This window comes from Calonectris borealis, chromosome 2, assembly GCF_964195595.1.
Source record: "Calonectris borealis chromosome 2, bCalBor7.hap1.2, whole genome shotgun sequence".
NCBI classification, from domain to species: Eukaryota; Metazoa; Chordata; class Aves; order Procellariiformes; family Procellariidae; genus Calonectris; species Calonectris borealis.
In genome coordinates, this window is record NC_134313.1 from 146,941,481 (window position 1) to 147,418,546 (window position 477,066).

General features: G+C 39.8%; 6 protein-coding genes across 9 annotated transcripts; 3 read left to right on the plus strand and 3 right to left on the minus strand.

Annotated features, from left to right (window-relative positions):
• The first annotated feature begins 157,053 nt into the window (after window positions 1-157,053).
• Window positions 157,054-177,861, plus strand: STEAP4 (STEAP4 metalloreductase). Its single transcript, XM_075143811.1, has 5 exons — window positions 157,054-157,211; window positions 172,394-172,849; window positions 174,240-174,767; window positions 175,396-175,560; window positions 176,576-177,861. The coding sequence occupies exons 2-5, from the start codon at window positions 172,394-172,396 to the stop codon at window positions 176,843-176,845; spliced, it is 1,419 nt and encodes a 472-aa protein (XP_074999912.1). The 5' UTR covers window positions 157,054-157,211; the 3' UTR covers window positions 176,846-177,861.
• Window positions 177,862-194,382: 16,521 nt separating this feature from the next.
• Window positions 194,383-205,662, plus strand: SRI (sorcin). 3 transcript variants are annotated; one of them, XM_075143812.1, is made up of 8 exons: window positions 194,383-194,753; window positions 196,027-196,110; window positions 199,521-199,590; window positions 200,321-200,364; window positions 201,390-201,537; window positions 201,698-201,811; window positions 202,280-202,338; window positions 202,997-205,662. In XM_075143812.1, the coding sequence occupies exons 1-8, from the start codon at window positions 194,703-194,705 to the stop codon at window positions 203,021-203,023; spliced, it is 597 nt and encodes a 198-aa protein (XP_074999913.1). In that variant the 5' UTR covers window positions 194,383-194,702; the 3' UTR covers window positions 203,024-205,662. The 3 variants fall into 3 exon arrangements, with proteins under 3 accessions (XP_074999913.1, XP_074999915.1, XP_074999914.1); XM_075143813.1 differs by lacking the exon at window positions 194,383-194,753 and adding an exon at window positions 194,954-195,449; XM_075143814.1 differs by lacking the exon at window positions 199,521-199,590 and having other exon boundaries at window positions 194,428-194,753.
• Window positions 205,663-213,314: 7,652 nt separating this feature from the next.
• On the minus strand, window positions 213,315-359,460 carry ADAM22 (ADAM metallopeptidase domain 22). The gene is made up of 33 exons (XM_075143828.1): window positions 359,403-359,460; window positions 359,043-359,203; window positions 341,996-342,072; window positions 292,196-292,262; window positions 271,521-271,603; window positions 266,872-266,935; window positions 266,153-266,222; window positions 260,673-260,743; window positions 259,326-259,400; window positions 256,606-256,677; window positions 255,421-255,587; window positions 253,379-253,463; window positions 252,848-252,938; window positions 251,389-251,440; window positions 249,450-249,549; window positions 245,657-245,728; window positions 245,037-245,129; window positions 242,829-242,909; window positions 242,550-242,600; window positions 242,201-242,264; window positions 241,569-241,674; window positions 239,862-239,978; window positions 238,966-239,134; window positions 237,880-237,988; window positions 236,799-236,889; window positions 234,677-234,694; window positions 231,632-231,826; window positions 228,717-228,817; window positions 228,072-228,138; window positions 224,855-224,965; window positions 222,650-222,736; window positions 214,670-214,793; window positions 213,315-213,335 (listed from the first exon to the last, which is right to left on the minus strand). The coding sequence occupies exons 1-33, from the start codon at window positions 359,458-359,460 to the stop codon at window positions 213,315-213,317; spliced, it is 2,970 nt and encodes a 989-aa protein (XP_074999929.1).
• Window positions 359,461-369,640: 10,180 nt separating this feature from the next.
• DBF4 (DBF4-CDC7 kinase regulatory subunit) lies at window positions 369,641-386,215 on the minus strand. The gene is given in 16 exon segments (XM_075143829.1): window positions 369,641-369,838; window positions 369,841-369,890; window positions 369,892-369,960; window positions 369,962-370,741; window positions 371,968-372,092; window positions 372,427-372,544; window positions 375,108-375,239; window positions 377,020-377,062; window positions 377,337-377,367; window positions 378,896-378,972; window positions 379,122-379,191; window positions 379,741-379,791; window positions 381,003-381,197; window positions 383,107-383,282; window positions 385,775-385,867; window positions 386,077-386,215. Coding segments are annotated over 15 exon segments (2,106 nt in total). The 5' UTR covers window positions 385,821-385,867; window positions 386,077-386,215; the 3' UTR covers window positions 369,641-369,695.
• Window positions 386,216-386,266: 51 nt separating this feature from the next.
• On the plus strand, window positions 386,267-409,155 carry SLC25A40 (solute carrier family 25 member 40). 2 transcript variants are annotated; one of them, XM_075143831.1, is made up of 11 exons: window positions 386,267-386,298; window positions 387,838-387,956; window positions 390,013-390,072; window positions 391,267-391,373; window positions 393,394-393,461; window positions 395,159-395,283; window positions 396,562-396,735; window positions 400,127-400,236; window positions 400,558-400,639; window positions 402,694-402,774; window positions 408,516-409,155. In XM_075143831.1, the coding sequence occupies exons 2-11, from the start codon at window positions 387,863-387,865 to the stop codon at window positions 408,629-408,631; spliced, it is 1,017 nt and encodes a 338-aa protein (XP_074999932.1). In that variant the 5' UTR covers window positions 386,267-386,298; window positions 387,838-387,862; the 3' UTR covers window positions 408,632-409,155. The 2 variants fall into 2 exon arrangements, with proteins under 2 accessions (XP_074999932.1, XP_074999933.1); XM_075143832.1 differs by lacking the exon at window positions 386,267-386,298 and adding an exon at window positions 386,338-386,388.
• A 709-nt stretch (window positions 409,156-409,864) lies between these two features.
• On the minus strand, window positions 409,865-476,674 carry RUNDC3B (RUN domain containing 3B). The gene is made up of 11 exons (XM_075143830.1): window positions 476,346-476,674; window positions 468,277-468,392; window positions 459,299-459,432; window positions 455,667-455,752; window positions 451,413-451,502; window positions 448,222-448,302; window positions 446,620-446,788; window positions 440,694-440,851; window positions 422,464-422,610; window positions 421,947-422,062; window positions 409,865-412,808 (listed from the first exon to the last, which is right to left on the minus strand). Exons 1-11 carry the CDS (start codon window positions 476,447-476,449, stop codon window positions 412,663-412,665), a joined length of 1,347 nt encoding a protein of 448 aa, XP_074999931.1. The 5' UTR covers window positions 476,450-476,674; the 3' UTR covers window positions 409,865-412,662.
• Window positions 476,675-477,066: the final 392 nt, after the last annotated feature.

A 477,066-nucleotide genomic window follows, 5' to 3' on the forward strand; every position in this document is an offset into this window, starting at 1 on the left:
TGGAAAAGAGAACCATAAAAAAAACGTGGTCCAGATGTGGCTCGGAGGCAAACCTCGACCTTATAAGGAAAAAAAGGAACAGGTTCATGAAGAGTTCACTACCCTGCCAACCACCAGAGACCACCCGAGACCCTCAAGGAGACCCTGAAAGCTTTACTGCACATGTGTCTAGGATGATGTAATATTATAATTAGTTTTCAGAAATGTAATGAATATGTAAAAGAGAAACTTAAAATATGTATGAGAAGCATGGATATAAACAGAAAGGTGATTAGACCAGGCGTGCTTGATTTGTGACAAGTCCATCGAGCACCCAGGCCTGAATAAAACAATATCTCTCCTGAGCATATGGAATTAATTACTTGCACGCCGGGCACGAATCCGCTTTTCGGACAACAGATACATTAATTTCAATAACCAACACAACCACAGCTGTCCATCCCTTTTCCTACTCATAGTCATTTATTTCAAGAAGTACTCCAAGGACAACAATAATGAAGCAGCCTAGGAACAGGAGAGGACTCCCATTGCAAAGGAATAATGAAGGCCGCTTTTGTCCCGTAAATTTTTCCACTGGCAGAGTAAGGTGCCTCCTTTCTCTTGGTATTACCTGCACTGGTAGCTTATCTTACATTGCCTCAAGGAACATACTTACATGTTTCCACTCATTGTGTGCTAACATACACAACACCTACAGTGACTTCCATAGTGTGCTGGTTTTGGCTGGGATAGAGTTCATTTTCTTCATAGTAGCTAGTATGGGGCTATGGTTTAGATTTGTGCTGGAAACAGCATTGATAATACAGGGATATTTTAGTTATTGCTAAGCAGTGCTTACACAGTCAAGGCCTTTTCTGCTTCTCACCCCACCCCACCAGCGAGTAGGCTGGGGGTGCACAAGAAGTTGGGAGGGGACACAGCTGGGACAGCTGACCCCAACTGACCAAAGGCATATTCCATACCATATGATGTCAAGCTCAGCATAAAAGCTGGGGGAAGAAGAAGGAAGGGGGGACACTGAGTAACGCTGTTTGTCTTCCCAAGTAACCGTTAGGCGTGATGGAGCCAAGCTTTCCTGGAGATGGCTGAACACCTGCCTGCCGATGGGAAGTAGTGAATGAATTCCTTGTTTTGCTTTGCTTGTGTGCACAGCTTTTGCTTTACCTATTAAACTGTCTTTATCTCAACCCATGAGTTTTCTCACTTTTATTCTTCTGATTCTCTCCCCCATCCCACCGGAGGGGAGTGAGCGAGTGGCTGTGTGGGGCTTAATTGCCAACTGGGGTTAAACCACAACACATAGGCAATTTCAGCTTGACAAGCTAGTATCACCTTTTTGTCTTGCACTAGCATTGCCATAAGGCACCCATAGAGCGTCAGCACATATATGTTGTTTTTTCTCAGGCTATGTCTTCAGCCTTTGGGGCTTATTAATTGGCATAAGATCATGTACAGTTTACAAAGGACTCTCAAGTCACATTTGTCAAAAAAGAAGTCACGTTACTTTTCTCAAAGTGAATGAGAATTCAGCTTGAGAAAAGAGAGGATTGAGGGGGAATGCTTGAGATGTCGCACAAGTTGGATAAAGATCACTGACCTGGGAACTCTATATACTCTGGTCATAAGAAAGAAATGACAAGTAACTACAGATAGTTTCTGTATGGAGAGGGCCACTTCGTATGGTCGTTCATTAAGTCCCTCTAGATAGAAAATGACAAGTTTTGTATGACTTGGGAAGAAATAAAAGAATGTAAAGTCTGTTGAAGTGCCAGCGATCAAATGCATTTTAAATACATGTACATATATTTTACATAAATATATACACATATTATATAGATATTGTTTTTCTACATGTATAAGTGTGTCTGGTGTCCGTATAATGGAATAATATAGAAATACATATTTAAATGCTTAAAATGTCAACACCTATGCCAATTTATTTCCTGTGGTGTTTGTCTCTTTTTACCCACTTCAGTGAAGTCACAATTTATTTTTTTTTTTTAGGAATCACTTCAACAAGAGGGAGGTGATTTAGCAATCTTCAGCAAAGCAGTACAGAACTTGAATCTGAGATGTTCACACCCGTTAAACCACTGTACTACCTAAGCTATCTCAGATCTGCATGTTTCCATGGAAGTATTTATTATGCATTAACACAAGATCACCCTGTTATTTTTGTATGTATCTTGTTGCCAGCATTTCATCATCTGTCTGCATTAATACTTCGGCAGACAACCTTTAAAAAGACTTTACAAAGATAGATATGAAAGGCACAGAAGAAATTTCAAACTGACAGCAGCATTTGTCAGCTGGTATCCCCGAATGCAGATGTTTAGTGAACATGGAGTCCTTCACATTATTAGGTGTTTATGAAACTATAGTTCTTTCTTTTTAAGACTGACATCTACGTACTTTCTCTAAAACAGACAAGTATACTAAGAGTTTTTGGAGTGTATTGTGGCCTAGTTTTGTTCCTTAATAGGTTAAAACATTTCAAGCATTTTGTAAATTCCATTCAAGTCACTGCAAAATTTCCTTGTACCTTGAAGAAAATTCAGAATACTGTTGTAATGACTTAAATTTCAGTTAAAATTAATAATAGAAAAAGGAAATGTGCAATAAAATCAAAAGGTGAAATTCACTTCCAAATAAAAAGCTAGCACAAGAATTGCACAGCTCCTACCCCTTCCTTAAAGGGTATCTCCTAAAATGTGCTTAAGTGGTTCATGGACTTGCTGGCGTCTGCACAGGTGTGGATTTAATCTGATTTCATCCGACGTATGGTATTGTAGCGACTTGCTTATAGCCAAAAATGTCACAATTTTCTGTGCAGAAATAAAATAGATGTTTGTTTCAAATATAAATTCAGTCTCTATTTTTGCAGTCATTTTGTGTTCTAATTATAACAATCTAATTTGTAAACAACACATGCTGAGGTTTCGACAGTGAATTTCTGATGAAACAGAGAATACAAATTTTAATACAGAGAGCACTGCAGCATTTTTGTCATCTTTGAAATGGTAACAAAATGTAAAAAAAAAAGTTTTTGAAATATGAGCATGAAGGTAATGAGATCAATAAATGTCAGCTAGAAAAAGTAATCACAACTCTAGAGACTCACTAACCTTTCTACAAATTCCAGAAATAATAGACTAGCTTGGATGAGGAATTCTTTAACAATGAGAAACAGACACAATTATAAGGGGGAAGCGAGCCAAAGACTGCTGAATAATACCAAAAGCATTGCCTTTTTAGGTAAATAAAAGAAAACAATCAATAATTTTGCTTTTCCTCCTGTGATCCTCACCAACGCACTTCCCTTTGCACCTTCTGATTTTGAAAGCAAAGTATAATAAAAACACATACGTAAACCTAGAGTTAAAATACAAAATATGACGTAAAGTGCAGTGAGAGATAACGGTTTTCCAGACTGATGGCCTGATCCTTCTCTCAGGCAGGCAGAAACGTTAGAACATTAATTGACCTCCATATAAATCCCAGATACTTAACACTCCCAAGATTTGGTGGTATATGGTTTCTATATATAATTTATGCAAACCCAGAGCTTAAGGATGAATTAATTCAAGACAAGAAACTGTGTGATACGTTTTAATGCCCCATGGTAGAATGTAACTTCTGTAAGAGAAAACGTATTTCATATGCAGAGTGTTAGATTAAGTAATATTTGAAATGGTAATGTTGGTGGTTTTTTTGGTTTTTTTGGTTTTTTTTTTTAATTAAAAGTGCAAGAGGCATTGAACCTGAGGTGAAAATGGAAGGGAATAAAATATTTTGTCAAAACTATGCAGATGGGCAATGATTTTTTTTGAATGAAGCATACAATTTTCCTGAAAACGTATTAGCATTTTATGAAGGATATGCAAAATTCACTAAGGATTTATGTATATAACAAACTGATTTTAGGGAAATTGACTTTAAAAAAGAGGAGTAGAGATAACCCCCTTATTAATTAGAGATAATTAATGGAAATTAATTCTTATTTTATCATCAAAGTTGGTTTGCGTTGTTGTTTTTTTTTTTTTTGCCTCAGCATTGACTGAACCTTTTTGGGTGTAGATAATAAAAATGGATGGGCAGAGATTGAAATCCAGTCATTAGAGTCCACTCAGTATTTACAGACAAAGGTGTGGAATTTTTAAATTATGATTTGCAAATGGTAACACACACATAAAACCAGCTAGACTTATTAGCAGTTTACATTTCATCTTTCAAGTCTAATCTAAAGTAATAAATGTGAAAGGGCTCCATATAGAACACACAAAGTATTACAGTATCACCATGAACTTTTATGATCAATACTTTCTATCATTCTGTATGTCCTTTTGAAATAAAAGGAATTGAAGAACTAAGGTGTTACCTTTGAAATTCTCCAAGTGTCTAATTCCACACACATACATTTTCCCCTTTGCTTTGCTTCAAACTACTTTTGTGAGCAGGATTGTTCACATATGTACATGCATGTATAACATTTTTTTTTACGTAATATTTTACATATATATGTATATATAACATTTTGCAGGACTGGAGTTCCTGAAGGGAACTAGCTCTGTGGCTAGTGTGCAACCCAAGATAAAGTTGCAGGTTGCTGTGATGACACCCTTTTGTTTTCAACACAGAGCTAAAGAAATGAATATTCTGAAAGCTGAGTCAATACATTCTGCAAACTTGTAAGCATTAATTCAAAAAATAAACACACTAAATTTCTCCTCAACTTACCTGCTTTTCACATGTCTCTAAGTCCTCATAGAGTATCTCTACCCCAAGGGTCCTTATGCTGCAGTCATTCTTGATTGACAGAAAGTCCTAATCCAGCTACCATATTTAACCCATTTCCTCCAGAGTCTGAGTTTTAAAATAACGCATCAAAAGCCATGGCCATGGCTGACAAAGGCAAGACACCCACTGACTGATAGAGGTACTTCAAGTCTAATATCAGTTGCCTTTGCTAATCCATGCAAATGTTTGCATCCTGTCTAGCCAGGAATTTGACTGAAACAGCTTGTGGAACATTCTTCTTTTCTGGATTTCACGTCACCTCATGATTAGCAAATATTATCAGCTTCCTTCTTGAGACATTCTGGTGGTTGTTGAGGGCCACTCCAGGAGCACAAACTGGATATCAAGTCAGTTCAGTTGACCAGGACTTAGCATAAAAGTGCTGCAGCACCAGGAATGTAGAAGAACTGCAGAAAGGGATGTGGAGAGCAGCTTCTCTGCTCCAGTCATCCATGACTGTGGGAGCAGCCATGGATATGTGGATGTACATTAAATGATTCACAAGTCTGTATAGCTTTGGAAGTTGCTGCTATGTTAAGAGAGCATGTATGTGTGTGGATGATACAGGAGCAGCCCAAAGCCAGCAGCAGTTTCTGGAACCACGCTGAATCCAGGCAAGCAAGAAGCTTTCAGCTTTCAGAAATACAGACAGAATACGTGCCAATTATAATGCTGTGTTTTGTGTTCCACCACCCCGAGACCCCAAGACTCAAAAAGGAGCTGTATAAATGGGGACCATGGTATGCAGCTATGGATAGGAAGCTACATTTAAGGATAAAAATCTTGTCAGCCTATGATTTTGAGTGAAGTGAGTTTCAGTCAAATCAATTTTTTCCTGTAAAAGCTTTGCTGTGGCACACCCTTCCTCACACAGGATTGCTCAGAGTAGTCTAGAGAAAAGTTGGCAGCAGAGAGCTGCGGAAGGATTTTGCAGGTGACAGGGCAGTAAAATGGCAGAGGAAACTCAATGTCAATAAACACAAAATAATACATATGGGAAAAATAATTCAAAATACACATCCATGATGTTGGTTAATTACCTATTGCCACTCACAGAAGAAAAGTTAAAGTTCCTGGACAAGGTTATCCAAAAATGCCAGCTCATTGCTCAGCAACAGTCAAAAATGCCAGTCAAATGTTAGAAACTGCTAGGAAAGCATTGAAGAGCAAAACAGAAAACATTTCAACATACTCTGTTCTGAAAGCACAGGTGAAATAGACTGGGACTTGAGAAGTAGGAATAGTGCACGAGCTGAGCTGCACATTACTCTTTCCAATTTCTCAGTATGCAAGAAGTAGAACAAAAGCGTTATGAGGAAGTAAGCTTAAAATAAACAAAGAGGTTTTTTGCATAATCCATCATCAGATTATGAATTAATTGCCACAGGAGGCTTGACAGCAAAAAATATAAATGGACTAGATTCCTTTCCTGCTATTGAAGAGAAAGGTCAAAATGCACATTCCAAGTTAAGAAGTTCCTAAACTACTGATTTGCTAGAATAGTAGCTCGTAGGAGAACAAGGAAAAGTTTAAATTTTCTTGGTTTATGGTACTTTTCTCTGCTGACCATTGTCAGAGAGAAGATACTGGACAGTTCAGCACAGAAGTTTTTATGTTCTTAAATTATAATTTCTGATCCAGTTGATGTGCTACTCCTTTTTTAAATCCTGGGTAGAACTGCCATTCAAAGTGGCTTTGACAGACTGGAAAATTGAATGCACAGAAACCCCATGAAGTTCAACAGTGACAAAAACAACCTCCCACAGCCAGGACACAGTAACCCCATGCAACAGCACAGGCTGGAGACCAGCAGGTTGAAAAGGAGCTTTCCAGAAAAGGACCTGAGGGTCCTAGTGAGGAAAACTGAATTGAGTCATCGGTGTGTCCTTGTGGCAATGAAGGCTAACAGCATACTTCTCTCCCAGCAAAATTGTAGGCAACAGGTCAATGGATGTGATTAATTCCTTCTGCTCTGTACTTGTGAGACCACACCTGAGTACTGTGCCCAGTTTTAAGCTCCACAGAATAAGCAAGAATTTAATATACTGGAGTAAATCCAAGACAGTTACGGGACTGGTCACAAGGAGAGGGTGAGGGAACTGGGTATGTTGACACCAATTATCTAGAGCTGTCCTGTAAAACAGAGCACTGCTGCAATGTTAGGTTACAAAGTGGAAGGAACTTCATATTTGGCATCTAGCTGACTTGCTTGCCAAATGTCTCACTTTCTGCGTTCACAGCACACAGCATCTCAGTGACAGAAAACCAGAAAGACCAATGGAAACAAAGAAGAAAAAGTAATGCATTTTGAAATTAGACTTTCATCTGATAGCCCAGTGTGGGTGTCTGAGCTGTGCTCGGTGGCTACCAAGAGTGCAGACAGGGACCAGCCATTGGCTAGGTTTTGTACAGTACTAGTCATGACGGATCTTTTCTTGGGCTTGAAAAACTTTTCTTTTTTTCAGATTAAATTTATCCAAATTATAAAATTTAATTTTTAACCCAAAATACAGACACACACACGCATATGCACTTTCATGCTCCTAGTCAACCATGGCAGTGGAAAACTGCTGCTTTGATGTTTTAGCTTCAAGAAAATACCTTTACAATTGCAATGGAATGATGATAATTGAAAGCTTCCTCCATGACAGATATTTATATATCTTATATATATGAAAATTCTTAATGCCTAAATACTGCTATTCATTGATAACATTAGCTTTCACTTCATAGAAGCACGTTACCTCCCTGACTCCTTAGGGGAAGACAAGCTCCTCCTGCTGTCAGCCTGTAAGAAACAAGGTTTCTGCATGGACAAAGAGGACTGTCCCAGCTGACAAGCGCAAAATGGAGGCAGAGAGAAATCGCACTAAAACAAACTCCCTGAAGGACCTGGAGCCAAGTTCAAATCTGGATAGATCTATATTATCGTAATTTTTTCAGAGGTACTTTTTGGCAGATAGCATTAAGGAAGACCTATTTCTCAAGTTTACCACAAGATGGAGGTGCTGTAACTCAGAATCATTCATTAAGCGATCAGGAAAATGGTGGGTGTTGTACAACGGGCACTGTAAAATTTTATGCACATATTTAAGAAAGTAATAAAAAATAATTGTATGCAACTGTGCCATATTATTTTATTAATTTGTTTTAAGCAAACTATGTAATGACATAGCCAACCATGTCTGAACTGGCATTACTTCAAAATGCAGCAGCTTCAAATTTGCATTTGAATTACTGAATGCTGCAGCTACTATTCTGAATCGCATATCCATTGCAGGTGGAGATGGCTGCTAATGTAAGTTCTCCAAAAGCATCCAAAGTGATGGTTGCCAGAGTCAGATGGGTGCCACCTTCTTGGACATATTATCCTGAAATGATCTTTCCCTAAATTAAGCCGTCTGGAGCTTGATACCAACCAAAAGAGATGATAAAGGATGTTTTTGTCTGCAACAAATATAGGTCTGATTGTTCTTGCAGGCATTCACTCTGACCTCCATCAGAAAATCCAGGATGGTTTGCCATCAAAAGGCTTTGAAATTGCTTATTAAGTCACGATTATGGTACACTTGCTTGTAATAAATGTTGCTGAAGCAGAGACAAGTAAGGGAGCCCTCATTCGGGCTTTCTGCAGAAGTCCAGCAGATCATGGAGATGAGCTGTTCCTCTCCAAAAGCTCTGCCTTATGAGTCTGCATGGATAGGTTCTTGTCCTGTGCTTTCTTCTTTTATTTATTTATTTTATTTCAAAGGGAAAAGGTTAAATGCTTTTTTCTGCTGCTCCATTTTTTCCTCATTTTCTTTTTTTCCCACATTTTCTTTGCTACCAGTTATTTTGCTGTTTTAAGGAGGTTTTGAAACATAAGTGTCATTGGTTGGTCCAGGCTACTTTACTATAACACAGAAATGGAAACAATCAAAAAGGAGAGCACTATGAAGACCTAAATTTTGATAGTTTTGTACCAGTTGGATGCTTTTGATATTCAGTGAAGCTATGTTTGCATTGAACAAGTACGACAATAAAGAGAAGTGAATCTCTTTAGGTGTGCTCCTAAGCCACGGAGAAACACGCTCTCCAGGTCCTGCTATACAAATACTGCCTTCATCTGCACATCACCCCTTTCCTGCTCAGAGCAACCACACCCTGTGATCTACTGGTTGCACAATTCATGCGACTACAGTTTACTTGGTTTTAGTCAGATTAATTTAAACAGATTAAGGTTCAAGATCTGGAAACATGTAGATATCCCCCTAATGTAAAATAAATTAGATTTCCATAGCAAGAAAAGCCAAAGGAACAATAAGAGTGTGAGGAGGAACTGTATAACCATTGTAGACAGTATCTGAAAGCAGAACAATTACTGTATGGCTTCACAAGTGAGGATGAATTAAATTTGAAGTTCTTGAAATAGTTCTCATTGTACATGAGAAACTAGAGAATGCTGAAGATCTTTAGAAAACAAGTATACATAATAGGTTGAAATCATATTTGATATATGATTATAGAGCTGCTGTAGGATCCACATTATCTTTCATTTTCAATTCATTCTTTAAAAAGTGAGGTAAATTGCCAGAGAAGTATAGCAGAAAAAACTCATATGGTTAGGGAATAAAGAAGTAAAAATGTATCAGGGATTTCAGTTGTGATACATCTACTATTCACAATGACAGATTGTTGCTGAGCAAGCCTGTGATTTACCACATACCATAAATAATTTGGTTTAATTTCTCCTAATTCAAAAAAATCCCAGAAAAGACACTAAATCAGGAAAGATTTATTTTAAATGAGTTTCTAAATAAAATTCTGTAACTTCATTGCTATCACAACAAAACATTTCACATCAAAATATGTTCTGATACATTGACTAATTTTGCAATCTACAAATATTTGTAAAATAATTCAGTGAGGCTGAATCTGCATTTATTGATTTTAAAAATGTTTCCAAAGAATAACCAGACAAACTTAGCCAGAAAAGTTTATATCCAAGTGCTTCTAGTCTCTCTTTAAAATTACAAACCATAGTTAACAGCAAGATAACATATATCAAAAATAGATGAACCTTGTAGGTCATATAATTGTCTAATTACAAAAGGCCATTCTTCATCGTAGCTAATTTTTACATGCTGCATTTTCGACATTGCTGCTTGTTTTTCAGAAGGTGGTTGGCAGAGGTCTTTTTATGTTGTTTAGAAGAAAGCACAAAACATAACACTGATTTTTGATGTGCAGATGTTTGCTATGGATCCTCATCTGAAACTAATAGCATATAAATGGATTTATAGTAGTGAAGTGGGTCATGTTTTGTACCAGAGGAAATCTGTGGCAAAGACAAGGATGCCTGTTGTTCAGGTGTTGAATACAACCACTGTGTCTGCCCACAACTCTTCTTGGTTTATACAGATGCCCCTCACCATTGAACTGTCAAACAGGCTCAAGAAGTCCACTCCTGCACAGCTGCATAGCTCAGGAGGAACGTGCTTTGTGATAAAGTAACAGCTCCTTCAACTAATATTAGGACACAGCTGATTTGGAGACAAACCTTGTTTTTTTGTGACTGTGACTCTGTCAGTATCATGACCTGAAGTAATTTACCACTTCTGCAGTTCTGCAGTTGGATGGTCTACAAAAATACATGTGGTCAGTTACAGAGATGGCAAGCAGCTTGTTAATCCACAGTCACTTAAGAATAATAAATTATATAACCACATGCATGGGGACAGGTATATAGTTGAGAAGGAGACTACTATGGGTTTGATTATTCCCACAAAATAGATACTGTGTATTTTTTATATCAAGATTTTCATGCATTCTAAACTGAGGGTTATATTACTTAAATTCTACTGATAAAGTTAAAATGTAATACAATTAGGGGAAGACAAGCCTTTCAAATTTATTTATATCCTACCTAATGCAAATGTGAATGTTCTTCTACTCCGCATAAATATGCAATCACTTCCTTGAAACTTCCTAAGCTGTCTGCATCAGCAGTTTCTCATGAGTTACACAAGTTGCTCATCTCTGAAAAAAAATATGCACAGCCTCCCCTTCGCTACCAAAAAAACCCCACACTAATGCGAATTGCAGCTCCTGGCAACCACAGGTGAGCATCAAACAACACATGTTACATAATTATGTTTTTGATGACTGAAGAAGTGAGCTAAATCCTAACATTCTTTCCCATTTTTATGCAGTTTTCAGTAGAAGTTCCAGCAAACTTCATCCTAAAAGGGCTTGAGGAAGAATGAAGCAGGAGGAATCAACATTGGTCCACTTTCAGGAAAGTGAAAAATATTTGGCGGCAATTTGGAGCAACAGCCTATCTATAAATTGATTTTTGATGTGATACTTCAACTTTAATTGTGAACCGAACAAGATGTTTCTTTTCTTTGGGGACATTATATCTTTTTAAAATGAATTTTGTCCAAAGCAAAGCAAATAATTTTGTATGGGAATGGTCAAAATTAAATAATATATATTATATTATACTTTATTTTTTTAAATATATATTCCCCTTTTTGCTGAAAACATTTGTGATGTTCAACACAAATGTCTGTATTGTGTTGGCCAACTCAAGTTATTTCACCAGTTGTAATCCAAAATGGAATTATAGATCCTGTATATTTCTTTTATTGATTCCTTTCTTATTATTGGTACACACTTGTACTAACTTGAGACACAATTTAAAATATCATGTCACTTTTTTTTCAGTTTTTAAAGGTCAAGAGATTTATGTCTTCATCTGAGGATAGTTTTAAAGTCTTTTCTTTACCACAGCTCTGAAAGGATAGGATTCAGGTATCATCCCTTTATTCTGATGCACCACTAAAAAAGATATGGCATCACTCTTACTTTTCACTTAGGTGGGTTAAGAAAGATTTGGTACTTTTGTCTAAATTCTGTTTCAGTTACAGTGGAGAAATATCACTTAGAGTTAACATGGGAATAGATTCAACATGAGACCAGCATTTGGCACAGGTTTCCAGATAATTCTGTTAATTCCTATGAAATAAATAAAAGTATTTCATTCCTATGAAATGAAAAAAGTTGATAAGTCAACCTGGGAGATAATTCAGGAAGGATTTTGATTCAGTAAACTCTTTGAAAGTTTGTTACTTAGAATTCTGGGTCTGAAATCCAAAGTCAGTTATTAAAATTTTTTATTGAATAAGCCAGAGGAGACCAAAAGACCACGAGGTTACAAAGGAAAAATGCAGAACATATTTAGAGATCTTTGTGTCCCAGAGGTACAGCTGATAACAGCTAGAAAAGCAGTGTGCAGACCTCCCAGCACTGTCCTCATGGAAACTGTGTGAATGACTGCTTTGATAAGCTGCCCATACGCTCCAAGGAAAGGTACCAAGGGCCTCCCAAGCTCACCTACTGCAAATGAACAAATCCCAAGACACTCCTTGAAGACCGATTGTTGCAAACCTTAATATAATTAGTGTTTGTGTAACTCCTTTGACAGAAATATGCTAAATACTATTCCAAGAACACAGGGCATGATTGTTTATCAGGCTTATATAATTTTAGTGTTAGTTAAAGAAATATTTTAGCAACTGTGTATTACAACAATTTTGCTTTGGCACATATGCTAAGCCTTAATGCTATTATGTTTACTACCAAGATGACCAAAGCCTTTGCCAAGAACAGGATGCCACCGTGTTAGGCAGCTCAACAACTGTTTGGTTGTGAAGATTAGACTTCTGCTTTACTCAGATTGACAGTAAAGTATCATTATGCAGTGGATATGGGTTTATTTACACTTTACAATGAGCTTTTAAAATTAAGTGGTTGTTCACAGTCTGCAGGAGTATTTTGAGAATTTAAAAGGCAGTGTACTAATAAAGATGAGAGCTGTAGAGGGTGGTGGGTTTTTTTCTGAAATGGAAGCAGTTCTGTTGCAGAAATAGTTCTGCCTTACTCAATTATGAGACACCATCCTTGTTTAAATTGGGGAACAACGTCAGGAAGCCTTCTGCCTGAAGAAGTCATGTGCAATATTAGTAGTACCACAGGAGGGTTTTTTACCCTGTAATTGTGGTAGCACTTTAGATTGCTTTTTTTTTTCCACAGTACACTATTTGAGTTTCTACACATACTCAGCCAGTCATTAGAAAGGATACATTTTTATAAACTGAAGAAGTAAAAATCTCAAAGGTAACCAAATAACTCTTTAGGCTGTTTTCTTCAATTCTGTCAGGTACAAAATATGAATATGAATATTAATGGGATTAAGGTGGCTTTTGTATGTGCTAGGCAAAACTGGAAAATCAAGGGCAGAAGCATTATGTGTGATTCCTCCTGCACACAAAAGGAATGACATTAAAGAGAGAAGCTCCAGAATGAAGACATAAATTTAACAGGGGAATAGCCTGCACTGAAAAAGGACTGAATTTCCTACTGAACACTGTGTTAGATTTAACCAAAGCCCCTGATGAATTGTCCTGAAGTGCTGTATTGGGTAATTGTTGGCACCTTTTGTTAGTAACATGCAGATTACTAGATGACGGTTTATAGTAAATACAGCCAATTATAATCTTCCATTCATAATACAGTATCACATGCAGACCCCTGTCAAGGCTCAGAGCCTGACCTTGCCATGCCACACACAAACGATGGAGGCACTCCCAAAGGGACAACTTCCAAGGCATCTCTTCCTTACACGTGGCCTATTCCAGCTCCAAGAAGAAAACATATAGCTCAATGACAAAGCAAGGAAAGGAAGTAAAGCAACAAAATGAAACAAAAAAGGGATTGAGTAAAAATAGCATATCAAAATATCAAAGCTCCAGGCTTCCTCATCTGCCTTGTACATGCAGACATTACGGACCTCCAGGGCTATTTGAGAGCTATTATCCTCTGCTAAGAGCAGTGGACACATAACGGAACCTGCACATGTATGAAGGCAGAGCCAGTAGAGTATGTACTTACTTACTCTCTATGGCACTATGAACAACAGAGCCCCTCAAATCGAGGAAGCTTCACGGCAGAGACCAAAGAGAATACCAGCTCTCAAAATCTCATGGTAAAAGCATGAGAGCTGGCAAACTGGAAAGTAAAGGGACAGAGGAGCAAACCATAGTCTTCTTTAGTTGCTTTATGTTTAAGAGGGCAATCTTGACTGAAACTGGGGAAATGCTGTTTTAATGGGAGAGCAAGTAGTGGTCTGCAGTTAAACCTGTACTGTGAAACAAGAAGAACCCTGAAAATTTGAGCTTAGTAGACTGGTCAGTTCAATCTTTTCTAACCCATGGTAAGAGACAGTATGAATTTGTACATATCTTAGAGAACCAGCTGTGCTTTGGAAATGATTTTTCTCCTTTCTCACTCCAGAATCGTCTTTATTTGCCTATTCATTTGCATAAACAGAAATAAGGTAGAGCTCGTAGACAGTAACTACTCTCTCCCCTCACATCTGGCAATTTGCAGACATGCATTAGGAGGGAATATATTTATATAATTTTTAAGGAGTTATTGGTTTTTTCTTTTTCTATTTTGAGCCTTAAAGAATGAAGATCAGGAGAAAGAATACGGTATGTAATTACATTTAATAAAACAAAGGGAACTGTTTGCTAACAGCTTGTTAACAGTTTGCTAAGTGCATTTGTTTTCTTTCTTCAGCCCAGACAGCAGCAAATCTAGGTTAGCTGTTGTCTCCAGCCAAAATGTATGGACAGATACAGATGGGCCCTATAGGACACTGATGGTATGCAGCTGTTCCAGAATGCTGTTCCAGATGCTCTTGGGCAAGTGGGATAAAATGGGAAGCCGAGCCATGCCTGCAGCAAGGACTGGGGGACACTCCTGGCGCACACTCCCAGCAGGCTGGATGTGAAATGTGACGGTCGCTCGCAGAGAGCCCGGTCCCGCCAGCTTGGAAGCAAAACAGTGCATGTCTCCAGGATAGAGTCACTCACAGGTTTCTCGGCGTATGCATAGTGGTGCATACTATTGATACCAGCCACAGGTATGTTTTAGTTAGTGAAAAATATTTCATTCCCTGTATTAACTTGTGTGGTTAGTCTTGGGGATAATGAAGAGATCTATGTGAGAAAGCAAAATCAATTGTGTAAATTGCAATTCTACCCCAAAAAATGTATCTCCACAAAAGGCTAGGACTGGAAATAGCATTTTGCTGAGACTATGGGTTCAAAAAATGTTGACTTGTGAAGAATTTGGGGCAAGATTCATTGCTAGGCATTTAACTTAGGCAAGAGATTTCTTGCTTTTACCTCAGAAGGATTTCTTCTGCATCCTAGTAAATATATATTTAGCAACGGCATCTGCCACATCAAGATACATTTTTACATGTTTACAGTGTTTTTACCATTGGAATTTGAAAGCATTGCTGTCTGATTGCATAGCACTGTACCATACTGAAAAAAAAAAACAAACAGCCTAATTTTTTCAACCTTAACCAATATCATTTATGTCAGCAAAAAAGATTACCAGCCCCTTAATGATTCATCCCATGTCCCCCTTTGTTGACTAGCAGTCTATGGGATCATTCTGTAATAAATGTCAAAAAGCATGTTTTATCTAAACAGCTCAACATACTCTAGTGACACAATTTAGTTAGGGATAATTTATACTCTTCGGTAGCCAAAGCAATCTATGGGTTCTTTTAAATTGCTTTGTCTCCAAAATAAACTCAGTTGGCTGTGCAGCATGAAGCAGAATTTAAAGCAATATTTCATAAATCTGTCACTGAAGATTAAAGTAATCTTTAATTTACAAATGCTGTTACCAGCTCTGTATGTTTACTTTGCAGAGCTTTGAAAATTCAAGCATCTCTCATGCCTCTAACCAAAGCCACTCACAACCTCACAGAAAAAGGACAACCAGGGCCAGAAACTGTCAGTGCAGCTCCTGTAAATCTCCACTCACTGGTATTTTTCTATACATCTGAACTAAGTAGCATGCAAGGGCAACCTATGAACATAGGAAAGGGAAAACAGACCCCTGCTCTTTCCCACGCATAACTGGGAGCTTGAAGCTTTCCCATGTTCCTTATACATTGACTGAAGGTAAATCTGGACCACTCCTGCTACATATAATCACTAAGCCCAGCCTTTCTGTTCACTCATTAAACTGTCATCTCACCCAGATTCTCATTACCCCAATGGCCTTTCCTCTGGCTCTCCTTTTGCCTTGCTCGTGCTCTCTGGGAACACTGGTATTAAGGCCATTTTTTCCTGCCGAGCTTTAGCTCTTGGTTTCCCTCCACTGCTCCCCCTCCATGCTCAGACATAAGTTAAATCCTCCTTTGTCATGCCCTCATGGATTATCACTACCTTGTTTATGTCTCATATGGATGAGAAACATCATACAGATGTTGACTTCTAAGAAGAGCTGGTTGTTCTGTTCAGTGAGGGAAACAAACAGAAGGCAACTAATTTCAGTTTAGGGTTGATGCAAAGCAATTTAAAGAAAACAAAACACAACCAACACATTTAAATGAAAGAAAATGATTTTGAATTGAAGAAAACATGCTCCCAACTAGACATTTTAATAAAGCAAAAGGCTGAGTTGACAAGGCGATTTAAACAGTATTTACAAACCCAGCAGTGAAAGCCGGCTCTGCAATTCAGTGGCTGTGAATCTTCTCCAGCATATAAATATCTACCATACACAGAAAATCAGTTTCACCCTTCCATATCCCATTGCTGGAACAAGCCTTAGCCATTAGTCTATGTGATAGTCTGGATGTGATGTATTTCAGTTTCTCAATTGCATTTTGATTGAAGAGTTAAATACTGTTTTAGACAAAAGGGAAAAAAAAAAAAAAAAGAGAATGACTCCTTGAGCATTTACCTACTGGGTGAATTGAGGAAAGACTTGGTCTTGTGTGTGTCGTAATTACTGGGCACAAAGACTTCTGTTTCCTGAATGTCTCTTAAATCTTCTGAATCTAACCTAAAAAGTCCAAATGAATCTTTTCAATATTTCTTTAATTTTTCTCTCTTTTTCTTCTCTTCCCACAATATCTACTGAAGTTTTGTGCTTACCTTTACAGATCAATAAACTTTGCATCCATAGAAACAACACTGTGCCCACCTCATTTCCAAAGACGACTTTTGTGGTTTTATTTATGTTACCACTCATACCACCATAGCAATTCCCTATAATTTCCAGGAAACTATCTCACTGAATACATCCCAGTCGTTTGTCTAAACTTGATCACAGTGCAGAGGAAAATAACTTTCTTTAGATTAAGTTGCTGGTATGCCAAGATCATTGCCATTCAGCATGATCTCATTGTTTCCTTGCAGTTTCTCCTGTGTGGCTGTGTTATACGGAAATGGATGGAACTTCAGAGCAAAGAGTTTTATTTATTCTGTGCTTGCACATCACCTCACATAATGTGATATACTCAGGAATAGGTAATAATGGAATAAACAACTATACTGATTTTGACAGATGATATTAAGTCATCATGCACTGCACTTAATTACTAAAAGCCACTGAACATATGCAACAGTTCTGTGGACCAGGTTATAGCTTTATTAAACGTTCAAACATAATTACTAATATTTGTTCACAAGACTAATCCAATTTTTGTAGTTTTCACCTAAGATGAGGCTGAAGCAGTTTGTGCATTTGATTCCCACAGATTTCACCATTTAGTTGGTGCATGAACAACAGATGCAGTTACTGGTGCATGCAAGCTTTGCACGCTGCTAACCATGCATTCATAGAATCATAGAATCATTTAGGTTGGAAAAGACCTTTAAGATCATCGAGTCCAACTGTTAACCGAACACTGCCAAGTCCACCACTAAACCACCACCGTCCCTAAGCGCCACATCTACACATCTTTTAAATACCTCCAGGGATGGTGACTCAACCACTTCCCTGGGCAGCCTGTTCCAATACTTGATAACCATTTTGGTGAAGAAATTTTTCCTAATATCCAATCTAAACCTCCCCTGGCACAACTGGAGGCCATTTCCTCCTGCCCTATCACTTGTTACTTGGGAGAAGAGACCAACACCCACCTTGCTACAACTTCCTTTCAGGTAGTTGTAGAGAGCAATAAGGTGTCCCCTCAACCTCCTCTTCTCCAGGCTAAACAACCCCAATTCCCACAGCGGCTCCTCATAAGACTTGTTCTCTAGACCCTTCACCAGCTTCGTTGCCCTTCTCTGGACACGCTCCAGGACCTCAATGTCTTTCTTGTAGTGAGGGGCCCAAAACTGAACACAGTATTCGAGGTGCGGCCTCACCAGTGCCGAGTACAGGGGCACAAGCATCTCCCTACTCCTGCTGGCCACACTATTTCTGATACAGGCCAGGATGCCATTGGCCTTCTTGGCCACCTGGGCACACTGTCGGCTCATGTTCAGCTGGCTATCAACCAGCACTCCCAGTCCTTTTTCTCTGGGCAGCTTTCCAGCCACTCCTCCCCAAGCCTGTAGTGTTGCCTGGGGTTGTTGTGGCCGAAGTGCAGGACCCGGCACTTGGCCGTGTTGAACCTCATACAGTTGACATCGGCCCATCGATCCAACCTGTCCAGGTCCCTCTGCAGAGCCTTCCTACCCTCCAGCAGATCAACACTCCTGCCCAACTTGGTGTCATCTGCAAACTTACTGAGGGAGCACTCAATCCCCTCATCCAGATCGTTGATAAAGACTGGCCCCAATACTGAGCCTTGGGGAACACCACTTGTGACCGGCCGCCAACTGGATTTAACTCCGTTCACCACAACTCTTTGGGCCCAGCCATCCAGCCAGTTTTTTACCCAGCGAAGAGTACACCCGTCCAAGCCATGAGCAGCCAGTTTCTCCAGAAGAATGCTGTGGGAAACGGTGTCAAAGGCTTTACTAAAGTCTAGGTAGACAACCTCCACAGCCTTTCCCTCATCCGCTAAGCAGGTCACCTTGTCATAGAAAGAGATCAGGTTAGTCAAGCAGGACCTGCCTTTCATAAAACCATGCTGACTGGGCCTGATCACTTGGTTATCCTGGATGTGCCACGTGAGGGCATTCAAGGTGATCTGCTCCATAAACTTCCCCGGCACTGAGGTCAGTCTGACACGCCTGTAGTTCCTCAGATTCTCCTTCCGGCCCTTCTTGCAGATGGGTGTCACATTTGCTAACCTCCAGTCAACTGGGACCTCCCCAGCTAGTCAGGACTGGTGATAAATGATGGAAAGTGGCTTGGTGAGCACTTCCACCAGCTCCCTCAGTACCCTTGGGTGGATCCCATCCAGCCCCATAGGCTTATGTGTGTCTAAGTGGTGTAGCAGGTCACTAATAATTTCCCCTGGGTACGGGGGTTTCATTCTGCTCCCCGTCCCTGTCTTCCAGCTCAGCAGGCTGGGTACCCAGAGAACAACTGGTCTTACTATTAAAGACTGAGGCAAAGAAGGCATTAAGTACCTCAGCCTTTTCTTCAGCCTTTGTCACTATGTTTCCCCCCACATCCAATGAAGGATGGAGATTCTCTTTAGCCCTCCTTTTGTTGCTAATATATTTATAGAAACATTTTTAATTGTCTTTTATGGCAGTAACATAACTTCACGACATCCTTGTAATCGACAACGATATCTCCCTGCATAACCTCACGACATCCTTGTAGTCCTCCTGAGTTGCCTGCCCCTTCTTCCAAAGGCCATAAACTCTCCTTTTTTTCCTGAGTTCCAGCCAAAGCTCTCTGTTCAGCCAGGCCGGTCTTCTTCCCCACCAGCTTGTCTTTTGGCACATGGGGATGGCCTGCTCCTGTGCCTTTAAGATTTACTTCTTGAAGAATGTCCAGGCTTCCTGGACTCCTTTGCCCTTCAGGACTGCCTCCAAAGGGACTCTGTCAACCAGTCTCCTAAACAGGCCAAAGTCTGCCCTCCGAAAGTCCAAGGTAACAGTGCTGTTGACCCCCCTCCTTACTTCTCCAAGAATCGAAAACTCTATCATTTTGTGATCACTATGCCCAAGACAGCCTCCGACCATCACATCACCCACAAGTCCTTCTCTGTTCACAAACAACAGGTCCAGTAGGGCACCTTCCCTAGGTCCAGCAGGGCTCCCTCACCAGCTGTGTCAGGAAGTTATATCTTCCACACACTCCAGGAACCTCCTAGATTGTTTCCTCTCCGCTGTATTGTATTTCCAGCAGACATTTGGTATGTTGAAGTCCCACACGAGAACAAGGGCTAGTGATTGTGAGACCTCTCCCAGCTGCTTATAGAATATTTTGTCTGCCTCTTCATCCTGGTTGGGTGGTCTATGCATTACTTGCATAAACACAGGTTAGTGATAATAACTGCGCAGTAGTGACTTAATGGATAGAATAGTGCAGGTGGAAGTGAAAGTGGGTTTTTAAAAATATGGCCTATCAGCAGTCCCATAAAGCTTTCTTGTTTAAGGCTTTGTGGACATTAATTTCCAATGTCCACATCTTTCAAGGTAGTCAATGAATTAATCATTGCAGATGCTAACGAGACAGTGAAATCCTCTCTACAATACCAAACTTTGATGATGTTGAAGAATTCTCATCTTCTGTCTTCAAGTCACACAAGTAGTGTCTATAACATGGGAAAACTGATTCTGTGTCGGTTATCCTACCTTCAGCTTGCAGACGTCATAATTAGACAGCAGTTAAAAAATGTAAAAATGTAGATTAGGTGGACTAAATCCCAGGTGAGCCAGACTCTCTGAAGGATAGTGCCAGTTAAAAGGCATGTGAAAGAACATGTAGATGATAGCAACTCTAACTTAGTTACAGCCTTCTATCGATCCTTGTTCAATGCAAAAGCCTCCTGCAACAAAAGAGCTCAGAGAAGGTAGTTGTAATGATCTTTGTCCAGAGGCAAAAAGAAATCAGCTCCCACCACAACAACCAATGAAGTAATGGTCTTCCAAAAAATGCTGAAAGATGATGTCACATAACAGAGTTACATGGCAAAATTCAGTCTGAAGGTAGAACCTAACAGCATCTGAAGATGATTTAAGTAATTATACCTACATAAGAAAAAAAGTACATTAATTATGAGTGTTATATTTTGCATTCTCACACTCAAAGATATAGGAAACTTAATTTACAACTTTCTGAAAATACCTTGTTATAACAGAACTGCTAGTACAACCTTCACTTTGCTAAGCGTTTATTGTAATATAAATGGATATCTTTTAAGTAGGTAGTTTTCATAATATGAAAGTTATGTAGCCAGCCTTTAAAGTGCCAAATTAAAATTTACATGACAGAAATTCAGAGGAGTGGTTTGTTTATTTTTAATTTCAATTCAGACAAAGGTCTATTGTTTAAAAAGTGATAAATTCTAGGGCCTTTTCCTTTGGTATAGGAGCTAGAAAGTGGCAAGTTAATTTTTTACATGTAAAAAAAAAACTTATTCTGCTAATTTTAGGTAGAATAATGGTCCTGCCAGAGAAAAGATATTCAAGCATGGACAATACACAGCATAGAGAAATACACCTCATCATTATTGTAAGTATCAGAAAACAGATTGTTTTAAAAATGAGCATAAGTTAAACATTTTCTACTTCATTGCATTAAGCATTTTAGTCACTACCTTCCCAGATTAAATTCTATGAGATAATTACAGGGCACAAAAAGACCTTTTCACAAATTCACTTTTTTTTTTTAAAGTAATTTATTCATGAAAACTGCTGCAGATGAAAAAATGAATGTCTCAAAGGCAATGCTGTTACAAAAGACAGCATTGTGACTCAGCACACTGTGAAGCAAGCTCTAAGTCCTGGTCACATATTCTCTTTCCCTCTCAAAGCAGGTTGCACTGTTACAAATGACAAGACCAAGCAAAGAAAACAAAAGAGGAGGTTAGAAGATTGCCTTATCACCAGTGGGAGATTTCAGTGAATCACTGATTAATTCAATTCTAACCCCTTTTCCATTATTTTTTTCTGAAACAACAGGTGTTATTTTTTTAATTCTGAAGTATTAGAAAAAAAAAGAAGTCAGTTGTATTAAAACCAGAGCTATGCCCCAAGCCAGAGTGTTCACTTTCTTCGTGGAGGTTGAATCTGAAAGAAATATCAGCTAAAAGAAAGGTGATTGCCTTATAGTTTATAACATAAGACAGTGTGAGGGCAAAATTTGGCCCACGTCTTTACAAGTATGAGTCAGTTCATATCTTATGCCTTTCTGGACTTTGATATCTCTAGAGGTCTTCATTAATCCCTTGCAAAGTTACAAGATCCTATATGCTCTGCCAACATGATGCCTAAGACTTAGTGGCTTCCAGGCACTGGATCCCAGGGGTCAGCTGTGGTCACGAGTATGTTTCTGAGGCCAAATATGTATTTAGAAATCCTGGAGTTCGCAGTTACTTCCTTGACGATGAACAAGTGCCTGTTATGTACTAAGTGAGCAGATGAATGGGTTAAAGCACAAAAACTAAATAAAATAAAAATACTCCGAATGAATAAAAATAAAATACTCTGAATTAATGGATAAATTGCAAAATGCAAAGAACATTCAAACTATTATTTCATAAATCACCCTTCAACACTGCGAAAAGTTGACTATTATTTGGTGAAATGGTTCAGGCTGAAGTAAATGGTGCAGCACAATTATTAAAAAATCTAAAATGATCATTTATGTGTCAAAAGGATGACTAGCAAAGGGAAAGGCAATTTCACAAGTAAAAGATTGTTGCATTCTGATGCTTTACAGACTTAGGCAAAGCAATCTTTTTACAAAAAAAACTGTGAGTGCATAAGTGTACACAGACTATTTTAGGAGCATTATGCAGTGTTTGTAATAAAGATGACCTTGGCACATTACAGCACGGGTTGAAAGAAAGCATGCACTAAAAATACCATTCTTACCTGAAACAGTCACAGCCTTATACAGAAGAAGAAAAAGATATACCCAGTGATATGATGAGCCTGACTACGTATTCAAGCAATGCATACAAATTGTGATAAAAGTTTAAGCTTATGACAATATAGAGAATGACAAAACAAGGTTACAAGACCAAAATCTACTCAGTTGCATCAGTGTGCACTGGTATTAGAGCAATACCCAGCATTTGCTTACACAATACAATTGAGCAAAAATGGCAATACTTCGTTAGATCAAAGGTTCATCTCATCGCATCCTGTCTCTGACAATGGCTGATAATGAATGACCAGAGAATAAAAAGAGAGGAAGGATATAACAATATTTCCCCCTGTAATCTTCCAGCCCCACATACCTCTGGTTTAGGGATTTCTTAAGGCAGTAGTAGTATCTTTGCACTTCACAGCTCCTGAGGTGTCACAGTCTCACGCTATTATTTCTTCACCCCTGTTGGCTTGCCTACACACTTGGAAAACAGAAGAGTGAATAACAACCAAATAAGGGGCTGTTTCTCCCCTGAGTTTTCTGTAGGAACATGATCTTGTAAAATGTATTACAAACTGGGATTCGCAAGCTTAGTGTTAGTGTGGATTCCCACACCGAAGGCTCCAGGTACGGCAGGTTGAGGGTCGGGGCTGGTACTCACATCTGCAGAGCTCTGATCTGCGCTGCTCTAAATGTCCCTCAGGACATTGCCACTCAAGTGGAGGGGACCCAGCCCCTTACAGCATTTATGGGGTTTCAGGTTTACTCTAGCAAGTTAATATAATGAGCTTTAAACAAAAAAAAAGAAATCATAATTAATATTGTTAGACCAAGAATGTGCAATGTTCTATTTAAATTTGAAGTGATGTGAGATCTGGGCCAAGGACAACCTATGAGAACAATACAGATAATACAATACAGGGAAAAACTACAGGACATTAATTAAAACCAGAAAAAATATTACCCAAGTGGTTTTATATTAATAAGTATTAGCTGTACATGTGAGGAGCAAGTTCTCTCCTTTTCTAATAAGCCTGAAATATTGATTTCTCATTCTTAATTTTTCTCATTTTAATGTTGTACTGAGTGTTTATTTTCATCTGAATTGCAAATAGTGTCTTGAATGTCTTAGCGTCAGATTTTAAGTTTTCCTATTTCCTCAACAGTTTAGTAAACAACAAAGTTCTTTGTGTTTTTTTGTTCAGAGTTTGAAGTTTGCAAAACAACCAGGTTTTCTGGGGCATGTCAAAAAGAAAACTGAATTAATCCTGTAATTTCTTCTATTTAGGACCAAAATAACGTTAAAGTAATAGATGATACAGTATTTATCTTCACTCAGATTCAGCAAAACACTCAAGCTAACCCTATTCACTTTACTTTAAAAAAACAAAATAAAACAAAACAAAACAAAACCACCAAAACAACACAGAAGATGCCTATCTCAGATCTGAGGTGCCCTAACACAATTAACAGTGAAATTGAATCTCAGCATAATTAAGTGATCAATTCAGCAGGAGTCCAGCCAGCCACATCCAGAAAGGTCTGTCTGATGCCTTCACCCTTAACATCCTCTGAAAGCCCTGTCAAACAGATGTCCTTTGCAGCATGCCCAGGTCACCAAATTCAGCATGCTTTGGAGCAAGCTGTGGAAGAGCTTGTTCCAGAGTCTGAAGCCATCTCAGATGGTGTCCTGCCAGTCACCTTTAAAAAAATAACTAGAGGGATCCAGCTACAGTGGCCCTGCTGACTGCAGCTGCTGCTGTCTGGCCTGGAGAAAGAGGCGATTCCTCATTCATTCCCACTGATTTCTGAAAACCATAGGGTCACGCAGTTCTAGTCAGTGAAACTCACGTTTCTAAACATAAACTAAAAGTGCTGACAAACATCAACTGAACTGCTGTATACAGTCAGTAAAATTATTTTTAACAGTTTAAAAGAGACCTCCCTTTTGATGACTGCTTTCATTAACATCATTCAATCTACCTGCATGCATTACAGCAGGCAACTTCATTCTGCTCATGCAGAAGTGTGATTATGTGACCTAAAATGTCTTTTGTCTATTTATAAACATAAAGGCTCTGATAGCTTAATTACAGGAAATGCGTGTTTTGTTATGTTTTTCTGAAGGTTTGTGTTTAAGTATCAAGGTGTTCTCCAAGCTAAAATAACAACTTGCAACTACAAATGACTTCAAATTTAATTATGAATGCAAGCCTTGGCTCAGAAAAGCACTTGAGCACTTGCCCAAGTCCCATTGACATTGAGATAAACAATCTATTAAAGAAGAACAAACTTTCACCTTTTAGTATCTAGAAGCAGCTTTCACACAGCTTGAGCAGTCCTTATCTGTTTGTTTTAAGCTTTGACCTTTGCATGTGGTGATGGAACTATAATTGTGCTGGTAGCAGAGAGATTGATATGCAGAAAGAAAGAGGCGTCTGGAGAGCTGTGGAGGGCTGAAGGGAGAATGATTGGGGGGGTTGTTGTTGGCCAGCATCTAGGCACCACCCAGCCGTGTGCTCACTTCCCCCTCCTGCAGGACAGGGAGAAAATAGAAGGAAGGTGAGAAGAGTCATGGATTGAGATAAAGAGAAGTTAATGGTGAAACAAAAGCAGCATGTGCAAGCAGTGCAAAGAAGGAATTTACTCATCAATTCCCATTGACAGGCAGATGTCCAGCCACTTCCTGAAAGCAAGAGCCTCATCTCTCCTAAGGGTTACGTGGGAAGACAAACACCAAACCACAAATGTCCCCCCCTTCCTCCTCCTTTCCTTGGCCTTTTATTGCTGAGCACAACGCCATGTCGTGAGGTCAGTTCAGGTCCCTTTGGTCAGTTGGGGTCAGCTGTCCTGGCTGTGTCCCCTCCCAGCTTCTTGTGCACCCCCAGCCTACTTGCTGGGGGGGGAAGAGTGGGAAAAAGAGAAAGCCTTGATGCTGTGCAAGCACTGGTCGCCAAAACACTGGTGTGTTATCAACAGGTTTTTAGTCACAAATCCAAAACCCAGCACCATACAGGCTGCAATGGAGAAAATCAGCTCCATCACAGCCAGACCCTGTACAGGGGCGAAAAGCCAAAGGGAAAGACCGATATGGAGAAAAAGGTGATATGATATAGAACAGAAATACAAGGCAGAAGTATGATATGCTGCCAATGTAAAATAATGAAAAATTCCCCTAAACTACTAAATAGCATGTGTAAGTAGTGGAAGCAAGATCAGTTGTGATCCACTACATCATAAATTACTACATTGCCCAAACTGAAGATAAGATTAACCATATTAGCCTTCTTCATTGCTCTGCACAATCCCCTTATCTCTTCTTGCCAGTGGAAAATAAAGGCAGCACTTACACCTTTAATTACAACATTCCTCTTGATGAGGAATAAAAACATTCATTTTCCAAAGGCAGCGTTAGAATGAAAGACCTGTACCTGTCTTTCTAACAGGAGTTCAGTAACAACCAATGTAACCGGTAACATCTTGCCACATTCTCACACAATCTTAGCCAAAAGTTCATTGCTTTCTGGGGAAAAAAGACAAGTGAAAAGAGCTGTGAAGCAGCTAGTTGTAGATGTTTCCATCACTACCTATTGGGAAAGTTGTATGTGCCTGTAGTGCCCGTGGCCATGTGAAGAATTTTCAGAGGAGCGCTGCAGTTTCCCCGTGGTAATTCTGCTAACCAAATATCAACCCAAATATGATTTTAACCATCAGCAAAGCTATCTCTACAACTGCAGGAGTCCAGGGGACAAAAAGCTGGTTATTTGTAGGAAAGTGAGACCTTTTAATCAGTTCTTCTGTCTGTATCCTCTCAGAGATTTTTTTTTAATCTAACATATTACATGTACCATTGCCTTGGGTTTATCTGGCAAGGTTTTGGTAGCAGGGAGGCTGCAGGAGTGGCTTCTGTGACAGGACACCAGGAGCTGCCCCCATGTCAGACAGAGCCTGTTCCAGCTGGCTCTAAGATGGACCTACTGCTGGCCAAAGCTGAGCCCATCAGCAATGTGGTAGTGTCTCTGTGATTACATATTTAGGAAAGGGTAAAAAATGCTGCACAACAGCAACGGGGAGAGAGGAGTGGGAATACGTGAGAAAAACAACTCTGCAGACACCAAGGCCAGTGAAGAGCGAGGAGGAGGAGGTGCTCCAGGTGCCAGAGCAGAGATTCCCCTGCAGCCCGTGGTGAAGACCACAGTGAGGCAGGCTGTCCCCCTGCAGCCCATAGAGGCCCACAGTGGAACAGATATCCACATTGCCCACCATGCTGTAGCAGGTGGATGTGCCCCAAAGGAAGCTGTGACCCCATGGAGAGCCCACGCTAAGAGCGGAATTTCTGGCAGGACTTGTGACCCTGGGGGGGACCCACACTGGAGCAATCTGTTCCTGAAGGACTGCACCCTATGGAAAGGACCCATGCTGGAGCAGTTCTTCAAGAACTGCAGCCAATGGGAAGGACCCACATTGGAGAAGTTTGTGGGGGACTGTATCCCATGAGAGGGACCTTACGCTAGAGCAGAGGAAGAGTGTGAGGAGGAAGGAGCGGCAGAGACCGCAGCTCCCATTTCCTATCCTCCTGCGCTGCTTGGGGGAGGAGGTAGAAGAGTTGGGAGTGAAACTGAGCCTGGGAAGAAGGGAGTAGCGCAGGGAAGATGTTTTTAGATTTGTTCTTATTTCTCATTATCCTACTCTGTTTAATTGGCAATAAATTAAATTAATCTTCCCCAAGTCAAGTCTGTTTTGCCCGTGACGATAATTGCTGAGTGATCTCCCTGTCCTTACATCGTGAGCTTTTTTTGTGTTTTCTCCCCCATCCTGTTGATGAAGGGGGAATGAGAGAGTGGCTTGGTGGGCACTTGGTGGCCAGCTAATGTCAACCCACAACATCCATTGTGAAAACAAGAGAAGAGAGGTGAAATTAACCTTGGTTTATTCATCGTATGAAAGTAAAAAATGTGGTTTTGTGAACGTACAATTAAATATAACCCAAAAACTTGCCTAAATCTTTTAAGGGATTCATATTTCTAGAATGTTGGCTTTAAGATCCATAGCAATCTTTTCATTATTATTATGAATTTTAATTACATATGTGAACACTCAGAGAAACACAGGCCACATGCTAATGCCACCAACCTAAAGCATTTGTTAAGCAGCACTCACTGACTAAATCAATGGGACTGGTTGTTGTCTATTAACCTAGGGCAGCATCCTACTTCTGTACTTTAGTAAGAAACAACATGAGTGATCAGATGAGCCATTTATCATATGCAGTAGAACTAATTATTAAGCTTAAGGAATATGTCATGTGCTAGACAAATGCTGGTCAACAGTGTGCTTCAGAAAGAAAATACCCAAAATGCAGACACCCCAAAACATATTCTTAATTTAAATGCATTGGTAGCATCGTTAATTGTTTCCAGTTCCTTCCTGTTTTGCTGCTTTGCCTTTTAGTTTTCCACAGTCCTTAAGACCAGACCATACATCAAAACCTTCCTTTCCTTTCTCAAACTGATGGAGAAAAAGTCAGCTGGGAAGGAAACTCATTATGCAAGCAAAAAACAGACATCAGCATACCCTGATCTCATTTGTGCCATTCCCTGTCAAGCTGTAATTTGTCTCTTCCTATCTTCATTGTCAGCAGAGACTAATTTCTATGCTGGAGGGTTTGTCTTCCTTGTGGAGCTTTCTTTTTCCAGCTTTTGGCATAATTATATTTGGAAGCTGCAAGGGGGACTTCCAAATTAGTTTTAAAATTTTGTCTCACTGGGAATCCCTGAAAATGTGCCTCCTATTCACCATATAAAAGAGTTCAGATACATCCACTACAGGGAGCACAAAGCAGTAGGGAAATATTTGGACATACTGGCTATCTAAGGTTCTAGCAGCAATCCAACAGCATCCGTAGATGTGGTCCTGCAAGCTCCCATACACTTCTCATGCTTTCCAGGTGGCTTTTATGGTCCTGTGGTAGATCAGCCTCTTGGCTGACATGATCGTCATGTTACATAAGTGAAGGTTTTAAATGGCAAGGACAGTCCTACTAAAAAGAACATTTTCTGCTTAAGTTTGTTCTTGATCCAAAATTATTTGCTATCCTCCTGATCTTTAGCATGGCAAAACATTAACAGGCACATGATTAACATCTCTTGTCTGTTATGACAAAAATCTGCACATCCTGTAAAATGCTTTTCTGCATTGGATTTGCTGTTTAACAGAACATAGTCCACAAATTACAAGGCCAACTGCAAGTAGAATATCTTGAACGATAACATGTACTTCTACTCTTTTCCCAAAAGCAGTCCCTCAAAATATGGTATTAACAATTATAATATTATTTTGTTAAAGGGTGTTGAAACAGAAAAAGACTCCTTTTCACATAGAGTACATGCAGAAATGTGATGTATTATTTGTGTGTATATACACATATATATAAATAATGACGTGCTTTGTTAGATTGTCTATTAGCGTCTCTTTTTCCCTTTTAATTTACATAAGTATTTTTCGAGACTGAGCTCTTTGCAGTAATAAAATAAAATAAAATAAAATAAAATAAAATAAAATAAAATAAACTCAGTCTGGCGTCTGAGTCAAGCAAAGTTGAATGATTAAAATTGAGACAAAGATGGTGTTAAAGTGATGTCTTCGTTGTATCTACACTTCAATCAACAATTGACATCAACATACTACCACACTGCAGTTGAACAATCATTCAATTAACAATCTAACGTGTTGTTAGAAGATAGGGGTTTTTTTCCTTTTATAAACATACGAAATATAAATTTATAACTTGGAAGTATGGTGAGAGTGTTTTGCTGACCTGGGGAATATGTGACCAATCAAAGTCAAAGAACAGAAGCCAGGGGCAAAGCTCTGAGTGGCAATGGTTTTCAATGGACCATCACTCAGCCAATTGAATACACTATCAGATAAAAGCAACCAGCAGGATTATACTTTGTCACGTCTAAGATTAAATCTACTTAATACTCTTCCTTCTGAAAGCAGGTATTACAGCTAAAACCTTTAAGAAAGTAAATGCTTAAATAATTAATCTTTCATGTGTTTTGCATATAACAATAGATGTAATTTCTTCAAGTTCCAGTGAGAAATTTGTCAGTTTAATTTAAAAAAATTTTGTACTAAGCATGTTTTCTTTAATCACACTTTCAGCTCTTTGGGAGAAGTCAGCTGAAGCATGAAAATGACATTTAATTTTTGATAGGGATCAAAGGGGATAAAATCAGTGACACAACCAGGTTATATTTTAAGGCACCATTTATTACTTATTACCTATAACAAGTTACAAACTGTTACTTTCATAATAAGTTTTTTGCAAAGAGAAATATTTATTTGACCTTTTAAAATAAAGGCAGGGAAAATTGTTTCTAATAATGTAAATGATAAAAAAGCAAACAGGAAGTTTTATATTTTATTAGAAAAATAATATGATAAAATTAATTCTGATTAACCTAAGTGTGAGAAGGTTTGACTGTACGTGTGTGTGGTTGTATATATTATATGCGTATATTTAAATACAAATATACATATATGTATATATGTAGGTAGAACTGCAGAGTTTGAAATGGAAGTTACCTGTTTACTGGCTCAGTCCAGCCCCTCCAAAAAGTAATTACACTATAGAATCTCTTTCAAATTCCTTGTAATGTTTCTGGGGTGTGGAAAAAAAATTGCAGGGGGGAGGATTAAAACCGTTCTGAGAACCTAACAACTTCTGCTTTAATAGCCCAGTTGGCAAGTTTCAGGGTACTACACAAGGGAGGGTGGGTATTCTGAAAACAGTTGATAAATGTGACCTTTGAAAGACACCCAGAACTGTTCTGTTTTAACTTGGAATCTTTCACTATTAGCAATACCTCACATCATAATGTTGAAATCTGGATCCAGAGCCAAATTCTCAGAAGTTTGGTGTATTTGTAGTTTCACAAAGAAATTAGACACTCACCAGGCACTTCAGTTCCAGCCTGTGATCCAGACACCAGGAGACATTAATGGTAGGTAGTTATGGTCCAGAATGAAATAAATTAATTCACAATAGAAAAAAAATATTTTCTTTTTACACTGAGTCCTTTTGAAACAAATCACTACTTCTTTGTCAAAGCCCTAGTATTGTATTAAAGAAGGAAAAATCCGTCAGGAACTACAGTAATCTTTCTTATAAATGACAGTAGATAAAATAAGTAATATAATTTTTGTATGTGAAAGTTTCTTTCAAAATGTCTTCAGAAGAGCTGGGACTCCATGTTTTCTTTTGGAAAAATAATAGGATTTCTGGATGTATATTGTTGATTTTTTTATATAAGACAGTAAAGACTGGAAAAAAATAAATATCCAGGGCACACCCAAGTTTCATAATCTCATAGAGAGATGTATTCAATTCTAGAAGAATAGTTCTAAGAGTACAATCAAAATGATCGATCAGCTTGGAGTTAACAATAGGGATGATTATCTGGCACTACAGATTTATAGAGATTTTGTTGCTTTCCATTATTTTAATAAGAATTTATGGGGATTTTCTGGTGATGAGTAAGGCCTCACTCCTGTAAACACACTTTAAGCAACAGTAAGCAGTTGTGAAAGCTCATGGAGCAAAGCTTTAAACCTGAATTTCACATACCTGTATGAAAGAAATATCTTGCGTGTACATGTGTTCAGAGCTCCTTTTTAATCTTCTTTATCCCTTTTTCCCCCCATACTTCTTCAAATGCCCATCTGCTCTCTTGCAGCACTTTTTAAAAATGGAGGTCATTTTTCCCCTCAAACTGAAGCTGTAACTTTTCATGAAGTTTCTCTCTAAGTCCTGCTGGGAGTCTTGATGAGTTAAATTAATATTTGAATGTAAAATTTAGCCACACTGGTTTTATTTACAATTAATTATTCATTGATAATACACAATGAACACAAGCAGATATCTTTCTTTCATCCTAGTGTTCCTGAAATGAAGGAGATTGGAAATGAACAGAAAGGTATAAATCACAAAGTTGGAGATATACATGCGTGTCAGCAAGAATCAATTAGTTAAATTTCACTTAAAAATATTTAACCATTCATTCAAACTGAGACTACAGGCTAGTGCTTAAAGCACTTAACTACATTATAGTAGGGAATAGTTTGGATCCCCTCAGGCAGAGAGAACAGAACCACTCAGGGCTCTCCCATCACCAAAAGTGCTCAGGGCTCTCCCACAGGGGAGACCATCAAGCTTGCCAGAGGAGAGTTGAATCACAACCTTTTGTTGACCAGTTTTTTACTTCCACAGCTTTGGCTTTTTAGAGGAAAATTAATTCTAAATTTAATTTGGAATTTGACTGCTTACTTCAACCCAAAACCATTCTTTCCATTTGTCTGGGACAAAGAAGTGTTAAATTTGATCTTTTCACAGGTTTTGAATACAGATCCATCCAAGCCAGTCAAAAGCGGGAGGGCAGTGTTTATGAATTTTGCTTTTAATAAATAAAAATTATGATGATGATGATGATGATGATGATGATGATAGTATTAATTATAATGATAACAAACAACCCATCATGTCTCCATATTAACTATCTATACTAAAAAGTTACCAGACTGCATTTGCAAGGACAGCTCTGCAAAGATTGTTGCAGCTTCTTGTGGCTATTGCATGCACAAGCCTGCAAACTGAACATGGCTTTAACTCCACCATGTGGCCTCACACTGACACGTACATATCATTAGCAGATTAAACTCTGAGAACCACTGCACAAAATTCCCTCATTTAAGCCAAGGGAAACATAGTAATTCATTGCAATAACTGTTTTACAGTTTGTATGTGAACCAGAACTACAGGGGAGGACGAATATTTTATTAATAGCAAGGATAGCAATTTTTTTGCTGAAGATAAGGGAATAGTAGATTAAAATTTCTGCTTCCGTTCCAGTCTCTGCAGAAATATTTGTGCTGTGATACAATTATTTTGCCATCTTTTGATCAGGTCTTCCCAATTTCTTGACCTTCTTCAGATTATATTATAGCTTTTTTTTTCCCCCTAGGTTTCAGTTCAATACTTCGAAATAATGTCCTGTTCCCCCATGTAAAACCACCTGACAGTTCAAATATGACCAAGAAGAAACCAATTGGACCAATTCTGCCCTAATCAACAGCTTCTTCTGGCTTCATTAGGAGATGGGGATTAAAGCCTACAGATAACAGAGCAAGAGGTGATGAGGTGGAGGAGCACATGGGGTGAGATAGTGGGGGGGTATAATCCCAAAGAGAAAGCAGGATGATCAGGAGCCCATTTCATATGCCTGTATACAAATGCACACAGTGCAGGAAACAAACATCTGTATGCAGATGTAAAGCAGTGACATAAATAGAAATTCAGAGGTAAGGTGTGAGACAGCACAAAACTGGAGTGCTGTGATGGATGGATAGAGGCTCTTCAGGAAGACTAGTCAGGGAAGATGAGTGGGGCAAGTATAGTCTGTGCAAAAAAGTGGCTCAAATGCTGAATTCTGCTATGGGATGGATGACATGACTGTCAAGAGTCAATGAGTAAATATCATCTGATCCAGGAGGTCAACAAACAAAACATCTTGGTGGGCATCTGCTACAGATCACCAAATCAAGAACAAACAATGGACAAGGCCAGCTTTTTTTAAAAAATAGAATTATTCCAACTGCAAAATTTAGTGCTCATGGGAGCATCTAACCACACTGATATTTTGTTAGGTACAAGCAATCCTGGATATTTCCAGTGTGCGCCAGGGACAGTTTTTCAACATAGGTGCAGAACAGGCTAATAAAAGGAGGCAGTTTGCAAATAAGGGCTGGTCAAGGATGTAACAATCAGTGGCAATGTTGTCTGCAATGACTATCCATGAGATAGCGGAGTAGTCCTGGGTGGAGCATCCTGAGGGCAGCAAGGAAGACAAGCATTAGAATAAACACCTTGGAGTTCAGGGAAACAGACTTTTGCTTGTTCAGGTGACACATAGGCAGGATCCTGTCAGTGACAATCCCAAAGTGCCAAAAGTCCCAGGGGAGCTGGCTGATGCTCAAGGACAATCGCCTCAAAGCATGAAAAAAATCCATTCCAATATGCAGGAAGTCAAGCAGACAAGGCAGGAGATGAAGTTGCCTCAGCTGGAAACTCCTGACTGAGCTCAAACACAAAAGAAGTGCATGGACTGTAGAAGCAGGGACAGGTACCCAAGATGAATATAGTGACATTGCCTCAGCATGCTGGGATGGAGTTAAAGCCAAAGCTCAGCTGGAATTGAAAATGACAAGGAATGTGAAGGGCAGCAAGGATGACTTTGATAGCTATGTCAGCAACAAAAGGAAGATAAGGAAAAATTTGACCACTGCTGAATGGGGTGGAGGGAACAGTGATGACGGGGACAGAAAAGGCTGACATATTAAAAATTTCCTCTGCTACAGTCTTTTCTGGCAAGGTCTGTTCTTCTAGGGAGGGTTATCTAACTACCAGCAGGATTTCTTCAACACCACTCCCAAGCTAAGGTACGCCCTCCTGTCCTAGCAAAGCAGATTCTTTCAGTTATGGAGAATGCCTCCTCAAAACTTTTAAGAAGTCCATGAGTGATCTGCAGACATTTCTTTCAAGTGAAATGTTAACTGTATCTGCAGTCATACAGCAAAAGGCTATGAAACTCTAAGCTGACTAGAAAAACTAAACAAGGAAGAACATCCTCAGTTTGCAATTTGCTTTGTTAATGTTCATGGAAGTTATGCAATACCATCTTGAATTATTTATGAAAGTAAAAGGCCTGGGTCCATATAAAGACTTGTATAACAAATTAAGCTTCTATAATCAGCTGCCTTTTTTTTTTGGGGGGGGGGGGGGAGGGTAGGTTAGTTTTTAAGATAGAACCCCAATCCTCACTTTAAAAGCCAGCACAGAAAGAGTTATTGCTATGGGCCCCAATAAACAGTTTTAGCAGCAGGCACGATGCTTTCTCTCCCTTTGTGTATGTGGGAAGACTTAGTCATAATGAAAACCCAACTGACTTCAGTTTAATAAAGTCAAGGGTGTTCTGCTTATTTGAGCTTTAGCATCATCAATACTACATATCCCTCTGGGAAGATTTAGCCATTTTAAAGCAAACCAATTTTGACCTTATTATGCCTCAGTAAAAGAGATATTTTTTTTCACATTTTAACAATATCAAGAATACTTTGTTTCTTAATTATGTGGGAAGATGCATTCACTGTACTCCTTTTTTTCCCCTCTGTTTGTGCCATATTTGTACTATGAACATATATCCAATCACATGGAGCACATGCTTCAAACCAGACATTTTAAATTTTTAAAAGATTACTTTTAGGAATATCCTAAACCTCTTAGAATAGCAAAAGTGAAGGTTATAACTAGCAAGTTCTTCTTTTCACTTTGCTCAAATATTTACTTTTTGAGAAAATAGTATATGCGGTTACAAATGACAGTACCAAACAGTACTGGAGTTTTTTTATTTTTCCTTTCTTGCAGCACATATTTAATTTCCTTGTTTTCACTTGTGGTTGTAATTTTAACATGGGCAGCTAGATTAACTATTAAAACCAAGTTATACCAAGACCAACTGAATACACCAATGGAAAAAAAGTGAGAGCAAATAAGTAATTTAACCATGGGCACTGACAAGGAGAGCAACATTTTGGTTCTTTATTTTAACTGTTCATAGAAAACACATCAACATTGCTTCCAGCAAAGACCACATGGTATCAGAGATCCTAAACTGTAAGAATATTGTCCCTCTGCTTTAGTTTTAATTTAGCCACTTATAATAAAATTATCTCAACATTTGGATCTTGGGATGTTTTCCAGACTGTTGCTGAGACCTCTTTTTTGCCTGGTTAATTAGAGCTTCGTCCAGAGCAGGGGGAAGGAGAGGAGGAGATCGGCATTGCCCTCCAGGACATCTAGCAGCACCAGCTGTCACACAAGCTGCTGGCTTTTGGCTCTCCAATTGCTCACACAGAAAGAGAGCACTTTGTTTTCCTCTGCCGCTCTTCTCAATAGGGCAGTGAGAACAATTAGTCTTCTTGCCTACCATGACGAACCTTCAACCTGTGCTGCCACCTGCTCCAGACCTTCAACACTTACCCTGCTCACAGCACATCAGGTCCATTTTGCTGTCAGCCCATGTTGGGCTGAGGGCCTGGATTTTGGGCAATTCTTCACAGAAAAGCAAGGTTTGCTCTGGAAACCTCAGATGAGTTGCTTCTGCATTCCTGAAGTCAAGTACCCTGAATTCAGCTTAATGCCCCATTTCAAGTCACTTCCAAACCGACACTGTTGTGTGTGTCCAGGAGCCTGAAGCCCTGTGGGTTGAGCGCCATCACCATGGCCAGTCCTGGAGTTTAAGCAGAGCTTAAGGGGGAAGCTTGCAGAGATTTTGGGCAATTTAATCATCTGAGCAACTTGGCCAATAACAGAAAACGGGATCCTATGAAGCAGCTTTTGGAAAGCAGTGCATTGGTATGTTTAAATTAAGAGCTCGGGCCAGTTCATCAGTGCATTCCCATCTGAGCCTAGCCCACTACAAATCAAATGTTTTACTTCAATGATCTCCATTAAAAATAGGAATGCTGTCTTTCAGTGTCGACATTTTCCCTAAAGATTTTGAATCTGCTTCAATCACATTTTCAATTAAAAAACTGTTGCACTACAGAATTCACTGTCTAGAAAGCCATGACAAAGGGACAAAGCCACCTACTTAGTAGTTTTGACTCTTTATGTGCTGCAGTGGTTCTTAATACTGCCTTTTCCACTTTATGCATGATGTTGCATGTTATTTTATGCAGCTGGTTTTCTTGAGGGCTTGGAGGAAACCAGTCCTGGTTCAAGTCTTGCCTGACTTAAGAGATACATGCTGGCAAAATGGCCAAACCTTGTGTATTGAGGCTGTAACATACACTTTTCAACTTTTTTATTCTTTCTTGCTCTTGCTCTTTACCCCTTCCCACTCACCCACACACACAGGCAGAGTACAATTCAAAAATATCACGCAGAGAAGTTTTAACAACTTTTTTGCTCACAGCAGTTAAAGATCTGGGCAAAGTACAACATAGAGGACTGTCCTTTACCCCCAGAGACTGAGGAACAAACAAAATTTCAAAGACTTTTCCTTAGCAAAATTTTAGAGCAGCAGTGGCCACCTTTCCTAAGACCAGGACAAGAGCACTAAAATTCTCCTGCAGCAAAGAACCTCGGGACACACACTGCATCACAGAGAGTCCACCCGGCGTGAGCTCAGGAGCACATTTCTCAGTGAGGAGGCTATAATAACAGCGACCTTGCAATTTTGTTGTGACGTGAGTCCAGGCTGGAAGTGCCACTGAATCCTAGCCCCATCCAGCAGTCCTGGCTTCTCTGGAGCCTCTTGTTACCCAAGACCTCCCAAAGCAACGTGGCTCCACAGCTGTTCCCTCAGCAGCCCCAGAACAGGGGATAGGATTGAACTTTCACAAGTGTGCTGGCAGCACAAGGGGAAGAGGTTAGCCACTTCTGTCTTAAGGGAATGGGCTAGGATGCAAAAGACAGCTTTCCAATCTCCTGTCCTTATCCTCCAGCTGGTAGGAGTATTCTTGGGGCTTCTTACAATCAGAGGGGCATGGGTTATTTCTCCTTCCTGAGGATAACAAAATTGCATTTAGATGACTACCATCTGCAAAACTATGTTCTCTAGGTATTGTAACTTGGAGTGATTAAGTGCAACGTGTAACCTGTTCAAAACAGATCAAAATATGCGAGCAGTGTTTTCCCACTCTCTGTTGGTTAGTGTTCTTCAGTGTTGGTCACTGGATACACTGAAGTTTCCGTAGAGCATTGATTATTCTTTAACACTTGTCAGTTATTAAGGTGTTTGGCACTACTGTAGGTAAATATTTCCCTTTTGCAATATCATATACAAAATACAAGTTATTGGTTTTATTTTAAAGGTCTTTATTTTTAAGCTACAGAAGAACACAGATCAATGGAGTCCATAAAACAACAACTTAGAAGCCAACATGCAGTACGTTAATACAGGGGAACACAAGAGCAGAAAACCTTTTTTGACCCCAACAAGGCATAATGCGTCCAATTCTAGTCTTCCACTGACTTATAAATAGCAGGACTAGTACCTTATATGATGACAATAATGCACTCCCTGTTTTACAGAACCCCAAAATGTCTAAACAGCATCTCAAACTGGTAATCAACTCACAGCTTTCTCCCTTCAGTGGTATTGGTAAGAACAGAGGCAGCACAACTTGGTGCAGAATCAGTATGGAAAACAGTTTACATGATGAAAGTTAATTCCTCCAATTCAGAGCTATAAATTCTTCTCTCCAATCAATTTACGGCTCCTATTCAGTGCAGGAGGAGCCCCATTGGGTTAGTCAAGGGCAGCATTTCAATCAGCAGAAGACGGTTAAAGAATTGTTTTCATTTGTTTTTCCACAGAAATGAAACTGCCATCCTCATACGGCTAACAACAGAGCCAACTGCAGCCACTGACTGATTCCTGGGGACTGGGACTGCGATCCATGATAGAATACATTGTTAAGTTCTTGATTGCTTCACCTTGAAAAAGGACTGCAGACTCCACTCCCTGATTTTTCATCTGAAGCTTGCATGCTTCTCTCAATTCTAAGGGAAAGAGACCAGCATTCAGGAATATCATGAAGAACTTTTAAAAGTTGTCTCCAAATATAAGTGACTTTTTTTTATGGGCTACAGTAAATCAAGAGAAATTTGTACAGAAAAACAGCATTTGCACTTTCTTATTGCATCAGTTGTAATTTAGCAATGATTGTTGCACATCTGACCATGAATGCTAAGGAAATATTAATGGCTTATTTGAATCAAATTCCCTATTTATGAAAAGGGGAAATTTTTCTCCCCTCCAGCTTTGCAGTGGGAAAACCATGTGGCAACAATGGTCTGGGAAAACATTATTTCACTCCTCAGTAGGAACAGAGAAGGATAAAAACCTGGTATAGAAGAGCTGGTCTAGGATTGTGGTGTTCAGCAACACATGGAGAACAAGAGAAGATCCAAGACTGATCTCCCTAAGGTAACAAAAAGAGCAGTAAGAGTGCAGCTGCTGTTGGTAAGGAGAGTTCATTACTATGATCAACACCAATTAGCTGGTTGTCTTACAGCCTGAAAAAAGACCCAACTTATCTTCGCAGATAAGTTTCCTCCAAGATTCACTAACTGACATGATTTACCGTGAAAGATTCCTGATGGTGACAAGCTTGAAACAATTGCCTCATAAGACAGCAAGGCTAAAGGGAAGGATCCTGTAGCTATAAAGACAGCTAGCACTATTGAAGAAAATGGACCTGACTTTTCAGACAATGACATTAAATTAATCAAAAAAAATGCTTGCAAGAAGGCTAGTTTTATCACTTTCCATTAGTTTCCCAAAGAAAGGCAGAGTAATACTTTAAATTTTTTTGCTAATCCTTTCATATCAGGATGGGAGGTGGGAAGAGAGCTTTTGTTTCCAGTGCTCTTACTCAAGTACTTTGCGTGAACACTTCACCTCCTCCACACTGCTTCCAGACAAGGACTGCAGGTAAGTAAATAAGTGTTCCATTTGCAAAATACCTAAACAAAATACAAGTGCTACCAACCAGGTCTAAGCAGAGAAAAATAGGTTAGAGTAGAAAAAAAGCAGAGCAACCTGGTTAATCATTTTAACCATGCTGTTAATGGAATGGTAATGCAAGCTTATGTTTGGTGTTTGTGACAAAAAAGAATTGCTCTTCCATTATAACTTTGAAAAAGCAGCTAGGTAGAAATGTATTTCCCAGCAGGGCTGTATCAAACATTTATACTTTTACAGCTTTGCTTATGTCAAACAATACAGAACAGCATTCCCAAGTTCTGCTTGATAGAGAAAACCACGCTGTACAGACTGGCCTCAACACAAAAAATTAATGATATCATTGTAATTAATAAAACATTCAATAAAAGCAAAATGGGAAATGGCTGCAATTTAATATAACCATGCTAATATCTCTGCATTTATTCAATTCCTTTGCTATGAGACTCTATGAGAATTTTAATGATGCAGACCATGCTAATCAAATAGATAAGTGCAGAAAAATGACACATCTCTATAAGCAGTCGCTTTCCCATTCTAAGAAGACTTTCTGTCTGTAGTGGAGTCAGGTCTGCAGGTTCAAAATCTATTGAAAACTCTTTTTAGAGTTTCTAATTCCTGTTTGAGTGAATGTTAGTGTTTATCACAACAGAAGAATTTTACTGATACAGTTTAACTGGGAAGATAAAATATTTCAGTGCAGTAATGCATATGTAAGAGACTTCACAAATAAAAGTACATATTTTTCTCTTTTACCCTCAGAACCATTGACAATACCACTTGGAGATTTGGGAAGTTATCTGGCTTGTGAAAAACTAAAATTTGCTTCTAGTGTGTTTGCAAAAAGAGTATTTCTTTCTAATAGGGTGATCTTCTTGAGTTTCTGCAAAAGTTACTTTTCTGTGTTCCTTTCAGGTATCAAGTCACTAATGTTATTTCAGTGCTCATCATGTTGTAGATGAGCCCAGCAATAGGTGCCTGATCGTTTCTGGTGCCTAATGCTCACCCCAGACTGTACCGTGGTATTGGGAACGATGCCAAGCAGACCCATCAGAAGGAATAAGTCAGGTCTGGCACAGGGCAAGACAGCAGCAAGCCCTGGAGCACCAGCTCAGGTACACACACAGTGAGCAGCCAAGACAAGGGAGAACCCCCGCAGCAGTCTTGCTGGCCAGTGAGTTAGGTTTATCTCACCCTTAGCTCTTCAGGAGGCAAAGTGAGTGACTGCAGCCCAGATTACTGGCTGTAAACCTTAATTGCCCCAGGCAGCTGACAAGCATTCATAGTTCAAAGGAGAAACTCCAACCTCTCTCTGCTACTGCACATATTCCTTTGGCGTGCTGAGTTCTGGCTAGAGCACTCCTTCTTTACCCTGGCCCTGCATGTGCACATACTGGAGAATGTTGTCCCTTCTGTTACATTTTTCCACAAAGAAATAAGACTTGGAAGCCTGAATGGCTCTTCTGTATGCTTGTAGCCAAGAAGAAAACCAGGAAGCTGCATATGGGAAGAACACCACTGTCATGGCCAGATAAAATGGGCAAGACTAGTTCTTGCCTGCACAGAAACAAATAAAAGTGGTCCAGAGTCTCTTCTTGGGCTTCGTCTATGTTTCTGAGATACAGCCAAGAATCTGAGCCAGAGTTTAAGGTATAATGAATTGCAATTATGTTTAGCTAATAAAGCTTTGTTCTTTTTTTGCAACTATTACACAGAAGGATGTGTCAATGATATAACTCATGAAATAGCAGTAAGAGGCACTGCCAATTCCCTAGAAGTGCTGCACACAGAAGATCACTGTTTACAAAGACCTGACTTGGCTATAATCATACTTAAAACAGGAAAGTATGCGATCAGAAGGCTTAGTCCTTAAACTCTGCTGAAGAAAATCGAGTTGTCAGTATGACCGTTAGCAATTAGATTGGCTTTAGATCATTAGATAACCTTGGTACTTATCTGATCACCAGCAATGTTTTGTCAAGCAAACCAAATTCAGGCACAAAGACCCAATATCCAGGGATTAAATCGTGTTCCCACCAGATCAGTGGAGTTTGCTACCAAATTCAGTGGAAGCAGGAAGAAATTTGCCAGGTCCCATGGTCACAATCTTTGCCTTTTGTTTCTCTGCAGCCAAAAGTGGCTTAAAAATATATTATCTTGCCTTGGATTTTATTTTTCCCCTGCAGTTTTTCAATAATTTAGTATTGGCACTACTGGTATATTTTTCCTGACAAAATCCTATTTGGTTTCCATTACAGAATAAGCTTGTGACCATTGAGAGCAGTATTTTGGCAGGTTTACCTATCATAGACACATTTAATGTGCTCTAACCTTTCTCCAACCCAACTATATATTCACCCTTTCCTGTATCATTTAGAGGCTGTGAGCTCACTGGAGCAGAGACTTTAGGAAGTGCCTTCAAACAAGACCTCCAGAGTGTGTTTCACAACAAAGATAAATCACTACCAATAAGATATTTGCTTAAATTACTCTTCAGCTTGAAGGCTAAAACCCATAAAAATATTGGAATAATACTGACAGCTTTCTAAAGAGTTCTGCATCTTATTGACTTTAAAAAAAAAAGAAAAGTCTGTAAAGCAAGGTTTTGTCAAGTAGAGAGCTAAGGATGAAAAGCTTTAAACCTCAGACTTTCTACTAAAAACCCCAAACATATGCAGGCAACATGATCTATCATGCCTGCGCAAGTGCAGGAATTACTTTAATGTGTTTAACAGAAGGGCAATTTAAGGGGAATTGGTTTTGAGTACTCCTCCTCCATTAGAGCCCAGCATGAAGTTTAACTTTTATCCAATGCCTGATTTGTTTTAATGCTGAATGATTCATGATGCAGTATAATTTCACGTCAGGAAAGCAGGATCCTTTTTTATTACTGTGACTAGATAACTTAGCTAAAAGATAATCTGAGTGGGTTTGTTGTTTGTTTTTTTCCCTGGTGTCCTAAATGAAAATCTGGTATCAGTAATTTCAATCTAGGAAGTATTTAATTTTAAATACTGAGAACTAATGCATAGTTTTTAAACTAGCTATCTTTGTGCATTACAGGGTGCCCATGCAGTGTTTTCTTTCTTTGAGATTATGGGTATTTAAAGCTGCCTTTGCAAGTTTGATCAGAAAACAGACTGTTTTCTGTATTTTTACTTATTAAAATAGATCTGTAGATTACCCCTGGTTTCACAGTTTTGCCCAGGGTCTAATAATGCAGAGCAAGAAGCATCTTTATAGGAAAACAAAGTGTTTTCTCATTTGGTCTCATTAACTCTCACATCCTAGATCCTTGGCTTTAGAGTGATGTCAACAACGTGCTGCATACTGGTTTGGAAGAAACTGTTTTCCATGGGCCTGTTTTCCTATTTAATTACAGTAGTTACTTAAATAGCAAAAGTGACTTAGCACAAAAGGCATCAGGCAATTGTTTTCCAGTTGTAGCATTCATATTCTCAGGATATATCAGCAGTAGCAATAAATTGTAGCAAGTAGTTTTAGGCTAGCTTTCATTATTTCAAGGACCTCGTCTTATTATGCATGCACAAATACCTTTTTATAACCTCTAGGTCAAGAGGTTAATTATGCAAGACAGTAATCTGTAAAAATGTTATAGTAAAATGCTACTCAATAGTTGGAAAAAACACCTAAGCTTGCCAATCTTTCCAGTCCAAGGGGCTAGATGTGACAGAGTGAGATTCGTCTTGTGTACATTAGCTGTCTAAAGGAAATCACATAGGCTTCTGAAAATGGAGAAGGATAAGTACCCTTAGAAGGTGATTCTTTCTGTTTGCATTTTTAGCGGGAACCTAGACTTCAGACAGCTAAAACTGGATTGGAGTCATCTCATTAACAACTAAATAGACACGACTGGAATTATTTAGTACAACTTCCATTTACCTAAAAATTCACTCTCTCTCTAGCTGCAAAAATACCTGTTCACATAATCGGTAATTTTGTAATAGAATATCCCTGGTAAATTGATGATATGCTTTCCTCATTAGCATGTAGAATATTACAGGAACTGCTTTTCTTCCCTAAACAGGACAAGTAAGTCTATAAACATTTTATTTTGGCTGCAGACAGGTTTGTATTCTGAAGCATGAGAAGTGTGAGGCAGAAGCATTTCTGCCTCAAGTAACTTTCGTTGTCATACAGAGGTCTTTTTTGAAAATATAGGCAAAACCTGGGGGTTGGGACAGGGGGAGGGAGGTACGGAGCACATGCTGAACCCAAGAGGAAGCACATTTACACGGAGATGAAGACGGGGCCAGGAGGCCAAATTCCTTGACTGCCTGTTGTTCAGCCAGTAGAAGCCACTGGAAGCCACCAGCTGCGAGGCAACTTTTCCCAGGGACACCAAGTGCGATCTGCTCACCAAAATGAGCCCAAAGACTTGCCCTCCCATTGCCCAAGCTACTCCTGCCCACCCACCTTCACATGCTTCATCTGCCCTTGTGGACAATTTCTGCAGATGAAGATCACCCCAGTATCTTTCCGAGCAAAACCCTACCGATGCCTGTAAACGCATTGGCATTGCCAAAGCTGAGACTCCTCAAACTGCTCCCAGGATCAGCCAACTCACTAAAAAGCTACATGAAGAGATTAATTTACAGGCAGCGTTCTTTCATTTCTCATTGCTGACTGAGGAGTAGTTAATATGTAACCATTGCTGGAAGAGACAGAGGAAAACTCTTGGGCAATATTTTCTCTCAACACCTTGAGTAAACAGGTCAATCTCCAAGACTGTTTGAATTTATTGGTAAAGCAAAGTAACATCATTACTTGCTTACTCACAACACAACTGACATTTTAATCTAGCATTCTGCAATACTTGCAGGATACACATAGTCTATATGCTGGTTCAAAGCCATCACCAGATAGTTATTTTGCATATGCACAGGGGGTTTTGCTGGAAATGGAAGCTATTTGTTCACCTGTTATGAGATGAAGAAAAGTAACAGAGGGTCATTTCCTTTTGCAAAACTGTCCTGGTTTCAGCTAGGATAGAGTTCATTTTCTCCCTAGTACCTGGTATAGTGTTGTGTTTTGGGCTTAGGATGAGAATAATGTTGATAACACACTGATGTTTTCGATGTTGCTAAGTAGTGTTTACTCGAGTCAAGGACTTTTCAGCTTCCCATGCTCTGCCAGGTGCACAAGAAGCTGGGAGGGAGCATAGCCAGGACAGCTGACCCAACTGGCCAATGGGGTATTCCATACCATATGATGTCATGCTCAGTATATAAAGCTGGGGGAAGAAGAAGGAAGGGGGGACGAGGGGATGTTCGGAGTGATGGCATTTTTCTTCCCAAGTAACCATTACGCGTGATGGAGCCAAGCTTTCCTGGAGATGGCTGAACACCTGCCTGCCGATGGGAAGTAGTGAATGAATTCCTTGTTTTGCTTTGCTTGTGTGTGCAGATTTTGCTTTACCTGTTAAACTGTCTTTATCTCAACCCACAAGTTTTCTCACTTTTACTCTTCCGATCCTCTCCTCCATCCCGCTGCGGGGAGAGTGAGTGAGAGGCTGTGTGGTGCTTAGTTGCCAGCTGGGGTTAAAGCACGACAAAAACATTGACAAACATTTTTAATCAAATTTTTTCCCAGCAAATAAAACTTCTCCAACTTCATCTAGTATAAATTCTAGTATAAAAACCACTACTGATGTTTGCTCCTTCTTCTGGTTACAGTGCTTCTGTGCCTGAAGCAGTTAACCCAAAGATGAACAAACCCCATCGAACTCCTTAAATATTGCAAGTTTATTTCTGTTCTAAACTGATTCCATTTCTGTACATTCCACAGTTTAGTGGAATTGCATAGCAAAAGCACAGAACTACATGGTCTTCACTATGGTTAGGTCAATTGTTATAGACTGAAGTTCTCTCAGGGGACATTACTGGCCACAGACGCCATTGCTTCAAGCTTGTCTTGAAGTCACCTGTTGTCTTGCTAGGACTGCTGTTGGCCAGATACAAGTTAGAATAGTTTCTGTGAACTCTGGCGGGGGGAAATTTGGGAATGGAACTAGCAGGAAAAGAGATGTGTAGGGACTATTTGTAAAGGCTATTTTAATGCTAATAAAGAAATCACACTAAGGCCTATCCATTCTTTGGCCTTCAAAATAAGACATGGGATAGCCTTTGCTGACATATTACTCTAAGCCCAATTCATTCACATTTTCCTATTGGAAATTATCCCCAGACGGTATTAATGCACTTGAACTGAGGTTCAAGGTTCAATGGCTGGGTGACTGCTGATTGGCCTAGATCAGAACTGTGGTGAAGAACGTGCCAATAATTAATTGTATAGGTGACTGCGTCACTAGTTTGTCCTTTAGCTTGCTGGTTCACCAGTATCAATGTAGCCCAAGAGAACTGGGCAGAACCATGGCCTGTTGAAACCAAAGGAATTCTGAGAAGTCTGGCAAGCTTGGTTTACTTGCTCAACACATGGGGTTTCCCATCTAGCAGGGCTTGCAAAGTAAATGAAGTCTCTTTGCTAAGAATCAAGACCATCATTTAGTTCCAGCATAGTATTTGTCATTCTCCTAGTCTGAAATGTATTTGTCTCCTTGGAAACCATGTCAGAAATATTCTACCTCATTTTTGATCTAAAGGCAACACATTTACCAGAGATGTTACTTTCTTAGAGGAGAACCAAAACACACAACATATTACCTTTTGATCAAGGCATCTCCTAAAGTGACACAATTATCATTCCATTTCCTCAGTGCCAACTCCAAAGTTGTAGTGCAGGTGCACAGAAGTGGACACAAGTCAGCCATCTACTACATAAAAACCTCATAGATTTCACACAGTCAGAACCCTGTTTGACTGGTGTCCAGTTCCTGGAGCTGGTTAACCACCACTGATGACTTCAGATGGGAGTGTGAGTTTTGTACCAGTGTGTGGTAGAAGGGAATAGGAGTGTCCGAGTTGTTCAAGGTCAGAAGTCTATAGTGCTTTATACACTTCTCAAAGACAGACCACTCTGTCCTCACAACCTATCCTGAAATACCTTCTACGCTTGCTGAGAAATTCCCTGAGCAAGAAAACTCTTAGGGCAGCTTCCCCTTTGCTCAGTGTTTCCTAACGCTCATTTGAATGCCAAGTGACTATTCAGTTCAACAATGTTTACAACTCTTATGATTTTTTATTTATGAGCATACATACAAACAGGTTTTTTGTTCACACAAATGCTTGCTGAAAGGCTATTTTTCATATGAATACCTGCACTCAGAAGGAAACAAGGGTATTCACTCAGAGTAAGAATAATTGCTACTTCTTGCTATTTGCTTATTCTTATTCTCATGTTCTAGAAGTTCCCATCATGCATTTTACAAAACAATGTGTGGAAATTAGATAGCCAGACACATGCCAAAACCAAAATGTCAGTAGATTCTGGCACTCCTGCTTAGGATGAGTAATATCTCATGAACAGCTCTACTGACCTCAGTGGGACAATTCAAAATAAATCATTACTGTACCAGTTAAAGCCACAGAATATAGCCCAAACCAGAAAAAAAACCTGTAGAACTGCATGCAAGAATCAGCCACTCAAGCTCTGTGGTAAATACCTAAGGACATCTTTTGCAGAATGTCAGTCTCATTTTGTAAGCAGTCTCTATACAGCGGCAAAGCTTTGTACATTCACAGAACATTTATCTGCCATAAACAACATCACAAGCTCTGTTATCCTTCCTTTTTTTTCCCAAGGGACAACAATCCTTAAAGCACCAATGTCACCTTCTGCCATACTTAAAGTTTATATGAAACTGAAAACATTAAACAAAGGATGCAAGTGAGGAAATGAGAGAATTTAAGATGTAACCTGTTGAAAAATCTCATTTTATGGTGAAAGAAATTCAGGGTCTGATGCTGAAAAGGAGTGGGACATCTGCAACCTCTTTCTTACTTCATTCCCTACCCAACATCCTCACTGCAAAGACTTCAGTCTCCTTCTTCTTAGGGACAAAATAGTTTGCATATAAAAAGATACTATTAAGGAAAAGTCAGTTTTGCACTTTGGGAATATTTTTTACTTTATGATTCGGAGCCAAGTAAATCCAATTTTGATTGTTTGCTGATATATCCAATCTTGTTTTCATCTTTCTGGAATTGGAGAGACAGATTATAAACCCCTTTTCTCAGTATCTGCCTCCCTGCCCCGTAGCCTTCAGGTCCTCCTCCAGCCTCACTTTCCAGTCCTCTTCACTTCCAGCTGGTCCTGCTTATCTCTCTAGCAGGCAGAGAGTGACCACACACAAAGACTATGCAATACTACAGAGAATCTGTCAAGAATCTGTTTTGTTTTCTCTCCCAGTACAGATTTCCTCTCTTTCCTCTCTAGGGACTTTTTCAACACTCAGTGGAGTCATTTCATGCTATTCCTCCCACCTGAGCATGCCTGTGCTCCCCAGCCTGCAGCTCTCCTACACCCTGCCTGTGCCTGAGGGAACCCAGGCCTGTCTGATGAGAGTACCTTACAATAGGAAATACACTGGCAAGATGTGCATAAGATTATGAGATCATTTCAACACTGTTAGTCACGAAAGTATGGAGAATTAGAAGCAGTTTGAGTTTTGCTGATTCCTCTAAAAATTGTAAAATATTATCAGTTTTATAAGCTATGCTTTACCACATTCCCCACATAACCATAATTAAATGGGTGGACATGCCTGTGTTTGATACAGAAGATTAAGTTTAAATACTGTTTTGTGCTATGAAAAATATTCTTGGGGGGGGGAGCGATATATGCAAGTATGGTACTAAAATTCAGCCTTCTGAAAGCATAACTTTAGCCCCCTGCAGTTGCCAGATAACATTTCTGAAGTTGTTGAGATATTAAAAGGGTCGCAGTTTATTATGAAGTCATTTATATTTTGTCAGACTGTTAACAAGATTTGTGTTATCTGCACCATGCAACAGGAAGACTGCTGCAGAATGCATAATGACTTCTTACTATGCATGCCAAATTGTTGGTGCAATTGGCAAAGAGAGGAAAGAAATCAGAAGATGATATTAGTAGCAGCCTACATGAGTTGAGAGCCAAGTTACCCAACCCGCTTTATACTGTTGTTTGATTAAATTCATACTACATCATCAGCCCATCAAACATCCAAATTATCACAGGCTTCAATATTATACTAAATTCTTGGAGTTGAACAGAATACAAGGCACATGCACTGTTGATTCCAAAATGTGAAATTGTATTTTTTTACGTGTTTAACACACTTTGATCTACATATATTTAACCAATGATTCCTTGCATGACAATATAAATGTATTAAAAAGTATATAACGTATGTGTGCATCTATCTGTCTATACCTACACATGCCCCGGTACATATATAGTGTTATCCCGACAATAACTGTTTCAAGTCATTCTTCTCTGGCTCCTTTCTCTCCGATATAGATCCTGAAAGATGTAATTTGTCACCAACTTCCACTGCCTTCAGTCATCATTTGAAGTGTTAAGTGCATCACAGTGAGACCCTTCATAAGGTGATAATATATCAACAGGGAGGTAATATATTGATAGACAGAGAAATTGAAACTCTTAAGGCTAAATAGAGCTGACAAGCCATTGCAAAAATTCTTTAACTCTTTTTGAAACCGGGACCTTGTGAAGTTAAAATGCTGACACTGAGCACTATCACCAGAAAAGCACTTACAGAAATGTTGTGTTTCTTATACTTCTTGTGCTTTCAAAGTACCATCATTTAGGGTTTAAAAAGCCATGCTAAATATGGCTTAGGATACTCAGCATTTTGCAAAATTTATCTCAAAGAACGGAAGTTAAAAACTTCCCATGTTAACTTTCCCAATTTAATGGCACAAAACTGACCAAGCAAGCAAGAATGGCAGGCACAGAACAGAACATAGGTATAAGGAAAATTTCCAGACTGAAACATAACAATAATCAGTCAGATTATGCATAGGGATTTCATTTACAATTCCCAAGACAAAAACCAAAGTGATTTGAGTTGTATGATGAAATTACTAATTTAGAGGTAAGACTACATTTATGAATCTGAAGGCTATACATGCCTTCTAGACATGCAGTTCTGGACAAAGGAGACAACGCTGAGCTACAGCTAGTTGTAGATATTCACCTCCGAACGACCAACTGGTGTGACATCTCCAAAAGGAGTGAAAGCAATGCTGTATACAGATCACTCCTGCCTGGGCTGACCAGATTTAATAGCTTGAAATTGGTTCCAGATAGATTATGTCATTAACATAAATATTAATTGTAGCCAAGAGAAGGAGACAAAGAGGCACTATGTCACAGCTGCATGCAGACACAGGCTAGAAGAACCTCTTAGAGAGAGACAGCAACATGGTCTTTTCAGCACCCTTTGTTGCAGGAGAGGCAATAATCAAATTATATAAACTGAAGAAGAGCATCCTGACTACACTGGGACCTTCTCCTGTGCTCTTCAGGATGTCAGTCATTGCCATCTATTGGTTTGTAAGACAATTCTTCTTGTTCCTAATTCTAAGTTTTACACATAGACTATGAGTTTAGCAAAATGAACTGCTCTAGAACCGACTACTTTATTGCCAACCTGATCACCAGTCCCTTCAGATCCTCAGTGCTCCTGAGCCTCTGATTTTTACAGCTTCAGCATGCATAGAATTGACCAAGAATCATAATTTCTCTTCCCTGTATCTGCCATGCCTGATTTCTGCTAGCTTATATTCCTCTTCTGAATTTCCACTAACCACTCCTAAGGAAACATGTTAAAATTTTGGAAGTTTGCAATGTACTCACTGGCACAAAACAATCCCTCTGGACATTTTATTATAGCTAGGCTGTTTGTTAATTCCCAATTTCATATAAAAAACTTTCAGAACAAACTTTACAATAAGTTTGTTTTAAAACATAATATTGACATTCACTGTGCTAAAGATAATGGCAATGTTAGTTTTTTTTAAAAAAAATTATTTCCTAACATTTAAAAATGTTAGGAAATGTGTGTATATATCCCAAAGTCCAGCAACCACACTCTCATATATACTTGTAGAAAGAAGGATTTGCCCACTAAAAAAACAAAATGTTGCCTCAAAATTTAACTAGAGATAGCAATTAAGTAGCTGCCTATATCACCATCTGATATGATATTGCCACAGTGATTTTTGAAGATTTGTTAGAAGCAATTGCGTTCTATAATTATTGTTGACTTTCTGAATACTCTGACTTGATCAAAACCTTGATTTGAATTATTCATTGAACATCATGAATAGCACAATGTCAAAGCTAAATGAAGATTCTGTTTTTAGACTGTGGCCAAGTCTTTTTTTTCCAACTCAGCTTAGAGCTATAAATTCCTATAGATGAACATAGTATGCTTGACCCAGAGGTTCTTGTCTCTTTTAAAGCTGTAAGTATGTCTAAGCTTTTGTCTCAGCAACTTCGATTGATGTAATTGTTTTGGAGTTTCCTAGACATTTTTACATGCTGTGAAATACCTGTGGGAGGTTCTTCTTCTTTCCCCAACAAAGGGCTAGAGAAAGTTTCAAAGAAAAACATTCTTCCAACCCATCTTTAAGCATTCACACTCAAAAATTTAGTACCCAAATCATCAATTTTTTTTTCTTGTCTTCCTTTGTATAAGAAGCTTAGACAACTTTTTTCAAACATCAGAACTGCTTGAGAAAATTGTATTTTAAATTTTAATTTAAAGCCACTAAGAATTTTTTAGTAGTTTCACTCTTCTGATACAGTTGTAGAAGTACAACCTAGTTCTTCACACCAGTTATTTATATTAGTATAAGGTATATATTAGCATATTGGTAGATCCATTTTCAGATGTGAAGGTAAAAGGTGCCTAAACCAATGAATTGTGGATGTCGCTGGTTAGCTGCATTGGTAGAAAGTCATACATAACCCCAACCTAATACTAGCGTGCTGTTAAAACTCTCAACTCTTGGTGAGGACCAACTTTTTTCAGTATTAAGAGGGAAAAAAAAATATTAAAAAAGGGACAAAAATCTCTAGAAGGATTGTGTTACTGAATAGTTTCCTGCACAGCAGCTACAGACTTTGAGTAACATTATCACATTAACTTGTAAACACTGATCACAGGCTCACCACTTTCTCTAGCATGTGCTGAACTCAGAGTATACCTTAGCCAGGGTGGAAAGTGAAAGTAGTTCCAATAATTTCTAGCTTCTCTCAATTAGTAGAACCGAGATTATTCCTTACCCAACACTATTACATAGAAATACTTCCCCCATAGAGTAGCCTGCTGATCTTTAGACACATCTGCTCAAGATATACTGATTGGCTTCATCTCAGCAATCTCCCAAAGAACTAGTTTCCATGTGTAACAGCTGTACATGGAAGTGTTGGCTTTTCTAGGTGTCATCTCCAGGCATCTGTTGCTTCAAAAATGAGGTAGAAATACAGCTGTTGAGAATATCTGAGTATTTACACACTGAAAGGTAAACTGGAAAATAATCACAGAAAAGAATCAAGAGGTGCAAAGGTGAAAAAACATAGTACTAGTGGAAGCTGTGGGAAGGTATTAAAGACTATCAACACCTGTGTTCTATTACATAGTTTATAACCAATACCTTCTGCAGAGTAGGTGTGTTGCTGCCCTGCTTAAAGCAGGAGCAAGATTATGCCTGTGATTTTATATCAGAAATCCTGGTTTCAAGTGTTTCAAAGCTGGGTCAAATGCTTTTATATGTATATCCATGAATACAAAGCTGACCAGGCTCCGAATCAGTTTTGTGTAGGTGACCTCTAAGCCCGAAACCAGGTCAATGTGTTTTCAGTGGGTTTATTAGCTCTAAGCCCAAGCAGCTAAACCGCTTTTGGAAGAGGAGCTCAGGATGCAGGTCTGTCTGCAGAAGTCATGTAGAAATACCATGAATCAGGAGGTCTTTGTGGCCTTCAGTGAAGGCTTTGGATCAAGTTCATAAGACAGCTCAGTGTGCATTTGGTGAGGTTTGGTTTTCTGTTTTTAGACTGTGTTTGTAATTTTTGTTTTGTGAAAAATGTCATTGTCTAAGAAAATCTGATATAAAACCTGGATTTCTAGCTTTTTGACTGAATATCCAGTACACCAGAATTTTTCCTCTTTAACTAAAGGAGGCTTCTCCTTGGTACTTAACTGGAAAGTAACTTTAAAAACTAATGATTTCAAAAAGAAAGGAAAGAAACTAGGCTGTACTTTAATTCTTCTCATAAAAATGTGAATGATAGTTACCAGTCTTGAATGAAGTCCCCAGAATAAATACCACCAAGTAATTATCCTATGTATTTTTCTTTAAATACTACTGGCAGCTTTCCTGTAGCTGAATGTGTACAATAACATTTAAGTTCCTCATTCCATATCCACATAGGCAGATGATGCCTTCCCACGAAGGCTAAGAAATCCTGATTTGATTAGTGAGAATCCTGCATCATCTCAACTGGCTTTTAATGGTGTGGTTTCCAAAGGCACCTTTCAGTGTCATTATTAAAATCCACAGATTCTTTAGGACTGCTGACAATGGCCTGCAAGGAAAGTATTCTTAGGGATTCAGATTATATACACTACTTATCACGAAAAGAAGTAGAGGAAAGCTATCACAAATCCCTGCAGGTCCATCTATTCACATGCCTTCAGCAGTCATTTATAACATGTTCCGTGCCTTATCAGCTGCACTTTTGTAAATGATACAGTATTTTGAACACAATACTGTGTACATCTTGTATGTGTATTTTGTTGCTCATTCATTGAAGAGTAAGATGGATGAGAGCAACTCCATAGGCTGTGCTCCTATCTACTCTTAGCATTCTCATTTTGACAGATGAATGAGGCGTAAAGGCTGTGAAGCAGAAGGGGCATTCTTTAGTAATCCATTAACAAGCAAGGATTATTATTGCCTTCCCCCAGCAAGTGAAGTGACAAGTGTGTACTTATTTTATTCACTGACAAGTGATAGGACTGACATCAGACATGTTCCCTTCTTCATGCTTTTCCTACACCAATTAAGATTGAGTGGACTTGTTATATTAACTAAAAATCAGGTTCAATTGCTTTAGGTACCAAAAGTGTATGTAATATTCATGTTTATCCTCATCAATAAGCTGACATCTGTGATCATTCTTGATCACTGGAATACCAGCTTGAATGACATTCACTGCTAAATTCACATTAACAAAATGATATTTTGTTGTCTAAAAAAAAAATCAAGTAGAAAGTGTTGAGTGTGTCAGTGCTAAGTTTCCTCTGTTGTGAAAACCTAGCAAATAGATTGACCCTGGTTTGTAACTTCTCTGTAAATGTGTCATTTAAAAACATAGGTGGGAAATCTTTGGATATGTGTTGAAATAGAAAACATTATTTTATCTCAGTTTTGGCATTATTACCCAGGTTATAGCTTGAGTATTTTCCAGTACCATTTTAACTAAGGGATCAAATAGAAATACTTACATCATAATCATGCCTGAAGTTCATGTAAACAAGAAAAGGGGCTGGTCAAGGGGCTAGGAAGGTGAAATGATGCCTTATTTCTCCTTAAGTGTAATTGAAGAGTCAAAGTCAGTTGCTCAAACCCAAAAGAACAGCCTGTGTTTGGAGGAGGAATGCAGGCTTTTGACAAATAAGTATCTCTGGCAAGAGAGATTTTGGGGGAAAATGAAGATGAAGCTGGGAGTAAACATCCTCTATTGCCCTCCCAGGTTTGATCAGGCAACTTCTACCACATGTGAAGAGACTTCACAGTTATTTGTTTCCTAATAGACATAATAAATAGCTAAGACTAATGAAGACTACTAGCTAGACATTATTAGGCTCACCACACCCAATGAGTCTTTGCTGGACAAGCAGTCGTCAGCCACATGGGAAAAGGTTGGTCTCCATTGCTTCTTGGAGAGTACTGACCCTTGATGTTGCTGAGCTGGCAGCTTCTTATTCTTTGTTTTCTCTCTTACGATTTTATACATTTTCATGTCAACACTTTTCCTCTTGAATCTTTGAACTGTTGCCTAACCCCATCTCAATGATCTTACCGCTGTCTGCAGTTTTACCTTTCTTATCTTGCATGGCTCCTGTCTACGTGCTTTCTCTCAGCTCTCTCACAACCTAGCAGTCTACTTAGGAGTATAAGCCAAGGTTATGCAGCTGTGCTGAATCAGAGTTGGCCTTGGATCATAGGCAACTCAACCCAAGAAGGAGAGTGACAAGGGCCAGAGAACTACAGGGATTTGCCCCCACTTAGTTAGGAATAGGAACTTTTCAGTTTGAGGTAAACAGTATGTTGGGAAAAATTGAGGGAAGAGGAAGAGAAATTCCCAGTGGATCTCAGCACAAGAGTTGGACTTTCAGGTGTCTTCCCCCTGCTCTCTTATGCTTGGTTTCTGTCCATTTGCTAAACCCGATGAGCAGTGAAGTGGGAATGTGAAGAAATCATAGGGAGAAGATGACCTGTCTAGCCCTGAAACTGAGCTCTGCTACATGGAGATAATATTAGTTAATGGTCCAGTAATCACACAGTTCCCACAGCATGTTTAATTAAACTAGACCAACACATTTCCCACATAGCCATATCTTGGAGTTGTGAGGCCAAAAGAAGGGTCACTTTCCAGAGTCCCTTTCTCTACCAACCCCAGAATTACCACTGACCTATCTGTAGTGTTTGCAAGAGAGATACTGATTTGGTCCTGATCCTTTGAAGAATAGTACTCGCCAGGTGCCCTCAGGTGTAAGTCTGTGATCAGCTTCTCCTTTATAGCGAGGCCATCACATCGCATGTTGTGAGTGGCATTTTTATTCTTTGGTACTGATCTAGAGACCAGGTAAGGCAAAGCAAGAATAAGATGCAATGTGCACTGTGCATCCTCCCACTGTTGAGACATGCAGTCTTGGTACTGTTGTATTGACAAAAAAGAAGGGCCAAAAGCTTATGCTAATTTATCCTCATTGCCAGGAGCCTTCAACAGGTAAATGCATACTGATATAATAACCCATCCTTATCTACGCAAAACACATACAGAACTCTGTGTGTGTAGGTGTGGTAAAGGGTCACAGCAGCAGTACTAGGTCACCCAGAAGTTCTCTGCCTTTGGGGAAATTTGAGAGTCAATGTAATTAGCTTTTGGACCATGGATTATGCTGCTGCCACACTGCCACTTTAACATGTTTGACTAGGACTTGTTGAATTATTTTATACTTTAATGCATAAGAAAATCATGTGCTTTCTCTTAAATTTCCATCTCCAGCATCACTATTTTAAAGGAGAACTTCTTGTTATTAATGTCTTCCATAGAAGAAACTTAATAATAAATAAGATCTCTTCTATTTTTTCCCTTGTACTAATCGTTTTTTAGTTTGAAAATAATCAAAATCCTCTTACTTATCCTCAGTAAGACAGATTTTTAATTATAGTTGCATTCAAATGCACACACCACATTATAAATTTGACCCCAGGAACTTAAATTCTTTCATTGTTTATGTAAGTAAGCTTTCCTTTAGGTTCTAGAAAACTAATTACATTTTTAATTATAGAATATCAATATTTTGTTTTCCATATGAATATACTGGAATTTCATCTAGTTATAAAACCTACAACCTGCAATTAACACATGTATTAATTTCCAAATCAAAAGTTGGATGGGTTTCGGATTTTACACAAGATATAAAAGCTGATGTTCTGGACTAAGAAATCAGACTGCATTGCATTAATTATTTAGTTCAATGATTTGCATTTCACTAGTAAAAACAGGATCTCTTGCTTTCTCCTCTCTTACCAGCTGTAGGTATTCTATTCAAAGCTAGTGTCTCACCTGGCTAGTAAACAAACTAAAATGAAAAACTCAATAGGTACGTTAATGAAACAGAGCTTACCTTAACTACCTCATACTTTTATGGAGCTGTAGACAACATTACTATTCTTGCTTTCCATTTTCTCAGGGTTAAAAACAGATATCAGGTTTCTTTGTTCACTCAAAAACTAGCATTACACATTAGCATCCAGATATCACCAAAAGGGCATTGGTCATGCTTCAGCTACAGAACCTGTTGATAGAAGTTTGTTTCTGTCTTTTACATTTTACTGCTTTTCTTCTATGTTTGCATTTTTGAAATAACATGCAAAAGAAATAAAACATAAATAAGACTAATAACCACTGGATCATGAGTGTGTGTATGACAATGGAGACAGTATCTTTAAGGCGTCCCAGAAAAAGAACCCCGAAGCTCTTGTGACTACTATTCACTCCCAGACAGAACCAGACACAAAAGACAGCCCTCTACCTTGGATGTTGAGGCCCAGCCAAAGACTTAGTTGTCTCACTGCCAAATAAGGTGCCTTTAGTCAAAAGGCAGATTTTTAAAATACTGACTCTGCTGATTCCTGTCCTTTTGCTTGTAACTGTGGGAAGTTAGCTATGTTTTCACTACAGTTTCCGGACCACCTGTGGTGGTGCATTCACTGCCCCCCCAACCCTCCACCCCCCGAGCCACTCATTGATCTCAGAAACTCACATTAAACCTTGGCCTTGGTGTAATGAGTCAGGCGGTTAAGCGTCCCTTGACTGTGTCAGGAACTCTGCATAGCTGAGGTTGGGAATGTACTACTGCCTGGCCCAGGTGGGAGATGAGAGCGGGGATAATTTGTCATCCCCTGATACCCTTATCTGAGTCATAGCTCAAATGGAATGATATCATTGTTACTGAAACCTTGAGAATTTTAGTAACTACCACCTTGGACTGTGGCCAGGATGGAAGTTCACGGATGACTAAAGCCAATCACCTTGTGTACCTATAAACAGCAGTCCCAAGTGAGACCCTTTGAGCTCTCCTGGACCGCAGCAAGCTGTGCCCAGCATCTCCCTCTGAGTGGGACACCTCTCAGAGCTCGCGAACTCTCGAGGACCGTTGCTGACTAAGAATGGGACCTGGGCTGAAACAATCCTCGAGGCTTAACCCTCGGCCATTGAGAAATGCCAAGAATTTTGACATGAATATTTCACTGAACTCGAGGGGAATTTTTAACAGGTATACCTTTTGTACATTTATACATATTTCTGTCTGTGTGTGTATGATTTAGGTAACCAATAGCAAGCATAATCTATAATTAAGTCACTATTGTGATGGTAATTAATTCTATTCACTCATCTTGTAAATGTTGAATTAGTTAATGATTAAGTGCTGCTAAATTCTTGTGACCTACCTTAAAACTGTGAATGAACTTTAGACTGCTGCTAAACATATATAATCCCTTAGACATAAACCGTGGACCAAGTCTGGGGCTAGGAGTGGATCCAGCCACACCTAGATTCCATCAGGAGTTTAGAAAGCAAGGGGGTCTACTCTGAATCTCATGACTCAACGAGCGGGTCTCCTTACCCTTTTTTTGTATTAGACATAAATTGTTCTCCAAGTCTGAGACTAACATTGGATCCATCCGCACCTAAGCTCCCATCAGGAGTTCAGTGAGCAAGGGGGTCTTCTCTGAACCTCATGACTCAACAGGAGGATCTCCATTACCCTTTTCATCCTCAGTCCCTGTATAAATCATTCTAGCTCAATTCTAACTCGATTTTCCTTTGTATGCTTCATCCACATAGTAAGTAATAGAGTGAACCTTGCCATCAAACTCTGTTAAGTCACGCTTTTATATATTACTATTAAAATCACTTTCTGCTAATACCTTTGATGGTGATTCTTTAAGCAGCCTCTTAATTCATGACACCACCTCAAGCTATGATCCTCATGGGACATGATGGCTTCAGATGAAACAGCAGAATTAAGGAAATAGGTATCAAATTTCTGATTCATGAACTGGGCTTTAAATGCTGTCATGATACCAAGTGTCCCCCCGTCACCTGTTCAGCCCATGGAGCCAGGCCCAGGCCTCCACTGAACACCTGAGAGAGACAGGGCTTAAGCCAACTCTGGGAACTCCTCATTCTTAGCAATTCAAGCTCCACCCTATCATAATGGCAGCTAAAATCACGTGAAACCCTAGAACTGAGCTGGAAAGGATCCTTAATGTCCTTTAGAATAAATATCTTTTGCTCTGCAAAGTTTTCACTGACAGGCAAAGACAACCAAATGGCTTTTTTGGGAGAAACATGGTATCCAAGACTGATCTCCATAGTTTTGTTTGAGTTTTGCAATAATACAAGACGCATCATTTTGTGTTGAATATGAAACACTACTACATCTGGAGTTTAGCAGATTTTAACTCAGTATGTTTTGAATTTTGCCTTCTATATGTAGATTAAATTGGATAAAAAACTTAATATAAAGACAGCTTATCAAGCCTATCTGAGATATGGTACTAGATTGTGGTTCACTCAGCCAGTGTAGAAAAGAGGTGAGGCAAGTTTAATTCACCATGTCGCTACTGAGGAAAGAGCCAGGGTCATGGGGTTTTTTGGTTTTTTGAGGTCAGGGAATGCAATAGTCATGTATGGGAAGACAGAGTCTGAGATCTAAAGATCCCCCAGTCAAATAATATTTGCATTAATCACTTTGCTGGCTTTTAATTTCTCTTACTCTGAAAATACATGCAGGTATAAAAATGTAAATGTGAATATTCCTGACAAACACAATACTACACAATGCCAATCAAAAAGGAAATTAAATTATACATGAAGCACAAGAAAATTCCTTGTGACATTATACTGGGGGGAATGATAAGAGAGTTATAATTACATTATAGAAAGAGATGTAAGTTTTCTGTTTTAAATGTGGTGAGAATAAGACATTAAAACCTCACAGATGGATGACAGATGACAGAAAATAAAATTAGGTGTACTCTAATCTAACGTAATGTTAGGTTGCTGTTATTGTACTATGACTGGAGTATTGCATACGAAAAACCTGAAGTGACCAAAATGGAAATGGCAGTAAATTATGATTTACACGATTCACTGATTCATTCTCTGTCCTTGGGCAAATTGTTTAAGGACTAGTTTTCAAAAGGTCAAACATGCAACTAGGCATGTGAACATGTACTCCCGTTTGCATGCGTAATACATGATGGAGAGGAACAATAATTGATATAGGTAAATGGCCAGTTATTCACCTGAGTTCAGTGTGTGTTCGCTTGAATCAAAACTGAGTAAAAACCGGGGATTTGGCACCCTACATATATTGCAGAATAATCCAATCACATGGACAGACTGTGATATTAAGTACCTATTGTCAACTTTCATTTGAAATGTTTCATGGAGCATCCCTGCTTAGGTACTCCGCAGTTCCTCCTTCTATTAAAAATAGCTGAATATCTGATTATTCTCTTACTAGTTTTTCATGTGATCCAATGTGATTTGTAGAGAGAAAGAAATCCCTAGATACCTGGAATAACACCTGTGTGCAGCAGAACTTGGTAACAAAATAAATGGCGTTGATGACATCATCTCTACAGAAAGAAAAAAATTTAAAAGTTTGATGATACAGGAGGGCTTTCCCTGTCTTTTAAAAGTCTAAATAGAAAGTGTTATATGCACTATATGAGTCTGCAGCTTCGGTTGTGGCAGGCTATACTCTTACAAAGGCCTTTATTTCTACTACAAGACTTGGAATCTCAGTAATAACAGAAATACCTCATTATACATGGGACAAGTGAAGCTGACTGTATGTAAACTACTGTAAAATTGCTGCAGCTAAGAACATGGAAACAATAGAAGAAAGTTTTCTTTTCATTGGTTTTACGCTAATGGTATCCACAAATCACACCAGATGAACTGAGCCATGCTGTCTTTTTAATAGTTACAAAGTTATTTCTCAAACCGTAACTGAGAATGGTTAGTGTAACCCCCATGGTGTCCAGTTACTTGAAAATTATCTTTCCCAGTAAGATTTTGGAGTTCACACTTAGAAACTCTCTACTTCTGCAGAACGTATGTGCATATTTTATTTTCCATACTGTTAATTTTATGCTTAAATGCTGTAGTCCATTTTCTTTAACAAGCTCTACCTCTGGGAGCAAGTTGTCATTAACTGTTAATTCTAAACCCATGAGCATTTTTATCTTGAGTGTTTACTGGAGATTTCAGTTTTAAATATTTTTAAAGTCATGCTATGATATAGCCCAGCAGTGCTAATTTTGGGCTAGATAGTTGGCAAGGTATATCAGCTCCTGGTTTTGATGTGCCAGAATGTGATTTTGAGCACTGGAACTGTTCTGGGCACACTGGAATTCAGTCTTAGGTACTAATTCTGATATGGGGATACATGAACCTGATTTTGGCCACATATTTAATGTGTTAATACATTCTTCTGCCCAGGCTAATTAGGTTTATTTTTTATGTGATTAAAACACTGAACTGAGAAACAGGGAATCCAGAAACAGGGAAGTCCAGACTGTGACAGATGGCTTTTGAAAAAAATGAATTGAAAAGTGATAGGCAAAACTTCTTAAAGATTAATTGTTAAACTGAACCCAGGGGTAATCATTAGGGGTTCTTCCTCTTTGCTCAACCTGCTTGAACCACTGGTTCCCAAATACAAATCAGGTATAAAGAAGGAAGTTCAGTGGCAACAGAGGTAGAAAACATGAGCAAAGTCATCACCTTAAAAGTTTACATTTGATATAAAGAGTGATAAGGCCCATTGATGGCTTACTGTTATATATGAGTATGCACAATTCCTCCCAGCCTCTTTGTTGAGGTGAGTGCAATGTTTTTGGATTGGTGAGTAGAAAATCATTTGTTGCAATCATTAATACAGTTGTGATATCTTGATGGGGCTGATGGGTAGAATTTATGTCAAGGCTGGGAACATCTCAGACTTTTTACATAGATGCATAAAAATTGATGGCATTTTATATGTGATACCATCTGCTTTTTACTGGTTTTTTTTCTTCTCTAGATGTTTTTGTTTTAATTTATTCTCCCTGGAGAATTTATTTCTTTAATGTTGAGCTTGTTAATAGGAAGAAAAAAAATATTGCTGTATATATAATACAGATAAATTATACAGTCAATTGTATAATATGGCTGTTTGAGTGGATTTTCTTTCTGTTGAGAAGGTACATAAAAAATAAGATTTTAAAAAAATAGCTGAAATGGCCTGATTTTCAGAAGCACTTAACACCCCAAATCCCACTGCCTACTGAAGAAATTTTGGGCAGCTCCAAGAATCCGTTCCCTTGTTGTTACTTTATGGGGAGATTATTGACCTTATTGACATCATTCACCTTCTCTTCCAGCTCAGAGTACACAGCCCACCTCACAATCAATTTCTCTCTCATATTTCTGCCCACAGCAGCAGGCATTATTGCCTGATGGGAACATTGTAATCAAACTACACCAATGTCCTCCAAATCTTGAACCTGTGCCCAGGCTGTGAGTCTGGTGCCTCCGCTAATTAACTATTCTAAATTTAGCTGTCAACATTAATTAGGATATCCATTGTCTCCAAATATGTGACCTGATAAAAGGAGACAGGAAAAGAATCTAGGACCAGCAAGGCGTGAAGCACAGCTTTGGGTTTTTCATGAGCTTCAGCTTCATATCTGTAGAAGTTAAGGATGCCCAGTCCCTGGCGGGATGGGGTGCAGCAGTGTCTTCCCACTTCTACAGTGCTTAAATCCTGATTTCTGCCAAGTCCCTTTCTATTGTCTCATCCTGTAAGCAAACAGGAGGGGAAATAGAGAGGAAGAATATGTACAGTCATCTCTGCATTCTTTACTAACCAACTAGAGAAGTTGGCTGCACAAAGTATCTGCTCACACTGGGATCCAAGAGAACGACTACACTCATTAAATCTAAACTAACTTGGGCACCACAGCATGGGCAGCGTACAGGCCACAGTAGGATGCAAACAATGTCTAGGATCCTAGAGTCTGCCTTGAGCTCTTTCCTGCTCCAGCTGCACCACCATCAGTTCATAAACAAAGCTGGCTCAGGCTGTGTTGTCATCAGTTTTGCTCTAGGACGATGTACCTTTACTACATTCATTCAAAAAGGATGGTAACATTATATACTAATGTTGAAAACAGAATTTTCAATAGGAAACTATTGTTCAGGATATTTAAAATATAACATAGCGAGATTTTGTATGTGGTTACTGCTGGTGAGATACACTTAAACGGTTACACTGGAACACAACACTTAAAATGAAATTTAGAAGAGGTATGAGGTAATTCTGCAGTGTCTCAAAATTAAAAAATGATTGATTGTGAAGATCTCACTCACACTGAAACATTTCTCAACTGATTAAATGGTCATTTATCTATCTAAATGTGGGCTTTCTAGATAGAATCATTAGGTGTTTTCTATATAGCAGGAAGAAAAAAAACCCTGCCAAATTCTCTTTCTCAGCTATGTAAGATAACTTTGCCATGGAGCTGTGTCATAATTAGGCTTATACTACTAGGTGACATGAAATCTTAAATAAATTATTTGCGGCAATCAAAAGAAGGGAAGACAGTGAGGAACTTAAAGAGAGTCTAAAAATTGTGAAAAGAGAATTGAAATTAAATTTAACATAAATAAGTGTAAAATAATACATACACAGACAAATGAACTGTCTTTGATATGTCAATATACACCAGGATAAAACGTGATCTCTCCCCTTCCAAGAGGAAGATCTAAGTGAAAGCTCATTGTGGATGATCTTTAACACACATATAAGACAGATACAGATGTAAAGAACTCACAGCCTAAGCAGCTATTATGCTCACAAACAAGCTTTGTCGAAGCAACCTCTCTTTGAACTCCATCCCCTCCTTATGCACTTGCTGAAGTTCCTTCCATTCATTTCTGTTGCATCCTACACACCAAGATTTTTAGCAGCAGAAGCTAGTAAAGTTTGGGCACATTTTCTCTGTCATAAGATGCTCCTCTTGTCCTGCTCTTACTACAGAGGAGCTTACAAATGTTTGAGACAAAGGAGCACAGTAGAAAGTCATTCGTGTACAATGTGTGCAAGGTCAGCTGTCTGGTACAATCTTCTTCAAATTACCTTGCATTGAGAGTTTGCTGGTAGTCAGTAGTTTTCATCAGCTACTTCATAGTAATTGCCCATATATATGTTCTTACCTGGGGTAACTGCAAGGTCATTTGAACTGACCCATATACTCATATCTACTTATGTATAAAACACAGCGGTTTTAGAACATTTTCCTAGCCACCACAACTTAGATTCAGGCTGTGTTGGAGTCCAATAAATGCTATGTATCTTTTCATGCATACACATTTGTTTTCATCGATACTTTCACAGAATGGATTCTCACAGAAACCATTCTTTCCACTGTATTTACAAAGGCCCTTCTTTATTCCTCATCTCTTTATGAAGCATGTAGCTATTATCTCTTCTTTCTTTAAAAAAAAAAAAAAAAAGAAAAAAAAAGATATAGCATAGCTTTGAATCAAATCTGTTTTTCTCATGCTTTTGCAGGGAGTTTCCTTCCTTGTTCATCACCAAAGTCCCTTCGCTCAAGTACACCAGAAGTGCAGTTGTCACTCCCTGAGTTCACAGGTGAAAAGAAGAACAATTAAACTGTAATTGTTTGCTCACCCTGTTGCTGAAAGTGATTGTCCTTATGTAGGGCAATGGCTGTTAAGACAATAGTCCCTTGTGTTCAGACAGTCTCTGGGAGTTTTGCCTGGGTGGAAATAAGAGTGAAAGGAAAAAAAAAATACAGTAATCAATGTCACACCTTAACAACTTCCCCCTCATCTAGAATTTACACAAGTGTTGCTGTAATTTATCCTCATTACTCTAACCTACTTATAACACGCTTCATATATTTTGACTTTTAGTGCAAATGATATTATTTTATGATCTGCTCATCAAGCCTGCATTGAGGTTTAACAGCTGAGCACTCAAAAAAGTCTAAAATGTATATTGTGTACAAACCACAAGGACAAGAGAAAGGAAACTGTTGAAACTACTTATGTGTGTGCCTGCACATAGGTACTACTTACAGTAGAAAGAGCTTGGAACGTAAGGGGAAAAACAACGAAGCTAATATGTATTTGTTGTGGATTTTTGGTTTCACACAAGGATAGGAACTGAATTTTATTGTTCTGTTGAAGGGCACTTTAACAGCCAAAATGGTATTTAATGTCCAGAACGAGACTTGAATGTGATACGTGTTTTATTTTTAGTCTCTGCAGACCAAACATCAATCATTCTGTTCATGTTTGAGAGGAGATGAAAGAGCAAACAATAGAGCAGAAGGATACTGAGGCTAAAACCTTTCAGATATTTGTGAATATACAAGTCTGTAAATATTGATGATTCTTGGCAATAAAAAACATTCCTATCAATTTGACTCCAGGGAGCAGGGAAATTGGTTTAATTCACAAGCCTTCCAGCGTTAATTGAATAATGAGATCAATTAGCAATTCCACTAAATTATTAAGTGAGTCTCATGCATAGAACCACACTATCTCATCCCTTCCTCCTGGTAGGCAATGAAGCTTGCCAGGATAATCAAGCCCACAGTACCAGCAGAAGTGACCATTCTTAGCATGTAAGAAACCACAGAAATTGGATTTCAAGGGTAGGAAATTCATGAAACTAAAATGAGTTTCTTCCAGTAAAAGTTCATGATTTGCCTTACAATTCCTAGAGTTACTAAAAGAATAGTGGAAGCTTTGATGTGCTATCTGCGTGACTGGCTGCATTAGTCCAAATAATAACAGCTTTACTCATCCAAAGTTCCTGTTAGCAAGACTGGAGCTTTTGCCTGGGTAGGTTTTACGGATACAGTTTTTGAATTTGGATTTATATCATCTTTGTGGTGCACCATTGCTAAGGAAAAGCATCTGCTGCATTTTGCTTTGAAAGACGTATGTCTTTCAAAGGATGTCCGTTCATCCCTCAGTTACATGAGTGCATTTTACTGAGAGATCGGTGGGAGGTGCAGGGCTGCCAGCACTGTAGGGCTCTCACTTTGGCTGGAGGTTTTTGGGTCTCTCCACAAGTAAAATGGTCCAATCTGTGTTGCCTGCCTGTCGTATTCTTCTTCCTGTGAAGGAGAATCAGGCAGATCTTTTTCATACAAAAGAACATCTTTTCTCACTGCCTGGCATGGACCAAGCTTTCCCTGCAACCTTTCCTTTTTCTCAGGTAATGAGTTCTTTGCCCTGCACTTGGAGTTGCAGCTTTTACACTTTCTTTTTGCCAGTAACGGGGAAGGGAGAAAATGAGAAGAGAACATTTTGCTTGCTTGGACTCAGGAATCCAGTTGGTAACACACAGAGGGAGGGAAAAGGAGCCGAAGTCTACGTTTAAACAGGGGAAAAAAGCTAAGGCAGATGGGATCAGCAAAATCTTTGTAATGGTTTCAGATCACAACGTCCTAATTCACGTTGAAATGTGGTGTGAGATTTTAAACGGTGAGGGAGATTTCAGGAAGCACATGGCAAAGAGCATGTTATACAGGGACAAGAGGCCTTTGAGGGAATTCGGAGTTAAATCACAAGGAAGAGTTTCTAGGCATATGAAGAAGCTTTAGCCTGGTCAGCAGATACTCTGCTAAGGTCTTGTCTAGGCTGGAGTTTGACTCCAGCTTGTAACCAATATAAATTCTCCTGTGCAAATAGTGGTCACTGCAGTTTGTGCTCTAGGTTGTTCTGGGTTACTGTGAAATCAGAACCAATTTCCAACCTAGGAAAGGATCAGCTTTGTGCAAATTAGAAAGTATATACTTTTGTCCAAAGATGTTGCTAGATGGGCAATCATAACTAAGTGCTGAGAGCAGAATTAGTCTCCAGGAACAGAATTAATCAAATGCCTCTGCAAATAAATGCGCTGGACTTCTACAATTGTAGGCAATATAGCAAGAGTTTTTTGAATTTACATTAAAACTACACTAATTCTTTAAACTAGTCAAATTTAATTGCATATTGTACTTTATCATGTAAATAACTGTGTTTTCTTAGTATGTACTGGGGGAGAGAGGGAGAAAATTACTTCAGAACTTCCAATTACGCATAACAGATGAGAATCAATGACATCTTGGAAATAATTTCAGTGCGGATAAGATGGGGATTTTAATGTGTTCAGTAACTCTTAACTTTCCAAAATAAGCCATTAGAAGTGCAAGCCACATTATGTATCCCAGGAATCTGTAAGAAATCTATTGACAGAAAAATATTCTCACTGAAGTTCTTGTCATTGATTTCCATGTTTCATTAAATGCATTAAAATTCTGCCTGCATTGAGTGCTTCACTGTTGCAGTAATGGGCATTCTACAAATGTGATAGAAAAACACAAATTTGGAGTCACCCCACATCTGCACTTGTGTAACATGATGAACCTGACCATACACCTCACCTGCACTGAGTGAAATCTGGTAGCAGTGGAATAGCTAAGAGCTGGTAATAGCAGCTCAATACATGCGTTCATTCTACCCATGTATCAGCATGCAGCTCTGCTTTTTAATTTTTATCTCTCACATGTGCTGGACAGAAAGAATTTGTTGTTGATGTGTTCATTGGAGAGGAAAAATACTGGAATTATGACCTCTTTTGATTCAATTCACTAACAGTATTGATTTTCTAATGGAATCTAAAGTGAATTTCAGTTGATTGACATCAAGGGGGAACAAAAGTTGTAACAGTACTGAAGAAGGAAACAAAGAAAATCGTAACCTTATTCTGAAAGAGGTAGTGATATATTATAGCAGAGGTGAGAGCTCTAGCGTACACATTCCAAAAGTGTTATTTATTCAGATTTCTGAAGAAATCACCATCCTTCATATTTTTTTCTAAATTTATGGAACATCCTTTCTCACTCGTTATCTTGAGGAGGGCAGCAGAGCTCCAATTATCGAGAAGGTGCTCTCCTGGCAGCAGCAGAATTAATCTCCCTCCGTTTCCTTAACTGGAAATGTATTTACCTTTTCTTCTAGCCAATACATAAATTACTTTATGTGATAATGATCATAATATGTAAGATTTACTGGTTTTTGTACATCGCTGGAAAGGACTTGTGGAAAGGGGGAATATTTTATGACATTTCAGTAGCTCTAATGTGAAAATACCATCTCACAATCAATTTTTCTATTCTTTTTATTAATCGTAGGTCTTCAAACTGGCTTAAATAGAAATCTTCCCCTATTTTTCATAGCAATTCACAAAAAAGGCAGGTTCCTTATTCTTTCTGTTTCATTTCTTGGAAATGTTTTCTGAATTCAAAAGATACTGTTTTCAAAACCATTTTCAGTAAAAAAGAATTCAAGAAAAACAAGAAGCTATAGGTATAAAATAAAAATATTCTTAAAAGTCAAAAGAAAATATTTTCACCTCCAAATTTTAAAGAATTTACTCAAAAGCAATAAATTGAAGACCACCACACAAATGTCCATCAGAAAGCAATTTTTATGAGAAATTAACTGGTCTAAAGAGGTGTTTTCAGTGAAAATGGTTTCAGTGACAATGTTGTATTAGCACTGGTCAGTGCAGCACTACTGAGGAAGCTACAGGCCTTTGACTGTGCACAGCAGAAAGAGAAGTTATATACAGTAACGACCTGCGCACTAAGCAGGCAAACACGTTAAGTGCTGGCTTTAGGTTCTGAATAACACCTTTCAGGACTTTCATTTTGGGTAACAGCAAACCATCTGAATTAAAATACATATTGCAATTGTTGACCATGGTCTGTTTCCTGAAGGTCTCTTCCCTGCTCACAAGAAGCCTCCAGAGCTAAAGGGCTCTTCCTCCTGGTTCAAATATGCACTGCATATTTTTGCAGTGCAGATATACCTGTAATTACAGGCGTCCATCATTAATGAGTTTCAGTACTTTGATTTAAAGAATTTGTGCTGAAAAGGGACAAAATGAAATTATTGTATAACAAAAAGAAGACAAAAGGAAAGTGTGAAGAGTAGGATTTATCTTTCTTAACTTCCACCATTTAAAGTTACTCTAAGCTATTTGTCCAACATTTACATCTTAGTCTAAGCTATTTGTCTAGCCTCTCTCTACAGTCAATGAAGAGATGGAGACATCTCCAGAGGATATTCACCCTATCTGTCTTCCTATCAAGTGTCTCGGGATGGGATGTCTCGTGTGCTGGATGTGTCTGTCTCTCTCTGTTACATGAAGAAGGAGTCTTGATAGAAGATAGAAGGAGTCCCCAGCTCCACCTGGGGATGTAATGCTTTACAGTTAATGTTAGGTGAAGTGAACCCTTTGTTGGGTTTATCACAATAATTGTTACTAAAATACTGTATTCTACTCTAGCTTACATCTAAATTATTGACAAAAGTAGAGCTAGATCCTTGAGGAAAACACAACAGAAGTCTCAGACTAAGCAAATCAAACTTTTTTCTAGGCTTATTGTTTACTTGTGGGTTTGTGAATCTACAGATCTATTTGTCTATTTTCTCTATTCTGTGTAACCAAAAAACCCTCCAGTAGCAGTGTCTGAGTATACTACCTTCATGTACCTCAGTGTCTTTACACCCTAAAAAAACGTGATTGGATCATCAGAATCTGTGATTCTGGCTACTCACCTACCAATTTTTTCAATGCCTTGAAAACAGCACGGCAATTTTTAAAGGGGTCTGAGACAAAGCAAGCTTGGCTGCACTTGATTGCCTCAGGGAATCATTCAAAAATATGTTTTACTTAGTGGCAAAACTAGTCTAAGACATTTTCACCCTCACCTGGCCTGGCTAACCATTCCTATTCTTGTGCAGATTTTGCTGCCTCCTTTAGATGACGATGCCGTTTTTTGTGCTGTGAGATTCTATTCTATTTTTCAGTGAGAAAATAGAGATTTTTCTATCATGGGTCATGGATCAGTGATCACAGATACAGTGCTACATTCAGGTGGTTGCACCGGCATAATTGAGGGAGCGGAGTGGCTTGAGAGCAGTGTTCAGAAATCAGGGAGCAAAAGGAGAATATGTTTCCATTGGTTTTGCTGCTGGTGGAAGATTAATGTTATCGTATATATTGAGATACGCGTATGACCCTTATGACCCATTACCCTGCGCTATAGGCCTTTCTAGGTGGGAAAGGACCTTTTATTTAAAGTGCCATCAGTCAGCTCCAGTTATACTTACCCTATAGTTCCTAGAGATAGTATGTCTAGTTTTAGGGTACCTACACACACAAGACTAAGCACAGTCACCTGAGTGAAAGTGATGAAATCACCTTCTTCCACTTAAAATGAGTTTAAAATTTTTTGAAAGATAGCTTTAACCCAGAGATTTGTGGTGGGCAAGTATCTTTTATCCAAATAGATCTCATTTCATGCCATATCAGGCATCATCCATCTTTATGCAACCAGCTGACATAAACACCATGATGTGTTATGGTTAATTTGACAGAAATACAATCAGAGACTCGCACTTGATCTGAATCCAGTCTGTCTTGCCAGGAGACCTGAGACTGTTAATAAACCAAGACCTTCAGTACTGCCATTTGACCTCAGTGCACTCTCAGAGGAATGAAGGATGAACTCCAAATTGACTCTACACAGAGCCAAATTAGCCAGCCCATCCTGACCCCCGCCACTGGGCCAGCTGCAGCCAAACTCACTTTGCTAGAAACCTCTGTTTTAGATAGAAATAGACTCATTAATTTGTCTGAATGATCAGCTGGAAAACAGCCATAGCAGAAACAAAAATGAGCCTGACTTTCATATAGTGAAAGATCTCCACAAGGTTACAAGTTGTTGTTTTTTAACAGCTATAAACCTGTGTTATTTAACCTTTGAGATTTTCGGTGATGCTCCTTCTCCTGCTGCGAACCCTTAAACTAGTTCTCCCTCGCAAGCAGCAGGGACCATTTTGGAAGCTGAGGTATTTCTTAAAGGGGAGAAATATGGAGAAGGGGAGAACTTCCATCATAACACCCGTCTGTGCTTCTTTAGTGCCTGGTATCCAAAATTCCCATTAGGCTGGCAAGGCTCTGCAGTGCACAATATATTCTGGCTGCTCTCCCCTTCGTCCTTGACATGCCTCGTATATGTTGTGAGCCAGAGGGACTGATGAAGAGATAGCAACATCAGTTTTATGCCAGCTGCAGATTTCTCCATTCTAGAGCAATCTTCTGCTGCACATTAAAGGCTGCTTCAAGGTCCCCTTGTGTTCCTCAGGTGGGTGGATCTCAGCACAGGCTTGAATCTGGCCCTGAGAGAGCTTTGCATGATTTAAGTTCTGTGATTTGTGTCGGCTTTAACGGATGTTGTTTGGCTGAAATCCTGCATGCAGTTTGAAAGTTCAGTCTGAATTTTGCCTTCATCTCCCTGTTTGGTCGTGACTGTGTCCGAAGTCTAATTTAACAAATCTTATTTTCCTCTCTTTCTCTGACACTTGTTTAACTCCAGTGGTTTAACACTGAAGCCTACACTGCAGAGATGTAACTAAGGAGGAAAAGACGACAATGTTACTGGCTGTGGTACCTTGTATATTAAGTAATTGTACAACAAACTACCTCTGAAACATTTTGGGTGTTGTTGCTGCAACTAGTAAAGATTACTAACATCATCAGGCAGTACTTAGAGGATCTGTTCTTTTAATTAGAAATAGTCTGACACTTGAATTTATTAAAAACCATTCCATAAATCTCTTTATTTGCAGTAATTGAAGATTGTCTCCTATCTCGCTCATTCAATGTGCAGTCTGCATTACACCCAAGGAAAATATAAAAGGCTTTTATCTGTCAGCAAAAGGAATGTGTATCCTTGCAGCACAGTGCAATGAAAAGAGTGAATATAATTTTTAAATGGTAGAGGAAATTCTAGTATTTTCATATATTTTCAGTTATGCTGTAATTCTTCTTTTTGGTTTTACTGACAACTGCAGTATATTGCATCAGAAATGTATTTGCTGCTTCTTAAAGCAGGTGGATACATTCCATAGATTAAGAACTTTCCAGCTGAAGGAGCTAATCCTGAAAAATCCTTTTTACACAGCACTTTTCCTAGTGTGAGACACTAAACTACTTATTAGAGTGAGGTGTTTCTGGAAGAAGTCCTAAGAGATAGACTAGACAAAATAGTGATGTAGAGATTATGAGGACCCTGAATATGCTCAAAAGAGCTAGAATGTAAGAACAGACCTTGATCGTGATCTTGACATTGAGGGCTTGGGTGTGGGAACAGCTGAAAGAAGTTATCACTAAAGTGCTTGCAGTAAAGGTAAAAGTGCCTAGAAAAACATAGAAGGGTTAAAAATATAAAAAGGGAAAAACAGATTCCCCTGAAGAGCAATATAGAATAAGCTGTGTTTTCACAGCCAAAATTTCAATATCCCTTCCTTCATTGTGCCTGCAGTCATTCTAGGTACCATTAATTGCTGAGGTCATTTTGCCCCGTAAGTATTTTGAAGTTTAGGTCATTTGGATAGTGAAGTACCTGAATGCTGACATAAATCAGGTACTTTACCATCATCACCACCTTTCGCATGGACACAAACAACTGAAGTTACACCCAGGATGATTTAGCATCTACCATTACAAAGAAAAATTCTTTTTGTGTTGTTTTTTTTTTTTAATGGAAAATAAAGCCTTATAAAATTGAGAATAAGATACAAGCTTCACCTGGAACGGGATCCTGCAAAAGTACCAGAAGACAAGAGAATTAGAGCCCATGTCTCTGGCACAACCAGGCTAGCTCACTTCATTTTCTATGCCTTCATTTCTCCATTTTTAAGTGGAGTTCTGTAACAATGGTTAAAACGGTTAAAATTGACCAAATATAGAGGCAGGATAGGGATTGTCAGACCCATCAGTTGTATTATTAGTATTTTATATGTGGTTCTTGAAGAACTAGTTGCCAACTATCAGCTGTGGTTTTGTTAAGATGTTCATATAGTGAATTCTTAAGTTGTTCACATAGTGAATTCTTCTTATGTGGCACATACCCTGTTACAACAGCTTTGAAGACACTGTCATGTTCCCCTACAGAACAACCTTGAATGCTTGAAGTACAAATAGAGATTTGTACTTCATCAATTCTACAGTCTGCCAGTAGAGGCTTCATTTACATAAAAAAAGGGCTGGAGAAAGAAATCCAACTCGAAAGAGCAAGAGAATGAATGGACTTGTAAGCTATTCTAGCCATAAGTAATAAAGAGTTGCAAGAAAACAAAACATTATCAAAAGTAAATGCTCAATGAATAAAGTAATAATGAAAAGTGAAGTTGGAAGATAAAACCAGGGATGCTTAGGAGACCCCTTTCTGAGGAGTTTTATTTTCAGAAAACTGAGGAGAAGGATAAGCCACCATGTTGCGGGGGCGGGGAGGGAATACATTGCAGTTGTCTGTTCACCAGTGCTCCAAAGCAGCTGAAGAAGAAATATAGTCTAGAACTGCTTTTGATCATTTTTGGGGGTTTGTGGGCTTTTTTCCTACTTCATTTTTGTTGGGGTTTGATTTTTTTTTTTTTTTTGGAGGGGACAGACTTCTAGGACTATACAACTAAAGCCTTAGCTTTTTGTCTTTGGTCTTACCTCCTACCCATAAGCTTTTCTGCTGTTTGTTTGAGCAAAGCTATGTAATCTCTAATGTTGGTTTTCTAAAAATGAAAGATCAAGAGACTGCAAGGTGTACAAGCCACTCTTTGTAGCACGGCCTGTTTGAGATGAAGACGACCAGTTCTACATCACATTTCAATGTAATAACAACATGGATTAATAGCATAAGAATTTTTATTCTGCTTTGTTTTCTATTTCTTTCCCAGTAATTGTTACAATATGCATTGGTTTTTTGTCTACTACTGAGAATTGTCCTGATGTTTGAAAAGGTCTATCATTATAACCAAAGGTTCTCTTTCCTGAATAGGTAGTTTAGAACCCATTGTCATGGATTGGTTTTCCCCTTGTGCATCACTTCACATTTATTACATAGAATTTCATCTGTCATCCTATTGCCTGCTTGGTACCATGGCATTTCTCCCAAGCTCTTTGCAATCAGCTTTCATTTTTATTACCTTGAATAATTTGGCATCATCATTAGTCTCCTCGTTCTCCATTCTTTTTCATTTCTGTATACTCTAACAGACACAGCAAAGATCCCTGTAATCTATGGCTTCCCTCCATTGTAAAGTCCAACCATTTATTCCTTCTTTTTGTTTCTTACCTGTTAACTTGTTGTTAATCTATAATATGACTTACCTCTTTCCCACAGGCAGCTTAATTTCTTTAAGAGCTTATGATGCCAGCTGCCCCCAGATTTATCACAGAGTAAAGGAGAATGATACTTATCTACTTTATAAATTGCTTTCACATCTACAGATGAGAAATGCTAGATATTAATATTTGCTAGAAAATCTGTATTGCTTTGCCTTAGATAAAAGACATTATGAGAGATGGAACTGAAGGAGCAGGAATTTGAGGATTGCATGGTATCATGAGAAGAAGTCTGGCTGCTATATAGAAATCAGAATCATACCCATCTGAGCCTGGGGCCTTTTGAGTTTTAGCAGAGTTATTGCTTGACTAATTTCTCTGTGTGTAAAATGGGCTTCCAACTGTGACTGCATCAGGGTTAAATAAATGTAGGTCTGGTAGCCTATCAAAAAAGGTGCCAAAGAAAGATGGATCTTTGCTAGGCTGTGAGTACAGGTCTTGACAGATTTGTGTATTAAGTTCCCAGAATCTTCAGTGGTTCAGTCATCTGACTTTTCACTGAAAGATTTGATGTCTGCTGCTTTTTTATTTTGCTAGGAAGTGACCCAATAACAGCCTGGAGATAGAACAGCCAAAAAAAAAACCACGAGTGAAACAGTACATCTGTGATGCAGGAAAAAAAAATGTTTTGGCATGAAAATTTATCTTCACTTTATTCCCAAATAATTTTGAGCATTGCCTTCTCAAAGTTTTCCCATCTTGTTCTCTTTTTAATAATGGTCACACAGCTTTTCCCAAAGTAAATTTTTTAGCTACGTAACATAACACTGTAATAAAAATGAAAAGTGGGTCAAAATGTGACTATTAGCGTTTTTGCCTAACCCCGTAATTAAAGTTTTGGCTTGACCAAAGTTAGGATCCGTACCAGCTGCTCCTGATGTCAGCTGGTATCATTCCATTGATTTTAAGAGGCATCTTTTCAGGACCTTAATGAGCAGAAACGTATTTTATAATTTACCTCTGAAATATTGTACAAATGACAGAGAGTCAGGATGGAGTGACAGAATAAACAAAAGATAATCTGACTGCAGTAGCTGGAAGGGCTGAAATCAAATGTGATAACTGAGTAGTGTATAGGAGATTTGGGAAAATCAGATTTTGCAGCTCTTTTAATTATTCTGCATTAAATTAGCTATACTCAAAGAGATTGTTTAAAATGTGAATTCTATTTGGACAACGCCCTTGTGAAGAGAAGCAAAATATTCATTATGAATGAGCAAAAGAGTTTTAATACCTTGCTATTAGAATCTAAATCATTCAAATCACTGTTGCAGCTTTTGAAGCTCCTTGGGTTTGGTTCTTTTTGGTGTTATGCACAGCTAAGGGTAGGGACACCCCATTGCTGTCACACTGGCAATCCGCAGCCCTCTCTCAAAAATTCCTGTCCTCTGTTTTTGTGCCATTGTCTCAACAAACAGGAGGTATAAAAACCACTGGCCTGGACCATGTATCAGGTTGAAAATGAAGCTCCTGAGTGCAAAGAAACCAAAAACTCCAAACAGTATTTGAAACAAAACTCACTCAAAAGACCTTCAAAAGTAAAGTAGGCGAGAACGAAATTGATGTTCAAAGCCATAAGGTAACAGGGCCAATCTGTGTGGTTCCTGGCTGCTGTAATAAATCTTCCTCTGAAGCGCATGGACATTGGAGCCAGGCACAGAGAGGCTGGTGTTAATATCCAAGTCCAGCTCTGGCTTTGTTTACATTCCTTTGCAATGTAGAAGAGATTTGTCATTAATACATAATGTCAACCTTTGTAAATGCATAGAGATACTGTCATCTTTACTGCTCCTGACTGCATGGTTGTCATTCACAGTCACCACACGGGTCTCCATAGATCATTGCTTGGTCTAAGTTGTTGAGGAATAAAGTAGTAATCATAATAGTGATTTATACCACTTTTTTTAATTCTACTTAGCAACTTGGATTATTTATAAATACAAATGTTTACAGCTGTATAAAATGTCTCTAAAAGCTGAGCATGTTTTTCTCTTCTAAACATTGCTTTAAAAATCCTGACAAACAATATCTTGAAAAAAAGATATTTTAAGGTCGTTACATTTATCTGAATACCACCCAGCTGCCCAGATTGGCTCATCTTGTCTAGAATGAGATGTAATTAAGCACTGTGAATTGAATGTTAAATTCAATAAAAAGCTCTCAGTAAGTTAATGAAAAATCATTTTTACCAAGCAGGACAGAAGTCTGTAGACTCAAAATACATACATTCCTTTCCCATAAACTTGATCTACAAAGAAAATCCTCTGTTCAATTATTGAAAAAGACTGAAAACAGATAAGCTGGTTAATAAAAATTGGGAAACCCTGTGAAATTACATTATATGTTTTCCTAATATAAATAATAGATTTGTCCACTCAAATATTTGATAATTTTTTTATGTTAGAAATGTCTTTGTAAGTAACTGGTAAGCATGGAAAGCTGTTTCTATGGATAAGCCACAGAAGAGTCCTGAGATAACAAGACCAGATCGTTCATTGGGTCTTCATATTTCTTCAATGAGAAAAAAGAAATGACGATAACAGCTTTGCAAGTGGTTACAATTCTGAGATAGAAATTTGTGCATCCAGATTATCATAAAGCATGAATCATAAAGATCTTGTTATGTGATTATGCAAATACACATTAATTACACAATTACAAGCATCTACGGTGATGAAATATGATTAATTATAGAACTTGGTTCACTTGCTGAATACAATGCCATTAGCTACTAGAGGTCCATAGATGTGTTTCTTTTTTTGATTCACTGACATTTTAATATTATGAGGGAATTATAAATTATTGTAACAACAGATGATAAAAGCAGATGGAATAAACTTAACTGAAGCCAAGATGATTTACACAGCTTTAGACTGAACAGTTTGTGTATTTATCCAGCTATAAATGTTTTGCTCCATGATCATGAGTTCTGTTTGGAAAGAAAGTTTCCAAAAAACAGTGACATATCTGGAAAAGACTCTTTAAACATGTGTCTTAAAATGGTAAGCAGTAATAAACTGAAATCAATCAGTGGAAGGTAATGTAGGGCTGCCAAAGACACACCTGTACTGGCCCACTTGAGAAGTAAGGGACAGGCATTGCTGGCTGGAGACTTTGAGAGTACGATCTAGCTTACTTGCCTTAAATGTCTAATAGGATAGTCACTACCAGAGACCCATCTATCCTATCTGCTTTAAACACCTCTCTGAGGACAGATCGAGGGCTTTCTGGGGGAGTCTATCTCTTTCTGTTGATTACAGGAAGAACCTTTGATGTTTGGCTTGAAGGTGGTGCTTAGTGTAGAGGTGATTAATATTAGGAGAGATGAATCCTACCTATGCATGTGATGCAGGACTAGAACTCATGCTTGCAGGAGCACTGGGTAGGTATAATATCTTCCAGTCAAGTTTCCAAAGGAGTAGCTCGTTCTCCACGCTATAACATCTCCCATTGTGTTTTCGGTATAGGTCGCAAGCCATGACACAGCTGCTTTGAAGTACTTTACATGGTCAGTCTGCCCTGAGCGCTGGAACTAATGTAGCATGATTGCTACTTGTGTAGGATGACTGAGGCTTTCCGCAGCCACTTCCCAACTTCTTGGGCCCACTGCATGGATGACGTGTCTTGTATGAAATCCTTCACCATCATCTTCACAGAATCACAGAATGGTTGAGCTTGGAAGGGACCTCTGGAGATCATCTAGTCCAATGCCCCTGCTCAAGCAGGACTGCCTAAAGCCAGTTGCCCAGGACCATGTCCAGATGGCTTTTGAATATGTCCAAGGATGGAGACTCCACAACCTACCTGGGCAACCTGTGCCAGTGCTCCTTCACGCTCACAGTAAAAACAGTGTTTCCTGATGTTGAGAGGGAACCTCCTGTGTTTCTGTTTGTGTCTATTGCCTCTGTGGTCCTGTCACTGGGCACCACTGAAAAAAGCCTGACTGTCATCTTTGTACCCTCCCTTAGGTGTTTGTATACACTGAAAGATCCCCCCTGAGCCTTCTTTTCTCCAGGCTAAACAGTCCCAGTTCTCTCAGGCTTTCCTCATAGAAGAGATGCTCCAGTACCTCAATCATCTTTGTGGCCCTTCGTTGGACTCTCTCCAGTATGTCTCTCTTGTACTGGGGAGCCCAGAACTGGTCACAGTACTCCAAATGTGATCTCATCAGTGCTAAGTGGAGGGGAAGAATCACCTCACTTGACCTGCTGGCAACATTTTGTCTAATGTAGCTAAGGATACCATTTAGCTTTTTTGCTGCAAGGGCACACTGCTGGCCCTTGGTGTCCACCAAGTCCTTTTCTGCAAAGCTGCTTTCCAGCTGTGTGGTCCCCAGCATACCTTGGTGCCTGGGGTTTTTCCTGTCCAGGTGCAGGACTTTGCCCGTCAAGGTCCCTATGGATGGCAGCACAACCTGCTGGCAAATCAGCCACTCTTCCCATATAGTCTCAATACTGTATTTTGCTTTTCACCAGTACGTACCTCTTCTGTCTGACACTGACATTAATTCTTCTGGCTGATAAGGAGAACAAAGTATGTTGCTATTCAAACTATGTTGTTGTCCTCAAGCTCAGTCTTGCTCCACATAGACCAGCAAAGTCTAATGAATTCTGCTAACCTACCCCTAGACTTTGCATTTGTAATGAAATGGCTGCTGCAGAGTGCAGCTTTCAATATTCAACTTCTGAGGAAACCTCCTCCTCCTCCCAACTTCAATCAATCACTTCATAAAGATAAATTATAACTCTTACTTCTAACCAGAACTGAAGGTGTCATGGCAGAAAATCTGCAGTTTTTAAGTTAGCAACTATTTTTAAAATGCAGGAAAGTTCACTAGTAGGTCTAGCAAACTTCAGATGAAAGCAGATGGAGAAAAGGTTGCCATAACCTAATCTGTCTGTTCTCTATTTTTTCACTTCAAATTGAATATCTGATTATCTTTTCATAGATATAAAACCAAGTTGCTTTCTAAGCACTAAGATGGAGCACCTCAAATAGTGATTACAGATTTGGGTATTCCAAGAAGCACTAAACTGGAGATGTGTATTTTTATACCAATAATAAGAACATCTCAGCCCTAAAAATCAATTTGTTTTGCTTGTTCATAATATAGATAATTGAAGACATTTAAGAAAATACAGGCATTAAAAAGTAAGTGGCTCCTTATGATTGAGTGGATTATTTTTAAAAAGGAAATAGCCTTCTAAAAGAATACACCGATTAGAAAATCCAGCTTGTGCAGATGTGCTTGAAGTAATCCTCATTTCTTGTTTAGAAATAATGTCTTTCAGAAAACTAGCTTATAATTGTATTCTTTTAACATTTGCTGTTGGTCCTAACCTTCTTCCACTGGAATAATTGGTAAAACTCCAATAAGTCTCATAAGAGACTACTGTTAAAGAAATACTAAATGCGTCCAAATATGTCAATTAACAGTGTTTATCTTTCTTGGTGGCAAACTTCTGGAGCTTTTCTCTGAAGTCACTACTAATTAGAGGTATCACTCTGAAAATTTGTGGAAGGTCTCCTCCACACTGCTGACAACATAAAAATCATTGTACATTACTGTACATTAAAACAATCCTTTCTCATTAACACCATCAGTAACAGAGCTTTGTGGCAATTACTCAACAAAAATATACGTCCTCTTCTTTGTGACTTTCCCCTTGTAGCAGGAGATGTGACTTTTTACTAGCTGCTTCATTGTTTTAGAGGGATTGACAAATGCAAGTTTTCCACTGAAACAGACACTGAAGGGAAGTGTTGTCCTCTTTGTGTCAAAATAATGGATGCATTTTCATAGAGAAGCAGTAGCTTATTAAATATACTTACTACAAAGATCAAAGGCTTTCACTTAATGAAAGATGTCTGTAAAACCACTTGCGGAGGCTCTGGGCTAATACTAGGGACTGCCCAACTCTATGGCTCGGCTGCTTTCCTAAATGTCGTACAGCAGATCAGCCTTGCCTCTGTGGTGTCTTAGGGACTGGGATTCAGGAAAACAACAGGGGGGATGTTTTTCACATAGCTGTAATCTGTAGTTAAATCTTTATAGCCATTGATTTGTACAGCCAGACATGAGAAGTAGGGTAACTACTACCCTACCTATTAACTAAAACCAGAGAAGTGGAGCGGTAACCTAGACATACTCATAGTCATTATTACACAATAGCCATTGCTAACAGCTTCACTGAGTAGCTTACTAATATATTTCTAGAACGCAGTGACAGGTAAGTACTTACAGAGGAATAACATCAGTGTTTGATAAACCTTAACAATGTGTTGGTGCTGTATCACACAAAATAATGGTTTCTGCCTCAAATGAATTTCAGGATAAAAGGAAGATAAGGAGCCTGGTTTTCTGCCAAAGCCAAAGCCAGCTATCAAAGACCTGCTGGATGCCAGCTAGTCTCAGACTGCAGCTGGGGCCAGCGTGCATGTTAAAGATCTGGCTATATATCTCTATCACAGCTGTGCGGATGCTTCTGGCTCACCTGCTCAAAGTCCCCATAGAGCTGTGAGACACATGAAGCCAGGGGTTTCTAGGACTCATCTGCCCAATATCAGCTGAGCACTGCAGTCCCACGGTGGGCTCCAGCAGGCGGAGGGGCTGCGTGGGGCTGAGAGGCACCGGGGAGAGCTGCCCACAGCGCTGGGTTGGACCTGCGCTTCTGAGCAAATGCATGATGCTCCTGCTGCCGCCGGCCTGGACCCTGCCTGGGGTTTGCAGCTGGGGGTGGGCAGGGATCCACCTTGCCTCAAAAGGTATTTTAAGCAATAACTCACTCGCTTCCAACTTTTTCTCAATGAGCTATAGGAGTCAAAGAAGGAATGGGGCTGCAGAAGGAGCAGCTAGAGGATCTGCCAACATTTCGGACACAATCTAGCATGCAGATTTAAGATTTCTTTCTAGAAAGCATAGAGGAGATTAGGTGCTCATATCGTAAGAAAACCTCTAGATCTGTGATGCCACTGAACTTGTAAACAGCAGATAAGAGTAGGAAAGCAGCCCAGAACAGGTTAAAACTTTCATTTTTACCTGATTTTCTCAGAGAAGGGATGAACACTGCACTTCCAGTTTTCATGCCTGCCATCCACTGACCCAGAAAAATTGGTTGGCTTCATGCAACCCAGTCATAAACCCCCAGTTTGCCAAGTGGAAGACTGAAGTGTCATGTTCTGACACATACAAATTTGAAAGCCAGATCTGCCCGTTGTTTTTATTTTCATCATAAGGTGTTTTCCCCATTAATAAAAACAGAAAAAATAAACTCTGAGGAAGAAACAAGCATTTATAACATGATCATGGAAGAGTAAACACATATATATATGTGCGTATACATAAATATATAAATAAATATATATTTATATACAAGCTAAACAGAAGTCGACATTTCTCATGAAAACTCATCTGTCAGTTCAAGAAGTAAATTAAAGTTCAGCTCTCCTCTTGATTTGAAGCAAGTGCTGTGAGCCAGGTTTGGTTCACATTTTCAAAATTTATAACATTGTGATGCTTGCCAAAAATCCTTAATTAGATCAGAGGAGCCGCAAAACTGTCAGATGCAATAGCAGAATACAACGAAGGAATAAAATATTCTGGGGTTAATTGGATAAGTTCATTCAGCCAGTTTTGCCAGGCTACTTTTCTACGATGATTTGCAGACTGATAATAAGGATAGGGTTTTTCTCAGTAATAATAAAACTGATTCCTCAAATACATTTCATTTACAAGACCCCAGAAATTGTTTAGAACCACATAAACCAACAATCAACATCCTCCTTCCCACAGCACACATAAATTGTGAACTTCTCATGAACTCAAGTGCTTAGACAGTAATTTGGGTATCTCACTTGTATGAGAATTTCATGGCATGTATTGCTGGCTGAGTGCTGCAGTGAGGCTGAGGTCCAGCGACATCTCTAGTTACAGAAACTAATTGAGCCTTCACATATTCAGAAGGCTGCAACACTTGGAAGGATAGAGTAAGAGAAGATGATGCTAAACTCAAAAACTAGGCTGTAAACCATGTTTCATCTGATTCCCCCACCTATTTAGAGAGCTCAAATAAAATATGACATTCAGGATGTTTTACCTGACACATTGTATTAACACAAGAGCATTTCTAAGAAACTAAGAAATAATATTTGTAATGAAGACTATATTTTTATGCGAGTGTTTTTTGGTAACAATCTTAGTCTTTTTCCAGTCAATTGTCCACCTTTTAATAGGTTCAGTGCTGTAGGGACATGTCTAGAGTGAGAGCAGGGCATTTGATCCCCAGGTATTTGACCACAAGGAAGAAACAAACCACACAACTTTATGATGCAGGAGGCAAAAGCCAGCCTGCGTATTATTTTAAAGAGGCCTTTCCAAACCCTGAGCTGAGTACCAAAAATGCCACACAGCCATTCTGTAAATGACTTGCCTTTTGTTAAGCTCCAGCACAGCTAGTCAGGATGAATTCTGCTAATGTGGTGCTCTACCAAATCATCTCCCAGCCACAGGAGAAGGTTATTTCTTTACAGAAGAATGAGCACTGAGATATTCCATTTTGAAATGAAAGAATAGAGAAGTCCTGCCATTTGATCTAAGTTTTATCCGCTGACACAATAGCTCGCACTCACAACCACTATCAGGAAGTTAACAAGTAATTCAAAATACACTCTATGTAGTTCACCTACTAATGTGAGTATTTTATTAAAAAATTTAGAGCCAAAAAGTGTTTTGAACACCTCAGTGTGATTTCAGCAGTTATTTGGGAGAGCAGTGATCGTCTTCTTCCAGAGATCCAAACAGCCTTTCATCATTCAAAATGCTTTCCTGACAATTAGGGAATAGCACGAATGAGATCGAAGTCACATCTAGACAGGCTAAATTCTACAAGCTGAAAAGCAAACTTGGAGAAGTTACTACTACCTACATCCCACTGTAGGGATATGAGCAGTTGCTTCGGCAGGAGCTAATGTATAGCTGGAAATGAGCAGAAGGAATCCTCCTTACTATGTTTCTGTGTTCAAAAGCAGCTTTGGACTTACCTCAACGCTGTTGACAACACTGCAGCTGCACACTGCTCCAGGGTATCCTTTTCTTTTTGTGGTGTGTCCGATGTTCCCAAGCCCTCCTCTTCTCTGGTGACACAACAAAGGACCTTGTGTAGCCAGAGTAGAAGCAACATGTGGCCTTTTCTAACTGTAGGCTCTTTCAGCAATGAGCTCCTTCTAGGAAATGTTTAGTTAAGCTAAGCACAGCACTATCAATGAAAATTGAAAGATTAAATAACAAACAAAGGCATAAAAGTAACTCTTATATTACATACCAATACTCATAAGCCTCGTGTCCTTAGGAACTGTAAAGGAGAAAAACTGCAAAGGGGTGGTCCCCCAGAGAAAATACAGAAGAACAGGGCTCTCCTTTTATGTGACAGGTTACACAAAGCACATTACACCCTTTGGCAAACCTTAATATTCTGACCTGGCAAAACAGTTCCAACCCAGGGAATTTCAGCCAATTATCATGATCTTTTTCTTACTGATTCTGGTATTGAGAAACAAAGACGACATAGACAATTAAACAAACAACAAAGGAAATCACCTTTCGTCCCCCTTCCCCAGGTTCAACTTCAGTCCAACACCCCTCCTCCCCATTCCTATTTTCCGCTGGCCTTATCTTCACCACATTTTGCTTAGTCCTTCCCAATCCCCTTGAGGAGGTGATAGGCAGTGCATAATGGTTTCTTCTGCCACTCCCTGTTGCTCACTCTTCTCTTTGCCTCCTCCTCACTTGTTACTGCTCTCAGCTCCAGTGTGGCTCACCCATGGGCCACAGTCCCTCAGAGGTGTCCCTGTTCCAGCGTGGGTCATCCACAGTTGCAGTCCCTCAGGGCTGTCCCTGTCCCTTGCATGGGTTGCCTACAGCCCCAGTCCTCCCAGAGCTGTACCTCCTCCAGGATGGAGCACATCCTTCCGTGAGTACATCTCCAGCCATGTCCCCAACAGTGTCCCCTCCCACGTCTCCATTTTGTTTCTCCAAATGTGTCTCCTCATATTTCTCCTCATGTGTCCCCTTTTTGTGTGTCCTCCTGTGCCTCCTCTCATGTCTTCTTCTTGTGTCTTCTCCCATGTGCCCTAACATGTGTCCTTTTACATTTCCTTCTATGCCTCTTCACGCATCCTCTGGTGTCTCTTGACCCAGCAACTAACATCCTTTCCTAAGCATGTCTGTGCAGAGCTGCTGCAGGCTCCCCTGCCTGGCTCCAGTTTTGGTGGACAGTGGGTTTTTGCACCATTTTGGAGCCGTCTGGAACCATCTGCAACTGGCCCAGAGCAGTTCATGGCCTCCTCCTACAAAGGGCACCCCACCAAGTATGCCCCAAACACCTGCATGCGAGATCAAAACAGAAACCAGAACAAGGGAAGGGGCACTTAGCATCCCAGCAAAGGGTGCAGGAAAGCATCTTGTGCATCAGCTGTCCCTTCTGGGAGGGTTGCAAATGTGGTATTAAAACCAGAATAATATTTTCTCCACTCGTTTGCTCACTCTCCCCAGAAGGCAATGAGGGCTACATGACATACAAGTTTTCACATCTTCATAAACCACAATCAGTGCAGAATGGCTGATTCCTCTTACAAAGATATTTGTGCTTGATTGCAATAAACTCTTAGAGCCCAGCAAGCACAACAGAGGGTGTTCAGGGTATTCAGCAGAACTGCTGTGCCCGGTATATATCAGGCTGGGACTAAGCTCGTACTGTGCAAATTGCTGAAGCCAGCGTGTACCTGAATCACAGGAATTAGAGGAGGAAAAAAGGCTGTTAGGTCAGTTTGCTTAGGGGGCCTCAAGCCAAGGCTGCAGACAGATTCACTGCAAGAGACAGGAGCATTCCCTTCTGTACTGGGTTTACATGGTGTCCTGGTTCCGGCTGGGACAGGGTTAACTTTCTTCCCAGTAGCTTGGGGGGTGTGCTGTGTTTTGGGTTTAGTGTGAAAGGAGCGTTGATGGCCCATTGATGCTTTGGCTGTTGCTGGGTGGTGCTTGCACCGGGAGGGGGACCACAGCCGGGGTGGTGGACCCAGCTGGCCAATGGGGTATTCTATACCATGTGACATCATGCTCAGTATAAAAACCAGGTGGGGGGGGGGGGGGGGGCTCGGCCCCCGTTCGTGACATGCGGTGGGCACTCGGTGAGCGGTTGCGTTGTGCATTGCCTGCTTTGTATATTCTGTTATTGTTGTTGTTCTCATTGTTATCATTACTGTTCTACTTTGTTTTATTTCAATTATTAAACTGTTTTTATCTCAACCCGGGAGCTTTCCTACTTGTGCCCTCCCGATTCTCTCCCCCATCCCACCGCGGGGGGGTGATCGAGTGGCTGCGTGGAGTTTATTTTTGCTGGCTGGAGTTAAACCACGACACATGGCTAGCTTTTGGTAGCTGGGGGTGCTGCAAGGGTGGCCTCTGTGAGAAGACACCAGAAACTGCCCCTGTATTGAACAGAGCCAGTTCCAGCCAGCTCCAAAACAGGCCCACCACTGCCCAAAGCTGAGCCCATCAGTGTTGCTGGTGGCACCTTGTTGATAACATATTTAAGAAAGGATAAAAAATGCTGCACAGCAGCTGTGAGAGAGAGAAGCGAGAAAAAAGTGAGAGAAACAACTCTGCAGACACCAAGGTCAGTGAAAAAAACGGGGAGGAGGTGCTCCAGGCACTAGAGCAGAGATTCCTCTGCAGCCTATGGTGAAGATCATGGTGACGCAGGTTGTCCTACTGAAGTCCATGGAGGACTCCACACAGCAGGTGGATGTTCCCTAAAGGAAGCTGCAGCCTATGGAGAGCCCATGCCAGAGCAGGCTCCTGACAGGAGCTGTGGCCTGTGGAGAGGTGCCCACGCAGGATCAAGATTTCTGGCAAGACATGTAGCCCATAGGGGACTCATAGAGCAGTTCTTAAAGAACTGCAGCCCATGGGAAGGACCCACATTAGAGAAGTTTGTGAAGGACTGTATACCATGGGTGGGACCTCATGTTGGAACAGGGGAAGAGCGTGAGGAGGGAGGAGCGGCAGAGATGAAGTGTTATGAACTGACCGCAATACCCATTCCCCATCTCCCTGCCCTGCTCGGTGGGGAGGAGGTAGAGGAGCTGGGATTGAAGTTGAGCCTGGGAAGAAGGGTGGGGAGAAGGTGGTTTTAATTTTGTTTATGTTTCTCACTATCTTTATTTTTAATTGGCAATAAATTAAATTAATTTTCCCCAAGCTGGGTCTGTTTTGCCTGTGATGATAATTGGTGAGTGATCTTGTTGTCCTTATCTTGACCCACAACCTTTTTCACCTTATTTTTTCCCTCTGTCTTGCTGAGGAGGGGGAGTGAAAGAGCAGCTCGGTGGGCATATGACAGCCACCCAAGGTCAACCACCATACCTACGCAGCTGTTGCTGCAGAGCACCTCCCTGCAGGAAGACAGGAGGACTGAAAATTACTAAATGGTTTTGCAAGCAGATACCAGGCTTCAGTCACCTGACATCACATACACAACCTTGTGCCTGAGACATAAAGAAACGTTCAGGACTGGAATATGTGGAGTGAGGCAGAATATGTGGAGTGAGGTAAAATTAACAGCACATAGCACAAGGTCATGCACCGAGACCTAAGAGCAAGAATTTCTGAAACAAAGGAGAAGCTTAACCGCCAGCAATAATGGAGGAAGTGAAAGACCTGCAGTAAGCAGAGCCATGGTCACAGTGAGCCCTCACTACAGAGGGACCATGAAATAAAAGCAATGATCCCAGGAAGCATTGAGTGAGGTCTTTCTACAGGGAGAGAGACTTGCTACTGCCATTGCACAAGAACGAGCACGGTCTCACCAAGAATGTGGAACACACCTCTCATTGCCTGTACTCAAGGGAAATTGAACTTGGTTGCAATACACACAAAGGAAGCTGCTAGGATGACCGGGTGAATGGGCAGACTGGCTTGCAATACAAGGCTGAAAGACCTCAGCAAAAGGGGAGTTTAAAACCAGGACATGTGGGGTTTTTTTTGTATGTACATGTGAGAGATAAAAGGAGGGGATTTGGAAGAGGTGGAGAAAGGAGGATAGAGGGAAGGAAAAAGATATTTAAAATATGGGGTAATGCTGGCAGGAGAAAAAATGCATATAAACCACCTACGAATGGAAATTTTTTAAAGTTTTCTGTTTCAGAAATGATTCAGTAGGAGTGCAAGAAACATATGTGGTTTTAAGATGGTTCTTGATAATTTTATGAATGGGATTACTCATCCCATACAAGACTACAGAATTGTCTAGTTCACTGACTCCCAGGAGTCCCTCCAGTCCTATGCTTTTATTAAATATACCATATATCCAGACTAAATGATTTGTGATGTGTTACTGAATTCCACACTATTACAGTCTCCACAGGAGTTCTTCTTCAGTCTTATTTTAGTAAACCGCCCCCTCCTCAAAAAGGGAGGGATTAAAAGGGTATACAAATGTATATGAGAAAAGATGGATAATCAGACGTGAGAAAGATTAAAAGAAATGGGTGTGCAAAACTACGAAGTAGGTTGAAGGGAGACAAAGAATGTACAAGTACTTAATGGAGCACTATAAAGAGAATAAGGATCAATTAGTCTCATTTGCCAGTGAGGTTGATCAAGAAATACTAATAACTAGATTAAAATGCAGCAGAGAAAATTTATAACTAGAGGACCAGTTACATAATGGAACAACCTACCAGTGAAGGTTACACCATTTCCATCACTGAAGATATTCAAAGCTATTTTAAGAATAATGAAATCTATCCACCAATGATTCAGGCTGATAGACTGAGATGATCCAAGAGGCATCTCTTCTACCGCAAATGATACTTTTCTTCTGCAACCACACAGATGCTTAGTAGGAGCTGCACTTCAATGAAATTTTTCAGCTCATTTCTAAGAAGAAATCATGTTATAATAAATCTTAAATGGAAAGATAGCTAACTGTTTCTCCCAATTAGTAGAAAATTAACGGTGTTTCAGTTATCTACATTCTGGAACGTTTCTATTCATTTTCAGCTAAATCTATTCATGCTGCAGTTCCTCCAAGAAACAATTCTCTTCAAAAGCAAATCCAGACTTCTCTCATGTCTAGCATTAGAACAACTTATTAAACATATCTATCTCATATACTATATATGTGTTTAAGAAACAGAAAAAAATCCCACTGGTTTCATACATTCTATTAGATGTTTGCATGTTAAGTGTGTTAAAATTGGTCTTGCACAGGTTTTCTATTTATTGGAATTGGTACAGCACACACTACTTTCGAATACATAGGCAGTATTTCATTCCTAGTGACACAAAGTCCAATTAAGACTATTCTGACTTGTGCTCTTTCTTGTTACTCTCTGTAACAGTCATGGTTCATCAATACGTCAGCAATGTGTCTATGATGTGGACAATGCATATGGAATTCCTGTAATTATTAGGGGAGGTATTAGAAAGAGAATGTATCCACTGAAAATATCAATCAAATGTCAAACTTAATGGGGAACATTTAAGAAATCACTGGAAGAATTAGGTTGGTTTTTTCCTGCCCATTTAACGAAAATTACACTAGTACTGCTAAAAAAATAAAAATAAAAATAAAAATAAAAAAAAATAAAGAAAAAGAAAAAGAAAAAGAAAAAGAAAAAGAAAAAGAGAAAAAAAAATCATGTACTTTGTTTAACTTCTATGGACAGAAAGTTTTGTAGAACTGACGTCAAAGCGGCACAGAGAAACTTTCTCAAGATGGTGCCATGGTGTCCTAAAAAGGAGATCAGATCTGATACTCCCAGCCCTGTGCTAGGAAATTTGAAGAAAGAGAATCCTCTTCTAGAGGTAAAGATGCTGGTTAAAAAGAACCTTTCTGCTGAAAGGAAAAAGTTGGGAGAAGAGTAGGATGGTAAAAGCAGGTCCAGCTGAAGTTGCACATTGTCATCTGCTGAGGTAGCTGGTGTAAAGGATCAGGGTGTTATCAGTTATTTTGTGTAATTTAAATGTGCTGCATGATATAGGTCCCTGTGTTATTCACGGGATATTTCTAGCACAGATGGAGCAACTCAGAGGGTGTGGTAAGCTTTCCTACTAAAAATGATATGATCTCTCTCCTTGCAACACAGCAAGTCCAACTCCCCTGCTCTCTGTAGGTCAGAGTAAGGGCATGAAATACAAGTCAACATTTCCTTCATTGTTCTTCTGCATGACCTTTATTTCAATCCTGCACACTAGAGCTCAACCAAGACTATCATAACCCAAAATCCAATATTAAAAAATATCGTTTGTATGTATTTTTGTCTGTAGGGTTATAGCCCTACACGGTTCACAGATGCTAGAGTTAGTTGTTGTATTTTCCCTTGCTTTTCCTATTCCCCAATCAGGAAAAAAGAAGAGGAATCTTCACACTGGCCAGAACAAGTGGAGAAGTGACTTTACATAGATCAGTGAAGATGGCAGTAAGTGCCATATGGCCATGTTACCAAACACTCTCCATGGAGGCACATATTGCTCTCACGCATGAATCCCGTATGTGGTGGCTGCTGGTGTCTGAAAAGTCGTCCACCCTCAGCTGGCTTATTGTAAAGTACCCGGGAAACTGCTTATGGTGCACTAACAGATATTATATGGCAGGTGAATGAAGCAGGTGTAGAAACAATAATAGCACAACATTTCAGTACAAAACTCTTAACCTTTTTGGTCTTTTGAAAACACAAAAATACCGAAAGTGAAAAGGTAGCTGCTAAAGTACTTGCAAAAGGATCCTTCAGAGTTATCCAGAGTATTATCTAAAAAACATCATGCCATAGCAGAATAAAAGAAAAAAGTGTTTCATACAATGCTACATGTTAGTTCTCACATATTTGATTTCACATTTTGATTTCAGCAAATAAAATGGCCTTAGCTTGATTTAGCCACTTTGCCTAGAAAAGGTCATCAGGAAACTATAAACAATATTAATGAGTTAAAGTTTAAAAAAAGATTGGATATGTTGCTTTTTAGTGAGGGATACTGTGTACTGAATAGTCAGTATCTTGTGTATTAGTGCTTTAGCAATCCCATATTAGAAAAAGAAGATGAGGATTTACTGTTCTGCTTTCAAACCCTGAATCTCTTGATTTCTTAAAACTTGCAGAATACATTATACTTATTCCTAAGCCAAATGCAGCAGCAGAAAGAATTTTTTTTCTGTGTAAACAGACTGGCTGACTGAAAAAAATTAGGGGTTTCAAAATAGTTATCTTGAATTATGCATGCAAAAATTTTTATGAATTATTTTTAAAGATGTACTGGTACTTAGCAAAGCTTCTCATAAGTACCATTTGAAATAGTGCATTTAAGCTAACAGTAATTCAATTGCATGTTGGAGGGCAGTTGCAACTCCACCTAAGGAAAAACGCATTGTGTACTTAACAAAAGGGTGTTCTCCTCTAGTACGTCTTAATATAAACTATATCTGTTATTTTTTCTGTCCCTTTTTTCCATCCAAGGAGTACTGTAACCCTACTCCAGGGGAAATTTTGAAGCGGATCTGTAATTTGTTCTTCTGTCTCCTTCTTGCCAATACACGGAGTAAGGTTTGCTGATAAACTTGTCCACTCTGAGTACCGGCATCCTAACTCTCTGCCAAATCTGCTCTGTTTTTCCAAAGCAGCAATGGGTTGGGACTGGGTAGGCCAAATGGGGGTGGAGGGAATAACACTGCGTCTGTTCCTGCTTAACCCTGCCATGCGGAGGTGCGTGTGCAGGTACATGAGTGCATACAGACGCACAGAACTCTAAAGCATGTAATGGAGAGTGGCAGAGGAAAAAGAGCCCTGTGCTTTAGGATATGGATTTTCAATTTTGGACATGTAGTTCTGTGACTGGGAGTGGAAGTTCCTTTTGCAGTGCTGGATGTCAGAGGGGACAATTTTCGACCCGAGGAGAGGGTGCAAGATGTGGAGAGGACAGATTCTCCAGCGCGGGTGTCTCAGTACTGCACAGGTTAGGCGAAGCTGCAGGATCCAGAAGTGGCCCTGAGCTGTCAACAAGATTGGTCAGGTTGTCAGTGAGGAATGAAGATGGCCACATGGGATTGTATACGTGTCCACGGACAGTTCACATAGGATGATAGTATAAGTGATCAATGAGGAATTCTAGAAAAAAGGAAGAGGTCACAAAGGTGGTGTTACTGTTGGGTAATCTGGCTCAAGGCTGAAGTGTTTTTCAGCTTGAAAAGAAGAGTGATGTCATGTTTCTTCTCATCTCTTCTAAACTTCCTTCATTACCAACCAAAAAAAGTTGGTGACATTGTTTAAATCAATGTCCTAGTTTTTCATCTCTTAAAAATTATCAACCTGGAAATGACGTGTAGGAATAAAGCAAATCAACCTGCAACCTCAGAGGTCCTTATGCTGGTACAGCCTTTTGCATATTTCAACATCACCAGTGTTGGGAAAAAATACTCGCCAGTTACAAGCCACTGAATTGATTGATGAGACCTTAAGGAATGTTTTTTACTTTTTTCCTCCTTTGCAGTCAGCATAAGGGAAGGATATAGCTAACATTAAGGTCTTCTTTGAAAAAAGTTTTTTTAAAAAGTATTTTGAGTAATTAGTTTGAGACCCACATACTTGCTCAGTTTTCAAGGAATTAAGTACGTGAAATCCACTTTTATTTCAGTCCAGGCCACGGGTGTTTTAAATCTTATCAAGTAAAGAACAACAAAAACCTCACTGAGTTATGGAGAAACAACTATAGCTGGCATTCACTCAGGTAAGACCAAAATACATTACAATGGCAGTACCCACATTAGTTACACTGGGCTGGAAGAAGTCTGAGGCAAAACTACCATGGTAACAGACATAAAACAGCCACTTCACTTTGCTTGTGAGCTCAGCTACTAACAGAGTGAGTTTTTCTTTTTTTAATCAAAGAAGACCTCTCAATGAAGAGAACTGGCAGGCTGCGGTTCCCTAGAATTAGTGTAAAAAATAATACGCTTTTTGGGGCAGAGACTTCCAATGAAGATTTTGCTCTTTATTTTCTTTCAAAAGGACAGTGATTCACCTCCCCACATATAAAAAACAGTTTAAACATCTAGAAATAATGACAATTTATCTCCAATAAGATATCTCCAGAACCCCTCAATTTGATTTTAATTTGACAGAAAAAATTATACTGAGAAAAGTTAAAATAATTAAGGCTTCAATTAAAACACTTTAACTCCAAGTTAGAAATAAGAACATTCCCAAGAGGCATTTGTCATTATTGTTTGCTTCATGACTGCAAATTTGCTTTATGCTTGGACCAGCATTATGTTGTGATCAGTAAATAATAGCATATAATGCTATGCCCCAAGAGCATATGACCTAAGAGTGTAAGAGCTCGGCACAATGCTTTCGCTAGTGGGTGTATCCAGGCTAACCCCAAGCTGGCTAACCCAAGCACTGGCCTGGCTGCATGTGCCAAGGGCACTGCCCTACCTAACAGAACCTCCTTCTCAGGGGTGTCAACTTCACAGGAGGGAAAATGAGGTGAGGAGGGCACTGCATTAGCAGCACTATCTTCTTGTATCCCAGTATCTCAGCTACGGCTTGCTTGGATATCTTTCTGCTGTGTCAGGCTGTACAGATAAACCATCAGCATAAGACCATAAACAGGAAAGGAATAAAAACTGATAGAGCAGCATCAGAAATGACGAGGCAATCAGTACTGGTCAGTATGTCAGCAAGAACCAACAGATGACTAGCTCACCTATTAACAAATTGCGGGCGGGGGAATAAAAAATTATTCTTTCAATAAAGAACAGAAGACAGCAATGAGGTAGCTTTGTAGATGTGTACAATGAATTCTTCTGCCAAAATGTGAGAGGCAGTATGGGAGAAAGCATATACCTAATGAGTGAGTTAACAGGGGCTGCTATCAAAGGTCTTGGAAAAACAACAACAAAAGAATGAGCATGTGTTTGTTGTAATAGAAAGAGAGGAGCTCGTGGAAAGATATAAATAGGAGGGACAGAGATCAAGCAAGAGGCAAAGAAAATTATATTTTCAACAGCATTTTGGATGAAGAGAGGGCAGAATCAGGAGTTTCTGGCTCCTGGTTTTTTCCTGTTTATGTGCTTTTTTTGAACAGGAGAGTCTGTTGCAAAGGGAAAACACCACAAGAGAAAGAGAATGTAAAGAGAAAATCAAAACACAAGGAAAGGAATAGGTCACTGGAGAAAGTGGAAGAGTTAGAGGCATGAATTAAAAACTGCATCTGTAAGACAGAGAGTGAGTGATAGTGGCAGTAAAGGAAGGAGGAATAGGAGGTGAGCTGATGGGAAGAACAAGGTTACATCCCACCTGTTTCATTTTTTTCTTATGCAACCTTGCATAAGAAACCTAACAAGAATTCCCAGTAATATTTTCCTGCTCATCTTCTAAGCCCTCAAATTAGTCATTTGTCCTTTAACTTTTCTAACTTCTTTTCTCTTTCAGCTTGTTAGGAAAGGAATCTAATTTTTCTTCTAGACTTTAAATGACTAAAAGAAAGATTATCCGCAGGGTAATTTTGATATATAAAGTGGTTTTACTTTGACCCTGTGCAGTCAATGCATTTACAACGCATACACTGAAGACTGGCACTACACACTGAAAGCTTTTGGGAGTAAGGATTGTTAATGGTGTCTAGTAATAGCACACAAACGATGGGGGCTCTTCACTGGCAACACTTAGTGGCACCAGTGTACATCTACTGGAATCTGTCTTATTCTGTCAAACGGCTTCATAACCCACCAGAGACAAGGATGATTGTGGGAGAGACTGAGTTGCCATTAGAGCTGTCTTCCTCTGGATGCATCAGTTCCACTTAAAGTGATTATACTAACTGTAAATAAGAACAGTTAACAGAATAATACATTCTCCTTGGGTATAGTTTCCTTTTCAACATAGAGAAAAAATGTATCTGTAAGTGCTTAAAAAGAATTATGGATTGCTTTAAATGTAAGTTCCTTTGAGTTTTTGTTAATGCCTCCTGTTCCCCCATTAAGAAATGTTCCATCTGTCAGAGACCACACAGGAAAGTCAGGAAGCGAGAACTGGGAGCTATGTTCCCAAGATAGGCTCCAGCAGCCCCCTGCCTCCCGGGGAGAGGGGGAGGATGTTCATCCCCATCCACACAGCCTCACTTGCTGCCAGCCCTGCATCCAACATTTCACTTGATTTACAGGTACTTCTGGATCCAGGTTTATAGCAGCTGTAGTTTGTTTAGCCAGTTCGTGGCTCCAAAATTGCCTAAACCACTGCCCAATTTGAAAACAGAGAAGAAACTATAAAGTCTCTATTAAGCCTAAGCTGGTTTTCAGTACGTCAGAACTGATTTACTACAAGCTTTTCTAGGGCCATTGTATCATTTATGGAAGGGTTACTGAAAGAATCGCCAAATGCTGCGCAAATGAAATGTATGACAGTGTAATTTTTCAGCGTACCTGCGTACACTGCGGATCATATTCTGATCGGTGAGGTGAATTAGGAGCTAAATTCAATTCACTGATGTCACTGGCACAACTACCTGCAGGCAACACAGATGCGGAGAAGATAAGAAATGTGACAAGTTTGTCAGCAACAGCCTCTAAAATGCTAAACACACACACAAATAAAATTGTGTTTATAATAGCCTGCTCTGCATCAGGTTAACTCCTTCAGTCTGTGGTGCCCTACTGGCTTCTTCTGGCCCGGGGAGGTCTGTGGCTACTCAGCGCTGCAGCACGGAAGCCCCAAACAGCTGACATCAAACACTCAATTTAGAGGTCACCTTGAAACTGCGATTCTTCCGATAGTTTATTTAACTTGATTTTCTTCAAAGCTTTATTCTTACTCTTCCTCTTACCCTTCTCATTCTTCAATCAAGATGTATGACTGAGGATCATCTTATGTACTTGCCAGGTAGGATCATGTACGAGCACAAGGAAAAGTCCAAGAAGCCTTTTCATGTGCTCATATGTGCTTAAATGTGCCCAGATAGACCAAGTTCAGTCAGTAAGTAGTGACTCCCAGCCAGTTAAGCTGTATTACAAATGTGGAAACAGTTTTTATCTGCTGTGTATAGTTATTATTCTTCCGTTTAAATAAACTTAAAGTGAGATCATTAATTGTTTTAATTGCTCCCTAAGAGTTGTCATCTTCTATTTTTGCCTAATAGAGAAAACATATATGCATCAAAACAGAACATTTTCAGGTACATTATTTTGTTTTAAGCAATCCAACTTCGGTTCCTATGGAAACACCAGCCTAAATATTTCAGTGGGATTGTTAAAGTCAGACTCTAGCTGAGGTTGTTGGACGAGCTTTGAAAAAGCTGTGGAGTTTGGGGTTTGGTTTGTTTCTAAATGGCACCTCCAGGCCTCCAGATTTCTTAGTTTCCTGGTCTATTTTAAACAAGTGAGCTTGCATAGCCTTACACTATCTGACAATCTGCATCTCTGATATACAGAGCCCAAAATGTGCAATAATCAACAAAAAGTTAATTTTTTACTTTAAGAAAACAAAGCAATTAAAAATAATTTAAAAGTTTATCAGAGTTCTAGACACACTTTTAGTGTAACGTTATTCAAATAAAGGCAAGACTATATTCCAAGAAGTGTAGTCATACCTTTTGGATAACAGATCACAGACACACAAAGTACTCAAGTCCCAGATAATGACAATCACTTGGCTATGAGCAATATAAATAATAAAGATAGCTTCCATCTTTGAAGTATGTTTTCAATGTCCATAGCCCACTCCATAATATATCTTTCAGGTTATTTTAAAAAATGTCACAGATTTCTTAGCCAGACCTGTGTCCAAACTTTCAAACCATGAGTTGCATGAGGAATTCTTACCTGTGTGGACTGAGCCATTGCTCACAGGACCATATGGCTGTGAAGGACCTCAGGAAGTCATCTTGTCTGTTCCCAGACCATCCAGGGGGATCTGCTACATTGAGGTTGTTCCCAACCTACATGTGTCGAGCTTGTGCTTGAAGGTTTTCCCTGAGAGAGACACCACAGTGTCCTTGGGGAGGCTATTCTGCTGGTCCACCTTTCTTACTCTTGGAAAATTTTCTAAAAATGTTTAACCTGAATATCACATGCTGCAATATAAACTTTCTCAATCATAGAGAGAACGTTTAGGCTGGTGATGATTAGAATTAGAAGAGCAAACCTGTTTATAAAATAGGCACTGCTTATTCACTGCAACCTCATTAGACCATTGTGGAATATTTCAGGCCGTGGCTTAGTGCACAATAAACAACAGGTTGCCCACAGCTAAGTATACATATGTGTATGATTGTTGAGTTTTGTTAGGTGATCTGATTATAAACTAATCAAAATAAACTCAAATGCCAATGAGAATCACAGGAACAACAATAGGTGAAGCAACCCCAGTAGCCGAATCAGTGAAAACAGAGCATCCCAAATTAGGTACTCCAAAGCCACCTGAGGAGGCTGAGAAGACCACTGTCCATGGCATGAAACCCTCTCAGATGGGTCAAGAAGAAGCTCTCTCTCCCCAGCCATGCCATGTAAGCTAAGGGGTGGTTGCCCACAGGGATGCAGAACTTATTGTGGGATGTGGGGGAAGAGAATTTGGGGATTATACAAAACATACTATGGGATCTTTTAAGGGGATAGTGGAAATGTGCAAGTCTTCCTATGGGATGTTTAGAGGAAGGACCTAAGGTGGGGAAAGGGAAGGATCCGGGTTAATAAGGGAGGAACAAAAGTGGAACGGGAAAAGAGCATAAAATCATGTAAACAGGCTGCTGGTCAATTCACTTGTTTGACTGAACCCTATGCTTGGCCACAGCAGTCTATCCTATTTTCTCATTTAATGCTATTTCTATCTTCTATGTGGGTGCACACCCTTTTCTTCATGGGCAAGTGTGTGTGAATGCCAGTGATTTTCAAGTCAGAGCAGCCAATGGGTAGGATGAGAGGTCTGAGTGCCAGCAAGTGGAGAGGGACCACAAGCCTTGGGGACTCAGGCGCTCAGGGCCAGCACCCAAGAGGGACTAGGGGATGGAGGTGCCAGCACATGCCCAAACCAAGCATCTACAAACAGCTGCCTGATGGACCCACATGATGCGTGTCTGTGTGTCTGTGTGCCTGTGCATCTGTGTGTCTGTGCGTGTGTATATGCAGTTAGCAGACTTCAGTCCTTGACTGCCGGAGAGGAGGAGCAGGATGGAGCCATCCACGCTGTGCAGGGTTCTGTGGGTACTCCTAAGGACATGTCTCCCTCTCACTAGGCAGATTTGTGTGGTGGGCCATGTACGTAGTATGTATGTGCATGTGTGCATGAGTGTGTGTGTATGTACACTCTCAGCCTTGACTGTATGACCTAACAGCTGGGACAGAAGAAAACCCTTAGGTCCCAAGGCTCATCAAATTTGGCTACCTCAAAAATGTCTGCCCATCGAGACTGGCATAGATGTGCCATACATGCTTTTCAATGCCCAGATTTACATATATCTACCAAAAATGCATGTATATTAAGCTAACTATTGGCTGGATACATAAACTAAAAACATCTTCCATTATTTTTCAGCAGTTTTAGCCTATGTGAAAATATTGAGAATCAGAAAATATATAGAATCTTTAACAACACTAAACCAAAAATTAATCTAATAGCTGTGTGTCACAATATATAAGTCCAGGAAGTGAAATCAGCCAGGGACAGATAGATATCCAAAAGCATCTGCAGTTATCCTTCAGCTGTCTGTCATCCCCTAAGTCCCAGATTTATTCTTATTAGTTATTTGCCTAAATTCATCATTGATGGATGTCATGCACTTGTCATTTGAAAAAGCTGATATCCTTGAAAATGTGTACATTGAGCATTTCCAGAGCAGAGGAATGGCTAAACTGCTCTAAAGGATAAAGGTCCTAGGAGAAAATGACATAAAGCCTCAGGAACAGATAAAAAAGTAAGAAAACCAGGTAGGGTGCAACCAGATTTAGCAGAATCCTTGTGGGTTTTCTTTTTATGATTGTATCAGAATTTGTTCCTATCTAGTGTTCACTTTAAGAGGTATACATTTATCAACAAGTTTAGAGAGAAGACTACCAAGAGGTGTGAGTGAATGTAATGTATTTGTCAAAACAAGACAATTACTTCACAAGAACTATCTAGATATCTCAGACTCAGGAGACCAGAGGCTTTAGGAAGTACAGAGGAAGCTGTTAACTGTAAAATCAACTGCTGAACTTCAGCTTTTACCTGAGAGATGTGTGTGGGTGCGCACGCGTGTGCGTGGGGGTGTCTCACAAATGCTGCTAATCCTTGGGCTTCTAAGGACTCTCAAATCAACAAAGCATGGAGAGCTACCCTTACTTTGTTTTGTGAAAATTAAAACCACACAAAGAGAAATGAATGTATGTATGAAAACAAATCCCCAGCAACTGAAGCAAAGTAATACTATTAATATGTTTCTAGCACAAAACTTTGAAATAGAAGTGCCTCTGAATCAGAATCATATTCTTAAAATACGCCTTCAATAACTACCAGCTGAGAAAGCGTAGCATGGCTCCTGTTGTCCTGGCTGAAGTGAAGAGTCCTTCCTTCAGTCCTTCTTGGTTATATTGTTGGTCTAATACACCTGGACTTCAAGAGATTCATCCTCTTGAGGAACACTTTCAGTAATATTCTGTCTGCTTTGAAGCCAATGGCAATTTTGCAATTGCCTTCAGTGGAGCTAGGAGTACACCTAAACAGGACTCAGCTAAAGCATGGGATTTGCTAATGGGTGGGATAAGCATCTGAAAACTCTTTTCTTAATATGCCTTGGAAAGGATAAAACCCAGGAAACAATATTTTGACTTTCAGACGGCCTGTGTTGTCTCCCATATGCCATTATAGAGTCTATGCTGTTTACTGAAATGCCTTTAAAGGATTTCTTGAGAAGCTGCAAGTGAAAATGTCTATACGCACAGAAATTATTAAAATTCTTCCTTTGCCTTGACCCAATATGAAAAAACAACATACAATACAATGAGATGTAACTAGTATAAAATACTGCACCTGTAGAGGTGATCTTTGTGTTGATAGTTACTGCTTCTCTGCTATTTTATATTAGTTCTGTTAGACTTTAAACTAGTCATTGCTCACCATCACACACTGCAATCTTCAAGAATTTATAGAACTTACTATTAAAGAGGAAACATTAATCCATGAATCAACTAATTTCTTCACTAGAAATAAGGCCACACAATGGTATCTGAGACTTTACTGTATAGTAACTGAGCAATGATTTTGTTGTCCTGGTGGTGATCAAAGTATATTCATAAAAAAGTGGAAAATGTGTATGATACATTGAGACAGTACAAAAATTCCCACAAGCCTGATACTGTGTGTGTAAATATGGACTAGGAGAATGCATAGCTAATGAGATAAAGCTTTGTCAGAAAGAAATCTGTGTGACTTTTCTCATATGCGTTTGTCTTCTGGCAACTGGTATTGTCTGAACATTTTTTAGCTTTGCACATTCTCCTACATAACTACACATACTTGCTACTCATCTGGCAATTTCTTCCTCTCTTAGACCTATATGGCCAGGGCCCAATGATTTATATATACTTTTAACCATTTTATTTATATAAACACATACAGACACCCAAAATGATATATTCCTAGTAAGTATGAAACTACCTTTAGTGTTATCTCTATGCTATGGTGTCCCTCAATACAGAGTGAAAAGCAATTTATGCCAAACCTCGTGTTACCTCAAAATTACCTACTGCCTACAGGGAGACCACATAAATGTAGCATTTGCCATGATGTTTAATGTAAACTGTGATTGTCAGTGTATGTGTTGTACACAACAAGTTTTCTAACATGTAGACAGGGCTGATCACATCCTGACAGAAAGGAGGTAACATTACCTCCACAATGGACAAACAACTTGTTTATAGTGGAGTTAAATACTTGGCCAGTCACCACTTCAGTTCCTCTACTATATGGCCACCACCAGATTTTTCTACTTTGCAGAGTCCAAAGGTCTAAGCAATCTAAAACCAGTCAGTAATGCTTTGGGAGTAGTATTAAAACTTGATGTATTGATTAAGTGCCAGAGTTTAAGAACTAAATACCAAGCCTATCAAATCCCAACAAGGAAGTGATCTGAATTTGAGTAGATCCCAAAGGAGAAAGTGAGCTTACATTGCTGCACTTGTCCAAAATCGCCGTTCTCCTCAATGAAAGCAATGCCAGCAATGAAGATCTGGTCTAACAGTTGGATCTCAGATTAAATATCCACTCAAGATCTTTTCAGCTCCTCACCTGGTCAAAACAGCAGGAAACCTTTTATGGCTAACCTGCAATGTAGGATTTTCTGCCAGGTATTTGTATGCAATTGTATATGCAGAAGTGAGCTATACTGTTAGTATTTGGACTGCTGTAAAAGTGTTTGGTCTTTTACCTTAGAAATTTTTGGTGTTAAGATGGCAACACACTGGCATACCATTCACTGAGGAATAGAGATCTGTAAGCAGAGATCTGGTACACTCCCACATGACCAGCAATTTAATATAAGATCAAGTATCCCTATGAATTAGTAGTCTGCACTGGCCAGCCTAGGATCTTGAAATACAAGGTGCTGATTTGAAGGTGATGTCTTTTAGTGGTAAGCATTAGCCAGAGCCCCCTGACGCAGATGTGCAGTGGGAGAAATTGAATCTTGAAGGTCTCCTATGAGTTTGTAATACTCCAGTGTGATAGAAAAGTCTGTAACTTATGTAAAAGTATGATGAGTTGTTGAAGCAAAAACCTTTCACTTACAGACAGTCTGTTAAACACCTACACTTTTCCTGTAGAGTATTAGTGGACTTCTGTAGCTGTTGATTGAAGAGAAAAATGTGGAGCATTTTTTTCTTTGACAGAAAGCTTTCAACATCAGTAATTGTGAAATGTTGCTGTCCAAATCTGTAACAACCTGGCTTTTCTGGGGCTGCCAAGTGCTGCAAATATCTACCTGCCTAAAAAGTAAAGGAGCAGAAATAAAAGAAGTACGCCTTCAAGATCTTGATCCTCCCTGTGTTGCCACTCAGCCTGCTTGATACAATATGATGGTGAGCTTTAAAGTATGCTAAAGGCAGGTCCAGATTTAATTCAGAACCTAAGATCCCTTCAGGTACCAATCTTGGATGGACAGATGTGTCTTTCTGTCATTCCTGAGATTGTTTCTAATGTAAACCTCCTGCTGCAGTCCCCCAATATAAGCGCTAACTGATTCATTTTCATGTGATTCCTCAGAAGAATGAGTAGGTCAGGCAGCGGGAAGGATGCTAGATGAGGAGATAAATATTTTCTGGATATTAAGCAAAAACATCTACATAAATGTTTGCCCTAATGCACTATTTATTATTCTCAAAATAATGGTAAGAGTCAGGGAATTTACTAATTCTTCAACAGCAATTCTGCTCTATTCCAATGTTTAGCTTTTTAATACAAAATTATATGTTCAGCTTTTTAATATAAAATTATAAATACAACTTGCATTAACCCAGCAATGTAAAGTAAATTGAATAAAAACACATTAAAATGAGAGCACCCAGTGTGTAACGGAGACTCACAACAGATTAGCAAACATGGTATTTCATACTCCTGAGAAAAGCAGATCAGAAATCAGAAGGGATCAACAATTTGTCAAAATATAGGTTGTTGTCACTGTGGACCAGGGCACTTGTGCGAGCCACAAAAGTAGGAAAATTTAGTGCTTCACCATCAAGAACACTGGGGTTCACCAAAGGTAAACTTCCTTCCGCAGGCACAGTTCAAAGAGCTTACCACTTTTGTGGTATCCAAACCTGAAAGTGCAGCCCCTGACTGAGATGGCAAGAATTTGGTTCTAAAAGATACATTCAAAAAATCTGACAGCACATTCACTGCACTCTTACTTAAAATACATACCAAATCCATGTTGACTCTTTCCTGAGGCTTTGGGATTTTTTTTACAGGTAGACCAGCCATATTCAGTTCAGGTAATAAATAAAGTTGTTTCCACAGAAGTTTAAGCTGGGGGATCCCACTGAGAAATAGCACAAACTTCTGAAACATCAGTGAATCCTAAAATTCTGTAAATGACAGGATTTGCCAGTATATTTGGGAGCTATGTTCTTCATTCTGACCATCTCCATCCAACCAAGGTCACAGCACCTTGCCATGTGAATGGACCTGCTGAACTGCACTCAGCCTTGCAAAGACACTGCAACCTTTCAAATGTGATGCTATTTATCACCAAAAAAAAGAGGCAAAGTCATAAAAATCTGGGGTTCATTTGACAGATTATTCCAGTTAAAGAAATGAGAGTTTGGCTCAAAATCTCTATGAGGTAAAATAATGATGAATACACAAATGACCTTGCACAGATATCCTACTAGTATGCACATTTAATGACAGCCAGTCCATATTTTATTTTGTTGCTGAAAAGAAACACATATCGTATTTCTCTCTCACTGAAGCAATCCACATTTCAAACAGACATTTAAGCAGCTAGATGTTTTCTTAGCAAAAATCAAATCTAGTTAACAGAACAACACAAATATTCATATGACAACCTGCCACTGTGTTACTTTTTACTAATGAACTTGCTTAGTTATCTTTTCAACAGACACAATCTAAGACCTATAATTGGTAACCAGGGTCTTGATAGTCCTTCGGCAACTTCTTATAGCAACAGTGTGCTACAGCTGACAAATTACATCTGTAATGTAACACATATACTCCTAAGTACAATAATGGACATTAAAAGCATGCTCCACAACGTATCTATTACATCTATTATATAAACTGCCATAATAAAGTACCACATAGGCTCACTTTCAGCTATTTGAAAAGCATTAAAAATTCATGTTATATGAACAGGAACATCCAATACTCGACTTCTGTAAGTGAATATTTAAGATGCACCATGAATTACAGTGCCAACTAGTAGGGCTTTAAAGCACTTTGGATGTTAGTAAAATCACTGTACTATAATGGACACGCAAAATAAGTCATACATCAGCCTACTGATGCTCACTATTATAATATATCTGTAAAACTCAGGACTTCTGGGAGGCGATGGGTTCCAGTCTCATAACAATATTATACTCTTTCATGTGGAAGGGTTAATTTATATTGTTTTCAATATCTGATGTTACAGCCATGGATGTTGTCTCTCCATAAATACACAATCTCTATCCTACAAGCTTTTACTTTAAAATATTATAATTACTCAATAAAAACAAAACCCAACCCCTCTGCAGCTATTTTTCTATCCCCAAAATCCCATTACTTTACTTGGATGAGTATCTCACAGAACCTTTTTTTTTTGTTTTCAAATCTGTGCTGACAAAACTTGCTGAACTAAATTGTTCAATAATGCATCAATACGTTATCTTGTATTTATGATGTAGCTCTTCACTATGCCCCCATAGTGCTGTGCTGAAGTTTGGAGCCAAGCATGAGTTACATGCCTGCAAAGAACCATGTGTGCTAATTGTGCTTTATATATTATTAATATGCAATGCATCCTGATACCAAGCTTCCAGGGCCCCAAGGCCTTCTGAAAGATTCAAAGAAAGAAGAGAGGAGATCCCACTTATCCTCAGCATTTTCTACCTCCTTTTGTCAACTTTCGGTTAATGCTTATTATCAGAACTGGAGGGAAACACAGCTTCGTATGGCAGTCATTCTCCATCTTGGTCACATAGCTCTGCTTGTTGAAGCAATGTGCACGTGTGCATTGCAGCATTATCTCACTTGGATATTGTCAGGCTTTTTATGCTTTGCTGTCACAGATGCTTTCTACAGTGCTTTCTCTAGGAAGACCCTTTCCAAGAAAACCTTGTTAAGCATCTGACAGAACCAATCTTTTAATTTCAAGACCCTTGGACTTTTAGATGTAATTACATGTATACATAGAATGACTCACACAATTTTGCTGCTGTTTGTAACTTACATTTCATTATTTTCATTTAGCTGACAGAGAGCTGACAATTGTAGTCTTCCCTGGAGATAGTGTAGTGAAGCTAATTTACAGACATTACTGGTAGTTGTTTGGTAACAGACTGCCTGGCCATGCGGTTGAGCACAGAGGTGAACCTACATATATTAGGATAAACCCAGATCAAAGGACCAGATCTTATTTTATTTTTCATTTAAAAAGCAGAAATTTAAGAGAGTGTGGTACACTGTATAGGCAGAGAGCCCATCTGGACATGTTCGACAGGGCTCCTGTCGTGCTGACAACTTTCTACAGCTCAGTGATGTCTGACAAATTTAAAAACCATTTTCTGGGCATATTGAAAGAAAATTGAAAGGGTCCAACCATGAAGCGGTCCCTGACTGCTGCTCAGCATAGCATCTTCTTTGCTGCTGCCCTGAACGCAAACAGTCTTGTGGGCTGCTCTGCTCCAGCTGGCACATAGGGGTTGCTCCAGAAACGAGTACACTACCTGCTCCTTGTTAAGGGAGAGAGGACAATCATAAATGCTGCTGTCTTCCTAGTAAATACACCCCTAGCATTTAACATCTCACTTTGCTTGCCTTAAATTCATTACATTCCTTACACATGTTGCTTCCTTTATATCCATTACACAAATACGAAATTGAAAGCTTTGAAAGGACTAACATATTCCTATCAAATGGAAGCTTCAGGTTTGTGCTTTTCCATGGCTTCATTGAAGTTTACCCAAGTGGATACTCTCAGCTCAGATGTACAGTCCCAAATCTCACACAGAGAGTCCTGTGCTTTTGGTACTCGGTATGGCTCAGTCAACTGCATGGCAAAGATAGTACAGAAAATATCATTAAAAACTGCAGCCTTGAAGTTCTGAAAAGGAAAAGCATAAAAGTACAAACAGCTCATCTGGTAACAGCCTCATATTATGTTCCCTCTGGAAAGTAAATACAGCCTATGGGGAATTTTCCAGTAGATCCAAATAACTGCATGGCTCAAACAAACTACAGGGAAAGAAGAGAGAGAGAAAGAGAGAGGGGGAGAAGTCATGGGGACCTAGAAAAATTACAGAAATTACAGTCTCAAAGCATCCAGTTCATTTTAAAGTCAGTCTGATCCACCTTGATTAAGATGACTGGTGAGACATTTAAGACCATTTTGTTTATTTTCTGGACCTTCTGCTTGTAAGTACTATGATCTTTTAAGAGCTGTAGAAGATATTTTCGGCAGAGGTTATAAAAGTACTGATATGCAGTTCTTGAAAGTAAAAGAAAATCTTACTGAAGATCAAGGAATTCTTACAAAACACAGGTGGATGATATTTCCCTGTTGCATTCAGTTTTATGTAATTAATCCTGTACTAGAAATGAATAGTGTTGTAAATTGATTAAAGAATAATAATATCAAAGACCTGACATAATATACAAGGAATTACTATATCGATTATGTGTTCCCTGTCCGTTCAGTCCATTTGATCCATTACTTCTTAATTAGTACTATGTGTGTCTACATTAATGTGATAGCCTGAAGCAGGAGCGCACTTCTGAATCAAATCTCCTGCCATTCCCATTTACCCCATTTTGGTTCACATCTCAGAGTGACCTGAGAGCACACAAACTCCATTTCTTTGTATAAGCCTAAATGAAAAGCTGAACTTCACAAGCTCGCCTGATGTCCTCCAATCGCTGATGGGTAATCAGTCCACAGGACCAGAAGAGTGTTAGTCCAAATGCATATGCCAGGGCTGCCGGGCCCTCGGCACCAACTGTTTCCCCCTACAGTTTGTACTGCACTGAACTGCCTGCTAGCATGGATGTAGTGTAGAAAAACAATAAATCATGTTCTCTTTCATCCTTGCTGTATTGCTATATTTGCAGCCTGACTAACAATGTAGCAAATTTGAAATGTAAAAAGCTTCTTAATCCTTGTTAAACTTCTTAATTGCTGTTAAACATCTTGTTAACAATGTAACCAAGTTCTGGGAGTTTTCCTGACACGTTAACAATGAACCCCTGGAGGAACACTTCCTGAAAAACAGCTCCGTATAATTTTTATAATGATAAAATAATCAAATAAGTTTTCAAATGTGTGACTATCAGAAACCATCAAATAGTTTACTCTATTGCTTCACTGTGAATATGTTGTAACCTCCTTTTTCCCTGATTGGGGATAGAGCTGAGGAAGACACAGATCAAAACCAGTATTTCTCAGAACACCTTCTATTAATTGAGTTGTTATGAAGCTGTTGTTAATAGCAGTAACTGTTTGGACAGTAAAGTCACTGGTTCCCTCATACAGTTCCCACAGGTGTTCACTCACAGTCATGCAGTGGGAGGAAGAGCTGGAAGGACCACGCCAGATGTTCACTCAGAAGTGGACAACCGCACTGGCATACCAGTGACTTCTAGGTAGTGTTGGGAAAGTCCACCACGGGGTTACTGGTTTCGTCTGACGCATGTATAACTCCGTAGCCTCTGTCAGCAGATAGCAGCCACTGCTCTCTCGGGCATGGCCCGAATTACTCGATGCCTGGCTGATGTTTGGCTGGCCATGGCCTTGTGTGGCATTGGCCAACTCAGGGGGTGTATCAGTTCTGGTGGATTTGATGGGACCATTTACCACTTCTTGGGAGACTTTCACAAGCTGGCTCTCAGCACATGCTTTCCTCTCTTCAGCTGCTGTTTTCTGGTAATCGTTTCTCCATCCACACAGGTAGTTACCTACATTACGTGTTCACACACACTCACAGAGAAGGGGTTTTTATGTCAAATCTTGTACCTGCTTTGTGTCCAACACTGAAATCCAGAAGGAAATAAAAATTATTTTTCCAACTATTTTCTCAACAAGGACAGACTTACATTCTTCTAATCGTCTAGAAAGATCTCCTGGTTCATTTTCATATTCCATTCCACACTCACATAGATAATATTGTCCAACTGAATAAAAAATTAAAATAGTTACAATGCATCTTTCTAATGACATTTTAAAATAAAGATAATGAACATGGTTTTTTAGCATAAATCTAAGTGTTATACTTACCTTGTTTTATTCCCAAATGACAACCTGTCTGCATACTTCTCTTGTTTTGTTCCCAAAAGACAACCTATCCGGTTTCTTCTCCCCAGTTCTAGTGATGTAACAAATCTTACCTATGAGAAACTACAGCATTCTTGTCTGGAGTGACACGAAGAGGATTTTTAGCTTTTTTTTTTTTTTGTCAAAGTCTTCAAATACCCTTCACAGGTCCTGTGTCTAAGCACCAGGAATTTAAATTAATCTGGAGAAAAAATGTTATTTTCCCCATTTTATAGACAGGAAATTCATAGTTAGATAAATGCCATCAAAGACTAGGGTGAAAGTCTACAACACAACTAGAAACAAAAGCCAGAATTCCAGGTTCACAGGCCAATATCTCAACAAAAGCTTCTTGTTCTCTTTACCATGGCTGAGAATCAGAACCACAGCTGCTAAAGTCCAAAACTGGAGGAGGCCTTCATCTTTCTCGTGGAGGAACAGTCACTTCTTCCCTGAGAGCCATTCCACCACACTGTCCTTTACAGAAATACTCAGTAGCTTCTGTCCTTCCTGCTTTGCTGTGTTAGCTCTAAACCATCATTCATATATGTCCTCATGAAACAATCTCAAATTATTTCTAAGAGTTTTGATTTTTAAAATTTATTTAGAGGTGAAAGATGCACAATTTAGACTTGCACATAAAACCAATTAATCAGATTGGGGGAGATTTGGTTAATGAGGAGAAAATTGCTCTTAACCATGCCCTCATCTCTTTTGGTTTTTATCTCTTACAGCTCTAACATGAGTCTGGCTGCACCCAGCAGCATCTGAATAGATGGGTGATTCAGCAACATTTCAACTGAGGTCTATCAATTTATTCATACAGTTTTGGAGGCCTAAGCAGAGAGGCCGTTCACCATAGTTGGAAAAAAGGCAAACATCACACATGTCTTCAGAAAGGGAAAGGAGGAAGATTGGGGAACTATGGGCCGGTCACCTGGCTCAAAACTGGAAAAATGGTTGGAAGTTTGCAGTAAAAACACTTTTTAAAATTCTGGTTTTATGGAGCTAAAATAACAATATCTAAAAAAGAAAGGGGCTAAAAACAGAATGAAGGGAAGAAATCTTGAAAAGAAATGAGATAGCAGAATGAAGCTACAGAAAAAGTAAGCTAAGGGGAACTTAATGCTAGAAAAGGAGAAAAGAGGTATGTGCGAGAGAAGAGAAAGATGCAGACGGTAACGAAAAAGAGGGAAGATGGTTGCGTAGAAAAACAGAGGACATAACATTAATTCACTTGGCTTAAATGACCTTTGGTAGAAAGGCTGCACTTGGTTTATCTTTATTCTGTAAAACATGTTTGCCAAGGTCCATAATGAAGTCTGGATACATAGAAAATCTGTTGTGAATTCTCTGGGCCTTTGCATATTTTTAAATCATTCTAAATATCACAGGAAAAAACCTGATAAAGTAACACTCTTCTGTGTCTCATTGCAATTGAGTGAGAATTTATAACATCACTTTGAAAAAAAGATAAGCTTATTTTTTCCACATTGCAATCATCATATGCAGTAGTAATTTTAAAATTGTGCATTATAATCACAAGAGATCATTACCACAACATAAGATACCTAAAGGCTAAGAAACCCAAAATAGCCTTTTACCAAAAAGGCAATAAAATAAAGCCATTTTATACAAATTTCAATCCTTTAAATTTCCAGTACCATAAAAAAAGCTGACATTTTCAGATCATGTATGAAATACAGCTTGCATCATTGCAGTTTCTTCTGCATGATTCAAGACATCAATTACTATTATTACTAAAATAACACCACTTGCTTGTTACACGGTTTACTAAAAACATACCATAATTCCTCATTAAGAGTCCTATAATCCTAACCTGAACCTGTCCATGGAACATGTTACTCAGAGATGGATGAGAGCTATTCCCACAGTCACAGGAAATTCAAGGTACCAGCTGAGAGGCTGGTAAAGCTGTATGCAATATTCTGTACTACAGTTACCTTGTGCATGGCAGACAAACCCCCAGGTGTGAAAGGCAGATATGCAATGCAATGCACTGTTCAGGAATTGATTCTGCTTTGTACAACCTATATCCATGTAAAGCTATGTAACTATCAGCAAGGGGGAAGAGAAAAAACAAAGGTCAGCTCCGTGATGGCTGTCATTCATCCTGTGTGTGAGGTACCCTTTTGGCCCCACCAGGGAACAGAGATTCAAATAAGGGATTCAAATAATCCAGAAAGTCTCCTCAAATTCTTAGTCGCCATCTTTGCCTAAAACACTAAGTATATTTATACTGCAAAAGGAGAATAAAATAAAATTAAAATATTGAATTTTAATTACTTTTTAATATTGAACAGTTATTTTTAGAAACCAGACCACAAAGATGTCCTGATGACACTGTGCTGATACCACTGTGCTGCCTTGTCTGCTGTCTTGTGTTTTTTTGTTCTCACCTGTCCTCAGTGCCTCTGTCCCTATGTTCTGAGTGTTATAAAATGCCAAAGCAGCTACTGAAGTCATGGATCTTATGGTTTTTACTTTTCTCTAGTTATTAATCGGGTCTTTCTTCTAACTGAAACCTCATTTCTTGAAACTTATTGGTACCTAATCTTGTAATCTTTCCTGTTCAGTAAAAACACACAGCAATCCTAGTTAAAGCAATAGCTATGGGAGCTATGGGAACAGAGAGGTGACAACATTATTTTTGAGGAACTGTTTTTCCAAATAGGAATGGCTGTTTAGAGACCGGAGGAGCACACCAGCCCATCAGCCCGTGAGACTCCTTTCTGCCTCCTTTCTTCTTGTTTGATAAGAGGAGAGCAAGAGATTTTACCAGGGATCAGAGGCAACTGTCTGATCCCAGTGGGCTTTGGGGACCCGAGAAGTCTTGCTGAGGGACCTACCACTAGTTAAAAGCAAACAGCACATCACAGAGCGGGAAGAGATCTGAAAAGATGGAAATGAGGCACATAAATGGGGAGGAGGGATTTGGACGAGATCAAAAGTGGTGAAGAAAGAATAAAAGACAAAAGAATGAGGAAAAAGCAATAACATACAGATGGAGGGATGAAATAACTACAACCCCAATCTGTGCAGAAAAACATCATAAACTTCCTGGGCTGCAGTCCCCTTTTAAACTTCCCTGAGGATCAGCAGGCAGTTTGAGCTGACAGTAAGATGCAGAGCACCCCCTGACATTTATAGGAAGGGTCTTCAGGTGAGAGGCAGTTTTGCCCATGGGTACGTCAAAATCATTAATTTGCTGGCCCTCGTACTTCAGCACATTGAGGCCAGATCCTCCTCTCTCCTTCTGCTGATGGGGTTGCTTTTTGCTGGATCCTGTGCTCAAGCAAGTAGTCTCCCACTGCTGACATTTAATATTGTTCAAGGCAAAGAGGCTGTGTGACCAGACCTCTTTATCAGCAAAAAAGTAAACACATTTGTAGTGTTACTAAATTTTGTTTGGCTGCCTGAAATGAAAACTAGACTGAGTGATAACAGGCTGAAATACCCAGAGACTCAAACAAATCAAAGACTACTTTAATGGGGACCATGAAAAGTCTTTTGAAAAAATTCCAAGAGCAAAATACTACAGAGTTGCAAAAAGACTGTCTTGCGGGAGTTACTTAGTGGCTTTTCCCCTCCAAAAAATGTTAATACAAAAAGATACTTGGATCTTCTGATACCAAAAGAAGTGGACAAATAAATATCTCTGCCCACAACTCTACTCAGTTCCAACAGTTCTTACAATATTTTTCTAAGTCTCATCAGCTAGTGAGAGACCATCTGGGAGAGCTCCAGTGAAGACTATATAAACTATAGCATTGCCTCTTGAATGTGGCTGTGGGAGCTCCCTACCTGCAGGCTGAATGGAAGGACATGTCCAGAAAGCAAAATTCCATCTTGGGTAATGAGATCCACATCAGACAGCTTCTGTCACTGAATTATGTACACTCCACAAGAGTTTTCAAGAGAGCTTTTAGAAAAGTTGAGTGAATAGATATTTTCTCTCTCTTAGAGAAAACACTTCAAGGTAAGAAGACTAACGGATACTAGTTGTATGCATGAAGCAATGCTGTTTGCCAGTCCCTTTCTTTTGGTGACACACCTACACCCATAAACGTCCCTCTTTGCTATGAGCTCCCTCATGAGGGCCTCTTCACTCAATACTTTTACAAAAAATAGCATCCGAGGGATGCTCCGTGCTAGGTTAAACACTACCCTTACAAAGCACTGTAGATGTGTGCATCTCTGCCTTGCATTATGCAATAGCCCCTTTCACATGAAGACCAGAAACAGATCTATCCGTCCACCCTCCACCCTCGCCACCCATCACCACCACTTTGGGAGCATCTGCTCGGTTCCCTCCCAAAGCCAGTTCTGGTTCTGCTCATGATCGTTAATGCAGCAGCTGTCTCTGGATTGCCTGCCTTCTGTTGCTTCTGTTGCTAAGGTGAATATGTGATTTCTGCTTCTGAACAGAGTCAGCTCGGATTCAGTAATGGGTACTACATCTTGTCCTCCCCCACCATCAGTATTGTCCAGTGCAGCACTGTGTTATTTGCAAGCTAGTTGGAGCAGCAGCCAAATGGCCTGGTGCTGCCCATGCATAGTCCCCACCATCAAGAGCTTTGTGCGATCCATCTGGTGTGTGGCACTGTCATTCCTTATATCTGATATGTCTGATGTGTCTGGTCACAGTGCAGGCATTAAGCAATGCAAAGGTCTGGATTTCCCAGATCAAACATACAGGACCCCCACTTGTCCACTGCCATGGTTGCAGTTGCAGGGTAGTGCCTACCATCCCCTTGCCCCAAGACTGCTGTCCCTGCAAAGGACACGTCACTGACTTCATGTGAGAAGATAGCTCCTCACCAGGTTAGGAAGACTTAACAGATCTGCATGAACCTGTGATGAATGATGGATGTTGCCCATTATTAGCAAGGAGAGGCAAGTCTGCTTGGATTGTTTTGACATATTAGAGATGAGTCTTGGGAATTCCTTATTTTGCATTATTAAGAGTCCATTCCAAATAGAAAAAATAACTAATACGAGAATAGCTATTTTCAGCTCCAAAGCTACCATCTGCTGAATTCTTGTCATCACCCAGAGAAGCTGGTAAGCATCTAACAACCTTGTGTTACAAGAAGGTAAAGCTGAAAAGCATCAATTTGCCTGAGTGTCAAAGCTGGAACTAAAACTCAGCTCCCAGCCCCCAACCGGTTGTTCGTATCACACTTCTCTCCTAAGAGAGAAAATCTTAGAGTGGTCAAATGTTAAGTTCAAGTCATTGTTCAAACAGAACCTGATCCAGTCAGCATATCAAAAGGAGTATTACTTCTGTGGACAATTCATTGTGCAGTCAATGAAGCTGCTCGCAGAAAGTGGGTGTCCACAGCTTCTCTCTGTGAATAGATGGAAGGCTGGGGCAAATTATGTTGTCTTTAAAATGGGAAAGAGAAACTGTCAGACAATTTTCCAACTTCAGTATTGTTAGCTGTTGCTAAATTAACAAAACATCCAGTACGTGACCAAATTATCAAATGGCTTAAATACAATTATAGAGCATTTTAAATATCAGTTCTAATTATATTTTCCTTTGACAAAGTAATTACACTTCAAGAAACCGCAATCAGAACAATTTTTCACTGCCAAATTTGAGAACAGAAGGTGAAAAAGGTGCATTTAGATGATTTTATAAATGACTAGCTTAACTTTTATATAATAAAAAACCATAATAGTAGAATAGCTTAAAAATAGACCAGAGAACTCACATTTTAATCTTATTTCAAGTCATTCAATGATTTGTAATTTAATGAGCCTTAATACAAAGCTTATATTTAGTTTTCTTTCCCTCCATTAACTTGATTTCCTTGATATTTAAGTTGCTGGGCTGCCATAGAAAGACTATATATTTTTAGTCCAAAATTCACACAAGAGTAAAATTAAACACAGCCATTTCCTGTCCCACCCCAGCTCCAGCAAGATCCTCTGAAAGTCGTGTTAGAGAAGACTGCAAAATACCCTTGTGAGGACTGAGAGGCTATTTGCTTTGTGAGAATATCAGGTTAAGGGCTGTTGAGCCTAAAAGACTGGGACAAGAGAGAGGAAGAGAAGCAATAAATTAAAAGCCCAGACACAGAACCCCAAAGGAGCCAGAGCAAATAAAGACTATACCAAAGACCAGAGCTCTCACATTGATTATTGATGGGACATTGCAGGAACCACTCAAAGCTTTGAGGAGCTTCAGTCAGAACTTTGTAACCGATAAGGAGAAGGAAGCAAGATTACCATGGGTCTTAAGGGCACGAGCAAACTTATTATGGGATATTTGAGGGAAATGGTGGGAATGTGATAAACTTACTATGGGATGTTTAAGGGAAGGGGAAAGACAGGCATCAGGGTGTATCAGGGAGGACCAATAACGGGAAAAAGGAGAGGAGGACAGACAAAAGTGGCCAAGTCCTGTGCCTGACCACTGCAGTCTGTTGTTGTTACACTCCATTCCTAAATATTACCCCAGTTAAAAGTGCTCTCCAGTCTGTGCAAATCTACTCTAGAGAACTTCAAGACAGAGTAGTTCATGAGTAGAAGAGGTCTGGGGGGCAGACACCAGGAGTCTGAGAGTTGGCTAATGGAGGGACCATAGGTCTGAGCCAGCTACCGGGCAATCCAGGGGCCTGAGAGGTGGGGGACACCATAGGGCTGGACCTGCTGCCAGAGAGACCCACTTGTATTTTTGTATGCGGGGGGGGGGGGGGGGGGGGGGTGTGACATCTGCTAGCAAGGTTTGATCCCAACTAAACAGCAAGTAAGGACCATTTGAATTTCTCATGTTTATGTCTGGTGGCCATTGCAGCCTGGAAAATGATGCTGAGCCCCAAAGCTTCCTAGGCTCAGTTTCCCTCCAACAACGTTCCCTCTGTGGTCCTGCTGTCTTCACATGCACACACACACCACTCCGGGTGTGCTGTGGATGATCAGAACTGCTCCATCACGGCAACGCTGAATGAGAAAACATCTGCTCCATCCCTGCCACGTGGACCTGATGTTCTTCCAACCTGAGGCAGCAAGGGATGCATGGAAAAACTCCCAAATTTCCACCAGGCTGACTTTGATGAATTGCTCCTTCTGGACTGACAACAGTGGGATATCATCAACATGACTAGAGCAAGAAATGCTGTTCTTCAACTATTTTCCTTTCATCCTCACAATGCAAAGCATGAGAGGGGTTTCTGGTAGCACACAGAAGATTACAGACTTAATGATGCCTATGGGGTCTTCTGTGAGAGAAGGTTTCCTCTGAAGGCATGGACTGCCTCTCCAGCACAGCACGGTGACCTGGATGCAGTATCTCAGTCTCAAAAAGCACCAATAAAGTCTGAAAAAGTTTCAAGTAACACTTGACATACCACCTTAGCTACTTACCTCCCCATGGTGCCTTTGAGAAAACCACGCGCCCAAGACAGCTCACAGAAAAGCTTGGTGGAGATACAGGTAAATAGTGGGTTCAGTACAAGTTTATCTGCACAGCCAGACTAGTAGCAGACTGAGAGGGGGAAGATAATTAGCAATTTTGGGATGCTGGCAATATACAATTTGAGACAAAAATATTTGCTTTGAGGCTCTGACTTACAGTTTTGGCACCATTTCTGTTTCAGCCTCCCTTTCAGATGTTAGAGACTGCCCAAGTTCTGGCTGACCGCTGTTTTACTCCTTTTTTCCCCCCCCTTAATTAAAGTATGTTACATGCTTTTGGAATCAGATCATTTTGTTCAAGGTTTTCCTTTTTTCCCCTATATTCAGCTAATGAGCATCACAGCCATTAAATTTGAAATTAGTTTGGTGGTTTTCAAATCCCACCCACCCTCGAGTGGAAGGTTCAGGGCCACTGCAAGCTCTTAGCAGCCTCTCGCATGCATCCAAGCAGCTCACACTTATTTTCTTAAGAAGGGATGTATTCCTAGAGCAATGCTGTATAGCAATTATAATTGCTACCCTGGCTTTTTTTGCCGTATTCCCCACCATTTTGTGAGGGAAATCTCTTTCTCACCCTTCTTCATTGCTACGCATCTTTTCAGTGTCCTCCCACAGTAACGCCAGAAGTTGGGTCAGTTGTTTCTGTCTATACGAAGTGTTTTGGAGGTTGGCGCTGGGACCCGAGAGGCTGTGAAAGCTGCACAGCTGAGCCACAGCAGCACCAATGGGCCCCTGACACGTAGGACCTGGGAGTGACAACCTGCCCGTTACAAAGAGGTTATCAGGAAGTAACTGCGGAAACAGTCTCCATCATCCTTGCTGTTGTATATGTCTGAATCAGAAATAAAGATCTGTCTCATAACAGCATTACAGAGAACAGTAATTACGCCTGAGACCATGCAGGCTAACTGGACTAATCAGGCCACGTTTTGACTTACTTCTCACTGGATTCAAATCCCACTTCTCGTGTGAATACTGGAATACACTGAAGTACTCCACCCATCCAGTGCCTGGTTGTAATTCACAGCCAGGTTCTGAACATTAACAATGCCCAGAAATAATTTCTTAAAGGCCTTTTTGTAGTAGCGATTGTAATTAGAATAGAGAAAAAAACAGATTCAGGCACATTGGTATTCAGATCCAAGCAAAATGCATTAGTGTAGTCCTAAAAGTCATTGGCCTGATTTATGGCGTGAATTATCATATTCCTCCAGGGTTTCAGTGATGACATACTTGCTGCATGCTGTCTGTTTCACACAGTTCTTGGTCTTTCTCAGTATTATTCTGTAAAAGTCAGCATTTATGCAAAAGAAAACTAAGGGAAGATTAGAAAGGCCAGAATGGTGCTAGGCCCAGCGTACAAATCACACAGACTAAATGCCTTATATGTTGTCGCCAGTGGCACAGCTGTCCCTTCTGCTCTCCACCCTGACTCAAAAAACAGCTTTGTTTTCCCCTTGAATATCACAATGCTTCATGAAAAAGCACATGAGCATTGGCTTGAGCCTAGGGTTCACAGCAGTGGGGCTTCAGTGTTGATTATGAGCCATTCTGATGTTTTCCACTGATTACCATTCAGGTTTCTCTCCTACACAACATCTAAAATGTTTCCTCATGTTTCTATTGTCCTCTCTCCTAATACAAGATAAAAGGGCATTCCCTAATACTGAAAGGCAGATAAGGAACACTTTCGCCGGGCAAAGCACGATTGGCCTGTGGCCAACTTCTTTCACGATATTCCGCTATGTCAACATCTTTCCTAGATCCCCCAAATGATTATGCATTCATACTGATAAGGAAAATACCCAGAGGTACCATAATGCCAAGAGCTTTGGTGGGAATGTGTCTCCTCACTCTTCCTTCAAGGTACAAAACAGCTTCTTACTCAAGGAGATAAAATAGAAACTTTCTATATACTCAAAATATTAAATAACTGTCAACTTTGTATTTCTCTAACACATCTGGTACCTCCTGTTACTGGAGGCAAAATACTGAGCTAGATAGATCAGTGTTTGAATAACAAGGTTATTGTTTATTAATATCATAAAAGATGTCCACTGGTGACTCAGATGGAGCTGTACTTGACAGCAGACCGCTCAGCCTTTTCATAAATGCATGCTAGCTCTTATGGCTGTCATAAATAAGACAGACAAGTACAATACCAGCAATTTTTATCTCATTTTTTCCATTTTTCATGTTTCCCAGTGTTTCTCTCTAAGTCCCATTAACAATCAACAATTCAACAGTCTCACAGGTTGCCTTACTCAAAGCAAGAACTTATTTTAAACTTGACTTACCTATTCCCTTACAAACCCTTACCTGAAGCAGAAATTTTAGAGCTTTAAAAATACATTAATACAAAGCTGGAGGCAAGAGTTAATGACAGTCATTTCTACCTTTCTCTAAGTACTGACTGTACATGCAGGGACTCAAAGCAATTCTTGTTTCTAACAGTATGCATCCTTCATTACAAGATGAGGAATAAGGCAAGTTTCCTTCCTTTTCCAGGAAGACAGGCTTTTAAGGACTTAACAGTCCAAAGGAATCAAAGAGTAAAATAACAGTACTACCATGCTTTCCTTTACTATTTCACCCCAGGTTGCAGGCACACCAAATATGCAGCTGTGTTGTCACAAGATCATTCAAAAAGAAATATAGAAGACATTGAGGACCTTCAGCCATTACTGTCACACAATATGTGGATCAATGCCAGACTGACTCAACATGTGTGTCCAATTTCAGCATTTCCCCTGTGAAAAGCCCCAGATGTTAACTCTTGGCTGCTTCTGAAATCTTGAGCATAAATATTCTTTTTTTTTATAAGTGAGTAAGTTTTTCATTATGTCGCTCAAAGTATTAAGGATATTTTTATTCTATTTTATTTACTTACTTATTGACAGGTTGAAGTTGCAGACATCAACAAAAGCTATTCTACTACTGATAACATATGACAAATGGAGAGACATGTACTCTGCTTACATGGCTTTTCCTCTTTAAGGCTTTGTAAAAAAATAAATGTTTGTCTTGTTTTTAAGATCTGACTGGCAGTTCCAAAGCTGCAGGTTTCCTGATGAAAGAGTGAAGTTCACAGAACTGGATAGCGACTCCCCCTACACCACACTTTTAAATAATTTAAGTATTTAAATGAGCCATCATTTAAGTCTGATGCTTTGAGTACATAGAAATTGTAATCTACCCTGCACAGTGGCCGAACTAAATGTTCGTTACTGGATGCAATTGAAGCAAGGAAGGGTGATAAATCACCACTATGGTAAGGAAAACAACCCCTTGAGCTGAAGACACCAGCTTTCCAAGCTTTCTGCATAAGAAGCGCAGTGTCTAATGTCTCCAAAGTATTTTGTCGTGCATATCCTCTAAAACTGTAACTCACTTAAGACAGGCCTTGACAAAGAACTGAAGTAGAAATCACTGTGGCAGGCAGGCACTGACACTGTTGGAAAATGCAGGGACATTTTAGACACTGTGAGAGTGTTTAATGCCTAAACCCCACCTTTCTCAACCAGCTCTGAATCCTTTGCACTGTGGAGCTCAAGGATACCCAATAAATGAGTCCTATATCATGCTGTGCCTTCCCCACAAGACTAACTCCAGGGAAGTTAACAGCAGGATTAACTCATGGTTTAATGAGAATTACATATGAATTATTTCATATCTTGCTCTACACAGTTTATACTTGCCATCACTAGAAAAGTCCCACCAAACTGGAACCTCTCTGGCTTCCTCTGCACCACTGTACAGCTGCACAGAGGGGCTCCATGTGTATGCAGGAGTCGTACGACACTTCAGAGCCCATCAGGCTTACTGTCCACCTGTGGACTGACTTCACACAATGTGGGCATGCAGTTTCAGACACATCCACCTCATCATGCAGCTGAGCTGCACTGAAGCTAGTTGCTCTTAACTGCCGTACATGAGGCAGCCCAACCAAAGCAAGCAGGCTGGCAAAAGCTGTAATTTGTATTGAGTAAGACAGAGCTACTTTTCATGTCTTCACCAGCTTTGTTCTTCTCAGCCTCACTTCCTCTCAGTTCCTCAAGCTTGTGAGCAACTGTGGACACAGCTCATGGCTACAATTTGTAGGCTGAGAGAGGAATTTCGTAATAGGTCAAATCCTGGAGCTGACAAGACTGCTCTATAAATAAGAGAAGTGGCAGTTTTTCATCCTGAGCTTAAATTAGGTTTGAACATTCTGAAAAACCTCCTGTGAACCTGCAATACTGATAGGAAGTACACACGTTTACTCCTTGTCTACCTTATCTCAAATTAATCTCCCCCTGCCCATCTAACTTCTTTCCGTTTGGAAGAAATTTTGTGACATTCTGATTCAGACCCAGAAAAAAGGTTTAGGTACTTAATCCAAAGTTTTGTCTCCAGCTCAAATGCTCAGCTAATTATGGAGGCATCTATGATCCCTTGCTAGGGCTTGAACAAGCTAGTCCCAGGGTGCTCATGTGCCTGCTGCCAGCATGTGCCCCACACCTACCATCACAGATATCTGCCTTTCCCACCCCTCCCACCTGCTGGTCCTATGGAAATGAACCCATCAGACTCTCAGAAAGCATCAGCCAATTCAGGCTTCATTAAAAAAAAAAAAAACAAATATGACGGGGTAACTTCCCCCTTGTGCCCACCAGGCAGGCTGGTGCTTACTGTCTTGTTCACCGTTGATGTAAAAGTGCCAGATCCAAATCCTTCCTCCTCCAACACCTTACAAGAAATCTCGGTATAAATGGAGACTTCCAGCAAGAATATCCTGATTGTTAGATTGCATTTTCATTTCTCCTGTTGGAATTTCTCCACTTTGTATACAATTACTCAATACCTTTTGGAGCAGAATTCTAATGTCTGCTGTCTGCACTTCCAGCATCTTCTTGTGGTACATCTGGGGTACCATACACCTACAAATCAGTGTCTGCAGAAAATGTGTCCCCCCAAACAAGTATTGACTGTGCATTAAAATATATTTGATTGCCCTAATGGAATCTGTCAGAGGCCTTCTGATTCCTCAGTGCAGGGAAAAAAAAAAAACCACCACCTTTTGACTGAGCATATGCAGCTTAATTTTTTTTTAATTTTTCTTTTTTTAGGTTGACATATACTCTCAAATGAAGGGATAGATTTTTGCTACTACAGAGACCAATGAGAACACCACCATATAAAATCATAGAATCTTAGAATATTTTGGGTTGGAAGGGACCTTTAGAGGTCATCTAGTTCAACCCCCCTGCCATGGGCAGGGACATCTTCAACTAGATCAGGTTGCTCAGAGCCCCGTCCAACCTGACCTTGAATGTTTCTAGGGATGGGGCATCTACCACCTCTCTGGGCAACCTGTTCCAGTGTTTCACCACCTTCATTGTAAAAAATTTCTTCCTTATAGCTAGTCTAAATCTACCCTCTTTTAGTTTAAAACCATTCCCCCTTGTCCTGTTGCAACAAGCTCTGCTAAAAAGTTTGTCCTCATCTTTCTTATAAGCCCCCTTTAAGTACTGAAAGGCCACAATAAGGTCTTCCTGGAGGTCTTCTCTTCTCCAGGCTGAATAACCCCAACTCTTTCAGCCTTTCTTCATAGGAAAGGCGTTCCATCCGCCTGATCATTTTTGTGGTCCTCCCCTGGACCCGCTCCAACAGGTCTATGACTTTCTTGTGCTGAGGGTTCCAGAGCTGGACGCAATACTCCAGGTGGGGTCTCACCAGAGCAGCGTAGAAGGGCAGAATCACCTCCCTCGACCTGCTGGCCATGCTTCTTTTGATGCAGCCCAGGATACGGTTGGCCTTTTGGGCTGCAAGCACACATTGTCCAGCTTTTCATCCACCAGTACCCCCAACTCCTTCTCGGCAGGGCTGCTCTCAATGCCTTCATCCCCCAGCCTGTATTGATACCGGGGGTTGCCCCTACCCAGGTGCAAGACCTTGCACTTGGCCTTGTTGAACCTCGTGATGTTCACACCAGCCCACTTCTCGAGCTTGTCCAGGTCCCTCTGGATGGCATCCCATCCCTCAGGTCCGTCAACCGCTCCACTCAGCTTGGTGTTGTCAGCAAACTTGCTGAGAGTGCACTCGATCCCACTGTCTATGTCACCAATGAAGATATTAAACCGTCCCGGTCCCAATACAGACCCCTGCGGGACATCACTCATCACTGGCCTCCATCTGGACATTGAGCCGTTGACCACTACCCTCTGGATGCAACCATCCAACCAATTCCTCATCCACTGGACAGTCCACCTATCAAATCCATACCTCAAGTTTAGAGAGAAGGATGTTGTGGGGCACCATGTCAAAGGCCTTACAGAGATCCAGATAGACGACATCTGTAGCCCTTCCCATGTCCACTGATGCAGTCACTCCATCATAGAAGGCCACTAGGTTGGTCAGGCAGGACTTGCCCTTGGTGAAGCCATGCTGGCTGTCTTGAATCACCTCCCTGTCCTCCATGTGCCTCAGCATAGCTTCCAGGAGGATCTGTTCCATGGTTTTCCCAGGCACAGAGGTGAGACTGACTGGCCTGTAGTTCCCTGGGTCTTCCTTTTTTCCCTTTTTAAAAATGGGTGTTATGTTTCCCGTTTTCCAGTCAGTGGGAACTTCACCAGACTGCCACGACTTCTCAAATACGATGGACAGTGGCTTAGCAACTTCATCCGCCAGTTCCCTCAGGACCCGCGGATGGATCTCATCAGGTCCCATGGACTTGTGCGCCTTCAAGTTCCTTAGATTGTCTCGAACCAGATCTTCTCCTACAGTGGGCGGCTCTTGATTCTCCCATCCAGACTGGATGGATCTCGAGTCCCCGCCTTTGCCTTCTGCTGCTTGGGCGGTGAGGCTCAAGCACTCGCCAGTGAAGACTGAGGCAAAAAAGTCATTGAGTACCTCTTACTTCTCCATATCCTGAGTAGCCAGGTCTCCCATTTCATTCCAGAGAGGGCCCACATTTTCTCTAGTCTCCCTTTTATCTCCAACATACTTACAGAAGCTTTTCTTGTTGCCCTTGACATCGCTGGCCAGATTTAATTCTATCAGGGTTTCAATTTCTCAGAAAATTTCTCTGTATTCCTTCCAGGCTACCTGTCCTTGCTTCCACCCTCTGTAGGCTTTCTTTTTCCTCTGGCTCTATGATTTCCAGAGAAAGCAACTTACTAAGCTCTTTCTGTCTTAACTTTAAGGTGAACTTTCTAAAAACATCAGAAAGGTATCACATTTCTTGTGTAATCTTCCATATTCTGTTGAGAGTTTTCATATTCAAGAAAGAGGTTTTAAAATTTTTCTCATCGCCTATTTAGCTCCCTTTCTAGTGAACACACCCTCAAATGAAAGCAAGGATTTCATGTTCTTAAAATAACAATGGGCATTTTATTTCCTGGTAGCATTAAAAATTGCATCTGTTCAAGCTTATTTACCAGTAAATTTCATTCATATATTCCCTTATGGAGGTTAGGTTGCCTCAGCAAACATGAATTTTACCTCTTCACCTTCTATTGTTTGTGGATTTTCTTTCAGAAGTAATATCTCAGCTGCGGGCACTGAATCCGTATCCAGCTTGAAATTAATAAATATCCCATTTCCTTTCATGCTGACAGTTCTTTAAGCTTTTGCTGCAATATTGACAATGATTCGTATGATATATTTTCTGAGGTAATATTGTTGCCGCTATCCTCTGAGCAGCCTGTGCCCAAAAACCCTAGCAAAGCAAATCAACACAATTTAGTTCTTGCATGTTTGTTACAAATACTAGTCACTGCCTGGGGTTGAGTGGTTTGGTAGATGTGCTGAGTTTTTGTGGTCTCAACCTTCGAATTGTGTTTACCTTCCTCTCCTAGATCTTTTTTATGATTTTGATGCTCTGTCATACATGTAGCAGCAAAACAGTCTTCAACCTCCATAAGGTTCAAACTGTAGTGGGTTACTCACTTTTCTGGGTAACTTGGTTTCAGTTTTTTCACATTTATATGTATTCAGACCTGGAGTTTGGATCAAAATATACTAATCTTAACATTTATTAGTTGATTTATAGGCAAATGTTTGCAGAAAAAGAACACTTCTCATCATCTGACACAAAGACATATTCTTGCAGCTCTTATTAATGGAAGTGTAGTAAATCTCCACCCTTGGAAGTATTCGAAAGTCAGTTGTATAGGTCCACCAGCAGCCTGATCTAACTTTAAGGGCAGCCCTGCATTGAGCAGGAGCTTGGATTAGATGGCCTCCAGAGATCCCTTCCAACTTAATTATTCTATTAATACATAGCATTAGCATCTTATCCTTATAATACTGATTTTATTATTGTAATTTGCTCTCTCTCAGGAAGTTTTGCTGCAGAACGACCTGTGAATCTGGTGCTTATGAAATCACCAGACAAATAGGGATTACCTAACCTTCATAGCAAAAGCAGAGATTGTGTAAGCTTCCCAGCAGTTTTTACAACTTCAGTTTGTAAATACCTTATTCTTCTTTTTTCCTGTCTAGGGAAGGCCTGCTGTATCAACTGTGTGGTAGATCAGTGCTCTGAACATACAATACCCTAAATGTTGCAATCCTTCCTCTTTAGGTGGCGAATCACTCAATAAAATCCAAGTGTGTAACGAGAGGTACACATGCTGTTGAGGAATATCTTCTCCTGAGGCCTGTGTGTGTCTCTGTAGCCATTCCTGGGTGCAGGAGTTCCCAGCCTGCACACTCCTGCTGTCCATAGAGTCCTGCTCAGCCAAGCCAGCAGGCACCTTTCCTTCAGCAGCGCTTTCCTCCCACCCCCTTCCCACCGGGGCTTTCTGACTCTGCTTGCCAGTGTTTTGGGATGTTCACGACTTTCCTAGTAGAGGACTTTTCCAAAAGGGAGGGAAGTATGAGGACTTCTCTGAGTAACACAGACCAAGGTGCAGCTGGTGACAATAGACCCACACATCGCTCACTCGTTGATGGAAAAGACTACGGCACAGTCAAATGTTATATCAGACATTACAGGACTATGCTGTAAATCTTTCTTTTGCAAAACTGGAGCACATGTTCAGTATGTTAAGCAAGATCTGAAGTTATGTTTTTTGAAACTTTTAAAATGGCACATCAGCTTCCTCCTTTTCTTTGCTATTCCCAGTGCTGCACATAAAGACAAGTTTTAACTTTGATATATTTTAGAAAGGACTGGGCAAGTCAGTATATTTGTTGAGTTGATGAGTACGTTTCTTGCATGATATACACCAGCTGACAAACTCTTTTTATGTTGCATTAACTTTTTATCTCTAATTGGTTTTTATGATCATTTTTTTTTAACATGCAACTGTATGCAATTGCCAAATTGCTTAAATGTGTGGTTATTATTTTGTGGCCAATTAAGGATAAGCCGTACTTTGGACCACAGGATAGTTGAGTTAAATTGTCTTACTCAAACCACTGTTACTGAAAATGTAACAGTTAGTTGAACCTATTGCTAAATTCTACTTTTTCTCCCTCTATTCTGGTTCCTTTGCATCCTACTTTCACTACATACTTCATGTTTGACTTTGCTTCCTAAGTATAAGGAAAACCTTCTAGTTTTAAGGGGGGAGGGAGGGAGGGAGTAGCACAAGAAAAATTGCAGAAATATATTATGTAAAATCCCAAGGGATTACTTCAATCACAAGTAATTTCTTCAATCATTTTAATCAAGCAACAAGAATTCATGTTGTGATAACTCTCCACATTTTTTAATAATTGTCCCTCCTGACTGATATTAGTCCCCAGATCAGTTCTCTTTTAGGAAAGAACCTTGTAACCTCTTACTTCTCCTTGGCAAACAGTATGAAATATGTTAATTCCTGTTGACGAGTCTTTTCAATAAACATAAAACTAATGACGTCACAGTGTGTGTGTAGTCATTGCAGGAAATTCAAGCCTCTCTGAAAACCAAAGGTCCAGATAGATCTGGCAAAATGTCCAATGTCCTAGCATGAAACTTTTTCTCCAATCCAAAATTCATGACACCCTCAAGTTTCTTTTCATCTGCGCTTGCTCTTACTAGCTTTCCATCCAAGTGGTGTTCTATATTTTGCAGCTCTCCAATCTTCAGTATATTATTTGAAGTCCTTTACTACCCTTCCATCCATGGGCTTGCTGACATACAGAATCCTGTAATTAATAGGCAAGGACGGAATTTAAAAACTATGGAAACTTTAAGGTCTACTATCCTGTGACAAAGATGCAGTTTTGTCCCAACTAATTAACACTGACACTGAGTGTGCTACACAGTAGCTAAATTGCAAGCTGTTTTGTTTGTGTTAATTGCTCTGTTGGCATTATTTATCTGTGCTGCATTCGTTTAAGGAAGAACAGTTTTTGTTCTCTGGATTTCAATGAAGACTGTATTAAATATAGCTACTTTCATTTCCTTTGCCATTTTCCTTGATGTTGCAAAAAGACCAATTTGAAAAGAAAGAAGAACACAGTAAATTTTGGCTCAGTGGGAGATGCACTCACAGTTGGATCCCTTCTTTTTATATTTCTCATAAATGCACAAGTATGTTGCCTCCTGCATTTTCCTAATGACAGAAATTTAAAGTCCTAGACAACAATCAACACTACAGGGGCAAAAGTAGTGCAGTTTTATTACCACAGAAATAAAATCAAAAGCTGGATCTGAAAATGTACATTTTTCAACTTTGTCTTAATTTCAGTTTTTACCACTTTTGCTTATCATTCATCAAAAAAACAGAGTTCTCAAGTTATTACTGAGTATATCAGATCATTTTTTAATTAAGCATGAATAATATACAGTGGGAGTGGTGCTTTTCTTAGTGAAGTGTTGGTATCCATATAAGTAGCATGTTGACAGAGGACACTGAACCCCAGGTAGGTTAAATAATTTCCTCAACCCCCCTACATGGAATAAGTGGCAAAAAAGGCCATGGGTGACATTACCAGGCTGTTCTGCAGAACAGGAGTCAATTTGGAGAAAGATTGTGAGGACTAGAGAAACCTGCACAGACAGAATGCAAACACACTTCACAACTCCCATCGGCTGCAGTAAATTTTCTGACATTTTATGAGATGACATTGTTGAGTGTCCTTGACCTCCAGTGGGGCAAAATTAAGATAAGACATAAAATCCACATCCAACTTAACATGTCCCCAGCCTGTTCAGTCATTTCTAGTTGAAGGAGTGGAAGAGACAGCACTAAGATTATGATTTTGGAGCAGGCTTGTTTGAAAGATCAGGACAGGGTGGTGTTGTCCAAATGGAATGAAGTAGCTGCCTTAGGGATTTAGTGAGGAAACTAATGAAGAAAAAGACCACGTGCCCCTTTTGTTTCTCTTTTTTAATGAAAACAAGTAATGCGAGATGAAAATTTGAAGACAAAAAGAGGTTTATGTTTGCCATATTAAAGATCTTAATAGTAAATACAGATGAGGATACAGGATTTTTTTAAGGAATTAAGATGGTGGATGCACTCAAAGCAACATTCTCCACTCAGACTGCCCTCGATTCAAACATTGCTACAAGAATCACTAACGCACTGTGAAGGTAACAGATGTCCCTCAACTAAAGAAAATTACAGGGAGATCATCACAGAAATCTCAGCACAGAGAAGTATCATTATTTTCAGACTCTAACAACCTTTGCTCAAAAGAAATATAGCCAGAATCAGATCTAATTTACACTAGTGAAAATCCATGTTGAAGCCAATAATTTATTTTAACTAATTATTCTGAATGGGGATTAGAATCCATTCCAGAGCCTATAATTTTTCCTCATGCCTGAGAAAATGTAGTATAATGTAATTAGATATCACAAGACTGGGACCTTAGAATTCTCTGAGAGACTGGATAATGAAATGTCTGTAAGAAAAGAAATTCCCGACTTCTAGTCTGGACTGTGATCAGCAGCTGGACAGCCATCACCAGCTCCACACCATCTCTGGTGCATGAAGCCTCTCCACTGGAAGGTGTGCGAAGCCATGCATTCAGAAGACAGTAGTCGTTGCAAACCCTTCTTATTAAGTATGAAAGATATCAAAACATTTGAGACTTCTTGAAAAACCAAGATTTTTTAAATATAAATCAGGGGAAAATATGTATAGCAATGCTGTTTAGGTATCAGTTTGTAGTTATTCTAGAAAGATAAACCAACACTCACATTCTCAGATATGTAAAGGGAATCCCATTATATTCCCTTATAAATGAGAGGGAAGGAAACAACAGAGTTGTTACATTCTTCCTCCACACACTTTTCTGCCCTCCCTAATATTAGTGCTGAATCTGCTCAGAGTACCGCACAGACCATATATTATTATATATTATTATTGACAACATGTTAAGGTTTGACTTCCTGAACAAGAAAATCACTATTTCAATCTACGTTATTCATAGTGAGAAACACTGTATTGTTATTGCTTTGGCTGCTTTTGTAATCTTTTACATTCCCAGCAGAAGCAGAACAGGATGTATTAGTTAGGCAGTATGAATGATTCACCATTTCTTAGGTGTTATTACAAAACCTGAATTTTGACATCTTTTACTGGCAAGTTTTGTTATTATTCTTCATGGTTTTAGAGCTTCAGAGATTTTGTTGTAATAAAAATGAAGGGAACACATTAGTATTTTTTGAAATTAACATTGCTGTATATGCAAATTTTTAAAATAACTGTTAATAATATAACAAAGACATGCAACAGATTCTGATAATGTCTTATAATCGTACCTTTTGCTCTGTCCAGGCTCGGGGACCTCAAGTGCTTTCAAATTGCAACAAACTCTTTATTCACACCCACACACCCCTTCATACAGAGCACTATAGAAATCTCTACAGACATTGCAGCTCAGCAGAGCAGCTTTTCACAACTCACAGCAGCACTACACTGTAGTTATAAGCACCAAACACTGAAGAATATATCCAGTGAAGCTGCAGGGGGATTTAGGGACAGAAAATATAAAGTAAGATATCATAAGCTAAACTGGGAGCAATGCCTGCAGTTAAGGTCTTTTATCAGGCTCTGGATTCAGTTGCTTATAATTTTAATTTAGCCACTGAGTTGGAGATTTTCTGTTCCAGATGTCTGTCTCGAGTTAAAGTTTCAGATCGTTTTTTTCCCACTGTTCCCAGAATAAGAGCATTGCTGGTGGGGTGAGTGCAATTGGCTTCAGATGGTCTGAGAAGCCACCACTCCAATAGGTTTCAGTTACCACCGCAGCAGCCAAAGATCTCTCGCACCATCAGCTACCGCTGGGAAGGCTCACACAGGCATGATAAGGCAATAAAACCTCCAGCTTCACAGATCGGACCACAAGAGCATTTCCATCAGTGCCATGAGCATAAGGAAAAAATATAATGCTTGGGCCATGCATTATTCTCAGCTGTCTTAATGCCCCTAAGCTCTGAATGAAGTCTTTGAAAATTAGCATGAGAGGGACCACTGAGGTGTTAGAAATGACAATGTTCCTGTGAGAACTCAAAGCTTAACCAAAACTACACAGCTTCAGGGTAAATCTTATTTGCCATAAAATTATGAAGGCCCTGGGTAAAGAGTGGAGACAATCTTGGGAGAGATCCTTCTGGGGAAGGAAGCACTGAGGACTCAGAGTGCTGAGTTACAGGCTGCTCTCTGTGGTCCCTGAGACACCTTCCATGCACTTCAGAGAAGAGGAAACCAAGACTGCAGGGCATGAAAAAATCTGTATGGGAATAGGGAAGAACAGGGAAAGTAGCTGAGGGGGGGGAAAGGCAACTTATCAGCAGAGTGGAAGAGATGGCTGGTTTTTGCGCTAGAGCAAACAAAATAGAGAAGGTCTGGAGCTAGAGGACTGGAGGCCAGGTGGGATGGCAGGGGACGGGTTGGAGGCAAGGTGATGATGGGGGCCAGGGCAGGAGTCTGCAGAGTGATGGGAGGAAGTGGCAGAGCAGGACCTGCAGCACAGAACGCTCCTCCAAAAGCCTGAACCAGAGACAGTTGTTCTGAATTTCTTCATTCCTCTTCTGTACTGTTTTTCCCAGCCAGGCTGGAAGAAGAGAAAGTCGGTTATACCACACCATATGGGCCTATCCTGAGGGCCAGTCATCTGAAATCTGTCACATAAGTGTGAGTTGAGCGAGTGACTGGGAGCTGCATTGCACAGTTCTGCCTTGTGAGGGTCTGCACACCAAGGCACTCAGAATATTAATGGATTTTACAATCGCTAGAGGACAAATGAAGATGCATTTACATTGGCAGGTCTTAGGAATAAGTCCATACAGTATTGTACAACTGAATTTATGTGTCTTCAGGTTGGTGGTTTTTTTGTTTTAGCTAGTTTAGTTGGTTAGGCATTAAAAACCTAACACTACTGGAAAGAAAGCAAAAAAGAAACATTCAATAGTTATCTGCGCATGGAATGAAAAAGAGCTTCTGTGGGAGAAAGTAGTTCAAGGCAGTCACATGCTGCATAAATCCAGAGCAGCTGAATTTATTTTGCAAAGAAAACCTTCAATCCAGCGTTTCCCAATTTTTCCAAGTTTGACTTGTGCTGTAGTATTTCCTTATTGGGTAATGGAATAAGGGAATTATGCAAACTGTGGTGCACAGGCCACTGGGGTCATCTCATCACCTCTCTTACCAAAGTAGCCTGGGATATTTAACCACTGCAGGGTGAAGTTATAAGCTCATTTTCAGAGTCAGTGCACCATGGTTTTAAGATTCACTTAAGAAATGCTTCCCTTCTTCATCATAGGGTGTGAGGAGCAGTTGCTCCTGAGACACAGCAACTGAGTGGTCTGCAAAACCAGGCATCTCATCTCCAGCCTGGTAGGCCTGGTTTAAAAAGTGCCAATCTAAATGCTGGAGCAGACATAGAGTGGCTGCTGCAAAACATGACAGGACCCGAAGAGGCTGTCTAGTGTCACAGGAGACCGCAGAGCAGAAAGCTATTTTTGGAACTATTCCTTCTTGTGCAGCAAATAAGTACTTTTCATTTCTTCAACTGCTTTCATAAGCAATTTCTCACCAGTACAGGGTTTGATCTGTCAAATAACATACTATGCCTACCTATCTACACATTTTTGTTTATTTTTCAGAGCAAAGAATCGCAGGGGATCTCCTGAGCTAGTGTAAATTCTTATTTAATTATGGAACTCATTTCATTGATGGTTGAAAAATGAAGACTACTTGGGATTTGGCATTTGGGGCATTCTTTGACATCTACAAACTGAAGAGCTCAGAGAAGGACCAACCAGAAAATAACTCAATACAGGGAAAAAAAACCAAAACAAACAACAAACAACAAACAAACAAACAAAAAAAAAAACACAAAAAGAAAAACAAAAAAAAACAGGGTTTGTTTTCTCTTGAAAGGTATCATTCGGACTTCTTCCATGCCCACAAGCAAAATTTAGGAATGCTGTCAAACACAGGTGCACAGGTCCCATTGAAGTTGCTAAGAGTTTCATATGTTTAGTGAAGGGTAAATAATTTTCTGTGAGCCTCTGAATGTTTTATTTACAGATGTGCTAGAATCTATATGACCAGTATATGCAGACATTATTGCATTTTATTTCCCTTCAAATGCAAGTAGATTTAGAGAATGAAAATGGTGACAAAAGTTCAGCAACAGCAGCTTTATTTTGTATTCTTGCAACCTAAACATGTCGGTACAAAAACTAGTGCTTTCATAAATTGTGAGCTATGCCCTCTTAGTAATTGAAAAATGAATGAGTAAGTTAGTAATATTTGAAAATGTGGTTCGTGCACATGTCCAGTAATTTTCTTTTGGCTTTTTAAATCCATATTCCAGTATTAGCATCATGATCACTCCAGGCATGCTAAGAATCAGTATCATCCAATATGGGTCCTGGGTGTTGGTCTTTGGAGCATGTTCTTATCATGACAATCGTTTAATGATTGCTTAATATATAAAGAATATCTTGAACATTTTATAGTATCATCATGCCATCTAGAGGTGGGATATCACTGAGGCTCCCACTTATCTTCATGCCAGAGAAAAGCAACATAGTTAGAGGTATAGTGGGATGGAGGCCTTTAAAGATAGCCTTTCACTAGGGTGGAGATAGTGCCATATGGCAAGGGCCCTGTGCTGGGGAGTGTTACTGGTGATTCAGGTCCCATATGGGGGATAGCAGTGGAAAGTAACCCTCCTAGAAGGTGGACCTTTGTGGGTTCTGCTTCTGCATAACTTCTGATCCCAACCCAATAATACTGACTTCTCTCTCACTCTTCAGATCCCATACGAAGCCACTTAGGTGATCAGAAATCAGGCTGCCCAACTGTATCTGGTTGGCAACGAGGGACACCCAGCACCTAGCCCTGAGCTGCACGTATACCCCATATAGGGTCAAGGAGAGAAAAGGGAAGTCTGTTCTGGGAGCCTCAGTGACATGACAAAACAATAGCAAATATGCTTGCAATTATGGAGAAATTCCCTAATTTCAGTAAACTAACTCACACCTCTTCAGTTACAGCTCCCATTACAGAGAGAGGTCAGGAGGGTTGGAAAGCTCAGCAACATGAAACATGCAGTTTTTCAAGGAACCATCCATCTGGGACATGGAGTGTGGACCTTTTAAATCCAAATAGTCCACCTCACCAGCTGCAGAAGTACTGCAGGCCCATTCTCTATAGTTTTGTGACTGGAACCAAGAGAGACATGAATTCTACCTGAGCTCACTTGCAGGGCTCATATCTCCCTGTACTTATCTTTGATCTCCCCTGCACAGACCTTCATCCCGGTTAGTGCCTAAGCTGATGGCAGAGACACTAACAGGGTCTTTCTCCATTACCTAGCTTCTTCCTCTCATTAAACACATGGAAACTTAATATTTGAGGTTGCTCTGTCAGTTTTGGTTGCAATTAGGCCATGGGTTCCAGCACTATTAGTGAAGGACAGGAAATGCTATTGCATGAGACTCATTAGGAAATATGTTAGGCATCAAAAAACCCATAGCTCATTCACAAAAGAAAAATAGGCACTGGACAATCTGTTGGTTTTCTACCCAGCTCCACTAGAAACTGTGCTGCATCTGGCACTCCTTATTCATCTGCCTGTGAAGTCCTACCAAAGAACAAACACTGTAAGGATCAATGCTGCTTGAAGCAGTAAGATGAGCCAGGTCCATTTCAAAAAGAAAAAATTAAAAGAAACAGCCAGCCTTGCATTCACTACATGCTCCCCATCTGCCTTGGCCCCTTGATTTTCCAATATTTTTCCTACTTCGCTGAAGTAAGACGTCCCTGAACAGGAATCAAGTATTTCTTACAGAATTAAAGGACCACAGTATAATCCAAGCTGGAAGGGGCCCCAGGAGGTCTCTGGTCCAACCTCCTGCTCAAGCAAGGATAAGGGTGAGATCAGAACAGTTTTCTCAGGACATTGTCTAGTCAAGTCTTGAAAACCTGCAAGGACAGCACAACCTCTATGGTCAAACTGTTCCACAGCTCGACTGTCCCCATGGGGAACAAGTTTCTCCTTGTATCCAGTCTGGATCACCGTTGTTCAACTTACACTCTTTGTCTCTCTCCCTCCCACCATGCACCTCAGTGACGAGGCTGGCCCTGTGTTTTTATAACCTTATTGTCGGTAGTGGGGGGTTTTGGTCCCTCCTGAAGTCATCTCGTCTCCAGGCTGAACAAGCGCTGGTCCTTCAGCCTCTCCCCACAGGACAAAAGTGCTCCAGCCTTGACTGCTCTGGGGACCTCTGCTGAACGTGTTCCTATTCATTGATATCTTTCTTCTATTGAGGCCCCAAAACTGGCTGTAGTAACCCAGATGTGATCTAATGCATTTAGCTCATTAGCAAACCTCAGCATTTGTTATAAATTTATTACATTTGTTAGCATTTTTCACAGTATTTGCTTTTATTATCTCATGATTTCTGTTTAACTGAATAACAGAAGATACATGCGTTTCATACATGTTTGCAAAATCTCTTCTCCTTAATAAGGTGTATTGGGTTTCTGTGGCAAGTTTTTGGTAGCAGGGGATGGGGGGGGCTACAAGGCTACAGGGCTTCTGTGAGAAGCTGCTAAAAGCTTCCCCTATGTCCGATAGAGCCAATGCCAATGACACTTCAGTCCTTTTTTCACCTCTGTGAATCACATATTTAAGAATTATCATTAAAATCCACATTCAACACACAATTTTCACAATCTTCACAAACTTCACTCACATCAACAAAAAAGAATACCCCACACCAAAATCAAAATAATGACATCACAACACCGAATGAAAATGGACAATTTACACACAATCCACCCCTTGTCCCTTCACCACAATTACAACAACCAAAGTTCCTCACGATCATTCCGCTCTCTAACACTGTTCAGTCCATGTTTTGCCTGTTACCTTGCCCTATTACTATCCTTATCCCAAATTCCTTGTGTCCCTGTTTGGGCACCAAAAAAGGACTGTGGTGAGTTGACCCTGGCTGGATGCCAGGTGCCCACCAAAGCCGCTTTATTACTCCTCCTCGTCAGCTGGACAGGGGAGAGAAAATATAATGAAATGTTCATGGGTCAAGATAAGGACAGGGAGAGATCATTCACTAATTCCCATCACGAGCAAAACAGACTCAACTTGGGGAAATTAGTTTAATTTATTACCAATCAAATCAGAGTAGGGTAATGAGAAATAAAACCAAATCTTAAAACGCCTTTCCCCCACCCCTTCCTTCTTCCCGGGCTCCACTTCACTCCCAATTTTCTCTACCTCCTCCCAGCGCAGGGGATGGAGAATGAGGGTTGGGGTCAGTTCATCACACATTGTCTCTGCCGCTCCTTCCTCCTCAGGGGGAGGACTCCTCACACTCTTCCCCTGCTCCAGCGTGGGGTCCCTCCCATGGGAGACAGTCCTCTATGAATTTCTCCAGCATGAGTCCTTCCCATGGGCTACAGTTCTTCACGAATTGCTCCAGCGTGGGTCCCTTCCACAGGGTGCAGTCCTTCAGGAACAGACTGCTCCAGTGTGGGTCCCCCACGGGGTCACAAGTCCTGCCAGCAAACCTGCTCCAGCATGGGCTCCTCTCTCCATGGGGCCACAGGTCCTGCCAGGAGCCTGCTCCAGCGTAGGCTTCCCATGGGGCCACAGCCTCCTTCAGGCGCATCCACCTGCTCCAGCGTGGGATCCTCCACAGGCTGCAGGTGGATATCTGCTCCACCATTAACCTCCAGGGGCTGCAGGGGGACAACCTGCCTCACCATGGTCTTCACCACGGGCTGCAGGGGAATCTCTGCTCCAGTGCCTGGAGCACCTCCTTCCCCTCCTTCTTCACTGACCTGGGTGTCTGCAGAGTTGTTTCTCTCACATATTCTCACTCCTATCTTCAGCTGCAGTTGCTCGATTTGTTTTCCCCCTTCTTAAATATGTTATCCCAGAGGTGCTACCACCATCACTGATGGGCTCGGCCTTGGCCAGCGGCAGGTCCATCTTGGAGCTGGCTGGCATTGGCTCTATTGGACATAGGGGAAGCTTCTAGCAGCTTCTCACAGAAACCATCCCTGTAGCCCCCTCCCGCTACCAAAACCTTGCCACGCAAACCCAATACATAAGGAGAGCAAAAATAAGGAAGAAAGGAAAGGACTACTGACAAGGAGGCTGCTGTTGGAAACTGTCAAGAGAGCCATGATTGTTTAGTTATGATTCTCAACTTCTTCTACCTTCAGGTGATTCTTGTCCTGTTTTTAAGGATACAAGGACAGTAAATTAAATAAGGGTATTGTATAGCAAAACTACTGATAAAACCAGAAATATCTTTTCCCCATAGCAAAAATCTATTGCTTGGTTTACTTAATGCCTCCTGTACATATAAAACCTATGGCTGAATTTGCTTTACTGTTTACTGTTATGTTCCTACATCTAAAAGTACAGAACAAGCAAACGTCAGCATTGAAAAATAATATGGAAAAGAAAGTCTCAGCTCAGCACCCTTGCAAAATAGCATCAAAGACATTCTGGAAACATCCTTCATCACTAGAAATATATGTTAAAAGTAGTAATTAGTACCGTAATTACCCTACAGGCTTGGCATCTCTCTTAGATAAGCATTTAAGCCCCAAGAAAACGGGTCAGCACGACTTCAGCTGACACTTACAAATACATGAGATTGGAAAAGCCAACCAAAACTCAGAAAAATACCATGCTAACTACATCTGCTTTCACTTGGACAGCGCTACATGGGACACTGACGTTTTCACCAAGCTCCCAATACCATCTGTGTACACTATCCAACAGTTCCCCCAATGTAAAATTCATAAGATGTTTTGGAAGCCGGAGTTACTCCATTGCCAGCCATGTCTCTTAAGAAAACCAGTCTTTTCCACTGTGCTTTGTGCCACATTTGGTGTTCTTGGAGCACTAAGCACTCATCTCCACTATGGTGGGAACTGAGGTGGTTGCACAGCCACCATGGGCCCCACCAAGGAGGCTCTCTGCCTGTGCCATGGTAGACATCACGACAGACATGCTGTGGCAGCTGAAAACTGAATTGCTGAAGCTACTATCTGCAGCTTTGGCTCAACCTCATTGAGATACATCGGTCTCTCCCAGCAGACAAGTGTGTTAATGGGAATCAATGACTGTAGCATCATAATTTGCAGCCTAGCGTAGTAGGGGTAGGTGGACTCTGATTTGGGTTTACCTAGAACATGGAAATCAGTCATTGCTGTGGTGGTGGGAGGATATCTGTCAGCAGGGCAGAGCAACCTCGGCCTCAGCTGCCCTTCCTCACACCGCGTTTGCCACAGTCTCAGGAAGTGGGGTAGACTTTGCTTTAGTATCCATATCCCATTTTGGTTTTCCTCTATGGGCACATGCGCTTGTGTCTCTGAGCCAGCATCCAGTTCATTTCAGCTAGCAAGGAGAATTTAAAAACTCCTTTTGCCTTTTTCTTTCTCTTTCAGAAAAGAATCAGATAAGAACAGCACCAGATCTAATGCCAGAACAGATCTGCCTTCTTCCAGTCTCTGAAATTTCCAGCCTCTTAAAACTGCAAAACCAAATGCTTTAGAGGAATAATAGCAATAATAATTTTATGTCTATTCATAAAACTAAATATACTATTCTTATTCGTAAATGTTTCTAAAAAACATGGAAATCTGCTATAAAATACTGTAGGTTGAGGCTTTAAGAAGAAAAGTTCAGGCTTTAATCTGCAAATCAGAATGATTAATTTACTCCCTTTCAGGATTATCAGATGCTCAGCTCCCAATATGGAGGTGAAATTTTCCAAACATAACAATGGAAGCTCATTTAATTTCAGTTTTTACAGGATAGGCAGTTACAGTGTTCGGTTTCCTATTTCATGAGCTAATGCTAAGCTTCCCAGCAAGTGCCTGCCTTGTGAGTTAATCTTGCACTCATTATCCACACCAGCAAAAATACACCCTTGTGACTGAAAGAAATGGCACCTTAACAGAAAATAGAAAAGAAAAGCAGCTGCCCACTGTGATGAGAGAAAACAATCACGATATTCCTTGAGGACTTGTTTGAATTGATACATAATGACAACCACCATCAAAACAAAGATAATGTCATAGAGCTCAATAAAACAGGAATAGTGAGCGGGTGTAGTAATATTTGCAGTAATAAAACTGTGTTTCTGACAAAAGCCTAAATAAAGAACATATTAATACAATCAAGGAAAGATTGGGGACTGGATTTCCTTCTAAGCAATCCCCTGCTTTTTTGCTATAATGATGAGCAATCTGTTGAAGGAAAAAAAACAATTACACTAGCCCTCACGTGGTACAGCAAAGGATTTATAAAGAATAATTTGCCTTCACAGAACAAGGGAGCTAGTGAGAAACCCAGAGTGTTCCACATGCACCACCAAACTCTCTTTCCAGCCAACGTGTTAATCTTTTATTCTTTGTGATTCATCTCCCCATGCATGTCATTCACATTAACCATCACTCAAAGAGACTTGTAAGCACAGAGGTCTGATGGAAACACAGCCCAAAGACTCCCAGGTCTGCGACCCCTACTCCCTGCTGCTTGTCCAGACCTGACCTGCCGTCCTGCACAGGAGGGCACTGTTGTACAGTGCTGATTAAAGGCAGGCTCTTCTATTTCTCACAAAGCCAAAAAAAAGGCAATAACACGGCCCTCGGTATCTACGTACTTTTGCTGAAGTGACTACAGTGAATCTTTACCCTGCACCACCGGCACCCCACGATACTGCTGCTGGGCGTGAAAATGTCCCCAGAAAAAGGGCAGGACAGCGGCAGCATCAAGTGGTGCTCAGTCCCCCTCCGGCCTCCCTTGCCTCACCTCAGCTTGCCACGCTCACAAAGTTCACCTGCACTTACAAAGGTGAACTGAGACCTACGTGCTCGTCAAAACATCATCTGTTGAGACGTGAGCGTTTTCTTTGACTCATTCCTGATTTTCTGCATACCGCCCTCCTCCTCCTCCTCAGCCTTTATCACGAGCTCCATCCTCCAGCTCTGGTGGCAAAGGGAGAGTCGATAGCCTGTGTAAAGTTAACCGCCGGGAGCTCTCTCACCAGCTCTCGGAAAGGAATCAATATAAATACAGTCTTTGACTTCTCCGTTTATTGCTGATATGGTAGAATATTAAAGTCCAACTATTCATTGAGAGCACTATTCTAAACTTACTTTTGTATTGTCCTGTATTGTTGCTATGCATATAAGAAATATAAATTATCAATACAAGTAGAGTAGCCCCTGAAAACGCATTGCATTTAACTGAACTATTGCATTTTTCTAGAAACACACCTTTTACTCCTTTCTCCTGTCTTATCTACATTGTAACCCTTTAATCTTTGCCAGCACAATGCTTTCTATAAGAGTTATATCCATAAAAATAACAAAACCTCTTTGCAGAGAGTGACACGAGTGAAACTAATACCAGAGAATGCAAATTAATGCAAGAGCTCAAGAAATGTTGCCATATTTTCATGCCAGTAGCACCTAAACTCATGAATTGTTACCCCTGTAATGTGTCAGGTCTATCACTTTCTGCAACCCTGACCCATGACTGAGGCCCAAAAAGAAAGAGCAGCTTTGTGTGTGATGTGTGTATAATGTGAGGCCTGAGTATTTGCATAAAGTCAAAAGACAGAACTTTCTAGAAAGATCTCCCTTATCTCTGTATTTGGCCGAGTTTTCCAAAGACCCTTTCATGTTGCCTGTCCTGCCTTGCAAACCTGCCCATACCTGTCTCCCTGGGAAGTGCAGAGTGCTGCCTTTTGTAAAACAAGCTCGTCTACGAGCAGCACACAAAGGGCACCAAGCGTCAGATATGTCCTGTATTCCTTGCAGTCACCAGCTAGCCACCTGACTATAACTGCTCTCTTCTGGCTTTCCCTTTCACACCAGTCCATGCTGGTGTGACTTCCTCCCCTTTTGGTCTTTGAGCATCAGTCTGAGCTCTGACCAACAGTACAGTAACATCTGAGGTTTTTAGTTTCTCTACAGTGGTTTATGGCCTTTCCCTTAAAAGTCCTGTGTCTATACAGTAGTGTTTTTTACCTTTTTTTCTCCTCCCCCCCCCCCCCGCATAGATAGAAGTGCAGGAAGAAGAGGAAGCCCTTCCTATCTGTGAGCTTAAGGCCAGAGTTTGAATCTTTCAAGAATTTAGCATATTTATATTACAATTTTGCACCCTGGTCTGTGCAGATGTTCCTCCCAGACTTACAGTTAAAAGCACAAGAGGGTAAGCATTTCAAAATGAATGTATCTATTTGTTTTCTCCCCAGGAACCTGGAGGACTAGAGGTGGACTACCAACATTCAGATAAAGGGACGGCCATCAGTAATGATTGTGCACTATTTCCTGCTAGAAAACCATAGCCACTTTTAAATTACCGGAGGTCCCAGAGTAATGGCTGCATTTTATACTGACAGAAATGGGTCTCAGCCACGCAGAGGTCTTTCAAGGTATATGACTCAGTGTTGTTTCTGGCGCATATGCAATTAGTGGAGAGTGAACAGGTAGCAGGGCTGGACTCTAAAGGGCCTGGCAGCTGTATCATGATGTACAGGACTCGATGAACACAGGGTCTGATACATGTGCCCTGGGCAGGCTTGGATTCACCAGTAAGTGTGGTGAGAAGAATTCCCACCTTCCATCAAACCCGTACTGCCTGCCTTGCACACACCTGTGTACACCGATGCGAGGCTCTCCGAACCCCAACCTCCCCTCCAGCCGGGGCCACACCTGCTCCTGCGGCAGCCACATCCTCAGGGTCAACTGCTCAGAGCCTGCTGTAAATAAAATCTGATCAGGACACTTCAGGGTTGTCTCCTGCCAAACCTCCTGGGGTTTGGTACTCGTTGTAGGGATGTGTCCTTGCCACCAGGACGTATCCCATCCTACGTGGTGATAATGACAGTTCTCCTCTTGAAGCTGGTCACTGTAGGAAAAAAGTAAAAAGCAGATGCTCTGTCAGTGGCTCATTGACCTGTGCGTGGGGAAGGCATGGGGATTTGTCTATAGAGGGAAGCCCAGGCAGGACTGTCATTTCACTGACCACATCCACGGTGCTGCAGCCACGCAGCTCCTGGCTGGGCTGGGCAGGCATCAGCTCAGGGCCCCACAGCACCACAGGAACCTCTCTGTCTTCAGCAGCTTCGTGCAGGTCCTCCTTGGGGCTCCTGATTTTTCAAGGGCTAATTTCCCAACATTTATCCAGTACAAACCTTATGCAAAGAACTACTGTACAGTCAGAAAAGAGGCAGTTCTTAACATGGAAGGATGAAATTACTACTTTTTTGTGTGCTAGACTGCTGAACGAGAGATATCACACGAGTAGGTGAATTGGCTGTTTTTTCCTTTGATACCACATAAATAAAATTAACAAGTAGATTCTTTGTTCATTCCAAAGACATCTTTTATTTCAGATTTACTACAGTGTCACTACAGAGACAAATTTTGTTATGATGTTCTCCAGCATGAGGTTGAATAATTGAATTGTCAGCCAAGCAACTAGTTGAGATTTTTAAAAAATATTTATAACTCTCGAGCACAGAAGCATTGTAGTGTTTTCAGTATACATTTGTTCCCTCTGTAAGGCTTTCAGATAATTCAAATGGAGTCAGTCATTATTATTTTAAAGGATGTTTCTAATATGTTATTATATTATCTCTACAGAAATTGAACATTGATCAGTCCAGGCAAGGTTGTCACGGCTAGCAACAGCTTTTGGAACCACAGATATTTATGTATTACGTATTGCTATCAATCACAGCATAGGTATCAGCGTTTTTCTTCTCAAAAGAAAACAGGTACACACATGTCCTTTATTATTCTCTTCTCTTTTGATGCTGCTTCTTACATACAAGAACTGCTACTTTTATATCTAAACAACAGATAGTATTAAGTATTGGAAACTACTCTGGCCTGTCTAGGCCAGAAATTAGAGCCAAATTTCCCAGACATCATGTAGCAGCTTCCTTAAATGGAGAATTGCAGACAGAAATCCAAAGCCAGGTGGAAATGGAGATTGAAAAGTTTACAAAGGGTATTGCTGACTGCAACAGCACACAGCAGGACACAGAGATGCAGGAGACCTCCAATTATATAATTATTATATAATTGCTAAATATCCTGTTGCAATAGCACCTCAGTGCTACCTTCACCCTCGAGATTGTGCCTCCCCTGCACAGTACTCCTCCGTGGAGAAAGGCTGATGGCGTGGACGTGCCACTCTGCATGCAGACCTCGGGTGAAATCAAACGCACCCCATGCCTCCAGAGCAGCCCCAGTGCTGCTGTGCCCATGTGCACGCCCAGCCACCACCCCACGTCCCCGTGCCCGGTCACGGCACTGGCAGAGCTGGCAGCAGCTGGCCACAAACCACTCTTTGGAGCAGCTGGGTGTTCTCTGCAAATAGCCTTAATTAGTAACATCAGCACTGATAATCAATAATGACAGCTCAAGTAATATCCAGCTATAACAGTGCCATAAATGGAAATCAAACGCTTTCATGTTAGGTCAATTAAGCTGTAGGTAATAAGTCTCTTAAGCCATTCTATTTTAAATAGAATACTGAAACTTGAAATAGTCTTTATTTGATGTGGGCTTTATCTTCCGACACTGGGCTTTTTCAAATCTTTGCTTTCCTTGCAAAAGCGCTGCCAAACCTGCTTAATATCAACACGAGCAGCGCTACCGAAGTCGGTAGTAAACAGAAGCCTTAATAGCAGCGTCAAGTACAGCAGGCTGCGGGTCTGGGCAAACAGGAGAACGAACCTGCCTTCAAGCAAAGAGTTTCAGGAGGGATAATGGAATAGAACAAGCAAATAGGAAATCATCTACATTTTAAAACTGAGTGAAAAATTGGCCAACCTCCTAAAATAAATATCTAGTCTTTTTTTCTAATGAATTAATCATGAGGTTTTCTATTGAATTTTTTCACGCCAAATCTCTGGGTTACACCTAAATGTGTTATACAATGAAATCTTTTCTATATTGATCACATTTTTTTTCTAAAAGAGCAGGTTTTATTGCTTTTGAGTAGATAAGAGATGTGGTTTCACCCCTAGACAGTGAAACTAGAATATCAGCATAATCCTTCTTAATGCTTTCTTTGCTGCTTTACCTGTGTAATCGTTTCCAAAAACATTTGTGTGACTAGGGATCCAAGTGAGCTCAACAACAGCTTCAATCAATTTCAGTCATTCACACAGCTGTATGACTTAAGAATATATCCTTTATCCTTATTTGGATTGCTAACAGAGACCCAGCAAAATCCTGTAGGATTTTATCTGTTTGTGTGAAACCGCCTCCTGAGTAATATTAACCTGCCAGTTTAAAGCTGGGATAATACAATTACCTAGATCTAGATCTTGAAGCCCTACTTACACCTGTGAACACATAAAAAACCTCAGGAAGCACTGAGTAACTCACAGGGAAAAAAAAATCCAGCTAGTGTGATGAGGGGATACATAAATTAGTGTTTCCAAATTTACACAGCTGAAGTCAAGGGGAACTTTCATGAGAGCATAACTAGGCCTCTAGGCAATTTGCATCTGTGGCCAAAATTAAAAGATGAGTACTCCATCACCACAATATTAATGTTAATATATCATATCCATGTAATTAAAATTAAAGCTAATTCTTACACAGTAATTTTTAGAATATTACAAGGCACAGATGAAGGGGAGAAGCAATTTTCACTGACAGGTTACGATTCATGTAATTTTAACTATACCAACGTATACCAAAGTTTTAAGTACTAGTGACCCTATCACTAAGTCATTAGAAATAACAGGTACAATTAAAACACTGGGAGCCAAAAAGTGTAGCTTTCTATTTGTCATGGAAAATGCAAATTATGGTTTCATTTGGAGTGTTTCTTGATCCTGAAATGTATATTGTGTTGGATTGCACATCTGACCTCTCACAAGGCCTCTTGTCTAAGAAGAAAATGAGGTCTTCCCACCTGCCGTGCTAGTGAGTACCATTAGGCTCCTAGAGCAATATAAGACCAGATAGAAAGTATTTTGCTAAGTCATACCGAAATACCACTGCTTAAACACTTTCTATAATAAATTGCATAGATGATGCAAAGAAAAGGTGGCTATTATAAACACCTCATTTCAACTATGAAAGAGATATAAAAAACACTTATTGATATCAGGTTTAACTTTTGGCTTGATTGGGGTCAAGCGTCTGTCACACTGAAAACACTGGCACAAGGCTTTAAAAGCACCATGGCTGTTAGTTTAGATAGTTCCATTGCTCTGAGGTGGTCCGTCTTGGTTCCTGGGGAAAGAATAAGCTCTTAAAACAGTGCACTACAATCCTTAGACCATAGCAGGCTTCTACATTGCTTTTCAGCTAAAGACGACTAAGATCAAGGTGATCTTTCAACTGTTTCTTCAGTTTATTCACATGATTTTCAAAGTACTTCATCCTGTTTTGCCAAGTGATCCAGCACTGATGACTCCCTTTCAAAGAGTTTTCCAGGAAGTGTTTGATAGCAGAGTTATCTACAGCATGAAATGATATATTAGCAGCACAAAACCTCTGTAAGTGAAGAAAATTCTGTTGTATGGTGCATTTTTTCTATCTTTACAGAAAATATCTCTTCTGACAGTTCTTGGTTTTCCTACTATAAATTTAACATAGTGTTACTTACACCTATACAAACCTTCTTAGGATGTATTTTATAACATGTTTTTCAGTGGGTCTGCAGGCCCACATACCAGTTTCATGGACTGTCCACATTGTCTCCTTTGTATTTATACTGCATTTATGTTCATAATGCGCTTTCTTTTGAAGACACTGTTGGTTCTACTTCAGTGGCACTGTTATCTCGCACACCTGCAGTTCCACTGCTGGCCTATATTTCTATATTTTCTTTCTGCCTGTTTACAATAGAACAATAATTCTGGAGAGAGTGAGAGACCCACTGAATCTGGCATGCTTTCTCCTGGTTAGCAATATATTTTGTATGATATAAAGTCCCACTCCAGTTAAGTATGTTTTTATGAACAGTTTGCAAGATTTTCAGGTAGATGACTGAGATTTTTATTCTGTGATGGCTGGCTATATATATCTAAATATAAATCATAAAATAGGCTTCAGATCTCACAGTTATAATAAAATTACCAACATAGCATTTATCTCCCTTTTGTGCATCCATTTGCAATTATTCACATACATACTTCTGAGTTTATAACAGATCGTTGGAAAATTAACTATTTAATAACCTATAATACAATGCTTTTTTATCTCCAATTCAATCACTGTCACTTAAAAGGTATGTCTCTTCTGTGTCCTATACCTGAGCACACTTCAAAAGAATATTTTTTTTTTGTGATGATCAACATTCACAACTTTTTGTGAAGATCACACATTCAACAACCGCCTCCCTATTGAACTCTTGCTATTGTAACTGGATAATTTCTGCTCAGATTTTTTAACTTTCCACTCTTGTTTTTCCCAATTACTGCTAAAATAGGCAGGAAAAAATCCTTTAGGGAAAAATATCTTTCAACATTATTTCCTAGTGGCATTTGTGAAACAAGTCCACATAATACAATTCTGTATCAACATGACATAAACAGGCATCAGTCACATGTACGCCTGAGTATAGAACTAAAATGTAATAATAAATCAGATTTTTCAAAAAAACTGTTACGGATTTAATTTTAAACAACCACAGATTTGTCAATACAGGATATAAATTACATTCTACAAGACCAAAACAATAATTTTTTTTGTGGCTATCAGGAAGGTACAAGATAAATGACTACAGGCATGTAAAGGATTGGAGTACCAAGCCCTTTGTCTTTTTTTTTAAAGCAGAATGTGTATTGTCCTAATCATTTAATTCCTTTTTCCCTGATAATTTTATAGCCCCAGATCTTATAAACAAAGCTCACTTTATATGAGAAACAGAACATAAAAATCTACATGGGAACTGCATATTCTTCTGTTTAGTACAAAAAAAATATTCAGTGCAGTTCTGATGACTTGAGATGTAATTTAAGAAACTGGTTAAATCCAACCTCTCTTCTTGATGTGAGAAGCTTACATTAACTATCACAGTAGAAGTAATTTAATATTTAATGGTTTTCTTTTGTTTTAGAGATGTTTTGAGAATTTCATTTTTTCTAGTGTTAGAGGAAACAGAAATAAATCCTATAAACTGGCTATAATAAACCAGCAGGAGTTTCCACTATGCCTGCAACATTTATCTAGGACAGTTACTTTCCTTACTGGCAGATGTTTTATGATTCATGTCATTTATTACATTAGAGTTTTACTGTGTAGTGCTATTGCACGCTGCAGAAAAGGCCACAATATGCATCTGGAGGGAAGAAATCCGCCTGAGGATTCCCTGACAGTGCTCTTAGCTCACAGCACAATAGCAAAGATAGGGTTTTCACTGCGATGAGGAAAGTTTGGCAGTCTGCTCCCCCACCCAGCACACATCCAGAAAACCAGGGGATGCACAAACGTATCCTGTGTCCAGGCAACACTTCTGCCCCTGCTCTCACCCCAACCCCTGAAAAGGAAGCTGCATTTAACAAACACTGGGAAGGAACATGAACTTTTGGAAACAATTAAAAACAGCGTTGTGCTTAACTTTGCTTTCTTTTGTGTTTGATTCAAACAATGCTTCTGGACAGGAGCCAGTGAAAAGTCAGTGTTGACAGAGGAGAAGTGTTTGTGGTCCACCATAGAGTGTTCCATCTTCCCCATTTGAAACTTGACCTTCTCCCTCGCAGGGCAGGCACTGAACCAGCCCGAGGCCAAACTGGGACACAAAGCTCCAGCCTGGAAGGAATGCTTTCCCATAAAGCAGGTGGTTAGAAAACCTCCTTGTGCTCTCATTTCCATGACATCTATATTCACATCAGTCAGATCAGGCTCCGTAGAAGAAATAAACCACAGATCTCAGTAGGACTTAGGCACGAAAATGAAGGTACTCTTATGCAAGTTCTTTTTAACATTTCCTTACCACCTAGGAGATTTTATATTGCCATCTCATCAGAACATGGCTTGGTTGACTGCAGCGTGCTGTACAACTGAGGAACCAGTGCTATCAGTTCTTGGACAATACAAACTAAGCCAGAACATAGGAACCCATCTCCTCGCCCGACTGGGAACATCGGGAGTCCTCTCCTTTGGGTCTCACTTCATAAGGCTGATGAGACCCTTGGCCAAGTCTTCTTTGCTGCCTAGAAGCAGTAGCTAAGGAATGAGGCTCCACAGGGCAGAGCCCTACAGCCCAGCAAGTGTGGCATTGCCATTGCTAGTGAGAGCCCACAACCTCTGTGTTAGGTCTGCAAAGCCTTGGAGCTAGGACATGTCAGGACAGCTTTGTTTGGATTGTCTTGACCTGCCTGGAGCTTTGTTTTAGCTAGCTGAGCTGTAACAACAATTATTTGCCTGCCAGGTGAATATTACCTGATTTGTTTAAGTTTTAGCTTAGCTTTGTAGGGTTGTGTATTATAATGCCTGTTGTTACAATACTTTTGAGATTTCTGTATATAATAGATAGTAGAGGAGCAGTAGTTATTTTTTGTAGAGGCAGCTATGACCTAGAATAAAACTAGTGTAGATGATTATACAAGTAACGGATTATAGTAGAGGTTTTGTAAGTGTGGAGACAGGATGAAACCAGAGGCTCCTAGGCTATAAACAAATCACTAATGATCAGTTACTGGTCATTAAGCCCTTGGGAGGCCAGTAAATCTAGCTTTAGAGATAACAAAGGGAACAAAGAACAAATATTCAAGATACGTAATTAAAACATACTATATATAGTATATTTAGATATAAAGTGGAATTGTGGACCAATGAAGAGAGAGGAACGTGCAGTACGTGCCAAGAAACATATAAAAATAGCCCCAAGCAGATCCTGGAGTAAGGTGGAAGAAATCCTCAGCAACACCATACTTCTTCCAGTGAAGAACTTGGGACACTAACAACTCACTGTAACCCTCTCCCCTGTTTCTTGAGGACTGAAAGAAGGGTGAGCATAACACCGGAGAAGGGGGTAGAGGCAAGCAAATTGGTGTGTGCAAGTTTCAATTGCTTCATGACTGGGAGTGAGCTACAATAATTGGAAAATTTGGAGTGTTGTTTTTTTCAAAATGGGACTACTAATAACTCTTTGATTAGACTGATAATACCTTAATTAATTCTTGGATTGATATGTAAGGTTTGGTTTTTTAGCCCACATAAATTGCATGGTGTGTTTGCTTGGTGTATTTTGTACCCATGAAGCTTAGTTGTAATTGTAGATGCAACACAAAAACTCATTAAGAAAGTTGTTATTCCCAGGAGCATATGGTCTACATCATGACAAAAAATACCAAGTGCATGAGACAGAAGTTGAAGTACGAGTTAGTACTAAACCAAGCGTATTATCTACAAGAGACAGTGATTTCAAGAGAGACAGTTCAGTTGTGCCTTTTGCTTGGAAGAATAAATAAAGCCTCCTTGGTTTAGAGAAGATGAACACTTTTTATTCTGACAGCTCTGTTTTCCCATTAGTAGCTTCCCATGGCATTGCCATCAGATTGTTGACAGAAACAGTTGGGTTTGTAAGTATTAATTTCTAGAGGGGGTGGCTCTGTCCCTTAGGCCATAATTTTTGTCACAATAGAAGCAGCTTTTCACATTGCTAAAATTAGTCTTTCAGTTGACTTTGCTAGCAGAAATATGACAAATGCTTCTGAAAATTCTTATTAAGCAAATTTCATGGGGATGTTTATTGTAACTTCCTGACATTCTTAAAAAAATGCAAAACAGAGTACTCCTCTGAGGTATATGCACACATTTAAATAACTTCTTACAAAAATAACAGGATGTAGATAAGAACGGTCAAGACAACGATAGCTTTACTTTAATACATGCCAGTGTTTCCAGTTCCATTACTAGCATTTCATACAGTCTACCTGAACCTTTTGCCTGTTTGCTTTTTTGATTTTTCTAAATAACAAAGTGGACTGGGGAGATGGAGGACAGAAGGCCTAGTAGAACTGGGTAGAAATTGTCCTATTTTTCAATGCAATCTCTTAGGGCTGCTGTCAGCATATTTTCAGAGCACACCTGCCTGAGAAGTACTACTTGTGAAGCCTGAAAGTCTGCATCTTTACTTTTTCTGGGAGACCTCTCATTCCCTCTTCATTGAGTCAGCTGTAAACACTACCTTCACAAAAAATAATCTTAAGGTGGCTGGGACACTGTCTGAGAAAGAAACCAGAGAAAAACTCACTGCTAGTAATAAGTGTATTTTTAAAAAATCTGAAAGAACAAATAGAGAAGCTAGAAGAAAGAGAAGAGGAGCAGAGAGAGCACGGTCAGTGCTGTGAGGTCAGTAAGATGAAAGTGTGAAGGGAAGAAACTTTGAGGATAGAACATTTGTTGTTCTGCCACGACCAAAAGCAAGAGCTTTTGGAAGAATTATGTCATTTAATAACAGCTCACAATAATTTCTGAAGAACTCAGACTCATCCTTTCCAGTGGGTTAGGTGTTATTACTCTCTCTCTACAAAAAACTGAAGACAGGTCAGAAGGCTTCATGTTCTCAATCCAGATGAAGACAGCTGAGAACCGGCCTTTCAGCCAGCCAAGGTCCTAGCTCTGGGCTTTGAGAGAGGAGATGGTGGGGTACTTACCTGGATCTGCTCACCCTTGGATCTATCGGTGCCAGGGAAGATTATGGAGCAGTTCGTTTTGAGGGCGCTCACGAGCCATGTCCGGGACAACCAGGGGATCAGGCCCAGCCAGCACGGGTTCATGGAAGGCAGGTCCTGCTTGACCAACCTGATCTCCTTCTATGACCAGGTGACCTGCCTAGTGGATGAGGGAAAGGCTGTGGATGTGGTCTACCTGGACTTCAGTAAAGCCTTTGACACTGTCTCCCACAGCATTCTAGAGCTGGTGGCTCACGGCTTAGACAGGTGTACTCTTCGCTGGGTAAAAAACTGGCTGGACGGCCGAGCCCAGAGAGTTGTGGTGAACGGAGTTAAATCCAGTTGGCGGCCGGTTACGAGCAGTGTTCCCCAGGGCTCAGTACTGGAGCCAGTCCTGTTCAATATCTTTATCAACGATCTGGATGAGGGGATTGAGTGCTCCCTCAGTAAGTCTGCGGATGACACCAAGTTGGGCAGGAGTGTTGATCTGCTCGAGGGTAGGAAGGCTCTGCAGAGGGACCTGGACAGGCTGGATCAATGGGCTGAGGCCAATTGTATGAGGTTCAATAAGGCCAAGTGCCGGGTCCTGCACTCGGGTCACAACAACCCCAGGCAACGCTACAGGCTTGGGGAAGAGTGGCTGGAAAGCTGCCCAGAGGAAAAGGACCTGGGGGTGCTGGTTGAAAGCCGGCTGAACATGAGCCAGCAGTGTGCCCAGGTGGCCAAGAAGGCCAACGGCATCCTGGCCTGTATCAGAAATAGTGTGGCCAGCAGGAGTAGGGAAGCGATCGTGCCCCTGTACTCGGCACTGGTGAGGCCGCACCTCGAATACAGTTTTGGGCCCCTCACTACAAGAAGGACATGGAGGTGCTGGAGCGTGTCCAGAGAAGGGCAACGAAGCTGGTGAAGGGCCTGGAGCACAAGTCTTATGAGGAGCGGCTGAGGGAACTGGGGTTGTTTAGTCTGGAGAAGAGGAGGCTGAGGGGAGACCTCATCACGCTCTACAACTACCTGAAAGGAGGTTGTAGTGAGGTGGGTGTTGGTCTCTTCTCCCAAGTAACCAGTGATAGGACAAGAGGAAATGGCCTCAAGTTGTACCAAGGGAGGTTTAGATTGGACATTGGGAAAAATTTCTTTACTGAAAGAGTGGTCAGGCCTTGGAACAGGCTGCCCAGGGAAGTGGTTGAGTCACCATCCCTGGAAGTATTTAAAAGACGTGTAGATGAGGCGCTTAGGGACATGGTGTAGTGGGCATGGTAGTGTTGGGTTGACGGTTGGACTCGATGATCTTAGAGGTCTTTTCCAACCTTAATGATTCAATGATTCTGTGATTCTATGATACTATCCGAGCTTTGCACTTGCTCTCCGGGTGACAGCATTAGCACTGGCTAAAGCCGCTGTGTACACAACCCATTCTCACATAGCATTGGCAAGTGCAACCTCGTTTCCTTAAAGAACTGATTTATTACCTTCCTTTTATTAATCTGAGCCACACTGCTCAAGTCCTGCTAAGTAAATGAGAGCAGTCATCAGGACAACTATCTTTCCCAGTGAAACCAGCACCTTGCATTCTTCAAATGACTTCCTTTTCTGTCTTCTGCTTGATGGCCAAGCATAGCGATGATGGCCAGTGATATCATAAGCACTCAAAAGCCCTGAATAAAACTACTGAGGAGCCTAGAGACCTGATAACACTACAGACATTCAAGTCCTCTCTGTCATTGCCAGGCTGGCAGCAGAAGTCATTTACTCACTAGTAATATACGAATAGTAATATGAATAGTTGCTTATTCATCTTCATGTCTCCTCCTTTTTGCTCTTTGTCATAACGCAGTACAAATCCTTTTTCTCTGATTAATTGTAATGTCATAAATGTATCACTGGACAAGAAGTTCTACCCTTCTTAAGGTACCATAGCTACAAAGATATCAAAATAATTTCTTATAAGCTAAATGTTAACTTTTATTTCTGTCTGTGTCTGCTGGTTATTGCTCACATGATAATGAAGTTCATGTTTTCAAAAGGAAAACAAAAAAGGAGGGAAACAAAAATGTATTGTCTATGTCTAACTAGCCTAGAAGAAAAACGATGCTTTTCAAGCTCTTCCTGTGCTGGATGATACTGAGAAATATCTATTAAGAAGTCTGTGTCTGGAAAATATATTTTATTAGCCGAGAAGGATTAAAGCAGGACACAAATACCATGCACATGCAGACAGAGCTAGCTTGGCGGGGGACTTAGGCCCTGCAGAGCTCAGACAAAGAGATTTAAACTAATGTGGTAGTATTCATGTGAATAAGTGAAGAGCATGGACATGAAGAGATAGTATGGCTCAACTCCTATGTAGTAATCCCTTCAGCTGCTGTGACTTGGTCTTATGTTTGAGTATTTTGGCAGTAGGGGTGATTTTGTCAGCAACTGAACTCAGCAAAAAGTCTGGCTATACCAGTGGTGTGATTACCTAGCTGCTGGAGTGAGGTGCTCAAAATGCATTTGGGGTTTTTGTATTCTTTCCGAGTCCAGCAAATTGACCGGTTGATCTCTCTATATTTTCTATGCTGTTATTAATAGGGTTAATATTTCTCCTTGCAGCTCATTTTTTAATAAGCTAGACAATTGCTATAAAGACTTCATAACTAGGATATAATAGTCTGGTATGGTTTCGGGCAGAAGTAGTTCAAAAGATTATTTTTTCTTTTACAAGCAATGCTAAATTTCAGAATATGGTTGCATCCCAAATGTGGGAAAAAGACAAAATGTTTTTTTCAAAAGTGAAATTTAAAAAACAGTTTCAGTTGAAAGATCTATAACATTTTGCAGGTATATAAACATCCAGAAGAGATATTCAGCCAGAATACACCAAACACCTTTTGTTAACCTCCCCTAAATATGGCAGTTTAGCTTCATGGAATGGAAGCAAGTCCAGTTAGAAGTACTAAGCAGGGGAAAAAACATCATCCCTGACTTGTGGATGTTCATAAATAAACTTTTAAGAAAAAGCACTAGATGTACTGGAATGACCTATTGGACACACATGGCTTGTAGACCATGAGGATCTATTCAAAGTAGCGTAGGCAGATTTCAGCTCAAAGGCATTACGGTCTAAGAAATAAATATTTCTTAAATTAGCCTTTCTTTTCCTTGCCCCATTTTGCAATTGTATTGGACATGAACACACAACATAAATATGGCACCCATTCCTGTGAAGTTCAAAGTATGGTGTCTCCAGTTGTTGAAGACACTCTACAGAAATAAAGCATTCCCAGTATGACACCATCACATTTGTGCAACGTTCATACCTCCCCAGATCCAATGGAAAAGTACACCCTTCCAGCTCCAGAAAGGATCAGTCAGAAGCTCAGAATCTAGGTTTTGCTGTGGGCCATGGACTGAAACACTTCAATGTGTTTTGAAGTCTCTTTTTTTTCACTGTATTGGGATGTTCTTTCCAGAATACTTCAGTTGCAAGTAGTTTGCTTTCCATCTCGCACAAAACCACAGTATAGTTTATCTGTGAAATGCTAGGAAGTGCATATTGCTCCACATCAGACAATAACCATACCTAAGATGTCAGAAGATGTTTTGGCCTCCTGGTAGGCACTGTCGTCTGCAGAATATGTTCCCAGAAATTAAGTGAGCAATAGTGTCACATGTTTGTTGCAATTTAAGGAAAGACTAATTAGAAAAGAAGCAACAAGCTTGAATGCAGCAGGAACCCAGAGTAGCCTTCACAAATGCATGCACAAGAGCTATCTCTGGTCACAGGGTAGCTTTGTCTGCTGAAATAGCAAGAAAGGCTGACACCGAATGGCAGTATCATCTCAGAAATGGAAGTGTCACTCTGTGAATAGACAACAAACACCACCTGAACAAGATCACCTATTTAGCATACAAAACATGATATTTTAGCTGCATGTGTCTTCAATGCCTTTAATCCCCACTTAAAACCCAAAATGGCAGGTAGCCGAAAAATAGAAAATAACACTAAAAATGAAACAGCTCATACAGTTGCATTTTCCCATCTCCTACTGACACTATTATAAGTAAGAGGTCCCTCTAGGATCATCTTTACTGACCTTCTCACAAGTGTTGAAGACTAACGAGACACAAGGAAAACCTGAGACATCTCACACATACGTATGTGAATGTAGTTCCTTTGCAGATATTAACTTTATAGGCAGGAATCCATGAGAGCTTTGGCCAAACTGGGAACAGCAAATGGAAAAATGCTTCAGTCATCACCAACTTCCAGCCCTCTCATGTGTCAATCTCACTTCTGACAAGAAAAATTATTCCCCTTCTTCTCACTCTCCTCAATTCTCAAACACTTTCTCAGCAGATGATCGAAAAGAAGCATGTTTTGGTTATGTGGAGAGGCTGGATGAGGTTAGTGATTTATATAGGAAGAAAGAAGCTAGAAATGGCTGTCTCCTCTAAAAACTCACCTGTTCCCCTTTGAACATCTGATTACACCACAGCTCACCTCTGTATGTATATTTTTGGCTTGTGTTTTCACTTGCTGAGCACCTTATAAAATGCTGTTTATCTTGGTCTGCAACTTCAAGCGACCTGTGCTGCTCACCTGCTCGCATGCCCAGCATTTCCCTCACAGTCTTACAGATAAATCACTGTGCAAAAAAGAAAACTAAAGCTGTCAAAAGTTCTAGAGCTTATGCTTAGCCACGGTCTAGATATTTCCACTCTGTAGAAATTGATAGCAAACATTTACAGTCAACAGCTTCAGCCTGAGCACATGAAGAAAGCGAACCATCACATGAAATAATGTCAAGCAAAGTACAAGAAATTTTGTTCACTTTATTTGAAAGGAAAATAAGATCTAATTTGCCTCCTAAACACCTGTTTTTCTTTTGGTTTTTTTTTTTTAATATCAAGTTTCATAGAATAGCTTCAGGGCAAAGGAACATGAAGTTACTCTGAATTGTTTCCAGTCAGTGATGATGCCATTGTACAGAAACCACACATTGAAGCATACAAGAATCATAAGTTTACTGGTTCTGGGAAAGCTGATGTCAAGCCAGCTACTCCTAAACAATAAGAACCCAATTCTTCACTCCCAACAAACTATGCTTTGTGCAGAAATGACAAGGGACAGAGTATACAGGACACAGCTTATTTTTAAATCATGCTACTGCGTGCCCTGTTTTCAGGTAGAAATCCATCCTACTCTGGCATCACTGAGATTTGGGTTAACTAGTGTGCTCGATGGTGTTTTGTGATCTCTAGTGTATAAATCCTGAAAGATGTGCTGACTTCCATTCTGAATACCTTTGCAATTTTGGATCTCAGAATAAGCACCTAGCATGAGATCTGGTTTATTATGTCCTCCAATCTGTGAAGACTGCATATAACAAAGGCTTTACAATGCTATAGCGAGAACATTTGTTTCCGATGCTAAAACTTTAAGGCACAATCCCAAGACTATACCTTCCCTGCCAAGGAAAACATAAAAACAAGTATACTTCCAACAGTGATATAACAGAGAGTTACAAATGTTTATCACCAGTCTTGAGATTGCATTTATCCGTAAATTTCCATCAGTCTTTGAGGTGCCCTGTGGTGTCCCTGTGGGCATGCTGACCCCCCCAGGGCACCAGGACTGCTTCTCCCAGGGACAGCAATCCTAGTTGTGTGTCCTGTCCTCAGTGTGTGTTTGCTGTCTGATGGAGATTTTGCAGCACAAAGTGACAGGCTCTGTGCCTCTTTTCTTCTCTTTCCCTTCTGGCTTCTTTTTAGAAGGTTGTCATCTCTTCTTCCACAACATCTCTGAGCCTGGGGAAACAACCTCCTACAAACAACATGCAGCTTTGCAACACCATTGCTCTTTTTTTTTTCCTAAAAAAAGGAGCACAAGCAAGTGATGATAGGAGACAACAAATGGGAAAAAAAAAAAAAAAAAAAAGGAAGTGTGAAGTGTGAGGGTTGAGAGCTGAAAAATATATCACAAGGACCCCAGAGGGGGACACAGAGCAGAGCACACCACTCCTAGAAGGCTGCTGGGGGCTGTTGGGGTTGTTGGCCATCTAGGAGTGGCGGCAAGCCCCGCAGTCACAGCACTCTTGCGCTCCACCTTTCTGGTGGCAGAGGTGGACAGAGTGGCCGGAGCCAGGAGGACGTCAGCAAGCAGGTGTCCTGTAATTTACTGGACCTTTGGATGGGCAAGGCAAAAATGGAGAGGTGGGAGGAGGAGCAGAGCCAGAAGTTGTGAGAAGTACTGGGGGAGCCAGAGGAGGGACCGCAAGGAGTTGCCACCTGCACATGGAGGTGGAGGCTGTGCAGGAGGGGTGGCAAGGAGCTCCTGCTTCTTGGTGGCTGCAGGGATCCTGGTTGCTTCCCATCCCAGGTCTGGAGGAGGTCCTGGGAGAAGACCAGCAGTCCAGAGAAGTCTCCCGAAGGCAGATTACTGCAGGGGACGGTAGAGGGTTGCAGTCGCAGGAAAGCCCTTCGTGGTGATGGAGAAAAGAGCACATCGGCACTCCCCACATCAGACTGCCTGCTCTGGGGAGAGTGCCTGCAGGTCCTGGAGGAGGAAGGTTTGGACCCAGCTGTGTGTGCAGACCGAGGGCCCTGCCCTTCCTCCTCCAGGGCCAGGAGGACCTGGACGCCAACCCTGGACCTGTGCAACCCAGCCAGAAGCAGCCCCGTGCTCCCCTCCCAAGCCTGGCCAGGGTCCCGGCAGGGTACAGGCTGCTGCAGCAGGACCACGGCAGGGACAGGACTAACAGGCCGATTAGCAGCGGCCTTGCCTGAAGGGCAAGGACAGAGCAGCCCTGCCTGCCCCTGCAACTGCCCTGACACCCTGGCCCGGGGCTCATTCCACGCTGGAGCTGGTTTTCCTGCCTCAGCATCACCCAGCCTGTGAAGCACAAGCAGCTCCCAGGGCCCCAGAGGACATCTACGTGGGTGCAATTCACCCGTCTCTCTATTTCTGCACAGTATTTTGATTCCTTTTTCCATTGCTTTATTGGACTGAGCAAGAGGGACCGGACAAAACCTCTCTGAAAGCATAATTCCCTGCTTAAGCTTGTGTTTGCTGAATGGTTGCGTATTGTCAGGCACGCTAGGTCAACAAAAATAAATTTGACACACACTATGGTCTTCTGGAGTCTTCTTGTCAGGGGCAAATAGTAATAGACAGTAAGGCTATCTCAGGAAAAGGAGAATAATGGTTTGGAACACAACCACACAGAAAGCGCAAATAAGCACATCCTCTCATGATTCAGGATTTTTCCTGTTTTTCTCTAAACTCTTTCACTAGATACAGCCTTCACCATGGCCATACTACATATGATACGCCTTATTCTCTTTCTAAACACAATTGCTTAGCTGAGACTCATGTACAAGATGTCCCTGGCCTTTTCCTTATACATTTGAATCCTGAAATTATCTGCACGTATGCTTTGGAAGATCTTTCCCAGTAGTACTGTCAAGCTCACCACTCTCATGTTTTCAGGCTAAATTTAATCTTGCATTCACAATACGAATTGTGCTCTGAAACATCTCAGCCTCAGTAACTATTGTTGCACTAAAAGTGATGTACAAATACCTCTCTGGATTTGGTTCCATTGTCAAATGCTCTGGAAATCCTGCTTGCAATTTCAAGGTTATATTGAAGCTTCAAGTCACACTCCATAACTGAAAAATAATGAAAAATAATCATTGGCTAGGCTCTGTTTGGTAATTTCTTATGATTTATAATCAGTTTCAAATAGCACTGGCCTTCAGTAAATAAAAATGTATGGTTTTGTTTATTTCCATGACTAAGATTCAATCTTCTTTTTTTTTCCTCTGAATATACCTAAGTTTTCTTAGCTCATAAACTACTGTGATCATTTTTTTTTCCCACACTATTTAAAAGGACTACATCAACATATGCCCTGAAATCCTCCATGGATGATTTACTCTCAGGTCTGAAATGTCTAATTAATTCCTTCTATTTCTCAGTTTTTTCAATAATTACATGTGAGATCATCATGACGACACTCTCAAGAAGCTACATTACGTACCTATTTCTCTTTATAATTCAGTACTCAAATATTGCTGGAGAACACAAATTGCTGAGTATTTTCTGGTGATTTATTTGGGTTTTGTGCTAACTTTTCTTCAAGTATGTTATTATTTGTGTTACATGGCATTTACAGTGTTGTTTGTCCAGCTTCAGCCCAGAAGCACAGTTTCTTGCCACGGCTGCTCCGAGCCAGTGTTTTTCATCAGATCTAAATGTCATCTGGATAAATCTCACTAACCTGAAAGGCAAGAAAAATTTATCATGTTTTTCCTCAGGTGCCAAAAGCAGCCTAAATCGACATCTAAGAAAACAGTGCAGCTCACAAAGGTTTCATGGAAGTTCAAAAAACCTCCTTTTCTTTTTCCTAATACGAACACCTGCCAGGAGCCCCATGATGTACTAGGGACAGAGACGTATTTGTCACTGACCATATCTCCCCTCAGTAGTGTAACAGACCTGTTTTGTTCCTTCAGGTCTATCTATGGACAAACAAGGGGTTTCATCCGTCTTTTCTATAACTACAAGAACTACTCTGTCAGTTCCTTCAGTCATCCCACAGCAATGAGTGTATCCAGCTCCTCCTTAAAGCATGGCCTTACAATGTGAAGGGCTCATATAGGTGTGAGAATTGTTGGACAATTCAACCCTTTCCTGCATTTTTTAATATTCATGAGGTATTGATCCACAGGAAGATGGCTTCAAATTATTTCTCAGCTTTTGTGCTCATGTTCTTATACAGGATCTAAATGCTTAGATCACCTTGATGTGCATTAGCGCTTGAGCTTTTTTCCACCTATTATGAATTTGTACATTTATTTCTCATATATCTTCTCTAGGGTTAGCCTTGTGATTTTAAGCTCAGCGAGTCAACTGTCTTCCTTTTCACTCCCTGTAGGTTTTAATTTAAGTGTAATAACACTATTTTTGGCAGCATGTTAGTTGATGGGTCAGCTGAAAGTGAATACTACACTGTTTAACCCCAGACATGTCCACTGCCTCGGTGCCCTTTGCTCCTGTAAGACATTCTGAGCCAGGTCATTTGCTTTGCCCATGCCATGTGCACCTTCCTGAACCTTCCAAGCTCTTCCAAAGTGATATCACCTTTTTCAGTTCCTGGATCTTTTCCAGTGGTTCAGGCATCACACTGGCTTGTGCTCTTTGTCACAGTGCACAAGTGACATGGGCTGTTCCTGTCCTAAATCTCAAACATGATCTGATCTCTTCTCTAGAACTTAAGCTTTCAAAAACATTTTCTTCAGCCCTAGTGCAGTCACAGATTGTTCTGAATTAAACTTCTTCTTGTCCTTTTTTTTTTTTTAAGAGATTACCTCTATGTTTTATGTTCTCTATGCCTTTTCCTTCTTAGTGTGTTTTCCCAGTTAGTTTCCAGTAAGTCTCCCAAACGCAACCTGATGTAAAAAATATTTTTCATTTACTTTCTTCCTCTTTACTGGCAGACACTGCTTGCAAATCTAGAGTGCAATATTATTTAAATCCCCTTCAATTCATTTTCCAAACTTCTTATAAAATCTCAGTGGTAGTGGGACTCTCTTAGTCCCCTTCTCCTATCCAGGCTAGATCCAGTCCAGTGATCTCTTGATGCTCAAGGCATCTGTTTTGAATTATGCCCCATTCCAAACAGATGTGTAACATCAAGAACTTTGCAACCTCCCAGAGGCTTATCCCTTTAAGACTTGTTTCTCAATACGTATCCATCGCAGGCTCTGACTCCATAGGATCACTGTAGCTGCCAAGAATATCTAGGGAATCGCAGAGATCAGGTACTTTCAACCATCCCCATGCCAAATTCCTTTCATCCCGATGTGACATTCCTACTGTCCCTACCCACAGTTGGAATGGCACAGGAGAGCCATGACACAAAAAAAGCAGCTCTCCTTCCAGGCAAATAGTTGCTGTTGTGCTTCTACAACATTCTTGGCTTCTACAATTCTCAGATTAGTCTTCCAAGAGTTGGGAGAACACAGCCAAACCTTAGCTCTGGCCGATAGCCAAGGGGCAAGTCAGTGCCAGCATGACAAAAGCAACCACAGCTTCACCTCAGCTGTAAATACAAGGGCTGGGACTTTCCCTGAGACTTTGACGGGAAGTTCTTCCACCCCGCGCAGACACACAAGGCTTGCAACATCCCCTCGTCTTGCCCTCCCCTGTGCGCTCACCCTGGCTTCCACTAGATAAATGCCAGCGAGGCTGTCGGGGTTTCTGCACTCTGCTCCAGGCAAGAGGACCTCTCTGCAGCTCCTGAGGTCTCTCTTGCTCCAGCGCAAACAGCATCTCACCGGCTGGGGAAGCACTGGCTTGCCCAGGGGGACTGCAGCGGGCTGAGCACACAGGTGAGTTTTACACAGATGAGACACAGGTTTCTCTCACTTCTGCAGGTGGGAACGGGGAACAGAATGGCTAAACTGTCAACCTGAGAAGTTTAGGTGGGCTTGAACTTAAATTTTTAAGTCTCCTGATAAAATTTTACCCCAGCCTTTCTCCCTGCTGGACAAAAAAAAATACAAAGCCAGGCCATGTCTCCGGGTTTTGTATTGACGTTATACAACCTATTAGTCACTAAGAGCTGATGTAAGGAAGCACTGAAACATAGGTAAGGATTTGTACCTGTAAAGTTAGAACAAACCAGAACTTCGGATTAGTCAGTTGGTATTCAGAGAGCTTACATAGCAGATAACAAGTTTATTTAATCTTCCAGAGTTGTTTGCTATAGTTAAAGAAGTGGAGAAAGCTTCTGCAAATAAGGATTGGTCAGTGGGTTTTAAATGATGAAGCTAGAAAGTGGATTTTCTTTCCTAAGCCAGAGCCAAAATTCTGGTTTGAATTTTAGTAGCAAGTGCAGGTACTCCAAGGGTGTTTGATTTACCCCAAATCATAAGTTATCACTAATAACAGTTGGAACTAATGATTCTTTTCACCTCTGGATTCATATGTGGATTTCATGTTTTCTCTTCCCATTCAAGCAGCATACCAATTTTAATCCTGTTTAGTATTTTATAAGCAAGGGGCTTCAATGCTGCAGAAAGAAATGGATTTTTCTTAAATATTGTCTTACACCAGCTTCACATTATTAATTCAGAGAACATTTGCAGCTGTCAGAACTGTTCTTTAGTTTTGATATAGGAAAATTTCATATCCCCTCTAAATTTGCAAGACAAACTGTCACTCAGTATACAGGCCAATTTTTTCAAGACTCGAGACTTTATAAAACTATGCAATTAGTGGATGATGTAAATTCTTTTTTAGATGTGGCCTTCCTGAATCTCCTAATAGCCATGATTTAGATTAGCATGAAGTAGTACTGTAACTACATAACAAAATATTCCAATAGTCACTGAGAAATCAAACATCCCTGTACTTTCTTCCTCCATATTGGAATTTTCTTATACAAACATATTAAGCACTTTTCATATTTGTACCATTTTAGGCAGATGGCACATTTTTAAATTACTTCTCGTAGTTACAGGCAGAAGTGATAACCAGTTAAGGGGTCTACTTCGTGTTAAGAAATTATTAACAAAGCATGTCGCCTACATTAGTGTTTTATTTCAGAGCAGGAGCTCACTTGGGAACTGACTCTGCTGCCCTCCGCCATGTACCATGCTGTGTTTCACATTGCAGAGCAGGCTGGGGACATGCAGTTTCGGCTGCTCTTGGGTGAAACACAACAATCCCACCGCTAATGGCAATTAAGCTCATAGGACCAGACCAGAGCTAGTCCAAAGTAAAAACTCCAGCAATATGCCTAGCGTGGGCGTTACATTCTCAGAACCACCTTTTCCTCCCTACAAACCCAGTCCCTCAAAAATACAGACAGCAACTGAGGCTTTCAGGGAGAGTAGTTAAAATCTGCATATTTTAAGGCCTCCCTCACTGCTTCCCAGTATATTTTTATTAAAACCTGTTTATTTGGTAACTTCAAGATTTGAGCCAACTGTTTCTCTCATTCTGTTCTTAGTTACAGTGGTAGCAGAGTGGTACTGCAACATTTTAAACATTTTATTTTCTGTAGGACATTTTATAGATGTTGGCATTTTGACTTCATTTTTATTTAGATCTTAATGTACCTTGACTTTGGTTTTTGAAAGCTGGTTTTTGGGAAGAAAAGGTAGGGACAGGTATTTGAATGTCAACTTTACAGATGCTTATTGCAGTTCAAATGCGGGGTTATTTTTTTGTCCCTGCGTGCTCTAAGACAAAAAATTGGGGTGTTTTTCCCTCTTTTGACATCACTGTTTAGACCCACATACTCTTTTCTTTTTCAAAAATTCTCCAACATATATTCCCTTTAGTGAGAGCACGGCCAATGAAATAGTCAGTAAATTCACTTACTTGATGTCGTAGACGGGGCTGTGAGGGATGGATGCATTCTCAAATGTCCTCGTGGAGCATTTTCTGGGCTGCCGATGACAGCTCTTTCCCATCTATCTGCTGCGGCGGTTTGGGCAGGGTGCTCCAGCAGGGCTGCGGTGGGCAGTGGGTGGCAGCTCGGGTAAGCGCTGGTTATATCGGTGCTCCTTGGAAATGGAGGAGGAGCGGGAATAGCTGCCAGCAAAAGCATTCGTTAGAGGACTGACAGAGCTACCTCATCGTGACTACTGAGTACAGCCCTGGAGACACAAGTGCAAAGGTGGCTTCAAGCTATTTTTTTTGCTTTACTGAACTGTTGAGGTGACCTTCTGCTGGTGGGATTACTGGAGGAATGCTCTAACTTTGGTGGTGGCGGTGTGCTGGAGGCACGGGTTCAGGCTCAGGACCGCTCTTCTCATGCTTGGCTGAGCTGCTTTGTGTGTCAGGCTGGCAAAGTGCTGCAGATCACCCTGGTTCAGTGACAAGGCTAGGTCTAAACCTCCACTGGGAGATGCAGATCCCATGACTTGCTTAGGAAAACATGAGGCTAAGATTAAATCAGGAGTGAGGACAGGTTCTCAGCTCTGGATGATTTCCCTCCATGTGCTTTCCCCAAGTGAAGCAGCCTCACCAGGACAAATCTGAATGTGCAGAAAAACCATTTCCATAAACAGCATGATATCCCATAAAAATGAGAATATTAATAAATTTCGTTTGAATTCTACAACCCGAACTGCACCAGAGCTTCATATAACTTGGCACTTCAAAGGTGCTTAATTACAATAATCTGCTACAAACTGCTTGATCAATGGTGGAAGCGGCTCAGCCATCCGCCTCAGACAAGTTACAGCACCTGAGGACTGGGATCAAAGCGTTTTACTGCTGCCTCTCGCCAATCCATCAGTGATACCAACTATGTGAGCAAGTTCTGGAGGCCTTTAGATAAACAAGCCTTAAGTGAGAGGAAATGTAGTGGAGAGGTTGATTGCCAAAGAGCAAAACACTTTCTGGCATCATTAGAGCAGAGGAATGTTTGACAAAGGATTTCTCTGGGGTGGTCCCACGCTACAAGGACTGCGAAAGCAGGAAATATGTAAAAAGACATGAGTACTCACAAGAAGTGGGTAATTATGCAATAATTGTAATAGCATAAAATGGTAATGCAATAAAGACAATGGGTTTATTCAGAAAACCCAGTTCCTCATTTTGTATTGCATTTCCTTGCTGGAGCCGCAAGAGAGGGTCACCCTGCAGGAGGGAATTATTTTGTCCAATTAGGCAATTACAAAAGCAGCATGACACTTTTTGTTTTGTATCTCCTGGCACCCTCTTCTTTCCTCTTCAGCTAAGTTTAGTAAGAACACATAAGGTTTTCATTCGTCTCTGCTCCATATCATGTCCCAAATACCCACCTTTTCCTTCACTTCAATTGCATAGATAAGGCCTGGCGTGCTCCTTTCTTGCTTATTGCACGGTCTTGTCGTGCAGAACCAAGAGCGTAACTTCTACCTTGCCCCACGTATTTCACAGGGGTAGGAACAAGAGATACCCAGTGGCCTTGACTGAGACCCAGGAGCAAGTAGAAGTCAGAAACCGGGGTGACTTCTCTCTGGAGGCGGCAATCTCTGCGTTAGAGGGCTCAGGCAGCAGAGATTTGTAAGAGATCTTGTGTAAGGTTTCCTACGCCCCTGTGCAGTGGACCGTAGCACAGGATAAGGCTGCCTGCCCTGTGCTGCACTGCGAGCAATTTGGTGGCAATGCGGTGCTCCAAGAGCAGTAGCTCACAGGCAGTACTCTGGCAGAGAGGTTTCATTTGTACCAACGCCCGGGCTAGGAGCCGAGGTAATGACCCACTGCTGCGCACACCCGTCCCCCCTTGCCAGGCTAGGGAATTACCAGCAGCAGCTCGGGCATCTGCAAAACCTGAGCTGAACTCAAAGGGAGCTTTGGTAGAAAAAGAATAAGAAACTAGATCTTTCCATTTCTCAGTATAGGATGCTGCCCTGAACAGTTCTGCAAATTTTTTACTAATCTCACCTCTGTTGGTTTTTTTAAATTTTAAAAGCATGCTTTTAAATTCAGGCTTCTCAGCAGTTAATTTTCGAAGCCTGTAGCTTAAGGTTGTTGCTTAAAGAGTCCTGAAATCATTGGCTCAGTAAGAAGGGGAATTTCTTCCATCTTGAGAAAGAACTAGTTTTTAAAATATTGCCTGATAAGAATTTTTCCTTGCTGAAAAATGCAACAGAATTGAAAACTGTCTCTTTTTTTCGTGAGGAACAAAATTTATTTATTTCTGAAAATATCAGTGTTCATTTTGTCCTGAAGGCAGGCATGTATCTGCAGATGCCACTTGACTGCAGTCAAGTAGGAGAGGAAAATGTTCAAGTCGACATAAAAGAAAGAAAGGAAACCAAAAGGAGCAAGTAAATACATTTAATGTACTTCGTATTAAGTGAATAAGGGAGCTGATAAAGTTATCCACTGTTAAATCACGTCTTTAAACACATTTTAGTGTATAGGCCTGTGTAAGCAAGAACACAGATTAATGAACTTTCTGTAAAATCTGCTTGGCCCCATTCCAGACATGTTGCAAATCCACATACATTTGTTTTGGCAAGAAAACTTCATATTCATGCTCCCTTTTCTTAAATCTTTCATCATACTCTCCCTCTCACTCCTCAGATTTCTAAGAGTGTAAGACAGCCAAGAACATCGTCACTGCGCCGCAGCAGCCACCTCGCCTTTGATTTTATCAGGTGTTATGAAGCAACTGGGCTTCATTTTCTTCCTGCTTGTGCCACCCTGGTCCAAAAGCAAGCTAACTGAAAATCAACAATTCCATTAGTGTAAATGGGAAGAGAGTCACGCTTGTCACACACTCCTAGAGCTCGTAATAAATACGTGGCTTGAACTCTTACATTTTAGCGCTCTGAAGGTCTGGTTTTGGTTGGTTGCTGGTGTAATGCCAGCTAATTCCAGTCTCGGTGTATCCTGCTGATGGGCTGTCAGTAAAAGCATCCCAAGTAACATCCCCTGCCTCATCCTCCGTGCCTTTCGACAGACCACAGTGACATAGGGTCACAACTGAAGAGCCATTTCTCACTTGTCTCCTCCTCTTTTGGTGGTACAGACATGCATGTGGGTGTGTGTACATCATGAATTTTTTAGGGTGTCCATTATTTTAGCCTGATTTCTGTAGGGAGTGAGATTTCTCTGATCATGCAGAGATATGTGAGTGTATGTATGTTTATGTGTGTTCCTCAATTTTTTTAGTGATGATTTCAAACAAATATACCAGGAGGAGAGAGGTCTCTGTTTTCCTTATGTTGCATGAAAAAAGGCAGCTGAAGACCCCACAGAAGAGTCCTGAAAAATGAAAGACTATACTGTGACTATATACATTTAAAAGACCTAAAAATCCATGAGAATAAAGGTTACAGGAGCCATCTCCTGTGACTGGAAACAGCTTCAATCAGCACTTGTAATCAGCCAAGAAACACAAGCCCCTAGGAAGCCAGGCTTCATTATTTCTAGTGTTGTTTCTCTGTGAGACAGAGCTATTTGTTAATGTCTCTAAATGGCTGATAAAGGATGCTTGGAAGAAGAGCTTCACAGGGAGGGGAGGACTCAGCAGGAATCCAGGAGGTGCTTCACCACACATGGTGGATCTGAAAACATGTCTTTCAAGGTCTCAGGACATCTCCTGGGCCAACTGGGATAAATCCAGTGCCCCTGCGCTGTAGGCAGGTTTCTCTCCTTTTCACCCTTGCTCACCTTCAGATGTTTTATGAAATATTTTCATTCTTCTTGCAGTTGACTAGGCTGGATTAAAGCTTAATACCTACACACCTCAGAACAGTACAACAGCCCTGAAAAGACTGAGGAAATTACTCACGTTATAGCTGGGTCTTACGTGTTTATGGGAGCAGCTGGAGGTGGTGAGATTTCCAGCCCTCTCAGTACTTTGCTATGATTTAGACAACACTAAGCACATCTATTTAGGCCTATACTTCATCTGTTTGAAGAGCCTCCAGGCAGCTTTAGTGTTCTCCTGATAAAAAGTGAAGATGTGGGAAACGCAATGTCCTCTGTAGGAGGATTTATTGTCTCAAACAATTATTTTTTATCAGCTTTGTCAAAACTTGGAGCCCAGGATTTTCTGCTGAGAAGAACAGCAGATATTCATTTGCTTGAAAGAAAATTCATGAATAATTTGTTGTAATACGTTTGTTAGGAGCTATTCTGCTATTTTCTTTATGTGTTTAAGAACTGGATTAATCACGGGAGAGTAGTTTAGCCACATGCCTTTCAGTTTTAGGTGTATCAAGCAACAGAAAATGCAGTTATAATTTAGGGCAGATTTGGCTCTACAACTGTCAGCTTATAAGAAAAAGTATTTATTACAGAGTATGTTCTTTCTCTCTCTGTGAAAATGGTAAAATGAAATTTTAAGTAAATGAGATTGCCTCAGAATAGTGTACATGTCTTTCTGAGGAGACTTTTTAAATCGCATTTCACCTGTTTTCCAAGCTACACCAGGATTACTGAATATTATGCATGTGTGAAATACTTCATAAAGATACTTCCAAAGCTGCAGTACTACATTTGCAAGAAATGAAGTATTAATCACACTCTTTTTCTACTATATGTAATTTTATTGTGTTAGGGCACTGTTGTCTAATAAATACCTTTTGATCATAGACGACAAGACAAAGCGGGATTCTCATTAAAAAAAAAAAACAAACAGTTGGGGATGACTTCTACTTGCCAGTACATGCAATAAACAACTAAGATAATAATGAGAATTAACTCTATTCCTGAAAGAAACTGTTTAACTTTGGAGAACTTGACAGCATGGGAAATTAAAAATTACCAATGAAAAAAGTATAATCCCAAACAGAAATATGTACTCATTTACTTATTTGGTTGAGATTCACCATGCCCATCCACAGGTATACAGGGATTTGAAGGAAACAATGAAAAAAGAGACTTGATATTAAAAAAAAAAAAACAACCCAGCCACTTCCACTGCCTTTGACACTATTGGTTGTAGGCACTGTTCTTCATTGCCACCAGCATGAGCACATGCCATTAGCACGGTGTCAAAGCACCATGGTTGCCACAAGTGCAGCCCACCCATGATTGAGAAAGATGTATGTTTATCAGGTAGGGAAGGATCAGGTGTACACAGAGGCATTGGGAAAGCAAACCTGATTGAACCTGTTTAGTCTGTTCAAAGAGGTATGAGGAAGGGACACCTCCAAAGGGTTTATTTTCACCAGTCCAGCCGTTGAATACCAATTCAAGATCAGCTCACAGCTGCCCAGCAGGATTAAGACGTGTAATCACGTCAAGTCCGACGGCATGCTGGGCTTTCTCTCCGTAGTGGTGGTAAGAATCTAGTTTCAAAGTGTTTTGGAAGAGACACGCTCTGAATCCCTGTTGGTGAAATGAGTTGCAATGTGCTCAGCCCTGCCTGTGTGGTTCAAACAATGTAAACAAGTTCTTGAATCCATGTAAGTAACTGCATGTTTTCAGGTGCTTCCTGACCAGAGAGATACAGAGCTTTGGCTGAAAAAGACCTTTAGCAGAGGCTTGAGGACTTACATATGTGAATGCTGTGTGAGAAAGGTCAGCTGATCCTTGCTGGAATGGCAATGAGAGATTTGGGAAAAAAAGAAAACAGAAACAGACAAATCCTCGTGTTAAAAGAGCAGTGGAGTTAAGGTGAGATGTAAAAAGTCATGTTAGCAGCTTAAAATGAGGTCTACAGGGGGGCACAGCCTGAACCCAAGCCGTTTATCTCAGATGTCCCCGTTTCACTACTCTACAAGCAGACTTAACCACCAAAGGTTAGTGAACCTGAGGGAAGAATTAACTTCTTCATGCACCAGGATACTATTAGAGTTCAGCTGTGCAATGGACTAAATGTAATAAGCTCCAAAGTGTCAACCCAAGTGTCTCCCCATCGATATAGAAAAATAACCCTTCTGAAATCTGGAGAAACAAGCTTTTTCTAGAAAAGTGAACCTAGAAAACAGACTGTTCATACTGATATTCTAGTACATGAATCACTGGAATATGCAGTCAATACTGTTGCCATGGCTCATGTATATCTGTATATGAATTCACATAGATGAATCTACCCCCACCATGCTATATAATTGGCCAGATGTATTCTGTCAGGACCTTTATTTGCCTCCAGAATGTTGTACTAGAACAATGGCAAGCTGCTCCACTCTCATGCCTAGCACTGTTTATTATTTGCATAGTATAACAGAGTCCCTGTGTTAGTTAAAAGGAAATACAAAAAAATATTTAGTTTACATAGACAGAGGGCCTTTGATACTTCACTTTTTAAAGTTGTTCTGCATATAAACTTTATGACCACCTTCAGGATTATGATTTTTACAATGAACTTAACAAGAAAAAAAAAAAGATGATAGATGGATCAGTGTTGTAAATCTTGAGATTAGTTCCTACAGTAGACAACACCATAACCTATGTGGATCACAGCTGTGCTGGCCATTGACTCTCTTCTTATTCCACTTATAAACCTTTCTTTTACATGCCTATGGATCAAACTCCTCCTGGCAATGCTTTGGCCATTTATCTTCTCATAGTCCTTATATCCTGCTTCATCTTCTAAACTTTTGCCCTGAATCAAAAGATAAAAGAACATAGACCCAGTAGAAGATTTTGGAAAATGATAGCGGGGAAAATACAGAGGTTCTGTAACGGCTGGGAGCCACCACAGGCCACCAGACGAGACCAAGTGCTCAAAAATGGACTTGTCCACCTAGCAGAATAATAAGCAGAATATACTAGATTCTGAAGGTGGGAAGGTGATGTTCCATGAGAAGTACAATTTGAGAGGAAAATGAGGTCAGAAGATTTGGCAGCTGCTTAAAGAAACTATGTTAACAGCAGAGACATAAAGATTGCAACGCAGAGCAAGGACTGCAGTAAGACGTGGCTGGAGCTGTGAGTTCTTCAGAAACTTCAAACTCAACCAGCATACATAAATCAAAATCTATGGACAAGCACAGAAGAACAATACTAATACGTTGATAAGATTTGAAAAGCCACAGCACAAAAAGAAAGGTAATTAGTAAGGTACATCTAGAATAACAAGAAATTTCCTGTAAAAACATAAATTGTTAAAGGAAAATCAAGGAGAGAATTGATCCACCACTCAACTGAGAGAAAGCTATTGACTAATGACTCCAAGAAAGCCAACTCCGTAATGCCTATTTTGCTCTTTCTTCACTAGAAGGGTTAACCGTGATAAAAGGGTTTACATCAATAGCAAAGAGCTGAAAATTCCGGCTAGATGACAGAAGAAAGAGATTAGGCCGTGCTCAGGTGAGTTAAATGACCTGAGATCAGCGAGGCTGATGGAATTCACCTCACATTGTTCAGGGGATAACAAGCATTTCCACAGCCATTAATACCTATCTTTAAGAACTGTGCGGAAGAGGTGAAGTTTTGAAAGACTGGAAAGGCAAGAATAATAGCTATCTTTAAAAGTAAGAAGAAAGAGGAGGTGCAGAAGTATGGCCCAATCCATTTAAGTACAATTCTCAAACAAATAGAGGAAGCAAATAGAAGATAAGAAAGAAATGGGTTATAGGCACATGGATTAATCAAGAACAAATCATTCCAAACCAACCTCCTTTCCTCTTATAAGAGGATAACAGGCCTTGTGAATCACAGAGGCTATACAACTTGACATGAGTGAAGTTTTTAGTATGGTAAATGTTAGAGAAGATTTTCAAAAGCATACTAGAAAAATGCAGCCTAAATTAAACTAATATAAGGTAAGGTTCTGCAGAACGAGCAAAAGAAACATTTTCAGTCTCTCAGTTAATCATTGTCAAAACGGAAGACTACATTTACTGCAGATATACAGGGGGTCTCTCCTGGCAAAAATCCTGTTCCAGAATTTCATTAAATGGCGTAGATGCCAGAACAGACACTATGCTTATTAAAGCTGACAATCTGACAAAGTTGAAAAGGGCTGCAAGCACGTTAGAGGACAGGCTAAGAAATCAAAATGATCTTGACAAATTGAAGTTACAGTTTGAAAAAAATACGGTGCTATTCAACAGGGACAAGTGCACGATACAGCTCTGAGTCAGAAAAAACTACAGAAATCAGGGATGGCGCAAGTGGCGTGGGAGCAGTCCAATTAAAGGATTGGGTGTAACAGGATGCATTTACATTAGTATTTCAGTTCTGATCAGATGTAGAAGCAGATCACCGCTTTTCAAGCTTTGCTTTACACCACAGAGAGCTCTTGGAGCACATGAAACTAGATTCCTTTCCACGAAAGCTGAGCCAGAAGACATGCTTTAGGTGCACCCCAATGCGCTGCAGCTGCTAATGGGCATTCAGCCTGTGGTACTAGACTAAAGCTAGTCCAAGGTGGAAATCTCTGACACAAGGATAGTGTGAACATCATGAGCTCAGCACCAGCTGTTTCACTCCACATCTTGGTTCCTGCTGCCACACACTACTTGTTAAAGTACTTCTAGTCTTAATGCATCACAAGCTGACCGTGAATCAGCTGTGTTGTGAATAAGACAAATGTGACAGCGGGATCATGTGTTGTCTATAAGGCAAGTGAAGCAATCCTTTTCTATCTAGTAAGATCTCAGCAAGGGTACTGCATTCAGTTTTAGCACCATACTTTTAATTAACAGTTGGAGCAGTTTCGCCTAGAAAGATCAGAAGAAAGCCATGAGAAAGATCACCACTCTCAAAAGCATGAGTTGCAGGGAAAGATCTGGGGTTGTTTTATCTAGAGAAGAAAAGGGTGGAATGGTAACAGCTTTCATGTCCAACAAAGGCTGCTGCAAAGAGAAGGAGGATAAATTGACACCTGTGTCTACTGTGGAGGAGGCAACATAGATTACACATAGCAAAATCTGCCTAATAGTATGGCTGAGAAAGCAGTAAGCAAGGAAGACTTCAGGATCCACAACACAGGAAGGTTTTACAAACAGGTTAGACAAGCATCTGTTAGACTTGGTTTAAACATAGTTAATCCTGCCTTAGGGAGGGAGATGGACTAGATAATCTCTTGAGATCACTACCAGAGTTATTTGTTTTGCTTCTTTTTTAAATGTAAATAGTAAAATTACTTTTTCCTGCTCCTTTCATCTTGTTTTTCTACCTTTTGAATCATTCCATTGATCTCCCATCTGCCATTTCATGTTACATCTTTCTGATCTTTCCATTATCCATCCCAGTCTATATCTCGGTCCCATCTCTGCCTTTCCGCTTTTGGCACTGTACTTCATCTGTGGCATTGCTTCTGTTAGGAAATCCCTCCTTTTCCCACGTGCAAAGCAATGTGCCTGTCTTCATTCAAATTCCTACATAACCAAAGTATTTACATATAACTGCTGAACTAAGCACTGTACCTTCATTCGGTTCCCCTAGTGTTTATGCAGTGGGTAGAAACGACAGTTTTGCAGTTAGCTTTTTTTCTTTCAGCGCCTCCTTTTATCGTTACTGACCAACTAAACTCAGAGATTACCATCATTTTCCTTAAAATAGGATAATTCCGTGTATAAGAATACAGCAACAATGCAGGAGAGAAAGGACACCATTAATCCTTATGGAAGCTTACATGGATTATCTTTCAAATAACAAAAAGCATCACTAGTGCTCTCATGTAAGGGGGATGGATATAAGCATAATTACATAATTATGTATGGACACAAATCCCTATTGCTTTTTCTCAGATAATATATGGATACATATATAAAAGAACAGATAATGATTACTACATATTTCTTTGCTGGTATTTCTGCTTTCCTCCGGCGCTTTGAGAGTGCTCAGCGTAACCCATGGGCACGGAGCAGACCCCACTGCCATCGTCTGCTTGCTGAGACCCCAGTGTCAGCCTTCAGGCTGAGCTCCCAGACACCAGACTGGCCCTGTGTCCCTTGTGATGTACTTCTGCTTCCCATCTTTCACACCAATGTATGACAATAAAACACCTTGTCCTATAGAAAATGAATATCTTCTCGCATTGCAGCTATCGCTGTCATGGACTCTGGGAGGCCATTTCCCTTGTTTTGACTTTACACCCACCCAGTTGCCATCAGAGGCTGCATTTTCTTCAAATACACACAGCAAAGCCAGAATTTATCTATGCACCGTCTATGTGCTCATAACCTACCATCTGAATTAACCTCCAGAAGTTCACTGCAAAGCCCACAACCTTCTTTTAGTTTAACAACCGCCAGCTGGCACAAAGGCGTGTTGGAAGGAAGGAAAAAAAGGATTCAATGGAGAAAATTAATTTAATGTCTGTCTTTGTTAGAAGGACACATGGTCCAGAAGGCCTGAGATTTAAAAGCAAACTTGTTTTACATGTGATTTTCAGAAGTAGCAGATGCACTATTAAATTAATATCAGTTTTACAATATACTTAATTTGTTAAAAAATTCATTGGTGACCAGTTTATTTCTAATATATAATGTGTTCCATCATAACAGCTATGGGCATCCCTATTAAGTAATTCTTAAAAAGAAAAGGTAAATTCTGTTTACTCTATTGAAGCAAATTGTTAAAAATGGTATTAGCTAAATTAGACCACCAGTATTAAAAGCAGCTTTTAACTCTCTTCAGCTTTCTACGGAATAATATTCACTGCCTTGTACAAGTCCCTTTAGATCTTAGACAGTGCTCCAAGAAACTGTATTTTGAAAAAAAGACTGTTCCTTACATTAATTTTTCTTTTCATCTCCCTCTTTTTCTCTTTTCTGGCAAGATGAGTTCAGTGTTCACTAGCAAATGAGATGTTCAGTATTACTGAATAACAGAAGCACTTTATTGACTTATTTCTTGCTGGTGGGTCCATTTCTATATTAAATATTTTTATAAGCTCAAACAAAACATAACTTTAATGGATCTACCAAATATATTACCTGATAACATCCTTTTGACTTTTGTTTTTTTCCCAGTCTTACTTTGGAGAGGAGAATGATTTGCATAGTTCACTCAGCAATAACTTAATGATTTCTTGAGGGCAAATACAGAAGTTTTCAACTGGACAATCGCATATTACAAATAAGTTTTACTTTTCATTTTAGATAGGAACTTGCTTTGTTAAAAGCAAAAATTAATAAGGGAAAGTTGAGTCTTATTAGGTACTGAGTTGGACCATTTATTAATATTACATACGTAACGATTCTGTTCTTTTTGAAATACAGACTATCCCCAAAAAGGAATTTTATAGCTTTAGTCACATTAGAGCCTCATGCGACATTAATAAAGCCCTCAGAGAATGATTTTTAAATATGTCAAAGGACTTTGCATTTATATGCATGTGTCAGAGCACACAAATATGCAAGAGACATTCAGATGGGTCCCTTTGAGGATCTATTTTCATGCTCAGTGTGTTACTTGACGAAGTACAAGGAGTCCAGCTGGGTAGCTGGGACTGCAGCTTCAGGAGAGCTGGGGTTAACACCCTGCTGCGCTGCAAAGCCTCCCGTGGGACCGGCACGAGCCACACAGGCCAGGAGCACACAGATCCTTGGGCTCTTCTCTGCCTGAATCGACGCCTTCTCCTAATCACCAGAAGCAAACTCCCGTGGCAGCTCTCTAAATCCCAGGGCTCCCACAGCTCATTGCAGGAATGATGCTGAGCTGGCACTGATGCCAGCTGAGGGCTAGCTAGCTACATACAGAGCTATTTCGAACCAAAATCTTCACACATGATTCTCAGAATAAGCATTTCTCTGCCTATCTTGCTAGTGAAGCTTACACCCTACAGCACAGGCCAAAAAGATGTGTGCATCCCTGACTCACGGCCCTTAGCTCTAGGTCACAGCAGGGTAGGGGGAAGTTCAGGCTTGATTTTTTTATTCACCAAACAAATGCAAGTTTTGGGTCAAACAATTTAAAATCATGCTAGATTTTTAAAAAGCAAAAGCTGTTCTGGCTAGAGAAAAATATAAAAGAATGGGAAGAACATCATCTCAGTATTTTTAAATGACAGAATTTCATTCTGAAGGGTGTTTCACCGAAGAACGTAAGCAAAGGGTTAATAAATAGCAGAGCAAAGCAATTGTTTTGGGTCTGGCTAGCCGTTTCATGCATTTCTTTCCTGCAAATTGGAAAATCAGTTATTCCCTCAGCTTTAATTAAGACAGTTACCTGCGATGCAGTGAAAGACTTGAATCAGGGCTCCTGCAAATTAAATGGCTGCTCTACGTACTAAATTGCTGGCCAGTCCAAGAGAGGGGTCTCTCAAGATCTCCTGTTGGAGGTCTTCCTTCGAGCCTTAGGTTTTCTGGTCTGAGTTCACCTTTCGTAAAGTGAGGACAACAGCATGTGGATCTACTGCAAGACCTTTGGAGCGGACCTTTTTGATTCTGTATTTGTATCACGGGTCTCACTCTGCAAGTACAGAGCGTACGTACTGCTGTGGCATGGATAATACATTAAAGACTTTGAAGCTTCCAGGTACAGTGATAAAGGAGGATAGATGAAAACCTCAAAGAGAATTTTATTATGAGTAATATGTAAGTATCAAAAATAAATGTTCAACATGAAATATTCCAATTCCACTGTCCAAATGCTTCTCGGGACATTCTTCAGGAAATTGAAGAACAAGAATAAAACAAACTGGCACTGACTGGTCGTATTAAGGAAATACTGAGGATACAGATAGGTTTGTAGCTACCTTTTACAATATCTCTTCTTCAAGTATTTTACAAAAGACCTTCCAAGTTCTAATCTGATTAGAAACACATTCCTCTTCAATGTTTTTCTATAGCATAAGTAAGCAGACACTACTCTGAAACGTGTGCAACCCTTGTTCTCTGTGCTCATGTATTTTTTCCTCCTGCTTTCCCTTTGAGAGAAGAAAACTGCAACAGTTCAGCTGAATGTTAAAAATCCATAAAACGGATGGAAAAGAAGGTGCTATAAGAGATGGAGAGGTGAATATCCAGAACTGTTTTTTAAAAAATGTACAGCAATCTTCTGAGAGTGTGTATTCAGAAGAGTGTGCAGGAAGCATATTGAGAGGCAAGAAAACTCTCAGATACTTGTTTTGTATAGCCAGAGTGGATGCTAACCTTTCGTTTTCAAGAGATAGATGTTTTGCTTAGTTTGTTCCTATTCCTTTTTTTTTTAACAGATGAATAAAAATTCTTCCAACATAATGGCTTTGGCTCCTAACACTCCTAACAAAAAAGAGACAGTGTGCATATTTGGAACTGGAGATTTTGGAAGAGCTCTGGGACATAAAATTATTCAGGCCGGCTATCCCGTTGTGTTTGGAAGCCGGAGCACACAGACATCCAGCCTGATTCCCAAGGATGCAGAGGTGTTGAGCCATGCAGAGGCAGCGCAAAAAGCTGCCATCATCATTATGGCAATCCAGAGGCAACATTACAACTTCCTTACACCACTAGCAGAAATTCTCCATGGAAAAGTCTTGGTGGACGTAAGCAACAACTTAAAAATAAACCAGTATCCTGAATCCAACGCAGAATACCTCGCTCAGCTGGTGCCCGGCGCTAAAGTTGTGAAAGCCTTTAACACCGTGTCAGCCTGGGCCTTGCAGTCGGGCACATTGGACGCAAGCCGGCAGGTAAGACTGAGCAACGGGGGCTTCCTAATCATAGAGTTATCTGTCGTATGGCTTCCTAACAGCTAGACGAAACACACACGGGACATACGAATCAGACAGGGTTGAGATGGTATTTTCACTATAATTGCCCATTTCAAATTAAATGTGAGCTAAAATTTACTGTTGCCTTGTAATATGGCATGACAAGGAATATCAATAGCTGGCCTCGGAACTCAGTAAGGTGTTTGGAGACACTAGAGAAGCAAGGAAAGAAAGATAGCAGAGCTACAGAGAGAGACAGCAAATCAGGAGGAAAAGAGGGTTGCATCAGTTGTTCACCGGGATTGTAAAGTTAAAGAGAAAGGAGATAGGAGGAATATATCAAAGCAAGAATAAAATGAAAAGAGCAAAAAAAGGGAGGCAAGGGATATGATGGAGCAATAGAATGAGTATGGGCAACAGAAGTGAGCTGGAAGGTGAATAAATTAATAAAGTTTTCTAAATCAGAATCCATCACCACAGAAGTTTAACACAACAACAGTGTGTGCAAACCATTTTAACCAGCTCCTTAACCACAGGCCAGCGAGCACAGAGCTGGTCATAGGAAGCAACACAGCAGCTAACTTGAAGACAAATCATTTATTATTACCCTGTTCTCTGCCACTCTAAGGGACAGTGCTCTTGTGCAACGCACAAAATCAGCCAGCTACCCAAACCATTGCTAGCTTTGCTTTCTGTTGCCAGATAAATGGTTTTGGCTAAACTAAAGACCCAAGGACTTCCAAGCCTAGGCTCTACAAGCCTTCATCATATCGATGAGAGCAGAAATTGCCCCCTTTCTCCCAGTTCCAAAAGGAATATTGTCTTGCACACTCACAGAAAAGATGGTTTCTTCACTATTTTATTAGACTTGGAAAGAAATAATATTTAATTTTGTGATAGGGCAATCATGTTTTAAAGATCTCTGTCCCCAGTTCCCTGGAGTACTTACGGGCCACTGTAGTAAGCAATTGAAAATTTTGCTCCTATTTACCCCTATTGAAAATTTTGCTCCTATTTACTCCTATAAAATCTTGTGCTTACAAACTGCTTGCAGGTCTTCAGAAGAGTATGTCAAGTCTTCTAGGGAAAGACTTGTACTAAGTGTGTTATACATTGTTCTTTTCAGATACAAAATTTTGCCACTTGAAACAATCTCCTTCCCCGAAGAAAAGATTCATATTCTTAGTTCTTGGACTTGTTGGCCAAGAAAGTACCTATAGGCTACTTTTTGCCTATATAAATTAAGGCCAGCAGGGAAGCCAACAAGTAGTCTAGGAAGCTTGTGCTCATCGTCCATATTCAGGCAGGATGGCAGTAGAGAATGTCACAAAAGTCTGTCTAAATAAAAATTGTTTGTTTTTGGCTGCAGGTATTTGTCTGTGGAGATGACATGGGAGCTAAACAAATGGTGATGGATATTGTTCGTGCACTGGGTCTCACTCCATTAGATCAGGGATCCCTCTTGGCTGCTCAGGAAATAGAAAATTACCCTCTGCAGCTCTTTCCAATGTGGAAGTTTCCCATCCTTTTGTCCCTTGGTCTAACCACATTCTTCTTCTTCTACTGTTTGACTCGTGATGTAATTTACCCTTATGTTTATGAAAACAAAGACTTTTCATTTTTTATTGTAATTTCCATTCCAAATCGGATCTGCCCTATATTGGCACTCATCCTTCTTGCCTTGGTTTATTTTCCTGGTGTACTTGCCGCAATTATTCAGTTATACAGAGGTACCAAATACCTCCGTTTCCCAGACTGGCTGGACAAGTGGATGCTGTGTAGGAAACAACTTGGGCTAGTAGCCTTGGCATTTGCTTCTCTGCACGTTTTGTACACTCTTGTTATCCCAATTCGCTCCTTCGTAAGATGGAGAATCAGCAGTCAAATAATCTCCCAGGTAAGTCTTGCTCCCTGCTCTACGTTTTCCTTTCTTCTGGCCCCGTTACAAATATTACCTTCTGTTTTGAGCTTCAGAAATACATGTGGACAGTCTAATGTTCTTTACAGTAAGGTTATTTTCCTAGTTTCTGTGTTCTTTTTAACCATTGGTATATCCAAAGTTTGTTGATATTTTGTTGAGTTGAGGGGATTTCTGGCCTCACTCTTCCTCCTATATAGTTTACATATTAATAAAATAAGCAGGGAAAATGTAAACATTAAGAGTGATTTAAAGAAACATATTTCCCTATTTCTCCATATACCTTCAAGAATGGCACATATTTTGACTTTAAAAATGGCACATATTTTGACTTTCTGACCTTATTTAACAACAAAGGATCACATACCTGTCCTCAACAGTAGATCTACAGCAGTGTAAAACACGCACCACAATTATAGGTACACAGAACCTATATCTAATATAATGCCTCTTCTGCTTTTTGAGTAGGCGTTCAAAGTAAATCTCTGATGATTTTCAGGGAGTTAATGTATAACATTTATCTCCTAGTTACCTTAAAAGATATTTTTTCTGCATGTTGTTCCTAAAACTGCTATCACTAAGATATACCTGGTCTTCTTTTCTTCAGGCACTGAACAATAAAACAGAACCACTCAACACCACTAATGCCTGGCTTAGTGACTCTTATTTGGCTTTGGGGATTTTAGGATTTTTTTTATTTGTTCTTTTGGGAATAACTTCCTTGCCTTCAGTCAGCAACAATGTCAACTGGCGAGAATTTCGATTTGTACAGGTAAGGAAAAGACTTACTCTAAAAAAACTTCTTCCCTTATAAATTATGACCACATGCAGGTTTACCAGAGACTTAGGGTTTTCCTCCATTAGTATCTCCAAATGTGAGGTGTGCACTATCCACCATCACACAGTGAAAAAAAATCTACATGGCTATACAGCTCACCTGTAAAAAAACACAACTGCTCTGATGGCTTCTTATGGTACAACTGGGATTACTGCATTAACAAGAGAAAATTGGGAAGACCTGAGCTCCTAAATGACAAACAGAAAGCTGACATTGTGGAATTATCAAATTCCACAATTATACTATGTCACAAAATATTTTAGCCATTTATTCAGCTAATTTTGTTGGTTCGCAAAATAATTCAGTTAAAATGGGTCTAAAAAATGACTTTATAACTCAGATCCTCTCAATGCCAAGCATCCAAAGAGAATCTGCAGTTTCTGCAGGCTCTATAAACTGCTGTGCCTATAAACAGGCTGCCCTTGGTAACACTATAATCTCAGCCCCCCCTTCGGAGGAAGCTTGGTGCAAGCTGCCGTGCCTCTGCAGGAGCTGGGCTGGCAGGGGAGGGGAGGCAAGGGAAGGGGAAATTACTATCAATGAATGTTTTATCAAGGCCAAAGACTTGCACAGTATGGTAGTTCTGGATGGATTAGCACTAGAGCATATAAAAGCTTGGATCTCTCCACTGAATTTCAGCATTTTCTCTGCATTTTCACAAATATGACAACCACTAGGCAGTATGTGTGAGCTAGCAAAAATTATCAGGACTGTTGATGGAGAAAAAAACCAAAGAAGTGTGTTTCACCTAGATCCATTTGAATGAATCTTCATTAAAAAACAATAAGAGCCTTTATATTATATAAAAGTTTCATTTCAGCAGTCCCCAATTAGTCCCAAAGTTGGCACATTCCACAAAGCTTACTGTGTCCTGCAAATTGCATTTGTTGTGGTTTAATTTACTGTTTTAACCTCCACTTCTTTCTTTCTTTCCTTTGTTCTCCCCTAGTCCAAACTGGGATATCTGACACTGATTTTGTGCACTGCACACACATTGGTTTACGGTGGAAAGCGGTTCCTGAGCCCGTTATCATACAGATGGTATCTTCCAAATGCTTATATGCTCTCCCTCATTGTTCCGTGCATTGTACTGGTTGTCAAATTTGTGCTTGTATTTCCTTGTCTAGACAAACCTCTCACGCGAATTCGACAGGGCTGGGAGAGAAATCCCCAATACTCAGAACAGTCAAATTACATTATCAACAAGTCTGCTGTATAATTAGACTAACCTGTATAATCAAAAAGAAGAAGAAGAAAAAAAAAGGATTATGAAGGCATATCAAAATGAAGTCCTGAGCCTCCTTTATCTGGAGAGTGAGAGAAAAAGTTAAAAACTTGGCCAGACCCTGAGTAAAATAAAGCCACCGCAATGGCAAGCTTAAAATACAACTCAAACAAAGCCATTGTGTTCCTGCACCCCAGGCATGCTTTCACACAGGCACAGGCCTCTCATTTGCTCCGTGTATCTTCCCTTGCCTATTCACCCTCCAATCCTAACGAGAGTATGAGAGAAGTAAATGGTGCTCCAGGTCCCCCCCTCATTCCAAACCTCCTCCAGATCTGGGCAGAACCAGAGTAACCTTTGGCATTAGCTGGCATCTGCCCCTCTTCCCTGTCCCGCCCATTGAGTGTCTACGTGCACCTACACACACACACACATGCACACACACGTGCGTGTGAACACACACCCTGCTTCCACCTCCAGACGCCACCAGCACCCATAGAATGATCATGGGATGGATGCTGGCTGAGGAAGAGCTCTCCTCCTCCCATTAGTTTACCCTCATTAACATCTGATCCAAAAGAAACCTATGTTCATACCTTAGAGATCGCTGAGTAAGATTTGTTTGGTTTGTGTACAGGAACTCTACTGTTCAAAGTGTATGGGCCAAGGATTACTGAATCCTTGCTTCTACTGCTCTACCAGAAACTCAGGTTGCAAGGGGATGGAGGAGAGACGAAAATGCCAGAAAGACGTGAGATGTGCTCACAAGCCTAAGCTTCTTTACAAGTACAGGCAAAAAATGGTCAGTGATTTTTTCTGTAAGCAGTGAGTTGTAAGGAAAGAAACTGAAGGAAAATCCTATTATATCAGGGTTGTATTATATATCATGGTTATATCTCATGAAGAGAATATTGTTGATTTTTCAAAAAATAAATCTTTGGATGAAATATTACAGATATTCTATGAAAATATACATATTTTAATCACAATAAAGAAATTTTTTTACAGTGTTGAGCTCTGTTATCATTTCTGGAACCTCTTTTGATACGATGCAGCTGCTGGTACGCTCAGTTGTACAAAGGTGTTGGAAGGCCTTGGAGCAAGGAATAAAATGGGATCCTGCCTTCAGCCAGCTGCCTGGGCTCACCTTCCCCCATCTTGTTTGCTCCTTGGATGCTCACATAAGCAGATCTTTGCTTAGTCATCAAAGTGAGCTGAGGATGTTTGGAAAACCAGGATCCAGCTGGGATGATGACCTCTTTTAATTTGGATCTGACAGCCTCCTTTTCATTGGAGAACACAGAAAAGGCAAAATACGTTTGTTTTCATAGGAAGAGAATTGCTTTCTCTCTTTTGTCTCTCTGTTGTTCTCCTCCCTGTCCATACAGATGATAAACACAAATATGAAAGTATGAGCATGCTAACTAGTATAGCTAACTGTACTTTCAAACAAGCACTATCAAGCAGCTTTAAAAAAAAATAACTATCTGAACGATACTTCTCAAAACATTTCTCAACAACCGAGTCTTTTTTAGTTCTGGACATACATCCCCTCTTCACATCATCATCTGGCCCAGAAAGAACCTGTTCTTAATCCCCAAAAGAATGGTAAAGAAGTCTGGTGTATGAGCAATTAGTGGAGCCAGACTTCTTGGAAATAATTCTGGCACCAAGTACTCTTACTAACCAGCACTGGTGCATATACATCATACTTGGCATGTCATAAACTGATATACGTATGTTTATATAGGTCTAAACAGAAGTTTTCCTTGACCTGTCACTCCATTTCAAGCTTCCATCAAAGATTTTCCATGTTAATTTGATGGAATCATTTACTACAAAAGGGATTGTGTATGGGCTCAAAGGGCCTAAGTGACAAGACTGTTGTGAAGATGCCTGTAACACCTCTTTACAGCTCCCTAAAGAGGAGGAGAGAGAGGCAGAAGCAGCAGCAAGAGAGAAGGAGAACAAGACAGAAAAAGAGAGACTGTCCTTGTGTGTGTGTCTAGGTAGAAGAGAAAGGGACAGAGAGAGCAGAAAATCAACAGCAGCAGCAAATCCTCTAGATTTGCCATTTGGGGGCCAAATTCTGGTCTCAGTGACAGAGTTACTCCGGATTTATGTTATTATAAATAGTACCAGTTCCAAGACACAGATGCAGATTGAGATTTTTTTATTACTTTTTAAAGGATTTATTTTCAGGGTTTCTGCCTATGCAGATACAGATCCAAAACCTGCCCTTTTCTTTCCCTCACAGCTCAACCAATGGGTTGGAGTTTAAACTGCCACAGCCATGGCAACTAACACCCATTTAACAGCATGCTTTACGAAATACAAACATTGCAAATGCTCTGCCTCCTTTCCTCTCAGCGAACAGGCTCCCGTGTGTTTCTGAGTGCTGTGTGTTAGAGAAGGACAGGCCAAACCAGGTCTTCTTTACCCTCGCTGAGAATCACTGCAAAGTAACTGCGGCCTGACTGAATGCCACCTGTGTATTCACTCACTACTAAACCATAGTCTCAAACACGCGCAGGACAGTAAGAAAGACAAAAGAATTTCTCCAGGGACTGATCTCACAGTGCTTTGTTACGCTAAAACACCGGCCGAGATTTACTGAAAATGCAAAGTGGTTAGGCGCGATTTGCAATTTGCTGTTTACTCCAAGAACAAAGTGCCAGTATCTGCTGTGCACAACCCGAGGAGACGATGCTGCTTGTTTGCACGGGGTGCATGCGGCAGCTCGCCGGAGCTGATCCAGAGCCCTCGCATCTGAGGTCAGCAGCAGGCTCTCTGTTGACTTCAGTAGATAATAGGGCAGATCTCCAGTAGCACTTGTTTTTCCAGTCTAAGTGAGGTTTTTCATATCCTGTTATTCTTGGGCAGCTGGGGAGTATTTGCATCACAAATTTACATATTTATTTCTTGAACATTGTAGAGAAAACAAGTTCCTTCACTAATCTTACATGATAGTTAAACTAAAGGCATTCAATGGCAATATTTTGAAAACAATAGCCAATGCTATGAAAACTGTTGGTAGCTTGTATACACTTCTCATAGCTGAGTTCTTCGTATTTTAATTTTTTTTTTATGTACTGACAAAGCCTGGTCAGAGAGGATCATAAAATGAATTTTGGAAAGGGTGTTTTCCATATGGTTCCCAGGAGCCAAGAAGAGCCTTTATGTGCATACATACATAATGCCATTCTAAGAATTCCTGCAGGAGTAAAGCATTGACTCTCAAACCTACTTCTAAATCAGAGTTAACACTTAGAAAATATAAATTACAGCTTTTTAAATAAATGGTCACATGGACATTGTCACGATAACAACTAAGCTTGGATTTCACTGCATAAGAAAGATTTATTCTGATGGAGAGCGCTACAGCATAGTGTGATTTTTAGACCCCTACATCCTGCACGATGTGGCTAATTTAACTTCCTTTTGCCTTTTTGTTATATCTAGGGAATATCCATTTCAACCAAAAAAATGCACTTATTAGTGAAAAGAAATTCCTTAATTAATTAGATTTACTTCAGACAGTAATGGGATGTCAGACACGCACTGGCCCCAGGGGATGCAGCTGGCACCACAGATACTGCTGGATCTTGAACCATGGAGATCTGAGCAATTCCCTTCAGTTCCACCACACCACACTGCGAGTCCTGAGATCTGCAACTTATTTTTGCTCTGCAGCATGACCTTCTGTCAGCCTTCTCTGCCTCGTCTAACAGTCACCTCTCACCCCAAGACATGACTGTTCATGACCCAGCCTAGAAAGCCCCTCTTTTCCAGCATGTCAGGTTTTTATGGCATCGGACACAAGAGTTTACAAGAGTATCTCTTGTCTCAAACACTGGTGAGCCTGTTTGATTCACTAGTCCAAATAATGAGCTGGTGAATAGTGTGAACACTCACAGGAACTATGTAACCTATGTTCAGCTGCTCTTCCACACTACGACTAACATATTTAATAAATCTTCGGTGTTCCCGTAATAGCCTAAATACGGCTTCTCTTCCACACACTATGGAAGCTTTTCTCTCCTACAGAGACACTTTTTTTTCTCTGCATTACACATGCTTCTGTTGTGGATCTCCATTTGTATCTCTAATTCCTGACATTAACAGGAATTATTTGCTCCCTGGAGGAAGTTGACATTCCTTAAGATATATTTTTTTATATATATATCACCGTGATAAGAAAAACTGCACATCTCTTATTGTTGCACATTGCCTTAATTTAATGTTCTTGAATCTGGGAATCCAGAATTGACATAAATATTAGCTTTGACAAGACTAGACCCCTGACATATTATTTTCTTATAAGGAACCTCAGTGCTACAAAAAAATACACTGCAGAACCTTGAGAGGACATACACAGACCTCAGAGAATTGCATGAAACTTAGCTAATGTCTCCAAATGCTGCAAACCAGAAGTGGTAATTTTTTGTTTATATGGCTTCACACACATCCTTTATTCCTGTCTCTCTTTTTGCTTCCACATCCAGATTTGCTTATTATTTGAGATTCATTCAAATACAGCCCCTTCACTGTGCTTGCTTCTCTTCACACTTGCTCAGATTTAATTTAGGAAAAGCTTAAGTGCAATCAGTAGACTCAAGCTATTAAACATCAGTGCAGAGGCCTTTCCTAGTTTATTACCCATTAATTTTTTTCCCCAGTTTTATGGAAGATGAGAAAGCATAGTCTCTATAAATCTCTCTTTAGAGACTTCAGAAAATCGATAAATGAAAAATGAAAAAATGTAAGTTATTGTAATATGCTTATCATTGCAGGACACAGGTGGTTGAACACTGCTAGACCAAAACAGAATGTCCCAAAACAGGCATGTTTGGGACAGATTATCTATGACTGAGTGCTGGCATAGAAGGAGGGAGGTATTTTCAAAGAATCATTCTGGAGAAAAGTATATGGAACAAAAGTAAAAAATTTATTAGAATGAGAGAAAGAGAAGGAAAGAAGGAAAAAGACAAACCTGTTTTTCTTCTTCCCTACTGGTTCCATGACAGAAAATGTCACACATTTTTGGTTGCATGGTACCAATTATTTCAGTACTTTATAAATAATTAAATGAAGAGTTTGATCTTGGCAGCCCTGGAGTCCAAGCCAGGTTTTAGGATCCCACCATAGCCTTCTTTCCGCAGTCCAAATTGCTACAAATCAGCCTATTTTCTTACCCTTTACAACAACCTTTCCAAAGGCAGCTGCCACTCCACACCACACCACTCACTGTTGAGCCGCAGCAGTAGCAAACCCAGCTGTGCATCAGGCACAGGACTTACATGGCTCAGTAGCGAATACAGCTGGAAAAACTCTTTCCCCAGGGGAAAAGAATCAGGAGAGATGCCAGTGTCCAACTGGACAGATCCGGGACAGAGACTGATTAATGGACTGCTCTGTTTCAATGCGAGACACCATCATCTTCATTTTATAGTTAAAGAACTGAAGCAAAAACAAACACAGGAGCTCACTGAAGAAAGGGTAAACCATTAACGTGGCATGAAAGTTTGAACCAAAGGAAACCCTACAATACTCAACGAAGACGACAAGTGAGAGCTGGACAGGGTGAGCAGAACCCGAGGAGGTGGCCAGAGGGGTAGTCCCTGGGAGGAAGGAGGGGATGGGGCAGCTTCCCTCTCCCCACTTGGCTAGCGATGAATCAGAGCTTCGGGAGCCCCGGGACAGGACAGACGCGGCGTCTCCATCCCTCAGAACCGGCCCAGGCAATCAGAGAGGATGGGTGCAGAAGTAATTACAGGGAATTATGTTAAATACATACAGGATTATAGTTTGTTTGTTTGCTTGTAGCTTCTGTTTTCCAGGCCTATAAGTAAAGATTGGAAACCAAATCCCATCTTTAATTGGATTGGTTTAAAGGTCAAACCTCAAGTCACCCTGCAGAAACTCCAGTCTTGTTTTACTTTAAAGCCTGCCTAGCATTGTCGAGATAAATAAATCCAACAACTTAAGTTACTCAGTCTTGCCAGGGCCCGAGGGATACCTCCTGTCCAGTTACAGAAGTCTGAGAGGGATGAAGGGGCTTGTGCAGCTACAGGCTGACTTTTGGGACAATACTGAATACCCAAGCATCACTGAATACCTTGAATCACTGAATTCCTTCTAGCACCTCTTCTTCCAACAAACAGACACACAGCCATGTTTCCTGCCAAAGCTGTCTTCCCTGTCTTTTACAAAGAAGCTGACGCTTAGATTCACACTTAACTGTCATCACAGACATATCCCAAGTTTCTTTAATGATCCCCGTGTCAGTGAGTCATACAGCATCATGTAGGAAGTCTGAGGCAAGGAGAGGAATTGGACACAGGTTTCCTGAAGCTGAGGATAGTTCTCTAATTACATGGAGCTTTACAGATTAGAGAGCCAGAAGGCAACCTTGTGATTAGCTATTCGCTCTTCCTGCGAAACACAGGCTGTAGACACTGCCTGAATTAATTCCTTTCTGAATTATCAGGACGTGTCATATTTTTCAGTTCACAGACCCCTACAAATTTTCCAACAGTAATGCAGATCGCTGTAAAGTTTAAGCTTCCTGACAACATGCAGTTTTATCCTAGTTACCATTTGTTATTGCTGGCAGGTAATCCATTAAAATGGGCTGAAAACTCCTGAATTAAAGATATTCTGAAAGAACTGCTGAACTTGATTTAAACATTAGAAAACTCACCACAACTTTTAGCAAATGATTTTGACAGCTGATTACCCTCACTTCAATATATATAATAATATATATACACAGAGCCTGAATTTTTTTTAACTGTAGTATTCAGCCAACATAATTTATGATTTCCATGACTTATCTGAAGTGTCCAGAACATGGCTATATATGGAACATATATATTACCCCAGAGAGGAAGCTCAGATGTAAGAAGAAAAAGTGTGATTTTATATATATATTTATGGAGAAATATAAATCATACTGGTCCTACTGCATATGTGGAACTACAACCACACACTAAAGTCTCTTGATAATGACAATGAAAGATTCAAGGTATTTCCAACTACAACTTTTTTTATTTTAAAATTAAAAAACCTAAATAAAGTAAAAAACTAAAAATATTAGCAGTCACTGCGGATAATCTCAAACCTGAACACAATTTCACAAAAAACAAATGCTAATAAAAATTTGTTAATAACATTGTGAAAACGGCTAGCATGTTACCTGCAGGATTACTGTTTTTGTGGCCTACTCTGGTAAATTCATATGGAGAACAACTACCACATAAGCAGGTTTCTAGGGAGTTTCTCAGGAATTAGTTGCAGGCCTACCATTACCCATAACAAACATAAAATCATTGCTGAGGAAATGTGCAAGTTATATTACCCTGGAAATCCTTATGAGCAATGAGGACAGATACACATGGAAGCGATTCGATGAATGGTGCGTTTTCAGCCCCGGCACCACTGAATCCAGCTCTGCAGAAGGTCATTGTCGAGGAACAAAGACTGCACGCCACACTTCCAGCCCAAGGAGAGGTAGCCTGGAAAGCACCGGCTGAAAACGATTCACAGAGGGTCTGCTAGAAAGGGTTATGAACCATGTTCAAATATGCTAGGGGAGTAGGAACGGGAGGACAGGAGAAAGATCTAACATGGTCTTGTGATTTTCAGATGTACAGGGAAGGGAAGTTACTCAACTGCTGCAGAGAGCAGCGGCTGCATACTGTTTCACCTTGTGAAAAGGACAATGAAGACTCTGGAGAAAAGTCCATTACACCAAAAATGGTGTAAGAATGTGGAAATATTCCTTTCATTTACAGACTACAGGAATTTAATTCATTCACCTCTGCAAAAAAAGTTAGAGGTGAATGCAATTAAACATACCCTGGTCATTATCCTAATGACGAAATTTCATAATCCAGTAACTGGAGAAGTGGGAAAAAGCAGCTCATCTCTTTTATGAAACAGCAGAAAAAAATACAAGGTATACAAACATATGCAACTCTGGGATTGTTTAACAAAGCAGCAAGTGTGAGAGAAGTATACAGGGAGTATCACATAAGCTTCAGGTAAAACCACAAGTGTACTAGACAGCTTTGACTTGGCTTAAAGCTGCAGCTCTATTTAAAGCACTCTACCCAGAGGCTGGGAGTAAAGAAACTTGTTCAATTCTTCGCAGGTTTAGGTATTTGACATTTGATGCTGTTGCACTTATTTTCAAAGAACACACATAAGGAAATATATGGCTCCATTACAACTTCTCTTTCCAAAGAAAAGAACATGAAGACTAATAAGCTGTAAATGCTTAGGTTAGGAGAAGTATTAGAACCAGTAGAGAGACAAAGCACCAGTATCAAATATCATTATCCCAGCATGAGAAAGATACAAGAAGAATGCCTGGAGTTAAAGCCTTACAAAGTTAGATTAGAAACCTTCTGGTTGTGCCTTGAAGACAAAAACAGTGAAAACAATTATCCTCATGTTATCAGGAAGTATTCTTTAGCATGGGTGGATTCACTGTCTCTTGCAAACATTAGATCAAACTTGGATGCTGGTGTGGATGCTTTAGTCAAGCCTAGGTCACTGAGTTTAGCATGTGGACACCAGCATCAGATGAAATGTTAATCGCCTGTGGAACGCAGAAGGTTACACTTCATCACAAAATGCATGTTTATTCTTTAAAATGGGGGAATGAGTGTGTGAACGCTACCACTTGCATACCTTTTGCTTATTCTTCCGCAAGTTCCTAAAAACAGACAAATGAAAAAACAATCATGCTGTTTCATCATCTGCTTCTTTCCCCACACAGTTACGAGCAAAAAAAAAAGTGAAGAGTTTCTTAAGTAGGTCACTCTAGCACAAGCACAGAGTATGTGTAATAGCGAGCCACGGATTTTTGCCTTAGCTATCTGGAGAGAAGTTTCAGTGATCAGTCCAAACACTGTTTGTGTCAGAGATGCGCCAGGAAAAAAAGTAAAAATAAATTTAGTGGAAAACACAGTAACAACAACTTCCTAAGTAGGGATGTTTAGTTTTTAGAAGATACATAATAATAAAATAAACTAATTAAATTCAATCTGTTACCTATGGCAGAAGCAGCAAGCTAAAAAGGGATCACAGTGCAGTGCTAATGCACTCTGTGAACGTGCCTTAAATCCCAATCTTGGATGTAATAAATGCTTAAATAAGATTACTTCTGCTGAATATTCATGCTGTAATTAGTTGAATTATGGAAGTTCTACCTAAAGATTTTACAAATTAAATAAGTGGAAAGACCCAGAGGGGAAAAAAAAAAAAGTCTTGTTGACAAGGAGGTAAGTGGTAAAGAGAAGTGTTCAAAGGTAGACAGAATCAGAGGCATCTGACCACTGTTGACACCCTGAGCTCTAACTCCTGCATCAGAAGAAGTCCCTCTCTTTGGGTGCAAAGTACTCATACCTAAGGTATACCTACATTGAAGACAACTTTTAAAATCAGATTTTTTTCAGCCAGGATAACGATACCCCTTAACATGCCTCCATGTTTTATTCCAGAGAGGAAGAGGGAAGTATTTGCAGAGAATTGCTTTCTGACTAATTTTATTAACAGAGTTCATGAGGGAAACAAAATAAAGCACTTAATCCATCCTTATTCTTCTCCCTCCACTCACTTCTTAAGAAAAGCAAACCTCCAGAGGAAGCAGGCTTACTTACTTCTGGCCTGGCCACTTCTACAAGCATGAAAATAGGAATCTGTGACCTCCTCTCCCAAGCAGGTTTTCAGCAGAGAGTTTCACAAGACTGTTCACGGATTCAGTCTTTGCATCATCATAAGTTCCTGTGCAAAATAGGACTATGCAGGAGTAACTCACTGTAACTTCACCACCAGTGAAGAACTGAGGCCCCTTAAATCCAAGATAATGATGGTCATGAGCTATCGTATAACCATCTTACATGTCAGAACGACTATGGAGTTGGCTCTGCCCTGAATATGTTCATGGTTTTATTAGACCATGGTTTTTAGGGTTTTTTTCCCAGTCTTTAATATTTTCATTAGCCTCTGCTTTAGAACAGGAAGAGAACAATGTTTTTGATCAATTTTGTGAAGTATGTATGTGAAATACGTGTGTGAAAGGCTGACAATGTTTTGCTGTGTTAAATTTGGAGGTACTATGCTTAAGCTAAATCCTCAGAAAACCATAGTAGATATTAGCTAATACGAAAGGTGATGAAAAACACCAGAAATGAACGAAGACACAAAACCTGTGGATGAAAGCAGAAAGGGAAGAGGATGGGAACATCCTTAGAGAGTTATACAAACTCTCTAATCCAGAAGAGTGTTGAGGTGACTGTGCTTATCCACATCTTTTTTGGCTTCACAAGGGCTTTAGCCAGCCATGGGGGCCCAGCCATGGATGGACACTGCCCAGATCGGGCTCCCACATCTGACAGCAGCTCCAAACTTCAAAGAGCCTTTTTTTTTAGTGTTTGCTGCCACCAACCAATTGCTTTAACTTTTGCTTAAATAAAATTCAAAGGGTATCAGAAAGCTTTGCTGTAAACTTGCAGAGTGCTCTTAGACAGCTCAAGGCCAATTCATTTCTGGATGTAACATGTCAAGCATGCACAACACAAATGCAAAACAGCAAGGATTATTAGCATCTGTAAAGATTCCTGGAGCAGGTAGATTATATGAAAATCTGTATTATTGTTCATGACAATATACAGTTATCAGAACAGCAAAACAATAAAGCTCTGTACCTTTTTCTAGTTAGAGCGCCCTAAACTTTTTGAAGCACAGACTACAGCAACTGACAGCCTGTCTGGTCTCTTTACCCCTTTGCTTTCTTATAAGCCCTATGCATAGTTTCAAACAACATATGTGGATGTTTTTACTAAGAGGTCACGCAGAATCTTTTTTTTATTTTCCTGAAAATGCTAATCATTTTACTGAAAGAATAAGGAAGAATCACCTATAATTAGGTGTACATATTAATGAAGTATGAAAGGATTCAGCTACAAAAGAACTGGACAAGAAAGAAGCATCAATATGACAACAAAAAAAAGTGTACAAGACATCTGACAAACCTGAAATAAGAACAATCTGTATAGCATCAGCTGTCCTGATAGCCATGGTATCATGTCTTGAAGCTCGATGCATCAAATATGAATATGTTTTGATACATTATTATACATAGCTGGCTAATGATTACTGACTTTATTTGACTAATCATGACCTCATGTGTAGGTCGTGCTTATTCTTTCTAGGTGGACAAAAAGATTCTTCCCATATCACATAATCTTACCCCCAACAGAGGGAGGAGAAATGTTCCCTGTGATCCAGTTCATATAAAACATGGCAAAATCGAATACTTTAAGTGGCAGACTTATAGCTAACTTTAGATAAATTACACTGCTTAACCAATTTAGCTATTTAGAACTATCATACCCAAACATTTAGATATTAGCCAAAAACTTCAGAGTGGATTTCAAAAAATATATGCTTGAACCCATGCTAAGGTTTTTTTTTTTCCCCAATAGAAAAATCTGTATATAAACTCCTCAACCACTGTTAGATATTTACAAAGGAAGTTTGACACAAAGAATGGCTCAGGAATATTACAGCTCCTACTAGAGATCAGCACTGAGACCCAAGGAGCTGCTCCCGCAGCAGGTACCTGACACCTGTCTAGGTGGGTTCCGTTTCTACCTTTGGCAGAGCTTATATTTGTATATGGTAAAACCGGGGTGTAGGTTAGAAAGCCATCAAGCATGGGTGATGTGCCCGTACTAGAAGTACCAGTGTGACATCTGGTGGGCGCTTTTGGGGACAGCAGTAGGCTGATTCCTTCCATCTTTAGCTCGGAAAGGTCGTAAGCAACGAACAAAAGGAGCAAAAAAGCTAATATAAGGGACAAGGAAAACAGCATGGACTATACATGTGAGAAAAAATACAAAAGCCACAGCTAGAGGAAGAAATTTTGTGTTCACTGGTATGGCTTTAAGAGTGTACTCAAGTATGATAAAGTTTCGTGACAGGAACTGCAAATACATCTCCTGTTGGCCACTTGGGGATGCATGTTGCAATATTGGAGGATTTTCTCAACACACACCCCGTGTAGTAACAAAAACAGTAACCAAAACAGGCACCAAGGGGAGACATCATGATCAGGAAAGTGATTTTTTTCCACAGGGTGTGGCACTTTCACTCCAGATGTGCTGAAACTTGTGATTTCCCCAAATGCTAGAAACTCCAATGCATCATTTGTGGTAGTGGGGTAATTAAACAAGCAAAGAAAAAATAAACTTTATTTTCCTCAAGCCATTTATTTGCATGCTGTTGGGTGAGTCATATGCAAACCAGCCCAAGTCATTTCCCCAGTAATTCTGCCAGTCTCATCGATTATGGAAATTACAGATCAGCAAACGAAGATGAATTCTGGTAGCGCTGCAGTGGTGTCAACTCAGTTCAAGCACTAGACATGGACAGAATAAATGCTATCTGCCTAGATTCTCAAGAAAGCTAGAAGGTAAGAATGAGAGCCCAAATGGACATCAGGCACCTAATGAGTGACAATCACAGAATTTAGACACTTGAAACACCATTTCTACGTTCTACATGCTGGTTTTCTGCCCAGAAGTACTGCCCCACGGCTGACTAACCAGCTATGAGCTTATTTCCCACCTACCACCATTTTGGTACTCAAGCAGAGCATAATTCCTATCTCCTCTGACAGGACCGCTTGGCAGAACTGAGCTCAGTGCAAAACGTGGGGGGGAGAATAGCACAGTGCCACTTTCTTGCATAATTAATACACATCTAACCTCTAATGCTTAGGGTTTCACCCACAAATTGGCAAAAATGAGTTTTAGGCTACCTGAGAACAAGTTAGTGCTCTAAATTCCTAGCTTAAGGGAATTTTGTAAAATACCATGCTTCAGCTCACATATTAAAACAAAGCCACTGTGCAACTGAAAATTTAATCAAGAGAACAAACAAGTGGGATCTTTGTCTTTAGCCCACAGATCATGCATTTCAAGCTTGGCCTCCTGGACTATTTGTCCATTTTTCATTAGATAGCCACAGGTTTTTAAAGAAATCATTCAGAAAATAGGGAGTGGAACCAGGAATACCCTTTTCTAGATGGATACCCGTGACATTGCTTCAGAAGAACCAGGCTTCGCAGCACTTTCTATTCATCTGCAACTGGGAGTTTACAAGCTAACGCTTATCTTCCAGCCAGTACAGCTGAGTCCTACCCTGTAAGAAGGTAAAGTAGCATTATATATATTCTGATTTATATCAGAACATATATGCTGACACATACTATTGTAAAAAGTGCTGTACAGAGGGAATCAGATGCCTTATTGCTGAATTTATTCTGTGCTGCGATCATTTATATGCAGATCATTTTCATACTTCGGCTTCTGTCTGGCAAAAACAGTGCAGATCTGGATCCTGACCCCATGTTATCCAACCAAGGATTAAAGGAGCTTGCATGACTTGCTCTAGTTCTCATCAATCTGTTTTAAATTATCCAAGTTTTCAGTACTGAAGGTTTTGAAATAAGGTATGTGGTAAAGGAATAAAGATCAGTTGTAAAGTGATATGCAAAGTAAGCAGAACTGCAAATGTCTTTTCCAAGTCATAGGCATGTATCACTGTTATCTTCAGATATCTTTATAATGTAATTACAACTTTAGTTAAAGACCATCTTGGGAACCATCTGATTGCAAGCTGCGAGATCTTAGAAATTAATGTTGTTACTGAAAAACTACATTTTACCTTTAATTCTGTAAAGATCTCGTGCCTGGGGAATATATATAGCACAAACTGCTATATATATAGCACAAACTGCTATATTTATTATGAAACAGACGTGGTAAGTTGTGTTATTGTACTGCATTGAATAAAAGCTGATTGTTAGCCTCAAAAATCTCAGTAGCAAAACCTCACTAGCTGCATCATCCACAATTAAGGTTATCTTGCCTTAGGCCTTCGGCGATACTCTTGCTGATGCCCAGTGAGTGATGAAAAATTCCCACAATGCTGAACACAGAGGAAACAAAGAAGGGAAGGGGTATGGGGTAAGGAAGTTGGTCACCACTGAACCATCTGTTAAAGAGGTTGGAGCTGGGAGGGAAAGTCTGAAAGTCATATGGGGTTGGAGAAAATTCAGGTAGCTCAAACTTGACAATCAAAATTTATAGAAACTTTTAATCTCCATACTCTTTTTACCTATAAAGTGACAGAAATGCCTTCCCCCTATACCCTACCCTTGCAAGTACATTATTTGATGATTCCAACATAAAACTTGGCTATTACAGAAAATCCCTGTACAGAATAACTGGCTGCAGAACTGAGTATAAATAATGTGCAGTAAATAGAAAAAGAAAGGGTGGTGTCAAAGAGAAGAAAAAGCAGCAGAACAGTGGAGAACCATTCATTCTGGGCACCGAGTGAGGCACTGTATTCTAGTCTGTACTAAATTTACCTTTCCACTGTTTGAATGTATGCCTCTTCTCGAGTTATGGCAATTAAAAGGGTAAGGAGATTATTTTTTATCCCTCCTTAAGTAATACACTTATTCTCAAGTTTTTATCCCCTCAGATGTGCTAAGTAAACACTTCAGGAAATTCGAACTTTAATTCCCTGTCTCCTCCCTAGCTTCTTTCATTGCAGTTCTGGAAAGGACAAATTCCACACCCGGCTTACCAGGAAAGCGTGACGCCTCACCACACCACCACCGAGCTCCCAGCCGCGACATCAGATGGGAACGTAACTGGCAGCATGGTGTGGCTCGAGGCTTTCAGCTCAGGGTGGCTGAATTCCCACATCATGTGCAAGCTCATGTCAGGGTTAAACGTATCCAGACTTAGTGGGGCAGAGGCAGGGAAGAGGGGCAAGCAGAAAGTGTGACTTGCAATGGGTTTAAGCTAGCCTTCGTCCACTGTGAGAAAGGGTGGTACGTACAATGAATGTGACCTGTGATCAGATTTTAAGGCAGTAATGCTATATTACTGTATCTTCTTAACATCATTATTATGAAGAATCTAGCAAAAGCTATGGAATGTAAACTGCATACATAATTTTCATTTTCTAAACAAAATTATTTTACTTAGGTCTTTTCTTAGGAAAATATAATGAATTATCTCAAAAAAAGACAATAGTACTAGCATTCTGTGTTGCTTGACTTCTGTCTTCCCACTAGAGGGATTACATATTCTTTGAGATCTGCAAGATCAGTAGCTATTCATTCTACACAGATTTCTTACTGATGTATTTCTTATGCAATGATCTTACTATAACTTAAACAGTTATCATAGCTCAGTAGCCCTTCAGAAGGCAGATGTGTACTTGTTAATCTCCTCGAACAGCCTTCCTTTGCAGCCTTCCTTTTCCTCAGATAAAAACTGAATAAACAAATGCACCAGCGCAAACAAAATGCCTACCCAACGAACCATATAAAATACATCACTTTGTTACATCTGTCTCCTAAGTATTTTGCTTATGCGTGGTTGAATTGAAATAATCTTGCAAATATTAACTACTGAGTGCAGTGTTCATTGCCAGTAGTCTCAGTAGAAGGACTGCAAATGAAGGATGACTAGGTATTTATGCTGCTGAGTTCAAGTACTAAAAAACCCCCCAAACTCATGAAACACATCTACCTTTTCTATACAGCTACAGTGATACAGTTGTAATATCTTTATCTACCAACTGGTCTGAATCTTATCTGTTTTTTTCTCACTAAAACAATTAAAAGTTCCTTCCTATTATCTTCAAGCTATTGGCAATACATACATACTGTTTGACACTTTGCTTATCAGTGTATAAGTCTTCAAATCTTATCACTTATATTCTTTGCCACTTATTTTCAGTCTTTCCAGCCTTCAATATTTTTATCACTGTACCTAGATCCTATTCTAATTAGGAAGGCTTCTTGCCCAGACGTTAATATATGTACTCTAACAAGGTTCAGCACAGTGTCTCCAATAACCTACACTGCACATGATTAAGTCTGGTAAACAAAACTATTTGACCACTGCACAGTTTGGTATCAACAGACGCTTATTCAAATACTCTTGTGAGACAGGTATTTCTTCAGCCGAAAAGCTAGCCAGATTCACTACTTTGTTTCTCAGCTGCCTGAAAAGATGGGCTTTCTATATGCTATCCTGTGTGATGAAGGTAGTAAATAATGATTTGCCTCCTTCATTCGGCACCTCTATTGATTATTAAATTTCACAGAACACCATAGTACTTGTTTTCATGTTACTGGCAACTATCAACTGTATCAGTGTAATTGGTGCTGAAATAATAAAAATATATGTCTGAAAGCCCTGTTTACTGGATGACTTAGAAGCTGAGAAGGGTGACTCACTGTTAATGAAAAGTTTACTATAAATTAGCGTGATTAAATTAATAAGATCCTACACAAATTTATAAAGTTCTTCAGAATTTTGCCAACAAACAGAAAATAAAATGTTATGCTTTCAGATTTCTGACAGTAGACCATTTACCCTGCAAGGTCTCCATCAGCAGATTTGTTTCAGTCATACAGACTCTAGCAAATAATTTCTCATCCTCTTGCAACTTAATTAAATACCTCTCAACATGAGGAAGTTCTAATATTTTGCAAATAAACAGTCCAGCTCAGGCCAAGCTGTGGCCATTTCAGGTGGCATTGCTTCCTGGGGTACTGAAGCAAAGGAAGAGTCAGTCGGATTAAAGCACGGGTTGTACCAGCAAGTTCCTCCAGCCTGGAGGAGAGGAGGACATCAAAGCTGAGTCCCCCAGCTAATCGCCAAAACCAGAGCGGCCTCAGACTGAGCACTGCTGGTGGGACCCAGCACGAAAGGGCTTCCTAGCTCCAGCGGGACACTGGCATTCCCCCTTCGTTCCTGCTCCAGAAGAATTTGGACCTACAGACCCAAGAGAAAATTGTACAGCTTATCTATTTTCTCTGTCTTTGGGCCCAGCGATAGGTGTTCAGACTTTGAAGAGAAAGCTACAGTACATGTTTAATGTAACGATGCATTCTGTGATACATACACACGAACTACTGAGTTTATGGGCTTTATGGCCTTTTTGTCAATCACGAATGCGTGATTTTTAAATAATTTGACATCAACAGAGGCGATTCACCGGTGAACCTTTTCAGTGCTTTCCAAACGCCTTAGTGGGTAACAGCGCGACACAGACGCCCACTCCCACAGCAGCCGCAGTCCCCGGGCTGTGCCAGGGACCCCACCTCTGCTGCCTGGCGCTGCGGGCGGGCCGGGGCAGCACCGAGCCTCTGGCCTTCCCGCCGCCGCTCCTTCCCGGCTGTCCGGTGGTTACCACGGGCGCTGCCTCCCGTTGCGTGTCTGACAACTGCTGGCAGGGACACCCCGCAGGCGAGCTGAACCCGCTCCCCTCCGCCTCCGCCGCCCCCGCGCCTGATGCCGCGGCCTCCAGCGCCCGCGGCCTGTAGCGCCCGCAGCACTCCCCGCCTGCGTCCCGCCCTGAAGGAGCCGCACCGCCCCAACAACACCGGCAGCGACGAAAAACGCAGGGGAAGGGGCCGACCCGCCGCTCCGGCACGGGCGGGCCCCGAAGCAGCGCCGCGCCGCCCAGTTGCTGTGGGGAGGAAAAGCCGCCTCCGGGCCGGCGGCCTGTACCACCCCGATGGGGGTGGGGGGGCTGGAGGGGGTGGTCCCTCAGCTCCCGCCGGCACCGTCTTGCACTGCCCGGCTGCTCCGGTGACTGGAGGCAGCCGCTTGCCCGGCACGGGTGGCAAAGCTTCCAGCCCCGGCCCTTTCCGGAGCCCGCGGCCCATCCCGGTCCCCCCTTTCTGGCCGGGTGGTTGGGGCCGGAGGAGGCCGGACTGGGCAAGGGCAGGTGCCAGCGGAAGATGGCGTTTCCCGGGCAGCCGGCTCCCGGCGGCGGTTTCTACCAGGGCGGGGTGAGCGGGGGCTGGCGGCGGGCTGAGCCCGGGCGGCGGGGGCTGGCGGGGCGCGGTTGCGCCGAGCCTGGGCTCGGGGCCGCCACGGCGGCGGGGCAGCCTGGCTGAGGCGCGGGCGATGGCGCTGGGGCGGGGCAGCCCCTTCCCTGCCTTTCCCCCCTCCCCGCGCACTGCCGGGGACCTGAGGCGCCTTCCGGGCCGTCCCGCCCGCGGTGAGGGGCGCCGGCCTCGGCTCCCCGGCGGCCCGATGTGGCCCTGCCCGGCCGCGGGGCCTCCGGCCGAGTTGGGGGGGCGCGGCTGTCGTACGCGCGGCGCAGGCAGGGGTGGCTTTGCAGGCTCTCTAGGCGGGGGGACGCTTCGCCGGGGCGGGGGCGTCGGCTTTCCGGCCCGCCCGGGGAAGCGATGGGAGCCGCCTCAGGCGTGGCAGTGCCCGGCCCTCCCGGCCGCCTGCCCGCCGCTCCTTCGCGGGCAGTGCTGCTGGAGCCGGCCCGGGGCTCCGCCCGCGGCAGAGGGGAGAAGAGAGGAGGCACGTTCCTGACAGGTGCTGCCGGTGGGCGAAAGTCACTTCTGAGGGTGTCGCTCCCCGAGTCGGCTCCCCACGCGATCCCCCCGAGCGAGGTCTTGTGTCTAATACCTTGTGTAAAGCTGTCTTCGCTTCATAGGCCGATAAATAGCTAAGCGGCTTTGGAGAATAAGGTACACCTGATGAAGCTCTGTCCGTCTCCAAAAAAGGCATATTCTTGTCCCGGCAAAAGATGGGTATCGACACTTTTACACAGATTATTGGTTCAACTCAGTCAAACAGGATTATCTTCTGTCATTCCATGATTTTCAGTTAAGAATCGATTTTATTTAAAAAAAATCCATGCTTAATGCATATTCTTCAAGTATTTTCCCTAGAGATCTGTCTTGCTCAACTTTTTTGAAGTAGAAAGAAAAATCTGCGGAGCCTTAGTAGCCTTATCTTCAGTACCCCGTTTTCTGCTAGTAGTAGACTAGAATTCAACCTTGATGAGATACACCATGCTGCATCTAGATCAGTTGATTGCTCCTTTGCAAGGTTATACACTGACCTACTTAAATTATAATAAATGAGTATCTCGATACCAAGATTGTGTCTTTTTTTTTTTTTTAAGGAATTTCTTTTTTGATTGGTCTGACTTTTTTTGCATAGTGCGTATATGAAAGTTGATTCTTAAGTACAAACACTGCAGTTTCTTAACAGTTAACTGAATCATTGATTTAAAATTAATTTTCTTCTTGATTTCTGAAGTATGGAGGAGCTCCAGGAGGACCAGCATTCCCTGGACAAGCTCAGGATCCTTTGTACGGTTATTTTGCTGCAGTAGCGGGGCAGGTAAGCTTATAAAATGTTATTTATTTCTTGGATTTTTTCTTCTGGGGAATAATTTCTGCATTAGCTTTTGGAAAGAGGAATGCCTAATATTTGCAGTGAGGAAAACTGTTTCAAGTTTTTAAAAAAAAAAACAAACCCAGAATGGTTTTACTTAGCCTATCTGCTATATATAGCATATAGCTATACCGTATAGCTATATACACACAGGAACTATACAGTTTGAGTAATGCTATTAGTTTCTATATAGTGTGTGGAAATGCATACATATATATACACGCACATGTACGCATGTATGCGCTATATTTCCTATATAAGTATATACAGGGACTATATAGTTACATGAAACATTGTAACTGAATTGTGGCTCAGCTCGGGGTTGGGGAATGCTGTCAGTTTCAGGAGAAAGAAGCCAGAAACAACGGGAAGCACAGGCTGTGGAGATGGCCTGGCTAAGAGCAGGAAATGCTAATAAGAAAGAGATCATTACATGATCGTAATAGACTTAATAGACTCACAGACGGAAAAGCAGTCTTGAGTTGTGCCAATATCTGGGTTTGCTGGTAGGATAGAGTGATTATTCTTTTAGAGGAAAAGGCATTCACAACTTTCATTTAGGCCTTTCTTTTTTCCTCCCTGTCATTCTGCACTGCATTTTTAATTTCTTTCCTGTAATTTTGTGGCAGATATTGTTTTTGTATGATTATGGATGTTACTAGAAGTAAGTAGTTCTTGAAATATATTACAAAGTTTAGGAGCAAATAAGTTAGGTTTATTGAGCTGAAGTTCTGTCTTTGTTGGCCATACGTATAGCTATTTATTGCACGCTTCTAGGGTGTGTGCAAATCTAAACCTCTGCTCCTGGATCTGTTATCCACAGGTAGACATAACCACAGCATGAAAGTTTGAATTCAGCAATATTAGCTGATGTTTAAATTCCCAGTTTAAGACTGTAATTTGGGTTATTTTTGTTCTCTATGTTACTCTTTTGAATTAATAATGCCTCTTACAGTCTATATATTACTTCTTTAACATTGCTTATGAAAATATGTAGGCCATGTATTGTAGTAAAGGAGAACACTGGAACGACCTATGTGTAGCGAGGCAGCCTCTCTGGTAAGGTGGAGCCCAAGCTAAATTCAGCTGAACGTGCTGACAGTTTGCCTGCCAGCTGAGATGCCTCTGCATCTAGGTGCCACCTGGGTGTGTGCCAGGAATCAGCTGTGGAGCCAGTAACTGACACTGGAAAAATGAGTAAGCTCCTCGTGTAAAGAGAAAGGGAGGTAAGGGCAAACAGGATGCAGCCCTGTGGAGAAGAGGTGGCAGGAGCTGGACCTCAGCAAAGCATAGACCACCCCCAGGCTTCTCAAGTGAGGCATGGTTACTGAAAGCTGGGAACCAGTGAGCTAATGGGTATGATCGAGTTAGCGCTTAAGAGTGCTTCAGTTACTATTCTTAAATACTTTTTATTTGTAGAAATTATTCCTTATTGAAATAAACTGGGTAGCTTTTAAAATGTTATCCTTAGAATTGTAAGAGTCAGTTGCAGAGACCAGTGGCTGTGCAGAAGTAAAAACTGTGTAAGGAGACAGGGAAATGGAACAGATAAATTATCAGTTGCTTTTACAGCCATCTGTGCAAGTCTGTAAAAAGCCACATCTCACAGTTTTCCATAAGTATTTACTGTAGAATTAGTAAAGTTTTTGGCTATGGTTTGCTGCTTTCTGTGTTGTTTTTATGCCTATATAATCTATAATGTTATGTCTGAGCTTTCTTTGAAGTAGTTTACAACAGAGATCTTGTCTTAGATTTGAGGAATTAGTTTTCTTTATTTAGAGAAGAAAGTCAAAAGTATTTTTTCAAATCTTTATTAAATTAATTGAGTCTGTCTTTGTAGGAAGTAATAATTTTCTTTTTTTTAGTCTGTTTGCAAAGCCCCTGTGCCTTGTCTAGTTCTACTTAAAAACAAAACAAAACAACCCAAAAAACCCTAAGCATCTTTTTGCTAATGTTAATGATGATTACAAATCATGCTCTTCTGTCTTCTTGACTATTTTAAAGTTATGCAGATCCTGCCTTTGTTTCAGAAGGCACAAGGGCTTTGAAGAGATTTGCTGCTTAATATGCATGGCTATTTCAGATCTCTTTTTTTTTTTTTTTTCTTAAATTTTCCTGTGAATGTAAAGTTTTAAATACATCTGTATAGTTAGACTGATGGAGTAGTTTGAAGCAATTTTGGGTTTAGCTGCCATTAATTTTACATAGAATCAAAACATTGTTGATCTTTTTTTCAGACCTTGTCAAATATCATTTAACATATTAACTGCTATTTGTCCTATAAATAATGATACTTCATTTCTGAAAGTTACCTGGCTCTGCCATTCCCATTTAGTTACCTGGCTCTGCCATTCCCATGCCATTTAGTAGCATATCTCTGTTCTTAAAAAAAAGAAGGAAAAAAAAAATGCTTACTGGATTTAAAAACATAAGGAAAATGCTGAGGCAAATAAATTTGTTTCAAATATAAAGCAACTCTTTTCCCTATTTAATGCTTTACAAAAGTCACGTCATTTTTTATATTTACAGATACGATGTTCCATCCCTAAATGAGGTTAAATTATACTCAAACTTTCTGTGAACCGAACTTCATGTTGGGTGTGTGAGGAATGTGACCTAGAATTCCAGCTCCACTTTTGACAGCTCATTGTTTTCCATGAATTGGCAGTTGCTTTCTCTATTTGGCCCTGAGCAGGATGCATTGGAAATGAGTCATTTTCCAAACTGTGCAGATAGGTATCTTTCCTGCGTTTGTTTTGTTTTTCTTTCAAAGTTCTTTGCTTTCTGCTTTTGTTTGTTGTGCTAACAACTTACTATTCCCAAAAAAACAGGTTTTTTTAGATTTGTAAGTTTTAAGGCTGTCTTGAGAAGAGGGTATGTATGATCTGGGTTCTAGGTTTCCTACTGTAGCAGTGAGATCATAAACGTATAATCTAAAGTGATTGCAATACCCACTAAGTTAAAATTAGTACTTTAAGGAAAGCTGTCTTTCTGTTCAAAATCTTGCACCTTGGTTTCTATGCAGCTGGCTCTCAAGTATATGCTACCAATATTTGATGTGGGTTTGGTTTTGTTTTTTTTTTTTTAAAGTTAAGTTTATAGCAAACCTGCCAATCCTGTTCATTTTTTAGTACATCACTAGATGGGAAAGCTAATGCATATTGCAAAAATATCAACTAAAGAAACATCATTACAGATATGGGTTATAAAAGGCAGTTTCTGTCATATAGCAGACAGGTAACCAGTTGTTTTTTGAAGGGGTAACGAATGCCCCTTAAAAGGGAGTGGGTACTGGGAATAACCAGCCTGGGAGAGGGAATTAAAACAATAGCTGATACATCTTCTGTTATCGAAAGGATGGACAAATAGATGCTGATGAGCTACAGAGATGTCTCACCCAGTCAGGGATTGCAGGAGCATATAAACGTAAGTTAATGATTTAAATAAGCCAAAAGCATACTAATTCTTATGCCATCTACTAGAAAACACTTGTAGTTGTGCCTTCTGCAGAGTTTTTTTTTTTTTATTTGCATGGTGGAAGGGCTTTCTTTCCATACGGATTGCTTTGAAACATAAATTCTCTGTATTCAGTTCTGTGCATATAAGACTTCCCTTCTCAGCCTCCTTAGTTCCCCACTGCTGAGCTGTGGAATTGGAGAAGTGTTTTGTTTTGTAATGGACAGCCAATTCTTAAAAAGGTGTTTTGCTTTGTTTTTAAATTAAGCTTTGATATGGACCAAAAAATTCTGTGGCAGGACTCCTGTTGGGATACCTAGTGTGTTCAATTTACAAAATTGAGCTTCTGTGAATAAAACTGGCTTCCTCAATGGTGTCTATGGTGAAATTTAAATGACCGCTTTGTCTGATACCCAAAACCTTTATGGATTGAGATAAGAGCAAATTAATTTTAAATATAACTTGAATTGCCTCCAGATTGTCTGCTGTCAGTTTTTCTAACAAGTAATGATTAAAAGCTCTTATTTGGATCGAAATATGGTATGGCTATATACAGTGGAAGCAATTATGTAGTATTTTATACATTATAATATATTGTCAGTATATAATAAAAAGCAATTTAAAATGTAACATTTAGACAAACAAAACTGAAAACCATTCTTTTAATATAACTTATTTTTCCTTTTTCTAATTTAATCAGCTTTCAACTTAGAGACTTGCAGACTCATGATCTCAATGCTGGATGTATCCTTCACTATGAAATGTAAACATTTTTGCATTACGTAAGCAAAGATGAGAGGGTGCCCAAAATTTAGGAAATGCTTTGTAATTCCCATTCAGCTCTTATTTGATAAGTAATTATGATCATTATAATTGGGGAACTACAAAATTCTGTTGTAATCATTTTACTGGATGAAATTCTAATAAATGAGGCTCTCAGTGACTGATCTTCTTACAACAAGTGGTATCCCTCTAAGCCTAGGGGACATCGAATGTATGAAGAGTCAGGTCTGGCAGCCCAGAATAGAGTTTTGTGCAAATCGCTCGTTGTGCTTTTGAAATTGGACAACATTGTAGATGTCCTTCCTAATGAATTAAGCATTTGTTCTACACAGCCTGAATACAATCTAAGTCCCCCTGAATCCTGTTCCTTGAATGAATTGGGTTTGAGTATCTGATGAGATGGTATATGGCATTGAGCAGTAGGACCTATGGGAGACTTAGGTATACTGTGCAAGGTTGGAATCTTTGGAGTTTTTTATTCAAAACTTAAATTGTCAATGTTCAAATGTTTTGCTATTTAAAAAGAAAAAAGCAGAAATGAAACTGGAAGGGCTGTTAGCTCACCTTGAACAAACCACTTAGAATGCGAGACAACTGATATTATTCTAACTTAAAGTAGTTTTTCATTTGGCATCTATTTTTATTTCAGGTATGTATTTTATTGGTAACAATTACACTGCGATAGGTAGAAGAGAAGTGTGTGAACTGAGTTAAATTCACAAAGATCAAATAGTTTTATCAGATTTCGCTGAGAAGAAGTGGGGAGAGCAAGTTCTCTGACCTTTGGTTTTGGTCAGTAGTATTATCTCTGTGCTGTGGGATGCTGTAGTTAGTTTTCTACCAGAAAAATTAATAATAGTAAAATATTGTTAATACTGATCTTCAAGAAAGAGTTTTTAACTACAGGTGATACAGATTTCCATTGATGAGAGGGCTTTTTTAAAATTTTTTAAGTTAAGAAATGTTTTTCTTAGCTTTGGACTCAGAGGGATATGTCTGGCACACTGGGATTTAATGAGTTTAAAGAACTCTGGGCTGTGGTCAATGGCTGGAAGCAACACTTCGTAAGTTTTGACAACGATAGAAGTGGTACAGTGGATCGTCAAGAACTGGAGAAAGCCTTGATGAATATGGGTAAGTTGTGAAATGTTCTTGCTTCTGACACTGATTTACGGCATTTCCCAGTACCAGTTATCATCCTGCAGTAACTGACACATGATATTTCCAATTAAAAATGTGTTGGATTCTGTTAACTTACCTGTCTTTTCAATATAGACTTTTTATTTTCAAATAGGATTTAGACTGAGCCCACAGGCAGTGACTGCAATCACAAGGCGATACAGCACTCGTGGAAAGATTACATTTGATGACTACATTGCCTGCTGTGTGAAACTCAGAGTTCTCACTGGTATGCTGGATTATGGCCTTGTTACTATCATCCCCGTAATATACTTTTATTTTACAAAATCTAGTCACTCAGTTATCTCAAGTTCAACTTTAACTTTTATGTAACACAAAATGGGTTTCTTTCAATAGAGTTTACATGCAGAACTGGAACCATTGTAGATTATGATTTTTTTAAATCCCCATTGAAAAATGGACTTAAAACTAATGCAGGATTTATTCCAGAGACTAGAAGAGTTATGTTACCAAAATTGGGAAACTATATTTATCAACAGAATGTAAAGGGTTGTATATGATAAATATGAAAATGAAGAACGGGCAATTAAGTCTTGGAATGAATTACAGTGTTCTTCATGAGTTCTCATTCATGTCACTTGGGGCATTTAATGAAAGTACAATGCATTTTAAAAAAATTAACTGTGTAATTCTTCTTACCTGGTTTTTGTTTTGATTTCTTAATGCATTTTTGCAGAATGTTTTAGAAGAAGGGATACATCTCAGCAGGGTTTTGTGAACTTCCAGTATGATGATGTAAGTGAACTTTAAGGAATAAGTTAAAGTTACAGGGTAAAACTAAAGAAAAACTTAAAACTGAAGACAAACAGTAATGATTTGAGTTTATGCCTGTCTTCCCTACGCTGATGGTGTTACCTGAGAGCACAAAGGTTCTGGGTTTTGTTGAGTATTGTCTCAAAGTTTTCACGTATTTTATAGAGTTCTGTAAAACGTTGTTGTGCATTTTTGTCTGGACTTCTTACCAGCATGATCCAAGAAGATCTAAGAGGCTACGTTGCTTGCTAATATCACTTTCTATGACTTTTTTTTTTTCTTCATTTGTTTTAAGGCTTGGTAGGCATTTTTCCCAGGAAAGGTTGGGGGAGGTGCGGTGGGGACAGACACAAATCACACTCAGTCAGGCTTGTAGGTCTTGGCTTCCTGGCTGCATCTGTGCAGGAAAAGGAGAACACCAGATTCAAGTATTCCTGTTTTTTTTTGTTCTTGTTGTTATTATTAAGGAGATGCTTTGTTTTAATTAACTATTAGCTAATTTTCATATTTCATTTCAAAGCTTTGTTGTTCGTGGTCTGAATTCGTTTACAGAAAAGGGTAGTGACAATGAGTATTTTAGGAGAAAAAGTGAAAACTTGGTCTCCACCATACATCTAATAAGTGGTTATTCTTTTTTCAGTTCATACAGTGTGTTATGAGCATCTAAATCAGGAAGGAAGCTGTGGATGATCACGATTAACATTCCAGTTTGTGTTTTGCTTTGCCAAATCTTCCAATGATTGTGTATCTCAATATTGGAAATTGCATATTCTATGAAGATACTGCTTTATACACTTGCATTTTTTTAGTTTTGACAATGACTATAAACTACTCATGTACTGTCATCTCTAACTTTCAACCTGTGACTATTAAAGATGCTTTTTATTTTCATAAACTTGCAATTCACTATATGTAACTCAAATTATGCAGATAGTTAGTTTTTCTCTGTGTGTTTACTTTTTTTCCTGTGATTCACTAAAACCTGTTCCTGGAGTGCAGCTTACCTTTTTCTGTCTTAAACAGTATCATGTGTATGACATAAGATGATACATATTCTTTTGTCTTTGACAGCGTAAGACAAACTGAAAGAGCTTTTGGAATGATCATTTTACGCTGGTCTGTTAGAACATCAGTAAGTTTAAGTTGCTTATTTTGGCAGCTAGCTATTTACAAGATGAAGTCTGTGACACCGGGCACTGAGTGTAGGACTACCTGTTAGAACTTCAGGGACGCGACAAAACATAGCAGAGAACTCTGCTAGCAGTGTGCTCTTGTATAGGGGGCTTTTGTTCCAGTAAGATTCTTGCTGTTTGTGTCACTATATAAAACATTTTTAAACATACAAAAACTACGCTGTGTCACTTTATACATTAACTTTCCCTTTAACAATGAACTTCTAAGGTGCCACACTTCAGTTACATGTAAGTTAATGTTTCTATCATCTCCTCCGCTTTAAACCCTAACAAGTCGCCTTTCCTGCCTCTGTAAGCCAACGAACATACAAGGGCCAAACCCCACTTTGAAAAATTCTTGCCAGATTACTATTTCAGATGACAGCAGTAATTACCAATGCTGTAGAATTTACATGAAAGCAGATATGGAAAGGCAAGACTTTCTTTGCCCGAGATTTTTCAGGGAAAAAAAAGGGGTTTTGTTTGGTGGGGGGTTTCGGTTGATTTTTTTTTTTTTGAGGGGGAGATTGACATTGTGTGGGAAGAGGGAGCAGCATAACAGTATGGAGGTAGTTGAAACTTTTTTCCCAATGAAAGAAGTTAATGAAACTTTTGTTAATTTTGGTCACTTCTGCCTACCACAGAGGAGTGATAGATGTTCTTTTGTTAGCCTTGTGAATGCAAAGAATGCCAGAAGAATGTTAAAAGGAGTGTATTTCTTATATTAGTGGTTTAGAGCTCTTTTGAGGAGGAGCCTTTGCACTAAGGAATGAAAGCAAAACTATACATGCGTGTGTGTCTATATAGATACATATGTGTGTATGTCACTGGACAAACAACAGAAATAATTCTCGGAGCAGAAATCCTGCTTGAAGATACTATTTTATACCCTAGCTTCCTAAGAATACTGTAAAGTCTAGGTCTCTAGTTTGTGGGCTATAAATTCAAAGCTGGCTGGTCTCACCTAAAGAAGCAACTAGTACTTACCACTTCAATTCAGAATCCTTTGGATATTGCTTCTAGTTTCATTTCAGAAGCCAGTTCTCTTTCTGCCCTCAAAAATGAATTTTAAAGGCATAGACATGATTATACTTCCACATTCTGATAATTGTACACTGTCCTGTTGCACATAAAGTTGGGAAACAGACATGGAATGCTATAGAAAGCATTTCTAACATGACCAAAGTCCATAAAAATTTGTTTGACTGAAGTAGCCAACATCAGTTCTGGTGTAGTTCAAAACTTTGACAGCTGACAAAGTTAGTAAACTGAGCAAAGGCTGTTCTTCCTGTAGGGTTTTGATTAGACCACTTCGCATAAACACAGTATTGATCCTTACACTGTTAATTTTACCCCAAAAAGGATGAGGCATCTTTACCAAAATGCTCATTTCCCACACAACATCTGTCTCATACTTCTGCTTAATCGTGTTTCTGATCTTATACTGGGTTTGGCTGGGATGGAATTAATGTTTTCTTTATAGCAGCCTGTAGGGTGCTGTGGTTTAGATTTGTGACTAAAACAGTGTTGGTAACACACCAGTGTTTTAGCTGTTGCTGAGCAGTCTTGTACAGCATCCGAGTCGTCTCTGTTTCTCACCGTGACCCCAGTGAGTAGGCTGAGGGTGGGCGAGAGGCTGGGAGGGAACGCAGGGGGGACAGCTGACCCCAATGGACCAAAGGGATATTCCATGCCACATCACATCATGCTCACAACAAACCTCGGGTAGGGGTGGGTCAGTCTCTCCGAAGTAGCTGTTGCTTGGGGACTGGCTGGGCATTGGTCTGCTGGTGGGAGGTGGTGAGTGACTGCCTTTGCATGGCTTTTTTTCCCCCCCCTTTTTTTCCTTCACTTATTAAGCTGTTTTACATTGATCTGCAATTTTTTTTTGCTTTTGCTCTTCCAATTCTCCACCCACCACAGGCCTGAAACTACTAATGAAAGAAAATATCAGGCAATAATGAATACAATGTTCTTGAAGATAAGTGTAACTTACTAAATGATCTGAGACCCCCCCAGAAGTTCCACACTCCTATACAGGTATGAAGTTATGCAATAAATCACAAGAATTATTGATGAAATAATATGTGGGAGTAAAATTGCACCTACAATTAAAAGCTTGGCTTGAAAAATGTGTTCAGCTTATTTTGCATACTTGGCTTTTTTTTGGATGGGGGGGGGTTACTTTTTTTTTTTAATGAGAGGCATAACAGGTGCCTGGAGCAATGAAAGAAGAGGACCAATAACAAACACGCTAAGTCTTTCCCAGTTTATTTCCCCAGAATGAATTACTATTTTGGCACCAACCAGCTACTGGGTAGTGAAATACTGCAAGAACAACAGCATAAAACAGTAGGGTTTTCTTCAGGGATCTTCTAGGAAACACAAAACAGAAAACTGGAAAACAAATTGCTCCAAAACCAGGAACAAATTCTACCTTACCCAAGAAATAATTGCTTTTTGTTCTCCATAAGCATTTCAAAAATCCGTGGTATTCACAGGGACTGATAGGATAAATCATCTTTCATGTTTAGACATAAACAAAGATTATAAATACGGTTGCTAAGGAGTGATTACAGAATTTGCTGTCATCTAGCTAAAAAAAAGCCACTTGAAACCTACGTGAAAATTTCTTCCCCATTAAGAGTAGATTCAGTGGGCAATTTGAATATGCAAGTTACCTGCTTTAGAGAAAGTTATCTATAATTGGGAATTCAGTGTTTCTCTTTCCCAAAAAGCATCCGGGGAAGGATGCTTATGTGCTACTAAGTGGGGTGATTGCTCTTGACCTTTATGCAAACATTTGGGCATAGTTTAGACTGTGGATTATTTTTCTAGGTTGCCCTCAGACACACAAACCTAAGGAACAGTAATTTTAGATTGCCTTGAGAACAGTAGGACCCTAAGACAAAGACTGGGATGCTCTCAGGATCATTTTCAACCCTGGAATTTGAAAAACATCATCTGTATTCTATTAAAAATAGCATTTGTATTCTATTACTAGCCATTAGCCTTTTTTTTCCCATGCACGCAGCATCTTTCCAGAGACCTATAAAACAGGAAATGCTAAATATAAGGACTTAGGAGAACAAAATACAACAGCCTTTGTCATTGAAAGTCACTTTACTGATGTTACAATATGTTAGTAACATTGAAAACCACAGGCATTTGTATTAAATACTCTCATAGAAGTGGATACTGTGATGCTGTTATTAAAAGTGAGCAGGAATTTAGAACCCCAAATTACAATTATTAGATTTTATAAAAAGCAACATTTTGTTTAGCTACATGAAACCCAGATTCATTCACTTCAACAGCCCAATGCCTGTAATGTTTATGACAAAAATATCATACTCAAAGCTGGAAGTTGTAAATTGCAATGCTTCATTTTGGTGTTTGTCAAAATCTTATGTTTCTATTACATCAGGTATGATCTTTAAAGGATTTTAACTAGCAAAGACAACAATATGGGGTAGATGATTGGTTGTTTTTGCTAATACTAGCCCAGCCCCAGTGGTGAAACTCGATTCTCCTTGCCTTTCTAAATGCTTTCTCAATAAGGGCTAGTATGAGTGAAAAAATAGATAGCTTTTTTTTACAGCAATGCCCAAGATAAACATTAGCACAAAATGAAGCTGGCAGAGCCAATTGGTATATACCACCTCAAAAGCTTTGCTGAAAGAACTGATCATACTGTAAATAGTGTTTTCTCCAGCAGATTAAAAATTATGTAATGCTTTGCTATTCTGAAAAAAATATTTTGCATTTATGCAACAATAAAAATAAGTACTGTATTCTATATAAAACATTACCTATTGTAATATATCTTTACCCTTAAGAAAAGAAAAATCAGGTTATATATTCACAGTTTGATTATGTTCTGGACTGTATTTCCAAGCATAAAATATGCAGTCTCTCTACACAGGCAGTGAGCAGGAGTCCTTGTACCAATTATCAAAATAAATCAATATTTACTGTTATACAGAGCCTTACAGTATTGCATGATTAGCTGCTAGCACCACTATACTTACAAGGTCAGTCAGGCCTATATACAGAATTTCTAACGTGGTTGTAAAAATAGACTCTCCATGCTAAAGTTAGAATATATAAGGTCTTAAGGCCCCATGTTAAGATTTTTTTTAACCAAAACTTTATTTTTTTTATTCAGAGGAATACAGAAACAAAAAAAAATTAGCTTGTTGCTTTGACATTTTATGCTGTAGTAATTAAAAATAGTGTAAGACACCTATACGTCTCCCTTAGAGAATGTGTTTCTTTTTAACTGCTCCGCGCTTACTTTCCCCAATCTTCCTCATCTCTTTCTGAGTTATATTGCAATTACGGCCTGTCTACGTAGCAGAAGTTTTTAAACAATTTAGAGCTGGCTTAGCTAAAGTGATTCTGAAACTGGTGTAGATTGGATTTTAGAGAACTAAAACCACTAGACCTGGCTAGGTGAGCCAATTTTGAAGTCAGGTACAAAGTTTCTCAAGTGTGAGCAAACAACCACATTTCTGTGTTCTGAACTTATTTTTACTGCTTGTTTTGATTACTTGGCTGAGATAACATATTAATGTTGATTGTTGGAGAGCTTCACTAAATAGTTGCAGAAAACTTGTGGAATGACAAGATACCACGTGCTGGGTGTATGAGCTACTGTTTCCAAAGCTTTAGTTTACATCAGCATCCATACTTGAGGCACCAGAAACGTTTTTCGTAAGCTGACTTGGAAAATATTCAGGTCAAAGGAGTTTCTTAGTGTAGATGATAGGAAGTATTACTTAATTTCCTGTTGAAATCACACTTAAGAGTCCTATCTGTGTTGCAACTATGTCTACACACTCAGTTTCACTGTTTCCTTCTTCTCGACTCTATTAGGATAATAGTTATGTGCACACAGGAACGTTACCCCAGCATGCAGTTATGGGATGACAAGCTGTACATATGTGTGCAGTTCACTTATATTTGTCTTCAGGAAATCTGATCAAAGCCAAATCCCGTATTGCTGATGTCTCATATGGTTTGGAAACCATGCAAATTGTGGGTCATCAGCTCAGCAGTCTGATGGATAATCCATTCTGGACAAAAAACTGGCTTCAGGAGAGACCAGAATGCTCAAGCTCTTTAAAAATGAGGTAAATAACCTCACACTGTGGTTGATAACAGTGGCCCAAACAGTCTGCTAATGATACTTAAGTAACAGATACTTAAGTAACTTAGAGAAAGACATGGATGATCTTCAGACTTAGAGCAAGAGAAATAGGACACAGCACAACTTTCAGGTTCACAAACTCCACGATTAAAGAGGCTTAGCCTTCAACAATCTAGAGGGTGAGAAAGGACGGCTGAGCCACAAAATGGTTTTACCAGTGCAAACTGCACATGAGACATGAGGCTCCATCACCTATGCTGTAGCAAGAGCAAAAGATGTATTAACAGCACTAGAAAAACCTTATCCAGGACATTGTGTGGAAAGGCGACTTTGCAGCTTTTCGACCTTAGCCAACCAACACAAGAGGCTGTTAGTGGATGTAATTATCATTCATGGAGATGCTTTTCAGCAGGAGCGGAAAGGAGACGGAAGAGAAGAGAACAGGAGCTCGCTGAGTTTTACACTGGAGTTTGGCAAGTTTGCTTACAACAGCTAGGTATGGGATTCAATGACAGAGCAAGTCTTAAGAGCTAACCTGTTATCCCATAGGATTACAGAGTCTCATCGTTTCATGTTACATCCTATCCTATTCATTACACAATGAAATAACTGCAAATTCTGTCAGAATTTGTAGTATATGCATGCCTGTAATAGTGTATGTACCTCTTCTTAGCCCTGGTTTTGAAAACAGTTATCACATTGGTGTTGACAAGACCACTCAGTTCATTTAAAACCAGCAACAGGGATTCAGGTAAGAGGACTTCAGTACACTAGCTATTGACACAATTTCAGGCTATAACCCACAGGTCCATTTGTTCATTAGCACAATCAAAATTATCTAATGAGTACATCAGCTTAGCAGGTTCAACAGCTCATAAATGAAGAACAAAACTCTTAAGTCATCTGGAAATAGCTATCTTCAAAGTCAAGTCACACTTCAAATCATGTAACTGGCAAGTAGTGACTTAGGTTCACAACTTATGCAGAGATAGGCTGTATAAAATGAACAACCTCTTTAAAAGTACTTATTTAAATATAACAAAATTATATGTAAATTATCAATCAATCACAACCATTTCTGGTAAACTGCCTGAGTATATTCACCAAAAGTCTACAGTATGGATTACTGAAGTTCTTATGTCAACAAATTCAGAATTAGCAGGTACATTTTTACTTGTTAAACTGTGGAATCAGTGTGCAGCAGTATTATGTGGATATGATCTCTATTTTCCAGTCTCCATCAGTTAGTCATATTAACTTTATTTTAAATTATACAAGATTCTTCTCCCACATGTTGAAATACATAACCCTCATCCTACGGGTCCTATGCTCATATGGACAATTACTTGTAATGTATTGAGAAGAGCTGATGACCTCCCCACTTCAACAGGCATCTACAGCATAGCTGGCAATAACTAGTTCATTTATTAAAATAAAATTGAAAACAAAATAAAAGCATGAGTCTCAATGAGTCAAAATGACTGAGCTATCCTATTGACAATACAAGTACTCTATTTTAGACTGGATGAGGTATTATGTGGCAATTTATATTGCTATTGCCAGTGTAACTAACTACAGTGGATAAAAATATTTGCAATCTTCAAGATTATTAATCTGGCAGCTTTCCAACACACTGCATTTTAGAAGTAGGAAACCACAGAATGTGAGCAAACAACTTCTCTCTCTGACCTCCACTGGCTTTGGAGGCTCACACAGCCCTACTAGTTCAGGTTTTGTGCAATGACAAGGTCTCCAAGTTATCAACCTGATGCAAAATTCTCTGCAGAAGAATTTTGCAAAAACCCAAGTCCTGTGATGTTCTCATTCTAGACCATCAAAGTGAAAGTCAATATTTATTTAACTTAAACTTAGTGCTCATAACTAGACTTCCAGTCACTACCTATCTCCAAATGTGAAAGTGACTGTTAAAGTTACACTACACATATAACTGTATCATCATATGCCACAAATGAGTTATACTAAAACAAGAGAGAAGTTAAAAGTACATACTACATTGAAAATACAGTCAGGAGAGCCATTTGTTTGCAAAACAAGAAGCTATGAGCATTACACAAAGAGCCAGTATGTTATATCCAGTTCAGTCTGCCAAATCTTGCTGCTTCTTGATAAGGCAAAATGGAAAACGAAGAGTAAACAGTGGTAAACATAAAATACACATAGAAATCTAACAGGATTATTCAAAATTACATGCCAGTTTGTATCCAAACAAAATACCATAAAAGGCACATGATGAACGGTCCAGTTACTAAAGACAAGATACTAATATGTGAGGGAAAAACAGCTTCCAGGCAACAGAGTAACACAGAGGTTATCGGGTTACCATAATGTCCTAATGTGGGTGAACTCCTTGAGGCTCCTGCTCAAAGTCCAGTGAAATCAATAAAAGACATATTGATTTCAAGTGATTATGGCTCAGGCCCTAATTTCATGAGCTATATGCTACCAACTATCTTTAATCCAGTTACCTACACTCAAAGTAAATCTTTGCAAAAAATATTCTTCAGTGCTGACAGATATTTACTCTTCACAAAAGTGCAGAATCTTTTCCTAAAGCAATTACAAGTGATTGGGTCCTTCCAGATGGTCTGTCTGCATCCACTTGTACTCACTCATATTTGTCTTTCTCCAAAATACTTACCAGAACCTGTCGACTGTGAAGAAAAATCATTTGAACTCCAACACCAATATTTTGTCATAATCCAACACAGAGCCTAATCACAAAATATAGTGTTTCTAAAAATCTTACATACTTTACAGTTGCTGACATCTTTAAACATCTCTTAATTTAATCTTACATATATTTGACTTTATCGAGAGACTTAAAAGTTAAAAAAATATATTAAAAGGCTGCAAGTGTTGGGTTCACTTATTAAAGGGAATACATGAAAGAGGTAGAAGATTCAGAAACACCATAAATGTTCCCGTCACAATAATATCTAATTGATCACACGGCTGTTGGGCAAGGTATTCAACTGCACCACACAGAATCGGGTGTTTTATTCTGCAATGGTACTACCTGAAACTAAGAATTAGTCAATTTTGGAGAGCTGGAGAATTATAAACTGATCTAATACGGCCCAGTTCCTTACTGACTGAAAATTCCCAATCAAAAGACATTTGTTTTACAACAACCTTTAGAAGTCTCGGGTGTTAGAAATCTAACTATCCACTTATACACAGGATTAACATCTCCATGGTAAAGGGTTTGTTCCCGCGTCCACCCTGTTTTTTTAGGCTAAACTCACTTGTACTCAGTTTAATGCCCCAAAAAATTGTCAAGGGGGCTTCAGGGGCAGCAAGCATAGCATTCAAGCGCATGGTAAAGGCGATTCCAGTAACAAATAAAAATTAAAAAACAGCAATGAAACTGGCCACTTGCCCAGCACTGTTATTATCTAGTGCAGTGAAATCGTTATGCTTCTCATAAGCTACGCCTTGCCATCTGAAACAGTGTCTGAAATGCTCTATCAAAAATACACAGCAACTCTCACCAGAAGGGCTTCACGTCACCACATCTTGAATTGACTACTCAGAAGTATTCCCAAATGTCCAGTAAGTTTGGACTGCACATTACTTAAAGACTCTGTCTCTGTTGACTGCCGAATCAGTTGATTACACCTGTGAGAAGATACACTAGTCATCTCACTGAACAACGGATTTTGACTGGATCCTCTTAGATGATTTAAGACAAAGTGCTGCTGTACAGATTTATGCAGTCTACCATACAGTTGAGATTGTCAAGATAGTATAAGATACTGAAAAGATAGTATAGATTTTGGTCAAACACCAGTTTCCGAGAGACACGGTTTTACAGTACTGTACTTTCTGTATTTCCAAAGTTGTCTGCTCGTAATATTAGAAAATCTGAAGTGTGATGATGTTAGTCATGACTGTTTCTTTAGGCATTTGGCAAAATACACTTATGTATAACAGCTATTTTTGACATTATCAAATGTTTACATATATACAATCTGTATACTGAGATTATAAACACGTAAAGTAAAAAAAAGATATAATCCTTGTTTGTTTGACATTTGTGTCAAATAGTTGCCTTTCAAAGCTTGAAATTTTGTCACAAAAAAATCCTATATTTCTTACTCCTGCATGCTAATTTCTACTACAGTATGTTGTTTATCCCTTACACGTGGAAAGTAAAGAACACAAGGTTCATGCATACAGCGTACAAGTTTACATCGGCTGGGCTCTCCAGGAGGCGCGTTCCCAGTTCCACTCTGGTCAGACTCAGGACTGCATTAAACCAGAGAAAAGCCTCTCTTACGCGGGACTGGCAAACAGACTGCAGTTGGGATTCTAGGTGAGTGTATCTGTCATCATGCGGAATAACCTTGTCACATCCGGGCTAAGTATCCCCTGTTAATTGCTATGATTTTGGTTGTTTATCAAATCCAGAAAATACTAGTCAACAGAAAAGAAAGAAAAAAAGGACTGCTTTTTTCCCTTCCAGATGAGAGGAGGTTCTCATTGTGATCACGGGCATCTGTTGATCTTTCGAATTGTCTGAAGAGCAGATGAATGTGCAATGACTCAGTGATGCTGAGTTTCTATAAAATTCGAAGTAAACAGTTCTGATGTCACCCAGGAAAACAGTGCAGCTAAATGGATGTCTCCCACAGCTGAAGAGGGGGAAAAGGAACACAAACACACACTGAACACCAGGATAAAACAGGCTGTTACCCAAACAGTGTGAGGAGCTTGTTTGGGGAACTGCATCTACATCACTTGGGTCACCAAGGCTACACTCTTGGTCTCCTCCCAGCCTGTGGTGGGTATCTGTTCAGACCACAAAGTCAACAGTCTCAAGCATTTCAGCATGACTTGCAGTCAGCACAGTAAATGTCCGTGGCTGGGAGTATGGAGACTTTGAAGGAAAAATGTCAGTGTAGCATCAACTTGGTATTAGACAGCTTTTACCTTATGGTTACGCTAACTAATATTAGCGTAATTTCCCATTCTTCTGCCTAACTCTGCTCAGGGCAGCATGAATTTCTGCCGGGGGTTTGAGCTGGTGCCGAAGCAGCTCCAGGGCTGAGAAACATCAGTGCAGCCCTTCCTCCAAGCTGCTCTGCTCCACATGTACCTGGGAGACCCTGTGCTGCCCCACATACAACTTTCTGCCCCGAGCAGGACGTGGGGGTAGCAGCATGCAGGTCCCCTCAGCAGCGCTCCACTCTTTTTTTTCTTGGAAAAAAAGGACAGAGAGCAGAGATGGGAATCTCATCTGCACCAGGAACACGAACTAAAGCTATCACAAGTACAACTCCTGAAGTAAATTTCAGGGGTTTTTTGCTTTTTCAATTATCTGCTATGCCTGAATTGACACAAAGGAAGCAACGGCTAGCGCTGCCTTTTGGCAGCAGCTGGAAATCTCTCCCTGCAGAGCAGCATTACCACAGCACGTTCCGGTGGTTCCTGCCCACCCTGGGGGGCCAGAGTGCGCTCAGGGCACGCAGAAGCGAAGTCCCTCCAGGTCTGCAACGGCTTGATACAAGCCCTCCACATCCTCCTTCACTGCAACGTAGTTACCTTTCCATAAAGCTGGAGAACAGCTATCCCCCAGCCCAAATGGGAGTTGCTGGCTGCATCAGCCCCCTGGAAGGGGTAAGGCAGGAGAGCCAGACACGCCGCCTGCTCCAGGGCTGCCCGTCCTCCACAGCCCGAAGGCTGTGCCAGGCATGCTCCCAGCTTGAAATAAGACAACTAGTGAAATCTGGGCTTCAGGGCAGGTTTAAGAGCAACCTGAATGGGTATCTGTAAACACAGCCACTGAGGCTGCCCTAATCGCTGCCAGAGGCTCAGCCTTCAGCAGCTTCTGGAGTTAAGGGTACGAAGGAAATGCCACTGCTGCTCTCACTGTTAGTCAAAGATGCTGATCTGCCATGCTTTCCTTTTGAAAAACTACCAGTAAACCAAGTCACTGACGAAATGCACAGAGAAGAGGGACACGTACCCTGGCACTTTGCCTGTTGGCTTTTTTCTCCTCGTCAGGAAGTGGTGGCATCGGGTAAGGGTATTTTCTGCTGGAAGCAATAGATCCAGTGGACGAAGATGGAGACTTTGCAGGAGACAGTGTCCTGAGATGTTGAAACACACAAAATAAACGTGATGTCTTCGGGTCCCAGCACTGCAACAGCAACTGCCATTACTCTGAAGCTTGGTTCAGAACCAAGTATATAGCTTATTATTAGCTCAGTATCAAGGGGATAAAGTTTTTTGCTCAGTAACCTAGTAATTTCATGATATGAATAAAGGTATTTATAGCTTTCAGGAACACTGGAAGAAAAAATAAAGTTTCCTACTTCTTATTAGAATTGTATTGCATAACAAAAATGATTTCTTAAATTGTTTTATATGGTACTGTAATTAATAATTATAAAATTAACAAACCAAATCTGCAATTGAATAAATATAGAACTAAAAGATAGACATGGCATTATGAAGCCTAAATAGAAACAGTGATTGTATAAATACAAGCTAAACAATGTCTTCTGCCAGTGACTAAATGGCAATTATCAGTGTCTTTATGTATATCTTGCACATCTCCTATATTGATACAAACATAGCAAATAAATCTATTATTTTATAACACATTAATTTACACAAATGCATGCACTTGGAGGCCAAACTGTTAGTTGTGAAGTAACAAAGGCATATACAAAGTGCTAATAACAAATTATTAGACATGCAAGCATCATACAGTGCATATTGTTCCAGCCAAAGAAAGAGTCTGATGAGAATATACAAAAATGGACTGATTAGTCAATGGCAATCAGCATTTCTGTACAAGGTGAGTAGAGTAAGCAGGAGCAAGTAAATGTTTGTATCATATGAAAGGCATTCTTTTCATGTCAATAAGGCAGCAGCACATTATTGACTGAAATTTTATACCCAAGAAAAACTCTTATGCTTCTGTTTTGAGATTCTGCACTTTTCCCACTTGAGAGGTTCCTATCAAGTGAGGCTCTAAATCTGGGCAGAATAAAAGGGAAAAAAAGCCTCAAAGTAGAAGAATTGAGCTACCCTGGCCTTCTTGTTCTGTTTTGCAGACTGAGGGCATTTTTCAAAGGAGGCCTCCCACTAGTGCAGGCACATCACCCAGACCCTCCCTGAGCACTGCTGCCTACTATCTGCTGAACTTAACGTGTCCCTGAAGATGGAAGGTTTCCCTCGGTTTCTACAGACAGGTCTTCCAAGCCCCTCAAACACAGCAGGGGGCTGCGTGTTGTGCAACTGCAGACCCCAGTGATGAGCACCATCATTGATACCGAGGAGCCACAGGAATCACCCCTGGCAGACAGCCCCACATCCCTGGCTCTGGGATTTGCAGGATCAGGTCCTTTCATCTAGAGAGGATTACAGACAAGGCAGGGACTCTGCTGTGTCTGGAATTGTTGTGTACCTCTATTATCTAAGTGAAATTCTTTTACCTTTACATAATTATTCTTTTATTTTGGACTACTGTATCATTTTATTGTGTCTGTAGCTCCCTACAACAGCACACTCTCATCTCCCATACAAACAATGATTGATGGTAGCCACAAGCAACAAGGTGTCAATGGAAATTATATGGTGACAACTCTCCAGTCTGGCTCACGATGCTCTAATGCCTCACGCTGTAGCCTCTAAGTTCAACAGCCCTTAAAAGATTTAGGTTGGTACAATTGTCCAAACACTGAAGAGTGCATCTTCAGCACATGCACTTTGATCACCCATTAAGATGAACCAGATGTACATGAACGTTTTCAGGAAGAAAATTTTAAACAGCTACTGCAGTATAAAACAAAGCTTTCATATGTCTGGCATCACAGATCTGGGCACCAAACTGCACATGCAACAAAACAGATTTTTTTTTTTTTTTAAATCTAGGGAAAAGTTCTCAACAGTGCCCTGCTGTTCACTACCCATACAAGTCCTCTCATCTGTGCCCACATTTGGACTGATAAAGGTCACTAATAAACTATTAGTGGATCTAGAATTAAAAAAATAAGGAGAGGAGGAAGGGGGAAAGATAAGGAGAGTAGATTTTACATATTATTAGTAATCCAATTATTCCTGAATTTTGCCTCACAGCTGCAGGAGGATTTTAAATCTTTAAATTTATAACGATGCACCTGGAGATTAGAAGCAAGGAACTGGGCGGTGTTAGATCTGACTTAGCAAGCCCTATCAGAAAGCTGTTTACATAGGTACCACAGTCAGGAAGTGGCACACAGAATGAAGACATCTCCCATTCCTTGCACCACATCCAGGCACAACAAAGCCTTCTGCACACCACAGGCTCTTCCCACAGGCTATTTTAGGCACCACAAGAGAAGGCCATCATGAGAGGGAAAGCCATCAGCCTGAGTAGGTGATCCTGGAAGGAGCAATAACCCCCCCCCCCAAGGATGGGGCATCTTGAACATTTTCCCTGCACAGCAGGTCCTCTGACCAGGATCCCTAGCTAAGCCTGTAGCCAGGTAGCTTTGCACCATAACTCAAACACAATGCTGCCTTTTCAAAAGACTTTGAAGCCCAGACCTCCAGTGTAGCTGCCTACATTTCTTACTTCTCAACCCCATTTCGTGTTGCCAGCTCACCTATGGTTTGCTCACCTAACTGATGTGCACATTGCAGCTCACCTGCACGTGCAAAGCTACAGCCAAATACATCGAGAATGCAGTTGCACACTTAAAAGAAATGACCTTGCCCTCCCTTCACAGGCCCTCACCCCTTATTTCTGCTACATAAGTTATGTGCTGGTTTTTGTCATCTTTAGTGCCATCCACTGAGACTGTAAAAACATATCACTACTAAGCGTATACTCACAGATCTTAGGATGTGTCTTGTGTGATAAGCATAGTTGTTTGAGGTGGTTTTGATCACTTTTCAGGTTCTGCCCTGCAATTATATATGTGCTGTGTATCCCAGATTTACATGGACTTTAAATGAGAAAAAGCCAGACATGACCTTTCTCATTTACAGGATGGAAAAAAGACAGCATTCAGGGATGCTTGTGGGTAATGCTGGGGTTAAAGGTAGGCAAAACTTTGCAGTTTGGTCAAGGGTGGGATCCATTTAGCTTTCACTGGGGTTTCAGTTCTCCTGCCATCACATCCATTAGCTTTCATGCCAAATCTTGTTTCCAGCTGAAACTTGTACAAAAAACTAGGAAAGCAGACTGTGTTGCAGACTGCATTCTGCCCTGTACATGCCATGACAGTTTCAGAGGTTTTACCACCAACCCCAAAGAAAGCCACGCACCTAAACGCACTGCAAGGATTCTCATTTCTGACCAGAAAGCAAGATGTAGTGGCCACTTCGTGTCCATCTTTCTGTCCTGGAAGCTGAAACCAAGCGTGTGGGGAGACCATGCTGCGATTCACAACAAAGCACTGTGGCAGCGGGAGGACATTTGCATGCGCTCTCCTGCAGCCAGGCATCTGCCTGTTTGTCACCTAAACGGGGTGAGTATTGGCCCACACGGGACAGTGTGAAATGTGTCACCTGGTCACACAACTAAATGTCTTGCAACTTTGAATGTCATTTTAGCTGAACTCAAGGCAGGTGGCCCTGACAGATCTGAGCTGTTCATAAGCTGTGCCTGATTTTGTTTCATAGATTGAAATAATTTAATGAAATTTACTTAACATTCAACATGGCGAAAGCATTTGAAGCCCAAATGTAGACACTATCAGCCTAATCTGACCTTTGCTGCCATAGGTTCAGTTCTTTGTAGGACATCATCAGCCTAAATTATCCTACATTAGGAAGTGGAGATCTTCTAAAAACACTGATGTGGCTAAACATTTTAAATGCAGTTCCTTTTAAAAACCACAGATATATGCAAGTTTCCTCAGAAAGTGGAGCAGCAGAGGGGAGGCTTGGCATGTGGGGGGCAGCAGAAAAGGCAAAGGCTGTGGCTTGAGCCATCCACTTTAAGCACTGCACAGCAATGCCCCAGAAGCAGGCACTCACACGCTTTAATGAACTCTTTTCCCTAACTCTTGAAATGAAATCCTGATCCTGCTGACGCCAACAGGCATCTTTTTCACTGGCTGCCAACAAGGACAATAGTTTGCTTTCGTTGTAATGGGGAAACTCAGCGAGAGCAGGGAGCTAATGTCTGGTCACGGCTCTGGCCTCAGCTGGATGCTCACAGAGGAAGGCAATGGACCTCACAGAGCAGCGGAGCCAACTCCGGCTAACGATCAGCTGAGGAGGAGCTGAGAAGAAATCTAGGAAGAAAGCAAGAACACCAAAACACAGAAAAAACAGGAGGGAAATGGATAGCCTGTTGTCTCCTGCCCTCCATGCTCCTTGCCAATGCCTTTCTGATATGGGATGGCCATTTTCTCTCTGGGTATGCATCCTGGGTCTCCATCTAAAAAACCTGTTTTCTTTGTAAACTATTTTTGTACTTAAACAACCCCCATAGAATCTAAGTTACTGTAAATATTTGCATTAAATCAAATGTAGGCAACTCAGTGCTTCAGAACATGCCTTCTAGTCTTTTTTGTCTATAATGATCTACAGAAATGCCACATTTTGGGATTCTGACAGTTCATTTCCTGATACCATCATGGTTTCTGAGTCTTTCAAGATTCAGTGAGGATTTCGAGTAATCCTTAACCGTATTTCATAAGGTCAGTCTGTGCAGTAGCCACTGTAATTGGCAGTAACAAAAATAAGTAGTAGTATCACACTGGTAAAACAGCGTGCCTTGCAACAAAGCCGAAATCAGGGAAAGGTTTCCTGCTTGGGTTTATTGCTGGGGTTACACAGCTATGGCCTGGCATGTAAAATTGAAATCTAGCCTAGACTTTGAGCAATAAAATGAGATTTTTCTTTACAGATCTTATTTTCTTATAGAAGGGAATCCCACAGCTGGGAGCTTTCTGGTGGCAGAGACACCAGCTACAATTATTATTATCATTAATAAAAAGTAATTATATAGAAATACCCATTAGACTTGTAGACTAGGAAAAAAAATTAATAACTAGGACACCAGGTGTCAGAGAGACAAATTTTGATTTATACAGGGTTTTTTTAAGCTGATGGAGAAAGTCTTTGTGATGACTAATATCTCTATTATCTGAAAATCTGCAGCGTTCCTAGGAATTGTAGGAAGTGGGGTTTTTTTCCTGATTCTACCTCAACTCTACCTGCAACAGCACCAGTCATCAACATATTATTCCTAAAACTATAGGGAGACAAGCAAAACAGCAGTGTTACTTTCAGGACATCTTTAAAAGAAAAGAGAAATCAAAGATGATTAGTAACAAAAATACTACCCAGCTAATTATCTGGTGTAAATATCTTATCCTGGGCTATGATTCCTAAAATGTAGTATCAGCTGGACAGTCTGACTTCAGCCTGACTTTCTGGTTTACCAAACAAGATTTGTTTTGTTTTGTTCATGAATCACTTCACAGGCTCAAAACCCAGCCATATGACGTTCAGACACACTGTTCTTAGGAACAATGTTTTCCAGTTTGTCACAGATTAACTAAAATTGCACCTGAGTTTTGGGGAGAAACTGTCCAGTTCAAGCTGTCCTCTGATAAGCCCGTGGCAACTCATCCCGGGAGAAGATTTGATCCTTTGCCTTCCATAATATGACTGCAGAATACTTCCCCGTGGTTACCTCAATTAATTAGGACATACAGGTTTCTAAATGTATTCTAGTTTCTCTCTCATTTCTAAAGCTACTGCTGCAGGCAGTCATTAGTATGCTTCTATGCTGTAAAATTTTTAATTTATGTTTCATCTCTGCTGATATACAGCCCTTAAAACTCACATGGGTCAGCTTAATCCTCATCTACATGCAAAAAATGCTTGGTTTATCTCAAATACAATTAGAAACGTGGCTCATTCAGTGCAATCCTCAGGGACAGGGTACATTCCCATCAATTTAATCTAGTTACTAGATAAAGATATACTGATATTAGAAGATGAAAACCCAATGAAGAGTATCCACACAGGAATTTAAACCTGTTTAAATAAACTATTTAAAGCAACATACTTTAAACTAGTGCTACCTTCATATTCCATCAATGTCTTTGTTTATTGTGACCACAAGACTTCTGATACAAACAGCCCGAAAGACAGCTATGGGGTTAGATTATGGTGAGTGACTGATGGCCTTGCCTGAACAACAAAGGTCCAGAAGGTATTTTTAGGAAAAGGTTTGCTCATAAAAACACACCTCATTTCTTGTGTGACTTTGCCTAATTTCACCTTCCAGTGACTTTTGGTCATTATCAGTCTCAGTCTGCTAGTCTAAAGGACTTCCCACACAGGTTTTGCTACATATGCAGCTATGTGGATTTTATGATCAGGTAAGTGTTTAGCTGCTCCATTAAACTGAAGAGTTTGAGGCCCTGCAGTCCCTTCTAAGGTTTCTCAGGGCTTAAATCTCCCCAGTTCTTGAACATGCTTGTTGAACTGTGGACACCAGAACTGGATCCTGTATCCCAATACTAAAACCAGCAATGGCAAAACTACTGGATTCACAATACACCCTGCCTGAATGTCCAAGCACCAACACCAAGACCTGATTGATACCGGCTGGCAAAATCACAACATCCTCCCATAAGCCTTGGATTCTTGTGTCAGGGATTTTTACTCCTTGTTCAGGACTGAGATCAGGACTGGCAGGCTTAAATTTACCTCATTTGCCCTATTTGTTCATTGCAAAGCCTTTCTGCAACTTATGCTGTGATTTAAGAGTTCTTGAAAGCAAACACAAATGGTTCTAAAAAGTGACAATTTTATGCCCTTTTAAGACTTTGGGACATTTTTAGTTCTAAAAATGACTAAATTCCCATTCTGCTATTTAATATCTGCCAGCGCTACTATTGGAATAGAAGTGTTTCATTAGCATCTTGTGATACAACTCCATCATGTTTTCTTCCCAAATACCCACTGGACATATTTAGTGAATGTTTCTGCTTTTTTGCACTATTATTAAGTCTACTAATGTAGCAAAATTGTTGTTAAGATTCTATTTACTCGTTCTTACCATCCTTCACTGTTTTGGCTAAAGATTTTGCTTTGTATTCTTTTTCTTTGTGTTTCTATAATTCTTGTTTCAGCTTCATTTTTGATATGTCAACTTACATTTTCATCAATTTCTTTCATGTTTTATATTATTTGTCATAAATTGTCTTCCATTCTCTCCTATGCTAGCTGATTTTCTCAGCTGATGCAAACTTCTGTCTCAGCTGTGGGATTGTGTCTTTTGCGAATCTATCAAAATGTTCTCAGTCTCCTGATTCTGGTACAACAGGGAGGCCAGCCTCATGCATGCTTTTTCTCTTTAACTTGGAACGTATCAAATAATACACACTTTCCCCTCTCAAAAACAAGTGACATTTTTGGTTGAACCCTACACTCACTTGTAACAGATTCATTACTGGTTTGATAAATAGAGCACAGAGTATATTCTCATACATTTAATTTTCCAATTACAATATATTAATTATTTCATTGTATGCTGAGGGTAAAATACCAATACTTTTTATTCTTTTTTCATTTAAATTTTAGTATGCACTATATAAGACAGTGGATAGAGTCAATGTGTTATGAAACCACTTGCTTCAGTAAATTACATTCTATTTAAGTTAATACTAGTTTATTAGTGATAAATATGTCTCATGCCCATAAAACACTACTTGGCATAAAATTATGAGAAAGCTACTACAAGCTATAGATGACGGTGGGAACGCATGCACTACACACACCCTTTTCAATGGCTTCATTAAAACATTCAGAAAAATAATTGTAAATTGCACATGAAGCCGAGAACAGACATCAAAATGCAGCAAAAGAAGAGGGGCCCTTTGCACCTACAGTAACTTGTATTGATTTATACAAGGTAGGAGTCCCAAGATATTTGTATATGCTGGAACAGGTCTTAAAAATGATATAGAATTAATTTACAAAATACCTAAAGTATGGTCCTTCAGTGTTTTTATTCACATCTTCTACCCACTTAGCTACATTATATTCTCTTTTGAACCATGGGTTTAAATACCTGCAGAAAGCAATGGAAGGAACAGAGAAAGCAGAAGAACAAGAATAGAAAATCTGAGAACACACAGCACAAGCTTAGCAAGGATGTCTTCATCCCCAAAATGCAAGTGAATATGGCAAATAAATCAGTAGGAATGTTGGGTGAGGACTAGGCAACGTGTACAACTGCATGAGAAAATCTGACCTACAACAAGACTTATATGTTTGATTAATCTGGAAACTCTTTGGGATACATCATTCATTTAATGTCTTAAGGGTAAAATTCACTCCTATGCCAAGGGCCAGCATTAAGCTCATGGTTTGAACTCCTCTCATGATCTCAGAATAAGGATGAAGGGGCATTTTGGCTCCAATCCTGCAGTTTGCTTGTTGAAGACACACATTTGCACCCATCTAAAATAAATTGCAAGATAATAGCTTAATGAGCCAGAAACTTGGGCTTGGCCCTTTCTACAGGAATGAATTTTGGCCTCAGGGTGTTAAAAGGCTTGAATTGTTTGCCACTACAGTGGCAATTATTACACTTATGTGCAAATAACCCTCTGATTTTTCAATGATCATTTAATTTGGTAGGATGACAAGAAGCTTTAATGGGGGTGGGCTGCAGAGTTATCTCATATTTTACAGAAGCAATCTGGATACCAAAACCACACTTCTTAAGAAAAAGTCTGAGCTGCATACTCATATTAGTTACAGGAAAACTATAAAATAAGATGGTGTTTAATTATCTGACAGTAATATTACCAGGGAAGAAGATTTTTTTTTTTTGTAACTGGTTTCTCTTAGCCCCCAATAACAAGATTAGTAAATTCCTCCCCTTCTGTCATGTTAAGAAAAAAGGGCAATGTAGAAACAGGAGTTTGTCTGGTCCAATTTAAAGTCTGTTCTTGTTGTATAAGAATAGCAACAGTTTAATGATTATTTGTGATCACTATCTTTATATAATAGAGACTAGCACACTCCAAAATAGGAAACAAATTGTAACCAAGAAAAAAGGGAAAGAAAATTCCTCTTTAAGTTATTTTCGACATTTCTGGGCCAGTTCTCGCCACCCTTGCTTATGACAGTGACTCCAATGACCTCACACATGGGAACAGGCCTCGCAAGGGATTGCTCAGATGAGTAAAGGTTGGGTCAGATCATGTCGTCCAACCCCCGCCATATTTCAAACCACATTGATGACAAAAGCAGCAGCACTTTTTCGACTTCTATTGCTCCTTTTTTGCTCTGGAACCTCTCCTTCCCACCCTGCGCAAGCACAGCCATAGCTCTCACAAAGTACTCGCCCTCAGCCATAAGTGCTTCTAAGTAGCTTCCTCAGCTCACTTATTTATCAGGAATCAGGAGTGCTTTATGCTTTCCAGCTTGGGCTCTTAGAGAAAGAAAACGTCAAAAGTGGTAGCGCAGCAACAGATGAACCCCAAGTGAAGCAACAGGCTGACACCAGCATCACCTGGAACTAATAAACTTCTGCTTTAGCTTTAATTGTAGGTGCGCCTACACATTTTCTTGTACTTGCTGCAGTACTTTTCTTGTTTTTTTTTCATTTGAAAGGGTCTTTTGGTAACCATGAAACACTCCCAATCTGGCTTCCTGTATTAGAAAACAAAGTGTAATGTGGTATCAAAGCATGCAGTTGTTGCACAACCATGTTGCAGGGTTTCCTGGGTCTGGTTGTATTACAGACCGTCGTTCACCCCCTCAATTCATCTGTTACAGAAAGGTTAAACTTGAGTTACTGCAGACCATTACGTAATACCATTAGAAAACTCTCAGGTTGATCTTCCTGGCCACACGTTCATTAGCAATGGCCAGAATCCGCATTTTCTTTGAGTGAGAAATTCCGGTTTAAAACACAGATGTCCTTACACGTAAGCCTATAGTCAGACCAACGGCTCGATTTGGCTTGTAGCGCAACATGCAACAAGGCAAAAGACCTGGGCTCAAGAGTACTCGTACTCCTCAGGCTGGCAAGGAGGAAGGTTAGCTAGCGCTGCATCAGCAGGAGCACCTCCAAGCAGTCACGGTGTTTTGCCACAGTGAAACTATTGTATACTGAGGGAAGGACTTTTCACGGGATAAAATGGCAGCCCAGAACGCAGGGGCAGGTGAGACTGACCTGTGATCCCGACTCCCTGTTTGGGGGTGGTCAGAACCCCCTGGGCTTATGCCTTGGGCCGGGATTTGGTGGGTGAGAGAAAGCCCAGGCTCAGATGCATGGGTTACCCTGCTGCAAAAAGACAATATATAATAGAAAGTCTAAGCCAAAGATGTTCTTATCAGTCATAACAACGAGGAAGACAAAGGCTTATAGGAAAAGCAGTGCAAATTAACAAAGATCAGAATCGCTATTTGGCAAAACGGATGTTCCCTGGGACCTGTTTTAACACAAGCTCCCAATTAAACTGTCACCTTATTCAGAAAACTCTCATTATCATTCCTGGATAACTCTAATTGATTTTAATAGAAAACTTGTTTTATCAGGCCATTTCATCAACCCTGTTTGTGAAAAAGCTGCAGAAACATTTGGCCTGTTGGCATTCCTTCTGTGTGAACTGAACCATCTGCCTTTAGTAAAGAAAACAAATTTTGTTTTAAAACATCTAGAAACAATTAAAAACGTCCCAAAACAGCTTTAGCAATCTCCATAGAGCTATACCCTTAGCAGAAGCCTTGTTCATGTATCTGTTAGGTACAAGGGGTCGCATAAAGGCACGAGCAGTACATTTTTCAGGAACTGCCCCATGTGCTTGCAACCCTCCTATCAGTGCTGCTCATGAGGGCTGCAGAGCTCAAATCTTGCTCAGTGCTTAAGAAATTTTGCTTAAATGATTACAGCTACCTGGTGCTTGGCTGTATACAAAAAAAAACCTTGTGCATAACGTGCAGTTACTGCAGACTCATTCAGATGTCAAATATTTTTGTAGGCAACTGTACTAGTGTGCACCTGCTTAAAAAAAAATCGAATTCTGCACAAGGTATGACACAAATAAGCCCAATTTCCTAGTGGTTAACTACACTGTCTCTACTACTAACAGGAGACCAACAGTGTTACCCCTTTTCTTCCATCTCAACAAGTATGCTTCATTGGACTCCCAGGGGCCAGACAGATGGACTTTCCAAATGCCGTCCACCGTTTCAGAGCAGATTTCAATATTCTTCTATATTTCCCAGAGAAGGTGAGAAGGTAAATTTGTCTGGAAAAGCCTCCATGTATTCTGAGGCATCCTCAAAGCAGCTGGCGTTGCTTTTTGTTTTCCTAAATGAGTACATGCTGGCCACGGTTAGATCATTCTCACAAAGGAAGATACCCCTCTAACCAGAGCCACTGTGCACTCAGCAATTCTCTCTGTTCCCCGCTGAATTAGCACAGCACATGGATCATTCGGTGGGAGCTCTCTCTCCAAGGGGTGACAGGCTTGCCAAGGAGACTTGGACATGCCATGTGGTCCTGTGCAATCCAGGATAGACCCCGTCAGGAGAAAGAGCATTTTCCTGCCCAGCAGGTCTCTCCCAGGAACACACATGCTGTGCTTCATCCCTAACACGCTGCTGCACAGCCCTTGGGAAGTACAAGCCTCCTCCCTCTAGCACCAGGGCTGCTGCTGGGTCGAGAGACCATAACAAGCAGCAAGAAGGAAAGCAGAGAATTAGGTGGAAATTCAGGGGCACCTTTAAAAGAGAAAAAAATTTACAGGGAAAAAGATTTCCAACTCACACTCTCTCTGTCTAGCCACTTATTTAGTGCTCCAAAGTTGTCAGAGCAAATGTATAATATACCAGCTAAGCAGCACAGAAGGAAAAATATGCCCATCGGGGTTTTTCGCTTTTACTGAAAACAATACTCTTCCCATGCAGTTACGTTCACTCTAGGCTAAAAAGAGCTGATCTGGTTTCATTCTTTATGGACCAATTCAGCCCCAGTGTACACCTCTGCTGAATGACAGAATAATGGTATCATTAATTTAAACTTTTTTCTTTTTTAACAAATTTTGTTTAAGAGATACAATTGGAAAATGAAGGAAAGCACGGGACAAGCTTCTAAAGATGACTGTGCAATCTCATTTGTATTCTTGGCAGCTTGGTCCAACTAATTTTGCTTTTATCAAACTGTCTCATGCAAAGAGAAAAGAAAACAAGCAAAATAACGTTCCAGTAAGAGTTTATCAGCACAAAGACCAAGAGCACAGGGACACTTGACAGATAAACTCCTACAAGAGATCTGGGGCTAAAATTTCTGGTTCCATGTTGCCATTTTGACCATGCAATGTTATAACTGCAATGGGCATGAACCTACTATTTCTTGTAACTTGTAACAAAGGGTCTTCTCTATGAACCTTTCTGAGCCTATTCACCTCAAAACAGTGCACTGCAGGTGGAAGAAAAGTTTCAGAACAAACTCAAAATCCCCAAACTGAAGAAAGCAGGGCCCAGAGAGGAGTTAGCATTATTAGTTTCCAGCAGGGTTGGTACCAAGCCCATTTGCCCATATACAGGTGCACAGTTAGTACTAATGATACAGGGAAAGGGCACTGTCATCGCCACTATGGTCAAAGAATTCCCGTGTGGCGTAAGTGCTGTTAGAGCAGGCCAGTGCTTGACAAGCCCAGAGATTATGTTTCCAGCCATTCACAATTCATTCACAAAAGGAGCCTGAACCAGCAGGCTTAAGTACATAAGAAATGCTCTTTCCCTATGGGGACCACTGCACACATGGGCTCTTCAGTAAATGTAACCAACAAATCAATATAGAAAGCAACTCTAAACCATACTGGAAAGGTCTGGGAATCAGTTGCTTGGTAAGGACTCTCATTACCCATTTATTGTAGGGCTTACTCAAGACTGGCTGTTTCAGGCTTACAATAAACTTCAGGGTACTCTCAAAGCAGACAGATACCTCTCCTAAAACCTCCAGACAGGTATGCAGAGATACAAATCTCTAACTCTGCAATGGCCCAACCCAAGGTGAAGACAAGGGTAGGAAACAGGTTATCAGAAATTCAGTATTGAACCAGGATACACTCAGCAATGGCAGTTTACTGTAGACAAAAGCCTGCAGTGATGGTGCAGGCTGCCAAAATCATTGGGAATTGCTATGGGAACGACTGTGAGGATGCCTACATAAAAAAGAAAATTGATAGTTAATTTTTACAGAATACATAAAAAGAGGTTGAAATACATTAGCCAAACCATTTACCAGATTATCAGTCAGCAATCAGAATGGGCCACAGAGCAAAAATGCAGCTGTCTACTTTTTAGTACTCTTAATCTCCATCTACAAAACACAAATATGAAAACTATACTTTTTGGCTTTGCTTTTATAAGTTCAGACTTACTCAGTTGAATTAGACCGTGGCCTAAATCTTTTGCCTCTGACTTTCTTTCTGTTTCCTCCTATATTACCTGAAAGAAATCAAAGGATAAAGACAGATGGTAAAACAACTTGAAACTCACCTGCATCCCATGTCAAACTGGATATTCTTTTTGCATCCCCAGCAAAAGAGTCGTTACCTCATTAGCTTTAACCATTTAAAAGTCACAGGTCAGTCCCTCTTGATTTACCTCAGACCAGGTAAACCTGATACTTAGGTGATCTTTCTCTACTTTTTGCTCTAACTGTGCAGAGCAAAAGACTCCTTAATTTCAGCTTTCATTTGAGAAAATCACTATACTTCAAGAAAAACACTAAACGCTGCCTGATAAAATCACAGAAGCTGGCAAGAGTGAATAGACTTCTTCTTTTTCATGTTAGCTCACACTGGAGGAATGGGAGAAATTAAATGTCATTTCTATGGGCCAAAGCATTGTGCAAAAAAGGTACTTGTGTAGAGTGTGCTTCTAAATCCCAATTCCAGGCTAATAGCAATTAGCAAAATTTTAAGGAGTCATGCTGCTGTCCTAAGATCAACCAAATTTTCAGCAGAGCAGCAATGGCTCAGAAGCTGGTTTCCATTGTGGCCAGCACAGAGGTTCACACTTACCTTGCCAAGAATTACTCCTAGGCCTCCCATTTTCACAAATGTCTGAAATGTGTTTTGTGTCTGGGATCCTTTCACTCCAGGAATGAGATAATCCATTTGACCTGGAATAGGAGGGCTCAGATGCGGTTATTGTTAAGGGTATTGTCTCACATCAATGTTTTCTCAGTGGTTCAGAAAGTCACATTCCCGAGGCCGGTGACATAACGCAGCCTAAGGTCTGTCTGCACTAGCAGAGCATCCAGGGTTTCTTGTTAAACCCTGCAGTTATACTTTGCCAGCTGTCCCTGCAGGGGTTTGGTGTGTCCACATTCAAGAGCCAGGCTTCAGCACTGCTTTCTCCCGTGTCTACTGTGGAAAGCACAAGCAGCAGCGCACACCGGATTTCCAGCTCTGCCCCAGTTCTTAGCTGGAAGACGCTCTTCCAACTGTGCTGGTCTCAAGGTGTTTTTTCCTCACATCCCGCCTGCAGGCTGCCCATTACCTCCTTGTGCTGTTGCAGGAAATCTGGGACTGCTTCCCTCCGCCCACTGCGACAAGTCTCAGGGGCCCAGGAGTCTGTGATGAACATCCTCGCTCCCACCCACACCTGGTAAGCTCCAGGGGAGGGGCAACTCTGCCTCATTTTTGCTAATTTTGAATTTTTATTATATTTTGGCAGCTAGTCACTACAGTATATAATTTTAATGCCAAACTCAAAGCCAAAACCAGTCTTTATATCTAGGTGCTTGGTGCAAACTAGAGTTTTTCTTTCTTCTTGTATTCCCTCTAAGAGCTAGAGACGTGTGTGGCAAGGTTTAACACATGGGGTTTTGCAACAGGTTCCCTCCTGCTGAATTAGAGCTGCTGCTCAGCTGTTTGCCATGAGATCTACAATTATTACCAAAAGAGAAGAAAACAAGAGGAAGTTGAAAACCGGTCAGAATAGATGGCTTATTTATTACAAAGAAGTTTTGCTTAAAGGTTCTATTTCTGTAGTTTTTAAGTCTGAATACCCTTGCATTTTTCAGTCTCTGCTTTCCTTCAGCTTCCAGAAGACCAGGCTAATCACAGCCACACTGAATTAAGTCCAGGGTTTCATTAATTCAGACTGACTTACAGCATGAAAGGTCTGAGAACCAACAGATCCATTAACAGATTTTTTAATAATTTTCTCCTCCTAATGGTCTATTTTCAGGTTCAGGAGTGTCTCGCTATAAACTGGTTTTGGTGTTTGCTGTTTCATAATAGCAAGAGTTATCATAAAGTTCTCTCTTAATCCTTGAAAATCCTAATACTAACACTTCATAGCGTTTTCCGGCATGGAGAAGCCCAGGCAACTAATGGCCCAGTCACCCTAATGTCTCTCAAGAGATGTCATCCATACCTGCACACAAAGCAAATCAAAACCAGCTTGGAAGGTAGGAAGTAGCACTCTGGGCATTGAAATGGGAGGACCATGTCAGCTCCACCACAATGTTAATGGAGTATTTGTCAGATTTACTTTTCCAGACGTTACAGTGGCACAACATACCTGAACTGGTGGTTGGGAACAACAAAACTCTCTAGTACAGACAGACCTTAGAAGCCATTAGCTTTTTGGAACAAATAATAAACAAAGACACATGAAAGAAATGAAATATGAAAAGAAACACCGATACTGAATGAAAGAAGAAACACATTAAATGATACTCATTTAGAAACAAACTTTTTTTTCTTAACTGGTATTTGAACCTGCTTACACAAAGCTATGAAAACTTGCTTCCCCAAGACTTCTTTAAAAATTTTATCCAAATGAGAAAATATTCTCCAACACAAACAGTGCATCATTTAAGATTAACGCTTGCTCCCTGAAAACAAATAATTTATCCACTCACAAATCTAAGAAGCTGAATTTAAAAATTAGAAATCATTAATTAGTTATACACTACTACAGTTTTTTAATAACATATTCATTAGAACAGACTGAATGAAGATGCATATAGGATCAAGCTGCTATACCAAATAGCAAATGTCACTGCAAATGTATCCCTTCCATACATTTCTCTCTACTTTCTTTGAAATAACAACAAAGAAAATGGCTTCATCAACTGCACAGTTATAGACTGCTCAGAGAGACAAGAATTGAGAATTGCAATTCAGGATTGTCTATCCCTCCTACAACATAGTACTTCTCATAAATTGTTTTAAAGTGCTAGCTGGAGATTTTCATAATTAAAGTTTCTCTAACTGCAGAGGGACGGTGAGCATCACGATCCAACGATCTTACCAAACACACATGACTCTCAATGCTTTTCAATGAATTTTTCATTTTAAAATGTTGTTGGGATTTTAAAGTAACTGGATCAATAGCAGAATTGGTGAAATCTGATCAAGGGCAAAATCTAATGCCCTCCTTGGTTACTCATAATAGCAAGCACAAAACTACAGAAAGTCTTTGTAATTATTTTCTAAGATAACGCTTGGTGACCATTTAGTATACTAGTCTAGTAAGTGGAATAAAATGCAAGCACCATCATCTTTAATGTGAGACAGGAAGAATATTATCCAGAACTCTAGGTCAGCTCAGTGAATTAATGATGCTGACAAATGAAGATATAAAAATAACATTTATATGGAACAGTTTATGTTTATAACTATTATCGAAGCAAGACAGCGTTCCTTTTCTTTGATTACATGACCATGATTTAAAAGATTGTGGTTCTTTTATTTAATTTTTTTTTGAGCCAGCAATAATTATGACAGTCTACTTGAAAACAATTCTCAAGCAGGGAGATGATGAAAATTTGATTAACTGAAAATTGGTTTACAATGGAAAACTTGTTTATTCTAGACTAATTGTAATAATTAGCAGCTCAGGGCATGTGAGAAAGATCAGTAATCAAAGCACAAAGGATGCTATTTCAAACATTCCACAAAGAAAGAAGAAAGAATCAAACCTGCTGCAAAACAATGAAATGTTCTGACTAATGGAATAATGGGTGATGGAACAGGTAGAAATCTGAAAATGCGACAGAAAAGCAGACCTCTTCTTAGAACTAGATGCAGAGTTTGTGCTGACTCCAGGAGGCATGTCGCTATAAAAAGAGTCGGCCTCTCCAGGCTTTTTTACATAATCTCCCTGGGGTATTTGTCTAAAGTATAATAAACATCGTAGAGTCAGAAAACATGACAGGCACCAGCATGCACACAAGCATGCACAAATATGAGTTTAAAAGAAAGAGGCAAGAATAGCGATCCTTGAGGAAACCCGTTAACCACACACAATAATCCTATTAAATAATTCAACCATCTGAGAGAAAACTCCCACATGCTTCTGATACATGGTTTCGGTAAGGGAAAACAAGGAACATTTCACTGATAAACTCTGATCACAATTTTCAAAGTGAATAGTTTGTGGTTCTTGAGACTGGATAACCAAGTTCAGACATTTCAAATGGCTCATCACACTGGTTGCGAAAAGCATCCCCAGGTGCAGTAAAAGTACTGCAGCCTGAGCTGAATGCATGCCTGCATCAAAAAGGAGTTCAGGAAAAGTGAATGCTTTTTTCCTTCTGAGGTAGATGCTTTCCATTTAATTTTTTTGATCATTATTGCATGCAAGAATAGCAACCTGTTGAGTTGTTTAAACCTCAGGAGGAGAAAACCCTCCAGTTTATTAACTGTTTTCTTGTGCAGCGGAACTAACACCAATGTCAGAGGGTCTCAGCTACTCCTGACTACCTCAGTAGACTCAATCTGCCAAGACACACAAAAATAATGCCACACATATCTGACAATAGTTTATCCTTTAACAGTACTAGAAGCTCGGTTGTGGTGCATAAAACTATCTATCCATTAGAAAGTCCTAATCAAGTCATGCAACTTTTTTGCAGATGGTGAATTCATTGCCAGCAGAAAAACTGCCGTGCAAATATTCCAGTTACAGTTCCACCAAGTTGAAAAATCCGTAGTACAAGTAGCTACTTTGAAAGTTGTCTATATTATAATACCAGCTACTTAATTACCTATTCAGCCTTTCCAAAGCACTTTCCAAGGCCTTTTTGCTTCAGTGTGCCCCTATTAAGATGCGTATTTATCAAAAGGTTGATTCATATTCAGATTGTGTCCAACTACAAACCTGAACTGGGCTCTCTTCATTACATATCTGAATTTCTAATCCTCCTAAAGTATTTAAAATATATAATTACATGGCACATAAATCATTAGTGTAACACAGTACTTCCACGCTATTTCTTCTAGCATCTCTCGAGTCTCGGTTCTTGCCCCATTCCTCGGCCGGTACATCAGTGTGTTTGGAGTTGACTCAGTGTGGGCAGCTCTGCTCCTCGGGCTTCCTCCAGCAGACTGCCCTCTCCGTACTCCGTCAGAAGTAACTTCTCCCATGTAGCTGCCCCTTAAGCCACACTATCCCACCTCACAGAATCCTTGCTTATTTGCTCTTTTTATTACTTTCAGTTTACTCATTTCAATTGCTTAGTACTACCAAATATAATTTCTTATGTAATGCTCAATAATACCTCAATGACTTGTTTTCATCTTTATTTAAGGACTAATAATAAACAATTAAAAAAAAAGGACACTCTGGACAGTCTGATGGATGTCTGTTTTTTCCATTTATGGAGCACTCCTTGTGCATATCCAAAATTATTCTATTTAGAAGTCAATTCAGTCAGAACTTAATTTTCTGCATGAAGGAGATTTAGTTGCTAAATATCTCCACCACCTTTAAAATGCCTTCAAAAGCCTCTCTGCCCATGCCCACAGACACAGCTGCAGACTGACTGCGTATTCACAGCTCTCTGTCCGTATACTAATTTCTGGAGATGAGGGAATTTGAAAAAGTTAGATTCTCTAATGTTCCGATGCGAACATGCATGGGGCGGTCTCTTTCTGTATTTCGAGGTTTTGGCTGCTTTGTCCTCAGCCAACACTCATACACCCACAGTAGACTGACTTGATGGCCATGTTAGTCTGCGCTTATAGATACATTGCATGCCACTAAGCAGCACCAAACCCTGAAATTCTGCCTGCCTTCTGTCGGGTGATGTTTCCTACCCACCAACCTCTCCATAAGGCTTGACTTCAATAGCTTTGCCTTTTTCCCGTTATTGTTCCTGCCACCTATCTGACCTTGTAGTACGCAACCAGCACTTCGCAGAGCTTTTCTGCTTTTTGCAACTACTTTGAGCCTGGCAAAGAAAGCGCTACCTAGGTAGTGGAAATGGAGAACAGGCACAACGAGTAGCAGCAACAAACAAAGCAACAGCTTGGACCAGGAGGCGGTGATACAGGCAGAAAACAGGGGAATTTGAGAAACCCTCTTATCTATGGGGACTGGGAGAGGAAGGAGCCAACTTCTTCCCAGACGACCCATCTGCCAGGCAGATGACTGATCAAAGGGAGGTGGTCTTCCAGGAGCCAAACCCCAGTCACGAGGAACTGTTTGGTTTTTGGCCACAAGCTTGAAAGGGTGTGCTGACGACAGTACCATGCTTTAGCTACAAATCAATTGAGCCAGGTGGTGGGAAAGAATGGTTTCTTTATTCACACAGCAATTTAACTGCATTGTATTTTTAACTGCAAAGAAGCTCCAAGAATAAATTTGTCTCAAAAGACTCCTGAACATCATGTTAATATTAATGATTCAATTCTCAGCCTCCCAAAAACACTTTCATCTCTAACAGCAGATTTTCAGTCTCTCTTACTGGAAATATTCTCCTGTTTTCCTAAATAAAATAGTCTATCTCTGAAGTAAACATTATTTTTGCTGCAGAGTCCAGTGAAATCACGATTTCAAGCAATGCATTTATAGAATAAATACCAATTTCAGATATATTCAAGCAAATATTCTTTAAAATATGATAATTCATCACTGTATTTTCTTTATAGAAAATATAGCGATCACTATGTAAACGAGCAAGAGAGAAGAAAAGCTATTTTCAGAGCTTTCCAAGACACATTCCATTACTTTTAGCACATACCTCTGTCTTCTGTAGTTTCTTTCCATATGAAGAGAAGAGAAAGAAAGAAGAATGAGTTATCAGTATGCAGGTATACTTGGTCAGTAAGAGGAAAAAAAATGTAAAGAGAAAAGCAATGTATGCAGAATGAAATTTTTGCTCAAAATATTTCTACAGAAAACACTTCTGAAATAAACATACTCATAGACATCCTAAATCAGAATAAACAAGGAAAATATATTCATGTTGATGGTTAAAGTCAGTGCTGAGTTGGAGGTGCAGTTCATGATGAGTTTAAGACTATTCACTGTGAAGCTGCTAGTGAAAGTGCCGGGTCCTGCACTTGGGCCACAACAACCCCAGGCAACGCTACAGGCTTGGGGAAGAGTGGCTGGAAAGCTGTCCAGAGGAAAAGGACCTGGGGGTGCTGACTGAGAGCCGGCTGAACATGAGCCGGCAGTGTGCTCAGGTGGCCAAGAAGGCCAACAGCATCCTGGCCTGTATCAGAAATAGTGTGGCCAGCAGGAGTAGGGAGGTGATCGTGCCCCTGTACTGGGCACTGGTGAGGCCGCACCTCGAATACTGTGTTCAGTTTTGGGCCCCTCACTACAAGAAGGACATGGAGGTGCTGGAGCGTGTCCAGAGGAGGGCAACGAAGCTGGTGAAGGGCCTGGAGCACAAGTCTTATGAGGAGCGCCTGAGGGAACTGGGGTTGTTTAGTCTGGAGAAGAGGAGGCTGAGGGGAGACCTCATCGCGCTCTACAACTACCTGAAAGGAGGTTGTAGCGAGGTGGGGGTTGGTCTCTTCTCCCAAGTAACTAGCGATAGGACAAGAGGAAATGGCCTCAAGTTGCACCCAAGGGAGGTTTAGATTGAACATTAGGAGAAATTTCTTTACTGAAAGAGTGGTCAGGCCTTGGAACAGGCTGCCCAGGGAAGTGGTTGAGTCACCATCCCTGGAGGTATTTAAAAGACGTGTAGATGAGGCGCTTAGGGACATGGTGTAGTGGGCATGGTGTGTTGGGTTGACGGTTGGACACGATGATCTTAGAGGTCTTTTCCAACCTGTATGATTCTATGATTCTATGATTCTATGAAAGGTGCACTCTTGCTCCCCACCTCCAAAACCTGATCCCATTGGCTAGACGTGATCTCAAAATGTGCCCTTAACTTTTGGAGTTGTACTCAAAATAGAAGTCCAGATTTTCAGATACTGCCAGAAGCTGAGGGTGATATACCAATACAGCATAACTTACTTTTTTACTATCCTAATCTTCATGCTTTTTTACAAATGCTTCTTTTGTTATGCATTTCTGAGCTGCACTCAGCCTACCTCAGCCTAACAAGCCAGCAGGGGATGTGTCAGTTCATTATGCCAAACCGCTGGGGCCGTGTCCCAGCTACAGCACTGCCTGCAGCTGAACCTGCCCTGCCCTCCAAGCACACCAAGGATCTGTGGAGGAAGGACTTCAAGAGCCAGTCTCATCCAAACACAGGTGACAAAGTAAGTACCTTGAATCTTTTTTTAAACCAAAACCCCTCTGTTTTTAGAAGAAATTCACAAAAGGAGAAAAACTGAAAAAGATCAGTCAGGCTAAAATAATCCATTTTGCCTTTCAGTGAGTGGAACACTGCCAGCTCTACACCAGGAGAGAACTTGCACCTTATTTGCAAATTACAGATCTCTCTCTCTTACCGAAAAACATGCCTGAATTAATTTCAGGTTAAGCTGACTGAATATAAACATCTGTTTAAGGAAGCCTATGGTTAAATGCTTTACTGACTGACGAAGGCTGATCTTGCTAAATTTACTTTGTCATTAGAAAAGATTTATGATTGAATCAGATTGTATTCTTATATTTCCTTTGACAGATACAGAAAAATCATAATCTGATCGTCCACAAAAAAAGAAAAGAAATAACTAAGTAAGAAATAAATTTCAAATCTGGATCAAGCTCTCCAAAACCACATACACATGTAAGAATTGCTTGAAAAATGCTAATACTATAAAAATGTCACTGTATAAATACAATCTAATTTGGATTTTTTAGATTATGTTTGAATTGTTCTTTTCATAACATAATCAGCTATCAGATGAAATAAACATATTTTTTACTGTATTAGAAGGACACAATTTACTTACTTGTAACCCCAACCAGTTATTCCTAAAACGAGAGCCAACACTAAAATGGTGCCAGCAATAGCCCCGATTATTATATTTGTGCTAACAACACCTGGAAACACAAGAAAGGGGGAAAATATACAGGGTTTTAGAAGAAAAATATACAAAAACAGCAAATGCGTTGTCTTTCAAAAACCTGCTTGGACAACTTGCACTAGGCTGATTAATTGTAACCAGAGATATAATCTTAAAGTATAGCATGAATATAAAAAGATTACTTGTAAATCAAGCTTTGACCTCTGTGTCCATTTCCCTTAATTGAACACTTGCTACATGGGAAAGGTGTGCCATGTATGCCAATATAATGTTATCAATATTAAACTACTGTAGCTTACATCCTTATAACCTGCCTGGCAAATACATGCTTACATTGGAATAAAAGTTAATTTTTTGTTTGTTTTTGCTCAAACCCCTTCCATAGCTGAATAAACTAACCAAAAGAGACATTCTGGAAGATGGTAAAACCATCACCCAACACAGACTTATAATGAAAAAAATTTACACCCTCATTTTTCCACAATGTATCTTTCTCTTGTATGCAAGCCTAAAGATGAATAAAAACTTTCACTCAAAAAATGAGTGAAAAAAAAAAAAACCTCTAAAATTTGTGTGCCAACATTCTGCACACTGGCCATGTAATAAAAAACTGACTCTACAAATAAAAACCAATCATGTAAGCAACATTACTTTTCCATCTAGATATGAAAAGTCCCAGTAACTTTTTGCTTGTCCTAATCTATCAATATACTTAATAAGGCCACTCAGATGATTGGGACAAGCAAGGTACAACTAGACACACTGGTACGAGTACCAAGAGGTGTACTGAGTGCTTGTGAGTAACACCACTCACATCCAGCCCCATTCTGAGACCTCATTCACAGACAGCGAGTGCTTCTGCTGTGGGAGGAAGGGAAGGGAATGAGGCTCCTAACAGCGCATTGTGTTGTATGCTAATTGAAAGAGTAGGAGATCTAGTTTTGCCTAATGCACCTTCCTCAAATCCAAGCTTTTCCAGTAATTAGCAAAAATTGTAACAATGTACCTTTATTGATGGCATCTTTATCAAAAAATATATCATCTTTGATGCGAGAACTGCAGTCATCTCCTCCCCAGAATCGGTCACAGACACACTTTATTTCATTGCTACAAACCTGCAGCCAAAAGTGAAGCTCAGAATAAAATCATAAAATTAATCTATTCTCATAACTAATGCCTACAGTATAGGTACAGTCATATAGCACTGATCTTGACTGCCTGCAAAATTTTACAAAACATTTTTAATATACAGCAATTTTTAATTTGTTAGATATAAATGCATTAAATTTATTATTATATTTTATATATAAATATATGTAATATGTATTAAGTACCTTAATATATTTTAATGTAATATGTATTTAATAGAGCCATTTATAATTGCTTTGGGAGACTCTGAACCTCAATGATTTTATTTTTTCAAAATATGATGAAATGGTTAATTTTAGATAAAAAAGGGAGTTTTAATGCAGTGTAAAAGACAAAAGACGTTATGAGAGAACAACTCCTTTATATCTCAGCTCAGCTGTAGGGACCTGGACACTGTTTCAAACTGCGTGAGGGACTAAAGGACTCGCCAGGGCCACACCAAAGCTATAGGCTGTGCACCGAGCGGAGAAGCTGCCACTAGCAAGAGCCAGCTCACTGCCCTCTTCTCTAGAGCAAAGTAGCTCTCAGCCAACAAAATCCAATGACTTTATGAACCTTCTTGGCTGTTGACATAATACAGAGGCAATTAAAAAGAGCATCTGGAAGAACAGAGACCCAAGTTTCTCAGTTCTTAAACCTTTATATTCTCCAGTATGTTGCCTGAGGAAATACCAAGTTAGCAGAAGCAATAGCAAAAGAATTGATTGATAAAATTTTTGCAAAACTAATACATACTTACTGTGACTCATTGTTTAAGATGCCTTGACTGGTATGCATTATGTTTATTTATGTGCCTCCTCCCCCCTCCCTTTTGAAAAGCTTCTCCAGTATAAAGACTTGTAGAGTCACACTGCTGGCTTCCTGAAAGGTCTAGCTAGTACACTACACAATGCCAGATAGTCAGCAAAAACAGAAAAAAGAATTAAAGAGTACAAGAACATACACCGTGTCCTGAACAAATTTGGCTGTCTGTGGTGCCTGGGCAGGTACTGAAGTTGAAGGCCTCGGTGGGGAGGCAGCGATGCTCAAGGCACACCATGTTTGGCCCGCACGGCGTCCCGTTCTCCACATAGCCCAGGTCCGTCTCCTCATCGAGCTTCACATGACCGCCACTGCAAGACAACCAAGAGGACCCTGGAGACTTGTGCTGTGATTAGATGGGACTGCTTGAGAAACTGGGCTCTGGGCTGCTGCCTTCATTTCTCTCTGCGTTATACGATGCCCAGGACCAGGAAAGAGTAAGTATTGGCTTATTTATCTCACTGGCCCTAATGTGAAACAAACAAAAATGCAGTATATCTACATCAAACAGACGTAATGGTGAAAACAAAGACCATTTTTCCTGTGTAAAAGCTAGTGTTGGACAAAACATTGTGTTTACTTATATAGGCCTTTGTTTCGTCTTAGTGGTGTGTTCAATCATCAGTTGTGCGAAGCTATGAGAACACACCAGGTCTCTAATAGGGATTCAGCTAACATATGGCAACGTATTAAGCTGACAGTTAGCTTTGGCAGTGCAGGCATATGTCTAAGTATTTTGAGTACATTAAGTACTTCACAGACATTAAAGAATGTAAAATCAAGAGGCCAGAGAAGAGCATTATGTCTCTACAGGCAAAATTAACCACTACACAGAGGGGACTGCAAAACAGCTGCGCTCCCCACATGCAGTCAAGTTCCTGAAGCTTAACAAAGGTTGAGCTAGAATAATAGTCCTGTGGTAACAGGAAAAAAAAATTTAATGGAAACAGTTGTTCTCCATTTAGGAATGAGAAAGCTGCTTTTCCATGCAAGATGGATATTGATTTTCTCTGTTCTGTCTTCAGGATTTCCAATTACCTGCAATTGTAGACCTTTCCAAACTGCAAGATTGATGATGTGATTTCACCATCAAGTTCTCCAAGTCTGGGCACACTGGATATATTGGAGCACAGAAGGTATCCACAAAGCACATCCCTGCATTGAAAGAATAAGCAGATACTCACTGAAAAGAAAATTCAGGGAAAATGGATGATCAAAAAAATGTGGTTTTCTTCACTTGCATTGTAACATGTTTGTTATTCCTTGCTTTTGTCCCACTAACAGTAAGTCCCATAAATAATGTCATTTCCCAATAAAATTATTCTCCTCAGAGCTTAGACTGGGAAGAGAGTCTTAAGATATATTATCAAAAATGCTCTGAGTATTAGCAAGAAGGGAGCTGTGTCCTGGTTTCAGCTGGGATAGGGTTAAATTTCTTCCTAGTGCTGTGTTTCAGATTCAGTATGAGAAGAATGTTGATAACACACCGATGTTTTCAGTTGCTGCTAAGTATCTTGTCAAGGACAACTACCCTCTGCTACCAAGCTAGACTGGGAGGAGGGAACACAGCCAGGACAGCCAGCCCAGCTGGCCAACGGGGTATTCTATACCATGTGACGGCATGCTCAGTATCTGAACGGTAGGCATGATCCAGGAAGTACCGATTGCTACTTGGTTATCGGTCAGCGCAGGTGGTGAGCAATTGCATTGTGCGTCACTCATTTTGTATATTTTATCATTATCATTATTATTTTCCCTTTTTCTGTTCTATTAAACTGTCTTTATCTCAACCCACGAGTTTTTCTCACTCTTACCCTTCCGATTCTCTCCCTGTCCCACTGGGGGGGTGGAGGGGGGGGGGGAGTGAGCGAGCAGCTGCGTGGTATTTGGCTGCCTGACAGGTTAAACCACGACAAGCTGTCAAGAAAAAAACATATCAAATTGATTTATTATCCTATTAAGATACAGTAACTGGCCTGTAGAGGAGAAGCAGTAGGTACTGGCTTTAAACAAACTCTCATATGACACATATGTAAGGGATACCAAGTTTAATTCAACTGTTGAACGGACTTTACAACTCGTGTGCAGAGATTTGTGCACTGTCTGGCCTCTCCCATATTACTGAGTATTTTTTACTCATGAATTTGTAATGGAACAAAAGTAAGGTTATCAAATCTGCACAGAAAGGTGGGAAAGGACATTAGTTCACCTGTAGGCAGGACTAGAATTCAAATGGCATTGACAGAATGGAGACTCATCTGAAAAACCAGGGTGCAGTTTGATGAGGACTGGTGAAAGGTTCAGAAATAGGCAGAAATAATCAACTGCATAAATACAGAATGTGAAACAATGGTTTAGGCAGCAATTTGCAGGAAAAGATGTGGAGGGTTACAGTACAATGAAAACTGAACACAACTTAGCAATGCAATGGCACAGCATAAAAGGTGAACACCACAGTGAGACATGAAACCACAGGCTATTCTCCTCTGCACTGCTAAGCCTCACCAAGAGTACTAGGACACTTTTGGTCCAAGTGCTCCCAAAGCTCAGATGGTGCTCTCTTGACAGAGATCATCTCCTCCCGACACTCCTTCCCCTCCAGAATTTCCCGCACAAAGGTCTGCAGAAGAAGGCCAGGAGAAGCCTGTTCTGTACAGAGGCTTTTTGAGTCTCTTCATGCCAGCTAAAGAACTGGATCAGGGATAAAAATCTCATACCAGTTGTTTTCTAAATGGATCAACTTACTGTTTATTGCACTGTATCCAAGAGTCCTTGTCTCTTCCACAGTTTCCTTTCTCAGTCCCTTCAATATTCAGCTTCTCATAGCAGTACCTGTCAGCAGCTGTCACTTCTAAAAACAGAAACAAATCTCTTCTAAGGCAATGAAGACTTCGAAAAGCCAGGTCCTGGGAAATCTCTGCACAACCAAAGCAAGCAGAGCTTCCCAATCTGGAACTGCAGTACCAATGGTCTGCAGGTGGCCTCTGAAACACCGCACAGTGTTCTCAACGAAAAGTTTTATGTTGGCACCACAGAACTGTTTTAAGATTTTGTTCAGATTGACCAGGGTTTATTGGTCCAAAATGTCCAGAAGCCACTGAAATAAATCAATAAATATGAGTATAGGCTCCCTCGGTGGTTACGAATGAGAAGTTAAACCTAAGACTTCAAAATAATCACCAGTAAGTTAATCAACACTAGAGAAAGAGCTGGAAAAGAGGATGGAAAGACAAAATGAGGAGGGGAGAGGGGAAGGGACATACAGTCCTAGCTGGTTTTAATGGTTCTGAATATGTCTTTTCCATAATTTTTCTCGTAAGATAACCTTTCAAGCCACATGAATGACAACCAACTTAGAAACAATAACATTCACTCACTTTCACCCCAGATATATTTACACTGCCTGTCCCTGGTTTTACATCTTCCTCCAAAACAAATACCCTAGAAAGAAAGAAAAGATATACAGAAAGTTTCAAATATCTTGAATTTCCAAAATATATATTTGTTTAATACACAGATTTGTCACATGCTTTCTATTGAGGCAACTAATACGTGGTTCTACTTTCTGTTCATTTAAATGCTTAGCTCCAAAATATAACTAGCACCCAAAACTCAGGAATGTCAGCAGAACTGTCCCAGGTGACTTCCAAAGATCTTAAACCAAAACCTATAAAAAGCAATCTATAAAAATAGAAAGAATGTAAAACAAATTGACGTGCTACTTACCTGCTTGTTATCACATGAATATCCATCTATTTTATGAATATTGGGAGAACACTATAGAAAGAGAAAATAACTAATAGAGCATAGATCAGACAAGCATGGAAGCAAAGCACACAACAAATGTCATATGGAAAATTATTTCAGTATCATGCTGTTTTTTTCATTATCAGCAGGTTTAATACAATTTTTATACACCTTACTATACAAAATGGTAACATTCATAGTGATTGAGAGACTACAGGTGTTTTTTTTCATCTCTTAGATAGAAGATATAAAAATCACCTGACTGGAATTTCCTGTGCAGTTCTCTGCAATATCACAATCATTCACCGCTTCTCGGCACAAAACTCCTTTAGGTTCAAACTGAAAAAAAAGGATGGAAAATTAGTGTCTTGATTTCTCCATATGTTGCCTTAAATGCAATGCTTTCTTAGAGTTTTAACTAAAATTAAAAATGGGAAATTTTCATGTGCTGACTGAAGTGGGAAGACTTGACTTTCCCTGGTGCAGACATTGCACCTGTCAAGCCACCAGCCATTTACTGGTGCAAGTGGTACCACTCCCTGAGGCACCCCCTCCTGAGTGATCGAGTGTGGGGCCGAGCAGGATAAGTGCTCTCCCGGGACACAGGACCCCTGTTGTTTATCAAATCAATACTGCAGTGGCTTGCAGCATTATCTGAACCACGTCATTGCGCCTTTGTGACTATTTTACTTCTCTTTATAAAACAGGGAGAGTGATTCTGATCTTCTTTCTATAGATGAAGAACATTGCAAAGCTCTAGGTATAAACACTATGGTTGTTACAATGTTAATTGTAATAGAAACTATTAACAAATGTACTGAATTCCATATGGTTTGCCATCATTTTCTAAGATATTTAACAATGAAAAATGCATCAGTAACCTAACAGGCATTTTGGTTAAAGACTTCGTGCTAACTCTCAAGACCTGTAAAAGCAGGAACGCATCCCATTAGTGGCAATTGTTAGTGCAGACCCCTTATTTTCCCTGAAAGGTTTCTTAAGTCTGTGATATCCAGTTCATTTTGCAGTTCTGTGACTTTTTTTCTGGATCTGCATGCACATACATTCTTTTTGGGAAACGGCTAACTCCACAGCTGGTGAGAACGGGCACACATCAGTGGAAGAGCTAGACTCTGGTACTTTCTCAGCCTTCAGCTTATCTTTTCCCTACCAGTCTCTGGAAAAACACAGCCAGACAGGAATGTTGTCAGAGACACTACAGATGCTGGGATGTACACCCACCATGTTTTGCTTGCAATTCCTCCTTCAATCCTGCTTTCATGGAGGCTATTACAGGGGAAGGTAACCCCAAGTTTGGGAACAGTTATATATGGTTTTTTGAGTTGTCCTGATTAACATCTCCTAGGGACATGTGTTTTGCAAAATTCTGCCTTTCTCTTCATTCGTTCACCCTCGCCACTCTGTATGTAGATAAACCCTTGTCTCCTTTGCAAAAATAACGTAGGTACACACAAGCCTAGTTTTTTTTCTGAGAGTCTTTAATATGGTGCCTATGTGACTTGGATACTTGAACAAAATTCACCCACAGTGGCAATCTGCTATTCTTTTATATTACATTAAAAAAAAGGAATGTGCTTAGGGAAATGTGATCTGTTCCAGCATAATCTGTGCTTTTTCTTTTTTTAACATTAAGATAAGCACAAAGTCAAGAACGTGGTCCACGGTTATTACTAATGTTCCTCCTAAGGAAATGAAACCCTCAAATGCCCACAGATGAAGATAAAAACATCACACATAGTACACCAGTTTTAATAACATTAATAATAATTATCACTATTACTAAATGAGTATAAACAACTATTTGAAGTCATATTTAGCTGGCCTCCCTTACAGCCAACATCTGGCTAAATCTCCTTTTACAATTTATTGATGTATGAGGAAGAATACCTTACAGTTTACATAGGGCTTGATTCCCTTTACTCAATTGGATTTCAGTCAGTCCAAACATAAAGAGACACAGGCAGACCTAACTAAAACTGAAGTCAGGTGTCTTTTAGATGAACACTTCTGAACAATTCTGGTAGCTGTGGGTTTGTTTGGGTTTTTTTACTGTATCATTCTGTGGTACATTCTGTGGGCCTCTGTGGTACAATTTTCCCAAGTCCCATGGGGCAAATCCAGGCGTTGGGAGCTGTACATGGGTAAGGATGCACATGTTTAAACAAGAACATCTAATGAAACTTTGTGGAACTTCAACCTGATTCAAACTTGTCTGAAACTGGAAGGCTTTAATTCACCTCTGCATTCGATCACAATCCCTGCCCCAAGAAGCCCAAACTAAAAGAAAGAGAATAGGCCCAGATGAATCAGTTTTCAGCCAATTTTAAAAGGCAAGCTTTCAGAAAAGGAAACACAAGGTCTGCAAGGAAAAAGACGTGCTGTGGTGCCTGTAGCCACCTGAATGCATTACCGTCAGGATGCTGCTGTTAAGGTCACTGCCCTTACCCGGCACTTTCGACAGCAAAGCCCGTTGCTGCACTGGGAACCTGCTGTCAGGGTGCAAGTATTGCAGCACTCTCCTCCTTCGCTGGCACACTCCTGAGAAACACACACACTTATAACAGAATACATGGGAAAAGCAGATGAGCCCCAAGCTCTTTTACTACTTCTCATCTTAGTGTGCTACCTAAACAGATTTTTAACCAGGCTTTTACACACCTGGAGGCATAAAAAAAACCCACTGTCAGGTATGAAGCTCCTGCACAGCTGTTTGCTATGCAATATAGGAAATTATTTTCCTAACTTTACAGTGTCAATCATTAAATACTGACATTTTAGCACTGACCAGAGTCATGTTCCCATCTAGGAAAATACTTTCTTTAATATCTTTTAAGGCCTGATTCTGCACACGTAGCTATTGCTATTACTCTTCAGAATTTATGTGGTGATAAAATAAAAAGCTGGCCCACATTGTGTAAACATGATGGAAAAAGGTAAGAAATGATGAATCCCTTGCCGCAGGACCTTAACGTGGCCTGTCTTCCTCCACTTAATGTCAATGGCAGTGATGGCCAGCACCGTGTCCTAGAAAATCTAGTTGCTAATTTAAAGTACATTGCACTTACCGCTATCGTCCCACAGTCACACTCTTCTCCATCTTCCACAAAGCCATTGCCACATTCTGGAGGATCCAGAAGCTGCAGAGCAAAATCAGAAATCAAAGGGCATGTCTCTCCTAAGGGAATCATGTCATATTTATTCTGTACAACATAGTTTTTTAGGTAGTACTCCAAATGCATTAACAAAAACACAGTACTCACAACTCAGGAAGAAGCAGACTAGAGACAACACAAACGAAATGTGAGAGAACAAACAATGCTGTGAATTAATTCAGCAATACTGCAGAGTCACACAGCTGCTTTTGTGTGAGACTGCCATTTTTACAGCAGATTCAGTTTGAGCAGAAGGCACAATCAAAAACAAAAGGTGTGACAATAAAAGAAAAAATTTAAAACAATATGACATTTTCATTATCATCACAGGGGTTGCAATTGCTGTTGTTCTGGAATTCAAGTGATGAGGGCTGTGTTCCTGATTGATGCCTACATAATACCTTCAAGAATAGCCATAAAAAATTGTCCTTCGGGAGCACATTGCTCAGAAATGCAGGAACTGGGGAGAGCCTGGGTTTCTTTGTCAGTTTTTGTTGCAGTTGGATGCTTTTTCCTTCCCTTTTTCTCTACCACAGTTCGGAACTTTCAGCAGTTTTCCATAAGCCTGTGTCACAGGCAGATGAGAAAGTATAGCTGATGAGGCTTCCTCCCCTTCCCTTCAGCCTCCCCACTAAACTGTAACTTAAAATGTCTGAATCTGTATATTTATACTAGTACTTTCCTTTCCCAGAGGCAAGATTCATTCATCATTTTTCACATAGGACCCATGCTATGTTATCTTTTAATGGACACCTATGCTCTGTTCTGTCCAGTTTCATTGTTTCCATTTTCCTAAAATTTCTAGAAGTAATTCTTCAAAAAGAAAATAAAATGTTTTTTTTCTCTTTGGGCATAACAAAACGTAAGAGTACTTTTATTACATAAATAAGAAGGTATATGAGTGTGTCACTAAGACTAAAATTTTGCAGATTGTCCTCCGAGTTCTCCAATTAAACTAGGATTGTTCCAGAAGCCACTCTGCTTATGAGCCATCTGCACAAGCACATCGCTCGTGGTATACAGTGCATTTTTCTCTGGCTGCTGCCTTTCTGCCAGTAGCCCACAGGATGGAGCATCATCCCGCATACTTCATTGTGCTTGTGGTACAGACTGACCAGCTATTATTAGATCCCCCTATTAATGGAAATTTGACTGCAGCGTGAAATGCATATGTAGAATGTTACATTAAATGTAAGCAAGCAATTATCTTTTAGAATTATTAAAGAGTTGTTAAAACTGCTTGTTTCCTACATATTTTTCCAGACATCTTAACTTCTTCAGTATCTCTAGCTGTGCTGCACAATACAAACAAGTAGAGGGCAGTAACAGAGGGTCCTGGCTTAAAACATTGGGCCAATTTGCTGCAGTACATAGGGAAAGCTAAATATGAAATGGAAGAAAAAACATGAAAAGCAAATTGGGTAACTCTTCTCCAAAAGTCATATAATTCATCCATTCACTTGAAAAGAGCATATGCTCAATCTTCTCCAGCAGTCATTGATGTAATTTTCAGGATCACAGCTGATCTTACAGTGGATCATTGTTAAACACTGCACCTTGTCACATCAGTTTTCCTTTATCTCATATTTCTTGAAAAGCAGAAGTTTGTGTTTCACCACCTTTGCCAGGAAACACATGTCTTTGACAGCCTTGTGAATTAGACAGACATCCACTGATGATAACTTTAAACCAACCCAAACAACAATACATAAAAGAGCCTAAATCACCCTGGCTTCCACATCTAACTTTCACACTTCCACATGCCATTAGAAAAAATTGTAAATGCTGCCAATCTAAATTGAGATGAGAGTAACTGTTTTTTTCCACGTGACAGATGTGTAAATGAACATAATCGCTAAAACAAGCCCAAATAAGACACATTACACTATGGAAACAATCCACTCAGCAAAGAAATAAAACCATCAATATTTCTCTGGACCTTTAATGAGACGGGGAAAAGCAAACTTCTAAAATGCAGGTGCGTTTTAAAGAAAGAGAAATCTTACATCTACAGAATTACAGTTTGAATAACACATTCTTCCATGAAAAAGAGACCTTTGAGAGATAAGCAGACTCAGCTTATCCAGATTTGATGCCTTCTCTTCCCCTCTCTAACATTTATTGAAATTCTGTGGTTGTCGGAACATGTACTTTTTCTCAGCCGCTCCAGGAGGAACGTGCATCACTCCAGAATTGACTTTCTCTTTTACATCTGTGACCCCCTCAGCTACCAAGTCTTTTTTCCACCTTAGACTGTCTTTCTGCCTTAGCCTCCTTCCTTTGCTTGTTGAAAGACAGCCATTAAATAGAGGTTAACATTAATTATAGATAGAAAAGAGTCAAGATCATTATCCTGATTACTTTACATTTTAACACATGCTTCAGTAAATGGAGCAGGAATCATTGAAACCCTGCTGCAAATCCTCAACTGTAGAAGTGCTTGCATCTTGGCTGGAGTTTCTTTAGCCTTGTTTTGTATTTATCTCCCTTAAACGTCTCAGTTAATCATTTCATACTCTTTGCATCCTTCACGTCTATATACCTGTTTAGCAGGCCAAAATTGAGACAAGAAAAGCAAAGCAAAGGCGAATACTATCTCAAGATATATTCCCCACTTCTCCCGATTTCCAAGATTCATGCAGCAAGACCTCTGATTTCATACTTTAGAGGCAAATTTGGAGGGGATGGTTCAGTCATTTAAGTGGGTCCTGATGCTTTTGTAGCTCTCCTACCTCCAAGCCTGTAGGGAGGTAATGCACCCTGCTAGGTACAGCGGCACTGAGGATCAGGGTCCAGCAGGGATTCGCCAGCCTTCCCCGTCTGGGGGGAATACCCAGCACAAGGCAGGGCTGTGCAGTGCCACATGCGCTGGCCTGGAAGGAGCTAACACAGAGCTAAGATGATCTTAGCACTTCTCACCAGACATGTTTCTCCCCCAGCACGTGCAGTTCAGGGGATGACAGACCCTGGTGACAGTGATGGAGACCATGTGGGCAGTGTCTGGGGAATGAGGAGCGTGACGGGCGCCCAGCAGCCACGGGCTCTTCTAGGTGTGTCCCCTACTCCTCGGGCTTTCTCTCCTGCTCTGCCTCTTCCTGCTTTAGAAAAACTAGTCTCAAAATCCGTTCTGAGAGCCACTGTAAAAACCTTCCCTTCTCCGAACAGGGAGAATATCACAACCACTTGTAACCGCTGATGCCTGCAAAGCCACTGGGCTGCACAGCAGTGCAACCCCTGCAGAAGCTCTAGGAGCTGTGTCTTCATCTTGGGACAGACATGAAATAAAAGCAATCTTACTTCAGCTTCCAGAGATTTGTATCAAACGACATCAGTTCAAGGCAAATTAGAATTCAAGCTGTGCAAAAATTTACCAAGACACTTGAAACATCAGCAAATAAATTCAGCAACATACTGTATTTACCATATTCAGAACAAATTGTGTGAGGGATGGTTCTAGATCAAAGCCTGTGGGAACTCTGTTAGACATGAAATCACTTATTAAAAATTTATTTAAATATAATTTCCAAACTACTATGAACTAACATCAGCTACTTTCACTCACATGTCACCAGAAAATTTAGAACTTAGAGAGAACCAGAAATATCAAAATCACAGGTAGTTTTTTTCCCAACATTATAATTTTCAATCTTTTTGGTTTTATCTAAATTAGAATATAAATAATACTCGGTAATAAGATAATGCTTACCTTGGTTGGTTTATTAAAAAGGCAGGCTCCACCTCCATTGTTTAAAAATTCATGATATTCTTCAATATCACATTTGGAGAACTTGCTTGGAAGATAATACCTGCACAGAAAAAAGGTATCAGGATTACTTCCTATAATGCTTTTTACACTATATTTTCTTTTTTCAAAATAGGAGGAGAAATATAATGTTATACTTTAGAAAAAATACAAAACTACACTGTTCAGAATCAGAGTGACTATCTCCTTGTAACTCTATCTAATTTGTAAATAATTTTAGTAAATGGCAAAGAACTTTCAACAATGACACAGAGCTCATGGAAGGTGAGAGGTCTAAAACATTTCACTAAATTATTTTATGCCAAATACCACAAATCTTATTACACAGTGTGTAATTCTCACAAACATGACCTGTTCCACTCACGGGCCTGATCTGAGAAATACATTTATTTCTTCCTGTACACACCGCAAGAGACAAAGATTGCTCATAGTTCATCTCCATCTTAGATGAAAGTGCTCTCCTGGCCCACAGAACTTTTATATAATAGAGTTAAGCCACTTTAAAACATGCTTCTAACAAACATCAGCTAACATTTCGGCTTCCCTCTCATGTGCCCCACTGAATAAAATTCAAGTACAGAGTGCCAACCTAAGGCACAGTGCAACAATATGATGCAGAGAATCTTTGCATGGAACCTTTCCACAGGGAAAGAGTTTTTCCCAAAGTAACTTAAGTGATCTTTATATTTAGGTCCTTAGTCATGAAAATACTTATGCTTCAAGCAGATTTTGGAGTCTCAAGGGCTTTCCTGTATCAGCTCATCACTGGATAAAAAAATATTAGCAGAAGTGCAGAAATAATCCTGCATTGCCGGGAATGATGGCTTGCAAACCATAATTGGTCTTTTCCATCTCTAGTGTTTATGATTTAGGTCTAAAGGCTACAGAGAATGTGGGATTCACCTTCATGAATAAGCTATGTAAATACAAGCTTTTTTTGTGTACCTAATTATTTGAAAAGTTTGGATTTCAGATAAAGAATTTAAAGATCATTAGAAGAATCAAGAATGTTTCTCAGATTGGCTTTTTAACATATGAAAAATCAGAAAAATCCTAGTATGTTTTTAGGTAGACAAGGTGAAGAAGGCACACATTCACACTTCCAAAGAGCTTTCAATGAAATATGCTTCTTTGTTCAAAATTTTTCTGACCACAGAGCTATTGTGAAAATTTGCAGGTCAGTTTGAAATTAATTTAAAAAGCACTGTCTACATCTAAAAATAGACTATAGTTTAATCCATATACACAACAAAACACGGGCCTGTAATATGAAGAATTAAGGTCTGAATACACACATTAGAAAGCATGAAATTTCATCTAGCAGCAAAAATTTGCTGTTTCATTAGTCCTTAGATAAAATCTCTCCAGTGACATTATATGTGGGCATAAGCAGACTCAACCTCCCATGGAGCAGTTTTTCTAACATTATCACACAAACTGGAGGATAAAAAATGGTAGATATAGATGAAAGATTCCAACAGAAACACTGAAAATTAGACATACTTAAGCAATTTGATAATAGTATTTCAAGAATTAGGATGTGTCATTGTTTGTTCCCACAATTCAACAGCAAACTTGCAGGAGAAAAGAAGCTAAGCATGCTTCTGCTTCTCTGCAATGACCCGGCTTGGCTGTTGAGCCCTGTGCTTTGTCAGTTAAACCAGCGGTCCCTAAAAATCCTCATGTATCCCCTCATTAACTCACTTATTCACACATTTCTTTGAAAGTGTCTTTTCTACATATGTTGTACAGCTAATACCTTACTTTCTGGAAAATGATTCACAGAAAATATTCTGCTCAACCACAAAAGGCAAACATTTTCACACCTTTCCTTTATGTCATTGTATGAAGGACATGACTTTCCTCTAGTGAAATGCCTTACCCTGTGTCTCCCATTATGCATCCAGACCACGTGTCCTCACACTTACACTCACCTGACAACAACAAAAAATATTTACATCTTGAGTCTTGTAAGTCCAAAATAATACATTTCTTACCACAAAAACCACACAGTAGTCAATTCCATTTCATATTTCAATACAAATCGAAAAGAATAATTTGCTGGTTTATTTGCTGGTTTATTATACTTAGTTTAAGTGTATCAATGCACGCTGACAAACCTTCTTTCAAAAACTATACATGACTCTATGCAATCTTGAGCTTTGAAAATATGTCCTGTTTTTCCTTCCTTCTTTTAAGGTGAAATTAGGGGAAACTGCAGTGTCAGCCTTCAGCACTCGCAAATCATGAGTCAGTTCTCCTGCATTCTCCCAAGTCACGATATTTGATTCCCAAATTTTCAGAGTAAAAAAAATAACCGTGTTCTGCCCCTCTGCTCAGCCATAAGAAAGAGAATCACCACTATTATCATTTTCACTTTTACCCTGCCCCTATATCAGGTTAATAATATGCAGATGGAAAATAAATACTGAACATGTCAGTAGCATAGAGCATCCGATCTACATTTCTGAATATTTTTGAAAATAAAATTATGTAAACTGCAAAAACCGTTACATGCAGATGTATCTCTGCATTACTGTACTGTCTTTACAATGCCTGGAAACAAAATTCCCCTAAGCAGAGTTCTATTACTCAATACAGCAATTTTTTTTTATATATATAAGCCACATAAGTACACATGACCCAATAACTAAGCACTCCATCATCTAAATTGTTTCAAAAGTGTATTATTGTTTTAATGATCCATTGTTCTCCATGTGCTGGGACTTCATATTAACATGGAAGCAGGGAGGGTGAGGTGCTTGTTGGGGAGGGTGGGGGGGCAGAGATCTGAATTAAGGCATTGCAGGAAAATTACTAAGAATTTGAATACCAACGTTGCAGCAGAGAAATGGTAGCAGTAGGATGGCAAATACAGGAGATTTGGGTAATCTACAAGAGGAATTCAATCAAGACAAACAGGGAAAAAGCTATGTTGTCAAAACCATCCTGCGTAACAGGATTGAGGTGGCTTCTCATCATCCCCAGGTCTAATAATATATGTTTCTACCTTTGCGCCATAATATGGCAGCCATTCAGTCTGTGGGTGTGACATCGATCTCCCTGAAATGAACAGAAGTGGCAGACACCTTTATGATTTATTTTTAATGAAATGGTGACACCAGTGCTGCCAGCAGTTATGGGCAGGGGGATATCACAGCATTTAAATAGAGGAAAATTAATGATATGTCAGTCTCTCTTCATGTTATTACAAGAAAAATAAAAATATTCCAACATTGTGAGAAACATGGGGAAAAAATATGTATCAGAGAGACACTGATAAGATCCTCCACCTTTTAAGATTTTCTCTTGAGACAGAGTGAAAAAGCAAACAAACTTACCACTTATAAGTTTTCTTCTGTCTGAGAAAATGCCAATGTTTTGGGCCAAGGTCTGTGCCAGAGTAACTGCCATTAAGTCTGGCTTTCCAAACTGAAAGAATCAAGCAAGGTAGGAAGAGTAATCAGTTACGTACAGGTATCTATCTCAGATACAAGTGAAGTTTTTCTCATTTCAAGGCAATAAAAGGCAAAATCAGATGCACAGTGTTAAGAGTTCTTACTTCAGAGCAGGTAGATAATGGACAAGTGAGGAAAACTGGCTGGCTTACGGACAAGTTAAGTAAAAGAAAGTCTGTTTCTTTCTTGCCATTCTGGCTGCAAGTATGAATGACAGGATATTGCAGAATCTGCTGAAAAGTGTATTTAAATCCATATCTGACTTCATTCACTCATCATTCTTCATTGAGACATCCCTTCTATAGAGCTGCACTAAAACTCTGCATCAGCAAAGAAGCAGCAAGATATTTTGAGAAACATGTCTGCGCTGATAAATTTCCACAACTTTTTGCTCATACAAATATCCCCACCTACCTCATTCACACCTCCGCCTTTAAGCAAGGAGCAGATTCCACCAGTGTGGGCTACACCACTCCGACTGCTCTGAAATCGACTTCCCCTTTGACAAAAAGGAAAAGAAAAGAAAGTTTACCCTGCTCAGCCCATGAGTTTTGTACCTATCCATCCATCCCAGTATTTACCCTTCTGATTTTCAAATAAGAAACTGGCATTTGCAAATGCTGACTGCCACCACTATGCTGCAAACTATGCAAAAACAAAGTGGGAAAAACAGATAACCCCTCACAACCCTCACATGACAAATTGTCTCCAGAAAAATTATACCATCCTCCCTCCTCCTTCTCAGACTACCTAATATAAGAAAGCATAAGGGGACTATTTTGCCAAACCACCTGAATCTCACCAGTCTTTTGTTCATTGACATACTACTGCAGCAAGTGACTTCCGCTGGCACATGCTACAGACAGAGCGCAGGAGAGGCCACCACGTTGCCAACGCATGGGTGACTAGTAAAAAGACAAGTCTCTAGTTGGACAATGCTGATGTAGCAAAACTCAAAGGGAGATGTGTTAGTGGCTCCCTGATGCAGAGGTAGGTGAAAACTCCCTGGAACTGCAGTTGATCTCATCCAAGGCACAGATGCACTCTGAGCCTAAATCTAATCATCTCTTTGGTGCTGACCATGTCAGCATGAATGACTGCCAGTTACTGGAGATAAAATATATTCTGCTCCACTTCAGAGTACTGATCCATGCAAGCTGCAGCAAATTGTGTTTTTCTAAGGAAAACAGAAAAACTTCAAGAAACAATACAATGGACTAACTGTGCTGAAGGCGGAAAGTTCATTCGTAACCAGTGTACCATCACACCAGCCAACCTCACCTCCCAACTTAGCCGTGTCTTGCTTACAGACACAGTTTCTGGTATTTCTAAACAGTCTATGAATGCAGTATCTCAAACATGAGTGGTGTTACGGACAGCACTGGAATTAGCACTACAGTGGTATCCAGAGTCCCAGTCACAGAGCAAATAGGGCCCTCTTTGTCCTAGCCAATCCACAAGCATTCATAAGAATAAGACTTCCCCCAAAGACCTTACAATATCACCAGAGAAGATACGCGAAGGATGTGAGAAAACCTGATTCCCGTTTTACAGATGAAGAACTGAGACACAGCGAAACCAAAATCTGCAAGCACCACTTGCAGATTTTACTAGCTCTCTTCATGGCAGAAGTCAATGATAGTAATTAAGCACATGCAAAAATTCTGAGACGGTGGATACTGGGGTTGGGTATCCTGGCATCCTACCAGAGTCATGTGAAAGTGAGGTGTTTAGGTTAAGTTTATTCATATAGGCTCCTACAACAGTCAGCAGAGAGGGATAAGGACTCCAACAGAGCAATTCAGCTGGCCTGTCTCGTGTGGATCAAAAATCTCAGCCATGAACCTCTCCTCTATTTTTGTAGATATATTTTGTTATATCAATCTTATTTCCAAAACAATTAGGAGCTTTAGAGAAAATAACATTCCTCCCCAGTTGTTCTTATAGCAAATGTCTCTCTGGAGAACAAACTGTTTCAAGGATCTGAAACACTTCAGTAATCCTGCAGCATGTAGGTCATTCAACAAAGTAAAGCAGGCCATACTGCTTTTTAAGTAGGAAACTTCATTGGTTTCAAAACGAATGTTCCGCTTTTAAATAATACAACAGGGCTGCCCGTGCTCTACCGCCGAAGAAGCCAACCTCCAAGGTGGAACCATGAATCACCTTCCAGGCAGCTGCGATTGCAGAGTAGGTAATTGCACAGAATAACCAAGGATGCATGCACATGCAGCTCGGGCTTAGTAGGTTAAAACTAAAATGAGAGTCAAACCTCTAGTTGCACTGGCAGGCAGTTTGTGCATTAACTTTTTCCCACCTCCCCATCAGAAACATTATTTTGTGAATTATTGCGGATTATACACACAATAGAAAGGAGATGCATCAGCCACTTGTGATAAGCAACCCCCAAGGAAAAAAAAAAACCCAGTAATGAAACATCACACGAGGTTACGTACGAAAAAAGGTGAACAGCGTCACTTTTCTCTCTGATAAAATCCCTCCTATATTTCATAAACTCACGTAGGGTCACCAAGGGGTTTTCAGATATGGTGAACTTGTTATCAGTAGCCCAGGTTTCCATGGCAACCAATACTATCCTGGTGTTAAGTTGTTCTTTATATATCTAGTACATTAACAGAATGAACAAATATATTATGTCAAATAGAATAAAGGTGAGGTTTACCCCTTTTTTGTAATAGTTTGCATTTTTATATAACTAAATATTTAGCTTGTTCTAGCACACTTTAGGTTCTCACAGGTGATTGTATCCCCCTTAAAATCAACAAACAAACATGAAAACAAAGTAAAATCTAAATTTTAGGCCTAATTCTTCAACCAACTCTCTCACCCTGCAAAAAGATTCCTTGCAGGTCCTACACAGGCAGAGGTGCATAGAAGGGAGATGGAATTTTTGAAAAATTACTACAGAACCATTCCAAATAGTTCAAAGATTTGGAATTAATGGGTCTCTTACAACATCCAGCTCACTCCAGTGACACATGAGGGCTCTCTTATACCAAACAGTAATCTATAAAACCACAGTTTTCACTGTTATTCGCTTCTACAGGAGTATTTAACCTCATGCTGGCTGAATCAGGAAAAAAGGGCCATCCTTTCAATGCTGGAGGTTAATACTCCATACCAAATACTTCCAAGAGTGGGAACCGTATTTTTCTTTTTCTAGTAATACTTTCCTGTGGTGAGGTGCAAAAGCCAGCAGCTCATCCAATTTAGCATCACAAATATAATCCACATAATCCACCTGTATGTCCCTGTTCTAACTCATTTACTCAAATGCACTTTTTCTGGAGAAATTTTAGTGCATTCTAATTTCAGATTGTCTTTTGGGTTTCAGGTTGTCAACATAGGGATCCTGTCATATCTAAGGTGCTCTTTAAAACTCAGACTCAAGGGATTGATCCAGCAGGATACTTAAATGTTTGAAGCCACAAAAAATGTCTAATGCTTTATGTTACACAAAGGCTTTATAGGTGGCTGACTGTGGTTCTAGATGAAAATTTGTGATCTTCACATATGTTATTATTAGGTATACCATGAACTGACAACTTCTGCATCCATCGGCAGGAGAATCATATGATTCATCTCACACGTAAAAGAACATTTAGTTGAGTGATACTTACTAAATCTGCCATGTTCACAACCGATTTAGCATAGCTGTTTGTATGGCCGACTGACAAGCGGTGCTTTTTACACTGCGAAACAAACACAGACAAGTTACATATACAGACTTCAGAAAAATAAGCTCCATTTCCAAAAAAGCACAAAGTAAAAACCAACTACATCAACAGTAAAAACCCTGTGCAAGGTTTGGTATCCCGTGCTGAATGTAATGTTAATGAGCGACAGTAGAAAATTGCTCAGAAATGCACGTTACTGATATACTTTACGATAGCTGTTGTGAGGATCTATTACTGTTTGGAAAGTACTCTAAGATCTTCACTGAAAAATGCTATAGGAACAGGAACATATTGTTACTTTCTTCATTATCTTTATCATTGGCAATTTTAAAGTCAATTCCAAATGCCAATACAGAAATTAGCAACACAACTTCCATAGTTGAGACTCTTTTAGAGGTGTTACCCCAAGAGCACCTGCATCTGTGTTTTAATCAACGAGACTTCCTATTTTTTTTCAGTTCTCTCTCTTTAGCTGTCTTCTGGATTTCTTCATGTGCAATTTCACACTCCGTAATGCCACAGTAACTGTTTCAAATCACTTTAGCAATCAGACTGCAATGCACCTTTACTGAAATCTGTAATACAGTGCTATAAAGATGACACTGAAGACAGCTGTCCAGGTACTCCTATTTGCAGAAAAAAAAAACTTATAAATGTAAACCATGGGTTTGAAAGTCACAAGTATCTTAGAAGAATTTAGGACAAAAGGCCCAAAATTTTCAGAAATGTTTAACTATCTTGTGCCCCATGACACTTGATTTTGGAGTGAAAGTTGTCCACATTTTCTTGAAGGTAGGATCTTTTAGTGGGCAAGAAGAAGTGCCCAGCAGCTAGGGGATGGGAAAGGCATGCTTTCAAGCAGGAATGGGTGAAAAACCACCAAAAATGAGGAAGTTACACTTAGTAAAAAAACAGATGGACAGGATTGTGAAGCTAAAAATGGTAGAAAGGATGAAATGAAAAAGCTACAAAATAAATTGAAAATGAAGCACAGGGACAAAGGGAAATAAGTATACTACTCAAGTCTCTATTTGCAACTAAAACCTCAAACTTTAGGCCTCCAGCTTCTCTAAGCATCCTACGGAAATGTTTTCAGTATACTAATTTAGAAGCCTATTTCAATGTTTGGGTTTTAAAAGCTTTATTCCCTGAATGGAAGCAATGGTTGGACAAGCAGCCGAGGGGGGAGACAGGAGGGCACCGCACCCCTGGCAGGGGGCCTGGCAGGACGCAACTGGCTCTGCGAACCAGAGCAAGAAGCACGAGGTTCATTGCTCCCTCTGAGGAGCAATGGGGAGGGTGAATGGTGAAAATGGCTCCAGCTCTACGGGTGTCAGCTCCATGCTGCGTGCATCTGGAGTGCTGCACCTACTGCACGCATACAGAGTAATCCAAATACACGCGCGTGCTAGCCCAGGCCGTGGGGAAGTGAGGAGCCCAGAGCATAAGACACTTCCTTCTGCCAGGAGGAGATTATTCAGCTTCTTTGACCACAGACATTCACTGGCGTTTGCTTCAGAGAATAAACTCCTAAGTGGACTAACTCTCGCAGTAGCTATAATTAACCAAAATTAGGAAACATTGTCCTTGGGGGGAATCAGCCTAGACAGATAAGGTCCCAAGGGGCAAGTTGTGGCTTCAGGTCTTCAGGATCAAACACAATGACACCAATTTAGGGAATTCTCCATCCAGTATTGTTCATTTTAATCCAAGAATTTATTGCTATGCTCACCAAACTGAGCTGAGGAGGAGTATGCTGTCCAAGGACAGTGACACATTCCGTTTAAACTCTGATGTCTATTTTTGCCAATTTGGGTAATGCTTCAGAGAAGCTGCACGTTACAGAAAGGGTAGATAAAATATATAGATACATTTTGATTTTAAAGCCATAAAGGACCACAAAATCAACTAATGTCACCAGTTGGAGGGGCACCACCAGTCTCTGAACTCTATCCAGTTACTTCAAGATCAAATCCTATTGTTTGTGTTTGACACCACCACATCTTCCAGAAATACACTGTCTGGATTTGAAGACTGCAAGCAATGGAGAATTCAGCATTTCCTTTAATATTCCTTTCATTAATTATTAATCATCTTCACTGACATAAATCTGTGCCTTTTCCCACTTGAATGAGTCTTCATTTTTCTTCAATACACTAATCTTTATTATGTCTCTACATTAAAGAGCCTATTTATGTTCTCCCAGCGAAAGTATACAAGCTTAACAAAATAATTTTCTCTATATTGATTTCAACGTATCAAAAAAATTTAGTCACTATTAATCTCCCCATTGTCAACAGCTGCTACACAATTGCAATAAGTGCGTTATTGATTGCTGAGTGGCTATAACTAAGATAAGTGCTCAAGAAAACCAGAAAGAAAATCATCAGCTTAAGTCACACTGACATTAATTACTTCATGACACAAAGCTTTAATTCATGACCCTTCTGTCTGACACTCAGGCCTGGTTGCATTCTTGGTGAAATTACCTTGCCAAAATTCAGAAGCAACTTCATCAATGGTTAATGAGACCATAACCTCTTCTCTTAAGGGCATACTGAATTTATTCTGGCCATATATTGTTCTTTATTGTTATCCTTTATCAACCAATTAAGACAATTTGATGTTAATAACTGTAAGATGTTGAAGTGTGTCAGTCTTACCATTAGATGATCATTTACAATCATTAACTCAATGTATTTTGTTTCCTCTTCAACTTTACGTGGAATCTGACGAATCTACAGAGACAGTACAACTGTAAGAGAGTCTTACAGAGAAAGTGTAACTGGTAACTAGACATTACTTCAGAAACCAAACTTCTCATGCATACATTTTTTCTATTGTCTTAATTCTGGTCTCAGATATTGATGAAACTTCTGGTGCTTAGTTGCATAATTTTAAAAAATTCTTTCACCTCCACCAGGACATTTATATGACCTTAAACGATGAAATCAAGCCTTTCAATCCATCTAATCCCAAGTTTAGTTTTTTTGAAAGAAAAAGAATCCTCAGTGGGGCCTATATCTATAAAAATGGCTTGTGTCAACGATAAACTTTTTTTTCCACAGAGAAAGGGATACCTCCTGCATTCGTTATGAAAAATCTCTGTAACAATTCTATTATTTATTTGCACACTGCTCAATTCACACAGTGAACGCAGTACTTACCTCTGTTTTACGCTTACTTTGCACTTAGAAACATTTATGATGGTGCTTCTTCATGGTGTCCTTGTTTTCCTGGGTTTTCCAGGAGAGTTATTACATCGTTATGATTTAAAAATGCAGAGTAATGGCTAGTTTATAGAAAGGGAGCAAACCACCTGATATAAAGTAAGACCCCCAAGAATGACTTCTGGAATTTCTCCAATGTCTTTCTCACTTTTCTTTTGCCTCTGAGAGGCTTGCATTAGTTAGAGATGTTAAAGTCATCTTCCCCTCCCACTGCTCTCAGTATTTCATTTTTGCCTGCACTGTTCAGCCCCCCTGACGTGGCTCTGTTTTGACCTGTACTATTATTTGAGCTCCATTCCTAAAATGCAAAGAATTGCTGCTATCTTTCCAGGGTACAGACAAACATCTGCACTTAGTGACTCCCCCACTTTAATAAACAGGGAATGAACTCTCAGTTTAGAATATTTATATTAAATCAAAGTCAAGTGAGATAAAGTAGCTACTTGTCACCATTGCAACATAAAAAATATTTGTAAATGTTTCACTAATTGGGAGTTTCTGATAAAATTCTATACTCAAAATGAGAGAAAATACTTTAGCTACTTTTTCAGCTGCAATTTAGCAGTGTTTAACAATTTTATAACTCTTCAGGTAGGTAATGTCCAAGAGAACCCAACAATGTTTTGTCAACATTAGATACCTCTTTTTGTAATAGCTCTATTGATACAGAGACCTCATGCCAAACCAGCAGCAGCAGGACTCCATCTGGACAAATTAATTCAGCAGACACAAAACAAACTTGATGGTATATTACTTATAAACAAGCATATTGACACATACCTGCCTTTTACTTCTTTTGTGTCTTGGCTTTACCACAAACTTCTGCGATGTAGTATTCATTTGCCAGAACTCTAAGCAGAAAACACAGGCAAATACATTGCATGTTTACAGAAATATAGCCCAGCAATTAGTGACCCTGATGCCGCATGACAGTAGTATGGCATTCTTCCACACATCAGATGCGGTAACAACTCCCTTTTTCAAGTTTCCAGCTAGAAAGGAGGCAACGTTACAGATGCTTCCCAGTAACAGGGTTCTTATTAAAAACTCTACTAGTGATAATCCGGGTCTGCTGAAACAGATGATCTGTGGGTGTCACGCTTCAGAAAGCACAGCAGATGTTCCACGCCAAAACTTCACCAACACTGAGCATGTAATATTATTAGCACAGTGCTTCCACGGAGTGAATCACATTTTTGGGAATTCAACAGATATTCAACAGAGCTCTCGCAATAGCTACCTAAATTAATAAGAAGAGCACGGAAGGCAGAATTAATGCTTTAAGATGATTATATTCACAAAGTAAAATGTGTTAGAGTTGGAAGAAACCTTATGAGATTTTGGCAATGCTCACTATCAATACAATATTCCTCCCTGCTAATCCCACTGTGTCTTTAATTTCTTAAACCTCTAATCATAAGCACCAAGTAGTTTATTCTTTTGCCAAATCCCTTTCACCAAATCTATTACTAGCTGCTCACAGAAAGGGACACATTATAAACTAAGCAGAAGACAATACTTGCTCTCACCCTTTTAAATGTCCAAGAAGTATTTTTCCATCTTTAATTTTAGATTCATAGTCCCTGCCTCACTTTTCTCCATACAACAGAAATCTCTTTCCTTATCTTGTATAAACATGTTTATTATTCACATAACCCCAAGAAGATCTTTTTTTGAGACACGTAAATTAAATGTTTGCAGTTGTTAATTTTGTAATATGTCTTTTTCTTTTGTCCCCTCCTTTGTACGTTCTCCAGCTTTGGACACCCTTTCAGACTCCAGGGATTGAAAACCGCTTTCAGTATTCCAGAGTGATTTTATCAATCCTGCAGAGAAGTAGACAGTACTATAGAAGCTGTGTAAATTAAGGGACTTCCAGTTCACATACCTTTGTACACAACTTTTGGTTGTGTTACAAAATCCTAAACAGTTCAGTTTTGCTGGTGAGACAGGAAAGTTTCTCACAGCTCCACCTCCCACCTGCTGTACATTAACTGTGCAATTGCTGCATGAGGTTCAAACAATAGGATTAAAAACAATGCTGATTGATAGGAATTTGACAAGGCTGCCATATCAGCAAAACTTCGAAACACGAAGCTGAATTCCTCATCTGACAAAACATTACCAGGCATAAGTGCTAATCTTAACTAGGTTTGTCTTAACAGGAAAGCAAAGCATGCCTAACTGGTATTGTCTCGGGTAAATCTTGGGGATTATACTGTCATTTTGGTATGTAAAGTTTGCAGATATCTTTTTATGGAGGGGCCTGGACAATCACAGGCCCTCTGCTTAAAAATGTTTTCATGATTACACCAGTGCACTTGAGGATTTTCTTTACAAAAGGGACCTAAAATAAATTAAATCACATCCAAGGGTCCCTATTTATTGCTTAAAGACCTGCAGTCTCTAGAGCTCCCAATGATGAGAAACTAAATCTTGAAAATTTTTTTACAGATTTGTTTTTGATTATGCTTTACACATGTTGATTAATTTAGTCTGTGTTCTAGTGCCACACAACTGGCTCTCAACCTGTTATTTTAGGCTTTATATCATGTTTAATGAAACTGGTAAAATACAACTTTTCAATCAATAAAATCATAGAATGGTTTGGCTTGGAAGGGACCTTAAAGATCATCTAGTTCCAACCCCCCCTGTCATGCGCAGGGACACCTTCCGCTAGACCAGGTTGCTCAAAGCCCCATCCAACCTGGCCTTGAACACTTCCAGGGATGGGGCATCCACAGCTTCCCTGGGCAACCTGTTCCAGTGCCTCACCACCCTCATAGTGAAGAATTTCTGGTAAAATAATAATTTACAATATGTATATAGGGTCTCAGATAACTTTACCAGCAAATGCGATCATTTTACCCACCATCGGAAGTCAGTCATCTCTAGAGCGGAATGATGCAGCCATTAACATTAACACATTAACACACATTAAGACTGCGCTATAATTCACAAGCTGGATAAATTCACGCAGGGTGCATTTCCAGCCAGGGACCCTCAGGCAAAAGAACATGACCAGCAAAATCACAGGAAATGTAGATAGCTGAGAAAGCCTAGCAGAAATCTTGATGGGAACATATTACCTTGAAAAAGTGTAATGAGGATTCATTGAATCATAGAATCATTTAGGTTGGAAAAGACCTTTAAGGTTATTGAGTCCAACTGTAAACCTAACACTGCCAAGGCCCACTAAACCATGTCCCTAAGTGCCACATCTACACATCTTTCAAGTGACCTCAAAAGAAAAGGACATCTGTTATGCATTATTTGAAAAACAACACCTTCAATTACATAGTGTTGTCTAAGACCATGCCAGGGCACTATACGTCTTAATACAGATTGTGAGAAAAAATACAGTCTACTAAATTATGAAGACAAATGCTCTAAGCATGCCAAGTCATCCATGCAAGCTTTCCTTATTTAAAGTCCTCATTACCTCCTCAGACCATTGCAAAATACAGTACAATTAATTCTTTTCTGCAATAGCTTGCTTTTTTTTTTTTTTAAATACCCAAGGAGCAAAAGAATGTAAAAAGTACATTGTTATCGAACTGTGGTATAATAGTGTGTGCTTTTACTATCACTGATATTGAGTAATCCCTATTACTTGACTTTTTTTCCTTTCTAACATCAATATTGAAGCTGATGATACATCCAGTCCATTCCTAACACAGTTCTGAGTGGAAACCTTAGCTTACACACAGACTCTTTTAAAGATAAGAAGAAAATCTGGACGTCAAGGAAGATCTCCTTAGGCTGGGCAAATTGATAAATTATGAGAGCAATAAGATATAAGAAATACTGATGACATAACCTAGCACAGTGGTTGCTACTAATAATAATGATTCTGCTGTAGTACTTAAAAAAAAAAAAAAAATCAATCAATCACAACAATACTATTAGCAATTAATTGCAAATATTGTTTAAAGAAAACAAAAAAAAAGTCAAGACAACAGTCAGCACTCTCCAGACTGGCAGGGAAGAGGCAGTGCCAAGCAGAAACACTGGTGGGGCAGCATGTGCGAGGAGGTTCTGCAAAGGAGAAGGTGGGGCAGGGTGTGCAGCAGGTTGAGGGATGAACGATAGAGCTCCTGTGGGCACAGGGAAAAGGGTGGGGAAGCAGAAGGTGGTGCAGACTGCTCTCATCCTCTGGAGCTGTGGCTATGCATGAAGGATGACTTAAAGACAGAGATAAATTGAATAATCACAAAGAAAAATGGTGGGATTCCTAATGAGGATATAATCTACTACATCTACTGAAACTTTTACTACAAACCTCAGAAACATCTTTCCAAACAGTTTTACAAAAACAAGTATGGGCATGTGGGAGAGTAGACCGAGTTAAAATTTATTTCTCCATATATGGGATCCTAAACATAAAGCGATAGAAGATTAGCACCTTATACCTCTTATCCACATTACAAATATTTGTATAATTAAGACCACCAGCACTCCACAATTAAATCTCCTTTTCAACCTTTTCTACGATCTTGTGATTCTAATTCAATATAATGGCAACATCTTCCATTATGTCACGTGCCGGGCTTTGTACAGCAAAGCCAGCAACTATTTACTTGTTATCTACAGTAAAATCAAAACGGTACAAGCATATCTGGATTTTCATGAAAAAAAAATGAAGCACTATTTTGACAGTTTTTTTGAAAATCAAGAAGCTTTGGTGGAGGTGAAACTGGTGGATCATACGTGCAATGAATTCCTTCTCATAATTTTAAAAGCAGAAAATAATTTTATTCCAAAAGCTTGAAAACATAAAATTTCACTATCAGGTAATCTTGTAAGACAGCTGATAGATACTTAAGTATCAGCTCTAGCAGTCTCTTTAACAACCTGAGACAGAAGATTTACTTTAAACTCAGCAGTGGTTGCATTATTTCCAACCTTTCAAATGACATATCCTCAAGAAAGTGTGATAAAAGATGCCCTTTATTATTTGGCCTTATGTTCAATAAATTGTTCTCATTACACTACCATCTCCACAAGTACAGGGAGTAACCATGGTACGTGTCTAAGGAGCATCTACATAGGAAGCTTCACGATACAGATGTCGACGTCTTGCACTGCATGAGCCTTTTGTGCTGTCCTTCCATCCCAATGCCTCCTCCACCTCACCTGGGCAATCATCAGCGGAGCACGTGAGGCACCAAGCTGGGATACTATTTTGTTTAGACTCAGAAAGACTCCTTCTTCAGAACTGAAAGCAAGGGGACCCAACTGTAGCAATTTCCCTTGTTTTTTCTCATTAGCTTTCTGAATGATTCTACTTTGCTTAACAACTAGCAAACCTGCACACACTGTGCTCCAGGGAAGGACCCATCTATGTGCCATACCCAGCACCGTAAGATCCCAGATCCAACTGTTACCATAGGACAATAGTTTGTAACAAGATGACTGGACATCTGTAACTCTCCTGAAGAAATTAGTCTAGAAGTGGTTTCTACCAAAATGACAGTGTCTATGAAGGATAGCTATATTCATCTAGGATATATTTTGTAGAGTAGAAAAATGCATCTGTAAAACTGGCAAATCCTTGACTGAATGGGCATATGCCATAGATCAATTAACAAGCCAACTTCTCAGATGAAAACTCATTTTTTTAAAAACCTCCTCTCCCTCCACACACAATATAAACTGTTTGTGGGGATTCATCACTACAAGCACTTGAAACCACTTCTGCCTCCAAATTCATTTGTACTGAAATGCATGATCCACACTACAGCCAGTACTGTGAAAGATGCTCAACGGACTGGAGATGAGAGAGTCACTGAACAGCAACAATATTTGGCAAGTTCTTGTCTTCCAGGCTTATGCTCACACCGTGGTACTCACCCTGTATCTCAAAACAGGAAAAATCCATGAAGAGTTATCAACCACTGGCAATGTAGGGTTTATTTTCATTATCTTTAGGTTACCTCAGTCCTTTCCTTTCTAAAACTACTAGCATATAATGCAGTCCATAGACCGCATGACTTGTTAAGAGAAACGTACATCACAACATGAAGGTTTAGGAGAGGTTTGATTCATTGGATTCAGGGTTTTTTCAGCGCTTCAAGTTCTTTTCCAGTATTTTCAGTGTTTCAGATTCTTTTTTTTTCAGTGCTTTTTTATTTAATTGGGAAAAAGAAGAGATATACAAATAAACAATATAGTATCAGAAGATTATCTATCAAATACGAGTAAAAAATTTGGCCTTAGACTAAAACAAGTCAATAGTCATGAATATTAAAAAATCATACCAGATGGCAGGTCATCCGAAGGAAACTCAAACAACTTGGATTTGTAAACAGAGTGGAAATGGAAGTCATCCTGAAATAGTAAATAATTGCATGTATTAAACCTGGATAAACTAATCCATCTCATGAGCATCAAATAGTTCAAAAGGTCCTTGTTATCAAACACCTACGCTGGTGAACATGCAAGTTGCAAGGCACCATTACTCTACACTCTTCGCCTTTTCCCAACTGTGATGTGATCGCTAACGCCACAGTTAATCATCTTTTATTTGAAATATCTGAGTACATCAAATGGAATGGCTGAGCACGCTTAGAGTTAGGCTTAAGAGAGCTGCCCAGGGAACAATGAGAGTCACAGGAGCTGCTGACCTGGAGTCAAGGCCAAACCAGGAGGAGAGGGATGTAATGAATCCAGAGCGGGAAGTGGCAGAGAAGGGGACAGGGCACTCACAGGCTTCTCCTGCAGACTCCAAGGGACCCTCATCACCCTCTGGTGCTGCACTGCTCTACATCCAAGTGTTACAGAGTACACCCATACACAATACCACTGCCTAATTTTTGGAGGTCTACTTTTGTCTGTGACGATGGGGACTCACATATGAGGTAAATGATTTGGGAATGAGGGGATGACCCTTTGGTCCCAGAGCCTTTCGCCCACCCTGTACCCATGAATGTCTGTATTCAACAAACAACACAGGAGGACTACTATAAGTTCTACTTACATCTGAAGTATAGTTTTCATCTGGCTCAATAAGGTAAGTATGGTTTCCATCATAGAACATCCCACTGTCAAGAGCAGGAAATGTAAATACTGATTTAATAAACAAATACTAGTGCAACATGGAAGTAAGTTTAAGAAGTTCATATATTTTAAGAATTTAAATACTTAGAAAAGGAAGCAGTTAAAAATGGTTTCAGGAACTGAACATAATTCTGAGTCAATCTTTTGTTTCTTCGCTTCAGAAAGAAAGATATTCTCTCCTATGGTGATATAGACTCTTTTTTCTTCCCTAAAGCTTCTCTACAACATATATATACACCATGAAAATTGGCTAATTTAGCCAACTGAAAATCCAGTGCAGAGCCCCCACTCCCATGCAAGAGAGATCTACCTGCAACAGATAAATAAGGGACCTGTCTTTAGAAACACACGTGTTTGGAACATGTGCACAGCTTTCCCCCAAATAAAAATATTATTGAATTGAATTGATCCTTAGGTTTTAATGGTTTTGATTAACTCTTTCCTGAGTAATTTCATATAATACCAAGTACAAAGGGCCTAATGGGCTCTTTTGGGCATAGAGGCCTGTTTGGGGCATTTCGGCAATAATAATTGTAACAGATGGTCTCTTCTTTTTAAATTGAGTTAGTTTAAGTTTATATTTCTAGGAAACATTAATGGCTATATGCATTATCATATGAATATGGACATTATATGATGATCATGATAAGGAGATAGGAAACCCCGTCAGACAGGCTTCCAATGGGTTGCGGTGAAAAGAGATACAGGGAACCAAGCCTTCTGCCATACCCATGGTTCTGGCAAAGTACTCATGGTCTCTTCCTTAATGGCATAAAATCTTCTAAATCACAGAAATTTGAAGGTCGTTCATGATAAGCACACTGCTATGTGTCTCAGAAAATCTGTCACTTTGCTGGCTGACACACAATCACCAATTTTCCGTATTAAATTCCAACACACAGTTCAACTCTAAATGAAGGACAAACTGAACTGTTAAGGCTCTCTAAATGCATGAAGATAGTCTGTGACAGTAACACCAGATGCTTTTGCATTACCACTCGAATGTACAGCAAAGGTGAGGTCCATTCCTGCAAGGATGTTTTCTATTAAGAGCTACCTTAAGTTTACTTAGGTAAAGAGTGTACTGAGGTTTAGTCTTTAACATAATGCAGGATGCACAAGTGTGGTTGAATTGCACCTTAAAAGAAAGTGTTGATACAGACTTTACTTTGTAAGAGCATAAAACCAAAGGGCATTTCTTATATCACTACCATTCTGATCTTCAACCAAATCAGCATTTTTTTAATAATTTTGTCTTTATTGCAGTGGTACACATGCATGGTTGGATTAGGCTATAACAGCATGTCCCTTTCAAAGTCCCTTTCAAAGGGCTTTAAGCTTGGCCATAAATAGGAGCTGTAAGTTCAAACTTGGCACATAGTACACAACAGCAGCATGAAAGCAAGAGTATTTATTTATTTAGATTACTCTTTAGCAAACTTTTAGGCATCAAAAAAACCCCACTGGAATTATAAACAACAAAACCAGATACTTTTCTTTTTTCTTACGCAGCTTTTTTTTTTTAATCAGTAAAATTGATTTTGGTTTTGCACAGGACCAGATGCAGTCAGTAAAATACCGTCATTCTTTTCCTGACTGTTAAGAAATATAAGCATATATTAAGCTTGTAAGCCATTACACCATTGATGAACATACTTCTCTTAATATCATTCACTTATGGGGTTAACCATGTAGCATTCACAGAAGTAGCTTGGGTTACTGACTGTGTAACATACATCAAGTGTGATCTCAAGTATATCTACAATTTAAAGCTGCTTCACCTTTCAAATTACCTGTGCCTATTCTTTAGAAATAAATACTGTCTACACAGCTTAAGATAAATATTCTAGCACCTGCTAAAGCTTCTTTGCCTGGGAATAAGATGAGATTTGTGAACATCCTGCAGCTCTTAATCAGGGAAATCTTCCTTCCCTGAAATTGCCATTTTACTTAAGCATAGTCTGCAAGACGAAGCGCTATCAGCAAACGGCTGCTCCTGCAACTGTTGCACCCAGCAGCACTGACCTCTGATCAAGTCACTCAACAGTGACATGAATAATAGTCATGGCTGACCTACAGATCTGACTTGCCCACTCAAAGCGTTCACGGCTCTTTTCCAACTGACTTCAATAGTCCAGTGCTCTGTGAACAAATCACACGCTCACGGATGTGTTAGAGAGAAAGCAATAGCAAAACACGGACCATTTCAAAAACCTGAATTTTGATTACGTATATTCTCCCAACAAACAAATTTGTAGTCGTGAAAGTCTGATTTGCAGTAATAACAGCAGTTTTTATATTCACCACCAGTGGGCAGCAAAATCATAGACCAACCTCACCTTGAAACACAGGACTGCAAGTCGTGCCTGACTATAGCTTATTTATATCCCAGCAACCAGTGTGTTTTGCATTCAAAGTTTTTTGTGTTAACTCATAGGAAACTGTGGTTACTGCATATCCCACAGAAAACAACCAAAAAATCCAAACAAAATGGCTCGCTCGGAGTTAAGGTTGAAGAGAGACATTTTTCATTAGCAAAGTACATAAGAAGAGAAGAAATTAATAATTCTAAGTATTCTGCCAGCCAGTCATCCGATTAATTTAACTAATAAAAGGACGACCACAACATAGACATTACCAACAGAAAACTCATAATTTATGATTAAAAAACCACAACATTTTCTCACATGTATGAAAAATTCTGCTCTTACTGGCCTAGGGGTACTAGGGGTACTAATAGTAAGAGAGGAGATTAGCATGAACTTTGGGAATATGAAGCTTGTTATTCTATTAAAGGCATCTGTTCTGTCTTATGTACTTCCTAAAATTCATGAAAGCAAAGCTCTTGCCCTGCGGACCTTATTAAAAGATAACTCTCCCCAGCTTCCCTTATTCCAGCGAGATGCTCCAAACCGTGATTGGAGCTAAGGAGCTCTGACTGCTGGTGTGAGTTTCTAGTAATTACTTAACATTTAAAATTGACTGTGGAGGAGCTAGTTGTAACGATGGAGATGCAGTGTCAGAGAATGTGAGTTTAATACAGCTCAGGAAAACATTACTTTCTCATACTGGATGCTAGAATTACCAGCCTGCTATACTAAGCTTCATATTGCATCTTGTGTGAAGGATAACTCTGCTGAAACTTTATTGTATCAGAAAAAGGAAAAAAAAGATACCTCTCAAACGAGAGCTGAATTATACAGGGAAAAAAATGCATCTTTCATCACGTAACTGTGTTAGAAGGGACCAATTTGAATATCAGGCAATTTAAGAATAGAGCAGCAGAAGGGTCAGTCTTAAGAACAAACTCACAAAAGGAGGGCAGGAAAGGACATATGCAGGCTCTCCTTCCTTCCTGCTTTTTCTCCTAGGAGTTAGCAGGGGGCAAGACCTAATGGATCACTGCTAATGGAAGCCATGCAGTGGCTCAGGATGCATTAGGATGCTACTATTTTTAGGCTCACTGTCCATACTGAAACTGGGCTCAGGTTTCTTGAGCTGCTCAACCTTGATCATAAAAGAGATAAACACAGCTGTAAATCAGACAAGTGCAAGGATGACAAGTCTTCTGCACGCATTCTCCCCCTTCCTAACAAAGAATATACAAATATAAAAGAAAGACACTACTTAAGTATGTGTACTTACATGGTTGATACCAAAACTACAGAATAGTTTGAGATAGACAATAAGCTGAAGAAGATTTCCATCAGCTAAGCCCTGCTTCCTCAGAAAAAGGCAAAGCTCAGGTAACCTCCACACAGGCTCACTTGCTGCCATGACTTTTCAAGCTGATCTCAGCATCAAAAGCACTGAGATCCCGTAATCCCCAGATTCAACAGACATTAAAGTTATTTGGTTGCTCTGAAAACCTGACTAGCATCTTTCAATAGTGCCAAAAGTAGACAGGTCCAAAAGCTGTACAATCAACACACAGCTCCATGTAACCTTCAGATGACAGCTTTAATTATATTATTAGTAAAATGATATACTTTAAAAAAAAAATCTTATTGCAATTTTATATCCTTTCTTCCAGATTTTCCAAGATTTTACTATTACAAACGTATTATCCCATGCACACAGCTTAAGGCCAGCAATTCTGTGAAGAAAACGGATAGGACAAGAGAAACTCTAAACTGACACTCTTCTCTGTAAAGAGAGTAGAAAAGAAAGATAAAATACATCATTGTAGCAACAAGAAAAGAACACAATTTCCAAATGGTTCATGTCCATACTGGCAGTGTTTTTTATTCTTGTAGAATAGGATGTTTTCAGATACTTTTCTATTTCTATAATAAATTATCTTAAAACAATACCTGGCCACTGTCATACGTCCTCAGTTTAAAAAAAAAAGAAAAGAAACTTGTGTACTTTGTCAGTGAATTCTGGAAAGAAACAAACAAGGCTTTTGCAAGGTTGAAATTAAACCCATTTTTTCTAAAGATTGTTGAGTACTTAATATTGGTGACAAACTAGTAGGAAAATAAATAGCACTTATTTTACTATAAACAGCTTTATTTTGCTTAAAAGACTAATAAGCGAAGGCCAGTAAAAACAAAACAGCAGACTTACTGTAATCCATGACATGTTGACAACGCAACAAATGACACAGGATTTCCTCGAATTTCTCCCTGATAATAGCAATGTTCTCCTCCCTGAAATTGGAAATTGAGACTGTAAATCCACAGCACGTCCCACAGTATCACACTCCATCCTGTCAAACACTGCTTTTTCATAAATACATTGCCAACCCACTGACATGGCACCAAGAATTGACTATCACTCACAAGGGTGTTCATCCCATCTCCTTTTAGCCATGGTTTGGTACCTAGACAAACATCATCATTTAGACTCCCTACACGGAATGGTGATATTTTCAGTGTGAAATCCCTGTCATCCTGAGACAGATTTCAGAGACAAATGACTCCAGAAGTGCTCATCTTTCTTCATTGACTAGGAAAAGAGTTGGAAATAGGGGACTTAGACTCAACACCTGGTCTGCACATGGCTACATTGGACAAGATGAACTCTGCTCTGAGGGTAAGGCAATTTCCTACTTCTGAGGAGAAAGGTATGCTTATCAAATAATAATAATACTTGATTAAAAAAGAGAACAAATCAGAAATGCTCACTAGTCCTCCAAAACTAATGGAAACTTTAAATATAACCAAGCAGCAAAGGAATACAATGAAAATTAATATTTTCCTCTTCTCTTCTGCAAATAAAACATACACCTTTCAAATCAAATCCAGCAGACCTTACTCAAAATTCCCCCCCTTAGTTTTACGGAAGGCACACCAATAGCAAAGTAAGCCCTACTGCACGTGCACTGAATGTATTCAGTATTGCACAATGTCAATATTTGTACGCAAAATCAGAAAAACAATCCAAACATCCCTTAAATTCTCACCGCCACACTACCCTGCAGAGGAACTTACCTATTAGTGCCTTGCCAAATTCAGCTATGTCATATTACTGCACTACTGTTGGTTAAAGGACTATGAAGAAGATTTTCAGTGCTTTATTTTTTTTTAAAAGCAACATTTTACTATTTCTATTCCCTACCAGCAAATGTATGAATAATCTACCTAGCCTAATGTACATGTGAATATTTATGTCCATTTACTGCAGGGAGGGAAAGGCATTAAACTACCGCTTTTTCAGAAGCTGGCAGTCACTTGCATGATGCATAGCACAGTCATTTTAGACATCTGACATTTTAGACATCTGCTCTTGGATTTTATTTTTCAAATATGAAAAAAAAAATTAATCAAGATCAGGCAAAAGGCAAGAAAACACACAGAATATGTTGGCAGTTTTGTGTTTTGATCAGGAAATCCTGTTCTGTTTTCTACAAGGCGTGAAAACTGCTTTTGAAAGCAACTACGAAGTATGGGTGCCTCTGTTTTGAGGTGCTCTCCTTAAGAGCGTATAGGAACCTGTTTGTCAGAGCATGGCTGCTCACAGGCAAAGAGACCTGATCTCAACCTGGTCACTGGAAATCGTTAGTTCCTCCTCAAAATCTTCCCTGGAGCATTCATGCATGCCGTGCTGCTGTTGGACCCCAAAGCACTCAGTGCAGCGCACCTGGGGGCAGCTCGCAGCTGCCATGACCAGCAACAGCAGCACTGCAGAGAAATGCCACACCTGATCTGACAAACTATGAATCTGACACTATTTGGCAGGCTTGTTGCTTCGCTCTGCGAGGAGAATCCCTGTGGTATATCTTCTGTTAAAAGTGTTACACTTTTTTTTTTCCCCAATTTCTTTCAATCTCATCATTTCCTCTCTTCTATGTACCACTTCTTCCTTCCATTTGCTGCAGTGACAGCAGCCACCTCCACTGCATCCACCGTGGCATCTTTTTCTCTGTGTATCTGGTACAGACAGAACACCTTCACCAAACTGACTTGCAGAGTGACCATCATGTAACCAGCATGGGCACCTCTCTACTAAGATGTCTGCAGGAAAACATTACTGGTGCCACGCAGGTACTGTTCAACAGGCTGTGCTGATGTTTATCTGGCTCATGTCCATGAGAAGCTCTGGGGTTGACATGCTAGGTTACAGTGTGGTGTCTGCCAGAAGACGTACAACCCACCACCCTTGGACCAGCATTTCTCAGGGCCATCAAGCGTTTGGGACTCAGATGGAGTACAAGTGAAAAGGAGATGTTTTCAGTTTCTGCTTTGCACCCACGTGCATTTTAGCCATCAACATTCTAAGTTACATGGGATTTTAGACAGACATCTTACTTTGTTTTTCCTGAAACCTTGGCTCATTTTCTCTATTCTATTCTCCTTTTTTACACCTATTTACTTCCTATATCTTAGTTACTTTCAGCTCTCTTCATTTCAGATTTTCTTTCTTTCAGTCTGTAGCATGTCTCCCACTACAGGATCACAGTACTGCTTAAGGCTTTCAGGTCTTTCCGGAATATATGAATAAAAAACAAACAAAGAGAGACTCCAGTAAGCTAATAACAAAACTAACAATCAAACTACATGGATAAGCTGAAACCTTATGAGTAATAAAATAAACTCTAAACAGAACTCTTGCAGTAGTATTCCTGTAAAAGATAAAACTAGAGTAAGTATATGAGTATGGGAATAATAGTGAAAAGACTATCAGTACGGAGTTGTACAGAGTTCTAGCTGTGGAAGGAATTTGGAGTAATTAGACAAATTTGGTTTGTTCTCAGAAAATGTAGTTAATATGTACCAGAAGTAGAATCTCAGGCTCCATCAGTTTGCAAAACCATGTCTCTGAAACCAGGAGGAACATTTTTCATACTAAGAATGCAATTTTGTGGCTCAAAATTGTGTTTTGATCTTCTTAATGAGAATCACATAAATGCCCCACAATAGGTACCTCCAAATTAATTTATTCTATAATAAATCCATGAACAAATTTTTATGCATACAGACCTACTAAAGAAAAATATTCTCATCTAAGAAAAACACAACTCAGACACACAAATTCTATTCTATTTAATCAAATCAATTCAACTCACTGATCTACTGAAGTTCACGGTAATTCTGGTGGAGACAGAAATATAACTCTGATCTTCTCAGTCTCAGGGACCGATTCTTACCACTACAAAACATTTATTTGTATATATTAACATTTGGAGGATTTTTTTTACACATAGGACTTATGCTCTTATCAACATAATGTAAGTCACCTCAAACCAGTTAATAAAATTTAAGGGGTTTAAATGAAAATAGCTTTTTTCAAGTACTTGATGCACTAGTGGTGTGCTGGCTTTTTTTTAAGAGAACTCTCCAGTGTAAGATATCCTGCTGCCAGGATACTCCTAAATGAAGTTCTGAGGATTGTTATAATCTCAGCAAGGAAACAAGAGGCGATGCAGTGAAACCAGATGGCACTAGCACTGGATGGCTCTGGTAAGAGTGGTTGTTTAGCACTTCTTACACAGTGTCTCAAGAGGATAAACATGCCAGTAACATGTGTCACATGGTGGGGAGGATGCAAATTGTATATTGTACTATTGGGAGACTCGTTTTCAACAATGCACAAAACCTGTGAAGAGAGAAGCACTTAAAGTTACAAAGTCTGGGACTGGTTCTGTACTGAGAGTCAGGACAACTGAAGGGACTCTACAGGTCAATGTTTTCTTTAGAGCGCATGTAATTTTGGACAAGAAGTTTACTGTCATTGCATCCCTGTAGTGCTGAGGCTGAAGTCCTGTTGGTTTTGACATGTACTAAAGCTCCTTTATAGCACGTGCTGTAATAAAATACACTGTACTACAGGAAGAATCGCAGTATATGGGAGATGTAAAAGCACCGAAAGACTAAACGTAACCATCACATTTATCTTCTTTTACTCTGCTCTTGGAAACACTCACTGAAGGACTGGGGTTGTCTCTCTTCTCCACTGGTATCTGTAGCAGTGAGACAGGAGCTATTTCCTAAAAATATTTTGGTCCCATCTGAAAATTAAGACTTCCCCCAAGAGCTGAAATTAGCACCATTACCAACAACAGTTCAGTCCAGAGCATCAAGAGTGTTTTGCGAAGAGTCACTGGCTTCCTGTAGCTATTACAGCCCCCCTCTGCTCTCTCAAAAGCAGGCAATAATTGCCCATCTCAGCAAATCAAACCTCCACGCTGGCCTTTGTCAGCTACTGGGGAATGGTTTAGTGTTAAGATGAAGAGGAAATAAGACTGTTATTCTAACGTATGCCAGCCATCAGCGTGAGCAGCACATTTACCCCTTTCTTCTCTAAAACTGAACCTGGCCAGTGTAGAGTCTGGGAGAAAATTAGGCTAAATATCATCTCCCATGAGACAAGGTCAGCCTGGTGACAATGCCTGCGACACAGGCCTGCAACACACACACGCACACACTCACGCCATATCCAAAGACAGTCTAATGCTACAGCAGAGAGAAGTTCAACATTTTTGCCTCCACAAAACACACAGCCACTGTTCATGCTGTGGTTAGCACAATGCAAGGCAAATTTTCTGCCAATAGCCATGCCACGCGGTTGTCTGTTTCCTCAGTTCAGTAAGTTCTCTTTCCTTCATGAAACCTCTCTGCGTTACTGGTGACTTCCAAGAGCAATACAGAATATACAGATGCTTATGATAGTGGTCAGTTTATGACTTTATCTTCAGCTTGATGCTTAAGTTGGATAATTATAGCAAAATCCTGAATTAGGGGTATCTTGTCCTGTGAACTGCTACAGCTCCTCGCCAACCAGCACGCAACCCTTTTTGCCCATGTGTCGTGGTTTAACCCCAGCCAGCAAAAATAAACGCCACGCAGCCGCTCGATCACCCCCCCCCGGTGGGATGGGGGAGAGAATCGGGAGGGCACAAGTAGGAAAGCTCCCGGGTTGAGATAAAAACAGTTTAATAATTGAAATAAAACTAAGTAGAACAGTAATAATAAAAGTGAGAACAACAACAATAACAGAATACACAAAGCAGGCAATGCACAACAGAACCGCTCACCGACCGCCGACCGCGTGTCACGAACGGGGGGCGAGCCCCCCCACACACCTGGTTTTTATACTGAGCATGATGTCACATGGTATAGAATACCCCATTGGCCAGCTGGGTCCACCACCCCGGCTGTGCTTCCCCCTCCCGGTGCAAGCATCACCCAGCAACAGCCAAAGCATCAATGGGCCATCAACGCTCCTTTCACACCGAACCCAAAACACAGCACACCCCCCAGGCTACTGGGAAGAAAGTTAACCCTGTCCCAGCTGGAACCAGGACAATATCCACCCCTTATTCTATACCATCTACATCATGCCCAGGTCTCACATTTTCCCATACATTCCAATTAGTCACCGCTCCTTTTCCCTGCCTTTTGATATATACGCACACAGAGATATCATTCCCTTAGTCCATGGGCCATCCCTCTAAAACGTCCGTTGAGTTCATTTAGTCCATGACTTTGGGTTCCACCTGTCATAACAGTCTTGCAGGGCAGGAGAGATGGTGTGTGGTGTCAGGCTCTTGCATGCGGAGGCCAGTTCTGGGCACTCGTCCGGTTCTATCATTGTTGCACCTTGCTCAGTTTCATCGGCGTTCATCCTAAATTAATCTGGGTGATTCTTACTGTAATACTGTTAATATGGCATATGGTAACCATAAAAGTGATGACATACAGTACTATGTAATAACTAACATCGTACAATTCAGTTCATTGGCTATTTTCACCCAAAATTAAATCCCCCTGAGGTACACACCGGACTTCCCCATCCTTTCTCATCACCCACCAAGTGCACCCAGGTCCCTGAGCAAAAGCAATCCCACGGATGGGTTTTCCCTTGCCAGAGGCAGGAGCAACCCAGACTGTCTTCCCCAGCATATTTCTCATATGCACGACAGGGACTTTATCCCCCTCTACAGCACGTAAGGGTTTGGATTGGGCAGGGCCAGCTCGAGTGACAGATCCCCTAGTGTTCACTAACCAGGTGGCCTTTGCTAAATGTGTGTCCCAATGCTTGAATGTCTCACCACCCATTGCCCTCAGTGTTGTCTTTAACAGCCCGTTGTATCGTTCAATTTTCCCGGAGGCTGGTGCATGGTAGGGGATGTGTTAGACCCACTCAATGCCGTGCTCTTTGGCCCAGGTGTCTATGAGGGCGTTTCGGAAGTGAGTCCCGTTGTCTGACTCAATTCTTTCTGGGGTGCCATGTCGCCACAGGACTTGCTTTTCAAGGCCCAGGATGGTGTTCCGGGCGGTGGCATGGGGCACAGGATATGTTTCCAGCCATCCTGTGGTTACTTCCACCATGGTGAGCACATAGCGCTTGCCCTGTCGGGTTTGTGGGAGCGTGATATAATCAATCTGCCAGGCCTCCCCATATTTGTACTTCAACCATCGTCCTCCATACCAAAGAGGCTTTACTCGTTTGGCTTGCTTGATTGCAGCGCATGTTTCACATTCGTGGATAACCTGTGCAATAGTGTCCATGGTTAAGTCCACCCCTCGATCACGAGCCCATCTATATGTTGCATCTCTCCCTTGGTGGCCTGAAGTGTCATGGGCCCACCGAGCTATAAATAATTCACCTTTATGTTGCCAGTCCAGATCTACCTGAGCTACTTCGATCTTGGCAGCCTGATCCACCTGCTGGTTGTTTTGGTGCTCTTCACTGGCCCTACTCTTGGGTACGTGAGCATCTACGTGACGTACTCTTACAGTCAGGTTCTCTACCTGGGCAGCAATATCTTGCCACAATGCGGCAGCCCAGATGGGTTTACCTCTGCGCTGCCAGTTGTTCTGCTTCCACTGCTGCAACCACCCCCACAGGGCATTCGCCACCATCCATGAGTCAGTATAGAGATAAAGTACTGGCCATTTTTCTCGTTCGGCAATGCCCAAGGCCAGCTGGATGGCTTTCACCTCTGCAAACTGACTCGATTCACCTTCTCCTTCAGCAGTTTCTGCAACTTGGCGTATAGGACTCCATACAGCAGCCTTCCATCTCCGATGTTTTCCCACAAGGCGACAGGACCCATCCGTGAACAGGGCATATTGCTTCTCGTTTTCTGGTAGTTTGTTATATGGTGGGGCCTCTTCAGCACGCGTCACCTCCTCCTCTGGGGATATTCCAAAATCTTTGCCTTCTGGCCAGTTCGTGATCACCTCCAAGATTCCTGGGCGACTGGGGTTTCCTATTCGGGCCCGTTGTGTGATCAGCGCGACCCACTTACTCCACGTAGCATCGGTTGCATGATGTGTAGAGGGGACGCTCCCTTTGAACATCCAGCCCAGCACCGGCAGTCGGGGTGCCAGGAGGAGCTGTGCTTCAGTGCCAACCACTTCCGAAGCAGCTTGAACCCCTTCATATGCTGCCAATATCTCCTTCTCAGTTGGAGTGTAGTGGGCCTCGGATCCTCTGTATCCCCGACTCCAGAACCCTAAGGGTCGACCTCGAGTCTCCCCTGGTGCTTTCTGCCAGAGGCTCCAGGTAGGGCCATTCTCCCCGGCTGCGGTGTAGAGCACATTCTTCACATCTTGTCCTGCCCGGACTGGCCCAAGGGCTACTGCCTGAACTATCTCCTGTTTAATTTGCTCAAATGCTTGTCGTTGCTCAGGGCCCCATCTGAAGTCGTTCTTCTTCCTGGTCACGTGATAGAGAGGGCTTACGATCTGACTGTAATTTGGAATATGCATTCTCCAAAAGCCCACAACGCCTAAGAAAGCTTGCGTTTCCTTTTTGTTAGTTGGTGGAGACATGGCTGTTATTTTATTGATCACATCTGTTGGGATCTGACGACGTCCATCTTGCCATTTTATTCCTAAAAACTGGATCTCCTGTGCAGGTCCCTTGACCTTACTTCGTTTTATTGCAAAGCCGGCCTTCAGAAGGATTTGGACTATTCTCTCCCCTTTCTTGAAAACTTCCTCTGCTGTGTTGCCCCACACAATGATGTCGTCAATGTATTGCAGGTGTTCTGGAGCCTCACCCTGTTCCAGTGCAGTGTGGATCAGTCCATGGCAAATGGTAGGGCTGTGTTTCCACCCCTGGGGCAGTCGGTTCCAGGTGTACTGGACACCCCTCCAAGTGAAAGCAAACTGTGGCCTGCACTCTGCCGCCAAAGGGATGGAGAAGAATGCATTAGCGATATCAATGGTGGCGTACCACTTGGCTGCCTTTGACTCCAGTTCGTATTGAAGTTCCAGCATGTCCGGCACGGCAGCACTCAGTGGTGGCGTCACTTCGTTCAGGCCACGGTAGTCTACTGTTAGCCTCCACTCTCCATTGGACTTTCACACTGGCCATATGGGACTGTTAAAGGGTGAGCGAGTCTTGCTGATCACTCCTTGGCTCTCCAGTCGACGAATCAGCACATGGATGGGGATCAAGGAGTCTCGGTTGGTGCGGTATTGCCGCCGGTGCACTGTTGTGGTAGCGATTGGCACCTGTTGTTCTTGGACCTTTAACAACCCCACAACAGAAGGATCCTCTGAAAGACCGGGCAAGGTGGACAACTGTTTAATTTCCTCCGTCTCCAGGGCAGCTATACCAAAAGCCCACCGGTACCCTTTTGGGTCCTTGAAATACCCTCTCCTGAGGTAGTCTATGCCAAGGATGCACGGAGCTTCTGGGCCAGTCACAATGGGGTGCTTCTGCCACTCCTTCCCGGTTAGGCTCACTTCCGCCTCCAACACAGTTAACTCTTGGGATCCCCCTGTCACTCCAGAAATACAAATGGGTTCTGCCCCTTTATAGCCTGATGGTATCAGGGTACACTGCGCACCGGTGTCTACGAGAGCCTTATATTCTTGTGGATCTGATGTGCCAGGCCATCGAATCCACACAGTCCAGTAAACCCGGTTGTCCCTTTCCTCCACCTGGCTGGAGGCAGGGCCCCTCTAGTCCTGGTCATCATATTCGCTATCTACTTCTTGTAAGTATGAGTCAGAAGTCCCTTTGTTAAGGTCGGAAGTGGAATCAGCCCTTCTACTCTGTCTGGGGAACTCACTGGAGATCGGAGCAGCGGTTTTCCTGGAAGAACCCCCTTTTGTGGTTGTTTTCCCTTGCAACTCATGTACCCGTGCCTGTAGGACTGAGGTAGGTTTTCCATCCCACTTCCTCATGTCCTCTCCGTGGTCACGCAGGTAAAACCACAGGGTGCCCCGGGGTGTGTACCCACGATGTCTCCTCTCTTGAGCAGAGGGACGTTTGCTCCTAATGGCTGAGACGCTGGCCCGTGCAGGGGGGAAGCAGGACATATCCTCTTTGATTTGCTGGACCTCCTGAGACAGTTTCTCCACAGCAGAGACACAGGCCCGTAGGGAGGAAGAGAGACTTTCTTCATATTGCCGGAGTTGGCCAGCCAGTTCATCCACTGTTTGTTCCTCTCCATCTCTCCAGGTCATTACTGCCAATGAGTTTGCATGTGACGCTGGTGCGCTCCGTACAAACTTCCGCCACATGGGTCGGGTGCATTTGACCTCATCTGGGTCTTTGGATAACTGCTCGTTGTTCAGGTCATCATAAATCACTTCCAGCACGGCTAATTCCCTCAGGTACTGGATACCTCTCTCCATGGTGGTCCACTTGCCTGGGTGGCATATAACATCTTCCTTGAAGGGATACCTTTCCTTCACACCTGACAGGAGTCGCCTCCAGAGGCTGAGGACTTGTGCCCCTTGTCCAATTGCTTTGTCAATGCCCCCTTCCCTAGAAAGGGATCCCAGCTGCTTGGCTTCCCTACCCTCTAATTCCAGGCTACTGGCCCCGTTATCCCAGCATCGGAGCAGCCAGGTGACAATGTGCTCCCCTGGACGACGGCTGAAGTCTTTTCGCATATCTCGCAGCTCACCCAGAGATAGGGATCGGGTGGTCACCATCTCATTTACGGGTTCTGCCTCCTCCTCCTCCTGTTCTCGTGATGGCCCTGGTTCATCTTCATCCCTTACTAGACGAGCTGATTTTCTTGTGCATTTTCTCTTTTGTATAGGGGCGACTGATACCGGCAGGGGTTGGTTCTCTGTCGCAGGGGGCGGAGTAGCTGCCGTGCCTGCCCTGGGGGGTGAGGGAGCCGCTGTGCTTGCCGTGGGGGGTGGGGTAGCCGCAGGGCCTGTTGCTTTGTCATCAGCTGCAGAGACGTTTCCTTCCCCTTGGGGGTTCTGAGTGGTGTTAAACAGGGCTCGGTAGGCGTGGGCCAGGCCCCAGCACATTGTAGTGATTTGTGTCTCCCTGGAATGGCCAGGGTGACAGCATACTTCTTCCAAATATTCTACTAATTTTTCAGGGTTCTTCACTTGTTCAGGGGTAAAGTTCCAGAACACTGGGGGTGCCCATCGCCCTAGGCATTTGCCCATGCTATCCCACTCGCCCTGCCACTCATAACTATCCAACCTTGGGGCAGATCTCTGGATGACATTCTTAAATTGCTTACTAACCTTGGAGAAAACCGCAACAATATTCCCAAGGAGTACCAAGAGATATATCTTAACTACCCAGGGATGTTCAAGGTACTGGCAAGTTATTTTAACAAAGGAGATGAAGGTAGTGAGGGTGCCATTCTCTATTTCCTCCATAAAAAATCTCTCGGAGGAAAAGGTATAATTGCTAATGGTCTCCATGAGGTGGTACCCGAAATGCAGAAACGGCTTCATTACGAATCCCAAATACCAAATAACCCCCAATGCCAGCGTTTTAGTAACAAATCTCCCAGGCAAAACATCATTAATCACGGCAGAGCACAACAGACTACAAAACCCAACTCCAATTTTTAACAGGTACAGTAAAAACAAGAGCATGGTGCAGAACAAACGAATATGTTACCAGATATAAATTCCTTAATATGTTCTAAATAATCTGTCGTTATCTCAACCCTTCGTGCCCCACGTTGGGCGCCAAAAAGGACTGTCGTGGTTTAACCCCAGCCAGCAAAAATAAACGCCACGCAGCCGCTCGATCACCCCCCCCCGGTGGGATGGGGGAGAGAATCGGGAGGGCACAAGTAGGAAAGCTCCCGGGTTGAGATAAAAACAGTTTAATAATTGAAATAAAACTAAGTAGAACAGTAATAATAAAAGTGAGAACAACAACAATAACAGAATACACAAAGCAGGCAATGCACAACAGAACCGCTCACCGACCGCCGACCGCGTGTCACGAACGGGGGGCGAGCCCCCCCACACACCTGGTTTTTATACTGAGCATGATGTCACATGGTATAGAATACCCCATTGGCCAGCTGGGTCCACCACCCCGGCTGTGCTTCCCCCTCCCGGTGCAAGCATCACCCAGCAACAGCCAAAGCATCAATGGGCCATCAACGCTCCTTTCACACCGAACCCAAAACACAGCACACCCCCCAGGCTACTGGGAAGAAAGTTAACCCTGTCCCAGCTGGAACCAGGACACCATGTCAGTCCGAGTTTCTCTGCAGCCTGTCTGGGTAGGTAGTGTGGCAAAGATACTAAAAAATGAGAAGGCAGAGACGTTAGCAATGCAAGTAAAATCTATTCCCATTTCTATCCTTCAAAACAGTTTGTCCCTGCCCAGAGAGGCACCAGCTGCTGAGTAAACACAAAAGAGACAAAAAACACATTAACCGATACTCACAATGAAGGGGGGAAATAAGTAAAGCAAAAAAACAGCCACGACAGTCAGTGATGGCGGTGGTTCACTCTTCTCTGCAGTTTCAGTGAAGAAAGCATCTGCTGACCATACACTGACAGTGTTTGTTATTCACCTCAGAGACACTATGACCTTCCCAAGGCAGGAAAATTAAGGATGCACATTCATCTGCTTTCAAATAATCCGATATCAGATCTTCAAGTAAGCAGTTTTCTGCAATTAGGAGAGGTGCTGGCCATTAAAACTCATGCTACACTCGGGCACTGACCCTAAAATTAATAACTTCCTTCTTGCAGCAGCTACATATTCCTATTTTAACACTCATTAATCTAAAGGAAAGGAGATTGCTGGTCTAGTTCAGATCCTAGTAACACAGCTCCCTCTTTCTTGCAGCAGAAAGCTCCCAAAAGGCCAGCTAACAACCACGCCACCATTCCGTGAAGTGCCAGATAACGATTAGCTTTTTAAAGAGCTACCCATTGTGGGGTCACTAGTTTTAAAACTCTTTCCTTAGTAAGCACTTAGATCTATTTACAAATTATTGATGCTTGCACAAGTTTTGACCCAGTGATAACTAAGACTGCATGAGAAAGAGCAACAGGAGAAGAATATGCACACCTTCTTGCTGACTCCTATGGCAGAAAATGACTTGTTGCGGATGGGTTTCTATTTGTAAATAGAAAAGTCAAAATGGCACTTTGACCTGTGTAACTGCATCAAGAGAAAATCTCTTTTAATTGACATGTGCTTCATCAAAAGTGGGAGCCCAGCTGGCGGGGCTGTGCTGTCTTGCAGCAGAGCCCTGGGCTCAGCCCTTACACAGCACCAGGGACCCTGGCAACACCTCTTCACAGAATAGGTCTCTGGACTTAGCTACGGTGTACTGTAGACTCCTGAAAGCCAACTGTTTTGAAAATGTGAACGGTGCCCTCCCTTTGTAGGAGAACAGCTGTCACATGTACTCATACAGCTCAGAGCTGCCATGCTGTAGTGACATCAGATTATAACGCTATTTCAGATTCTGAAATCAGAAATATCGATTCAAAAATTAGGATAAAGCATCACTGCTTCTAAGGCTTCTCCACGAAATGCCCATGTTTAAAGACTGTTGACAGCACTTTCAAAAAACATAGACACACGTGCACGTGACAGGATCCTGCACACAGGTGACTCGCTCCAACCGCCATTGGTGACTCATGGTAGGTGCTTTCAGCAGATGGCGTGTGCTATCAGCCCAGCTTCCCGGTTCGGAGGCCAAATGAGGCTTGTGTTTACTGCCCAGTAGCTATGAGAAAAGATGCTCCACAAACGTAGCTGCAGGGTGTGGACAGAGAGCTCATGCCAGCACAACGCCATCTGGTCTGGGAGCTGCCTTGGCATCTGCTTGGGAAACAGCCTCTTGACTTGCCTTGCCTTACCTTGGTGTTAGAGAAAACTATTTTAATTATCAGCTGCCGGATAAAGATGAGGCAGAGGAGAACAGGGTTGGTTACCTCTTCCAGCCTACTCTGTTGTCTTTAAGTCGGCTCTTGTAGCAGTGCCTAGTGTCTCTGAATCATGGCATACAAGTCATTTTAATGACAGTCATTCTTCCCTGTTCCTGCATGCTTGTATGTAGGAAAAAGGGAGCAAACCTTTTAAGGGACTATCTGAGAATTCTTTATAATCTACCCATACTAATCTGTCACATCAGTTTATCAGCCTACCCTGAGTCTGAAGCCAAGTTATAAGTACGTGATGTACAAGATTACTATAAACACAGCACAGAAGATGAGATGTTGGCACGCACTTACATGGATACCAATCAGTTAGAAGAAGATAACGTTCCGAGTAAAATGGAGAAAAATACTGATCAGATTTCCTTATTCACTCATTATTTCTGAATGACAGAAACTTCGCTTTAAGTGAGAATTCACAGAGCTTGAGATTGTGTCTAGAAAGATTAACCTACTGTATATAATACAGTGCCAGTTTGGTATCCGTTGGGAACAACAGATGTGTCTAGGCAAAGCTATTTACAAAAGTCAAGATCAAGTAAGTAAAGTGTCAAGCTAAAGCACACTGAAGTCTTGCATGGAAGCGCTCTTGCAGAAGTACAGCAGCTTCAGTTTGCTTAGCTTAATTCCCCCTCAAAGGGATTGAGTTAAACCCAAAAAGATACTTTTATTTTTTAATAAGAGCATCTAAAAAGGGATTTAATGTTCTTTAATGTTATAGCAGTAGTTAATTTCTCTTAGCTATACTCAGTCCTTGCATGGTCTGAGTTTACAGAATGCTTGGTTGATGCCACTCTCTGCCTATGTAAGCTGTATGTTTTAGCCCATGGAAAATAACTCATAAGGTGCACAAAGTCTGGCAGGACTTTTCTGCAAATTCAAACACTGGACTGCTGCCTTCCCTCTGTGAAAAACTGTGAATGTGAAAATTGCAGCAGAGAGTACTGAAGAGGTGACTCCTGATGGTCACAAAGTCATCCAACTTCTCACTTCAGCAGAACCAGGACTTCATCACCAGGGCCCACATCCGCAATGGGATGTACGTTTTAAGGTTTTGATGGCTTCCACTTTCTGACAATTTTTTTCCCCTCCAGGACTAGCTAAAAACACTGGATTTATTTTTTTCTGTCATAAAGAAAAGGAAGACGAGATAATTAAACCTGCAAGATCCTACATGAGTCATGATCTGAGATTCATTCTAGTGTAGTATATTCAAAAACATGGCCTAGGAAGGACTCCTAATACTGAAAGCTGCCACTTTAATTTCCTCCTTCTCAGTAGTAGGATGTATGTAGAAAGGAAGCTAGTAATAGCAGGGAGATAAACAGATATAAAAAAATGCTAATGCAAATGTACATTAAAAGTGCCAGCCTGCAGGACCATTAAGTCAGGCAAACGCATTATATACAATGGCTGACTATCTTGCCCTGGTACCCCACAGAGGATACTACATTTTACTAAACCCCAAAGGGATTGCCTTCACAATTCAAACAATGCTAAAGCAGGAAAGTGAGATATTTGTCAATGCCTATCAACTCAGTGCGGTAGCATGACACTGCTGAAAAAAAGGATGTCCAGAGTAACTGAAAACACACAGAAATTTAAAAATTTTGTCAACTCTTCGTCAGGGCACATACAGTAACATTAATTCTAGCCAAAATCTACAGGAAGTAATTTGACCAGTATACTCTGGCACCACAGTTCCCTTTGCCATGGCAGCATCCTGTAAGGTATGAGCCATACAGTCATTCCCTGCTCTACTACTACACTCTGATCCTCTCCTTCTTGTGGAACTTTCAATTTATGAAATCCCATCATACAGCAAAAACACCTATAATTAGTCTTTAAGTGAAAAAAGTTGCCATTTGTTCTATCCAATTTCACCCCATTTTTATTTACTCCATTGGTCAAAGATAGCCAGTTCTCCACCTGATCCTTCTGTGCACTGTAATGCTTCCCAGTTTTGTACTACTAGCAAATTTCATTAATATACACATACCTTTTTTTTACCTAAGTGATTAATGAAAATATTTGATGAGAGCAGTCTGAAAATCAACCTTGCAGGAATCCCCCGCTAAACTGTGTCAGACTCACAGACTCCCTGTCAGCTCTTCTTCGGCTAGTTTATTGCTATCACTAAAAAGTAGATTATGGCCTACATTTATTAATAATTTTCCATGAGTCCAGCAGAGCTCTGGGAGTAGGGGAGAGGAGCTCTGATGACATTACGGGAACCCTTATTCAAAATCTTCTCTCAAACAAGCAAGAGCGTGATTTTTCTGGTACTAAGAGCTTCTCTAGTCTCCAGACACAGCCGAAAAAGCCCTGGCAGAAATAGACATATATAATTCCTGCATTATTTATGATTTGTTCCTTTTCAGTTTCTTTTCTCCCCCAGGGGCTCATCACCAGGTTGTGCAAGCTCCGGGTACATGCACACACAGCTCCCCACCAGCCCCAGGCTCCAGTCTCCCAGGGCAGAGCCTCCCTGCGCTCCCCTCCATGCCCTCCCACCAGCCAAACTGGCGCTCAGGTTTTCAGGACGAAAATGTAATCCCTTACAGGAAAGCCCGTTTAGCGTATGGGCTTTTCAACTTCTGGCAAGTTGAAACATCTTCCTCTTTGGTTACAAAAGGGTAAATTATCAAAAGCTGAAATAAATTTAAGAGATTCTTTTACGGAGCTCAGACAGTGGATGCCCTTAAAACTGGAAGATGCTGACGGAAGCACCTTGTTATAAGAGTGGAAACATACCAGTCAATGATAAAAATGACCTGCTCACTGGCTCGGTGTTTATTCTGGCTGCACCGCAACTTATTGTAGCCTTATGATCAGTTCGTACCTGTGGCGATATGGCAAAATGTTGGAATGCTACTTAGGATAAGGTCTCATCAAACACAGGCACTAAGACGTGACAGATGCAGATGCTGCCCTCAGTCAAGGGACTGTACCTTAACAGCTCCTCAAGCAGACCAGATTTGAAGGAGGGATTTTAACACAAAAAGCAATACCCATCATGTCAAGGGTCCCCAGCCCTCTCTGGCCTTTCAAGATTTTAATATTTTTCTCTCTTCTACATTATTTTCCTAAAAAAAGAGGATTTAAAGAGCCCTTCAAATACACATCATGGCACACGCAAGCCGAAACTTTAATCACAGCAAGGCAATGAAGGACAATAATTTTCCCCTCTTGTGCACAGGAATGAAAATAGCTGCAAGCTACAGTAACAGGCATTTTGCGCATGCTACTAGCCAAACAACGCACATAACAAAAGGAAATAATGACTATTTTTGCAAATTAAGGGCTCTGCTTTGCTGTGCAGCACTAAAGTGTGTTTGCCCCACAACCCTCATTCCCCAAACTGCAATGACGGCACCTCTGCTAGAGTCACTGCAGAGCACCAGGCCACGCTGGGGCACCCCAGCTCGAGAGGATGGCTGCGGGTGGTTTGAAGGAAGGCACCGAGCGCTGCCCTGCCCACGCTTGCTGCTGCACAGGCAGCGGCTGAGCACCGCAAGGGCCAGCAATATCGCTCAGCACAGCTGGGGACAAAAAGTCACAAGGCAATCTTAAGCCACAAGGCAAGTTTGGCCAAAGCTTCTCCATCACAATACCATGGAGAAAAACAGTACCTAGCATTTACTATTACTCCATTTATGTTGTTCGACGCTATCATGATTATGAACATGCTGTGAAGTAGAAGCAAAAAGCAACGTTCTTTTATGCTGTGAGCACTTTTGCTGTAATTTTGTGCTCATAATACACATACTGTGTTCACACCACTACACTTAAGAATTTTAGGATTGCCTATGAAATATAGTTCCTAAAGAGTTACGTTTAAACATGCCATCAAAAACTCATGGCATTTATCTACTACAGCTTTACCTGTGCAAGTTCTCTGACTGGGATCTGAATTATTTTCATTGCTTAATTTTTTTTTAGAAAGCAATTTTTTAAGAACCCATAGAATTGTCCAATGTTTTGGGGGAATACAAGCAGAAACATTTATTTCTACACTCTCCAAAGAAGAAAACTGAAACATTTTATATGAGAAAATGTCACTGAATAGATATCAGTTGTTCCTTCTGAGAGAGAGAAATCCAGCAATGTGAATTACTCAGCACTGTAGCTGGTTTTTGCCTTTCATCTCACTGATGGCATCAGTGACAGAATGATAACCCAAAAAAGAGAGAGAGAGAACAGGATACAGAGATATACTGCAGCAACATTAAGTATACACAAGTTTGAGTATTTATATGCTGTGAGCATAGGATGCCCTGGACTGACACAATCAGGAAAAGGCAATGGATGAAGGGTTTTTCTCTTTCTTGTTGATTATTCTCTTTGCTACCAGAGGGAATTTAGGCCAATACTGCTGCTTTCCTAGCAGTTAAGAGACATGATCTAAAGTAAAGGGGGGTGGGGGGGAAAAACACTGAAATAATTCAAAGACCTACCTCCTTTTTTCTTAAGCGCTGCACATTGCTGCTGGTTTAATAAGAGTGTCTTAGGTGCTGCCTAACTGTGCCAAATCAACAAGGACATCTCACAGAGAAGCCTCTCTTCTGCAGCTGCTAAATGCTGGCACCCCGCAAAAACATGTGTAACATGTTCCACCTTCACAATGGTCCAATGTATTAATGAATTATGCAGCAATCAAATGTAATTCAACTTTCTCTTATAATAAAAAGGTGTGTTCAGCTGAGGACTCTCCTCCCTATAAAAATCCCCTGGCTCCTTCAAAGTGGCGTTTTTAATTATCTGAATGTTTCTTCCTTTCCCTGCCCCCCTCTCCTCTCTGAAGCATCCTAAGTAATGGCAAAAGATCTGTATGTATTTTACAGCACAGGAAGTTTTACTGGGGGGGGATAGAGAGGGGGAGGAGCAGCAAAAGTAGTTATCAACTCCACATTGTGTATGAGCCAAGGCAGGCATCTGCTTCCCGGACACGTTCATGACTGTAACATTCCCAAACTGCTGAGTGTACATACAGCTGCCTTCCCACAGCGATTCAAAGCTCCTGTCTTCTCTTATATCGCTTACGGCACAATAGCAGCACTGACGATTTGCGTGTTTGTGCAGTATTCCTGCACTAAGAAATGCAAGGGGGAAATATATATGTATTTTAAAATACACCTCTCCTTACATCACTAAAAAGGCCAAGAAGTGAGGAGGCCCTTTTGCTGTATAAACAGGCTTGCTCAAAGCCTGCAGCTGGCAGTGGATGGCAGATGGACATTTTCTTTCTGTCACCGTTTCTCCCACCAAAGCAGCAAAAGAGATGTTGCCAGGCCGCCTCTGTTTCTGCCTACAGCCAAAGACAAATCCCACAGAGGTGGGTGAAGAGCAGCGTGATGAAGCAACTGATAGAAACCTGGCTCCTTTCTGAAATACCTCTTCTCCTGCTTCGGCTTAAGAATATGCTGCATAGCAGAGCGCATATTTTGTGATTTATTTGTAAGCTGCATCCTTTTACTAGCTTTTTTTAAATAAGTATCTAAGCAATCTGCACAATCCCTAAAATCTGGTATAATAATTATAGTTTTTGCCTGTGAGAACCAACTTAAAGGTGGTTTTACCTTCAATACAGAAATTGAAGGTACTAAATCCCATAATGAAAAAATTTTGTATTTGCAGTAAGATTTTCAAAACATTTGTTGTAAAACCAGAGTTCAGTTTCTCAAATGCAAAACAGATACTGCTGGCCTTTTCAGAAATTGTTCAACAGACAAACAGGGCTTTCCAGGGCACTTACAGGTGCTCTGAAAAATACTGGCTGGTCAGAAGGAACCAGATTTATTTTAAAACAGCTATTGGGTACTGAAATTAGCCTCACTCAGTGTCTGGCATCAAAATGTACTCGGCAGCCTGCACTCTTCCAAAAATCTTTTGATATCTGAACTTTTCTGAAAATGTGCCCATGACTGGGGCCAATGGGCTCTTCTGGATATTTTGTCACAGCAGCTGCTTCCCACTCCTCCGATCCCAGACGCTCAGATGTAGGAAAACAAGCAAAAAATATACAACCCCCTTTCTGGCACACTTCAGTAGGACTACTGCTTGGAGAGGGAAACACACCACCTGAGCAGAAACACGTCCTTTGCAGTGCAACCTCGTGATCCTTTCACTCCCAATTCAGTTCATCTCGAGCATCAAGGTCAACACAGCATCACTGGTTCTCTAGTTAAAGCAGATTTGAGAGTACTAAGCAAGGCAGTGACAGCCATCCCTGAAGGTATACCACGACCCTGCATGGCAGCTAACTGAAAGGGAAATAATCTCTGGAACCCTGGAGACTGGGAGATGTTTTGCCCAGAAAACATTTTATGACCCTTCCTCTGAAAGGCCCGATCGTCCCGTCTCTTCCCCATGCAATTAAACAGTACTTACATGAGAAGAGCCACTGATTTCAAACATTTTCTTGCTTGATTAAGGCTTACTCATCAGAAACAGATTTGTCCTAATTCAGTGATGGGACTCGGATAGATTAACTTAGCGAACTTGCATATATACCTTGACGCAGACAAATGGATTGTTTTGTTCTTATTAATATCAGCTATTATCTTTATTTCTGCTTTGACTCATATTCTGAATCTGAGTCAAGACTTCTTGACTGCAGAGCACAGCTGACTGAGAAATTAAGTTTTTACAATTTAATGAACATGTATATGTTTGCCTTAGTCTGATAATGTATGCAGACTATTACCAGAGAGTAAAAAGAAAGCAGATTTCAAGTTTGCAAATGCTAGAAAAGGATAAACCAAAGGAAACATGTATCTTCAGCTACTCAGTGGCTAAAGGATTGCTTTGTCCATTTCCACTTCCACTATCACATTGCAGAGGTTAATGCATTTGTTTCAGGGTATTTAGGTGATCTCAGATTTAGTAAAAGACTTTTGGGGGGTTTTTAATAAAATGTAAACTTCGAACAAAATTTCACCTGATAGGCAAATTTAAAGAGTTTCCATTATGCGCAGCATATATTACATTCACGCACATTTTACATGATCTACAACAATTTTATACCTGACGTCTACAAAATATTGTCCTAACAAACAGAAGGTTCTCAAGAAAATTCTCCCATGTTGCACGCAACTAAGAAAACACTCCTGCAAAGGTAGTGGGACATTTCACAGAAAACAACTGCAACAAACAGGACCTTGTAGCCATCATGCCAACAAACATCCAGAGAAAGAAACCCACAATTTGAGATGGTGACTAGATATTTGGAAATGCTATAGAACAAATCTCGCTATTCTCAAACTGACAAAAAAGTTCATTAAAAACAACGAACTTGGGGTTTAGTACAAACAAACTTGATGTTTAATACAATGAGGAAATGCTAGCTACCAAACCAGAAAGATTTTCTTCAATAGGCATCAAAAGTAAATTATATTTACTAGTAAAAAGAACTACCATGTATACATTTTTCATGGCTACCATTTTGATATAAACATTAATGTACTAAATTTGCCAATAAAGTTTATTTCTCTTGTTTAAAAAGCTGAAGAGTTAAAAGACATGAAACACACTTGCCTCAGAAGAGGAAAACAAATCACCTGAAAAATTAGATATCTCGCCTTTCAAGAAAACAGGTGAGTTTGCTTTAACATCAAAAGCAAAGCAAATTAAAAAAGCAAAGCATAAAAAGGAAATTCTTACTTTAACTTCCACTGCCTTCCCACCTTGCTCGATATGCCTCTCAAGATACTCAGAAGACAACAGGTCACTGCAAGAAGAAGAAAAAAACAACCATAAGCCTCACGCATGTGTTCTTGCACTCCCTCTCAGCAAGCACTGATTAAACATTTATATTTTAAAAGGGCAAAACCTGCAGGATACTTTTCCTAAAATGTTCATAAAAATCACTGAAACAACCACCTCCAATGGAGTTATACAGTGCATGGGATACATCATTGATTTTTAATACCAGAAGGCAGGACAAGGAAAACTGGGGTCATATAAGGTTCAAACCCAGCCACTGATAATGATTTTAATTTAAGAGACTTTTCTATTTGCTGTTAAAGGTGAACAGGAAGGAAGTTACGTGAACTTTAAATAAAGAAAAAAGCAGAAGGATGAGGAACCAGCTGGAGTCACTCCTGCAGCAGGCTGTATCTGAGGGAAAATGGCAGCTGCCTCCGGCAGGCTCCTAAGGACCCAATGGCACAATAATGAAATGCCCTTGTAATACCAATATGGTGAGCTCAGGATCACGCTAAATGGGTAGGCAAGGCCATCAGCCACAGGAGCTTCACCACACCGCCCGCTCATGGCCAGGTCCACCCGGCGCAGGCACTAGGGCAGGCGGCGGGTGCCACGCTGCCCTCGGGCTCCCAGGGCAGGCCTCCATCGGGGCCCATCCCTCACACTCGCTCTCCCTGGGGGCCCTGCGGCTTTAGCAACGTCAGAGGAAAATGCTCTGGGCAACAGCAAACCCAGTCTCAAAAGTACACAAGGCTTTGGAACAAGCACTGAAGAGAAAAAACAATCAGACCTGAGGCAAATGTATAAAGTTAAATGCATGCTATATTTACTAAGACACTTTAGTGCTAAACCAGTCAAATCTTCTCCCTCGATAGTTATTTTCCAGGCAAGGAAATCATCTACATCAGAAATGTCACTAAACATTTTCAAAGATTGCAAAATTTTACTGCGATTAAATCATATATAAGGATTTGATATTGTCCCAGCTAAGAGGCAATTAAACTGGAAAAGATGAAGAATTGGTAATGAAAACATGCCAACAGGCCGGCTGACTGGTGGGACAGGAGGCAACAAGCACAGACCTTCTCCGCAGAAGAGGCAAAATTGAGTGTTTCTCCTTCAAACAGCAAAACACCCAGGCTAGAGGCGAACTGACCTGCTGTGGGAGGGCAAGGACAGCAGGGTGGCACCCAGGGCAGCAGCCGCTCAGCTTCCCACAGCTTCACCCTGGCTAAACAGGCAGCAGGGCCATGGACTTTTTTGCTCACGTAGGCGTTGGTGACTGCCCAGAGCGAGCCCCAAGCAGGACAAGGTTGGTCGTATGGGTCCTTCCATATCAGCCCTACAAACTGCCAGCTTGGTATTTGCATTAATAACTCAGGCACAAAAACCAGGAGTGCTCTAATGAAACATGCTGATAACGCTAAGTTGGAAAGCATGGGGAATAAAGAAGAAGAATGAAAAAACTCTCACAGGAAAGAGTTGGATGATCTTCAGGACTGGATATTAGAAATAGGATCAAATTCAATTGTACAAACAGCAAATCTATGCACTTAAGGGCTGGAGGGAATTTCTATTACGTTGTTTTGGAGGGCCTGGTTTATAAGGAAGAGAGAGATGACTGCACTTGCTTCTGCAAAATGATTTGCCAGATCAATAGGGTGTCTTCCTGAAAAACACAACTGGCATCCCAGAATACATCAAAGAAGATGTATTTCCAGTCAAAATGAGGTAAGATTAATACCACCGTCCAAAGGAGACCTCTTTCAAATACTGCGGACAGGTACTGGACAGCTTTGCTTAGAAAGTTCAATTACCTGGAAGCACAGAGAGGGTCCTGAGATAACCAGGGAACGGAAAGCTCCCGAAGTCTTGAAAAAAATTGAGTTGTGAGGGGATCTGAATGCACCAGAGTTTATACACCAAGATGTAAAGGTAGCTAATTAGTCTATAGAAGATGCTGGCAGAACCTCAAACGTACACACACTGTCAATGAGTCAATGAAAACTGGATGTTAAAAAAAAGACTTTGCATCTAAATGCAAGCAACAGAGGCAACAAAAAGAGGGATGCTAATAAATTTCTGAATGGGAGCATCCATGGGACAACTGTCCATGGAGGTGGAGTCCCCTCAGTCACAGTGAGTTCACAGCTGGTTGCTGCTGAAAGCAGGAGGTCTCAGTGCCCCCTGCAGAAGCAAGCGTTGAACCTACCTTGTGTCAGCACGAGCACTCATCAAAATACCCTCGGTGTCAGAACTAACACTCATCAAAATACTCTTGGTGTCAGTACTGGCACTCGTCAAGGTACACTTGGGACGGTTCATCAAACCCATGTTTTCGCTGCATTAGGTAATTGAAGTCCCTTGTGAAGAGGTACAATAAGCTCCAGAGCTGATGCAAGGGAGGGAAAGCACCTGAGCAGCTGTCAGTACGGGAGGAAGAAAGAGTGACTCCTTCGGCCACTGGAGAAGCAGCGTGACCAGCTGCCCCCAGATTCGCCCTCTAGGACCCCCTTAATTCTGGTCAGGCCCATATACCTATATTGATGTTTGCACAGCAGCCTGCAAGTGACCCATTATTGAGGAGCACCTAAAAGAGATGCTGTTGTTTGCGTTACTGATTATAATCCTCTAATTCCTCTTAGAAGTGAATATTAAATATTTATGATACTCATCCACCTGGGGGAAACTCAAAGACTTCTATAAGGTCTGTAGATTTAGAAATTTAGACAGATGCTCTCTTAAAATGTATTTAGTTTAGCTTTAGCTTTAGCTGAAGTTAGATATATAGTTCCTCAGCATTCACTACACTTTCTTTCCAGCAAAGTCTATGCTTCCACAGATTTACTAAAGCCACCCCTATAGCTTAGGGCTCTACTTTTACTCTTAGCCATTTCTGGGGGACTCAGTTAAACTAAGGTCATCCTCCTTATCTGATGGCCACAAAGGGTTTTGTGCCAAGGAAGATGCAAGATATTATAAAATGTAAGATATTAAAGTAAGTATACAGTACAAAAGACAAATATTAAACAGAATTACTTCACTTGGAGAGAGTTTACAGTTGTATTTGAAGGGATGACAAGGAGAAGCACAGGGTCTTCTCACGTGGGTCTGACAAAATTATTGCTTTTTAAAAGATACTGGTGTTAATGTTTTTATGTTCTGGAATATCATATGTTATGTTCTCAAAGATCTGGAAATTGTGTCTGGCATGAGAAAACAAAGAGATTGATCATTCTCTGCCTTGTACAATGCAAGAACTAGGAGGTAACAGGAAAGACCAGTAAGCTCAAAACTAATAAAAGAGACCTTTCTGGCACAGCCCCTGGTTACAATGTGGAACCTCTTGCCACAGGAAAGCATGGATGCTGGAGGTCTGTACTGCTTCAAGCTGGGAATGGACAAGTTCATGGACATAACTGAGGGCTGCCAAACGCACAGAAATCATACCTGACTCAGAAAGTCTTGGAGTGTGGAAAAGGACTCTGAGGAAGCCTCATATATGCTTGTTCTGCTCTTCTGCTTCTCTCTCAACATCTGCCTTGGGCCACTGGGACAGGACAGTTGGCCAAGCACCCCTCTGACCTGACCTGGGCTGGCCTGCCTGCACCCTGGCGGAGGCCTCTTTCTCCTGGGGGTTATGTCCGCCGTCATGCAGCTCCAGGGTTGCCCATGGTCAGTCAGCTGCTCTTCTCCCAACTGCCACCCTTCTGATAGACATACCCAGGTTGTTCAAGTTGTGTTTACTTTCAAAGTAGGCTGAGAGAATGATTCCTAAAGAGGTCCATCCATTTTGTCCTCCTGCTCAGTCCTTACTTTTAGGACAAAAGGGCTGGAAACGGCTGGGAAGCTGCTGGCACTCCCCTGCCTCTCAAGGTCTGTCACAGGTGCCTCAGTTCCCAAAATGAGCCTGGCTGGAAGGGAAATGCCATGGGGTCACCAGCCTGCACAGCTCCTGGGGACTGAGCCCAGAGCTTACAAACAGATGACAGGTCTGAAATTTAAAGACATTTTTAAACCCTATCCTAAGTAACATGGCAGGCAGGATACATCTGGAAATATTTTATCAGTAGAAAAACCCACAAATGAGGCCATGTTATGCTTTATTATTATTATTATTATTATTATTATGACTCACTGCACAGAAAATATCACAAAAAACACAACACTCTGGCAGATCCAGTAATGCAATCAGTGCTATTACAAACTAAGCTACAACCTAACAATTACACACAGCCTTGGAAACTTACGCCAAAAGATATGCTTCTCTCATGAAATCACCTCATAGGTAAATGTTTTCACTTCAGCAACAGTGAGGCACATAACTGTGTAATTTTAATAAAAGCCATTACTTTAAAACAAACAAAAAGCTATAGTGAAACACTTGTGAAACACAATGAAAATTATTTAAGCAACATAAGACACTAAGCAATCACATTAAAATAATATGCATTTCAACGTAAATCATACAACCCTTTCCTATGGTAGAGATGAAATAGGAATAATTTATCTTGCCTGTCAATCTATCCTAAAAACCATCTTTGTCAGCTTAAGTAGCAGTTTTGGTATTAATTATAAAGAAAATCTGCATGTGAAAAAAAACCAGATTGTGAAAAAAATCTTAAGAAACACGAGGGATGTAGAAAATTACAGTGAAAAAACCATCTACATTATGAAAGACAATACTGCAGAATGAGATTTTCAGAAACATTCGCTGAGGCATTGATACAAATTCTTTGAAAAGGAATGGCAAAAACCTGCATATGTTAAGACCTAAAAATAAAACATTTCACAGGAAAGATGCACATGTGATCTGTGGCTTTTACAAGGAAAAACCAGTTATGCTGATAATAGCAATTCTGGTTTCAGAGGCCTGTTATTTTTAAAATGTACACAAATCAAGTAGAGTAGTTTTGTTTACAGCGGCATCATTTTTGGAGCATTATCTTAAGTCACAACCATATGAGTCCATCCCATACAGACCCGATAGCTCAAGGGCCAGAACAAAAAAATGAGCAAGCTCCTCTCTGCTCTTCCAACTCTCCCGAACAGCCACAACAATAGTACACAGGAGGAGGCGGCTGGCGGAATTTTCTTACAGAAGAGGGCCCCAACTAAGGAAATTATCCTTATCTGAGATCATGTATGTATGAGATCATTTATGTATATGCACTTAAGTTCTACCTTGAATTAACTGTAGTATTTGCATATGAGGTTTACCAAACCAAAGCTGGGATTGGGAAACCAGGGAAACAGATGAGCTTTGGAAATAGATGGGTTCCTCAACAGGAAAAGGCTGCTCCAGGAAGCGAAAAGAGGGAAAAAAAATGAGGTGGCAAGAGAAAGTAGGACAGGACAGGCCAAGTGTTTAAAGAAACAGGAAGAAAAAACAGGTGATTATAAAGCACTTCAACTTGAAAGAAGAAAAAAGAGGTCATTAAAGATTTTTTAGAAGGGAACAGGTTTGCATTTGAATATGAAACGGATAACAAATTGGGAATTATCCCTGAAAATTAAATAGAAACTTTCATTTTCAAGAAGAGAAGGAAAATGCCCATCACCAGCTTCTGAACAAAAATTAACTCTCCAGATTTAAGAGACTATAAAGATGGAATGCCTAAAAGTTATGGAAGAAAAAGAGCAGAAACAATAGGGACCTCTTTAGAAGCCATAGGAAGAATTACAAACTTAAGAAAGGTAGAAATAAAGGGAGTTCATAATCATAGTACTAAAATGCATCTTTGTTGGCATATCAGTGTTATAAATGAGAGAAATGACTGGTTTCATGATATCCGATATCGTTACTGTGTCTTCTTGGACACTGTGGAATTCTTTATCATTTCTTCTGTCTGTTTACCCTGATTTCTGTCTCCACAACTCTCCATTAAGTACACCTGAAATTTCAGATTAAATATGGTGCCAGACAAGGACATCAAATGAGAGATCTGAGCTAAGATGCATTAATGAAAAAGAAGACAGAATTTCAGCTGAAATCAGCAGAAAGGCCTGGATGGGTTGAATGCCAGTGGGAAATTGTCAACAGACATATGGAGACATTCAAGAGAACCCTGACAGGTTCAGGGAAGTGATGGAGACACTGATAAGGAAAGATGCCATATCAACTGCACAATTAATGCTAACCCACGTTGCAGGAGCAAGCTGTGAGAAGGGAGCCTCCTGCAACATCACACTTGAGAGGGCTGCAGTAAAAGGAATGGGCACTGTTTGGGTATCAAGCACATGAGGATGAGGAAACTTCCCATCAAGTGAAAGATTTTCCCCCGATAGTGTACATCCTCTACCAAGTAACCTGAAAAGGTCTGAATTATAACTCAGTTATGTAAGGGGAAGTTATCCCCCTCAAAAGAAGGGAAAAGGGAGGGAATCCGATTCATATAGGAGATTATTATAGAAGATGGGAAACCACCAGCATGTTGCTTTGAGAAAAGTGCTGAAAGACTCCTTTTATTAACAGGACTAATAGATATGGAAGGAGTGACTAGGAGAGGTAATTTTGTAGAACAGCCCATCTCGTACACCAGGGAAGAGAAGTCAGGTTGATTATTATATGTCACCGAGAGACTACCAAGCCTTGTACAGTCCACTGACTACTATCCGCTGCTGTTGTTTCACGTGGGCACCAGTGATACAGCCAGGAGCAGTCTGAAGAATATCAAGAAGGATTACAGAGCCCTGGGAGCAGCGGTAAGGGACTCTGGAGCGCAGGCAGTTTTTTCATCAATGCTTCTGGTCAAAGGGAAGGGGTTTGAAAGGGCCAGTCGAATCGGGCGGATCAACAAATGGTTACAGGACTGGTACCACAGCCAGAGGTTCAGCTACTTAGACCATGGGACTCACTTTGAGAAACCTGGTCTACTGGGCGTTGATGGGGTCCATCTGTCAGAGAAGGGGAGGAGCAGCCTCACCTTCACAAGCCTTAGTCCTCATGGGGGACTTCAACCACCCCGATATGTGTTGGAGGGACAACACAGCAGGGCATAAGCAATCCGAGAGGTTCCTGGAATGCATTGATGTTAACTTCCTTCTCCAAGTGGTAGAGGAGCCAAAGAGGAGAGGTGCCGTGCTGGACCTTGTTCTCACCAACAAGGAGGGGCTGGTGGGGAACGTGAAGCTCAAGGGCAGCCTTGGCTGCAGTGACCATGAAATGGTGGAGTTCAAGATCCTTAGGGCACTGAGGAGGGCACACAGCAAGCTCACTAGGCTGGACTTCAGGAGAACAGACTTTGGCCTCTTCAGGGATCTGCTTGGTAGAGTGCCATGGGATAAAGCCTTGGAGGGAAGAGGGCCCCAAGAAAGCTGGTTAATATTCAGGGATCACCTCCTCCAAGCTCAGGAGCGATGCATCCCAGCAAAGGGGAAGTCAGGCAAAAACGCCAGGAGGCCTGCATGGATGAACAAGGAGCTCCTGGACAAACTCAAACACAAAAAGGAAGCCTACAGAGGGTGGAAGCAAGGACAGGGAGGAATACAGAGAAATTTTCCGAGCAGTCAGGGATCAGGTTAGAAAAGCTAAAGCCCTGATAGAATTAAATCTGGCCAGGGATGTCAAGGGCAACAAGAAAAGCTTCCACAGGGGATAAAAGGAAGACTAGGGAAAATATGGGCCCTCTCTGGAATGAAATGGGAGACCTGGTTACCCAGGATATGGAGAAGGCTGAGGTACTCAATGACTTTTTTGCCTCAGTCTTCACCGGCAAGTGCTCAAGCCTCACTGCCCAAGCCGCAAAAGGCAAAGGCAGGGACTGGGAGAATGAAGAACCGCCCACTGTAGAAAATCAGGTTTGAGACCATCTAAGGAATCTGAAGGCGCACAAGTCCATGGGACCTGATGAGATCCATCCACGGGTCCTGAGGGAACTGGCGGATGAAGTTGCTAAGCCACTGTCCATCGTATTTGAGAAGTCGTGGCAGTCTGGTGAAGTTCCCACTGACTGGAAAACGGGAAACATAACCCCATTTTTAAAAAGGGAAAAAAGGAAGACCCAGGGAACTACAGGCCAGTCAGTCTCACCTCTGTGCCTGGGAAAATCATGGAACAGATCCTCCTGGAAGCTATGCTGAGGCACATGGAGGACAGGGAGGTGATTCAAGACAGCCAGCATGGCTTCACCAAGGGCAAGTCCTGCCTGACCAACCTAGTGGCCTTCTATGATGGAGTGACTGCATCAGTGGACATGGGAAGAGCTACAGATGTCATCTGTCTGGATCTCTGTAAGGCCTTTGACATGGTCCCCCACAACATCCTTCTCTCTAAACTGACGAGATATGGATTTGATAGGTGGACTGTCCAGTGGATGAGGAATTCATTGGATGGTTGCATCCAGAGGGTAATAGTCAATGGCTCAATGTCCAGATGGAGATCGGTGACGAGTGGTGTCCCGCAGGGGTCTGTATTGGGACCGGTACTGTTTAATATCTTCATCAAGGACACAGACAGTGGGATCGAGTGCACTCTCAGCACGTTTGCAGACAACACCAAGCTGAGTGGTGCGGTTAACACACCTGAGGGACGGGATGCCATCCAGAGGGACCTGGGCAAGCTCAAGAAATGGGCCCGTATGAACCTCATGAGGTTCAACAAGGCCAAGTGCAAGATCCTGCACTTGGGTCAGGGCAACCCCCAGTATCGATACAGGCTGGGGGATGAAGGCATTGAGAGCAGCCCTGCCGAGAAGGAGTTGGGGGTACTGGTGGATGAAAAGCTGGACAATGTGCACTCGCAGCCCAGAAGGCCAACCATATCCTGAGCTGCATCAAAAGAAGCGTGGCCAGCAGGTTGAGGGAGGTGATTCTGCCCCTCTACTCTGCTCTGGTGAAACCCCACCTGGAGTACTGTGTCCAGCTCTGGAGCCCTCAGCACAAGAAAGACATGGACCTGTTAGAGCAGGTCCAGTGGAGGGCCACAAAAATGATCAGGGGGATGGAACGCCTCTCCTATGAAGAAAGGCTGAGAGAGTTGGGGTTGTTCAGCCTGGAGAAGAGAAGGCTTCGGGGAGACCTTATTGCGGCCTTTCAGTACTTAAAGGAGACTTGTAAGAAAGATGGGGACAGACGTTTTAGCAGGGCCTGTTGCGACAGAACAAGGCATAATGGTTTTAAACTAAAAGAGAGTAGATTTAGACTAGATATAAGGAAGAAATTTTTTACAATGAGGGTGGTGAAACACTGGAACAGGTTGCCCAGAGAGGTGGTAGATGCCCCATCCCTGGAAACATTCAAGGTCAGGTTGGACGGGGCTCTGAGCAACCTGGTCTAGTTGAAGATGTCCCTGCCCATGGCAGGGGGGGTTGGACTAGATGACCTTTAAAGGTCCCTTCCACTCCAAACTATTCTGTGATTCTATGATTATCAGGAAACAACGACCAAGAAAGTGGAAAACTAGATGAGAGGGAACAGAAGGGATATTTCTGTCTGCCAGTCAGTAAGAGTACAAGGGACAATTAGCATTACGTCGCATTACACTAGGTCCTAAAACATTTTCAGTATCAGCTATGAGCTAACTAAAAAATACAGCAAGATAAACTCAAAAAAGCCACTTAGCTGGCAGATTTCTGTATCTGACTAGCTAGGACATTTTAATTCTCCTTTATCCTCATGCCTACCCAAACACCTTCTCTCTGCTCATACATGATCTTTCCTTGCACTTCAGGGAGGATTAGCTATCTCCATACTCCATGAATCTATCTGCTTTAATAGCCACAGCTCTAAAACTTTCATCCCCTCCTTCCCCGCAAAAGAATTGCTGAATTTCTTTTTATGTGGATAGTTAATTTAATGACTGTATCTGTTAAGCTAGCCAAATGGACTAATCAATCAGAATTAGGTAGCTTCTCTTAGATACAGCAGCAGTTTTCACACTGCTTACTTAGAGGAAGGAAAAAACAACTGAGAAAAACAGAGCCGGTTCTTGTCTGCATAAATTGAAGCTTCTCCCCTTTTTAAAATATTCTTACTGTGCTTTTCTGTTCTTGTTGCTGCTCATATGAAGGGGAGAAAGGAGAAAATAATTTCTTAATGTTTCTACTCCTACTGACTATTTAAGACTTTCTCCAAAAAGAAATTTGGGACTTAGGAATGGGTTGAGTCCTCAAGGGATTATACACAAATGCTGAGTCGTACCCCATCTCAGTCCTTTCCTGCAGCTTAATTTCACATTTCAGTAACAGACAATGATACACAACTTGAATCTCTGATGAAATTTCTTCCAAATACTAACATTTGCTCAATTTTTTCCGCTCCAGAACTTCTCTCTTAGATCCCTAATGCCATCTGACTTGAAAATGCATTTAGTCCCTTTATCCCTTAAATAGCTAATTTGCCTGCGGGACACCATAGTAACTGCCCTGCACCCTACTGCAGAGACACCAAACTGCAGAGCAACTCTGCAGCCCTGCGCAGGGCCTCCACCTCTAGCATCAGAGACGAAGTCTCACAGCTCTGGCTTACAAACAGCCTGTGTTTGATTTATTGGATTGGCTTCATTTCATGGGAAAGGTATAAGCAGGTTGGAGACATTCTTGCTTAGTTTCACTAAATTTCTATTATGCGCATGGTTCCTATTACTAGCATAAAAAAAGAGAGAGGACACAACAAAAGCTGCAAGGAAAACCTGTAAAGCAACAGTGGTGGTTTCAACGTTCAGGCCGGTGTGGCCATATCCTGATCCACACGCCGCCTTGTGCACGTGAAGTACATCCAGCTCTCACTGCAGCAGGCATTTTGTGGTGCCACTGTCCATCTACAGTTACTACGCCACGGACTTTTTGGCCCATCCTTTTCAACTTTTGCAATTCAGTCTGATCTCCTCTATCTAAATGACCATATGGGCAATTTTATGAGAAATTACTGTAAATGTGGCACACAATGATGAACAGATACTGCTCGTATTTTCCAGGGAAAAACCTAAGAGTTTATATTTAAGTTCTGCAGCTAGGAAGAGAGACACTTACAAACTAATCACTTACTGACTCATAATATTTCACCACACATTTCTTTTCACTATGTTTTAATGAAATCTGAATATAGCTCCCTACCCCAACAAAGTAAGAATAATAACACAAACCTAAAGCAGCTCTGAAATCACAATTTCAGGTCCCATTTTTTATTGCAACTTAAATATAATTAAATTATTAATGTTAATATTTCTTGCATCAGCATTAATATTTCTTAATACAAATATGGATAAATAATATCTGATATGATATCTAACGATTTTTTTTTTAATAAAGCATTTTAAAACATTTTGTGGCAAAGAGCTGCAAAGGGCACAAATTCAATACAGCAGTTAATTCATCCTGCTGGTGGTGGAGGGAAGGTGATTACAGTCCTCGCTTTCAGACAACAGGAAGATTTAATCTACTGCCCTAACAAGGAAGCTGCACCCCTCACCCCCTTGCAGAGATTCTTCCCAGTATCCAAGGGAAGACACTGCTACTCAAGATGCCATAATGATAAACTAGAGACTTTAACAAGCCTGAAGAGCAGACAGCAGCTGTTTGCAAGACTCTTGTCAGGCAGAAAGATGAAATAGGATTTTTCTAGCTCTAAACTTCTGTTTTCACAGCCAGAGTTGAAAGCAGGTTGAAAGCAGTCTGGGCAATGTTCTCTTACTCTGCTCCTTACCTAGTTTTCCTTACAGTATTGATGGCAATGCAAGTGTCAATAAAACCTTACTCTGCTTTTGCTGATGCATAATTTACTCCAGTATATCTTCAGGCAATTAGGTTTTTTTCCTACAGAAATTTCAGAAGGAGTCCTATTAAAATGAGCAGATATTTTTAGACCATGTTCATACCACTACTACAAAGCAGTTTCCTCAATGCCATTCTGTTCGTACGCTTGTTACTTTAAAGTCAGGATAAACATAGTTAATTTTAGTATTTGAAAAGATGGTAAATTAATAATAAAGGGAAGAGGCAAGCACACGAGAGGCATAGGCTACACATTTTCCTGCACAAATCTACTAGTGTGGTCTAATCCTAGTTTTTAATATGCCTCGTCATACAGTCAAGCTGTTTTATACTATATGGAAAATCACTTCCCAAGTAAATTAATTCGTTTCAACCCAACTCTTTGTTCATATTTGTGTATTGTCCACAAACACTACATTAAAAGAGAAAAACTGCAAAATTAAATGCTTAAGTGTTATAAAATATCAGCCATCTCAATGCGGCCCCGACATGACTTTACACTATTAAATACAAGCCCATACATTTTGCACAGGACACCTATATGATTTACTGAATGGGAGTTATTAAATGTTTTTATTTGGTAGCTTCCTTCAAGATTCGCCCTCAAATTTTAGTTACTGTATACATCATTTTGCCCTGGAGCAAATATACAAATTATTCCTGTAGTCATGGGCATTTCCATGATGCTCTCTCAAAGTATTTGCAACACACAAATACTGAGTCTTCTACATACTTCCCCTCAGGAGATCAGGTGTTAGCATCTTCCTCAATACTAGAAAGCTGTAAACTATCTGGTTTTTTTGGGTGCTCCGTTTGAAACTTCACAGAGCCATATATTGTAGAAATACAATATATTTTTCATCAGGACACATTTCAGATGTGTCCTGCCCTGTGTGGCAGTTAGGACAACTCAGGAGCTCTTGGACAACTTCAGAGCTGATCCCAAGTGTCCTGCTCACAGGATGCCCGAAGAACAATCGACAGTCAGTAGAGCAAATGGTGAAGGTACCACTTTGGGGGACGCTTCTCCTGAGCCATGCAGGAAATCCCTGTCAAAGGGGCCAGGCATCACCACTAGCTTTGCACATACGCACTTCCCAACCCAGTAACGGGTAAACTGGGACTGTCCAGCAAACCGCCTCATTGCCAGCACAGCCTTGCTTCACTCCCAGACTACCTTACTTTCGCAACAAATAGCATCTGATTACACAAATAAAATTAAAAAACTTAAGCTGCATAAAATAGGAATACAAAGGGGGCAAATTATGCTCTGAGCCAGCTCCTGCCTGTTTCATCACCTCCTTCTAAACTCCCCATCACCGTACCCATCTCCTCTGTCCTCAGATCCCCTTCTCCCTGGCCACGTTCCTACTCCTCCTCTATTCCCCAGCCCATCACCCCTTCTTACCAACCAGCATTTCCATGCTGCTGCTTCCCACTTCTGCACAATGCCAAGAAAGACCAACAAAGGAGTCAGTATCTCTTCAAGGTTATATTTACAGTTTGGCACTAACACTGAACACATCCATCCTAAAATGTGCATCCTTAATGACAGCAAAGCTTTCCCCTGCTGTGCTGTCATTTTTTTTATAGACACTTAGGACGATCACGCCCTTACACTCATGGCTACCTGCTGTTAGAACTTGCATTTTATCCTGAAATTTGAAATGTTGCTCATGGCCCAAGGTTTTTTTTTGTAGTAATCAAGAATAATTTCTTCTAAACTGTGCATTTTTATATAATTAAAAAGTATTAGCATATATGGATTGAAAAATTATGGAAAAGTTTGTTTTTACTGTTAATCTAATGAAGGCATCAACTGTTCAAGTACCTGAGATGTTTCAGAAATGAGATCAGAAAAAATGGTTACCAGTACTTTTATTTGTGTTCACAAAACACGTGCACTTTAGAAAAGGGTGTACCTGAAAATAGCTTTAATTCAAAAGATAGTAAACCTTCAATCTAGGAACTAATTCATTTCTACAAACTGTTCTGATGGAGACAATCTGCTAGAATTTCAAGAAGATAGAAATGGGCTTGAAACTACAAAGACATTGAAAAAAGCCTGTTATCGGTAGAGGGTCTAAGGAAAAATGAGTCATTATGTGAAAAATATCTACAGTGCCAGGCAAATTAAAGAGCAAGAAACTGAAATTACAGGTACCCGCTGTAGCACTGTAATCTCTCTCTTCTGATAAAGAAGGTCCATTTTAATAGCACAGAACATTGTCCAGATCGGAAGTCAAAGGTCTCACACTGCATTTGTGAATGAGCCAGGGTTTTAGTCTGAAACCATGCAAACAAATCCAAATGCACAGTTAAGGAAGACAAAGAAAGAAGTCTCTTGAAGAAGCAGTCTGCATTACCGGGAAAATCTCACAGAACATCCACACATAACAAATGACACAAAACTTTGTGAAATAAAATTCATGGATCATCTTAAAAATGAATGAAGAGTGGGAAGACAAGAATCCCTTAACCACCAAATCCTCAGGAGCAAGATTCTGAGACAACACTAATCACTTAACCACAGTCCAAGGAATTATCACAGCTCCCCAAACTTACAATCATCAATCTTCATTTAGCATATACAACTGCAAGAGAACAGCTAGCTTGAGAGAGACAAAAAAATCCATTCCTAATGCTGTTCCAAGTCAGATTTGTCTGGCTTGCCAGACGGTATTGCTGATGACCCAGCAGCTTCGCCCCCCTGTGTGTTACCTACCAGTAAATCATCCTCTCTAAACTCAAAAGGCTCTTCAATTTGGAGAAGAGAGGATGGGGTGAGGGTGGGGGAATATGATAGAGGTTTACAATACCATGTGGGCCATAGACAGAATTAATGCAAAGCTGTTATTCAGTTAATTTCACATTAGTAAAATAAGGAAGTACTTGAAGAAATTAGAAGACCAATGTAAAACAGATCAAAGAAAGCACTATGTCACACATCAAGTAGTGAATCTCTGCAACATGTTGCCACAGGAAGCTGTACAGGCAGATAGTATCAGAAGGTGTCCCAGAAAGGGATTAAAGTCATGGACAGCGGGTTCATAAACAGGTACTAAAAGGCATATGCAGGGATGTGCCTTCTGGCACGTTTAATCAAACAGCCATGGATGTTAGGGGCAGTGAGTGGAATGGACCCTGAAAGTGGCCCAGCCCATGTGCTCCTTCACAGCATCTCCCATTGCCAATACCAGGACAGATGGACCATTGGTATGACGCAGTTTCATTTCTTTTCTATTTAATCTCTGTCACTGCTCCAGTCTGTAACTGGAGATCCATTTCTGAAAATGCAGCTTTGACAGATTTCCATCTGCTGCTGCATGGATAAGACTATGATTCAACTCATACTGACAGTCCTACACCAAAACACCTGTGGGGGTTCAAATATTTCCCCCTTTTCTTATCATAGGTATCACATCCCTCTTACCCTAACACTAGCTTCACTCCTTTATATACAAAACCCCCATCTTCACACTCCTTCTCAAAGACAACCAAACTCTGTATTAAGGCCAGTTACACTGGTAGGTGACATAACTATGGCTGGTTTTTAAGTAGTAAAAAAGGGCACAGAATGAAATCCCTGGCATTATTAACGGCGTTCATATATCCACCTAACCTGGTGCATTGATTGGTAAAAAAAGTTACAAACAAAATCTTGAGCTTTGTATCTGGTTCACTCATATAGCATTGGTAGAAGTTCTCATTTGACTGATGCTCTGCTGCTACCATCCATTTCTTATATACATATATATACTCTATATATATACACACACACACACAGATCTTCTATATGCTATATATCCATATAAATTTATATAGGATATATTTTACATCCCTGGGAGGCATCTGTCAGCAACACACTATGCATTATACATCCAATTTGCATATTCGTCTTCTCTTGCTCCTTCACCACACCTTTTTCTATCCCTTTATTCTCATCTTTCATGTCCATCCTCTCTTAAATCAGGACCAATCCACTGCCTTTTTTTCAGAATTGTCTGAAATTTGTTTGGAGAATTCTAGCTCAAAATTCTTATGATTAGAAAATAGCAGACTACATGTTCTCTCTCTTGACTCAAAACACAAACCAAATTGCTTTATCCCGCATGCCTACTGATGTGTCTAATGTGCTAACAGACATTTTCTGCCGTGCTTCAGCTTTTATTCAGCCGTGCACAAAAATAAACCACCTGCAACTTCTCCTGCTGCCACCTGAGCAATGGTTTAAATTTCAGAAGATACGTATCCCAGGATGGAAAAACTGGCAGGGTCAAAGCAGACCCAATTATATGCATTCTTTCCATAGGGTCTTAAATCTGAATCACCATCTCCTTACATCTCCAGAACACTTGCCACGACGATTTCTCTAAAGTGGGCTTATGGTGCCAGCAAAGACTCAAAATTTTCTTTTTGTCATAATGCAAATCCTTATGACTATTTTGTCTTTTCCTGTAGCCTCTCATCTTTCAGCCATGATGTGTCTATAGATAGAAACATTATATGCCCATTTATAAAATGAGAATAGATTTCTAAGAAGTATCTTATTTATTATTATCTATTAATCTTATCTATTTTTATCCTGAAGTATTCTCTTCAGGATGAAAAGGGATCTTCATACTCGAGCATGCCAACTCCAGTTACCGCTTTTCAAAGGACTAACCTCTTCATTCAGAGGTTACTACCTGTTCCAGGGTTTTTTTCCAGGATTGTCGTATTTTCTGTAGGTCAGGCTGAGCACATGCCATCTCAGCTCTGTAGGACTCAAAGAATGGTATTCTTTGCAATTTGGCAACTATCTGGCATCAAACAGTTATGTTTTGAACGTGGTGCAGCAAAGCACTAGGGTGACAGTGCAAAGTGCATCTTGCAGGAGGAGTTAAAAGATGCAAGTATGAAAGCAACTCTAGCAGATGCGGAAGTGAGCAGGAACATATTCTGCCGTTCTGGCATATGCCTTGTTTTCCTCCAAAGGGCTCCAAGTCAATGTTTCTCCGAACTGCTGAATATAACTGAGATGAAAAGGTAAGTCTGTTTAGAGTTAATTTTCCCAAAGCAACTGCAGAGCCAGATGCTTGTTCATAAAAAAAATGAATGTCTAAAGGTGCAGAACAGCTGCAGACCCTTTTAAATGCTATATAGAAATGTGGTAGAAAGCCTTGAAAGAACAAAAGAACTGCCCTAAAGAGCACACAGTATAACATATTCCCTCTCAGAGCCTTTGAATCAGTTACTCTGAATGGCTCCTTCCGCACAGCAATTCATCACAAGGCTTCCAATAGCAAAAAGTGCCACTGTTGCGAGGCAAAGGGACAGGTAATAGAGAGCTCTGCATCACTTCTGAGTGCCACCGTCCCTCCTGCACTCCTGTCCTTTTGCCCACCCAAGGGTCCACTCACGCATCCGGAACTGAGACGCAAAACACAGCCGGCTGACAGGGTCTGTGGCTGGGAGGACACCGAGTGCCTGCAAAGCCATCCCCTCGGCCAGGGACACGGTCACATGCAGATGGCTCTAGCTGTGATCTGCATCCGAGTGTGGAGCTGCCTTTAATTAAAATTTTTGTTCAGTGAATGATGAGTTTGAATTTGACCAAGCATTTATACAAGAAACCTACTTTCAAATCTCCTGTCATCTTTGCTTGGCATCTCAGTGATGCACTGACACTGTTTTAACAAGAGACCTGCTCCAGCTCACTTGTCCTCATCCTGAGCTAACCTGGTGTCCTAGAGGAACCTCTGCAGCTGAGGAAACATATAGAAGGACATTTTGAAGAGACAAGGAAATCATCCCCCCCTCCTTCACTCTGCTGAGCCACAGGGAAATGGTACACCCACTGGGAGTCTAGTCCCTATGGGATCTCCCTCTGCACAATCAGTGCAGAGAGCGAGCAGTTGCTCACGAAGGTGAGACATCACCCTCCTGCCAGCCTCCTGCCCTGACCACCCTCTGCAGGAGCCACACTCTCCCTGCTGGCTACAGAGATCCTGAGAGATCAGCCTCCTAATTTAGGTACCTCTGTTCATCGTGCCTGAAAATCAGGCGGGGGAACACCCCCGGGAATACAAACCAGTGCCTCAGTGGAGGGTTTGAGAGCCTCTCACTTATAACAGTGCTCACCAGTTCTTAAGGAACATCAATTTAGACATTAATTTAGATAAATGGCATCACTGTTTATACCTACAGCTCACACTGACAGGCACATGTTCAAGATTGTATTCTCCTCTTCAGTACAAAAATGTATAAGGATATCCATATTATCCTCCTTACTACATATTTCTACTTTAAATTATTTATGTTTCTAAAAATAATCCTTCTAACATGTTGTGGTGGTGCATTTCCCCCCTTTCCCCTCTACGATCTCAGGAACTCCTGTTAGGCCTTAGCCATTGTGTAATGAGTTGGGCTGTTGAGCGTCCCTTGACTGTACCAGGCACTCTTGCATGGCTAAGGTGGGGAGCGACACTGATCGTACCAGGAACACCGGCTATCTGATCAAGGTAGGGAACAAGAGCAGGGGATAATTCATCATCTCTGACAGCCCTGAAGCACTCCCTACCTGGATCATAGCTCAAGTGGAATGATACCATGGTTACCGTGGAACAATACCATAATTACTACCCTGGACCACCTCCGGTAGTGGCCAAGATGGAAATTTACTGATGACTAAAGCCAATCATCTTGCAAACCTACAACCAGTGGTCCCAAGTGAGACCCTTTGAGCTCTCCTGGACCGCAGCAGGCTGCACCCAAAATCTCCGAGTGGGACGCCTCTCAGAGTTCGAAAACTCTCAAGTTTGTGAGACTCGGAGGATCACCGAGACTTGGGCTGAAACACTCCTCGGCTGAGACACTCCTCAGGGCTCAACCCTTCACCCGTTGGGAAATGCCAAGGCATTTAATGTGAGTACTTCACGAGACTCAAGGGGAATTTTTAACAGGTACACCTTTACAAATTTATCTAGCTTTAGACCTTCATAAACTTATCTAGCTTTGGTACCATATTCATATTTTTTTTAATATATATATATTGATTTAGATCTTTTTGCGCATTTATGTGTACAACCACCACAAGTATCATTTGTAGCTCAATTGTTTTAGTATTTGTAGAAAAACTTGACTAACTCCTTTTGTAGCTACCAAATTGGTTAATGGTTAATTATTGTTGGAGTCTTAAGTTGCTGCTAAACACCCTTAACCCTTTAGTTATAAACCATTGCCCAGGTTTGAGACTAGGGGTAGATCCAGCCGCACCTAGACTCCTCTCTGAGGAGGAGTTTAGAGAGCAAGGGGGTCTACTCTGAACCTCGTGACTCAACGGGAGGGCCTCCTTATCCCTTTGGTATTAGACACAAACTGTTGTCCAAGTCTGAGACTAAGATTGGATCCAGACGGGTCTTCTTCAAACCTCATGACTCAACAGGAGGGTCTCCCTTACCCTTTTGTCCTCAATCTCTGCACAAATCATTCCAACACAACTCTGACACGATTTTCTCTGTGTATACTTAATCCATGTAATGAGTAATAGAGTGAACCTTGCCATCGAATTCTGTTAAGTCACATTTCTATAAAATTCTATTAAAATCACCTTTTGCCGATATCTTTGTCAATGATCTTTAAAGTGGTCTTAAAACTACTGATTCGTGACACGTCATGTGTTACTTATAATAAAAACTGGATTTAAGACTCCAGTTCTACAGTGCAATGCATTTGATGAGCAATCATCAGGGAGGCTAATGTGGCTTGCAGAACTAGAAAAAGCCTTCCAAAAGCTCCACACAATATCATAGAATTTAATGCTGAGCTAAACAATAAATTAAAGCTAACCAACCTCCAAGGATGCTAATGGTTTTTAAGTTAGAAGACTTACAGGAATATATATAATTATACTTTTTTATATATATACCTCTAACCTAGACTATTTTTTCCCCCCTCACAAAAACAGACACAGACGTATTTACAATGATACTACCAATTAATCAATCCTGTAATGTTTTTTTCACAGGAATAGTTTCACTACATCTGCTAAACACTGCTGGTATGACTGACATCTGCAGCACTCTACCTTAATATTTGGATATGAGTATTAAAGTGAAAGTTAGAAAAGTAAATATAGCTGTTTCTTAAATCATGAAGACATATACTTTGATGTATATTTCCTTACAGGCTAATTGATTCTGCGTATAGCTATCAGCATTTGGAGAGAGGTGATGTAATCTCAAACACTGATTGCCATAAGGATAAGGAATTGGCTGGATGGTCGCACTCAAAGAGTTGCGGTCAACGGCTCGATGTCCAAGTGGAGACCAGTGATGAGTGGCGCTCCTCAGTGGTCGGTATTGGGACTGGCGCCATTTAACACCTTTGTTGGTGACACGGACAGCGGGATTGAGCGCACCCTCAGCAAGTTTACTGACAACATCAAGCTGTGTGGTGCGGTCGACACGCTGGAGGGAAGGGATGCCATCCACAGGGACCTTGACAGGCTTGAGACGTGGGCCCGTGCGGACCTTGTGAAGTTCAACAAGGCCAAGTGCAAGGTCCTGCAAATGAGTTGGGGCAATCCCAAGCACAAATACAGGCTGGGCGGAGAATGGGTTGACAGCAGCCCTGCTGAGAAGGACTTGGGGGTGTTGGTTGATGAGAAGCTCAACATGACGTGCCAATGTGCGCTTGCAGCCCAGAAAGCCAACTGTGGCCCGGGCTGCATCAAAAGAAGCGTGACCAGCAGGTCGAGGGAGGTGATTCTGCCCCTCTGCTCTGCTCTGGTGAGATCCCACCTGGAGCACTGCGTTCAGCTCTGGGGCCCCCAAAGTAAGAAGGACATGCACCTGTTGGAGTGAATCCAGAGGAGGGCCATGAAGATGATCAGAGGGCTGGAGCACCCCACCTATGAAGACAGGCTGAGAGAGTTGGGGTTGTTCAGCCTGGAGAAGAGAAGGCTCCAGGGAGACCTTATAGCAGCCTTCCAGGACCTACAAGAAAGCTGGAGAGGGGCTTTTTACAAGGGCATGTAGTGATAGGACAAGGGGTAATGGCTTTAAACTGAAAGAGGGTAGATTTAGATTAGATATAAGGAAGAAATTCTTTACTATGAAGGTGGTGAGGCACTGGAACAGGTTGCCCAGAGAAGTTGTGGATGCCCCATCCCTGGAAGTGTTCATGGCCATGTTGGGTGGGGCTTTGAGCAACTTGGTCTAGTGGAAGACGTCCCTGCCCATGGCAGAGGGATTGGAACTAGATGATCTTTAAGGTCCCTTCCAACCCAAACCATTCTATGATTCTATGATAATCAGAAACATATATAACCTCACAGAAAAGATAACTCAAAACTAAAGTGCCTAAGTTTAAGGAATCCCTTAACAGGAATTTTCCATTTACATTTGTTTTGCTTACAGACCAATGTTGTGTGGAGATGGAAACGACTATGCTCCATAGCAGTTAGAGAATTAGGGTGTAAGAACAGATAGCAAGATGTCTGAGACACCTCAGATGCCCTGAAAACATATTTTTAATTAGTGCTGGTCAGGAATTTCCAACAAATGGCTTTTCACCAAAAAAATTCCTCCAACTTTTCCAAAGTGAAACTTTAATCAGAAATGTAATTTTTTTTTTCAAAACACATCTCCATGTACACAAAGACCTGCACAACCCTCACATTCAAAGCCCTGATTTGCTTGATTCAGATCAAGAAGTATAACTGGAGTGTCTATAATAAGATGCGTACCCTAATCATTGCTCTTCAGACTATTCTTGGGCTGGCATCAATTCCATCAGTTCCACTCTGTGCCATACAAGGGATTCATTGGACTGAAGGAAGCAAAGACGAGACTAACTGGAAAATATCTGTAAATCTGAGATATAACAGGCTTCACTTTAAGCGTCCTGGACCTACTGTCAGTTCTCTTCCCTCTTTGTTCCCAAATTGACATTTTCTCTCACGAACCTACACATGAGATATTTTGAGCTGCTGAGGATTCATTATATCCGTTAACAAAGCAGAGGGTATTAATATGCAGCACTTCTGAAAACCAGTCCATTTTTATTTAAGCAATAGATATGGATCAAGCATTTGAGATTGATATATGTAAGCATTAAAACATTCAAAACAAGAAAATAAATATGTGGAAGGGAACTCTAGAGAGACACCCGAGTTTCATGGAAATTTACTTTGTGGGAAAACATGGTTAAACCCAAATGGCAGATGGGTGACACACCGCAGAATGGGTGGATTCCAGCTCTTCCAACATCTGTATCATCACCTTACACGGAGTTCAGGCTTTGCATAACAGCTTAGTATTTTGGGTTACAATAGCAAAGACTTGCTACCACTTCTGCATTACAAGAAGTGCCTGTCATCATTAAAATCTACTGATCTATCTTACATTTTCTTATGAAATATTTTAAAGGGAAACAAAATTTAACAGAGCACAGCTCTTTTCTAAATACAACTGGCTTTCTCTTCATTGAGGTGCACAATCTCTCGGGTATAGACAAATTTCTTATAGAGAATTCCAGCATTTGCAAAGCTCATTTCATTTTGGTACAATACTCCCTACAGCATTTCATTGTGGAAGGCAGGAAAAATAACACAGAAACTATCTAAATATATATGTTTGTATTTTGTATTGAAATATTTGAGTTTAAATTTTCCTTAATAGAACTCAGTTTAACATCAAAAATACTAGCAAACTCCCAAAATGTAACGATACATTCTCTACAAAGCCTTAATCCATATATAGCAATAGTATAAAATTAGCATTTATTTAAACAAATTAAAAATAGAGTAGATGTGTTCTCCCTTAGCTCAAGCATCCTTTTATATGCTATTTCACTTTTTAACAGCTTGCAGCCTAAAATGCTCTTTAGAGTTAAATAATGCATTTGCAGAATTAATATATAATATCAGCAGGAAGCATACGTTAAGGACAAGGTGAAGAGAGGAAACATTTTCAACTTAGAATGAGGTAACCAAAAAGCAGGAGCTGAAGAAGTGCTATTCCAGATATTGCAAGCTGCGAGAGAAATTTTCTTTATACGCAGGATGATTATATTGTTCTGAGACATAAAGTTTGTACTTCAGTCCTTGCAATCTGAGCGTGCATAAAGTGAAAGTGCCCAATTCCCACTTAAATGAGTGGGAATCAAGGGCACTCAGCCCCTGAAAGAACTAAGCCCTCTGAGATGAGACACCAGTCCTGCCAGCTTAATTTCAGATTACAAGAATGGGTCTATAAGCTTAGATGGGTATGCACCCCTGAATCCATGTATGTGCTTTATCTTCATTCACAGAAAATGAAATAGAAGGTGACACTTACTCAGAAAATATAGACTTAGATTTGCTACTCGACAGCACTGGCGTGCAGTAGAGCACAGGAATTGCTCCTTCAGCAGCAAGTCAGAACCCGAGCCTCACAGTCAACAGAAATGATGGTGAAAGAACTCAGTATTATTTATACTATCGTGCCATCACCTCAGAAAGGTGACAAGAGGTGTAGAACCGCAAATAGACTAAAATTACAAAAGACAGGAGCAGAGGGCAAACCCATTAGGTATCTCAGGGGTCACCCATTCCCAGCTCCTCCCACCACCACCCTGACCCAGGTATGCCCTGAAGCCGAAGGAAGCGCCCTGATCATCACTCTCCCTCCCTGCTATCTAAACACAGTCCAAGTATTTAAAGGCTTTTGCCCACAGTATGTTGATATAGTTCTGTCCAGGCCGTATTTCTAAGTATCATAATTTTGTAGCCCTGAAATTTCACTTCCCAGTATTTTAAAACACAGAAAGTACCATACAGTGAAAGCTCAGAAAGTTCTACTTTGTTACCATCTTTGTCATGCCATAAATGGACTATAAATAGCTTTACACATGCTTTACAATTTTATCAGGACAGTTTCCATTCACTAGTGGTAATTCAACACACAAATACCAGACCCCTGAGTCTAACCAGAAAGAGTGTATTAACATTTTTTTCCAAATGGGTTTCCTCCCCCAAGCAATTCCTTTTTAATCTTCAAAGATACTTAAATAAGAGAAACACCCCAAAATAGAATCTTATTCATCTTTCCTGAATGAGCAACTTGTTGTAAAGCACTGGAAAACAATTCAAAATAAGCAATTATTCTTTGCTACTTGGCCACTTGAGCCCCAGCAATTTACTCAGGATACAAATACGTATTTTAGCAGTACTATTGATACGGGTTTATAAAAGGACATGGAAAAAATCATGAGTTACTATCCCAGACTTGCAAAATATAATTTCTAAAAGCACAATAACACTCTTGTCTCAAATGCAAGTTTTTCCCAAGTGTGCAGCAAAGAACCCTACACTATGACTGAAGAAAAGTCAGTGACTGGGTAATAGCAACACATCAGATAATGAATGAAACACAGATGCAATATTTCATCCAGGGAGAAAAAGGAAAGCTTGCAGAAAAAGAATACAACCAAAAGAAAAAGAAGCACAAATGTACACCTGTTTGTTAAATCAAAATTTGAGAAAAACTATTAAAATGTTCTAAATTACACTGCATTCTTTTAAGCCAAGACTTCAAAAGCTTTTGCAGTATTTTTAAAGAATGTTTTTGTTTTCCTTTCCTCCCTCTGTTACTGTTTCTCATCCATCAAGAAAAAAAAAAGAAACTATCACCAAAAAAAAACCACAACTACTTTTTTGTTGTTGGTTTTGTCAGAAAAGCTGATAAATTAGATAAGATCTTGGCAAACATACACATTATTTTTCTAATAGAAAACCATATTATCTTTACAGCAATTATTTATTTTAATTTTGGTGAGAACACGGGTTATCACTGGCAAGCTTACTTTAGAAGTTCACAACACAGTTCACACAACTCCAAAAACCAATTAGATAGAATTTCAACGGAAATTACTGAGACTTTTAAACATTTGTCTTACAGATGGAAGATTTCTACCATGACCTAAAAAGAGCTGGCCAGGACTCTGAGGTGGATCTGCAACTCTAAGATCTTCAAGAACCAGAATGCCTTCCACTTTTTAAAAAAAAAAAAAATCAACAGTAGGTTTATTTGAATCTAAATTAGAATAATTAACTTTTTTAATCATGTGTCATAAACACAAAAGGAATGGCTACGCAAGACAGCCTATGTATATACAGAAAGGGTGTGTAAAAAACATCCCCCCAGCTCGCAGAGTCATTACAGGGCAGCAACACTGAAGAAGCCAGAAGCAGTAGGTGTGAGGTCCCACATTAAGTCTCTCCTAGCAGAATAAGTAGGGCTCAAGCATGGGCATATGATCATCCACAGCATTGTCTGCTCAGATATGCAGTATTGTTCCATATACCATGCCCTGAGGGAGAAGCTTCCTGAAAATGGACACTGCTGCCATGAGCCTGCAAGGTCTACAAGCCTGGGAAGCGAGAAGAGAGTGAAGAAAGCCTTCCCAAAGACCCTGGGGACAGTTTTCTGTCACAGACAAAAACCTCTCCAAGCACAAAGGGATCCATGCTGTTCTAGCTTTCATGCACAGTCCTGCACTCTGGGACTAGAGACTGAGGGCAAGTGTTTCTCCTCAGGGTAAACTTGGACTTTGGTCCAAGCATCTTTGTGGGTCAGAAAATGGATAAAATCTTACAAATAACATACAGCCTGGAGATGAGGTTCACCTAAACAACCTTTAATGCTCCACTTGAAGACAGGCAACCTGGAAAAGCCAAACTGGAGTGTCACTTCTGTATACACGCCATAGGGTGGAGGCCAGAAGGCCATCACTTCACTTGTAGTGACAAGCTTGAAGATGGAGAAAAGGACAGTGCAATTCTCTGAAAGACTACAATGTGAGAAGGGGCAGGGGAGGGGGAGGGAAAGCAGAGATTCTGGGAACAGCTGCAGACCATATGGGCATCCTAAAATATGGTCCTCCGCCAAAGCTCGATGAGAGGTACAGGGGAAAGCATGCACCACCATTTATGTCCTTAGGCCTGCAACATAAGGAAAGACAAGACAAACGTGCACCCTGTGAGATTGTAAAAGGCAAAACCCACCTACACTGACTGAAGTGCCCATGCACACACAGTGGTATATACGGGTAAATAGTCAAAGGAGATGCATACATGCAATACTACAAAAGTACAGAGTACTACGTATTTTGCAGGATGAAGTCAAATCAATCCCTTCTTCACAATCTCTACAAAGCGTGCTGTAATTTACACACCGATTTTTAACTGAAGCCCTTATTCCCCATTGTTAATATGTAAACCAAAGAATATATTCTCCACCCCCCTGCCCAGATTCATCCTAAAACTCTTATAGTTCTCCCCGACACTAAACCATGAGCAATGATCCTGAAAAAACTACATGTACTACACATCACTCTATGTTTAATTTTTGTAAATTAAGCAGATATCACAAATTTTCACGGCTTTCAATCAACAACCCCAAAACCCTGTTAAAAGTTCAATGCAGTGACACAAAAAGATATTACAAATATTATTCTTAAAAGCATTTCCTGTGTTTGTATCAGGCTGATGATTATTTTTATCTCTCGCATCAGTTACTGAACTATGGCTAACATACTGGTAGACCTTTTATTTCTTTAAACCCTGTAACACATTAATGTCTTAATAACAGACATTCATTAGTAACTTTTCTCTTCTGAAGACAATCAATAGTAAACATCTATATTACAGATGCTTGGAAATTTAAAGAAAGGGAGAAAAGAGAATTCTTACAATGAAACAGTTCCAATTAGCTAACCATTTCACCCAAAATATCTCACAAAGTATTAAAATAAGGTGTCTGAAAACCAGCACAGAACTGTAATTTTTCAGACATCCAGAGTACAAATTATTTCCAAATGTACTTGGGAAAAAAAAAAAAGTGCTATCTTTCCACCCACATGAATATTTATTACTGTCTACATGATGGTGTAAAAGCATCTGACACAAGTGAAAGGGAATAAAATTACATGATTGATACTGGATCCCTAAATACTCTGCTTCTCCCTCTTTTCCCCTTAAGATCATTAGAGTTCACTTTTTAGGAAATAAAGGCAAACAGACATTACTGAAAACAGACGTTCTCCCTTTCCTTCAGTTAGAGGTCTCATTAGCAAAACTAGATCTAGATGACATGAAAAATGCAGCAGACCCAAATGCCCCTGTACGTTCTTAATTTCACAGTCCTGTTCCATCTCTAAATTCACTGTTTGTGTCACTGCTGAGCAGAGCAGAGCGGCTGCAGTCCTCCAGCTCAGGCCCAGCAACACTTTGAGGTTAACACGTAAGAAGAACTGAAATCAGTCCTGCAGTTCCTGCCTGCTGGCACGGTTCACACGCAAGCGCAGGCTTCTGTGGCTTACACCGTCCTCACGACCGCAGAGGTTACAAATCTGCAAGCTGCCGGGATAATTAATCAGCCCAGCAGCTCAGTCCCTGCAACCTCTTTTTTCTCAGAGCAATTGGGGCCAGATAAATTGGTCTGGCGGTGACAACGTTCCCAGCCACCACTTTCCCTTGATCCTTCTCCATGGACATGTGCCAGCTACAGAGACAAAGTATGGCCACTGGAAACGGGCTGCAAAAGCCATTTGGACTTAACCATCCCTGCTAACCATCTTTCCTGGAGCAGCCATTTAGTGCTTCAGGTCTTACATGTTCACATGCATACAGGAACTGTGGTGGCTTGGCTGCCTGTGCACGGGGTAGCCATGGAGCACACGGACCATAGATCTGGCGCTGCTTGGAAAAACAAGATTAGTTGCACAGCTCAGCTGAACCATTCATGCATACTATTGCCAGAGGAGAGGGTTTTCCTGACATTGCATCTCCTGACATGCAAAGGTGCTAAGGTACTTGCACAGCCAGATTGGGCTGTGCTATGTCACAACATACGAGCCGCAAAGTCACGCACCTCTCTCAGCATAGTGTTTATTCAATTGTTTTGATTGGGAAGGCACTTTGTAAATGAAAAATCTCAGTTCAAAGGCAGGAGATTTGCTCTAAAAAAGGAATTTCGCAAAAGACATCTGGAAACTGAACAGACAAATGTGCTCTGTTCCTCCCAGAAACCCTCCTGGAAGAAGTCTGGGTAGGATTTTCTGGGGTTTTCAAGCTCATTCGTGGGGGTTTTTTTCCAGTACTGTAAGTCTCTATTGTTAACTTGTGCATTATTTAAAAGATACTGAGTTTAAAAATAGCTCTAACCCGCCAAGGGAAAATGGGAAAAGCAGTGAGCTGAAAGCCATAGCACTTCTTTCACAGATTGTTTCAGCATGCAAGACATCACAGCCTTCTCCCGTTTTCATTTCAATTTAGCAGCTGTCTTTGACATATGCCCACCCATTTTCGCCATCAAAGTATCTGAGGATCATTTCTGAGGGTGCATATTACAAGTCTCTGTGCACCACTCAGCCAACAAATTACTACCACTATAAGTCCCAGGATATATATAGTTAAAGCCTTTGGGTTTGGAAGTTCTGCGTTCAACACCCATGATCTGAGTTCATCTATTAGGTGAGCACCTTACACTCCTTAATATGTTAAAGCCCACAACACCCTTTCAAGTTACAGATCATCTATTATCTGCTTGACAGACAGGAGCTGAGTTACAGTGGGACAAAGTGATTTACCCAAGACTCAAAGGTGAGGCATATGGTAGATCACGGGACTGCCCAGCCCAGGGGTGTTTCTAGCTACTGGATCACATTTGCTCTTCCTTCATCTGCAAAGAACCACTAAACACGCAGGGTGGGCTATCAAGGCAGCTCAAACACCGAGGAAGCTCTCGCACACACTAAATGTACAGTATACAAACACAAATACTTGGGGCAAGCACCAAGCCTTCCTCAGGCACTTGCAACAAAAAAGATATATGGGACCAAAATATGAACATCCTGGGGCATCAGGAAGGAATTAGAAGTATCTGAGGCCAATCTAAAACCAACAATGATCCTCACTCTTTATTTCATCTGTAAATTGAAGTCCAGAAGACGACAGGCCTGGAAGTACTTAACAATCTTCTGTTTCTAAAAGTAGCGTCGCTGAGCTCCGCAACAAGGAAAGAGCAATCCTCATGTAAAAACTATGTACATATCAGAACTAGAAAACTGTTTCACTCTGCAAAAGAAACTAACTCAAGCATACGTACATAATTTTAGTCCAAAACATTTTTCTGGAGTTTAGCTACATACTGCTTTTAGACACTATATTAAATGGTGTCTGTGAATGTTTACTCCCAAGGAGAGGGAAAAAAAAAGGAGGGGTAGGGGCAGGAGGGGTTACCATGTTTAAAATAGAGCAGGTTGTCTACATTCATTCAACATGGGATAGGTAGTCCTTCTCTCAGGTATAGAGTAATAGGTAGAACCGGTATGGGCAATACCCTATATGGTAAAGGCATAACAAAACAAAGCAATCACTGTATAATTAAACCCGTGAATCAATAACAAGAGTGTTCAAACGGTTTGAAAACACATAAAAATAATCCTAAACGGACCCAAGACTGCTGAGGAAGAAACCCCCACCATCAACATCAAGCTCCTGACAAAGACCCCAGGACAATTCAAGGGAGGGTGGTGAGGATTAAACCGCTGGGGCTGCTGCTAAGATAATGACTTGATGTTTATGCACTGAGGAGAGTCCTTTCCTTACACCAGTTCGCAAGCATGGAGACTGTCCCCCTGAAGTGACAGGCGATTTGTTATATAAATCACCCCCTTGCTATAGAGGTATCTCTTTGGTATAGAAGACCCCCCAAGTTGTGGGAGGCAGCAGAAGTCAGTGCAAGAGCACACAGTGAAAATGCCATGGGGCTTCTAAACTTAACAGTGGCTAAGGACACAAGAGAACAGAAAAAACAATGTTTGTGTATAAATATACTTATATGGTCACCTTGAAATCTCCACTTTTTGAACACAGAAATATGATCTGCAGTATTTTAGCAGAATGGTACAGGACTAATATCTGTACAGAGTGCAACAACCCTGTAGTGCAGCAGATACCAGATGGTACCTGCCAATTGATTTTGGGTTGCTGAAGGAAGGTACTGCTGATAACAGTCTCTGCAGTGGAGACACCCAAAAAAAAAGCATTAAAAGCTGCATAGTTCTAAGAGCTAAGAAACAATATTATTCTTGTTTAGAGAAGATAGAGTCAGCAGTCCTATAAAACACACTAAGACAACACTGTAAATACCTGTACAAAAATACTCCAAAACAATAATTAAAAACAAATTCATGAATCGCATTTGGTAATTGGTGGAAGAAGACTTTAAATGGGAAGAAAAAGCAGAGGAGAAAGTCACTGAGAGACAAGAGACATGGCTGGAGGAGTAGCTCTGTGAGTTAATGCCAGGAAAAGGAATAACACGTTAAAAATAAAAGGAAGAGGCAAATTTACAAATTTACAGATTTACAATTACCACATTAAAAGGTGGTAAACTTTCAGCAAAGGTTTAGGGCAAGACAAAAAACCCCTTTGGTTACTCAGATCTCTGTGTCTCCAGCATGGAGGCAGTTCATTCTTGCCAAGTGCAAACCCAATTTGAAATTAATGTGCCATAAAGAAGTTGAGGGACACAAATGTCCTGAGCCTGATGTCCTGGGCAAAAACAACCATATGTGAGAAGAGACAACGCAGCACACGAGCTAAGAAGACAGTCAGGCAAAGTCCCAAGGGAAGGAGGAGGAGGACTATTATTGAAAAAAATGACTTGTGAGACTGCTAGAGCAATGTCATGCTGCTCTTGATGTCAAGCCAAGTAATTGTGGTACTCACACTGGAAGAGTTCAAAGGGGCACCAGTATTCTCCCTAAAGCTGAAAAGTGTCTAATCACAGAGTCCCATCACATTCAGTACCATGGAGCTGGAGAAAAATTTATCACAAAGACAGCGCACCTGAAAAACAGTGAAACAGAAAGCTTCTCCAGCTATGTTGTTCAAAGTGTTGTACGTGTGACTGTTGACAAGCAGAAAACAGTATCTGGGTTAACAGCAAACAGCCAGGCTCAGAGTGATACCAGGAGAGCGACAAGGATGTATACTCTCCCTCTCAAAAAAAAAAAAAAAGAAAGATTGAATAATGAAAAATTCAATCAATGGAAGCAATATAGGGATAGAAAGGATGCAATGGAATAAGCAATAGTAGCGACAGGTAAATGCTTGCACGAAGTTACAGCAAAGATAGAAAAAGCAAGCAACCATTTTCTAAGCTTTCTGAGATCTAGCAATACCAGTGTGAGAAGGAAGATGATAATATGAACACGGCAGCATGAGCTGCCTCCTCTGTAGCACAAGTGCACTGATGCTGAAAGAGATCAAAAGCTGTGTGATATTTTGGCAACCAAACCTCCTTAAAGGACAAGGGAAGACTCAGCTGAAAATTATAAGATCCTGTTCATTCAGAACTGGGCACTGGTGAAAAACAAAGATGACATTTTTCAAAAGTGGTTTAAACTCTCCTGGTTTCTTACTGGATGCTCAGCTTGACACTTTGGGGTGTTGGCATTATTATAATGCTGTTTTTTTCATATCTAAATTTTGTGGTTTTAATCTTTTTTGTCTTTAAAAAACTTTTAAAAACTTGTGAAAAAAAACATTTAAAAAACATTTTGCGGTTAAAAAACCCCAGTAACCCTGAAGACATTAAATTTGTACTAAGGGAGAAAACTTACACTTAAAAGGGACTGGACAGGACCACTCAATCTTGCGTTAGAGAGAGGGCTTCTATGGATCCTTACCAGAAAAACAAACTCCATTTGAAAACACTTGTTAACAGACTAATTGTCCTGAGACAATCCTTAATATCTCATTGATGATTATACCAAGGGTCAATGAAAGTACAAACTCTGGCATTCATGCACACCACCAAAACCAACCCTGGTATTATATTAAAATAATCTCAATACCCACTCATTATACAATTTGGGAATATGACCATTTATTTGCAAATTACGGAACAGGATCACAGTTTGAATAACAACAATTATTTCAACGCGTATCTGAAGTATCTGTAAGGAAAAGCAAGGAAGGAAAAAACTGGCAATTATAAACAGGAGTTTATCTGTTCACAACATCTAATTTAATGGAACTTTTCTTGGTCACTATACCAGCAAATCCTTGTTGTTCTTCAGAATGAGCTGACACCAGCCTTATCCCTGAACAGCTGCCACAGATTACTGAAGCATTTCTCTATCTCAGTTTAGCATTTCTCTATCTCAGTTTAGCATCTACCCAGTATCAACTCTCACACAATAACAGACACCTAAGGAAAAAAGGCAGCTAGCAGACCTGTTTTAAAAATCCCTACTTAGGCTGATTTGCAGAAGAAACTTCAAATCAGGTTTCTCACATCCCAGGACAATGCTCTAAACGCTGGGCTTTTGGAAAGCTTTTGATTGATGCATCCTCAACAATCATGCCTGAAAGGCAAATTCTGCAGCCAACTACTCTGCTGGGGTGGCAAATTTCGTCCAAGTTCTACATCAGGTACTGGGAATTCTCCTTCCCATTAAATGGAGAAACTTGTAGAAACAAGAGAAACTTTTCTTGCTCCAGCTTCAGTTTACTGAAGCGTTCCCAGTTTACAGCAGCGTTCCCAGTTCAGCAGCAAGCAGGCAATCCTGCTTTACCCATTTACAACAGCATAAAATTATTAACAGTATCTGCTGGGAAATACTTCATGCAGCTTCAGCCTTTTAGCTTCTCCAGGTGGTTTCTCTGTATATTGATTATTCCCTCCTCTGGCCTACTCTTTGACTGGCAATTTAAATTCCTTTGCCTCATGGCTCCTTTGTAGTGAATTGGAAGATTTTGGTTGCCCTACAGTCTAAGAGGAAGGGAAAGGATTCTTCATTTCTGATATGCTCCTCTGCCGGCTCTGATGCCGATGGCTGAGAGGTGCCTCCCCCATCTTGGTATCCTGCCTCTTCCCTTAAGTAACAACAGTAATCCACAGCAGAGGTTGTTAGCTATATTCAGAAACCCCTAGGAAAATGTGACTACATAGTTACAATACATTAACAATGCATAAAAATGCAGCTTAAAAATGATACAAAACACTTACACTATCCCTGTAACCGTATCTATAGCAGTTTCTACGGATGGCTGCTATTTAAGATCGTTCTGCTCTGGTTAGGGTGTTAACTGTCCATGCACACTTACAAAATCCTAAATGCTTTGGTTAGGTAGTGGCTGAGAAAGCAGGGTCTGAGATCTCAAAGGTGCTCAAACATTGGCCTCTTAGTCCCATATAGCATTTAGCTCCTTCTGTTTGGCTTTCCAAGGACAACTGAAAGAGACTTGTTAACAATGCTGGTAACTGCTGTACTTTGAAAACAGGGAGATACACATTCCTGCAATATAGGATGCAGCAACAGGGATTTTAGATCTGAGGCCAAGTTCTTTTTTTAGGATGTTTGCCTGCAGCTCCTGCTGAAGTCAACCAGAACTACTAATGTTCATCCAAGGGCAAAATTTGACATATAAAATTTATTTTATGCTATACACAAGTCTAAATAGGGGAAATATGAAATGCGTAACTGAAAACTAGCTATTAGGTTTGGATAAAGCTGAACTGAAAGGCAGCAGTTGTCCAAGTGCAGGAGCGTAATTTAGTTTGCCATAGCCCATGTGCAATTCCATTAGCATCTTCTCCTTTTTCTGCTGGGGTGACACAGCTGACACAACGCAAGAGTATTAATACATCTTTAAGCTGTCTGACTTCACAAGCAGCTTTCTGCCTAGAGATACTGAAGGACTAGTGGGCCAACAGTATGGAGAACAACTCATTACTTGCTCATTCCCCCGAGTTCCACGCTGTCAATTAGGTAGCACCATGGTGGTCCTCCTTCTCCCAGTGCAAGTAGGAAGGAACTCATGTTATCAGCAACATGGTGTGAAGGGATTATGTCCACAGTGATTTACAGTGACCTGCAAACGATTCTGAAAACAGTTTAAAGCTGCTTTCAATATACCAAAAATACTGAAAATGTCCACATTTTTATCTCGTTGGAGGTCAGCTTGAATACTTTCCTTATTGCTGCTGGCACAGTAAAGTGTCAGCATGTTGTCTGCACGTTGCTACTTTAATTTCCCCGTGACAGAAAGAGGTGCAGAGAGAATAAAAAAAAAAAAATCTCAGTCATAATTTCCTAAACCAATGTAAAGCCAAATCCTTTCTTATGACAGGCTTTGCAAGGACCAAGCAGTAATTGCCTTGTTTTTCTCATGTTCTTTTCATGAGAAATGCGAGTTGTTCTCAGGAATTATCTGCATGATTATCAAGGTGCAAGAACTGAAACCAAAATGATAGCAGAGTATTTGCTTCCAAAAAAAGCAACCACCCTTTAGAATTTATCTGAGAAAGAAATAAAAGTAGTAAAGATCTCACTCCTCTGAAGTGCCAAAGCGCCTCTTGTTCAATCTGCTCATTTGGGGTGGAGGGCGGGACAGAAATGGAAAGCAGGAAGTTTGAAAGAATGCTGCTAGGAGGTGGTAGGTGTTCAAGTGCATCTCCCATATGCGAACCAAGTCCAGAATTTGCATTACCTACATCGCTCTATTGTCTGCACACTCAGACAATGTCTAGACAATTCTATTGTAAGTAACAGTTTTTCCGTGCTGCTATTAGGAACAGGAGCCCTGCAAGAATTATTCAGTCTTAAATGCAGGCCTACCTATAGAGAGGGAGGGCAGAAATACCCCTCTGTGTGTGTGTATATATATCAATACGTATACATATATGTATATGTGTGTGTGTATACACACGTTTATTAAAAAACCACAGAGGAAGTTACTAAAGTTACTAATACAATTCATCGTGAAGAACTGTCAGATAATACACGTTTCTTTGGATTCTCTGACAGCCTCTACTTATTTCCAACTGAATTATACAATTAGATAATAGTGGAACTGTACTGGTCTAATCCACTGGCATTACAGCATGGACCAAAATAAAGGATATCACAATGAAACGGAGATAAATATATAAGAATAGACTACCTAAATTTTGCTTTTTTTTTTTTTTCTTTGATTGAAAATCATTTTCTGTACAAAATCCAAAAAGTCAATGGAAGTAGCAAGTGCTTGCTATCCCTCAAAATTAACTTGCACTGCAGCTTAAGGAGACATTAAGGAGAGAAGTTTTCTCCCTTGTTTGTACTTACATGAAAACCCCATTTTATTAAATGTTTGTATGAGATTTTAAGGAAGAAGAGGAAATAAAACTTTCAGTTAATGATAAACTCTTGTTACTGTATTTTAATGATGCACCCATCATTAGTAAGTTTACATAAGTAAGTTTACAATGAAAAAAAATTACATTTTAAAAGTTAGCAGGTCACTGAGGAAGAAATGCAATGGTGCCTCAGTGAAATCTGGTTTTAAAGCACATGACCTATCACACAGCATTCAGCCCTGGGGATATTATGCACTGGGTTATTGGAAACTTTATTATTAAAGATAAGACTCTTCTATGCTATATGCTAGTATGTACCTGCAAGGGAACTAGGATTTCTTGAAACAAGTTCTGAAAATGCAAATTAAATTTTGAAGTGTAAATCCCAGAAAGATTAAGCAATTTTAAAGACTAAATAAAATTAAAGGCATATGCACTTTCTTCCCCACTGTTCCCACCATTGTTACAGGCAATATCTCAATTCTCAACATACATAATACCAAAGGCACTGGGTGCTAGTACAAAGGAGGTCTCCAGGACACTAGTTTTGTGCTGCTGTGCACTTGACAACTCTCTGAAGTCTAATCCACCCCTCTGTAGCCCAACTTCACATCTGCTTCTGCAGGGACGAGAGGTTGGGCAGTAGGGACAATTTTACCTGCTTCCACAGGAGAAAGGCATGGGTATGGGTCATGCTCTCCTTTTCTTCTGAGTACTCCCTTCTCACCCCAGCAAAGTCAAAAAGCAAAGCATTTGTAGATCACCGGACAAGAGAAAAAATGCGTTCATGTGGTTCAACACTCCTCATGTAGGGAATAAGAGCAATATACCTCGGCACCGATTTGTATTCAGTCTGCAGGAAGATACTTCAGCCCCTCAGGAAGATCAGATCAGTGGGAAGATCATAGCAAGAGCCTGAAGCACTGAGATAATGCAACCCCAAATCCAAAAGTTATACTATTAGTAAAGCAAGTTTATTAACTCACCATATTTTTGTTGGCGTCAATACTGCAAAAGATGAAAATGATACCACCTTTCCCTACCTCAGCGTCATCCGTTTTTTTCAGGCATCTATGCACAAATGCGCTTCTGTACTCTGTCCTTGAAATCTGGTATCAGTAACTTTATCTGTCAAGCTTTTTGGGGTAAACCACACAGGGCATCAACCTGAAATGTTCAATCATTTGTTAGAAGCATAATCACAAAGAAAGGCTCATCTTGTCTTCTTCAAATAAACCCACAGGTCACAGACCAGTTTTTATACTAGTGAAACAGCCAGCTGTGAACATGTGGGATAAATGAAGGAGGAATTATTAGTGACAAGCACCAACTGACCACATGAAATCCAACACTCGGTGTCTGAAGGTCTACATTCAAACGTGGTCAAGACCTTATCAGGCTAACTTAAATCAGACTTTGACAGGAAGGGCAGAAATAGCATCAGCCAGTAAACCTCTGTGCTTGGGCCTAAAGTGCTTCCTTTCTGCTGTCCAGATGGAGCAGGACTGAAATGAAGGTGAACTCAAGTGACCTTCATAGCTCAAAACCCATAAAAATACATGCAAGAACCTGGTCAACAAGGGAACGGCAGAAATTCATTAGTATCAGCTCCTAGTCTTTCAGACTCCCAGCTGCAAAATTATCCCAGTCATACCACCAAATATGGAAAACAAACACATTCAATACGAAGTGATGAACTGCACCTTTGGAACTCCCACAGTCTACCTAAGGAGACAGGCAAAGGGAAGAGCAAAGCATGAGGCATGCGCGTAACTGCCTAATTCAAGTGGCAACACATCGTATATTTGCAGGCCATTGGAACGTTATTATATCTGTTCCTATTGTAAAATTTCTAGCACACTAGAAATCCATTAGCAGTGATGTTCTGGCAAACCACCAAAGAGAAATACATCCTCTTATACCAAAAAAGAAATGAAGAGCAAAGAATGATTACGGATAAGTACAGGCTAAAGATCAGCAAGCTCACCCAGAAAATACATTGTAATGTAAGATTTAACAATTCTCGCAAAAAGAGAAAGACAAAAGAAACCCTCTAACTTTGTATCAAAGCAAAGGCTATGCATATATAAAGGAAAAGCTCCAGCCACCGTTTTTCATTAACACTGGAAATGTATTTATATTAATCTCTTTAGCTGCATTGGCAGTGTCTTTACAGTATCATATTCAGCTTGATCTTGTAGTTTCTCTGTAGCTTCACATTTTGTGATTTCCACTTACTATTGAGCAACTTACCAGAGTGAAGTACAATAAACCAAATTTACTCCTTGGCTAATTTCTAGGAAGTTTCCTCTGTAATCAAATTGGCCAGTTTACATAGGCAGAAATGTATTGATAATCTGACGTCTTTGGATGGATTCCCGTCTCTGTAGTCAGTGGGAGAATTCCTTTGCTTCTTATGATTAAGTAAAAACAAATGTGATGCTAAAACACATGGCAACGTAACAAAAAGTTCTTTGTCCCTTCAATGATACTTAGAAATAGCTGTCTCTTTAGGAATTAAAGATATATCTGAATTTTCTTACTTCTTTGCTCTGAAAACATGCGTAACTCCATTACAGAAACATTACGTCAAGCTCATTTTTTTTCCTTTTCTCTCAGCATAACTTCATTGACTCCTATCAAAATTTGACAGACTAAATGGAAAGTGTGATTCATTGTAAGAGCAATAATTAGCAGAGAGACAATGATAATTTTACTGTTGCTGCCAAGGCTGTATCTGTGAAAGGAAGGGTGAATGGGTGCCACAATGAGTACCACATTTATAGTGAGAAACGGCACAGTTTTGCTCTAACTGAACTGCTTTGCAGAGGGAAAATCTTTAAGATGTGCTTTTTTGGCTGGCTGGCTTAGGTAAAACAATGGATTCCAAAACCTCACAATCTTCAAAAAGACAGGGTGATTTTTTTTTTATTATTTTTAAATGATGTATTAAGTAATCTCTACAATGATTTAGAGTCTCAGAACTGTCACTACGGTATATTCGATAACACGCAACCAGGGGCTTACAATCTCTCATGCCCTTTGGACATGAATGCTTTTGTTTTGTTCTTCTGAAGCAAATCTTACATCTTTGATATTTAGGCCAATCTTCAGTATGTCGTCAGGAGTGGTTTTACTTTAGGGGATGAGTACATCCTGTACATTTGTAACTCTTCCTGTACATTTATACCCTCCCCAATAGATTCTTCAGCAAGAAGAACGAGAACTGATATAAGGTAAACAACACTGGATAAAAATAAATTTGGCTATTAAAAAGCTGCATTTTAAGTGGTTTTATTTCTTCGGGGAAAGGAGGGAAGAAAGATCAAGAGCAAAAAAAAATTTTTTTTTCGATTGACCTTTTACATCTCAAAAAAAGGGCAGAAGCCCAATTTAGAAGAAATATCTCTTTGTAGGTCATCTTTAATAAAAGTACAAGATGATTCTTCTTCATCTCACTGTGTATCACACCAAATGACAGCATTACATTTCCTTTGGGATGGCAGAAATAAAGTAAATGGAACAGAATGAGGACACATGATAAATACTCTCTAACATTGTTTTGTCATTTTTTTTTTAAAGAAATAGAACTATTATCATACAACCAGTCATTCAGTCAATTGATAAAGGGATCTTTTCCGGCCTACACGAATTTATTTGTATTTTATGGTAATGCAAGCAGATTCCATACTTCTTGGTTAAAACACTTTAAAGAAACAGAAAAGGGATTAAAAAAAAAAAAGAGTTCTTTTCAATAATGTACCATAAAACATGGCTCAGTGTTTCTGTTAGGATTATCTGATGGTACGTTTCATTAAACAACTTCTTAATAAATTCATGCAATGTAAATTGTTCCATATTTCCATAAAACAGATTTTAATGCCCTATTTGATGAACAGTATAAATAAGGTATCTTTCATTGCTTGATTCATCTACTACTATTTCATAATGGAACTTGGGCAATAAAGAACTAAAACTAAATAGGAAGCAATTAGGTATCTGAAGAATTTTAGAGACATACTGAGTTCTGTTCAAATCAGAAGATTATTTAAAAGGAAAATTTGATTATCATATAATTGAAAAAGACAGGGAATTAGATGGGGCATTACAGAAGCATCACAGCAACACAGAATCACAGACTGTAAAGTCCGAAGGCCTGGAAAGTATCAAAAGAGTCCAGCTGTTTGAACTGAGAGAGGATCAGGTTATAGCCAAGCCAACCCTGATCTACAGTACGTCAACAGAATAAGAGTATCTTTGGGTTATATGCAAGAAGTGAAAGGTTTACCAATAGGATACTTGTCTATCAAAAATAACTTTTAACACACCTGTCTACAATTCAGAAGCATCCTCCGTGGGCGATACCCTCTGACAAAAGGCAACGAGCCTGACCCAGCCCAGGGTGCCATGGTACCCAAGGGGTGCCGCGGGGTGTACCACGGGACACTAACCCCGGAGATGTACCACGGGACACAAACCCCAAGGGGTGAGCGGCGCGCCTGGCTTCCTTGGCCACAGCACCCCTGACAAAAGGGAAAGAGGGCCACGGGCAGGATCAGAAGTTTCCTAGCAGATTTGCATTTGCTAATTGGTGCTCCAGGGCTTGGAAACCAGATTTTTGCATGTGTTTTGGAAGAGGAAAGAAGTCTCCCCACAGGGAGGGGTCATTATGCTGGGTGCGCTTCTCATGCTAATACAGCTGGGAAGAGAGTCAGAGCAGCATGTGCAAAGCCTTTCAAACAAAAGTGCAGAATTTGTTTTGTTTGTGGTTTTCTTCAAGGAAACAAATTTTCTGCACTAAGACAACACAACTGACTGTAAATGAGGTTTTACCCATGAACAGGTCCCAACCAAATGAAAACAATTACATTAAAGACTACACACCATAAAGTCTGTCAAAAGAAGCCTGTTTCCAGCCCCTAAGCGAGGGAATTGTGAGCACACCCATCTTGAATCTTACTAGCAAAATGCATAAAAAAATGCTACATAAATCTCACACCATCACAGAAACAAGGGGCTGTAGACTTCATAGATAGCACCTTATCTCTGTAATAGATACTGCAAAGAAAGCAAACGAGTCCATTGCTTTGATACAACAGAGTTTGTGTGCACAAGTCCAGCACTGTTATTTGCCAGGTAAGATGTTCCATATGTTAACAACACATTGTTTTAATACTGCCTGTTGATTCAGTCTCTAGACCAAAAACACATTTCTTAAGTAGAACCACTATCCTGAGTAGAAGAGGGTTGAATAACCTATTCCTCATGTAAAGATCTTGTGGAATTAAAGGCCGTGAGTTTGTATGCTGATGGTTATTCAGCCATCCGTTAGGTCCTCCAATTCCCCCCGGAAAGCCTAATAATTTCTACTATTTTCATTTTGCGTATCTTCATTCCTAGCTCCATGCATCACTTCACTCCTTGTCTAGAAAAGAGGATTCCAATTCATTTCACTGTTTAGCTGAGGAAAGTATTTGAGCCCCAAGCTAAAAGGCCCGCAGCACTTCCTCTGTTTCTATAAGTGCTATTTTTAATGCACACACACAGAAGGTCATGATGCCAAAGGAGTTCTCAAGGAGAAAGTAAAAAACAGGGCAGAGCGGCTGGACAACGCAGAGAGAGGCATATGAAGGGAATTGTAGCAGCAGGAAGGCTGCTGACTCATGGGGGAGATGCCCTATAAATGACAGCATAGAAAATACCTGCTATTCACATTCCAGTTTATGCCTTTTGCTGTTTCCTGTCCTCTTCATATGTCTTACTCTGACTAGTATTTATATGTAACAATTCATAGGACAGCAATAGTGTTGTAGCCACAGTGCTCTGAAAAGCTAAGTGACAGAAAGCAAAGAAGAAAAGATAATTGCTTTTATTAGACCAACTTGTATGGCTGTTGCTTGCTTTTGTAAACACAAATCTTATTCTAGCTGTTAAACCATAACCAAAAATAGAAATAGTTGGAACGGTCAATGGTTTGTTTTGTATTATCTACAGAAGTGGCAGTAACGTATATACAATCCAAACATTCAAGTAAAAACTCTGGTGCCCAAACTAATGTTAGCATAGGCGAATATAATTCCATTTCAACAGTAAATCCAGAAATTATACTTTGACTATCATAGTCACTTTGTAAAGGCTAAATCAAAAACACAATTAATTTTTCTTTTAAAATCTTTCATAATGGCTAGAGGTCATTTGATTGTTACAGTTACTGCCACTTGCAGATATTCAGCACTTAGAAGATATATTCATAGGCACTGAAACATGTTAAGCAATTTGATTCTTTCCCCCGTTTAAGCCATTTTATTTTAAAGAAGATGCCAAATATAGTACATGATTGATCTGTACATATGAGGTATCTCTGTATATATGTGTGTAAGATATATAGCTCCTAAGTGATCTGGTAATCTAAGGAATATCATCAAGAAAGGAAAACATTAAAGTAATAGAATTATAATAAACCTCCAGAATAAATAATCATTTTCTTCCTACACACACACTCACAAATACGCAGTAATACATTTTCTATAATTATTTTTGTGTCAAAAAAATTCAGACCGTGGAAAGGCAATTTACTCAGTGCTGATAATGCCATATGTTTTAATTACTCTACTATAAACCAACAAATACTGCTTTCAATGAATGCAATTACCTAAAATCAGTAAAATATTCTTTATCACATCCATTGAGAGGAAAACAAAGGACTGACCTTTTCAGAAACTTTTTTTAATGGGCTAGGAAGTTATCTTATGAGGGGATGCACAGGTTTTGTATAGACATATAAATGTTCTCAAATGCTATTTTTCTTAGAAGTCAAGAACCACTGAGCTTTAAGTGGTGTTTCAGAAACATCAGGGAATTCTCTCAGAGGTGATTAGAACTACCTTACAGTGGCACACTTGGAAATAATAGAGGAATGAAACAAATTACCTCTTTTGTTCTCATTTTAACCACAGTGCCAATTAAGCACTTGCAAGCATTTCACAGACATCACTTAAGCTTTCCCTATCCCCATCCAACTGAAGTCAGTAGCAAACTTGTGTTGATTTCAACAGCCTTTACCAGTAGCTGTACCAAATCAACAAAAAAAAAAAATCTATTGACAATAATAGAGGAATAATCGTAACAGAAATTTGTTAACCTAAAACTAAAATATAATATTAAAAAATAAAATGTAATGGAGTTATTAAAAGCAATTTACCCTTTCCAAAAGAAGGTTTAAGCATAACAGAACATTATACAAAACAAATTAAAGGAAGGTAGTAAACGTAATGATAATGAACATAGGTTTATGGAAAATTTTTCTTGTCAAAGTGACCTGATATTCTTCTTGTACAGGACTACAAATTCAATAATAGTAATAGTGATGATATAATAAGATCAAAGAACATAGAATTGACTGTTTAGTAAATATGAACTAAACTTGGAAGAAGGAAGTTTTGAAAAAATAAAAGAAAAAAGAAAAAAAAAAGAAAGAAAAAAAATCTTGGGAAAATCTTGGTAACTACGTAAAGAGGTATATCAATTAGAAGTGGGAAAGTTGTGCTACCTTTACATGTGACAGTGCCAAAATGCGGTACTGAGCCTACAATTCAGGAGGGATACTGATAAACTGGGGAGGTCGGTGAAAAGGCACAGAAATTATTAAAGGACTTAAAAGATGCCATTTTATCAAAGATCCAGGAGCTCAACCTATTTTATAACAAAAAGAAGGCTGATATGCTATACGTACCAAAGTGGCAGGAAAACTCAATGCTACAGAGCTTTTTCAGTCTAGAACTAATGTTCAAACTTTTGGTGAGGGTAATTAACTACTCAAACAAGTTATATTTTGACAAATCCTTCACTCCCATACTTCTTCAATGCAAAACTAAAAAAAAAAACACCACAAAAGGCAGGAACCCTTAGGGATAATGCTACACAGGTCTAACTGCACAATCCCAGGCATTCTCCCTAGCCTCAGGATACATTTAGTGATACACTAGTAAAACCCTGAATTCTTGTCTTACCTTCCTTTGTCTTTTAGCCCAAACAGAATTAGTTGGCAGAAATCTCTGAAGAACTGACATTTTTCATTAAGATTAAAAAAACCTATAAGCCATTCAAAAACAGTTTGTACAAAATATGTGTTAGTAAAGCGTGCTAACACAAACAGAGATGCAGAATAATTGCCTCCTGGAGAACAAAATCAACCTCTGAAATTAAGCAACAATACCAGAGAGAAAGTGTTTCTTAAGTCTGGTTTACAATTATGACCATACTAATTTTTCCATCACAGACTGGGAGGGGGAAAGAATGACTTTGCAAAATGGGGTTGTGAAAGAACAATCCTGTTGGGTCAGCTGGGGGTCTGATCACAGAGCACATGATAAAATCACTTAATAAATAATTCAAAAATAGCGCAGAACATGATTCAGTACCTCATTCAGAAGTCCTGAACCCAGTCTATATCATGCTATCTGTAAATTGGTACTAAATATTACAATTAAATTTTCAGAGCACTCTCATATGGTGCAAAAAAAAGGCATTATTCTAAGTAAGAATCAATTAACAAAATGTGATCGTACCCAAGTGGGGCTCCTCAGCCTGCATGCACAGGGCATGAATAAGAAAAGTAAACAGAGCTTGAATTCCCTCGATCCCAATAAATTCCAGCTGCTAGTGAGAACAATTGGGATTGTGTGCAGCCAAGACATTCATCAAAATAACTAATAAGGGATTGAGTTGGACTTTAGGGAGACCCAAAACAGCTTAAAGGAAGAGCTGCTCCTCAGGTTTGATCTGACCATCACTTACCACATCCAGCTACCCAGACAGTTACCAGGAGTCATTACAAGAGTAAGGGAGATCGTAAAGCATGGAGTATTTTTAGAGCAGGAATGGCAGATGGATCCTCTCATACCCAGCAGCACAACCCAGCAGGTCACATCACATCACGTGGAGCCCCTCCACCGCACGCCCGTCCTGCGGGTGACCACGAGGAGCACGAGACTCACGGGGGCAACGCGGGAGAAAGACTTACCAGAAATTATAATAGTCAGAAACAGTGTAACTGCATTTTTTAAACTACGTCAGGAAGCTAATCCTTTTGAATTCCACACAGCCAAATGTTCACGATTTAGAGCAAATTTAGGAATATATTTTTCATTTACAGCTTACATGACACATTGATATTAGTGTTGGAGACCATTTGCCAGAAGAAATTACAGGCAAGGTTTCAGCAGTTTGTCTCATGAAAAAGCTGGCACTTGTTTGCCAAGCTGCCTTTTATTTTGCTTATTTTCAGGTTTTTTTGATAAAGTTTACAATCTGATTCTGTAAGGTTTGCAAAACTCTAGTTAAAAGACATTTCTAATAAACATTCCTCACAAGGCATGAGGACCGTCTGTATCCTTCTCAGCAGAAGCTGCAAAAACCATTCAGTGGCAAGGCAAAATAATTAATTCCTGGAGTGCCAGGAACCTTCCAGTATCACTAACCAGGAATAATTTAAATTAAGACTGAAATATACAAAATACCTATCAATATTTTCTAAAGAAGCTTCTTTGGGTTTGCCTATCTTTTGATAAACTAAGAGAAAAGGGCATTTATTTTTCACATAGAGTGACTGCAGAGTTTATAAAAATTGCATCACTTGAAATCTTTCAGCCTTCTGAACATCATTGATCATCATGACCATTGATTTATGCACAGTGTTGGCACTCCTCCAGGACACGGGCAGGTGCTCAACGTGAACAGATGATGTGTGAGCTTCCTAAAGAGGGTAGGGTTTCTGAACACATTTTGGCCAGCCTACCAGTTCTTTATAGATTATTTTCCACACGTGGACCACCGGAATTAAATTTGTGTTGCGAGAAGAGAAAGCAGGTGGCTATTACGCTCCATCCTAGTGACGGAGTGTCAGCTGGAAGGACACAGCAGTCCTGAAGTGCTGAATGTAAGCTTGAAATCCTCAGTTATGCTCATGACTCTTCAGAGCGTTTCCCCATCACCACAAACAGGAGCATCTCATGCTATGGACGTGCTCACTCTTACAAAAAAAAGACATGGTTGGGGAGGGCTCTTCTCCTTGTTGTAGCACGAGGAGCTGGAGCACATGCAGGCAGCCAGATGCTCCAGGGAGCTTTCTGAAGGCCACGAGCCCCCTCAGCAGAGCAACCTGCTGTGCACACTGCACCTCATAAATGACCACAATTCAGACTCAGGCTCTAGAAACGCTCTCTGCCCATCTCTGTGACAGAAGACACCAGAGCCCTTGTATGAAGGATGATGCTGCAGCAAGGAAGGACCATGATCACCTTTCTTGCCTGTTATGGTTACCATGAAGCAAACCTGGGGTGGTCACCCTGCGCCCACACTCCAGACAAGCACAGATACTGTAGTTTTTCTGATTAACAAACTTGCAGGGTGCTCTTTCCCAATCCAACCCCGTGATCACAGCTTGCTTTGGTCTGTTCTGCCATTAGGTCTCTGCTACTTCACAAGCAGATGGACACGGCCTGGCCCAGGTCCCCTCAGACAGAGCCAGATGGCCTGCAGGACCAAAAGGGCCTCAAAGAGGCTTTCCGAAACACGCCCCATTTCCTGGTGAGCTCTGCTGCTTAATCGTGTAATTACAACCCAAGAAGAGAGTGTAAATGGTCACGTGGCTACATTTAAGAAGAAATATTCTGCATGCAAAAAGAAATAGCCGTTTGCTGAGCCACAGATGCTATCTCAGTATTAAAAATTTCAAGGGGAAGGAATTACAAAAAAGGAATAAATAAGCACACATAATTGCTCTGCAACTCCTGCACAGTTCTGGGTTGATGGCCAGAGCTGGACACGTGCTGGAGGAGGGAAGGCTGCGAGCAGCACCTGCCTGCACGGCCCAGTGGTCAGGCCCCAGGTCTGCTAATGCTGAAGGTGGCATTAACGAAGACAGCCACAGAAAACAGCTCCATTAGATGCAGTTCTGAACACGTAAGGATACTGAGGCAATGGATTCATAACACCGATGCAACTAATGCATCCCCAACCTTTGCCTAAGGGATTCGATCTGAAAGCTCTTTTGTAAATACTTCAGCCAGTTAAACAGGCAAAAAACGTTAAAAAATAAACCCTGTATCTTAAAAGAACCTTGTTGCAGAGACACTGTGGCAACTCAGGGGGGAAAAGGAAGAGAAAGAATGGTAATGTATGTGAAGAAACCACCACCACTGAAAAAAAGGAAACTACATTGTAATTATATCAGCTTTTTATTATTTTTTTTTAATTATCATTCAAGGTAATGTTTCAGTGTATCTCACATCTGCATTTAATGTGAACACCACATTCAAAACTGGTTGAGATGCAAAATGAGCAAGAAGAAAGCATGCAGATTTCAATGTTAAACTAAACTGCCACACTGTAGTGACAGCTAGAAAATTATTTTTCCTTCCTCTCACTTGCATCCAGGAATGGCAGAACATCCCATCCTCGGTCTCAGTTTTCCTCATGTCTGAAATGTCAGCGTAAGCTCTGCTTTTTGATTTCCCTGCCCACCTCCTGATTCTTCCCAGCTTTCTTCATTGCAGAGATCAGCCTTTGGTGACAGGGGAAGGGACTATGAAAGGAAAGTTGCTTCAACTAACACCCAGATTCAATAGTAGCATCTCCTTTGGTGAAGTGAAGAGATAAAACAGAGGGTATCAGGCAATGGGGGAAGAGAGACTAGTAGGAGACCATAAACATTTCTGCCAGCTTCAACTGTCAGCGTACAAAAAGCTGTCAAGAAAAAGGTTGAGAGGAAAACAAGAAAGTTGGGTGATATCTATCACGATGGCAAAAGGGACAATTATTCCTGATGGAAAAAGAAAAGAAAGAAATATGTGACTCTTTAGAGAACCAAGTAAGAAAAGAGATGGAAATTATACAAACACAACAGAATACAAAATACAAACGGGTACATAACAGGGGGATGTATAACAAAGCACAGGCAAATGCAGCGGAGGAAACAGAGAAACTGATTGTCAGATAAAAAGATGGATTTGAAGAGAATAGAGGAAATAATGCCCACAAAGAAAGCAGCAAACGAAGAAAATCTATGCAGACAGACATCAGGGAGCAGGGACATATTTTCTGATTTTTTTTTAAAGCGCTCTGTTTGCTACTATAGTTTTAATTTTGAACTTTTTTCCTCCATAAATTGGGGAACCATATGGAAGAATGAACACTTTCACTGTGACTGTCCACCACTGACATTGGAACTAGAGATGATGCTCAGATATATTCAGATGTATGAGCCATACACACCAACCTTTAAACAACAGGGAGACTGCAAGAAAGGAGACTGACAAACTCAGGGAGAGTCCCTCCTTTCTGACAACCTATGTATTTTAAATTATTTTTTCCCCTCTCTGTCCTCCATACTTCCTTTAATATTCCTCAAATGTATATTATGCATAAGAGCTAATTTTACCACAGAGGCCTGCTTCAGCATGCTTTTGATATTAGCAGAGGTTCAGTTATAAATACTAAGCTGATATTTTTTCCAGAGGAAAACTAAAATCTTGAACCTTGCTCCTTTCAAGCATTCAACTACTTTCCAATTATAAAGCTACTGTGGGCTAAATTTGCAAACCACTCCTCAGAAAAATCAGTGCTTTTCTCTCAGGAACCTTAGAAAATACACACAGAATATAATATGGAGAGTAAGAATTATAAAAGAATAAAAATATATACAGCCTTCTGAATAGAACAGATTTGTTGACAGGAATAATAATTAAGAATACATTTTAAATGTTGCTCTGGTATACTTGGCCTTCTTTTTTTTTGATGATTATCTGCAAATGCTATTTCAGAAGCAGTTTAAATGTTGATTTAAATATCATTATAGATGCCAAACATCTTAATTTCCTTGCAGCCTTCTTGTCTTCATTTTGCACAATCTGTGATAGGACTTTTTTAGAATCATAGAATCAAAAAGGTTGGAAAAGACCTCTAAGATCATCGAGTCCAACCGTCAACCCAACACCACCATGCCCACTAAACCATGTCCCTAAGGGCCTCATCTACACGTCTTTTAAATACTTCCAGGGATGGTGACCCAACCACTTCCCTGGGCAGCCTGTTCCAAGGCCTGACCGCTCTTTCAGTAAAGAAATTTCTCCTAATGTCCAGTCTAAACCTCCCTTGGTGCAACTTGAGGCCATTTCCTCTTGTCCTATCACTGGTTACTTGGGAGAAGAGACCAACACCCACCTCGCTACAACCTCCCTTCAGGTAGTTGTAGAGCGCGATGAGGTCTCCCCTCAGCCTCCTCTTCTCCAGACTAAACAACCCCAGTTCCCTCAGCCGCTCCTCATAAGACTTGTGCTCCAGGCCTTTTTCACATTATAAAAAGCATAGCTCCTCAGGAAAAGTTCATATTTACGTTGGATTCTAGCTCTCTTACGAACAGTAATGACACATTTTAACAGTCTTACTGATACAAATACTGGTCTAATATCACTAGAGATGACAAAAGAATGACATAAAAATAGGATCCAGCTCAAAACAAATCAAATTTTAAACGTCAGTGTTTGTGTGTCTGTGGTTATGTGCATATGTACATGTGCATAAACAAAAAAACCACCTACAGAGAACTGTTCCTGTTCATAAAATCACATCTTTAACTTGTCTTCTCATATACCATTAGTAAATGTGTTTACTTTTATTAAGATGACCTGAAATTCATACTACAAGAAAAAAACTGACCTGTCAGAAACTAACTGTGGCCACACCATTAATCTGCCACCCAAAATAAAATCAGGTTTGTACAACCTACTCTCAGTAAGGTATAAATATGTATACAAACCTGCTGTTTCCAACAAACACTTCAATATTGTGGATTTGGTGCTTTCAAGCAGGAAATTCTTCCTCTAGAATTCTTCCAAAATGCATTTGTTATAAAATCATACTTCTAAACCAGCCTCCTTCCCTTTCCTTCCAGCAGCACAGTGTCCCTGCTGTCTGTAACCAGCAAGGATTCACATACGTTTTTTAACTCTTGTCAGTGCACACAAAGAAATTGCCACTGTTTAAAATGTGTTTACAAATGAAAAAAAAATCTGAAATGTGAGTGGCTCCCATTGCAACCTGAACGGTTCATTTTTATAGCAGAAAAACTTGTAGCAATTGAGCAGTTTGTCTCTTGCACCGAACCACGCAACATTGTGTTCAATTATTAGGAGCTGAATTACTTAACAAAGCATTTCTATTTACTATATTATTTATTCTCTTTTCACTTTAGAGCACAAAAGCAAAGCAACTCCTATTTTAAAACAGCTGTGCTAAAAAGCTACTTCAAAAACCCATTACTGAAAGACGCATACCAGATTTCTCTTTAAGTTTACTATTGTTCAATCTTTCCTCATAGACTCAAGTTCACAGTGTGCTACTGCCTTATAATGCTTCTCTGTTCCCAAACGACTGTAAATGCATCCGGAGAAACTTCACTCCCAACTACCCATCTCATTCTTTTTTGAGGATTAACTGTAGTGTGATAACCAAGTACTTTACACTTGGTTATTAAAATGCTAACAGCTACCAGTTTTCAGCAACTCCATCTTTTAATATCCAAGGAGGCTCTGTATGAGTATAGTAATTTGCCTTTATGGTAAACTGAAAGACGGCAAATGAAACTGTAACACTAAAACGTTAGTTACACTGCAATAGCTACTAAGTAGTAACAATGGGAATATCAAAGCCTACAAAGATACTTGAGAAAATAACAAAAGAACTTAAAATATACTACTACAGATGAACTCAATACCTAGAAATAGCATTTGTGCTACAATACAGCCTCTAAAACCTCCATTGAAAAATGATATTTCACTGGCACCGGGTCTTGAACAAATGCAGAATAAGGTACAGTCATTACTTACTGGTTTAGCATCACATCTAGGATGAAAGATGATCCAAAAGCATCAACCTGGAAGCTGGCTCGAGCAATGTGAGTAGACTGCAATATTGAAAAGACTGGAATTAGTATTCAGCTACATATCATACACGTTTGAGAACACATAAAGTAAATAGATTTACTAATTAACAATATGCTGTTAACCAAAAAAAAATTGTATTGAAATGGACAAAACAGTCTATGATAATTATTAAGAGATCTGTTCTCTGAATCTATGAGGCTTATTCAAGAATTCCCAACAACACAACCTGTGACTGGGAGGCTCTGCCCTAGTAACACCCCATCTTAACCCTTCCACACCATAGGAAACGGCTCTTTTCTTTGAACTTCTATCCCGGGCAGAACCCTGAGCAAACACAAGTGGAAAACTTCCCCCGGCTAATGTGTTAGTCGTTCCTCTGGATACAGACCAATGGAGAACAGCTGAGACATCACCGGTCTGGTCAGACCGGGATACACTCACAAATCTCACCGACGCTACCTGAAAGAAACTGTTCGTTCAGACGGACTCTCATTTAAGACCATATAGTGAGGTGATAGCAATGGGCTAAAATCAGATTAGTTGCATTTTCTGTAAAGCTCTGACTCACCACCCTGTAACCCATCGCCTCCAAAAGGCTCCCAAAGCTCCAACCCCCCTGAGCAGTCACTAAAACCAAAGAAAAATGAGTGCTAGAATGGGTGCTAGTTCGTTCTTTCTTGCTATCTCTCTTTGCCATATATTTTCCCCAAAATTAATTGCTTTCATTCAGTCCTATAGAGAACAAACATGGGAATACTTTGTTGTAACTCATGATCTGCCAGAAATGGAATATTTATTCTAGTAGTAGCGGAAGAAAATACTCAGCTATGCAATGGAAATGCAACAGTTGTTTCCAGACCTGAAAACTCTCAAGAAACGGAACAGCCATGTTATTTAACTAAGTAATAAGAAAAGCTACTTTCCGACATTTTGGAGCAGTTTCAACTTTGTTCTTATTTTCTTTCCATTGAAATCTGCACATTAAGATTTGAAGCATGTAGACAGAGGAATCTAAGAGGAAACACTGAAGAACCACTTACAATTCTGAACTACACTTCTCTAAATAAATACAATACAGGATAGTACAACTGTAACAAATGATTTATTGAAAACTCTGGGAAACACAGGATAGGATGGGATAATGTGAATCATCAAATTCACTCTCTCCAAAACTACTGGCAGGCTTTCAATAGGCATTAAATCCAGAAGAGTTGAGAATACCAGTTTCCCTGGAAAACAACAGCAACAAAGAAACAGAAAGTCGAGGGAATCATGACTTTTTTGTTTATTACATTTTTTTAGTTGCCCTACAGCAGAATTTTCTTTTCATGTCTACATATATAAGGCATGAGTATTAATAAATAAAAAAGACAACAACCATGAATACATATTTACAAAAAGTTGATTCCTTTAAAAAAAACAAAAGTCAAGACAGCTTCTCTTACTAGAGGATGCTCAGGCTGAGTGCCCTCTATAAAAATGCCTAGCTGTGCCACTGCAGTGAATGTGCATGCAAAATTGCATGATGAGAAATTCCAGATATTTACATTACAGTTTAGAAGGATGCAGTATTAACTGGAAAGCTTCTCAGAAGGCCTCTCAGTAGATATAATTCACAGAGTCAAATATCCTTTCAGCTATCCCCATTATATCTAACCTGCTTTGTAACACAGGCCGCAGGTCTTCACTAAGTGGTTCTTGTAATTTCTGGATGATTTAAGAGCACCTCTTTTGAACAAATGTATAATATTTGACCAGCTAACTGAATATAACACATAGTTTACCTTATCTGTGTAAATAATTTCAGTGATTAATTACCATCAATATTAAAAGCCTACTTTCTAGCCAAAAAAGTCTTAAAAAAAAAAAAAGGCAGTAATTCAGTAATTTCTTCCCATCACCCATTTTGATCCCTTTTTGAAATTAAGGGATTCAAGCTAGTCCCAAACGACCCGTGACACAGCCAGCTGGTACCTGTAAGTCAGTGACGGACACCCACAGCACGTACAGCCACCCACACGTAGGACCGCCATTTAGCTGGTTCTGGCCTGCAACAGCTAGCGCAACCACAAACACAGCAAAAACAACTATCGACAAATTACCATGTTAGCCTTGGCATTTCTTTTCCAACTCTCAGGCAGCAGAGTGTGCTTTGAATGATTTTTAAATTCCATCTTCTCTTGCTAGATGTGAATTTTTAGGCTGCTGCTCATGAACAGGATGTGACAAGCCAAGAACCGAGTAAGGTACTAGGGGCCAACGCTAGTTTTGGCATTCCCTTGTTCCACTGCAGCATGTTTGCTCACCTTAACTAACCTTCATTCACCTTCCTGCACTGCAACAACCACTTTCTGATCAAAAGAGTAATGGCAGCCCAGCTGTTCACTTTTCATCATTATATTATTAAAAGCAAAGAACATTCTACAGCACTTTATTATTTCTGTTTGTTAACAACATAGCTACATACGCCATCATTTAGATCTATATACACAGTTTAACCAAGTCTTCTATACGACCACATGCTGGTACCAAAAGAGAATTTGTCAGTAGGGAAGAATATAAAAAGCCTAACTTAAATTCCTAAATGTACATATACTAAATGTAGCATTTGTCATTAAAATGCATCCACCTCATTCACTGTAAGAGCAAAAATGACTAGGTTTTTTTTGTTTGGTTTGGTTTTTAACTGCTAGGTATATTGCACCATATTGATTTGGTCTGGGAAATTTCCTCCCTTGAACATGTCTCCAAGATAAACAATTACAAGGCTAATGTATTTCTGAGGTGACCCTAGACCACAGTTATTCCCTGACAGAAGCTGTTAATGTGGATTTAAGGGAGAAAATGCCTATTAATAAATTAAGATGAAAAACATTACACAGCTGTAACCACCCCCAAGACAAGTAGTGCAAACCGAGGAAGCTCACCGTTGAGTTTAAGCTCAAGCACGATCAAGCGTAACTCAAGTGTATCCCAAACCGACTGAGATACCAAGATGCACATTTTGGATAGCCAGACAAACTCGGCCCTTTCCAGAAACTGCAGCCCTTCCCGATTCAAAGAATCCTTCAACCCTGATACGCGGTTGTAATACACCACAACACTGCGTACTGTGGGCTGCTGCCGAAAACAGAGTTCTGCCCCATCCTGGCCACGTGTTCCCACCTGCTCTCACTTGTCGGCTCGTGAGACTGCCCAGAAAGTCAGATCAGCATCAGAAAGTGAATCATTACTTGGGAGCGGATCCATTTTCTGTCAGACAAATAAGCTGATCCAAATAAACTGTATAGTCACACCACGAGTAGATGCAATGGAAAGAAGCTGGAGGGGACATGCAGGAGAGAATGAGGAGGAAGACAGATTCCCCTTTCCAATGACAGCTAACGGATCTCATTCAGCGTAAAAAAAAACTGCACCGTAAGAGTGCCAGCCACTACATTCTTCAGAATAACAATTCTTCTGAATATCTGGTTCAAAACCACAAAATAAACGGATTTTAAAAAGTCTTGGCTCCACATTATTTTTAAGCACATCTACCTGCCTGCTCAGTGAATAGATAAAATGGCCAGGTGAAAGGGAAGCTTAGATTCATAGACATATGTCAATAAAAGAACCCAAAGAAAGGAAATAAGTACTTTTATGCCATCTATACCATCTCGTTCAAGCAGAAGTAACAAGACAGACACCTGCAAAGGCTCCTCTAAATCACTGAAGCAAGACAATCAATTATGTCATTCAGTTCTCAAACCAAGGAAGTTTCTCAGAAAATTCGAGGCTTTTTCAACAACCATAGATGTGACACATCGACAGCTGACAATTGAGTCAGAAAAGGGGAGTTCTTGGAGACCAGGAGAGATGCACTCAAGGCAGGACACGAACAAGAGCCAGGAAAGGAGAATCCAACAACTTAATGTAAGAGCACAGTGCCTGTGCATCCGAAACAATCAAAAAGTTCTGAAATTTTAATGTCATGCAGCTGAAGAAGAAAAATGTCAATAACAACTCTCAAATTAGCTGCAGTACTTTCAGATGCAATTTCTAAGTGGCATGCAAAGTGTACTACCCTGCAAGCCCCCCTACAGAAAATTAAACATCCCCTGCGTCCAATGCAACTATGGGAGAGCTAGCTTTTGTCAAAGATTTCAAAGTTTAAGCATCTCAGTGAATGTCTGAAAGGAATCAAAAGTAAATGAGTGGAAAGGATTATTTCAAATCACTAAGCACGAAGATATTTTATCTAAAACAAATACTAAAAGCTTGAATCCTAGAAAAGCAAAAGTGGTAGGCAAACCTTCCTGCCAAACCAAGAGGGATGTGATTCCAATTATTTTAAATCACCTGCTCTATGCTTTAGGGATCACTGCAGTAACAGAGGAGATGGGCAATCAGTAGCAAGTACGACTCTTTATTATTACAAAGAAACACAACAGAATAGTGATGATTTCTGATACAGTTCCTTCAGTACCACTGCTGGGGATCAGCTTTCTCTGGCCCTGAAGAATGAGCATCTCCAATGGACATAAACTACAACCAACGTCTACCGTTGCAGATCAACGGTGAGCCTCATTGCACTGTACTGTAGGTAACCTTAAATATGTTTGGAAGATTTTCATTTCAAATAGGTCAAATATTTTAGCCACCAGTGAAACACTTACAAGCCACACACTGTCTTAATAATCAAACTAACAAAATTTTGAAAGGAAATATTTTAGAAATTTTTCTCACATTGTGTATAATTAGTTGGGTGTTAAAAGCAGCATAGTAACATGATGACGAATACTTTTCCCCATTAAAATAAGAAAAAAGAGAATTAAAAATATATTGTGATTTAATGTGCAGTTCCTTGTAATACATGCGTCTTACTTCTGAAGTATCCTGAATAAAGCACTTAGATGCTTTTTAATAAGTTTTGCTGGAAAAGATAACAATAATTTCTATCAAAATAGAAGAATGCCTTTTAAAAAAAATTGATGAGAAAATCCTATTTATATGCTTCCCTTGATGTAAGGAATTTTATATTTGCTACTATTTATAGCATTATGGTTTCTAATTAAAAGATTCTGATCAAATTTGTAGACTCAGAAGAAAAGCATCAAGAGAATCAAGACAGAAAATAATACAGAATGTTATCACAAGAGAGAACTTAAAAGCTATGCTTCAGAGCTTGTAAGAACAATGAGGTTTTATAGCAGACACTCTGGGAGTCAGTCATATTCACAAAATAACAGATTCCTTAGATATTAATTTAATTTCCTCCCCTCCGTTTAATAGGAGATCAGAAACCCCAGCTTGTTAACAATCCTTTAAGTATGCATGAAATTACTGTTTCTTAAGTTCAATAAGGACACAGATAAGTCCACGGGAAATCAAAATAAATACATTCATGAAATTAAATGAAAAATATATTAATCTTTTTATGTAGATAAAAGGAATTTTAACTGTCGTTTTGAAAACAATCATAAATTCATGCTACAGTAGAGGAATACAGTATTAATTACCACATGTACACATTATAAAAGAACAATTTTCAGCCTCAGTTGTGTTGTAAGAAATCCAGAGTATATTGTTGCTGTACGTAAAATAAGAGATTTGTTCAAAACCTTACTTTTCTACTTGCACTGGGAAGAAAAAAAAACAAAACTTTGCTCAGAGATAAAATTCAGAAATAAGTCTAGGTCTAATAATAACAATAAACAGCTCCAAGCCAAAGAATCACTTTTCAAAAATAAACAATAAAACATAAATGCAACATGATTTCCTCAGACCTTCTCTATTGCCATTTGCAAAGATCTAATTTTAATCAAAAGTTCAGTGTCGCTGAACTGGATTCACATATCACAGCATAATAAAGAACTGCAAAATCTCTTTTTTACTTTCCCTAGCATTCTCAAAATATTTATAGGCACTCATTTACTATATTAATCATCATTATTTACCATTTTTCATGCAAGCGCTCTTTTTTATCCAGTGCATAAATCTCAGTATCTATGGGGCTTTCTTTAGGGGGAAAAAAAAAGTTATTTAATGAAAAAACTGCAGAATAGAATCATGCTTTCATGAAAAGGCTTTTACAGCTGCCTCTTTGGGGTACATTTGTAAATAAAGTCATTTATTCTGAGGAAAAGATAGAAATAAGAAAAGATTTTAATCTTTTCATTTTAATCTGTTCATTTTTGAATTCTGGATCACATATCTGTTCTCCGTGCCAAATGAGGGTGGGGCAGAGGGAGAGTTAAACGCCACCAGCCGGAGCACAGTGCCATAGCCCAGTTCACTTTGGTGGGGTTTTGTCAGCTCTCAGCAGATGAAGATCTTGACAAAGTCATAAATATGACCTAAAATAGCTTTTCTCCGCATAAACATCATACTATCAATGAAATCAGTCAGAAGCAAGGACTGCTTGTACCTCTAAAACACCAGCAATTACTCTTCTCAATAGTTAAAAAAAAAAAAAAAATTAAAAATCTCTTGTATTATTTGCGGTTTTCAAATCAGAGGCTGTTTGCATTTACTCAATACGGTAAAGTAAAAGGGGTCCTCAGAAATATGGATGAGGAGAACAGCACCAGGAAAAAGGAAATCTGAGCACAAACCGATGCAATGTATTACGCAGGTATCACTACCGCAGATCCAATACCTGGGCAATGGCAGGGATCCTTCAGAGGTCCTACAGAGACACAGTGCAGAGTTCTGTTCGACTCGATCTGCTCATGCATCTCACCCTAGACCTTCACCCGACACTCCAAAACCGTGGGCACCTTTGAAGAGTTACAACAAACTGACTAAGAAAAAGTAATTCTTATTTTCCACTGAAAATTTCTCTTCTTGCTGTCCTTCCTCCCCTCTACTTCATCTTTCTCAAAAATTCACCCAAGGTTAAATGACGCAGCAATGAAGACAGGAAAACTATCGAGCTGCCACTGCTAGCAAATTCAGCATGAACTACCATTTGATCTCACAGATCTAAAAGGACAAATTTAAGTAACTGAATGGGCAAGATGTTGCTTCCCAAGAGGCAATCTAACACTTGTTTCCAGCACCAGAAAAACCCCGTGGTACCAGATCTTATACTCGCTGTGCTTTTATGTATAGAAGATGATGTTAGTTTGACTTCAAGAAAATTTTAGTTATAACTTTTGATTTCCTATGAGACTAATTACTGTAACTTCTGTTGTTGTGAAAGTCTTCATATCCCAGTGAGAGGAAGAACTGCAAGAACTTTTGGGAAGCCATACTCTTTTTTTTTTTTTCCCCCTGAAAGGGAATCAGCAAAGATTCATGTATAAAAGGTCACATCTAACTAATGTGCAAGAGGTCTTAAATATATCACTGTTGGGGCAAAACCAGAAAAACTGGAGACTGCTCAACCTCATGTTTTTAAAATGCATTTGACAAGGTTCTTCATTAAAGACCAATGGCTAGGAAAAGTATGATAAAATAGGTTATTATAAGGGTGATTAATAAAGTATTGGGTTACAAACGGGAAACAAAGGAAAGTCATAAATGAAAACTTGTAAAGTTCAGAATGTTTTCCTGTCATAATCCATACAAAAACTTTGATGACCATTTAAGATCACACTTCTAAAACCAAAACTGGGGAGCTGAGCAAACAGAGACTCACCCTGTGACACAGGGACAACGCAGTTTCCATTGCCCCCCACAGAAACTGTAGGTTTCAGAGGGTCAGATGTAACATAAAGAGCAACACTAGATACAACAGAGGTAGAACAATGTCTTCCATCTATCTCACTAGATACTACAGGACTTGACTGTGCAAGTAGATGGTGATCCCACTCCCTTGTGAAGAAGCATGAGGTCAGAGGGAAAGGACTCAAACAAGGAAAATCACTCTGCAATGAAATACCCCCTCTCCCGAGGACGCTGGCAGTTTCGAGTGGGCAGAACCCAAATGAGCTGCTACACATGCACAGCTGCAGCGTGAGAGGCAAACAACCAACGCACATCGCATCTGCAGGGGGAGAGAACACAGAACAAGGGTAGCAACGCAGGCGCCGTAAGCAGCCCTTGAGGATGAACCCATCTGGATCACTGTGTCATTCAGCTGTAGAAAGGACTATTGTCTCAACGACACCATTTAGGCAAGAAGGAAAGCTCAACGGATCTAACAGTCAAGAGGAGTAAAGGCATTTCCCTCACTGAAGCAGATGGCGCCTTGAGATCATTTTTAGCTGCATGTTTTCCAAGCTCTGAAAGGCATCAGTAACATTTAGAGCAAGGCCTCCTTTTCAGCATCTCTTGTAGGCTTCAGAAATGAAGGAACAGAGTTCCACTACCAGAGGAATCAGCAGAAACCCTCCATTACCACCGCCTTTACGTTACAAATAAAGCATTCAAACGTAATAAAGAGTGCATACTAACTTTGCTCCTTTATACAACAAGTATCAGTGACCAAAACATTTTTCAGCAACACAATGACATATTCCAAACATTTTCAACTGGTCTTACATTTAGTTTGTATACAGAAGAAAGCTTACCAAAAGATTAGTTGGTCCCACTGGAAGTAGCACGCATTCTTTGACACATAGAGCCTACCGACATGGCTAACTTTTCCCATAAACAGTTCTTGGGCAACAGCAGAAAGTTTACTAACATTTTGTCAGAACTACAGGCTAAGAGGAGCTTGATGAAACTTGCAGACTCTGAGGCATGGCAATACATTGCTCAATCAACTCCACAGATAATACTTTTTAAATATGACTCACCCTCTACATCCAAGTGCCAAAGTCCTGTTTAAAGTTGAAAAGTGCGAGAAAAGCACAATTCAAAACTCATTTTCCTCTTGATACAGCCTAGGACATCGAAATGAATCAACATTTTCACTGTATCTTCTGAAACTGCTGATGGATTTTTTTCATTCCCACAGAATTTCAGGGGCTGAAATATTCCAAGGAGACATTTCTGGAACAGACTGTGTTCCTACATACTGCTATTCTTCTGGGCAATTTTTGAGCTGTAAGTCGGGGCTGTAGCCTTCACGCTCACCTACATCATACTTTCAGTATCAAGGCACCATTAAAAGGCATTTACCCACACAAACTTTTTCTAAACCCTGTATTAATATTACATTCTGGAATACACTTTTTCTAAAGCATGGTCACTTCCTACAGTTTTCTGGTCTGGGAACATTCATTTCAATTTAAAAAAAAAAAAAAAGAAAGAGAGATTGTAGAGTGAATTTGGTGTAGGTAGGCAAATCAGAGCTGGTCAAATTACCGGAGGAATCACCAAATTTCACTGTCTGATGGCAAATGCCCAGCAGCAATGCCACGCTTCTTAAGCTTCTTTAACTCAATCCAGTTTTCAAATTGGACTCCTCCTGACTTAACAGTTAAACAGCTCTACATCATTTGCCACTTTCTTTAATTTTCTACATAATCATGTCCTTAATTTCAGGTGAGATTGGCTCTCCACTTGAACTTACCCAACCAGCCATTGTGGAAGTGCACACCACAGCCTGGCAGAACCCATCCTGTCCACGTGCTCAGCACTCCCATGCAGCTCTTCAGCCACCTTTGCTGCTCAACGCTCACACAATAAAGTTTCTGGGAAAAAACATGAACCTTCCCTCATACAGTCATCCCACTAAGGTATTAAAAAGCTTGCACAGATATAATCTTCCATGCTTAAAGCTCTCCTCTGCATCGAACATGCCTCCATCTGAGGAGAGAGATGTGGTTCCACACTTGGCTGTGGCTCAGCACAGCTGCTACTGCGCAGTTCATCCCTGCAGCAATGATTTCTCCTCCCCAGATTAATGCAAACATTGCAATGGCTTCAGAGGAATACTATCAGGGAGCTGTGGCTATGAAGAGCAAAACTTCATCTGACAGGCCTCTCTGGTCCTTTATGCACTCCAGAAGACATCTCCTCGGAACAGCATAGCCATACAATGGCCAGGAGGCCACCGGCATGCCAAAGGGAAGATGACTAGAAGGGCTCAGAAGGCTTTCTTGTCTGAAAGTTTTCCACACATAATCATAGCAAATTTGACATAGTTTAAAATAAATTAAAGGAGGAGTCAAAACTAGAGAGAAGAGAGCCAGGATGGCAGTCACAGGCATTTTCGGAGATGTAAAACTTGGCAGTTGTGGTTAAAATGAAAAAAAATCCAAAAATTACACTGTTTCTTGAAAATACATATTGAAAATAGATTATTTAGGGACCAAAAAACTCAACCATATCAGTAGGTGAATGAGGAAGAGATATTGTGTAGGAAGACACCACAATCCTGTGTCCCGGAGTGGTGGGCTTGATCCTCTGATAGTATTGGACTTCACCCTCCACATCCAGTTATCCAGACGCAGAGAACAGATAGGGCCTGGGCTGGCAACCAGATCATCTGACAATAGACCGGTGAGCTACTTCGCCTGAAGCAGAAGGGCAGTCTGTCAGGGAGGAGAAGCAGCTTTGACTCAAACCCATGGGAGCCGAAGACAAGGATCCCCATCCTCTCAAGGGAGAGAAACCTGGCAGGAGGCGGCCGCAGTAAGTGGAAGGACCACAAACCTCAGCCAGCTGATTTGAGAGGCAAAAGCACTGAGACAGCGCTAGCCAGAAGGACCCACAATTTAGAGCTGAACCTTATCAGGTTTTTGAAGGTTTTACAGAGTTCGATTGACTTTTAAGCAGCATTTGACAGGATAACTGCAATAATGTTTTAACAAGTAGAGCCCTAAGAAAAGTTGTTAAGTCTTGAGTCACTTAAAGACTGCTATAATTACTGAGGAGACTACAAAGGGGACCTGAAGTACCAGAATAATAATATAATGCCAGATCTACCATGACAGTGTTACATGTACATCCTTAATGCTCTTGTGGCAAACGTTTTAGAGTGAATGCTAACTTCATATGTAGTTCCTCCATAATTTGGGTAAATCTCAGCAAAATTTATCAGGACGCTACTTGGAATGCAACACGCTTCTGCATCATGAATGCGTTAGAGCAGATCATTAGCCACAACAAAGGTCCCAAAACAGGTATCCTCAGTGAATCAGTGAAGGAAAAATATTCAGTTTGATCTTGCACTCAGCGGCACCAACACAGATCAGGAGTAAATGTAGATATTGATTACCAGAGCTGGAAAGGACTTCTCTATAAGATTTTGCAGTTATTACATTTATCATGGCAACAAGCAAATGTTGGCAAAAATACTTCCTATAAGGATTGTTACATACGAGCCTTTAAGATCCTTCATAACTTATACAAGCCTGTCTTATGAGATTAAGCCATAGCTTTTGGAATAGCTCTCTTTTCAGCTCTGCTATGGCACAAGCAAGAGAAGATATCACAAAACAAAGATTTCCCATGCAGTCCTTTTACCCAGACTAGGATTTTCAAAGATACCTATGTCTTCTAATCACCCCTCGAAACCTGAGTCCTGATACGATATTTCTGCAACATGAAACTCTGAAATAGCAGCTATCAGAGTATTTTTGCTGGATGATTTTTTTGGACATATTCATTTACTGTCATAACAAATCTCATTATCAAGTAGGGAAAGACTTTCCCTGAAATGAGCTTGCAAAGAAGGATAAATTAGAAATTTGAAGTATTCTTTGCCTACAAAATACCAAAACACACTACGAATATATATATTTTATAAAAAGGCACATCTGAAAGTCCCTCCTACATCAGAAGTCAAAGGGCACTCTCGATGCCTTGCAGCATGCGGCAATCTGTAGCAAAGTTTGGCTTTCAGCACTTTTTTTTCTCTTCAAGAAGGCAGGACCTGCATCAAGAGTCTTGATATTTTAACTGTCATTCACATATTCATAAAATAGAGTATTGCTAGGTTGGTGAAGTATCTTACCCTTACATGAATATTGCAGAACTGCTTACATTGTACATACAGTAAAGTATCACACATATTTTGCCAAACGCCTTATAAACCTTAAGGAAAGAGGGAGAAAAGGCAAGAAGGCAGGAAGAAAACCAATCTGGCAATACACCAAATGCATGCTCTTACTGCTCACTACAGCCTCAGTCCCAGTTTAGCTTCCTCGCCCTTTGGTTTTGCGACAGGTTGATCAAAAATTGTGCCTAAGTTTCTCCAAGAGACAGGAGTCATTTGATTAAGTAGGCAGAAAAGAATTTTTAAAATTGGGCGATTTCTCATGACACTTCTCTTTCCAACAGTCATCATCTATCAGTCCTAAAATCTAGAGCTGTTTTATAAGCCCCTCAACAGTCAGAACTTATTTTTTAACCGCAGATTACTAATTGTTTGAGCTACCAAACATGGGAACTTGTAATACCAACAGAAGTTGACAGCATCAGAACAGAAAGCGAGAATGTTTTAAACAAAGTCAGCAGTATCAGAAGCACCTGCAAAGAACAGGGATATCCTGTTTGAAGATTAGAGAGAGAGAGGCCAAGAAGTCAGAGAATCCAATAGCAAAGACTAGGCAACACCTGAATAACTAATGAAGATTTCAACTCCAAGTGCAAGCAGAGCTATGCAAGCTCAGCATGACAGAGCAGAGCTTCTCTGCAATTGATTATTAGCAATAAGAAGTTATTTAAGAAATCTGTAAGCCACGCTTCCAAATCGATGTATGGAATTATATCATTTGGTCACAAACAATTCAGAAATGCAGACTGTGGAAGACAATTAAATACTTTGCTGGAAACTACTGAGTCACTCTGGATGACAAACAACATATACATCTACCTCCAGGCACAGTTCAGTCCTGGAGCCCCTTCACACCAGGCTCCCGACAACCAGGTCAGCCCTTTTACTCTCTCGGAAGGAAACCAGCATACCTTCATGACAACTGGCAACGAGCAAGTGAAAAACAGGTTGAGAAAGAGAAGTTGCTATACTATGAATGTTTTGCACAGCCAGCAGAGATGAGTGAATCTATGTCCATAGTAGGTCATTGAGTCAGGACCTTGTTCCCACGGAAAATCATAGCAAATCTCACAAATTTCCATATCAACACCTAGATATATCAAAAACGGATAATGCAATGAAAGCCACAAAATGAACAATGCTGTCCCTCAAATTGTGCGTGCACACCTATCAGCATGACCACAAAGTGCTGATCTCAAGGAGAATTGGGACCCTTCACTGGCATTGAGCGGCAGTCTCCAGCTGAGAGCAAGATCACTATTAAGTTATACTTAGGGTTGAGGGAAGGCATCTGTTAGGTGAAGGCATGTAGAGGTCTGCTACTCTAATCTCCAGCTGGAAAATGAATCTCATCTTCGCAACCAGAACATTTGATCCACTGAAAATTATTAAGAAAATGGTCCTCCAAATCAGGCGCTGACGTAGAGTACAAACTCAAATTTGTAAAGGCATACTTTGTGCCTTGTTTTGCTCTCCTTCACAGGTGGAAGAGCAAATACAGGCAGTGGGGAAGAATGCTTACACATTCCCACATTTTAATGAAGAACATGCCTGCACCATATTGACTAAAGGAAAGTATTAAGAAAATTGTGATTTCCCATGTGCTTCTTACAATACCAAAGTATGGCTCAAGGCATGGAGTTAAAAGGTTCCTTATAAATGTCCACAGTAGGAACTTACTTTCTTTTAAACATAAAAATCTTAGCTTAGCCTTCACTGAACATCCCTGCCAGAGGACATTCACCTTCTAATAGGTTTATTTATGCAACAGTAAATTAAGTGTCCATTGCCAAGATCCTGGATTGCATTAATGATAATATTAATATTAGCATATTCTCAGATATATCCTACCTTGATTACTCTTTAGATTAAGTGCTGTGCAGCTGCTAATAGGCCCCCTTTGGGAAACAGCGGAATTGAAATACAGGAATGTCACGGATACTGGTAATGACTCTATTCCGTGGCAGAATTAAAAGCAAAAACCCAAAGTCACGTGAATTCTCCAATGTCCACTGTATACTGTATGTTAAAACATTAATGATATGAATATATAATAGCCTATAATAGGCAAATAGCACATTTGCCTTGTGCTGTGCTCTGAAGTCCAGCAATCTTGGACAACTACAACTGAGAGCACGTTGATTTTGTTCCTTAGGCAATTACATTCTGGGTTTCTAGGATGAGTACATAGACTATTTCCTTTACTATTTGATAGTAAAGCATGCATGTACAGAAGTCAGTCAATAGTTATGGCAACGGCCCAAAAAAAACAAAACAAATGAACAAAACAAAGGAGGTTGCTAGAGAAAAACCTCAATAAATGCTGAAAAAACCCACAGATTTTTAGAAATCTGCCAACCATTACTTCCCAGTCACGTCTGCTTTCAATTCGCTTCTTTCACCTCCTTTTCTTGTATTACACTCCTCTGGCTCAACTCCATTATAAGCCTGTTCCAAAACTCTTGATCTGCAAAGGCCACGCTTTGCTTCTGCTTTCCCCTGAACAATCATCTTCACTTCCCTTTGTGCAATTCCAAACCCAGGCTTGCATCCCTCTTGTATGAGTTCTGCCCTTTTGGAAGCTAAAGCTTTCATCCAGGAATTAAAGGAATCCAATCCAATTTAATGCGACTTCCTTCTCTCCAGCTTATCTCTCTCTCTCTCCTTTTATCTTTATCCAATTCAAAACACAATTACATTGTTTTACATTAATTCAACAGCTACAGCCTGGTTGTCCAGTCCTCTGACTGCAACATCCCATTCAGGTATCTTTGCTTTTCTAGACACGGCTGCTTGTCCTTCAGCCATCAGAGATTCTTCTTGAATGCTTCAACCTCCTCCAAGAAGCATCTTCCCTAAACTAATCCACAAGGCCATTAGCTTTGGTTTGAAATCTCTATTCAAGACCAGTTTTTCTAACTCTGATATATAGCTGTCCAAAGACTACTAGCAACGGATAGAATAGGGCATGGAGACAGTCAAAGCATATTTAATGATAAAACAAACTAATACATACAAAAATTTTATTGATGGAGGGTGCACCTCTGTTCCCCTACCCTTTATATGCCACTGATCTTGGACTGTTAACTCTTCAGGGCAGGCATGGTTGTCTCTGTGAGCAGATTCCAGCACTTCGTACCTTTATACTTCATGTGACTTTTACCAGCCACCCAAAAGCAAGCATAAATGTTAACTCAGTTAGTCCGTAAGCTTCGATAAGCATTCTGGCAGAGGTAAGGGTGTTGGGTTTTTTACAGGATACTGAACTTTAAGAGTTAGGATATTAAATTACTCAACTGCAACAGTTAACGCTATTACTGCAAAAATACCTTCCTAAATGCAGCTTCTACAAAGTTAAGCAAAGGCAGCCACGCTGCTGGTCCATTACAGCCGAGCTGACTCACATCTCCGGGTGAGGGATGCAGTACCCTGCAATTAGGATGTAACCATGCCCTTTGTGAGAAGCACAGAAAATCGGTACTGCTCCAGTCAGTTTGGCCTGCTTTCGCTTCATAATTTTCTTCCTCCAAATCACTGCCAGCTACTGCATCCTTCAGTGGGTAACAACCATCAGATACCATGGGAGAGGCTGTGGATATTTTAAGCAGCAGAGGGAAACTTCTTGATCAGGAAGAAAAGTTGCAGATCCACGCAGAGCTTTAAACATTTAAGCTCAGTTTAGTGTGGAGACTGTTGTGAAACAAATGCATTTAACCCTTTTTAACCCACTAATGTTACTCTTTTTTCTGGTTGGAGTAACGCTAATACTAACAGCTTAACTAAATGAGGATGACTTGAAAATTTTTTATGAGAATAAGATTTGGTGAATAAAAGTTGAGACATTCAGAAAAACAAATCCCGTTAATTAACAGTTTGTTCTTTAAGACCAGTATTTGAATCCTAATACTAGATCCAAATGCAACCATTACTACTTTTTAAAGAGACATGTCACATAGTGTTTGAACTTGTGAATGTCCAAGGGTCTACAAAGAATCCTGAAATGCTGAGAGGATTTTTTTTTTTCTTTTTTAAGCAAAGCACCCATTTTGGAACTTTTAGAATCCTATTTTTTTGTACTGTAAATATGGCCTTCACATCTGAAAAATCTTTACATAGAATAAGTTACATTCAGAGGCAAATAAATATGCTATGAAGAGTCTGTTTATTATTTAACTACACAAAAAGAATGCAAGCTGTCAGTGCTTATACTTTATGGATTATAAAAAATAAATTAGAGACAATTTTTTCAGCTATTTTTTTTCTTAAATGGACAGTAGTCAATTGGAAAAGGAGGAGATGGCGGCCTGCAACTCATCTTGGATATCAGCAGTTACCTCAATTGCACAAATTTTTTAATGTTCGTCTATAACATCATAAACTCAATTTTTTTTCCTTTAGATGTAACAGCCACGTACCACCTCAAATATGATGCTTAGTGATCAAGATTAAAATCACCGTATTTTAACATAAATTGGGGTAGCTATCTGTTAAAAGCTATAGGCGTTGGTCTTCATATAGCAGAAATCTGAAAACATACCCCAGTTTGGGTAGTAATACGAAAGTTAAATTGCTGCATTAAGTTCACGTTATACTTGAAGCAATTCCCTTACGATTTCCAATTTCTATTTTTAAAAACACATCCGAGTCCACAGAACACAAACCCACCCTGCCCGCAGTCCAGCCAGAGACCGAAATTAAGCTGCAGCGTTTCAACTCCAGCTGTCGCAACGGCACCGCTACTTCCTCGCGGTGCCTCCCGAGCCCGGCGGCAGCCGCAGGCAGCGGGCTCTTGCCCGCCCGGAGCGCCCGCGGACGGCCGGGGGAGGGAATTAACAGGCACAGGGACCATTTTAACTGAGTTGAGCGCTGCTGCGGTAGGACTGGCATTCCCAATGGTCCTCCGGGAAAACGAGCCGCGCGTTTCACTAAGCAACGCTCTAAAATAAACGTTATCCTTTAGCAGTAAAACCACGCTTGGGGGAGGGAGGCGGGTGAGGCACCGCACCGCCGCCGCTGCTGCGTTCGGGGAGGGGGCCCCCCACCCCCCGCGCCCACCGGGGCTGCCAGGCCGCGGAGGCTGCCCGGGGCTGCCCGCGGCTCCCCCCGCCCGGCGCCTACCTGTGTCCGCGCCGCGCCGCTCCGCACCCGCGTGCTCAGCGCCGGCCGCCGCGCCCCGCCGCCGCCCTCGCCGCCGCCGGAGACCAGCCGCAGCGGCCTGATGCTCTCTCGCTCCGCGAAGCGGCTCTCGCCCCGCCGCCCCGCTGCTGGCCCGGCGCCTCCTGGGCAGGGGAGAGGCACCCGTCACCCAGCTGCGCCCTCGCCCCCGGCGCGCAGGCTGGAATGGGGGCTCCGTTTCCAAGGGGCTGCGTTTCCAGGGGGCTCCGCAGCGGCCCCCGGCGCAGCATCCCCCACCGCCACCCCCCCCCACCGCCGCCCCCGCCCCAAGCGCGGCGGCGCTGCCCCGCGGCCGCGACTCACCTGGGGCAGCGGGCAGGGCGCAGAGCGCCAGGGACAGGAGGCAGGCGGCAGCCCGCATGGCGCTGCCCGCCGCCCCGCTCACCGCCGCCGTGTGCCGCCCCGGCCTCCGCCGCCGTGCGCCGCCGGCTCCGCGCCTGCACGGGCGGGGGGGGGGGGGGCTGCGGGGCCGCGGCTGCCGCGGGGCCGGGGCTGCCGAGCTCCGCCCCGCCGCGCCGAGCCCCCGGCGAGGGAAGGAGATGGCGAGAGCCGGCGAGGCTCCCTGCAGAGCCCGCTTGGAAGAGAGAAGTGCTGGGAAATGTAGTCGTTTGCCAAGGCGTGAGGTACCGCTGCGAGACCGGAGGGGAAGCCCCGGAGCCCGGGGAGCTCCGCAGAGTGGCCGCGGCCGCCCACGCCCCGTGGGGCAGCCCCGGTGCCGCACTGCCCCGGGGCTAAGGGAACCCCCGCTGCAAAACTTGCATTCCCTGTCAGCGCATCCTGCCAGAGGAAGGCGGAGGCACTCGGGGGAGGCAGCCGGAGCGTTTTCCCTCCCTCACTGCCTGCCTCCCTCCCCGCTCGTGCTGCCCCCCGCCCCTCCTCTGATGGGCTTCTGCCGCCAGTCCCTCTCTCCGCCCTTATGTGTCCCTTTCCAGAGCAAACCTCCATTTCCCTCTCTATGGCCTTTTTTCCGCCTTTCTTAAATTTCCACTCCCTCCCCGCTTTCTCCACTGGACTAACGCTTAAAGAGAGTTGAAAAGGATTACAACGCAGAATCATTCATTTCAAACTACAGCGTGCTCTCCTGGACTAAGCAAGAGGTAAAAGCAAGGCCAAAGCAAGAAGCAGAAGTGTCAAGGAGTCCCCACGATGTCCGTTCCCCGAAACCCGAGGATTATCCTCCCTCAGCAGAGGGAGGGCTGCATGCGCAACCCAATTCTACACTCCCACCTGCCGGGAAGCCGAGGGCAGCAGTACTGCCTGTCAGCGCTGTATATCCCACCTTTCTTAACTACGTTTGTTTTTGAAAATGGGACAAGAGTGGCAATTCTCTAAGGCACCCCTTCCCCCATCGTTTTCCGAGGCGGCAATAGGAAGGACAGCCACGGCACGCAGTTAAGGTGAGTTGAGGCAGGAGGAGGAATGTCAGAGCAGCACAGTGGCTGATGCAGCTCGATACTGACCCACGCAAGAGAATACGAGGTCAAACTACCCACGGCAAGGTTTTACACCAGTTACAAGCACATAATAGAGAGGTGGCATCACAGTAAATGGCACTGAAAGCTGCTGCTCATTATAGTCTGGAAGATGAAAAGAACAAACAACAAAAATCTTTGTTTTCATAATCTTAAAACCATTATGCAGATCAATATTAATTGCATTGCTTGCACTGGCAACAGTCAGGACACCTGACACCTCCATTTCTGCTCTTAGGAGCGTTTCAGCCCGCCGGGCTGCCTTCCATGGACTTCCCCACAGAACGGACCCCGCTCCGGGCACCGTGGCTCAGCAGCCGCTGCCGGCCACCTGCCGGGGAAGGTCAGGGCTGCTGGCCTGATTTTTCTGTAGTTCTTACCTTACTTACATCGATCATCTTATTAAGGCAAGCAATTAGAGGACAGGTGAAGGAAATTCAGTTTCTCACAGTTGGTTTCCACGATATAAAAACACAGACAAAATGACGGTTCAACAAGCTGAAGACGGGAGCAAGACAGACATTTTAAGGGTACAATATTGCTTCTGGAAATATATATCAACTTTGAGGAGAAAGTGGCTAGTAAGTTTTGCACTGTCCTGCTTACACTGCAATCATACGCTACAGGCAAGACGGAATATTACCTCAAAGTATCCGTTAAATCCTCGAGCAGTTGCTCAAACAGCGGACAATTAGCTTATGAAACTCTGCTGCAGGGTATCGAAAGGACCACGGGTGGGGTGGGTAAAGAAAATAGAAAGTGCTATTTATAGAGAGAAAAATCAGTACTATAATATGATGTTTCAATCTTTTTTCAAAAATCATAAATTCTTACATTTCAGGCTGCAGCCAACTTCTACAGTTATTTCAGTTAGACCAAACTGTCCCCACTGGCACGCTATTTCACAGCTTCTTGTGTCAGTATTTCTGTGAGAATTCATGGCCTTGGGTATATATTATACCTGTTACGCAGTAGATACACAGTGCAGTTATAGACTCATTTCCTGGATCAGTACATTATATATTTCCTTTTTCTCTTGCCATTACCATTGTCCAGAAATGCTGAGGGATTTAGTGTCACTGTCACATGTGGAGTGTTTACCAACCCAGCACCAGCCAAGGCATGGCTGCTTTAAGCTAATGACTACGAATGCAGAATTTTATCCAATCTGTGGGCTCAGGGGATGTGGTGAGGTATGATGAGAGTAGCTTCATAAACACAGCACTTTTTTAACATGGTAACTCTATTTTGGTCGAACTCTTCACCAATTTTAAGAATAATTTTTAAAACTGTTTTTAGAAATACAGCCAACAAACACAAAGATAAAGGCATTGTTAAAATGTGTGCTAGAAGTGATTAGCCAAAAAAGAGCTGGAAAAGTTTTTATGTCCCTCTCCTTGCAACCACTCCTTTACATTCTTCTACCGTTTGGCTAGGAAAACACTTCTATGATAAATATTGAAGATTAATTTAAAAGAGAAAGCTTAAATAAATTGCAGAAATTTTCTATATCACATTGAAGGATCTAAATCACGATGAAGGAAATCCTGATCTGCATGTCTGAAGTCCCCTTTTATTGTACATATTGATTAGAAATGGGTGATTAGAAATGGATGATTTGACAGGCTTAATCCTTCAGAGAAATAATACTTCAATTTATTGATGGCTTTTCCCGGTTCATTTGGGAAATCAGGCAGAGAACGTCGATATCCACTTCCTAGTCTTACCTCACTGGAAGCTCCTTGACATTGCTCAGGACTGTGGCAGGTGGTCCACCTCTGCGCAATGAGCTCTTTCACATCAGGGGGCAGATTATTTTTTTCTTCCAGCAAATCACAGAATATCTCAAGTTCGAAGGGACCCATAAGGATCACCAAGTCCAACTCCCTGCTCCTCGCAGGACTACCTAAAACTAAACCATATGACTAAGACTGTCATCCAGATGCAACTTGAACTCTGACAGGCCTGGTGTCGTGACCACTTCCCTGGGGAGCCTGGTCCAGTGACCGACCACCCTCTCAGCGAAGAACCTTTTCCTAATGTCCAACCTGAACTTCCCCTGATGCAGCTTCATACCATTTCCTCATGTCCTGTCGCTGGTCACCGGAGAGAGGAGGATCAGCACCTCTCCCTCCGCTGCTCACCTTCAGGAAGGTGGAGGCTGCGATGAGGGCACCCCTCAGCCTTCTCTTCTCCGAGCTGAACAAGCCAGCTGACCTCAGCTACTCCTTGTAAGTCCTGCCCTCGAGACCTTTCACCATCTTGGTCACCCTCTCCTGGACACACACTAATAGTTTCATGTCCTTCTTATATTGAGGCACACAAAGAAATTGGTGTTTGCAAACGAAGGCCAACTTTCTAACGTTCATTCTCTTGCCAGTTAACATTCTATGGAAATTTATTATACTGAAAATTCAGGCCAATTCTTTTTAAATGAGCAATAACAGCTCTACTCTATGTTGCAACATGTCTTCACGACTTGCCAAACATAACAAGCATATGACTGTCTGAACCACAATTGCAGAAGAATGAAGCCTGGAAAACATACACCAATACTTCAAAGGATCAGGAGAAAGTTAAAAAAATGTGATTTATAAGTAGACATTCAGCTTTTGATTTACCATAGGTATTCCAAAGATTATTTTTGAACCATAATTAATTAGAAGTCATAATTTAACACTTGAATTTAAGTGTTACTTCTCTTCTTTCCACAGAAAATAAGGAAGACACATGGACTGAACAGCCCTGTCAACATTGTACTTCTAATGTATTTGGGGTATTCTTGAAAATTACCTCCCAGTTGTACAACTTAAGCTTTGCTGTAATCACTACGGTAAGTAGTAATGACTGCAATCATGATTTACAGTTTTAAACTGTCTGAAGTTCTGAAGAAATTAGCCTATTTAAAATGCTGAAAGAGTAACACATTTTTAAATGCTAAAAATCCTACAGGAATTGCTTTGTATTTTTGTAATTTTGATAAAATCTAAATTTTCTGCTTTGAGGAATACACAATGGAGCCTTGTGTATGCATAGACATGATGGAAAAATAACACCGATTCCAATTACAGAACATTACAGCAACTTAATACTATGGAAAGTATAACTCTCCTCCCCACACACAGCAACTTTTGTTTTCTCAAATATAATAAATTGTAACTGAAATCTAGGGCAATTTTTAACAAACACATTCTCAGTGGTCAATATTCAATCATGATTTATTAAGTTAGTAAAAAACACATTAAGACTTTTTCCCGATAGAAGGCAGATCTATCGGTATTTTGTAATTGTCTTTACTCATCTGGCCACCTATTACCATAAATGCCCTAAATGTTTCCATGTGAAAAACACATTTACATTCTGAATACATGGTAATTAAAGTTTATTGTATCAGTACCAGTTACATGTCCAATACGGTGCATTTTGACTGCATGATTGTACATTTACAGCAGTGAGTTTTTGACTAATGTACATAAAAACATTTAACTTTGCTGGTTATTTAGTTCAAAGCATGAATATTACCTCAAAACAGGAACCACGTGCAATTGTAATGTAAATAAAAGAGCACATCACACAGAATCCATTTTGACATTAAATTGGAGGTATAGCCTGATCTGGAGCACTGCACCAGCCATTCCCAGCGAGGACATCGCAAGGTTCAGAGAAAGACAGTGACAGAAACTAGAAAGATTAGGATTGTTCAGGACGGTGATGAACAGACAAGGAACACAATAAAATGATATATAGGTGGTATAGGGAAAGTGAGCTGGTGCTTTCTGTTTTCCCAGCAGCATAGCGTGAATAAGAGGACAGTCAATTGAATTAAAATCTAGTAAAAAGTTCAAAGTTCAAAGCTAATAAGAAGAAATATGCTTTAATTCAACATTGAAGTCTTTACTTGGGTTGTTGATGAAATCTTTCAAAATTCTCAACATCAAGAGGGACAGGACGTTCTTACAGACTGAGAGAACACCCAGACCTGCAGCAATGAACAGCCAGTTTTGGACAAAAGTGCATCAGCTTTGTCCAGTTTTTTATTCCAAGTTTACAAATAGGATTTTTTGACTGGGGGTTTTATGCCACATCTAGTCATTGCACACCAGGCAGAGTAGGAATTGGGATGTGACCACAGGAGTGACTACCATCATTTGGCAATTGACTTCCACTGTGTGGCTCTCAACCTCTATTCCACTGGAGTACCATGTTGCAAAACTGTTCTGAAGGTCACAGAGAAAGCCTGGGTTTTAAAGCCCAGCTATCTACGTATTCAAAGAATATTGAAGACACTGCATCTTGAAGTGAGATCCCCCCTTAGCTCCAAAAAAAACCCAAAAAAGAATAAATCTGATAGCCACCTGAATCTACAGCTGCTTTATCCCAAGTGAAATTGGACTCCACTTGAACACCTGCTTTGCAACCCCAATCTTTTTATGCTGCTATATCTGGGATGCTCAGCTTTTATTTTGGATAGCTGCATTCTCTAAAGTGAATACACCATTGAATATCAGAAGCCAAACGTAACATTTACAGAATGCATGCTAAAAACCCCAAATATTCATCTCGTATCACCTTCAGAGATGTTAATCTGATTAATGAACTCAGTTCACACTTACCTTCACTCTGCTTCAGGTATCAGTGGTATCAATTATCAACATGATCAAAAAGCCCAGCACGGGCAGCCTTTATCAGCCCTTGGTGCTTATCAGCCAATGGCCCAGAGGTCACATGGACCATTATAGCTCACAATGATTCTCCAATTGTGGAACACAGGGGGATTCGTATTTTCATCCTGTGCCCGCATACCCTACTATAACTACATCAGTTAGAACAGCTACCATTTTTTCACCATTCCTGCACTCGGAGACTGCCCCATCCCTGGAAGTGTTCAAGGCCAGGCTGGATGGGGCTTTGAGCAAGCTGGTCTAGCGGAAGGTGTCCCTGCCCATGGCAGGGGGTTTGGAACTAGATAACCTTTAAAGGTCCCTTCCAACCCAAACCATTCTATGGTTCTACAAAAGCTTTAGAGATACCATCACCAGTTACATCAGCCAAGTCCTTCAGAGCTGAGGCTCTTCAGAGTGCGGGATGAAGCCACACACGCCCCACAGGTGCATCTAAGGAGTTATATGCCTTGCAGTCATACAGGCCAGTAGATAACACAGAACAATGATAGCATGAACGGATAACTGAACTGATTTTGTTGCAAGCTTGAGGTGGAAGATGGATTCGATCACCTCGATGCACACTGGCAATCCCTGAAGGACAGAACAGATGCTAACGTGCTCGGTGCTCCTCAGGTTGTAACTACCTTTCCCCCAACTCCAAAGGGGAAGGCTGGCTTTTCAGTCACCTACCTGTCGCTTTGTGTCAAGTGTTCTGTAGTCGGATGTTGAGCAAGAGACATTACTGCTTGAAGATCCTGCTGCCGAGTGTAGGGCTTACCTGAGTGTATGAAACGCAGAACTTCCTTCTGTGCATGTGGTTTTGGAGTCACTAATCCCCATTATCACCATATACCATATATGTATGTACGCCCATATGCATATGCACACACATACAGAAGCATTCCCGACCCTGGGGAACTCTATCCTCTCAGCCACGCTATAGATTTACCTGAAGAGAAACAACATTTCTGTTCCAGATACACACATATCGTGGAATGAAGTCACATGCAGTGGTTGGGCATCCACTGCAAAGATACCAAACCAAACTTGGTGTAGGTGTAACTGAAGTAGAACACTACTTCTTCTAATGCTTTGTTTCTAAAAGCAGATTTCAACACCTGTGTTTCTTTCGATGTTGTTACTACCATTCCCACTTTGCATTGTGTAGCTACAGTTTCCATTTTAAAAATCTTTGCTGAAAATCATTTTGCTTTCTCCCATGGTAATGAAACAAAGTGGGTCTGAACAGATCAGGTACAACTCACCCTTACACTGAAGTACCAAACCAGTAGAGTCTGCACAGGCTTTCAGTAACGGTGCCTGTGTGTGCATGCACATGCCTTCTATTTTAACACTTCAAAGATTATGCTAAAATATTTCACATCCCCAGAAATGTGCTTGCCACACCTATGAGAAAAAAAGTAATGGTCACTGGGCATAATCACACAGCATAATTACTTAAGAGTACTTTTATAATGTAAAAGTCTAGGGGATTTTTTCAAATCAGAGTTTAAACTGAAGTAGTGTCTGCTCTATACAAATGTTAAAGCTTTCACTTTTTTGTAACAGCAAAGATTTGGGTGCTTCATTAAAATTTTGAAACTCACACTGTGTATAGGTGTACACTGCAGACACTATGGGAATATAGCTCCAAGCTTCTCTAACCACCACAAAAAGGAAGCAACAATTAGTATATTAACAACGGGTTTTGAATAGAACATAAAAATTACCTACAACAGCTTCTCAAATTCACAGAAAGCAAGCCAATCAAAAAACGAAGTGCATTAGAAGAAATTCACGTACCTATGAAGAAAGAGTTCAAACTAATTATATAATACGTAATTATCATGAAGATGTACTTACAGATAAAATGCACTTCTAATGCTAAACCTTTATTCTAGTGACTATAGAGGTACTTGTGATAGTGTTTGTCTGAAGTGTTTCACATTTCTCAGAATCCCTGCCACATATTTTGAAAATACTCATTCTCTTCTCTGGGAGGAAGTCAGAGAGTCGAACAAATGTTCTAATAACTAGCCTTCCATATTTAATTATTTTTTCAAATAGTAATATAATTCCTTTCAAATTTTTGTAAAAACTGTTTTTTTTAAGAAACAAGCTTGAAATATAATAAATGCAGGAAAATGGCACACAACATGCTGAATAAATCTGTTTCAGAAATAGTTAGTAGGCTTACTGTGGCTTGTGACACTACCTGGACATACTACATACAAAGAGGACTTTTAGCACCCACTGATGTGACTTGTCACCTGTACACAAAATCTGCATCATTACTAAAAGTGCTTTTTGCAACCAGTAGCAGTGATTCTCTTATCTTGTTCTGCATTACAATGAGTAGTCTTCATATTTTAATGACAAACCTCTGAATTTTTTTCCCTTAAGATTCTAAAGCCAGATTCCAATGTGTTTAAAAAAATCTCTTTGCAGTGCCCATTGAGCTATTATGTTCTAATATTGCATCTAATCATATAATATGCAAGACACTATCTGATGAGATTTACTAACATTGACTACCTCTCCCCTTAACATTTAACTATTGCAATAATCTTTATGTATATAAATAACCATGCATATACATTCCCGTCGGATAGAGGCCACCACACCGACTAAGAAGAGCATGTGTCTCGAGGATATGAGGAGGGAAACATCCGCAAGAGATACCTACTAACAGATTGTTGCAGTGTATTAGGGGAAAAATGCAAATTTTTCTTGGACTTTAGTACTGAACCAAAAGCTAAAAGAAAAACCAAAAACCAAAAAACCCCAACAAAACACCACACCAAACCAACCAAAAACCAAACAAAAATTCTCAAGAGAAGAAAAATGGACAAAGACTTGTTCCTAAAATAGACAGCATCCATCGAATCAGAGCAATCCTTCTATCATTAAGGTGTCACTCAAAATGAAGAACAAAGTAATTGCTTCAATGTTCTACTTTAAAACCCCATTCCTAAAACTATATATTGGTAAATTAGAGGCAAAACATATATAGACATACATATTCAAGATCAACTCCTTTTTAAAATGTTAATTTTGCTCATTTCTGTAATGGCTTTCTATGTAATTTTCTTGATGTGAATCCAGATCAGAAGAAACTACAGATCAAGCCAGAAGCGACCAGTAAGATGGAGAGACCAAAAGCAGTTCTTATGAGACCGTACAGGCAATTACGTAGTGTCACCTTTAAGGTGACAGCAACATCCCAAGCAGCTACATTCATCATTAAGCTTCCAATTCACATGCTCTTTAAAGGAAAGCAATTTTATGTCACTTTCCTCACCCATTCCTGCACACCAAGAATCTTTACCTACCCCTTGTAGAAAATATCCTAGAAAGGACAGACAATAGTATGCAACAACTGAAAACACTTTAACCGTAAGAACACTGACAGAGTAGGTGTGAGAATATTAAATGGACAAGAGATAAAAATGCAAACAATTTATGCAAAAATTCATGAGTAATTTCTGCTGGTTTAGATCTCTTATATGACCTTAAGGCACTTACATTTATTAATAAAGCTTTGCAATTACCTCCACTGTAATTCTATACTCACGCCCTGCACTAATTTACAGATATGGAAATTCTGAAAGAGATCGGCTCTGTTAAAGATTCGAAGTATTAAAAAAAGTCTTCCCAGTTCTCACTTGTGTCTTTCACTCTGTCTCTAAGTAAGCTAGTCAGACAGGCGGGCTACTCTGAAAGAAAAATCAAACAAATTACCTGAGTCAGTCAGAAACCTATTGGCTCTTTTGTTGTTGTCATTGTTGCTGCTCTGTTATTGTTGTGTTTGGGTTTTTTAAAGAAAAATTAAGGTATACATCTACTGCTTTCCTATTGGCTGAAATGTACAATACAACTAGTTTTAGTCAGAGTAGCCAATACAATACAGGCTTTCCTACTCCTATTTCTTTGTGATTACATAGGTTCCCCGAGACAATTTCAGCAGAATAAGTATTAGGAAAGCAAGTGACCTCCCCCCCCCACCCCATTCTCTAATAAAGCAGCAGCAGAAGAAATAGGAAGGGAAGCAACCAAATCTCCACAAAACATCATTAGTGCGTAAGTAATGGACTGCCTTGTTTACAATGGAACATCCAGTTATTTATAATATGGTTATTTAGAATATACCATAATCAATGATTTTAGAAAATTATTGTATCCAAATGCAGCTACATCATGCTTATTGGTTGCCTAGCAATTAATTTAACCCCAAATCTGGGGTCAGAGCCTTTTACTAGCTGTAATAAAGCAGTACCTTTTAAGAAAAAAAAACCCACCACCTTAGTTTTATTTTTCATATTTACATATACAGAAGTTTTTGCATTAAAAAATTTGAAAATCAAACCATCTGTACATATAATACAGCAATTAAAGTTTCCATGAATAAAATCTTAAATTTGCAAGTTTATTTGAAAATCATTATATTAAATAAAGCAGCATTAAAATCCAACAAACGGGGATGAGCATGAAGAGGAAAATAATGACCACATAACATTTGTATTCTGCCCTTTCCATGTATCTTTTATGCTCGTTGAACCTTTGTTCTCAGTGTAACCTGAAAAACCTCCGTATTCTGAGTTTATTCCACTTTCTGAAATAATTCCAGTAGGGAATGCACTGGTGAGCTACAAAAACTTCTCTTCAGGAACAGACAGTCCATCCGTATACTTTACGCATAACTCCATATTCTGTTTCCAGGTTTCTTTTATTTCTTCCCAAGTAAAGCTTCACTTTTCTGCGCAGCTTTCCAGACGGTGAACTATGTGCAGTGCTGGCAGCGAATTCACTAAGTTCTTTGTTTATAGCAGTATCAGATACCTCAGCCTCCAGAACTACATTGTGCTGCATCTGTTGATGATTATCACACAAATCACAATGTTTCTTGACAAACGTAGGATTGGCATCTGTTTTTTTCAAACACTTCGCTGGTAGAACTACTGCATTATTTAATTTTCGTTTTGGCTGTGATAGGTTTTTGTCTTTTTCACGAAAATCTGTAACTTGAGTATGAGAATATAAAGTACGCATGCCTTCCTGAAAACACTGTATATCCTTTTTACTTACTTCTGGTTCCAGTATTTCTTTACTGAATGGCTCATAAGCTCGAGACAAGTTCTCCATGCCTGCTTTGTCATCTTTTTGAGGGGGTAGTTGTACGAAATTTGATGATACAACAGTCTCTCTTAAGTTTGCAGCACAGGAGCAATCAGTTTTAATATTTTCATCATTATTTCTGAGCTTACTTTTTAGTTCTGAAGGTTGTGGCAGGTGACAATAAAGAACTGAACAGACAGATCCAGAAATAGGGGTAGGTATTGGCACAGAATCTGCAAGCTGGCGATCCAGTTTGAGTGTCCGCATTGCCGTATCCTTCCATGAGTAACTTCTCAATGAAATGTGTTGCTTTTTCAGTTGTTCTTTCAGCTCATCTGGTCTAGTTATCTTTCCAGTAATAGGAGGAAAATATCCTGTACTACATTTTGTCCTACAATGAAATTGTTTAAAACTATTAACACACACTTGAAAGAAACATGGGTAACATAACTCCATATGCAACTGCTTCTAGAAAAGCAACTGAACTGACAAAGCAATTTTTGTTTTTACATTAAAAGAAGGACGTTTAGGGTAGCAACACACTATTTCTACAGGAACAGAGTGCCTTATATTTGAATTTGATGTTTTCTTATTGATTTCTACAGCGCATAAAATTGTTTCAAAAATACACAAAGTAAGCAGTCTAGTATTTCAGTAAATCTAAATTCACAGTGGTGTTAAGAACAAAAGAATGCTAATGAATGTAACGCAATGACTATAAATACTTACAAATATTCTATGCTATATACACACAAAATTAGCATAATTATATAGGCTTTTCTTGACATAGTATTTCAAACCTAACCACTCAGTATTTTTAAATCACAAAAGGAATAAAGGCTTGCCTTCATTAGGATATCAGTTGTTTGACTCTATTTGCATTTCTTTGATTTCACTAAGAATATCTTTATTTCTTCAATACTTTTTTTTTTCCAAAGAAATGAGAAAGTTATTCCTTATCTCCTGACTCATTTGCAAACAAATCAGAGCAATCTTGAATTGAGTAACCGTTCCAAGTAATGAAGACACTGGTGCCTACAGTCCAAGACATGAAACAATTCCTTCTCTCCCATTTAAGCTTTTGAGCTACGAAGAAGAAAGGAAAATCTGCTTTTTTTGTCCAGCACAGGCAGGACAGAAGCTAAGAGGCTTAGAGTAGAGATAGGAAGACACAGATTAGACTAGGAAAAGTTTTTCCACCAGTAAGGACATCAGATTGTCTGAGGAGGGTATCATAGGCTACTAAAAATATCAGAAAGTTTTTAGAGCAAAATGTCCAGACATTGCTGTCCTTCTGTCAGCAATATTTTAGTACAGTAGATCTTGCTTTTCTGAAGCTCAAGGATAGGACAACTTTTGGCAATTCCTTTCAGTCTCATTTTCCTGTGATGCCATCTGCACTTTTAATTTTTTATTTGGGTTCCTGCCCCACCCCCAATTCCTGCTTTATAGAATTGATTTGCCAGGTGAAACTGGACTGCAAATTTCCGTGATTTATTTCAGACTGAAAAATACTAATTTATTCTGTACCAGATCCAGAATTTCAGAACTAAGTATCTTTATGTTCAATGTCTTAACTCACAGAGACTTTAAAATTTAGGTAAAAAGGTAACTTACCTTTTTATGTTTTTTGCATCATCTTTGTATTCAACAAACTCATAAACCAACTTTGAGATTATATCATCAACAACTTGATATTGTGTGCTTTGTGCAAAATTTCGGTGCTGTTCACTTTCAAGATGCTGGAATTAAAGAAAAAATATGAAACAAATTTCATACTACAAACATGAATATACAAGTCAACAGTATGATATGGAGCAGTAAGTAAATATCATTAGTTTATTACCAATGTCTCCGAGACATGAACTATTAGTGCCTTCAGCTACCATACATAAAGGCAGCAATCAATAATTAAAACCTACATGGGAAAAAAATACCCGCTTGCTGCTTTTTAGGAGATATATTCAGAAATCTTTTAAGATAAAAAATACATTAAACTAGCAAGTAGAAACCATTGTTGATACCACACTTAAGAGATATGACTGTATCAAAGCATATACTTGACATTTCACATACTGTTTGCAGATCTTCGTATTTCTTCCCACAACATTCACAATATCCTCTCTTTTTTTTGTCCTTCTGAGGGAGCTGAACAGGAGGAGTTCCACAATCCTTGTCACTATTTATTTTGTTTCTGTTAACAGAAAAGACATATTAATGAATCTCAAATATGGAGCTGAGCTCTATACTTGCCTCTCACAGCACGTTCACTCTTTTTCCCTTAATTGGAAAAAAAAAAAAATCTCTTTATTTCCCACCAAACTCTTTATAATATGTTAGTCAATGCTTAGGAAAAAACAAAGAGAAAAATATGCATTAATTAAAAAAAAGATTTACTGCAACAAGACAGGCAGACCCAGTGGAACTGTATGTAAGCATAAAACATCCAGGTTAGTGCAGATGTACTACTATCACTGACTCAGAATAAACAGTGCAAAATCGCTAAACAAAGAAATCTCACTTGACAAATCAAAGGACATACTGAAATCTCTGTGCATAGCTGATAAAAGGAGGTTTGATAAAATCAAAACTAGAAAAAAAAGAAAAAAAGAAGTCTTCCAACATCTCATCGACTGTCAGTGTTTTTGATGCCAAGAAAACACAAAGCAAAAACACTTGGTCTACCAGATGAACTCACATTCTTTGGTAAAAGTAAAGAACAGGATTATTTGTTGGTTTGAATATGGCTGACCAAATGCCATTTTGTCCTGTTTTTCTAGGTACAGGCTAAGTGGAAATAGGAGGAAGTGAACCTCAAGTTCTTCCTGGAGATTAAAAAACAAAGAGGTTTTCAATAGCTGCTCCATGACCTTCAGAGTCCTCATCTGGGGAGAGCTACCGTTTGCTGCAATTCACTATTAAACCACCTAAGGATGATATGCTAGCAGTAAAGCAAAACCATCAATCTCTACTTCCCTTTTACTTCAGAGGAATAGTGCCATCTCCCTGTCCAGCCAAAAATGATTCTGACAGACGCTACCAAGTAGCTGCAAAGATCTAGGCTCAGGACTTTACATCAAAAAACCTGTCCTGAAAAATCTCTAACTAAAGCAATGTATTGCTCAGCATAGTAAGTGTACACTGTTTTCAACTATCACTTTCAATCAACAAGTCTAAATTGGTAACACCTGCCCCAGCACTTGTTGGGTTACACAGGATAAGCTCCACCTAACTACGTACTTTTAATATTACACTAGCCTTTTCACCTTCCCACTTCAGAACTGTAAAAATCACAGAGAACCAGTAAAGCAGGATATAAGCAACAGCATTTATCATCTGAAGATTGAATAATATCTGCAGGTCTTGCCTGATGCAGAAGCACGTAGACAAGCGAGCACTCCCCTTTCTCTCTCCTGAAACTGACATTTCTCACATTTACCTGCCAAGTACGAAATAATCTCCCACCTAAGTATCTCTTTGGCATGTGCCAACCTGAAAGATTAAATAGGAATATTCATTCAAACATAACTGCTGAAATTTTTAATATATCATATTCCTTAATCCATATAAATGAAAAGAATATTGCCCTTTTTTTTTTTTAATGCTTTAAAAAGAATGGACCTTTCTAACCCCCTCTGAAGAGACACCATCAGAAATTGCCTTATTATTGCAAGGGTCACTGCTGCATTCTAGTTGCTTTGCTTTTTCATATTGCTACATTCACTGCAATTAATAAAAAAAAAATTTAATCATGGCAACATCAGCTGAAAACCTCCAGCAATATAATAAACAGTGAAGACTGGACAGAACATGAACAGCAAAGAAGCTATTTTATAAAGAATACAAGTATCAAACCTAAGTAAGTCTTAGACCCCGAGGACAGAAAAGCAGCAAAAGTTACTAGACGCAAAGTTCCACAGATAGCAAAGCTACCTTTCATCTAAGTATCTTCAGTCTCTCAAGTGAATCAATTTTAGAAGTCAATGAAACAATCATTAATACTGCAGATATGCTAGGTAGAAGAAATTCAAAACAATAGTTTGATTCACCAAAAAAACAGATAATTAAGACTCCTAAGTAGTCATAAAATTGATTTACCAGAAGTCCTAACTGCATCTGGAGTGCTCAAATAGAGCCTAAATGTCAAAATGTATCATATAAACACTTGCTGCAAGACCAGCTGCAATCCTACTGGACAGCTGGCATCCACTTTTCATGTCTGAAGAGTTGAAGCAGTATTTGCAGAGTCTAGTTTCTGTAAATTAGGCTTTATCAACAATGTGCACTCTTTATCAACAGTGATTTTGCACTATGACTGAATATCGCTGTTCTAAAAATTTTTAACTGCCTACTTTAGCATTATACTGACAAATAGCAAAGGAAGTCTTAAGAAATCCACTTCCTGTAAAATACTTACCAGATGGCATCCAAGATGAGGACAAAGAAGAAACCAGTGGCAGAAAGGAAAAAAAAAATCCTATGCTGACCCACAGTGATAGGAGAAGGCCACATTTTTGGATGTATGCATCCGTACGTCCAAAAAAAGGACTAAAGACAGAATAAAGAGGGTACAGAAAGATAGACAGACACCAACAGTTACAGTGCAGCAAATACATCAGCTAAGACATGGCTATTAGTATTAAATATCACACAAAATTAGAAGCAGAGCAATTACTTCAGAAAACAATTACTTTACAATTATTTTAGAGAACCGCCCTGTCCTCTATCCACACCTCAACAACAAGTTTTCAACAAACCTTTGCTTAGACTGAGTTTGCTTTTGACCAGGAGGATGCTTCTTATCCACCTCAAATGGGCTATATGGTTTTGGAACACCGTAGTTCAGAACTGGAAAACTGGGTAACTGCAGATAAAATGGTCGGTAGTGGCTGTATTAGACAAAACAAGTGCATTAGAACCATCACAAATGGAAAAAGGAATTTATAGCACAAATTACAATTGGGTCAAAAATCTTGAAAAAGTGTTTCTCTTTTACATATAACATACACAGAATGATAAATATCCTAGAATAAGTCATTCCTTCCTTCCTATAAACTTGATACTTTCTCAAAATAGATTTGCCTTGAATTTCCATAGCTGTCTTACACATTCCCTGGGGTATGGCTTTCATGCCTTTTTATTGTTGAGAGTTGGGTAACCAATAAAACTAAGAATAATTTGGATGATGGTGCATCTGTGTTCCTGAGAAGTAGCTATAGCAGTTCTTAACATCCAATTAATTAATTTTTTTTTTCATTTTACCTTTTTCTTCCTGTTTGACAAATTTTAATCAAGTCACCATTCAAAATACAAAACTGACCTTTTCGTTTCCAGAAAGATAGTTTCCTGTAAAGCACTGTACTTAGAAAGACACCAGAACTAGCAACTGTACCATTGCTCCGAATATATTAAAAATCTTTAAAATAGGGCATGCCAAAAGTTCACACACTGAATCATTTGACTGAAATGCTGATGCCAGAGTTCAGTCTGATTTTTTTCCCCCACATTACTATTATAAGCTACCCAGGCAGAAGAAAAAAGAGCAAGTCTGCATAACAGGGACAGCTAAGCATCTTGCTCTGCTTCTGAACTGTTACTTATATTGCATAAACATTTAAACGTTAAAAAATATTGTTTACGTTACATAAACATTTAAAAGTGTTTCAGGTGTTTGGTACACAGCTACATTCAGAAGTCAAATTCACACATATTTACATCTGAATTTCTTGTACTTACAACTGTGTTTGTCCAATTCTCTCCACTACCCTCATGTCCCTCATACCTATTACACCAACTCAGTGTAAGACCAGGTTTAGATCTCTTTTTTTAATTCAGGAAAGTACCAAAGAAGTGAGGTCAAAGAATATGGAGCTTATAAAGACCATCACAAAGCAGTAGTTAGTTAAGAATATAAAGGTACAAAACATGCTGTGCAGAACTCCATTTTTTATAACTCATTGTTCTCTCAACTTCTGGCAAACCGGGATTTCCTTACACACCAGATCTGATCAATTACAGGACCAGAAAGATGTGAAAATTTTAAAGGCTGAAAATATCAGATTTCATGCTACTGTGGATATTGAAATCAAATTAATAGCTTTTTTCCCTTTTAAAAAAAAAAGGATTGAACAGGAAATTAAACCTAATTTCAAGGGATGATTTTAACTGTAACAACTTCCCTTTCCTTACATCTAAACAGCCTCTGCAGGAGATGAATGTTATTGAGTTGGGACTATAGGACTGGAATTTAGTATACAAAGCCTTTCGGGCTATAGTATTTGCATCTAAGAAAAGATGTCAAGGTTCAAAGCTTCCAGATTTTCTTTTCATCCATATGACCCTCGGCAGAAAGTAATGCAAAGAACCCATTCTCATGGTCTACAAACTGGAGCTACATATTAACTTTCCACTTCCATTACCTACTGCAAATATTCCCTACTATACTACTACCTGCTCAATCTCATTCAGTGGCTAAACGCAGGTACCTAACCAGAACATGTAGAGATGAAAATTTTGTATCTTATTATAACAGGACAGTATGCCTGGCATCTAAAGTCAGGAAGTCGAAGGAAATGGAAATCTGAAGGCCACTTCCTCAAGGCACACTAAATGTTTCTGCATTACTCAGTTTGAGAGCCACTTTATTGAATGCATGAAGAGAACACTTACCGACTTCTATCTTCCACCTTGACAAATGGATTTTTCAGTCTACCTGCGAAAGGGGGAGAAAAGGAAATTACGAGAGAAATACTTTTCTTCATTCAGCAAGTTACTCCAGTGGCTAAATAAATAAGCAGACATTATTTTAGATCTCATTATGTATGTTTTGACAAACTCTTGATTTCCATGAAGTTTTTCTACATGCTTTTCTTAGACATACAAATTAGAATACACAGCACACTTGACCAGATGAGAAATGTAGTACATTTTTAAGCATTCAGAACGTAAGGCAAAACAAAAAACTCTACAAATACTGAAATACTTACTTCTTGACTTTGGAGCAGCAACTTGTTTTCCCTATTGAAAATAAGACAGAAGGTATAAAATCCCTGTGAATATTATACTGCACTTTAATAAAGATTTAGCTGTAGGTAATTTTAAGTTGTGAAGGTCTCCCTGTATTAATCATGACTTCATACACAGTCACGATAAATTTTGCAGGAAACTAAGCTCATTAGTACTTCAGAAATATGGTGACATATTTCCCAAAGAAATATTTATTTCTACACTGCAAAAAAGTGTTCTCCTTGAGACGTTTCAATTTATTTTTCCTAAAACCAAAACCAAACAACAAACCCACACAGGTAAACCCATTCACTGACTCTCTCTCCTCCCCCAAAATACCTTGCCATGGTTGAAAGTTGATTCTTAAACACGGATAACATTTTTACAACACTGTATAAATGCTTATTAACTACAAGCTGTAAAATGCCACGAAGAACTGCAGATAGCAACATTCTCCAATTAAAATAATTTTTCTCATTTGAATGGATTTACACAGGTTGGTGTTTGTTGTTTTTTTTTTAGCAATGAAAATTAAAATTAAAAGGAGTATTTTTGTCTTCAGAAAAGAGTAAAGTCTACATTCAATCATCAGCTGTCAGCTGCAACTGATTCTGGTAAAGGTACAAACTTATATTTTATACTACTTGCAAGAAAACCCCACCCTGCTATCCATGAACACCTGATGATTTAGCAGAGGATTTCATGTGGCCTCAATAATTAGCCAATATTGCATTCCAAAACAACATAACATACACTACATGGTATGTTTCCATTTACTTATCACAGACCCCTGCCTAGACTAGATAATTGTACAACTTCATGTGTTTAATTTAAATTACAGAGCAACTGCAAATGGAGCGCACAAGCAGCTAAAACAGTTTCAGTGTCTCACTATATTATACACTAAAATCAGAAGAATCACAGAGAAATCAGAATTTTCACATGCCAACTGCACATTATTGGCAGAATAGCTCAAAGATGCTTTATGCTAGTTCTTTAAAAGACTAGGAAGGAAAAGATGCAAGCAACTGACACAGACTCCCTAGACACAGCTTCTTCAGGAAATGTAACTGTGATTCTTCAAAATGGCCCATCAAAAGGAAAGGGTTTCTAATTACTGTGTCATAGGGAAAAGTATACAAGGCAACTTAACCACAATCTACATCACACTAAAACCAACCTACATTTTTTTTTAATTATGTATTATTTTTGAGGCAGGCAGAATGGAAATTTCAGACAGTTCAGTACTTCTGATTCTGAGATATCCTTTGCAAGAGCGAAGGACTACACATTATTTAATCAATGCTACTATGGAATTTATTTTTTAATAATGCTAAAATGTATAGCTAATACTTTCTATGTTTCAAAGACTGTTTTTAAATCAGTTCATAAAACATACTGGTCTGTGAATAACTGAACATGAGCAAGACTGCATTAAAATAAAATCTGTAAGCTTCACAGTAGATAATATTTAGTACACCTGTGTTTTCTCAGTTAATGAAACAAATGGCATTTTCACAAATGGCAAAGAGCCACTTACCACATCTTTAAAAGAACTGCCTGCTCTTTTGATTAGGCAGAGCTCCTTTTTCTTTTGTTCAATGTAATTCTTAACATCTGGCAAAAAGAGGGAGAATTATGCTCAGCTGAGCTTATTTTTGTATGTTTGAAGTAATGTGTCATTTTTAGTATTTTGAATTCAAAAAAAGAATAATTAAATTAATGTTACAAGTTCAAGTTAGGCTTCATGAAGCACAAATATTTACCATCAATATGAAGTACCTTCACTCCCCAACTCAAAGCATTGGATAGTATACTACCAGAGGGGATTAAGTCCTGCAAACAAGAAATTATATTAATAATTTTAAGCAATATATGGTAACTATGTAAAATAATTACAAACATATTACAACACGTAATATGAAAGCTGAGATCAAAGTGCAGATGCTTTGCTTCTTGCCAAAAGACTATCGCTCTCCTCCACGGACTTTTCCATCTCCATGTCACAGCACTTCACCATCAAAAGATTATATTTAACCTTTCATAAAGCCAAAACTGTTCTCTATTGTCACATTTTATGGTAAGATTTGAAGACAGTGAATTTATATATTCACTTTAACTTCACGAGCACCTCTCAAATGCTAGCTATATTAGCAATCCTGATAAATTATAATACTGGTCATAAGACTCCACAGACTTTCAATTCTTCAAGAAGTACCCAGAAAGCATGACCTGACGGTTTTACTTAGGACAATCCCTTGACTTCTGCATGAGCGTTCCATGAGGGACTTATCTCTTACACCACTAAGACCACTCTTACTACTGCTTGTTTTCTAGAAGAGCAAAACCAAAATTTCTCAAGCACAAATTCACTAATTGGCTTACCTGCTCTTTGATTGCTTTTTCTACTAAGGATTTTCCTCTGCTCATACGTACCTATATTAAAACAGAAACACATTTGTAGCAAATTAGAACTCATTTCAAAACAACAAAAGGTAAGACAATTTACATTGTTGCTAACAGATATGTATTTTAGCTATGACAGTCTCCTTCTGTTCACTGTACTGCTATTTTTCATTAATTCGCATCTTCCCCACAAGATACAATCTGGGGGAAGGGAGGGTGGGGAAAGAAAAAAAAAACCACAAGACAAGTAGTAATCGTTTTCAGCCAAAGCAGGTCACTGCATGGCTGAAGCAATGTTAGTGCTGGAACAACAAAGATGGTGGGAAGAAGCAGCCAGTGGCACATGCCAAACAATGAGGTTTCATCAGCTGGACTTGTGCCAAATTAAGCTAACAGTTATGAATATAATCATAGCCTCTGTCTTATCCCCACCTTCTCTATTACCAGTGCATCTCCTTTTGTACTGTATGCTGTTTATTCATAATAAGCGTGCCTTTACCTCTCCAGGTTATTTGCAAAATGAGGCGATCTCACCTATGCAATGCAAAGTCCAGCCCAATGACTGGCTCGCAGTCATGTTTCTAAATAAGTACCGTGTATATAGTACAGCTATTTGTTTCCAACTGTATTTTGAAAGGATCCAAAACTTGCCTATGTAAGAAACTTCACATACATCTGCACAAATTCAGATATTAACTGTTGCAATTAATATGATCCTCTAAGAAAGAGCTCAGAAAAACTTAATATTCACAATGTTCGATTTTAAGTATTTCCTTGAACTACTATCAAAGAGTGCTTCTGTAGATATTTGCATTAACAACATCACAGCAGCCAGATATTAATAGGCTGTGTTGCTAAAGAGGCAGGAATCATTGGATGCCATCGCAAGCCTATCCATATTGATCCAGCTGTCAAACATAACAATGTCAATGTTTAATTGTAAGTCAGGGATACTATATTAGAACAGATTTTAGTGTAGTCTGCTTATTTGCAGAAAAGGCTCCTTTTTTTAATTAGTTTTTGAAATTTTGCTTAATTAGTTTGAGTTAGTTAAGTTTAACAAGTTAGCCTGAACTACACCAGAAGTATGTTTGACCTGTTAAAAAAAAAATTAAAAAAACCCCCAATCTTATTCACCCAAGGAACTGTTGCCATCTTTAGGAAACAAAATAGGAGAAAAATTGTAAGACCATATCCCATGGGTTGTACCTGATTTGCAGTATTATTACTAAGAAACTTACTGTATCTACTATCTTAAATGAACTTCCGTCATGTCGATCTTTTCGGTTGCTAGGATGAGGTGAACTATTTCCTCCATTACATGCAGATTCTGGGCTAGGAACAGGAGAAATCTGACCAAGAGTTGGTGCAAATTTTGCCTCCTTTTTATTAGACACCAGATAGCTGATATCTTTACTAAGAAAACTCTCCACTCTCTAAATATAAAGATATAAAGCAAGTAATTATTTCAGGACAATAAATCAGTAACTCAATTTTACATTGCATACTTTAAAGAAGAGTGAGAAAACTTCCAGAAACATTAAGTTCAAAAACACTGAATTAACCAGAAGGTATTTTCTAAAGATCTGGACGACAATTACAATTGAGTTGTAGTAACATCTTACCAGTCACAAATTCTAGTTTCAATTTCTTAATTTTGTAATCTCTATCAAAAGAACTTTGCTTTGTTTCGATTATTATCATTCTTTGAACTATCTAGTTGTAATACTTTCAAATAGAAGAATTCAAACACTACACTGAAAAATAACAGAATAATTCAGGGAAAATCACGGTTTATATAATTTTATGTAACAGAAATTACACAGAAGTGTTCAGATAAACTTAAAGGCGTGTGTATGCAAATGTAATTTACAGTTTGCAAGAAGCTATAAATTCATTGAGTTTAGAACCAGCAGAAAAATTAAAATTTCAGGATAGTTACCATGTTTCACACCTACAGCATTCATAGCACTTCTCAAAAATGTAGAAGACTTGAGTAGATTCATAGTATTTTCATACTCAGCAAGACAAAATCTATAGTTATCCTACGCTCCATTCTCTTCTCCAGTCTTTCATTACCAACTGTTGTGTGATTATCAGCTCTATTTGCCTTTTTATTTCTTGCCAGTTTATGTAGCTTAAAGTATTTTCCTCTTCTCCACTAATCAGTATGGAAAGCACAAATTGCACAAGCAGCAAGCTTGAAACTGTGCCTTCCAATTCTGCTCTATGTACCTTTTACAAAAATGGGACATACAGAGGGAGGCACTTTTGAGTGCACTCCACACAAGTAACAACAAAACACATGTGGTAGTTGATCTTGAGGGTGCTGGGCACCTCAGATTTAGGCATATACTCCTCAGAATAAAACAGAAAAACTTCCTTTTCAGTCTTTGATTTGCAACCTTACCTTTCACATATGAATTCCTAAAATTCTGTTTTAAAGACAAAAGATAGCATGCACTCATTTAATGCTAAATGTAAAGAGATGCATTTATCTTGAAACCATGTTATTGCTATTCCTTGCCTTTACTATAATTTCAGACAGCATCTTGATTTACAAGTGTCAGTTTCTTAAAACTGCTCAGCGCTCCTGTGAGGTCAAAGTAGTATTGCCAAAACTAAGAACAGCTAGCAATTTGAGCAGATCCCTTTGCTTCTGTGGTTAAAGGATGTTTGATACTTCAACTGCCAAGATTCCTCTACACTAAAATATTCAACTTTAAAGTGGACTAAGCAATTGCATTGCTTGTGTGTTACTATGATATGCTGTACTTGCTTGTATCAAAGTGTTTCTTCCATACAGAAGAGAGAATTAGGGGAAAAAAATAATTATTAAAATGCTTATAAAATTTATGATTTAAATATGAGTATTTAAAAATACTCATTAATACTCTGTGCAGAAAGTACTTACTGAAGTTACTGACTTTTAGTAAGCATATGCAAAACACTTCCTCTAATCTATTTCAGGTTCAGTTGAACAACTTTAGTTGTAACATGTAAATGTGTCAATATAGTCAGAAGCAGCAGAAAAAAATCACCTCAAACAATGAAACCTACTAATTTTGGATACAATTTCAAGCAAATGAATGATCAACTGAAAACAAACCTTTATAATAAATACTATTGTTACAATTAGCAAAGCAGTTTCTAGCAAAAACCACAAAATAATTTGCTGATAAGCTAATTGTTCATAGTAAACATTAAGACAAACAAAAAAAATAAAATCCCATCACATAAAAAATACAAATAACATTAAAATGCAGTCACAAAGAACATGGAAAAGGCATTCCACATGTGCAGATTTTCTCCTAGTTTCATAAAGGTCTCTGCTCATTAACTTACCCCTCCTAACTCTTTGAGGTCCTTTCCTATTTTTTCAGAGATCACATTTGATGGAATATCGAGGTAAAACACCTTCCCAGTGAGTGGCTTATATTTAAGTTTCTCTGGTTTTCCTGTATCTTTTTTCACATTCTTCAGAAAAGATCTTATCTCTGTTTTTGCTTGCATTCCATCTGCTGCAAAAAGAAAAGGGAATTTAAAGAGGACTGTGTTTTTTGAACTATGTTGGTTTTTGCTTTTCAAAAAGCAAAATTCCTAAATTATGGAAATGGACAAGGCAAGCTTCCATGCAATATAGGACTTTAAAAAAATAGCTATATGTTAAACATGTCAAAATCAAGACATTAATAATAATACCACATATAGCCCTTAAAAGTTTCTTCTTAAAATCATATCCTAAAATGGACTTTTTATTTCAGTTGCTACACAATGCCATCAATTTTCTCACCCAGTTTGGCAAGTATTTGCGCTCTCTGTACCACAGTACATACACTACTTGCAGAGTCACTGAGAATCACAAGAACACCATTTTACAACAGAATCTGTCTCTCTCTCTTATTCATCTGAAACAAAAAGGATTCATATAGACTCATTAGAACAAAAAAGGTCAAAAGTAACTGAAACACCAAAAAATACAAGACCTAGATCCTACTATTTATCTGATTTTGAGCACCCACGTGACATGCAGGAAAACTAAACTCAAAATTCACAACCATTCTAGTTACAACCACTCTTTCTGTCTCAGTGAATTTTACTCTAAAACTAAGAAAACACACACAGCAATTAAACTGTGCTGATGAACTTTCCTAATGCCCAACACAGAGCTATCCACGCAGGCCTAACTGTTAGACTAGACATTTATATAAGCAAATTAAAAAATTGTCTGGGTGAGAAATAAGCCTCATTTCTCAAGGGAAATCCTGGAGTGTGGTAAGAGTTCTACGAACACATCAGCTCAATACTGAGTGGCAATCAAGAAAAAAATTAGAAATTGCTAAGAATTGCTAAGAAACAGAAAATAAAATGGATAATTTTATTATGCCACTTCATAAATGCAGGACTCAGCCACATCCTAAATACAGCCTGCAAAAGAGTAACAAGAATGATCAAAGGCATGAAGAATGACCTTGTAGACTAAGGCTTTGTCAGTCTGTTAAGTAAATTATTTAGGGGAAAATGAATACAGATATACAAAATCAAGAACACAGACAGAATGGCTAACCAGTGTATTCCAGTGGAAGAGCTATGAGGCACCAAACAAAACAAGGAGTCAGGTACAAAATGAAAAACAGGAGTTGATTCTCTATGCAACAGGGCAACACTGTGTAGGTTGCTGCCAAAGAATATTGTTGACACTAAGATGCGATTTCTAGGGGAGGCTGCACAAGTAGAAGGAAGAGGAATACTTTGAGAGGTCCTAAATGCATAGAAATGACACACAACTCATGAAGTCCCTGTAGCTAAACACAGCCGGAAACTATCATAATATTATTAGGTGAAAGTAATTATACCTTCTCTGTTCTTACTTCCACAGGAATCCATTTACAACCAATGAGAGACACAATCATGCAAGATTGCACACCATTAGCTTTACATTGTCTTTTCTTCGTCAGCGACTGACATCCTACTCCTAGTTGCTTCTCTTCTGGAGAAGACCAAAACAGACAACGAGGGCTACTGCAGGAAGCAAGCAGGCCTCTTCTGCAGACAAAAAGCCAACATGCAAAACAGTCCCTCTGTTATGTATTCTCTCCCTCCCTGAACGGTCTTAGATGGGAGAGGGAGCAGAATCACCACTCATGCTGCAAGATTCTGTAAGTAATGGTTATGAACACACATAAGTGAAGCAGGAACAGCAGTCAGCTTTGTAGAATCTAGGAGACCAAACTAATCAGAGAAACTGGAAAATGGGGAGGCTTAGGATAGTGTAACTGATTCAGAATCTAAACAGAAAACATGGATGACATGCAGGTGTGCAAGTGAAATTCTGTAATGACCAGGGATCAAATATGGTGTTATACCCAGCACACACATGTGATGGCCAGGGCAGCTCAAAAACTAACACACTAAATGCTGGAATTAATATTGGAAAATACATACTAAACTTCTTGGGGATAATCAAAAGTTTGGAGTGAGTTAGCAGGACTGCAATAACAGTAAAGAGTCTCTCTCGTAAAACGACTGCATTTTAATACCCTGGGAGGTATTAAAATGTGCTGAGGCCTTCCATGCATGCTCCTGATACCAGCAAAAATCTGCCTGGGTGGAGCAGTTTGCAAGGCAGTGGCCTAGTGAATTTCAACATACCTACTAGCATCTTTGCACTACAAGCATCTTGTAAAACAGAACAAGTTAGCTAGCTACCTTTTCAGTTACACATTTTTACGTTTAACTCCTCAAACCATGCAAAGGTTATTTCAGCTGCCCACCCCTACAAAGCCAGCCCAAGGCGTGCTTACCCGCTAGCCTGACAGAGACAAGGGCCCAAACCCAGCACCAGACTGGCGGCGGGGGCTCACAACGAGAGCCAAGAAGGCGGCACCGGCACCAGACCGCGGCTGAAAGCGACCCCGCTGACGGTGGGAAAGGCCTGAACGCGCCTACCCCGAGCTCCGAGCCGGGGCGCGGCAGCGCCCCTCCGGGCCACCCCCAGCGACCCGCCGCTTACGGGGAGCCGTTCCGTTGTCGGCGACCTCCGCAGCGCTCGGTTTCATCTTCCCGCGGAGTCACATCCTCCTCTCCTCTCCGCCCGCCGACAGACCTGCGGGGGTTCAGCGCAGCCGCTCAACTCCCCGGCACGCAGCCGCGCCAGGCCCCCTCCCCCGGCGGCTCCAAGCCCTCCCCTCCCGCCGCAGCCCGGCCGGCCACCCGCCCCCCGCGCTCCCGGCCCTCTCCGCCGCAGCCGTTGGGGCCGGCGCGGGTCTCCGGCCGGTGCGGTGCGGTGCCGTGCCGTGCCATGCCTCGCCTCACCAGGCTTTCCCGCCTCCGCCAGCCCCAGCCCGCCGCGCTGGGCCTCGCCCCTCCTCCCCGGAGAGCGGCGCGGCGGTCCCAGGGGCGCTCGGTGCCCCGCCACGGGCCGTGCGTCACCAACGGTCGGCTCCGGCCGCGCGCAGGCGGTAGGGCGGGGGCGGGGCGGAGGCCGAGCGCTGGGGGTGGAGGGAGGAGCGCGGCGGGGAGGTGCTGCGAGGCGGGGTGAGGGGCGCGGGGCGCTGGCGGCGGGGTCCCTCCCGCGAAGGGGAGGGCGGAAGGGAAAGGAGTAGAGGTGCTCCGCGGCGGCGGGAGGTCAGCGGCCGTTGCTGCGGGAGGCGGGGGGAGGGGTGCCGCCTCTCTCCCCGCCCCTCAGGGGCCGGGGCGGGCCGGTGGGCGCCCGCCTCAGTAGAAACCCCGGGGAAGAGTCTCTCCGCCCGGCCCCGGCAAGGTGGGGGGCTCTTCCGAGGAGCAACCGCTCGGTTCAGCCACCTCCCGCCGCTGCAGGCGCGGTGCCGGCAGGCCGGGGACTTAACCGCGTTCAGCGCTTCCCGCCCCGGAGGCTCCCCCTGCCCTCCCCGGGGCATTCCCTGGCTCAAGGGCAGGTCAGATCGGTGGCCCAGCTCGGCGCACGGCTTCGCCATCTGCGGCTGTGCCGGTTCGTGTGGCTGTGACAAGCGGCCGAGGGGCCTGGCTGAGGATGCTCCACGTTTTTGTTGCAGAAGGCTTTGCCTCCGGAGGTCACAACCCGGTTGTTGCTTATAAACGCGTTATATATCCTATTCTGGAAAGTAGTTTTGTTATAAAATAAGTTAAAAATATATTAAAAAAGACAATCCCCCCCCAAATCAGTAGTTGTTAGCATCTGACAGGCGAATCTTGTTTTATGCAGCTTAATCTTTCTTATCTTTTATTTGAAACTTAGTAGAAGTAGCAAAACATAATGTTCCTGTAGATCAAATAAAAAGCTCAGATCAATGTAAACTAGTAAGTCACAACTGCACTTATGCACAATATGCATTTTGAAAGATGCCTTTGTTTGGGGATTTTATGTCCTGAAATGTTTTTATTAATTTATTATTTTCTCCTGTCCTAGCTAGTTGCAGATACTGGAAATATATAAGCTCCTTATTTTTAGATACTGTGAGTACGTTCCTAAGGTATTGTAACCTTGCCTATGCAGCCATACAGCAGGATTTGTTCAAGGAATTAACATTTAAAAGTAGCGTTAAAACTAGTTAGTCACTGTTTATTGCATGAGGAGCTTGCCAGGAGATATAGTCATCACTAGTAGGCTGTGACTGTTGGATCAACCAGGAGACCACTCCGGATTTTCTCACAGCAATGACAGAAGCAAAAGGAGGGCTAGATGAATTATTCTGCTGTGCTACAGTTTATGGGCTGCAGGCTGGGAATTTATCTTTGTACAGATTATTTACATGCTCCTAAACCCTTTGTTGCAGGAAGAGGTAATACATATTAAATATTTAATGTGGTTTACAAAAAATATAAACATTGTAGTCCATGTAAGAAGGATTTGAAAGATTTATTGTCATTTAGAAAACGTAGATTGTTTACAAAACATGGCACAAATACTCTGATTTCAAAAAATTACGGAGATGCTTGTATACAAGTAGAAAACTAATATTTACATTATTGCTACTTATACATAATGTATTAATGAAAATTTAAAATATTTTTTTCCTTTGATTTTCTGCAAGTTTTGAACATAGTCTTGCAATATGTTTTTCTGTTCCTTAACAGGTTTTTCTTCTCCAGGGATGAAGCCATGGCTGAAATGAGTGATAGTAACTTAGACAGAACAACCATTATTCAGCAAGCAATAGCCTCTTGTTGTGGAGCTATAATTACATCATTATTTGGTAAGGCAAACTATCAAACTTGCCACAGAGAGAATCTTTGCAAAGTGATTACTCCTCAGTTTGACTCAGTGTGATGTCTGCATATATAGGGTTTATAAATTTCCATTAATATGTTCAACAAGGATGTTTTTGGATAGCTGTCTCATAATTTTTGTATTTTAACAAATGTGGTTAACTGAAATCTTTCTTGTCCCTGATAATCTTTAACCATTTCTGAAAATAAGAATAATTCTTATTAACTTTTCATTTCTATGTCTTTTTTCTCTTGGTATAGTAATTCATTGCTTTCTTTCTGTAAGCAACAAAATTAATAATAAAAATTAATTTCCATACTTCTGCTGCTTAAAAATAGATTTTAAATAAAAGTCTACTTTACAGTACAAGACACAAATCCTGCAAGGCTGGCCCCTGTGAGATGTCCCCTTCACATTACCCCTTCAGTGGTAACATTAATCTATTCTGCTGTGATGTCTTACACTGTCAAAGCCTTTTATTGTGGGTTTTTTTGTCCCTAAACATTGTTTTTAAGGCTAGCTTTTTGTTAGCCTTTTAAACTTCTGGATAGTCTGTGGAATTCGTCTTCTGCTTCATAGTCAGTCATCTCGCTCAGGACCTCCTTCCCCATGTGTACCTGGTTGGTTAGATTCAGTGCTTCATATCCCTTGCAGCTCTCCAAGCTCATTAGCTTATACTTTGTATTTCACTTACTTTTTGGCTTAAGCTAGCCTTTGGTTCTGACTTTTAACATGCATTATGCTGCAGGGAAATGTGCAATTTTCGAAGCACGATTTCCCCCCCCCAAATTTCCATATTTTTACAAAATAGGATCTTACCAGGAACCTGTCAAATTCATAGTCTTTTTAGTCTGTCTTTATACCATGTGTCCTATGATGTTAGGTAAGTAGCAAGGAAAGCTACATCAGACCTGTGGAATTCCTAGGGTGGACTCCAACTGTGTGTACATAAGATTCTAGTACAGCATAAGGTGTTGATATTCAAGACCTCAAGAGTTATAGGAGACCGGATCCTTTCTGAAGTGGCAGCTGGAAGACAAGGCAGAATATGTGAGAGTGACTAAAATGCTACTAGATGCCAAATTTTAAGCAACTGAACTGAGCTGCGGGAGTCACATTTAGATCCCTACATTTAGATACGGAAATGTGAGCCAAGTGTTCAACCTCCTGTTAGTCAATTGAGAGGCATCAATGGAGAGCTAAGGTGTGACTCAGTTGCCTGTGCATAGGAATGTGTTCTCACGTGAGACGCATGCTAGAGTATTGACTTAGCCTCTAGCTGCTGCTTAGGAAGGAAGGTTGTCATTTCTGTCAACTGTGTAGGTATTTTGGATACCTTAGAGACTCAGATGGCACTAGCTGCTTGCATGTAGGCAACTGAATTGAGCCCTTAATCAATATAATCAGTAAAGGCTGGTCCAGCTGACCAGCCACTGTAGTGTTCAGCATGTCTAGGCCTGTAACAATTGTAAGGGCTGGAGCGGAAACAATGAAATGTTCACTAAACCTTCATTTACTTTTCAACAACTCTAAAGTTTTAGGTCTTGTCTACACACAGCGAAGAAGGAAAGTACATCATGAGTTTAACATTTTCCTTTTGCATGTCACTATTACAATCAGTTTATTGAAAAAGAATAAACACATGAAAAATGCTGTAATATTTTACATGCTTGAGACCAAAATCTGATCTCATGTGCCTTGTGGTATGCCACTTATAAAAGGTTAGCAGCAGAGCATAATAGCACAACTTTTAACACTTTCAGACAAGATGACACAATGGTTTTTGGATGAGCTTTGTGTATCTCTAATATTTGTTGTCTGTGCAACTGTAAGTAAATTAGAAAAGATACATATGGTCACTTGCAAACTATACAGGATTTGTAGTTCTCCTTTTTTCCTCCTCTGTTTTACATTGTAAAACAGGTCTCTTTTTTTCCCTCTGGAGAAAAAAAAGCCATAGAAGTTCATGGTAAGGCATCTGTACACTTCTACATTTTCATGGGGCATGCAGGGTGTTTCTAAATGTCTTTATTTCATTTTAGTAACTCCTCTTGATGTTATCAAAACTCGACTGCAAGCCCAAAGCAATCCATTCCCCAAAGGTAAATAAATGTGTAGTGTAATAGAGGACACAGTTTGCTTTTTGCTGTTGCCTTTAGCTGATAGTTATGATAATGCTGAGCTACAGAATATTTTCGTTTGTTTCACAATAATTATGTTTATTTCTTCAGCGTAGTGGGGGGAAAAAACGCAACACAGCAATATATACTGAAATTGCTAAAGAAAGAGTGCCAGTGAATAGACACAGTGGAAAAAAATCCCATAAATACATACCATTTTAGATAGGTTTTTTTCTGTCTTCCTTAGTATTTTCATTGTGGCAGAAGGTACAACTATCAATGAATTAAGTTAAAAAAAAAAAGCTATTAATAAATAACTAAATATTTCGTCAGAGGGCTTATGTGATCAGGATGCTATATCAAAGTTCATATCCTCCAGAATCCAAAGAGTTTTGAAAAAGAGTAGTAAGTCTTACCTAAGTCACTTGTCACTTGGGTTCCAAATAGATGAAGACATTGTGCACTCAAAAATATGCCAATGAGTTTTACTGTTTAGTTGTAATTAATAAATGAGATTTAAAAGGAAATGAGATGACTGGTGTGGAAGTTCCATGTTGTATGTGGAGATGAATATTTGCAGTCACACTTGCTGTAAATCAGGAAAAATACTTGTCCCTTCTATCCTGTTTTTTTTAGCAAATTCTAAACCCTTTAGAATCTGAAAATGTGAAGCTCAAAGTATGTTTTTGTAGTGGCAATAATATTTTATCAAACAGGTTCAAAGTACATGATGTAGAAGAAATCAAAAACAAGTAGAGAGGATGATCTAGTATAAATATAGTCTAACCTAAGATATAATACCTTCACGTGTAATGTGGATGCTGAGGCTACTTAATAAAAGATTTAAAAGTCTGAAAGATGTTCACGTAGTTACATACATACAATAGTGACAGTCAGGTCCTGTGTTGTTTTTAGCCTTCAGCAGATGGTAGTATAACATAAACATGTCTCCTGAAGCCTGTGAGGGCAGTTTCATTTAGTCTGGCACTGAGGAGTTCCCCATTTGTTCCCTCTTTCCTTTTACCTATTTTGTTGTCGTTGACTTTCCAAGGTTATTTTGCTCCTGTTTGTCTAACCAGAGATGAATCTATGTTGCCATTATAACCAATTTGAAATTGCTGCTGCTAAGAACAATCTTACAAGCATTAACTATATTCTTATACACCGTTTTATTAGGAAAGTGTTTTGTATACTCGAATGGCCTTATGGATCATATATGTTTTTGTGAGAAGGGGGACAGCAAAGCCTGGTATAAAAAAAATGGGCATTTCAAAGGGACGTTGGTAAGAACATTTTATTTGTACATAAAACTGTACATTGAAAACATTTTAAAATGGCATCCTGTAAATTTATTGTTGGGTTTTTTTTAACTTCTGGTAGAATCTGTTATCATTTGAGAGGGTGTTTGTGTGGTTACACTGTGTAATTTATATGGTGATTAATGATAATGATTAATTTCTACAAGAAAATACATATTCCTTCCTTTAAGACAAACAAGGGGGCAGCTGCACGGCTTTCCTCATAGGATACTGCCTCTGTGGTTTTATTTTCCCCACTTGAGCTGTATTACCAATAGTTGCTGATTGCAGGTACTGATTTTCTGTACCTGCTTACCTCTGTTCAGTCCACCGATCTCCCAGTGTGCTCCTGAGCTGAACTAACAATGCAGATAGTGTTTTAAAGTTAAGTTCATGTGTCAAGTTCTGGATCCACTGAAACTTGTAGGACTAATATTTTACCCAGACATTTGAAGCAGACTTGCTGTCGGGAACTGTGATGCTGCTTCAGCAGCAAATTTTTCAGAATTAAACTTTTGAGAGGAATGAACTGCTCATGCAGAAGGTTTCTTGAGCAGTTTTACAGTGTTAATTTCTCTAAAAAATCAATAACTTAATAAGTTTGAATTTTTCAATTAACTTTACGTACGATTTTTAGAAAGTCGCTTAGTTTTCTAATTGACATAATTTTATGCCCATTTTTGCTGTGACAAGGTAATTCATGAAGAAGAATGACTATCATATCACTGAATCTCCTTTCATTTCTTTAAAAAACCAGTTCTGGACAATTGTGCAGTAAAAAAAATTGTAGTGGACATGATAGGTTGCCAGTGATAAGACTGTACAAATGTATTGCTGTATTTGCCCATATAATTAGGTATATAAGTATGCTGCTCAGTCACTGGATTTAGTTACGTCCTTTCTTCAATCTTTTATCTGTACCTTCCTGGATTGTAAATTTGCTGAAGCTGGATTTATAAACATATAAACTAGCTAGTACAGAATATGTTTGGAGAAAACATAAAATACTAATATGCCATTTTCTGTCTTTTTTTTTTCCTCTTAAGTGTCTTTTTTGTCAAATTGTGTTAGGACCTTTTAGGGTTTCTTGACTCCCTCTCAAAGCTCCATTTTTTCAAGTCAGCCTTGTTTTAATAAATCATGTCTTTGTTTTCCCCATGCAACTTTTTACCTCAATGGATCTGTCCATCAAGGCTGTTTACTCTAAAGCTATTTGCCTTTTTCTTCCTGTGAGTCCTTTTTGTGGTCTGTCAGGCTCTGTGTCTTTTGAGGCCATGTGATAATGTCTGGTCTTGAGCATATTCTCAACCTCTTCCCCCAAACGATTAAGAAAACTAGGTATCCTAATATTAGGGAGTTTGTCTTTTTGATGGTGATTTCAGTTGAATAACCTTCAAGGTTTAACGTTCGTCTGCTGTCAGTGGTCAGGGAAATATATGCGACAGCTGTGTTATTATTAATTATTGTATTAATTATAAACTTCCAAGTTACATACTTGGAAGTATATACACTATATATACTGTATATAGTGTATATACATTGCACATATGTTGTCACATGGTTGTCAGAGAAAGCAAGTATTGAAGAATCATTGAACGTTAATGCTGTTTCATGCCTAGAACTTTTGTTATGTATTAAAAAAATATTTTAGTGGCTTATTTTGGGGAAGTTTCCACGTGTTGCTGCTGTGCTGTATTAGTTCTGAAAATAACTTATTCACAGGGCTCTCGGTTACTGATAAAAACTTACTACTTTGGTCTTAAAGATGGAAGGAAATTCTTAATTTCAATCACACAAATATTTCTCTTCAGCTCAGTGGAACTATTTGTGTGATTAAATATGATATCTAGCGTAAGCAATTACAAAATTGGGATCAATAGATAGCTTAAGCCATTTTAGAAACATACTTTTTAACACATTAATTTTGTGTTCTGCCAGCTAAAATATATTACTGAGTACAAAAGTTTGTAGCTAGTTATTGCTCTTTCCCTGGTTGTATTTTTAGGATGCATTTGTGAAAATTATTCAAATAGAGGGAATTAAATCACTGTGGAGCGGACTTCCCCCAACACTGTAAGTTGAATGTTCTTTTTTTGGTAACATGTTATGAATTATCATTAAAAAACTACTTCATTATTTAGACAAATTAATATGTTTATTTCTAAGTTATTTTAAAAATTTGGTAAATTCTGAAGTTACAGCTAATGATGTAATCAGTTTGATACAAAACATCTAGAGACAGTATAATTTTTGCCAGATCTTGAGATTTCTCCTTGCAACTTCTTTGATATATTCTTAGTGGTTAAGCAAACACATCAGACTTTTCATTCTGCCTTTCAGAGGTGGTATCCGTACTGTAACCATCCCCTTGATAGCATCATTGAATCATAGGGTTGAACTGTTAGAGAATGCTAGTCTTTGATAGATATTTGCTATCCTAGCTTGTTATTAATGACTTGCAATAAGCAACACAGCTGTTTCCACGGACACTCTAGTGTTGCACTTCATTACCCTTACATTTTTTTTTTAAACATCTAACTAGAATCTTTATTCCAAAGAACTTTATTGGTTTTTATCCTATCCAACTTTGTCATGCAAAAACAGATAATTCATTTTCTCTCTACAAGGGCAATTTACATATTTAAACATTGTTAGCAGATCTCCTCCTGGTCTTCTCTTTAGGCTAAACAGCACCAAAGTGTTTTATCTTTTTATTCGTATTAACCTGGTACGGATAGTAATTAAGACCTCTATAATTATGTCATCCTCCATAAACAATCCAAGAAAGCAGTCAAATCTAACGTGTACATTAAAGTTGTATCTTGTAAGACATGAAATGTTGCCCAGTGGGAAAGCACTGGTACGCTTCTGATTTGCACACAGTGCTTAGTATATAGGCACAAAAAAGCAAAGCATAGTGGAGCTCAGCCTTGTTATTTATCCTGCAGCATGTGGCAATTTCAATATATAAACCTTTAGGACCTAACCAAACTAAGAGATCTGTATTTCAGCCAAGACGGTTTTTTCTTCACGTATGTTCTGTACTCCAGCAGAGAAGAACCAGCTTCTTGACTGGAGAGAGGGACACAGTTTTTAAAAGAAGATCTAAACTATGGCTTGTTGATTTTCCAAGCATGGCAGTCTTCACTGTTTTTTGGTAATGGTGGTATGTGCTAAACTGGCACAGACATAACACAGAATGTAATTGCCATTTTATAGTAGGATATGGTGCTTTACCCCTACACTGAATGATTATAGATCTAGCTGGTTTTGCTATAGTCTGTACTATGCTGGAATGAAAAAAGCTGATATTTACTCACTCCACATTGTCTTTCAAGTAGTGAGAATCATAAGTGTGGATTAAGATAGAGAAAATACACTCCAATTGTTAAATGAATGAAAATTTAAGGTTAGTAGATATTTCCACAATATTTGTTTGCTTGCTTCATATTCAGATCTTTCAATTCCATTCCTTTATCAAAACAGTTCTGAAGCTGATACGAAATAAATTTTGACTGAGATAATCAGACAATTTTACTTATAGTTTTTCCTAATGAAATGAAAAACTGGAAAGCTGGAAAATCTGTGAATTTGAAACTCTGAACTAGAGGCAGTGAATCAAAGCCATGGGATTAATGCTTTTTCTTCATCCATAACGCACAGCTGGAGATTTAACTTTTCCTTATTTAAGCAAAATATCCATACAAGATGATTGACTTCATGCTCCTGCTTTCCTTGTATTAATTTAGATTCCCTCTCTTATAATTTAGAATAATGGCACTTCCTACCACGGTAATATATTTTACCTGCTATGACCAACTGAGTGAAGCTCTGAAATCTAGACTAGGAAAGGATGATGAACACATTCCCATTCTCGCAGGTTCCTTAAGCAGATGTAAGTTGTCATCTGTTTAAAGAGAAAACTGAAATAAAATACCTGTATGCTGTTTTCTTGGCTTTGGTTTGTTGGTTTGTTGGTTTGTTTTGGTTTTAAAGTAAATTTGCTGTGGAACTGGGCATAGGAAGAAATACTGTAACTACCCAGTATTTCTTGGGCAACATAACCTTCTAACCTGGAATAATGTGATTTATTTTTGCTATTACATTTTCACTACATTTGTAATTTGTTCAAAATTTTATAGTCCTAGGCTTCTACCAAGGACAGTTTATTTTAAGTCTATTCTGTTGTGAATCTAATAATAAACATCATTATTTTGTTTAATGGAAACTACGCAGGTAATTACAAGGAAAATGAAAATGGGACGTGTACTGGTTTTACTGCTTTATGATATAAAGGGACTGAATTTGTTTTTATATTTTCTTACATTTGTTTATCCTTTTCCTCATATATTTTTGTAGAAGTAGCTCAGGTCATATGTTTTTGGACTTTCTTAAAAGGCTCTGAGGATGTAGTTCCATATTCTACTTGTGACAACTATGAGGGGGACTGGAAGACTAGTGGAAAAAGCATTGTTATTCTGTGGTGATGTGGCAAATTGTTCTTATTAGGCTGCTCCAGATTTTAAATTCACATGCCAAAGAAACCTTATCCCAGCAACAGGAGAAAAGTTCTTGGGTCTAGTAAAATCGTTAAAGTCTGTTACATATGTGATGGGAGCTTGTCAGAGAGTGATGAGTCACTGATCTTTCCACGAGGTGCAAGAGAATTACTTTACCAGATACAGCATGCCTGCTAAATATTCTCCATTGTTTAAAATAAGAATGGCAAAGATGTTTAGAAATCAGTAAAAGCTTAATCTCTAACAATCATTTTTATCCTTAACAAAAAAAACCCACAAGCCCCAAGCTCACTTTCTTCAAGTTACACTTAAAAATGGTAATTATTGAAAAGTAATCTTTATAAGTGCTTGAAATTTTCAGCCTATTTATGTAATATGTCTGAAAATTAGGATTCTTAACATGTTACATGGATTACAACATGCCAATATTGAAAAAAGGTAGGTAGCTTGTGTGCCCAGAAAGTTTAGGTCCTGTGAATAGATATGGTATTCTTATCTGGAAAGGAAACTTCTTTGGGGAATTATTTCAAGGAAAATGGGAGAGTTGAAAGGAATCAAATATATAAAGCAAGGTGAGACCTGACTTTAATGTTCAGGAAATGTTACTAGTAAATGTTGATTTTAAAAAAAGCCCACATTTTTCTCATTTGCAGTTGGTTCAGTTACTGTAGTGAGCCCGCTGGAGCTGATCAGAACTAGAATGCAGTATCGCAAGTTGTCCTACAAGCAACTGTACACGTGCGTCAGCAGTAAAGTGGCTACAGACGGATGGTTTTCCCTGTGGAGGGGCTGGAGTTCTACTGTTCTGAGAGATGTACCTTTCTCAGGTAGGGTTTATTTTATGTGCTGGTTTGTGTTATGTCAGAAGATCTGTTTATGCATAACTCTGTTAGGCTTTGTGTTTTTAGGTGATTTTAATGGTCAGCTTTAAGACTGACTGAGATTTACTTGTTCTCTTTTAAGTGTTTTTATTTATAAAGTGTTTGAGGACCTGATTTTCCCCCCCATTTTGTTTGTGGATATCAGCTAGGATTCATTGTTACATTCCCTTTCTCTATTTAGACTGTTTCTTCTCATCTTTAGCTTTTGCAATGACTGTTTTTGAAGACTTTCAGTAGAAAATTTTCTCTGTTATAGGTGGTTCCTTACAGAGAAACATGCTGTACCTAAGTGTTCTGATGCTTAATTTTGAAAACATGTACAAAAAGAGAATGACACAGTAGTGTCTTCACGAATTTTTGTTAGCAAGATGAATGAGTTTGTATAACTGCTCCAAAAACCATGAAGCTAGAGCACCACTCATTAGCAAAGCTCCAAAGCTGAAAGTCTAGAAGAAGAAAAGTCTGATACAGAGCATAACTAGTCCTAGGAATATTCTTTAATACAAGAAGGACAGAGGAGATCCTGCTTTCTTCCTTTTTGTCACACCTCTCCTATGTTGTGAGCTACAGACATAATTGGATGAGACTGCTAAAGGACAGTTTTCCCACTTGTTAATGCCAGTGGTGAGAGTCCCTGTCTCTTTGAGGCCTGTTGTTGTCACAACAGAGGCAAAGGAGCAGGGGGTCTCACCACTGGCATTAACAAGTGGGAAAATTGTCCTTTAGCACTTGTGGGTCATCAGGCATCAATTGTTCTTGAAGCAGTTTCTGTCCTTTGGATAGTACCAGGAATAACACCTTTGAACACCTTGTGTTGGCCCAGAAAAATGCTTCAAACCTGGTTTTGGAGGCAGAGAACCCTTGAAGTATTTGACCTGCTGTCTTTGTTCTCCTGCTTCATTCTTAAGATAATCTGACATCTAATTTAATTTGTGGTTCCAAACAGTCAGTGACTCTTACGGGATTTGAGCACATTTAGATGTGCACCTGAAGTAAATTTTAAATTGGCTGTGAACCAAACCAATGCATGGTAAGTGAGGGTGATGAAGATATTTAGTTAAAAATTGCATTTAGCAGTTAAGTGAGATAACAGAACTAAGTCATTTCAGCTGTTTTCTTTTCAGAATGAATAATACTCTGTTTTCTTTCACTTTGCTACTAGTAGGTGTTTGAAGAATGTGGTTGAACTGTATTTCCTGCTTAAGGAACCTATTCCTTGATGGGACTTAATTTAGCCTTCTGTGATAGGGAAGGCTTCTGAACCTATGGCAACATGCTTTCTCTAAGGCTAAAGATATCAGAATTCATCTGAACCTTTTGCCCAAAGTGCTTCCTGTTCAATATTTATTTTTTAATTTACTCATTTTTCTCTCTGCCAAATTCTGCTAAGCTTTGTAAGGGAATTCTAAAATTCTTTATCTAATTCCTGTTGTCCGATTTCAAGTAGAAGCTCTTGTTATCCTACTGATTCTTGTCTGTAGCAATGTGGCAGGAGCTACTGATCTTCCTCCCCTCTGCTGCTTTTAACAGAGTGGGAAGATCAGAGGACTGTGAGGGAGTGCACAAGGAGGAGGGCACTAAGGTGATGAGTGTGTGTTCTTCTCAGCCCTTTTCAGATTCTTGCGGCCATGCCTGCCACCAGTCCAAAACACCCTTGTTGATTTTAAGTCAGTCTCCACACTGCTCTGGCATTCACTTCACAGCTGTCGGGCACTTCTCTGTGCCCAGTACTTCATAGACATCATGGGGTGCTGGATAGGCAGAGGCACAGGTTACCATTCAGCTACTGCCTTATAGGTTAAGGATTGTTGTTAAAGAGCCAGAATTGAGGAGGCAATTAGATGCATGAGTGAAGGAAAATGTATTTTAAAAAAAAACCCAAAATTAAATGCCATAAAACTCTGATGATATAAAGCTAAGGGTGTTTAATGCTGCTTAATACCATTTCTAAATGTGTTTTCTCATTATTTTTTCCTTATAAATACTCTCTAGACAGTTAAGATATGCTCCCTTAATGCCTTCAATCTTAGCTCTTCTGTTTGAGTGATGCCCCAACAGGATCACGGTTTCTGGTATTCTTACAGCACAGTCTGTGTTTTTGCTGCAGTTAGCTCAAGTTAGCGTCTTTCAAGAGGAATTAAAATCAGTGTAACAATTTGTATTGAGAAAGCAGCTCCTCTGTGGAAACAGTCAAGCAGCACAGCATGACTGAAGCAGCATAGGGTGATTAGAATCCCACTGTGTTACTAGCCCAAGTGTGAATCATATGCTTCACACATGTTCCTTGGGAGGCTAGCTAGACTGAATAAAACTTAAGCTGTGAATGTTTATAAGCACGAGAACTGGGTTAACAGTAATGCTTGAGTCATTCTTTAAGCAGCGTTGCAGAGAATATAAATGTAAAAGGTATACAGGGAAAGGAGTCCTGCAGGTGCTTAAGCAAAGTTTTGGATTTAGATAATTTATATTAATTTAGGGTTTCGTACATTTAAATAGTAGGTTTTCCTCAAACCCTGAGAATACCTTCTGAGATACTGCCTACATTTACTTTTGCAAAATGTTGGAGGCCAGGCATATGTGCTGGCAGTCTTCATGGCAAGAAAACGCTTTGATGTTTCTCTGCTGGCACAACCTCCAGAACTCAGTGCTGAATGAGGCACAGTTATCTTTCAGGATATGCAGCCGTCACTTGCAGTATTTATTTGACCAACTGCCACAAGAAATCACTCTATAATTCAGCCAAGTAGCATTTAGTTTAGTGTTTTAGTTAGAATGCAAAAAGAGTGCAGTTTAGTTCAGCAGACTAAGACAGAAACAGATGTTATTCCTAAAAGTTGTTCATTAGACTTGCCTTTGGCAGTCCTCACAGAGGCATTCCCCCCTTAGTAATTGCAGAGAGCAAAATCGTATTTCTTGGTTCTCTCAGAATTAAATTTTACACTCTGTCCCCCAGAATAGTATGAGGCAGTCCTGAGCAACCTGTCATTTTGTATGAAACACGTTTTTGTAGAATTAGCAAGATCTATGAAATGTGTGAAATATGCCATTTTAAAAAAATCAGTTATATGAGTTTTCTAGTGCTTGAGTTAGATTGTATTAAGGTAAGGGTTACTTTATGGGAATGACAAAATGATTAGGCTAATTTGTATCATATGAGGAAATTTGGAGATGAGGGGAAGAAGGCAGTCTGTCCATGGATCATCACAGAGAACACTTTTATTTTGCTTTCAGCTCTTGTTTCTTTTTGCTCCTGTTGCCACAGTAGAATTCTTACATCTGTACTTGTATTTGACATACAAATGTGTTGTAATGCAAGTTTATTATTTTTTAACCATAGCAATGTACTGGTATAATTACGAACGTTTCAAGAAGATGATGTGCAAGGAAGTTGGTGCACATGAACCAACGTTTTTTATTGCTTTTACTTCAGGAGCAGCATCTGGCTCTGTAAGTATATATTTTCATTTCTAGTACTACTGGTTATTATTATCACTAATAAACTATTTAAAAGAGGTATGGTTTTATATGATTCTCTCAGAAATGGTGTGTGTTTTGGAGTGCATCTACTTTAAATACACATGGCCTGGCATTCAAGCTGATTATGTATATTCGAATAAATTACAGTGTTCTGAAATACAAGACTTTTAATAATATCAGGCACTGGAATATCAAATCTAGTTTTAAATTGTGTGCACTTTAACTTAAAAATTTTAATTAAATTTTAATTGTTTGTGCTCTAACATTAAAACTGATTTCTTTTCGTAATAGATTGCAGCTGTCGTAACTCTGCCATTTGATGTTGTGAAAACACAGAGGCAGACTGAACTTTGGGAGAATGAGACCTTAAAAAGTAAGTTGCTGGTAAGGAGAAAAAAAAACCCATAATGTTTGGAAAAATAAAACCTAGTGTTTGAGTATATAGACTTTTGGTAGGGATTTTAAATATTTGTCTCTTCTTCTGAAGTTTAAAGCCTTTTTCTTCTCCAGACTTTTCTAAAGCCTTTTTTCTTCTCCAAATTGTAACATCTTGTAGGATATTTTTTATCTCCTAGGATAAATACAATATTTCATTAATGGCATGGAGGAGGGAAAAGGTGTGAGTTCAGTACCATTTAGGTTAATAAGATGGTATAAAATATAAACAAAAAAATCCAGAGCTATTACATTTAGGCAGACCAATTGCAAATTTGTAGACATTTAAATAAGTTGTATTTAAATAGGCAAAAATTTAATTTCTTGTAAAACATTCAGGTGAACAGTGATCTCGTGAAAAAGACTTTTGAGTTGATAAAAAAAACATGATAAAATGTTTGCACATTCACTACCACTTGCTCCTTCATAACAATATTCTTCTTTTCTTAAATATTAGGCTAGAGAGAGAAAGCACTGTGCTCAGGTTGTGTATTTTTTAGCTTCTTTTTGTGTGATTTCAAAGAAATTATTTTTGAGGGCATATTAGTGAATATCCTAACAGCTTTAAAGGATGAAAGAGGAAGTAAGTTTCTTTTTTGTTCTGTATTCAGCACCACTGTGTTTTATACAAATTCAAGTTGTATCTAAAAACTTTTTTTTCCATTGCTTGGGGCCTGGAGCAGTGAGGGACTTTCATTAACTTAAATAAATGTTAAATCATGGCTTTAAGATAACAGACCAGTAAAAAGGCTGAGTACCCAAACAGCTTCTGCTTAGAAACTAATTTGAAGGTCCTAGTTCAGAAAGATGTAATGAAAACTTAGTGCTCCCTTTTTGGCATGAGGGTTCATTCTCTCAGGTAAATTATTTTTTTATGGTATAATTCTTGAAAAAACATTTATGTTTCACTGCAGAACAACCAAAGATCAAAAAAGCTTTAAACATAAATAGTGTTTCAGTTCTTCCCTTGTGCTGATGAATGTAAGAATTCATCGCTAACACCACTTTGAATCACAGGTAGCTGCCATATATTTATTAGGCTGATATTAACTAGATTAATATATATTTAAAATTTCATTATGATTATCTATAATTTGTACTAGTTTAATTCTTTCCAAATCCAGTTGCTGTTAGAGTTGGGCACTGACTATGCATCTACACATTGTCTCTCTGTGGCTGCAAAAATATTTGCGGCTTCCAGATGCTGTGGGATGTTCCTGTTGAATGTATTCTATGAAACTGTCCTAACTTTCATCTAGCGAAAAATTTCTTAGCCACTTTCATATTGCAGATCAATGAAAACAGCATGTGCAGAGTGAAATAGCACAAAAAAATTTCCTCCGTTTAAAATAGTTGCCTATGTCTGCAATGCAGATTACTTCTTGATGCTGCTGCAGTTAGGTTGCTTATGGTATGTGATTTAGCTCTACAAGGGAGTGTGATCCACAGCTCCTAGACCTATAGTTTCTTAAACTAACTTATAAATTTAGGGGGGATTTGATTTTTGTAAACTTAGACGTAAAGTGTGATGTCCTAGCTTAATTATTATATTCATTCTTATGATATCAAGTCTCAAAACTTACCTTTAGATTCAGTTTATCATAAAGGCAAGTTCTTGGTTAAAAATCTGAATTGTGATGATCTTTTAACTGCGTGTATAAAGTGACATGGAGAAGGACTGGCTCATTTGAAAGCTAGATGAGTTTTTTCAACTATATCAGTTACTCTAGTAAGGAATATTGTCTCCGTTCGTATATCTTGCTCCAGGCGTTACTACAGGTTTTTCAATGTCATGCTGTTTTAGCTTGAGTATTGTATGAATTTGCATACTGTATGAATTTACCATCCTGTATAAATAGTATGGATAAAATTAACATAAAATTAATTAAACCTAATAATTACATCTGAAGTGCCTGTCTCTGATTTCTAAAACTATTTTTCTGTGACATTGTATATATTGCTTAATTCAATGTTTTCTTGTACTATATTGAGTTCCACAGAGGGACTGTACATCAACCTGGGCACTTATGAGGAAAATTGTCGCTAAAAATGGGATTACTGGATTATTTGCTGGTAAATCTTTTGATATCTTTCTAAAAAAACTCAGACTAGAGAGAAAGTTTTTTAATCGGTAACAAGTGATTATAGATGTTAACATGCATAAATTATATAGTATTTCCATCTCTGTGAACACTATCAGTTATGGAATAGTTTGTATATATAAAGCAACAGACATGCATACATACAGAGAGAACTTTGGTAGTTTCTTCACAAGTTACTAAGCTGCAGCTGACCAAGATGGACACACGATTTATTTAAAAAATAGAGGGATTGGGCTTGACAAATACGGCTGTATTGGCAGTTAAAACGGGTGGGAAAAGCTTCAGTTCAGGAAATAGGTTTTTTAAAATTTAAATAATTTGTTGATTTCTTAAACTGTAATGCTTGAGTTTTTCAGAAAGAATTGTTACAAAGGAAATCTAATGGATTGTAGGTTTGGAAGCTACAGTACGGAGGTGTTTCTAGACTGAGAAAGTTTCTTAGATGGAGTTTTTAGTCCAGTGCTAAAAATTTCCAAACCATCAGTACTGTTGTAGCACCTGTATTTAGGAATAGCCATCCTAATTTTTCTTCTTCATCTCATACTAGTTTCTATACTCAACTTTTTTGGTTCTTTCTGTCTCAGAAACAGAGCTTAAGCTTCAGTGGTATTTTTCTGCCTCCCTTAGTCTGTGAAGAAGATGCATTATTGAGAAACCAAGAAGTCTGAGTATGGAATAGATACTTTGAAGTAGAATTCACATAATAAAATACTGTTATTGGCCTGTGGAATACTAGGCCCAGGATAGTTCTCATCTATCCTACGATGCAGTCATTTTAAGTTGGACTTCAATGCAGTTTTTTACAGAGGACTGGAAGATATGGCAATTATATTAGTATTTGTTTGTTTGCTAGATGGGAGTAATTATGTCAAATACTGTATAATATTGGGGACATTCAAGGTCATGCAACAACTATTCCCCAAGAATTTTTCCCTTTAAATTTTCTATCAAACCAGAAACATTATTTAAAATCTGTTAAATTCTTATGTTTAAACCGATGGAGAAACGCAATCTTGACAATTTAATGAGTTCTGAATGAGTCAAAGAGTTTTTAAATTTTACTTGTACATTATCTCATGTGTACTCACTCAAGTGTACACATCTTACATGACTTCCTTAGCCTCACTGAACCTATCGAGGGACCATTGCTGCCCAGCTGTGTCCAGCGTTTAGCACATCAGTACATAGGTTAGTATGTAGCTGGTGCTGTTTCAGTTCCGTTGAGCCATTCAGTAAGACAGAGTATCACTGTTAAGACCCCACTTAGCTGTGTAATTCCTTGATGTATTTTATTTTTCTTCTTGCATGGACTGTCTTAAAGGCTGTCTTTTAGTCTTTTTGATAGCTTTGGCAAAGATCACTTTTTAGCCCTGAACTATGTGCAGTAGTTATTTCTACTGCTGACCAGCACAGATGTATCCCTGAGCATCATAAGATATCTTGGCCATTTAAACCCTGCATATTTATAGAACAGAAAAGAAACCCCCAGGAATACCTTCTGGTGTCTTTTTCAGATCCTGGCAACTCTCTGAATCCAGTGAGCCCTACCTAATCATATGACCTAATTCTTGGTACTAACTCAAAGCCTCCAGCAACGAAGCTGGCCATTTTCCTGAGAGGTTCAGCAGGAAATATTATTCTTCCTTATTTTCATCATTATGGCTCAATTGCAAGAGGACTTTCTGGCATCAAGGAATGATCATAGAAGCTCCTGAGACCTCCTGAGACTTACAAGTGTCTTTTCCACTGCATAACCAAACTGCCCTGGCCAGAACAGGGACTTCGTGAGCTGGCAAGTGTGACATAAGAGACAAGAAAAATGACATTCCAGCATTGGAGCAAAAGTTCCTCACTGTTCCCTCATCCTGAAACTGAAGATTTCTTTTAATTCTTAAGATCTTTCGGAGAATGTTCCACTTCTGTAGTTACCAAAAACGGTTGAGTCCCTTATGAGATAATCACCAGTCCTTCCAGTAATTCATGTGGATTTAGCCAGATCCTAGAATATTCTCTTGGAGAATGACATGGAAATTTTTTCACAGATCTGTAGATATTTGGCAGCAGCTATCATGGATCCTGCTAGATTTCTGTCAGAGATTTCTACTTGGCATGCTCTGTCAAGCAAAACAGGAAGAAAAGATAGGGTTTCCCAGAAATTGGGGTTCTTGCATTCTTGTCTGTTGCGTCCTAAGTAGCCACAGAAGGCAAGTTGTGTTTCTAGTTGCCAATCTGGTAACTAAAACCAAAAGTATTTTGATAGTTTAGCTACATGCTGCTCTCCCCATCCTGATTTTCTCTCTGCAACTACCAGATACTCTTTACCTCATATGCACAGGAACTTCTCCAATAACTAAACTGAATGCCTCTGTACCCTGGGAGAACTTTGTGGTGAACTACTGTGGGTCCGACTAGCTTTTAGGACAACTTGCAAGATGGAGCTGGAACAAGCATTGCCGTCCTAATGGGAAGGTTTTCTTGGCCGTAAAGCTTAGCATGCCTGAGGAATTCAAGTTTTAGTAGAAAATTTGCCTTTCTGTAAGAACATTATTGAAATAAAAAATTTATCAAGTCTTCCCTTCTTAAAGATTTTTGTACAATTTTTAGATCATTTGGTGATGTATCTGCTGTCCCTCAAGAAATACAGTATGGCAGCTCTGTAGCAAAGCAGAGCCTTAGAACAGACTATTCTCAGACTTCTGCCTCTAGAGCAGTAGCAGTATCAGACTACAGCTCCTAACATCTCTTCCATGGAGCTACGAACCTTCTGTCAGCCATCCTGAAGATGCCATTGGGAGGTGCCTGTTATTCTTCTGGTGGTTGCAATTCCCTCTTTCTCTTCTCATTTCTTTCTCTTTTACATTAGAGTAGATCCCTACAGCTTACTAAACATCACAGCAGGTATCTTGAGACATAAAGAACTCTACATCATATCATTTGTCCCTCTTCAATCTCTCAATACATTATTTCTTCTTTCTCTGAGAGTCTACTTCAAGTGGAAATGTTTGTGTTCTGAATGGAGGGCATTTTTACAGTAGATTGGTCTATGCCTCGTTATTTCATAGAGGAATGGGGGTGTTGGGGCCTAATTTGAAGGGGGGAGGCTGAAAGTTTTCATCCATGGGTTCAAGAGCAGTAGTATGGTGACTACGGAGCCATTTGAGAAAGAAGCTGGTATGTTCCTTTAGCTCTTCTAGATGTTTATTTTTGTACCTTATAGAAAGTCATATTTTATATCTTACCTTCCAAAATACTTGTGGTTTGCTGTGGTTCATCACCATTATCAAGTTTGTCTTGATAACATCAGAGTGTTTAGCAAGATGTCTGCAGTCATTTCAGCCCATGTCAAATGAAATAGAGCATTTTTTCCTGGATGATGGCTTGGTTTGAGGTTCTTAGTTCCTCCAACCTACCTATAACTAAACATTCTTCTACCATTCAAAGGAATGCATTTCATGGTGAATGCTTATAAGTTTTGCTTCAGTGCACAATTCATATCCAAATAAATATGAATGTGGAGGTTACTGTGTTACATTTTGGGAGTCCACATGTATGCTGTGCTGTGACTATCAGTTAATGTAGTTCTTTGAGACCTACAAGTGCACTCGCCATCTACCTTCTCTCCCTTTCCTGTATTGTGGCTGAATGGGAATTAAGAGGAAACACAGGTGGTGTTAGGCATATCCCACTCTGCATACCTGAGTATGCACAAAGGCAGTTTGGGATTGCCACCACATGTGACAGGAACTGAGAGAATAAGAGTTTCCACCCTCACATGACAGTGCAAATGGATATTCACAGTGTGAATGTTCAAGCTGATTACACATCCTCAAGAATTCTAATTACTGGTTCATATCTTTTTGTGAAGAACTACTATCATTCATTAAACAAAAGCAAATCTTTACCTGGCGGTGAAACTTTGCCTTTGTTGAATATGTACCTTCAGGTAGTTCTCTCAATAATTTACTAGCCTAAGTATCACCAGACTAAAACAGTATCACTTCATAATTAAACTGTTTTTAAAGTGTTCTGCTTTTGAATATCCTCCTTTCTATGTATGGTAACTGGAGACTGAAAAGTCAGCCTTGAATGTATATAAAATGCTGATAGTCACAAAGTGCTCTTGACTTCCTGTGTGTCCACCTCAGGATGCTCATCTCCCTAAGCTTTCCTACTTCCCCGGTACTTGTCGTTCAGCTCCCCCCGTGCCCTTCTCCCAAGCTGTAGGGGAAGAGATTCCCATGTCTTTCTGTCTTCAGCAAGTCTACCTGATGGGTGAGGCTGCTGTTGTCCTGTTCTGTTGAATGGCTGGGGCAATATTCTCTTGTTGCCATGCACAAAAGTCCTTTGTAATGCACACCTGTTGTCATGTGTGACTCTGGCAGCCTAAGGAGGAAATGACAAGACACTGAGATTAAAATGGTATTGTGATAAAAGCCTATAGTTCATGCTTAAATGAACAACTGCAAGAGACATTCCAAACCCAAGATACTTACCAGTGTTGACAGCACTGCATTGGTTCATTGGGGTTCCCTGTGTGAATGGCTGCACCATGGGTTGAAGACTTGCAAGACTTGTTTGTATTTGCTGAAAGAGATTAAATTGCTTTACTTGCTGTAGAGTGATGGCATAGCTGGGTGACAGGATTTGCATGTTTCAGAGCACCGATGCCAGCAGAATGCATGACGCTATAAAGTATAAATATTATCAGATATTTTGTGTGAAATGTAGTTCATGGATTAGGATACCTACATTTAGGTCTTGACATGTGAGTAACCAAGCATAGAGACGTTCTTGATCAGCTGCTATCTCAGTTCAGTCGCCTACAGGTAGGTGAGATGACTTGGGGGTATTCTGCCTGGCTTCCTGCTACTGTTCCAAAGGGACACAAGTTTTCCATAGGTCATGCACCATCTCCACTAGCTTTCTGCAGACATCTTAGTATTTCAAGTGGAAGTAGATGGGGCTGCGTGTAGACAAGTGGATTCAGCCTTATTTTCCTACCTCTAGGTAAGCTGAATCGCTTTCTAAACTCCACTGACAAGATCACAGTTGATTGTAATGGGAGACATTTAATGCCTAAATTCTGTCGTTTTTACATGTGACCAGGATCCTTCCATTTTAGTAAATTTAGTGCTGTAGGTCTTAGGAGATAATGGCAGGGGGATCACGCTTTTTACTTAACAGTTGTCTTGAAGGGCTGAGACACATACCTATGGCAGAGGGTACAGCCCAGCATGGTACTTGAGCCCTTTCCTCTCTAACTTTATCCATTTCAGGATTTAGGGCTTCCTGAACCTCTTCTTGTCCCACCTGAGAGGTCACAAGCTTCTGCTTGTCCCACACGAGGAGTAAGTGTGCACTGACACTTAGGGGAGGGCACACAGACTGCCCCCAGGGCCACCTCTTCTGTGCTGGAGCAAAGTAGCTCTGCAGCTCAAGGTGCTCCCCCTCCGTGGGGAGACAGAAGGGGCAGAGACGCAATGGACTTGGGGCGGGCAGGCCACACAGGATGGCACAGGTGAGCGCATAAGGTTGTTACAGTGATAATACCTACAGCCAGGAATTTCAGTATTTAGAGGAATGTGGGCAGGTAGAATCCCAGTTCTACACAGATATACTATGGTATCAATATATTGTGACCACTAAATGATACTGCAGCGCTTCAGTCTGAAAAAAAATGATAGTGAATACTTTCCTTTCTCTTCTGGGCAGGTATCGTTCCACGGCTGTTTAAAGTTGCTCCTGCTTGTGCCATAATGATCAGCACGTATGAATACGGAAAGTCTTTCTTTTCTCATTTAAATGAAAAAATGAGCCAATGTCCTTAATTCTCCTTCATCCGATTGTGTGAAGTCAAAATATGTGAAATATGTTGTGCCAAATTTGAATCTGTCAAGGCATTTTCTAGAATTCCCAGTGAATTTCTGCCATTACATTTGGTAATTAAATACAACTTCATTTTTAACTGTTTCACAAAGGATAAATTCACTTTTTCTTTTTTCTTAAGATAAGAAAATACACATGATCCTCAAACTATCATTGAAGATTTTGTGACTTCTCTTGCAGCTAAAGAGAAAAAAGGAAAGAAAGGAGAAGAGGGGGAAAAAAAACAAGAGGTGCTCTGACTGTTCTTCAATGATAATTAAAAGGGAAAAAAAATTGAGGCTGGGCAGAGCAATGAAGAATAACCACTGCCACTGTGTTAATTTTCAGTCTGACTAAAGATTTTTGTTGGGTATTTAAAATGATGTTTAGAAAATATTTTGGGCTTCCACTTGTATGATATGATTATTCCTCCATAAGGAGGTTGATATAGAATGAATTCAATAAACGCTTATTTATTCTTGTTTAATACATGTTTAATTCTGTGCATGTTTGTTATTTTCAGCTTTATATTTTGTGTAAATGCTTATTATAAAATAGTCTTTGACTTCTTCTCAGGTTTATTTAAAATGAAAAATGCTTTAGACAAACTGGAGAAAGTACATTGTGCTCATTAGAAACCCAGAGAGCACGGCGAATACATGGATAGCTGCTGCAGTGGCTTTTTAGTTTAAGGTAATACTCTAAGACATTAAAGCACACCCAGGCACTGAAGACAACTGCCTGTACAGGTGCCCTGGAGGAATGCCCCCTCGCATGTGTTTGGGAGGTGCAGGCTGTCACTGTCACCAAGCTCCAGGGCAGGGCCAGGCTGCCTGCCACAGAGCATTCCCCCTACACAGTTTGTATGGCATCACCTGGTTTTGAAGGCCCAGTTTGCTGGCATAAACACAGCTGGTCCCATGCCAGTTTGACTCAGACATGCATCTATCTGAAGGCAAGAGCACACTATTTAGTTTACTACTACAGACGCAGCCACTGTCACGCCAGCTACGGTGTGCTGCACGCACGTGGTATGAACACTTGCAGCATCTCCCTTGCCCATAGGCACTTGGCTTACTGAATCAGAGCTTCCTCTATATGATTTTTTTTTTTTTAAATTTTTTAACTACCCTCACTATATTCCTTCTTTCATGCATTTTCAATAAAGAGGTTGAATTTTATTTTTTGTGTATTTTAATGAGGGGGTGTGCTGGTACAAAAGCAACTCGGTAGTCAGATCATTAAGACACCAACTTTCGGGTATGCTTTATCCAAGAAACGGACTTCAGTCCTATTCTACTATGAAGAAGGTATCCCAGCATGTGTTTGGCCTTGGTGAAAATCCATCACACACTGAAAAATTCTCTAAAGACATTAGGTACAAAGTTACAGCATACAGTATACAGCAGGTGCAGGCAAGAGGTACTGCCATAGGAGATATTTGACACTGTTTCCCCATTGTGATTTTCAAAGTAATTTTACATTACAACCTCAGAATAAGGCCTAAGAGAAAGAAAGTAGTAACAGCAGATTTTGGACCACATTGAATGAAATACAGCAACAAAACCAAAGTCTCCCTGTTTTGCAAGAAAATAATTTGCTATAAGCTCAGTAATACTGTAATTTGCCGAATGGTCTTATTTTATCCTGTATGATTAAAACAGAGACAAAAACTAGTAATTAACGATGATACAAAATGTTTAATTTACATGCAACATTTATGGAACGTCAAGGCAACAAAACATACAGTTTTGGCATTTTCTCCATTTTTTTGAAAAATGATTAATGTTTAGAACTGAGAAAGACACACATAACTGATTTCCCATGCACAAAATGACACCCAGAAACTCACAGTGGTGTCAGACTACATAAAAGACTTCAGTTAAATGACACATGAATTTCACACCAGTAGCTCCAAGAAAAGAGCCATCAGCAAACATGACTGAAGATCATGATTATAGCCCCCTCCAAAATACTGATGTAGTGGGATGTAGAAGTGTAACAGCAAACAAGACTGATTAAATCACTGTACCTTCATGTAGAATGTTAACTTGTGGAATCTGGATTCCCTCACTGTACTTGTAGTAAAAATGCATCTCTAGTTTACAAATTAGTATTTAACTATGTTACTCAACTGCCATGAAAGAACAGGTGCTTAATGTGATAACAAAAAAAACGCAGTTACATGAAGTAATGGACATTCTGACAGGCTATGAAAGGATTTAATGGTCAGAGTTTATTACAGGGAAATTAACTGGGTGGGTACATGAGGGCTTGAAAGACAAGGTCTGGTGGATTTTGCTAAGCTGCTTTAAAAATCGGCATCAAAATGGCCTCAGTAGTTGTTTACCCTGCCATGGATGCAGTAACCTCCAGGACTAGAGTTAAGGAGAGGTATCTTGAACCCCTAGCTAAATCCAACAGTGCATTGAGTTCCAGAGATGCATAGCCTCATACTTACAAAGGCTAAACGTTTCCTGCAGTTTTTAGTAAAGGTAAGAATGAATCCTCTTTCTTTCAAGCCCACCCTAAGATGACCAGATTATAGTAGTAGTGCCAAGGTACCATTACAAGAGAAAAATCAACTAAAGCCGTACAGAGTGTGGTGACGTACTGTAAACACCTAACAGTAAGCAATAATTAAAAATCTGTCTTGTATTGCAGCTACTCGTGTAAACAATTTATGAAACTTCTTTGGCACAAAAAAGCATTTTCCCTAGCACTTATAAATACAATGTACTTGCATGCATTTAAGTTTTGTTTAAAAAGTTACTAATCATACTGATAAGCATTACCTTGATTAGCAAAATTGTATCTTACAAAGAATTAAGAATATAGTTTGCAATTCAAAAACTAATTTGCAAACTTTGAAACTGTAGGGTAATCTGGAAAGTTAGTTTAATTTAAAAAAAAAGTCTCCCTTTTTTTTTTTTTCTATCAGTAATTTAAATCAATGGCAAGTAATTTGAGAAAACTGACTTAAATAAGTTCTGCTGTATTACCTAATCAAGAAAAATACCTATTGCACTACTACAGGAATGAGAAAAATCTTTCACATGGGAATACTGTCTTACATTGTCTTTGTTTCCCCTTTTTCACTTTCCTTGGGGTCTTGCCAGTAAACACACAATCCAAGCTTCCCAAGGTGCTAACCCCACCGTCCTTAGTCCCCACCTTTCCAGCAGGGCCAATAAACCAAGAAATTTCTCGTATAATGTTTGTTTATCTGTAACTCAGGTCACTCAAAAGCATTCAGTGAGTTTCTTCAACATTTACAAATTGCTAAGTATGCTTGATTTAGATGATCAACTTACATTTGTTATTCACATGCAACTTCAAGAATTAGTAATAGTGTTTCAGTGTGATTCTTCAGTGCGATTCAGACATCTCCTAAGTGCCATGATACTAACAGGAATGCAAAAATCTAACATTGAGTCAACTTGAGAAGAGATGTTGATAGGTTAAATATGCTATTTGAGTCCCATGCAACATACACAGATGAAAAGCTGGATTTTTAGGTAAAATACTTATTTGCCTACAAAGACTGGCATTAAGGATTCCCTGTCTGTTCTGCAAGAGTTGATAGATAGACATTTAAAGCACTGCAGAGAAGTGCACCGTGGCTAGAGGTCGTTGCAAGGAGAAACAAAGGTCATGGCAGTTAAGGAGGGGACTGATTTCCAATTGATTCCAACTGATTTCCAACCATTTCGTTTTAAAAATCAGTCATAAGCATCAGATTATATGACCTGTACCTGACCAAGGACTTTAAATAATTCAAGACTAAAATAGAAAATCTGAAAAATCCTCTGGTGGGAAAAAAAAGTTTGAATGAAAACTGACAGAATTTGTGAATTTTCAAGCAGGTAACCATGAAAAGAAAAAATAAAGCAGCTTATTTTTTAACTTAGAACTAGCAGTCTTCATTGCAAGTCATTTTATGGAACATAAATCAAAGGCATACAACACAAAGCTCTTCCTTCTTGTGCGTATCTCAAGATGGTGTTAAGCCTGGACTTGTCATCTCTGTTGTGGGACTTGCAAGATATTCACTTGATTTCAGACTTGTGAGAGATTTGTAGCTTGCTACTGAAGTCAGAGAGCCACAAAGACCAAGCAACGATGGAGTGTCTTCCTTCCCTGTTAAGAAAAACAAGAATTAAGCTAATCATTTTTACAGCACAAGATGACTTGACCACAAAAAAATGAGGGAATAGAAAAACTGTTTCATCTAAACTACTATGAATTACATATTACTGCTTCAGCACGTGCATACAACATAAATGCAATTAGGAAGACATGTAATTTATGCCATACCTTCCCTGTCCAGGTGGTAAACAGAACCCTACCTGTGCATTACAGGCTAGGCTGTAGTCAGTCTCCTACAGAGGGAGATTCAGAGCCTCCACTGACTACTAATTCAAGTTACTAATTCAAGCACCGGTTTTAGTCAAGTACATTATATATAAATGGAAGTGACGTTACTAATACAACATCAGTACCAGAGATCTAATTTTGCATCCCTCAGAAAGGAGTAGAACTAACTGGAATCAGGATACATTTCTTTAAAAATAAACACGTTTTGTTTTTTAAACCTTGGTAATTTGAAGTACATTAGGCTCTGACCACTAGAAAAAGCCCTACAGTGCAAAAGTGGCAGTGCAAGTATCTGCCCTGTCTTCCAAACACACTTGACAGTTAACATGAAACATACCTATCGGTATAAGACTGCATTGGACAATTTTTCTATTTATTTTATGTCTTCCCTTCTCAGAATATCTCTTCAAGTTATTTTGTGCCAACTCCGCTAATAAATTACACTATAAAGAATTTGATCTACCAGCATCTCCCTATTTCATCCTCCTGGCTCACCTGCAGAATAGAAAAGATCACCTTAAACTAGAGATTAAAATCAACTTAAAAAGGTCACAGGCACAAGATTTTATTGATAAGCCAATCTACGAGAATTTTTAAAAATCACATCTATAAAGTAGCATTTCTTAAAATTGTGTCTCCTCTTCCCGACAGAAGAGTTTTATTCTCATGAGAAGGATGTAAGAAAAAAACACAAACAACCCAAACCGTGCCCTGCCTAACAATTCTTTATGAAAAAAAAAAAGTGAGGTGTAGTTCTCTTGCAACATTTATGGTTGTTATTAGCAGTTTCCAGTAGATTTTAGGTCTCACCTCTACTGAGCTTTTTTCAAGCGACTGAATTGCTTTCCCTAAAAAATGAACTAGATTAGCTCTTTTAAAAAGTCTTCACTTTTAGAAAAATCTGTATTCCCACAAAACCAACCCTTTAAAGACTACATTCAATTTGAAGACATAAAATCACAAAGAGCAGTTGTCGTGGTTTAAACCCAGACAGCAAATAAACCCCACGCAGCCGCTTGCTCACCCCCCCACACCCCCCCGGTGGAATGGGGGAGAGAATCGGGAGGGCACAAGTAGGAAAACTCCTGGGTTGAGATAAAACCAGTTTAATAATTGAAATAAAACAAAGTAGAACAGTAATAATAACAATGAGAACAACAACAATAACAGAATACACAAAGCAGGCAATGCACAATGCAACTGCTTACCGACCGTGTGTCACGAATCGGGGGCGAGCCCCCCCACCCCCACCTGGTTTTTATACTGAGCATGATGTCACATGGTATAGAATACCCCGTTGGCCAGCTGGGTCCACCACCCCGGCTGTGGTCCCCCCTCCTGGTGCAAGCACCACCCAGCAACAGCCAAAGCATCAATGGGCCATCAACGCTCCTTTCACACTAAACCCAAAACACAGCACACCCCCCAAGCTACTGGGAAGAAAGTTAACCCTGTCTGGAACCAGGACAGTACCCACCCCTTATTGTATACCATCTACATCATGCCCAGGTCTCACATTTTCCCATACATTCCAATTAGTCACCACTACTTTTCCTGCCCTTTAATATATACACACACAGAGATATCATTCCCTTAGTCCATGGGCCATCCCTCTAAAACGTCCGTTGAGTTCATTTAGTCCATGACTTCGGGTTCCATCTGTTGTAACAGCCTTTCAGGGCAGGAGAGATGGTGCATGGTGTTGGGTTGTTGCATGCGGAGGCCAGTTCTGGGCGCTCATCCGGTTCTATCATCGTTGCACCTTGCTCAGTTTCATCAGAGTTCATTCTACATTAATCCGGGTGATTCTTACTATAATACTGTTAATATGGCACATGGTAACCATAGAAGTGATAACATACAGTATTATATAGTAACTAACATCATACAATTCAGTTCATTGGCTATTTTCACCCAAAATTAAATCCCCTTAAGGTACACACCGGACCTCCCCATCCTTTCACATTACCCACCAAGTGCACCCAGGTCCTTGAGCAAAAGCAATCCCACGGATGGGTTTTCCCTTGCCAGAGGCAGGAGCAACCCAGACCGTCTTCCCCAGCATATTTCTCATATGCACGACAGGGACTTTATCCCTCTCTACAGCACGTAAGGCTTTGGATAGGGCAGGGCCAGCTCGATTGGCAGATCCCCTAGTGTTGACTAACCAGGTGGCATTTGCTAAATGTGTGTCCCAATGCTTGAATGTCCCACCACCCATTGCTCTCAGCGTAGTCTTTAACAGCCCGTTGTATCGTTGGACTTTCCCAGAGGCTGGTGCATGATAGAGGATGGATATACCCACTCAATGCCATGCTCTTTGGCCCAGGTGTCTATGAGGGTGTTTCGGAAATGAGTCCCGTTGTCTGACTCAATTCTTTCTGGGGTGCCGTGTCGCCATAGGACTTGCTTTTCAAGGCCCAGGATGGTGTTCCGGGTGGTGGCATGGGGCACAGGATATGTTTCCAGCCACCCGGTGGTTGCTTCCATCATGGTGAGCACATAGCACTTGTGTTGTCGGGTTTGTGGAAGCGTGATACAATCAATCTGCCAGGCCTCCCCATATTTACATTTCAGCCATCGTCCTCCACACCAGAGAGGCTTTACTCGCTTGGCTTGCTTGATTGCAGCGCATGTTTCACGTTCATGGATAACCTGTGCAATAGTGTCCATGGTCAAGTCCACCCCTTGATCATGAGCCCATCCATATGTTGCATCTCTTCCTTGATGGCCTGAGGTGTCATGGGCCCACCAAGCTATAAATAATTCACCCTTATGTTGCCAGTCCAGATCTACCTGAGCTACTTCGATCTTGGCAGCCTGATCCACCTGCTGGTTGTTTTGGTGCTCTTCACTGGCCCGACTCTTGGGCACGTGAGCATCTACGTGACGTACTTTTACAGCCAGGTTCTCTACCCGGGCAGCAATGTCTTGCCACAATGTGGCAGCCCAGATGGGTTTGCCTCTGCGCTGCCAGTTGTTCTGCTTCCATTGCTGCAACCACCCCCACAGGGCATTTGCCACCATCCATGAGTCAGTATAGAGATAAGGTACTGGCCATAAGGTACTGGCCATAAGGCACTGGCCATAAGGCACTGGCCATAAGGCACTGGCCATAAGGCACTGGACATTCCTCGTTCGGCAATGTCCAAGGCCACCTGGATGGCTTTCACCTCTGCAAACTGACTCGATTCACCTCCTTCAGCAGTTTATGCAACTGGTCGTATGGGACTCCATACAGCAGCTTTCCGCCTCCGATGCTTTCCCACAAGGCGACAGGACCCATCAGTGAACAGGGCATATTGCTTCTCGTTTTCTCGTAGTTTGTTATATGGTGGGGCCTCCTCAGCACGCGTCACCTCCTCCTCTGGGGATATTCCAAAATCTTTACCTTCTGGCCAGTTCGTGATCACCTCCAAGATTCCTGGGCGGCTGGGGTTTCCTATTCGGGCCCGTTGTGTGATCAGCGCGACCCACTTACTCCACGTAGCATCGGTTGCAAGGTGTGTAGAGGGGACCCTCCCCTTGAACATCCAGCCCAGCACCGGCAGTCGGGGTGCCAGGAGGAGCTGTGCTTCAGTGCCAACCACTTCCGAAGCAGCTTGAACCCCTTCATGTGCTGCCAATATCTCCTTCTCAGTTGGAGTGTAGCGGGCCTCGGATCCTCTGTATCCCCGACTCCACAACCCTAAGGGTCGACCTCGAGTCTCCCCTGGTGCTTTCTGTCAGAGGCTCCAGTAGGGCCATTCTCCCCGGCTGCGGTGTAGAGCACATTCTTCACATCTTGTCCTGCCCGGACTGGCCCAAGGGCTACTGCCTGAACTATCTCCTGTTTAATTTGTTCAAAGGCTTGTCGTTGCTCAGGGCCCCATTTGAAATCGTTCTTCTTCCTGGTCACTTGATAGAGAGGGCTTACAATCAGGCTGTAATTTGGAATATGCATTCTCCAAAAACCCACAACGCCTAAGAAAGCTTGTGTTTCCTTTTTGCTAGTTGGTGGGGACATGGCTGTTATTTTGTTGATCACATCCATTGGGATCTGACGACGTCCATCTTGCGATTTTATTCCTAAAAACTGGATCTCCTGTGCAGGTCCCTTCACCTTACTTCGTTTTATGGCAAAACCGGCCTTCAGAAGGATTTGGACTATTCTCTCCCCTTCTCAAAAACTTCTGCTGCTGTGCTGCCCCATACAATGATGTCATCAATGTATTGCAGGTGTTCCGGAGCCTCACCCTGTTCCAGTGCGGTGTGGATCAGTCCATGGCAAATGGTAGGGCTGTGTTTCCACCCCTGGGGCAGTCGGTTCCAGGTGTACTGGACGCCCCTCCAAGTGAAAGCAAACTGTGGCCTGCACTCTGCCGCCAAAGGGATGGAGAAGAAGGCATTAGCAATGTCAATTGTGGCGTACCACTTGGCTGCCTTTGACTCCAGTTCGTATTGAAGTTCTAGCATGTCCGGCACGGCAGCACTCAGTGGTGGCGTGACTTCGTTCAGGCCACGGTAGTCTACTGTTAGCCTCCACTCTCCATTGGACTTTCGCACTGGCCATATGGGACTGTTAAAGGGTGAGCGAGTCTTGCTGATCACTCCTTGGCTCTCCAGTCGACGAATCAGCTCATGGATGGGGATCAGGGAGTCTCGGTTGGTGCGGTATTGCCGCCAGTGCATTGTTCTGGTAGCGATTGGTACCTGTTGTTCTTCAACCCTCAGCAACCCCACAACAGAAGGATCCTCTGAGAGACCGGGCAAGGTGGACAGCTGTTTAATTTCCTCCGTCTCCAGGGCAGCTATACCAAAAGCCCACCGGTACCCTTTTGGGTCCTTAAAATACCCTCTCCTGAGGTAGTCTATGCCAAGGATGCACGGAGCCCCTGGGCCAGTCACAATGGGGTGCTTCTGCCACTCATTCCCGGTCAGGCTCACTTCGGCCTCCAATGCAGTTAACTCTTGAGATCCCCCTGTCACTCCAGAAATACAAATGGGTTCTGCCCCTTTATAGCTTGATGGCATCAGGGCACACTGTGCACCGGTGTCTACGAGAGCCTTATACTCCTGTGGATCTAATGTGCCAGGCCATCGAATCCACACAGTCCAGTAAACCCGGTTGTCCCTTTCCTCCACCTGGCTGGAGGCAGGGCCCCTCTAGTCCTGGTCATCATATTCGCTATCCACTTCTTGTAAGTATGAATCAGAAGTCCCTTTGTTAAGGTCAGAAGTGCAATCAGCCCTTCTACTCTGTCTGGGGAACTGCTCACTGGAGACTGGAGCAGCAGTTTTCCTGGAAGAACCCCCTTTTGTGGTTGTTTTCACTTGCAACTCATGTACCTGTGCCTATAGGACTGAGGTAGGTTTTCCATCCCACTTCCTCATGTCCTCTCCGTGGTCACGCAGGTAAAACCACAGGGTGCCCCGGAGTGTGTACCCACGATGTCTCCTCTCTTGAACAGAGGGACGCTTGCTCCTAATGGCTGAGACACTGGCCCGTACAGGTGGGGAGCAGGACATATCCTCTTTGAGTTGCTGGACCTTCTGAGACAGTTTCTCCACAGCAGAGACACAGGCCCGTAGGGAGGAAGAGAGACTTTCTTCATATTGCCAGAGTTGGCCAGCCAATTCATCCACTGTTTGTTCCTCTCCATCTTTCCAGGTCATTACTGCCAATGAGTTTGCATATGACCCTGGTGCGCTCCGTACAAACTTCCACCACATGGGTTGGGTGCATTTGACTTCATCTGGGTCTTTGGGTAACTGCTCGTTGTCCAGGTCATCATAAATCACTTCCAGCACGGCTAATTCCCTCAGGTACTGGATACCTCTCTCCATGGTGGTCCACTTGCCTGGGTGGCATATAACATCTTCCTTGAAGGGATACCTTTCCTTCACACCTGACAGGAGTCGCCTCCAGAGGCTGAGGACTTGTGCCCCTTGTCCAATTGCTTTGTCAATGCCCCCTTCCCTAGAAAGGGATCCCAGCTGCTTGGCTTCCCTACCCTCTAATTCCAGGCTACTGGCCCCGTTATCCCAGCATGGGAGCAGCCAGGTGACGATGTGCTCGCCTGGACGACGGCTGAAGTCTTTTCGCATATCTCGCAGCTCACCCAGAGATAGGGATCGGGTGGTCACCATCTCATTTACGAGTTCTGCCTCTTCCTCCTCCTGTTCTCGTGATGGCCCTGGTTCATCTTCATCCCTTACTAGACGAGCTGATTTTCTTGTGCATTTTCTTTTTTGTATAGGGGCGACTGATACCGGCATGGGTTGGTTCTCTGTCGCAGGGGGCAGAGTAGCTGCCGTGCCTGCCCTGGGGGGTGGGGTAGCCGTTGTGCTTGCCGTGGGGGGTGGGGGAGCCACAGGGCCTGTTGCTTTGTCATCAGCTGCAGAGACGTTTCCTTCCCCTTCGGGGTTCTGAGTGGTGTTAAACAGGGCTCGGTAGGCGTGGGCCAGGCCCCAGCACGTTGTAGTGATTTGCGTCTCCCTAGAATGGCCAGGGTGACAGCATACTTCTTCCAAATATTCTACTAATTTTTCAGGGTTCTGCACTTGTTCAGGGGTAAACCTCCAGAGCACCGGGGGTGCCCATCGCCCTAGGCATTTGCCCATGCTATCCCACTCGCCCTGCCACTCATAACTATCCAGCCTTGGGGCAGATCTCTGGATGACATCCTTAAATTGCTTTACTAACCTTGGATAAAACCACAACAATATTCCCAAGGAGCACCAATAGATGTATCTTAACTACCCAGGGATGTTCAAGGTACTGACAAGTTATTTTAACAAAGGAGATGACATCATAGAGGAAGGTAGCGAGGGTGCCATTCTCTATTTCCTCCATAAAAAAATCTCTCGGAGGAAAAGGTATAATTGCTAATGGTCTCCATGAGGTGGTACCTGAAACACAGAAACGGCTTCATTACAAATCCCAAATACCAAATAACCCCCAATGCCAGCGTTTTAGTAACAAATCTCCCAGGCAAAACATCATTAATCACTGCAGAGCACCGCAGACTACAAAACCCAAATCCAATCTTTAACAGGTACAGCAAAAACAGGAGCATGGTGCAGAACAAATTAATGTGTTAACAGATATAAATTCCTTAATATGTTCTAATTAATCTGTTGTTATCTCAACCCTTTGCTGCCCCACGTTGGGCGCCAAAAAGGACCCCAGCCAGCAAATAAACCCCACGCAGCCGCTCGCTCACCCCCAACTCCGGTGGGATGGGGGAGAGAATCGGGAGGGCACAAGTAGGAAAGCTCCCGGGTTGAGATAAAAACGGTTTAATAATTGAAATAAAACTAAGTAGAACAGTAATAATAACAATGAGAACAACAACAATAACAGAATACACAAAGCAGACGATGCACAATGCAACTGCTTGCCGACTGCCGACCGCGTGTCACAAACGGGGGGGCGAGCCCCCCCACCCCCACCTGGTTTTTATACTGAGCATGATGTCACATGGTATAGAATACCCCGTTGGCCAGCTGGGTCCACCACCCCGGCTGTGGTCCCCCCTCCTGGTGCAAGCACCACCCAGCAACAGCCAAAGCATCAACGCCCCTTTCATACTAAACCCAAAACAGAGCACACCTCCCAAGGTACTGGGAAGAAAGTGAACTCTGTCCCAGCCGGAACCAGCACAGCCCTTGATTTCAACAAGTGTGAAGCTAAAAATCTGACTACATGAGTGGGCTTAACAGTAATGTGAAAGTTTACTACTTCTAACTTTTCAATTAAAACTGCCATACTGAGAGTTAGACCAGAGGTATTTGAACAGCAGGATCACATGCTGTGTCTTACAAAATTATGTTAAGGCTTAGGTACTGATGAACCTCAGTAATTTAGAAGTGAGATGTTATGCTACCTTTAAAGACAGAGTCTTGAAATCAAAACCTAAGCTATTCTTATCAGTGGTTTTGCCACACTTTAATTTACAGAAGATAAAACAAAGCATAAGTTCAAATGATTAATATTGAGAAAACCCAGCTGAAAGTAGATCTGCCCAAGAACTCTCTTCATAATAGCCATGCTGATTCTATTTCACTTGCTTTAAGCTAACTGGAAAAAATTTAGATTTGAAGACTCTTTATAGTTTTTTAAAAAGTTCTAAATTTTATATCCTTGATATTTTAAAAACAAGAAATTTTACAGTCATAAACTACTAAGCTCTGTATTGTCAAGTCTATTTAAAGTTAACATTTGATGAGATACAAAAAGGATTTTTTATAGCAATTTACATTCTGTACCCAAAAATACTACTATTTCAGAAGTCTTCCAGCATTTTTCTGCTTTTCATAATTGCCCACAAGATGGAGCAGCTAAACTTTGATAAGTGTACAGATTTTGAAAAGGGGTGTGTGTGTGTGTATGTTACATTTATATACTAACATGTTTCATATCATGTTCCTCTCTCTATTTTAACAGAAACACTGTCAGGCTGCATCTCCACAGATAAATGTTGAATGCAAGATGTAAGAATGACAGTGGTAGTTGCAAATCCAGTGCCATTAATCTTTCTTTTAAGAAACAAAAAAGCAAACTTAAAGAACTCAAAAGAGTTGAGTTAGTTATAGCAGAAAGATGACAAAAGATCCTCCTTGTAGCTGAGCTGTCTCTGGTTCTGTGATGGAGAAGGAAGATATGGAACATATTTGAAGCTTAGCTTTAAATACAGCATGAAATCTTACAATTACTGGGGGGGGTGGGGAGTGGGCATCTTCTTAAATCCAAACTTATTTGAAGTATAGTCCTTAGGGAAACTGAAACAATTTGCACAACAATGAAAAAATATGCTGTTCAATGCATATTTTGTTCACACTGAAAATTCATCTCACAGGGACTGAAGATCAGAGCTACGAAGAACAAAATAAAATGAAGCCATTAGACTGGCTCTGTACCTTCATTTAACAAGTTCATTCCGTCCTGCTTCCCATCCTGTGAGTGACCTGGATCCAGAGAGGACTGAGAAAGACTAACTTCTGCTGAAAGTTGGTCCAGACTTTGAAAACTTTTCCTGCAAAGCAAGTAATATTTAATAGTAACATGTTTAAAGATCTAACTAGATATCTTCAATTCTCCTTAAAAAGTTTTCAAAATAGAACTAGGCAGTTAATCTTTCTTCTCTTAAACACTGTATTTTTTGTTTGTATGTTTCCTAAAACAGATTTTTCCTAAAGTAATGTTTTCCTTTTTTTTTTTTTTTAATTAATCCAAAGGAATTAATCCAAAGGAATTAATCCAAAGGAAGGAAATTTTTATGGCAAGCGAGAGAAATTGGTTTTTTCTGCCGGCTGATCCTTGTACATTGTAACAGGTAATTCCAACAGGACACATTTCAGAGTATGCTAAGGGAAATGTATAATTTTGAGTTTCCCTGTTCCTCTAAAGGTGAATCAAAATAAATATTCAACTTACTCATCCCATTGTTGATTGTGCTTTCTATAGAGTAGAGTGTCCAAGGCAACAGCATTGACATCCAGAGCTCCTGGGGAAGGCCACTGATTGGTGAGGTGAGTAGTTAATTCTTGTCTTGATCTCAAGTCATTATTCTTTAGCACAGTCCTATGAATACAAAAGAGCCATAAATCTCAGTCTATTAAATGCAATTCCTTAAGGTACAGAAAGAAAAACAAGACAAATAGTCCTGAGCAAGTTGATGTTCTACTTCAAGTGACCAACAGATTGCAATTTTCATAAAGCATCTTAAACTGTTCATTTTTCCTAGGGTAAGAAACTGAGAAACCTATTGAGACATGTTTAGGAACAGAAAAAAGTTGAAATGAGAATCTTTCTGTGAAAACAATAAAAAACCAACTGCATTCTAAAGTTTCTTTCTGCCAGCATGATGGTAATTAACAGGCCAACTATTTTGCAAACCAACTATGGGAACGTGATGTCCTTTCCTCCCCAATTTTTTTTGTAGTTTGAACACCCCACCCTGACCGCCCCCAATACTTTTGCCGGATGAACTAAAAACTAGACATGTTAATTCCATTATATGCTTCCAGGTAAAATATAACACATAGTTATTCTGTTTTCTACCACCTTACAGTTTCTAGTAATTGATGGTTTTAAATTACAGAAAACGTATTAACTGAGTACCTTACATGTTCAAATTAGTTTTGCCTCATATTCCCATGAAGCAGACCAGTGTTCTAAAATTCTGGAAATGAGGAAGCTAATATGCCAATATTGGAAATCATCTGCCAAAAGTCATAGAGAAACAAGGAAAGTACATGGTTCTTCAGGCTCCAAGGCAAGATCAGCCTTTTTCCAATCCAACCTACCCTTATACTGCTATAGAATAACTCTAGAAATAAAAGCAATATTGCTCGTTAACCCATAAATCCTCCAATCCATTAAATACTAGGCAATAGTAAAATGCTCCTTTACAACAAGTTTGACTATCTGTGTTGTAGCATACATGCACAGCCTTTATCATACCAGAGAAGCCCTCCCATCTCTCTCTCCATTGCACCTCTCTCCCTTGCCTCTCTCCGTTGCCTCTCTTATATCTTCCTTCCGGCAACGATCACATGTCTACTCACAATTCCCTTCACCTGTTTCTGTTCTTGAATCAGCTGGTACTCAATTAGGCCACCTCTTAATTCTTCTCCACGTCTCCCCCTTTTTTGTTTATGGTTTTATAGCATTGCCAAAGTCCTATCCGAAACTCCCGATTCCAGAATTCTTCTCCACAATCTGTGGCCTGAAGCAAATAGCTAATGTTACGTATCTCAATACCAAAAATACTCAGAAGTTCAAAGCCAAATGCCATGTTATTATCTGAAATGCCAAACTACATAGCAAATTAAATAACTATTCATGGTACACATACATTTATGTGAATTTACAGATAACATTGTCAACAGTTTTATTTTTACAATGCAGTTTTTATTTTGGTGGTATCTGAACTGTTTAGACAAGAACCTCAGTAAGGGCACATAACACCACCCAAAGAACCAAAATTTCCCACAAAACAAGGTAAGACAATAGCAAGTTCAGTAAGGAATTTTTAGTAGCCAAGTTTGAGAGAGGAGATAGATGCACAGCAATTTTGCAAGAGAAGGTGGTGAAGCACCACAGTGAGCAAAACTATTTTCAAGAAACTTTTCTCAAGATGACAAATTCCCCCAGCGTTCATGCAAGTAAACAATCAACTTTTCTACCCTGGGATCTCCCCCCTCACCCTCCTCTCTAAGGGGTCTATTAGAATAACCACTTTGATAACCCAAAGCTCTCAATAATTTCAAATATCTTGTATAGTATTCACTTCCCCATGTAATTCCCCTAATCCCGTGGGGTACATTGAGCATTAAACAGGTCTGTTAAAGGCTTGTTGATTTGAGGAGACTGAAACACTGACCTAGCACGTTTTTGTGACATTAGCCAGTTACACTACATCACCTCCTTATTCAGAAGGACTTCTTGTATATTTTCATAGAAGTTTTGTGAACAGGACACAGTTTGTATTAGCAACTATGCACACAGTAACTAAATGCAAATTCATACACATATAACACGTACATTTAAATTCCCATTTGGACAACTCCTGCACGTTATCACCACACAACTCAGCACCAGTGTTAAGTTATTATTAAATAAACATGCTGAGCAAAGACGACAAAACCACACATCTACAGACAAGTTGCTAATAGAGGAATTTTGGCATTTTACATAGTTTTCTATATTAAGGCTTTTTCCACAAAACTTTATGCTATAGTAACCTGAAATTTCACACTTTGTGTGGACAAAGAAATTCTGAAACAAAGCCTAGCCAAAATGCTCCAGGGATTTTAGCATAACAACATTTAAAGACAGTTCCAATAGATCACTACATATACCACTCCCCCATGGAAGAAAACCAGGCATCAGGTAGGATACAGAAGTAACTATTCCCTTTTAAAATTTTCATGCTTTTATTTTGAATCTTTAAAAATATGTAAAAATAACTTTGAATATATAAAATCAGTCCAAACACAGTATTCAGTATATATAAAATAGTAGCATAGACAATAGGAAGTTAGACAAAATATTCACAGCAGGTGCTGGTAGTTACCACCTATTTTTTCATTCTTGTAGATTATTTAGCTGTTTGCTGTCTTGCAGCCATTTTTAAAGTATGATGAGATTCCACTGCAGCAAAGACTTATTAAAAGGCACTGCTTGCAAACAGCAATTCTCTCAAGATAAACAAAGGCAGTATCAATTTATGCATATTAACCAGACTTATTTTAAACTGCACAGAATCGTAGAATCATTTAGGTTGGAAAAGACCCTTAAGATCATCGAGTCCAACTGTAAACGCTAACACTGCCAAGTCCACCACTAAACCATGTGCCTAAGCACCATGTCTACACAGCATACATCATCCTCAAACTCTTAATCACCATGAGGCAAAAATGATCCTGCTACAAATATTCAAAAACAGGAAGAGGAAAAGAAATGGAGACAAAAGCGTTACTATAGAAAGGAGTTAAAAAGGAAGGAAACATGATCAAGTTCTAATGAAAAAAACATAAAAATTTCAAAAGATTCAATGTGAAAAAATGCTGCACAAGATTATTGAGTGCTGTCCTACTCTTGATCAGACAAGAGGAGCGCTTTCTAGAAGTTAAGAGCTCTCAAAAGACAACAATTTATTTTATCCAAGGCAGATTGAATTTCTACAGTAGCACTCCTGTTCCTCAGAATGCAGACATTGTAACTAGTGCTGGCCAACTCTAGGCTGCAATACTGCAGGGTTTGAAGTAGGACTTTTCTTAATGATCACAACGAGTGCAATGAAAATTACGAGCTTTCCTCTGTATGTGTACTGTCAGGCTGCTTAACTAAAAGAAGAATATTACTATTAAAACTTATTTATCTGCTAGTATAGCAAAATAAGTTTGGCACATAAAAGCTTTCAGAGGAAAAATTAGAATAAAGTCTTCATAGAGCAAAAATAAGAAATGAAGAATTGGTGGAGAGGTACAAATGGCAAATAGGGATATTTGTGAAATTTACAAGTTTCACAAAATATTCAAGAATAAAATGTAAAATCAGTATTTTCTGTTATTTACATGCACATTAAAAAAAGGGAACTACTGAACCCTTTGGGCCTTGACTGGGAAATATTTCAAAAGTGTTACCAGAAGTTCACATAAAAATAATGTAATGTAATACATAAGCTTCCATATAAAATGCTGGTCTGTAGTAAAACATACCAAACTGGAATGGCCTATGTACAAACAGATTTCATTCTATTGCTTCTGTTCCTGAGAACGAACCACTGTCGAGAAACACCAGCTGAAAACCAGAATGACCTGAATGCCTGAAGACCAAGACTCAAAGCCTAGATTTTATGAAGGATATTACCTCATAACTTATAAGCTAACTTATATGGAACAAAATCCATAATACATAAGAATAACACTGAAGATCACAAGTATGCAGTTCTATTTTTAAATAAAATTCAATAAAATATTGTTCTATTGGTTTTGTAGCTGTGATGATTTAAGGGTCATGCAAGTAAGGTTTGTAGATAATATGTTATGCCATTTAATACAGGAGTAAAAGCAAGGACGTTCCAAAAATGGAAGAGGAAAAGTAAGAGAGACAAAAGGGTTTACTATAGAGAGAAGTTAAAAAAGAAGGAAATACGATCACGTTTGAGTGAAAACAAGCAAATGAGCATATACCACAAGCTGTTAACTCCTTTTCTTTAGTCTGGAAATAGAAAACTTGAAAGCCAAAAAGAAGATAAAAACAATGGCTTCTAAATGTAATAATCTCAGCAAGGTATTTGGTACATGTGGATCTTAATAAGAGACTGTATGATAACTTTTTGAATGAAAGAAAGGCAGGTGTGAGATATGGCTGAATAGGGTATCCTGGACAAACACGGTGAGACTGCAGAATGTAGAAAGTTTTGCGTAGAGTGGGGAGAATATGTAAGAATTTATTATGAGAGCAGGGGAGTTAAACTGGTTTATGCTACATCACCTATTCTAGGCATGAAAAAATTCTTGGTTGTCTGAAAGCTTGTGAACTTCTTCCCCCCCGTCCACTAACTGGTATCTTCTTTACCTACAATCATCGCCATCTCTTTATAATCATGTTGGCAAAAGGTAGCAGAAGCTCTCTTCTGTGATCTGCAGAAATAAAACCATTATTTTTCTCCTGCTCTCAACATTTGTGCCCTGAGCAGTCCTCGCCCAACAAATATTTTTACAAGATAACTTCATATCACGTTTAAAGTTCTGAAAAACATTACAAAAATCAAGAAATACTGAAGAGATGGCAGGCAGAGAGAGAATATTTCTAATTCCTTTAGAAGTAATTGCTGAATTGCTATTTTCATACTGAAAAGTGGTGAAGCAAACCCAGCAAAACGCTTGTTGGCATTTATTACAGGAGAAAGGCATTGGTGATGCTGGAGACAGAATGTCTTTTCAAAGAATTGCTTTTAAAATGATCAAATATCCTTTGTATTACTTCACAGCATAGATCTTTCCATAATGCACATATATAAGAGAAGTATAATATACACAGTCTCACCACGTTAGCCCAGGATGTCCTGTTTAAGTTACGACATTTAAATTGTGGTGGTTTTTTTTTAATGTCTAAAAAAGAAAAACTCCATACAAATTCAAAATACTATTGCAATTAATAACTTGTTAGGAAAAACAAGCAGCAAGAAAGATGAGAACATAATCTTAATACTAGAATACATCATTAAAAACTAATTTTTTGTTCTCTACATCAGGAACCACTATTTAAGCTCCTCTTAGAAAACAATGAAAAGTATTCAGTAAAAACATCCTGCTAATGAATTCTTGTCTATTACAAAAGAATACTGATGATTCATTAACTAATCAAGACTAACATACTCCCAAGTTAGGAATAAGTATCTGCTTGAAGTGTAGATACATATGCTCCCTCCAGACCTGTAAATTTACTTACTTTTATTCAAGAATAATAGCAACAGTCAAAGTATTAACATCAGGTTTATACAGCTATTCCCAGAAACATCTCTGCATGTGTTTGACTTTCAGTCCTTTAATTGTGTATTTAAGAAGTAGGGAAAAGTGAGATCAGTGAAAGTTTTCTAATAAACATCCTTCTCCACTAGTGTTCACTGGCCCTGTCTTTGTCAGGTACTCCCCAGAATATTTATTGCCAATTTCCTCAAATTTTATTATTTTGAGATGTTTATCTCATGATTTATTATTTTGAGATTACTTATTAAGCACAAGCAGAATATCATGTATGGTACACATACAATAATAAAATGCAATCGACAAAATACTGCTCATTTCAATCCCTACTCCACAGTATGCTGCCCTTTCAGTTGTTCTGGTACAATCACGTAGGAGCTACTCTGAAAATGGATCATTGAAATGGTCATTTTTTTAATTTTTATTTTTAAATAAGTTTGGTTTTTTTTCTTTTTATTTAATTCATAAAGTAACCCCACAAACAGTTCTGTTTACACTAGCAGCTCAGCTACTTCCCAAAAGGATAAGAAATTACTCCTTTGAACTAACACATCTAAGACTTCTGCATCTTGAAAGTGTGACCTGACTTGATTCGCTCATTCAGAGTCAGGGATGGGGACAAAAGACAACCTGTATGTGGGATTCCTGCATGCAAAACAGAAATTATGTAAAAAAGTTATTATCTTTGGTCACTTACTATACTGTAACTATATTACCTCTGGGAATTTAAAAATAAATACATAAATAAAAATTAATATCAAGTTTAGTCCAAGCTAATACAGAAAAGCCTTCTCTTGGTAACTACATAAAATTTCTGGTCTCATTTCAGCTAGACTGGATGTCCAAATTCCCCTGGATCAAATCCAGATTCACGCCATTGGAAGCCTATTCTGAAAGACCCATTTACACATATTTTTTGTTTAATAAACAAAAAATCAATTCTGTTTCCAATTATACCTATGAAAAACCAGTAATTTCTTACCTGCAAGTTTAATTTCTCCAAATCCAGAAAATGCCAGTCCAGTTGGCAATTTGCCCTCCTACCAGCAGATGAAGACAGGAAATAAACCAAACAGACTAATTCCCTAAGAAAGGGAATTATATCAGGTGAGTGCTCCAGTTCAAGAACTACCTGAGTAGTGAAAAGTAAAAATGAAAATAAAAGCTTAAAAAAAAAAAAAACATTTGAATAAGAAAGAACAAGCTTTAAAAACCTTTATTTAGGACAGGAAATATGGAATGCAAACTCAAATTGATAGCATACGTGAATATAACTAAAATCTGTAAGAGCAACTCTAAAATAAAAGGGAACTTTCAAATTGTCAGTACTGTAGCAAGACAGTGAGCTGTCTGGACTGGTATGTCATTGGACTTTGAGAAATTAGATCAGCAGGTATGAAAATGAGTTACTTACCAGTAGATTTTGATGCTGCAATATATCACCTCTCTCGGGTTTGTGCCCTGTGCACAGACATAGTATTCTTCTGTATAGTATTCAGTATAGTATAGTATTCTGTATATATATAGTATTCATAGTATTCATAATTTGTCTTCTCAACAAATTAGATGCCAGAGCAGTTAGATCCCAGCAGACTTTCTAATGGCAGCCGCTGTAGTGAAAAAAAGCAGGTATGTCCTACCACACCACATTTTCTTACTCTTTCTGACTGGTCAACAGATCTTCGTGTGTCACAGCAACAGTACTAGTTGTGCCATAGAACAGATCCCCTTGAAACTTCTTCAGCAATCTTTTTAGTCCTCCTTTATTATCTCCTAGAGATCTTGAAATATATCTTCCAGTAATAAAATCACTGTCATCAATTTTGTACAGCCTTTGATTTCCTTGACCTTTGGAGTAACTTGGATAAGCTTATATTGGCAGAAATATTGGCAGCTTGACTCTTGAGTTCTAGTCTAATTACAGTGGAGACTTTATTTCGGAATACAGACATCCAGAATGGATCAAAACACACTACAATATGTTGACTTTGCATGTGCTCATTAAAATACTACTGCAGCGCATGACTGACACTCTTCACGTCCTTGGTCAAATAGTCAGGCCTTATTCCTCTGGAGGGGGATAACAGGCACAACCAGTTTCCCCAGATAGTAGGTCTTGACTGAAAACAGGAAAAATACTGAACTTGACTAGCGATGAAACTATTAAAAAAGCAAAGAACAGCTTTTAATTCAGTTCTTCAACTATCAGATCCTTTCTGCTGGAAAATGGACGACTCTTAGCAAACAGCTTTTTTTGACGGATTATCAAATTTGCCTTTAGTAAAAATCCTCTCAAACAGACCTTGTCATTAAAGGTTTTTTTTTTTTCCATCTCAGTCATGTAAATACAAATTATCTGTCTATAGCTGAACTCCTTTCAAAAGAACATTTCTATGGGGGTGGAGGGCAGGGGAAAAAAAGTCAAGATCTTCCTTCAGAACAGATCAGGAAAATTTCACCGAAAACAGTGGTCTTCTCTACAATTTTTTGCCATTTTAACATGCTTCCCTTGGATTCAGTAAAAACAGCAGTATCAACTGCGAAATGGTTGGGTAAACTTTGGGTTGACAGAACAACCACTTTTTTAAACTTCCACTCACTTATTAGGCCAGCAAGATTTTCAGCAGAGATATCCAACATTATAACTGTAAGATGGATCTTCCACATAGACGAGTATTTGCCAAAACCAGCATATAAGCTCCTTCAGAATGACATGTTTCTAATTACAAAAAAGTGAATATGGGAATGTTGACTTACTTTGAAGGATGGAAGACCATGCTGGTTTAAAAAAAAAAAAAAAGGCAAAAGAAAAAGAAGAAAAAAAAAAGCAGCAAGCCATGAGTAATGTAAGTTCTTCCTCGTAGCTAAATGGGAATTAATACCACTACTAAACTATGCAAACAGTAAGACAGAGTTTCAAAGTCCAAGGCAATTGCAGAATGAAAAAAATGCAGGATGAAAACCTGATCCAAGGAGAGTAGGGGCAGGAATAAAAAACCACACACACACAGAAAAGAACAGTAGAAATGGAGAAATGGGAAGGGAAAACAGGTGGCAAATAAAACTCTTTGCCAAGTGTAATTTGAGTTACAGTTTGGATACAAAATACTGAAAATTTTATTATGTTCAATGGTTGCATAAGAGTATCTCAATGACAAACAGAAAAAGCACCAATCTAAATCTCAATCACTTGCTATCCAAATAGAAAGGCAGCTAATAAAAGCTTCTTGCTCAAGAAATCAGGTAACACACTACACTGTATTTTCTTGGTTAGAACTTCAGACATTTCACATTTTCTATTTTAAGGCTTTCCAGAAATCATTTAAACTGTGTTTTATTTTAACAAAATATTGAAAAAACTCAAGACACTAAGTTGTAGCCTTAAAACTAGATTTTGAAGAAAGAAAAACCAGTTGTATCTTAAATTTACAAATACTATTCATAATTTTAAAAAAACCCCAAACATTTCTGTGACTATGTGTGTATGCACACTGACCTGTCACTCACCTTTCTTTTGGTCAAACTATTTGTATTTTACAGAAACTTTTAATTTTGTTTTGAAAGTATATAATGGATTTTTCTATTTCTTTTTACTGGATGAAACTTAATTCTCGATCTTATTTATTTAAACCAATAAATATAGCCAAATAAAACTGAAATTTAGGATAATTTAAATATCAATTTCTTTTGTCTAAAGAATCTTAGAGAGATTGCTTCAGTATATCAATGATAAAGTAATATGTCTGCAAATACAGAACTAGCCTCTCCTCACTATTCTAACCTGGCACTATTCTTCCACCCTTACAAAAATCGGTCATATTTTTACTATTTGTCATTTAAAGTCCATTTAGTTTGGTATTGAACTTCATGTAACTTGCGTTAAATATAGTAGAAGAATGTAAAAATAACTTTTGTTCAACTCTTCTCATTTATGTATAAGTATTATCAAATACTAGCTTTTCCCATCAGTATCTTCCAGTATATAGAAGCAAACATACAGTAAATGAATATAAGGATTAAGAAATGAAGCAAGAAAAATTGGGACTCTCAGAAGCAAATGGTATGCAAGTTTATTTATTTAAATGGATAAAGAACAAAGAGATCAAATTCAGTCTCTATGACTGTACTTTAGGAGTTAATGATTATGCACCAGGATACCCTATTTTTTAGCTGATGTTCTCTATCCCCTCCATTTGCAGTGAGTATCAAGTTATTCAAATCCTTTTATGAAATCAAAGCCTCAGGTTCACCTGTTCTAGACATGAGATAATTCTCTTTGTGGAATTAAAAGAGGAAAACGTTTGTTGTATAGGTCCTTTAGCATTACTATGCCAAAGCAGGTATTCTTTTTCTGCCACAGTTCAGGGAAGTTCAAGTAATATTACAGAGGAAGAAACTCCATGATCCATACAATATGCTTTCCCAATGGGAATGCACATCAGTTGCAACTGCATTGTACTGAGGCCCTCAAAGGTTCAATACTTCCCATTATTATTTTGAAAGGCCTTACTTCCCCTTGCTCTCAACCCTATAATTCTACATTGGATAAAAATTCTGGAATTTAGAATGCATAAAGTGCTAATGTCCAAGTAACTTAAAGCTTTCTTGCTCGCTACTTTTATGCAATGCCTTTATCCATAGAAGTGTAGTTATGGGAGAAAAGAGAAAGTATGCCACTACAAAAACAGATTTTAGTATTACACATTAGACACTAAGAGAAGGGGACACACTGATATGCTAATGTCACTAAGTATGCAAAATGGTCAAAGGAAAGTCCCTATGATTCTCTAAACCACTAAGGAAAAAGAAGAAAAGGAAAAAAAGGGAGAAAAGGAAAAAAAGGGAGAAAAGGAAAAAAAGGGAGAAAAGGAAAAAAAGGGAGAAAAGGAAAAAAAGGGAGAAAAGGAAAAAAAGGGAGAAAAGGAAAAAAAGGGAGAAAAGGAAAAAAAGGGAGAAAAGGAAAAAAAGGGAGAAAAGGAAAAAAAGGGAGAAAAGGAAAAAAAGGGAGAAAAGGAAAAAAAGGGAGAAAAGGAAAAAAAGGGAGAAAAGGAAAAAAAGGGAGAAAAGGAAAAAAAGGGAGAAAAGGAAAAAAAGGGAGAAAAGGAAAAAAAGGGAGAAAAGGAAAAAAAGGGAGAAAAGGAAAAAAAGGGAGAAAAGGAAAAAAAGGGAGAAAAGGAAAAAAAGGGAGAAAAGGAAAAAAAGGGAGAAAAGGAAAAAAAGGGAGAAAAGGAAAAAAAGGGAGAAAAGGAAAAAAAGGGAGAAAAGGAAAAAAAGGGAGAAAAGGAAAAAAAGGGAGAAAAGGAAAAAAAGGGAGAAAAGGAAAAAAAGGGAGAAAAGGAAAAAAAGGGAGAAAAGGAAAAAAGGGAGAAAAGGAAAAAGGGAGAAAAGGAAAAAGGGAGAAAAGGAAAAAGGGAGAAAAGGAAAAAGGGAGAAAAGGAAAAAGGGAGAAAGAAGACAAGAAGAAAAGGAAAAAGAAAAGGAAAAAGAAAAGGAAAAAGAAAAGGAAAAAGAAAAGGAAAAAGAAAAGGAAAAAGAAAAGGAAAAAGAAAAGGAAAAAGAAAAGGAAAAAGAAAAGGAAAAAGAAAAGGAAAAAGAAAAGGAAAAAGAAAAGGAAAAAGAAAAGGAAAAAGAAAAGGAAAAAGAAAAGGAAAAAGAAAAGGAAAAAGAAAAGGAAAAAGAAAAGGAAAAAGAAAAGGAAAAAGAAAAGGAAAAAGAAAAAAGAAAGGAGAGGAGGAGAGGAGGAGGGAGAGGAGAAAAAAGGAGAGGAGAAAAAAGGAGAGGAGAAAAAAGGAGAGGAGAAAAAAGGAGAGGAGAAAAAAGGAGAGGAGAAAAAAGGAGAGGAGAAAAAAGGAGAGGAGAAAAAAGGAGAGGAGAAAAAAGAAAAAAAGAGCAGAGAGGAGAGACTCCTTACAAAAACGAGTATTTTTCATTTTGGAGTCAGCCAGCATTTTGCTGTAAATATACCAACACATCTTGTCATTCAAGGCACCAATAACTTGAAAAGCTTTTATCTTTTTTAAAATTTAAAGATTTATTTTAATACAAACCTTTTAAACCCCCTTTTTAAAAGTTCAGAATGAGATATTAAAACATGAGAGTTTAAAAATAAATCCTTCCCTATCTACTGCATCTTGCAGAGTAAGTCCTTTTCTTCAGGCTGCTATGAATCCAGAAACTTTTGGCTTCCTGCTGCACAATAAACCCACGCAATCCCTTTGGATTCTAAGAATAGCGTGTCCTCCGTCATGTCAGAGGCTTGGCTGCAATTTGTTTAATTCTGCATATTTCTTCACTGTGCTTCACTCTGTATGCTCCACTCTGAATCGCATGAGTCTGTCCATGTACTATACCCAGCTGAACTTTTCCTAGTTATACTTTTAAGCAAAAAGGAAATTCCCTCGTCTTCACAGGTTTCCACCTCACTGAAAACAGAACTTTCCTTCTGGCTGCCTATCCACACCTTTGTAAAACAGAACAGGCGTACGATATTGCAGCAAACTTCAAAAGAAAGAATTCCACAAAAACAAAATCCAAAACACTGCCTAAACAAAACAGTTTTAACATCGTTAAAATATGCAATATAAAAACCAAAGTACAGACAAGTTGAGAAAAGGAGGAGCTGAAAACAGAACTGTGTGTGTAAAAGTGTGGCTAATGTGAATTATGGTTTGATAGCAAGGATCCATGAAAGCTTTAAAAGGAAAGAAGGATTAGCATTCTCAGTTTTGACATTCTAGGAAAGAAATTCGCTAAGAAGATCAAACATTAGATTTTAATCTCCCACTTCCTTTCAGTGAGAAAATAAAGCAGCTACAACAAACTGGATTTACTGTACTTATGCAGTTGAGGAATTCAATTTCTTAAAAAAAAAAAAAAAAAAAGGTCTTACAAGAGGACTATCTGAAAATGAAGGTAAGAGTGGTAAAAACGTGATCCAGCTTTCGAACAAGGATTACAAAGCCAGGCAACCCACATTTAAAGTTTTACTCACAAGAAGACACAAAACACAGGCTAAATTTCAAAGCCATTGCTTAGACCTTTCTTCTTCTGTTTCCTTGGACAAGCTTTTCTCTGCTTTGTCCCTGACAGCACAGTTATAGCCTACATCCTCTACAACTTTGTGCCTTCATCTATGACCCTCCCCTGCCTGCTCTCAGGCAGAATATTTGTGACAGCACTCTGAAGGCTCTAGAGCATTTACAAACAGAATCTTGACAAAGCGAGGAAAAGCACAGATACTATTTTCATGAACAAGTTTTTTTAACCAAATGGGGCAATCTTTGGAAAGGAATCATCTTTGCTACAAAGAATATAGTAAATCTTCCTTTAAGTATTCCATAATAGATCTGATAGAACATGGTCTATTTGAAACAGAGAAGCTCATTTTGCCTGGACTTAAACATGTGTGAATATACTCTGGATGCTGCTCTTGCAGAACTACTGTGGCTATGTTCAGGTGCTGCTGAGAATGAGCTGATGGGACTTCTCTGAAAGGCAGGATGCATTTGCCTGAGCTCAATGCAGTGCTAACATAGGGAAAAACAGGTGTGTGGACAGAGTACTCCAACAGTCAATGCCTGAAAAAAGTGAAGCATAAGTGACAGGCTGTGTACAACTCAGGAGTGGAAACATACACAGAATATTTACTGTAATTAAAGAGTGTCACTGATGCAAACAGTCTCTCGGGGTTGCAACTAAACTGTCATTTCCTGTCTTTACAAAGACATTTGTATTATCCAGATAGGAACTCAGTATTGCTGGATCTATCAAACAGCTATATTACAATATTAAGAATGGAGTACAAGCACTGTTTGGGCCTTGAAAAGACTGACCAATTCTGAAGCAACAGCCAGACAAATTAAACAAATCTAGCTTTAAGATTTGCTAAACCAAAAAATTCTAAATTATATAGACAAGCTTAATACAATGTAAGACGCCAGTGTCCCTACAATTTAATTTGAGTCTTATTTGTGCCATAACCAAAGACAGAATTCCAAACACAGAAGAGCCTTCTTGAATTTCCTTACCTCCACATGACCCCTCCCACAAAACAGCAGAACAAGAAAGGGATATAGGAAGAAACAGTAGAGGGAGATAAAAAACAGAGCAGTATAAAATATAGCACAGCCACTGAATCTAAGAAATAATTTTTCAATACATGTGATAAATAAATAAAAAAAAAAGATTAAAATATTGCACCAGTTGGGACAAACAAGCTGTACCATCTTACACCAGGCACACCAGCCTGAAAACATGAAAAATACCTTAGGAGGAAACCCATATCAGTAAACATTATGTAAAACACTATTGTCATTTCAACAAAAATCATAGCAGAAGAAAAAGATTTTAAAGCATTTTGAGGTTTTTTTTACCTTTGTATACAATGCTTTCTTTTTTCCTTATCACTTTATTTAAAAAGATTTTTTTGTTAAAGTGATTAGCTTTTATAACATCAGTGAGTCACTATGCAGGAGATGAGTCACTATTCAGGAAATTGATGGAATCTCTTTTGTAATCATACATCAATATTTAACATATGTAAATATCAATTTCAGATGCAGAATTTGAACTTTAAAGTGACAAAGATCAGCAGAGTTTGCCTTAGACACAGGTAGTGTGTTAGCTAAAAGAAAGACTAAGAATCACCCTAAGGGGGGGAAAAGCCTGTTTAAGCTGAGATAAAGAGTTTTAATGTAAGGATGTTGTGGGCAAACAGTTCCACATTTTGCCCAGTCACTTCTTTGACTGAGCTAACTAGTCCTTCGAGGTGGTGGTCTCGAAAGTGGGGTGCGGGAAGAAAATACTTTTTGTACTGTTAATGAATGAAAAAATATTTTAAAATAGTGTTTATTTAATCTTTATCTCATCCTTTTCAATTTCTATTTTTGTGTATGTTTTATAATGTACATAATATATATACTATATATAGTACAACAGTAGTACATGTATATAATCTATAAATAAATAAATATACCTATATTAGGGGAGTGTGCTCAGAATTTTTTTACTGATGGGGTGCGCAATCAAACGTCTCTCTGCTCCAAAAGACGTTCAACACTTCTCTGCAGGATCTTGGAGGAGGAAGAAATAGCTGCCTCTGTGAGTTTTGAATACTCCAGGATACAGTTCCTTGATGATTTGGGATCCCTCTCCCATCACATTTTAAATGTTATGGAATTCAAACTGTTTTCTTCAGTTAGACACGCCATAGATCACAGGCTTCTCTTGGCTGTCCTCCTGTGAGCTGTTATTTTTAAGCACTTAAGAGCTGTTAATTTTAAGCACTTTAAGGCCTTAAGAACTGCCCCACCATCACTGTAAAAATACACTATTTCTATAGAAGAGTGGAGCCAAAAGCACTGTTCTCTAACGTTCAACTACAACAAGTCCCAGACAAAAACACGTCCCAGTGACGGCAAACACTTCTGAAGAAAGCAAATGAAAGTCAGAACATCTTTATTACAATTGACACATATCACTAGGCAATCACTTTATCTGGATATGCTGAAAGTGGTAAGAGAGAAAGCTGTGATTAGAATAGAACAGAATAGTTCCAGTTAGAAGGGACTTAAAACGATCAGGTAGTCCAACTGCCTGATCACTTTAGGGCTGATCAAAAGTTAAAACATATTATTAAGGGCATTGTCCAAATGCTTCTTAAGCACTGACAGTTATGGGCCATCAATCACCTCTCTAGAAAGCCTGTTCCAGTGTTTGACCACCCTCTCGGTACAGAAATGTTTCCTAATATCTGATCTGAACCTTCTTCTTGATCAGCTGTGCATTAGTTTAAACGTGTCTGACTGATGATCAGGTGGTCTAACTTGATTTGCCATTAGCCACCTACCAGCAAAGTGAGACATTCAATCCCCAGATGGGTGGGCATATTACTAAGAAATCCAATTATGTTGAGAGACACAAACAAATGTTACTCTCTTGTGAATAACTAATTTGATAAATTTTCAGCTTCACTGTTTTCCAGATATTAGTATTCATGAGGTCCATGAAATGGCTTTTAACAACATTGAAAACTGTTTTGTTCATTGTAGTTTGGATACTCAAGCGTGTAAGACAAAGTTAAGAACACTGAAAATTGTAGACATTAAGTTTTGCATAGCAGCTGTAAAACAAAAATTACTTCCAAGTTTCTCCAATCTCCTATCTCCATATTTATTTCATGCTTTAGAGCAAACTGCCTTATTAAATATGAATATGGAAAAGCTTCTCTGTAGGTAATCTAATTTATAACCTGAAGGCCTTGTTGATAACTAGTGTTATCTGGTTTCCAAGTCTGCAACAATAACAACCTATACTGCCAAGAAAGTAAGATCTCTATTACCCATCCCCACTTTTTTTTTTTTTTTTTTGGGAGGCAGACCTAGACATAGACTCAGATTCTGCCCAAGAATTGAGAATATACATTTTCGCTTGCATCCCTGTGAAACATCATTTTGGAAACATCAACAAACACTTACTCAACAGAAAGTTGAAGCGGTAGAACTTGCTACCTTAACAACAGCAGCCAGTGGAATAGAAGAAAAGCATCATTAAAAAGAAAATATAGAATGTTTATTTATAATAGTGTCCATTACACAGCAAATGATCCTAAATCAGATCTCAAAGTGTTTTACAAACAGTAATGTAATACGCCTCGGCAGAATTACAATCCCAAACTTGCTCTTAGCTGCTGGTAAAGAATTCAAAAAGATTACAGCACACATTCACCAATTCAAAATGCTACTAATGGTAGGGGAGCAAAACACTAAGATTTGGAATTACATGAACACCGTTCTAAAACAGCTGACCATAAAAAGCAATTGGCCAAAACTCATGCCTCATTACAGACACATTACTGATACAACATATTCTGCTGCCAGGTCACCCTTGGTCAGAATTAAAAAGAAAGAAAAAAGAACCATGAAAGAACGATTACAAGATGTTAACCATGAGTGGTGTTCACCATCAGAAACCTGCTAGGAATGTTTCTTCCTTTCCCTCTCCCCAATAAGGAACTATGAGTTCCTAACACACTTTAAGAAGAGTTCATCTGAGAGACACGCTACACTCACAGCAATAACAATGCAAAATTATACCTCTCTCTCCAAATATCTAGTGTAGTCCAGGCTCCTGACTGCAATATCTCATAAACGGCTATATAAGAACACACTGTCAAGATACAACAGAAACTGCTCCACAAGTTGAGCCTTTACATAAAAAGGCCAGCAAACAAAACCAAAACACAAAGACGGAGATCTTTAAAACAGTCTGACTGCATATAGCTCAGCTAAAAATTAACAGCAGGTTTGAATGTACAAAATTTCCAAGTATCAGAGCGGTTTTAAATGAACTCACACTTCCCCACCCCCTTCCCCCCAACCCCCAAATAATCAGGGAGGCCCTTTAAAGAAGTGTAACATGAATCATTAGCTATATCAGTAGGTTCAGAAAAGAACTCAAGAACAGGTATCTCTCAAAAGCTTACAGGCAATCAGAAAAAGAAAAAAAAGACAAACTTGGAAAAACATCTTTTTTCTTCCTCAACTCTGAAACTGGCATAAAAAAAATGCAAATGCTGTATTCCTGAAGATTTTCATAAAATCCATTTCAAGCACTGGCAATAAAATGATTTACCACAAGACAGAGAGTGGAAGGCGGAGGGAAGAGAGAAAAAGCTTTATTTACAAGCTAGAAGTACTTTTTAGTGCATAGAAAAGACCCTTCCGGGTGGTGTCTCTGTGAGACATTAGGCAGAGGGAACCAAAGTACCCCAAAGCCATCTTTATATTCCCTTCATCCTGGATTGTTTCAAAGGCCACAGATGACTTCCATTTTACTTCAGACACATACAGATTACTCCAGATATAAGGTAAAATAATTCATCTTGTTATGAACAGAACGGAACATACAATTACTTCAGATGCACACTATAGCAGTCTCGTGGCAATTTATCACCACACAGCAAGTCTTCCATCTATCTGGGTCTTTAAACATTACCAGGGAATGTCTCTGCAAAAGGACAGTACCTCTCTATCAAACAGGCAGGGCTGGGAGGATAAACTACCTGAATATTTATCATATTAGGAGTCACATATATATTAAAAAATTAAGCCTTTTCCTGTTGTTTTAGCATTTTGCCTCGCATTGAAGAAAGGGTGAGTAGCAAACTATTTCATTGGTTTGAATATTTTTAGGACTCAGATGCAATTGTACTGTGTCTGAGCCCCACGCAAATAAAATAAAATCTATGCAAAGAAAATAAATATTTCTTTATCCTCTCTTGCCTAACATTTTTAAAAACAGTGTTCAAAAGGAAGCTGCCTCCAGTACTTTTTTTTAAGGGTAGCCTTAAAGCTGGAAATAATAAAATATAAAGAACATTTTATAAAAATGTGTTAAAAATTTAAGCAAGTTTACTGTAAGCTATTTCAGATCTAAAAAAAAATTTAATCTCTGAATTATTCTGTCTTACACTACTGCAGTTTTCAGGGGAGCCATTTCTGAATATAAGACTTGTCAGGGAAAAAAATAAAACTGAAATACATCAATTTCTTTAAGAAGTTTGACTCATTTCCACAGGACCAGAAGTTCTTCATATCGTATAGTTAAATAAGTTAAATAAATTAAATAATACTGCTCTAACAACGTTTCTCCATTATACTAACTTACAACTGGTCTTGCAGTTCCACAATGATATATTCCAGCTGTTCCTTCTCCATTTTATGAGCTAGATCCATATCTTCAATTCTTTGTAACAGCAGTTTATTCTGTGAGACAGATTCAGATAGCTGGTTTTCTCTGAGTCGTACCAATTCTTCAAGGTAACCCTGGAAATGTAAGTGTTAGAAAGCCTTAAAGAACACACTATCAAAAAAACTTTTCATTACGTATGTTCACATTTTTCTGGTTTAAGATGTATACAGTTCTACTTTGGTTTTGTTGTAGGTGGTTTTTTTATTTTTAAACAGACTAGTAAATTGACTTAAGATTAGTATGATGTTTCCTAATAGGTACCAAGAAAATCATGTGCCTATTTATATTCCTGCAGAGGAATAGAATAATGATGAAACAATGAGATAGGAATGCCACCAGCATGAAACACTATTTCATTTTTTGAAAACAACATAGAACAGTCACTAGTGCAAGAAAAGGATCAGAACTTTACGACTTAACAGATGCAGGATGTTAGATATTGTGTAAGAAGGCCAAGAGTAGAATGTGTCTATATGGATCTGTATAGTTAATGAAAGGGATCCAGAATTATTATCAAAAAAAATCCAACTTTATTTTAAAGTTTCTTTGAAAACTGCAATACCACATCACACATTAAAATGACAAGGAAAAAAGTTATTGAAGTAAATATTCATCTACAGTAAAGCATAAGGTATGACAACTGGTGAAGGTCTCTTCTTTTAGTAACACTGGACATCTAGAGCTGGAATGTGCATTTATGTCATTGTTTTTCAAGCTGATACTTATAAAAGATATGGGACAGTCCTAATCACATTCCAACTACTTAGTCATTTACCAAAATCCATGATGTGAGTATTTAACAGCAGCTGTGATGGCACGTTGGTCACAAAGTATATTCACATATTTAATTTAATTACACATCTGGTTACAATACCAAGGAGATATTTCTTTCTCTTCTTCAAGCAGAGTCTCAGCATGTCAGATGTTAGTAACTTCTTATCAATTCTTAGTTAAAGCTGGATACAGTAAGTCTATACTGCATAAAATTTTGCACATTCCTTGAACCCTGTGGAAAAATGTGTAACTCTTTCACAGGTGCCCACATTAAAAAAAAAAAAAAAAAAAAAAGGTAGTTTTCATAGACATAGAACAGTCATAGTCCTGTTGAGTAAGAAAACAGGTTTCACGTTAGCTGGTCAGTAAAATGCTACTAATATAATTCATCACCAGAATGACGATTAAGGGTTTGGAGGATCTCTCATATGAGAGGAGGCAGAAAGAGCTGGGATTGCTCAGACCAGGGTTGAGAGGGGAGGGAAGAGAGGGAGGAAGAGAGTCATATCAATGTGTATCAATATTTAATGAGAGGGTGTAAAGAGAATGGAGTCAGACTCTTCCCAGTGGTATCAAGTGAAAAGAGGCAATGGGCACAAACTGAAATACAAGAAGCTATTTAAATGTAGGAAAAAACTTCTTTATTTTATTTATTTTTAAATGAACACTGGAACGGGTTGTCCAGACAGGCTGGGGAGTCTGCATCCTTGAGATATTCACAGCCCAACTGAACAAGGCCCTGAGCAACCTGCTCTAGTCTACCGTTTTTTTGAGCAGGGGAGTTGGACTAGACAATCTCCAGAGGTGCCATCCGACCACAACTATTCTGTGATTCTATGGTTACGTACAGTTCTATCCACTGGATATATTTATATTGGATAGGAATTTATTTTAGTTTCAATACAAGTTCCAAGGAATCTTGAGAGCTTTTCAGTATGCCTAGTTCTGCCCCATCAAACGTTACTGTTATCTTGACCATTAAGGTACTCCTTGGAGCTCTAAGTAGTGCTTTGAAAGTACTAAAGGATGCATTAGGACATACACAAATTTCCTGCCTGCCAGAAACATCAAACATTTTATAAAAAGATTTTAGACATGAAGCATCAGTATCAGAAACAGAATATTATGAACAGTAAATAGCTCTACCTATAATGACATGCAGATGCATCATCCCATCAGCGAAAAGCATATAAAACTCCAGTATAAACAGCACACAAAGAATTTAGGAGTTTACTACGCAAAAGTGAACAGTTTACATCATTCCAAAATAGGGAAGGGATAACTTCCACGGAAGTAACAAATGTGTAAATTATGACTCATTAATCTGGACAAGAGACAACTTGGAAAAGACAAACTCATCATATTTCCAGAGTGGCCTGGAGAGGGCAGGAAGGAAGTGGCTGTTCATCATTTTTTAAAATACAAGAGCTAGGCACCATGAAACAAAGCTAGTAGGAGCCAAATTCAAAAGACAGAAAAGGAGGTGGCTTTTCACACAACAGATGGTAGGTACACAGAATGCTTTGCCAAAAAAATTATTTGGATGCTAAAAATTTACATGGGGTCAAGGGGATATTTGACAAGTATTTGGAAGAGAGATCCATCACAGGGTACTAAACAGACAAAGCTTATCAGCTTCAGGAAGTCCTTGAGCTGATATGTGTTGGCCATTCAAGTATTAGAGGAAAAACAGTGCATATATATTTGGTTTGTTTTTATTCTACCCTCCACATCTACTTTGGGCAAGTATCCAAGGTAGGATAACCTAGGATTCTTGGTCTAAACCAGCATAGCTTTGTTGATCCAATAAAGCAACACTAGGATTTACCTTGCTAAAATAATACCTGACCCTATCCTACCATTCAAACATCTCAGAAGATACAGATACCTTTATCTTAGCTGAAATCCAATCACTTGTCATATGTGACCCTGGTAAACTTCATTCACCTGTGCTATTAATGACTGCACATACTTAGGAGGCACAAAAGGAATTTATTATTGTTTGTGCAAAGTGAATGACAATAGAGCAAAAGAAGGATCTATCAGACTCACTGTACCAGCTACTAAAAATACATTATTTTCAGCTTGGTCTTCTTGTCACAAACACGCAGTTTTCCAACACACAGAATGTCAGAAAGCCCCTTTGTTTGAAAGAAAACACTCTGTCTCTGATTAACTGGTACCTACTGCACTATATGGAACTTGATTGTTGCTGCAACTTACTGCCATGGAAAAGGTCCCAAAAAGGGAAGGAGAGAAACACTCAGGAAAGAAGTTCTATTCCATAGTCCATCTAACCTCTTAACGGTCATTTGTTCAAGTTATAATAGAACAGATGTAGTATAGTTGAAGTGAATTAAATACAAATTTGGCTGGCACATCCCAAATTAAAATTAGACAATGGAAAATTTTCTGTCTGTAGGAATAAAAAAGTTATTTTGCTGCTGCAATTGTCAAGTAGGCATTCTAAAGGAGGACAATTAGGAAAGTGTCAATGGCTATCAGAGTAGCTATCATTTTGAAAATTGTATTAAATGCACCAAAGTTTTCAAAGAGTTATCATAAAACTGACTTGAATTCACCCCTACATTAGTTGACTGTAGAAGTTAGCAGTTCATTACGAGAATGCTACAAGGAATACTGTGACTCACTAAAATAGTAATGCTCAAAAATTTGAAATACTCAGTATCAGATCAATGAATAACTTCCCATGGAATAGAAATGTTTCTGGATCTTAGACTCGTGAATAAACCAAAACCTCCATTTGCTGCTACAGCCACTGAAGATCTTTGTGCTTTTGTAGACGTAAAGCTACCTAGTGATTCTGGCTAGTGGATTTGGACACCACGTTTCAATATTGTTTCTATAGATGTCTGTCACAACTTTGATGGGGTATCCTTCATGGCATATCCTTGGAAATGAACCACCTAGATGTACTAAGAAAAACAAACATCCACCTATTTTGTTCTCTTCAATGCTTCTCCAGAGCTGATGATACTTCTCTCATTAAACCCCAAAATATTTTACAATCATCAGGGCAGGGGAGGGGGGAAGAGCAGAGTTCAAACCGATCCCATGTTTTTGTCTGGACACAAGGATGAAATGCTGTCTTGAATACGTTCCTGTGCTTCAAGGACTGTTGGGGTGGGGAGGGAGAATTTTTCATTTTGTTTAGGTATATGAAGAGATTCCTTTTGAATGGCACATTTTGGTTTACAAAAGCAGGGAAAATGTCCTCTGTACCAGACAGAGCCCCAAGGAACACTAGTTCTTTCCATATGGAAAGTGATACCACGCTGGCTGAGAAGATCATATCAGCATTTAAGGTCATATTTCAAAAATGAGAAATCTAAGGGACCAAAAATAGAAAAGAAATAATTGTATGCATATTTTTTAAAAAACATCTCTCGCATCCCACAGTAAGTCTGACTTTTTCACTGTTACTTAGAAAAACTTTAACTAGGTTCTCTCACATGCATTAAAATAAACCAACTTTGATTCTACACATTCCATATTAAGACTGGCTTTTAGCAATCCATAGGTACATTTACCCTAATGAATTGAAGATAGCCAGGACTCCTTCTCAGGTATATTTTCTCCTCAGTCTGGCTATATCTATACTAAAACTCAAGTTCCAAAGGACCATGTCTGAAGTCATACTGGTTATTTGGAATGATCGCTGAGAAACACTAATTCACAAACCGTGACCTGAAATAATCAGGGAGAGTGCTAGTTGTCCCAGGCCAAAACCATGCCAACAATCATTCTTAAAATTTAAATATGCATTGACTGTATACAGACTATATACACAGTAAATATGTGACTGAGTTGGTACCAGGACCTGGGCCACAGTTAATGTACCCAGTCCCAGCTGGCAGAAGATCCATTCTAGATCCCATCTGACCATCCCTTTTTTATTTTTTTTTTTAAAAAAAATCTTTTTTCTTCTCAGTACAGTAAAAACTAGAAAGGCAGAGAGATAATCCTCTGATTCTAATGCCCTACACTAAGGGAAGTAATTACACCTCCATGCACCATTATGTAGTTCCAGCCTTTCATATAGTTTACTCTGTTCTGAGTTTCACCAAAATCAAATTCTGACATTGGGAAAAAAGAATACTAAAAATACTAATAAAGTTCTTTAAACACATTAACAATTTGTCTTTCATTTTTTTTCCCTTTCATTTTTCCTGACCCCTCCTTTCTTCTTCTGTGCACAATTTCTTCAGTGTCTATGAACAGTCTTCCCCCTTCTGTCTGCCACTAGCTAATATGTGTTGTTGACTCTGTAATATGCTGTTATGAAAAACTGACAAGCACTTTGCTTTTAAAAATAGTAAAATACTAAAAAGTTTGGGCATATACTTCACTTCACCTTTAACTTACAGTATTTTGGGTGGTAGAGGGAGAACCTACCTTTAGTTTCTATAATAACATTCAATATGCCACCTAAATTATTAAAATCAAATACAAACACACTCTTTTTTTTTTCCTTTCCCATTCTAGCTTGAAGCAGGTCTTAAAACTATATGTTTTCTAAAAACCCATCTCAGTATCACTGAGAAGATAGTTCTGCTTTTCATTCCTAGATGGATTACTTTGCTGATCTTTTTTGTTTACTGTAAGACTAAATGTTAAATTTTAACATCACTATCATTATAAAAGCCTTCAACTGGCAGTCTACCTACATCAATAAAATTCTAGGCCTCTAAGGAGGAGGAAAATCATGTGGACAGTCGTGTACACTTCAAACTCACAACCTAACAGCTTCAGAGATACACTGCCTTTAATTCTGGCATTGGAAAAAGGAGCCAAAGCTTCTACATTAGATTGTGAAATCTGATCTCTGAATTATTACTATTCTCTTCCCCTTCTTCCCAAACCTCTTTTCTCTCAAATTAATGAGCAAAGATACTTAGATACTCTGAGGATCGTAAAATTTAAGACCATTTACATGAAGCTAAATAATATTTAATATATTTTTCTGCCTTTACATAAATGGATACGTCACCAGTTGGCTGGTGATGAGTTTTGGCTCCATCACCCCAACACAAAACTAATCTTTTACCTTCTGTTCCAATGCAAGCCGATACTTCTGTTCTACCCTTTTGCACTTGTTGTACCAACTGTTTTCATCCGTGATGAAAGGAGGACCAATGTTCTCCGGAGTGCTGCCTTCACTGCCACTACTGCCCAGCGTCCTTAGCTCTTCTTCATCACTGCTGATGCTGTCAGAACTGAAGGATCATATTTATTAGCCAAGTGAAAAGCTGTGTTTGTTAAAATGCAAATTCCCTTTGAAATTAAAGCACCACAGTTCTTAAATATATCTAAAGCTCTGTAAATCAAAAAGAATTGAAATGGTGGGATAGGATATATCACCAAATACAACTTATATTTCAAGCTTTTATTTGTATAGCCACCTAAAGAATGGGCAAAGATTTGCTTGTGATCTTAGTCAAGTTGTCTTAGGCAAGTCAGACAACTGTATGTGGGATACTCTCCTGGAATACAAAGGGCCAATGCATTACAATATGCTATTGAAGGAAGTGGTGATTTAATCTTTCCTTCACAAATTCAGCGCAAAAGTATAAATAGTATTTGCTTCTAAAAATGCAGAAAAATAAAGAAGTGATTGTCGTGATGTTAAATCATGATAAATTTAAATGAGAATGTATAGTTATGGTTATAGCGAAGACCATGTGCCTGTTATTTCACAGAACATAAGTATCTCGCTACATAGTATGCAGATTCATTGTTAAACTGTCTCCATAACATCCAGAATCAATGTATGCCAGAGAATTCAGACATCTGTCTCAAAGACAAGAATTTTAATTTATCCCAATATCCATTTGAAATCTTCCCTTACAACTACGCTTTCCACTACATTAACAGCATGTACTAGTTTTTTAAGTAGTGATTCCTGAGACCCCATGTTCCTGCTGTGATGCAAATTCTGCTTTAACTGACCCATGCAATTTGTCATTAACATGTAAGCTAATAAGAACTTCGAGAGAATAACTAGGATATTTCTTGTTCAGTTGTACATCTTCAAGACTACTTCTAACTCCCAACTGCTTTCTTCATTTTGGCAAACCTAACAATATAACACATCCCATTAATTTCCACGCTTATTGGAGACGCCAAATTGCTATCTGATCTGTTAGATAGTGATCATTCTTTTTATTATTAATCATATGGCTGATCAGAGGAGCAAAATGTAGCTGGAAGGTCAGATTATATACGCAACTGGTCATGATTTTCTATTATGTGCTAACTGCTCATACTGCATACTGCTTACCTGTCATATCTTACAATTTACCAGGATATATACAATTTTTATTTACAAAATAACTACTTTTAAGTTTATGGCTACACAGAAAAGGCCCAAGAGAAAGGACAACTTGGTCTGGTGATCTTCAAAGGAAATAAAAAATTTGTTTCCTGCTGAACTGTGATTCTAATCCAAGTAAACAAAGTTAGCATGACTCACTCTGATGAGTCATGTAATAATTCCACCACTCTGAAAGAGTAAGGTAGCTGAGTGTACAGGTTTGTATCTAGATATGGATATTATTTTGAACGTGAAATGAAAAGTAAGTGGCCCAGTATGAAGTAAAATTTTGCCAATGAAATAAAATAAAAAAAGCAGTGTAAAGATAAAAAGTACCTTTGAGTGAACTTCAAGTATGGTGTATAATCTATGACAGCTGGAAAGCTGCCATCCAATCCCTCACCTTTCAGACAAAAACTGATAAAAGAGAGAAACAATGATAAGATTATAACAAGAAAATTAAATGACAATGACAGTTGAATCTTACCAATGTGAAACTTGATTTTTCTTAATTTTTTGGTAATAAGAAAGGCCTAGAGTATTTAACACTGAAATCCTACTCAGCTGAGCTAGACTGTAAAAAACTAAATGAGAGTCACTGAGAATATTATAGGGTAATGAAAACCCCAACAAACAGAAATCCCACATGATCAGGGAACAGATTAGGGCAAGTGGTATAAACCCTAAATTTTAAATATTCTCTTTCATTCTGAAAATACAGAAGGATTGCAAGGGAATAACAGGAAAAGGAAAGTTAGCTGAAGCAAGAGAAACAGAAGAGCTATGGATGAGCATGGAATCTTCAGTATTTAAAGCTCATTTAAACTTTTTGCAGAGTGCTTATGTAATCATCCTACTAACTAAGTCAAAAATCAATTCTCAAAAATATTTCAGTGTCTTTCACCTTTCAGATACTTTCTCGTGTTGGGCTGCAGGAAGATGAGGAACACTAATGAAACTAACTTTCGGAAGATGTTCTTAAACGGCTGTAGTTTATAAAGCTCTCATCTACATTGTATTCTTTTTGTACTGGATATAAAAGATTGTATTTGAATCATGTTTGATTATCACAGAAGTGACAAAATTAATTATGCTTCCACAAGACTCATATTCCTCATTCCTCCTATCTCTGTCATCAAAAACCAGATCCTAGTAAGACACAGTTTTTGCTAACTTAACTGCAAAGTGCCATTTTTGAAAATGCAGTCACTTAAGTGGTATTTGGGAAGTACATCTGAAGGGTTTTTTGTCCCTAAGAAAAGAAAAGCAAAGAAAACAACAAAAAACACCCCTGCAAAACCACAATTATTTTAAGTAGATACATAATTCCACATTGCTGTGAGGGCGGAAAAAATATTTAGATTCTGTTCTCACCTGCGTTCCCCCTCTCCACCCCAAAGTCTTATTTACAGTTCCACATAGATAAGCCAGTCAACATTTATAAGAGACTGTTTGAACTGTAAAAAAAAAAAATCTCAGATATAACTTGCAAAGAATGGCTACAGCTTCTCAGCCGTTCAAACCACAATACTATGAATTATATGTGGCACAATAAAAATGCTCCTGTAGCACTATGTTCGTATTTTGCCCAGAAAATTTCTAGGCTCTTAAAAGCTGCATTGACAAAAACTTAAATGTCTCCAACAAGAACCAATCATTACTCTGAATACTATTAACAAATACCTATAAATACGCTTATATTAGAAATCAGAGGACAAAGGAAGAACAAGCACACTCATACAACTAAGCTCTCACACTAGTAGTATGTGCCACTGAGGCTTATGCGAGACAAACGCAGTCAAGTGACGATTATTTCTGGGAGGATTTACATACTGCACACCTACTCTTGCTATGCTTCTTATTCATGTATGGCTATAGTCCTTCCAAGTATAGTGCTAATACAGAAGCAGTTTAATTTCACATAGTGTAAAGCTTAAGCTAATAAAATCTGGTAAGATTTCAATTTGCTGTACACAAGGCTAGCTCTCTTATCGTCCTCCAGCACACTTCTGTTCCCCCAGAACATATGTTGAGGATGCAGTTAAGCCAATCTAATGACTAAATGCTGGCAAAAGAAGCTATCCTGCGTTTTCAACCTCTCCCTCCCTGTTTTTTCTTTTTCTTTTTTTTTTTTTTTTTTTTTTTTAAAAATCCTAACCAGATGTTCCCTTTCCCCTCCTCACAGTGGTATTGGCACTTATCTGACTCCACGATGAGCTAGTTAAGCCATCAAGACCTGAATTTTTAGGTTTTTTTCCCCTTTAGCATCCAGTTGCAATTCCACAGGCAGCTGAACTAAATGCTCACTGCCACCAGAAAGGGAAAATATTATTTAATCCTTTTTATTCCTTCTCTTCTCTAAGCCTTATGGTCCCATCATCTCTGCCACTAACAGGAAGCTTCCATGAACCAAACTATCTAACAACAAAAGAACTATCCTGTCTTCTTACTGGCTATGTTTTTTTACTCTTTAACAAGTTAAGCCGGCTCACAGAAGAGTCCAACAAGCCTCAGAACTGGTATAAGGATACATAACCAGGAGTAAATCTCCAAAGGCCTTTTGGTAACAGTCAATCACTCAATGCACCCATGAGACTATGTGCTGTTTTCTACCAGTTTATCTCCTAAACTGGTTTATGACAAGCATTAATGCTGCTGCAGGGTAAATATTAACAGTGTACTGTCAGGAGGCTGGAGAAAAGCATTATCACTCTCCTTTTCCCTGTGCTGTATTACGAAATGAAGGCTAAATGGGCCCAGCCAGCCATATTAACAGAGCCTTGCACCAGCCAGGTTTGATCTTTTCATAGGCACTCTAGTCTTTACTCCTTGCTGATGTTTTTTATATGTCTATATATCTATATCTATCTATATCTATATATAAACACCAAGACGTTTTTTATATTATCTAAGGTGTGCTTGCACCTTCATTACCCCGAAACACAGAATTAATTGTATAACAAAGCACACGAAAGTCTAGAGATTGCAAAGGTAAATTTGTGTAATCTGATGATACTTTGCAGTTCAGCTGCAGTTAATTATAACACAAATTAATATTCAACGGTCATCTGTAGGTTAAGCTTTTAAAATCTAGAAGTGCTAAAGTTAAAGATACCTACACCTTCTACATATGCAGTTACAATGCTGTCATTGAGTACCAGGGCATAACCATGTACTTAATCACACAGTTTTCCTTACAGTTTAAAAATAACTTCAAAAGATTCAATTGTCTGTAAGATTCACTTAATAGGTTTGATATACCTTCTGCAATTATACTTCTAATTGCTTTCAGGATTTTGATACCTGAAAGAAAGACCGTGTAATCATGCAGCTATATAAACTATGGCATAACTTTGTTCTTATCTAGAAGAGCCATTCAAGATCTTCCTCTCTCCCTCCTCCTCCTTCCCCCTCACCTAAGTTTTATCTCTCAAACTATCAAGGGAATCTAACAATGTTTTCCATAACGCATCGATGTATAAGTACTTTCCCTCAGCATTTTGTTATGAAGCATGCAAATATAATACCTAAAATCAATCGCATTGAGTCCCAACAGCATACCAGCAAGCATATTTGCTTCTTCACCAAGAACAATTGCTCCATCCTCATAAAATCTCCTTCAATAAAAAAGAAATTAGTTCAGTTAATACCATTTTCTCTCAAATAATAATAATGTTTTTCATAGTTAACAGAAAACTGAAGAAATCAAGTTTAAATAAGAACAACCCATGTGAACCCCAAGGGCATTCATGTTTCATTTCAAATAAAACAAACCAATAGATTGCACAGCACAAAACATCACAATCTTAGAGCACATAAAAATTTAGACAGAAGCAAAAAGAATTTACAATATTAGCTCTAAGAAATAGTAGAGCAGAATGGACAAAATGCAAAGAAAATAATGAAGATATCTTATATTTTACTGCTGAAAGGAAGAATTTGTGTCATGTACATTAAAAAAAAATTATTCCATCATATGAAAAAGAAGTTCTCTCTCACAATTGTACTTGCAGGCTCTTTTGAAGTTCAACATTCACTCTTCATTCTTAGTAGTTGATTATTTTTAAAAAAATATTTTCACAAATCAGCTATCTTCCAGGTAGCACACTTTTTCCGAAAATACTGCATGCTGGGAAGATGCATGCTGCAACCAGTTATTCTGAGATTTAAAATTTTCATTAGTTGAAGAAGGAGTGTTTTCTTAACACCATTTTTATTGTAAAACACCTATTGGCCAAAGTTTTAAAACTCCACAGCTTGATCTCAAAATACACTTCACATACCCTGGTATATGCAGACTTGTGAAGGTTGCTTGAGAACAGTGACTAATAAAGCAACAATTTTAAAATCTGTATTTCCTCACCGCCTCCCCATTCTCTCCCATTTATTCTAATTTTCTCCTTCCAGCTACCACAGAAGCTACTTCCAGACAGAAAAGTTCCATGCACATAGCAGGCAAATAGGACCCACCATTGCCATGTATGGCCTTGCAAAAAAGGCATTTGGTCTGTTTAGCAAAGTAGAACACAACTTTAATTTTCTGTGTTAAAGGAGTCTTGGCAGCAGCAGAGGCAGAAAGGTCACTAGAATTCACCTAAGCATTACATGTAGAAAGAGGAAAACCAAGAGCTGTTCAGTACCAAAGGCAAGGTTGAAAGGTCACTTACCAGAAACAAAGATGCACAGTCCACCTACACATTCTAGCAATGTATGACTGCAAGAAGGTGCCAGATTATTGAATGTAACCTATCTTTCAGACAAATGCCAGCAACACCACCTTACCAAAAGCTCCATCTGTTTTATGAACTACATGAAAGCATTGGGACAGCTCAGTGACAGCTCGAGTTGGCTGCACGGTGAACATTCAGAAAAGACACATTTTGGGGCACAGCTCCAAAGATTGAATTGTGTTACAATGCACACTGTCAGAAGTCCCACTTTTGCAGTTTCATAACAGACATCCATTTGCTGTAAGGAAACAAGTTGTCCAAGACCTTGGATGTTCTCAGTGGAAGCAAGAAATCTGGAAGACGTCCTCTGGGAAGGTAGAGATTATAGTCCTGACACTGAGGCTATGATGTACAGACTCAGCCCTCTACCCTCTGACTTCAGGAAGGGGACCAGAAGGCTAAACTGGCCACTGGTTGAGACAGAATACTGAGCTAGATGGACTTTACAGTCTGATTCAGTACAGTTACTCTTACTTGTGAACTAACAGCAATGCTCCTAGTACAAGCTGATTACAAACCATTTCACTGGCATTTGTAAAATCACTGCTAGGTACCAATCTGTACTGTGTTCAGTTTATCTTGTAAAATGGTGCCTAGGAAGTAATCACACAAAAAAGACGGGGCATACTTCTAACGGTGAGATGTCAGTCTGACAGTGGCAATGTTTCTTAAACCAGCTACAGTAATCCAGCCAAAACAACAGCGCCCTTGGAAAACTCACAAACCTTCTTTCAGTGTTGTGCAGTTGACATCTGTCATGGTTTAACCTGGCAGGCAGCCAAATACCATGCAGCCGCTCACTCACTCCCCCCCTTCCCCCCGCAGTGGGACGGGAAGAGAATCGGAAGGGTAAGAGTGAGAAAAACTCATGGGTTGAGATAAAGACAGTTTAATAGAACAGAAAAGGGAAAATAATAATGATAATGTTAAAATATACAAAATGAGTGATGCACAATGCAGTTGCTCACCACCCGCGCTGACCGATAACCAAGTAGCAATCGGTACTTCCTGGATCATGCCTACCATTCATATACTGAGCATGACGTCACATGGTATGGAATACCCCATTAGCCAGCTGGGCTGGCTGTCTTGATTATGTTCCCTCCCATCTTGTGTACCTAGCTCAGTCAGTAGGCACGGGAGCTGTCCTTGGACTAGGAGGGCACTTAGCAACAACTGAAAACATCAGTGTGTTCTCAACATTCTCCTCGTACTAAATCCAAAACAAAGCACTAGGAAGAAATTTAACCCTATCCCAGCCGAAACCAGGACAACATCTCACAACAGAACAGTCTACTTTAACTTAGGAGTCTGTGCTGACCAATTTGTTAGAAAAATAATTGTGTGCCCATGCTTAATCCAATCCCCTTCCAAGTGTGATATGCAGATGCAGCACTAATAAATGCGCTGCTTCATTAAAGGACTAGCCTTAAGATCAGGCACCTAAACACAACAGCAAGGTTTAAAAAGAGGTAGCAGTATGACAGATGAATCTCATATTCTACATACATACATGTGTAACATATGATATTTATAGCTTATATAAATAATTATTAAATATACATATAGCACAATATATAATTTAAAATGCTAAATAAATGGTGCAAAGCATCACCAAAAAAATCAGGCCACTTATTAGGTATCTGAAATCCCACACAGAAAAAGAGAGCGTGTCCATTATTGCTAGTGGATTTGAAATCCGCGCTACCAAGATCTGAAACTGTAACTTTTATTTCCATTAGATGTATTTAAAATATTACTTCAAAACAAACTTTGCACTTACTATGTTTGGAATGCAAGAGAGGTTGTTTCCAAAAGCTATACCACTGAAAGAACATTCAAATATATGAAATGTTCAAATAAATGAATTTGCAACTGCTAACAAATAATACCACTGTTATCCACCAGCAAACAAATCCCACTACCAAACAGCGACAAAGAAGGTACTACTTAACTACATAGGTTGTGACCCTCCTCTTCCTCCTCATGTCCCCCTCAAAAACCCAAGTGACTTTTCAGTTTGAGGCAACATGAGTAAATCTTTTCCAGAAATCTTTGTTTTATGAGCTTCTTGCCTACTGTAAATGGAAGCCAATCTGGGTAAAATAAAGAAGACAGGTCTGGAAACTTCAATAAAATGGGATGTTTACCTAGTTACATTTCAAAATCACCTTAATATTGGCAAAATATATGGACATCTGTGGACAAATAGTATTACAAACAGAAATAATATTCTAAATAAACAGAAGTCCTTACAGAGAAAATTCTTAATGTTTAAATAGTCCATTCAGTATGTCTAAAACTTTTAGAGTTCAACATAAGGTACCACAACATGTTACAGACTCACTCATATTTAGATGACTTCTTCATAAATCTACAAGACACACTTGTTACAGGATAAAACATCATATAATAATCACATTATGTAGAACCAGTCCAAAACTGCCAGAGTATTTTCTATCACAAAGCATATTCTTGTCCGTAACAGCTTTCACCATTAGAAGGTACAACAAAAATCTGTTACACATTTTTCATTTTACATCCAGAATCCTAGCTATGCCTGATCACTAATTCTGTTCTTCTGTATTTCTTAAAAGTTTCCTGGAATTCTCTTCCTTTCTTCTTCAAGAAAAGTTCCTACAAAAATTATTTTTTATTGAGACGCTAGGGCTTTCTGTCAACCATACCTAATTTTGAAATGAACGTTACATCTTCTATCCTTACCACGCCACAATTTCAGAATTAGTTCCTTCTTTAGAGAGGTTTTCTTCTCTTTTGACCTTTCAAGAATTCCAGACTTATTTCCACATTTTTAAAATCACAAAGGGATTTTCAATTTTGCAGTTTTACTCATGCTAAAATCCAAACAATTGATACCAACTCCAGATATCTTTTACTAGGTTACAGCTCTTTTACTAGAGACATCCTTTCCTATACAAATCAAGTGGAACATTCAGTTTTGTCATGGTTTAATCCCAGCAACTTTCAAACCTAAGTCCCTCACTTAAGCAACATTTGCTAAAATACTGCAAAAATAAAAGTCTTAGAGACCTGGTTGTTTTGAAGTCTCTCAGAGCTGTGGAAATATATTCAGACAAATGCTTTTCCATAAGTGCTACTCTGATCCAGGCTCGACCCTGCAATAAGAAACAGATATCAAATATTTAAGTATTATAGAATGAAACACTTAATTTTACATCTGAAAATGAATACAGTTGCTTTACCTGGGTGAAATGAACTGATTAACAAAATTACCACTAAACAGAAATAGTTGCTAAGGTTTACTTCATTATAGTAATAATGAAAATAGAAAATGCATTCTTACAAATAAACTTCATTGTGAAATACAGTTCTCCAAAATTTGAAGGGGGCAAAAAAAAAAAAATATTTTGCTTTAATTATATACTCCAGCCTTTTGAAAATCTCATATGCATAAATGGTAGCAGATCAGGGCAGAAAGCTTTTCATTTTAAAGACAATGGTATTGGAAGCATCTAATCAGTTCCACTGTAAAGCAGCAGCAACCGACCCTCAAGGTGATTTAAGTAAGAACTAATTCTCTGTGTTCATTCGAATATTTGTGGGCTCAATAAAAAAAAACTTTATAACTCAGTGACATATTTTTATTATGTAATTTGCATAAATTATTTCTTCCCCTCAGTAAGGACATCATTATAGAAGGTGCACATAATATACAGGAATGAAATAAAAATCTAAGAGGTCTAAAACTTTTAGTCCAAAAGCAAAACTTCATTCAAACAGTTCTATAAACAACAGCAATAGCTTCAAAAATAACCTTTAGGAATATACGTTGCACTACGTTTACAGGTCTAGTGCACAGGATTGTAGTTTACAAGAAAGAGACATTTCAAATGGCTGCCATAGTTATGATTGTCATTTTGAGAACACCAGGAACATTTCTTGTAACCAATATAAACTTACAAATAGTTATATAAGTAGTAAGACATCGTTCTGCTTACTATATTTGGTGCTTATTGACATCTAGGTGAATATCTCTACAGATGTTCTACCAAAACCACCAGTAGTAGATATAATCCTACTTTTAATTTATATAGACCTAGATGAAACTAAACTTATAATAAGTAACGGCTTCTAATTCTTTTGCTGTTAGAAAGCTCAGACTTCAAGAAAGAAAATATTAGACTGATACTGCAAATCATACATACTGAAAATAAAATGTCAAAATATGATGACAAGGATATATTTATCTAGCATGACTTATCTTAGCTCCAAGCATAGCCAGAGTAGCGTCAAGGATTTGTTCCCTATGATCTTAAGAAATTCAAGTGGTGGGGTTTTTTCCCTAGAAGGTGCATGTAACTTGACTTTGTGGCCCATCTGCTTACTTCGTCACATGGATTTATTTATTAAATTCAAAGCTTGATAAAAGACTTATTAAAAAAAAAAAAAGCAGGAAGAATTAATATATACTACTCAATATGCCAAAGGAAAAACAAAATTCCAAGGTGCTTCAGTTACTGTAGATTGAGATCTTCTCAGCTCTAAGGACTAAAATAAAAGAATTTCCATGAGGTAAGCGCTCTTATGAACTTACAGTTACTACAGATTATAAGATGATAGGAAGATTTTAAATAACAAAAAAATTCACTTTCATAAATACCAACAACACAGCAAAAACTTTAACATAGTGTACTAAAATTAAAGAATGCTTATCTGGATAGCTGCCTTTATGTTGCAGTTATTTAGAACATGAGTGGAACAGTCAAACCCTGATGATGCTGCTTAGCTAACGACTAAAGCCTATGCAGCTCCAGTGAAAGCAGGGCTAACTAGCACCGGCAAACCCTTACTAACAGCTTCCAGGCTGAAGCAGAAACCCATCTGGACCACCAGTAAAACTGATGCATACTACCAGTATTTGTGTTGACATGCCTCCAACCTTTTCAGATATGGACATCCAAAATACTCCTACACGCATCTTTAAAAATTCAACACCTCTCTCCACACTTGCTGCACAAATTAGCTTCTTTGTTTACTATTTGGCATGGAGTTTTCCACAGAGAAGAAAATTTTAATTTATTTATAAGAGTATTTCAGAAAATAGCTTTACATCTTACTATCTACTGAATTTAAACATTCATATCTATTAAAAGCTTGGAATTCAGAAATACCTTTAAAATAAATCTCAAAAATAATCAATACAATCATCAGATTCTAGAACATGAGTCTCTCCAGAAAGTATTTGGAAATAAGCTATTCAAATTATCTGAATTTCCAGATCTCATCATAAGCAAGAAGAAAAGCTGCATGACTTAAATTATCAGTCTACTACTCCAGTACATTGAGTACTAGGAAGAGCATGTAATATTCTGGATAGGAAAACCAGTCAATAGCTTTTTGCCATAGCATCTCAAGTGTTTCAAAGCTTTCATGCAAATTACAGATGTTTACTATATAAAATTTAAAACTGAGTCTATATAAAAGAAGAAAGGAGCAACAGTAGACATAGCAAATAAGCTGTTCTGCAATACTATGGATCATCAAAATGGCTGCTCAAAGATCTACTAGATTCATGGTGCTGCTTGATCTAAGCATCATCTTTTATTGAAGAAAATTATGGTTGTGTAAATACTTGTAATTTAAATTGTATTAACCACAGTATTGCCCCTGAAAAAAGCCTACAAAGTTTTTGTATATAACAAGCTAAATATTTCCACCTCACCAATGACACCAACTGTGAATAATCCAGAGTATAATAAAAATCTGGAACTACAGGATTTTTAAAATAGCCATAGAGCACAGTTTGGATACTTGTTCAAACTGATTCCAGTTCATTTAGGAATAAAAAGAATTAATAACGTTAATTTGTGCATCCTTTTATACTACTCATACATTCAAATCAGAAGGTTCTCAGTTATCAATCAAGGCTGTTCTATACGGAAATACAAGCTATTGGAAAGCATTCCAATCGAGTAAAAAGAACTTGTAATCTCTTTTTTTTTTAAGGTGTTGGTCTATATTGTCTCACACTATTACGATTTAATGATAGGTCAGTTTAAAGATTATTCTTATTTAGTTAATACGCATATAAACACATTAATTTGTTACTTCCTTAATGTTTCCATCGTATATACAATTAGGAATTGTGATGTCATTTCTGTATAGATCCTTTAAAATGATGGATCTTTATTAGCAAATAAATCCATTAAAGGCTCCTTGCACAATCACACCAACAAACTCAAGAGTTGACCACACCTTTTCTATTAGTGCATAAATTATATACAAAATAAAATGATACTTAGGTTAAGGAAAAAAATATCAAATTTCTACGATTTTAAAATAATATGTTAGGCATCCCCGCATGAACTTAATTTCCCTCAGCATACTGCATTTTCAAAAAGTTATGCAAGTTCAAAAATGTGAAGGCAATCATTTTATAATACAAATGCTCACTGAATAGAGAATTTGAGATTTATTCTATGGAATAACATAAATTTAAGAGGAAACACATTCAGATTTAAAAGGGGGGTTTTTAAAAGTAAATATTTTCTAGGTACATATAAAAAATAATTATTTCAAACAATGAAAAATTTTGTGGGGCAAACTTAGTAATATGTTTTTCTTCTGGGGACAGAAATGTCAGCTATATTTTACACAGAACAATGTAATAAAAAAGTCAGTTTGACCTTTTTCTTCCCTACCTTAGCTCTAGAAGAACCGACATTCTCCATGTTCTCAATACTGCAGATGCAATTGTGAGAGACTTTTCGGCAAGCTACTCGAATGTAGTCCCAGAAACTACGAGGACTTTCATAGCCGAACCAGGTGATCTGACCTTAAATCAAAATACAAGATATGTAAAGATTTATGAATCTCCCTCTCTGCTTATTGGAGATAAACATAATTAAAATACTTCCCTATAGGTTAACTGCACTGACAGGATTTTATACTAGCAGGTCCATAAATTCCTGCTGAAAACTGGCTCACAGGTGTAAAAAAACTTGCATTATGCAGCTCACTCTGGTTTGAAACCAATGCACACAAAGAAGTTTGGGGCTTTTGTGTACATATGTGTATTTTGTTGTTTTTTTCCTTGTTAGTATGCTATAATAATACTCAAGAGTTCTTCACAGGACTCTTAAATCACAATAGAGCACACACTGTTGTGATTTAAAAATGCGATGCAAGAAGTATTTCTGTTACTTGTTATAGGTAGTACCACGTGTTTCACTAATACAGCAAAGTAAAGAGAGTTTTGTTCTTTAGAAAAAATAAATTTTTTATATATATAAAAGACCATTGCTGTGGTAGTGTTAGCTTTATTTTAGGAGCAGATCAGAATTTTTCAAAATGTGGTTTCAGTGAAGGAGAAATTGATGCATGATCAAAAAAGTTTTTGCAGTACACACACAACATTCCTTGGGAAGTTGACCAAAATGAATTGAGCAACTCAATATTTCTTTTGGAGCTTTAACCAAAATCCTTCATATTTTTTTCCAGCTTGGAATGTATTGCAGTTAGAAAATGAAAGGCAAAATTACATACTTGCAACTGCTCCACACAAAATAAATTTCACCACAGACGCAACAGTTCAGCCCCATTTTTCAGACTGAACAGCGTACAACCGCTAACAGGTATGTGAAAAGTAAGATAAACATTGCCCTCTGGTGACTGCCATTATTACATACGTGCAAAACCTTTTCTCTATATAAAATGAGATCTTATTCTTACGCTAATTTTATTTTATTTCAAGTCTTGAGTTGTACTTCTGAAGCTTTACTAACTTATCAGAAAGACTTCTAGTTGTTTTGCTGTTAGAAAACTTAGATTTCAAGAAAGAAAATATTAGACTGATACTGCAAATCATACATACTGAAAATAAAATGTCAAAATATGATGACAAAGATATATTTATCTAGCATGACTTATCTTAGTTCCAAGCATAGCTAGAGTAGTGTCAAGGATTTGTTCCCTATGATCTTAAGAAATTCAAGTGGTGGGGTTTTTTCCCTAGAAGGTGCATGTAACTTGACTTTGTGGCCCCTCTGCTTACTAAGCCACATGGATTTATTTATTAAATTCAAAGCTTGATAAAAGACTTATTAAAAAAAAAAAAAAAGCAGGAAGAATTAATATATTCTACTCAATATGCCAAAGGAAAAATAAAATTCCAAGGTGCTTCAGTTACTGCAGATTGAGATCTTCTCAGCTCTAAGGACTAAAATAAAAGAATTTCCATGAGGTAAGTGCTCTTACAAACTTACAGTTTTTGAAATGCCGAGTATAGCGGACAGCAACAAGAATTCAATGGCATTTTAACAACATGAAAAGCTACAGGTATTTTTCATATTCTTTACCATATCAGAAACATTTCTGCTCTGGGGATTATACCTGCAAAATTAAATGCAACTTAACTGTGAAGATGACTTTGTGTCACCAATTCCAGTGCTAACTAATAAAGGCAAGTATATCATATAATAACTTTCGTGGCTTTTTAAAACTATCTTAAGGACATAATATATTCTGCAAAAAACAGACAGTTTCACTCAATAGTTTTCTGAAGTCACTAATTCAAAGCAATTCCCTTCACCAATGAACACCTGAAAAAATACATGTCATTTAAAAACAAAAATACCTTTATAACAGAAATACATACCAGCATACAGCACTTACTTGGCTTAGTCTGATCAACAAAGCAAGCAGGCCATAATTACCATATACTCTGACATAACAGTGGTCTCTGATCTCACAGCCAGCTCTGCGAGAGGGTATGACGGGTTTCAGACTTCAGTAGGAATTGTCTTCACTTGAAACAGCTGGCTCAGGACCTTTTGTGAACCAAGGACTTCTACATTTCACTATTTTCTCCCTACACACCTTGTCCACACTCTAGTAATTAACACTATCTGAAGAAAAACTTCCTTAATCATTCTATACACAGAAAAATGTTGGAAACGACTGTCCGAGAATAATGAGAATGTATTTTAAGAACTACTAAATAAGATATTAAGCTATATATTCCCTACAATTTTAAAAGCTTTCAGCGTATAAAATTCTATTTGACCCTCAGCACACTCAATGTACACAGCCAAGAGAACACTGAAGAATGAGGAATGAAATAGCTCCCACTACTCAGCACTTGTCAGGCTATGCCTGGAGTCCTGTGTCCAGTTCTGGTCCCCACAATTCAAGGAGGACATGGACAGATTGGAGAGGGTCCAAAGGAAGGCCACGAAGATGTTCAAAGGCCTGGAGAACCTGCCCAATGAGGAAATACTGAAGGCATTAGGTCTTTTCTCCCGAGGGAAGAGAAAGCTCAGAGGGGAACTCATCATAGTATTCCAGTACTTAAAGGGCAGCTACAAAGAGGACGGAGGCTTTCTCTTTAGAAGGAGCCACATGGAGAAGACAAAGGGCAATAGGTACAAGTTGCACTGGGAGCGGTTTCATCTCAACATAAGAAAGATTTTTTTTACAGTGAGTACAATCATTCACTGGAACAACCTCCCCAGGGATGTGGTAGAGACCCCATCATTGGAGGTTTTCAAGATGCGATTAGACAGGGGACTAGATAATCTCATCCTGGCTCTCTTTCCCACAAATGGTTGGACCAGATGATCTTTTGAGGTACCTTCCAACCTGGGCTGTTCTAGGATTCTGTGATTCTAAAATCATATCTAAATTTTAAAGGGTCCTAATGAACTTGAAAGCTAATTTTAGGTTACAACTTATATTCTGTCAAAGTACATCTTAAGGAAAGAGTAAGTTTCCTGAGAGGTCCAAAGGACAAAGAATATGTGGTCTTTGCTATGAAGTTTATATGTCATCAGAAGACACAGAAGCTGACAGCTATTCCAACAGAAATTATATTATTGTTTTTGTCAGCCAAACAAAATTGTTAGGTAAGCATGGAAGCTGCATGTTTAATATTAAACATTGTTCAAATTAATTCAATTCTTGTCTACAGAACTGCAAAGAAAATAGAAACAATATTGCAAAGTTTTTTTATTTCACCACATTTTTGAATACTGCTATACACCTATTTGTATCAACCCATTTCTGCTCCAGTCTGACAACTAGATACAAACATCTGCAACACTAGTTGTTGATTCCTACTAGTTTGATTCCTACTCAACCACAATCCAATTTCATATCTACAAAGTTCCACAGTTGCAAAATAGTAACGACTAGGATGCTCTAAGGTACAGGCAGGTTTTCTCCAGACTTCCCTGTATTATTTAGTTTGCAGCAAATTTTTCTATCCTGCAAAAAGTAAGTTTTAATACAACTTGTTCGTAATAAACTGGCATGCTATTCCTTTGAGGAATTTCTGTGATACCTACTCTTCTATTTTGGGTCTACAGAGTGGGTCATTAGAAATTAAAAATTTTCATAAACCCAGTCCTCCAATACAATTATAAATTCATTTAAGATTTTTCTCCATACAAGAGAAAGGACAATGAGCTAAACCACAAATTACACAAGGGCCCTACTATTTCTTTTTAGCCAAAACTAGTAATAGGGTCACTATGTGTGTATAAATATTAAATCTAGTAAGAAAAGCTAATCTCCTAATAGCATTATTGCACCAAATAAAGGGCCACCGCAGCTATATGCTTAGACTTTGTCTTTTTCACGACAGCAGTGCCGTCAGCTCTTATTTCTTTAACTTACCTTTTTCACCCCCGTTATATCTCCATTGCCTTAACTATTTTATCCAGCAGACTTGTTTCTTTCGGGATGAGCAACATTACAAGCTGCATCGTACTCACTCAAAGAACCCTGCTTCCTCATCTGTGACCTAGACCTACAAGCGCAAATTGTCTTCTGCAGACATAATTCACACTCTTTCCCTTTGTAACCACTGTTTATGCCTGAATTATTAGAATTCAGGGAAATTTGATTAATAAAAATTATATTAAAATTCAATGCTTAAAAAGAGAGTCCATGAAATAGCAGGTAGCAGTAAGTGCTTTTTTTCCCCTCCTAAAAATAAATAAGTAAAATAAAAACCATATGGGAAGGGATAAATTGTGCGCTGCAGATATAAGAAAAGTCTTTCACTGCTTCAGAAATTATTTAATAATTCACCTTACTAAGAAGAAGTGCAAAATCTGAACAACATTTACCCGTGACATCACTAATACAGCTATTTACCATTACTACCACCAGACTATTGATGATGCATGAAACTAGAACATTTTATTGAATGAAGAAAGGAAGAGAATTACTACATTTATCTTTCCACTCAAGCAGCACTGATCACTCTAGAAGCTTACTATGCGTAGTAAGTTTTCTAAAAGAAAAAAGAAAACCAAGCAAATGAACTCCACAGTCAGTAAAGACTCGGAATAACATAGATCAGATAGAGACAAGCAGCTTCTATGGGCAACTCTAGCAGAAGCTTTTGATGTGTTTATAATACCTTCTAAATGTACGTACAGGAAAAAAGTCACACAAAGTTGTGAAAGTGTCAAAATAGCACAGTACAGCATACTGTTTTGTGTCATTGTGGTGGTAAATGCAAATAAGTGTATAGATGACAAGTACACTCACAGCAACCATGACATGCAAAAATTACAGAAGTCACAAGCAAGATGCACTATATATGTTGTCAGTGACAGAACTTAATTTATACACCAAAACTATTTCTAAGCATGCATGCATACTGGCTAGCAGTTTGGATATAAACACATTTTGCTGTAAAGGCTATTACAATGAAAACATAGTAAGTCAACAAATACATACACATGACAATAGTTTTCAGAAATATGTTTGAGATGATGGCCATAAAAATCTACACTAGTTATTAATGTTCTTCAGTACTAACTCAGTTAAAACTAATTTAAAGTGATAGAAAAAGGCAGAAAACCATACAACATTGTGATAAAGACAATATATACATCACTTTGAATTGACTTCAGGTTTTAAATCAGCTAGGATATACCTGTGATCAAATCCCAAGTACAGTTGCTGAACGCTGTTTGATGCCCCTGCCATTTCTGCACTGACTATATTTACTTAGCTGATCTGATAAAAGGACACTTACAGGAAATATACCTGAAAAATCTGTAGCCAGCAGTGAAAACAAGAAACCATCAAGACGACTACAAGATACAGCTTAATCTCCACAGTACAGAACAGTTAAGAAAGGAACAAATTCCAAACAACTATGTGGGGAAAAAAATGGCTCCTGAAATTACCCAGCTTGCTTTAAAGATTATCAAACACACATACATTTGTATACAAATTTGTAAAATCCCTTTCAGGAGTATATGTCTTATTTGGTCCAGACACCTTCAAATACATTGTCTCTGTATCCACTCAGAATACCACTTACTCTCTGCTTTATCATAAAACCATGCAAATTCTTATTCCTGAGAAGGAATAAAAGAGTAATTAGTCACTCATCTTTTTTCTGTTACTCCTTCTCTCCTACCTTTTCAAGATATTCAATTGTCCTGTCCAGTAGTATCATATCTTGCCAGGAGGCATGCCACACAGCTTATTTTAGTGACAGGAAGAACGCATGCTTTATATCCTCCTCACTAAGATATTTGGTCTACTCTGCATTCACAATAAATCCAGCACTTCTAGGGAGTACCAGGTATACTACACATACAGAATTACACAGAACAGGGATAAGTATCTCTTCACTTTCTAGAGCAGAAGGCAGTCAATGGCTTGCAATCCCTGAAAAGACAATTAATACAGCTTATTCAAACTCTCTCTCTTTTCCTTAGGGCAATTAAAAAATAGGCTGTGAGCCTATTTCTAACAACAGTGGCTTTTTCTAAAAACAGTGGCCTATTCCTGACTGCTACTTATTGGCATTGATGTACGTGTAACTGTAAGGTAGTACAGACGTGGCCTTTTGGCCATGGCATATTATGTTACCTTTTTTGGAACTACTTTGGTGCCATATGTGCTAAGTCTTCTGTATCACATGGACAGATGTGATGCAAGCATGCAAGCAGTGTTCACAGATCTTTGTTGTGTGGTCTGATTTATTTATGCCCATCTCATTTGATTACTAAGCAAACACCCACATCTAAATCACTCTTAAGAAAATGAGCAGCTGGGTTAAAGAAGTGCATCCATGGGGAAAGGCATTAGTTTTCTGCCTGTTTGACTTCCTGGTCTGGCTCACCGCAGGATCCGGTGAGGACTATGGACAATATCAGGGAAAGGCAAGCACAAAGTGAGGGGGTGTGGGGGGGAAATCTGTACCAAACTGCACTGAGTTTAAGAAATGTCATGGAGATTTTCAACACCCAACTGGAAAATGCTGTGAGCAATCTGAGACAGCCCTGCTTTGAGCAAGAAGTTGGACTGGATGACTTTCTAAGGTACTCTCCCAACTAAATTCTTCAATGATTCTGAAAAGAAAAAACAAACCAGCAAAACCACCCAAACCACTATGAGTGTTGTTTCATGACCCTTTTGCTATTTGGAGCTGGCAACATCAGATCAGTTACCTATCAAAAAATCAATTTAAAAGTGGTGATCATATTGCTACAACTGGTATTTTTAGCAGAACAGCCAGGAGGATGAAGATTGGAGAACTATTATTTCAGAATTCTTAATTGCAATGGTTTCAGGAAAAGCACAAAATTCTAATCCCTGCAGTTGGACATTTTTTCCCCTTAAAATGGCTATCCTTCTTCCTCCCATTTTGTTTTTTCTGGATCCTATCTGAACACAAAACCAATAAGCAGCAACAGTCACTATATTCCATCAAGACTATGCTTTGCTCCTTAAAACATATTATATTTAATGTCAGAAAAGACAGTTGCCAGTAAAAGTATTCTAATAAAAGTAAACTTAGTCCTTTACAATCCAAATTAAATGCCTTTTTTTTTCTTTTGTTAATTCTTCTTCCTCACCCAGCACTTCCAAAGGAAATTAAAGATTAGGAATTGTTGTTTGCCATGGCCTTAAGAAAGTAAAGGTCTATATACTCAAACTCTCAAAACTGGATCATCTGTTTAACTATGCTGCCATGGGATTATCCTGACAACTTTGATACAATGAAGCAATTTATCTTACTATAGACGAACAGATCATGTATGTTCTGCCTGCTTTAAAATATTTTATACAACTCACTGCAATCACCAGTCTGCTTTTAGTGTACTCCTATTGACAAGAAGTATGCATTCAGAATGTTAGTCGTTTCTACCAATAAAATGCAATTTCTTTCAAGCCCTGTGTTGTATAATATATACCCTCTTAAAATTTGAATTGTCATTTATACATTTATTATCTCAATTTCCCTTTCAAGTTTTTAAAGAATAAAATAATTACTAGCAGTGATCTAGCTTATTAGCAAAATATTCCCCCATTTGCAATATGATGCACAAGTTGCTGCCTTTTTCCATATTTTTATTTAACTCTGCAAACTTAGAAAATCATACTGGTAATTACGAGGGGAAGACTGAAACAACAATTTAGCTTTTTGATTTTCTCTATTTCTTATTTGAAATAATTTTTTACTTGCAAATTCCATTTGCTGTAACCCATTTGTCAGCCTGTCAAGGCTTCTTCTCTGTACTGCCTGTCCTGAATAATAGACTGTGAAGCAAAAGAATGTTGGGGGGAAAAAAAAAAATTCATAATGATTTTTGCTCAAACTTCACTGAAGCTGGGGGAGAAGGAGAAAACAGAGCAATTTCCCTGCAGTGTTAAGTTGCTAAGTACCCATAATCACTCCAATAATCTTTGTCACAATGTGACAAACACTATGTTCCTACCCCACTGTGTGATTTTTTTCTTTCCTTCTCTGACAGAATGACAGCAGGTAGTAATTGTGCTACTCAAATGTCAGCCTACACACAATATTGTTCACAAAGCTTAGTTATGAATATTAAAAAGCGAAAATATGAAAAGGAGTAGATTGTCATATTACACATCTATATTTAGATGATTATGATGTCCTTCATAATACTCAAATAATTTCAGAAACTGTGCCCAGAAATGAGGAGAAGCTTCCAAAGTCCTTTTCTAGCGACTGTTACTGCTAAGGCACACTCTGTTCTTTTAGCAAAGCAGCTTCCTCTAGAACAATCAGAAAACGCAAACAGACATTTTCTTGAATTAGAACAACATCTGACTCCGATACAAGAGCAGAATCAAGAACTGACCTTTCCCAAAAGCAATTTAATCCAGATCCATTACACTCCAGCAGCAAAAAACAGCTTCACTAGTGGGGGGGGGGGGGGGGGGACAGGAATGAAAGGACCTAAACACAGTATCTGGAAAAGAAGGCAACAAAAGCAGGGAAGGGAGAAAGAAAAGGGAGCAGCACCACAGATATGCTCTCTATAGCTTCTGTTAAAGCAGAAAACACTACAATTGTCTTTCAGACTCAGACTCTTAGCACACAGCCTTATCATAAAGCAGAAAAGCAGACTGAGCTCAGCACCATGGCAACATCCACTTGCTTAATTACTAGCCGAGAAGGCTTCCAACAAGAACATGGGAAACATGTTTCAGAAAAAACGTTTCCTTTACTTTTCCACAATAATGCTAACAATCAGGAAGGCAACAGCAAAGTGACAGACGCACAAAGAAAGCCAACACTTTCATTCAGCATCAAGGAGTTTCTACAGATGTACGCTGGTTTCATATAAACAAATTCTCATGGCAAAAACATCACCAGTAAGGAAGTTAATTAACATACCTTTCAGTCGATGACTTAGAATCTGTTCCAGAATGGCTGCAAAATTATTAAATTCAGGGGAAGTATCATCTATAGTCTCAAAACAGGAACGGTCAATCAGAGTCTTGACTGAAAACCTAGAGCAAAAGTACAGGACAATCATAAATTATACGAATAGCTATTGGTCCTCTATAGCAGGACAGTAGTTTGTATAAACCAAACAAGCAAAGAATCAGAAAACGACCTTGATGATTTCAAGTTCAGTCAGAGCAACACAAACACATACCACATCTAGAAACAGCCTGGAAATACAATCATCATTGTTGGTCTTAGGCATAAAGCCTTAGGGGGGAAAAAAAAAAAATCCCCACACTTCCTATGTAGAAGTGAGTTAATTATTTTCTAATTATTTTCCTCATCTAAATTATTTTAAAAAAGCTGTAGTAAAACAAGCATTCAAAAGCATCCAACATCAATTTCTCTTTGTAATCCTAAACATCATGATTTTTGCTTGACATTTCACTCAATGCTCCTTTCATTCCCAAAATCCATGCTCAAGAATCAGAAGTATAAACTTTATCCTAGTATAAGAACACTGTAATTTCATCCTAATGCAAGAATAATCCAAACATATTATAAAACAATGAATTTTTATGCACTGTTAACTCCGTGCATTAACTTGGATAGGCTGATTTCCTTGTGAATGGGGGTAATCCCCATTCAGCATCATATTACTTCATTATTATGCCAGAAAAGCTATCTATTTAAATGATCTAACATTTGAAATTGGAAAGGCTGAATCAAGCCATTGTAAAAAGCAGACAAGATGTAACTAGTCAATTAGCCAATGTTAGCTGTGTTTAGTTACACCTGCACTTATACAATTTCATTCTTATTCAGAAAAGGATAGTTTAAACCTCAAGAAACATGACAAAAATTGATTTTTCTCTTGCCTTCTCCTTTTTAATCATAATCCATTTTTATTTTCCTTTCTGCTCCTTGTTTTTCAGTTTCAAGGCAAGTTTCATATGTCCTTTGAAAGTAACATTTATTTTGAGGCATTTATTGTCTTTTTTGCAACAATCCTTATTTGTATTAATGGAGCCATACTAGAGCCTGAGGCAATAGTTTTCACAACACCCAAACTTCAACAGTACCAGCTTAGGAAGTTCTCACTCTGCCTGCTCATCCCAGATCCTATACCTGAGTACACTGCTCCCTCAGTTGTGCTAGTTCTATTTTTTATGGGGCTTACTATGAACTGATATAGATTTTTAGTACTTGAGAGAAGGAGGGGTGGAGTGACTCTTAAATATGGATATATTCATAATAAATACGCTCCACAGCATCTCAACACAAACAGTTCTATGGCACAGCTGCAGAAGCAGCATACTATATAGGCATGGGCAGGAATGAGACTCCTTAAACCAGCAGTACTATTTTCAAATGCTCTGTACTGTAAAAGTAACTTAACGGCATCCTTAGTGGAGTCAGCACAGCCTCCTGATGCTCATTTAGTAAATGAGACTAATTACGCTCAAACTGAACTGAGATATATATTTCAAGAGTTTCAACTCAATTATGTTATATTAAGTAAACTTCTGAATAAAGACTCCCCATCCTAACTTTCCTGCAGGCTTCTATTGTAGTGTTTTTGGCAGGACACGAATTAGGAGTGAGAAGGGTGGGGGAGGAAGCGTCTTCTGCAGTGCCAAGTTATGACTCAGTTTTGAACTCCTCCACACTTTTAACCAATTTTGAGTAAGTGAGAGACATGCATGCCCACCAGTAAATTTCTACCTAGCCAGTATCATTGCTATTGACTACTCTAATGGCAGTAATGATTGTTTCCTCAAAGCTATATGAGAGCTGTGAAATTATCTACAAAAAGACTTCTTAATTTTGAAAAACAAATGCATATAGCAATGCCATGACCAAGTCAGTATTAACTGTAACAAGAAGACTCACATCTGAAAAAGGGAAGGTGCAGCATATCACTCACTCACGGGTACATACACAAGAGAGACAGCAAGTTAGCAGTGTAATGTACTGGACTATATATAGGAATATCATCTTAAAACTCGGAGACATGCTTATCCATAAACTGCAAAACAAAGTAGTGTATAATATGTAGCTATGCCTATTTTTCCTCTATTCAGTGTCTTAGAAGTTCACTGGTTAATATTGTATGGGATACATATTCAGAAATGGAGATATATTCAAGAAAAAACACTTAAGAGCAATTCACATACACTTCTAAAAATCATAGATAAGTAATTTCTTTTTTTAATTTTAAAGCATTCTGCAATTCAACTGAAGAAAAAAAAATTATCTCTAGTTTTTAAGGATACAATAATTTTTAAATACCTAGGGTCTGATTAGAATCATAGAATCATTAAGGTTGGAAAAGACCTCTAAGATCATCGAGTCCAACCATCAACGCAACACCACCATGCCTACTAAACCATGTCCCTAATCGCCTCATCTACATGTCTTTTAAATACTTTCAGGGATGGTGACTCCACCACTTCCCTGGGCAGCCTGTTCCAAGGCCTGACCACTCTTTCAGTAAAGAAATTTTTCCTAATGTACAATCTAAATCCCCCTTGGCACAACTTGAGGCCATTTCCTCTCGTCCTATCACTTGTTACTTGGGAGAAGAGACCAACACCCACCTCACTACAACCTCCTTTCAGGTAGTTGTAGAGCACGATGAGGTCTCCCCTCAGCCTCCTCTTCTCCAGACTAAACAACCCCAATTCCCTCACCTGCTCTTCATAAGACTTGTTCTCTAGACCCTTCACCAGCTTCATTGCCCTTCTCTGGACACGCTCCAGCACCTCAATGTCTTTCTTGTAGTGAGGGGCCCAGAACTGAACACAGTATTCGAGGTGCGGCCTCACCAGTGCCCAGTACAGGGGCACGATCACCTCCCTACTCCTGCTGGCCACACTATTTCTGATACAGGCCAGGATGCCATTGGCCTTCTTGGCCACCTGAGCACACTGCCGGCTCATGTTCAGCCGGCTGTCAACCAGCACCCCCAGGTCCTTTTCCTCTGGGCAGCTTTCCAGCCACTCTTCCCCAAGCCTGTAGCGTTGCATGGGGTTGTTGTGGCCCAAGGGCAGGACCCGGCACTTGGCCTTGTTGAACCTCATACAGTTGGCCTCGGCCCATCGATCCAGCCTGTCCAGGTCCCTCTGCAGAGCCTTCCTACCCTCCAGCAGATCAACACTCCTGCCCAACTTGGTGTCGTCTGCAAACTTACTGAGGGAGCACTCGATCCCCTCATCCGGATTATTGATAAAGATATGGAACAGGAACAGCCCCAAAACTGAGCCCTGGGGAACACCGCTCATGACCGGCCGCCAACTGGATTGAACTCCGTTCACCACAACTCTCTGGGCTCGGCCGTCCAGCCAGTTTTTTACCCAGCCAAGAGTACACCTGTCTAAGCCGTGAGCCGCCAGCTTCTCTAGGAGAATGCTGTGGGCGACAGTGTCAAAGGCTTTACTGAAGTCCAGGTAGACCACATCCACAGCCTTTCCCTCATCCACTAGGCGGGTCACCTGGTCACAGAAGGAGAAAAGACAGTCTAAGAGGTCATAATCATTAATGGTGGTCTTTTTAAGTGCTCGTGTTACTGCCACCATGTACTCTATAGAAATATTAATTTCCATCTCTCTACTCTCCACTTTCACCAAAAACCTAAACAACCTTTATAGCTATGTCAAGTTTGGCTGAAATTGGCTTTTAGGAGAACTGACAGGGAGTGAGAGTATGTACACCTTATTTGCACTGACCAGGAAGATAACAGTGCTACCAGGCAAAATTTGATTGACCGGAAATATTTTTGGGGTATTTAAAAAAATTCTTAGGCAAATGCTCCTGTGTTGTTTTTTTTTTCTTTTTTTCTCCAGTACTACAGAGAGGCAAACATATCTCTAAGTGTAAGTTATAAGTCACAAACACATTTTGCATGATATTCATACTTCACTATGTTTACCACACAGATTGGAAAAGGGATTTAAGGTATGTAGAAGTGATGCCTTTGAAAAAAGGTTACACTGTAAGCACTGGGTAACCAATTTTACTCAGTCATGAAAGATGCCTCGTATGTTGTTTCCAGTGTACAGCCCCCCAGCAAAGAAAGCCCATGCTCTTGCACAGTTATGTGGAACCACTTGGGGACTGAAAGTCAAGAAAGAAAAGGTCAGATCTAAAATATACAAGAGCTATGAAGAAAAAACGTCCAAGTAGGTAGAGTTAGAGCAGCTTTCTTGTTTCCACTTGTTGTTCCCAACTTCATCTTCTCTCCACTGGGCTACTACAGCAGCACTGCACTCTAGAGCAACAGCCTACCTACACTTCAGAGATTAACAGGGAAATTGTAACAGAAGGGCATGAAAAAGTAAAGTGGCTTGAAAACAACCTTAAAATTTCCTAGGATGAACTTTTTGGTGGACTGTAGAAGTAGAGGAGTAATATAGCTCCAATACCTGTTGCTTCAAGACTTAAAAGAAATGTCTTTTATCCAATCATTTTCCATTGTGTCACTGCAACAATAGGGTTGTTTTGTTGTGGGGTTGGGTTTTTTTTTTTTTCATATGGTAACTGCATTGGAGACATTCCAATATCAGTGTTTCTAAATGACTTTTGTGAACTCTGATGTTTTCAGATTCTTACATATTCTTCTCTGTCACGGATCTAGTCTTGCTTGAGCCAAAAAAAAGATGTAGAAACAGTAGCATTCTCCAACCTTAAAAAGATCTTCTGAACTATGTGAGAAGGAAACATTCTTGAATAAGAAAGATTTATAGAAATCTTTTTGGGGTAGGTTCTTCCACTGTTTTGCAAGATGCAAGAAGGTCTCCCAAATTTCTTGAATAACTCCAAACCAAAGCCAAACCTTTTGTGGATATATCCCAGGTCTATAGGCTTATTTCCAAAACAGCAAGAAGCCTCTAATCAAAAAGCAAATAGGCAGAAAATTTGACTGCTGTATAAATTCGTCACTTTTCATAGTCAGATTCTGCACCTCTCAGTTTTCAAATGAATGGAAGGATTCTGTCAAATTTATTTAGCTTGCAATTTGGAAAATATCATTAAAATGCCATTTTAAAGAACCTAAACTATTAATGTAGAATAATCCCCAAGATTATAAACTTATATCCTTTATGCTGAAGAACGTGGTTTGGACATGAAACCAGACAGTTCATGTAAGGGTCCCTGCAACAGCTCTTATGCATATTAGCAAAATCACTATTTTAAAAATACATTTCCTGACAGTTGTTCAATTCTGTGTTAACATTCTGTGTTTAACCTATGACCCTCACTTCCAAGGCCTGTCTTTATTTTTTTGGTGGTTCTGTATCTATACGGATCTTTTCTCTATGAATCGTCGGGAAGACTAGATTTAAAAAACCAAACCAAAACAAAACAAAGAACAACCTTAAAATCCCAGCACCACTTATTGGAAAATGGAAGGCATCAAATTTTAGGGAAAAAAGGTAGGGAGAGAGACAGAGTTTAGAACACGTATTACTTATTCAAACAAAAAAATGCTAAAAATTATTGCAATTTAAGTCACCATTGTGCAGTTACACAAACATAACCATCTATTTTCACATGGAATTGGTTTATGGAACTTAAGTAACTATGTTACTTCCCATGGCTACATTGCCACTCAACATTTTAGTGGAAACAAACTATTCCTTCCAAAGCTGTAAATATAAGAAACTATCCACATCCACATGAGGAGTTAGATATCACCACTGTAAGAAAAGACTAAAAACGCAAAGCCTGGTTTAACTATTAAGTAAAAATCTGCTAAATTAAGGATTTGACAAAAATAGTTCATCAAATTATCAAACTGTTAACAGATGGTAATTCAGAAGAATATCTTCCTTATGCTCTCTCACCTTCACTGGGTAGCAAGCCATAACAACCAAATTTAATTGAATCAATTAATTGGAGCTATTTTTACCAGAAATATTTCATATTCTCATAGGATTTTTATTGGAAAGGACTATTATCTTACTGGTTTTGATACTAATTTGGCTATTCCTAACAAATAACACGTTTCAATATTAAAAAATGTGTAATAACTACAGTAAAGCACAAAAATATTTTAAACATTTACTCTTACTAATCAGAAGAATAAAAATATGAATAAATGTATGTATCATAATAACACAAATCCTTTTTCCTCATCATCCTTTCCAAATGTTAAGGTGTATTCACAAACTAGCAACTTCAGGTTTTGTGAAGCTATAGCAAAATTAAAATGGTTTTACTGAAAATAATTAAAATACGCCAATTTCAAGTAGTTTCTGTAGTAGTTCTTTGTTTCATATGTATTTGAATTCCCTCTGATTTCTAAGCATCTTTCAATATGTTACAACATCATTTCAACTGCAGAACAAGGACATGAAATGAAATGAAAAATGAAATGTGACAGCACAGAGTATACAAGAGTTCCTCTCAAATGAGGAAACAGAAAAAAATAGCAACTCTGTAGAATACAATATACTATTTTCAAAAGATCTCCTTATATCCTGCACAATTATGTTATTACTTGATAAAACTGTTTTCCCAAGCCTGCAGATTGGCAATATCTGTATCTCTCTAGCAATAATGAAACTGAGAACTTCTGTTTCTTCTATTTGATCTGCTTCAGCAAGTTTGATAAAAATCTTTTTTTTCTGTGTTTTTGTTGCATATCTTTTTCACGGGTAATAGTAGAGGTAAGCATAAAAGCTGGGAAAAGACAGAATAGTATTGATGCTACTGTGAAACCCAGATACTAGGACTTGAAGGAATATTGAAGCAAATTCCTTTCAGTAGCTAGATGATACAGTTACACTTTGTAAAACCCATTAACAGTGTACCATAAAAGCAAAAAGGAAGAATATGGGGTCCTAAAGTGATTTTAAAAATACTGCTGCAGCATTAAGCAGTGAGGGTACAAAATTATCTAATAGTTGTCCTAGTACATTATTAAAATTTGTGAGAATTAAAATTATATCATAGCTCATATAAGTCTGTCGAAGACCTTCTCCAGATAATATTCAAATTGATTTGAAAAGTTAAAAATTTAGCAGTTGAAACAGACAAACTAACGGAGTCATTGCTACCAGCCTATTCATGTATTTAAAAGTTTGCCATGATGTAACGGGTCAGTACTGCACACTTGGAAATGCTGCATTAATTCAACAATGACAGCAGTGGAAATGCTTACACGGAAAGCCATAGGAAGTATTATTAAGCTTGTATAAGCTCAGCATTAAGATGCTAAAAAAAAAAAACTGAATACACTAGATCTAGCCTATGCTGCGGATCTCCTGATCTAGATTTTGGAGATAAAAATATCCCCTGAATGCAGCCTCCTCGGGACCGCTCTTGCGGCACCAGTGCATTAGCAAGAACACACGGTTAGCCACTTCTACAGCAGCTTGGAAGAACTGTTTTAGGTTTCACTTCACGTCCAATATATATTAAATCTCAATTTTAAAAGCGGCCGTACCGCGTCAATTTAAGAGAAAACGACGCTACGCCAATTCTATTTTCACGAAGATGAAAACCTCAGTCCAACATTGCTGAGAGTTTAGTCTGCCCTGCCTTGCTCCGGCACACGCCTTTCGCCCAGGAACACAATCAAGGCGCCGAAAACAAACCTCCCCCCCCCGCCAAAAGACCATTTAACGCCCCGATGCACCGGTGCGCCCGGCGGCCTTGCCAGGTGTGTCCCTGCACCCTCGGCCACCGCGCAACGCTCCTAAGGCAAACGCTCCCGAAGGAGCTGAGTCAGGATGGAGGCTGCCCTCTCCCGCCGCTACGTGCCCCCGGGGGCCGGCACCCACCTGGGGCCTCCCCGCTGACAGGGCGGCCGCCGGCTGTGGCGGGGCTGCCGCCCGCGCTCCCGCCCCCGAGCGGCCGCCACGAGCAGGGGCCGCCAGTCACCTGCGCGGGGCGGGCGGCACAGTCCCCTCGGGCAGGGCGGCCAGCGGCCGCAGCGGCGGGAGGGCGAGAGGAACGGTCCCTCAGGCAAGGCAGGCCGGGGCGGGGCGGGGCAGGGCCCGGGGGCTCACCTGCAGACCGTGATCAAGTTCCGCCTTTCCACCGCGGCGTTGCGAGATGGGACGCTCTTCCTGCGGGCGGAGACGTTGAGCCCCCCTAAGCCGAGGGACGCCATCTCCGCTGGGGGCAGGTGGAGCCGCCGGGGCTGGCGCGGAGCCTTTGTTCCCAGCTTCCCGGTCTCGGGGATGCTGCGCCCGCCGCCGCACGTGGAGGAGGAGGCCCCCGTGTTTTCCCCGCTCCTCCTCCCGCCGCCCGGTCCGCGCGGGAGGAGCGCCCCGAGGCAGGCAGCAGGTTGGGCGAGGAGGCGCCGGGGTCCCCGCGGCGGGGGCGGCTCGGCCCCCCCCCCCGCTCCCGGCAGCCGGGCAGCCACAGCGCCTCGGAATCACGGCGCCGCAGAGCGCCGGAGCTGCCAGCCAATCAGCGCGTGGGAGGGGCACGGCGCCGCGCCGCCAACGGCCGGTGCTTCAAAGGGGCGCGCGCCGCTAACGGAAACGGTCGGGAGGCGGGTGAGGCGCTGGTACTTGAGGCGGCGGCGGGAAGGTGGCGGGCTTCGCCAGGTTGCTTTCCCGGCTGAGGAACGGGGGAGCGCTCCACCAGGTGTGGAGGAGGGCGTGTGTGGGAGACTTCCTGCGCTCCCGTTCTGCCAAGCGTCCCTTTCCCCACGTTTGCCTTCGTGCCCCCTCACTCGGTACGTGTCTGTGGGGTTCAAGGGCCCCCGAGTGAGTCCCGTAG

What these genes read in the sequence shown, in the direction of transcription:
- STEAP4 (XM_075143811.1), top strand. Translation starts at nt 172,394, where the DNA reads ATGAATAAAAATTCTTCCAACATAATGGCTTTGGCTCCTAACACTCCT. An exon ending in GCAGTCAAATAATCTCCCAG is followed by an intron (nt 174,768 to 175,395) that starts GTAAGTCTTGCT and finishes TCTTTTCTTCAG; the next exon opens with GCACTGAACAATAAAACAGA. An exon ending in GAGAATTTCGATTTGTACAG is followed by an intron (nt 175,561 to 176,575) that starts GTAAGGAAAAGA and finishes GTTCTCCCCTAG; the next exon opens with TCCAAACTGGGATATCTGAC.
- SRI (XM_075143812.1), top strand. Translation starts at nt 194,703, where the DNA reads ATGGCGTTTCCCGGGCAGCCGGCTCCCGGCGGCGGTTTCTACCAGGGC. An exon ending in GATTGCAGGAGCATATAAAC is followed by an intron (nt 199,591 to 200,320) that starts GTAAGTTAATGA and finishes TAATTTAATCAG; the next exon opens with CTTTCAACTTAGAGACTTGC. An exon ending in GAAAGCCTTGATGAATATGG is followed by an intron (nt 201,538 to 201,697) that starts GTAAGTTGTGAA and finishes ATTTTCAAATAG; the next exon opens with GATTTAGACTGAGCCCACAG.
- ADAM22 (XM_075143828.1), bottom strand. Translation starts at nt 359,460, where the DNA reads ATGCGGGCTGCCGCCTGCCTCCTGTCCCTGGCGCTCTGCGCCCTGCCC. An exon ending in GCGGCGCGGCGCGGACACAG is followed by an intron (nt 342,073 to 359,042) that starts GTAGGCGCCGGG and finishes TCAATATTGCAG; the next exon opens with TCTACTCACATTGCTCGAGC. An exon ending in ACAGGGAGTCGGGATCACAG is followed by an intron (nt 222,737 to 224,854) that starts GTCAGTCTCACC and finishes TGCTTTCTGCAG; the next exon opens with GTATTTAAACCCATGGTTCA.
- SLC25A40 (XM_075143831.1), top strand. Translation starts at nt 387,863, where the DNA reads ATGGCTGAAATGAGTGATAGTAACTTAGACAGAACAACCATTATTCAG. An exon ending in TATAATTACATCATTATTTG is followed by an intron (nt 387,957 to 390,012) that starts GTAAGGCAAACT and finishes ATTTCATTTTAG; the next exon opens with TAACTCCTCTTGATGTTATC. An exon ending in CGCAGGTTCCTTAAGCAGAT is followed by an intron (nt 395,284 to 396,561) that starts GTAAGTTGTCAT and finishes TCTCATTTGCAG; the next exon opens with TTGGTTCAGTTACTGTAGTG.
- RUNDC3B (XM_075143830.1), bottom strand. Translation starts at nt 476,449, where the DNA reads ATGGCGTCCCTCGGCTTAGGGGGGCTCAACGTCTCCGCCCGCAGGAAG. An exon ending in GTGGAACTGCAAGACCAGTT is followed by an intron (nt 422,611 to 440,693) that starts GTAAGTTAGTAT and finishes TTGTATTCATAG; the next exon opens with GACTGTGCTAAAGAATAATG. An exon ending in AATGAACTTGTTAAATGAAG is followed by an intron (nt 412,809 to 421,946) that starts GTACAGAGCCAG and finishes TTTTCTTAACAG; the next exon opens with GGAAGGAAGACACTCCATCG.